General features: G+C 39.5%; 3 protein-coding genes across 12 annotated transcripts; 1 reads left to right on the top strand and 2 right to left on the bottom strand.

The window, feature by feature from the left end:
- Positions 1–123,945: 123,945 nt before the first annotated feature.
- ZCWPW2 (zinc finger CW-type and PWWP domain containing 2) lies at positions 123,946–263,225 on the bottom strand. 2 transcript variants are annotated; one of them, XM_079935751.1, is made up of 9 exons: positions 263,116–263,225; positions 209,273–209,626; positions 195,644–195,803; positions 176,776–176,890; positions 153,914–153,960; positions 136,190–136,242; positions 135,079–135,146; positions 128,307–128,431; positions 123,946–124,563 (listed from the first exon to the last, which is right to left on the bottom strand). In XM_079935751.1, exons 2-9 carry the CDS (start codon positions 209,611–209,613, stop codon positions 124,402–124,404), a joined length of 1,071 nt encoding a protein of 356 aa, XP_079791877.1. In that variant the 5' UTR covers positions 209,614–209,626; positions 263,116–263,225; the 3' UTR covers positions 123,946–124,401. The 2 variants fall into 2 exon arrangements, with proteins under 2 accessions (XP_079791877.1, XP_079791878.1); XM_079935752.1 differs by lacking the exons at positions 123,946–124,563; positions 128,307–128,431 and adding an exon at positions 133,716–134,323.
- A 136-nt stretch (positions 263,226–263,361) lies between these two features.
- Positions 263,362–300,984, top strand: AZI2 (5-azacytidine induced 2). The gene is made up of 8 exons (XM_079935750.1): positions 263,362–263,831; positions 281,445–281,665; positions 283,167–283,292; positions 283,781–283,880; positions 284,947–285,095; positions 290,063–290,121; positions 295,609–295,727; positions 297,978–300,984. Exons 2-8 carry the CDS (start codon positions 281,450–281,452, stop codon positions 298,388–298,390), a joined length of 1,182 nt encoding a protein of 393 aa, XP_079791876.1. The 5' UTR covers positions 263,362–263,831; positions 281,445–281,449; the 3' UTR covers positions 298,391–300,984.
- Positions 300,985–302,495: 1,511 nt separating this feature from the next.
- On the bottom strand, positions 302,496–432,721 carry CMC1 (C-X9-C motif containing 1). 9 transcript variants are annotated; one of them, XM_079935565.1, is made up of 5 exons: positions 432,510–432,721; positions 381,378–381,602; positions 357,675–357,764; positions 305,927–306,017; positions 302,496–302,774 (listed from the first exon to the last, which is right to left on the bottom strand). In XM_079935565.1, exons 2-5 carry the CDS (start codon positions 381,403–381,405, stop codon positions 302,654–302,656), a joined length of 330 nt encoding a protein of 109 aa, XP_079791691.1. In that variant the 5' UTR covers positions 381,406–381,602; positions 432,510–432,721; the 3' UTR covers positions 302,496–302,653. The 9 variants fall into 9 exon arrangements, with proteins under 9 accessions (XP_079791691.1, XP_079791692.1, XP_079791690.1 ...); XM_079935566.1 differs by having other exon boundaries at positions 381,378–381,483; XM_079935564.1 differs by lacking the exon at positions 432,510–432,721 and adding an exon at positions 396,794–396,872.
- Positions 432,722–576,716: the final 143,995 nt, after the last annotated feature.

Here is a 576,716-nt window from a genome sequence, read left to right as displayed (position 1 = left end):
CAAGATACGGAAGCAACCTAAGTGCCCATCAAAAGATGAATGAAAAAAGAATGTGTGATATATGTGTGTGTGTGTGTGTGTGTGTGTGTGTGTGTATATATATATATATATATATATGAAGAATGAAAGCTTGCTACTTGCAACAACATGGATGGACCTAGAGGGAATCATGCTAAGTGAAATAACTCAGAGAAAAACAAATACCATACGATTTCACTTATGTGGAATCTAAAAAACAAAACAAATGAACAAACATAACAACAGAAATAGAGTCATACATACAGAAAATAAACACAGGGGACAGGGATAGGGAGATGAGTGAAATAGGTGACGGAAATTAAGAGGTACAAACTTTCGGTAACAAAATAAATGAGTCATAAGGATGAAATGTATAGCATGGGGAATATAGTCAATAATAATGTAATATATTTGTATAGTAACAGATGGTGACTAGACTTACTGTGGTGATCATTTGTAATATATCAAAATATTGAATCACTATATTATATAACAAGAACTAACAGAGTGTTGTCAGTCAATTATACTTCCAAAACAAACAAACAAAGAAATTTATAGAAAAAGAGATCAGATTTGTTGCTACCAGAGGCAGGATGTAGGGGAGGGGGAATCGGATGCAGGTGGTCAAAAGGTATAAAGGTAAGATAAATAAGTACTAGGGATGTAATGTACAACATGATTAATATAATTAACACTGATGTATGTTATACATGAAAGAAGTTAAGAGAGTAAATCCTAAGAGTTCTCATCACAAGGAAAACATTTTTTTCTTTTCCTCTTATTTTGTATCTATATGAGATGATGGATGTTCACTAAACTTGTGGTAATCATTTTATGATGTTTGTAAGTCAAATTATTATGCTGTACATCTAAAACTTATACAGTGCTGAATGTCAATGATATCTTAATAAAACTGGAAGAAAAAAAAGAAAAGAAATAATATTATCTAATTCAACAGGATACACAGGAGGCAGGAAACACTCTCTTTTACCTAAGTCTAGAAAGTATCTTCCTAATAGAAAAGGTTATAACCACAGAGATAAACCAATTATAAGAAAGATTATTTTCCTATCTGAATCATAAACATGGCTCCAATTTCTGGCTTGCGCTTTTAATGTTCATAGCTTCCCATATTTTACACACACACATACACACACACACCAGCCACTGTATCTGGCTCAACGCATCATTTGATTTCACCAGCCACTGTATCTGGCTCAATGCGTCATTTGATTTCATGTCTTGGAACACCAAGATGTACTCAACTCAGGCAGCCCAACTGCCCTAGTGCAAGATCAGGCTTAGGAGTAAGGGGAAAGCAAAAGGGATGGGGAAGTAGTTTAAATTCCAATAAAGGAGCAGAAAGCTAGAAACATTACTTGGATCCCACCCCCTACAGCTTTCTAAACATTTTGGTATTTCTTCAAAATAATGGATATTGTAAATCAAAGTCAGGAATCCAAATACTACAGAGGCCCAGGAGATAAGTGATGGATCCTGAGTCAGGGGCCTTGGGTGGTCGCAGCACAGGGCACTGTGCAATCTAGAAACATCCTCCATTATCCGATGGCATTTGTCTTGGCTTTTGTCCCACAGCAATATACCCTGCACTTGCTATATAATAGAATTCCTGAAGTTCACCCTTGGCCCAGTGTGTTATGAATATTCTATCTGGGCAGGCGCAGAGTGAATTCTAACATCCAGCTGGGAACTCCAGCTGCCACGTCTCCTTCTTCCTTGCCAGCTTCAGGTCTTTGCTCAAATGTCCCTTTTCAGGCAGACCTTCCCTGACCTCCTCTGCCAGCAATTCCCCTTCCCTGCTCTACTCTTCTCCATAGTTCTTCTCATCTGACTTAATATAACTGTTATTTATGTGTCTGCCTCTCCTTCCTTTCAGAAACAATCTTTGTAAGGGTAGAAATTCGGTCCATTTTTTTTACTGCTCTATCTTCAGCACCCAGAACGGTAGCTGGCACAGAGCAGATGCTCAACTACTTGTGGGTCGGATGAAAGACTTCATCCTTGACCGGGAGATGTCAAGAGTGACTGGCCCCATCCAGGTCTTCCAGCTGCTAATGGAGGAATGACAGAACACAAGAAGCTGAGAAGTCCACAAGATGAAAATGAACCCTAAGAGCAGCAATGAAGCCCCCACTACACCTCTCCTGATAATGGAATCAACTGCTTCGTAAGGGATGTGTGTTGTCATGGTGACACAAGGCAAGAGAATGGAGAAGATGGGAGGGAGCAATAGCTATACCATTCGGAATGGTTTGCTTCTTCAAGATGGATTTAACACACTTCACAGCCTACGACCATGGGACAGCAGCCAGCTCTAAGTTAGTACCTAATGTTTAAGGTTTGCAAATCAGACTATCTGCCCTGGAGAAATAGTAGGGAGGGCTCAAGTCCCACAGGTGGCGATGGGGCCAGAGTGGTGCTGTGATACAGTGAAGTGAGGGTCAGAATGGACTTGGTCTGGCTTCCAGTCCCAGCCACGCTGATTCCAGCAGTGAAAAGCTGGAAGAAGGACCTCAGCTCTCATCTCCTCTGAGGAAAGAATTCAGCAAAGGGACCAATACTGTGAAAGAGATAAAAGCATTTATTAGAAGCAGAGCACGTGTGAAAAAAACACATGGGCAGACTCAGAGTGAGTTACACGCCATAGGGGTGGCTTAGATTGTTTATATAGGGGCAGTTTTCCAGGTGTTTTTTTTTTTCCTGGCCTATCATTTCCACATTTGGTCCTGGTGTGGGCATGCATCTCTCAGCCAAAATGGATTCCAGCTGGCACAGGCCCTAGACTGAGGGCCTGTGTCTGGCCGGGAAATCCACAAGAGTACACCCAATCAGGGCCCAATGCTCCCGCTGGTATCCCATCTCAGAGCAACAGCAGGAGGTCAGCTACAGCTGCTCAGTCTGGGGTCTATCTCCTACCTCAATGCCATGGACCACGTTGCCTCGTTTGCTCAGTAAGGTACATACTGTAGTTCATTTACTGCTCACCCTATCTCTGAACCCATCACTTCATTTGAAGCATTTTTTGAGAATGCCTACCAGGTACAAAGCATTGTACCAGGTACCATAGGGAAGAGAGCAGAGAATCAAGTACCTGCCCTCAAAAACTGAGTTATTCTTTGGAACGCTGAGATTGCTGGCTTGTATGAGCCTCTGAGTTGTATCTGGGTCAGGGGACCTATGGTGAAACCCGGGCCGAGAGAACTGTGTCTTTCATATCTGCCTTCATTGGTCCCTTTTAAATCTTTATCTATATTCGCATGTCCAGGAATGCTAGAGACGCCTATTTCATCATTATTTTGTTTTAAGAAAGCTGTGTACTAGAATCAGCGCAGGGCTTACTGGCTTTTTGTGACCCCAGGCCTTCCAGAAAATTAATACAATTACGTTGTTAAGCACTCCCAAATGTGACTGAATCATTATATTCACTACGCCCAAAGGCAAGGAGCCCAAAAGAGAATCTACAGTTTTATAGGAAGGTGCCATAACACCCCGTGACCACTATCACCCCCAAAATAAGACTACCCACCAAGTAAATCAGGTCACATGTGAAGGGAGTGGTTACTAGAACCTTTCAAACCAATACACAAAAAAAGATGGGAGAATGTAAACTAAGAACCATTTTGAACAAGAGTTGGGTGGGTGGAAAATGACTGGTAACAGGCTAAATCTGAACTTGTAGAGTGACTGCCAAGTCAAAGGCCAGCATCCAGAAACAGTCACAGGAGCCGTAACGGGTCAGCACCACACTGACATTTACATGGAAGGTACTGCTCAGAGGTCAGGGGATCTTTACATGGCAATCTCCTTAGAAGGTGTAGTGCTACACACTCCATTTTGAACATGTCCAGAGACGGGAGGTAAAAGAAGGCAAAGGGATAAGAATTGGCTATGATACCTAGAGAAGAGGTTAAAAATAATACTTCTTAATTAAAGAAATGAGACATAGTCAGGACTATGTCTGCAAAGAAACAATCCAAAGCAAGAGCTTGGGGAGGTTAGTACCTTCATCTAACAGCTACTAAGTCCACCCACCAGAGACAAGATTTCTCCTCCTAGGGGAAAAAAAACACCGGCAGCATATTGTGGACATGGCAAATCTGAGTGCTGAGATCAGAGATTCCTCCTGAAGGAAGACGTTGGCAAAAAGGAGAAGCTGCGATCTCCTGGGTGGGACAGTCAACACGAGGTTACATAAACCCCTAGGCAGAGTGGTACAAAAGCAACCCCTCAACAGCCCTCTCCTGTCATCTTGTTCTGAGATGCAGAGGGAGAAAGAAACAAATAAATCCAATTTCCAATAACATTTTTTAAAATAAATTTATTTATATTTGTTTGTGTTGGGTCTTCATTGCTGCGTGCGGGCTTTCTCTAGTTGCGGTGAGTGTGGGCTACTCTTCGTTGCAGTGTGCAGTCCTCTCATTAAGATGGCTTCTCTTGTTGCGGAGCATGGGCTCTAGGTGCGCAGGCTTCAGTAGTTGTGGCACAGGGGCTCAGTAGTTGTGGCTTGAGGGCTCTAGAGCGCAGGCTCAGTAGTTGTGGTGTGCACGGGCTTAGTTGCTCCGTGGCATGTGGGATATTCCTGGACCAGGGCTCGAACCCGTGTCCCCTGCATTGGCAGGTGGATTCTTAAGCACTGCGCCACCAGGGAATCCCCTCCAATAACATTTTTGAACAGTGACATCACAGCCTTACATTTTGAAGTGCTAAGTAGTTGCCCCCTAGCGTGACAACACAGAATCAATACCATTTTTCAATTTACTTCACAAAACAGAAAAATTGAGCATTTCCTAAAAGATACAGCAAGAAATACAAGCAAGAAAAACTTAGTTTCAATGTGTTTGTATATTAAAGTAATTGAATAAAAAACATGGGGCAGGGACAAAATGATTCTTGTATTAAAAATTGCCTTCTCAAAAAGCTCACCAAGCAGTATCATACAATGAAGAACTTAAAAGGACTTAACCTTTCTGCTTGACCCATGGAAGAATTAAATTATATCTTCCCAACCTGATTTCTCCCATGAAATCTATTCTGTTTAGGATGAAGGTCAAGTACCAAGTAAGAATGATTTAGTGCTGCCCTTCAAACCCAATTCCATAATCACACTCTTGTCTCAAAATACCAGCCGGACATCAAAGATGAAAAGAAAAAATGACACCAAAAAATGCAGCCACACTCTCAAGAAAATTATGAAGCTAGAATAGGACCATTTCAAATTCTATCATCCTCAAGTACAAATAGCATTTTCATTCATCAAATACTAAGCAAACACAGAGTCCATAGCTGGCCCCACTGTTAGCAGCATCTCACCTTTCACACTGAGCAGCGGAACTTGACTTCTTTTGAAAAGCTGCAGTGCTTACATTAAATTCTTTTCTTTCCCTTTCTGCCCATGCATAATAGTCACTTGACTCCAGAGAAAGGAAAATTTGACAACCCATGGCATTACTGAAAATTCTTCAAAAACAGGCAGGACCAAAATAGCACAGAGGACAAGGAGAGCAACCGTTTGGTCTATAACATAAACCTATCAAAAGTGTGGAATGGAAAAAGAAATAGTCTTTATTGATTATTACCTGCACAATGATGAACCAGGAGAGTTTGGGAGGAGGAAGATGTCATTTAAATAGAAGCCCTAAATCAAGTTTGAGCTAGGCAAGACAACTGCACATTAAAGGAATTTTTTCCGCTGCTCTCTCTTCTAAAGCATTGTTGAGGCATGCCAGAGATTAAAATTATTCTTCATGGATAAATCTGGGTTTTAATTAAATAAAGATGAATTAACCAATATAAGTTTATTGAGTACCAACTATGTGCTCTGCTTTCTACTACATCTTTACAAAGTAATAGAGGAAATGTTGTTTGGTTCTAACTAGGGTCATCAGACACCTTGGTGTCAGAAGCTAAATTATAGGGCAAAACAGCAAAATGTAAGTTGTCTCCAGGTAGTACATGACATAACTTATGGTTGTGTGATCAGAAGCGGTATAAATTCAAAGGAACAGGATGGCACCATGAACTTGGCAGACTGAGATGGACCTTGACATAAGGTTAAAAGTTCTGGCACTTTTGCAGGAGAAGAAAGAACAAAAGAGTTGGGGAAGGATCACAGGAACAGAGCCTGAAGGCAGAACGCCTTGAATCCACTTTAGGAAGCAGACAGAGTGCAGCTGGCTTGGCAACTCCCTTGAGGCCAGTTCACAGCTGCTCAGGTCTAGTTCAGGACATTTTATATATTAGGGGCTACACATCTATGTGACTATCTGCCTAACACCCTTCTTCTCATGCTCATGGCAATGGACAAGTTTACCTACCTCTTCACCTGTTGTTTCTTTCTTTCTTTTTTCTCCTTATGATTGAGCATCTTAACCATTTTTAAGTGTATGCTTCAGTGGTACATTCACATTGTTGTGCAAACATCACTACCATCCATCTCCAGATTCTTTTTTAGCTTGCAGAACTGAAACTCTGTACCCATTCAGCAATAACTCCCCACCCGGCTTCCCCCAGCCACTGGCAACTACCATTCTACTTTCTTTCTTCTTTTATATATAAAAATAAAAACCTCCTATTTTCTCCTTGTGCCCCAGCCTCCAGTAATCACCATCCTACTCTCTGTTACTGTGAGTTTGGCTTTCTTTTTTTTTTTGGTAAGATCATGCAGTATTTGTATTTCTGTGTCTGGTTTATTTCAGTTAGCATAATGTCCTCCATGTTCATCTATGCTGTCACTAATGGCACAATTTCCTTCTTTTATAATGCTGAACAATATTCCATTGTGTTTGTATACATCTCACCACATTTTCTTTATCTATTCATCCATCGACTGACACTTAGATTGTTTCCTATTGTGAATAATGCTGCAATGGACATGGGAGTGCAGACATTTCTTTGAGGTAGTGATTGTATTTCTTCTGGATATAGACCCAGAAGTGAGATTTCTGGGTCATATGGTAGTTCTATTTTTAATTTTTTGAGGAAACTCCATACTGTTTCCCATAATGGTTGTACTAATTCACATTCCCACCAACAGTGCACAAGGGATTCTTTTTTCTACCTTTGCCAACACTTGTTATTTCTAGTCTTTTTGATAAATGCCATCCTAACAGGTGTGAGGTGATATTTCATTCTGGTTTTGATTTGCATTTCCCTGATGATTAGTGATGTTGAGCATCTTTTCATGTACTTGTTGGCCATTTGTATGTCTTCTTTGGAAAAAGTCTAATCAGATACTTTGCCTATTTTTTAATTGGGTTTTGTTTTTGTTTTTTTGTTTTTGCTATTTAGGTGTAAGCGTTCCTTACATATTTTGGATATTAACATCTTACCAGATACATGGCTTCAAATATTTTCTCCTGTTCCGTAGGTTGCCTTTCCATCTTGATTGATTCCTTTGCTATGTAGAAACTTTTTCATTTCATGTAGTCCCACTTGTCTACTTTTGTTTCTGTTGCCTGTGTTTTGGGTGTCAAATCCAAAAGATCATTGCCAAGACCAATGTCAAGGAGTTTTTACCCTATGTTTTCTTCCAAGAGTTTTACAGTTTCAGATCCTACATTTAAGTCTTTAATCCATTTTGAGTTGATTTTTGTGTATGGTGTGAGATAAAGGTCCAATTTTATTCTTTTGCATGTGGACATTCAGTTTTCCAACACTATTTATTGAAGAGACTATTACTTTTCCTATTGTGTATTCCTGACACCTTTGTTGAAAATTAGTTGACTGCATCTGCATGGATTTATATCTGGGCTCTTGATTCTGTTTCATCGATCTATGTGTCTGTTTTTGTGACAGCACCATATTATTTTGATTAATATAGCTTTCTAATATAGTTTAAAATCAGGAAATGTGATGCTTCCAGCTTTGTTCTTCTTAATCAAGATTGCTTTAGCTATTTGGGGTCTTTTGTGGTTCTATATGAATTTTAAGAAATGTTTTCCTATTTCTGTAAAAAATGAAATTGGAATTTTGATAGAGGTTGAATTGAATCTGCAAATCACTCTGGGTAGTATGGACATTTTAACAATATTAATTCTTCCAAACTACGAGCATATGATAGTTTTCTGTTTAGTTGTGCCTTCTTCATTTCTTTCCATCAACATTTTACATTTTTCAGTGTACAGATCTTTCACCTCATTGGTTAAATTTATTCCTAAATATTTTATTCTTTTTGATGTTACTATAAATGGGATTTTTTTCTTAATTTCTTTTTCAGATAGTGTCTTTTAATATCTTTTTCAGATAGCTTGTGGTTAGTATATAGAAACACAACTGATTTCTGTATGTTGATTTTGCATCCTGCAACTTTACTGAGTTTATTAGTTTTAACAATTTTTTGGTGGAGTCTTCAGGGTTTTCTATAAATCAGATCATATATTCTGCAAACAGAGACAATTTTACTTTTTCCTTTCTGAAATGGATGCCTTTTATTTCTTTTTCTTGCCCAACTGTTCTGTCTAGGACTTCCTCTACCATACTGAATAGAAGTGATAAGAGCAGGCACCCTAAGATCAAGTCCTGATCTTAAAGGAAAAGCTTCCAGCTTTCCACTATTGAGTATGATGTTAGGTGTGGGCCTATCATTTACGGCCTTTATTATGTTGAAGTACATTCTCTTTTTATATCACTCATTTAGAGTTTTTATCACAAAATGATATTGAATTTTGCCAAATTCTGCACCCATTGATATGATTATATGATTTTTATCCTTCATTTTGTTAATGAATTTTGTATCACAATTATTGATTCGTATATGTTGAACCCAAGTGTACCTTGCATCCCAGGGATAAACCCCACTCGATCATGGTGTATGATCCTTTAATGTGCTGTTGAGCAGACATTGTTGATTGGCTAAAGTAACAGTCATTCCTAACCTGTACTAGAGTGCTGCCTCTTACAACAGAGGCTGGTAAGCTAGTTGCTTGTTTTCCCAGACTCCCTCACAGGTAGAGACATTCACATGGCTCCATTTTGGCTGACAAGTCATAAAGGAAAGTCTAGTGTGGGCTTCCAAAAAAAGTAGGTGAAAAAGATAGGAGGAAGAAGCAATTGTGCTAAACCATGCAAGCACTTCTCTTCTTGCCTTGAATATGTACATGAACCTTGGACCTCTCTGGCAGCCATCTTACAATGAAGAGATAACAAGCAAGAACATGAAAAGTCCATCCAGGGAAGACAGAGTGAAAAGGTAGAAGGTCACTCATGCTGTAATTGAAATAATGGTTCAACCTTAACTCCAGATTTTTTGTTGTAATAGTAAATAAGTATTAAGCCACCATTAGTTTACACTACTTTGTTGTCTGCAGCCAAAAACATTCCTAACAAATTTACCTGCCCTCATCCTCCATAACGCCAAGTCTACAAGGATGCCTCAGGAGAAGCTATATGCTTCATGCCTTTACTCTCAAACTACAGTTAACTGTTCAACCATGAGGCCCTGACACAAGTTCCTTCCTGGGATTTTTTAAACTGAATCTAGGAAGGAAACTCAGTCCTCTCACATGGCTAGAGTCTTATAAAATGTTAAACTTGAGTCACAACAGCAATGGTTTTTGCACTGAATAGAATGCCTGTCTACAGTGAGAAACATAAGTGTCAATGTGCACATAAAGGAAACGCGAAAGAAAGTCCTGGTGGGACTCAGTTCTCTGGTGCTGGCTGCTCCCGAGCCCAGCTGCATTGGTGCCCTTTCTATAGTTTGCTGGGTCAACCATTCTTTGAATTCTCATAAATCTGCCTTTTGGCCTAAATTAGTTTTGAGTTAGCTTTCCTTAATTTATAACCCCCAAAATGTAAACTATATATAATATTTCATATTCTTCCCAGAAGAACTTTCCTATGTGTTTTCCCTTAAACTAATATGAGATGCAAGTATGAATTTTCCACAAGGTCAAAGTATAAGAAGAAGGTAGAGTTAATCTTTTCTCCTAAATCAGGCTGGGAAATACTATTATTATTCTGGGTTCAAATTCTAGCTCTATCCTTAGCACTTTAGTGACCTTGGGTAAGTTATTTAACCTCTCTGGGCCTCAGTTTACTTATCTATAAAATAAGGATGACAACTGTAACTAACTCAGAGTGTTTCTAAGAATTAAATAAATCAATACATATAAAGAACTTAGGACAATGTGAGGTAATAAGGGCTCAATAAATGTGAATATTCTTAGGCCTACCTCAAAATCCTAAAAATAATGAGATACGTGATCCATGAAAGATAATAAATGAACTTTCAGCCGTGGGTCTAACAAATTAATCTTTTAAGAATCTACTGTTTTTGTAGCACTTCATAGTGCTTAAAATAGTGCCTGATACTAATTCTTAAAATAAACCTATTAAGTAGCTTATAAGTATAATCATTCTAGAGGCAAGTAAACCAAAGATTCAGGAAATTTAAATAGTATGTCCACTAGGGCATAACTAGAATTTGAACCCAAGGTTGTATGAATTATAAGACTCAACTTTTCTCATAAAACCATACAGCTACAGGATAAGAATACATTCAATATTTTGGTTCTGGGTAGTAAAGTAGAACAATTATAGTAGACTAATAGGGTCTAAAATTATATTTTAAAGCAAAAATTAAGTACAGATAAAATGGCCCTTGCAAAATCTCTTAATTCATCTATAAATTTCTAGCACTTGGGTCCTTAAAAGCACAAACGCCAAGAATTTATTTTTTTAGTTTTTCTCTTTTTTTGTTTTTAAAAAATCTTTGAGGGAGGGAGTACATGGAGCCCCATGGGGCAAAGGGACATCTTTTTGTAAGTTCTTTTTTTGTTGAATTGGTGTAGCTGAATCTGTGCCAGTAGAATATATAGTGTGACTTCATGGTGACCACTACTCAGGAGAGCACAGTCTTCATTGAATAGCATGGCTACCCACTCTGGATACAATCATTTAACTTCCCTTCCACCTTCAGGAAGGATGAAACAGCTGACTCAAGGTCAGGGAGAGAAAAAAAGAGAAAAGTACAAATATTCAAATATTTCTGTTTCCTCAAAAGAGTTAAGTAATTACATATTTGCCTTCTCACTCTATGGACATATACTGCCTTCATACATCTTTATGTTTTAATAAATTTTGACATTTTAGCTAATATTGTCTGTTGAGCACGTATGTTTATTACCACTCCGGCTCAAAATCCCACAAATCATAACAGTAGAAAAAAATTTTAAGGCCAAAAAAGAAAACCACACGAAGAAGAGGAGAAAAACAATGATTGAATTTTGAAAGCTGGAGAGGAATTGAAATTAGCAGACCAGATGAAGTGTTTCAGCAATGAGGAACCCCCTTTCCAAGAGGGTCTGTACCGCCAGCCCCCAAAGGACTCAGGATGGGGCGCAATGGATATGGATGAAAGATGTAAGTTAAGCAGAGAATAAGGGAATGGTTGGAAGTCAAAAAACAACCAGATCCCCTAGACTCCCTCCACCAAACTCCCTTATGCTGTCAAGCTACATCACACACCCAAGGGCATCTTCTTGGCAGGAGTAACAATGGTTCCAGGCAGCCCCCTTCCTGGGGCCCCGAATGTTCACAGGACACACCTGAGCAGTCTTTGCCCCACCAAACTCAGGCTATATCCTCCCATTTAACTGGATCTTTCCTTTCTCTCTGCAGCATGCCCTGTACAGCAACTTATTCTTCACTGCCCTGCACAGCCTGTCCTCAGACACACATTTCAGTCTTGCAGCTGACTTGGAATTTTCTGTATTTTGCTACCTAGCACCTTGGATGAAACAGAATTTAATATCCTATCACACTTACATAATCAAATATTATAAACCGAAATACTGTTTTTTAAAAACATCATGACACACCTATAATAGGGGAGGTGTCTGACTTGTCGTGAGGGGAAGAGCTAAATCCTTATTTGCCAAAGGAGAACATTAATAGATAATACCTAAAACTGAAAAATACATCAAGAAATGGGAGTATACATCGACAGATGAATGGATAAAGAAGATGTGGAATATATATATTCCATATATATATGCAATGGAATATATATATATATATACACATACACACAGATATGCAATGGAATACTAATCAGCCATAAAAACGAATGAAATAATGTCATTTGCAGCAACATGGATGGACCTAGAGATTACCATACTAAGTGAAGTAAGTCAGAAGAGAAAGACAAGTATCATACAATATCACTTATATGTGGAATCTAAAATACAACACAAACAAACATATCTACAAAATAGAAAAAACCTCACAGACATAGAGAACAGTCTTGTGGTTGCCAAGGGGGAGGAGGGTGGAGAAGGGAAGGATTGGGGTTTGGGGATTAGCAGGTGCAAACTATTATATATAAAATGGATAAAAAACAAGGTCCTGGGCTTCCCTGGTGGCGCAGTCGTTGAGAGTCCGCCTGCCGATGCAGGGGACACGGGTTCGTGCCCCGATCCGGGAAGATCCCACATGCCGCGGAGCGGCTGGGCCCGTGAGCCATGGCCGCTGAGCCTGCGCGTCCGGAGCCGGTGCTCTGCAAAGGGAGAGGCCACGGCAGTGAGAGGCCCGCGTATCACAAAAAAAAAAAAAAAAAAAAAAAAGGTGCTACTGTATAACACAGGAAACTATATTCAATATCTTGTGATAAACCATAATGGAAAAGAATATTTACAAAAGAATATATATGTATAACTGAATCACTTTGCTGTACAGCAGAGGTTAACACAACATTGTAAATCAACTATACTTCAATAACAAGAAAAAGAAGTAGGAGTACAAGCTTGTTTTTTGGAAACATGGAGATTAAACAGAAGAAACAGCTCTAAAAGCTGGAAGCAGTTGGCTCTGGAAACTAGGAAAGGAGCTGAGAGGGCTACTGTCATTCATGGTGAGTTTTGCAGGACTGTGTGATTTTAAAATTATATGTAACCTTGAAAAAATAAAAATCAGACAAAATAAAATACATATGCAGTAATCTGTTCCCTCTCCTAGTTGCTAACTCCGTGTTCAGTTTTGCTTTCACATCCAACGTGGGTAAGTCACATCAGGATGTCAGAGTGATTAACCACAAGTGGACACTTTAAACAAGCCTGAGAAAATCCACACTGAAATACTATAAACTAGGAGATGACACATCAGTCCATAAAGTCTTTCCCAAATGTATTCTTTCACACAGTGAGGTTCTCTAATATATCAAAAATGACTCAATCGGTTTTTAAATGTGACTTACATATAGCTTTACAGCAATATATTCATTGAATGTAGAAAAGAAGGGCTGTATTCAATCTGCAATTTCCACACTATCACACTGAAGATGATGTGATTATGTGAGATTACTACCTTAAAAAACTTGAAACAGTCACTGGTTATATTTCAATCAAAATACCCACTTTTCAAAATTTTTTGAATGAGGTGATCAATCCGTTATGATATCGCTTAAAGCTTATGAGTTAAAATGAGTACTCTGTGAATGATTTTCTCACCTTTACAGTAGCTCTGAAACACAGATTCACAAGCATTATTAGAAGTGTGATCAACCCCACTGAGGACTGTGGCAAATATAGGGCTTTAGTAAAGCTGACTGTTGAAACCTGCATTCACTGTCAACATTCAGCCGTTTTCCCCTCGTCCACAAAGATTGCCCTCAGATCACACCTTGTTTGATAACTTCCACAGCCCTGGATATTCTGGAGTTGTTCAAAACACTCAACTTAAATTTGTTTTTCATTACATCATAGTGACTTTGGCTTCTTGTGTTTGACACACCATAGGTTTCAAATTATCTTTTTTCACTTCAAAGGAACATGTGTCTAGAAGTTCATTGCCTGTACTCACAAGATTTCCCATGTACATTTTCACAGATTTATAAAGATGCCTAGAACTACTGAAATCTCTGGGCATATGTCAACTGTGGACACCAAATTTCTACCATGAGCTTAGCTTAAAATTCACTACTGTACAAGGTCTAGTATACAGAAAGTTCTAAAATGGTATCATCAAATGTTATTCTTTTTATACTTTTAAGAAGGTAAATCATGTAATATTTAATATAGTTTTCAGGAAATTATTTCCAGGCACAGATAGTAATTGAAATAATTGGAGTGGCTAAAATCAAAATTTTTCAGATAGTGCCAGTAGGCAGCATTAGCATGTTTTTATAAGGCTTTTTTCATTATCCAACACATGTTTAAGGCTGTACATTAAATTCATTATCATTTTTTTCCTTATTAGAAAGCTTTATCCAACTGTCCTGGGGTATTCCACACTATATGTGTAGGCTTAAAAATCATTCTCCTAATCAGTGATAAAAATGAACAAAATCAGTTAACACAATATTGTAAATCAACTACACTTCAATAAAAAAACTAAAATAAAATAAAATAACAAAAAAAATAAAATGAACAAAATCAAATCAGCAATGAATAATACATCATCATTATCATCAACAATGACATGAGGCAATGGTCCCACATTTCCAGCAATATAGGTGCCATAAATGATCTCCTTTGAGCTAAAAGAATATAGCAAAATTTGGCATTAACTCCCCTTCCCGAGAAAGCAGTGCAGTGTAACCAGGAAATGCTAAAATGTCTCACCAGCACCTCTCAAGTGTGAGGTTCCAGTGAGAAAGTGGGTAAGAGTGTGTCAAGAAAGATAGGAAACCCTACTTGGAATCAAGTCATCCCTCCTTCTATCCACAGCACTCAGGCCACAGGTCCTTAACCAGGAAAGACACTCCAGGCGCCATCACTGAAACTGGGGACAAAGAACTTCGAGAAAAGTCAGCTGTGCAGGGATGGAGTACATGCCCCCTCCCCTCTAACAGGCCCTGAGCCCACAGCATCACTGTACCTCCCTTCTCACAGGATGCCCATGCCCCCTGAGCAAGGAGAAGCCTTGAAAGCCCAAAGGGCAAGGAAGGCAAGGATGACACATGAACATACTCCCTCAAGTTGATAAATCAAGTGATAGAAATGATATGATAACATAGACAGATGCCCAAAGGCAGCTGATAAAATTCAGCATCCATTCCTAATTAAGACACTTTAAAAAATTGGAATAGCAGACACTTCTATAACATAATATCCTTAATAGTGAGAGTTGAAAAAATCCTCATGGAAAGAAAGATTTCAAAAAATCAAGGATGAAGGCTGGAAGTTTTAGCCAATTCAGAATAAGAAAATGAAGTAAGTGGCAAACATTTTTTGGAGGTTATTGGCAACATGCATCAAAAGGCCTTTGACTAACCACTTCCACGTCTAAGACTTTACCATTTGAGATAAGCCACCAGGGGTGTGCACACATGCCTAAGGGCCTGTCACAATGGGAGGTGACACAGATGTAAACACCGAATAAAAGTAACTGCAAAGGAACGTGTGTGTGTGTGTGTGTGTGTGTGTGTGTGTGTGGTCCAGCTAACTGTTAATACTATGCAGTCATTAAAAATGTTACCCAAACTACATAAGGATATGGGTAAATGATTGCTATATTTTAAGTATTGTAAAATAAGCTGAATAACAGTATGCTCTTCATTCTGTAAAAAAACAAACAAACAAAAAACAATGCCCACGTCTACCTATGCACAGACATACATAGAACAATGTGCCTAAATTTTTAACAGTCAACAGTACAAAATTATAAGTAATTTCTAATCTTTGTACTATTTAAGTATTTTCCAACCTTTATCTAGAGTAGACAAATATTCCTCATAAATTCTGGAAGAGCAGTAAATATGAAGTGGTTTTGAAGCATCACAGTAGGGTCTGTGCCAAGCCAGGCAGCAGGCTGGAATTTGGTAAAGTCCCAAAGAAAAGGCTTCCTCCAAGTGACACGACTGAAATAGACGCAAAGACAAGACCATGCTGAGTACCGAATGCTTGGAAATTCTCGGTAACCCAGGAGGAAATAATTAGAAAACACACAAACACAGGATAATGGCTAGATCATCATGTTAAAAGCCAAGAAAGACCTTGTCAGATGCCTTTTAAAAGAGGCTGTGAAGCAACCTAAACGTCCATCAACAGATGAATAGATAAAGAAGATGTGGTACATATACACAACGGAATGTTATCCAGCCATAACAAAGAATGAAATAATGCCATTTGCAGCAACATGGATGGACCTAAAGATTATCAAACAAAGTGAAGTAAGCCAGACCAAGAAAGACAAACACCACATGATATCACTTATATGTGGAATCTAAAAAAAAATAGTGATACAAATGAACTTATTTACAAAACAGAAAGAGACTCACAGACTTAGAAAACAAACTTATGGTTACCAAAGGGGAAACATGGCAGGGGAGCGATAAATTAGGAGTTTGGGATTAACATATACACACTACTATATACAAAATAGATAATCAACAAGGACCTACTGTATAGTACATGAAACTCTACTCAATATTCTGTAATAACCTATATGGGGAAAGAATCTGAAAAAGAATGGATAAATCTACATGTATAACTGATTCACTTTGCTGTACAGCAGAAAGTAACACAACACTGTAAATCAACTATACGCCAATATAAAATAAAAAATTAAATTAAAAATAGAGGGTGTGATAGTTACCCCAGTTTCAACAACGCCCAAAAACCAGCGTGAAGGATGGCCTGGCAGGCTACGCTGTAGCATATTCTACTTCACAAGAAGGTGAAGGGAAAGATCACCAGAGGTGGGTACAAGATGCAGGGCAGTGGTGGTGTCTTTTGCACCTGTGCATCTGGCCGCAGGCCTTGGGAGAACTACAGCTAGAAACCAAGTGGCAGGGGCTCTGAAGAGGAGCGTGTCTGAATGATCACAATTCAAAAAGCAAAGCAAGGAAGTCCATGATAAAGTTCACCGTCTGCACATCATGAGACAGAACCCCACAGATTATAGGCATCACCTACTGGAAGAAGATGAAGATGCTTCCAGTAGACACATCTCTCTGTGCACAGAAAACAAGGCACTCCAGCCACGGAGGAGATGCATAGGAAAGCGGGTGCTTGGAGGCAAGACAGTGCAGTCTGAGACAAACCCGAAGAAAGAGGTTTAAATAAAAGGTGGAAACTGCCCCCAAATGTCTCTTGTCCAGAAAATAGATTGGGTTGTTCAGAAAGGCTCCTCAGAATTTCATGAAGATTTTAAAGCATAATACACATTTATTGACTCAGCAAAAATATATGTATACTTTAAAACTTCCTAGTTCTGGTTCATGCCTTGTTCATGAGTTCTAAGAATAGAGTTCCAAGAACAGAGGTGAAACTCTTTAGATCAAAAAAATGAGGTCAAAAGTCTAACATGCTTTCAAATAAGATATATTTTTCAATCTTAAAAACAAGTCTCTGGCCCCTCTACCCACTAGATTCCACCAGCAACCTCCACTCTTGCAGTTGTGACAACCAGAAATGTCCCAGAGGAGGGGCAAAATTCCCCTCCCCCCATTTGAGAACCACATACCTAGCAGCATTTTGACCACACACTGGGATATTTCAAAGTCTGTATATTATAGACAGTTATTGGGGACTTTATAAACCTCAGTGCACTTGCTTAAAATTGAATTTAAGGAGAATAACAACATGATTTTTAGTTGTCTGCTGTGATTTAACCTAATCTGAGGAAAATGTAAAATTTACCAGAGGGTGTGTTGAAGGGTGAATCTCTTATCATAAAAATAAGACCATCTCATAAATTTTACAGAAAGTTTCAGCCATTCCTTTATGTTTCCATGGCTGGCAAGAAAAGTAGGACTAGGCTAGAAGGCAGAAGTATAACATCCTGTTACCAACACAAACTACTGCATAATTAGCAGATACAGGTTATGTTAGAATGAGCATATGTATATATCATCAATGGATTCTCCATTATATGCACACAAGAATGTTCTATTTGGTGAAAACAGTCACTAAGTGTGAATAAAGGGGTTTCTGCCGCAAAGTAAATCTATGGAAACATATTGAAATCTTGATACTCTGCTCTAATCTCTACCCATCTCTTTTCTTTAGATCCTTTTTTCAGTTCTAACATACACTTTAGACACCAAGCACTTTCTGAGACTTCTTTCTGTGAGAATGACACTTGCATCATTCAGGGGTATCTTTCAAGATGCCATAAAAATTGTATTCCTTCACAAATCACATTCACTTGTTTTTCATACTCTAAACATCCAATCCTCACCTCTCCAGGACCTTTTAGTTTAGATTATTATAATATTTATTACTTATTATTAATTACTATTGACTCAGAAAACTTTTAGTTATTTAAGTTCCTTCTCGAATTTTCTTCTCTCCCTCCTTCTGAAGTCTGAATTCTTATCTTCAGCCTGTTCTCTTCTTTCTCCACATGTTTCTCTCTCAGAAAACTCAGACACACTGACAGTAAAAGTACTAATCAAACAAAAACACTCAACAGAGTGTTTCCTAAGAGCCCAGCCCTGGACCAGGTGCTATGATGCAGGAGATGAGTAGATACGGAGGTTCCGCCCTGGATAACTCTAGAACACAGGTTCAGCCACAGAGTCAAAGGGCAGGAAATAAGAGCACAGGTGCCCCTTTGCCGAGTCATCCCCCACCTCCAAGCAGGGCTGCTCCTCTGAGCATAAAAGTCCAGGCAGCTCAGCACCAGGCGAGGCACGCGGGCTCCTGGTCCAGGCCTCAGCTCCATCACCTACAGTGTGAGGCACACCGGGCATGTAACTGCACGAGGGTCCACATCTCTTAGGCTGAACCATATTAAACCGCCGGTCTAGGACTGTTCTGACCTACATCAATCACAACAGCAATCTCACACGGTTCAATCTAATATAAAATGGGAATACTCATCGTACCAACACTCCTGGGATCATTGGAAGGTTCAAATGAATTAATGCAAAAAAGCACTTAGAACATTCCCAGCCCATAGTGAACACGCAGCACAACTTTATTATTGTCATGACTAATTTCTGATATTCATTTCCTTCCATGAATTTGAACTTCCTGATGTCTAAGCCTCTATGTCACTCACCTCTGAGTTTACCCTTACCCTAACTCCAACTCCTAGAACAGTACTGGACACCTAGTAAATGATTAATACATGTGTGTTGATGAGTGAATAAATGAAGTGGAGCTGCAGAACAGACCACAAAGGTGAAGGAGGATTTGCACAAAGGGGTCGGCCCATGAAATCGACAAGATTCAAATGTGTACAAAGGACTAGGGAGAGTGTGTTAAATGGCATGAGGGAGGAACTTGTACAAAGAATGGAAAGAATTCTGTGCAGGCTGGCCAGGGCCCCAGCTCTACAGAATGACCTGTGTGAGGGAGAAAAAGGCACTTCTCTGGGCCACTGCAGATATCAGCCGCCACTAGCCAAGGATCAGGAGCCTTGGGCAGTGTGCGCCCTGCACTACCATCCAGAGTGGCCCTGAGGTTGGCTCCCTGAGAGGCAGCAGAGGACTTCGTTTTCCCAGCAGGTGCGCAGGACCTGAGTCTGCTTGTAAAGTGGCTGCTGCCATCAGCAAACCCTCTCCTCAAGGCTCCAGGTGGCCGCTCTCATTTGCCTCTCTACCTCTAGACCTCAGCTAACAGACAGCACCCCACAGGGTTTGAATTCAGCTCTGCTGCTTATGTGACCGGGGGTGAGTTAAACTTAACCTGTCTGTGCCTCAGTTTCCTCATCTGGAAAATGGGATGGTTGACACCTGCCACACTGCTGCTGTGAGGAGCAGGCTGAGAAGCAGGTGTGCAAGACCCTCAGCACAGCCCAGGCTCCAGCGACACAAAATGAGGGGTCCCAGGTACCACAGACCCAGCTATATGATGTTACCTGCATTTCCAATACGAAGCATTTGGAAAGCCAGCTATTCAAAATGAAAAGAGTTCTTTATACCCCTTGGGGATGGGGGATTATACATTCTCACACTTTAAATTACCTTTCTTATTGAGTACAAGAAGTTGGTGCTATGTTCTTAGCTAATAAAACACTAATATTAGAACACTTCTGAGGATCAGAAACTAGGAGAAAGCATTTAGGTTTTTTAACCTAAATGTTCATAGTTGCACAGTCTCTTATCCTTGAGAAGTACCCCAGAAGGATGGTTAGAATTCTCTTCCTCAATTTACAAATGAAGAAACTGAGGCTCAGAAACACAGAAGGGCTGGCCGGAGGGCACACAGGACTAGTAGCAGAGCCAGCTGAAGCAGGTCAGGTTTTGAGGGATCTGGAGCTTATACAATAAGCGATGACCAAGAAAAAGAATTCAATGTTATGAACACAAAAGGAGGTACAGCACGTTGGAAGGACCCTTGCACGTGAGTGGGCTTGAAGCTTTAACTTTATTCACTGCAAGACAGTTCCTCCTCTGGCTGGGATTACAGGTGATTTATTGCATTCAAGGCCATGTTACGGAGTGTGTGGGGCCTATGCTCAGTGCTTTACTGACCATAATTCTGGAAGCACCCACCCACCCTCATGCTCCCCAACCTCCCAACACCACTAGCCCTGAGTGCAATGGTCAGTTTTATGTATCAACTTGTCTGGGCTGCTGTACCCTATTATTGAATCAAACTCTAACCTTGGTGTTGCAGGGAAGGTATTATGTAGATGTGATGAACTTAAAGGAAATTACCCTCGATAATGTGGGTGGGCCTTATCCAATCAGTTGAGGACTTAAGAGCAAAAACAGGGGCTCCCCAGAGATCAGTTCTGCCTCAAAACTGTAACATAGGAATACTTTCGCAAGCTGAGAGCCTGCCCTACAGATTCCACACTTGCCAGCCCACAACTGCATGACCCAGGTCCTTAAAATAAATCATCTGTGTACACACACACACACACACACACACACACACACGTATATCTTTTCTATATTTATAAATATCAGTACTTATAAATGTTACATAAATATACATTATACACACACATACACACACACATGTATATCTACATATCTCCTCTTGTTCCTATCTCTGTGCAGAACCCTGGCTGAAACACTAGGCCCCCTCCTGCTCAGGGGGTGGGTATGGTCAGCTCTTCGCTGGGTGTGCAGTTCGGGGTGATACACGGCACAGCACCGGGCCACCTCTTCCAGATGCCGGGACTCTGTTCCACGAATAAGCATCCCCCCCCCGACCCTTTCTCATCACACCTGTCCTCATGGGAGAGTGTCCCTCCCATCAATTCTTAGCCTCACGCTTCCCAACCTCCCAACACCATGACTACACCCACCCAGGTGGGAATCATTCTAAAATAGGACAATCCAGGACTTTGCCCTGCACATACCCCCACTATTCAGAAGTCATGAACTCTCAGCAGGAGGGCTGAATCCCGTCCAGAAGTGTTTCATTTGTCCCACATTGTTTCAAAATAATTCAGGCCAACATTTAAAAATTCATTACAGTTCATGTCAAAAACTAGCATTTCCAGTTTCCTCTGAAAATACTGCAATGCCTAGAAACACCACGGGGGTGGGGCTGGCTACTGCTTCCTTTAGGAGAAAGCGCTCACCTGTCCATGCGCATCTCCACCACATCCTTTATCACACCAGCCTCCTTCTTTTATTAAGGTTGCCCACTTGAACCCTATAATCCATCATTGAGGGGGGGATTTAAAAGTGACTTTGAAATCCTGCCACCAGCCAAGAGAGAAGTAAGGTTAGTTGCATGAAGCCTTTGGCTGTGGGCTGGACGGGCACCCGGGAAGGCTGGGCCCAGTTCCCCTGCATCTTTGTACCCGCCCCCCATCCCAGCAGGAACTCCCTGAGGGCCTGGCTGATGTGCAGCCTCCTGCACTCCAGCCCATTTATTGGTCATTAGAGCAAACAGGAGATGCACAGGGGAAAAAATACAAGTTATTCATGTTTTCTAATCAGCAGTTCTCAAAATAGAATCAGTGGGTGCAGGAATTGGAAAATCTTGGTTGAGAGGGCAATTAAGGATTACATGAGACCTTTACTTTTAAATTCCTTCCAGCTCACCTACGTACAGTTGGTGCTAAAAAAAATCATCATTAGTAGGAGATGCTTTTAAAGTTAATATTCTGGTAGAGAGGAAAGGACTGTCACGAGTTATCTATATGATTATGAAACCACTTGAAAATAACAGCTGACTGCTCTGAAGTGTAGACTAGATCATGGGGTGGGTGACAAGAGGAAGCTGGTATTCATACTATGACAGATCTTTATTTGGGGCAACAGGCCTAATGAAACAGGGAATTTATCTACTCTTCATATTCTCCTTCAGCTGTTGGTAATCATGGAACAGGATGATGAAATCCTGAATTTACTACCATTGCCACTAGCAGACTATATGGTGCCTGTACACAAATTAGATACAGCTCTCCCCCCACCCCGAGCAGAACAGTGAGTACAAGGTACCGGGGAGGGGGCGGGGTGTCATACATGGGGGAGAAAAGCCCCACGGACACTTGAAGTGGCCAAAGGACAGTTGTGCCAGGGGAAGAAAAGGCAGCTCCACCTCTGATTAGATGGAGCTACCTGCCAGGGCACATGGCTGGTGAGCAGAGCGTAGGCTGAATTTCAGTGCCAAGCTGTCTTCCTGTCTGGACACATCTATGCAAAACTAAAACAGCACCGCTGTCCTCAGCAGTCCTACCTGGGGGATAAAATATTATACTTTCTTGTCTACAAGTAAGATACAGGAAAAGGAAGGAGAGACAGAAGTCGGTTCTTTTTTTTAAATTAATTTTATTGAAGTAGAAGTGATTTACAATGTGTTAATTTCTGCTGCACAGTAAAGTGACAGTTATATATATATATATACATACATTCTTTTTTATGTTCTTTTCCATTATGGTTTGTCACAAGATATTGAATACAGTTCCCTGTGCTACACAGTAGGACCTTCTTGTTTATCCATCCTATATACAATAGTTTGTGTCTGCTAATCCCAAACTCCCAATCCATCCTTCCCCCACACCCCTCCCCCGTGGCAACCATAAATCTGTTCTCTATGTTTGTGAGTCTGTTTCTGTTTTGTAGATATGTTCATTTGTGTCCTATTTTAGATTCCACATATATGTGATATCACATGGTATTTGTCTCTCTTTCTGACTTACTTTGCTTAGTATGATAATCTCTAGGTCTATCCATGTTGCTGAAAATGGGATTATTTCATTCTTCTTTATGGCTGAGTAATATTCCTTTGTGTATGTGTGTGTATATATATAGCACATCTTCTTTATCCATTCATCCACTGATGGACATTTAGGTCATTTCCATGTCTTGGCTATTGTAAACAGTGCTGCTATTTACAAGAACATAAGGATGCATGTATCTTTTTGAATCATAGTTTTGTCTGGGTATATGCCCAGGAGTGGGATTGCTGGATCATATGGCAACTCTATTTTTAGTTTTTTGAGGAATCTCCATACTGTTCTCCATAGTGGCTGCACCAGTTTACATTCCCACCAACAGTGTAAGAAGGTTCCCTTTTCTCCACACCCTCTCCAGCATTTATTGTTTGTAGATTTTTTAAAGACGGCCACTCTGACCCGTGCGGGGTGATACCTCATTGTAGTTTTCATTTGCATTTCTCTAATAATTAGCGATGATAAGCACTTTTTCATGTGCCTATTAGCCATCTGTATGTCTTCTTTGGAGAAATGTCGATTTAGGTCTTCTGCCCATTTTTTGATTGGACTGTTAGTTTTTTTGTTACTGAGTTGTATGAGCTGTTTGTATATTTTGGAGATTAAGTCCTTGTTGGTCACATCATTTGCAAATATTTTCTCCCAGTCCATAGGTTGACTTTTCATTTTGTTTATGGTTTCCTTTACTGTGCAAAAGCTTATAAGTTTGATTAGGTACCATTTGTTTATTTTTGATTTTGCTTCTATTGGCTTGGGAGACTGACCTAAGAAAACACTGGTACCATTTATGTCGGAGAGAGAAGTAAGTTCTTTAAGTGAGTAGGAGCTAAACATATTTTATGACAGACCCAGACACTAAAGTCATTTACTCATCTGTTTATTCAACAGTGATTGAGCAGCTAATATGTGTCAGTTAAGGAGGATTCAAAGGTGTCTTAGACATGGTCCTTCAAGATGCCAAGGAGAAGGATGTGTCAATAAGAGCTTAGCAGGTGTAATGATTTCAGAAGAACATTGGAAGGTTGGGATTACTGGTGGGTGGGAAGGCTGCTGATGGTTAGGCTAGTGCTTTCTAGCCTTCATACTCACAGGCACTTCTGAAGGCTCTACTTGCATATTCTGCTTAGAAGGTGCAATGCTGAAAAATGGGAATTAAAACCAACATATCCAGTTTTTACCCATTTCCTTAGAAAGTCAGAGAAAGACAGCTAATTTTAAAAGTGGTAGGCATCAGAGTGCAAAATTACATGATGAAAAATGTTCCCTACAATAGTAAAACTGGCTCTATTAATAAACAGAAAAGATTCATTTCTTTTTGCAACATAGCAAGCCAGGTACAGAAGGTTTGAGTCTAAAGCATGAATGCAAGGGGAGAGATATATTGAAAGTACCTTTAAGGGTCCAATACTGTATTTTTAGTTACTAAAAATAATCTCATGAACCAGAAACTGGCTTCTTATTAACTGCTCTGAAAAATCCTCCAGATTCCAAGTAGTAACCAACCCATATTAAGTTCTATCTTCCTTTTCAAAGTTTAATCCCATGAATATTCTGAGGGATATTAATAACAATAGACAATGGTTATTGAGTCATTTTCTATATGCCAGGCATTCTTATGGCTGTTTTGCTATATTAACTATCTTAACACTTTTACAGCATTTCCTTTTCCCTGCTAAGGAAAATAAGATACAGACTGTTTAAGTAATTTGCCCAGAAACACAGCAATAGTTAGCAGTGAGACTGAGATGTCAACCAAGGCTGTCTGGCTCCAGCATCTGGGCTGTCAACCACTGCACTTCACTGCTTCTATGACAGTCATCATCTTTCTATTTCACTTATCATACTGAATTATAATGATTGGCTTAGATGTTTAAGTGCCCCAGGACATCATGTGTTCCTTGAAGACAAAGACTCACCACTCACCACTCACTAGCACAGGGCCTGCTACATAAAAGGCAGCCAGTAAATATTTGCTAAATAAATGAATGACACATACATATGCTTATGGTTCTGTCTTAAGCTCTGTGTAGCCCTACCAAAAGAACTTACCACATATACCACAGGAAACAGGCAGAAGCTGGGAGAAAAGAAAATCCTAAATACACAAAGGCAGGTGGTTGAAGAGTTTTGTCAAAATTTTCTGACAGCCTGCAATGCAGTCCCAGCTCAAGAGCATCGTCCAGGATGCTGGGAATAATCGCAAGAGGCCGACAAGGATCTGACTTTACAACCAGGTTAAGAGTGAGTGTTTGCATGTGTGTGTGTGTGTGTGTGTGCGCGCGTGTGTTTGCGTGCGTGTGTGTTTAGGGGTGGGGAAGTGGGGGCAGGGAGAATGAATACCAGCCTTTATAAGGTGTGGGCTGTAAATGAATGTGGCTGAAATATTGCAAATAGAATACAAAAGTTAACCACAGTGCCCAGACCAAGAAACCCAAAGGAACAATCCAGAGCTGCACAGAGAATGCAATCAACACCAGTCAGCACAATCAAAGCATAATCACAAGCTCATGCCAGATATTCTGCTTTCACAGAAACCAGATAGAAAAATATACCCAGAAACTAGCTTTTACTCTTGACTGTCTAAAGAGAGGGTAGATTATAGCTTTTAAAACTTTAGAAGAGCTAAAATGTAGAAAGTGAGACACTATCTCCCAAAGAAGTAAAGAAATGCAATGTCCTCTTGGTGTAAAATCCAATGGACTGGACCAAAGATTTCACGAAACCTAATTCCAATCATCACCATCTCCCCTACCAACTCTAACGTGGCTTCAAACCAGACCCGAGCCCAGTAACTTCCCCAAAGTTCCACTGGAAGATACGAGAACAACACCCAGCCGCAGCCTTCAGGTTGAGGACCTGCCCATGACTGCAATAAACTCCACCAAAATATTCCCTGTCCAAACAATGGTCAGAGTGATTTTTTTAATCACACATTAGATTACACCATCCTTGTTTAAATATTTCCGTTGCATCTATAATGAAACACCATGTGTCTACAAGGCCACGGGTAAACCCACTCATCTTGTCTTACTCCCTGCCAAGCAGCCTGCAGTGGCCCTTCTGTGATTCAAACACTCGTAAGAAGTTTGCACCAGCTGCTTCTTCTGCTTCACAAAATGGCATTTCCCTAGATCATTTCCTTGTTCTTTTCTTCTTAGCATTCAAACTTCCCCTCCAATATGTTATCACCTTACCATTTTTTTAAATATTTTTATATATTTATTTATTTATCTATTTTTTCTTGGCTGCATTGGGTCTTCATTGCTGCGCATAGACTTTCTCTAGTTGTAGCGAGCAGGGACTACTCTTTGTTGCGGTGCGCAGGTTTCTCTTTGCAGTGGCTTCCCATGTTGCAGAGCACAGGCTCTAGGCACATGGGCTTCAGTAGTTGTGGCACGTGGGCTCAGTAGTTGTGGCTCGCAGGCTCTAGAGAGCAGGCTCAGTAGTTGTGGCGCATGGGTTTAGTTGCTCTGCAGCATGTGGGATCTTCCCGGACCATGGCTCCCACCCGTGTCCCCTGCATTGGCCGGCGGATTCCTAACCACTGCACCACCAAGGAAGCCCCCGTTTTCTTTTCAATATTTTATTTTCACCATCTAAAGTTATCTTGATCTGATTCGTTGATTTCTTTAGTATTGTTTTATCCATTCAGATCCAAGCAGGAAATAGATGCCACAAATAAATCAGGCGTCACTTAACGGAAAGGGCTCCTTACAGAAGTACAGGCAGAATGTGGGAAACTGCAGGACAGCACAGTCCCCAGGCCACGGGACAGGAGGGATGTGAGGCCTGGAGGGGAAGGGTGGGTGCAGATCTGGTATATGGAGGTGGAAAGGGTTTTGCATTTCGAGGGCCACCTGGTAGGAGCTGTGACCTTCAGAAGCTGGTTCAGCCAACCTGCAGACTCAAGGAGAGACAGGCAGGGAGTAAACGTCCTGAAGCCCACCCTCCCCTGCCCCTTGACCTCCAACACCTGCTCCCCATTGGCCAAGCTCAACAAAAACAAGAGGGCAAGGAATCTTTGAGTGAAAGCCAGGGATCAGCAATTTTTTTCAATAATGGGTCAGATAGTAGATATTTCAGGTTTTTTGGGCCAAAGGGTCTCTCTCAGTTCTGCTGTCTCAGGGAAGAAAGCAGCCATGGCCAACAGTAAACAGATGAGACTTGTACATACTGACACTGAAACTCAAGTCTCATGTTATTTTCATGTGTCACGCAATATTCTTCGTTGGATTTTTTTCATGCATTCAAAACTACACAAATCATTCTTACTCACAGCCCATACAGACAAAAAAAGTACTCCCACTCCCTCCATTTCTATTTAACATAGTATTGGAAGTCTTTGTCAAGCCCTGGACAAGAAAAAGAAATGAAAGCCATCCAAATTGGCTGCTGGGAACCCACGAGGACTTGACACACAGGGGGCCTGGCTATTTCAGGGGGTCCATGCCAGAGGCCCTTCTAACCAGGAAGCCTCTAACAGCCTCCTCTAAACTGCCCTCAAGGTCCTGATTTTTCCTCTGATGGCACTGGCCAGAGTTACACCACTGTCCTGTACAGATGGAAAATCTGGGCTGTAGACCCTAAGTTAATGATGCAATGCCATGCTGCTTGTGTGGCGTCCTTGTCTTATTCTGGATTTTAGAGAAAAAGCTTTCAGCTTTTCACCACTGAGTATGATGCTAGCTGTGGGTTTGTCATTAATGAGTACTTAATTTTGTCAAATGCTTTTTCTGCATCTTTTGAGATGATCATGTGACATTTATCCTTCCATTTGTTAATGTGGTGTCTCACATTGTTTGATTTGAGAATACTGAACAATCCTTGCATCCCTGGAATAATCCCACTTGATCATCATGCATGATCCTTCTATATATTGTTGAACTTGATTTGCTAATATTTTGTTGAGGATTTTTACATCTATATTTATCAGAGATATTGATCTGTAATTTACTTTTTTTGTAGTATCTTTGTCTGGCTCTGGTATCAGGTAACGGTGACCACCTAGAATGAATTTGTTCCATCCTCTTCAATTTTTTGGAATAGTTTGAGAAGAATAGGTATTAGCTCTTCTTTATATATTTGGTAAAATTTCCCTGTGAAGCTGTCTGGTCCTGGACTTTTGTTTGCTAGGGTTTTTGTTTTTTTTTTTTAATTACTAATACAAGTTCATTACTAGTGATTGGTCTTTTCAGATTGTCTATTTCTTCCTAATTCACTCTTGGAAGGTTGTTTATTTCCAGACATTTTTCCATTTCTTTGAGGTTATACAATTTGTTGGCATATAATGGTTGACAGTATTCTCTTATGATTGTTTGTATTTCTGTGATAGTGGTTGTAATTTCTCCTCTTTTATTTCTTATTTTGTTTATTTGGGTCCTCTCTCTTTTTTTCTTTATAAGCCTAGCTAAAGGCTTATCAATTTTTTTCTTTTCGAAAAACAGCTCTTGGTTTCATCGATCTTTTCTATTGTTTGTTTGTCTGTTGACTTATAACTGTATTTGTTTTAAACAGTTAATCCTTTAAGTTCAAACACATTCTAAAAGATCCACATTTTTTTACTCCCTTCCCCCACACTTTGTGTTTTTGATGTTATACACCTTCATGTTTATCCTTTTACTGATTATTGTAGTTATACTTGATTTTACAATTTTTTTGTCTCTTAATCTTTATACTAGCTTATTTAAGTGGTTGATCCTCAGCCTTTACTATATATTTTCCTTTACAAGTGTGATTTTTTTCCTTTCCTATAGATACTGACTTCTTGTTATAATCTTTTCTTTTCCACTTGGAAAAGACCCTTTAACATTTCTTTTAGGGTTAGTTTAGTACTGATGAACTCTTTCAGTTTTTGCTAACCTGAGTTCTTTATCTCTCCTTCAATTCTAATGATAATCTTGCTGGGCATGTATCCTAGGTTGAAAGTGTTTCCCTTTCAGCACTTTAAATATATCATACCACTCCTATCTGGCCTGCAATGTTTCTGCAAAAATGTCAGCTGATAGCCTTATGAGGGTTCCCTTGTATATGACTCTTTGTTTTTCTCCTGCTGCCTTTAGAATCCTCTCTTTATCTTTCACCATTTTAATTATGATATGTCTTGGTGTGGGTCTGTTTGGGTTCATCTTGTTTGGGATTCTCTGTACTTCCAGTACCTGGATATCTATTTCCTTCTTTGGGTTTGGGAATTTTTCAGCCATAATTTCATTAAATACATTTTCCACCCCCTTTTCTCTCTCTCTCCTCCTTCTGGAGCCCCTATAATGTGAATTTTGGTATGCATGATGTTGTCCTAGAGTTTCCTTAAATTTTTTTAAAATTTGTTTTCCTTTTTGCTGGTCTGATTGGGTGATTTCCATTATTCTATCCTCCAGACCACTTATGCATTCTTCTGTTTCACCTAATCTGCTGTTCACTCCTTCTAGGATGTTTTTCATCTCAATTATTATATTCTTCAGTTCTGACTGGTTCTTTTTTATATATTTTTTTATATTTTCTAGTTCCTTGTTAAAATTCTCACTGTGTTCATCTAGTCTTTTCCTCATTTAGTTAGCATTCTTATTACTAATTCTTTGAATTCTTTATCTAGTAAATTGTTTATTTTTGTTTTATTAGTTTTTCTCAGAGGTTTCCTCTTGTTCTTTCAATTGACACAAATTCTTCTGTCTTCTCATTTTGCTTATCTTTCCCTATCTCTATAGAATTAGGTGAAACAGGCCTATTCTGGTTGTGAAGGGGTGTCCTTGTGTGGAAGCATCCCTATATAGTCTGCGTGTGCCAGCTGCTTTGGTGGGCGAGCTGGTGAACACAAGTCACATCTTCCCCCAGTGTGGGCTGGCAGCTCTCACCTTGGTAGGAGATGGGGCTGGAGATGGATGGGCTAGAGCCAGAGCCGGGTGTGAGCTGGGGCTTCTCCTGTGCTCAGTGGCCAACATCACTCTACCAGGGGCGGGGGCAGTTCTTAAGCCGCTGGATCAGAAGCCCTGAGGGTTAGGGTCCAGGCTGGTGCAGTTCTTTTTAAGGGTGTGCTCTTCCCCATCCTAGCACCCCCACCCTCATCCCCAGAGGGGAGCCATGCTGAAGTAAGAGGGGCTGGCATGGATATTTGGTGAGGACCAGGACACTGGGTGTGGCAAAGTGGCCACTGTCAGAGATTCAATCTTCCTCTGATGCACTGTCTGTACAATCACCAGTAACGGCTGTCCCCTCCCTGCTCAGACACCACTTAGAGTTTGAGCCACCACAGCATCTCACGGCCGAGCTTTTTCCTCAGTCATGGCGGCCCTCGCTCCCGTGTGGAGCTGCGAGATGAAACAAGACTTTAGGGTTAGGAGCATTCACCTGACTCAGGCTGGGGTGTACACCGGGGCAGTCGAGGGAAACCAGTCAGCTACCCTCCTGGTTTCAGTCCACCCTCTCCAACCTGCTTCAGGAGGAAGCAAACATTTGTGTGCTCCTCATGGCAGAATCCAGGCTTCCCACAGCCCTCCTGTTAGTCCCACCAGCCAAGGGGGCTCATCTTCCCTGTGTCAGACCCCAGGACTGGGATGCCCAATATGTGGCTTGAACCGCTCATTCCCAAGGGAGGGTCTCCACCTCTATTATCTCCTGTTTCCTCTGAGTCCCCTCCCAGGGGCACATGTCCTGACCCAATCGCTTTTGCTCTCTTCCTACCTAATTACATATATATCTTTCTTATAGCCTTGGTTGTGCAAGAGTCCCTCTGCAAGTTTTCAGTTAGTTTTCAGTGAGAACTGTTTCACATGTAGATGTATTTTTGGTGTGTTTATGTAGGGAGGTGAGTTCTGTGTCCTCCTACTCCACCATCTTGATCCGATTTGAGGATACATAATTATTTTAACAAAATAGCAGATTTTCATTTAGCTTAATATATAAATAAATGTGGCATAAATAGTCATTTTTGTACTAGGAATATATCATATTTCTTTTTAACATGACAAGGCTCAGACTTTTACAAAAAAAACTAGCTGAAGTTCCATATTAATAGGAATTTGTTATTTATACCACTTCTGCAAAATTCACTTGTGTGATTATTTTGGAAAGCTTCCTGACACTGAGGTCAGGCCTAAATTCTAGAAAAAGCTTTCTTCCGTGGGTGCTCTGCCTCAATGAATTTCCTGAAATAGCAGTCCCTTTGCCCCAGCTGTCACGGGTCTCTGATGACAGTGGCCCCTGAGAGCCCTAAGTCTGTGGCAACTCTTTCCCATCAAGCACTCAATCAGATGACTGACTCCCCATGTAACCTTTAAAATGTACTAGACAGCTTTAAACACAAAGTCAACAATGAAATATCCTAAGAGTGAGAGATATCTTCCCACCCAAATGATCACATCATCTTCTCTTCTCCACCCAAAGATAGACCCCTTCATCATCATGCTTTGTCCCTACTCTCAGCTGCTCTCCTATTCATCTTCCTGCATCCAGCAACAAGGATTTAAAGGTCCTGAGTACTGCACTGGAGTTACAGAAATTATGACAATTCTGGCTCACAAGGAAAAAGCAAACAAATGAATATCCTTATTGAGGAGCAGAAATATATACGCATTAATTTTTGACCCAAGTAACAATGCATTTTGTGGCATTAGTATTTTTACTAAGTATTTATAACAAACAATCTTCAATTAACACAGTGACCTTGTTTTCAGAAGCATATAGCACCTCACAACAAATAAAAAATAATTTAAGAGTAAGCAGAATCCAAAGTGTTTTAAGTGTTCCCACTTGAAACAACAGGAGAGCAAGAAGAAAATTCAACATGGAGGCAACAATCATGGCAGCATGACTGAGCCCCAAAGCAAAGCAGAGTGGAATATTTATAAAATAATTTCAACAGCCCTATACATGGACTTATCTCCAGTTTCATAACCATGAAGCCCACATGGTCCATGACTATGAATTCACTCCAGTATCCTGTCTGAGACGTGAAAAGGCCTCTCCATTTCCAGTTCCCATGGGGAGTCAGCATCTGATTTTATCACAGAGACTCAAACTTAACATGACAACTGATTTTAAATATACAATTTCCTAAGAGTTCTGAGATTTGGCATACGGAATTTTGCTTTTTAGCATGGGAAACACAATTCCCTAAAAGAGAAACCAATTTGTTAATCAACAGGCCTGAGTCTTGATTATCAATTAAACAGAATCTAAAAACATCTAAATCGATGCTAAACATATCTATGCAGATGGTCTCATTCAGTCCACAAATCTCAAGAGAGAAAACTCGAGCCCATTCATGGAAATTTTATCTCCTGCAAAGTGATGGGAACATGCCATTGAATGCAATTGGTCTTTTAAAAAGAATAACATTTGATATTTGTATGAGAAGTGATTTAAGAAAGTTGAGTTAGAACATGGCCTGGGATTGGGTGCAGCAATAGGATTTTGAAATAAACAAAATTCTACAATCTTTTATTGGCAAAAATCACAGTATTCTTGACTTATGTGAGTATAAAATATTCAATGTTATCTTTAAAAATGCAATCTTTCCCAAGCAAGATTCGTATTGACCTCCATGGAACTTCTAAACTTGAAATAACTTTAGGGTTGCTTCCAGGTACAATTTAACAAACTCACTGAAAGACAGTCAAGCCTTTAAAAATTTTCCCTGAACGCCAGCAATTTTCTTTCAGGGATCATTATTATGGGAGATACTAAGAAAGCTTGTTTTTAATCATTCATAAGATTTCATATCTGTATTATACTAAAATCTTTCATTTTAAAACTATATCAAAAACTGTTCCAAAGTGGTGAGGATTGTGCTTTGAAATATAAAACTTGATTGGTAAAATTAAAAGAGGTACTCTGTAAATATATGGACAATTAAAACACATTTGCAATAAATGTCTTGTTTATGCACAAACATGGACCACTTTGTACAGTAATGAATATTTTCCTCGGAGTTCTCTATCTGTAAAGTTTGCCACGTGGGACAAGATGTGAATTTGGCTGGGCTGTTTACCAATTATTCCAGAGTGCTTGCAAATAGCTTCCCGTGTTTGATCAGCCAAATTTTCCTACATTCACAGGTGTGAGAATAGGAGAGATTTGGGGAAGGAAAAAAAATGGGACTGTCATGTGATGATAGAGCTTTCATTTTCAGAAGTGGTACTACTCCAAGAACCATACAGCTCTCCAATCTGAGAACATTCATTCTTTCTTTCCTGTTTTCTTAATCTTCACATTTGCTTTCTCTCTCCTTTACCCATGTGGGGTTAGCTGACAGAAGATCAACAATAGAGAATTTCCTTAGAAGAAATTTGGCAAGGATGTCTTTTTTTTTAAGCACAGGAAAGCAAACCTTCCAAATCAATGAAGAAGAAATTACATTTTCAACCAATATTGCCTAAAAATTTGCTAATTTGGTAAAAGAAAATCAAATTAGAGTCTCACCTTATACCACACACTCAAATAAATTCCAAATGAATTTAAGAAGTAATGTATAAATGATAGAGCATAGGCAAATATTTAACTTATTTGGGAGAAAGATTTTCTAAGAAAATATGCAAAGGAAAAGGTAGGAGGAAAAAATCTTAAATTATTTTCTTAAAGAATGCAATAATAAAGTTCTTTTACTACTCAGGTGTAACTACAATTAAGATAATTTTTCTACTTATAAAACTTTTACACTCTCACATTTGAAAATTTAGAAGCCACAAAAAGTAAAAACAAAACAAATAAATGCTTAAATCACCTACAATGCCACTCCAAGAGATAGCCACCATTCATGTTTCCTTATGTCCTTTTATTTATCTAATTATTTAATATTTTATATCAAAAAGGGAGGGACAACTTAGGGGTATGGGATTAAGAGATACAAACTACCATATATTAAAAAGATAAGCAGCAAGGATATACTGTATAGCACAGGGAATTATACCAATAATTTTCTAATAACCTTTAATGGAATATAAGCTGCAAAAATACTGAATCACTATGCTGTACACCTGAACTAACACAATATTGTAAATCAACTATACTTCAATGAAAAATAAATTAAATTAAAGCAACTGTCTTTCAAAAAAAAGGATACCATATATATACACTGGGCCAATGGGATTGTGCTTTGAGGTTGTTTGAGAGGGAATACACCCCCAGACTCCAGGCATGAGGCGCATAACCCAGATCCAAGACAGTTAAGACTTGATATGCACCGTGGCCACAGTGAACCACGCGGGGAAGGATACATGACCCATTCGGAGCCAGTTAGACTGCTGGGACTTCCAAAAAAAGAACCTCACTCCTCCTAACTGGCTTGGGGCCATGCTTGGCAGCCATCTGTGACCAGAAAGGGAGCTGCTGTGTGAGCACAGAGCAGAGGCACTAAAAGCAGAGCCAAGAAATAAGGAAACTCAATTCTAATTTAAGCCCTGAAGCCAACGGAGCCTAAAGCCAGCCCTACCCCAGAACTGCTGAATTATGTGAGCCAATATACTTAATTTCTCTTGAATTGATCATGTTGAGTTTTCCATCATTAGCAACTGAAAATGCTCCCACATTCATCTGTGAGCAGGGGATAAAAATAACCTCCATGAAGAAGAAAAGAGAAGCCTCCTACACTGTTGGTGGGAATGTAAATTGGTGCAGCCACTATGGAGAACACTATGGAGGTTCCTTAAAAAACTAAAAATAGAGTTACCATATGAACCAGTAATCCCACTCCTGGGCATATATCTACAGAAAACCATAATTCAAAAAGATACATGCACCCCTATGTTCATAGCAGCACTATTTACAATAGCCAAGACATAGAAACAACCTAAATTTCCATCAACAGAGGAATGGATAAAGAAGATGTAGTACATATGTACAATGGAATATTACTCAGCCATAAAAGAGAATTAAATAATGCCATTTGCAGCAACACAGATGGACCTACAGATTATCATACTAAGTGGAATAAGTCAGAGAAAGACAAATACCATATGATATCACTTATATGTGGAATCTAAAAAAACTATACAAATGAACTTATTTACAAAACAGAAACAGACTCACAGACATAGAAAACAAACTTATGGTTACCAAAGGGGAAAATGAGGGAGGGAGGGATAAATTAGGAATTTGGGATAACATATACACACTACTATATATAAAATAGGTAAAAAACAGGACCTTCTGTATAACACAGGAGACTATACTCAGTAACTTTTAATAACCTATTATGGGAAAAAAATCTTAAATATATATATATATATAAAAAACTTAAGTTTTAACTTATGTGATTAAGTTACATATATAACTTAATCACTTCGCTATACACCTGAAACTAACACATTGTAAATCAACTATACTTCAATAAAAAAATAAATTTAAAAAATGAAAAATAACTTCCATGAAGTTAGGTTTCCAATAATCAACACCTCTTTTTCACCAGTAGTTTCCATTTTCTTAGCTTAAACCTATGAGGGATACATTTCTGGAGATGTGGATTCACACAGAATTGAAAATTAGCACAAGAGCTACCTGAAGAAAAACCATGAGGAAAGGTAAACAAACGATGGACCATAAAACTGCAGCCATGCTATAAAAGTTACTAAGCAAAGTCTGGGGACATACGTAGGAATTTCTGTGGCAGGTAAGGATTTGGCCTGTTTTCCTTGGATTATGGGACTGTTTGGACCAGTCACTGTAACAGAACCTGTGTCTTCTACGGTTTTCCCCATATTCTCACTCTGAGAATCTCCTATACACGCAGCTCTGGCTAAAGAAGTCCAAAAATGGTAATCTCTTCCAGAGGAAAGAAACAAAGGAACAGCAGCTCTAACCACACTAAGGTATTTCACAGCTTCTGTTACCAGCTAGATGCCAATCACTGCCTTGAAGGATGAATAATTATGCACTAAAGTGCCACACCCATCAATCAGTAATATGAATTTATTTTATTTTTTTAACATCTTTATTGGAGTATAATTTCTTTACAATGTTGTGTTAGTTCCTGCTGTATAACAAAGTGAATCAGCTATACATATACATATATCCCCATATCTTCTCCCCCTTGCGTCTCCCTCCCACCCTCCCTATCCCACCCCTCTAGGTGGTCACAAAGCACTGAGCTGATCTCCCTGTGCTATGTGGCTGCTTCCCACTAGCTAGCTATTTTACATTTGGTAGTGTATATATGTCCATGCCACTCTCTCACTTCGTCCAAGCTTACCTTTCCCACTCCCCATGTCCTTGAGGACATGTCCATTCTCTATGTCTACGTCTTTATTCCTGTCCTGCACCTAGGTTCATCAGAACCAATTATTTTTTTAGATTCAATATATATGTGTTAGCATGTGGTATTTGTTTTTTGCTTTCTGACTTACTTCACTCTGTATGACAGACACTAGGTCCATCAACCTCACTACAAATAACTCAATTTCGTTTCCTTTTATGGCTGAATAATATTCCATTGTATATATGTGCCATATCTTCTTTATCCATTCATCTGTCAATGGACATTTAGGTTGCTTCCATGTTCTGGCTATTGTAAATAGAGCTGCAGTGAACATTGTGGTACATGACTCTTTTTGAATTATGGTTTTCTCAGTGTATAAGCCCAGTAGTGGGATTGTTGGGTCATATGCTGGTTATATTTTTAGTTTTTTAAGGAACCTCCATACTGTTCTCCATAGTGGCGGTATCAATTTACATTCCCACCAACAGTGGAAGAGGGTTCCCTTTTCTCCACACCCTCTCCAGCATTTTTGTTTGTAGATTTTTTGATGATGGCCATTCTGACTGCTGTGAAGTGATACCTCATTGTAGTTTTGATTTGCATTTCTCTAATGATTAGTGATGTTGAGCATCCTTTCATGTGTTTATTGGCAATCTGTATATCTTCTTTGGAGAAATGTCTATTTAGGTCTTCTGCCCATTTTTGGATTGGGTTGTTTGTTTTTTTGATATTGAGATGCATGACCTGCATGTAAATTTTAGAGATTAATCTTATGTCAGTTACTTCATTTGTAAATATCTTCTTCCAGTCTGAGGGTTGTCTTTTCCTCTTGTTTATGGTTTCCTTTGCTGTGCAAAAGCTTTTAAGTTTCATTTGGTCCCATTTGCTTATTTTTGTTTTTATTTCCACTTCTCTAGCAGGAGAGTCAAAAAGGATCTTGCTGTGATTTATGTCATAGAGTGTTCTGCCTATATTTTCCTCTAAGAGTTTGATAGTGTCTGGCTTTACATTTAGGTCTTTAATCCATTCTGACATTATTTTTGTGTATGGTATTAGGGAGTGTTCTATTTTCATTCTTTTACATATAGCTTTCCAGTTTTCCCAACACCACTTATTGAAGAGGCTGTATTTTCTCCATTGTATATCCTTGCCTCCTTTATCAAACATAAGGTGACCATATGTGTGTGGGTTTACCTCAGGGCTTTCTATCCTGTTCCATTGATATATATTTCTGTTTTTGTGCCAGTACCACACTGTCTTGATTACTACAGCTTTGTAGCATAGTCTGAAGTCTGGGAGCCTGATTCCTCCAGCTCCATTTTTCTTTCCCAAGATTGCTTTGGCTATTCAGGGTCTTTTGTGTTTCCATACAAATTGTGAAATTTTTTGTTCTGGTTCTGTGACAAATGCCATTGGTAGTTTGATAGGGATTGCACTGAATTTGTAGATTGCTTTGGGTAGTAGAGTCATTTTCACAATGTTGATTCTTCCAATCCAAGAACATGGTATATCTCTCCATCTGTTAATATCATCTTTAATTTCTTTCATCAGTGTCTTATAATTTTGTGCATACAGGTCGTTTGTCTCCTTAGGTAGGTTTATTCCTAGGTATTTTATTCTGTTTGTTGCAATGGTAAATGGGAGTGTTTCCTTAATTTCTCTTTCAGATTTTTCATCATTAGTGTATAGGTATGCAAGAGATTTCTGTGCATTAATTTTGTATCCTGCTACTTTACCAAATTCATTGATGAGCTCTAGTAGTTTTCTGGTAGCATATTTAGGATTCTCTATGTATAGTATCATGTCATATGCAAACAGTGACAGCTTTACTTCTTCTTTTCTGATTTGGATTCCTTTTATTTCCTTTTTTCTCTGATTGCTGTGGCTAAAACTTCCAAAACTATGTTGAATAATAGTGGTGAGAGTGGACAACCTTGTCTTGTTCCTGATCTTAGAGGAAATGGTTTCAGTTTTTCACCACTGAGGACGATGTTGGCTGTGGGTTTGGCATATATGGCCTTTATTATGTTGAGGTAAGTTCCCTCTATGCCTACTTTCTGGGGGGGGGGGTTTATAATAAATCGGTGTTAAATTTTGTCAAAAGCTTTTTCTGCATCTATTGAGATGATCATATGGTTTTTCTCCTTCAATTTGCTAATATGGTGTATCATATTGATTGATTTGCCTATATTGAAAAATCTTTGCATTCCTGGGATAAACCCCAAATGATTGTGGTGTATGATCCTTTTAATGTGCTGTTGGATTCTGTTTGCTAGGATTTTGTTGAGGATTTTTGCATCTATGTTCATCAGTGATATTGGCCTGTAGTTTTCATTCTTTGTGACATCTTTGTCTGGTTTTGGCATCAGGGTGATGGTGGCCTCATAGAATGAGTTTGGGAGTGTTCCTCCCTCTGCTATATTTTGGAAGAGTTTGAGAAGGATGGGTGTTAGCTCTTCTCTAAATGTTTGATAGAATTCACCTGTGAAGCCATCTGGTCCTGGGCTTTTGTTTGTTGGAAGATTTTTAATCAGAATCTCAATTTCAGGGCTTGTGATTGGTCTGTTTACATTTTCTATTTCTTTCTGGTTCTCGGAAGGCTGTGCTCTTCTAAGAATTTGTCCATTTCTTCCAGGTTGTCCTTTTCATTGGCATAGAGTTGTTTGTAGTAATCTCTCATGATCTTCTGTATTTCTGCAGTCTCAGTTATTACTTCTCCTTTTTCATTTCTAATTCTATTGATTTGGTTCCTCTCCCTTTTTTTCTTGATGAGTCTGGCTAGTGGTTTATCAATTTTGCTTATCTTCTCAAAGAACCAAGTTTTAGTTTTATTGATCTTTGGTATTGTTTTCTTCTTCTCTATTTCATTTATTTCTGATCTGATCTTTATGATTTCTTTCCTTCTGCTAACTTTCGGGTTTTTTGTTCTTCTTTCTCTAATTGCTTTAGCTGTAAGGTTAGGTTGTTTATGTGAGATGTTTCTTGTTTCTTGAGGTAGGATTGTATTGCTATAAACTTCCCTCTTAGAACTGCTTTTGCTGCATCCCATAGGTTTTGGGTCATTGTGTTTTCATTGTCATTTGTTTCTAGGTATTTATTGATTTCCTATGTGATTTCTTCAGTGATTTCTTGGTTATTTAGTAGTGTATTGTTTAGCCTCCATGGGTTTGTATATTTCACAGATTTCTTTTGTAATTGATATCTAGTCTCATAGCATTGTGGTCAGAAAAGATACTTGATATGATTTCAATTTGCTTAAATTTACCAAGGTTTGATTTGTGACCCAAAATATGATCTATCCTGGAGAATGTTCCATGAGCACTTGAGAAGAAAGTGTATTCTGTTGTTTTTGGATGGAATGTCCTATAAATATCAATTAAGTCCATCTTGTTTAATGTATCATTTAAAGCTTGTGTTTCCTTATTTATTTTCATTTTGGATGATCTGTCCATTGGTGAAAGTGGGGTGTTAAAGTCCCCTACTATGATTGTGTTACTGTCAATTTCCCCTTTCATGGCTGTTAGCATTTGCCTTATGTATTGAGGTGCTCCTATGTTGGGTGCATAAATATTTACATTTGTTATATCTTCTTCTTTGATGGATCCCTTGATCATTATGTAGTGTCCTTCTTTGTCTCATAACAGTCTTTAAGTCTATTTTGTCTGATATGAGAATTGCTACTCCAGCTTTCTTTTGATTTCCATTTGCATGGAATATCTTTTCCCATCCCCTCACTTTCAGTCTGTATGTGTCCCTAGGTCTGAAGTGGGTCTCTTGTCGGCAGCATATATACGGGTCTTGTTTTTGCATCCATTCAGCCAGTCTATGTCTTTTGGTTGGAGCATTTAATCCATTTACATTTAAGGCAATTATTGATATGTATGTTCTTATTACCATTTTCTTAATTGTTTTGGGTTTGTTATTGTAAGTCTTTTCTTCTGTTTTGTTTCCTGCCTAGAGAAGTTCCTTTAGCATTTGTTGTAAAGCTAAAGCTGGTTTGGTGGTGCTGAATTCTCTTAGCTATTGCTTGTCTGTAAAGGTTTTAATTTCTCCATTGAATCTGAACGAGATCCTTGCTGGCTAATCTTGGTTGTAGGTTTTTCCCTTTCAACACTTTAAATATGTCCTGCCACACCCTTCTGGCTTGCAGAGTTTCTGCTGAAAGATCAGCGTTAACCTTGTATGTTATCTGTTGCTTTTTCCTTGCTGCTTTTTATATTTTTTCTTTGTATTTAATTTTTGATAGTTTGATTAATATGTGTCTTGGCATGTTTCTCCTTGGATTTATCCTGTATGGGACTCTCTGTGCTTCCTGGACTTGATTGACTGTTTCCTTTCCCATATTAGGGAAGTTTTCAACTATAATCTCTTCAAATAGTTTCTCAGTCCCTTTCTTTTTCTCTTCTTCTTCTGGGACCCCTATAATTTGAATGTTGGTGTGTTTAATGTTGTCCCAGAGGTCTCTGAGACCGTCCTCAAGTCTCTTCGTTCTTTTTCCTTTATTCTGCTCTGTGGTAGTTATTTCCACTATTTTATCTTCCAGGTCACTTATCCGTTCTTCTGCCTCAGTTATTCTGCTATTGATCCCTTCTAGAGAATTTTTAATTTCATTTATTGTGTTGCTCATCATTGTTTTTTTGCTCTTTAGTTCTTCTAGGTCCTTGTTAAAAGTTTCTTGTATTTTCTCCATTCTATTTCCAAGACTTTGGATCATCATTACTCTGAATTCTTTTTCAGGTAGACTTCCTGTTTCCTCTTCATTTGTTTGGTCTGGTAGGTTTTTACCTTGCTCCTTCATCTTCTGTGTGTTTCTCTGTCTTCTCATTTTGCTTAACTTACTGTATTTGGGGTCTCCATTTCACAGCCTGCAGGTTTGTAGTTCCCATTGTTTTTAGTGTCTGCCCCCAGTGGGTAAGGTTGGTTCAGTCAGGCTGAACCTGCAGGTTGTGTAGGCTCCCTGTGTTCTGGTGGATGAGGGTAGATCTTGTCTTTCTGGTGGGCAGGACCACGTCCGGTGGTGTGTTTTGGGGTGTCTGTGACCTTATTATGATTTTATGCAACCTCTCTGCTAATGGGTGGGGTTGTGTTCCTGTCTTGCTAGTTGTTTGGCATAGCTTGCTGTTCATTGAGTGGAGCGCTGAGATGGAGATCTCTGGTAGAGTTTTCACTGTTTGATATTACGTGGAGCCGGGAGGTATCTGGTAGACCGATGTCCTGAACTCGGCTCTCCCACCTCAGAGGCACAGGCCTGACACCCGGCCAGAGCACCAAGACCCTGTCAGCCACATGGCTCTGAGACAGTCATAGCTGGCTTTAGGATTCGAGACAGGGATTCAGGGAACAATGCAAAGATGGTGTGCTCCACCCAAGACGATCTCCTTTTCATACTAAAGCCATCTGTAGAGAGTTACTACACCCTGGTGACCAATTGCACTCTGGTGACCAAGGTGGTGGAAGTGGAGGGTGACTCAGGCCAGAACGCCTGGCTGTTGTAGCAGCTGTTCAAGGCCATGGAGCCCGGGCTGTTAGGCTTGTGGGTGCTCAACAGCGAGGTGTGCATGGCCTGGCTGCTCAGCGAGTATGACGTGGCCAAGCATAGGCTGGTGGTGCTAGTCAAGGACAATGGTGAGCTGCCACTGTTGGCCAGCATCACACTGTACGTGTTGCTGGTGGACGGCTTCTCGCAGCCCTACCTGCCAGCCCCAGAAGCCAGTAACATGAATTTACTGACCTCCTATTATGTGCCCAGCATCATGCAAAGTGCCCTCTAAATCAGAATGTGTATTGACACTGTATCAAAATGTCAAAGTTATTTTTGCAGCCCCTAAAGTGACATGTGGGAAACTCCATGCCGGCCTTTCCACTGTGTCCACCAACCGCACAGTTCTGTGTGACACTGGCCATGGGCACCAACTTACAAAGACTGATCAGATTTCATTTCTAGAGAAAAAAAATCACCTTGATGACAGTTTTATAATCATGTCACTGTGTGTGTGTGTGTTAAAGGTAATTGTCAAATGCAGAAAATAAGAAAAGAGGGATAAGACTAAGATACTAACAGTGTATAAAGACCATTATGAGTAGTGTTTTATTGTGTTTTTACAGATTTAGACTTAAACTGCAGAATCCAGACAGCTCTCCATATCCTTAGGTTCCACAACTGTGAATTCAACCAACTGCAGATTGAAAATATTTGTAAAGAACAATTCAGAAAGTTCCAAAAAGCAAAATTTGAATATGCTGTGCACTGGCAACTATTTACGTGGCATTTACATTTTATTAGGTATTATAAGTAATCTAGGGACTTCCCTGGTGGTCCAGTGGTTAAGAAGCCACCTTCCAATGCAGGGGACGTGGGTTCAATCCTTGGTCGGGGAATTAAGATCCCACATGCCATGGGGCAACTAAGTCCAAGCTCTACAACGAAGAGCCTGCAGGCCACAACAAAGTGCCCACATGCCGCATCAAAGAGCCCGTGTGCCACAACAAAAGATCCTGCGTGCTGCAACTAAGACCCGATGCAGCCAAATAAATATTTTAAAAAAGAACTGAAGAAACTAAAAAAATTATTGTTAATAAAAAAATAAGTAATCTAGAGATGATTTAACATATATAGGAGGATGTGCATAGGTTATATGCAAATAATACGCCATTTTATATGACACTTGAGCATCCTCAGATTTTAGTATCTGCCCAGGGTCCTAGTACCAACCTCCTGCAGAAACCAAGGAATGACTGTGATTTGTTCTTTCTTGTCTCTCTTCTTGCTTTGGGAGCATATAAGAGACAGAGAACAGAAAAACCGTAAGGAAAAACAGCACCATTCCATTGAGAAATTTTCAACAGCTGCTGAGATTGTGGCCTGCCACAAGAAGGTCAAAGTTTTGAAACACACCAAAGCACCAGAGACACAGCAGTTGGCTATGCCACAGAGAAACCTGTGACCCCATGAAAGGAAGCAAGGTGAATTAGGACATCAGGATTATTGAGAGTTCAAGGGAAATTAGGACAAATGGAAGCAGTTGTTAGCAACTGTTTTTCCTAAGTGAAAACTGCATCTGTGGTGGACACTTACTGACCGCTTGGCTACTGAGCGTCCAAAAGTACTCTTTGGTCTTGGTAGAATAACAAAGCCAGGCACACCCCAACCCATCCCAAGAGCCAGTCATGTAATCCAAGCTTCAGCCATTGCACACTTTAGTGTAACTTACAGTCTTCAGCAAAGTGGCACGAGGTCACAAATGATGAAACAGTTAGGTAGCCCCTGTCGCTGGATGCCCAGAGCTGCCTGTTCCTCAACTATCACAAAGCATCATCCTTCAGTCTACTATCCATTCTGCCATCTACTCAGTATCCCTTCTCTAAATGCCCTTTTTATTTTTTACCTTGGACAGCATTGGATCTGTTGCTTACAGAAAAGGCTCTTAGCTGATGAAGTATCCAACCACACCTCAGTGTTTGTATTTCTTTGACTCTTACTCTAAGATGCATGGCATTCTTTTAAAGCTCAATAACAGATACAAATTAAGATTAGGAGCATTTGCAGGATAGGTACCCATTACCTAGACGTTGGTGGCTCAGAGTAATTTGTTTCTTGACTAAAAGTACCCCCACAGCCATAATCCACACATATTACCATGATCTGTGGGTTACTTTTATAGCCACAAAACCTCAAGCCCAAACCTCCAACCAACCTAACCCATGTCCTTCTAAGAAGGAAAGAGAAATGAAGGAAGGGAAGAGAAAGAAGGAAAGGATAAAAGAGTTAAAAAGGCAAAGGAGGAAGGAAGGAATGGAAAGAGAGAGAGAAAGAAAGGAAGGAAGGAAGGAAGGCAGGGAGGGAGGGAGGGAGGAAAGAAAGAAAGAAAGAAGGAAAGATAAGGGATCACAATATCTTTTAATACTATTTTGAAGGGAAAATATATACATGTTCTTGATTTTTTAGCAATCTTTCCACTCCTATGATATCAAAAAGTTCTACTTTTTATCCAATATAATTCTACTAATTTGTGTCTCCTTTATCCTAATTTATCTTGGTAACTTAATTCATTATTTTTCTGGTAAAGATACTACTGTGTTTCTAATAGCACAAGTTATATAGTGGGATCATTACCATCAGTACTAGAAGACAGTTTTTGTTAACAGTAAACCATAAATGTTAATAGCTACATTTTGACAGAGGGAAAAAAAAGTAAACCCAACTCAAAAAGATATGCCTATCAGGTGTATTAGTAATGCTGATGGCTGCAATTTACAGATTATCTACATCCGCCAGGCACCAAGTGGGATGCGTTACATACGTTCTCAGTAGTCTCCCATGACAATCACAGGGAGCAGGGACCATGCTCCCACGTTACTGATAAGGAAATCAAGACAGGTCAAAGCTAACCTAAGGCCTGTCTTCTTCTTCCCAAAACACTATACCACTCACAGCTGCCTTTGCTCCAAGGAAACCAGGCCACACCACCCAAGTAGCATCACAAGGTTGGCTGCCCAGGCTGCAATAGTCATAATCAACTAGTAATTAAAGCTCTAAAAACCCTTTCAAGTGATGTCATCACTTCCCAGAGAGTTTCAAAAGAATCTTGAACATTCTCCAAAAAGATACGACCATTTATAGACTGATGACATTCAGTCTGATTCATACCTTATTACCAAAAAGAATGAAGTGGATTATTTAAGAAAAAAATTCTATAAATTAAATTGAATTCATTAAGTCATGCTAGCAGGCACTGCAAGAAGATGAGAGCTGGGCTCAGCCTGTGTTTTTGTGTCTAACTCTGCAGAGCATAAACATCATCCAAAGTCCTTGAACCAGTCGCCCATGGAGGTCTTTAAGCTTCTGGACTGCAGGACTCTTGCCCAGAAATGCTGAGAAGTTTAAACGTTCTTTGGTTTGTGTCTTATGGCCTCTCAAGTTCTTTGTCCACCCTTGGCTGAAATGCAAAGGACAGAAGGAATGGTAAAAAGACTAAATGACCCACAGAATCTGACAATCTATTAACATAGCCATTCAGACTGTGCATCACCAAAATGTTGCTATATTAGTAACAATGCTAACATGCCCTTTGTATGCAAAAACAAAGCTTTCATAATTACCCTGAGAGCAGCCAGAGGGAACCATGTTTGGAATTTCTGATCCACCTGATTGTTTCTAATGAGATTTTCTTAATCAAAAATGAGGTGAGTGAATTCAGTTTATCCTTTCAGAACCAGTATAGGGGGTGGTGGTTATGACTTGAGACACTAGAACTGCATTGTTTAAACCACGAGCCACGTGTGGCCGCTGAGCACCTGAACTGTACCCAGTCCAAGTGAGAACTAGCAGGAGTGTCAAACGCTCGATGGATCTCGAGGATTAGGTAACAAAAAATCAAAAGAATGTAAAATAGCTCGATAACATTGAAATAATTCTTTGGATATATGAGGTTAAATAAAATGCATTCTTAAAAATATTTTTGCCTGTTTCTTTTTACTTTTTACAACATAGCTACTAGGAAAGTTAAAATTACATTCTATTTCCTTTGGAAAGCACTGCTCCACTGCCGCAGAAGGTTTGGGATCTGTCATTCACCAGCTGGGCTGCCACACAGGCTGTGTGGACTGTGTGAAACACAAGGGTACCTGGCAGGGGACCTAAGCAGAGGCTGAAATCCATCCTCTGCTCTGGCAGCCAAGCCATCACCAGAATGGAAGCCTTTTCCTAATTTGCACACAGTGCTACATGGGCTAGGCGTAGCCCTGCTTATTAGCTGCCCTACTTTAAGTTACTTCACTCTCATTCTCATTTCCATCCTCCAAATAAATGGGGCAACCTGGACTTTACAGGGCTCTAGCAAAGAGTAAATAAGTTAATGTCCAAGGCCTAGCCCCTGGTTTAGTACATAGTAAGTACTCAATAAATGTTAGTTACTATTGGCTGTTCTATATAAATTATTCCAAATTTTGAGTCTTCTACAGAGACATTTTGATTCTAACACCAGTCCTTCGAGCAGGTAACAATTCTCTAAGTCAGACAACCATGATTTAAAGGAAAGGAAGAGTGAGTGGCCAGGCATGCTTTCCCAACAGTTGACTGATGAAATGGAATCAACCCAAGAAACTTCAAACGTTGGATTTCACCAAAAGAAACTGTACCATAACAATTGAGAAAGATGTATATAGATGGAAATTTTCCTTTTAAGAGTCAAATGGAAATCTGAGGAAAGAGAAGAAATGCCAAATAAATTATATCTCATCAACTCGCAGTGACTATACATTTTCCCCTTGAAATGAATGCCAGGTGTATAAGAAGGATAAAATTTCAATTAAGCTGCTACATAAAGATTAAATGAACTTTAAAACAACTAGTATGCTTGAAAAAGTTATTCTTCATCATTAGGGTCTGTGTCAACCACGATCCAAAAGTCTAAGGGCTCAGACTGGGCACAGCATCTCCAAGGTGGTAATATTTCACCTCTAAGTGCAAGGTGACGAGGGGCACCAGAGGAAGCAGGAGGGTGTTCCCATCAGGGGGGAACTGTCATCTCGGCCTGTTTTCCCACTAGGGGGAAATAAGTTACCGACAGAGAGTTCATTAAGCTGTAAGCCCAATTACTACCACATGGCACCAACCATATTGCAATTACAGTCCTTCCAAGAGGCAGCCAGCCGCCGTTTTCAGTAGAGAAACACTGGTTTGGACAAGGTTTATAAATGATTTCCATTAACTATCATTTACCATTAGTGCAAATCAAAGCACTAAATGCCCACTTTGCTGTAGAGAGTGACCTTTGGCCTGGATTCTCTCTCTAACTGATGAGGGCTAAATGTATTGTGACAACTCCTAATCACATTTAGTGCAGCCCATGATCTGATGGCACTGGCTGTCCCATCAACTACAAACAGCCCTGGCAAGGCCATTATATTCCATTTCCTTTTAGAGATATGCATATCAGATCCCAGGGACTCAAGAAATAGAAGCCTCTTCCAACCATCCGGAATATATTTCAATAGCTTAAAAAACTCATACAGATACACCATTACCGACAAAGAATTGCTGGCAATGAGAACATATTTCTCTTCTTTATAATTCAGGTTTATAGGCCTAAAATACATTAATCCGATCAGCCCAACTCTAGTAGGATAGATAAAAAGCCAGTCATCAGAACCCACCCGTCAGAAACAATTCTCTCCAAATCCACACATAATGATTGCAGCTCGGCTTCAGCTCATAAAAAGTGAATACAACTGTGTGATATTTAATACCGAGGCATTGGTGCTTGATTTTGTACTAATCCAGGATAACACGTTTCCAGAAACGTCCAGGGGAAACACTGGGAAATCTAGACTCATAACAGGAAAATGATTTCCTCTGAAACACTAACGCCTCGATTTGAAGGAAAGCAAGTAAATGGCTACCAAACGTTCAAAAAATAAAATCCTAAATTATGAGTCTGACTCCACATCGTGGTAGGTAATAGGTTTCCTGTTCCTGAAAGAGACTGGATCATATGCTTCCCCAGCAAACATCTGACACGATAACAGATGCTAAGGACCCAGGCGGAGGCCAAGAGGGAAAAGAGGTAGATTTACAGAGTGATGCAAAGGTTGCTTTCTAATAAAAAGCTAAAGCCAAGAGGCAGTTAACAATACATTAAATACTGCCCGTGCTGGGACCTTCTCAGGCAAGTGTTGGTTCTCATCCATCAATGTCCCTGCATCACTGAGGCCGGCTGTCCCCACCCTGTGTTCCCTGCTCTTTATGCTGGGGGAGCAGCCAGCTGGTGCCCACCCTCTGTTCCACAGGAAAGTGACACCTATTTGTGGAAAACTCAGGAAAAGGTGATGGCTTTTATCTCGATACAAATATTTAAGGAAAAGAAAAACCCCACAAAATCAGAGGCTACTGTAGTGTTTTGGAAGTTAAATGGAGAGTTTACATACACAGGGCCCCTGTCCACAGACATTTGGCAAAATGCTATGTATGTGTTTTATCAACCTCAAAAGAGCTGAAATGATTTTTAACTTGGTTACATGGACATCCTTAAAAACAAACCAAAAAAGCCCCATTATCATTGCTTTCTATACTTGGAATCTGTGAGAACTTAGAAATCAAAGAGAATGTTTCCTCTGCAAGTAAAACTGAAAATCAGAGATGTGTAAAGTCACTTTAAAGGTACAGAATCACTTCTATGTGAAGAAGGGAGCTCCTTGGGCAATTGAAGCATGGATGATACAATGATGATGGTTTCTCGCAGGTCAAGTACTTTGCTAAACCATTTATCCATCCTTTTTCATTTATAGGAAACTTGGAGCACAGTGAGGCAAGTAACTTGCCCGAGGTCATAGGGAGCAATCCCAGTAGGCAGTGCCCACACAAGCACCACTTAAGGGATCTGGTCCCACTCTTTTGTGGAACTGATGTAATCAATGATCAGCCTCATGCCACTGAATATTTAAACCACGTAGCTCAGTCATCTTGGCTGGCTGCAGCTTCACTGGGCAACCAGCTGACTACAGTTTGTTGTCCATGCCTTCAAGGACTTAGTGAGTTGGAGGGTGACACACATCAACCCTTCTGGCAAGTGGGGTTCCCTGTGTGTTCATCAGTTGGTTTTCTGGTTTTACGTATTAGGATCTGAGTTTGTGAGTTTATGAGTCCACAGCCCAGAGAAGAAACCACTAGTAGTGCACAGACAAATGGGTGTGCTGAGCCACTGGGACTGGGCCCAGAAGGTGACAAATTCTCAAAACTAATGGCATCCTGCAATGAGATCCCCAGCAGGTTTGGGGCAGGAAATCAGAACACTGTCATTAGACAAATTAGACCCCTCTTCTTTTAGTTTACTGCACACAATTACACAACTCAGGGTCTCTGATATCCCATGGTTTTCCAAAACATGTTTTAAGTGCAGAAAATAAAAGCCTAAGGTCATACAGTTAACCTACAAAGAGCTCATTACATCACCTTTTAATCCTACCTTACAGAAAGATTCCCCTGAGTCTACCAAGTCAGGACATGCCTTATTTATACCTCTTCATGCTATTCTACACTTTGGATATGGATTATAGAATCTTCTACGCTGCTTTTTTTTTTTTATTCAAACAGAAAATCACAAAAATTATAATCATCCTCATCAGTTCACTCAGTCCCATGTAATTAATTTTTTATCTTGATCTTTTGTTAGCACTTTTATGAATTCATCAGTTTTCCATTAGAGTTCTGAAAATGCTCATTCATTCAGTTCAGCAGTATAGTCAGTTACCAGAAACCTGTGATTGTCAGAGTCTTTTCCATGAATTCCTTGAAGATGAAACCCTTTTATAGGAACATTTTTACAAAAGCATCAGAGTACACCCAGAACTGTCTGTAAATGACAAAAGACTTAAAAATGACCACAGTTAAAGATTTGATGAAAATTCATAGTAATGCAATTGACAAGGAAATTTAGTTATTTCTGAGATATATATTTTAAAATAATAACTAGAATTATAACTTATAACATTATACCAGAACACATAAGATTTTTAGCAATTTCATGTAATGTCTGAAACATTTATATTAACATATTTCCATACAAATAACCCAAAGAAAGTTTAGTATTAGTTGTTTGTTTTTTTGTTTTTGAATTTTTGAATTTTATTTATTTTTTTTATACAGCAGGTTCTTATTAGTCATCAATTTTATACACATCAGTGTATACATGTCAATCCCAATCGCCCAATTCAGCACACCACCATCCCCACCCCCCACAGCTTTTCCCCCTTGGTGTCCATACGTTTGTTCTCTACATCTGTGTTTCAACTTCTGCCCTGCAAACCGGTTCATCTGTACCATTTTTCTAGGTTCCACAAACACGCGCTAATATACGATATTTGTTTTTCTCTTTCTGACTTACTTCACTCTGTATGACAGTCTCTAGATCCATCCACGTCTCAACAAATGACCCAATTTTGTTACTTTTTATGGCTGAGTAGTATTGCATTGTATATATGTACCACAACTTCTTTATCCATTCATCTGTCAATGGGCAGTTAGGTTGCTTCCATGACCTGGCTATTGTAAATAGTGCTGCAATGAACATTGGGGTGCATGTGTCTTTTTGAATTATGGTTTTCTCTGGGTATATGCCCAGTAGTGGGATTGCTGGATCATACAGTAATTCTATTTTAACTTCAAAGTCACTAAAACTAAAAGCTTTGCTCCCTTCTTTAAAGTGACGCTATTACGAACAAGCTACCATTAGAAAGAAAATGTTCTAAATGCTTCTTCAAATAGATGGTCCGTGTTTTAGCAAAACAGGGCAGTTCCACTTAATCCAATTCCCTTTGAAGAAGAAGTGCTTTGGAATTCAATCTTTATAAATGGATCAACTGCAACTGTGTCGATTTTCTAATTTATTCATTGCCTTAACCTTGACCTGTCTGACTGCAGGTCAAGCTGGAGTTGAACTTAGGGGGAAAAGCACCCTGAATGATCTTTAGAAAACAGAGCTGTGAGGCCGAACCCCAAGGAATGGTATTACAGCAGAGGGATGAATATCAAAGACTGAAGTTGGGAACATACAGAGATGAGAATCCCAGCTCTGCTACAGAAGAACTATTGCCCTCGGCAAGTTATCTAACTCCTCTGAATCTCAGTTTTCTCACATATGGACTGGAATAATTTTTAAAACTAACATTTAAGCAATTACTAGTTCCAGACATTATGCTGATTAGCAATTTCAGCCTGCCACTATATAATGAAGGTGGTTTATTGTTGCCATTTTACAGATGGGGGACTCAAGGTTCAGTGAAATTAAAAGACTTGCCAAGGACACACAGCTAGTCAATAGCAGAGCTGGGCTTGGGACCCAGGCTGTCTGATGCTGACTTGCCTCCTTAATCATTTTACTTAATACCACCCAGGGTGGATAATACAATTAAATGAGATGATACATGTAAAGCATGTTATCCAGCATGCATTAAGTATGCAGAACTTACAGGTGTTATTTTAATTTTTAATTATTAGTTTATTTTGCTGAAGTGAAAAAGAAATGTAGACCCTTATTCTTTCATGGGTAAATGCCTGTTTATGGAATGAAAATATTACTTATACTACTATAATAGCAGAAGCAATAATGCCATAATAGTCATAGAGTAGTTCAGGGCATGGCTCCAAGCTCAGAAGGTCTGGATTCCAAATCCAGTGTCATGGACTGAGTGCTTGTGTTCCTCAAATCTGTGTGTTGAAGTCCTAACCCCCAGTGTGGTGGGCCTTTGGGAGGTGATTAGGTTTGGATGAGGTTGTGAGGGTGGGGCCCTCGTGATAAGATTAGTGTCCTCATAAAGAAGAGGAAGAGAGGGATCTCTCCCTTCGTGCACACACTGAGAAAGGCAGTGTGAGGAAACAGCAAGAAGGCAGTTGTCTACAATTCAGGAAGGGAGCCCTCACTAGGAAACCACCTGCCAACACCTTGATCTTGGACGTCCCAGCTCCAGAATTGAGACATAAACACCTGTTGTTTAAGCCACCCAGTCTGTAGTGTTTGCTCAGGTGCAGCCTGAGCTGATGAAAACACCAAGTCTGCTTCTTACTGGTGAGATTGTGAGCAAGTTCCTTAATCTCTTGGAGCCTCATCTATATAAGGTCCCCTACTTCATAAGACTGTAGTGAGAATTACATGAGATGATACAACAAAAGCGCTTAGCAGGTGCCTGGCAGAGAGTAAGGACTCTCTAAATATCAGCTGTTTCTTTCAGTATGGCCCCCTTCTCTCATAGACTCCAAGTCTGTAAAATCAAATATTCCTGTTGATATGTCTGTTCATTTGGGGGCCAACACTCCTAGGAGGTATCGCTCATCCACCTCCAGGATGTTTTCTCTCCTACAACTGTTCACCATCACAGCTCCAGCAGTGATAACATATACACACAGGAGCCACACAGGCTTTTCTGTTTTCCCATTTTCCTTCCCATATCCTCTCAGCGAGTATTTTTTTCTTTTTAATGAACTCCTCTAGAAGTAGGTTCTTGGATCATTCTCTTTTTTTAATGTACTGATTTCTAGAACATCCCCTGTGCTGCCTCCTCCTGTACTAATCTAACTCTCCAGGCTGCAGTCACACCTGCAGGTGGCACCAGGTGGTCCCTCGATGGCGCTCGGGGGCAGTAAGCACCTGCTCTGAGCATCACAGCTCCAGGATCTCTGGTTCCACACATGAACATGACCCACTCCTCCTCTGACCAACCCTGGCCTCCAAAGAAGTCCATTTCATGTCCTGGAGACTGCAGATTTCCTCTACCTGATAATATCTGAAGTTAGAGAAACCAAATTACAGCTGTGTGCTGGATGTTGAGGGGAAAGGCATCATTTAGAGAAAGTTATTTGCTCTGGTGCAGAAAGAACAACCTAACATTTAGGCTGAATTTTTTCATTTTTCAACCAGTGGAGTCAGTATGGCATACATCAAGCCTTAAAACCATCTTTATTTCTCCCCAGCTATTTTGGATTATTAAAAAGTCTTTACTATTCCATTTCCTTTTTGCCCTGTAGTCTTTGGACCTCATTAGAAATGTTGATTATTGAGAATGTAAGCTTTTGCCATACAGCCAAAAAATACTGAACGTCTCTCCTTTAATCACCGATTAGCATCTTTTGGTTTCTCTTTTCTGTTGTTTATGCACTTTGCGAGTTAGACTCATTTCTCTGAAATGAGGCTAAGCCCTCTCACACCGATTTTAAATGGGGAAAACGAAAGTGGGACATTTCGGCTTTCTCCCTCCCTTTCTCTTTTTAAATATTTAAGACACAGGCGCCAGTCCTTTAAAAATGCATCATTTTATAATATATAATCCTTCCCAGAAAAGTGACTATATCATGCACCTTCTAGCCAAAACCACCTCAACAACAAGACTACATAATCAATTCTGGGTAACAGGGGGTCCTCAGGAGTGAGGATGCTCTAACAGTCTGAATGTTTCCCTCGAGAGCAAACATTGGTCACAGCCAGGCAACTTGCCCCCGCTCAGCCTCTCTCCCAAGGGAGCTGTCTCAGGTCCTACACAACCAAGTTCCCAACTGCCCTGTCCCCATCTTCCCTTCCCCCTATTTCTTTTTTTTTTTTTATTTTACTGAAGTAGAGTTGATTTACAATGTTGTGTTAATTTCTGCTGTACAGCAAGGTGACTCAGTTTTATATGTGCGTGTGTGTGTGTGTGTGTGTGTGTGTGTGTGTGTATACACACACATTCTTTTTCACATTCTTTTCCATTACGGTTTATCACACGATATTGAACAGAGTTAGTAGGACCTTGTTGTTTATCCACTCTATATATAATAGTTTGCATCTGCTAACCCCAAACTCCCCATCCATCCCTCCCCTAACCCTCCTGCCCCTTGGCAACCATAAGTCTATTCTCTGTGTCTGTGATTCTGTTTCTGTTTCGTAGATAGGTTCATTTGTGCCATATTTTAGATTCCACATATAGGTTATATCATATGGTATTTGTCTTTCTCTTTCTGACTTCACTTAGTATGATAATCTCTAGTTGCATCCATGTTGCTGTAAATGGCATTATTTTGTTCTTTTTAATGGCTGAGTAGTATTCCATTGTATATATGCATCACATCTTCTTTATCCATTCATCTGTTGATGGACATTTAGGTTGTTTCCATGTGTTGGCTACTGTGAATAGTGCTGCAATGAACATAGGGTGGCATGTATCTTTTCAAATAAGAATTTTGTCTGGGTATATGCCCAGGAGTGGCACTGCCAGATCATATGGTAGCTCTATTTTTAGTTTTCTGAAGAACCTCCATACTGTCCTCCAAAGTGGCTGCATCAATTTACATTCCCACACAGACCTTCACCTTATTTGTAATGTGCACACATAGTCGTTGTTCTATTCAGATGCCAACTCCACCACGTTTCACTCAGAGGAGTTATATCTATCTCATCATTATTTAAAGCCAATCGCTGTGCCCCCAGTTCCAATGACTGCATTATAAAACAAATACATTTTGTCTTTAGACTATAAGGTCAGTCTTCTGGGCTTTGACCAGTTAGCTTGATTCCAAGAACAGAAAACCAACAAAGAGTATTTATCATTTTCATAAATATGTAGGTATCACTCACTTTAGATCAAGAGTGACACGTAAGGAATGTGTAACATAAATCCCTTCCAGCTGGAGATGTTTCCAGGCATCCATGCCAACAGACCTCTGCCTTCTGTCCAACTTCTGTTCTCTTGACTCACCTCTTGTTCATGCTGCTGAGATACTTCCTATTACAGTCTTTTCATAAACTGCCTAAATTTTTACACATCCAAAAATATCTTATTTTGCCTTCCTACTTGATTGGTAATGTGACTGAGAATAGAATTCTAGCTTCAAAACCTCCCCTGTTTGGGACTTCCCTGGCGGTCCAGTGGTTAAGACTCTGCACTTCCACCTCAGGGGGCATGGGTTCAATCCCTGGTCAGGGAATTAAGATCCTGTATGCCATGTGGTGCAGCCCCCAAAAAAGAAGTACCATTTGAGTGTCTCAATAAAAGCAGAAAATTATTAAAACAAAACAAACAAACCCTCCCTTGTTAGGTAGCTAGTCAGACATGAGTAGGTCCCACCCCATCCTGGACACTCATCATGTTTCCCTCCACCACCTGGACACTGGTGACGAGAACACGCCCAGAGATCTTCCCTTTTGTGGTTAAAGACCGCTAAGTTTCCAGCCTTATCAGGGCCAAACGAGATATCAAAAACCCAACAGGCTTTCCAAACCACCAGCACTGGCACAGGCGCACCAAGACCTAAGAGGTGACTCAGAGTAACCTGGGGTTCATTATGCCATATTTATAATAAATTAGCATTGCGGTTTTTTGCCCCCCCCACCCCCGCATTGGATTTCGCTTGGGTGCTTATGGGTAAGTGCCTGTGCACAAGGAGAAAAGTTGTATAGCCTAAAGTTGTCAATCAACTTGTGGTAAGTGATGCAGGACACAGGAAGGGACCTTCCTTCCGTCACTCTGAAATACCAACCTACCCCCATTGCGGGGTTACTTCTGGTTCCCAGACAGCCTGCTCTCCTACTTTTCTCGAGACTATACTTTCACTTTGCTTAATAAAACTCCTGCTGCTTGAAACTGCTCTGTGTCTCTTGACAGAATTCTTTCCTTTGGGAGGACGAGAACTGAGATATCACCATTCCATCAGTGATACCCCCACCCTCTCTGCATCGTGAAGACACTGCTTCCTTGTCTTCTGCTGACAAAGGCAGTATATCACTCTAATTCGGATACCTGGGTAAATAATTTGTTTCCTCTCCTCTCTAGAAGCTTTTGGGATCTTCTCTGTATCCTCAGAGTATTAGAATTCCCTCAGGATATAGTAACTATATTATCATGACTTTTGAGACAGAAACCCATGTCAAACTCTTCTGTTCTTAGTGGGAAGCCCAAGGGGTAGTGTAAAATCAGCTACAGCCACAGGGATGCTTTAAACAGTGCTATCAGCTTGGGTCTTTTTCTTCCCATCTCTCAGAGCTGGTCTCCTGTGTGGAGATTTTCTCAGCCTGACATGGTCCTTAACAATGACCCCTTTTGGTTTCATAGTCACTGGATCTGTAAGTGCTGGAAACCTGCGGAAGAGTAGGAACCAGTTTCTCGCAGCTTCTGCATGACTCCCTAAGAAGCACTAATTGGGCAGTTCTAGAACACGGTAGAGGAGCTCTTAGTTACCAAAAGGAAAAAAAAGCTGAACCGACAACAGAAGTCCACTAAATTGGCAGTGGGTTTTCTTTTCCTTCGTTCTGTTTGGCACTTGCTGGAACCTTTTAATCTAAGTACTTGTATTTCTTCTGCTAAAGAAAATTTTCATCTATTATTTGTTAGCTAGGTCCTCTCTTCTTTTTATTCTCTTTCTGGAGCTCCTGTTAGAATCAGCTTGGATGTCCAGACCTCTGCTTCCTGTCTCAGTGCTCTTTCCCAATTTCCTGACTCTGCCTCTTTACTAGTCAGTGTGGGAGGTTTCCTGGGCTCTGTCTTTAAAACACCAACATGGTCTTCAGCCCCATTCATCTTATTACCAAGCCAAGACTGTTTTAATATCAGCAATCTATGTTTTGATTTTCAGAAACTCTTGCCTGTTTTCTGGATGAAAACTACTCTGAGAACACTAATTTGAACTTTTCCCATCATTTGAATTATTTCTATTTAATTTAGATGAGTCATTCTGTTCGTCTTTGTCCTCTTGTGCTTTTCCTGATGGTTTTCATCAGATATCTGCTAAACCTTGTTTGACCATTCCTATTTTTGGATGTGTGTCGACTGAAAAAAAAAAAAAAACTGCACAACCTAAAAGTTGAGAATTATGTTTTATTTTGCAGACACTCTGAGGACTTAAGCCCGGGACACAGCATCTCAGATAAAACTGAGGACAGCTCCAAAGAGACAAGGAGGAGCCAGGATATACAGGAGTCTTTGCAACCAGGTAGTTGGAACATCAAAAGATTCCCATTAATTAAAGAAAACCAGACATCTCAAGTTAAGGAATTTAACGATATTCTATGTATGGGAAGATACAAGAAGCTGGGCTCGTTGAAATCATTCCTTTGATATGCACCTCAGCTCTCTGGGGCCAGTATCCTGCTTTTCTCCATCTTGAGTCCCCTCAGGGTGCACTGTTTGGCTGGGGTTGGGGGGTTGTGCAGTGGCTGAAGGCTTGGCAGTGGGCAGCCTGTTTGCCTCCAGCCTGAGTTCCCTCAATGCTCACGGTCCCAGTAGCTGTAATGTAATGGCTTGATGGCTGCAATATCCTTTGTTTAATGATATGACAGGCAATATTTTTCATTCACATATGGTTTAGGAGAGGCAGCGTGGATTTTCTTTAAAGTTTGTTACACCAGCATCTGGGCCTTGAGGAGAGGCTGAGTGCAGGTTCCAGGTGGAACAGTGGAGCATGGAAGGGTATCAGCGGGCACACACCCTGGATACGCCCGGGCACGGGGCCTGCAACGGACAGGGAACAGCCACGACCACCGTTGGGGTAGACTAGTCTGTTACATTTCCTTCCTGGGTGCTGCCTTGTCTTCTGTTTTCCTTACCATGTCTGTCCCGGCGATCAGGATTTCCTGCACACATACCACCACCTCACTCACAGACTCCGACAATCTCACTGGGATGTGTCCCAAGACAAATCACTTTCTTTAGGAAAGTCCTTTTGCCTTAGCTCAAGAGAAAAGCCCATTCCAACAAGCTGTTCATATGCATAACGGCTGGGCTGTCAGAAGCACCGTCTACACAGTGAACAGCTCTAGTGGTTGCTCCATGGCCCAGTCTAGCCCCTATGTTGATGTTGACCTTGGCCTGGAAGCTGCCCTGGACTGGTTTCTACCTGAGCTTTCCCCACCAGGCCAACCCCATCCATTTTCTACCTTCCACACACTCTTCAAAAGTTCTGGCCACAGAAAGTACCTTCACTTGTTCTTCTTATACCTTAATTCTTTAAAAAACTTTTTTCTGTTATTTTAATGGAAGGGAAAAGAGTTAGATGCATATCATCAGACTACCATTTTGAGCCAGAAGCCTCTGGGTACCAATTAAATCCTACTGGATTGATAAAACTTAAGTGATTAGTAACACTGGGAGATGGCAAATGTGTGAGAAATGAGCACTTTGCCTGTAGAGAAAAGGAGTCTAGAACATCCTTCTTGGAGGGAATTTGACAGTCACCATCAAGAAATTAAATGTCCACAATCCCTGATTTTATAATCACACATTTATAATCTACTGTACAGAAACACTCACATGACTATTAACGATATATTATATAATTATGTTTACCAAAGCACTCTACCCAAAAGGTGGAGGCACACAGAGGGCAATGATTGAACAAGATTGTGTATCCCTAAGATGGGTAAAGAATGAGGTAAATCTATTTGTGATGGCTTTGAAAGATGCCCATGATATATGATTGACAAAAGCAAGTTGCACAAGAGTATGTTTATGATGATGTTATTTTAAAATAATAAGATAAAACAGTATGTATTAATGATGTGCCTTGCACATCCTGACATATTATAAAATGCTTCTAATATATTTCTTTTGCCTTTCCTACTTCTTTCTTTCTTAATTTGCAATCTCTGTATAAACCAGACATAGTTAGTAGCTATCAATTAAAATCAAGCAACAACAATGCATGAAATGCAAGATTTCTCTGGAAAAATAGAAAGTACTGATATGATATACAGACCCCCAAAAAAGTGTTATAAATCATAAGTAAAATATTTTAGTATTCTAGAACATTTTATTTCCTAAAATTTTCATATTCACGCCTCCCAAATTTTAGGTATGCCAATTCTATAGCTAATGTCAGTATCCTTCATGCCAAAATCTGAATTCATCTTCATTAAGGCAAAATATTTTCACCAAATATCTGTGTGACAACTTACTGATTTCACCAAGAGTCAGTTTCTAGTTGTACATCACGTGGCGAAAGGCACTGTGTACTGTTCTCTTTCCCTTCACTTCCTCCACAAGCTCTCTTTACCCTTTTCTTGGACATTTTAGAGTAAGAATAGCAGAGCCAGGATTGGAATTTATTAGGTGAAAAGCAAAGTTTTTCACCAAAACAATAAAGCTTAGACTTGTTTTACAATTTCAAAGTGACATTTGAATACACTCATTGCATCTAGAGGCACTTAAGCAAGTTTTACTAATAAGCCCATCAAAGTCATTCTCCATTTCTGTCACAGCAGTTTTGATTCAGAAAAAAGAGTTTCTTTTTTTCCTTTTTTTTCTTTTTTTTTTGCGGTACGTGGGCCTCTCACTGCTGTGGCCTTTCCCGTTGCGGAGCGCAGGCTCATCAGCCATGGCCCACGGGCCCAGCCACTCCGCGGCACGTGGGATCCTCCCAGACCGGGGCACGAACCTGCGTCCCCTGCATCGGCAGGCGGACTCTCAATCACTGCGCCACAGGGAAGCCCTAGAGTTTCTTTTTTATTCTTTCTTAGAATTTGCATCTCTCTGCTTACATTGCCCACCTGTTCTTGCATGTCATCCACTTTATCCATTACAGTCCTTAGCGTATTAATCACTCTGATCATTCCAACATCCCTGCCATATCTGAGTCTAATTCTGATGCTTGCTCTGTCTCTTCAAACTGTAGTTTTTGCCTTATAGTATGCCTTGTCATTTTTTGTTGAAAGGTGGACATGATGTACTGGGTAAAAGGAACTTTAGTAAACAGGCCTTTAGTAATGTGGTGGAGAACGTGGAGGAGGGGAAGCGGTCCATGGTCATGTGATTAGGTCTCAGTCTTCCTGTGAACCTGTGCCCCAGGCTGTGACCTTTACACATGCTTTTCAGTCCCCAACCCACCCCTCTTAGGTGAGACAGGAAGGCAAGAGGGGGCTTCTCTTCCCCATGGTGGGTTTTGATAAAACACCAGTCAATTGTGCTCTAGTGAAATAGTTTATCTTGAAAGCAGGTCCTGTTAAGAAGAACAGAATGCTCTGGCATATTTCAAAATGGTTACCTTTCCCCTCTCCATGTCGGAAGCACACAGGGATTTTTCTTCTATCTTCACTGTGAGAACCTGGTGCTCCTGGAGCTAAAACACAAGTGTGGGGATCCCCAAAAACCAGGCCCCCTTAGAGTTCTTAACTCTCAAACTTGGCCACACTGGGTCTCCAGAGATTCATCAGTTCTGCTTCAGGTATTCATACTCTGGGGTTGGTTCCTGCAGATATTTTTGCTCCAGGGTTTCTCCTCTGGTAAGTTGTGATTCTCTGTATTCACTTGTCTCTTCAAATTGGGGGCAGCAGTTTGCCCTGCAACCTTGGTTCTCTGATGGATCTAAGAAGAGTTGATTTTCCGTTTGTTTACTGTTTCTACTTGTTGGGCAGACAGGGGAGAAGACGTCCAAGCTCTTATTCACCACACCAAGAAAAGGGAAAATTTTACAACCCTTAATACTGGATGCTTACTTGAAATGTCTCTGTGATTTGGCAGTGTCTACTCCAAATCATATTATTTATTTTTTTAATGACAAAATGAAGGACGAAATCTTAAACTTATTCAATAAATTAGCAGCAGGTCACATGAGAAGAATAGGGTCAAACTTACCTCCAGTGGGATGCCCGGAACTCTTTCTGGCTGTTAGAAACTGGTGGTTACAAAGACTTTAACTCTAGCTCGTGAGGGTGGGGGTAGGGTGGAAGAGAGAGCCTACTAATCATTTGCTTTTACTAAGACTAAGTTACTAATGAGATTAACAGTTCACTCCTTCAGGTAGACAAGGAAGCTATTAAGAATTAGGGCAGCTTCCAAAATCATCCCAAATTAAACACACACACACACACACACACACACACACACACACACACACCCCCCACAGAAGGGGAAAACCAAATGGCTAAGAAACACAGGAGGTGTTCAAATTTATTATTAATAAGAGGAATGAAACTAAATGTCAGTAGGGTGGCCAATTTAGAAAGGGGGAAAATTTCAAGTGATGTTACGAATGATTCTCATATATATGTCTCATAAACCTGCTTACACTACTTATAGAAGATAAAGAGGTATGACCATTCCAGAAAGCAACGTGGCAGTATCTACCTCATGTGTCAACCCAACCCCCAGTACACGCCCCACAGCCATGCTGACACAGCGGAGCACTACCTGCTGTAGCTGGGAGTGCAAGGTACTCCGGATGCCTCCCACTAGGGAGATGAACCAGCAAAATATGGTGACGCACACTTGGAGTATCACGCAGCTGTTAGAAGCAAATCGGCTGTACACAAAGCATAGGCAGATATTAAGACATTGTCTTGGGGTAAAAGAAAAAACCAAAGGTGAACGATAGTATAAAACACAAAACAAGATAACAGATTTTGTGGGTATCTTTAAGGACAACACATTAAAGTCGGTGCCTATGTGGAAGAGAAGAGCTGAAAAGGGCAGGGGGTGTCATGGGGTAAAGGTAAAAAATGAACAAGGAATAAGAGAGAAGCTTTACATGGGAAAGAACAATAAACCCATGCAAGCCCTCTCTAGAAGACTCTACATTTCACCCAACTTCTTCTGCTGTGGATCTGCCAACTCACAACAGAAAGGGACCCTATGCCTAGGTCTGTCTTTTTCCTCTTAATTTTTCCCAGACGCCCCTTGTGTACCTGTTGAGTTCTCAGCCACATAATCATTTGCCTCCCATGGGCTGGTTCACCACTGAGTGAGTCAATTTTAATAAATCACTTAATTCATTTCACAAATTTTGACTTGTTTTGTCATTTCAAAAGTGACATTATGGAAAACAGTATGGAGGTTCCTCAGAAAACTAAAAATAGAGTTGCCATATGATCCTGCAATCCCACTCCTAGGTATATATCCAGACAAAACTATAATTCATAAAAGTACAACCACCCTTATGTCCATATCAGCACTATTCACAATAGCCAAGACAGGGAAACAACCTAAATGTCCATGAACAGATGAATGGATAAAGGGGTGGTATATATATACAATGGAATACTACTCAGCCATAAAAAAGAAGGAAATAATGCCATTTGCAGCAACATGGATGGACCTAGAGATTATCATACTAAGTGAAGTAAGTCAGAAATAGACAAATATCATATGATATCACTTATATGTGGAATCTAAAATATGACACAAATGAACTTATCTACAAAGCAGACACAGAAACACACATAGAGAACAGACTTGTGGTTACCAAGGCGGAGGGGGCTGGGGGAGGGATGCAGTGGGAGGTTGGGGTTAGCAGATGCAAACTTTTATATGTAGGATGGACAAACAACAAGGTCCTACTGAAGAGCACAGGGAACTATATTCAGTATCCTATGATAAACCATAATGGAAAAGAATATTTTAAAAAGAATGTATATATATATGTATTACTGAGTCACTTTGTTGTATAGCAGAGATTAACACAACACTGTAAATCAACTATACTTTAATTTAAAAAACAAGTGACACTTCATTACACTCAGAGCATTTAGGGGCACTTAAGAAACTTTTATAATCCTTGATACTAAATGCTTACTTGAATGTGTCTAATCTGAAAGCATGTATTCCTATTATTGTACACATGAGAAAATCTTGCTTATACAAATAAACCTAGTAAATTAGCATCAGGCTGTAAGTGAAAAGTTAGGATCCCTGCCTCTCAGACGAGCTCCTCTACTCGCAGGGTAAAGCCCAGGGTGGCAAGCGTTGCCTAAGGCCTCAGCGCTACTTCCAGGCCGTCAGGTATAGACCACAGGTCTCGAAAGTCCCAGTTCCAAGAGCTTTGTCTCCTTGTTGTGCATCTCTTCACTGATTCCAAATGACTAGGTGTTGCTCACAATGCTCCCTTTCTGGTGAAACCAATACTTTTTTTTAAGGAAGGATACGCAGCTCTCTGATGCCTACTGCTGTCAAGGGGAAAGGACCACAAACACACATACCAGTGTTGGAAAAAGACAGAGTCAAGGGCACAAAAAAACAGGGACTTTTGAGGGTGGTTGGCAGTTCCATCCTTTTATGCTTTTCATATGAAATCCAAAAAGGCAGAACTTGGTTACCTTTTAAATATTTTCCCACAACCAAATAAAAGCTTCATGCTGAAAAATCCAACATGATACAGTCATATTTCCCTGAAAACCCCCACTTTCTTCATTTATTAATCACATTCTGCCATCGTGGTAGCATTATAAAATTAAATTAGTTCTCACTGACCAAATACTTAAAGGAAAGAAAGAAGAGGCTCAAACTGCCTCCCAAAAAAGTAAAATAGTCCCAGCTGACTGAATTAAAATGCTCATTTTAGTTTTCCCGGGGTCTAAATCTCCTCAGGCACCTTCTGTGATCTTTTATTTAGAGGAAAAAATTATTCAGCTGCCCGCCTATACTTTCTCCTTAAGGCATTTAGCCCTAAAGAAAGAGGAAACAGGAAAATATTTCTAAAGAAAGCCCAAAATATAAGAAATGAAGAACCAGATTAGAATCGAAGCAATTTCTGCAGGAGGTGGACCATGGTGTCATTTGGAGTAAGCCTGAATGCACAGATGACATGTGACCCACTCTGATCTTTCATAAAGAAGTGGAATTCATATTGATAGAAAGAGCTCCCAACTCTAAGAAAACAAAAGTAGCAACAATCAACAACGCTGATCTCTTTTCTCACAGAAGCGCTATTCATGGACAAAGGAATTGAAGTGGAAAAATAACTTCAGATTTCAATCTACTCTATGGAGTGATTCACACGAACATACACAGAAAAGAGGCTTAAATGGTAATCACCTGAACAAAGTACAATAAACCTGGGTAGCGGCGCCTCTCCCGGGGTGAAGACTGAATTCGTACACTTACCAACAGCCCAGAGGTCACCAGGAGGAACGTCTCATTCTAACGTGAGCTCACTTAACCACTTCTGCCAAAGGAGATTCTAAAAAATGCTGAAGGTCTCCAGATAACACTGCCCACTGCCGAGTCACAGCCAGGAACACAATGCAAAGCTTAAAAGCCTCCACTAACAGGAAATGATCTCATGTGGGGAACTAACTGAAATCTCCCACCCCAGCGACTTCACCTGTCTCTTCCCTTGTTGATTTCAGAGGCTGATGGTGCTCCGGTGATGAGCTGGTCCCTAACTGGAAACGGGTCATCAGCTTGTCCTTTGGGATGAGCTGCTGTGCTGTTTGACCCCTGCTTCTGGTTCTCCCTTCACAACACTCCAGACACATTGGGGGCTCCTGAGGAAACCCTCTGACTCATGAAAATAAGTCACGTGAAGAGAAGAGCAAACAGGTCCTTCCCATGAATTGTAAGGAGCCGGGAGATGGCCACGGTGGGGCCTCTGAGATGCTGGGGCTGTGGCGGGAGCTCAGGACAACTTTCCAAAGGATGTGGGGAGACCAGTGATTCCTTTCTAACCTTCATCCTGAAGACAATTCCTAACACTAACATTTACCTACTAACATTTATCTACAGGCAATGTTCACTGCAGCCCTGTTTACAACAGGGGAAAACTAGAAGTCACCCAAAGTCCATCATTAAGGAAATAACTGCTGATACTTATATGGACATTGAGTAGGATATTATTCATCCATGAAAAGCAATGCTGCTAGATGCATATTAACACAGAAATATTTTATATTGTGTTATTTAAGAAAGTAGGCTGCAATACTACATACACGGAGCATTCTGTTTATGTTTCATTGTGTATGCGTTTGTGTGTGTATCTAAAAATACGGGTCTAGAAAAATACACACCAGGATACAGGCAGTGGTGACTGCTGGGTGGTAGGATTATGAGAGTTTTGCTCTTCTTGTTCTTACCTATGAATATGTTCTGATTTTTCTCACAATGAACATATATAGCTTTTGTAGTCAAAAAAAATTCTAGTGGTTCTCTCATGTTTGAAAACCTCTCTTAGGGAAGGTGACTTGCTACTTTGTACAAAACTAAGTAGAAAAGTGGAACAGTTCAGATAAATAAATTCGATAAATTTATTAGGGTCAGATCAATAAATTAGGGTGTAGACAAGGGTACCTTCCAAAATGGGGGACATGTCAGAGAAACAGCAAATGAAAAGTTAAATGAGGTGAGAATCATCGGTTTCCCCACATCCTGCAGGGTCTCTAAAGCTCCTGGGGATGCCCCACCCTCCTGGCTGTCCTCACCCTCTACTGCCCCTTCATTCTGGCACCCACTCCTCTTCCCGTGGCCCTGGGCTTATCTCAGCTATTGCTCTGTACCTGGACTTCCACCACGCTCTCTCCTGGCCTGTAGAAATAGACTCCAACCCCCAGAAGTCCTCTGGATGCACGCAGCTCTGTGTATGCAAAACCACGCACATCACCCCCCACCCCAACAACCATCCCCTTTCCCAGGATTCCTTCTCTACTCAGGGGCATCATCAGCACCCAAGCTGACATCTCAGGGTTACTTTGAACCCTTACTTCTCTCTTATTCTTCAAGCAATTCAGGACATGTGATGCCATGCCCACTACCTAAATGCCTCTGGTGTCTGCTGTCTCCTCTTAATTTCCTCCCAGCCTTAGCCCAATCCCCCATCATCCCTAACCTGCATCCGGTACTTCCTCCTTCCAGTTCAAAACAGAAGTTCGTTACCTCGTCCCTGTGCAAAGCCATCTGGCACCCACTCGCCTGCAAAATCAAGTCCAAATTGCTTTCTGCTATGCACAAGGCCCTATAAAATCTAGTTCCAACTTGCCTTTCCAGTATTAACACTCCTCGGCCACCACCACCAACATCATGCCCCAACTTACACACACACACACACACACACACACACACACACAAAGTACCCACCAAGTCCCAAACATGCAATGCATACAACGCCCACATCACTGCATCCCATTTCTACCGCCTGAAACACCCCCCCTTTCCTCTCCTATCATCCGTTCTTTAGCATCTTTCTCAGACACTGTCTCCTCTCTGGTCACTAGTCTCAGCCCCACTCCTGTGCAGTCATTTTTTCCCACTCTGCTTTCACATCAGCACCATCCTGTTTTATGCTTCTTATACCTTCATTCCCACGCTGCCCCCATCCGCAAATGAGACTATGAGAGGGTCCTTGCCCAGGTCTTCTGTTGCAACTGGGAAAGCTAAATAGTCCTTCTCCAGCCTCTCTTGCAGCCAGGGACAGTTGTGTGACACAGCTGGCCGAGGAGACACCAGTGCAAAACTGCTGGGGAATCTCTGCATAATTTTTCTGTTTCCCTGATAATAGAAAAAAGCACAGCTGACACTTTCCTCTTGCTCTCACCTGGCACATGGATATGACAACTGGGACTGCAGAAGATATCTTGCCCACATAAGGGCAAAGCCCAGAGCATCACAGAGGTTACAGCCTGACATCTTGGAGCCCCTGAACAATACTTACAGCCACCAATCTGCAGACTTATAAGGTGAGAAAAGTCAACTCTGGTTTTATAGCTATTTTTCAAATTGTCTGTTGCTTGCTGCATCCCTAACTGATATTTTTATAAGCAAATTAATGTAGCAATAACTACTGGGGATCTATCAGTCTCCTGACACTATACTGTGCATCTTTGGACTCAGCTGCTCCATTTCTTGGCCCTTGTGGACCAGTCAGAGCCTTGGCAAGGGCTCTCCCGCAGAATGTAAATGACCTTGGCTTCCCCACCCTTTCTCAGACTGGATGCATCTGACAATTTGCCCTTCAAGAATGCCCGACCACAAGATGCAAGGAGTCTGGTGTCCTGACTCACTGCAGGAAGAAAAGCCACCACTGATCGGGAAACACACATCTTGGACTGTGACGTTAGTGAGAAAGTTTTATAGTGTTTGAGACATTATACATCTTTAGGTCTTCTTTTTTAACAACAATTCTGCCTCTCCTAACTAATAAACGTTCCAGAGAGGAAAGTTACATGAAAGATTTGAGTCAATAAGACCAGTTGGGATACTTACACAAGAGACAAAAAAAAACTAGGTACATAATTGCAACACTCTAGGAGAATTTTTTTTAACTGAACAGTCAGCATCCACTAGGATGTCCAGCTAGCGTATCTGACAGGGGCTATCAATGGCACAGAAAAAAATTCCGTACCCATCAGATATATGTTAAGTTTTACGTCTCTGTATGAAAAGCCTAGGTTAGTATGGCTTCCATAGGTTCAGAAAGGACCTTTGCTGAAGTTTCTATCTTCATGCAAATGAAAACTAAAAACAGATAGTTAATTGAAGAATCTTTCAATCTAGTAACTCGCTAGAGGAGCCCACCTCCAAGATCCCGACCTCTTGGTACTCACACTCCTGTGTTGTCCCCTGCCACACTGAATAGGGCTGACCTGTGTAACCAGTAGGGTACTGCACACAAGACCAAGTGTGACCAAGTCTGTCAGAAAGACACTGTCGCTTCCAACTTCCTCTCTCTTGGATCGCTTGTTCTGGGAGAAGTCAGCCACCATGTTGGAAGGATACTCAAGTAGCCATATGGAAAGATTTAACTGCTAAGGAACTTAGGCTCCCACCAACAACCAGCACTGCCTTTCCAGCCACATGACTGGGCCATACTGGCAGCTAACGACCCAGCCCCAGTCAAGCCTTGAGATCCCTTCAGTTCTGGTTGACATCTGTGTGCTGCAACTTCATGAGGGACCCTGATCCAGAACCACCCAGGTGAGTTGCCTGAATTCCTGACCTACAGACATTGTGTGCATTGAAAAGTTTTTATTGTTTGTTAAGCTGCTACGTTTTGGGGTAATCTTTTATGCAGTGATAGGTAACTAATTCACTAGCCTCTTTTATAGATAAATAAACAGACAGAGAGGTGGTCCTACTATGGCTGAAAAGCTTTGCTCATCTTTAATTCTTTTTAATGCTTCCTGGAAATATGGGAATAGGCTGTGCCAGACATCATGTATCATATTGAGTTTTCTTCAACTGAGTCACACGATGAAATCAGTTCCACGGCAGCAGAGGTTTTACTCTTGAACTTGTTCATATGAAACTTGCTCATATGAAAGGCAAATGTAAAGGTTTCTTTGTGTGTGTGTGAAATGTGTGTATACATGTGTGTTGGTTGTGAGAACTGAAGAAAACAGGGCTAATTATTCATAGTAGAAACTTCATTCAGGGAATCAGAGACTCTGTCTTAAGAGCCTCACATGTCACATGAAGTGAAGACTCAGGGCATTCTTATGCTTGTGCTCCGCAAGGTATGCGGGACGTCTCCCACCCCATGACTGAGAACCCTCACACAAAACTCCTGCAGTTTTATCTTTCTTGACTGAGTGCACTTAAGGTAAAGTGGGGGAAATCTCTCCTTGCCTCACAGGGCAACTGGCCAGCTGGTTGGAAGCGTCACAGTGTCTGGTCACGCTGGCATGATCACTAATCATTTCTCTCTTTACATTTTTAGGAACCCTCACTCGTTCTGACCTCATATCAGCTGACACTGACCAGGCCTAGCAACAGAGCCCCACAATGGAAAACTACGTCAGGAAGGCCCAGAACCTACTGAACAAGACTGTGCCACACTACTACCAGGGTCAGAAGCCAGGATGTCTGATGACCATTGTGTGAGATCCACCACTCTGACCAGCAGGCCACTGCACAGCTCCAGTCGTCAGGAGATCCTCATTTGAAGTGGCTGATTTCTTTTTTTCCCAATCTAAATCTTCACCAAATCTGAAATCTAGCAAATATTAAAAAATGACTTGGTATTTTTATAGTAACCTAACAGACCCTATGAGATCATTTCCATGAACACTGCATCACTTTTTAATAAAAAGTGTGTGTAAGGTACCCTTTGCCTTTTACCTTGTTGATGGTCTATAGACCAGCACTTAAGCACATCCTGCAATGATTCCCCACCTGGAGTCTTTGAAGGTGGTCCTGCAGTTCCATAAATAATCCTCATCATTGCAAAAAACATAACAGGAACTCTGTACTTGCCCGTGATAAAGCTGCCTGGGGTGAGTTAAGCAGGGGTGGGCACACTAGGGTCTGGTGGCCAAACGGGGCCCAGCACCTGTTTTTGTGAACAAAATTTTATTGAAGTGCAACCACATCCATTTATTTGTAGGTTGTCTGTAATGGCCTTCATACTACAACAGCACAGTTGGGTAGCTGAGGTGGAGAATTGTATGGCTCACAAAGCCAAAAATACTTATTATCCGGCCCTTTGCAGAAAAAGTTTGCCAACCTCTGAAATAAAGCATCACACTCACACTTCTCACCTTGGGCTCAGCAAGAGTTATCTGATGTGGAGCCCTTCCCTGGCGCCTCACACAGATTGAGAGTTAATTTCTTGGTTTAATAAAGTTAACATAAATTTTATACATTAGATCATTTAAGATTTAGGGTGGAGTCAGCAGAATTTTCCTTGTTAACCAAGAGTTTCCTTACTCGTGCTTATCAAAATTAAAAATGGAATCTGGACTGCTCATATACTTTTAACAGTTTTTAGATCCATTGGGCAAGTTTAAGCAGCTGTCTTTTTTCCAACATGACTTATTTAGTTGGACACCACTACTTTACAGAGCTAACTGTTCTTACTTAGCCTTACAGTGTGTTTTTAAAATGAAAACATGTAAACTATTTGGGATACAATGTTTTTCTTGATTTGAAAAGTCATAAGCATGGATTAATCCACATTGTACAAGATAGAAAATGCTTGTAGCAAAATTTGATACAAGTATAACAGCTACAGGATTTGAATTCACTGGTTTGGAAACACGAAGCATGTATTTTTTTGGCACTGCGAGAGAGAATCTTTGTTACAGTCTAAGAAAATTATTTTTAGGGAGGAGGATTCCAATCTTCCACCTTCAAGGCAACAGAAAGAGTCTCAATGGGTATCAGTTTTATTAAAAGCAAAGACAATGCTTGGAATTCTTGGTGTAAAGAACTTTCTCCTCAGACTTGCCTCTTAGAATTAGATCTGACAAAAGGATGAATTCACAGATTTGGGAGTCCTGACAACTCTGTAACAAGGAAAAGCCTTAGACATTCTGTTTAAAACTTCCCCTCACAATACTATCCTCATGAAGTATATATGAAGACACGATCCAAATATCTAGAACATTCTCTAGATCAGGGTTTCCAGCCTTGGCACTGCTGACGTTTGGGACCTGATGATTTACTGCTGTGGGGTCTTGTGCATCACAGGAAATGTAGCAGTGTCCATGGCTTCTACCCACAAGATGCCAGGAGGACCCCACCCCTGGTCTAGAACCAAATATCTGCAGGTATTGCTAAATATTCCAGGGGGGCAAAGGGAGGAGAGAATTGTCCCCGCTTGAGAACCATTGCTCCAGAGAAGATCAGACCTTTACCTTGTCAAAAGATGGTTATTTCATTCAAACTGTACAAACCAACTTATCCATACAGGTGGAAGCAAAATTTATTCCCTTCTGAGAGGACGTGGCTACATGTCTTGTCCCAGTTTTCATCGCTCCCCCACTAAAAAGGAGAATACTTTGTTCAGAAAATTCCTCAGAGTTAGTTTCTCTGGTTGTCATCTTCTGCTGCGGTGCCCAGGTTTCCTCCCAGAGGAAATCTGCATCACAGGCATCCACAGAGAGATCCCCCTTCCAACTTGGTGTCTTCGCAGCCTGCCCTGACTCCGCAGCAGTGAAGGACAGACTCTTGTAACTGATCAGGACCGGAAACTAAGCAGGCTGCATCCACTGAAGGGTCCACCCGCGATGGAGTGTTGGCTCGCACGCTGACATTAACAGAATTTCTCATGACAGTGCCAACAGTTGGATGTGGCTGTTTTCCTTATGATCCCTTTAAATCCCCAATTCAATTACCAGGCTCATTTTTCTGATGAATCATCAGCAGAAAACCAGACTGTCTTTTAGAGAGAACTGTGACCCTCAGCTGAAACATCTCTTCTGTAAGACTCCATTTTACCTACTTGGCACTAAACAGACACTCTCAGTCTGGCCCTGAAGAAGGTTAAACCTTAGTACTTAACCCAGCGTGGAATTAACCCTTTCGAGAACTTGCAGTGTCTCTTACACAATTGAAGAGAAAATGAAAAGGGAAAAATGAAACTAAATAACGGAGCCAAGTGTGTGGTTACTGGACTGTTGTGTCTACATTTGATGCCTCAGAGATGCAAATCTCAGCTCCAGGCCACAGTTAAATTGATGTATCAGAATAAGAACTTCTCGTATATTTTCAAACATCACAGCAGCTGTGAATGCTAGGTCCTTGGGATTGCTTTTCCCTCCAGAAGCTCCTTTTCTCTCTCCTCTACTCCCCTCGCCAGAGGGATCCTCACCAAGAAGGCAACATCTGACATGTCTACAGTGACGCAGAGACAAAATCCCTGTAGAATTCAGGGCCTGTGCCGCGAATGAGGATGTTTCTTGGAATTCCAAAATTGTCTGAAAACTGAAATAGGAGAAAAAATGGACAGGTGCCTGCCTAGCACTTAGGCTATGACTCCAAGCTGAGTGTCTTTGTTACAGCGACGCACAGGTCGCTCACTACACACCTGCGAATGGTGAGCATGAGAAGCCTCCGTGGTTACAGCAGGGAGGCCCCAGGGACTAAAAACCTAGTTGTGACTCGATTTTCCCTTGTAATGTGCACCTTGTTAGGTTCCAAGGGGCTTGAAACTGTTGATATCACAGCCACCATGATCCCATCTTTGCATCCTCAGTATCCCAAGGGTGAGACATGGGCCCTCAGCATCCCGGGGGTGACACGTAAGCCTGCCTGATGTTCGGGACTCCGGAGTGAGCTGGACTCCTGTCCTCAGTGCAGAAAGAAGGAAAGAAGAAGGTAACAGCTAACAGGAGATTGCCGTTACCTTGCCTACAACTCTAACTTTTGGCAAATATGTTCTTTCCATACCTCTGTGATTTTAGTACTTGTTTAAATACTACCTAAAAATACCAAAGAGGTGTCGTTATTACTGACATAGGCCTGTCCCTTTTTCTTTCTGGACTACTGTTCTATTAGCTGTGCTCTCACGCGCAGGCCCAGATGACCTGCCTCAGCTGGACTGAGGGAGCACTCACACCCTCACCCCATTTCCAGGCTTTGCCACGTTCTGACTGTGGAGCCCATGGGCCACCCTGCTAACCGCATGTGTAAATAAAAGAGTTTTAAATCACTTCCAGGTGTCGTTCAAATTTTCATCCTTGCTCGAAGGGAGTAGAAGCACCAAATCCTCCCTGGGGCCATTTCCCAGCTCTTCTCCTGCAGACACTCCTGAAATGTGCTAGACAAAGGCGCAGCAAGCCCCATAGTTGAATCTTTAAGGACTAACTCCCCAGTCCTTCCTCCAACCTCAAGAAAGATCACTTTTCTCACTCACGAATGAAAAAAATGTAACACAAGAAGCACTGAAAAGGTAGCTTTTATTATCAGACTTTTAAAATTCATATCCTCTTTTCCTTATTTATCCATCCCTGAAACCACTATTAATTGTAATGTACTTGGAATTTTACTGAGTGAGATAGAAGGATAGAACACCTTAAGGGTGTAACTTTGGAATTTAGTACTCTTAATCCATTATATAATTTGGAAATTATTCCCTGAATGGTTGTTGCAAACATAGGGGTTCTGTAATGACACTGGACTTCTCTGCCTGTGTATCTGATAAGTACCATCACAATAACCCCACAGTGTGACGACTGTCATCAGTAAATGGCAAAGAGGAAGTGTCAGTGTGGTTCAACTCCCCCCTAATAAAGGCTCTGAACTTGGATAATAGAAAAGCCATCTCTTGGAACCACTTTACCAGAGACTTTTTCTATAATGGCAGGGGACAAATACCAAGATTCACTGGAACACCTAGATAAAAATAGTAACACCATGACTCAAAGGTTATGAATGAGATCTTGCTCTAAGCAGCCTCTATACACGACAATACAGGTAGTTCAAAAACAATTTGCAAGTAATTCACCAAGAACCTAAAGCAAACCCCAGGAAGTTGTAAAGTCTTCACCCTTGTCAAAGGATTGGTTTCAGAGCATCTCAGAGGGATTTCAGTCAAATAGGGTAGGCCAGGAGAGATGAAGTCACCCTCTACCACACTGCTCTCCAGTAGAACTTTCTGCAATGACAGAAATGTCCTCTACGTGCACTGCCCAGCATGGTAGCCATTAGACTTAGAGATTTTGACCATTTGAAGTATGCCTAGACAAATGGAGAACTGAATTTTTAATTTTAATTACATTTACATTTAAATAGCCACATGTGTCTAATGACTGCCATATTCGATAATGCAGGTCTAGAAACTGAAGAGGAGGGTGTTGAGGATTGAGTGTCTGGTGAGTGCAGGTGAGAAGGTTTTTGGAGGAAAGCTGTAAGCCCAGGGCAAGGACAGCACCAGCTTCACTTTGCCAGCCACCCACAACTGAATGTCTGCTCCCAAGACTAAGGCTGAACTCATTAGGAAAGTGTACTTAGTTTAACCAGAGAGGCATGACCTGACCACAAGAAAGGGCTGGGGGCATATATGCTGTGATTTCCCGATGCCAATGTGACAAGGAGAACTTATACTCTGCAGAGGAAGTAAAGAGAAGCAGAGGAGAAGGCCAGGTTTTGAGGCCGTAAGATAGAAGGCAACTCTAGGAAACAAACTGGATGATGGTTATTTCTTCACTGCCCTGAGCTGATGCTCTTGTATAAATAGGGTTCATCAGGGCTTCTAAAAACATGCCTGAAACCTGACAGCCAGGGGGCCACTGGTGTCAGGATTTATTTAGTTGTTTATTCATTATCTATCTTGTTTATTCAGTTGTTTACTAATTTAGTATCTGTCACTCCCACTAGAATGTGTGCTGCATGAGGACATAGATCATTCTGGGCCAGAAAGTAGGTATTGGGTAAAAGGTTGTATGAAATTAGTATTCATACCCAATTATTGGTCAAAATATAGTTGAAGGCCTACTCCATGGAATGTACTATGTTAGGGTTGGAGAAATAGCCATGGAAAACACAGGCCTGGTCCCTATCCTCATAGCTTACATTAAACAGCTAACGATACAATTAAAAATGTATGCTGAACATTGCTAATTATTAGAGAAATGCAAATCAAAACTACAATGAGGTACCACCTCACGCAGGTCAGAATGGCTATCATCAAAAAGTCTACACTTAACAAATGTTGGAAAGGGTATGGAGAAAAGGAAACCCTCTTACACTGTTGGTGGGAATGTAAATTGGTACAGTCACTATGGAAAATAGTATGGAGGTTCCTCAAAAAACTAAAAATAGAGTTGCCATATGATCCAGCAATCTCACTCCTGGGCATATATACAGACAAAACTATAATTCAAAAAGATACATGCACCTCTGTGTTCATAGCAACTCTATTCACAACAGCCAAAACATGGAAACAACCTAAATGTCCATCAACAGATGAATGAATAAAGATGTGGTATATATATATACAATGGAATACTACTCAGCCATAAAAAAGAACAAAGTAATGCCATTTGCAGCTATATGGATGGACCTAGAGATTATCATACTAAGTGAAGTAAATCAGACAGAGGAAGACACATACCATATGATATCACTCATATGTGGAATCTAAAATATAACACAAATGAACTTATCTACAAAACAGACGCAGACTCACAGACATACAGCACAGACTTGTGGTTTTCAAGGGGGAGGGGGGTGGGAGAGGGAAGTACTGGCAGTTTGGGATTAGCAGATGCAAACTATTATATATAGAATGGATAAACAACAAGGTCCTACTGTATAGCACAGGGAACTATATTCAATACCTTGTGATAAACCATAATGGAAAAGAATATAAAAATGAATATATGTGTGTGTATGTATAACCGAGTCACTTTGCTGTACAGAAGTAATTAACACAACATTGTAAATCAACCATACTTCACTAAAAATTTTTTTTTTAATTTTAAAGGAATGTTTAGTACCCTATCAGCATGGACCTGACCTATGGGGTAGACAGGGGAAGGTTCTAATAAGGGAGCACTTCCTTGAACTGAATTTTGAAGGCTTAGTAGGAATTAAGCGAAGGGGTAGGGGGCAGGTGGTCAAGGGAAATGTCTTGGCCACAGGCTGGTATTACTGTCATCCAAAGAATAAGCAAGACAGAGTGGCAAGAGGACAAGCTGTCTGGGTCAGCCAGCGATGTCCCCAGAGGAACATCACAGCCCAAACCCAGCCCCGTGGGCCTTCCAAACACCTGACCCCACCCAGTGCCATCTGAGGGCACCCTTCCCAGAAAGACCACATGTTCCTATGGACCCCAACTCCCAGCACCTTTAACTCCAATGAGATACTTTTTTGATCAATTTCTTAAACAGGGTCCCAGAAAATCATGGGGGAAACTCACTTATCCCACAAAACCAGAGAGACTTACACACACACATACATACACACAGACACTCACACTCAGACTTGTGTAAGAGTTTACAAAAGGCTTTGCCCAAGTACTATCAAATTTGAGTTTCTAGTTCAGACAGTTCTTAGAAAAGTAAAACCATTTCACAGTTGAGGACCCTGAGGCTCAAAGAAAATGTGACTCTTTGAGAGGTCCATTAGAAGGGGCAGAGCCAAGATTCACAGTCACAGCACCCAAGTCCCATTGTCTTCCGAACGAGAGCAGTTTCTTCCTACCTGAGAACCTCCTGGGAAACACTGAGCCTGATTCTTTGTGACGCGAACCCTACCAACTATGCGATTTCTAAAAAGTTATTTGTTGGGGTGATTCTTGTCCTGCCAGTGCAGGCCGTCCTTGAAAGAGCCCTTGGTCCTCCAGCCAGGGAGACTTTTTGGGCTCACTTTCTAAAGCACACTTACTTCCTGGCTGGAGGCCTTGGGGAGCTGCCTTGAAAAGTCCTACAGCCACTTACTTGGAAAGGTGATGCTATTCATCCAATTCAAATCCATAGCCGTGCTTTTGAACTATTTTTTAAGCCAATGTGGAGAACCTGGAATCCTTCACAGGGCCTCATTAGTTCTGAAACACCTTAAGTCATTTTCATACTCATGGAGAGAATGCCCCGAAGCCCGTTCAACAGTGACAGCTCTGAGAGCCTGTGAGGGTCCAGACACTTTACAGGTGTCCTGTAATCGGGATGACCAACTGTCCTGGTTTACCTGGGACCCAGGATTTCCTGGGATGGAGCAAGTTGGTCCCCCTACTGGTTAATTCAATCCTCACAACGCTCAGGTGTGGTAAGGGGGACCTTCTCCATCATCTTTACTGATAAGAGAATCCAAACCAGAGCCTTCACAGGGTTTGCCCATATTCCTCCAGCCCGTAGAAACAAAACAGGGGTTTGAACTGAGCTCTGATTCCCAGGGCTTAGCCCCACCCTGGCCCTCTGGGTACCCACAGCACCGAGATTTACCTGAGAGAGATGGACATCCTTGGGTCCTGACAGGTAAATGATACCTCAAACCTTCCATGTCTCTGGGGAATTCTCACTTTTCCACCTTATGAAGTGGATAGGATTTTTTCAGGACTGAAATAAAACTGGGAGCACTCTTTTGCCCTAAGCTCAATGTCCTGATTTGCACGTCAGTGGCAGCAGTGTTATTTCACCTGAGGGCTGCTTTTACAACACGCAGAGCAGTGCAAGCAGACTGGGCTGGGAAACTAAGGGGAAATTGTGGAGAACAGGCCTTGAGTCACACCTGGTGAAGTGGAAGAAGTAAGAGTAAGACAGACTTAAATGTAAGGCCTTCCTCTGCCATATCCTAACTGTGTGACCTCGGGGCTAATAACAGTTATTTTGCAGGGTTGCTACGGAGTCTGGAATGAGATGACCCCATCTGAATCTACCTTCCTCCATGACTGGCACAGGATAAATGCCCAGTAAATGTTAGTTCACCAACAACCCTCAAGAAAAGAAACTCAAAAATGTCCCTTGCTTTGTAACCTGTTCAAACTTCTACCAGGGTTTCTGGAGCCTAAACCTATGTGAAAATAATAAATTGTATCAAAACAATAAGAATACAAACAACCCAATTATTTTAAAATAGGCCAAAGATTGGAGCAGACTTTTCCCCAAAGAAACATACAGATAACAAATAGGCACAGAAGATATTCAACATCATTAGTTAACAGGGAAAAACAAACTAAAGCCACAATGGGCCATTATTACACATCTATTAGAATGACAAAAATTAAAGATACTGACAATAGCAAGTGTTGACAGTGACGTGGAGCAACTGGAATTCTCATGCATGGATGGTGGAAATGCACAGTCTCAGCACATTTTAAATGGCTGCTCTTGAAAGGAGATTGGCAGCTTCTTATAAAGTTAAACATCCTTACCATACGACCCAGCAGTCCCATTCCTGGGAATTCACCCAAGAGAAATGAAAATATACAGTCCACAAAAAAAAAAAAAAAAAGAAAGAAAAAAATTATAGAAGCTTTATTCACAAAGGCCAAAAATCTGTAAAGAACCCAAATATCCATCAACAGGTGAATGGATAAACAATACACATCCAAACAACGAGATAAGACCCAGTAAGCAAAAGCAACCGCTGATACACACCAAGGTAAGTGAATATCAAATACATTTTGTTAAGCAAAAGAAGTCAGATGCAAAAGGCTACATGCTATTTGATTCCATTTATGTGAAATTATGGAAAAGGTGGGGTGAGGGGATTATCTGCAGAGGGACACAGAGGAACCTTTTGGGGGTAATGAAAACCTTCTATATCCTGTTTGGGGTGGTGGCTACACAGATGTATACATTTGTCAAAACTCATTGAACTGTACACTTTAAAAGGGTGAATTTTACCATCTATAAATGATATGCCAATAAATCTTTCTTTAGAAAGAAAATAGATTATAAAATACAGGGGGTTTAACCTGGGGAGGGGAATGCAAGCCTGCGAAAGGGGTGGAGATGGGAGCCTGGGAAGGATGGAGGGGCTGACCAGCCATTAGTTTTTGTGAAGGGGATGTGATGTGGGCCTTCAGTTATTGGGGGAGCAAACCAAGAAAAAGGAAGTCACTCACTGGCCAGTGTCCCTAGGTGTCCCACAGTCTCATTCCACTTGGCTACTTCCAGTGCCTGTTAGGCCAACACTTTACCTTAAAAACGTGTGAAATGGCCCCACTTGTAAAGAACGAGAGGCAGAGAGGCTGTACCTGCTGTGCCCCCAGGTACCTTTCTGGCTGAGCTCAAGAAGGCTTTAAAAAAATGCACAAGACAACATTCTACTCTGGGAAAATGGACCCTCTTACCACTGATTTCAATTCCACCAAGGCTGCACCATGAGGAAAGGAAGAGCATCTCAGTAAAAACACCTCTCCCTTGAGCACAGGCTGCCGTCCGGGCACCCAAGCAGTGCCCAGACACTGAGCATCCGTGCACAGAGGTGCACAGAGGATGCAGAGAGTAAGGCCAGCAGGCAGGACTGGATGGGATGTACCTGAGAACCAGGGGTTCAGGGCTGGGGGCCGTGCTGGGTGAAGGCTCTACCTACTCCTTCTCAAGAAAGGTTACTCTATTCTGAAATAAATTCTATTTATTTGTTCTTTTCTCTGTGCTTACATGTCCTTTATTCAGGCAATGATGTAATGTCATCTCTTTGTCACGCAATAAATAGGATTTAATTCTATTTCTGTCTCCTTGAAATAGAGGAGACATGTATGGATCCATGAAATTCCCCCATCAGGGAGCCTTTCTGGGCCGTGGAAACAGTCTCAAACCTCCACTCTGAACCTATTCTTTATCTGAGGGCGTCCAAACTTCCTGCCACCCTGTCATGTGGCCTCCACAAGAAATACACCTCCAGTCAAACCTCCGTAGACCCCACAACGAGCTTCTGAATACTTCTCAGCCCTTATGACCATGGACGCCCTCCCTACATTCCCAGCATTCCTTTTCCTCCAAGACTCCACTCCACACAGCCTCCATGCAAGTAGCTCCTGTTCTCACTTCTCTGTGGCCCTCAGCTCCTTAGAGCATCAGGGTCTGTGTATAGGTGTGTGTCCTCCATGAAGCTGTGGGCTTCCCTCTTTCAGTGTTGTAATCCCAGCATCTAAGGAAGGGCTTGATGTGCTGAATGGACACGGCCAGGCAGGGGTCAGTGGACCTGCTATTCCCCGGGTACCCACTGTGAGCCAGGCCTGGTGCTGGAACAGTGTGTGTGCCCAGGAGTTGAACATCTGCCACCCAACAGTGAGAAACACACGGCCTGGGGTGCCTCTTTCTGTAGGACCTAAGATCCAAATATGAGGACAGAGATACCTTGACATGAAGATTCAAAGTCAAAGAAAAAGCTGTAGGGATTTGAGCAGGAAACCAACCTGCTTTAATTTAGGGGCAAACAAAAAAAAATGTTAATATATTCATTCTAATGACATGAGAGTCCCATAGAAGGTCTATGTTTTAAAACATCAGCGCCCTATCACATTCATCCTCAGATTATCTGCTCAGCAGATGTGAACTGTATCATTCATTTCACTTTATAAGTGGGGAAACTAAGAATGAATTTCAGAAGCAGACTCCATGTCTTAGGCTAAAGGGCCTTCAAGTGCCAGCTCTGTGTTTGGGCAAATCACTTGTCATGGTGCCTCAATTTTCCCATGTAAAAATGTGGGGGGCAGGGTCCAGACTCGGTAGGCCATGTATTCCATTATGGTTTCCTAATTCTGGGGGTCTCACATGGCAAATCAGAATAAGGAGCAAGTCATCATTTATTCTGGATTCTTTCTTTTCAAATGGTAGGAAATTAGTGCCAAAAAATATTCCAGTTTCTTGGATAAGCTCATTGTCTGTCTCTGTCTGTTTGGTTCTCTCCTTTTCTCTTTCCCTCTATTTCTCTCCTTTTTTCTTCTCTCCCCACTCCCTCTCCCTCCCCCCAACCTCCCCTGAAGAGAAGTTATACTGGCTATTTTGCCCCTAATATCCATTCTCCTTGGTCTGGTAACAGTACCTTGATTTTCTCCCCCATGAACTATACCTCTTCCAAAGGACCAATTTACCAGAACCTTCTATGTGGATGTCCACTCTTCCCTGACCAAGAAACAGACATCTGACCCAAGCAAGACCAGTTAGATAAACTTCCATGGACTCTGCTCATCAGAGTGACAGAAAGGCAAAAAAAAAAAAGGTTGGAATTTATTCTTCTTATGTCAGTGGCCTCAAGGGACCATTCATCACTTTCTACTACTCAGATCTTCTGAGATTCCCTGGCTTCAGTATTTCCCCAAAACCACTTTTATCACTTTTCCTTTGATTCCATGATTACCTTATAATAAAATACCTTTTTGCTCAAATTAACGTCAGTTTCTGTTGCTTGCAACCAAAGAGCCCTAAAGGATACAACTTCTTATCTCAATCATTTTTTTAACTCTTAAAATTTGCTACCTACTTCTTCTAAGAAGTCACAAATGTAATGTGTAAAAGTAGGGCAATCCACTTGTTTTATTAATGTCCTGTGTGTACTCCTGGGACCTGGGCCAGGAGGCAGGAGCCTTCCATCCCGGTCTTCCTTGGTTTTCCTGATGAGAAAGGAACAGTCTATTGACAAGTCAAGATAAAGAATAATTCTTTCCTAAGGTCCTGCCCACCAGGAAAAGAACTGGGAACATCTCAAAGCCCACAGGGCAAAGTCAGACCAAGGAGCACCAACCTGGTTTGATTGTAGAACAGTGTGTCTGCATCATTTCCAGCCCCACAATTCTCTGGGAAACTGAAAATTCTAGGTGAACTTGGCCCCAACTCATTCTCCTCTTCAGAACCCTGGACCACAAGAGCAATAATAATCATCACAGTTATTACTAACAATTACTGAGTGGTCAATAGCTATGAAGCATTGAATCAAGAACTTTATATATTTTACCTCATTCAAGCCATAAAATAATAGGTGGTGGGCCCTATAATTATCCTATTTTACAGATGAGGAGACTGAGATTTAAAAAGGGTAGGATCTTCTCTGAGGTTAGTAGCTAGTGAAAGGCGGAGCCAAGACCAAATGATTTATGATTTCACTCTTCATCAAAAAGCCAACACTGATCACAATGGCATCCTGCCTAACATGGGCAAGTTTCTGCTTCTGTGCTCGAAATCAGAGTTCCCCGGGTGAGTACAATGCAGAAAGGAAAGGGTTTCCGCTACTTTTCATGCCAGGAACAAACACCCAAGGGTTTAGGCATCAAAGTGAACTGTCTTGATTTTATCCATCGCCTTTTCTCCTCTACTTGCCACTTGAGACTCTGCTGTCCTCTGTGTACTGACAAACCCTGTCTTACTTGGAGCGGGAAATGTTTTTCAGGATAAAATAAAAAAGAAGACTATCATTCCCCACAGCACTCAAGAGTTTTGCCAAAGGTGTAACTCCCACAGGGCTCAGGGCAGCGCGGCACAGGACCCCAGGACCTCAGCCTCTGACTTCGGGAGCTGCCCACCCGCCAGGAACAGGGCGCACAGTTAACCTGAAGTTAAATTTGGCTCTTAAATACCCTCTCACAGAGTCTTTCAGGTGTTAAAAAAAACAAAGTCTTAAGTCCTGGGAGGACAGAATGAAAAACATTGATATGTTACACATTGACTCAACAAAAACTGGATAGAGGTTAGCTAATGGTATTGTACCCATGTTAATTTCTTCATTGTAATATACAGACCATGATTAAGTAGGATGTGAATATTAGGGGAAGTTGGGTAAAGGGTATATGGGAACTCTTGTCTTTGCAACTTTTCTATAAATCTGAAGTTATTTCAAAATAAAAGGCTTTCAAAAATGAACTGGATGAGAGACTCCCGACAGCATCCTCTGTGAGACTGATGGTTTAGGACAGTGTCACTGATGGGATGCAGGCAGGTGAGCATCTTGGGTCATGTCCATCAGTGAAATATCACTGAGAACAACAGCACAGGCTCTCTCTAGTCCAAATCACAAGAATAACATATCTTGCAGACCAAGGCTTTAATGAGAGCTGAACACAAAAGAGAGTTTGGTCATGACACCTATAGCTGTGCCATTAATACACACTTCTATAAAAAACATCACAGTAAGTGGTGTGTGTGTGTGTGAAAGAGAGAAAGAGAGAGAAAATGGGGGGAGGGAGGCAGGAAAAGGGCGAATACATGAAGCTGAAGCAGACAAGAAAGAATCATTTATACATCACTCACCTGGGGTCGGGGAAGAACCCACACATTTGTGAAAGCAACTTGATAACAGATGGAGTAAGAAACTGGGGTGTTAGTCCTCAACACAAGGAACTTTAAAACAAACTTTTCCAAACAAAGTTTCAGAAATACCCATCTTAGATTTACTGAGCACAAGCAAAACATTTCAGAATGGTTTTAAACATCACTAAAAGGATGGAATGTGATGGCCTAAGGAAACGCTGCAAGAAAGTTTTGAGGATGGTCCAATCCATGGTTGAGAACACTTTCAAGGATTTGGAGGTCTCTTATTCAAGGTGAGTGACTATTTAATCTTCATCTGCAAGACTGGAAGAAAGGAGTTTGTCCAGGTGGGAGAACCTCTTTTCAGATATGAGGAAGAAGTTCTTGAGCTCATGGGTGAGGAAACATCTCACTAGGTCCCCACAGGGGGTCATCACATTGTCTTTGCCTGTCATTGCAAGGAGAGGAGACTGCCTTTCACAGGGTTTAAGGTAAGCCTGCCTTAAAGCCCAGGGGACTGGTTGATTTAGGGTCTTCTCCAATTCATGGAATCAAAGCATACACAGCATGTAGCTGCTATAGCATCTCTCTGAAGAGCAGTTGCTAGAGAGGAATCAGGCATTGCAATTCTAGGAACAGAAAGCACCAGTCACGTCATGAAACTGTGGCATAAAAAATCCCTTGACTGATCCAGTTTTCTAACCTTCCTTCCTATTTCAGAGACTTTCTGAGGACATATGAACATGAACCTGCAATTTAGGAGACAAGCTGATCTGGCACTAAGCTCCAATTTCTTTTCCAAGAAGATAACTGGGGTAAACTCAAGAGAAAATAAAATCATGACCCCAAACCAGAATCTGGAAAAAAATGCCCTGACACTTTTGCGGGAAGAGGAGATTTAAGATAAATAATATAGTACTGAAAATTCATTTTTTATTACACTTGTGAGTAAGAAACAAATATAACAGTCCAAAATATTACATTTGTACATTACTGTGTTTATATCCTATCGTGATCATCTCCCTAACTTCACCCCAAACAGCTTGGTGAAACCACATTCCACTTTAACCCAGTTTGTCTTCCATTTATATCTTAGTAGAATAATTTGATCAGATACCCAAAGGCCTTCCCACTAATGAAACAAGGATTTGCTAAGAAAAATCAATGTATAACTTGCCTTAGTATCCATCAAAGACAAAAAGAGTTATTAAAGTCTGAGACACAGCCACCATCCTCAGACTCTTAGAAGAACCGGTAGGAGAGTAGCAGAGACGAGCAAAGGGTTAACACAGCTGATTTCTGGGTGGAGAGAAGGATGCAACATAATTTTTTAAGGCAAACACCTGGAGGCAAAAAAAGTAGTATTTTGTTTCCACCGCAAGAAACTGCAGACATACAGAAAGCCAATCACATCGGTGGAATACTCAATTATCTGCACATGCTAATTAACGAAATATAATCAACCCACTTTCCATCCATCCTTTCTTCACCTGCTCTAGTATTTGTCATGCACTGGCTTCCTCACTCCTCACAACCCACAGAACATCAGAGAGTCTGCGTGGTGTATCAAAGGGAAACAAATAAGCACAGATTTTTTGCTGATGGCAGGAATTTCTCATGCTCAGAGCATATGAACAAACAACGTGGAAATGGCAGCACTTGCTGTATATTTTAATGATTGCCCACACCTATTTTGCAAATGAGACTTAAAGTTCAATTAGGTAATACGATGCTCAGTTACGGTTATTTCATGAAACTGGGCGCAGTCATTTAAAGTAGTAAATATGCAGTCATGACAGAATTAAATATTCATGAAATCAAATGCGACTGAAAAGCTGAGGATGTTAGAATATTAAGATTCCTCATAGTTTGGCAATGTAAATCTTGTATGCATCACCCCGGCCCAGTCTAGAGAGTGTTCAAATGACAGTTCCTTGGTAGAATGCCATATAAGTTATAATATTGATCTTGGTAGATAAACCACAATCTAAATCCTTAGCTCAGTATCCAAATGCAAAACAATTTTGAGGATTTGCAAATACCATCTTGTTAAGGTAAGCCTGTCTGCAAGTACAGAGAGGCAACACTCAGTGTGATCCCAACATGTTTGGGATACTGTTTAGTCTACTAGCACCTCTAGGAACGTCCAGCAGAAACCCAGGCAACCTCCCAGGAGGAGCATGTCATGACTCGCTTTCCTAACCAGGCACGGTGGCTGTTTCCTTGCACGCTTCCTCCAGTGAGCCACAGTGAGAAAGTACCTCAGCTGACTCCTCTTTGGTTGGTTCTGATTTGTTGAACCAGCTTTTCCCCAACACTTGCAGCCACTTCCAAAATGCATTAACAAACACATGTATACACTTCACAGAGATACAACTGGCCGGCACTAGCATCCACAAAACTCAACTCCAAGTGTATATGGAGAAAGAAAACCCTGCTCAGAAACCAAGCTGCAATAAATACACTCCAAGAATATCACACCAAGGCATTATTTTCTATGCCACTTCCTCTACCTTACAATTTTCTCAACAGGAAAAAACATCAGCACCAGAGAATGGCATTTGAGCTATTTCTTACTGGAACCCAATTACCTGAGGAGCTCCTCTCTCCACAGTCAGTAGCCGCTATCCCGGGGCTACAATGACACAGCAGGGCTTCAAAAGGTTTCCAGAGCTCACCTGGTGCCAGGCACCTGGCCCCTGCCCTCCCGGGCAAGAGGATGCCAGGGCAGGAGCAGGTGTTCCAGCTTAGAGCTGGGTTAGGCAGAGCTCTCCATTCTGCAAAAGAGCCAAACTTTGCTCCCACTGTTGTCATCTTTAGGTTGATGCCACCTCCCTTCAAGGAGTCTCAGAAGCCACTTGGCAGCTCCTGAACACATGTTTCCCCTTGACCTAGATCATCCACATAAGCTGTGGCTATACGGTGCGGGCGAGCAAAGTCTCTCAATCTCGCTCTCCCGGGGTGCTGCGCTCCACCCAACATCACGTTGCCTGGACCAGAAGACTTTTCTCTGCACGAACACTGAATACGGAAACCAGGAGGGACTTCTGCACGCGCCTTCCCGTTCAGAAAGTCACTGTCGCCCAGCGATTCCCTTCCATCTTACGCCTTCCCTACATCTGCAACCCTCACCACCTCCCGGACGAGGGAAGGGGGTGGGGGAGCGCAGGGGTTAAAGTGACAGCCGCTGCCAGAGCTCCGTGGTTTTGTTCAAAAGGTGTCACAGCGCCAACGCGGCGGACCTACCTTGCTCTCGTCCTTCTCGCCGCTGGCTCTCGCTTCGGGATCGTCGCTGTCCTCGGCGCCGGCACTCTTGCCGGGCGGATCATCCGGAGCCGGATGCTGCGGCGGCGACGGCGGCTGTGGCGGCGCCTGGCAGGCTCCGCCAGCCCCCTGGGAGCGGGGGATGGGCTCTGGGCACGGAGAAACTCCCTCTACATCCATCTCCATCTTCCCATTCACTGGAGGACAAGACAAAAGCGGAGCGCAGATTTGACAGCGGCGCCGGCGGCGGCTCAGCTGCCGGTGGCACGCATGGCTCGCCGAGGAGGAGACGCCTCCCGCGCGCCCTCCCTCCCGCTAGCCTTCGCCCGCGCGCCCCGCAGCTCCGCTCGCCGCTCGGCTCCGGCACCGGCGGCGCCGGCCCGGGGAGCGCGAGCAGCGGGTGGCCGCGCGTCCTCGGAGCAATGGCCTTCAGGAGCCCCCGGCAGTCCCGCTAAGCCGAGCGCATCCCGGAGGCGGCGGCAGCGACGCCTCCCAGCCACGCGCCCAGCCCCGGGGCCGCCCGAGGACTCCCGCCTCAGCTGGGCCTCCCGATCCTCGTCGCTTTCCAGCCTCTCCGGGGTCCTCTCGGCGTCTCCCCTCCCCTCCGCCTCTGAACAAAGTTACTGGAAGAACAATCGCATCGCTGGGACCTGCCGGCGAAACTGACAGGAGTGGGGCGGGTCAGGTGTAAGTGAAATCTACCATCCCCGCCAGCTGACCAGGCACCGACCCCTCACCCTGCCCGCTCCATCAGAGGAAGGCAAGGCTTTCCGATTTGTGCCAGGCGGCGGCGGAGCCCTAGAAGGAGGGGAGCCGGCAGAGGGCTGGCGTCCGGGGCGCCCACTCCAACCCCGGGCGACCCCCACCCGCACGCCGGCCCCAGGCCCCTCCCGCGCTCCCTCCCGCGGCCGCACGTGTCCCCGGGGTCACCCCTTCCGCGCGCGCGAGTGCATCCCCGCGCTCCCGCGGCCCCGCGCCGCTCAGCCAGCGCCTGAGGACTAGGACCGAGCAAGCGGTAGCCAAGGCCGGGCCAGCAGTTCACCTACCCTCGCCTCCGTCCCGGTCGCGGGCGGCACCCGCAAGGGGTGGGGCCCCGCGCCCAGGGCGAGGACGCGAGTCTCGCAGCGCAGCAGAGTTCCTCGTAAAGGTCGGCAGCAGAGGGGCAGAGGGGGAGGCGGAGGGAGAGCGAGGGGTCGCGGCCAGGCAACGGCCGCCAGGTGCCCCGGTTGGCGCCAGCTCCCCGCCAGCCCTCTGCGCTGGAAGGGCGTACTCCGCCGGGCAGAGCTCCGGGAGGTGCCGGCGGGGACCCCAGGCGGTGCGGTGAGCTGCGTTTGGTAAATCTAGAGAGACAGATGGAGATGACAAGGGTAGACTTGGGAATTCTTACACGGGGCTCTCCGACAGTCAGGTGATTAGGGTGACTTCTATATTTAACACTACTTGGTCCTGGGGAGTAGCTTACAACTTCACGGGGACTGCTACAGCGACTCTGCACTCCCGAGGGACTTTCCGGCAGCCATGGAAAGAAATAACAGATTATTAAGAAGCTGTTTAATGTTAAATAGAGCCCATTGTTCTGGGCTTTGAGTTCCATAATGCCCCCAAATGGATCAGCAGATAAATGAACTCTCCGTGCATTTCTTAGCAGAGCTTACTTAGCTTTCTTCCTCCAGCAACAATTGCCTCCTGAAACTAGAAAGTTAAGTTGTTTATCTCCTGACTGCTTTGCATTAACTTAAAGACAACTTGGACTATTTCAAAACACACTGTCCCAATAGATGCAGTTACACAAGAACACAGCATGAGTCCTATCCTTCAATACAATAGCTTTAATCTCTGACTCTGTGATAGGAATTAATTGCCACTTTAATTTCATCAGTGCAGTCAATCTAGATAATGCAATGTGAACATGCTTTTGGAAAGAAAAGTTTGGCGATGGAATTACTCATTTTTTTTCTTCAAAATTATGAAAAATTAGATTTCAAGCTCATTTTCTAAATTGGGAACTTGTTCAAAATAACATGAGCTTGCTTTAGTCTGACATTCACTATACTTTTAAAGTGACATTATGACCTTTCATGTAGTAATGTGCCAGCCAAGAAAATACAGAGCTTTGTACCTTTAAAGAAGTTACTTGTGGACTTCCCTGGTGGTGCAGTGGTTAAGAATCTGCAGAGTGAAGTAAGTCAGAAAGAGAAAAACAAATACCGTATGCTAACACATATATATGGAATCTAAGGAAAAAAAAAAAAAGGTCATGAAATACCTAGGGGTAAGACGGGAATAAAGACACAGACCTACTAGAGAATGGACTTGAGGACATGGCCAGGGGGAAGGGTAAGCTGTGACAAAGTGAGAGAGTGGCATGGACATATATACACTACCAAACGTAAAATAGATAGCTAGTGGGAAGTAGCCGCATAGCACAGGGAGATCAGCTAGGTGGTTTGTGACCACCTAGAGGGGTAGGATGGGGGGGTGGGAGGGAGGGAGACGCAAGAGGGAAGAGATATGGGAACATGTGTATATGTATAACTGATTCACTTTGTTATAAAGCAGAAACTAACACACCATTGTAAAGCAATTATACTCCAATAAAGATGTTAAAAAAAAAAAAAAAAAGAATCTGCCTGCCAATACAGGAGACACAGTTGGATCCCTGGTCCAGGAAGATCCCACATGCTGTGGAGCAACTAACCCCTGTGTCATAACTACTGAGCCCGCATGCCACAACTACAGAAGCCCACGTGCCTAGACCCCATGCTCCGCAACAAGAGGAGCCACCTCAAAGAGAAGCCCGTGCACCGCAACAAAGAGTAGCCCCCACTCCCCGCAACTAGAGAAAGCCCCCGCGCAGCAAAGAAGACCCAACGCAGCCAAAAATAAATAAATAAGAAAAAGAGAAAAATAATATTTGTTTAAAAACAGTTACTTGCTCTCCCTTTCCTCCCCGGTACATTGTAATGAATCAATCCTTATAGTATTTTTATAATGGTAAATTTGATGATCTGTGTAAAGAGCTTAGGAGAGTGCCTTAGGGCATAGGGAGCACTCAGTGCCTGTTCTACTGAAAATAGTTAAGATGATAGAAATTCACCATGAGCACTCATCTGAGAAGAAATTGCTAGTTTAATTAATCTCTTTCTATAAATTATTCTAAAAGATATTTGGCATCTTCAAAAAATGAAACCCCTTCTGAAGGCAGGAAGAAAGTCAATGGTGTTCTGTGCAATAAAGTTTTGAATTTGACAGATTTTCCTTTTACAGTGTAGAAATAAAAAGTACATGTCAGTTCCAACAGGAGCTGGAAGAGCTGACTGGAAAGTTACTATTCTTACATGCTTGTTACTTCCAAAATGTGTTTGTGAACTTCAGTGAAGAGTAAATCAAAACAAAGATCCAATACTTCAACTAAATTTGTTCTAAATTTAGGCAAGAGCTTGTAAAGATTCCCATTGTCAAAGGCAAGTATTTTTCCTTTCTCTGCCCTTCTATTTTTGGGGGGGACACAGTTTCTTTTTGCATCTGTCATAAGTAAATATGGGCTCAGAAAATATATTACATTTCAAAACTGTTGATTGCACCTAATTATGCATGTAAATTGCTACTTCAAGCATGCAGACAGCTTGCAACATTTTGAAAATTTTGCCCTGGTAGTCATCTGAGGTATTTATGTTACTATTTTCCTTTTGCCTTAAATGACTTCATTTCCCCATGAGCTTTCCAGTAATGATGGTCTATGAACAATTCTGACCTCTTGATGTCTCTCTTTTGGATGATTCAAATGAGCAAATCAGCACTTTCAACAAAATCACCCTTATTATTGTTTATACCAGGCCACTTGATTTTTTGAGTCACTGAAATGAGAGTTTACGAGAAGGTATCCTGGAAGAGTCATCTAACCCCTTGCTACTCAAAAGGTAGTCGATGGACAGGTAGTGTCCCAATACCTGTATTGTGTGAAATACAGAGTCGCAGGCCCCTGCCCCAGACTGACTGCATCAGAGTCTACCTTTTAATAAGATCTTCAAGTGTTTCCTACCACGTTTAAGTCTGAGAAGTGCTGCTCTAACTCATAGCATAGTTGGCCTTTCTCCATTATAATTCTTTGGCACTGTACCTCTAAAATACCACTCAGAAAGACCTATCAGGAAAACACAATGTTAGACCCTTTTTTGTTTTGGTCAAGACATTATAATCCCTTCTCACTCTCCCCCAACCCCTGAGGATCTGAGATCTGAGTGTTGCATGATGAAAAATTACATCAATTAAGAATCTACCTATGTTGTATATATATCTCTTCTAATGAATTAGAAGTATACAATTTTCTAAAATCAAAAGGAATTAACCTAAAAGGGGAATTACATTTTATCTTGAATAATAAATTTTATACAAACATGTGGAACTAATTCCTAAAAATCTTGGTTATTCTTGACCTTCTAGTTAAGATGTGAAAGTCCAGTGCCCACACTGCTGGGATTATTGATACTTTCTGTTACAATGCAAGCAGAAACCATCACATTAGCGTCTGTGCCATGACAGTCTATTAAAGCTTCAATAATTAGGCATAGGAATGGACTAAATTATATGCTCCAATATTTTTAGGAACTAACAGAAGTTGTTGCTTTAAAGAATTTATTTAAAGCACATGTACACAGATCAATAAGTTGTTACTTTTAAAGCCTACCTGGGGACTTCCCTCGTGGCACAGTGGTTAGAAATGCACCTGCTAATGCAGGGGACATGGGTTCGAGCCCTGGTCCAGGAAGATCCCACATGCTGCAGAGCAACTAAGCCCGTGTGCCAGAACTACTAAGCCTGCGCTCTAGAGCTCGCGCACCACAACTACTGAGCCCATGTGCCACAACTACTGAAGCCCACGCACCTAGAGCCTGTGCTCCATAATGAGAAGCCACCGCAATGAGAAGCCCGTGCACCGCAACTAAGAGTAGCCCCTGCTCGCTGCAACTAGAGAAAGCCCACACGCTGCAATGAAAACCCAACACAGCCAAAAAAATAAAAATAAAGGCTACTTGGAACAGTAGTTCTCACCTGTAAAGTACATGAAATCCCCTGGTGAATGTCCCTGGAAGGCAGATTGGGACTTGGCAGGATGGGGTTCAAGTCTGAGAATCTGCATTTCTAACAAACTTCCAGATGAGGCCATGTTTCTGGTCCTCAGACTTAATAGACTTGTTTTAACTCCATCAATGGTTCTCAAATATTAATCAGTTGGGGAGCTTTTTAAAATCTTCAGTGCCCAGATTACTACCCAGACAAGTTACATTAGAACCTCTGACGTTGAGATCTAGGTGTCAGTGATGTTTAGATTCCAGCTGATAACGATGTATAGCCAAGATTGGTAATCAGTGCTGTCAACCTGTGCTTCTCCAAGTGTCCTCTCCAAGACCAAGGCAGCAGCATCTCTAGGGGAGTGGTTTATGAACACTGACTTTCAGGCCACACCCCAGACCTACTGAGTCAGTATCTGCACTCTAAGCTCTCCAAGTGCTGTGTCTGCACATTTCAAGTTTGAGAAGCACGGCTCTAGCGTAGCCCATGGGACACAGGGGTGGCACTCAAATAGCTGCAACCTGATGGTAACTACTTCACCTCTTGGCTCTTTACAGATCTATACCCATTCTGAGAAGCTTTCAGAACCCTTACAGATAAAGTTCCCATTGATGAGAGAAATCTACGAGCATCCCTGGCTGTTTTAACAATCCCGTGGTTAGCAGCGCTGCCCAATAGGACTGCCTACAATGACAGAAATGTGCTGTGTCTGTGCTCTTCAGTAAGTGACTGAATGATGGCCAACGTGACCAAGAAACTTTTCATTTTCATTCTATTTCATTGTAATTACTTTAAATGTAAACGGCCTCATGTGGTTGCTGGCCCCCGTACTGGACAGAGCAGCTCCAGGGTAATCATCCTTCCTGTTCCTCAACCCTTTTTCAAATTCCCAGGTTGAACCCAGGCCTCCTGCTCAGCCTGTGTATTTATTAATCCCCAGTGAATGCAGAGACGACAAACATCTGCCTCACCACCTCATCTACATAATAAGTAACATTATGCTTATTATTTTGAATAAGAGGAATTTAACTTGAATTAAATACCACCGAAAGTTGTCAAAACCTTTTTCATAGTATTCATAATCACGTAGCTTGAATTTTACAGCCTTTTCAAACAGCAGCAGACATGGGGCGCATTTGGAACTGCCTTAAGAAAAAGAGACAAAAGACTGCAAATGGATTTGGGGTAGAAGACACAAAAAGACACCTCACCTCCACCATCTTATTGGTGCACCAGAGAAAGTTCCATAAATTCAGAGGGTATCTGTGTTGAAAATAAATATCAAAATTCGAACATTCCTCCCAAAATGGAAGATAAGATGCAAACAAAGGAGAGGTCAAGGTGGCAGAAGATAGCAAATGAAATTCAAACTAGAAATGTACTCAACAGTTACCTTGAATGTGAATATCTAATCTGTGGAATCAATGGGCAGGGAGGGGAGTAGGGCAGAGAGGGGACAAAAATACACGTGATTTGAAACAGGCACCAGCCCCCTGGTGCCTTCCCTTTTCCAAGGTGAGAAAATCAGCACCACCGCCCACAATCACAACACACTGCCTCCACCACGCAGGCTCCCAGGAACCCCGTGAGGTGGATATGTTCAGGAAAGAGATTATTCAGGGGAAATGGTTTTTTTTTTGCGGTACGCAGGCTTCTCACTGTTGCGGCCTCTCCCATTGCGGAGCACAGGCTCTGGACCCGCAGGCTCAGCGGCCATGGCTCACGGGCCCAGCCGCTCCGCGGCATGTGGGATCTTCCCGGACCGGGGCACGAACCCGTGTCCCCTGCATCGGCAGGCGGACTCTCAATCACTGAGCCACCAGAGAAGCCCCAGGGGACATGATTTTAACTGACACATCTCAGAGCAAAAATAAGCAAATTCCTACTTGAGAGGGAAGAGGACAGTGTCAGCCCTTGCCTTTGATTGAAAAGGTGAATTAGCACAACCTACCTCATCCCAGGAGGCCAACATCAGGAAAACAGTTCATCAAGGTCTGTGCTTTGCTCAGCTGCCAGTTTGTTACCGTGTGATGCAAGATTATGCCCATAAAGAAATGTGTAGCCAAGGGCAACAGCCTCACTTCTGAGGATGGTCCCTTCTTAGCAACTGAAACCAATAAATAAAGAAACTCCAGGGGACTTCAGACAATAGGCTTTCAGGAGGTTGGCCCTGAGCTCAGAAGCCATTCAGAACTGTCCTGACATTCAGGCACCTAAGATCCCCATCACCCAGGCTCTCCTTTCCTTCAGAAACTGAGGGCAAGTTTCTTCACACTGATTGATTCACACCAATCCAGCTCAGAAGGGAGCAGGAAGATTGACATGAAAGAAGAAAATATTCACTCCCCTCATTAATGGTCTGAAGTTATCTGCTTACATAGCTTTACGGATGCCCTGCCTAAGACACAGCTAATAAAGATCAGGTCACAAGCCCCAGTCATTGCTCTAGGCAATGTTTGGAGGATTCCTCTACCCTTCACTTGTTCAAACACACACGTTTCTTGGCTAAATTTTTAGGTGTAGTTTATGAACATAAAGAATTCCAGGGATTCTGAACTTTAACTTCTGGGTCACCTAAAAATATTCCAGGAGATTGCACTTTTAAGAGCAGAGGTCCCAGCAACATGGGACCAAGTCTGCCTAGGAAGAGGGTCTGTTTGTCTTCCTGACTCTTGTACAGAATGAGAGTTTCGCTGAGTTGGTTCTAGATGTGACCAGTGTCAAAATATCCCCTTTATTACTGATAAGGAAGGAGCTGCTATCTGTCAGCAAATGGGCTTCTTATTTCTGAACACCTGGATCAGACAGACAAATCCACCCAGTCACACACCTCTCCTGGATCAGAGAGAGGAAGAGAGTAGAGAGACGCCAGGAGTGCATCCTGAACTCCCTATGCCTGGAAAGAACCCTCAGAAGTGGAGAAGTGTTAATCCCCCAAATGACCTCTGCTTCACTATCAGCCCCAGACCCACATCCTGTGTCCCAGTCGCCCTTGCTGCTTGGTGCCCCCAGTGGTGGGAGAATTCTGGGAGCCCACCCTGGACAGCTCCTCTTCCCGCCTCTTATATCCCTCACTGGTCCTAGGGGTCCCCAGGCCATCATCAGCTCTGCCAGCCCCACTCCCCTCAGTTGTAGAACTAACTTACCGGGTCTTAGACGTGATTGGTCAGAATTAACATTCGTCACACAAAGCTCTCAGGAATCACATTCCTCCCCTGGCTCCCATTAGCATCAGACAGACATCAACTGAGCAAACCAGAAATTTCATGGAGGGGTAAAACTGGCAGAGGTGATGCTCCAGCAAGTGCCTTTTTTTTTTTTTTTTTTTTTGCGGTACGCGGGCCTCTCACTGTTGTGGCCTCTCCCGTTGCGGAGCACAGGCTCCAGACGCGCAGGCTCAGCGACCATGGCTCACGGGCCCAGCCGCTCCGCGGCATGTGGGATCTTCCCAGACCGGGGCACGAACCCGTGTCCCCTGCATCGGCAGGTGGACTCTCAACCACTGCGCCACCAGGGAAGCCCCAGCAAGTGCCTTTTATCTTACAGGTGCCTAATAAATATTACATTTTCATAATTTGGCTTTTTAAATCAGAAATTATCTTTCATTCTCTTGCATAGTACATTTTAGAAGACCCACCTAATGCAGTGCCCTGCACAAGGTAGCCACTAAATAATGTTTGAGAAGGAATATTAAAAACCTTGTATGTGAAGGCTTAGAAATGACTGCATCTCATCTTGGAAAATTCAGTCTTCAATAAAGTAAAACAAGAATAGGCAATTTGGAAACTAGGCTTTTACCATGGACTTCCCGTGATCACGTTTGTATCAATGTCACTGAACCATTGCAAGAGGGTAAATAACTGTAACTTTGCACAAGCGCCTTGTCTGAGTCTCCATCTCCTTTTTTTATGAATCGAGGAACCTATAATTCCTTTTAGCTCAAAGACTCTGAGATAACAACAGTAGATATTTTCTGACCAGTTAATTGAACAATGAAAGCATCCAATAATCCAATGATGGGGAAACCCTCTTTCGTTTGGAATGATATATTTTCATGTATTAAATATCAAATCTCATATAACTACATCACTTTGCTGTACACCTGACACTAACACAACATTGTAAACCAACTATACTCCAATATAAAATAAAAGTTTAAACAAATAGCAAGTCTCTTCCCCTATTTCTAGACATGGCCATTGGTGTCTGGGTCATCATGTCCTTTATCTGTAACTTTGCTTTTCACTTTGGAACCAGAGTCTAAGTAACATGTAAAACTACAGTCATAATTAGGTAAGACATTTGGGGGAACCAGGAATTTAAATGTAAATACAAAACACACAGGAAACAATCCACAGAGACAGCAATAAACATAACAAATGAGCACGTAAGGAAAACCAGTATCATGTGGGTGATGACCAGCAAGATTCACCTCGATGTATCTCCAGAGAAAAGAGAAGGACCACTTGTGGTGAGGAAATGGAAATTTCACTGGGTGATTTATATCTTTATAATGGTGCTCATGTCTCTTAGGAATATCATACAAGCTTGGAAATTAAGGCCTAAGTGAACACAAATTACTTCTTCTCACTTCTCCCTCAGTGTACAGGCTGTCAGCCCTGTGCTCTGTGGGCACGGTTGTGTTACATGTCACTGGTCACCACTCTACTGCCTAAATCAATGCCTTTCTGGCTCCTGATCTGAGCTGCCCTGTGTTTCACTCCAAACATCCCAGGAAGCTCCTCGGTCTTGATTCCCTCCTCATCCTCTGACTGCCCCCTTACCAACCGTATTTTTCACTCTTCTTTTCCTCCCCATCTTCAAGCAACCTGTTCTCCATGTGTCCTTTCTTCAGAGAGCTCACAAAACATCCTCATCTCGGGGAAACAGCATCCCTGTCAATCACCAGAGAGATCCAGCAGAGCATTAGGTATCAACAGGTAGCATCTCTTTTAATGATCATGACACCTCTCTGCAGAGCCATTACAAGCCCCATGTTATACACAAGGAAACCAGGGTTCTGACAGTCTGGATAACAAGCCTAAAGCCACCACCCTGGTAGTGGCAGAATCAGAGCCTGAACTCAGGCCTGCCTGACTCATTTCACGATCATACACCTATGCATATCAATTATCAGTGAACTCAATGCTCTACAGCACAATAGTCATTTGTGTTGCTCGCACACCTGTGGTGCACACAGAGCTGGGTGGCTGTGATGTGCTCCCGGCACTGTCATCCAAGCGGCTCAGCTGGGCTCACTCTGGGCACTGGCCACTGGCTGGGACTCCGGGGCCTCACCAGAGGTTAATTGGGCTTCCTCACAGCATGGAGGCCGGATTCCAAGAGCAAAGAGCCTAATGGAAGGAGGCAGTAGCACAGGGCATTTTTATGACTTAATCACAGTGTCATTCCTGCTGTGCTGTTGGTCGAGGCAAACACAAAGTCCCGCCCAGGTTCAAAAGGAGGCTGCATAGACACCACCTGTCAATGAGGAAGAAAGTAGCAAGGTACTAGATAGAAAAACCTGTAGAGCAGGAGGAAACCCTGTTGCAGCCATCGGTGGAAGAAACAAGCTGCCGCATCATGAGTCCTCTCAAAAGCCCACCTGTGAAGATGACTTTCAAACTTTTATCTCCAAGCCCTGACATCTCTGTTGAAGCCAGTTTCACAGTTCTGATTGTCTATTAGAATTTTTCAAAACCCAGATTCACAAAGCTCTTTGTTAAAACCAAGGTTTACTTATTCTTCAAGATTTACCTGAGCAGCTCTGTTCTTCCTCATCCAGTGCTGACCAGCTCATGTGCAGCTTTGACTCCTTGGTTCCCAGGTCCCGACAGGTGCCTGCTCAGACCTATTCCTCCTACTCATCAAATATAATAGTTTATTCATTCATTCAAGAACATGTATTGAGTACCTACTATGTAATTGGCCCTGCCTTGGTTATTGTTAATTAGTGATGGAGATTCAATAGTATACACGCACACACACACAAATATGTGTGGGAAAAATATATATATAAATATACATACTGTCTTTGCTGTCAAGTAATTTAGAGGCTTATGCAAAACGAATAGACAAGTCAACAAATCACAACTGTTATAGGTATTAGATTCCAAGTAAACTCGGATGCTGAGGTTGCAAAGAAAAGGCACACTAACCTAGATTTGGGTGAGGGAAAGGAGAAGGAAGTGAGTTCTGAGCCGAGTTTGAAGGAATAGTAGGAGTTGTGGTCCATCTGAGCTCACACATTACAAACAGAAATCCAAACAAAATGAAATATATGCCGTTCAGCTCAGGAAGACTTTGAGTTGATCGCTGAGAGACAGTCTCTGAAGCACTGAATGATACCCAAAGCTGAACCTCTGACTCTATTTGAATGTGTCCAACCTGTAGAAGGTAAGTTAATCTAATTGAGATGAACCAGCATCACTGAGCACCATCCTGTTGGCAAGTCAGTGAAGGGAGATTTTAAAAAATTTTTCACAGAAATTTGAAGAGCTTTTTTCAGTGATGGGGAAAGACGTCTCTCATGGCCTGTACGCTTGAGCTTTGCCAGCTTCCTCTGACACCCATTCCTCACCATGTCTGTTGCATGCCCTGCTTTGCATGTGTCACAGGAGATGACACGTCTGGACACCGTTGCGTACTGTCTTAATGTAAGTCTGTGGTAGGATGTGGAAAGCAGAGGGTGCAAGAGGGGGCTAGGGGCTTTCTCCCTTTCCTCTTGCCCCCACCCCTAGCCATCGGCTGGGGCAGCACCCACCCCCGCCCCCCACCATGTAGCCCGATTCTGGGATTAGGTAACACACCCTCCCCTGTGGACCTGCAGCCCTGGGGTGCACCCGCCTCCTGCTCTGGCTAGTTTCAGCATCCCCTGGCCGCCACCCCATAGCTGACACCTTCTATCACAACCCCTTATATCTGAAAGACTGGGGTGGTGTCAGCTTTCCTGACTGGACCCTGACCGATGAACCGAGCTAGCTCGTTTCAAAAACTTATTTTTAATTGTGGCACAATGCACATAACACAAAAGTGACCATCTTAATCATATTTAAGTATGTAGTTCAGTGACACTGAGTACATTCATGTGGTTGTACAACCTTCACCCTATCCATCTCCAGAACTCTTCTCATTTGTAAAACTGAAACTCTGTCCCCACTAAACACTGACCCCTCATTTCCTCTCCCCCAGCCCCTGCAGCCACCACTCTACTCTCTGTATGAATCTGACTACTCTGGGTACCTCATGTAAGGGGAACCATACAGTACTTGTCCTTTTGTGACTGGTTTATTTCACTTAACATAATGTCCTCAAGACTCATCCATGTTGTAGCATGTAGCTCATTTTAATACCAGAGCAGTTGGCTTTCAGTGGCAGAAATCATTGACTCAACCTTGTCTTCTAATCCTATGCTGAGTAATAAGTAGGATTTCTGGCATTAAGCCTACTGATCCTCTATGTTTCCATTACAAGTTTAAGTAAGAGACTTGCCAGGGTCCAGCAATTGAGGCCCCAGGAGGATTTCAGCATAAGACGGCTCTTCTTCCTATCCCACGTCGGCCACTCTGTGACCTTGGACAAATCAGCCTGGTCTCTCTCTGATCTCAGTTTTGTCACCATTACTCTTTGAATCATAAACCCTGCCTTGCACAGCTAGAAGAATTATATTTTTCCTGCATATTTACTTTTATTCCATATTCTTAGTTTTAAATATTTGATGCTTCATATCTTGCTAGCTTGTTTATATAGTTAAAACTTCATATGCCTTTGTTGACACAGTATCAATAAAAAGAATTGAAAATGTGCACATTTCTTTCCCTGGTGGCAAAGTTCAGAGAGGTGATTAATTAAGAGTAGAAGCTTCTGATGTCTGACAATATAATTTCAAATCCTAACTCCACCATCAGTAAATGTGTGACTTTGGAAAGTTACCTAAATTATTAAATTTCTCTGGGCCTCAATTTCCCCATCTGTAATATGGGTATAATAATAGTTCCTATACCTTTGGGTTGTCGTGGGGATTAAATGACAAAATTACCTCAAGCTTTTACTTATCACATTTATAAATATACATTAGGGATTATTAGACTCCATTTTAATTGCAAATTTAAAATCTTAATGGATCCAGCCTTGAAAGATCCCTTGAAACTTTTCATCCCATAGAGAGGATTCTAGTGTGGGTATATTAGGACACACTGATAAAGGATACATCTGCCCCAATTTGCAGCCCTCACCTGCCTTTCCCAAACTCCAGGGTGCATGTAATATCAAGTTAGGTCGCCTGTCTGTGTGGGTTGGACCAGCTGCAGGGGCCTGATCTGCCCTCGATATGCTTGAATGGTGGGACTCCATGGTGCTATACTTTTTGTGTAGTCAGAAGTCTAGCTTTTGACTAAAACCCAAAACAGGGCCAACCGTGGTCTTCTTACAGGGCAAAACTTTTGCTCAACCACAGTCCAAAACTCTCAGGAGTGTATAGTGAGACTTACCCATTCATTTCTTCTTTGAGAGAGAGAACAAAATATCTACCTCATGCGTTCATCCATTCATTCCACAAGCCTTTCTGAGGCCTGTCCAGGAACTAAATAAAGATACCAGAGATACAGAAATGCAAAACGCAGCTCTAGCCTTCCAGGAGCTCAGGAGACTGATATCCAGCCCAAGGTGCTGGGGGAACCCAGGGGTCAGGGAGGAGGTGATGGCAGGGCTGAATCTGGAAGATTGAAGAGGCCTTAACAAGGAAGAATAAAAGGGAGGGAGTGTAATTTTCAAGGTAGAGGGAACAACGGGACAGGGCGTGGAGGTTGAGAGTGACAGGGCACATTGCAGGCACCCACGCATGTACAGGAGAAATGAGAGGGGGATGACAAAGGTTGGCTGCATCCAGACCATGAAGGCACTTCCATGTCATGTAAGGGGTCCAGACATTACACTACGCATGCCGGGGCTAGGGGGGATGTGGTGGTGTTTTAAGTTGCAACTAAGAAGAGGTAGGAAATTCTATGACAACTCTATGGAGAAGATAAGACTAGGAGGCAGGGAAACCAACTAAGATACCATAGCAGTAACGGAAGCAAGAAATAAGATTTTTAATAAGTCAAGTGGCCACAGAAAGGAAGAGAAAGCATTGGATTCTAAATTAGAATTAGCAAGTATGATCAACAGTACTGGGTGAGTCATTAGATGTACTTGTTTGCTTCTAAGTTAAGAGTTCTAGGACTTCCCTGGTGGCCCACTGGGTAAGGCTCTGAGCTCCTAATGCAGAGGCCCCAGGTTCAGTCCCTGGTCAGGGAACTAGATCCCGCACGCATGCTGCAACTAAAAGATCCCGCATGCTGCAACTAAGACCCGGGGCAGCCTAAATAAATAAATAAATATTAAAAAAAATAAATGAAGAGTTCCAAGGTCACTGAGCAAACTATAAATATCCTTGGGTCACGTGTGAGGACACCAAGCAAGGTTTCCAAAGCTGGTTAAAGTAAGAGCAAAATCTATGGGCCATGCGGTTATCAGATTTCAACAAAAGCTGACCTACTGTACCATCAGCTATGCATTGGAATATCAGAGGTCAACAAATTTATTGTTGAGGAGAAAAAAGGAAAAATCCATACCTTCAACATGTGGCACACTTTTGCTTCTATGTTTATAGTGTTACTCATTCTGAAGTTTCCTTTGAGTCCTTTGCCATGAAACTAAGTATATGCTTTTCTGTGTCAAATCTCAAACCTCCAAAGACTCTATTTTCCACTGTCCTTAAGCAACTCTTCACTTAACCATGTTCAAACAATGAGAATCCACTGGTTCTATTCTTAAGTATTAACAAATGCGAATGTTCCCTAACCTCCCTGAATAACCCACACCAGTTCTTAAAACCTTTCACATGATGCAAACTGTGCTCACAGCTGTGGTAACTCCCTCCCATGACCAGGTGAGTCTCCCCTCTCGCGTTATGTGGAGTGCACTGCAGAATAGCTCTCGTACCAAATGTGTAGACTTGCATTGGACCAGATTGTATGAATGGAAATGACTTTTCCCTCAGAGGTCAAAGCAAGGCGAACTACACTAAATATAATTTGCTAAAATATTGCACTCCCCAGGTTCCAAAGCTAATCACTCACTTTTCACAAATAAAAGAATTTTGGTTTGCAGTGGGAGAAGTAATGACCCTGAACACCAATTCCAGAACAAGAGGCTTATCTTCAGCATTCTCTGGCCTCACAGTTTGTATATATAATTAGGATAAGGCAACCGTTTTGGATTATATGATTGAAAGACACTACGACAGGACACAATTATCATATGTTTTAATTTGCCAGGTCTAAGAAGGTCTTAGTGAGTGGATGACTGGCCCTTTCCATGGTCAAGCACTAGCCACATTTTGAGAAGGTATTTGGCAAGTTGGGCCGTAGGTATCAGGTGGCCAGGATCCAGAGTTGGAACCCAGTGAAACAACAAAGGAGATCAGGAGTGAAAGGTGGAGTCAATTCAGGGCTGAAACCAGAAAGGAATATTAGCTATCAGTTTCAGTAGAGATGTTTTTGGGCTGCAAGTAACAAAAAACGAACTCAAACTGTTTTAACAACGAAGGGAATTTATTGGTCCTTGGAACTAGAATGTCTGGAAATAATATAGTTTCTGGCACAGATTGAACTGGGCTCTGCTTTATTTCACGACCATTCTCTTGGACGCATCTTTATCTGTTGTATCATCTTAGCCCTCATGCTGGCTCCACAATTATTAGACTCACCCTCCCAGGAACTAATCACCACGGCCAACAAAGTATGATAATCTGATCGATGTAAGCCAATCACATCCTGCCCTGGATCTGGGGTGGGGGTCCATCCCACCCAACCACACGCCTGCCACAACAGAAAAGGGATGGGATGGATGCTGGAGAGGAGTCAGTGGTCACTGAGAGCAGGAGGGTGAAGCCAGGGAGGAGGGAAGCAAAAGAACCTGAAGGCACAGCAGCCACGGCACTGGCATCAGACTCAACCCACTAAACACCAGAGGCCCTCGTCCTAGAGCAAAGCCAGCAGGGAATGGTAGGTTGATTGCATCCTTCCAGCTGTAACAGGTGCCTAAAAATAACTCCTGAGGGAGGATTGCAGCTAAGACCTACATTCACTACAGTCACTTCCACATTTTAATTATTACAAAAGGAACAGAAAAGAACAATGACAACTATAATGCCAGAAAGCTCACAGCAGTAAATCATTGCTCTAGAATAAGAAAAGAGGCATTCATCCTTGCAAGCATCTAGTGGACTATTTAGAAAATACTTTGTCTGCTCTTCGGACAAAGTAGAACTCTGAAATGCTAAACATTTCATTAAATAAAACAGCTTGTTTCCTAAGAACTGCACTGTGAGCACTGACAGGATGTTCCAGGACTGATCCTTCGATAGGAACATGAAGTGTACATGGTAGTGTCCTATAGGGAAGGGTCAGCGTCACCACCACCAGGAAAGTGCATTTTACAGTATATCAAGATCTGAGTACAGAGTAGTGAGCAGCGTTCCCTGTGCTATACAGTAGGTCCTTGTTGATTGTCTATTTTATATATAGCAGTGTGTACATGTCGATCCCCAAATCCCAATCCAGTCCTCCCCCCAACCCTTCCCCCCACATCCTCCATAACCACAAGTTGGTTTTCCAAGTCCATGAGTTTGTTTCTTTTTTATAAATAAGTTCATTTGTATCATTTGTTTTAGATTCCACGTATAAGCGATAACTGAATCACTTTGCTGTACACCTGAAACTAACACAACATTGTTAATCATCTATACTTCAGTATAAAATAAAAAGATCTGAGTACAAATACCATTTGTTTTGTTTTTGTTTGTATCAAGGAAGTCCATCTAAGAATAAGTCAATTCGTATTTAAAAACCTTGCAGAGGGCTTCCCTGGTGGCGCAGTGGTTGAGAGTCCGCCTGCTGTTGCAGGGGACGTGGGTTTGTGCCCCGGTCCGGAAGGATCCCACATGCCGCGGAGCGGCTGGGCCCATGAGCCATGGCCGCTGAGCCTGCACGTCCGGAGCCTGTGCTCCGCAGTGGGAGAGGCCACAGCAGTGAGAGGCCCGTGTGCCACAAAAAAAAAAAAAAAAAAAGTAAAAACCTTGCAGAGTACTTGGTAAGTAGTAGGTACTCAGTAAATGTTCATTGAATTAAAGCATTTACTGAGCACCTCATAAGCACTGTGACAGGCACTGGTGGTCATTTAGCAGACCCTGTATGTACTCCTGGGCACCCACCATTCCTGAGTACAGGGATGGCTTTTGCTTGGATTACAAGCATCCGAGACTGTGCTCAAGGGAGGCGCTTGGTCTGCACGTGGGGAGGCTGGAAGTGCTGGGCGGTCACTGTCCCTGCCAGCAGCTCTCCACCAATGATGTATGGGGACGGGGGCAGAAGTGCCCCAGGATCTTTGCCTCCCAGGTGGGGCAGCTCTGAGGTGTGTCCTATGCTGTCTCACATATGTGTTGAGTTGGCCTGAGACCAGTTGCCTGCAGCACTAACCTGCTCATTAATATACATGGGCTTCCTTGCCTTCATTTTCTCATTTTCCTGCTCTCCTGCCAACGCTTCCTGGGATAACCTACTAAATAAGCCCTTTTTGTTTGTGACTTTGTGTCATGATCACCTTCTGGAGGAACACAGCATATGACGTAGCCCTTCTAACAGCCATTTTTTCTGTCTTCCTGAAAATGAGAACCCTAATATTTGGGGGCAGGGCAGTAAGCCTAGCCCCAGGAGATGGACTGTTACTGGGATACACCAAACATCACAATTTCATTTTCAGCTTTTCCAACCAATCTTGCAACCGCAAGGGTATGACCACCTTAGCCAGTGAGATATAAGCATAAAGCGGGTGGAAATCTTCTGAAGAAGCTCCTGTTCTCCTGATAAAACATTATAGATGCAACCGCCCTCTTCCTGCCTCGAAAGTATTGATAACTGTGGTACCATTTGACATTTTCTGCAACAAAGAGCTTCATGGAAAAGAATGTGCTGCCCCAGCACCCCTGCCCACCCACCACCAGCAAGAGCAATGGCCTATCCCACAAGAGGGGAAGGGAGAGCCCTATTTACGTCAACTTCATTCCATTTTCTGTTACATGCAGCCCAAAGCAGTCCTAACCAATACAAATACCTAGCATTGTGTTATGAGTTGAAAGAGATCAACAAGGAACAACCCATGACTACTGTTTCACTGAGGAGTGAAAACTAAGTTATAAGATAATTAGAACCAATTTGATTAACTCTAAGATAATGTGTGTGATGCAATAGTTTGTTCAAGCACAGGCTGAACAACTAGTTGGCACAGACTTGAGTGCTGTGAAGTGTTTGAGGCTAGAGGGGTCTTTAGATCCCTTCCAGCTGCAAGTTTCTATCATCCTTTTACTTGCAGGGCAGGAACAAATCAGAGTAGTATTCCTGGAAGTGCTCAGGGAAAAAGAGGAGAAAGTAATGGGCATTGAGTGTTGGACAGGCTGTGAAGAAAGTGAAATAAAGAGCATGGCAACCAGAGCAAGGGGTTGGAAATACACGCTGCAGAAATGCTGGCCACAACTCGGGAGTCTCATTGTTGAAAACCCTGAACTTGGACCCTCCACTGCACACGTGTGCCTGCACACACACACGCACACACACACACAGAAAATGACGGGGCAGCAGAGGCAGGTGTAGATGTCTTAGCCATCTCAGAGGAGCATGTTTCCCCTGGAATGTCTGCTCTAACTGGATACAGCTGATCTTGCTTTAAGCTCTCCTAGGAATCTCAAAGTCAGCTCAATGGATAATGACAAAAGTGTGAGCTTCTGTTCCACCACTTTCTGCTGATGTGACGGGGATGTCCTCAGGTGTGACATTCAGTGCCAAGTGAAAAGAGAGTGGGAGAGATGGAGGTTGGACCCCGAGGGAAGCCTGGCATTACAGCACCTGTAAACCATTAGCCATTCCTAATCAAAACTCTGTGAACTGGCAGGCACCTCCTGCTGCTGGGCTGGGGTCACAGCGGGGACCATGGACTTGGTGGTGAGCCTGGACCCCCTGATGGTCAGTGACCTGAGGTCCAAGAATGGGAATGTGGAGAAGGGGAAATGGGGCCAGCCAGCGCCCACGGGCACTGCTGAGTCTCTCTCACCACTGCTGCCTCCCTGATGGCTTTTACCGTGCAGTAAAAATTCAGTCAGAACCCTTTCATCAAACAGCTAAAAATTCAACCAAAAGACAGATATTCATACATAGATATAAGTAAATGTTCATTCAATATTATTCATGAACAGAAAAACATGTTCCCTATTATGAACAATTAAAACAGGAAAAGATTACATGAGTTATAGTGTAGCCATCAAATTATGTTGTTTTTAAAACTATTTAATGATATGGGGGAAAGATTATCACATACAATTAAGCGGAAGAGCTTGTGTGAGAGGGGTGTGTGTGTGTGTGTGTGTGTGTGTGTGTGCGCGCGCCAGTGATGCAACTTTTATAAAATTATTTTCATACACATGCAGAAAAATGGCTAGAAGGAAATATGCCACAACCCAAGTGGGGGGTTATGGGTGATTTTTATTCTTTCTATATTTCTCTCCAAGTGATTATATAGTAATAATTTTAAATTGTCTAGTGTGATTCATACACTCATTTACATAGGCTTTTTTGTTTGTTTGCTGATGTGTGTGCATGTGTTCTGCCTTATTATAGAAGATATCTAAAATTTAAATTCCTGCCAAAAAATCCTCTTTATAAAAATTTATTTATTTATTTATTACTGATGTATAGGTGCCGCACAATACCATACAAGTTACAGGTACACAACATGGGAATCCACAGTTCCCAAAGGTGACACTCCATCCACAGCCATTGCAAAGTATTGGTTCTATTCCCCATGCTGCAGGACACATCCCTGCAGCCCGTTCTATACCTAAGAGTTTGTACCTCCCAGTCCCCACGCCCATTTGCCCCTTCTCCATTCCCTTGCCCCATTGGTAACCACTAGTCTGTTCTTTATATCTGTGAGTCTGCTTCTTTTTTGTTAAAAAAATCCTCTTTTTAAAAAATATTATGCCAACGCACTTATTAAAGACGTGAGGGGACATTTTTATTTTTTTAACATCTTTATTGGAGTATAATTGCTTTACAATGTTGTGTTAGTTTCTGCTGTATAACAAAGTGAATCAGTTATATGTACACATATATCCCCATACGCCCTCCCTCTTGCGTCAAGGGGACATTTTTAATCTCAGTGAGATAGAGGAACTGTTAGGAGACCACAGCTGGTCCCCTGGTCTCACCTTCAGTGATGCGATCAATAAAAGGGGCCAGGACAGTCCCCTCCGGAATGAATGGTTAGCCATGCTGCTCAGAGCCACAGACTCGGGTCGGAAGCCCTGCCCTCCATCCTCCCCTGCCCTCCCCCTCATACGCAAGGATGAGGGGACCACACTCTGGACCCTTACCAACTGAGGACCCTCACCTGCTCTCGGGGTCACATCTCCAGGGAGGAAAGGATGGTGCGATACTTCTGGTCACTCTCTCTCACACTTGCTCTCTCCTGATGTCCCCAGATTCCACCTTGTTTCACCAGAAAATAATTCTGGCTGATTTTCTCAGTCTGACGTCCACTATGCTCGTGGCTATGATAAAGCAGAGACGTGGAACAGACAGACATCCTGGAAGGATGCCCCTCGTTGTACAAACTGGGAGATGCTGTCTGTGGACCCTGACATATGGAGGGTGCCCAGGAGTGGGGAGGAGAGAACAGGGACCCACCACGTGGTCAAGCAGAGAAGCTTCTCAGCATCAGTCAGGCCCTGGCCTCCACCCACCGCCCCCCCCCCACCCAACCCCCAATGATGCAAACGTGCCAGGTACGTGTGGGGAGGCGTATGGAATCGCGATGGGCTTAGACCAGCCTCCCCTGTAGGAGTGTGATTCCTGTACATCTTGTTGATCTGGGAATACAATATGCTATATGTTTTACTTCTATGCCAATGAGACCCTCATCCAATTTCAGAGCCTCTGCAAGACACCCACTCAGTCTCTCAGGGGGTGACTTGGAATAACACACACTTGGCACAAGTGGCTAAATCATTTACATCCTCTTACCAGCAGGTTCCAGTCACGGCAACCTGATCAATCTCCTGGCCATCTACATAAATCCCCAAAATGACCCGGATAATCCGATTAGCTGCAGTGCAGCCCAGTCCCAATTTACAATAGACCATCTGGTGACAGGGTCTCCTCCAAGAGCAGCCCAGAAGGGCCATCTGCTCCAATGCTCCTTATGTCCTGGTGAAGGAGGCAAAGGTGAGGCCGACCACACACCAGCAAGCCACCCTCCTGACTTTGCATGAATCAAGACATCCTGAAATGCTCTGTAATTTAGCTGCTCATGTCCTGTGGAGCCTGCTTTGCATTCTCGGTGAACACATCGTAATATTCAGAATGCAAATTAAACTTTATGGGTGCCACAACCTTGGCCATTTATTGCAGTAGATTCCGTAATTGCCTGATGCTGCTAATACTGCCAAGACTACTTTGGCATTTTTTAAAATACTTTTGCAGCTAGAGCTGCCATGTTGATTAAGCAATCCTCGTGTTTCTTTGCACAACTTCTTAGGCTAATGTATTAGTTAAGGTCCTTTTGCTACAAGCAACCAGAGTCAGTCACAGCGAGAGAGTGACAGTAAAACTGAAGATAACATATATTAGTATACTCAAGTTCAAGTGTATTTCTCAAGTACCTGAGAACTAAGTAGAGGTAACATTCTAAGGGAAAATAGGGTTGCACAAAAACACGAGGAGAGTCAGAAAAAAATAGGTCAGTTTAAGATCAACCGGTGACTACAAGTTATACTAGACAGTAAAGTTGTTTCTTTGAATGATTTGAACCACGAAAGCATCTCCGGTTTGTCCCAACTTTGAAGAAAATCACGCAGCACTAGGATTATGGCCAGAGGAGAAAAGTCAGGGCTACTATTGACTTATGTGATACCTGTGTGTGAATTAGAGAAAGTCCCCATTCCTCTGGGCAGATCAAATCAGCCCTAGCCAGTGGAGCAGGCAGCAGAGTCTCAGGAGACATAGATCTGTGTTCAGGAGCCAGAAAGCCTCCCCAAAGGCAGCTGCCAGTGCCAGGCCCCCCCCAGGTCATACACTGTGAGTGATTCCTCCTTCAACCTATACCTCCTTGTACTGCCTATTAGTAAACATCTCACTTGGTTCCAAATACACTGTCGGCATCAAGAAAAGTAAATGACAATGAGACCAAAATCTGTCATCATCTCTGCTGCCTGCTGACCCATTCCTGGAATTTCTATTAACCAATTTTTCCCCTCTGCATAGATGTTTATCACCCATTTATCATGGCAAACTGTGATCACTGCACACTTACATCCTCTTATAAAAGGTGGCTTCTGCGGACAAGCTGGGACCTGGTCCTTCTACCAGGAAAGGCAGTTGCTCTGTGCCCTCTGGGCTTGAGCCCCATCCCAGGGGCTCTGCACCCCTTCACAGGTTCATCAGAAAGCCTTATCACAACCTTTAAAAATGCACCCCACAGAGTGGTCTTGAGGATTACATGTTCTATTATGAGCTTAGAGACCTAGCACAGTGCCAGGCACATACTAAGGGTTTAATAAATGTCAGCTATTATTACTCATGTAATAAGTACATGTAATAATTCTACTTTATGTAGAATTTGTTTGGGGCTTTAGATATTTAATGGTTTCAGGAGAACTTTACTTCTTTTTAAAATCTTTGGCTCACAAATGCTATCACACAGTGAACATTCTGTTCTTTACTTCGATCTCATTTGAGACTGGAAGAGTGACTTTGACCTTGTTTAGAGACACCTTGCATCCTTGGGCTCCAAGCTTTCTCTCCCGCACCCCAAGCTCCATTTAGTGCCAACAAAACATGACTTTATATTTCAAATAAAAATATCTTTGAAAAGGCTCATTAAAGGGTTCATAATATGTGTTGGTGTTTGAAATGAGTCTAAGGTGTATAAATGAATCAGGAACACACAGATTAAGTTTCCCTTGAAATAGAGTTTTCAAAAGAAAGGAATCCTTGGAAGAAAATAGTTATAAGGATTTACTGCTTTGTTTTGTTTGCTGGTTGTTTCATTTTGTTAAACATTTGAAAGACTGTTGAAATTTTTCTCTTCAATAAAAATACCCCTGAATTCTCTTAAAATTGCTGTTAAGAGACAATCATTTCTATGGGCAATAAATATTTAAAGTTCTTGTTACTTAGAGAACAAATTTCTAGAGGTTCTGTCAATCCCCCCAAAATTGTTTTAATATCCTAAAATGAAACATCTTTAAGGACTGGGCAATCTAACATGAATAGACTTCAGCATATGTTTACATTTATGCCAAATTTATAAAGTCATCAGCATTACAGCTCATGAAAAACAATTTGTAAGAAAGACTGAAATTCCTTTACATTTTGCAAATTCATTTGCTTGACTTCCATCAAAGCTAAAAAATTTTTTTTGGTAAATTATTATCATATCCAAATATCTCCATGTTTTAAACACCTCATTGTAATTAAATATGCACCAAAGAAAGATTTAAAAAAAAATACTTTTGCCTATGCATGACTAGGCTAACATGTAAAAACATTAAACGAGATTTAAAAAACTCATTGTTTTCATAACCTGTGCTATAGAGTAGATGCAGTTAGACCTGAGAAAAATTAATTATAAATGATACAACACATGCCTGGTCCTCAAATATTTTAAATTAACTTGCTTTGACAAAAATGTACAATAGTGGGTTTCTGGGTAACCTATTCACTAAGAGCATTTTCTCTTAGGTATTTCTAATATATTGCCTCTTATAGTTTGAATGGTCTATTACTTTTAAGAAGAAAAACACAGACAGTAATTACTTTTTCAATTTATAGATATATATATGTATTTTTAAAAAGTACTCTTCTTCCTTTTCACAAACAAATCCTAGTCTAGTTGTCCTTTTTTCCCTTCTGGTTACATCTCAATGGTGACCTCTCCTGTCTCTTGCCCCTACACACCCCACACATACCACATATATCACACATACACACACACACACACACCCCACATACATACCACATACATCACACACACACCACATACCACACCACACATACACATACACACCAAACCACACACATAAACACACCACACACACACATACCACACACACATACCACAAACATCACACCCCCGCCAGGGATTCTTCTGTCTGTGTGTGTGTGTCTCTCTGGCTTCCTCTCTTGATTCTTTCTCTGTTCCCTACTTCCCTATGTAAACCTCTCAAAGAAACTTACTCTTCAGAATTAAAGCACAAATAAAATAATTAATTTGCCAAGATTATGCTGATAAAAAGGAGCAAATAATAAATGATGATAGCAAGTGATAAAAGCAAGCAAATCAATCAGTTTTATAAAGAGTGAACACCAGCTGCTGCCACAGAACAATACAGGAGCTCGATCATTTAACATGTTAAATGTGAGTTGCAGTTCTGCGTTATGCCTCTCTGAGAGGCGTTAGTTTATTCAATAAGGACAAGCCTGTCTCTCCGAGGTGAGATGCAAGAGTGACAGATTCAGCTGGCTTTGAACCACAGACATCACCATCACCCTGCAATCCAGACAGGACTCACCGTCCAGAGATCCTTCCAGTCACTGTGTTTCTTTCAGCGAGAGGGAGAAGGGGTGAAATCCACGGCAGAGAATGACAGAACATTTCAGAAACAGAATTGTATTTGTTCTTTTGTTGGGAGAGCTAATTACATGTCGATTTGTGACCTTATGTCTTGATAAACTTATATTGATTGAACAGGTTACTTCTTGCTGGTTCAGAAACATTCAGACATATTTGTGTTACTACCTATATAATTTATTGGAGGGCACTGATGGCTTTAATGAAGTCAGAAAGTTTCGAGTAGCAGACGTAATGTAAGGCAGACTGCAATCTATGAATTTTCTAATTTTTCATTCTGGCTAAAACTATTAACCTATTTTGATTCATTAGCCATGTTTATATGTTTACATAGTGATTTATTTACATAAGCAGGTCTGTGTAAAGTAGACCAATATCCAATGCCCTGTACAAGATCAGGAAACAAGGAAAGAGGGGTCCAAGCTCCCAAGAGAGAGATTTAAATGTGAACTTGGACCCGTGAGACACTCAGGCAACTGACTAGTGAAATCTGCAACAGTAACTGCAGCCTCAGCCACACTGGCTGCACCCCACTTTCTACTTCGATGGCCTTTGAACTTGTGGTTCCCTCTGCCTGGGCTGGCAGATGCATGCATGGCTCTTCCCAGATGTATGCATGGCTCTCGGCCCAAATGTCTATGGAGAAAGCTTTCCTGACACCCTAAGTCAAATATACAAAATAGCATCCTTCATCTTCGTTTTATTTTGTTCTTAGCTTCCTATCTTCATTGGTCTGGCCCATAACTTTAGTTTTATCACTATATATTTTATCCACTAGAATTTATTCCTTTTTGTTTACTGCTTTTCTTAGCTCCTAGAAGGGTGTCTGAAGGGCATTAAAAAAATAATTGTTGAATTGACTAGAAGGTAACTGTGAAGCATTAACATCATTTACCTTGACTAATATCATCTCAATACCATGCAAGTCACTGTGACAAATGAAAGACATGGTCTTTTTCTTCAAGATGCTTATAATCTATTTGGTGAGACAAGCCTGTCACATATTATCTTAGCTATCTATTACTGTGTAACAAATTACCCCAAACATCAGTAGCTTAAAACAATAAATGTTTATTATAACACACAGTTTCTGTGGATCAGAATCTAGGAGTGGCTTGGCTGGGTGGTCCTGGCTCAGGGTGTCTCATGGGGCCACAGCCAAGACATCGGCTGGAGCTGGTCATCTGAAGGTTGCCTGGGGCTGAAGGGCCACTTCCAAGCGAGCTCAGCCACATGCTGTCAAGTTAGAGCTGGTTTTTGGTTGCAGGCTTCAGTTGCTCACCACATGGACCTCTCCAGAAGGCTGCTTGAGTGTCCTCATGACCTGCAGCGGGATTCTTCCAGGTGAGTGACCCAGAAGAGAGCCAAGTGAAAGCCTCAATGTCTCTTCTGACCTGCCTTGGAGGTCGCCCTCTGCCATGTTTGTAACTCCCTTATGGTCATACAGGTGAGCCCTATCTGCAAAAGAGTGTGAATACCAGGAGGTGAGAATCACCTTGGAGACTGGCTATCACACACATGGAATAAATAACGAAGCATATGTGTCCATGTATAATTAAGTGCTATACTGTGAAAACATTCTAGATTCAATCTGTTTTTAGAACTTGGATTTACATAGTTGGAAAGGCTTAGTTAGATAGCAGATTTAAACCTCATCTGCACAAAGGTTCCAGATATTTTCACAACATAAACCCCATTCATTTATTCAGTAAATATTTATTAAATAATTATTCATTAAATAAATATTTATACATAATATTTATTAAGCCACTGCTTGCTGTGCTAGGTCCAGTGTTTAGAATAAAGCTCAGATCCTGGGAAGGGGGAACTCACAGTCCAGGGTGTGTAAGGTCCAAACTTTGGAGCCATAATGGTTTTGAGTGAATTTAAATACTTTGTGCAGTGGGGCAAGGACCATCATCCAAAGCCAGTTTTTCTCTGGACACTAAAAACAGAAATTACACATACACAAAATATCTGTTACTGAAAGTGGGGTCTGGCTGCTCACTGCTCAAAAGCCAATAAAGAGCCAAAGTTGGTAGAAAGGAAAATTTGCTTTATTTCAGATGCTGGCAACAAGGGTGGGGGTCGGGGGGGCAGACTCATGTCCAAAGGCCACCCCCCACACTGACAATCAGTGGGCAAGAGCTTTTATAGGCGGAGGGAGGGGACTACATGCAGAAACAGCACAGTCAGCTCTGACAGTCATCTTGAAACTGGTCATCCACCAATGGTCTGACCATCATCATCTTGATTGTTTTAAGTACAGTTAATCTTCAGTTCCAGGGCTGGTTTGCTCCCATTTCTCTGAGGCCAGTTCTTGGAATTGTGTCAGCTTATGTCATGGCTACAGTCTGGTCATCATGCAGTTAATGTCTTCCACCTGGTGGGGGTTTCAGTATCTATAAGACAGCTCGCAGGATATGGCTCAGAATATTATCTCTAGCCCATGAAGAAGAACTAAAGGTTCCTCTTTGCTTCATGATTAAACTATTATTATTTAGTCTTGTTGGACTGTTTTCCTTTGTTTCTGCAGTTTCTCACTTTTCTAATTAAACTAATTCTTTGGCTAAAGTTTTCCCACAGACAAAAGGCAGGCTGAGGACATGGGGGGCAAGGACCATATGGTCCTGCTCCATTTCATATTCACATTATGTGAATGGAAAATAAAATTGTCATCATACTCTCAGTATAAGCAATTTCAATTTAATAGCAGAAAGGTGGATTTTGGAAATAATCAGCTAAGTAATCTAACATCAAAAAATTCACCAATCATGATTACAAAATGTGAAGGGAAGCCATATGTGAAGGGAAGCCACATGCCCACCTTAACAAAAGGAATCAGTAGAAACTGATCTTATTCTCTAAAGCACCTCTACTTCCCCTCCCATGCCCAAATGGGAATGCAACCGATTTTTATGGGTTTTTAATTTATCAGGCCACCAAATCATGTTCAAGACCAACGACTCTCCATTAGTATTTGTCACAACAGTGACTGACCAAAAGGACATTTAGCATCTAAATTAAGTGACCATTGATTCTTTTAACATTTTCTTTTCTCCCTATCCATTGCCTGATTTATTATTCTTATCTCACTTTCAGGCCCAAGTTTATGGCCTATGTTAATGCTAATTTTCCTCCCTCTCTAAGGAATTAGAGAACAACTACCATCTCAGTCATTTGGTCAATGTTCTTTAATACAGAGATTAACCCAATGCACGGTTACAGGTAACATAAAATTCAAGCAGAAACCAAACCCCGAACAGTTATAGGATTGAAGGATCAAAAAAATAAAATAAATTTAAGAACATGAAAAAAAAAAAAAAAACTCCAGCATAGCAGAGAAATAGACCCTCTACACCTGTGGTGGAGCCAAGGACAGACGTAAGAGCCTGACAACTGTACAGACACACTGACTTACTAATTCCTCTTCTAGGAAGGACAAAAATGTGAATGGACCCAAAGATGGAATGATAAGGATGTTCATGGCAGAGTGATGTATATTTGTGAAAACAGAAACAAATTAAATGCTCATCAAGAGAGTGTTTCATTGTGTGGATATAATTATCTAAGTACACAAAAAAGCAATGGAAACAATCGTGTGATCGATATTACATATGTGCTTTTAAGAGTACATATTTACTTGGAAATGAGGTTGGAAGGATTTTTACAATGCAGCAATGATTTATCTGTAGTTGGTAGGATTGTAGGTGATTTGCATTTTCTTTTTCCTTTTTTTTTTTTGGCCATGCTCCTCAGCTTGCAGGATCTTAGTTTCCCGCCCAGGAGCCCTCGGCAGTGGAAGTGCGGAGCCCTAACCACTGGACAGCCAGAGAAATCCCGATTTGCATTTTCTTATTGAGATTTTCTCTTCTTTTTCCACAAGCACACTTAGTGGATGCATCACATCAAACGCTCATCCCTACTCTCAACGACTTTGGCTCTGGGGTAGGCTGTGTGACTTGTTTGGCCAGCAGGATGTTAGCAGGCATGGTGCAGGCAGAGGCTTGGAAAGCACTGGCACGATGGACTTACTCTTGCTCTTGCCCCTCTGCTGTCTCCACAAGGACATGCCCATTGGGCAGATGAAAGGTGGTGGGTGAGTGAGGCAGAGCTGAGCTGCCCGTTTTCCCCCTGAGACTGCCCCAGCTCCCCAAGGGCCGGCCAGTCCCCAGATCCTGAGTGAGCCCAGAAGATCAGCAGAGTCCTGCTCAGGCAGACCTGCCAACCACTTGCCCAGAGCGTGAGACCAGAGGAAGGTAGCCACACCCCCCAGCCTTGCAGGGTCCCTAACTCAATCACATGCTTTGTTCTCTGCTGCTGGCATTTTGTGTTTGCTGGCTGCCCTGCATTCACGTAGCCACAGGCAACCAGGAGAGCACGATGGGAGTTGGAAGAAAAATCAACAACCAGCTCAGGTTCAAACCAAAGTTGTAGTATAGAACTTGCCAGAAGACATTTCTGAACAGGCTAGACTGGAAGAAAGTTTAAAATCAATATAAAAATGGAACTGATGTTCTAACATGTGCAAGGCACTGTGCCACGGTCTGGGTGGGTCACCAAGGGCAAGGACACACCCTGCTCCCCTCCTGGAACACACACTGCAGTCGGGGACCCTCCTGGCACAGACCCGGCTCTCAGACAGTCACCAATGACTGGATGCACGTGCCACCGCACTCAAGAGCTTTAAACTTGAAGGTAGTTAAAAATGCATCAGCTCTTCCCCAACCTGATGCTGAGAGCATCATGAAATCAAAAAGGCTGCTCCAACAACTGGATGAACTTAAAGTAACGAGGTCTCTAAGTTGACTCGAACAGAAGAAAATGATATTACGTTTTCAAGGAGGACAAATGAACGTATCTACCTGTAACCTTTCTGACAGCCAGAGACCCACTGCCATCGAAAATTCTGCGGCTGGGGTGCATCATTCCCAGCCAGCTGAGAGTTTATTAAGACATCGCAGAGACACCAAACCTTCCAGTCCGAGGCCGCCTGCTGGCAGCCCCAAGGCGCTCACTTTGGAAGCTGACAATCTGAGCTAACATCAGGGAATGGAGATGCTCAGACATGGGGCACAGACTGGCACAGGGATGTCCGCCCACTGGTCCCTCCCTCCCCCCGGTGCCTGAAGATTACAGAATGGTATGACATCCCAAACTTGTCCAGCACCCAGCACCCTTATGTGTTCATCCTGGAGATGCTGGGGGTGTTGCCAAGCCCTGCTGCCCTGTGGAACGAAGTGCTGCCTTTGGTGTGATGGACAAATCTTTCCTCGAGCAGAGTCCAGCCTGCCTGGCCAGCCCTAACTCCCAAGATCCTTTCCCTCCACCCGCTGCACTCCGCTTACCCAGGTTAAGTATCTGCTCTTCCTGCTTTTCTCACCTCTGTGCTCTGTGCTCGTTCAGCCTGTGACTCTCATCCCCTCCAGCCTCCCCCTCTTCTATCTTCCAATTTGGGCTTTGCTTCCTAGGACTCGCTTCCCAACTAGACTGTAAAAACGATCATTAAAGGACTTCCCTGGTGGTGCAGTGGTTAAGAATCCACCTGCCAATGCAGGGGACATGGGTTCGAGCCCTGGACCAGGAAGATCCCACATGCCATGGAGCAACTAAGCCCGTGTGCCACAACTACTGAGCCTGCACTCTAGAGCCCACGAGCCACAACTACTGAAGCCTGTGTGCCACAACAACTGAGCTTGCGTGCCACAACTACTGAAGCCCACGCGCCTAGAGCCCGTGCTCTGCAATGAGAAGCCACCACAACGAGAAGCCCGCTCACCGCAACGAAGAGTAGCCCCTGCTCGCCGCAACTAGAAAAAGCCTGTGCACAGCAATGAAGACCCAACACAGCCAAAAAAAATATTATGAATAAATTTTAAAAAAATAATAAAAACGATCATCACATAATATGCAACAAGCCAGGCACTTTGTTAGGTGCTTTGCCTGTCTTAGCTCATTTCATCCTGTTCTACAACTCTAGGAGATTAGCATCATTACTATTATTATCATCACCATGTATCCTAGTTTTCAGATAAGGAAAGTGAGGCATGAAGAGGCTGAAGCAACTTGCCCAGAGCACCAGTACCAGTGGGTCTGGAGGTCACATGTTCACTACAATATTACCAGTGCCCATCGCACTGAATGAAGGAACGAATGAAACTTCTCCTTGAGGCTGTTCCTGCAGGCAGAATTAATCGCACTCTCCTTTGCTTTCAAATCTCCACCTTAACACAGTCTACCTCATAAAACTGGAGCCCAGTTTCCAAATAATCTGCACTGTCATGCATTGCTGTGTATTCATACCCTAGACCTCCTTTGCCGGAAAGAAGTCAGGCTTGCATAGATCAGGTGACCTCCAGCTCTGGCACTGCCGGACGGCAGCTGCTCCTGAGACAGGCCCAGGAGACCACAGGAGAAGTGGGCAGAAGGGCTGTGGGCAGCCCTCACCATGAAGAAGCACAGCCTTTCCCCCTCTGATGAAGGGGCTCCAAGAGCTTGCTGGTTCACTTAGAACCACCATCTAAGATGCAGGTCCCCTGCCAGCCTCCCCTCCTATGCCTCCCACATCTTAGCTTCAACCACAGCAGTAGGTGAGGTTGTGGTGGTTATGGAGGAACAGGAGCAATGGGCTGCAGGCAGACAGCTCAGCAGGAAGTGGAGAGAGGAAACGGTGGTCATGGGAGCACCTGGAGTCTGAGCCAATTGTGTAGTGGAAGCATTGAGTCCCCTCAGGCCAAGACCTAGTGGGGTTTAAACATCAGGTGTTGCTGTCATTGGCCTTCTCTGCAATTCAAGAGGAACCAAAAAAGGGATTTAAGGGGGGAGTCCTAGTTTTTGCTTAACCCGCTCCAAATGAATAGCTGAATGAACATCTGTTGAATAGCTATTGACAGCCCAGGTCTAAAGCTGTCTGTTGACCTCAGAGTTTGTGAGGTATGGCATCTCACCTCTGGCAGGGGACACCTAAGAGGGAAGGAATTGTATGAAGGGATTTTGTAGCTATCTGGAAAGAGAGCTCCCTCTGCTTTGAGACATCCAGTTTTCAAATGTACTTTCTGCTTGGAGGACCCCTTATATTTTTCCGTTGCTCCATCACTAGATAGAAAATTCCAGAAGAAAGGGGTACAGCCACACACATTTCTCTCCTGCCAGCTCCTTTCCCTCTGCAAATTGCAAGAGGGTTATTTTATAAAATTTAAATGTATGCAATTTAATTGCCTGTCATAATAAGCAAGTGTCACTGCTAAAACACACTAATTCTGATCAAATATTTTGGTCAGCTTCCTGGCTTTCAAAAGGTCTTTGGAGCCAGGGTCCAAATTCCACCTTGCTGGTTGAGGGTGTGCTTAAACACACATGGGCTCCCTGTGAAAGGCATTCACATATTTACTGGAATGCATCCAAAGAGACAAAGAATCCTGACACTGCCCATCAGTATTAAGACCCTCCCCCTCCACTGTCTTGAACTGAAAGTCTGTGAGGAAGGCAAGGTGATTTAAACCCACAGCTAAAGTTCAACAGTGAGATGTCCCTTAGAAGACAGACGTTGCTGTTCACATACCCATTAGAGAGAAAATGGTGATGCTGCTAGTGACGATTTCCAAAGATTAATTTCAAAAAGAAAAAAGGAAATCTGATATTGATGACTAGCAGATGGAGTAATACAAAACTAAGACAAGTGATCATGTCAAATGCATAGTTACATTTAATCTCAATAACTATAACTGCAATGTCCTTAATCACACACTTGGTTTCCTTCTAAAAGAATAGTAGATAAAGTTGATTTACAAAGCACTTTCACATAACATTTCTCATTTTTTCCTCACAATGCTTTGCTTTAGAAAGTTCCACCCCCATTTTACATAAGAGGAAACCAGATGAGCATTCTACCACCCAGCTAGTAACCAGGTTATTAAACAATATAGACAGTAATTAAGGGCATGGGATCCAGAGCCAGACAGAAATGTACTCAAATTCTGGCCCTTCCATTTACTGGTCATATGACTTAGACAAGTTAATAGTTAAAATCTGGACCCAAACTTACATTTTGCAACTCATAATCCTATGACACAATATCAAAGTGCTAAGGAAGACACAGGCAACACAAGGGGGAGGGAAAAACATGCCTACTTTTCTTTGTCAAATGAGACGTCCCACCATCATGGGCATATCTCCACTCTATGTGATTACTGTAGTGTCTAAAACTACTTACAAGGAACAAGTGACTCACTCTTACAAGCCCTTAGTGATATGTTGGTTGTGTTGGTATACTATTTATTTGTAATATCTATACATATGCTGCCTCCTTGATAAAGCAATAAAGTTTCCAATAAAACTTACCACTGTGGGTGGTGCAGGGGTGGGCTGAGCCAGTCTGAGGGGCCAGTCTGGGCCAGAACCAGGCAAAGCTGGGAAGGTCCAGGCAGAAGGCCTCAGGCTAGCACTCTGGGTCTACCCAGGAGGCAGGACTATTGTGACAGTAGTTCTAACCTAAGGAGAAAATGTTGCAGGTACAGCTGGGAAGCTGACACCACAGCTGGTCTGTGAGATTGTTGCTGGGACCAAGAAGCCAAGTGTGTCGGTTAACTAGGGCCACAATAATGCCGTGTAATAAATGACCCCAAAATCGAGTGGCTAAAAGCAACACTCCTTTATCCTATGGCTCTAGAGGTCACCTGGGGCAGCTCTGCTTCACTCTGCAGGTCTACAGTTCTGAGTTCTTGCCACGGTCTCGGTCTCTCCCTCTCCCTCTCCCAGAGGGCTTGTGGGGGCACATTCCTCTCAAGGTGATGGCAAAGGCACAAGAGAAAAAGAAGAAACATGCCAAGTCTTGTAAGGCCTTGACTAAAAATTGGCACTATCACTTCAGCCCTATTTCATGGAGCAAAGCAAAAGGCCAAGCCCAATGTCACAAGGCAGAGAAGGACACTCTGCCCATGACAGGGCCGTGGTAATTATGCAGGAGACTCAAAGAACTAACCCGAGCCAGTAATCCAATTAACTCTGCCCACCTCCACGGCCACATCATTATATCCCTCCAGTACAAAAAACATCCCCACCTCCATCAAAGGGCACCCAGAAGTCTCACCCAATTGTGGCATCAGGAAACATTTAGGACTCCATGATTACATATGGTCCAGATGTGAAATGGACCTGGGAACTAAAAGCACAAGCTACTGGCCCACCCCCTCCCACACCCACACAACAAGCAACACTGTAACAGAGACAGGATAATCACAATAGGCACCCCTATTCAAAACAAGGAAACTTGATCTTCAGCAAATCTGAAGTCCCTCTAGGCAAATTAGAAGAGTTCCCCTGCCATGGGAGTAGGAAGTGTTTCTTTCTCTCTTTTTAAAAAAATTTAATATATATATTTTTTAATTCTTTTTTTAAAAATTTTATTGGAGTACAGTTGATTTACAATGCTGTATTAGTTTCAGGTATACAACAAAGTGAACCAGTTATACATATATCCAATTTTTAGATTCTTTTCCCATATAGGCCATTATAGGAAGTGTTTCTTGATTGGATCTTGGTTCTGTTCCCATGGGAAAGGGAGGAGTGGATGGGGGAGGGGGTAAGGGTTGGGACCCACAGTCCATGCTCTCTACAGCTCCCGGCTCTGTCCCAAGATACCCTTGCCATCATGTTCCTCATTGCTTCTGAAGAGGACACTGAAAATTATACCTTTCATTGGTGGCTACGTTTTCCCAGCCTGCTTCCCACCTGAAGAAAATTGGACACACTCAAAAAGTGTTTCAGTCTCTTTAGTTCAGGCTGGTAGGACTTTGGTAATATCACTCTCTCTACAACTTAGTGGGCTTTCTATGGATTTGATTGCAGTTCATTCCATTTGTCAAAATCACAATGTTTTTCAAGACACGTTTCTCTCCAGATTTGAATTACTAGCACTTTGGGCACATCCAGTGGCTGTGGACCCATGCCTCTGTCCAGCTGAAAGAGCTACAAAAAGTCATTTTGTCATATTTTGCAGTGTTACAGCCACACCCCTGATTGGGTCTTTGCCCTGAAGCCATGTTTTCTTGCAAGTCACCTGAATTTGGTCTTTGTCTTTCCTGTTATATAATTCAACAACCATTCCCTGGACTTAATCTTTGTCCCCAGGCTGTATCTTAATTTAAGAATCTTTTCCTGCCTAGACTGGCTGAAGATAACAGTTTTATTTTCTAAGTAGCAACTTCTGGGCTGCTTGCAAACTGTTCTTTTCTTTTGTTTGGTTTCTGTTTTGAGCGCATCTCTTCCTTGTAGTAACTTACTGTATGCATTTAAAAGCAAACAACTCATTCTTTCAAAAATTTTCTGTCTGCCCTTTCCTTTGGTTATGTTGCTCACTTCCTTGAGTAATTTTACCATGCAACAAATCAGTGGATGGAAAAATCCTAATATTTAGATTTGTTCACAGAGAATGTTGCACTTGGACCTTAAGACCAAATTTATCTGTACTAACCAACTCTTCTAGAACTCTACTGAGAGGTATCAAGAACTGGTTCAGCCCTAAAGAAATATTAGAATTTTTAAATTGTACTATTTCTCCTGTTGGGACCCAACAGAGAGAAAAATGATAGAATAGGACTTGATCATTTCAAAAATTTTCAAAATCTTACCTTCATCCTTTGGAAGGGCCACAGCAAATTCTACTGGTCTGGAAGTATCTGGAACAAAATGCTACCATTTGTCAGCCCCAATACGGTGGAGTCATAGATTACCTGCTATTTGGTAAAGGCAGTAGATGGCAGAATGATCTGGTTCTACTTAAAGCAGCAGTTCCCAACCTTTTTGGCACCAGGGACCGGTCTCGTGGAAGATAGTTTTTCCACGGACCCAGGGAGGGGGATGGTTTCAGGATGACTCAAGCACATTACATTTATTGTGCACTTTATTTCTCTTATTATTACATTATAATATATAATGAAATAATTATGCAACTCACCATAATGCTGAGAGGAGGCGGAGCTCAGGCGGTAATGCAAGCTATGGGGAGCAGCTATAAGTACAGACAAGCTTCGCTAGATCGCCTGCTGCTCACCTCCTGCTGTGCGGCCCAGTTCCTAATGGGTACTGGTCCGTGGCCCGGAGGTTGGGGACCCCTGACCTAAAGCACTACACAGGTCACCTCAGATTCATGAATGCAAGGTTCTTCTAGAAAGAGCAAACAACCATTTTTTTTGTATATATATTTTTTATACAACAGGTTATTAGTTATCCATTTTATACATATTAGTGTATATATGTCAATCCCAATCTCCCAGTTCATCCCACCACCACCACCCCGCCCCCCCTGCCACTTCCCCCCCTGGTGTCCATACGAGCAAACCACCATTTTTTTCCACAAAGACTCTAGACTGATCTGCAAAGTTTATGACTTTGTAGCGCCTAGGTCTATAGTAGATGGGTTAACTAACTGTGGCCCATTGGCCTCCACTGCAGAGCCAGTAAGGTCAAGGCTATAGACATTACAGACTCTTGCAAGACTTTGTCCCACTGGAGGCAAAAAGAGACTAATCCATTCAATGTACACAGTTTGTCTCCAGTAAAGATAGAGCTAAGCCTCTTACCAATGGAAATCCCTGAATGAATTCGGCTTCTAGCATGGGGCAGATGGACCAGGTCTTCCTAGAATATAGGGTAACGGAGCTGGCTTCAGTGCTCAACTCTACAGCGTCTGCAGGTCTAACTGGGGACTCAGCTTCCAATGGGTGCTGACCCTCCCTAAGTTCATGGAGGCTGTAGACTGGGATGACTTGGCCCAAATCATTCCAAAAAGGATCAGGTAGCCTCCTCAAACTGGACAAAGAGGGGCTCTTACTCGAATCCAAATGCTTGGACAGAAGGCCCTGACATATTGCCTTACACCTCACATATCAAACCTGGTGTAACTAGTGTACATAGAGTTTAACTTCCCTTGGAAGGCAGATGCAATTTCCTTACAATGTTTTCCTTGGGGCACAACTAGATGCTCTGGCTATAAACGTAGGGTACTGCTCACCTCTAGGCCTGCCCTAGAAGGCAGCTAATCATATCCTTGGTCCCAGACCCGCAGAAGTAGGTGTCACCTCTGGCTGTGCTGAAAGGAAGATGTTAGTCTATTAGGACCCAGAGGAGCGTGGCAGCGGCAGTCAGAAGAGAAAGGCTCTGAGCCAATGACATTCATAGTCATAACTTGCATCTTTTCCATGTGTTCCAATTGTTACACACACTTTATGTAGCTTATTATGTTTCCTTTCACAGTAACCTCCACTCTACAGATGGAAAGAAGCCTAGGCTCGAAGAAGTTCAATAACTTGTCTCGGGTCTCCCAGCTAGTAGATGGCAGCACCGGGATCTGAAGGCAGGCATTCTGTTTCCACATGGGATGTTATCTGCGGGGAGGGTCTTCAGCCACGTGTGATTCTCAGCCCTGAGGACAGAGATGTTAGTTGACTGCACCTTCATCCTCTTCCTGGGCACATGGCATCTGGAAATTTGAAAGCCTGTATCTTCACATGAACAGAGGCTCCCCCAGCCTCTTCTTGGAAGGAGACTGCAGTTTCCTCTGCCGAAGAGCCAACTCAAATGTTTGTTCGCAGCATCATTTTGAGCTGCCCAAGCTCACAAAGACTCCAGTGGACATTCCAGACTCTATCACTTAGACCACTGCAGAGTCGAATTCAGTCTGGAAATTTCAGCATCTTACGTACGGACTCTCACTTTGATAAGCACCGGCTGCTCCACCAAGAGGAATTAGCTATAAGTGATCTAACCGACCTACTAGTTGGGGTTTAGATTAAACACCTGAATTGTGGATAAAGTCTTGCAAATACAGTTGAAGTCATTTTTATAGTTGATTCTAAGGAGTAACACACAATGGGATCAATTACTTTTGAGATATTTCGTAGGCTGTGAATATAAAATCATACTGCTAAGGAAAAGTGAAAGAGTTTTTCTAAAATACTCTGGAGTAAATTCAGCTGGAAGAAAAAGGAAGCCTTAGCCTTCACTGTTTTAAACCACTTAGAATTGAAATACGATGTGTGGAGAGACTGTTCCTAGTCACTCTGGTTCGTAGTGTGGTGCTGAAACATAGATTTTGTTAAAGCATTAACAGCCTAGACTCTCAGCTGAACTTACACAGTTTGGCCCAAAGTTGACATGTGTCCTACGTTTCTAATATGCATGTGTTCCTACCTCAGTGAACAGCACTGTGAACACCAGAAACCTGGTCCCATGCCTATATCCAATCTCCAAGTCCTGATCATCCACTCATGTTAATCGAGCCTGACTCTACCTGCCTCTCTCCATCAAGGTACCACCATAATACAGGCTCCCATGCTCTCACAACCAAATTACCAAGTAGCCTGCCCGCTGATGCTCTTGACTCCACGGTCTCTCCTGCTCACTCACCCACACTGCACTGCTGTGAGTTTCCTCAAATGTTTGAACCTCTTCCCCAGGTTGCTTAGCCTGGGTACACAGCCTCCTCATCTGCTGTGGCTCAACTTCCCCCCATCACACTCCACTCCAGCTACTTCAACCAACACCAGGGCCCAGATGCTCTCTTTTCTTCTCTGCTTAAGCTTTGGTTTTTGTTTTTATGTGCGTGGAATGCCCTTTCCCCTACCCCTGCCCCCAGGGAGAGGGAGGTATAGAGAGGGAGCCAGAGCTAGAACTGGAGATGGATGTGCAGACACACAAGTTGATGAGCACAGAACATGAGTGAGAAGGACACCCACCGAAACCATTCATGGGGACCTCTAAGGAATGGGGCTCCAGGGGGGATGTTAAGGAAGTGGTACTGCAGGATGTACCTTTTACTTTTGTATATTGTTTAGATTTTTCTAGAGTGAATACGTTTAACTTACCTCTATATATTTTAAATTACATTTTCCCATCCTCACCTCCAGAGATACTGATTCAGTGGGGAAGGGTCCAGGATTCTAATCTTCCAAAGACCCTTCATAGACTCTGTTACTCAGTTAGGGAACTGTAGCTGAAAAGATTGTTTCCAGTATAATAAGGCAATTGACATTTTTGTTTTTTAAGAAAAGCTCCAACTCTATTACACAACCATTTTTTATTATTTCCTTTTATTTTACAGTAGCTTCTTTCTACTACAAATTCACATTCTCTAAGTATATTAGATTTGAAATATCTGTAAGAATTATAATAGCATTGGCAGTCATTTTAACAGTTAGCCACATTTGAACAAAGGGCCTAAATAATCATTGTAAAGCATGTATTTGTGAAGTAGGTTTCATAAGCCATTTTAAAATTAAGGCAAACAAGAAAAAAACCCTACAAATACAAATATCAGGGTTTCTCAGATTCTAAATTTATAACACTAACTTAATTACCATTTGATTGACTCTCAAAACAATGGATATTTTCAAAACACGAAGTAGAAAGTTATTAGAAATAACAACTTCAGTGTAATGTATACCTATTTCACTAAACATTTTTAAGTTTTGACTTTGGGAAAATGTAAAGATGTAAATGTTTTTATAATTAACTTTTGAAAATATCTGTAATGCCCTAAAATGCAGACATCAACGCATCTATTTCTTTAAACTTGTTAGTTATATTTTCAATACATTCTCCAGCTTTTAATCTTAGCCCATCAATTACAAGATAGTCCTCGTCACAGTGGTTCTCAAGCGAGCTGCCAACAGGAGCTTCAGGGCCACATTTCGATAACTGTAAAAATAATCATACAAGTCATCAAATTTACTTGAAGACCAGGCTTAATTATTTGAACAAAACATAAAGTTGTCAGTAACTCCTTAAGAAGGTGTTCCATTTGCTGGTGGTCAAATAATGATCCCCACATAAAGTATAACGTACAGTAAGTGTGTGAGTGTAAAAATAACACAGTATTTGGTCCTGTCTCTACTCTCCAACATCACACATTTTTAGTTAGTTTTAATTTTATGCTTTGGCAAAATGTGGTCATTAAAATTAAACTTCTGAGAGTTTTCTATATTTGTTTATTTTAAAAATGATTACTATGGGGAATACAAGTTAAAACTGTTTTAGTCACACTTTTCTGTTCTCATTTTCTCATAAGCATCTGCATTCTTTATGAACAGTGAGAGTGTGTGCTAGCTTAGTGGGAAAGAACACAGGTAAAAACAATGCAAACACACACACACACACGAGATTTACAACTTCAAGGGTCATTAAAGGCAGAGGTAACTTCCCACACAATGAAAGAAAAAAAATACATGCAGTTTATGGGACTTCCCTGGTGGTGCAGTGGTTAAGAATCCGTCTGCCAATGCAGGGGACACAGGTTCGAGCCCTGCTCTGGGAAGATCCCACATGCCGCAGGGCAACTAAGCCCATGCGCCACAACTACTCAGCCTGCACTCTAGAGCCCATGAGCCACAACTACTGAGCCCATGTGCCGCAACTACTGAAGCCTGTACACCTAGGGCCTGTGCTCCGCAACAAGAGAAGCCACTGCAATGAGAAGCCTCTGCACTGCAACGAAGAGCTCGCTGCAACCAGAGAAAGCCCACGTGCAGCAACAAAGCCCTGACACAGCCAAAAATAAATAAATAAATAAATTAAAAAAGAATACATGCAGTTTAGACAAGTGCTTCCATGTATCAAAAATGTACCTTTCATTACAATAATTATTAAAATAATTATTATTCAGTAAACTCTGTCTTATCTGTATATGGACTATCTAATTTGTGAATTATTCAGGTGGATTCTTATAATAATCTGAAATTAATTCCTTCCCATTTTTTTCCACGTCAGGTCATGTCAACTAGTGTTAATATTAGCTAAGAACATAAATTAATTAGAAAGGTGACTCTACTGAGGAAAATAATCTCAACGACAAATAGAAATGGATTTTGATTATCCATGTGTGTATGCTTTTTGTTCATGTTGCTACTCTCAATTCACTGGTATAAATGCTTGAGAGTAATCCACCTGAAACCTCATACATGAAATGAATGATGAAAACATCATCAAATGTACAACTTTGAAAATAGCTCAAACACTATCTGCCCAGAGAATAAACATGCTCAGAACTTTAAAATTATCAGATGGCTCCTTTTGATGTGTTAGTTTGTAAAGGCCATTTTCTCCTAAAAACAAAACACATTTTCAGTGTTAAGTGGTATTACCTTTGGAAGATATATTAATTTTTCCTACTAACAAAAAAAAGAAATCCCTTAGGTGATCATTTTTTTATTTTTAAGCTGTAAATTGCTCCAGCTTTGACAGTTGGTCTCATTGCTATTCTCCTTATTTAAAAGTGAACAAGGCCCTAAGTACCCTGAACCTGCCATGAATTCCAGACTTGTAAAGCTCAGTGTGGAGAGAAGCTTATGAACCAGTCAGCAGGTGGCACTCACCTGCCTACTACCAGCAAGTTAAAATGGTTAAATTTTATAATTTCTAAATGACTTTGAAAGCATAAAATATTACAAGAATCTAAAACAAAGAGCAAGCTCCTGGCTGGTGATGTATAAAAACTATGTATTTTACCTTAAGAAATAAAAATCAGAAGTAATTTTCTGTTCTATGAAGTTACTAGTTATAATGGCAAAATAGAAGCCAATTCTATGGCTGTAAAAGCTCCAGGACATTTCTATAAAAATCAACCTGGCTGTATTTTTTTTTTTTTTTTGCGGTGCGCGGGGCTCTTACTGTTGTGGCCTCTCCCGTTGCAGAGCACAGGCTCAAGACGCGCAGGCTCAGCGACCATGGCTCACGGGCCCAGCCGCTCCGCGGCATGTGGGATCTTCCCAGACCGGGTCACGAACCCATGTCCCCTGCATCGGCAGGCAGACTCTCAACCACTGTGCCACCAGGGAAGCCCCTGGCTGTATTTTTGAAAAGACAAACTGATAAGACTGAAAAAAAAGAAAAACCACTGCAAAAATCCATATGGTGCTCAAACAGAACACACATTTGCTAGAAAAGAATAATTTGTATATTAACTACATGTATACAACATATATATCACCAATCTATAGCTCTTGTTTTACAAAGGGTAGGATCTATATAGAGACAACAAGTTTTTTGTTTTTTGTTTTTTTTTTTTTAAAAAAGGAACTCTAATTGGAAAAATGGCATTCACAACCCATGGAAATTCAAGTACAAGTTGGTATCGCTGACCAAGAAAACATTTATGTTTTTCAGCTCAGCAAGTGTTTTTATCATTAATTTTATTTTCCTTGACATTTTGATCTCAACTGTAAATTCTGTATATTTCTTGATTTCTAACTCAGTCAAGAAGGTATTTAAGAATCATCTTTATTCTTCTTGAAGTTCTGAATGAAATCAGCCAAAGTGGGTAAACAACCTTGTCCACTTACAAATCCACCTTTTCTGCATCTCAGAATAGACAGACTTGGGGATGGGTAGTTCCGCAAAGTGAGAATATGGGAAAAGAGACAAAGTGACAAATTCTTAGCTCATACTCTCTCCAGCGGCTGCCACTGACAATTCTCATCTGTAATAACAGCCAACCTTAGGTGTCAATTACTCTGCAAAGCACTTTTCCTGGTTTGCCTTGTTTCACCCTTGGCTAGGCAACCTTGCCAAGTCCCCCAAATCCTCACTGGCAGGACCAGGATGGGCACGTAGGCACTGTATCCTGAGCCTGTCTCCTATCCACTGCCCTCCTGACTCCAGGCACACTATATACCCAAATGAGGGAATGAGAGAAGGAATGAAACCTTAAGGTTCCAGGGCTCCCCACTGCTGTTTTTCTTCCTAACTACATAGGGAACAGCTGTACCACCTTGTGGAAGCGTCTGCCCCATGACTTTATTTTTCTCACACCTGCCACACTGCTGCTCTGTGTTAATGAGCTGGGCTTGTACCTCATTTTATTTGCACAGACATGGAGCTGATGTGCTGAGCAGTGTGTCAACCAACTCAAAATTTCTGTTTTCATATATAAATATTGAATACAGTAAGCACACATGGCCTTTCTCAGCCCAATATAGCTGACCAAAAGAAAAAGACAATTTGGTTAAGAATGGTGAAATAGAGTCCAGTGAAAAACCCCACCTCCAGGATGTTACTAATGAGGTTTGTCCCCATGGAGGTCAACCCTGTGCATGAACCAGGTAGAGCAGGTTTCCTGAGCGGTTCTTGTCCTGGCCCTTCTCCTGACTGTAAAGATGGGCACCCCCTCGATGACGGTGAGCCCCTCCATCTCTCTTCATTCCAGCCTTAAATATCTAAAATAAAAGAGCTCCTTGGCTCAAATATACTTTTTTCAAAGACTGATAGATGCATCTTGATTTCTCAACAGGCTACTAGTTTATTATTCACCTCATGATAATCAAGGGCTCAAGTTTCAGAAGTGAAAAGCATTTCCCATATAGTGAAAATGAAGATCCAGGAACAATTTCTGCTGTTTAAGGAGTCTGGAGTTGCTGTTTAGGCCTGATGGTCACTATGGACCCTACCTTTTCTCCTGTATCTGTCTCCTCTCTGCGCTCCCCTTCGGACTCATCAGGGGCGGCTGTGGGCTCCCGCGCTTGCTCTAGCATTTGCTCCAGCTCTTTTAGTAAAAGTTCTGTCTCAGAGACAACTAAAGAAACAATGTTAATATAGTCAAAAATGTTATATCTTAATTAATTCAATCTAATTCATACTATTAACCACCCCCAAAGAGGACATTTTCTAAAGTTATGAGATTAAAAAATAAATACTTTGTATAATTTTCAGATAGGCCTCTGCTTGATGTGAAATTACTATGGATTTCCAGGTGAATCTTTTATATTGAATAATTATTCCTTGAAAAATGTAGGTTACATTCTTGCTATGTGTAGACTATAAAGTATCCCTGAAACATCAAAAGCTCACTAGAAGTTTGCATTTTTAAAATAAGGAGCCAAGGGCACCAAACTAAATTGTTATTTATAGACCGAGGGTCAGCAACTTTTTTTCTGTGAAGGACCAGAGAGTAAATATTTCAGCCTTTGTGGGCCAGATGGTCTCTGTCACAGCTACTCAATACTGCTGTTGGATGCAAACCATACACATACACTTAAACCAAATGAGAGTGGCTGTGTCCCAATAAAACTTTATTTACAATAACAGGCAGCAACTCGTGGACCGTGGGCCACAACTTGTCAATTCCTGCAATAAACTATTAAAGCTACTGTTTAAAAGGGGAAGCCATGTAATTAAGTGGCAAGGCTAAGTCCAGATTAGTCTATTCCTAATCAAAATATCAATGCATCTTAACTGCCTAATCTGATTAAAAAAAAAAACCCACACACTTATAAAAATTGTGGTTTTTTGGTGCTACTGTGACAGAAATATGTAAGTATGTAAAAAATCTGGTAATTGATTGAACTTGCTGAGATAAAATAATATCCCCATCAAAGAAATAAACACCTATTATAACTCTACAGACTCAATCACTGATTAACAATATCAACTGAATTCCCGATTTAAATAAAACAAACATTTTCATTTGATACCAAGTCTTGTTGAAGTAAAGATAAGGGGAAGGAGACCCGGATGGCCTGCTTCTGCAAAACAGACTGATGGGGCCCCTGAGAAGTCTTCCAAGGGCAGCATGATTGAAAGAGAAAGGCCACGAACACACACCCCATCACCTTCCACTCTGGTTATACAAATCTGACACACCACCCCTATTATGGACTGCTCATTGGCAAGTAACCAAAAATCACACGAGGTAGAGCAGCTGAAAGTTCATGGAACCCAAGCAGGACACACCCTTCAGCGCTAAAATATTATCAATGAATATATCAAGGTGTTCCCAGCAATCATATTAATTTAATTGTGCATGATATACACATCCATTTGTGTGTGTGTGTGTTTACACACACAGGTATCCTTGTAAACTAAGCATGCTATAAGGTAAAAACAGAGATTATTAACGTGAGACGTTCCAGCTCAAAAGAATTCATATTTTATTACCATCTTCTTTTATTTAATCAACAAATGTTTATTGTGTGCCTACTAAGGGTCAGGGGCCCCAGAGAAGAGCCACAGACCAACGACCCTTCCTGGTCATCATCTCCATCTAGCCAGTCTTAGGTTTTCTTTGTGGAAAACTCTCACAAACAGTTTGAAAGAAGCTTTCTGATAAGCCATTCCATACCTCAGAACCAGTTCCTATGTTTAAAGACAAACAAACAAAAACCGTAACTGACATGTTAGTTGTAAGCACACAGATCTGTGTTAACTGCCAAAGCCTAAGAACACAGAGGATAAGCTATTACATTCTAGAACAATGATATTCAAAATCTAGGGGCACAAGGATCACCTGGAGACTTTATTAAAAAATATGAATGCAACACCATATCTACTGAATCAGAATTTTCTGTAGGAAAGTACATTTTCACTGAATCAGTTTTGTTAATGAGATTAACCTCTCTTTATGACAGATTTCTTACTTAGTAACCTGTCACTTGTAATAACAACTGTGTGGCTATCTTCACACCAATTCCCCAGTCCCACTCACAGATGTTGGGTTTTCCTACTTTACATTCTGAGTCTATGGAAATTGATAACTGACATTCAGTGCACTGCTGAGAAGGTGTATTTTGAGCTCTGCTGTAAAGGAAAAATGGCACACAAACTTCTTTTTATTTCTAAGGCTAGACTAAAATACAATCAATTTATGATAATGAATGTCATTGCCAAGCGCCATTGCAGGCTCTCTGTTTTCAAGTGATCTGGAAAAGTATGTACACTGCCTTTCGATCAAAGGGAAGACAAAGTAATGGATGACTTCATGAATCAACCAGGGTTCATAACACCAACTTGACTGATGTCAAATTCTGCTTCCAGAGCAACAGGAGGCTTGCTTTTCTAAATGGGTATTCCTATACTGTAAACGCAGAGAGTGCAAAAATAATTCTCAGAAATTGCAGTTACTGTAATCTACAAACTAGGTTATCAAAATTGGTCAATGATCTCCTCCAAAGATAGAGAGAGAATGCACGCCTGTGCTAACTGCATGACCAATCAACTTCTATCAATCCTCATTATCCTGTAGTTTTCCTAACTTGCTTCAATTTGTTGAGTGATAGCTGCTCTATCATGCAGAGAAAGTGGAAAAAAAAAAAAAGAAAAGGAAAGGAAAGAAAAAAGTATCTCTCATACTGAAGTCCATATCTGGCTTTTAAAAATGACTTTTTGTAAAATAAATCAGTGTTTTTTTCCATTCCTGATAAGAAATAACTTACTGTTTACCTCAATAAATCAGTCACTATTTTTTAAAATAAATTTATTTATATTTTATTTATTTTTCACTGTGTTGGGTCTTCGTTGCCACACGTGGGCTTTCTCTAGTTGCGGAGAGCGGGGGCTACTCTTTGTTGTGGTGTGCATGCTTCTTTTTTTTTAAACATCTCTATTGGAGTATAATTGCTTTACAATGGTGTGTTAGTTTCTGCTTTATAACAAAGTGAATCAGCTATACATATATATATATATCCCCATATCTCCCTCTTGAGTCTCCCTCCCACCCTCCCTATCCCACAGTGTGCATGCTTCTCATTGTCGTGGCTTCTCTTGTTGCGGAGCACAGGCTCTAGGGCCACGGGCTTCAGTAGTTGTGGCACGTGGGCTCAGCAGTTGTGGCTCGCGGCCTCTAGAGCACAGGTTCAGTAGTTGTGGTGCACAGGGTTACTTGCTCCGCAGCATGTGGGATCTTCCCAGACCAGGGATCGAACCGGTGTCCCCTGCGTTGGCAGGAGGATTCTTAACCACTGCGCCACCAGGGAAGTCCAATCAGTCACTATTTTAAAAGCCTTCAAATGTATATTTATGAAGTTTTCTTTACTCTCTATTTCTCTATTAAATGTCTAAAGAAGCTGTTTCCTCCCTTATATAACGAGGCCACTGGCTGGGTTATTTCAAACCTGGCACTGAAAAATAGCATCTTAAATAAACTTTCAGGGCCATTTCAATGTTGAAATTTTGAAGTCATTCTTACAGAAAAGGAGGGTGAAGAGGAGGAAAAAGCACTTGGTTTTGTTTTATTTTCAAGTAACCACAAACCCTCCTCTGCGTGTTCATGATTTAAACGTAGAGATGAGTGAAATATAGGCTGAAGTGGAATGAAGAAGAGGACACCTTTCTGGGACACAAACAGAAACAGGAGGCACAAAGGCCGAGAGGTTAAAGGTGACTCCAAACCAAGAGCAGGTGGGCAAAGTTTGCCTTGAATAGCGAGATAGCACCCTTCTCCCCGTTAGCCTTTTACACCCCAGACCCAGGCCTCAAGCTTTCATCTCCTACTCGGGCTCAGCCACCATCCAGACCTTTCCTATATTAGCCATTCTCTGCCATGCTCACCTATCTCAGACAGCTAATGAACACATCCTTTGCTAACTTATTAATTAATGTTAGTAGATTATTAGTTAATCCAGGGTACTATGTCAATCTTTTATCTATAAAAAGTTTAATACACTGTCTACTTCCCAAAAAGAAATGAGGTATTTACCAGCAGAAAACACTGATACAATAAAACAAATGACAAAAACTGAAAGACTGAAAATAAAAGAAGTCAAAATCAATTCATTAAGGAAGATACGAAAGGCATTACATTTAAAAAATGCTTAGACCAACTACCAGTGCTGTAAAGAAAAACCATAAGTTTAGCTTTAAGCTTCTGGTACTCAAAGCAACCAAGGAAATTGTTGCAAACTTTGATTAATTTTAAGACACTATGTGACCTTAGAAAAGTCACGTAACCTATTAAGTACCTCAGTTTCTCCACTGACAGAATGGGCGTTAAAATAATATCTACCTTATCTATCTCATATAGATCTTGTGAGGGTTAAATAAATTGATATATATGAAATGTTTAGAAAAGTGAGGACACATACTAACTGCTACAGGTGTTATCATTATTGTATTATTATTTCATCATCAATGGATTATTTTTTTTTTGGTCCCTAAACACTGAAAAAAAAATATAATACAAGATATTTCGGGTGGCAATTCTCCAAAAAAATACAGACATGCTCCACAAATAGCTATTTCTTAGATTAAATCTCTTTTTATAACCACTTTTTAAAATTGAAGTATAGTTAATTTACAATGTTGTGTTAGTTTCAGGTGTACAGCAAAATGATATATATATATGTGTATATATATTCTTTCCCAGATTCTTTTCCATTATAGGTTATTACAAGATATTAAATATAGTTTCCTATGCTATACAGTAGGCCCTTGTTGGTTACCTATTTTACATATATAGTAGTGTGTATATGTTAATCCCAAATTCCTAATTTATCTCTCCCTCCCAACATTAGATTAAATCTTTATACAGCCATGAATATACAGTTTAATTTATTTAATGATTCCTCAATTTTTTCTATTATTTTCCAGAAATAGTCCTCTCTTTGTCGGATAAGAGGGCTTCTACTGCATCTCTTTATTACAGATGAAGAAACTGATACTTGGAAAGGTAAAGTAGATCCACTTAATTGACTCTCCCTGGGATCTCTAACTAAGGGAAAGAGAGAAGCAACTGTAGAGCATAAAACCCATAATGGAATATCACAGCTGGGGCAGTAGACTAACAGGAGACACATTAGCACCTGGGAGCATAAGGAAAGAGGGTCCAAAAGTGGGGTGGAGACTCAAGAATCTGATGGTATACTTTTCCTCTGTTGCTCGATCTAGGACTGATCCTACCTTAAGCTAAGAAGAAATGAGAGATCTCAGAGGCCTGCATCAAGGGATCCACAGAAATATGGGTAGTGGGTAAAAAATTTGAGGAGGGTACAAACTACTGAAAAAGAACTACTCTTTCAGGAAGTAGTCAGCTCTTACAAAGAACACAGAAGACTAGATGTTTCTGTTCTTTAGTTCAAATGGGATTGAGGAGTGGAACACTGATCAGGTAAACTATTTTAACAATTAACTACTGAGACTTTCAGAGCCATACAGAACATGAGACTACTGACAGGGCTTCCCTTTAGTGGAAGACTACTGAGATGTGTTCACTCATTTACATGGAAGAGTCATTTCCAGTCAGTGGATTCCTGGCAGGCATGAATTTCTTCTGTAGGATCCTGTGCTAGTTGGAGAGGAGAAGGATCCAGCTGTACTATCAGGGTCACCTGGTGGTAACTCAGCCTAGGTCTAAAATGACTTTTGATATTTCTACAGGAATATCTGAACTGATCATGTGAGGCAAAGGAACAAAATAACCAAAAAAGAAAAAAAGCACCTTAAATAGCGGGAAAGCAGTAGCAGAATAAGTTTAAGAAGAGATAGAAACAACAGAATTTTGTAGTGGTTTAGGAGAGGAGCCAAAGAAATTTCTTTTTAAAAAATAACTACCTCGGGCTTCCCTGGTGGTGCAGTGGTTGAGAGTCCGCCTGCCGATGTGGGGGACACGGGTTCGTGCCCCGGTCCGGGAAGATCCCACATGCCGCGGAGCAGCTAGGCCCGTGAGCCATGGCCACTGAGCCTGCGCGTCCGGAGCCTGTGTTCCGCAACAGGAGAGGCCACAATAAGTGAGAGCCCCGCCGTACCGCGCAAAAAAAAAAAAAAACCTACCTCGTCCTTCCTCTGCCTGCTTTCCTTTCTTTTACTGAGACTGAAAACAAATGGCGTATTTAGCCAATGGAAATGAGAGCCCCGTAGGGTCTTGGAGTGGCTTCAAGGAGAGGGAGTGTGGCACAATGACTTCTCTGGGTTTAACTGGCTTTGAAACCTCTTTGTATGGCTGCCAAAGTTCCACCTAGCAAACAAGCATGTGCCTGCTTTTCAAGACCAACGAAAATGTAGGAAAAGTAAAGTGCTTTTGAAAGTGAAGACCTTCTCCCTGCAGGCGACATTCTCCCTACTGTGGTCTAACTCCAATGGCAATTAATTCAGCTGGAAGCCCTAGGCTGCTGCTTTTCTTCCTTCTCCCCCTTTGGCACCCCTAGGACCCCAATAAATGTGGAATAGATAAGTCTGGATCGAAGCGTATTGATGCTGGTATTTCCTTCCACAACTGCTGATGCTTTATTTTAAAAAATTAAATATATGACAAAGCCAGAGAAAATTTAATTCGAGGGAATAGAAACCTGAAGACAATTGAAAATCCCTAGTATGTAAATCAATACCAAAAACCCACTAATGTTTCTCATATATGTATACATGTACATTTTTTTTTCTTCAAAGGAATACAATTATATGTGGTGAAATTAAATACAGGTAAAAGAACTAAAAGCAGGACAGGCCTTCACATACCCATGTTTTCCTTTGATAAGGCATCATCTGAACAAACATTTTCAAAAGATGATTTTAAAATAGCTTTCCTAGAAAAAGAATTTGACAGATTTATTTTCAAAAGATCAGGCATGTATATTTAAATAACTGTTCATGCATATTCATTGGTAACTGTAAATTATGAGTATATATTTCCTAACTTGGGGTACTTTTTCTTTGTTGTTGTACACAGTAAGTAAGGCAGTGAAAAACAAAATAATACTGATCTGAGCTCTCACTAGGTGAAAACCACTAGTAATCTACCCAGCACCTTACACAGCCTTTTTCGTGTAATCCTCCCTCCAAAAACCTACCAATTGTTACTCAGAGGAACTAAGAAATTTGACAACATAGGAAAATGGTTGAACGTGACAGTACTAAATTCTGTCAGACTGCAAAATCCATGCTTTTCCCACTACACCATGTTGCTGATTTAGAGTCAGAAAACATCTGTTCAAACGCATTTTCTCTAACCAGATCTTGAGAAAGTCACTTAAATTCTTTAAGGCACAAATTCTTCATCTTTTAGGTGGAGATAATTATGATATACCCCTATCTATTTGATGAGGTTACTGTGAAGTGTCAAGATTAGGAAGTGAAAGTCCTTTTTAAAAATTTAATTATTCATCTTCTAAAAAAGGACAAAGAAGAGAAGGACTGTCATATTAGGCCAGTCTTTGTCTTTGAGTAGGACTCCTTTTCACATAACACTGATTACTATTCATTAAAAAAATAAATAACCTGTATGGCTGGTTCAGTGATAAACACTAAAACTTGTCATCAGTGACTTATTATAAAGGCTTATTTCTGGTTTGCATTACCTATTTTTAAACTAAAAACCTGCTTCTTATCTGGTTGCTCACATGATATTAATCTTTGAAACTTATAGTTCAACACATTTGTACTAACATAAAACTTTCTCCATAATTCTAAGCCTACTACTTATCATTTTATTAATTCTTTTAGAAAATTTAAAACGTATTTCCCTAGAGAAACAAAATTAAGAACCAGGGGGAAATGTCATATAAAAATTAAACCCAATATATATATATTTCAATTTTATCATAATAGTTTTTAATTTAAAAAAGCATACCTTTTCCTAAATTTAGGCTTTTTCTTTTGAGTATTATTTTTGGAAACTTGCATCTGTAAAGTAACAACACAAAAAGATCAGTTAGTTCATATGGGATACGATGAGTTCAGCATAATAATGGATCCTATATGGTCTGAGTAAGTTAGCCCAGAAGAAAAACTCTGGTCCCCAGCCCTAAACAACATATGTAATTCTAAGTCAGCCACTTCATCATCACTGCAATTCCACTGACCTGCTCAACTTCTAGGAATGGTCGACTCATCCAGTACAAATGCCTACCCCCTATATCCACTCTCCCTTCCTCACCTTCCACAAATACACAAAAATACTAAGTAAAACTACTTTTATATTTTCATTCATATATGATCTTTAAAGAAAGAAAAAGAAATATTCAGATGCCAGAAACATGTGGAATGCAAAGCTATACAGGTGGGAACTGACATGGTGAAGACCCACAGAGAATTTATACCAGAAAAGGGCCAAAAGGGCTTGGGACTGGGGTTTTAATGTCTAAGCAAGGACAAGATGAAGGATGTGGAGGAACTGGAACACTCGTACATTGCTGGTGGGAATGTGAAATGGTGGAGCCATTTTGGAATACTGTTTGACAGTTCCTCAATATGTTAAATGTAGAGTTACCCCATGATGCAGCAATTCCACTTCTAGGTATATGTCCAAGAGAAATGAAAACATACGTCCATGTAAAAAATTATATTTGGTCATAATTATGAAACTATGAATGTGCATAACAGCATTATTCATAATAGCCAAAAAAGTAGAAACAACCCAAATATCCATCAATGGATAGATATGTGATATATCCATGTAATGAAATATTACTCAGCCTTTAAAAATAGTGAAGTACTGACACATACTACAACGTGGATGAATCTTGAAATCATTACGGTAAGTGAAAAGTTGAAAAAAAGTCAGACACAAAACGCCACGTTGTATGATTTCATTTATCTGAAATGTCCAGAAAAGGCAAATCCATAGAGACAGAAGTAGATTAGTGATTGCCAGGGACTGAGGGGATGTAGAAATGGGCAGCGATTCCTAATGAATATCAGGTTCTCTTTTGGTGGTATGAAAAAGTGTTCTGAAATTAGATAGTGGTATTGGTTGACAACTGTGAATATACCAAGAAACACTGGATTTTACAATTTAAAGGACTGACTAAGTTATATCTCAATGAAGGTAAAAAATTCTTTTAATGCAGTGACATGGAAAAATTGAAAGTAAGGAGATACAATATATCAATGATTATTAACAAAGGGAATACTGCTACAGTATTACTGGTAGAAAAAAGCAGATATTAAGGCAAAAAGCATAATCAAGAGATAAAAAGGTTATTACTTAATGCTAAAAGAAACAATCTACCCCCAAAATATAATAGCCCTGAACCTGTATATACCAAAATCTTAGCCTTAAAATATACAGAGAAACAGAATTACAAGTAGAAACTGATGAATTTACAGTTAAAAGGGGATATTTTAATTTACTTCTCATAAAAAATTATATCCTAATAATCACTCAGGGGAAGTTTGTATGAAACATTCAGGGAATTCATATTATTATGATGCTAAAGAGTAAGTGATCTTCTTTTTGTGATCTTCAACCTCAAGGTAATATTCAAATAGTTTTTCCAGGACTGTTATATATCTATATGGTAAAAAATACGTATAGAAATACTGTTGTCTAAATCATTGAACTATATCTCCAAAGACAATGTAATGCTATTATTTCTATCTTGTTATTAAGGATCAGCTTATATTACATGCATATTTGAGTATGAATTGAAAGGCTGGTCACAAGTGGAAATGAAATTCAGGTAACAAAGTGAAAACTGCTTTATAGGTACTAATAGAAAGAAATACTGCTAGACGACTACCATAAATTACAGTGAGTTGTGCTGGTCATAATAAATTCCTTTTCTCCTTTGTTAAATACTGCATAGCAGCCAAAATGGACTAGTCAGTATTTGCCAAACGCCCTGTGCTTTCCTGCTCCAGGCTTTGACAACGTATGATGGATGGAGAAGGGCACTGCATCTGGAAGGAGAGGGTCTGGATCTGGATGCTGACTCTGGCACCTACAAGTGGGATCACCTTTGGTAAGTCACTGACTACTGTAACATCCAGCAAGAGCCTGGCGTAAGGTAGACACGTAATAAATATTTTCTGACTAAATGACCATTCTGCATTTCAGGGTCTTCTTTAGTTAAATAATGCTAAAAAAATAACTACCTCAAGGCATTTGAGGGAAGATTAATTACACAACATGCCAGGAAGTATCCAACAGTGTTTGGCAATTAGTTGATGTTCAGTCACTGTTTCATTGTTATACTAGTCCACCAGGTCAGTGTCAGAACTCTACCCTTTTTTCTTAGACCATACGACAGAGGGAACTTGGCACTTTGATATGGCTGGACTTTGGTAGTGTATTAGTTTCCCAAATCTGCCATAACAAATTACCACAGATTTGGTAAAGCATCAGAAAATTATTGTCTTACAGTTCTGAAGGATAGATGTCTGTCTCATAAGAACACTTATCGTTGGATTGAGGGCCCATATTATCCAGGATGAGCTCATCTCAAAATCCTCATCCAAAGGATTTGCAAAGATCCTTATTTCAAATAAGGTCACATTCTGAGGTTCCTGGTGGACGTATCTTTCGGAGGCTACTATCCAACCCAGTACAAGTAGACACTGAAGATTACTTTATCTAATCTATCTCTTCCCCTTCTCTTCCTGTGTTGCACAGCTGATTCTCCTATGTTGTCCAGTCCAATGCTATTCAGAACAAGAGCCACAACATGACAGAATCAGCAACATCTGAGAGCTTGTTAGAAATGCAAATACTCATGCCCATCCCATGCATACCAAATCAGAAACTCTGTGGGTGGGGCCTGGAATCTGTACTTAAATAAGCTCTTCAGGTGACTCTACAGTTTTCCAGGCACTGATCTAGCCCACACCCGTCCACACAAATGTATTGCTATACAAGTGTCACTGATTTTAAAGAAAACAAAGCAAGTATTAATTCTTTCCTTGGACATAAAAACAAAGAGGTGTATGTATAGACAGCATATGCCATTTACTGAAAAAAAATAATTAGCATTGTGGACTAGAATGGCAAATGAGAGAACTGCCTTTTACTGCAAAGGATAGAAAATGTGTAAGAATTGTGTTTATATCAGATTAATATAATCTGCATAAACTGACTTGATATTGCCCATTTCCTTAAGCCACTATTCATCTAAATTAAAAACCTTTTTTTGGCTCACACCAAGGAGTACTTCCCAGAACTTCTGCTGCCAGTGTCCTTGTCCCCACACTGAGCCACAGCCACCCCCCGCCTCTGCAGGAGACCCTCCAACACTAGCAGAGACCCCTGATGTTGGGAAGCAGTTGAGGTCCCAGACCAGTCACTGATGGTGACCACACGAAGACAAGTTCTGGAGACTAGGAAGTCCAAGATTAAAGTGCCAACCAGAGCTTTGGGGGAAGATGGCGTAAGAGTAAGACGCGAACATCACCTTCCTCCCCACAGATACACCAGAAATACATCTACACGTGGAACAACTCCTACAGAACACCTACTGAACGCTGGAGAAAACCTCAGACCTCCCAAAAGGCAAGAAAGTCCCCACGTACCTGGGTAGGGCAAAAGAAAAAAGAATAAACAGAGACAAAAGAATAGGGACAGGACCTGCACCAGTGGGAGGGAGCTGTGAAGGAGGAAAAGTTTCCACACATTAGGAAGCCCCTTCGCGGGCGGAGACTGCGGGTGGCGGAGGGGAAAAGCAGAGGGGAAAAGCATCGGAGCCGCGAAGAAGAGCACAGCAACAGGGGTGCGGAGGGCAAAGCAGAGAGATTCCTGCACAGAGGATCAGTGCCGACCGGCACTCACCAGCCTGAGAGGCTTGTCTGCTCACCCGCTGGGGTGGACGGGGCTTTGGTCGGAGTGCAGGGAGAGGACTGGGGTTGGCAGCGTGAACACAGCCTGCAGGGGGTTAGTGCACCACGGCTAGCCGGGAGGGAGTCCGGGGGAAAAAGTCTGGACCTGACGAAGAAGGAAGAAGCAAGACTTTTTATTCCCTCTTTTGTTTCCTGGTGCGCGAGGAGAGGGGATTAAGAGCGCTGCTTAAAGGAGCTGCAGAGACTGACGCGAGCCGCGGCTAACAGCGCGGACCCGAGAGACGGGCATGAGACGCCAAGGCTGCTGCTGGCGCCACCAAGAAGCCTGTGTGCGAGCACAGGTCACTATCCACACCTCCCTTCCGGGGAGCCTGTGCAGCCCGCCAATGCCAGGGTCCCAGGATCCAGGGACAACTTCCCCGGGAGAACGCACGGCGTGCCTCAGGCTGGTGCAACGTCCCACTGGCCTCTGCCGCCGCAGACTCGCCCCGCATCCGCACCCCTCCCACCCCATGGCCTCAGTGAGCCAGAGTCCCCGAAGCAGCTGCTCTTTTAACCACGTCCTGCCTGAGCGAAGAACAGACGCCCTCCGGCGACCTACAAACAGAGGCGTAGCCAAATCCAAAGCTGAGCCCCGGGAGCTGTGCGAACAAAGAAGAGAAAGGGAAATCTCTCCCAGCAGCCTCAGAAGCAGCGGATTGAAGCTCCACAATCAACTTGATGTACCCTGCAGCTGTGGAATACATGAATAGACAACGAATCATCCCAAATTGAGGAGGTGGGCTTTGAGAGCAAGATTTATTATTTTTTCCCCTTTTCCTCTTTTTGTGAGTATGTGTATGCTTCTCTGTGAGATTTTGTCCCTAGAGCTTTGCTTTCACCATTTGTCCTATGGTTCCTTCAGTCCGTTTTTTGTTGTTGTTTGTTTGTTTGTTTTGCTGTACGTGGGGCTCTCACTGTCGTGGCCTCTCCCCTTGCGGAGCACAGGCTCCGGACGCGCAGGCTCAGTGGCCATGGCTCACCGGCCCAGCCACTCCGCGGCATGTGGGATCTTCCAGGACCGGGGCATGAACCCGTGTCCCCTGCATCGGCAGGCGGACTCTCAACCACTGTGCCACCAGGGAAGCACCCGTTTTTTTCTTTAAAAAAATTTTTTTTCTTAATAATTATTTTTACTTTAATAACTTTATTTTATCTTATCTTCTTTCTTTCCTTCTTTCTTTCTTTCTTTCTACTTTTTCTCCCTTTTATTCTGAGCCATCTGGATGAAAGGCTCTTGGTGCTGCAGCCAAGAGCCAGTGCTGTGCCTCTAAGGTGGGAGACCCAACTTCAGGACACTGGTCAACAAGAGACCTCCCAGCTACACATAATATCAAACGGCAAAAATCTCCCAGAGATCTCCATCTCAACACCAAGACCCAGCTTCACTCAATGACCAGCAAGCTACAGTGCTGGACACCCTATGCCAAACTAGCAAGACAGGAACACAACCCTACCTAGTAGCAGAGATGCTGTCTAAAACCAAAATAAGTCCACAGACACCCCAAAACACACCACCAGACGTGGACCTTCCCACCAGAAAGACAAGATCCAGCCTCTTCCACCAGAACACAGGCACTAGTCCCCTCCACCAGGGACAGGCACCCAAAACAACGGGAACCATGAACAGCCTGCAAAAGGAGACCCCAAACACAGTAAGATAAGCAAAATGAAAAGACAGAAAAACACATAGCAGATGAAGGAGCAAGATAAAAACCCACCAGACCTAACAAATGAAGAGGAAATAGGCAGCCTACCTGAAAAACAATTCAGAATAATGATAGTAAAGATGATCCAAAATCTTGGAAATAGAATAGACAAAATGCAAGAAACATTTAACAAGGACCTAGAAGAACTAAAGACAAAACAAGCAATGATGAACAACACAATAAGTGAAATTAAAAATACTCTAGATGGGATCAATAGCAGAATAACTGAGGCAGAAGAACGGATAAGTGACCTGGAAGATAAAATAGTGGAAATAACTACTGCAGAGCAGAATAAAGAAAAAAGAATGAAAAGAACTGAGGACAGTCTCAGAGACCTCTGGGACAACATTAAATGCACCAACATTCGAATTATAGGGGTTCCAGAAGAAGAAGAGAAAAAGAAAGGGACTGAGAAAATACTTGAAGAGATTATAGTTGCAAACTTCCCTAATGGGAAAGGAAAGAGTTAATCAAGTCCAGGAAGCACAGAGAGTCCCATACAGGATAAATCCAAGAAGAAACACGCCAAGACACATATTAATCAAACTGTCAAAAATTAAATACAAAGAAAACATTTTAAAAGCAGCAAGGGGGGTTCCCCGGTGGCACAGTGGTTGGGAGTCTGCCTGCCGATGCAGGGGACATGGGTTCGTGCCCCAGTCCAGGAGGATCCCACATGCCATGGAGCGGCTGGGCCTGTGGGCCATGGCCACTGGGCCTGCGCGTCTGGAGCCTGTGCTCCATGGCAGGAGAGGCCACAGCGGTGGGAGGCCCCCATACCTCTTAAAAAAAAAAAAAAAAAAGCACCAAGGGAAAAACAACAAATAACACACAAAGGAATCCCCATAAGGTTAACAGCTGATCTTTCAGCAGAAACTCTGCAATCCAGAAGGGACTGGCAGGACATATTTAAAGTGATGAAGGAGAAAAACCTACAACCAAGATTACTCTACCCAACAAGGATCTCATTCAGAGTTGATGGAGAAATTAAAACCTTTATAGGCAAGCAAAAGCTGAGAGAGTTCAGCACCACCAAACCACCTTTACAACAAATGCTAAAGGATCTTCTCTAGGCAAGAAACACAAGAGAAGGAAAAGACCTACAATAACAAACCCAAAACAATTAAGAAAATAGGAAAAGGACCATACATATCAATAATTACCTTAAATGTAAATGGATTAAATGCTCCCACCAAAAGACACAGACTGGCTGAATGGATACAAAAACAAGACCCATGTATGTGCTGTCTACAAGAGACCCACTTCAGACCTAGAGACACATACAGACTGAAAGTAAGGGGATGGAAAAAGATATTCCATGCAAATGGAAACCAAAAGAAAGCTGGAGGAGCAATTCTCATATCAGACAAAATAAACTTTAAAATAAAGACTATTAAAAGAGACAAAGAAGGACACTACATAATGATCAAGGGATTGATCCAAGAAGAAGATATAACAATTGTAAATATTTATGCACCCAACACAGGAGCACCTCAATACATAAGGCAAATACTAACAGCCATAAAAGGGGAAATCGACAGTAACACGTTCATGGTAGGAGGCTTTAACACCCCACTTTCACCCATGGACAGATCAACCAAAATGAAAATAAATAAGGGAACACAAGCTTTAAATGATACATTAAACAAGATGAACTTAATTGATATATATAGGACATTCCATCCAAAAACAATAGAATACACATTTTTCTCAAGTGCTCATGGAACATTCTACAGGATAGATCATATCTTGGGTTACAGATCAAGCCTTGGTAAATTTAAGAAAATTGAAATTGTATCAAGTATCTTTTCCGACCACAATGCTATGAGACTAGATATCAATTACAGGAAAAGATCTGTAAAAAATACAAACACATGGAGGCTAAACAATACACTACTTAATAACGAAGTGATCACTGAAGAAATCAAAGAGGAAATCAAAAAATACCTAGAAACAAATGACAATGGAGACACGACAACCCAAAACCTATGGGATGCAGCAAAAGCAGTTCTAAGAGGGAAGTTTATAGCAATACAATCCTACCTTCAGAAACAGGAAACATCTCAAATAAACAACCTAACCTTGCACCTAAAGCAATTAGAGAAAGAAGAACAAAAGAACCCCAAAGTTAGCAGAAGGAAAGAAATCATAAAGATCAGATCAGAAATAAATGAAAAAGAAATGAAGGAATCAACAGCAAAGATCAATAAAACTAAAAGCTGGTTCTTTGAGAAGATAAAGTAAATTGATAAACCATTAGCCAGACTCATCAAGAAAAAAAGGGAGAAGACTCAAATCAATAGGATTAGAAATGAAAAAGGAGAAGTAACAACTGACACTGCAGAAATACAAAAGATCATGAGAGATTACTACAAGCAACTCTATGCCAATAAAATGGACAACCTGGAAGAAATGGACAAATTCTTAGAAATGCACAACTGCCAAGACTGAATCAAGAAGAAATAGAAAATATGAACAGACCAATCACAAGCACTGAAATTGAAACTGTGATTAAAAATCTTCCAACAAACAAAAGCCCAGGACCAGATGGCTTCACAGGCGAATTCTATCAAACATTTAGAGAAGAGCTAACACCTATCCTTCTCAAACTCTTCCAAAATATAGCAGAGGGAGGAACACTCCCAAACTCATTCTACAAGGCCACCATCCCTCTGACCAAAACCAGACAAGGATGTCACAAAGAAAGAAAACTACAGGCCAATATCACTGATGAACATAGATGCAAAAATCCTCAACAAAATCCTAGCAAACAGAATCCAACAGCACATTAAAAGGATCATACACCATGATCAAGTGGAGTTTATTCCAGGAATGCAAGGATTCTTTAATATACGCAAATCTATCAACGTGATACACCATATTAACAAATTGAAGGAGAAAAACGATATGATCATCTCAATAGATGCAGAAAAAGCTTTCGACAAAATTCAACACCCATTTATGATAAAAACCCTGCAGAAAGTAGGCATAGAGGGAACTTTCCTCAACATAATAAAGGCCATATATGACAAACCCACAGCCAACATCGTCCTCAGTGGTGAAAAACTGAAAGCATTTCCACTAAGATCAGGAACAAGACAAGGTTGCCCACTCTCACAACTCTTATTCAACATAGTTTTGGAAGTTTTAGCCACAGCAATCAGAGAAGAAAAGGAAATAAAAGGAATCCAAATCGGAAAAGAAGAAGTAAAACTGTCGTTGTTTGCAGATGACATGATACTATACATAGAGAATCCTAAAGATGCTACCAGAAAACTACTAGAGTAATCAATGAATTTGGTAAGGTAGCAGGATACAAAAGTAATGCACAGAAATCTCTGGCATTCCTATACAGTAATGATGAAAAATCTGAAAGTGAAATCAAGAAAACACTCCCATTTACCACTGCAACAAAAAGAATAAAATATCTAGGAATAAACCTATGTAAGGAGACAAAAGACTTCTATGCAGAAAATTATAAGACACTGATAAAAGAAAGATGATACAAGTAGAAGGAGAGATATACCATGTTCTTGGATTGGAAGAATCAACATTGTGAAAATGACTCTACTGCCCAAAGCCATCTACAGATTCAGTGCAATCCCTATCAAACTACCACTGGCATTTTTCACAGAACTAGAACAAAAAATTTCACAATTTGTATGGAAACACAAAAGACCCCGAACAGCCAAAGCAATCTTGAGAGTGAAAAACGGACCTGGAGGAATCAGGCTCCCTGACTTCAGACTACACTGCAAAGCTACAGTAATCTAGACAGTTTGGTACTGGCACAAAAACAGAAATAGATCAGTGGAACAGGATAGAAAGCCCAGAGGTAAACCCATGCACATATGGTCACCTTATCTTTGATAAAGGAGGCAGGAATGTACCATGGAGAAAGGAGAGCCTCTTCAATAAGTGGTGCTGGAAAAACTGAACAGGTACATGTAAAAATATGAGATTAATCACTCCCTAACACCATACACAAACATAAGCTCAAAATGGATTAAAGACCTAAATGTAAGGCCAGAAACTGTCAAACTCTTAGAGGAAAACATAGGCAGAAGACTCTATGACATAAATCACAGCAAGATCCTTTTTGACCCACCTCCTAGAGAAATGGAAATAAAAACAAAAATAAACAAATGGGACCTAATGAAACTTCAAAGCTTTTGCACAGCAAAGGAAACCAGAAACAAGACCAAAAGACAACCCTCAGAATGGGAGAAAATATTTGCAAATGAAGCAACTGACAAAGGATTAATTTCCAAAATTTACAAGCAGCTCATGCAGCTCAATAACAAAAAAACAAACACCCCAATCCAAAAATGGGCAGATGACCTAAATAGACAGTTCTCCAAAGAAGATATACAGACTGCCAACAAACACATGAAAGAATGCTCAACATCATTAATCATTAGAGAAATGCAAATCAAAAGTACAATGAGATATCATCTCACACCAGTCAGAATGGCCATCATCAAAAAATCTAGAAACAATAAATGCTGGAGAGGGTGTGGAGAAAAGGGAACACTCTTGCACTGCTGGTGGGGATGTGAATTGGTACAGCCACTATGGAGAACAGTATGGAAGTTCCTTAAAAAACTACAAATAGAACTACCATATGACCCAGCAATCCCACTACTGGGCATATACCCTGAGGAAACCATAATTCAAAAAGAGTCATGTAGCAAAATGTTCATTGCAGCTCTATTTACAATAGCCTGGAGATGGAAACAACCTAAGTGCCCGTCATCGGATGAATGGATAAAGAAGATGTGGCACATATTACAATGGAATATTACTCAGCCATAAAAAGAAACGAAATTGAGCTATTTGTAATGAGGTGGATGGACCTAGAGTCTGTCACACAGAGTGAAGTAAGTCAGAAAGAGAAAGACAAATACCATATGCTAACACATATATATGCAATTTAAGAATAAAAAAATGTCATGAAGAACCTAGGGGTAAGACAGGAATAAAGACACAGACCTACTAGAGAATGGACTTGAGGATATGGGGAGGGGGAAGGGTAAGCTGTGACAAAGCGAGAGAGTGGCATGGACATATATACACTACCAAACGTAAAATAGATAGCTAGTGGGAAGCAGCTGCATAGCACAGGGAGATCAGCTTGGTGCTTTGTGACCACCTAAAGGGGTGGGATAGGGAGGGTGGGAGGGAGGGAGACGCAAGAGGGAAGAGATATGGGAACATATGTATATGTATAACTGATTCACTTTGTTATAAAGCAGAAACTAACACACCATTGTAAAGCAATTATACTCCAATAAAGATGTAAAACAAAACACACACACACACACACAAAACAACAACAACAACAAAGAAAACCTTTTTTTTTTTTCTTTTGGCCATGTGGCATGCAGGATCTTAGTTCCCCAACCAGGGATGGAACCCAAGCCCCCTGCAGTGGAGGCATGGAGTGTTAACCACTGGACCTCCAGGGAAGTCCCAAAATTAAAAATCTCTTTAAGCAAGAAGAACAAGTTTGTTAGCTGTGCTAAATCTGAGGTTGTAAAATTTTGATTAGCAATTTATGCTCATAGAAGACATAAATATGTTTTGTAACCTTTTGAGAATAATTGTCAGTCAGTAATCAGTAAAGAGCTGCCTACTTTGACAAAAGAATGAATCTGTATCTTGAATAATGTACATAAACTCCTTGTCAAAAGTCATCATATAGAAGGAAAAGCCAATATTCTCATTCCCCTTTAGTAAATCTGCTGGGAAATATATGCTTGGAAAAGGAAGAAAACTGGCTTCATGCAACATTGTAAAAGATGGTTATTACTTAATCTGAGTATCTGGAGAGTACCAATAATAAAGTTAAGTCTTCGGGTTCAGATAATATTTGTTTTTAACACTTCTTTGAAAACGAAGGAAGGTTGAAATGATCATTTTCTAGCCCTATTTAAACATGATTTCAACAGATCACCTACAAATCCAGTGTTTCTTACATAGATATCTGCTAATGACCAATGTTTCACTCTGGTCAATCATCAGTAGAGGGGTATTCCTGTGAGATTTGGACAATATCAGAGACCAGTCCCTGGCAACATGACTTATAAACATCTAGTTGTCCCTTGCACTCTCTTCAGCCATGTATAAGTTCACACTAAAGCACTGTGGATTTCTCTGCTTTGAGGAGCTTACTAGAAAAAATACTGGAGTGTGTGGTCAAGCAGTGAGCTGAGACACAGAAGAATATTTTCCCCTAAAATAGAAATTGACCACTAGACCACCTTAAACAGAAGGCATGAAAAGGCCTTCTATTAACACCTCCCAATCTTGGCTGAGGACAGAAGTAACAGGACACCTCAAGGAACTATATGACTATGTACTTCACTGATAAATTTTGAAGTCTTGCACTTGATTTTTTTTTTAAACAGTCTTTGACCATCTAGCTATACCAGTGATAGAACACAGAAATTCAGGAAGTTTATTATTTTTTAAATAGCACAGATTGTACTCACATTTATATAGAGCTTCAGAATACTAAGGACTAATAGGAACAGAGTGTCCAGAGAGGAAAGAGTTCCATGGAAATCAGAAAAAAGCAGAACTTATATCAGTTGTTTATCCGATTGAATGAAGCTGGTAAGTTAGATTATTTGACTTGCAATTGGACACTGTCTAAAAATCCAAGTCTGTTGAAAACAATTCCTATTTGTGTATAGTTTTTCCTAAGTCACTGGATATTTTAGCAAGAGGAATGTTGGGAAAAGGTAAGATTTCTCAGGAAGACTGTCTAGAATCTACGTATTTCAATTAAATCCTAAAAAGCCGATGTACAGAGAACATTCAATGATTATAGTACCCATATTACACTATTCTTTCTGGACTAAAGAACAAATTTTGAGACCTTCATTATCTATTTTACCACTTTTCTCTCCATCAACTTGAGTAGTAAGGATAATTGGCCTGATTCTTTAACCCACAATCACTGTCAAATTCTGAACATTAACCCTCAGCAACATGCAAAAGAAGATGATCTCCCCTACACAGGAATAGACAGACTCTGCACAACAGCACACTTTTTTTTTAAAAAAAGACTATTCTTTAAAATATTTTATTTGGATCCAAGTCTTTACATCAGCTGAGGATCCCAGAGGTTGAAATGAAAGACATTCTTGAGCCTAGATTCATGGAAGGATATGCAAGATACACCTCCCTTTGTTTGATCTGGGTGACTGTGTTCCCAGTATGTGGGGGAGTACAGATTTAAGATGTGTACCTAATATACATATTTCATAACAGAGCAAATTATTTTTGAAGCAAAGTAAAGGTATTAGTACATAAAAAATATCACCCCAAAGTCATTACAATTTTAAAGAATTTAAAGTAATAATTTATGTGTCTTCAAAGAAAAGAAATAGGCTTGTGTTGTCTAATATAAATAAAAAGTTTGAAGAAGCTATTATGGGCAGAAGCCAAATGTTTATAAATTTAAAATTATAGATTCATTCTAATAAGTTATATGTAAATTCTACTAATTTTCACTAGCATACTTTTTCCAATGATAACAACTTCCCTCTGCAAACAGGAAAACAATAGCTATTTCTATTAGACATAGAAAGATCATTTTTAATATCTAGTGCAATAGCTACATTCAAATTCCTTTTGTATGTTATATCCACTTTTCTATGGATTAGTAAGATTGGTTTTGGTTATAATGGAATGGGATGAGGAAGGTGACGGTGAATGAGAAATATCCCAAACTTTGGAAGAAACACAGATTCATCGTGTGTGTAGCTTGATGTTGGAGTCATAATTTGTGTGTCTGGATGAGAGAAAGGACTATACTTGTAATGAATATAATCAACAAAACTGAAGAAAGCTGCATAATACAATCTTTAGTCCCAAATAACAAAGGACAACACCTGCTCTTCATGTGATTAGCAGGACTCAAGTTGAAAAGGTTTTTGTATCTTAACAAAAGAGCAATCACATTTTGTAGAATTCTTTTTATTGCCTTCTGGCTCAAAGTTAAAATATAGAATAGAAAACGTGGAGAGTTATGGTTGAAAAGTTTTGAATTTCTGGAATCTGTGACACTAGATTTTAAGTATTACTAAACTTGAATTCCAAGTGAATTAATACCTTGAGTGAATTTTCAAATGGGCATAATGTGCAGAGAAACAAAAATTAATACAATCTTCTATTATTATACATGGTGACATTTTAAAAATGATATTTTGTTTTTTAGTAATTAGGATGAAAACAATTCTTAAAAGTTAAGAGAGGATATTACTGATAAAGATGAATTTCTGTTTACCAAGTACCAGGTCTGCATAACTAAACTTTGAATTTTCTCAGATAAATCAGTGCACTGGGACAAGTCATCGGATTAGGATACCCCCCACCACTTCCACCTCTCAAAACACTCCCTTTCAGACCTGAAACCCCTGAAAACAAGAGGCGCCTACAAGGAGGTCAGTTTGATTGAAGTCAGATCCATAAACTGAAAGTCAAGTCAAAAACAGGGTTAAGCCAATATATAAGTCCCATAGTAGACTTTTCTATTTAAGAAACAAATATAATCATCCACACCAGAAAAGAGTTACTCTAAATCAAGGGGTCTTTGCTTGTTCTCATAAATGGTATATAAAAGTTTCTGGATATCAACAATTAATCCATTTTGTCTAATTTTACTACTTTCCTACTAATAGTTATCCTACAGAATTCCTATAGATTTTAATTCAAGATAAGCTTGCAACCTAATTAGGCAGGTTTAGTTTTTAAGTTACTAAAGAATATCTTGTTAAAAATCACTCCCCTGGAAGGCTGTTTCATAATACTGCCATAGAGTGGCACAGAGTTTGAGAACAGAGAAACTGAAATTAGTACAAAAAGAACTTTCTATGTGAAGGTTTCCGCTGATGATTTAAAGTGATAAATGGACAATTTTCTATATTAATATATATTTATTTATATATTTGAAAATGCAACTCACATCAAAAGAGTACATTTACATCTTAAAATTTTGGTTAGGACACTTTTTGGGGTAATGAAAATGTTCTCTATTTTAATCTGGAATGGTAGTTACATGGGTATATACACTTAAGAAAAACTCATCAAACTCCACCCTTAAGGTCTGTGCATTTCACGGTGTTTAAATTTTACCTCAATAAAAAAATTAAATTACTAAAAAGGTTAATCAAATGAAAGAAAACTACAGTAACTAACAGCACAGAAAATGGCAAAATGATGATGGAATACCTGAATGATTCAAGTTTTGGGAACACTGGTCTATGGAAAGGTGAAGAAAAGTAAAATCCAAAAGGAAATTAAATGAGTTTTGAAACGTGACTGTGACTCTTCCCAAGGGGTTCTTCTACTTACTATTCTTTCCTGAGGTATCTCTCTGCCTGGTGCTAGAAGCCAGCCGTAGAGATCTATTATAATATTTATCTTTGTGGAAAGATGCATATAAAGCTAAGTGAATCAAGTGAGCTGCAGTACATGAATTCTATGTTAATAAGCAAGCTTATTAATTAGCACAAATATCCAGACATCTACTCATAAAATGTAAGCGACTTCTGCAATTGGGCTAATGAAATTTTCCTGCTTATTATGAAGAATTTTTGCAATAATTTGGGGGAAAATTTTTTTTATCCGAAAATATAATAGCTTGAATTCCTTATACATAAATGTATAAATCAAGAAAAGTGGTCATTAATTTTGCCTTTCAAGAGGTATAAGTTAAACTCTTGGCATTAATAAAAATAAAGTGTTAGAAAAAAAGATATGCATACATACATACTTTCTATATATAAGCTAAAAAAGTTTAAAGGGGGCTTCCTGGTGGCAGAGTGGTTAAGAATCCACCTGTCAACGCAGGGGACAAGGGTTCGATCCCTGGTCCGGGAAGATCCCACATGCCATGGAGCAACTAAGCCTGTGCACCACAACTACTGAGCCTGCACTCTAGGGGCCACGTGCCGCAACTACTAAGTAGAAGCAGCCTGCGTGCTGCAACTACTGAAGCCTGCACGGCTGGAACGCAAGCTCTGCAACGAGAAGCCACTGTAATGAGAAGCCCACACACCGCAACAAAGTGTAGCCCCCACTTGCCACAACTAGAGAAAGCCCACATACAGCAACGAAGACCCAATGCAACCAAAAATAAATAAATAAAAATGATTTTCTTTTTCATTAGAAAAAAGAGATCCTTTTCCAATTAGTAACAAATAATGTGGGAAGGCCTTAGTTAGAAATATGTAAAATTCTACATTGAAAAAAACTAAAGAAAAAATGATAAAGAGACATATTTCTACGTGTGTGCATTCACTTTATAAACATGTAATTTCTCTCCAAATGAATACATAGATTTTCTACAATACCAATCATCACCTCAACAGAATTTTTCCTGGGAGAATTAACTAAATATTTCTAAAGTTCATCCGTATGTTGTTAAAACTATTTAAATTGTGCCTTTATTGAGGTTTCCATGGGAAAGGAAATGTAGGGTAGGGTAAACAGTTTAGGACTGGCTACTTTGAATAATTCTGGAAGGCTTTGGTCTAGAGGGGTGGTCTCCATTGGCTGGAACCTGGGCCTGGGATAATTTAGGGCAGGGGCAATACTGGCTTGGTATTTGATAAGAAGGTAGTTGGGTGATGTGGGTTTGGAATTAGTTGGTCCATATGAAAGATGTACCCTGTGCTAGTCTTGGGAGGGACAGTCTCTCCCCAAACAGAAAGGGTTTTTAAAATGTCAATTCATCATAATATACATACAATCTGAAAAACTAAACAGGCAAGAACTATGAAAACAATTTTTGAAAAAGTAGGGTAATGAAGGATCACCAATCCACACATTAAAGAAAAGATAGAGAAACAATAATTACAGCAATTTAGAATTCTTTTAAGACTAGATACGTGATATAGAAACAGATATTTTGACATGTTAAATGCTGTATGTTATATTATGAAGAAGGTATACTATATACTATAAAGAAGATAACAAAAGAAAAACAGTAAAGTAAAGAAGGGAAAGATTATTTATTAGTCAATAAATGGTATTCGGATAACTGGTTTTAGTGTAGGGGAGGAAAAATGTCTTTTTCCTCTATTCTTCTAAGCTCTCAGTTGGGGCCCCTGTAACAAAAGATAGATTAAAAAGAGAAAAGCATACAAATTTATCTAAGGTAAGTTTTATGTGACAGGGGAGCCTTCATAAGGAAATGAAGATCCAAAGAAGCAGTTCAACCTATAAATCAATCAATCAAAGTAAAAAAAGCTCATGGAAGAAATGGGCAAGGATATGCACAGGCAGTTTTCAGAAGAAATATGTCCAATAAATATATGAAAAATGCTCAACCTCACTAAAATAAAAGAATAAATAACAGCAGATTGAAATAAAAATGGCATATTTTTCTCCTTTCAAATATTGGCAAATATGTAAAAATTGGTGATATCTAAAGCTGGCAAGGGAGTGGGAAAAGCATTGATAGTGGTGGACACAAGGAGAGAAACTACTATTCGAGAATATTGTCACTTAAGGAGACTGTCAAGGCTCAACCTATCCCAATCACAGTTTTGACAGTAACTAGAGTTAAACATATCTCCACACACAATGTATAGAATGACATGTTAAATTTTAAAAATTCTTTTAAAATGCTATTAACTTTATAAATTTTCATTAAAAAGATTCATACAAATGTCTGATACTGTTCTCTACTTAACTTTAAGGTAAAGTCCATATTAAGCTGTGAATTTTAATTATTTGAATTTTCCATACATTATAATAACATGACATATTAAAAATATTTTAGTATATGAGAGCATGTACAAATAAAAGCAATTGTTTACTTGTTAACTTACAATTTTCTATTATTCTAATATTTGATAATTCTATAACATTGATAAAAGTAACTATAAATATTAAATTTTTAGTGTCAACTAACATTTAGAAGAAAAATTTGATTATATGTCATTTTGATTTAAAATATTAATTTAATTTTCTTTTAAAAATAGTGTTAATCAGATTGAATTTGAAGTCTGTATATTTGATTTAATAAAACATGATCTTACCCCTTTCTTGGCCACCACAGCAACTTTGCCATCTGCTTTGGATTTGTCTGTAAGATAATAAGGTATGGCTGCTTCAAAAAAGTGAACTACACTCCTATTCAAATAAATGCAACATTACACAGTTAGAATTTTCTACTTTCTCATACCATGATATGTGTTTTCAGTGGTTCTTTTGATCAAAATGCTAACAAACTCAGCTCCCAGAGTTGAGTAAAACAAAGTAATCCAAAAGTAATAACATCAGGGATTGGTATACTTATTTGACAAACCTCCTCCCTTAAATCTGATGGCTGGTTGGATGTCCACCAGCTAGCATCTAGTGTATCTCATTTCTAGACAGCTTATGGTCAGCCTATGTGCTCTAGAGTATGTAGGATCTGGAATTAAATCCCAGCTACCTCTATGTGTACATCTATTGGGCTGGCCAAAAAGTTTGGAAAAACTCTAACGAACTTTTTGGCCAACCCCATACTACCAGCCAGACATGTAATAAAGACTTTATAGAGACAATATCTTATTTAATCTTCATGATAGTTTTAAAAGGGGCGTACTCCATCTGCACTTCACTGCATGAGGTCATGCAGTGGGGGCAGATCCATTTGACTACAAATCCCTAAGTTTTATGCCTGCTGCCTCCATCTGGGGTCCCTGAGCTGCCAACAGTGCATCAGAGAAAGACTCAGCAATAATGAAGAGTCTAATCAAATAGAGAACAGATGACCTTTGAACAACATGTGGATTTAAAGTGCAGACCCCTTGCACAGTGAAAAATCCACGTATAATTTTTGACTACCCTAAAACTTAACAACTAATAGCCTACTGTTGACTGGAAGCCTTAGTGATAACATAAACAGTCGAGTAACACATATTTTATATGTTATATGTATTATACACTATATTCTTACAATAAAGTAAGCCAGAGAAAAGAAAATGTTATTAAGCAAATAGTAAGAGAAAAAACATTTACAGTACTGTACTGTATATATCAGTGCTGTAAGTTATCTGTTTACAAGATTAATCATCTGCCTGTCAGTACCTACAGCAATAATGTCTTCTATGATACAAAACACTGTAGATGTCATATGTATTACTAACACTAGACATCAAAAATTAAAAGATAATGTGAAAATGAAATTCATGTTTAACAAAGAAACAGCAACATGACTGCTTTATGGTTGCCTAGTGTAATTGATATGATTGTTTCACAGTAGCCTTTCCTATACACTAATGAATGAATGGTTATCACATTTTTATGGCATAGAGTAGTACAGTCATACTCATAAGATAGGATGGGAAACACTGTTACATTTTGTTTAAAAACCCTTACCTGTGATGATAGGTTAATATGCAGTATCTCCAATTATGAGAGAGAGGAAGAGAGACATACTGTATGGTAATATAATTCTTTGAAAGCAAAGTTATAAGACAGTAAGAAAACTAACATGTTATTACTTTTATGTTAAACATCACTCACCTTATGCCTATATAAGGTTAGGCTATCCACCTCAAAACACACCTTGCACACAATGTTCTACATGATGAATACTTGGGCGTTGATGATGATGAGGACACAAAAAGTCTCATACAGTACTTGCCACACAGGTATTCGATTTTCACATGAAGATACTCTCATAATACACAACAGATAAGTTTATTAACTGTATGGCAAGATGATTATTTACTATTCATTGAGTAGAAGTGGATCATCATAAAGATCTTCATCCTCATCAACTTCATGCTGACTAGGCCGAGGAGAAGGAAGAGGAGGAGGGGTTGGACTTGCTGTCTCAGGGGTGGCAGAGGCAGACAAAGTGGAGGAGATGGAAGGGGAGACAGGAGAGGCAGGCATATTTGGTGTAGCTTTACAGAAGTACATCTTAATTTCTGTCTGACTTTTTTGCTTTTTCATTTCTCCAAAAATGTTTCTATATGGTACCAACCCTTCTTCCACCGTTTGCTTTAGTTTCAGTGCCTGTATCGTAGAAGGGTTTCTGTTGTTTTGCTTTAGCCCATATCATAGAAGAGTCCATGTCGTAAAAAGTCAAAACCCGTCTTGAATATTCGGAAACCTTCTGCCAGCTTGTCTGATGTCAATTTGTTTTCTGGCACTGCTTCTTCTACATCCTCTTCCTCATCTAGCCCTGGTTCAGAAGCACTCATCTGTTAATTCCTCTCGTGTGGTGTCTCTTAGCTCTTGAATTTCTCCAAGATCCATATCTTGAAACTCTTTGCCCCCCACCCTTTTTGCCTTATCCACAATCTCTTTCATGATTTCCTTGATTGGCTCCATCGTAAATCCCGTGAAGTATGCCCAACATCTGGTCACAGTCTTCTCCAGCAGTGATTTATTGTTTCAGGCTTGATGGCTTTCACGACTTTTTCTATAACAACAATGGCATCTTCAATGGTATAATCCTTCCAGACTTTCACAACGTTCTATCAGGATTCTCTTCCACAGCGTTGACAATCCTTTCCATAGAGCACTGTGAGTAATGAGCCTTACAAGGTCCTTATGACCCTCTGAATTAGAGACGTTGTGTTTGGGGGGCAAGTAGGCCACTTTGACGCCTTCAGTGTTGAACTCATGGGGTTTTGGGTGGCCAGGGGCATTGTCTAATATCAGAAGAACTTTAAAAGGCAGTCCCTTCCTGGCAAAGTACTTCCTGACTTCAGGGACAAAACACAGATGAAACCAATCCAGAAAAAGGCTTCTTGTCATCCAGGCCTTCTTCTTGTAGTACAACCAAAAGACTGGCAGCTGCTGTTTATCTTTTCCCTTCAAGTTTTATGGGTTTGCAGCTTTATGGATAAGGGCAGTCCTGATCATAAACCCAACTGCCTTTGCACAAAATCATACAGTTAGTCTATTCTTTCCTGCTTTAAATCCTGATACTCGCTTCTTTTGCTTACTAACAAATATCCTTTGTGGCATTTTTTTCCAGAATGCACTTTCGTTTGCATTAAAAATCTGTTCAGGCAGACATCCTTTCTCCTCAGTGATTTAATGGTGTCTGGGAACTTGTCTCTTGCCTCTTGGTCAGCAGAAGCTGCTTCTCCTGTTATCTTGACTTTTAAGCCAAACCTCTTTCTAAAATTATCCAACCATCCTTTGCAGGCATTAAATTCTCCAACTTTAGATCCTTCACCTTCCATTTGCTTTAAGTTGGCAAATAATGACCTCACTTTTTCTTGAATCATATTAGAGTCTAAGGTATGTCCTTCTGATAGCAAACCTGCACCCACATTAAGGCCACATCTTCAAGATAAAAAGGTACTGCACAAAAAGTGCAAGGTTTTTCACATGCTGGTGTAACCACAGTGACAGCTTCACAAATTTCCTTTCCTTCTCTTTTTTATTTTTAAACAATGGTTGGATTCACCCATCTTGAAATGGTGGCAACTTCAGCTGCAGACCTCAATCTATGGTACATACCAAGCATGACTTATTTCTTGGGAGCACTTCCAACATCACGAGTGGCACTTTGTGGGTCCCATGGTGTTATTCAGGGTTTATGGTATTGCAGTAAATATTATGGAAAATATTGGGCTGGCCAAAAAATTCGTTCAGTTAGTGAATACATTGTTCAATAAAATTCTTGGTAAAAATGAAAAACGCGTCTTTTATTTTTACTTAAAACCGAATGAACTTTTTGGCCAACCAAATACATGAGAACCACGAGAAAGAACTTTCTACTGTGATACGCAACTTAGTGGAAAGACGAAGTGCTCATGTAGAGGTGACTGGTGTCACAGCGTTTTAAGCAGATGTGCACTACATTTGGGCTCACTGCTACAGCAGCAGGAGATGGCTAGGAAAGTATTACCATAGTACAGTATGTATCACAGTTATCTTTATGCAATCATGGCTTAATACTGCATCTTTATGCTTGTTTACATTTCTCTCGACTATGAATGGTTCCACATACGATCTGTGTTTGCATACATTTTGATAAATTTTAACTTTTTATAATAGATTTGTGCATATTTCATGGCAGTAAATGATAAAATAGACTAGTATCTACATATATTTTAATCATTCATGACATACCTTTTTCTTAATTTTTTCAATATTTCTAGGCTATGCAGTTCATCTGTGAATTTTTTCAAGTTGTCACAAATCTCCCCAAAACTTTCCATATACTTATTAAGTGAATTCGTTGAAATCTGCATGTAAGTGGACTCACGCAGTTCCAACCCACGTTGTTCAAGGGTCAACTGTATAGAAAATTACTTCAAGATATCATTTTGATATGAGCAGAAGTATACATGTGTGTGTATTAGTAAAAATCATTGGCACAACTGTTGGATTTTTAAAAAATGTTCAATCTGGAATTCCATAACTGAATAATTATATGTAAATATTTATTCATAGATATGTTTTAGAAACCTTAATATTGTGGTAATGAAAAATGCAAAGAGCTATGGACATTAATTGTAAAGTTTTAGGGTTACATTTAACATTAAAGAAAAATGTATAGAAATTTAATTTATCAATATAGAATTTTAATTCACAATGAACATGTAAAACAAACAAAAAGGATAAATACCCATGAATATAAGAGAAAATAAATGCTTGCTATCTAAAAGCAAATTTTGTAGTTAAAAAGCTATTTGCATAAAACATAGAAATCTAGAGGAGCAGGTTATTATATTTATACCTACAACTGTTTGGCCACATGTAAACTGCCCTTTTTCCTGTGCTCAGCTGTGTGCTTGAAATAATCCCTTCTTCTGGAGTACACTTTTTCCCTACTGATGAACGTACAAGACCATCTACCAACACATCCTTCAACTAGGAGAAATTCCCACCTCTTTTGCAAATCCATAGTCACCTTAGTCTATAGAACTTTCTAACTTGTACTGATATTATGGTTACTTCTATATATGTGTAAACACTCTGCAAGGCTAAGATGTGCCTCAAGGCAGGGACCATTTTTCATATGTACAGGTGCTCAATTTTTTTATAGTTAATTAAATATATATGTATTTTATTCAAAATATTATATGGATCTGAAATATACATTGTACCTGAACAAATTAGTATAATGTATTAATTGAAATACAGAGAATATTTACACGGCATAAGTTACTATACTAGACAGTGTAAAATATAAAACACTGTATATTCTCAGACCTTCAGTTTCTTTACTGATAACCCAGGAGTAATATATTGGTATACTGTGAGATTTAAATAATATAATCTACATAAATAAAGCTCCTAAAACAATGTCTGGTGGATTTTAGATAATCAGAAATGTTCTCTTCCATTTTAGCTAATTGGTATGTGTGTTAGAGAAAGAGAGAGACCTCCTTGTAGTACTAGGAAAAATAGTTCATTGATGATATATTTCACTATTGTCTCTTTTTAAGTGATTCCATCATTATTCCATTTAAATAATTATTTGTCTTTCAAACATAGTTGGAAATAATTGATGAGTAATGATAAAATAGCAAAATGTTTCAAAAGAGAGGAAAAAATAAGATCGTGGTCCAGCGAAACCTGATAGCAGTTACAAGATAGAATAAGTTTTGTTGTATCTAAAAATTTTTTTCCTCCGTTCTTTTGAAGACCTCTGATAACAATAAAAAATCACAATGAAATATTAATCTGTACAAATGGCTAAAACTGCACAAAAAGAAACACAGAAACTAAAATTGGATCCAAAGGACCCTGATCATATATTGAGAGTTAATGATAACAGAATAGAAATTTATGTTTCTCCTCAAAATGTAAGTCATTCTTATGTAAAATTTCCAGTAGGGAGATGAATTGGGAACAGAAATATCCAAACTGTTGTTCAAGGAACATTTTATGCTCAAAAGTTGCGGAATCGTCTTCCAGTGCAAGAGAACCACTCTAATTTCAAATGCCAAAGGGAAATTCTAATGTAATACTTAAAAACAAAACAATCACTAGCGGTTTCTCTGATAGTAACAGTAGGTCCATGTTCAACTTCAGCAGCATTAACTACTTTCTAAGAGCTACATTCTCCCTAGTGAGAAAGGTTTAATTTCCTCCCTTCAGAAATCTCTGCATGTAAGGACCCTCACATACAGAGTGAAAAGCAGTTAACCGGAAATGTAGATTTGGATAATTAAAAGGGCCTCTTCTGAGCTACATCCAAATCATATTTTTAAAGTATAAAAGAGAAGCTGCAGGTAGAAAATGAAAATGTTCCAAATGAGTAGTGATGGTTATGCCTCATGACCCATAACATATGTTAAAATTTTTATTTACAACCATATTAGAGAGAGGTACAAATATTAATATAAATCAATGGCTTCTCTTCTTTAAATAATTTTTCTAAAGCTTGTCCATTCATGGCCTCAGAAAAACTGTCAGTATGTTCTTTAAACATGACAGCTGAGAGCATTTTCTTAAATACAAAAAGGACAGTCCAGTTTTCTGTCCGTCAGTAAAGAGCTTGGAAGTCACCACTCCGTCCTAACAACAAGTAAAAGGATGAACAGACTGAAAATCAATAACTCTTCTTAGATCCCTCAGGGAGTGAGTTCACAGGGCAAACCACTGCCCCCAAATTTGGAGAGACAAATTGCTTACTGGCAAATTAAAAGAACCACAATTTACAGGAGTTGAAACCTTGCCAAGAGCCAATGCCTGGGAGGGAAATAGGAACTGAAATCCACAAAGTGCTGGAGGCTCAGTGTGAACAAGCCTGAGAGAGAAAAACCCCAGAGGGATCCAGTCCTGGGGGAGGGAGATGTACTTTGGTGAATTTACCTCCAGAAGCTCCATCAAGTTCTCACAGTGCCAACTGGGAAAATAATTCCCTGTGCTTCAGGCAGTGGGAGGAAAAAAGTAAGGGTTCTGAAATATGCCAGAGCTTTCAATTCTTCTAACAAGGCCTGTCCTCAAGAGAAACTATTTTACCAGAACCTAACCTACTGGGGTTTTTTCAGAGCCTAACCAGCCTGGAAGAAGGGAAATGCCCAAATCCAGCCTGTTGTAGCCTTCCATGTGGGGGAAGGGAATTCCAACTCCAGCCCCCTTTAGCTATCATGGACCACCTAAGTGGTAAAAAAAAAATGAGAAGCACTCATTAAACTCAAAGCCCAGGACTGAGACCTAATCACAGGACTCCAAAATGCCTCCCCTACCTCACACACCTTACCACTGCACTAGTAAAGGCCTCTTTAACACAGTTCTTTTTACCTGGTACATCATATTCACCTTTCCACAAAAAATTACAAGGCATACTAAAAGGGAAATCACAGTTTGAAGTGACAGAGCAAGCGCTGGAAGCAGACACAGATATGGCATAGATGTTGGAATTATCAGACTGTGAATTTAAAGCAACTACAGTTAATATACCAAGGGCTCTAACGTTAAAAGTAGACAACTTGCAAGAACAGGTGTGCAATGTAAGCAGAGATAGAGAAATTCTAAGAAATAATAAAAAAGAAATACTAGAGATCAAAACACTGTAACAGAAATGAAGAATGCCTTTGATGGGCTCATCAGTAGACTGGACACAGCTGAGAAAAGACTCTCTGACCTTGAGGATACATCAATAGAAACTTCTAAAACCTATAAAGAAAAAAGAAAAAAGACTGAAAAAAAAACTGAACAGAATACCCAAGATATATGGGACAACTACAAAAGTGTAACACACGTGTAATGGGAATTCCAGAAGGAAAAGAGAGAGAGAAAGGGACAGAAGAAATATTTTAATTAACAATGACTGACAATTTCCCCAAATTAATGTCAGACACCAAACCATAGCCCCAGGAAGCTCAGAGAACACCAAGCAGGACAAATGCCAATAAAAACTACACTTAGGCACGTCCTACTTAAACTGCAGAAAAATCAAAAATAAAGAAAATTCTTGAAAGAAGCCAGAGAGGGGAAATTCTTATCTTTGCTCCTTACCTATAAAGGAGGGAATATAAGAATTTCATCCAGTTCCTCTCAGAAACCGTGCAAGCGAGAGGAGAGTGGAGTGAAATATTTAAAGTGTTGAGAGAAAAAACCCACGAAATTAGAACTCTGTACCCTGTAAAGTTACTCTTCAAAAGTAAAGGAATATACAAATTGTGAGACAAAGAAAAATTGGGGGAATTTATTGCTAGAAGTCCTGCCTTACAAAAAATGTTAAAAGAGAGATAGAGGGACTTCCCTGGTGGTGCAGTGGTTAAGAATCTGCCTGCCAATGCAGGGGACACGGATTCGAGCCCTGATCTGGGAAGATCTCACATGCTGCAGAGCAACTAAGCCCGTCCACCACAACTACTGAGCCTGCACTCTAGAGCCTGTGTGCCTAGAGCCCGTGCTCTGCAACAAGAGAAGTCACTGCAATGAGAAGCCCATGCACCGCAACGAAGAGTAGCTCCCGCTCACCGCAACTAGAGAAAGCCCACGAGCAGAAATGAAGACCCAACACAGCCAAAAATAAATAAATAAAAATAAATAAATCTATTAAAAATTATAAAAGAGATAGAAAATGGTATAAACCAGAAATTTGGATCTACATAAAGGAAAAGCAGCAGAGAATGACTAAGTAAAAGTAAAAACTTTTATTTTTCTCATTCTTAATGTATCTAACAGAAAATACTTTGTTCAAAATGATAGCAACAATATATTCAATAATATATATAGTGTGTGTGTGTGTATATGAAATGAATGACAACAATAATACAACGGACAGAAGAGGAATCAGGAAATTTTTGTTAATATAAGGTACATTCATTACTCATGAAGTTATAAAGTGTTACTTGAAAGTGGACTTGGATAACTGTAAATGAATATTGCAAACTGTAGGAAAACCACTAGAAAAATTAGAAAGAAAGAATAATTGATATGCTAAGAAAGGAGAGAAAACAGAATTATATGAAGTGCTCAATTAACACTACAAAAGGCAGAACAGACTATAAACTACTTCATTTAACAACAGCAGATACACATTCTTCTCAAGCTTGCTTGGAACATTCACCATGATAGACTACATTCTGGGCCGTAAAACATACCTTAAAAAGTTAAAGAAATAGATATCATATAGGGTTGGCCAAAAAGTTCGCTCGGGTTTTTCCGTAAGATGTTTGGGAAAAACCTGAACAAACTTTTTGACCAATCCAATCCAATAATCTGCTCTCATATCACAACGGAATAAAAGTAGAAATCAAAAACAGAAGGATAACTGGAAGATCCCCAAATACTTGGAGCTTTAACAACACATTTCTAAATAACATATGGGTCAAAAAAAATCTCACAAGAAATTTTAAAATATTTTGAATGAGATGAAAAAATAAATATGGCTTATCAAAATTTGTGAGATACAGTGAAAGCAGTGTTTAGAGGGGAATTTATAGCATTAAATGCATATATTATGAAAGACCAGAGATCTAAAACCAGTATGCCAAGCTTCCACCTTAGGAAGCTAGAAAAAGAAGAGCCAGTTAAATCTAAAGTAAACATGAGAAAAGAAATAAAAATTAGAGGAGAAACAAATGAAATTGGAAACAGGAAATCAATAGAGAATATTAATAAAACCAAAAGCTGTTTCTTTGAAAAATCAATAAAATCAGTAAGCCTCTAGCCAGGCTAACTAAGAAAATAAAAGAGAAAACAGAAATACTAGTGTCGAAAAATGAAAGAGAGGGCATCACTACAGATCCCATGGACTTTAAAAGGATAATAAATAAATGTTATGAATAACTCCATGCCCACAAATTTGATAACCTAGATGAAATGGACAAATTCCTTGAAAAACACAATCTGCCAAAAGTCACACAGGAGAAATAGACAATCTTAAGAGCCTGTATCTGTTTAAAAATTGAATCAATATAATAAACTTCCAAAACAGAAAGCATCAAGCCCAGGTGAGTTCTCTGGTGAATTCTACCAAACATTTAAGGAAGAAACTATACTCATTCTCTATAAACTCTTTCAGAAGATAGAAGCGAACAGAATACTTCCTAATTCATTCAATGAAGCCAGTATTACCTGAAATACCCAAACCAAATAAAGATATTACACGAAAACCACAGAGCAATCAATATTTCTCATGAACACAGATGCAAAAATCCTCAACAAAATATTAGCAAACCAAATCCACCAATGTATAAAAAACAATTACACACCACAATCAAGTAAGATTTATTGTATTTGAGGCTGGTTCAACATTCAAAATCAATTAATGTAATCCATTACATCAATAGGCTAAAGAAGAAAAGTCACATGATCATATCAATAGAAGCAGATAAAGCACTTGACAAAATCCAACACCCATTCATGATAAAAACTCACAGCAAACTAGGAATAGAGGGAAACTTCCTCAATTTGAGGAGAATCTACAAAAAATCTACAGCTAACACCATCCTTAATGGTGAGAAATGCAAAGCTTTCCCACTAAGATCAGGAGCAAGTCAAAGACATTCCCTCCTCACCACTCCTTTCAATATTGTACTGGAACTCCTAACTAATGCAAGAGGACAATAAAAGAAATAAAAGATACAAATTGAGAAGAAATAAATAAAACTATCTTTGTTTGCACATAACATGGTCATCTAAGTAGAAAATCCAAAAGAATCAAGGAAAATACTCCTGGAAGAAATAAGTGATTAGAGCAAAGTTGCAGGATACAAAGTTAATATTAACACAAGAATCAATTGTTTTCCTATTTACCAGCAATGAACAAGTGGAATTTGAAATTGAAAACACATTACCATTTATATAGACACCCCCCAAAATGAAATACTTAGCCATAAATCTAAAATATGGACAAGATTTATACTAGGGAAGCTATAAAACTCTGATGAAAAATGAAAGAAGATCTAAATAAATGGAGAGATATTCCATGTTCATGGATAGGAAAACTCAATACTGTCAAGATCTCTGTTCTTCCAAACTTGATCTATAGATTCAATGCAATCTCAATCAAAATCTCAACAAGTTATTTTGCAGATATCAAGCTGATTCTAAAGTTTTTATGGAGCAACAAAGACCCAGAAAAGCTAACACAATATTGAAGAAGGGCAAAGTTGAAGAACTGATCCTACCTGACTTCAAGACTTACTAAAAAGCTACAATGATCAACAGTATAATATTGGGAAAATAATAAAAACAGATCAATGGAACAGAATACAGAGCCCAGAAACAGACCCAACAAATATAGTCAACTGATCTTTGACAAAGGAGCAAAGACAATATAATGGAGAAAAGCTAATGTTTTCAACAAATGCTGTCGGAACAACTAAATATCCACATGGCGTGCACACACACACATACACACACAAAAGAATCTAGACACAGACCTTACACCTTTCACAAAAATTAACTCAAAATAGACCACACATCTAAATGTAAAATGCAAAACTATAAAACTCCCAGAGAGTAACATAGGAGAAAATCTAGATGATTTTGGACATGCTGATAACTTTTTTTTTTAAATGGTACAGAGAGGGGTAGACTTTATTTATTAATGTAGTGATTAAAAACATTTAAGAAGAGGAGCAAAAAAGCAAAAACTCAGAAAAAAAATATACTCAAGGCACTTATAAGGAAATGTTATAGGAACTTTGAATACCATTCCCAGACCACATGCTTCTAAAACAACAAGTATTCACAGTTCCAAATAATCTCAGCCCTTGATATTCAGATAGTCCAGAAGTGCAGATACGCCCCAAATCTCAGCTTAGGAGAAGGATTTCCAAACACTCAGTTCATCATGATTTACATTCAGAGGAGGAGTTGCTGCAAAGGAAGAGCAGCCCACAGAAACCTTCTGCATCTTTAGCTGAGGCACAAAGAACAGAAGAAGATAGGAAGACACTTTCTATCCATTTCTCCTTTCTCACACCTTTGCTTTACAGTCAGGAAAAACCCTCAACAGAAGTACCCAGATTCCCAGACTGATAACTTTTTAGATATAATACCAAAGGCAAGATGCATGAAAGAAATAACTGATAAGCTGGATTTCATTAAAATTAAAAACTTCTATTCTACAAAGAACACTCTCAAGAGAATAAGACAATCCACAGAGTGAGAGAAAATATTTACAAAATACGTATCTGATAAAGGACTGCTATTCAAAATATACAAAAAATCTTAAAACTCAACAATAAGAAAATGAACAACTGGATTACAAAATGAGCAATAAACAGACAACTTACAAAAGAAGATTCAAAGATGGCAAATAAGTATATGAAAGGATATTCATCATCATATGTCATTAGAGAACTGCAATTAAAACAATAAGATACCTCTACAGACCTATTAGAATGACCCACACCAAGGATGTGTAGCAACAGGAATTCTCATTTATTGCTGGTGGGAATGTAAAATGGTACAGCCACTTTGGAAGATACTTTGACAGTTTCTTACAACACTAAACATATTCTTACTATGTAATCCAGCAACTGCACTCCCTAGTATTTGCTCATTTACTCAAGTGAGCTGAAAACTTATGCCCACACAAAATCCTGCACACGGATGTTTACAGCAGCTTTATTAATAATCGCCAAAACATGGAAGCAACCAGGATATCCTTCAGTGGGTGAATGGATAAATGAACTGTGGTACATACAAACAATGGAATATAATTCAGTGCTTAAAAAAGAGCTATAAAGACATGGGGAAACATAAATGCATATTACTAAGTGAAAGAAGCCAATTTGAAAAGCTACATACCATATGATTCCAGCTATATCACATTCCAGAAAAGGCAAAACTATGGTGACAGTAAAAAGAACAGTAGAGGAGTCAAGATGGTAGAATAGGAGGACATGGAATTCATTGCTCCTCACAAGTACATCAAGAATACACCTACAAATGGAACAATTCTCACAGAGCACTTGCTGAACATGAGTGGAAAACTTCAGACACCTAAAAGGACAAGAAAAATCCCCTCAACAACTGGGTAGGATGAAAGAAAGAAGAAAAAAAGAAAAGAGGAATCAAAAAAGGGACCAGCAGCCCTGGCAGAAAGATGAAGGTGAGGGGAGGTTTCCACACTCAGAAAAACTCCCTCATGGTGGGGAAATCAGCTGGGACAGAAAAGGAACTTCGGGGGAATCAAAGGAGAATGCAGTGGATGGTTTGTGGAAGACAGGACAAAGTAAGAACTGCATGCATGATCTACACCACAGCTCTGCGCATTCCAGTCTGAGTCATGAGTGGCCAGTTGCAAAGGGGGGCTGGGTGCTGGAAAGTGGGATTTGGAGCGTGGACCCAGGGAAGGGACAGCTGTTAGCAGTGAAAAGATAGCCAGAAGGGACAGGAGTAAGGAGATCCACAACCAGGAAAGTCTGTGGAAAAAGCCTGGGACACCACAGAAGCAAGGCGTATTGTTGAGTAGTGCGCAAGGGGCAGAGCCACCATTACAACCCCTTTCCCCACCCACTGGCTTCTTCAGCTTCCGGGGACACTGGGAGGGGCTCCCATCTAAGTGGGCCTGCCTGCCCCTCAGGCCAGGGTCTCCTTTGCCTGTGTAGGTTCTGGGGGCCTGAGCGCTGCCCATCCCAAAGTCTCCTTGGGAATCAGCCCTGGGCACCCATGCCTGGGACAACAGTCTGCCGATGCTGGCGGGCGCTGAGTGCTAAAGTGAGGGGTTGGTAGAATGGATATGGGGAGAGGAGCACTGTTGGCTGTGCAGATACAGCAGAGAGGACAGGAGTGAGGGGATGCATGGCCAGGAATGACCCTAGAAGAAGTGTGGCCTGCCTGGAAAGCGAGGCGCCGTAGTTGAGAGGCACATGGGGGGCAGGGCCACCACTGCGCCCACACATCAGTGCCTGCCTCCGTGGGCACTGGGAGGGATTCCCACCAGAACGAGTGCACCACAGTCTGTTGCAACTGCCTGCTGGTTCATGCCACTGAAAACAACTCACGCACAACCCAATTGTAGCCGCCGTACCCCTCCCCAGCCTGAGTGAGTAAGTGTGCCCCAAGCAGCTGCTGCTTTTGCTCCCTCTTGCCTGGGCAAGGAACAGATGCCTGAGGGTGGCCCACATGCAGAGGTGGGGCCAAAACCAAAGCTGAGCCCCAGGAGTAGTGTGACTAAGGAAGAGGAATGAGAATCTCTCTGTGCAGCTATACAAGCTGTGGATTAAATCCCTGAGAATGGCTTGGTAAATCCTGTGTCTGTGGAATACCTGAATAGACGAGTGTTCCCACAATTGAGACCAATCTAGCCTTTGCAGCAGTGGACTTTGGGGGCAAGTACACGTGGGAGTTGAGCCAGGTCAGAGTCTGAGCTGGCCCCACAGTGCCCAAAGCAGGTCCAGACCTACCTAGAAGTACTGGAAGGCCTCCTGGGGAGGTGGGGGATGGCTCTGGCTCACGGTGGGAGCAAGGACACTGACAGAGGAGGCCCCAGGAAAATATTATTATTACTGTTATTCTTTTCTTCTTTGTTTCGTTTTGTTCAGTTGTTGGTATTGTTGCTTTTATTTTTCTTTTTTTAATATATATATTTTTTACTTTTCTACTTTTACTTCACTTTTTTGCTGTTTTGTGGGTTTTCTTTATTTTTGATTGTTTTTATGCTTTCTGTTTTTGTTTCATTTTCATTTTTTGTTAGTTTAGTCCTTATTGACTGTTCTCATTTTTGAATTCTTTTGTTTTGTTTTATTTATTTATTTATTCTGTGTCTGTGTGTTGCCGCTGTTTGTTTGCTGCTGTTTTTGGTATTTGTCTTGGGTTTTGTTTGTCTGTTTGCTTTCTTTTTCTTTTATTTTCTCTCAGGCTGCAATGTGCAGCTTGCGGGCTCTTGGTTTCCTGGCCAGGGGTTGGGCCTGGGCCTTTTGGTGGGGGGGCGTGACAAGTCCAGGACGCTGGACCACCAGAGAATTCCCGGGCCCAGGGAAGATTAATCGGCATGTGCACTACTGGAGGTATCCATATCAACACCAAGAGCTGGCCCCACACAACTGCCTGCAGGATCCAGTGCTGGACACCTCACAACAAACAACCAGCAAAACAGGAACACAGCCCCACCCATCAGCAGACAGGCTGCCTAAAGTTGTAGTAAGCTCACAAACACCCCAAACATACCCTGCCCGTCAGAGGGAAAAGATTCAGCTTCACCCACCAGAGTGCAGGCACCAGTCCCTTCCACCAGGAAGCCTACGCGAGCCCCCAGACCAACCTCACTCATCAGGGGGTAGACAGCAGATGCAAAAGGAACCACAACCTTGCAGCCTGCAGAAAGGGGACCATAAACACAGTAGGTTAGACAAAATGAGATGACAGAGAAATATGTTGCAGATGAAGGAGCAAAGTGAAATCCCACAAGATCAAATAAATGAAGAGGAAATAGGCAATCTACCTGAAAAAGAATTCAGCGTAATGAAAGTAAAGATGATCCAAGATCTTGGAAACAGAATGGAGGCATGGAACCAGAAAATATAAGAAATGTTTAACAAGGACTCAGAAGAACTAAAGAACAAACAATCAGTGATATACAATACAATAACTGAAATGAAAAATACAATAGAAGGAATCAAGAGCAGAATAACTGAGGCAGAAGAATGGCTAAGTGAGCTGGAAGATAGAATGGTGGAAATAACTGCCGAGGAGCAGAATAAAGAAAAAAGAATGAAAAGCAACGAGGACAGTCTCAGAGACCTCTGGGACAACATTAAACACACCAACATTCAAATTATAGGGGTCCAGAAGAAGAGAAAGGGAAAGGGCCTGGGAAAATATTTCAAGAGATTATAGTTGAAAACTTCCCTAACATGGGAAAGGAAACAGTCAATCAAACCCAGGAGGTGCAGACAGCCCTATACAGGATAAACCCAAGTAGAAACATGCCGAGACATATATTAATCAAACTAACAAAAATTAAATACACAGAAAAAATTACTAAAAGCAGCAAGGGAAAATCAACAAATAACCAACAAGGGGATCCCCATAAGGTTATCAGCTTGATTTTTCAGCAGAAACTCTGCAGGCCAGAAAGGAGTGGCAGGAGGACATATTTAAAGTGATGAAAGGGAAAAACCTACAACCAAGGTTACACTACCCAGCAAGGATCTCATTCAGATTTGACAGAGAAATCAAAAGCTTTACAGACAAGCAAAAACTAAAAGAATTCAGCACCACCAAACCAGCTTTACAAAAAATGCTAAAGGAACTTCTCTAGCTGGGAAACAGAAGAGAAGAAAAAGACCTACAAGAACAAACCCAAAATAACTAAGAAAATGATAACAGGAACATACCTATTGATAATAACCTTAAATGTAAATGGATTAAATGCTCCAACCAAAAGACACAGACTAGCTCAATGGATACAAAAACAAGACCAATATATATATGCTGTCTACAAGAGACCCACTTCAGACCTAGGGACACATACAGACTGAAAGTGAGGGGATGGAAAAAGATATTCCATGCAAATGGGAATCAAAAGAAAGCTGGAATAGCAATACTCATATCAGACAAAATAGACTTTAAAATAAAGACTATTACAAGAGACAACGATCATATGACTATTACAATCATAAGAATCAAGAGATCAATCCAAGAAGAAGATATCACAATTGTAAATATTTATGCACCTTAACATAGGAGCACTTGAATACATAAGACAAATGCAAACAGCCTTAAAAGAGGAAATCAACAGTAACACAATAAGAGTCGGGGACTTTAACACCCCACTTACACCAATGGACAGGTCATCCAGGCAGAAAATAAATAAGGTAACACAAGCTGTAAATGACACAATAGAACAAATAGGCTTAATTGATATTTATAGGACATTCCACCAGAAAGCAGAAGAATACACTTTCTTCTCAAGTGCTTATGGAACATTCTCCAGGATAGATGGATATCTTGGGTCACAAATCAAGCCTCAGTAAGTTTTAGAAAATTGAAATTGTATCAAGCACCTTTTCCAACCATAATGTCATGAGATTAGAAATAAATTACAGGAAAAAAACTGTGAAAAATATAAAAACATGGAGGCTAAACAATACGCTACTAAATAACCAAGAGATCACTGAAGAAATCAAAGAGGAAATAAAAAAATACCTAGAAACAAATGACAATGAAAACACAATGACCCAAAACCTTTGGGATGCAGCAAAAGCAGTTCTAAGAAGGAAGTGTATAGCAATATACTCCTACCTCAAAAAATAAGAAAAATTTCAAATAAACAACCTAACCTTACACCTAAAGCAACTAAACAAAGAAGATCAAACAAAACCCAAAGATAGTAGAAGGAAAGAAATCATAGAGGTCAGAGCAGAAATAAATGAAATAGAAATGAAGACAATAATAGCAAAGATCAATAAAACTAAAAGCTGGTTCTCTGAGAAGATAAACAAAATTGATAAACCTTTAGCAGACTCAACAAGAAAAAAGAGAGAGGACTCAAATCAATAAAATTAGAAATGAAAAAGAAGTTACAACTGACATCACAGAAATACAAAGGATCATAAGAGACTACTACAAGCAATCATATGCCAATAAAATGGACAACCTGTAAGAAATGGACAAATTCTTAGAAAAGTACAAACTTCCAAGGCTGAAACAGGAAGAAATAGAAAATACGAACTGACCAATCAGAAGTAATGAAATTGAAACTGTGATTAAAATCTTCCAGTGAATAAAAGTCCAGGACCAGATGGCTTCCCAGGTGAATTCTATCAAACATTTAGAGAAGAGCTAACACTTATCCTTCTCAAACTCTTCCAAAAATTTACAGAGGATGGAACATTCCCAAACTCATTCTACGAGGCCACCATCACCCTGATACCAAAACCAGACAAAGACACTACAAAAAAAGACAACAACAAGCCAGTATCACTGATGAACAAATCCTCAACAAAATACTAGCAAACAGAATCCAACAACACATTAAAAGGATCATACACCATGATCAAGTAGGATTTATCCTAGCGATGCAAGGATTCTTCAATATATGCATATCAATCAATCTGATACTCCATATTAACAAATTGAAGAATAAAAATATATGATCATCTCAATAGATAATCCAACACACATTTATGATAAAAACTCTCCAGAAAGTGTGCATAAAGGGAACCTAGCTCAACATAATAAAGGCCATATATGACAAACCCACAGCAAACATTATTCTCAATGGTGAAAAACTGAAAGTATTTCCTCTAAGATCAGGAACAAGACAAGGGTGTCCACTCTCGCCATTATTATTCAACATAGTTTTGGAAGTCCTAGCCACAGCAATCAGGAAAGAAAAAGAAATAAAAGGAATCCAAATTGGAAAAGAAGAAGTACAACTGTCACTGTTTGCAGATGACATGATACTATACACAGAAAATCCTAAAGATACCACCAGAAAAGTACTAGAGCTAATCAATGAATTTAGTAAAGTCGCAGGATACAAAATTAATACACATAAATTTCTTACATTCTTATACACTAACAGCAAAAGATCAGAAAGAGAAATTAAGGAAACAATCCTATTTACCACTGCACCAAAAAGAATAAAATACCTAGGAATAAACCTAGCTAAGGAAGCAAAAACCTGTATGCAGAAAACTACAAGAAACTGATGAAAGAATTCAAAGGCAACACAAACAGATGGAGAGCTATACCATGTTCTTGAATTAGAAGAATCAATATTGTGAAAATGACTATACTTCCCAAAGCAATCTCAAAATTCAATGCAATCCTTACCAAATTACCCATGGCATTTTTCACAGAACTAGAACAGAAAATTTTAAGATTTGTATGGAAACACAAAAGGCCCTAAATAGTCAAAGCAATCTTGAGAAAGAAAAACGGAGCTGGAGGAATCAGGCTCCCTGACTTTAGACTATACTACAAAGCTACAGTAATCAAGACAGTATGGTACTGGCACAAAAACAGAAGATCAATGGAACAGGATAGAAAGCCCAGAGATAAACCCATGCACCTATGGTCACCTAAGGTATGACAAAGGAGGCAAGAACAGAGAAAAGACAGCCTCTTCAATAAGTGATGATGGGAAAACTGGACAGCTACATGTACAAGAATGAAATAGAACACTCCCTAACACCACACACAAAAATAAACTCAAAATGGATTAAAGACCTAAATGTAAGGCCAGACACTATAAAACTCTTAGAGGAAAATGTAGACAGAACATTCTTTGACATAAATTGCAGCAAGATCTTCTTTGAAACACCTCCTAGATTAATGACAATAAAAAATGAAAATAAAAACAAAAATAAACAAATGGGACCTAATGAAACTTAAAAGCTTTTGTGCAGCAAAGGAAACCATGAACAAGACAAAAAGACAACCCTCAGAATGGGAGAAAGTATTTGCAAATGAAGCAACTGACAAAGGATTAATGTCTAACGTATACAAGCAGCACATAGAGCTCAATATCAAAAAAACAACCCAATCCAAAAATGGGCAGAAGACCTAAATAGACATTTCTCCAAAGAAGACATACAGATGGCCAAGAAGCACATGAAAAGATGCACAGCATCACTAATTATAAGAGAAATGCAATCAAAACTACAATGAGGTATCATCTCACACCGGTCAGAATGGCCAGCATCAAAAAATCTACAAACAGTAAATGCTGGAGAGGGTGTGGAGAAAGTGGAATCCTCCTATGCTGTTGGTGGGAATGTAATACAGCCACTATGGTGAACATTATGGAGGTTCCTTAAAAAACTAAAAATGGAACTACCATACAATCCATCAATCCCACCACTGGGCATATACCCAGAGAAAACCATAATTCAAAAGGCACATGCACCCCAATGTTCACTGCAGCACTATCTATCATAGTCAGGACATGGAAGCAACCTAAATGCCCATCAACAGAGGAATGGATAAAGAAGATGTGGTACATATATAAAATAGAATATTACTCAGCCATAAAAAGGAATGAAATTGGGTCATTTGTAGAGATGTGGATAGATCTAGAGAGTATCATACAGAGTGAAGTCAGAAAGAGAAAAACAAATATCGTGTATTAGCACATATATGTGGAATCTAGAAAAATGGTATAGATGATCTTATTTGCAAAGCAGAAATAGAGATACAGAAGTAGAGAACAAATGTATGGATACTGAGGGGGAAAGGGTGGTGTGTGTGGGAGGAATGGGTAGATTGCGATTGATCATATACACGACTGACACCATGTATAAAACAGACAACAAATGAGAACGTAATGTATAGCACAGGGAACTCTACTTTATGCTCTGTGGTGACCTAAATGGGAAAGAAATCCAAAAAGAAGGGATACATGTATACGCATAGCTGATTCATTTTGCTGTATAGTAAAAACTAACACAACATTGTAAAGCAACTATACTCCAATAAAAATAAATTTGAAAAAAAAAAAAAGGACAGTAGTTGCCAATCAGAGGGGTAGGGATTGGGCTAGGAGAGGAATGAATAGGTGGAACACAGGGGATTTTTAGAACAATGAAACAATTCTGTATGATACTAAAGTGGTAGATACATGTCACTGTATATATTTGTCAAAACCCATAGAATGTCCAACACCAAGAGTGAACCCTAATGTAAACTATGGACTTTGGGTTATAATGATGTGTCAGTGTTGGTCCATAGGTTGTAACAACTGAACCACTGTGGTGCAGGATGTTGACAGTGAGTGATGCTGTGCGTGTGTAGGGCAGGGGGTATATGGGAACTCTGTACTTTCTGCTTAATTTCATTATGAACCTAAAAGTGCTCTAAAAAATTAGTATATTTAAAAATAAATAATTCTGAGAAACAAGGGTAGAGATAAGGACATCTACTCTAAAATGTAGAATATATAAAAAATATTCATCCTACAAATAATACAAAATCCTCATGCTGAGTTATAAAGAAACTATATGAGTAACACCCTATTCATTTAAAAAATACAATTGAAAATAAAAAATAATGAATTTCCTATATAAGAAGAAGTTTTCTAGACCTAACAGAAGAATCACTGATTTGGAGTAATAGTTAATACAACAAAAACACGGTAACCAAATCATGTGTATAGGACATGGAATTTTGTTATACTATGACTGGGTCTATATTTATGTATCATTGACTGACCCTGTAGATTTCAACAATGAAACAATTGCATCAAACATAATAGTGGGTCAATTTCTGCAGGGTAGGAAGAATTTAGGCCAAAAAAATTTGTAGTAATTATTTCTAGGTTGAAAGAATGAATTTTGGGGGTAAAGAAATCCTCAAAGTTGCTGGAATGAAATAAGTGGTTTGCCTCTAAGCAACTAACCTTTTGTAAAATATCTGAATAATGGTTAATTACCTCTCAAAACTACTTTGAATACAGTAAGAAGCTGAATACGTCCTAGAATCCACCCTGGAAGCTAAGCAGGCACGGGACTAAACTGCTTATTTTGGAGACGGTGAAGAGTGAGTATGCAATGAGTGAGCCCATGATGGCAAAGACTGAGCTCCTGGAAGTCTGTTCGTGCCTGTCAATTTGGGCTACTTCAGGCACAAAATGACAGTCCTTAGGCATATGGCTCTCTCTTAGGCATATGGCTCTTACACAAATTCTGCATGCAAAAATCATCAGACTTTCAGCTAGAAAATGGTCTGTTCCTGCAAAACCGATCAGATATAACCCGGCTCAAGAGTCTCTGGACAAGTAAGAATGCCAAAGGACCCAGACATAAACGCCCTGGCACACACAACAACGGCAATGGCATAGTTCCATAACTTAGTGAGAAAGCAGGATATTGCTAGTGTAGAATGGTTGTAATGTAACTTTTAAAGGTAACAGATTATATTACTTCAAAATATTAATGTTTAAAAAAACTAAATATTTCAAAGTTTATTCTGGTTACACAAGAGAAATGTACAGCCCATGCAAAGTATAAAATTGTATTTGTGACAGTAAAGTGAGTTCAACCTTTATGGCTAATAAACAGAGACATTATATTTTCAGCACAAGGAATAAAATCACATTTGTGGTAATAAATGTCTTTTGACCAGAGTAGTTGCTTGTCATTCTTTTTCCACTCTTTTCAAACCTATTTATATGCTTTAAAATCTAAACTTAGGTGGCTAGGTTAACAGTTAAACTTTTTTTCAAGTAAAATGTTTTTACATGTAAGTTTTTAAAATATATATATTAAACTTTTCCACAGGATAAAAAATATCACTCTTACTTTAAAATTCAGTTAGCACCAAAGACCAGATCCTCCCATAGAATAATCTGTTTTAGAACTTTAGGTGGATAAAATGAGAAGGGGCCTTGTAAGATAAAAAAAATTCTTATGATCACTAAGCAGAAAATTTTTTTAATATATTTGTTTATTGAAAAATCATTTCCATGCAACTATTACATTCTTTTTAGAGTTAAAAATGTGTTCTACCTGCTATATGGCTTATGATCAGTTCATTAAAAAAGCTATCCATAAACCATAATATTTATGATTCAAGAGAACTTTCCTTGAAAATGACTTGAAATATTATAATATTTTTTCACCTAATTAAAAACGTTGAAGATTATTTTTCTATCTCTGCCTTGAATTTATTTAAAAATAAAACATTTTGAAAAATACTTTGTTCTGAAATAATATAGCACATCCAAGTAAAAGTTTCACTCCAGGAATATATTTTAAAGCCATGGCTTCTAATTTTGAAATACATGCTTTGAAATACACAAGAGGACCTATGTAGAAACGTTAAGAACAAAGATGACAAAGCGCTAATTAAAACACCTACATTTAAATAGACTGCATGTTTAGTCATGGAAAATAGTTTCAGAGGGCAAAAATGCATACTATTAACCAATATAAGAATGATTTTTCATTGGACAAAGATATACTATTTTCCTATGAAAAGGAGAGCGAAATTTTTAAATGTGCAAATATATTTTGGAAAGCATGAACCTGAATAAATTCTTATTTTGAGGTGGTAAAGAATAAAAAATCACATGTACCCTGTTTCGATAGGCAGCACCTTTCCAGTCTTTGCTCGTGAGAGTATCCATAGAGGAGGTATGCTTCTTGTAGTGCACTTTTATACCACTTCTTTTTATTTGTACATTTTCCTGGCTAAAGAAAGAGAGAAAAATAATATAGAGAGAATAATAATATAATAATAAAATGTTTAAGCATATAATTTTGTTTTAACATCGACTTGATTTAGCTGTTGAGCTGGAACTAAATCTAAGCATTGTACAATATATTCCTTAGATTTTGTTATCTAATTATTATTTTATTAGTATTTTAGAATATAGCAAAGTTGTAGAAATTTTGCATGTTAATAACCAAAAGGGTCAGAGTCTTAATTCACTAATTTTTATCTCATATTTAGAAAGTTACAAAAACTTAAGACCACCAGTGTAACAAAGTAGTGAATATTAATCTATTTTATCAGAATAATGTTGATTCCCTTTTAAGTAACATAGCAATGATAATCAAGTGATAAAAACTGAAAAGCCTAGTTTCTTATTGTAGTAAATAAAATTAATTCCATTCACATCTAATAAATGACTGTTTTCAGGCATAGTAAGCGCTCAATAAATGTTATTTTACTTGAATACGGTACTTTTTCCAAATGTTTATTTAGTTTTTTTCTTTTAGTTCTCTATTTTTATTTTTTAAACTTTTTGTTTTATATTGGAGTACAGTTGATTAACAATGTTGTGTTAGTTTCAGCTGTACAACAAAGTGATTCAGTTATACCTATACATGAATCTATTCTTTTTCAAATTCTTTTCCCAATTAGGTTGTTACAGAATATTGAGCAGAGTTCCCTGTGCTATACAGTTGGTCCCTGTTGGTTATCCACTTTAAATATAGCAGTGTGTACATGTCAATTCCAAACTCCCTAACTATCCCTCCCCCCAGCCTTCCCCCCGGTAACCATAAGTTCGTTCCCTAAGTCTGTGAATTTGTTTCTGTTTTGTAAATAAGATCATTTTTATCATTTTTTTTAAAATATATAATTTGAAAAGAAAAACAGAGTCAAAGAATCTCTAGGTTAAAAATGACTATAAAAATTATCTGGCCCAGTAATTTTGCCAATGTTATTTTAGAGCTTGCCCCAAAAAGGTTTTTATAATGTTTATAAATGTTACGATTTATAAAATACATGCCACCATTTTCTTTTTGAAAACTTCACCATCAAAAAGAATACAGGTGTTACACTGCATGTGGTGGTCCTGGACACCAATTTATTTGGTATAAAAGCAATGAAAAAAACGTATCAAACAAAAACCTAGTTTTGTATACAGAATATTTAAATTTCATTCATTAAGTTATTTCTTAGGAAAAAGAAAACATAGGCGGATACAATTCAATGAACATTAGAAAATTTAAACTAATTTAAGAATATCTAAGTTAACATTTACAGATTTAAGACATTTCTGCAACTCAAATGTTGTAATGATGCTAAGAATTAATGGGTAGTGAAAAATCACCTGTAAGCTGTTATAGCACTAAACAACTGAAGTTAAGGAAATTTCTTGAGGAAAACCAATGTGATACATTGCTAATATAAACTGGCAAGTTTGGGGAACTAAAAAGCATTTTTTAAACCTGTGTCTCTGAATCTTTAAGAATTTATCAGTAAGTATGTGCCACCTAGTGGTAGTAATACAATTAAACATCTTCTAAAGAACTCAAAAAGTTAAAGACTCTTACTTTATAAAGAATTCTGAATTCCAGAATAAGGCTCAGCTATGCATTGTATTTTTTCCAACTAGTTTGTTCTTTAATTGAAGTGATTCTAAAAGTGTAGAATGTGACTCCCTATCCATCCCTAGTACTGAGTGTTTCTCCCAAAGACACCCAATATTACCAGTTTTTTTCACAGTCTTCCAGAGACATCGTATGTACCTACAGGCATTTACATCATTTAAATATCTGCTTTTACAGACTGCTATGAATTTCTATATACTTTGAGTTTTTCTATTTGTCTTTCAGATTGCTTCATTTATGGATTTATTCAACATATTCTAGACCCTTGGGATCAATCACTGCAGAAAACAGACAAAGCTTACATTCTAACCAGTGAAACAGACAATCCACAATAAGCATAACAAATAAGTTAAGGCTACAGTTTAAGAGGTTATAAATACTATGTAATAAAGAAAAGATGAGGCAATAAAGTGGTCAGGGTAACTGTCACTGAAAAAGTGACAACTGAGCGAAGACCTAAAGGAGGTCAAGGAGTTAGCCCTGTAGATGTCCAAGGAAAGAGCACTGCAGGCAGAGAAAAAAGGCTTTAAGATAGGAGAATACAAGTTTATTCAAGAGGTATCAAAGAAGGGAAGGTGGTTGTGGGTGAATGAGGAAGCGAGTGAGTAATAGGGAATGATGTCTAATAAATTAACAGGGGCCAGGTCATGGAGGTCCTTGCAGGCCATTGTAGGGATTTGGGCTTTTACTCTGAGTTAAACAGGAGCCATTACAGAGTTCTGAGCAGAAGAATAACATTTGACTTGATTTAACATTTTACAACAATCACTCTGCTTGCTTTGATGAGAACAGATTATACAAAGGCAAGTGTAGATGTGGATGACTGGCTACTGCAATCATCCAGGCAAGAAATAATGGTGGTATAGATCAGGTCATAGCAGCCACTGTGGTGAAAAGTGGTAGGATTCTGGATATACTCTGAAGGTAGAGCAAAAATAATTTCTTGACCAACTGAAGATTGGTTAAGAGAGAAAGAAAGGATGACTCTCAGGCTTTGGGACTGAGCGAGAGGAGGATGTGATTTGCCATCCACTGAGATGGGGAAGGCTGTCAAGGAAGTGAAATGGGTGGTGGTGGTGGAGATCAAGAGTTCAGACATGCTGAGTACGCATTATGACACCCAAGCGAAGGTACCAAGTAGCAGTTTGGTAAGGGAATTCAGGAGAGAGAACTGAACTGCAGATAAAATGTAGGAAACATAGACACACACACACACGCACACCATATTTAAAGGCAAGAAATTAGATGAGAAAACCAAGGGAATGAGGATATAGATGTATGTATATCCAAATACGTAGTATGGCATGTACCATTATTTATTTTACAAACACCCTTGTGATGGATTTAAGTTTTTTCAAATATTTTGCAATATGAAACAATGCTGCAATAAAAAATTTTTTGTCTGTATGTCTCTTTACCCATGTGAAAGTGTATTGAAGCATAAATTCCTCAGATGTTGAATGACAGGTTTATACATATTTTAAATTTTGGAAGCTTTTGTGAAATCACTCTTGAGTGAGGTGGTCAAAATTTACCATGCCATGAACAAATGCTTCCTCACACTCTGGAGAACACTTCCATTACCAAACTTAGATCTCTCCCAATAGTTTTAAGGAAGAGATTGGTATTTCCTTTTTATTATCATTTTCATTTTTTGAATTCTGTAATATGAGCAATTTTTCATATTTTTTCCAGCTTTACTGAGATATAATTGACAAATAACTGTGTAAACTTAAGGAGTACTACACAATGACTTGATACACATACACATTGGGAAATGATTACCATATAGGGTTAGTTAACATATCCATTAGCTCACATTAAAACCTTTATTTGTGTGTGTAGTGAGAACATTTAAGATCTACTCTCTTAGCAACTTTCACGTATATAACACAGTAATTAATGTTAACTATAGTCACCATGCTATATATTAGATTCCCTAGAACTTATTCATCAATCTTTCATATTTTAAAAAGTCATTTATATTTTCTTTTCTATGGAATGACTGTTCAAATCCTGTGTTAATATTTATATTGGTTGTTTTCTCATTGATTTGTAAGAGATTTTTGTATATTAAAAAATTGCCCTTTGCTATATGTATTGAGAACATCTTCTCCTGTTAAGTTTATCTTTTAGTATGTTTGTATTTTCTTTTCTGTTCATTTAAATTTTTCATCCTTCTAGAACTAATTTGGATGTGAGGTATAGCTTCTGCTTTATTTTTTCCTAAGTAGCTAGCCAGTTGTACATACATAATTTATTAAACAATACAACTTTTCTTTAATTATTTGAATATAACCTTATCACTAACTATTTTCAAGTACTTTTGGACTGTATATTGTTCTATTAATCTATCAAATAACTGTTAATATCAAACTGCTTTAACTACTAGAGTATTACTATAATTTTATATTTTATAGGTCTAACTCCCTCTTCTATGTTTTATTTTCTTACAAATGTTAGAATTTGACCCTTGAACAACACAGGCTTGAACTCTGCAGCTCCTTTTATATGTGGAGTTTTTCACTAAATAGGTACTGCTGTACTACACAATCCACGGTTGGTTAAATCTGTGGGTGCAGAACAGGTGAACTTTGATGGCCACTGTTAAATTACTGCAAAGTTACAGGTGGATTTTCAACTGCAAAGGGGGTTGGAGTCCCTAACCCCCAGGTTGTTCATGGGGTCAACTGTAGGGGGGTTTTTAAGTCCTTTTTAATGGATGTGGTACATATATACAATAGAATATTACTCAGCCATTAAAAAGAATGACATAATGCCGTTCGCAGCAACATGGATGCACCTAGAGATTATCATATTAAGTGAAGTAAGTCAGACAGAGAAAGACAAATATCATATGATATTGCTTATATGCGGAAACTTAAAAAATGATACAAACGAATTTATTTACAAAACAGAAACAGACTCACAGACTCAGAGAACAAACTTATGGCTACCGGTTGGGGAAAGCGGGGGATGACAGATTGGGAGTTTGGGATTGACATGTGTACACTGCTATATATAAAATAACCAACAAGGACCTACTGTATAGCACAGAGAACTCTGCTCAATACTCTGTAATAACTTAAATAGGAAAAGAATTTGAAAAAGAATAGATACATGTATATGTATAACTGAATCACTCTGCTGTACACCTGAAACAACACAACATTAATCAACTATACTCCAATATAAAATAAAATTAAAAAAATAAAAATAAATAAAAATTGAGATTGCATTAAAATTAATTTAGGGAGAATGGACATCCTTCCATATTAAATCTTCCAAACCAAGAAGAGGATTATATTTTTCCATTTCCTTAAGTTTTATTTTCTGTCTTTTGGTAGCATTTTAAAGTTTTATTCATATAGATCTTGTATGTGGTGCTCCTTAAACTTACTCCAGTACATTATATATGCTTTGTTGCTATTATAAATGCTATTTATCCCTTCATATTTTCACATTTGTTACTGCTTTAGAGTAATTTTACAACTGCCACATAACTGAATCTCCCTATTGTTTGTAACAGTTCTTCTGTTGTTTATAATAGTTTTATTTATAATAGTTTTTCCATTTGAGTTCTACAGGTTTTCCAGGTAAACAATAGTAACAAAACAAAACAGAGACAAGCTTTTAAATGTCTTAAGAAGGAAATCTTCAAGGCAGCTCTGTAACAGATTTCCAAGGAGCTAAAAGCTTATGAAGTCAAGGATTCAGATCAATGACTTCAGATGAGACTACAGGAAGGGCTGGGCATTCTTCAAATTCCAGTAAATTCTTTGATCCCAAGAGAGAATATCAGGGACTTCACTGGTGGTCCAGTGGTTAAGAATCCATCTTGCAATGCTGGTGACGCTGTTCTATCCCTGGTCAGGGAACTAAGATCCCACAGGCTGCAGAGCAACTAAGCCTGCGTGCGGCAACTACAGAGCCCACGTGCTCTGGCGCCTGCATGCCACAACTAGAGAGCCCACGTGCTCTGGACCCTGCGCGCCACAACTAGAGAGCCTGCGTGCCCCAAGTAATGAGCCCGTGCACTCTGGAGCCCGCGTTCACGACTACAGAGAACCCCACGCACCACAACTAGAAAGGAGCCCCTGCTCTGCAATGAAGAGCCTGCGTGCTGCAAAGATCCCGCATGCCGCAACTAAGACCTGACACAGCCAAAAAAATAATAAAATAAACAAATTTTTTTTAAAAAAGAGGGAATATCATATCTTTCATTATGTTTATATTGCTTTGGCAACTGGAGTTTTCTCAATCAGTTTTATTAAATTTAGGGTGGAGGGGGAAAATAATCATCATAGAAAGAGAAGGAAGACATATAGTCTAAAAATTTGTGTGAATTTATGAGCATAAATAAGATAATTCTTGATAGATGTGTTCTTGATAGATGAATAAGCATGTAAATATTTGGAGTAAGGACGAGGTTTGAGACTAAACAGATGGTTAGGCAGGGAAAGATAGTACCCTATGTCTGAGAAAATTCCTAGCTGTATCCAAAATTGAAGTTTGTAAACTACTTTCCTACGTGATCTTGTTCCAATCAAGCATCACTGGCTGACTGAGAGCCTCAGTACCATTTTCATATTTCTTAGGGTCTGAGGAGGAGGCTGAATGTCCCTTCTCAGTAACTTCCAACTCACTGAGCATGTTGTGTGTTATCACCATATACTAATACGAAGTGGCACATTCAAAGAGAAGAATACCTATGTATTTGTCCACCCAGTAAGGCCAGTAAAAAGAAATCTGCAATCTGGCAGAAATTCATATCATCTGTTGCTTTCTATTTTAAGATTGCTTCTCCACATAAAAATTAATCAAGATATAATCATCTGGAGCTGTAGCAGGATAAGTTTCACTTCTCAAACTCAAATGTGTGAGCAATGTCACATTACCTTCTTTTCGCTAAATAAAATTGAATGTGACAGCCGTTGTCCAACAAGGATACGAATTTTGATCTTGCTCATTTTTGGGCCACCCCTTACTTTCTCTAGGTTCCTGTAAATTGGAAGGGAATACATGGTGCCCGAACAGCGAGGACAGATCATTACTCCTCAACGCATAAGGCTTTCATGAGTAACATCTTTGTTCAAGTCCCTTGAAGTCAGGTAATCGAACAGCTTCCTTGCCATGCCTGGTCCAAAGGATCCTTTCCAAGGCTGGGAACCTTGCCAGCGTGGCTTCAACCTCCTGGTGCACCTCGTGCTCTTCTTCTCCAAAGTGTTCCACTCCCCAGGGCACCGGCAGACCTCTGTCCTCTTCCATGTCTGAGGGAATCTCTTCCTTGCCTAGCTGCTCCTGCCTGCCCTGTTCCCATTACTGCCCACCCTCAGGGAACTCAGGTCAAGACAGGTAAGCTCTGCTTTAGATCCCAACAGAAAATGCCCCTGAGACATGAGAACATGAGGGGCCTGACCACTTTTTGGAATAAGTGAAAGGGAAAAATATAATCAAAACAAGAATTATTATCAACCAACCACTGGTATCTGGCTGGCTGTGGGGAAGGATTTCCTAGCGCACGGACTCTGCAGGTGGAATCTTTCTTCCCCACCCCTGCTCCTTCACTCTACCTGCCTATGTCTCTCCCTTCATTTCTCCCCATGGCACTCGTCAACAACTAAAAAAAAATTTACTTGTTGACTATGTGTCTCATCCCACTAATTTAAGTCTCGTGACAGCATTTAAATTTTGTCTGTTTTGATCACTTCAGAGCCTAGAATTGGTAGAAATAATAGGAGCTCAGTAAATATTTTGGGTATTATAAATAGACATTTTTTATTCAGGGTGGCATGGGGAAAGCCCAGACAGGAAATTGGGGATGAAACTAAAAGGCGGGGCTACAATCCTGAATTATGTTATTATCCCTAGAAAGGTAAAAGAAAAATGTATAAGCATAATGACTATCTAGCATTATAATATGGTGATATTACTACTAAGATGATATTAAACTTCATTTTTTATAAGGATGCAGATCTTTAAAGTACTTCATGAGCCACTGATTTATCCTATGATATTAGTGGCATTTTTTTCTTGAAAAAAAAAGTGGGCCTAATTTCAAGTACTTTGAATGTTATGTAAAAAATAGTATTTAATTTTAAAATTAAATTCAATCAAATGCTTAATATAACCTATTTGGGGGGACAGTAAAGCCTCACTAAAATCCTGTAGGTACAATATAGCATTTACTATCCAAAATTATCAATTCAAATTTTGATTATATAGACATAAAAGTTAGCTGCAAATAAAAGTATTTACAATTTAGAAAATTTATCTTCAGACATAATGTTGAGCATCTATTAAAAATCTGGAAAACTGGAATCATAAGTACCTAGATTGCTTTATTGGGCTTCATAAATTCATTGAAATGGCTTCAAATATTGACAATTACTTTAAGTTATTTCATTACTTTAAGTTATAATATGCCTTTAGAAACATGGGGAGATTAGTCACAGATTTCATAACCTAAAGAAATACAAAATAATTTTCCTTCATAATACATCTCTGCTAAATGTTTGAGGATCATCACCACCACCTATTATAAAGTCCTCTGCCTGGGGATTCGTGTTGACTGCTGCTATTTATACATTCAAGCTTCCAGTGCACCTCGCTGGCTCTATGATGCGCCCTTCTAAATATTTACTATCGGGCCAAAGCTATCGTTTTCACTTAAAGCAATCCAACAGAAAGTTAATCACAAGGCTATCTTGTCTTCCTTAAATTGGATTTCTCCAACAGCAACCAGTAATCTCGACAGTAAGAACATTCCCATTCCTTTGATGCCAACTAGAAGATAGTCACAGCCATCCCTGTGAACCACACATGCCTGGGCTTCCTAACACCTGTCTCCCTTCTCACCTGCCGTCTTTCACATAGGTTCTGGATTATTTAGACAGCTCATTCAAATTATTGAACACTTGAAGCAATAATGCTTTCAAAATCATAAATAGGAATTTGCTTACTCTAACTCAGCAGGATTTTAAGATAAAAATAACTTAGGTCCCCCACTTCCTATACCACTAGAAAGTGTGAACCAGTTAAGCTGACACCCTCCAATCCCCCAAAAATGTTCTAGCTCTGTTTAGTCTGATCCTTTACATCAATTTGAAAGATAATACCAATGCAATGAGTACTAGGAGAGAAATTAGGCAGAAAAGAAAGAATAAGAAAATGTGAGAGTCAAATCTTTACAGTGTGATTCCATTACTTGGCTTGAAACACTGGGAATTACCAATGCCAGGGCCTGAGCATACCCTGAACCTTGATGTGGGGAAGTGGAAGGAAGCCAAGCAGTTTTAGGTAAAACAGCCCCAATGGACAAATCAGAAAAATCACAGGCTACTAGATAAGCTCCTTATTAACCTAGACCTTAACATATGTTTTCTAAGTATTTTGAATATCTAAGTTCTTTTCCTACCAAGATGGATAAACAACCACTGCATGTTGATTTTAAAGAAGACCCAGTCTAACATTTTAGGCTGGTCTGTTATCTCGACTGACATCATTTAGAAAACAATTTTTTTTTTGCGGTACGCGGGCCTCTCACTGTTGTAGCCTCTCCCGTTGCGGAGCACAGGCTCCGGACGCACAGGCCCAGCGGCCATGGCTCACAGGCCTAGCCGCTCCGTGGCATGTGGGATCTTCCAGGACTGGGGCACGAACCCGCGTCCTCTGCATCGGCAGGCGGATACTCAACCACCGCACCACCAGGGAAGCCCCTAGAAAACAATTTTTATACAACCAATACATTTGTCATTTAGTGTGTGGACCTGAAACCAGATTTTGAGAGAAGGAGAGAAAGAAAGAGGGCTCCAGATATCACAGCAGGGAGACAATGAGTCACCACCAAAGAGAGACACTAATTAAAGGGACAGGGGAATCTAACATCACAATTTTGCTAAAGATTTGCGTGGCTTCTTTAGCACCACAAACTCATAAATACGTTAATAAATTTCACAAAGTAAACATAATAAAATAATGTATGTTTCATATATCTCTTTTTTAGCTAATTCTAGTAAACCAGAAAATAGGTATTATGGTGAGAAAATCCGCTATACAGTGGTTCTTGAGCTTCACTGAGGAACTGTAGAGATTCTCAGCACGCTCCCCAGTATGCAGGTTCAGGAATATATATTTTTAAAGAGCTCTATGGGAGAATGTGATGATGAGCCAGTTTGGGAACCAAAAACAGAGTAAAACAAAACAAACCCTGGCATCAGGATACTAACGTTAATAATAACCAATTATTTCTAAGAGAATTACAAGGGAATGAAATAATAAATACTAGCTTTTAATGACAGCCACGAAGAGGCCCAAAATCTATGGGTGGGAATCAATGCACTAAACGTGAAGAGAGCTTTCACATCTTTGTCCCACTTTGAAAAGCCCTGGTTAAAGGTTAAGTTAATTAATCAAGCTGGCTGAATTAACAACAGGAGACCAATAAGAAGGGCTTTGTGATTTTCCAGTTTATAGATGAGAGCTTATTATGAATTTGGTATGCTTATGAAGATTAGAAACAGATGGTCCAATGTAAGCCTCAAGCAGGCTGACATATAATGCAAAAGCCTGGGGCTTGCACTCAGAAGAGCTGGGCTTCAGTCCCAGTTCTGCTGCTATGTGACCTCAGGCAAGTCACTTAACCTGAGCCCTAACTTTCTTAACAATAAATGAAGATCACATGAGATAGCATATGTAAGAGGTACTTTATAAAATGTAAAGCATTTTCAAATGTTGGTTATCAATGTCATAAATGATCAGAATATAAACATTTATCATTTAGTCTCTGCCGTCCAAGAAAATGAGACAGAAACTCTACCTATAATAGGGAGGAGTTGACTGAGTGTGTACTTTATGTCCAAAGGAATTCTACTATTAAGGAGTCCATTGTTATTTTTATTTACTAATTTATCCAATGCTTATATAGTACTAAGTGTCAGGCACAGTCTGAAACACTTTACAACTTTTTTTACTTCCCAACAAGCTTACAAGGTAGGTACTATTATTATCCTCATTTTACACATAAAGAAACTGAGGCACTGAGTTTAGACATTGCCCAAGTTCATACAGCCAGTAAGTGATAGAGCTGGGATTCATACACAGGCAACCTGGCTCCAGAATTCACAGGCTCAATGACTATAAAATGATATTTCACAAAAAGGCATTCTGTTGCAAAAATCTCCAAGATGGTGTTATGAAGAGATTGTAGGTCATTATCATAAGAAATAAATTGTGTTGAAAATGATCGGAAACTACCATCTGGCATTTTCTGTATCAGGTCATAGTTACATTGCTTAGGAAAATTTTTTCTAGGATTATTAATTAGCCGTTAAAAACTTAAATCACCACTGGATATACGGTTAAAATGGTAAATTTTATGTTACATATATTTTAGCACAATTAAAAAAATAAAAAACCTTCATTTTATTTATTGTGTACAGTTTAAAGTATTTTACATATTTTGATTTCAAGCTGTAGAATTTTTATTTTGCAAAACTCAATATATCATTAAGTCTGCAACAAGAAATTATTTCATTGTTCTGTAAAAGTATTAGTAATATATTGATGAAATAAAGCACAGGAAGCAAGTGAGCACTGGGTCAATAGATAATTTTTAAGGCCCGTGCTTATCTCCAGGGCTGCTGTCTCCCACAGCTCTGGCCAGGCTGCCTGCTCCACCTGCGGATGTTAAATAGAAGTGGGAGATGGGTTTAAATCAGCCATGTGCTCATTTGCTCTGAGCCTTAAAAAAGTCAGGATTGGCTTAAAGGATTTTAAGTAACAGTATGAACGGATATCAAGACCTGAGCCTAAATGAGAGTTAACATACTTGGCTGCTATTTTCTACTCCACATTTGCTTGTTTATTAGGGAATATGTGTTTACGGGAAAACAAATGTCGTATTTATTACAGACAGATGCTCGGATTCTGTTTAAAAATAGAATCATACAAGCAGGTGGGAGAGCCAGGAGAAGAGGATGGTTAAATATATGACGTAATCAGTTCATACCCTGTGAGCTGAACAAAATGGTGAGGAAGTGGTAATTCTGGAATTTATTTTCAAAGTCAGTTCAATCTGCATTGTTTAGGGTTTTGCCTGAATCACAGACTGTTCCTGGTAATTGGTTAGAAGAAATCTTTTTTTTAAAGTGGAGAAATTAATGAAAAGAACAGTTAATATATCAATTGTACACTTTCAGTTATATGGCTCTGAGTTTTGGACTTCATCGTTCCCTAATGGAAGAATGTACCAAAAAGTTACTCTGCCACTGTTTACTAATTTAAGAACCTCAACATAGAAGACTCATTATATAAGGAAGCCTTACTCATAAGGGATATGACCCTGAAGGCAATTTAGTGAGCCTTGTATTTTGGCTTAAATGATCTGACTCTGGTTTCTTTAACAGAAAATAAGCACTTCTAGAAAGTTGAGAAGGCTATATAAGGCTAAATGTTTCTAGGAAAGATTATTGTTGTTCCACTGAGGAGTCAATATGAGAAATCTAGCTGACTTAATACATTTTTCATGCATTTGATGATGGGAAAGGTAGCCACCCGTTCCTTCCTTTATCAACTGAGTAAAGTTGGTCATATTATTTGGATTTGGACTTTTAACTTCAATACAAGTTCAGATATCTAAATTCATAAGAGATTAAGTCGAGAGATGACAGAGGTAAATTCAAGAATTTATTTGGAGCAGCAAAGTCAGCATATACAAATCGAAATCGTAAGTAAATCGAAAAGACAGAGGAGAGATATGGAAAAAAATTGGTTTTATTCAGTTGCAAAGAACTTGAAAGATAATATTTCCTAGTCTCTTCCAAATTCCATCAAAGAAATTTAAAGTATCTTGAGGCATTGCTGATATTAGGGACTATTCATTCACCAAGTAGTCAGATTAAGAAGGCTCTAACCTATCTCCTACTTTCAAAAGGTCTTAGAACTTCTGCTTACACTAAACTAGAAAAGCACAGCAGCAATGGCCACTCAATTTCTGGGAGCAATGTATTGGCTGATTAAAAAAACACTAAAATCATGTCATTTTTCACATATAATCTTAGTCAAAAGAAAATATATTATTATCCACCTGATTGTTATTTTTTTTTTTTTGTACTCTCTCCTGTAGATGTGGGTTTCTAGGAAGAGGAAATAAGTAATGTAACTATATATTTCTCCTGTACTTCCAATGACAGTATGAACTATTACTATTATTATTAAGAGCCTACTATATGACAAGCACTGTGCTAAGTGCTTTACATGTATAATCTCAGTTAAACCTGTAACAACTCTATGAGGCATATACTATCATAACCTCCATTTTAAGATGAGGTGTGTGGGATTTGTAACAGGTAAGTGACTTCCCTCAGGTCAAATGTCTAGTAAGTAGTACAGCCAACCTTCAAACCCAAAAAACCTGGCTCTAAAGCCTACCTTTTTAAATCACTATGACAACTTCACTCTTTTCCTAATACATTACTACAAGTTTTCTTGGCAGATTATCCACAAATAGTTCACAGTTATAAAAACATGTTCTAATTCCCTTAAACTTTCTCCAGGCCGAAACTAAAGGATGCTTAGAAAACAAGCAAACAAAAAAATCTTAATCCAATAATACCAAAATTATAGCAAATTTTATACCAAATATGGAATTGGTATGATAAAAATTTGCTGAGAGGTTGGTAGCTATACAGATTATTTGCCAGCAGGAACATGGTACAAAAACACACATATATACATATGTACATTTTTTTTTTTGGCAAATGTGATTTTCCACTGAGAGCTGGCTCAATAGATTTGTATCCAGTTTCACTTCATTACTCTAAGAGTGAAATGTTGCCTGATAATCTAGTTATAAGCTAATTTGCTAATCCTTATTATAGACTACATTCTTAGAATTTGGATCCTAATAAATCTTAGAAGAAAAACACTTGCTCAGATAGATGTTAATCCAGACACACTTGTCAAACGACTACTGCAAATGTAATTTGAAAACATCAAGAATTCTGCTTGGTCACTAGTCCTCCTCCAAAGGGGAACATCAAGCAGTAAATAAAAAACAAGTCTACCAGAAACTGCCATCATTCAACATGTATATTAGAATTAAAAGGTGAAAATGTTCCTCATTTCAATGTGGAAAAACATTCAACAATAAATTAGACTATTGCTTATGTATACGTAAATTGGCAAGGTATAGGAGAGAAAAATTGGACCTCGGGGTTAGACATCCTGATTCTAATCATTGCCCCATCCCTTAGCAGCTGATTGACCTTGGGCTAGACATGAAGCCTGAATCACAGTCTCTTCCATATGTCAATAGTGGTGATGCCTATCTTCATGGGGTTGCTATGAGACTTTAAATATTATATTTATTATATTATATATACATATTATATATTATTGTGCTATATTATTATAAAAGGATCTACCCAATCCTTGGCCTGTAGCAGGGGGTTCAATTACATGATTGCTATTTATAGGCTTGTTTAGTTACTGGAGTCACTGCAGTGCATACTGACAATCAGAGCCCTTTGCTGGAGGATATTTACTGGACCAAATTTAGATTCAATGTATCATCAATGCTGGTAATTTCTATCATATGTTTATCATAATACAGAAAAGAAATCAACTTATTTGATAAATTACTACAGGTTGTGTTAGTTCTACTTACAGACTGGAAAAATTAAGAGTAATGTGATTTCAGTCGTTTGGCTGTATTCTGAAGAGTACTGAAGCTTCAGGAATGGTCCTGCTAAAGATACAGGTTACAAAGAACTGTAACATCCTCTATACTATCATTAGTGTATCTGTTAGGATAATCCTAGGGGCTTAAAGTGAGGCCTATATCTTCTTCATGTTGCAGATCTGTTATTTGTTGGCAGTGGAGGCTTTTGCTAAGAGTGATCAAGGGATCTGGGCTGAGAGAGTAGCAAACCAAAATTTCAATTATCAGTCACAGAGCCACAGAGAAAGAGAGAACTCTGGATGATGTTGCACTGGACACAATCATATGCTCAGATATTCATCACTCACTCACAACTCATTGGTCTCACCCCACCTCAAGAGTATCAAATGTGCATCTCTACTTTATAACAGGAAGGCAGTAACCTGCAACATTTTGGTGAACAGTATTAATGACCACCCCAATTAGGAAGCAGAATTCTAGGAATTGCAGAGCTCAAGTTTAGCAATACAGCACTGCTCCTTTTTCATATCCCTGGAAAACAGAGGCAGCTCCATAATACAACGGGTAAATACCCAAATGACATCTGGTACCCAAAGAAATACTTACACATCTCCAGGTATATCCTCCATACAGTAGTGAGCAGACTGTTAAAATACATAGACAAAAAAAATCCACTCACATCATGGACCAAAAGAAACCTAAATTTTACCACAGGAGCCTCCTAGCATCAGGGGTGAACTACTTACATTTTCTTGGCAGTATAAAGAACTAGAAAATTGTAGGCCAAGCGATCACTGGTTGGAGTACATAATTTATGTCCAATAAAAATTATAATGACTCTATATAACTTATAGATGATCAACTAAAACATGCTATACATATTACATTTAAATTATACATCAGCTTTATCAGCAATATCTATAAATTATGTACAATGTTCAATGACAAGATTGACTTTAAAGCTGTGTTCAGGGAAACTCTTACTTCTGGTTAGACATGTGAACCTATGGCAGTCAGCATCATCTCCAGGCAAACCAGAGTGAAAGATTAACAAAGGAAATAGGAGAAAGGTGTCGTGAAACAGTGAGCCATGACCACAGTTACATTACTGCACTAGTAGAGATAAACCAACAAAAGTCTGATGCCTCAAGTTGAGAAAACTTAGTCAGTGGTTCTCTCTCTCTGGGATACAGATTCATTTGAGGGACTTAGAAATGCTGAGGCCTGGCCCTACTCCAAGAGCTTCTGATTTAATTGATCCAGTAGAGTACAGCCCAGGCATTGCTGTGTTTTGGTTGCTGTCATTGCTTTATAAAGCCTTCTAATGCAAAGCCAGGCTTAAGAAATACTAAACTAAGTCATGTAGTCTATCAAGCAAAGAAATAAACTTGCAAATAATGGATTCTGCAGACATGTACCTACTAAATATAAAAGAAACAACATTTGTGCTAACTGGGGAAAGAACTGTAGTCCATGCATCAACTCTTAAATAGCTATCTAGCACATGTTCACATCTATTTTCTCTAAGTGTTTACCAGAGTGACATGTATTTTGAATATATACCATAAGAGAATCAAGGTTTCTTTAAAAGGGGAAGGGAATTTCAGCTATCTTTATACTACTGATTTTATAGTAAATGAAAAAATAAAATGTATGAGTAAACTAATATAAATTACAAATACAAAATCTAAATATTGCCTTCAACTTTTTTCTGAAGTATATCCCAATATATTGATGAGTAATTTTATTTACTGGGGAAAAGCTTATCATCTGTATATTCATATACATATTCATCCACAGTGACAGAGCTCTGTTGTGCTGTCAACAAGAAAATTAATAAGTCACTGGTCCCATAAACATATCAATTTTTCAGTGACTACTAAAAAAAATAAAAGAAAGAAGACAAACTAGACAAACATGAACTAAAAGAGAAGACTTAACATTTTCAGAATCTAAAACTAAAAAATATTTTATTTTTTCATAAATGCATATAATGTCTTTCTAGAAGAGCTTATTTCTCTCTCACAGTAAAACACACACTGCAAAATATAGTCCACAGTCAGTGAAAACTCTGAAATATTATTTAATCATTTGTTAAACTAAGCTTACACAAATTAGGAGAAAGTAATGTTGAAATAATATATATGAAGTAAGATATAGTCAGCTTAACAGTGAGAGCTGTATATGCCTATCATTCTGTGTCTACTTTTAGAAAAGGAGCTCAGACAACAGGTGCAATGTGCAACCATTCTCCATCTCTTCTACAAAAATCTTTAAGAAGGTCTACATTGTCTAATACACATTATTTATTTTTGTGTAAGTGATATTTTTATGGGGGCAGGGGTGTGAATTTAATATCTGGATCAACCTGGCACAGTGTAGAGACAGTATTTGAGGAAGTAGGAGCTCCAGTGCAGAGAGGACCATAACAGATTAAATTCCTGGGATGCCTAGGCAATTGAACTGCACGTTGGAGTCAATACTATCTCCATCTCCAGGGGATATAGTTTGATATTATTCATTTTCAAACAATTTCTCATAGGTACCATTTTTCTATCTTGGTTGTCAGTTGACCTCTTCGCTTTCTGTTTCTTGACTTCTCATTGGGGCAATGAGTCTTTAATCATCTGTGAGTTTCCTTCTTGGCAAGCGGAGATTCTTAGATAGCCAGGAGTAGGGAATTGGAGCATAGCAGGGCAGCTGGGCATGTGCCAGCTGAATCTGAGGTAAAGGGGAACTAAAATTTCAGCCTTGAATGAAGAGACCCACAGAAGGCGGCATCCCTATTATATTAGCTCCAAGAGAGGAAGTGAAGAAAAAGATACAAACAAGAAGAGAGTAAGAGACACGAGCCTGTAGGTAGACACCATGAATGACAGTAGAGGAGAGAGCCTGTCCCAGAGCCTGTGGTCACCCAGTGAGTTATCCACCCAGAGCACCCAGCCAGCTGGGGGAGTAGGGGACAGAAGAGGTGGAACAAATGCTTTATTTTTCTCTGTTTTCATTCTTGCTTTAGGAGCCTATTTAATTTAAGCAGCCCTGAATTCATGGTCTTTGCTTGTTTCAATGCTTTCAGAAGGTTAAAACCTTATGGCTCCTGATTCTTGAGTTTAGTTTTGTTTTGCATCAGATTTTTTCCTTGTCCCAGGGATTAATGGTATGCTCAGTGGAATGAGACTATTCAAATTTATCCTGACAGAACTCAAATCCTGAGAGTAACATTACTTCAGACAAAAATACACTTTGATTTTTTATGTATGTTTAAATACAATTTCTTAAGAATGCCCTGCTCTTTATCACACTGTCAAATATTTAAGATTCTAATTTCTGCCTCATGAGAAGCTAGGTTTCCCTATCTTTTAGAAAAGGGGAGGGGCACATAAGGAAGAACACTCCTTCCTATCTTCTGTGGTTGCCATCAGAAGTGCCCAGGGACACATCTGAAATGTCCGAGCAGAGAAGGTGCCTCATACTAAAATGACTGGCTCACAACTACCATGAAATGAATGTATGTGATGTTATTCCATACTTAAATATTTCTACTGAAACAGCCTTCCCTTCCAGCTGCTTTCAAGCTGAATGGAACAAAGGTACTGTTTATGCCAGAGAAAAAGTAGAAGTCCATCTGCAAGTACCTCAGATTTCCACAGATTTCCTTATACTGTGGATTAAATGGCATGCCTTAAATGTACATACATGTATATGTATATTTGAATATATATATACTTCTCACTCTAAAATAGGAACCATCCAAATTGAGTCAAAGGCATTCACATTTCTGACATCTACTTTTTAATCAGATTTCTAATGAAAGCATGGTTTGCAGATGAAAAGTTTCAATATTAGAATACAGATACGGATAACTGAATTAATTTATAACAATTAAACCAAACCCATGAGAACAGGTCCAATTCACTTACTCTCATCAACTTGAGAATTGAGTCTATTCATTAATTGTAGTATGTGATTTAAAGTTTAAAAAGAATCAAAAAATACTGAAGGAGTTAGTATAATGAAATACTGTTTGAAATTTGAAAAATCTGGTTGCATTCCATAATTAATCTTCCCTGTGAGATAGGGCTATAACTTAGAATCTTCTCAAGAGAATTAAAAAATTACCGAATGATGGAATCGTAAATCTGTTTCAAAAGGCAATTATGGAGAGTCCTCAGTTGATTTACACTATATTGCCATTACAGAAATAAAATTTAAAACTACCTCGTGGCTATTTTTATATCCATACTTCCTCTGAAAAAGCTGCTTTAAAAATACAAATATTTGAGTTTAAACAAATAGTACATACTATTTTGTTTATATAAATATAAAAGTAAAAAATTATATCTCTTTTAGGATCTGAGACAAAATGACCATAATTAAAAACAAGTGCAAGAGGAACAAAGTTTTGATGTTACTGTACCTACCTTTAATGTGATACTATAATGTCCAACAAACGCTGCATCTATCCATGATCTTGAATGGGGATCACCCAGGAATTCTACGTGATACTGTTCAACATCTCCATCGAGGTCATAGGTCACATATTTCCCTTTAAAAGGATCAGGGCAAAGTATCCCTGGCCAACTTTCAAAAGAAAATATTTTTATTATTTTGATGCTTTAAAAAAGGTAGACATTAATATATCTGTCACAATCACCTGTCAAACTTTGCCCTTTGAATTTTAATAACTTCTTTACAAATTTTAAACATAGTCATATTTGTATCTTTTAAAAGTAGGATATTCAATTGATGCAAGTGATCATTTGTATCTTTGTAGATATAGAAAGCTTTGAAACAGTCACATACTCAAGACATTCATAAGATATGAGGAGAAAGAATCATAAGACAAAAGAATGATTTCCAGGGTCTATAAGAGACATTTAGGCACTGCTAATAGGAAAGATAAGAGAAAAAAGAGTCATCAGATTCATGGCAGGCTTGAATCAACTCTCACCAATCAGAATGATTAACTACTAAAATGTTAACCCACTGACAGGGCTTCTGATGGGGTAGGAGAGAGCTAGCGATTCATGAGCCAGGACTGCCAAAGTGGTTTGGGCTGTTCTGACACTGAACTTTGTAACAACTGTGAGAAAAGTAGAAATAGAGTCAGCAGTTCTGTGTTATCCCTCCCCCACCACATCTGTTCCACTGGCAGTGACCAAATGGCTAAAAATCCTCAGTACTGCAAATAAGGTTTATTCTTTACTAAAAATAAATCTTAGGGGAATGTACAGCAGAAATCTGACTGAATTTTACAGATCAAGATCCAAAATATGCATATCTAATATACCCAAGCATTCAAAAATCTGTACAATTATCAAGTTCTATCATTTATAATATTATAATTATCTGTACAATTATCAAGTTCAATTATCTGTACAATTAACGAGTTCAGTTTGCAGTACCACAGAGTGAAAAAGGTAGAGAAGTTCAAATGAGAAGATCCAGGCTCTAGTTCTGCCTTCTACCAGACAGGAGGCCTCAAGCAGGTAACTAGGCCTCACTATAACTCTGGTTCCTCACTGCGCTGTTTCAAAGTTCAAACAAACATGTGCTTTACACATTTTTGGTTTCTGGCAAATTAAAATGGTATAAAGCGCCATCATTATGGACTGAATTATGTGATCCCACCAACCCGCATTCATATGTCGAAGTCCTGACCGCAAGTACCTCAGAATGTGACTGTATTTGGAGAGGGGATCTTTAAGGAAGTAACTAAGTTAAAAGGTGAGCCCCAATCCAACATGATTAGTTTCCTTATAAAAAGAGAAGATTAGGACCCAGACACACACAGAGGGAAGACCATGAGAAGACACAAAAAGAGAGACCCACCTACAAGCCAAGGAGAGGCCTGAGAAGAAATCAACCCTCTGACACCCTGACCTCAGAATTTTAGCCCCCAGAACCGTGGGAAAATAAGGGCTAGAGAAATTAAAAATTGAGTCAGACAAGCTTTAAGCCAAAGAAGAATTGGAAATGATAATGGAAAGTCAAGTGAAAGTTCAGGACCTAAACGAAGAGGACCATCTGGTTGTTATCAGGCTCACGCCACAGTATCTTACTGCTATTTGGTGACTCTAACTGGGCTGTGCTTAAGAGTTAAACTTGAGTGCAGTTTATCTTTTAAATCTACAATGGAAATCTACATTGCTGAGGGAACACACTCAAAAGAAGGGGCTTCAACAGGCAAACGAATGACTAAGAATGAGTGGTAGCTGCAATGGAGACCCTCAACTTATCAGAAGTCAAGGAACAAGTGGGTCCTTCAATATGATCAATAGCTATTTTAAAAACAACCAAACTATGATTGTTACATTATATTTGTTTAAACTCTTTATAAAAGGTAAGGGGCTCATGTTTAATACTAGGTGATTTGCACTTCACAGCAATTTTAATATGGATTACTGTCAACCCAATACCAATTTATGAGCAGTACCTACTCCATTCAGTGTAAAACAGTCTCACAAAATGGATTTCTGATATTTAACACATGAAAGAAAGATTCTGCAGTTATTATGTGTAAGATGAGCTGCTACTTTTCTGACACAAATTCTGATACAACTATTTTTTAAGTGGAACCTATTGGGTCCCAGAGTATTCAATTTAAATTATTACTCAATAAAATATAAACAAAAAGAGATGACTCCTAAAAAGAATTAGATACCAAAAAAAGAAAACAGCTTCGGTTCATTATTTAAAACATATTTTATTACAGAAAGTATTGCATACTGATTTAAAGATGAATTATGAAAAGTATTATGAAATGTCCAAATAACTGGGGTACTTTCAGGTGGTGCAAAGGAATTGTCTGACTCCTAGTCTATACATATCAGCTAAAACAGAATGTACCAAACTACAGGAAAAGCTGAGCAGAGGCAATACATCATGTAGAAAACATGATTACTTCTCTCCAGCTGCTCCATCCATCATCATCTCTGACTTCCTGTGATTGAAGAAAGAAGTTGATGTCCATTTTTTGCCCTCACTCTGACCTCAATTTGAGTTCCCAAACTGTCAATAATGATAGTGCATTGTGCATTTCTACTTCCTGATTTTTCACTTTCATATTGAGGAGAAATTCTGAGTGTTGTGTGGGGGCTTAAAGGTGGAGAGGGACAGTAAGAATAGGCCACCCAATGGAAGGGTGTCAGAATTACAAGGAAAGTGTATGGTCAATCTCAGAACCTGTGGGTGGTGGAAGGTAAAATGTACAAACACAACAAGGTCAAATAGATATCAGGTGTTGAAATCCACTTGCAGGAGGAAATGGAAATTTTGGCAGGACAAGAAACTTCAAAGGAAAGTGAAAATACATTACAAAGAAACTGATGTCTTACACATTCCTTATCCAGCGGAAATGATCTTTAATGAGTTGGCTACTGCCTTCAATAAGTTGAAGCTTAAGCATGATAACAGCTGCCATGTATTTATACCGAATGAGAAGAAATATATAACTTTTATTTTCAAACTGCGGTCTGGATGTTTAAGAAGATAGCAGATTTACTTGGGCCTCATTCTTAATCTGTGGGAAACAAAATGGATGAGTTGGAATCATCACTAACTTAATGTCATACTTTCCAAGAAATCTCTTTGTTATACCTAACTGCAGGGACCGTTGGGAAGAGGAAATTTCTCATCCTCACACATATAAATCCATAAGCAAAAGTATGCAAATGAGAAATAATCAAATACTATTTTATAATACTGAAAGGATCTAGTAGAAACCACAATTTATAAATGTATATACTATATCTAAAAAGTATCACTGGATTGGTTCGTTAACTTAAAGGAATATTTGATTACTAAACTGTTTAGACTACAGTATTTAGAATGCAAATATAGTTTCTATAAATTAATTTTCATACTTATGAGAAATCATTGTAAAATGTCTGGTAAATATGCCTAGTTTCTGCTTGATACTGTATTTTCCTATACTAAGTGAGAGATGCACTGCTAATTTTTACTTTTAATTTCTTTGCTCTTTCTAGCTAAATACAATGTATTTGATCAATCTTTAAAAATCAAGACTTCTTAAACATTATAGAGATAGTTTTTCTCTTCCTAGTAATGCAGACAGCCCCACCCTCAAGCTCTCATAGGCACTACTCAAAGGCAAGAGGCTGCATAAGTATTTTATAAGTATGTAGGTGTGTGCTATCTTATAATGTGGTGATAAATATAACTATTTTAATTTGATTTTCCATGGAGCTTGACCATAGACAAAGAAAATGATAGTCTCTTAACTATTATTTATTTTTATTATATAAAGATTAAGCAGGCATTTCTTGACTCTGTATCGGTCTCTCTTTAGCTTTTCAGCTTTATTGGAAAGTATGAACTCTTCTGAGAAAGAATAACTCTGAGATGTTGATAAGATTGAACTTCTGAGCCTTCAAAAGCTACGTATAAGGACATGGGCTAATAAGCATTGACCCAGATAATGCTACACTGTTAAGCGTCTCTGTAGCCAGCTGACTGATCTTCCCACTTGAAATTTCAGGGTCTATAACATTTAATTAAGAACTGATGTTTGGCTGCTTTTAGTAGGCTAATTCAGCTTTATATTCTACTACTGCAATTTATCTTGTTATCATCTTTCTATTGTATTTGTGGAACTGAATAAGCAATACAGCAACAGATTTGAGTTTCTTAACCTAAATTTTAAGTCTGTGCTCATGTGTACTTAGTTTATAAAAAGAAATACATGTGACTACATGCCAAATGCAATCTACTCTTTCCAAACAACAAGAAGGTAGTTACAGCTGTATTCTGCAGCATTTTGACGGTCCTAATCATAGATTGGAGGTAATTTAGGGACTAGAGTAAAACATGCTTCATTCGTATTTCAAATCCTAACCCTCAGCTACAAGTACAAAACTGCAAAAGAAATTCCTAATCAAATTTCTAACATAATATTTCAGACATAGTGACAAGACTCAAAACCATTTCTTGAATGAGGGTTATTGAAACTTCAGAATTTCCAGTAGAAAATACAAATGCTCTGCTTTCAAAATGTTAGAGATATGAAAAATGACAATGAGACTACAAATACCTTCATAAGTAACTTCAAAAATGAGTGTTCATATACATAACCATCTAGTTCCTCTTCATGCCCATCCTAGTTACACAGAAGTCAGTTAATATATATATCTTTTTACAACATTTCACATTTGATCCTTAGAAAAACTCTCAGTAACAAAAGGTTACTCAGAGCTGATGTGTAACATTCCAAATCTCTCTGAGATGTGGAAATCTCTCTGACGTAGATATTAAGTGTATTGGTTGAATCTCTCTGCAAAGATATTAAGTGTATTGGTTTGCTAAGGTTGCCACAGGAAAATACCAGAGACTGGGTGGCTTAAACAACAGGAACTTATTTTCTCACAGTTTTAAAGGCTAGAAGTCCAAGATCAAGGTCAGCAGGTCTGGTTTCTCTTGAGGTCTCTCCCTGGCCAGCAGACTGCTGCCCTCGTGCTCTGCCTTCGCATGGTCTTTACTCTGTGCACATGCACCTCTGGTGTCTCTCTGTGTATCCAAATTTTCTTTTCTTATAAGAACACCAGTCAGATTGGATTAGGGCTCACTCTAATGGCCTCTTTTAACTTAATCACCTCTTTAAAGGCCCTTAGTCCAAATACAGTCACATTCTGAGGTTAGAGTTTTAACTTATGACCTTTGGGGGAACACAATTCAGCCCGCAACGGTAAGTGACACAGCAAGAGCACGAATCTAGGTACTGACTTGAAGGCCTCTCATGTGTGTTCTGTGTGTGTGTTACATGAGCCCATCACAGTCTCCCAATGAAAGCAAACGTCTGATATTTTTCATGGAGAATAGTTGAATATAAATGAAAACAAGATGACAGGAGAAAAGGAAGAGGAGGGAGAGGCCCTTCAAGATGGCAGAGGAGTAAGACGTGGAGATCAACTTCCTCCCCACAAATACATCAGAAATACATCTACACGTGGAACAACTCCTACAGAACACCTACTGACGCTGGCAGAAGACCTCAGACCTCCCAAAAGGCAAGAAAATCCCCACGTACCTGGGTAGGGCAAAAGAAAAAACAAAGACAAAAGAAATGGGACGGGACCTGCACCAGTGGGAGGGAGCTGTGAAGAAGGAAAAGTTTCTACACACTAGGAAGCTCCTTCACTGGTGGAGACAGGGGCTGGGGGCGGGGGGGCGGCGGGGAAGCTTCAGAGCCAAACAGGAAAGCACAGCAACAGGGGTGCAGAGGGCAAAGCGGAGAGATTCCTGCACAGGGGACCGGCACTCACCAGCCCGAGAGGTTGTCTGCTCACCCCCCGAGGCGGGTGGGGGCTGGGAGCTGAGGCTTGGGTTTCAGTGGGATTGCAGAGAGAAGACTGGGGTTGGTGGCGTGAACACAGCCTGAAGGGGACTAGAGTGCCACAGCTAGCCAGGAGGTAGTGCTGGAAAAAGTCTGGGCCTTCCTAAGAGGCAAGAGACTACTGTTTCGGGGTGCGCGAGGAGAGGGGATACAGAACACCGCCTAAACGAGCTTCAGAGAAGGGCGCCTGCCGCAGCTATCAGCGCAGACACCAGAGACGGAAATGAAACGCTAACACTGCTGCTGCAGCCACCAAGAAGCCTGTGTGCAAGCACAGGTCACTATCCACACCTCCCCTCCCAGGAGCATGTGCAGCCCGCCACTGCCAGGGTCCTGTGATCCAGGGACAGCTTCCCCAGGGGAACACACGGCACACCTCAGGCTGTTACAACGTTACCCCAGCCTCTGCCAGTGCAGGCTCACCCCGCATTCCATACCCTCCCTCCCCCTGGCCTGAGTGAGCCAGTGCCCCTTAAACAGCCACTCCTCTAACCCCATCCTGTCTGGGCGAAGAACATATGCCAGAGGGCGACCTACACACAGAGGCGGGGCCAAATCCAAAGCTGAATACCAGGAGCTGTGCGAACAAAGAAGAGAAAGGGAAATTTCTCCATGCAGTCACAGGAGCAGCAGATTAAATTTCCAAAATCAACTTGATGAACCCTGGATCTGTGGAATACCTGAATAGACAGCAAATCATCCCAAAATTGAGGCTGTGGACTTTGGGAGCAACTGTGGACTTGGGGTTTGCTGTATGTGACTGATAAGTTTCTGAAATTTATGTATATCTTAGTATAGTTTTTAGCACTTGTTATCATTGGTGGATTTGTTTATGGCTTTGGTTGCCCTTCTCTTTTTTATTTATTACATTTTTATGTTTTTATTTTAATAATATTGTTTTTATTTTTTACTTTAATAACTTATTTATTATATTTTACTTTACTTTTTTCTTTCTTTCTTTTTTTTCTCCCTTTTCTTCTGAGCCGTGTGGCTGACAGGGTCTTGGTGCTCCAGCTGGGTGTCAGTACTGAGCCTCTGAGGTGGGAAAGCTGAGTTCAGTACACTGGACCACTGGAGACCTCCTGGTTCCATGTAATATCAATCGGTGAGAGCTCTCCCAGAGATCTCAGTCTCAATGCTAAGACCCAGCTCCACTCAACGACCAGCAAGCTCCAGTGCTGGACGGCCCATGCCAAACAACTAACAAGACAGGAACACAACCCCACTCATTAGCAGAGAGGCTGCCTAAAATCATACTAAGTCCACAGACACCCCAAAACACACAATCGGATGCGAACCTGCCCTCCAGAAAGAAAAGATCCAGCCTCATCCACCAGAACACAGGCACCAGTCCCCTCAACCAGGAAGCCTACACGACCCACTGAACCAACTTTACCCACTGGGGGCAGACACCAAAAACAATGGGAACTATGAACCTGCAGGCTGCGAAAAGGAGACACCAAACACAGTAAGTTAAGCAAAATGAGAAGACAGAGAAATACGCAGCAGATGAAGGAGCAAAGTAAAATTCCATCAGACCAAAGAAATGGAAAGGAAATAGCTACATAAAAAAGAATTCAGGGCTTCCCTGGTGGCGCAGTGCCCCGGTCTGGGCAGATCCCACATGCCGCGGAGTGGCTAGGCCCGTGAGCCATGGCCGCTGAGACTGCGCATCCAGAGCCTGTGCTCTGCAACGGGAGAGGCCACAACAGTGAGAGGCCCACGTACCGCAAAAAAAAAAAAAAAAAAAAAAAAGAATTCAGAGTAATGATGGTAAAGATGATCCAAAATCTTGGAAATAGAATGGAGAAAATACATGAAACGTTTAACAAAGACCTAGAAGCACTAAAAAGCAAATAAACAATGATGAAGAACACAATAAATGAAATTAAAAATTCTTTACAATGAATCAATAGCAGCATAACTGATACGTGACCTGGAAGATAAAATAGTGGAAATAACTTGCAGAGCAGGCTAAAGAAAAAAGAATGAGAAGAATTGAGGACAGTCTCAGAGACATCTGGGACAACATTAAACACATCAACATTCAAATTATAGGGCTCCAGGAAGAAGAAGAAAAAAGGAAGGGACTGAGAAAATATTTGAAGAGGTTATCGTTGAAAATTTCCCTAGTATGGGAAAGAATATAGTCAATAAAGTCCAGGAAGCGCCAAGAGTCCCATACAGGATAAATCCAAGGAGGAACATGCCAAGACACATATTAATCAAACCATCAAAAATTAAATACAAAGAAAAAATATTAAAAGCAGCAAGGGAAAAGCAACAAATAACATACAAGGGAATCGCCATAAGGTTAACAGCTGATCTTTCAGCAGAAACTCTGCAAGCCAGAAGGGAGTGGCATGACATATCTAAAGTGATGAAAGGGAAAAACCTACAACAAAGATTACTCTACTCAGCATGGATGTCATTCAGATTCGACGGAGAAATTAAAAACTATACAAACAAGCAAAAGCTAAGAGAATTCAGCACCACCAAACCAGCTTTACAACAAATGCTAAAGGAACTTCCCTAGGCAGGAAAGAAAAGAGAAGGAAAACACCTACAATAACAAGCCCAAAACAATTAAGAATATGGTTATAGGAACATGCATATTGATAATTACCTTAAATGTAAATAGATGAAATGTTCCAACCAAAAGGAACAGACTGGCTGAATGGATACAAAAAAAAGACCCGTATATAGCTGTCTACAAGAGATCCACTTCAGACCTAGGGACACATACAGACTGAAAGTGAGAGGATGGAAAAAGATATTCCACGCAAATGGAAATCAAATTAAAGCTGGAGGAGCAACTCTCATATCAGAAAAAACAGACTTTAAAATAAAGACTATTACAAGAGACAAAGAAGGACACTAAATAATGATCAAGGGATCAATCCAAGAAGAAGATGTAACAAGTGTAAATATTTATGAACTGAAAATAGGAGCACCTCAATACCGAAGGCAAATCCTAATAGCCATAAAAGGGGAAATTGACAGTAAGACAATGATAGTAGGGGACTTTAACACCTCACTTTCACCAATGGACAGATCATCCAAAATGAAAATAAATAAGGAAACACAAGCTTTAAGTGATACATTAAAAAAGATGGACTTAATTGGACAGTCAATCCAAAACAACAAAATAATCTTTCTTTTCAAGTGCTCATGGAACATTCTGCAGGACAGATCATATCTTGGGCCACAAATCAAGCCTTGGTAAATTTAAGAAAATTGAAATTGTATCAAGTATCTCTTCTGACCAAAATGCTATGAGACTAGAAGTCAATTACGGAAAAAAAAAAAAAGTAAAACATACAAACACATGGAAGCTAAACAATATGCTATTAAATAACTAAGAGATCACTGAAGAAATCAAAGAGGAAAGCAAAAAATACCCAGAAACAAATGACAATGAAAACAAGATGACCTAAAACCTATGGGATGCAGCGAAAGCAGTTCTAAGAAGCAAGTTTTAGCAACAGAATCCTGCCTCAAGAAACAAAAAACATCTCAAATAAACAACTTAACTTTACACCTAAAGCAGTTAGAGGAAAAAGAACAGAAAACCCCCAAAGTTAGCAGAAGGAGAAAAATCATAAAGATCAGATCAGAAATAAATGAAAAAGAAATGAAGGAAACAATAGCAAAGATCAATAAAACTAAAAGCTGGTTCTTTAAGAAGATAAACAAAATTGATAAACCATTAGCCAGACTCATCAAGAAAAAAAGGGAGAAGACTGAAATCAACAGAATTAGAAATGAAAAAGGAGAAGTAACAACTGACACTGCAGAAATACAAAGGATCGTAAGAGATTACTACAAGCAACAATATGCCAAAAATAGACAACCGGGAAGCAAGGGACAAATTCTTAGAAAAGCACAACCTTCTGAGACTGAACCAGGAAGAAACAGAAAATATAAACAGACCAATCAAAAGCACTAAAATTGAGACTGTGATTAAAAATCGTCCAACAAACAAAAGCCCAGGACCAGATGGCTTCCCAGGTGAAATCTTTCAAACATTTAGAGAAGCGCTAACACCGATCCTTCTCAAACTCTTCCAAAATATAGCAGAGGGAGGAACACTCCCAAACTCATTCTCTGAGGCCACCATCACCCTGATACCAAAACCAGACAAAGGTGTCACTAAAAAAGAAAACACAGGCCAATATCACTGATGAGCATACATGCAAAAATTCTCAACACAATACTAGCAAACAGATTCCAACAGCACATTAAAAGGATCATACACCATGATCAAGTGGGGTTTATCACAGGAATGCAAGGATTCTTCAATATACGCAAACCAATCAATGTGATACACCATGTTAACAAACTGAAGAACAAAAACCATATGAAACACTCAATAGATGCTGAAAAAGCTTCAACAAAAGCTTACACCTATTTATGATAAAAACCCTCCAGAAAGTAGGAATATAGGGGACTTACCTCAACCTAATAAAGGCCATATATGACAAACCCACAGCCAACATTGTTCTCAATGGTGAAAAACAGAAACCATATCCACTACGATAAGGAACAGTACAAGGTGGCCCACTCTCACCACTCTTATTCAACATAGTTTTGGAAGTTTTAGCCACAGCAATCAGAGAAGAAAAAGAAATAAAAGGAATCCAAAAGAGAAAAGAAGAAGTAAAGCTGTCACTGTGTGCAAATGACATGATACTATACATAGATAATCCTAAAGATGCTAGCAGAAAACTACTAGAGCTAATCAATGAATCTGGTAAAGTAGCAGGATACAAATTGATGCACAGAGATCTCTTACATTCCTGTACACTAATGATGAAAAATCTGAAAGAAAAATTAAGGAAACACTACTTTTTACCACTGTAACAGAAAGAATAAAATACCTAGGAATAAACCTACCTAAGGAGACAAAAGACCTGTATACAGAAAATTATAAGGCACTGATGAAAGAAATTAAAGATGATACAAACAGATGCAGAGATATACCATGTTCTTGGATTGGAAGAATCCATACTGTGAAAACGACTATACTACCCAAAGCAATCTACAGATTCAATGCAATTCCTATCAACCTACCAATGGCATTTTTCACAGAACTAGAACAGAAAATTTCACAATTTATATGGAAACAGAAAAAACCCCAAATAGCCAAAGCAATATTGAGAAAGAAAAACAGAGCTGGAGGAATCAGGCTTCCTAACTTCAGACTATACTACAAAGCTACAGTAATCAAGACAGTATGGTACTAGCACAAAAACAGAAATATAGATCCATGGAACAGGATAGAAAGCCCAGAGATAAACCCATGCACATATGGTCACCTTGTGTTTGAGAAAGGAGGCAAGAATATACAATGGAGAAAAGACAGTGCTTTCAATAATGGTGCTGGAAAAACTGGACAGCTACATGTAAAAGAATGAAAATAGAACACTCCCTAACACCATACACAAAAATAAACTCTAAATGGATTAAAGACATAAATGTAAGGTTAAACACTATAAAACTCTTAGAGGAAAACATAGGAAGAACACACTTTGACATAAATCACAGCAACATCAGTTTTGACCCACCTCCTAAAGAAATGGAAATAAAAACAAAAACAAAGGGGACCTTATGAGACTTAAAAGCTTTTGCACTGCAAAGGAAACCATAAACAAGATGAAAAGACAATCCTCAGAATGGGAGAAAATATTTGCAAATGAAGCAACTGACAAAGGATTAATCTCCAAAATTTACAAGCAGCTCATCCAGCTCAATATCAAAAAAACAAACAACCCAATACAAAAATGGGCAGAAGACCTAAATAGACATTTCTCTGAAGAAGACATACAGATGGCCAAGAAGCACATGAAAAGCTGCTCAACATCACTAATTATTAGAGAAATGCAAAGCAAAACTACAATGATGTATCACCTCACAGCAGTTAAAATGGGCATCATCAGAAAATCTACAAACAACAATAGCTGGAGAGGGTGTGGAGAAAAGAGAACCCTCTTGCACTGTTGGTAGGAATGTAAATTGATCCAGCCACTATGGAGGTTCCTTCAAAAACTAAAAATAGAAGTACCATACGACCCAGCAATCCCAGTACTGGGCATATACCGAGGAAACCATAATTCAAAAAGAGTCATATATGATGTTCACTGAAGCACTATTTACAATAGGCAAGACATGGAAGAAACCTAAGTGTCTACTGACAGATGAATGGATAAAGAAGATGTGGCACATATATACAATGGAATATTACTCAGCCATAAAAAGAAACAAAATTGAGTTATCTGTAGTGAGGTGGATGGACCTAGAGCCTGTCATACAGAGTGAAGTAAGTCAGAAAGAGAAAAACAAATATCACATGCTAACACATATATACGGAATCTAAAAAAAAAATGGTTCTGAACAATCTAAGGGCAGGACAGGAATAAAGATGCAGACATAGAGAATGGACTTGAGGACATGGGGAGGGGAAAGGGTAAGCTAAGAAGAAGTGAGAGAGTGGCACTGACATATATACACTACCAAATATAAAATAGATAGCTAGTGGGAAGCAGCCACACAGCACAGGGAGATCATCCTGGTGCTTTGTTAGCAGCTAGAGGGGTGGGATATGGAGGGTGCGAGGGAGACGCGAGAGGGAGCGCATATGGGGATATATGTATACATAGAGCTGATTTACTTTGTTATATAGCAAAAACTAACACAACATTGTAAAGCAATTATACTCCAGTAAAGATGTTTTAAAAAATTGCAAAATTAAAAAAAATAAAAAGAGAGGCAGCAAAACTCATGAAAGAAATTATAAAGTTTTCAATAAAGACTAAACTGGAAGGAACACAGAAAAAATAAGTTCAATTTGTAACTCCTTCAGAAAAATAAAAGATAGAAAGGGAAAAATATTTAAATTAAAAAAATGAAAAGATGATAACATTGGAAGAAAAAAGTAATACCAAATCTAACCACAGAAGATTCACTATCAGTACTACAGAAGTCCCAAAATAAAATCAAAGCAATGCAACTGAATAAACTGCTTAAAATTTTAAAAAAACCTTATTGAAATAAAAAGATTTGAAACCATACACTGAAAAGGCAGATTGCATACTTGGGAAATAAACTCAGAACAGGAAAACCTAAGCCATACAGCAGTAAATATACAAATACCTAAAGAAAAAGAAAAAAATCTTTTAGGCATCTAGGCAACAGTTACAGAATATAAATGTTTTTCAGGATAGGTCATGCTGTGCCATAAATCAAGATTCAATGAAACAGACTACAACAGTTAAATTAGGAATCAAAACAAATAAGACATTTTTAGAATCCTGCATATTTTATAATTTAAAAACACATTTCTAATAACTCATTTCAAAGAAGAAATCACAAACTGAATAGTAATAAAATACAACATATTAAAATTTGTGAGATATAACTGAAGTAGTACTTAATAAGAGAAATTTATAGCTTTAATCACTCATATAAGGAGGGAAACAGATATGAGTCAGTTATCTAAGTTTCCAGTTTAAGAAACTAGAAAAAGAAGACTTAAACCCCAAGAAGTCAGGGAAAGAATAACAATGAGATCAAAATACAATAAATAAGAAGTTAGACAACAATAGGGAAGAAGTTGATTCTTTGAAAAGTTTTGAAAGTCAATAAACTTAGCAAGACTATACCTCAATAGTTTACTATAAAACAGCAACAAAAATCTTACCTTGGCCAATTCTGTAATTTTACCAAAACCAGGCTTCCAAGAGGGAGCTGTGAATAGACGATCTTAAATCCACTTTGATGAAGCTGAGACTCTTCAGGAAAGTCTTCTTCAGAAACAGAGCACTTATTGTACCTTAAGTCAGTGTTCATGAAGCAGTACCATGATTCATTGTGATCAACTTTGGCTGCATCCTCACTTGACAACAATCTCCATTTCAAACAACTTTCATTCTCACACTGAACCCACACTTTGTTTACATAAATGTTGTTTTCCACTGAGGAATCCATTGCCGTATTACAATATTCTGCTATCATCTTACTATTCAATTTTCCTTTTTCCATAAATGCATTTAATCTGGAAAATAAATAACAGGAAAATAAAAGAATAAGATTTCAGGGTATAAGGAGAGAAAGTTAAAGCCAAAATCCGAGAAGTGGCTCTTTTATAACTTTTTTGCCCACCTCCTCTCTGTACATGCTGAACATGTTACATTTCCACCTACCCAGAAACAAAGGAACAAAACAGAAGCATCAATCACTCTGGTCATAAAATGCTCCAAAATTAAAAATAAGAAAAGTATGATGGACCAGAAGTGGAGTAGAGGTTTACTCTAATATCTATTCTATTACCAGTTAGTACATATCCAGTACTTTTGCCATAATAACAGCTAAGCCTTATTCAGTGCTGACTATGAGCCAAATACTATTCTAAGTGCCTTATGCACACAGCTTATAGTCTTCCCAACAACCTCAGTATGAGCACTTTTAGAGAGAAAAAAAAAGCTTAGAAAAGTATAGTAATTTATTTAAAGTCCCAGAGGTACTATGTGACAGAGTTGGGATTTAAATGCAGGCAGTTTTCTCCCTAATTGTGTGGTCTTATCCACTGGGCAGTACTGCCTCTTGGGTATATGGTGGACATAGTGTGACTTGATCCCCTCTTCTAATTCTGAGGAAAATCAAAGGTAGCAAAATATTTCACCATGTGAAAATTTGAAATTTATTTTAAAAAAATTAAAGGATTCTTTTGCTTATATAGCTTTGCCTTTTATCCATTATTAATTCAAGTGATTTGAAAAAAATTTCTCAGAGGTTTTTTATTATGAAAATTTTAAACATATAAAACGTTAGAATTATATGAGTTAGCCCCTGACTTCTAGCAAAAATAATAATAGTTACGTGTATACTAAAAAATAAGTAATATAGCTGAAATACAAGAAAAACTATCAGCAACTTTTTTTTTTTTTTGCGGTATGTGGGCCTCTCCCATTGCGGAGCACAGGCTCCGGAAGTGCAGGCTCAGCAGCCATGGCTCACGGGCCCAGCCTCTCTGCGGCATGTGGGATCTTCCCAGACAGGGGCACGAACCCGTGTCCCCTGCATCGGCAGGCAGACTCTCAACCACTGCGCCACCAGGGAAGCCCTCAGCAACTTAACAATAAAGTATTAAAGTATTTAAAGTCTTTTTTAAAAAAAGACTTACATATACCATATTAATAAATTAGTAGAACAACCACTATCCAATATAAGCACCATTTAAAGAAGCTCTTAATCCATGAGTTAATTGTATAATTAGAAACACACTTATAATCACACTTTCCATGATCACTACAAATCGCTTTAGAATAAAATTTGCCAATATATTTCAATAGCCATAGCCACAATTTTTGACCTATTAATCCCACTCATTTGAATGTATACAAAGAAAATAAACTTAAAAGAGACTAACCTAATGAGGAAAACAATAGCAAAGATGAATAAAACTAAAAGCTGGTTCTTTGAGAAGATAAAAAAAATTGATAAACCACTAGCCAGACTCCTCAAGAAAAGAAGGGAGAGGACTCAAATCAAAAAAAATAGAAATGGAAAAGGAGAAGTTACAACTGAAATCACAGAAACACAAGGAATTATAAGAGACTTCTACAAGCAACTATATGCCAGTAAAATGGACAACCTGGAAGAAATGGACAAATTCTCAGAAAAGTATAACCTTGAACACTGAATCAAGAAGAAACAGAAAATATGAACTGACCAATCAGAAGTAATGAAGTTGAAACTGTAATTAAAAATCTTCCAACAAACAAAGTCCAGGACCAGATGGCTTTCCAGGCGAATTCTATCAATCATTTAGAGAAGAGCTAATGCCTATCCTGTTCAAACTCTTCCAAACAATTGCAGAGGGTGCAACACTCTCAAACGCATTCTATGAGGCCACCGTCATCCTGTTACCAAAACCAGACAAAGATATCACAAAAAGGAAAACTGCAGGCCAATATCACTGATAAACATAGACGTAAAAACCCTCAACAAAATACTAGCAAACAGAATCCAACAACACATTAAAAGGATTATACACCACGATCAAGTGGGATTTATCCCAGGGATGCAAGGATGCTTCAATATATGCAAATCAATCAATGTGATACACCATATTAACAAACTGAAGAATAAACACCACATGATCATCTCAATAGATGCAAAAAAAGCTTTTGACAAAATTCAACATTGATATATGATAACTCTCCAGAAAGTAGGCAGAGAGGGAACCTAGATCAACATAATAAAGGACACATATGGAAAACCCACAGCAAACGTTATTCTCAATGGTGAAAAACTGAAAGCATTTCCTCTAAAATCAGGAACAAGACAAGGGTGTCCACTTCCATGACTATTATTCAACAGTCTTGGAAGTGCTAGCCATGGCAATCAGAAAAGAAAAAGAAATAAAAGGACCCCAAATTGGAAAAGAAGAAGTACAACTGTCATTGTTTGCAGATGACATGATACTATACATAGAAAACCCTAAAGATGCTACCAGAAAACTATGAGAGCTAATCAATAAATTTAGTAAAGTTGCAGGATACAAAATTAATCCACAAAAATCTATTGCATTCCTATACACTAACAATGAAAGATCAGAAAGAGAAATTAAGAAAACAATCCTATTTACGACTGCAACAAAAAGAATAAAATACCTAGGAATAAACCTAACTGAGGAGGCAAAAGACCTGTACTCAGAAAATTATAAGATGCTGATGAAAGAAATCAAAGATGACAGAAACAGATGGAGAGATATACCATGTTCTTGGATTGGAAGAATCAATATTGTGAAAATGACCATACTACCCAAAGCAATCTACAGATTCAATGCAATCCCTATCAAATTACCAACGGCATTTTCCACAGAATTAGAACAGAAAATTTTATGATATTTATGGAAACGCAAAAGACCCTGAATAGCCAAAGCAATCTTGAGAAAGAAAAACAGAGCCGGAGAAATTAGGCTCCCTGACTTCAGACTATACTACAAAGCTACAGTAATCAAGACGGCATGGTACTGGCACAAAAACAGAAATATAGATCAATGGAACAGGATAGAAAGCCCAGAGATAAACCCAGGCACCTATGGTCACCTAAGCTATGACAAAGGAGGCAAGAATATACAATGGAGAAAAAACAGCCTCTTCAATAAGTGGTGCTCAGAAAACTGGACAGCTACACGTTAAAGAATGAAATTAGAACACTCCCTAACACCATACACAAAAATAAACTCAAAATGGATTAAAGACCTAAATGTAAGGCCAGACACTATAAAACTCTTAGAGGAAAACATAGGCACAACACTCTTTGACATAAATTGCAGCAAGATCTTCTTCGATTCACCTCCTGGAATAATGAAACAAAACCAAAAATAAACAAATGTAACCTAATTAAGTTTTGCACAGCAAAGGAAACCATAAGCAAGACAAAAAGACTACCCTCAGAATGGGAGAAAATATTTGCAAACGAAGCAACTGACAAAGAATTATCTCCAAAATATACAAGCAGCTCAATCAAATAATGGGCGGAAGACCTTAATAGACATTTCTCCAAAGAAGACATACAGATGGCCAACAAATACATGAAAAAATGCTCAACATTACTAATTATTAGAGAAATGAAAATCAAAACTACAACCAGGTATCATCTCGCAGCAGTCAGAATGGCCATCATTAAAAAGTCTACAAACAATAAATGCTGGAGAGGGTGTGGAGAAAAGAGAACCCTCCTATGCTGCTGGTGGGAATGTAAATTGATACAGCCACTATGGAGAACAGTATGGAGGTTCCTTAAAAAACTAAAAATAGAACTACCATATGACTCAGCAATCCCACTAATTGGTATATACCCAGAGAAAACCATAATTCAAAAAGTCATGTACCACAGTGTTCACTGCAGCACTATTTACAATAGCTAGGACATGCAAGCAACCTAAATGTCCATCAACAGAGGAATAGATAAAGAAAATGTGGTACATATATAAAATGGAATATTACTCAGCCACAAAAAGGAATGAAATTGGGTCATTTGTAGAGATATGGATGGACCTAGAGAGTGTCATACAGAGTGAACTAAGTCAGAAAGAGAAAAACAAATATCGTATATTAACGCATATATATGGAATCTAGAAAAATGGTATATATGATCTTATTTGCAGAACAGAAATAGAGACACAGACATAGAGAACAAACGTATGGACACCAAGGGAGGAAGTGGGGGTGGAATGAATTGGGAGATTGGGATTGACATATATACACTATTGATACCATGTATAAAATAGATAACTGATGAGAACACACTGTATAGCTCAGGGAACTCTACTCAGTGCTCTGTGGTGACCTAAATGGGAAGGAAATCAAAAAAAGAGAGGATATATGTATATGTATAGCTGATTCACTTTGCTATACAGTAGAAACTAATACAACGTTGTAAAGCATCTGTACTCCAATAAAAATTAATTATAAAATACAAAAACTAAAAAAATTTTTTAAAAGTGACTAACTTATACATACAAAGACCAACAATATTCACTGTGCACTGCTTATCATATTGAAAGAGTGGAAAAAATCTAAAAACAGGAAGAACAAAATCTAAAGGAAGATTATGAAATGTTGCTGAGATTATATATATATATATATATATATATATATATATATATATATATACACACACACACACACACACACACATATATATATGAATTTGGCTAATACTTTTGCAAGGAAATTTATGAGGAATAATACTGCATTTTATATTGCAGTTGAAGTGGGTCACTAGACAGTAGATTAGAAGTTGTTGACTCCAGACTTTGGAACCAAATGAAATGTGAATTCCTCTGAGGCTCTGCTCCTCACCAGCTCTATATCCTTGGGCAAGGCATTGTTTTGCATTTCACTTCACATTTGGTGTACTTCCTCATGTTTGTGTGTGTATGATAGCTTTCTTTTTCTTTTTCTATTTCCAATCCTTATGTCTTCTTTTATTACACTGGCTAGGACAGGTATAATATTGAATAGAAGCCACTATCCTGATTTTTTTTCTAATTTTAAAGAGAATGATTCCACTATTTGACTATAAAGTCAAACATATACGCATGTTTTTGGTAGAGACCATTGAAAGGGAAAAAAAAATTGTTTTCCTTTAGTTACCAGTTAATGAAGAGAATTTTTGTTGTTTTTAAACCTGAAGTGGTGTTGAATTTTATCGAAGGCCTTTCTGTATACTGAGGTGAACATAAGGTTTTTCTTTTTAAATATGTGAATTGAATAGGTTGTATTAATGGATTTAATTAATGATAAACCATATTTGCATTCTGGGTTCACATCATAACATTCTTTTCTTTAACATATGTTGTTGCATTCAGTTTATTAATAATTAGTTAAGATTGGTTCATATATGTGTTTACAGATGAGATTGCTCTACAACTTTCATTTCTACGTTTGTCTTTGTCTGTTTTTGACATTAAGATTAAAACAGCCTCATAAAGCGAAATATAGAATGTTCTCTTTTTTTGGAAAGTTTGCTTAAGGGAGGATTTTCCAATTTTGTCAAATATTTAAGAATTCTAAAGAGGCACAAACTACTATGTGTAAAGTAAATAAGCCACAAGGATATATTATACAGCACATGGAATATAGCTAATATTTTATAGTAATTTAAAAGGACTGTTATCTATAAAAATACTGAATCACTATGTTGTATACCTAAAATTAATAAAATACTGTAAATCAACTATAGTTCTTAATAAAATTAAGCAACCAGAAGCAAATAGAATAAAATGTTAATGTCCGCTAAGTCCAGGCAATGAGTATATAGGTATTTCATTTTTTCTCTAAATTTCTCATAATTAAAAAACAAAAAATTGAAAATATTATTTAACAAAAACATAAATGAGTAGTAAAATTGATAGAAAATTATGAATCATGTAGAAGCATTCTATATAAGTTTTGCACAAATACAAATTTGTTGCTTATTTTCTACAATTCATCATGAAACAAACTTAGAATTTTTCTTGTAATAAATTTCAAATTTGTAAATAATAAAAGAGAATACAAAAAAAAAGAATTCTAGTGCATCTACTATATTTCTCATTATGTTTCTTTCACTCTTAATTTGCTCATACCTTTTCCCCCTCATTTATCTTGTCAGGGCTTTTTAAACAACCAGAGCTCGAGTCTTCTCTTTTATTCTTTTGAATTCTGTATAATTGATAGCTGCACTTTAATCTTTCCTTTCTTCTACTTTCTTAGGGCATTCTTTGTTGAGCTAATCTTTCTCTTCTTGAGTTGATGCTTAGTTAATTCATTTTCATTCTTTTTTTTTTTTTTTTTTGGCTGCGTTGGGTCTCCATTGCTGTGTGCAGGCTTTCTCTAGTTGCAGAGAGTGGGGGCTACTCTTTGTTGCAGTGCACGGGCTTCTCATAACGGTGGCATCTCTTGTTGTGGAGCACAGGCTCTAGGCGTGTGGGCTTCAGTAGTTGTGGCACAAGGGCTCAGTAGTTGTGGCTCACAGGTCCTAGAGCACAGGCTCAGTAGTTGTGGTGCATGGGTTTAGTTGCTCCACAGCATGTGGGATCTTCCCAAACCAGGGCTTGAACCCATGTCCCCTGTGTTGGCAGGTGGATTCTTAACCATTGCACCACCAGGGAAGTTCATTTTCACTCTTTTTTTAGAAAAAACTTTATTAATTTTTTTATATTGTGGTAAGAATACTTAACATGAGATCTACCCTCTTGACAATTTTTTGAAGTGCATAATAGAGTATTGTTGACTATACGTACAATGTTGTAGAGCAGATCTCTATTATTTACTTATCTTTCTTCATTAAAACTTTATGCCTGCTAATTTATAACTCCCCACTTCACCATTTCCCTTGCCCCTGGAAACCATTCCATTCTTTGTTGCTATGAATTTGACTACTGTAGATACCACATGTAAGTGGAATCACATAGTATTTGTCTTTCTGTGACTGGCTTCTTTCACTTAGCATAATGTCCCCCAGGTTCATCCATGTTGTTGCATACTGCAGAACTTCCTTCTTATTTAAGGCTGAATAGTATTCCATTATACATTTTCTTTATCTATTCATCCATCAATGGACACATGTTGTTTCCGTATCTTGGGTATTGTGAATAGTGCTGCTATAAACCTGGGAGTACTAATGTGTCTTTGAGATCCTGATTTCAGTTCTCTTGGATAAATACCCAGAAGTGGGATGGCTGAATCATATGGTGGTTCTATTTTTATTTTTTGAAGAACCTCCATACTGTTTCCCATAGCAGCTGCATCATTTTGCATTCCCACCTACAGTGCACAAGTTTCCAGTGTATCTACATCCTCACCAACATCTATTATCTTTTGACTTTTTGATAAGAGCCATCCTAACAGGTGTGAAGTGATACATAGTTAACTGTGGTTTTGATTTACATTTCCCTGATGATTAGTGAGGTGAAGGATCTTTTCATATATCTGATGGCCACATATTTTCTTTAGAAAAACTTCACATTTTTACCCTAAACCTTTTCTTTGGCTGTTACTTGTAAGAGTTCCTTACATATTTTGGACATTAACCCCTTATTGGATCTATGTTTAAAAATATTTTCTCCCATTCTGTAGGCTGCCTTTCATTTTATTGATTGTCTCCCTTGCTATGCAGAAACAATTTAGTTTGATGTAGCCCTACTTCTTTATTTTTACTTTTGTTGCCTCTGCTTTTGGTGTCAGATCCAAAAAAAATCATTAACAAGATCAGTCTTAAGGAACTTTTCCTCTATGCTTTCTTCCAGAAGTTTTACAGTTTCAGGTCTTACATTTAAGTCTTTAACCCATTTTGAGTTGATTTTTGTGTATGGTGTGAGTTAACGATCCAATTTCATTCTTTCGCATGTGGACATCTAGTTCTCCAAGACAATTTACTGAAGATACTATCCTTTCCACATTGTGTATTCTTGATTCCTTTGTTTAAGATTAGTTGACCCATATATATGTAGGTTCATTTCTGGTCTCCTTATTCTGTTCCATTGATCTGTGTCTGTTTTTATGTCAATACCATACCATTTTGATCACTAAAGTTTTGTAAGATAGTTTGAAATCAGGAAGTAGAATGCCTCCAACTTTGCTCTTTTTGCTCAAGACTGCTTAGCTATTTGGAGTTTCACATGATTCTGCACAAATTTTAGGATTATTTTTTCTATTTCTGTGAAAAATGCCATTGGAATTTTCATAGGGATTGCATTGAATCTACATATTATTTTGGTTTGTATGGATATTTTAACAATATTAATTCTAATCCATGAACATAGAATATCTTTCCACTTACTTACATCTTCTTCAGTTCCTTCCATCAATGTTTTATAGTTTTAAGTTTACAGATCTTTCACCTCTTAGGTTAAATTTATTACATAGGATTTTATTCCTTTTAACACAACTGTAAATTAGATTGTTTTCTTAATTTCTTTTCCAGAGAGTTTGTAGTCAATGTATAGAAATGCAACTCATTTCTGTTTGTTGATTTTGTATCTTGCAACTTTACTGAGTTCATTTATTAGTTTTAACAATTTTTTGATAGCATTCTCAGGGTTTTCTATATATGAGATCATGTATTCTGCAGAGACAATTTTACTTCTTCGTTTCTGATATGGATGCTTTTATTTATATTCCTTGCCTAATTGCCCTGGCTAGAACTTCCAGTTCTATGTTGAATAAAAGTGGCGATAGAAGCTACTGTTTTCTTATTCCTGATCCTAGATGAAAAGCTTTCAGTTTTCACTAGTGAGCATGTTAACTGTAAGCTTGTTATATATGGCTATCATTTTGTTGACCCACATTCCTTCCATACCCAATTTGTCAAGAGCTTTTGTCATCAAAGTGTACTGCCTTTTGTCAAATTCTTTCTCTTGCATCTATTGAGATGATAACATGATTATTTTCCCCTTCATTATGGTGTATCATGTTTACTGCTTTGACTATAAATGTCAAATCAATGGATGGTTTATATTACACCATCCATGCATCTTGTGAATAACTTCCACTTGATCCTGGTATATGATCCTTTTTAATGTGCTGTTGATTCTGTTTGCTAGTATTTTTGTTGAGGATTTTTGCATATATGTTCATCAGGGATATTGGTCTGTAGTTTTCTTTTCTAGTAATGTTCTTTTCTGATCTTGGTATCAGGTAATCCTGGGCTTGTAAAATGAGTTTGGAATTGTTCTCTCCTCTTCAGCTTTTTGAAAGAGTTTGAGAAGGAATTACCACTAATTATTCTTTAAATGCTTGGTAGAATTCATCAGTAAAGCCATCTGGTCCTAGACTTTTCTTTGTTGGGAGAATTTTTGATTACTGATTCAATCACCTTACTTGTTATTGGTCTGTTCAAATTTTCTATTTCTTCACAATTCAGTCTTGGAAGGTTTTATGTTTCTAGCAATTTCTCCAACCTTCTATGTTATCCAATTTTTTGGCATATAATTGTTCACAGTAGTCTCTTATGATCCTTTGTATTTCTGAGGCATCAGTTGTAATCAGGTGTAAATTTCCTCTTTCATTTCTGATTTTGAGTCTTCTTTCTTTTTTTCTGTTAGTCTAGTTAAAGGTTTGTCAATTTTGTTTACCTTTTCAAAAAAAAAACCTCTTAGTTTCATTGATCTTTTCTATTATCTTTCTAGTCTCTCATTTATTTCTGCTCTGATCTGTGTTATTTCCTCCTTCTACTAAATTTAGGCTTAGTAGTTCTCCTTTTTCTAGTTTTTTCTGGGGTAAAGTTAATTTGTTTGAGATCTTTCCTCTTAATGTAGACATTTATCACTATAAACTTCCCTCTTAGAATCACTTTTGCTGTATCCCATAATTTTATTATGTTGCATTTCATTTTCATTTCTCTCAAGATATTTTTTGAATTCTCTTTTGATTTCTTCTTTGACCAACTATTTGCTCAGGAGCATGTTGTTTAATCTCCACATATTTGTGAATTTTCCAGTTTTTCTCCTGTAATTGATTTCCAGTTTCATACCATTACTGTCAGAAAAGATGCTTGATATGATTTCAATCTTCTTATATTTGTTAAGACTAGTTTTGTGGTCTAACATATGATCTATCCTGGAAGATGTTCCATGTACATTTGAGAAGAACTGTGCACTCTGCTGCTGTTAGATGGATGTTCTGTATATGTCTGTGAGATTCTTTTCATCTAAAGTATACTTTAAGTCCAGTGTTTCCTTCTTTTCTGTCTGGATGATCTATTCATTGTTCAAAGTGGACTACCGAGATCCCTTATTATTATTGTATAGTTGTCTATTTCTCCCTTCAAATCTGTTAATATTTGCTTTATAAATTTAGACGCTCCAATATTGAGTGCATAAATATTTTCAACTGTTAAATTCTCTTGATGAACTGACCTCTTTATCATTATATAACAACCTTGACTCTTTTTACAGTTTTTTTACTTAAATTCTATTTTGTCTGATACAAGAATAACTATTGCTGCTCTCTTTTGCTTTCCACTTGTGTGGAATATCTTTTCCCATCCCTTCACTTTCAGTCTACAACTAAAGAATTAGTCCATTTCCAACTAAAGTAATTTTTGACAAGTAAAGACTTACTATTGCCCTTTTGTTAATTCTTTTCTGGGTGTTTTGTAGATCCTTTGTTCCTATTTTCTTCTCTTTCTCTCATCTTTTATGATTTGATGATTTTCTGTGGTACACTTTGCTTCTTTTCTCATTAGCTTTTGTATATCTACTATACATTTTTGCTTTGAGGCTTGCCTAAAACATCCTATAGTTATAACAGTCCATTTTAAGCTGATAACTTCAATAACATACAAATCTCCATACATTTACTCTCTGTTCCCACATTTTATGTTTTTGATGTCACAATTCCATCTTTTTCTATTATGTGTCCATTAAAAAAGTATTGGAGCTATAGAGATTTTTAATACTTTTTTCTTTTAAACTTTACACCAGATTTACATGTGATTTACACACCACCATCATTATGAGAGTATTTTGAATACAACTTTATATTAACCTTTACCAGAGAGCTTTATACTTTTATGTTTTCATATTCCTAATCAGCATCCTTTCACTTCAGCTTAAAGAACTCCTTTAGCATTTCTTGTAATGCAGGTTTACTGGGGATGAATTCCTTCAGCTTTTGTTTGTTTAAGAATATCTTTATTTCCCCTTCAATTCTGAAGGACAACTTTGCCAGAAACAGTATTCTTGGTTGGTAGTTTTCTTTCTTTCATAAGTTCTTTTAGAATTTTGAATATATCATCCCACTCCATATTTTCACTCTTTTTTGTTCTTTTTGCTTTTTGCTCCTCTGACTGGATGACTTCCAGTGAGTTATCTTCAAGCTCATTGATCCTTTCTTCTGTTTGATCGAGTCTATTGTTGAATCGCTCTTTTGAGTTTTTCACTTCACTTATTCTTCAGCTCTACAATTTCTTTTTAGTATTTTTATACTTCTTCTTTCAGTTAAAATTCTCACTTTGCTCATGCATTGCTCTCTTGACCTCAGTGAGCATCCTGATGACAAGCATTTTGAATTACCTGACAGGTAATTCAGACCACAGGAAGTCTCCACACATCCATTCAGGGTCCCACAGAACTTTTAATTACGTGCTCCAACAGCTCCCAGATGCAGGCTAATCAGAACCATTAGGTAGCAGCTAAAAAAGTGTATATTTAAATCCCTTCCAGGTAAAAACTGAGACTTGTGTTTTTGCCTGCTCCCTCTGTGATAAGCCTGGGGAGACAATGGCAGGAAGTGCTCACACATCTGTTGGAAATTGCCTACTAGTTTTCTGTAGTGAATGGGGACTTGTGAGTGCCAAGCCCTTTTGGCTCTCTAAGCTAGGTGATTTGGAAGCCAGTCCTTTGAGTGGCAGTCATAAAAGTTGGGGTGCTAGATGCATGGACAAGCTCCTTCCAGGAAGAAGCTGGACACTCACTTTTATCATTGGAGTGAGTGAGGGCAGAGACGGGGAGGGAAGTGCCCACAGCACTTTCAGGCTCCTGGAGGAGCACAATCAGCTTCCAGACACAAGCTGATTAGAAACTCTCAATCCTTGGGCAGCAACTAGAAAAGTATGCAGTCAAACTCACACTGAGAGTATCAGGGAGAAACTAATAACCTTGTGCTTTATCCTGTTCCCTCTGTTGAGCCCAGGGGTATAGCCATGGTGAGTACTTACACTTCTGTTTAAAACCATCTGTTTGTTTAATGTGGTCCTGGGGGACTCACAAATGCTGATCCCCACTGACTCTCAGAGCTAGGTAATTTGGGAGCCAGTTCCTTAGGTAACAGCCACAAAAGTTGAGGAGCTAGCCATGTGGTCCAAACCCTCTACTCCTCAGGGAGAAGCTGGTAGTTGAGGGTTCCCTCCTGATTGCAAGAAGGTTTACAGCATGAATGTATCTTAGTTTTCCTACTCGTTTCAATGTAGGTATTTTCTCTGTCACCCAATGTGTAGAGTAACTCAATTAGTTTCTTTTTTTTAAAAATTTATTTTATTTATTTATTTATTTTTGGCTGCATTGGGTCTTTGTTGCTGTGCACATGCTTTCTCTAGTTGCGTCAAGTGGAGGCTACTCTTCGTTGCAGTGTGCGGGTTTCTCATTGCGGTGGCTTCTCTTGTTGTGGAGCACAGGCTCTAGGCATGCAGGCTTCAGTAGTTGTGGCACGCAGGCTTGGTAGTTGTGGTTCGTGGGCTCTAGAGCACAGACTCAGTAGTGGTGGCGTGTGGGCTTAGTTGCTCCGCAACCTGTGGGATCTTCCCGGACCAGAGCTCAAACCTGTGTCCCCTGCATTGGCAGGCAGATTCTTAACCACTGTGCCACCAGGGAAGTCCCTCAATTAGTTTCTGTATTTCTCTCCAAAGGAATTGATTTGCGTGTAGCTGTTCATTCAGTGCATCTGTGGGAGGCAGAAAAGTCAGAAGCCTCATATTCTGCTATCTTGCTGATGTCCTCTGTATCTTGTTTTCTTTACTTTTAATTAGCTCCAGGAAAATATTAAACAATAGTACTAATAGCAAACATCTTTATCTTGTGACTCTGACAAAACTGAAAAACAACAGTACTAATAGCAGACATCTTTATCTTCTGACTTTCACAAAACTGAAACATAGATCTGGTCACCAAAAATGGAAGAAATTAAAGTTATCTTTGTAAAGGCTTTCCTCTAGTTTTATGTTCCAGAACACTATCACACCATCATCCATCCTCCATGAGCCCCCACTGTGAGCTGCAAACAATGTAGTAGTAGGAGGAGATATGTTGGCCACTGGCCAAAACTCAAATATAAAGAGAGATGAGGGAGATTTAAAGTCCAAGGCAGGTATTGGGGACAACTAAGCTGAGGGTAAGGAGTTGGGGTACAGTTCTACAAATAGTGAAATTATCCATTACATGCTCATTCAAGAACCTTCTATTTATATTTATTATTTAATAAGAAAAATAGGCCTTATTAGTATTTAATATCAAATGACACAAGAATCCTCACTCAGACCACATATAAGTAGGTCATATGTCCTAAATGGGACATGAGGCCTCCTGCGCAAAAGGTGGGAGGTACAACAATGCAGAGGGTTTCACAGAGGTGCCCTTCATTTATCCATTTATTTTTACCATATTGAAGTTATATTTAACTAGTTAAGTTTATGGATTATATTATATAGATTAACTATTCCTCACAAAATGAAGTCACTTTAAAATATTTCTACGAAGAAACATCATATTGAAGAGAATACTAATAATACAAATAAAGTAGAAGAGATATAAAAGAAAGCAAAGCATTACTATCTGTTACTCAACTGCCTAGGATTCTGTCCATCTTGGAACCATCAGAGAAAGCACTCTAAGTTCACTGGCACCTGCATCAATGGAAAGCTTAGGAAAATCCATTATGATAGTCTATTATAAAATGTTAAGGGGATTAAAAGATTACTTTTAAATGGTAGATAAAGTTTTCAGATTTTCTTAGGAAGTTAGGTCTCACAGTGGATAATACTGAGAAGATAAATTAACACCAAGAAAATGTCATTATTACTTAAATAGTGATACTCATTTTCAATTGTATCGAACTTAAACCTCTTGGTATTTTAGATTTGACACAGTTTATCCAGGCTAATAGAATTTATAATACAGATTATAAAATACTTATTCTTTTCAAACCAGATTCTCATTATTTCTTTTACCTTTTCTCCAACACTTGGTTGGTTTTCAAAATTACTGCCACATCCAAAAGGTGCAAATGAAGAGGAGAAAGAGAATGTGGTCAGGAGAGTGCTAGAATCTTTAAGGGGGGGTCCCTATAAAATCATGCCTAAGTAGTCCACACTTCAGTTTATAAAGATTTTGACAAAAGCAAAGCTGTGCTAAGTAAACTTGCTTTACTCAACATCTGTTTTTAATTTTTTATTTCATAACTTAGCTAACATATTAAACTAGAGAATTCAGAAGAAAATTTAAAAATTACATTTGGAAAATAGAAAACATTGAATGTTTATTCAAAATCATACAGCCAAAAGTTCAGGCTACACATTAGTTTATTTATTCATTCATTTAATGCAATAATTATGAATGGTTATAGACACTCAATTTTCAGACAGCACTACCACTTTTTACTTCACAAATTAGTTAACCACTTCTCTGGAGATAATAAGAGTACTACCACTCTAGAACCTCTTTTATAAGGATACTAATCCCATTCATAAAGGCTCTGACTTTATGATTTCATCACCACCCAACGGCTCTACCTCTTAATGCCATCACACCGGGTGTTAGGTTTCAGTAAGAATTTGAGGGGACACAAAGATTCAGTCTACAGCATTCCATCTCTGGCCTCCCACAATTCATGTTCCTCTCACATGAAAAATATATTTATTCCATTCCCAACAACTCCCAAATGTCTTAACTCCTTCCAATATCAACTCAAAAAGCTGAAGTCCAAAGTCTCATCTAAATATCACCTAAATCAGATATGAGTGAGACTGAAGGCAGGATTTATCCTGAGGCAAATTCCTCTCCAGCTGTGAACCTCTGAAATCAAATGTGTTCTGTGCTTCCAAACTACAATGGTGGGACAGGCATAGGATACTCATTCCCCCTCCAAAGCGAGAAATAAGAAAGAAAGGAGTGACAGGTCCCGAGCAAGTCTAAACATTAATGCTGGATAATAACCTTCTTTGGCTCTGTGCTCTGCCCTCTAGGCACAATGGGCTGTGGACCCCTTCCAGACCCACTGGGGCTTGGGTTCCACCCCCCCAGTTTTGCCAGGTAGGGGTTGGGTCTCCTAGGCTATAGGTGGCCTTACCCCTTGGCTTTGAGCAGCCCACACAGTAGCTCTCACAGGTTAGAGTCAGGTGCCTGTGGCTCAGCTGGGCTTTACTGGCCTGGGGTCATGAGGGCGGCTCCAACCCACAGCTCCACTGGGCAATGGAGATAAGTCAAGAAAACTTACTTTACTTAGGCAAGAGAGGCTAAGCTGTACCTTCAAAACTTTGCTTAGATATTTCCTCAGCCAAATATCCACTTTCATTACAAGTTCTACCTTCCACGAAACATTAGACATGAACACAAATCAGCCAAGTTTTTGTCACTTTATAACAAGGATCACCTTTTCTCCATTGTTCAATAACATGTTCCTCATTTCCATATGAGACCTTATCAGAATGCCCCCTTTGCATCCACATTTCTACCAAAATTCTGTTCAAGATTACTTAGCTATTCTCCAAGAAAATTGAAGCTTTTCTACAGTTCTCGCCTTTTCTTTCTAGCCTCTCATCAGAATTGCCCTTAAAGGTCCATCCATTCGTGGCAATGTAGGCTTTTTCTAGCATGAAGCTCAAGACTCTTCCAGCCTCTACCCATCACCCAGTTCCAAAGCCACTTCCACATTTTTAGATATTTATTACAGCAGAATCCTCACTTCCCAGTACCAATTTCTATCTTTGCCTGTTTGGGCTGCTATAACAAAAATACCAGACCAGGTGACATATAAACAAGGTGACTTATAAACAACAGAAATTTATTTCTCACAGGTCTGGAGGCTGGGAAGTCCAAGATCAAGACACTGACATATTTGGTGTCTGGTAAGAACCCACGTGCTCGTTCACAGATGGCCGCCTTTTTGTGGTAACCTCATTTGGAGGAAGGGGCAAGGTACTTTCTGGGCTCTCTCTTATAAGTGTATTAATTCCATTCATGAGAGCTCTGCCCTCACTACATAATCATCTCCCAAAGGCTCCACCTCCTAATACCATCATATTTAGGGGGACACAAACATTCAGTCTATAGCAATAATCAATCAAACACATGTTGGTTTTGAAAGAGAGGGGAAGGTTCTTAGTGGTAAGGGGAGATGGTGGCAGATTTCCATTCTGGGCAAATGAGAGAACAGTGGAGTTAATAACCAAGTAGGGGACATAAATACAGAGCAAGCTTGGGGTTTGGGGAACAGAAATAATATGTTCTTTTTGGTCTTGAGTTTAAAATACTTGCGAGTCTGCTAAATAGGCAATATGAAATATGGGTCTATTCCTCTAGACAAAAATTCTAGAGTTTTAGAAATAGAAAGTCAGAGTATAAACTGGGTACAAGAAACCCTAGGCATCTATTCAATTCTTAAATGCCTGACCATCTGGTTTTTACCAAATGTTTCTCTTAAAGGAGACCAAAGATTTTCTAATCACCTAATCCAAAGGCTTATTCTTAAACATCTAACCACTACTGATTCCTTTACTGGTTGCTCTTTCTCTCCCTGGTCCCTGAATGTAGGCCTTTCCAAGGTTCTGTCTTCAAACTTCTCTTTTTACATTCTCTTCCTTGGGGACTTCAAATAGCTGCGACCCTCTCTTCCATGCAAATAGCTGCCAAATCTCCATCTCTCATCCTTGAACTCCATCTCAAGTCTCACAATCACCTACATTTCAAATAATTTTGACACCTGGATTTACTCAAGCACAGTGAACTTGGGCCAAATTGGGTTCTCTTTTCCTTCAAAACAGTTTCTCTTCCCCAATACTGTTACCTAGACTCAAATTTCACCCAGGGTCAACTTTGACACTGCCTACTTCCTCATCCCCTCCATTTAAATGGTTGTCATTTTGTTACAAGTTACAAAACTAAAAAGGTTTCTGTGTTGTGTTCCCACCTTTCCAATCTTATTGCTACCAACCCAGCTCAGTTCCTCATCAGTTCATTTAGACTGCTATAAACAGCCTACTAACCAGTCTGTCTACTTTCTCTCTCCCCATATTCTTTCAACTCATTGATAACAGATTAATCTTATAAACTCCCAATAATTGGTCCTCTTGCTAAAAAAATAGTTTGACATTGCTAACATAATTGGAAATAAATTCCCCACTTTGTTTTTGAATTCTCCACAATGTAACTCTATAGTGAAGTAGTTAAGAGTACAGATTTTATTACCAGTCAGACCTAGATTAAGATCTAAGAACATCAACTTAATAGCTGTATCATCTTGGGCAAATCATTTAATATCTTTTCATCTGGAAAGTAGGAATAATACTAGCACCATCTCAGAGTGTTCTGAAGGCTCAATAAAATAATGCATGCAGGGTATGTGGCAAGAAGCACAGCATGTAGTAGGTGCTCATTAAATGGTTGCTAGCATTACTTTCTTCTCTTCATCTTCCAAACAGCATCAACTTACGTCATTTGATATTTCCCAAACATATCCAATGTATTCTGTCTCTATACCTTTGCTGCTGTTATTCTCCTTACTCTATCATAACCTATAAATTACCTACTTTCAAGACCCACTTCAGATATCATGTCTTTCAAGAAGTCTTCCTGGATATCCTCAACCAGCTGCAATTTCTCCCTGCTTGACGTTCATGTCCTCTCAACTTCTGGTATTTACAACATTGTGACATAATATAATGAATTTTACTGCCTAATTCCCACCACTAGACTGTAACCTCTCTGAGGACAGAGATACTTTTTTTGAATCTCCAGCAATAAATGAGTTGATGATGGAAACATGGTTCTCTGTTGATCCCCAAATGCCTAAATAGTACTTTACATGCAGGAATCATTCATATCACTTCCCTAATTTTCCTCAATTATTTCTATGTGTCTGTGGAGCATCTGGAACTGGTTAAATATACTAACGGATGGGAAAGGGGTTAGTGAGCCATTTTTTATCTATAACAATACATTACAATGCATTACTACTTAAATGGAATTTATTAAAGAGAACACCAAGGTCTGTAGAATCCCACTAAACAGTTCTAAATAACTTAATATAGTATAATTATTATAGATATTTGTAGCATTAAAGTGAAATTCATGAGCTAAAGAAAATATGGATTTTACATAAATTCTCCAAAGATTTCTGTATTTCATGAATGTTATTTTAGAATGTTATAGCAGTCTGAAAAAACTTAGAAAATAAGATAAATTCTTCTTGAACTGAAATATTACACAGTTCTATTGTTCAACAGAACAAAGGTCTTAAAGATGGAGTATAGCCAATGTGAATTCTTATGAAGCATCACTTATTACAATGTATATGTACTTTATGACTGATGTATCCCAGATGGTAAAATTACAACATATCCAAGGAGTTCTGAATAATCTCAGAATTTAATAAGACAGTGTGAATAAATAAATACAGAATAGGAATGAAGACAAATGGCTACTTATAATAGAAATTGTTTTTATTGTATGTGAATGAGAAAAATAATGACTGTTCCTTCAAACAAAAAAACTTGCCATTTTTCTTTTGTTCTCCAACATTGTTGTTACAGGAAGTGCATATATTTTTAACCATAGACTAACCCAGACGATGCAGCTCTTTTTGGTTTGTGAAAAGTAATAGTATCTGCATCACTATCTTCAGAGTTGGGGTGTTTCACCATTAAAATTTCAATTTTCATCATTCCCATTTCTAGAAAATATCTCACTTGTAACCAATAATTGAATGACTACAACACTGAACCTGCCTACTTCCAAAAAGAATTTGAAGTGAAAATAAGATAATTTTAATATTATGGATTAAAATTTCATAATATTCAAGAGACAGTAGAAAAAGATCAGGACTTAAGAGTCAAAAATGTAGTTTCTAATCTTGACTATGCAACTTCCTAGCTCTACAATTTCAAGAGGGCCTCAGTGTTCTTATCTTTAAGGTAAAGAGAGTAGGGCTAGATGATCTCCAAAAATTTGTCCTGCTTTCATATTTCTTGATTTTTCCATTCTGACTGTTCTTCGTCGGAAGTCCTCTACTCCTCTTTACTGGATTATCAGCTCCTCTGCTATATTCTTTTTAGCCATGTATCAGAGTCCAAATTTCACCAGCCACACTTTCATCACATTTGTGTTACGTCTTGTCAGCTCTGAAGATTGGTTAAACCTTATTAGCTTTGCAGTATGTGCTGGTTTTCAGTGTTTATTCTGTCTTCAGATCACATACAATCTCCCTTAACTTAGCAATCATATTAGTCTAAAAGCTGTATTTCTTGTCCATCATTAACATCCAACACTCTTCATCACTTTCAATTCCCATCTGGAGTCTTCAGTCTGATATCTTCCATCATCTTTCATGAAAGATGCTTTGATCACTATCTTTAAGACAATTAAATATGACAGATATGAATTCCCTTTGGCAAATGTGCATAGAGTGTTTCACTGTCCTTCCCACCTAAGCAGCCCAATATAATGTTATCAGCTCTGAAGTCAGGCAGTCTAAAAGGAGTCCAGAATCTACCAATTACTACTTGTATAACTTTGGGAAAGACATTTAATCTCTTATAATTTTATCTGTAAAATTATTATTTTATAGGGAGGTTACAAAGATAAATTTTTTAAATTAGCATATGTAATAAAGAACAGTGATAGTAACAAAAGGGCTTCTGTGCTAGGGACAGTCAAGTTTGGAAGTGCCCCCAATACTTCCAGAGTTGTAAATTTTTTTTTTCATTCTTAGGAAGATTACATGAAGAAAACCCAAAATACAGAGAAGGAAGTTAAGATCTATAATAGCAAAAAAAGATAGGAGTTCTACTGGGATGAATCTGAAGACACTATATATCAATCTAGCAAAGTTGAAAACTATTTAAGTCTACAATTTTAAGATGGTAAAGAATTATTTGAAATTCTCATATACTACTGACAAAAGTGTAAACTGGTAGAAACTTTGGGAAGGAAATTTTGAAATATGTAACGAGAGCCTTTAAAATGCATCCATATAGTAACAGTATTTCATCAAAGTAAATTGCTGATTTGGATAACTACATTATAGTCATGTAATAATAAAAATAATTCCTTGTTTTTGGAAATAGCATACTGAAGTATCAACTGGTATACTGAAGTATGAAGTGGTAGAGAGAGATCAAGTCTGCAACTTACTCTTTGTAAAGATTGTATTCTTTGCTGTGTGTGGTCAGCCCCTCTGGCACCAACACACTGCACATGCAAGCTGCCATTCCTATGGCATCTGTGATCTGGGAACGGGGGATAGTAGCTGGGTGTTAAAACTAACCATCGTTAGCTTTATGTGTCAGCTTGGCTGGGTCAGGGTACCTAGATATTTGGTCAAATATTATTCTGGATGTTGCTGTTAAGGAGTGTTTTTTAAATGAGATTAACATTTAAATTGATGGGCTTTGAGTAAAGCAGATTATCCTTCACAATGTGGATGAGTCTCATCTAATCAAAGACCTTAATAGAAAAAAACTGACCTCCCCCAAGCAAGAAGGAATTTTGCCAGCAGAACTGCCTTTGGACTTGAAATGCAACTCTCCCCTGAGTCTCCAGCCTGCTGGCCTACCCCATCAGATTTTGGACTTATTAAGATACAACAATCATATGAGCCAGCTCCTTAAAATAAATCTCCTTTCTCTCTCTCTCTGTACACACACACACACATCCTGTTGGTTCTGTTCCTCCAGAATTACCCTAACATGTGGGAAAGTAAAAACATCACATAACTCACTTACTGAAATTTAGCAGCTGCTTTCTTTAGTAAGCACTCTTCTGGGTGTTGTCAAGTTTTTATCAGACTCCAAAATTAGATTCCAGAGATCCAAAAAAGTTATTTCTAACAGTTTTTTCCAGTTTAATCACTGCTTTAGTGCCATTTTCAGTAATATCACCACAACTTACTCTTAAATGATTCAATATATATTTCCAAATATATATTGAATACATATTCCCAAATCATTATTTTCAAATGTTAACATTGAGAATATTTGGGAAATCTGGGTGTAACACAACTGGAAATTCTTTCTTATATTCTTGAAAATTTTCTATGAGTCTGAAATTAAATAAAAATAAAATGGTTTTTAAAATGTAGCTATCTTGGAGACTGGTTCAAGATGGAAGACTGAATACATGCCAGAGTCTTCTCGTGCCACCCCAGGTGTCAGGAAATTACAGAAGAGTATATATCCTAAAAGATGTAATTAAAAAAAAAAAGCAAGCAGTACCCCCAGGCCTCCAGAAACTATGAGGAAGCCTTTCATGAAAGAAAATATATGGGAATGAAGAGAAGGAAGCCACAGCCCCAAACACCCACAGAAAAAAAACTCCCACAAAGATGGTAGCTGGTCCAAGGCTGTTCTAAGATAATGAATGCATGAGGGGTCTCGGAAAACTAAGAGAGTGACTGGCTGGAGTACTAAAGTAAAGCATACAGGGTCACCTCTCTTTGGGCCAGGCTTTAAGCAACAGACATGTCTATCGTCAGGTAGAGCGGAGATAGCTAATCCTGGGGTGAAGGGGTAAAACAGAAGCTTCAGGAGGCTAGCAACACCTAGGAAAAATAGAGAGTTCTCACTACCCAGAAGAAGCCACTGGCTCACCCCATCCAGGAGCTTTGTCTTAACCACTCTTCCTTCCATATTTGGAGAAAAGCTAAAGCAAACAGAATTCATAAACAATCTCAAGTACACAGGTGAGCACTCAATCACAATAATCAAAGACAAAATCCAATAATGAGAGAGAGGAAACAAACCTAATAAAAGGAAAAATTCATTACCTATAAAACACAAGTTTAATAAATTAAATAGGATGGCATTTTAGAATATCCACTAACTTCAGAAAGATATGAAAGGATATTCATTTCTTAAAAGAATCAACAGAATATCATGGAAATTTAAATTTTGACCACTGAAATTTTAAAAAATCAATTGATACACTATCAAAATGGTCAAAATAAAAATAAATGAACTATAAGATTGAGCCAAGGGTTTTTCAAAGAATGCAGCCCATTCTTTAAAAATGATGTGTAAGGGACTTCCCTGGTGGCACAGCAGTTAAGAATCCGCATGCCAGTGCAAGGGACACAGGCTTGAGCCCTGGTCTGGGAAGATCCCACATGCTGCGGAGAACTAAACCACAACTACTCAGCCTGCGCTCTAGACCCACAACTACTGAAGCCCACACGTCTAGAGCCCATGCTCCGCAATGAGAGAAGCCACCACAATGAGAAGCCCGCGCACCGCAACGAAGAGTAGCCCCCGCTTGCCGCAACTAGAGAAAGCCCGCGGGCAGCAATGAAGACCCAACACAGCCACAAATAAAATAAATAAATAAACAAATAAAAATGATGTGTAAGAGAAACAAATAAGCTAGGAAACAAGCAAGTGGAAATCTAACACATAAATAAGCAATCGAGTTGATCATCGTGGACTGCCATTAAAATAAACAAACAAACAACCGATAAACTGGGTGGCTTAAACAACAGTCTCAAAGAGCAGAACAAAAATTTATTTTCTCATGGTTTTGGAGGTTGGAAGTCCAAGATCAAGGTTCTGGCTGACCTGGTGAGAGCCCTCTTTCTGGATTGTAGACGGCTATCTTCTCACTATGTTCTCTCTCACATAGCCTTTCCTTGGTGCATGAGCAGAGAACTAGAGAGAGTGAGAGAAAGAGAAAGAGCTTTCTAGTGGCTCTTCTATAAAGTCACTAATCCTATCAGATCAGGTCCCTACTTTTATGACCTCATTTAACCTTAACTATTTCCTTAGAGACCCCATCTCCAAATATAGCCACACTGGAGACTGGGGCTTCAACATATGAGTTTGGGGGGCACACAAACATTCACTCCATAACAATCAATAAAACCAAAGCTGGGTCTTTAAAAGGAGAAAATTCAGAAATAAATCATATTAGAAACACAACTGTAGAACTATAGAAAAATTTAAAAGTTCCTAGAGGATACCTTGTACATATTTAACATAAAAGGAAATTTTAAAGTCAGATAGGGGGAGTATAATAAAAGAAAAGTCTATCTTAATCTCATTTAGGAAAGTAGATTTTTAAAATCCTAGCTAAAGCAGATCAGATCTGTAAAGTAAATCAGATGTGCTGGAATATTAAGAGAAAAATGGATCATGGCCAAACAGACAATGAGAAGTCAGAGTTAATTAGTCTAACACTGGTCCCCTCCAAGCTGGCGTCCCCAAAATGTGGCATCTTTCAAAGCTCCATGAAACTGGCAATGGCCCAGAGCCTAAGGCAATCAATACTGGTAAACCACAGTATGTGGACCCCAGTGCCACCCCTAACCCCCTTCATGCCAGGGAAGGGGATGGTGCTAACCCAGTCGTATACACTGGTGTGGCCCACTGTGAGTTAGGCATGGCAATCCTACGGCTAACTTGCAGCATCTTACAACTGTAACCAACAGTCTTAGATTTTCCTTCAACCTTGAATGCCATGCTGTCAGGACAGTGCTAGAATCAAAGTTCTGCCACATCTTATTACTACTATAGTCTGGTCCCTGATCATGCCAGGGGAAATCATGGTGCTTCTCTAATTATTCATTAAAAGCTCCATAGTTGAATGGTCAAGGGCCCTCTAATGGCATTTGCCCGATGGCCTGAATAGATTGTGCTATGCTCTGCTTCAGAGTGGAATGAGGCAATGGAGGTTCACCATTAAGTTACTGACTCTATCCATGTGAGCGTTCTCTAGTAAACATTGCTCCAGCAAGTCTGATATGTGGGCTGCTTGGCCACTTGCATTGTTTGCAATGACATGTCACATTACAGATTAGAGAAGGAAAACCATTATGATCATCTTAATATTTAAGATGATCCCAAAAGCATGTGAGAAATTTAAGTCACTCATGATTTTTACAACAAAAAATAAAGTTCAATCTCCACCCAGCACCATTTATAAAAATAAATTCCAGACTGACTAAACACTAAGGTAAAAAAGTATCAAACAACATATATAGCATTGAAGTAAAAATGCATTTGTATATAAAATACAAAAAAGTCATAAAAGATTGATAATCTTGAACATGTTGAAATTAAATGTTCTGTGTAACTAAAACTAAAAAAAAGTTAAAACCATAAAATAAGTTGAAAGGCAAGAAAAAGACAAGGATGAAATATTTTCAATACATAGACATAGGGATTAATATTCAGAATACATACAGTATGAAGTGAATGTACCTGGTAGAAGAGCTTCATGAAAACTGGGAAGCCTCAAGGGTGCTTTTCTGTTTATATTGTTTTTAAAATTTTATAATAAGACTAAATGCATTTAATATCCTAGTAAAAGTCTGAGTATCAGTATCTAACAACATAAAAAGCACAAAACAGATTTGTGATTTCTAATATATGATTACAAATTGTATGACCATATATAGTACATTCCACAAGTCAAGAGAGGTAGAAAGGGGAAAAGAAGACCGTGGTTGGGTCTAGTAACAAACAAATACAGAAACAGAGATGATCCACATTAGAGTATATTCTACCAATACCAAGACCAGCCAAAATATACAAAATAAAACTCAAATATTACTCAAGAGAGAGTAGATAATGGCTAAGATTCCTATATTATATCTCAAGGTTACGGGAGCACCCACCCAACTTCACCATGTAGTTTGTGTGTACTGTAGTATGTAGGTTTTTTCAAAAGGACGAAGTATAGAATTTTAATTTTAGATTAATAATTATAAAATTATAGTATACCCATAAAAATGGCTCACTGCTTGTTATTTGTACTAATTTTTAAATCTAGTTTTAAATTTAAGCACTGAGTCACATTTTTATAAGGTAGGCAAAATGTTCTTCCCTCATCAGAAGAAGTCTGGAGACCTTTTTTCCTTGTACTTTTAGAAAAGCTGAAATGAGAGGCTTTAAATGAAGATTTTAGAATTGAAGAGCTAGACTTTCAGGATTCACTAATTACCTAATTTCTAATCTCAATGTTTAGAAAGCCTCACTAAAAGAAGCCATCCCCAAACCAGCCCACTCAGGATTAATACATACCTCTTTTCTTCTAATAGAATTTCTTTAATATAAAATGAAAATAAAATCCTAATAGGTTAAAACAAGCCAAATGCCCACTCTGCATGGGTAAATACTTCACAAAGTCAACTGAATCCAGAGCTATGCCTGAATTGTGCAGGTTCTCAGTGAAGTCATCAGTCATACAATACTAACAAAAGTCAACTAATTACATATTTAGTAAGCCCTCTAAGAAATGTACCCCAAGAGGCAGTAACCTGTATTTTGTGCCATCTTGAAGACATGCACATTTTATTTTTTCATATAGTGTAACATTTCAATAGAATTCCTTAGCTACTAGGTGATAATGCTTTGGTACTATTCATACAGGATCCCTTATCTTAAAAGATGTGGGTTTTCCCAAAAGAGGAGCTTTCTTCTCCTCTTTAGAGCTTTCTTCTCTTCTCCTCTTTCTTCTTCCTGCTTTAGAAGTCTCATATAAATTAAACACCCTATCAAATAGTAACACAGAGGGAGGTGACACAGGACGCAAGTCTCCTCTCTGTATATTTATTACATTCTCATTCAAGGTATTTACACTAGAAAGCTTACTGTGGCTTGATTAATATTTCAGTGGTAAAAGTCTGAGTGATCAGAACCTTGGCAAAACCTGAATTCAAAATTGTTAACAAATACTTCTAGTGACAAGCCTAAGAAATTATTACAAGTTTATTATTATGAGGGAAAACAATCATCTTTGAAAGATGCCTCAACCACTGCTTCTCAATATAGAAAGATAAAACGACATAATTAACCCTATCTCTGTCCCCTGAAATTTCCCTAATTTCATTCATTAGAAGCGGATTTAAAGACTTTTAAGAGCACTTTATAGCAGCATTCAGCTTCCTATGAAATACTCATTATCTTAAATATTATGTATACTTTTTTCTCTTTTAGTAAACTCGATACTGGCTTTAGAGCTTGTGGAAATGGAGAAAAGAACCAATTCAGTACCATCCTAGAAATTGTCTTTTGGCAGAATAGCAAATATCCAAATCAAAAACAGGATTGGAACTGTTAGGGGCTAAATTGTCTCCCCCGACCCCCAATTTACATGTTGAAGTCCTAAACTCCAGTACCTCAGAATAAAACTGTATTTAGAGACAGGGTCTTTAACGAGGTAATTAAATTAAAATGAAGTCATTAGGGTGGGTCTTCATCCAGTCGGAATGCTGTCCTTATCACAAGAGGAAATTTGGACACAGACAAGCACAGAGGGAAGACAATGTGAAGACAGAGGGAGAAGACAAACACTTAGAAACCAAGGAACAGAACCTGACCTTCAGGATCTCAAGAAGGAACCAACCCTGCCAACACCTTGATTTCAGACTTCTAGCTTCCAGAACTGTGAGAAAATAAGTTTCTGTTGTTTAAGGCACTTAGTCTGTAGTACTTTGTTATGGCAGCTCTAGAAAACGAATACAGTCCCTTCTGTCTTTCCAAAATTTAAATAGATTTTTGTTCCCCTTCTCTATAAGCCTCAGTCATCACCCCTCAGTGGAAATGGGTGGAGGCTCTGGCCCTGCTCCTCCAGCTTCTCAGATGCTGCTTTCTTATTGTTGCAGTAAGGCTTAAACAGATGGGCGTTAAGGAGGACTTCCCCCAAATGCCTTTAGAGATAAATCCACAACATATTTTCTGCCTTTTCCCACACGTGAGATTGAATGGGAAAGACAGCTGTCTTGTCAAAACCAGAAGCCATATCCATATCAGAGCTGTCATCTTGAGTGGTAACCGCACTAAAAGGAAGGGCTGGAGAAGTGCTTGATGTGGGGCTGTGGGCATCGGAGTCGAGAGACTGAGGTTCTTCCTGCAGTTTACTGAGCTGGTGGCTTCTTTATCCCTTTCCAATACAGTTTCCACTTTCTTTGGCTTCAAGATAGAGTCTAGACTGGGGAATGCCCTTTCACCTACCACGTGACTCTAGTTTGTTTGTTTTCTATCCTGCTGGCAGCTTTTCCTGTCTTTTCACAAGTAGCACTCACCCATTGCAGAAGTGCTCTGAAGGAGTCTCCTGGAACTGCAAGTAGCTCTAGAAGTCCTTTCAGCATTTACCGTCATTAAAGTGAGAACCGAAGAACCTAGCTCTGCAAATACGGCAGCCTTCTATACTTCAGTACATCTTTGGCTTGTAAAAGTCAACATCTTTTCTTCTAGAAATAGTCTTCCAAAAGCCGCCATTCCATCCTCAGTTAACATTCCTGAGGTGTGGCGTGTACACCATGACATTCCCGACCGCACATCCAGGCCCTCCCTCCTCAACTGTCTTATCTAGGGAGACTGTCTTCTGCAGCTGGTTCTCCATGAGAGTTTTTGGTTTTGCTTCTAACAAAGAAGTAGCACACAGCAGAGCTTCAAAAGCGAGGAAGGGGCAGAATCCATGGCTGTGGATTCTGGCATTACAAGGCGCTGAAGAATGTTTAGTATCTAAATGCATTCTGGACACTTGGTGGGATGTATAGGATAAGGAAATAAAGATTAAACGTATGGCTTCATCTTCATCTAACAGTTTTCTACTGGATTCCTTAGGATTTTCTATTTACAAAATCATGTCATCTGCAAACAAGAGATATTTTTACTTTTCCATTTCCAATCTAAATACTTTCAATTTCACTTTCTTGCCTAACTGCCCTTGTTAGAACCTTCAGTACAATGTTGAATACAACTGGGAAGAGTGGACATTCTTGTTTTGTTTCTTATTTTAAGGGAAACACTCTCATTCTTTCATCATTAAGTATGGTATTATCTGTGAGTTTCGTGTAGGTGTCCTTTCAGACTGAGGAAGTTCCCTTCTATTCCTAGTTTGTTGAATTTCTTTTTAAATCAGGAAAATGTGTTGGATTTTGTCAAATGCTTTTTCTGCATCTATTGAAATGATCATGTGGTTTTCTTTATTGTATTGATATACTACATTAATTAATTTTCAGATGTTTAACTTTAAATTCCTAGGACAAATTTCTTTAGTCATTATGTATAATGTTTTTTATATGCTGCTGGATTCGGTTTGCTAGTATTTTGTGGAGGGTTTTTGTGTCTATATTTATAAAAGATAATGGTCTATTATTTTTTCTTTTTATGTCTGGTTTTGGTATCAAGGCAGACTGATTTGATTTTAAATTCTATGATGACAAACCTCAAAAGGATACTCAACACTTCTCCATAATCCTACCACAGTTCCCTTTAAGTTTACTTTCCCACTCACCCAGACAATTTCTGTCTTGAAAACACACTCTTCTGCCTCCCCACCTTAGCAAATGACCCCAGATAGGAAATATTTCCATGCATTCAATTACTGTTTTCATCTAGGATCAATCATAAGCACACAAACACAAAGATTTGAGCTTAGCTCACAGGCTAGGTCAATGCTAACATATACAAATTTAAGCCTCTTGTGGTGAAAACAGAACTGTTCGTCTTCCTTTTATTATACTTCCTGTGCTGTAGTTTCCAATATTCTGTATAATGCCATCACAATGCCAAGCTATCAGGGAGTCTTCTGCTATTACATGCAGAATATACTTGAAATATATTTATCATGTATACTATACAATTATCTGAACCCGGCATTAAAGATACAAATTTTAAAATAGTTTGATTAATAAAAAAATTAATTAGACTAAAGTTTACTAGTATTGTGACTATTTAATGTTTGTGAGTCTTAACTTTAAATACTTAACATCATAGGTAATGTATTATTAGAATATGTATCCTGTTAATATGTTCATAATATGGCAAGTTAACAGAAATAGGAAGATTAATATATAAAATAATAATACAATATGCAATTTTTAATATCTCTTTACAATTTTAGATATGATTTAACTGGCATTCTTATAATTACTAATGGCCATAATTAGTGTTATATAAGTTTATAACTATTCTAAATATTGTTCTATAAGAATTGAATAGTCTCTATGTTCAAAACTATAACTTTTTCTTAAAACAAAACAAGACAGGTGTTATTTCAAAGTCTACAGCAACAATAATCTACTACTGTATAATGAACTGCAACAATTGAGAACTAATATTTTTAATATAAGTTATTTCTGGTAAGTCAAAAGAAAATGTGACACACAAAAAAGGCTTGCAGCTTTTAACTTGACATGACTAAAGTAAAAGTGGCTGAATTCCATAAAAGAAAGCACAAAAAATGTCAACAAAAGCATTTACTTGTAGTTTGACTAGATACATTATTGAAGAAAAAAATTTTTGAGACAGTTTTCTTGCATTTTCAAACATTGAACAATCTGATAGGCAAATGAACTCTCAAAAACAAAATAGAAAAGTTATAAAACAATTTATATTGCAACAAGACTCCAAAGGATCTAGAGATTTATAATAATGAGAGTATAAAGTTGATATTTATATTTTTAAAAACTGCAAATTATTAACAGATGTTAATTAAAAAGTATCAATCTTATATTTATATATCCAGATAAAATATTATGAGGGCGAAAGCAAGATTATAAATGCATATGATGCTATGACTGAAACTACATTGTATCAGCTAGGATTCATTTCGTTGCAACTGACAGCTTAAGCCAAAAAATTAAAAATTAAAAAGGAAAGAAAAAAAACTATTGGCTCATATACCAAAAGTGAGAAGTATGGCTGACATGAGGCAGAGCTAAATTCAGGACTAAATCAACACAGAAAAATCAGTAGCATTTCTTTACACCAACAACAAACTATCCAAAAAGGAAACCAAGGAAACGATTTCATTTACAATTGCATCAAACATAATAAAATACTTAGAAATAAATTTAACCAAGTAAGTAAAAGACCTGTAAAATGAAAACTATAAAACACTGATGAAAGAAATGGAAGATGACACAAATAAATGGAAAGATATTCAGTGTTCATGGACTGGAAGAACACTGTTAAACTGTCCATATTATGCAAAGTGAGCTACAGATTCAATGCAATCACTATTAAACCCCTGTAACATTTTTACAAAAATAGAAAAAAAAAATTCTAAAATTCATAGAGAACTACAAAAGACCCCAAATAGCCAAAGCAATCTTAAGAAGAACAAGTTAAAGGCCTCACACTTCCTGATTTCAAAAATACATTACAAAGCTACAGTAATCAAAACATTATGCTGCTTGAACAAAGAAAGATATACAGATCAACTGAACAGAACAGAGATAAATCCACACATAGATGGTCAACTAATCTTCAACAAGGGCATCAAGAATAGATAATGAGGAAAGGACAGTCCCTCCAATAAGTGGGGTTGGGAAACTGAATATGCACATGTAAAAGAATGGCATTGGGCCATTATCTTACGCCATAGACAAAAATTAACTCAAAATGGATTAAAGCCTTAAACATAACACCTGAAACTAGAACTTCTAGAAGACAATAGGGGAAAAGCTTATGACATTGGTCTTGGCAATGATTTCACAGATATGATACCAAAAGCACAGGCAATAAAAGCAAAAATAGACAAGTAGGACTGTATCAAACTAAAAAACTTTGCACAGCAAAGGAAACAATAAAGTGAAAAGGCAACCTGTGGAATGGGAGAAAATATATACAAACCATACATCCGATAAGGGATTAATATCCAAGATATATAAGGAGTTTCTACAGCTCAATAGCAAAGAAACAAATAACCTGATCAAGAAATGGGCAAACAAATAACCTGATCAAGAAATGGGCAAAGGACCAGAACAGACATTTTTCCAAAGAAGACATACAAATGGCCAGCAAGTATATGAAAAAATGCTCAGTGTCACCAACCATCAGGGAAATGCAAATCAAAACCACAATGAGATATCATTTCACACCTGTTAGGATGGTTATTATCAAAAAGTTAAAGGATGACAAGTGTTGACAAGGATGTGGAGGAAAAGGACATCCTTGTACACTGTTGGTGGGAATGTATATTGGTCCAGCCATTATGGAAAACAATATGAAGGTTCCTCCAAAAATTAAAAATAGAAGTACCATATAATCCAACAATCCCACTTCTGGATATATATCCAAAGGAAATAAAAGCCTTATCTCAAAGAGGTATCTACACTCCCACGTCCACTGCAGCATTATCACAATAGCCAAGAAACAGAAACAAACACTGATGGATGAATGGATAAAGAAATACTAATATATATATTTACTAATATATATGTGTATATATATACACTGATATATATTTGTATATATCAGTGTATATATATACTGATATATATATTTATATATAAAGAAATAGTGACATATATATAAAAGAATTACTGGACTTCCTTGGTGGCCCAGTGGTTAGGAATCTGCCTGCCAATGCAGGGGACATGGGTTCGAGCCCTGGTCCGGGAGATCCCACATGCCACGGAGCAACTAAGCCCGTACACCGCAACTACTGACCCTGCACTCTAGAGCCCGTGAAACACAACTACTGAGCCCGCATGCCACAACTACTGAAGCCCGTGCGCCTAGAGCCCGTACTCTGCAACAAGAGAAGCTACCACAATGAGAAGCCTGCGCACCGCAACAAAGAGTAGCTCCCACTTGCCCCTAGAGAAAGCCCGCGCACAGCAATGAAGACCCAATGCTGCCAAAATGAGATAAAGAAAGAAATGAATTTATTTAAAAAAAGAAGAATTATTATTCAGCCTTAAACAAGGAAATCCTGTCATTAGTGACAACATGGATGAAACTAGAAAGCCATTGTGCTGAATGAAATAAGTCAGGTGCAGAAAGAAAAATACTGTATGATCTTGCTTAATTTGAAAAAAGTCAGAATCATAGAAGCAGAGAGAATGGTGGTTATCACAGGTGGGGTAGGGAGAGGAAAATGGGGATATTTTCATCAAAGGGCACAAAGTTTCAGTTATGTGGGATGACTAAGTTCTAGAGACCTAATGTACACTCTGACTATAGTTGGTAATACTGTATTGTATACTTGAAATCTGCTGAGAGTAAAGTTTTTTAAACAACGATAGAAACATTGTTTGCAATCTCCAAATATTAGATAGAAGGTAAATATTTTTTTTAAATTTACATTCAATTCTTTTTATTTTTGTCTATTTAATCCTTCTATATTTAATTTTTATTTTATTATAGTTGATTTACAATATTACATTAGTTTCAGATGTATAACATAGTGACTCAGTATTTTTATAGCTTATACTCCTTTTAAAGTTATTATAAAATATTGGCTATATTCCCAGTGCTCTACAATATATCCTTAATTTTTTTTTTTTTTTTTTTGCCACACTGTGCAGCATGTGGGCTCTTAGTTCCCCGACCAGGGATCAAACCCGTGCCCCCTGCATTGAGAGTGAGGAGTCTTAACCACTGGACCGCCAGGGAAGTCCCATTATATCCTTATAGCTTACTTATTTTATACATAGTAGTTTGCTCCTCTTAATCACCTACCCCATCTTGCCCCTCCCCCATTCTTCTCCCCACTGGTAACCACTAATTTGTTCTCTGTATCTGTGAGTTTCTTTCTGTTTTGTTATATTAATTCATTTGTTTTACTCTTTACATTCCACATAAGTGGTAACATACAGTATTTGTCTTTTAATATAGTAAATCTTAAGTGTTCTCACCACAGACACACACACACACACAAAAGGCAACTATGAGAGGTGATGGATATGTTGATAAGCTTGACCGTAGTAACCATTTCATAATGTATATGTACATCAAAACATCTTGTTATACATCTTAAATATAGACAATTCTTATAAAAATAAACTGATTAATTCAGGATTGATTTCATCAGGACTTGGTTTCCCTTAGTCTCTCTACTTTGCCTCCTTCTGCATTAGGTTCAGTCTTAGGTTCCATGTGAAAGAAGATGGCAGCAAGTTCAAGTCCAGTGTGAAAGGAGTGTCTCTTCTCCAGGAGTGTCTCTTCTCCAGGAGTCCACAAAAAACTCAGGGCATCACACTGGTTCTAAGTGGGCATATGTCTATCCCAGTGTCAGTGACTATAGCTGGTGAATATCATGTGCTGATTTTTAGGCATAGGTCACATATCCATCTCTGGAGAAAGATGTAGAGACCACCCCACCCAAAATACAGTGGAGGAGGAAGATTTTCCAGAGGTAAATTGGGGAGGAAGACAAAAAGAGTAGGTATCTATGCAATATTTGAAAATATATATATATATTAGAGACAAAAAGTAGAAGAAAATATAGAAAATAAAAATCTTATGGTGATAAAATTATGAATTGTTTTCTCCTCTATCTTCCAAAGTTTTTAAATGGAAATTTAAATATTGTATTATTTCATATAATTATACAATCAATCCTCATTACTTGCAGATTCCATATTTGCAATTTTGCCTACTCACTATAAATTATTTGTAACCTCCAATATCAATATTTGCTGCATGTTTGCAAGGTAACACTCTGCCTTCTTGCTTCAGCTCTCATACTGTAAACAAGTGTCCATTCCATGGTCTATTCAGGAATAATATAAATGTAAAATTACAAAATTAACATTTAAAAGTTATTTCTAAAGATATTTTAGCAACATAACATTATCTATCTTCGAAATAAACATTGTGAAAAAACGTATTTAGTATTAGACCTACATATATCAAAATGGTGACGACCTGCAGAAAAATTTGCTGCAGAAAATTAATTTATCAGATTTAGTATTATTTTTCTATACATTTTGTTCATAATTACAGCTTATATATCAGACTTTCAATTAAAATCAGTTATTGAAAATTCTAGAGAACTTTTAAAATATGAAAACAGGTTTCCAAATAAACCACCAAACTATAAATTTTCAATAAAAATGGTTTCAATCTCCATTGGCTCTGTAAACACTTGTGTACCCAAAATCTTAGTTTCTGATAAATTGTAACTTCTTGTTGCAAAAGTTAAATTGTAAAAATGTTTTATACACTTGTAAATTTTAGAATTGTAAAGCTGCATCAGGTAATATGCCAATAATGGCTAATTTTACAGTTACCTTGGAAAATGAAGATAATTAAGGGTTCAATAATCTTAGTCTCTAGGAATGTAATTATAATGTATATAAAAAGGGTCAAGCAATATTCCTAGTTCAAGAAAATTGACCTTAACCTACAAAAACATATATTCCTTTGGAATAAAAATCTGGTTTTCTTTAAATATAACAATATGGACAATACCTCAAACTAGATATTAATTTGTTCCTTTGCTCATTCTTTTTTTTTTTATTTTTTTTTTTGGCGGTATGCGGGCCTCTCACTGTGGTGGCCTTTCCCGTTGTGGAGCACAGGCTCTGGATGCGCAGGCTCAGCGGCCATGGCTCATGGGCCCAGCCGCTCCGCGGCAAGTGGGATCCTCCTGGACCGGGTCACGAACCCGCATCCCCTGCATCGGCAGGCGGACTCTCAACTACTGCGCCACCAGGGAAGCCCCTCATTCATTTTTTTAAACAGATAATTACTGTGTACCTCTCACATGTTGCACAAAAGTTCTAGGTACTAGGGAAACACCAGTGAATAAAAACAGACACAGCAGGCATGAGTTAAAATTCCAGTAAGAGGAGAAACAGACAGTATATATAAGCAAACCAATAAATAATGTCAGATATTGATAAATACTAAAGGGAAATATAGGGTGATACGATAGGAAGGTGTGTGTGTTGCAGGAGGTTTGGTCAAGGAAGGTTTATATGGATGTATGACATTTGGGCCGAGACTTGAAAATTGAAGACACAGCCCATAAAGAGCCTTGAAAAGAGGAAATTTCTGGCCTACTTGAAGGGCAAAAATGAAGCCAGTGTGACAGGTAGTAAGTGCAGGGAAGATTTCCTGTCCAGATCTACTATCAATTAGGAAAAAATCAGAGAACCAAATAGAAAAACAGCCAACAGACTTGAACAGGTACTTCACAAAAGAGGCAATCTAAATGACCAACAAATATGAAAAGGTCCTCAAACTTAAGAATTGTAAAGGAAATGCAAATTAAACCTACAATGAGATACCACAACACACCAGCAATGCCAGTGTTAGAAAGACTGACAATGCCAAGTGCTGGCAAAGATATAAACAGACTGGAACTCTCATACACAGTTGATTGAGTTGCCAATTAGTATGATCATTTGCAAATTTGCTTTTCATTATCTACTAAATTTGAACATACTTCTAAGTACATACATACCAAATATCTATATCTAATATCTATATCTATCTCAAGATATGTACAAGAACATTCATACCCAAAACCTGTAAACAATTCAAATATTTATAATCTGTAGAACAAAAATGAAATGTGGTATACTCATACAGTGGAATACTACATAGCAAGAAGAATGAACAAACTCTTGAGACACAAAACTTGAGTGAATCTCAGAAACATACTGATTAAAAGAAGCCAGATATAAGAATACACACTACATGATACCATGTATGTGTATATACACCTATACATACATATATTTAAAACAAGTGGAGCTCATTCGTGGTGTTAAAAGTTAGAATGGCAGTTAGCTTTGGGTCAAGGGGCCATGAGGTAGCTTCTGTGGGGCTGGCAATGCTCTTCTAGGGTCCAGACAACTATGACAGGTAATATGTGAGGGGAAGAGATTCATCCTTAACCTGAATGTGGTTATACGAGTGTATTTACTTTGTAATAATTTTTGAGCTTTTCATCTATAATGTTTGTATATATGGTATAGTTCAACAAAGTATATATTTTTAAAATATATGACAGTATAAAGAATATATTTGAGTAGGGAGATGATGTTTTGGCCCTGGGTAGAAATACGGCTCTGAAGACAAATGGACTTATTCCATGCATGTTTTAGAGATAGAACAGGTAAGACTCATTGCTGTATTGCCTATAGTGAATAAGGGAAAGACAGGGATCAAGATTGACTACTAAGTTTTCAGCTTAAGTAACTAGATCAAAGTTAGTGACATTTATGTTTCCAGAAAGACAGAATGGTTGATCGCATTAGATGTTGTTTAGAATTTCAGTCATGAGGACAGAGAAGTTGCCACTGGATTTAAACATGGAAGTCATTGATGATCTGAGAGCAATGATAGGTTAGTGCTGGGAATGAAGTCCTGATTGGAGCATGCCGAACTGTAACTATTAAGTAAGGAAGTGAAGAAGAAATTTTAGGTAACTCTTTGAGTAGTTGTTTTTGCTTTCCTGTGAATGGGGCTGAGAGATATGTAAACAGAAGAGAAAGCTTGAAAGCACTGGGGGATCAGAGCAAGTTATGACATGTATATTAAGCAGGTGGTTGAGAGATGGAGCCTGGTATAAAGAAATGAACTTGACTTACCTAATAATTTTGGTGGAAGATTAGGATCCAATACAATTCACCTCTACCCCAATACCAGAAAGCTACTTCCTAAGAATCTTCTTTACAGCAAATGGTCAAATTTTTCTATTCTTAAAGTTTTGCTATGTTTGGGGGCGGGGGGGGGGAGTTTCCATTTTTCTCTTCGTTTCTTTTGCTTTAACAGCTTTGAGATATAATTCACATACTACAGAATTCACCCATTTAAAGTATACTATCATTTCTTTTGATGTCCTGGGTTCCTTAATGATGTTCAAGTATTATTTGTGTCAGTAACATTCAGCGTAAAACAAAAAAAGGTTTTGGAAACAACAGAGAGATATTTTCCTTCTAAACTTTTATTTCAACAATCAATTTTAATATAAAAAGCATTTATTGTACAAAACAAGATTTCAGACAAACAGAAAACCCATTTCCAATTGTTGATATTCAGGAAAGAACTCATAGAAACATTCTGGAACTGCTATTTTTGTTGTTGTTGCTGCAGTTTTTAACTTTAGGAATCTTACCCTCATTCTATATACCTGCTCTTCTGGATATGTGAGGAAATAAACCTTTACCTTTTAAACCACTATTTGTCTTCCCAATTAGTTGAGGCCAGAAGCATTCTTAGAGAATACAGGCTTAAGGATTAATCTCCAAAATATATAAACATCTCATGCAGCTCAATATTTAAAAAACAAAAAACCCAATCTAAAAATGGGCAGAAGACCTAAATAGACATTTCTCCAAAGAAGACATACAGATGACCAAGAGGCACATGAAAAGCTGCTCAATATCAATAATGATTAGAGAAATGCAAATCAAAACTACAGTGAGGTATCACCTCACACTGGTTAGAATGGGCATCATCAGAAAATCTACAAAACAACAAATGCTGGAGAGGGTGTAGAGAAAAGGGAACCCTCTTGCACTGTTGGTGGGAATGTAAATTGATACAGCTGCTATGGAGAACAGTATGGAGGTTCCTTAAAACACTAGAAATAGAATTACCATATGACCCAGCAATCCTACTACTGGGCATATACCCAGAGAAAACCATAATTCAAAAAGACACATGTGGGGGACCTTCAAGATGGCGGAGGAGGTGAGATCCCAGGGAGAGGACTGGGGTGGGCTGCATGAACACAGCCTGAAGGGGGCTAGTGTGCCACAGCTGGCTGAGAGAGAGTCCAGGAAAAACTTTGGACCTGCCTAAGGCAAGAGACCACTGTTTCAGGGTGCAAGAGGAGAGGGGATTCCTTCCCTGTCTGCCCACAGAAGGCAGAGCACTGCCTAAACAAGCTCCAGAGATTGGAGTGAGCTGTAGCTATCAGCTCAGACCCCAGAGACAGGCATGAAACACTAATGCTGCTGCTGCAGCCACAGAGAATCCTGTGTGCAAGCACAGGTCACTATCCACAGGCCCCACCCTGGGAGCCTGTACAACACGCCACAGTCAGGATCCTGTGATCCAGCGACAACTTCCCTGGGAGAACGCACGGGGTGCCTCAGGCTGTTGCAATGTCAACGCCAGCCTCTGCCACCACAGACTCGCCCGGCATTCCAATTGTAACTACCGTATCCCTCCCTTTGCCCTGGCAGGAGTGACCCAGAGCCCCTAATCAGCCACTGCTTTAACCCCGTCCTGTCCAGGCAGGAAAAGAAGCCTGAGGGCAACCTATATGCAGAGGCACAGCCAAAACCAAAGCTGTGCCCCAGGAGCTGTGAGAACAAAGAAGAGAAAGGGCAATTTCTCTGTGCAGCCTCAGGAGCAGCAGATTAAATCCCCACAATAAACGTGAATTACCCTGCATCTGTGGAATACCAGAATAGACAACGAATCAACCCAAAATTGAGGTGGTGGATTTGGGGAGCAATGGTAGACGTGGGGTTTGCTGTCTGCGACTGATTTGTTTCTGATTTTTATGTTTATCTTACTATAGTTTTTACTGCTTGTTGTCACTGGTGAATTTGTTTATCAGTTGGGTTGCTCTATATTTTTTTTAATATTTTTTAATTAAAAAAATTTTTTTCTCCCTTTTCTTCTGAGCTGTGTGACTGACACGGTCCTGGTTCTCTGGCCTGCTGTCGCGCCTGAGCCTCTGAGGTGGGAGAGCCTAGTTCAGAATATTGGACCACCAGAGACCTCCCAGCCCCATGTAATATGAATCAACGAGAGCTCTGCCAGAGATCTCCATCTCAACGCTAAGACCCAGTTCCACACAAGGACCAGCAAGCTCCAGTGCTGTACACCCCATGCCAAACAACTAGCAACATAGGAACACAACTCTACCCATTAGCAGAGAGGCTACCTAAAATCATACTAAATTCACAGACATCCCGGAACACACCACTGGACGCGGCCCTGTCCACCAGAAAGACAGGATCCAGCCCCACCTACTAGAACACAGGCACCAGTCCCCTCCGCCAGGAAGCCTACACAACCCACTGAACCAACCATACCCACTGTGGGCAGACACCAAAAACAAAGGGAACGACGAACCTGCAGGCTGCAAAAAGTAGACCCCAAACACAGTAAGTTAAGCAAAATGGAAAGACAGAGAAATATGCAGCAGATGAAGGAGCAAGGTAAAAACCCACCAGACCAAACAAATGAAGAGGAAATAGGCAGTCTACTGGAAAAAGAATTCAGAGTAATGATAGTAAAGATGATATAAAATCTTGCAAATAGAGAAAATACAAGAAACGTTTAACAAAGACCTCAAAGAACTAAAGAGCAAACAAACAATGATGAACACAATAAATGAAATTAAAAATTCTCTAAAAGAAAACAATAGCAGAATAACTGAGGCAGAAGAACGGGTAAGTGACCTGGAAAATAAAATAGTGGAAATAACTGCCACAGAGCAGAATAAAGAAAAAAAATGAAAAGAATTGAAGACAGTCTCAGAGACTTCTGGGACATTAAACACACCAACATTCAAATTAAGAGTCCCAGAAGAAGAAGAGAAAAAGAAAGGGTCTGAGAAAATATTTGAGGAGATTATAGTTGAAAACTTCCCTAACATGGAAAAGGAAGTCCAGGAAGTCCAGAGAGCCCCATACAGGATAAATCCAAGGAGAAACACACCAAGACACATATTAATCAAACTATCAAAAATTAAATATAAACAAAAAATATTAAAAGCAGCAAGGAAAAAACAACAAATAACATATAAGGGAATCCCCATAAGGTTGACAGCTGATCTCTCAGCAGAAACTCTGCAAGCCAGAAAGGAGTGGAAGGATATATTTAAAGACATGAAAGGGAAAAACCTACAACCAAGATTACTCTACCCAGCAAGGATCTCATTCAGATTCGATGGAGAAATTAAAACCTTTACAGACAAGCAAAAGCTGAGAGGATTCAGCACCACCAAACCAGCTTTACAACAAATGCTAAAGGAACTTCTCTAGGCAGGAAACACAAGAGAAGGAAAAGACCTACAAAAACAAACACAAAACAATTAAGAAAATGGTAATAGGAACAGACATATTGATAATTATCTTAAACATAAATGGATTAAATGCTCCAACAAATACTGGCTAAATGGATATAAAAACAAGACCAATATATATGCTGTCTACAAGAGACCCACTTCAGACCTAGGGACAAATATAGACTGAAAGTGAGGGGATGGAAAAAGATATTCTATGCAAATGGAAATCAAAAGAAAGCTGGAGTAGCAAATCTCATATCAGAAAAAACAGACTTTAAAATAAAGACTATTACAAGAGACAAAGAAGGACACTAAATAATGATCAAGGGATCAATCCAAGAAGAAGATATAACAATTGTAAATATTTATGCACCCAACATAGGAGCACCTCAATACGTAAGGCAAATGCTAATAGCCATAAAAAGGGAAATCGACAATAACACAATAATAGTAGGGAACTTTAACACCCCACTTTCACGAATGGACAGATCATCCAAAATGAAAATAAGTAAGAAAACAAGTTTAAATGATACATTAAACAAGATGGATTTAATTGATGTTTATAGTGCATTCCATCCAAAAACAACAGAATAATCTTTTTTCTCAAGTGCTCAAGGAATATTCTTCAGGATAGATCGTATCTTGAGTCACAAATCAACCCTTGGTAAATTTTAAAAAATTGAAATTGTATCAAGTTTCTTTTCTGACCTTAGCGCTATATGACTAGATATCAATTACAGGGAAAAAATGTAAAATATACAAACACATGGAGGCTAAATAATATGCTACTAAATAATCAAGAGATCACTGAAGAAATCAAAGAGGAAATCAAAAATACAGAGAAACAAATGACAGTGAAAACACAATGACCCAAAACCTATGGGATGCAGCAAAAGCAGTTCTAAGAGGGAAGTTTATAGTAATAAAATCCTACCTCAGGAAACAAAAGAAATCTCAAATAAACAACCTAACCTTACACCTAAAGCAATTAGAGAGAGGAACAAAAAAACCCCAAAGTTAGCAGAAGGAAAGAAATCATAAAGATCAGATCAGAAATAAATGAAAAAGAAATGAAGGGAACGATAGCAAAGTCAATAAAACTAAAAATAAAAGCTGGTTCTTTGAGAAGATAAACAAAATTGATAAACCACTAGCCAGACTCATCAAGAAAAAAAGGGAGAAGACTCAAATCAACAGAATTAGAAATGAAAAAGGAGAAGTAACAACTGACACTGCAGAAACACAAAGATTCATGAGGGATTACTGCAAGAAACTATATTCCAATAAAATGGACAACCTGGAAGAAAGGGACAAATTCTTAGAAAAGCACAATCTTCCAAGACTGAATCATGAAGAAATAGAAAATATAAAGAGACCAATTCCAAGCACTGAAATTGAAACTGTGATTAAAAATCTTCCAACAAACAAAAGCCCAGGACCAAAGGCTTCCCAGGTGAATTCTATCAAACATTAGAGAAGAGCTAACACGTATACTTCTCAAACTCTTCCAAAATATAGCAGAGGGAGGAACACTCTTAGTTTTATTCTACAAGGGCACCACACCTTAATACCAAAAGCAGACAAAGATGTCACAAAAAAAGAAAACTATAGGCCAATATCACTGATGAACATAGATGCAAAAATACTTAACAAAATACTAGCAAACAGAATCCAACAGCACATTGAAAGGATAATTCACCATGATCAAGTGGGGCTTACCCCAGACATGCAAGGATTCTTCAGTATTCGCAAATCAATAAATGTGATAAACCATATTAACAAACTGAAGGATAAAGACCATATGATCATCTCAACAGATGCAGAAAAAGCTTCTGACAAAATTCAACAGCTATTTTATGATAAAAACTCCCCAGAAAGTAGGCATAGAGGGAACTTACCTCAACATAATAAGGGCCATATATGACAAACCCACAGCCAACACTGTTCTCAATGGTGAAGAACTGAAACCATTTCCTCTAAAATCAGAAACAAAACAAGGATGCTCACTCTCACCACTGTTATTCAACCTAGTTTTGGAAGTTTTAGCCACAGCAATCAGAGAAGCAAAGGAAATAAAGGGCATCCAAATTGGAAAAGAAGAAGTAAAACTGTCACTGTCTGCAGATGCCATGATACTATACATAGAAAATCCTAAAGATGTTACCAGAAAACTACTAGAGGTAATCAACGAATTTGGTAAAGTAGCAGGATACAAAATTAATGCACAGAAATCTATCACATTCCTATACACTAATGGTGAAAAATCTGGAAGAGAAATTAAGGAAACACTCCCATTTACCACTGCAACAAAAAGAATAAACTACCTAGGAATAAACCTACCTAGGGAGACAAAAGACCTGTATGCAGAAAACTATAAGACACTGATGAAAGAAATTAAAGATGATACAAACAGATGGAGAGATATACCATATTCTTAGATTGGAAGAATCAACATTGTGAAAATGACTATACTACCCAAAGCAATCTACAGGTTCAATGCAATCCCTAGTAAACTACCAATGGCATTTTTCACAGAACTAGAACAAAAAAATTTCACAATCTGTATGGAAACACAAAAGACCCCGAATAGTCAAAGCAATATTGAGAAAGAAAAACGGAGTTGGAGGAATTATGCTTCCTGACTTCAGACTATACTACAAAGCTACAATAATCAAGACAGCATGGTACTGGCACAAGAACAGAAACAGAGATCAATGGAACAGGATAGAAAGTCCAGAGAAAAACCCACACATATACGGTCATCTTATCTTTGATAAAGGAGGCAAGAATATACAATGGAGAAAAGACAGCCTATTCAGTAAGTGGTGCTGGGAAAACTGGACAGCTACATGTAAAAGAATGAAATTAGAACACTCCCTAACACCATGCATAAAAATAAACTCTAAATGGATAGAAAACCTAAATGTAAGGCCAGACACTATCAACCTCTTAGAGGAAAACATACGAAGAACACTCTTTGACATAAATCACAGAAATATCCTTTCTGACCCACCTCCTAGAGAAATGGAAATAAAAACAAAAATAAACAAATGGAACCGAATGAAACTTAAAAGCTTTTGCACAGCAAGGAAACCATAAACAAGACGAAAAGACAACCCTCAGAATGGGAGAAAATATTTGCAAATGAAGCAACTGACAAAGGATTAATCGTCAAAATATTCAAGCAGCTCATGCAGCTCAATATCAAAAAAACAAACAACCCAATCCAAAAATGGGCAGAAGACCTAAAGAGACATTTCTCCAAAGAAGATATACAGATTGCCAACAAACACATGAAAGTATGTTCAACATCACTAATCATCAGAGAAATGCAAACCAAAACCACAATGAGGTATTACCTCACACCAGTCAGAATGGCCATCACCAAAAAATCTACAAACAATAAATGCTGGAGAGGATGTGGAGAAAAGGGAACCCTCCTGCACTACTGGTGGGAATGTAAATTGATATAGCCACTGTGGAGAACAGTATGGAGGCTCCTTAAAAAACTAAAAATAGAACTACCATACAACCCAGCAATCCCACTACTGGGCATATTCCCTGAGAAAACCATAATTCAAAAGTAGTCAAGTACCACAATGTTCATTGCAACACTGTTTATAATAGCCAGGACATGGAAGCAACCTAAGTGTCCATGGGCAGATGAACGAAAAAGAAGATTTGGCACATATATACAATTGAATATTACTCAGCCATAAAAAGAAACAAAACTGAGTTATTTGTAGTGAGGTGGATGGACCTAGAGTTTGTCATACCGAGTGAAGTAAGTCAGAAAGAGAAAAACAAATACTGTATGCTAACACATATATATGGAATCTGAAAAAAAAAAAACAAACTTTTTTCTGATGAACCTAGGGGTATGGCAGGAATAAAGATGCAGGCATAGAGAATGGACTTGAGGACATGGGGAGGGGGAAAGGTAAGCTGGGACAAAGTGAAAGAGTAGCACTGACATATATACACTACCAAATGTAAAATAGATAGCTAGTGGGAAGCAGCTGCATAGCACAGGGAGATCAGCTCGGTGCTCTGTGACCACCTGGAGGGGTGGGATAGGGAGGTGGGAGGGAGACACAAGAGGGAGGGGATATGGGGATATATGTATATGTATAGCTGATTCAGTTTGTTATTCAGCAGAAACTAACACAACATTGTAAAGCAATTACACTCCAAAAAAGATATTTTAAAAAAGTAAAGATAACAAAGAGAAAAAGAAAAAAAAACACATGCACCCCAATTCATTGCAGCACTATTTACAATAACCAGGTCATGGAAGCAACCTAAATGCCCACTGACAGACGAATGGATAAATAAGATGTGGTACATATATAGAATGGAATATTACTCAGCCAAAAAAAGGAACCAAATTGGGACATTTGTAGAGACATGGATGGACCCAGAGACTGTCATACAGAGTGAAGTAAGTCAGAAAGATTAAAGCAAATATCGTATATTAACACATATATGTGGAATTTAGAAAAATGGTACAGATGAACCGGTATGCAAGGCAGAAATAGAGACATAGGTGTAGGGAACAAACATACGGACACCAAGGTGGGAAAGCAGGGGGTTGGTGATGGGGGGGGTGAATTGGGAGATTGGGATTGACATATATATGCTAATATGTATAAAACAGATAACTAATAAGAACCTGCTATATAAAAAATTAATTTAATTTAATTTAAAAACAAAGGAATACACCCTTGGTCGTCGAGGTCTTGAATCTGAGCTGCTGATTCTTGGAGGATATTATGTAGTCACGCCTATTGGTACCACTACAAATTCAGAGACTTCAACCTCAGATGAGGCCTCAGCACATCTTTAAGGCTATCCTTTTTATGTATTCTCTTTTTCCTCTTGCAATTCTTCAGTGATTATTCTAAACCTTTTTAAATCTCAGACCATTCTCCTCAGTCTCAAAAGATAAACTTTCCTCCTACATTACAAGGATTATCTCTGTCATTTCCCACCTCAATACCTAAAAGCTTATGTAAAACTGTTCTCTCACTTGCTTGCTGCTGTTTCAGACCTCAATTCTATTTTCTTTGTTCTAAAATACTTCTTGAGGGTTTGCTATAAGCCAGATAATGCTAAAGGAAAGACAAAATTCCTCTCCTCAAATAACATTAAGTGCTATTATGAGACCAATGCAGAATGATTTGGAAGTGTATGGGGCACACCTGAGACTTCCAGGTAGGGGGTGTGTCAGGCTACTGAGAAGAGGTGATGTCTAAGCCAATCTGAAAAATTACTGAGTAAGAGTCAATGCCCCTACCGTGTGCCCCCAGCAATCTCTACCCCCTCTCCATGCCACTCAACACACTGTATTGTAGTTTATTTAATGAGGTCCTCTACAAGACAAGGAAAATCCACTGGCAAGTCAGTCTATCTTGTTAACCACTGTATCCCTAGCACTTAAAAGAATACTTGCCAAAGAGAAGCACTGAGTGAATATTTATATTACGAGATAATGAAAATAATATGAACTTCAGCGTTAAAGCTGTCCTAGATAGTAACAATATTCAAATTATTTAAAAACTAGTATGGCTGTTTGTGTATCAGTTGAATATCAATCGTAGCTCTGGATTTAAATTTTGGCTTCATTTCCTATGCGATTTTAAAATTAAGGCAAATCAGTTAAATAATCTATCATTTTATCATCTGTTCATGTTGATGGTAATAATATTATAATTCATAGGATGGTTTTAATGATGAAATGAAAAAGCATATGAAAAAACCCATTTCAGTGCTGCTACACTAAATACATATAATAAGTGTTTGACTTCCTTTCTAGACTGCTTTTAAATGAGCTATATTTATAGTTAGATAAGAAAATTAAAATATGCAGAAACCAATGCAGAATGAGAGCACTCTATTTAGTCTTTCCTTCATGATTTTTCTCAAGTGCTCAACTTAACAAATGATTAGGTAGTTTGCTTCTAAACTTAAAATGCATTTATCCTTAATCTTCTCTATAATGTAAATTTAAAATTTGCTGTTCATTCATACCTAATTAACCAATTTGTGCCTGTATGTCAACCTTAGATTATATTTAACAATTCAACAGGAATTTAAGAGCCTATTATCAGTGCAAAGTTGTAATTTATCTTTATCATTCAGGGACTACTTTATGCAGACACTGCTGGGTAGCTTCTAGCTCAATAAATGCTCCAAGATGCTTAATATTTTCTTTTCTTTTTTTGTTTTAATAATGAGTATAACTGATGGATTTCACCCAAAATAAGAAATCAAAATATTGATAGAATGGAAAGAAACAGCTTACTGGCATATTTAAAGGATGGTATCTTTTGCAGCTTTAAATTGTTTCCAGGAAAAAGTTAACAAATAAGTAGAAATCTGATAAATTGTGCTAAATGCCAACTTTAAACCTTAGTAATCAGTTTATATGCTTTATGTCTATATTGGATGGCTGCAAGAATCCTAGTATTTTCTATTATTCAGTATATTAAGACTTGTGAGAATAAAACAACAGATCAAACAAGAATAATTAAGTTCTTCAGGCTGGCTACCAAATGCAATACTGTTATAAAAAGATTAGAATTATATCAGTAGGTTGAACAAGGAGAGTATTAATTTCAGAGCAGCTTAGTTATTTCTCCCTACATGTGCCCATTCTCAGTTGACCTTTATCTAAGCTATATTGTCATGTAAATCACACAGCTGATTTGCTTAAAGGTAAAATTTCTTCCACTAATACTGCAGATACGGTACGCGGGCCTCTCCCGTTGCGGAGCACAGGCTCCAGACGCACAGGCCCAGTGGCCATGGCTCATGGGCCCAGCCGCTCTGCGGCATGTGGAATCTTCCCGGACCGGGGCACAAACCCGTGTCCCCTGCATCGGCAGGTGGACTCCCAACCACTGCGCCACCAGGGAAGCCCCGATAATGATTTTTTAACATTTTATTAGTGATTGATTTAGAGACCTTTAGTTACCTATTTTTTCTTTTGTTGCCTATGCTTTTGGTGTCACATCCAAGAAATTGTCAAATCTAATGTCATGAAGCCCTCTCCCTATTTTTCTTCTAAGTGTGTCATAGTTTTAGTTGTTACATTTAGGTCTTTGATCCATTTTGATTTAATTTTTCCAGTGTGAGGTAAGGGTCAAACTTCATTGTTTTGCATACCAATATTCAGTTTTTCCAACCACATTTCCCCATGGGATGGTCTTGGCACATCTGTTGAAAATCATATATGTGAGGATCTTTTTGTGCTCTCCATTCTATTCCATTGGTCTATATGTATGTCTTTACACCAGTACAATGTTTTGATTCTGCAGCTTTGTAATATGTTTTGAGGTCAGCAAATGGGAAGCCTCCAGCTTTGTTCGTCTTTCTCAAGATTGTTTTGGCTATTTGAGTTCCCTTGAGATTCCATATTAATTTTAAGATGAATATTTTCAATTTTGGTTTTATTTCTGATAATAGCCATCCTAATGAGTGTGATGCTAATAATTTTATTCAATCATCTATTTCATTAATGTATTTTTTTTTATTCTATGAGTTAGTGAGGGAAACCTGTTAAAATCTTCCAGTATTGTGGGCATGTCTCCTAGTTCTGCCTAGTTTTGCTTCATATGTTCTGAAGCTGATATCCATTATCTGAAGATATAGGATCCTCTTTTAAATGTGATATCATTTTAGGACAAGTAAGAAGTAGAGCCATAATTCTCACACTAATATTGAAAATTTTTCTGGAGTTCCCCAATTCTCTGAGAATTTTTAAATTTAGAAAAGATGTCAAATGATAATCTAAGAAAGTAAATATTCTAAATCATAATCAGGGTTAACTGAATGAAAACTTATAAAGGAGTAAAGATATCCAATTTCAGTGTCTGAGCTGGCAGTGTTTCTAGAAGCTGGTGGTAAAACAGGCTAGGCTAGACTAAGAATAGACTTTTAAAACAAGCTAAGGAGTCATTCCAGGAGTTTAAGAGGAGAAACGTAATGGTAAGATTTACATCTTTAAAAGACCATTTAGCTATCCATATAAAGAATGACTTGGAAACTAAAAAACAAAAAGTTAGAACTAATTAAAGGAAACTATTATAATAGTTGGATAGGAAACTGTGGCATAGTAGAGACTATGAAAAAGATCCAAAAGATTAGCTAAACGGTAAAATCTACAAAATCAGGTGATCAGACTGGCTATGGGATGAGAGGGAGGGGGTTATTAAAGCCAAAAGGGAATGACATAAAATGACTGTCAAGAGAAAATGATTAACAAAATATAAGTGAATTAAAGAAAAACACACATCTTTTTGTTTTTGGAATTTTAAGAATCAACTATTCACAGACAACTGAAAAACCTACAGTTGGAAATTATGTCTGTAATTTTGCAACTGTTACAAAGTCAATGATTTCACTTTTATATCATGTGAGCTGTGAAATGGGTTTGGAAATTTTCCCTCTCTTTTGCTACATAGTCTACTTGAAAAATCTAATTTAACTTCTTTCTATACATCTTACTGAAGTTTAATGTCATCCTTTCATTGTTGTTTATTTGGTAGCTTTATAAAAATGTCTTTCCTCTGAAAAGCTGACTTTATCTTCTTGGTTTTTATAGTGTATATGTGACAGTCACAAAATAAAATTATTTCTTCCTCTCTTCCCATTTTAAACAGGGGAAAAAGTTTATTTTCTTCATAGGCATATATAGAAACTGTCATGAAAAAAAATTAATGGGAAGTAATTTCTCATCATGTTAAATTTCACATAGGTCTTGTCTATGTGACTGACTTCTCTGTGATAGATTTTACTTCTTTATACATTAAAAAGCTATTTTGCCCGTTTCATCTCAGTGCCTAAAACAATGACACATGGTACGTTCTGAATGAATATTTGTTAAGTATTGAATAAACTAATTAATTCATATCTCAGATAGTAAGAGTGTAAGTATCAAGCCTCAGAGAAGGGTTGCTCTTATTTCATTTAGGAAGAAGTGTAGAATTCCCCTTACTGGATCTTTTTTCCTTCTCTGTACAATCTTCCAACACCATCCTGGGGTCTCTGCTGCTGGTCTTCTGTTAGCTCTTCTCATATTTCTTCTCCCTACTCCTTACATCAAAGGCTTTCTAAGACTATTAAATTTTTCTTCACCTACATATGTTTCCAAAAGAAAGTCACTGCATTTAGTTTCTATGCATACAGTTATGACATTCATGTTTATTTTTTAAAAAATGAAAGCTGTCAGAAGCTAATTCCTACTGACTGCAAACATTTCAAGTCACAAAGTTATTATGAAGCACAGATTGCCTGTCCAGGATAAGGCTAGCTGCTAGAGACAGTAAGATATATTCCTTTTATAAATGGAATGTAAATGCCATAGTAATTTGATATCTACTATCAACCCATGCATTTGAAAAGCACATGAACAAGATCTGCTTCCACAGTTAGGAAACTGATATTATTCCTTTTCTCCTTGAATTCATATTATCTCACTTCCCCCACACAAGCTTATCGCAACATATTTTAGTACTTGAAAATACTTTAAATTGATCATATTTCTCTACACAAAAGAGTATATTTTAAAATTCCTGAGAACATAAATTTTAAAAATTGTCATCAGTATTGTGTTATCATTAATTTACTAGAGCACTACTGATCAAATGAGAAACTCAATATAAATTATGATCATTATAAAATATTGTAAGTCAGTTTTATTGGAAATGCATCTCATACAGAAATGGATAGCACCTTCTCCCCCCATTTAGGTCATGTATCAGAATGAATACTATTTGTTGTTAGGAAGAAACAGGGTTCAAGCTGATCCTATTCTTACATTTTGTGTTCTTCCATTCCAAATATTTGGGAGCAGAAGGATTTCTGGTTATATCAATAATCATTCTTCTGAACTACTAAATTATGTATCAAAAATCACATGGGGTATGTCATAAAATTATTTTTAATGATCAGCTGACAACTCAATTGAGTTTTTCTGAAGCATTTTCAAAAGCCATTGGAAATTACTACTCTTGTGAAACAATTAGCTACCCAGTTATTAGAATCATTTACTTTCTAACAAGACTTAGGTCAGATTAAATGTATTGCTTTAATTGTAGAGTGGGAGAGGGACAATTACAAAAGAGGAAAGGGGAAAGCTGCCCTGGTTTAGGCACACTCTGAGGCAGATCAATTTTAGGAAAGAAACATGCAAGTAAACAGCGTGAAAATTAATACCCTTAAACTATCATTTACATAAACCCCTGGAAAGCCTTCATGTACTTTCCAAGGTTAAGGGTTAGGGATCCATGACGCCCAGTTTGCCTGCTGCTTCAGGCATATTCACAGATTCAGATACACAGTGTAACAGAAATCATGAACTTTGATTCTGCAATTCACGACATTCTGTGTGTGTGTGTGTATGTGTTTTGGTTGGGGGGGGTAGCAGTATGAGCAACCAGGTATGGGAGGAAAGAAGGAAAACAGACTATGTAGGCTCAGATACCAGATTTTTCATTATTGGTAGTATTTTTGAATCTGTTTTGTATCTCTGCCACTGAAACCATTCCCTTACCCTAAGGCTTTTAACCTGGACATGTGATAGGTGGGGGAGAAGAGAGGAAGAATGCTTTTAAGACATTAATGGACAAAATGACATTGAAGCTGATTTTAATATGAAAAGTGACATTGCTATTTCAACTTAAAGGTTTTGACATCTTAATTCTGTCCTGCTGACACTGCAGAGCCACACGTACACAGTACTCACAAAACACAGGGTAGAGACACAGAAAACATGATCTCTAGGATGGTATGATTTAATCAAATTAAACTAATATAAAATTTAAATCACTAACCCAAAATTCGCTTTACAAATTTTCCTCAAAAGATGTATTCTCTTTCCTCTAACAGTAAATATTCGTCACAGCTTAGAAATATATAGCTCCCACTAAAAAAACAAAACACAACAGCACTTTTTTTCATTGTTTTAACATAGTGCCTAATTAAACAAAAAATAAGGTTTGAAGCAGCTCTAATGATGCACAGTTGCCTAAAAACAGAAGGAGGCTGAGCCACAGTCAAGAGTTGTGCCAGGGCCTATATTCTTTGTTCAGATACTGTTTTGGAATCCAACCTACCCCAGGGTAAAGGGAATCTCACTGAAGCCAGTCCTCACTCTATCCTTCAGGAGCAGCTCCTGATGGAAAATATCAGGACCTTGGTGAGAGGATGGGAGAAGGCGGGACAGGGTGGGGGAGAATATCTTGTGTTACCTATTTTTTTGTTTACCACAACCTGTAAAACAGGACCTTTTAAAAAGTGCCTTGTGTCAAGTATATGTTTATAAAGACCTGAATCGTTTTGAAAATTTCAGACTTCATTTGTAGTTATAGAAGATGTAATAATGGTTTAAAAAAAATTGTCCCAAACCTGGCCGGTACAGATGCTTTTTTGGATGACTGTAATTCACAACTCCTCTCTTGCGGTGAAATGAACATTCCTGAAAAAAAAGCCTAAGCAACCTTCCAATAAACTTTAACAGAATTAAGATTTGCTCTGGAAAACCATCCACTCACCTAAGCAATTGACTATTAGTTAAGAGTCTAATGTCCCCCAAATTCCTTTCTTTCTGTTATCTACTTTAATGATAATTATCTAACCATTTTCTTTTCCCATAAAATGTCCCTACCAAGACTGTATCTTTTATTTGACTTATCGGAGGTCTTTTTCCTTACAGCAAGATTGTAATAAAACTTCAACTTCTGCTTATAACAAAGCATAAGTGTGGCAAGTTTTCTTTAATAATTTATTTGCTAAACTTAATTAAAGCGGATGCATAAGTGGATAGAAAGTGACCATTTCAGCTCAATTTAACAAATATCTGTATTACATTTTGTCATAACCTACCGTGGGTATGACTCTCCCTGCCCCCATTCCCTGGCAAAAAAAAATTAGGATGTTTTACTTGACTAAATTGATAGGCTTATGCATTCTGAATAAGCAAATAGTATTGTTAATAAGACCCACTTTTTTTCATTATTATAATAGGGAAGTGTGTATTATTAAAACGAAAACAGACTGATCACATATAGTAAAATACTGAGCTAAGTCATCTTATTTACTCAGAGAGAAAAGATAAAAATGAATTTTCCTTCTTTTTCAACAAGTCTCAAATTATTCTAAATTGTGAGTAAAGATTCAACATTTCTAGATCTACAAATCAGAAACCAGATTATCGTTTTACTTTTGATGATTTTGGGGTGCCTCAACCGATTTTGTTAGCATTCTTCAAAAACTAGGCAAAATATACCTCTTGGTGGTTTGCTTTTATTCTGTAAAGCGCATTACCAAGCCAATCGAAAAAAGATTCTTGTCCAAAATATTAAAAACACTGCTCTTACGTCCCAGCCTGATAAACTGAAGTGAATGGATCTTTCTAAATGATTACATTAATACAGATTTTAAAGTATTTTTTAAATGTCATGTCAACTTTAAGTTGTGCTCTTTGCTCATAACAGCTGTGAATTTTCACTTAAATCTAAAGCAAAATGAGAGGCTCAACAACAACAGAAAAATATTTTAAAGTAAACCCTAGAGCCGAATCCATTCTTGATGAGCTGACTGTTGGTTGATGAATTAGAACTGCGATGCGGGGCTTCGCTGGTGGCACAGTGGTTAAGAATCCACCTGCCAATGCAGGGGACACGGGCTCAAGCCCTGGTCTGGGAAGATCCCATATGCCGCGGAGCAACTAAGCCTGGGCACCACAACTACCGAGCCTGCACTCTAGAGCCCAAGAGCCACAGCTACTGAGCCTGAGTGCCACAACTACTGAAGCCCACGCACCTAGAGCCCGTGCTCCACAACAAGAGAAGCCACCGAAATGAGAAAGAAGCCCGCGCACCGCAACGAAGAGTTGCCCCCGCTCGCCGCAACTAGAGAAAGCCCAGATGCAACAACGAAGACCCAACGTAGCCAAAAATAAATAAATAAAATTAATTAATTTTTTAAAAAAATTGATGCAGAAACATCTTCCAACATAACACTGACTCCAACAATATTTAAGTCCTTAGTCGAAAGGGCTGGGGAGGAGTATCACTGTTGCTAACTGGCAGTCAGTAAGGATAAATGCCCTATAATTAACCATTTTCTCCTTTATTCGTTTAATCAAAAATAGGCCTACAGCTGGAGGGGTTCCGTCTGCCTGCGACCTCCAAGGACGGCCCCCAACTCAACTACTCGTGACGCCACAGCTCAGGCCTGTCCATCCTCTACCTGGCGCAGCCGGTACCACCCTCCGAAGTCAACAGCTTCCACAATGTTAACAAGAGCTGTGTGCGGAATAACTAGGGGACCCGGAGCAACGCCCCGAAACTAGTCGGGCTGTTAACAGCTCCCCCGCAGGCGCGAATCGTCACGGGTCCCCAGTTCCCGGCCACGGCTAGGCGAGAACTAGAAACCCACAAGAGCGCTACTATGCGGAGCCAACACGCGCTACAGCGTTCGGGGACCCCCAAGCGGACGCTGAGGGAAAAAGACGGCGCTGTAGGAGGCCAGCGACTCAACCTCCGCCAAGGCGGATAACTTCTTACCACACTGGCGCACCGCCTCCGCCTCCCGCGTCGCCGGGGCCGCGCCAGTCCAGTCGCGGGAGCTCACTATACACGTAGTACGCCGCGGCCCCGCCCACCCTGCTGCGTATGCTCACGACACGTAGCACGCCCCGGCCCCGCCCACCCGGCGGCGGAGGCTCACGGGGCGCGTAGTACGCTGCGCCCTCCTTTTCTGCGCACTTTTCCCCCACCCAGCCCCAGCACTGGCTTGGCGAACGCCCTCCCATCTTCCTCCGGCCTGACTTCCGGTTTGCTTGCGCGGCCCAGGCTCCGAGCCGTGGATTACTGGAGGCCTCGTTTCCGGTCGTGAGTAGGACGCCCTCCTGGCCAGCCCCGTCGCTGCGCTCCCCCTGTGCGGCGCGGGGCTAGGGCGGGCGCTGACGGGGCCGGGTAACTGGCCTTCTCCGGCGGTGGCTCGGCCTTCGGCCTTGGCTCGGCCCTCCTACCAGAGCCTCCCGGGCTGTAGCCGACTGGCCGGCGGCGCCGGCCCTGGCGCCACCGAGGCGGGAGAAATGGGAGTCCCTCCGCGGCGTTCCCGGAGCGGCTGCCTTTGCCGGGGAAGCGGCGCTGTCTTTGAGGAAACAGGAAGCCCGCGGTGACCCCTAGCGACCCGGTTTGTTTTTGGTCCGTTTCCAAACGCTGGGGAATCGAAACTCGGCGGCCCTGGGGGCGGCCCCACGGAGCCTGTGTTCGGGGTGAGTGACCCGCTCTGGCCGGCCCGGGGGCGCGGGCGGTGCCGGGACCACCCTCTGCTGCCGTCGCCGGTGCGGAGAGACGCGTCATTTCTCCAGACCTTGGACCAGGGAGCGGCCCGCCCGGCATCCTCGACCGCGTCTACTCGCGCGAGCCGGGTCGGGCCCCGCTTGGTCCTCGGTTCTCCCTAGTGCTTGTTTTCTTACCGTGCTCTGGTTTACCGTGGCGCCTGCAGTTTTATTTCATTCATTGGGGCTGCATTTAAATCGGATACCAAAGAGGGGCGTATGGTTAGGACGGTCCTGCTTGGGGTGATGTAAATCGACCCCTGTACATCACCGAGGGCTAACAGTAATGTTAGGTTTTTTCAGGATGGTTTTCCATCATTTGTTGAGTGGCTACTACATGCCAGGTAGGCTGAGTCCCTCGTCTCTACAAACAAGGAACTCAGATACTTATAAGTGAGAGAAAATACAGAAACTGTAATACAGATGAAAACAAACTGCTCCAGGATATATTGGAGATGTGCTGAGATGATCAAAGACAACCTACTAGGATTGAAATTGATCCTTGCCTCTTAAACATAGAAGACGCTTGCTTTCTTACTTTTAGAGCTTTAAGTTTGACTGAATAAGATCTCAAGACATGGTTTACATTACAGTTATCTAAACTTACCGTGTCTAATTTACCAACCTGTTGTGATCACTCCTTACATCGTCTGTAAGTTACGAATGGTACATCCTTCACAGGGTTGTTAAATTTTAATGCTATGTTTTTCTAAGATGGAAAGTTGTACACAAATGTAAGGTTTTAATGTTAAAGAGACATTGTAGTGAAATGGGAAATGCACTGGATTAAGTCAGAACATTAACTCAGAATCTGAGTGCTGAATTTACCACTCACTTGACGCTGCCTAAGAAACCAAAATTCATTTTCCCTATCTCTAAAATGGGAATAATCTTTCTCTACAAGGCATCAAAGCATAGTTTCCAAGAGTTTGCAGCTCTAGAGTCAGCTAGCCATTTTTTCATTACTGGCTGCCACTTTTTTTTTTTTTTTTTTTTTTTTGCTTTACGCGGGCCTCTCACTGTTGTGGCCTTTCCCGTTACGGAGCACAGGCTCTGGATGCGCAGGCTCAGCGGCCATGGCTCACGGGCCCAGCCGCTCCGCGGCATGTGGGATCTTCCCGGACCGGGGCACGAACCCCTGTCCCCTGAATCGGCAGGCGGACTCTCAACCACTGCGCCACCTGGGAAGCCCGCTTCCACTGTTTTAATTGCTCCATCTGTGATATAAGGAAATTCGTGCTCACCTCGTAGGTCTTATGCAGATTTAATGAATTGTTATGGAGAACAAATGAGCTAGTTCCCCTAAAAGTCAAAGCACACTGCCTGACATGCCAGCATAAAGCATTGTCATGATTATTAAATAAGGTGATTTGATGGAAGTACTTCATAATTCTTGAAGTAATGAAACCAGTGTCATTTAATTTTTTTCTTTCTTTTGGTACCTATATTTTGGATTAAAATACAGTTGTCATATCACTATTAGAGAATAAATAACACTAATACTAGTAACATTTAGTGTGTGAAGATGCTCAGTTGCATTGAGATGTATTATTTATGAAAGGAATGAAAAGAAGTAGACTGCCTTTCATACCTGTGCTAACCCAGAAAGAGTCTTACGATTCCGTAACCAGGGTAAGCTTTGCTTTTTTTTTAATTTTAATATTTCTTTCATCTTTCCCTTACGGTACTTTCTCTATAGCGCCATTGGTGATTAAATTTCTATCTACTATACTTGAGATGTATGGTGAATGTTTTATTTGATTAGTTTATGGTAGTAGCGGTGGGAGGGGCTATGGGCTAGGTATGGTTCAAGATGTACACGGATCGTGGAATCTTCTAGGTGTAAACTAGATGCTTTGTTTAAGCTATATCTTGTTTTGTCCAAGCACACTTTCCAGTATGCTTACCTTGTTACAACTTGTCTCCTCTCGTATAGTTGCTTAGCATGGGTTAGTGAGCTGGGGCTTTGCTGTGATACTTGAGGAGGGTGACGGGCGGTGTGTGCGTGCTTCATGGCCTTATTCAATTAAGCACTCTGCTCTTAATTTACTACTAAATCCTCCTTTAGTTTTTAGATTTCATAAAAACTTTCGTGTGGATATAAGGGGTGTTCTTAATATAGAAAATGTAGCCCATTTCTTCCCATCCCATAGGTTACACCTTGAGCTAACGTTTTTATGTATGGTAGTTATGCTTACTTTCGCTCCCTTTTAGGGTTTGCTGAAGATGGCGGTATATAGACTGAAGTAGCAAGGGTTGGTGAGGTTAATTGGGGTTTATCGGTTACAGAACAGGCTCCTCTAGAGGGATATGAAGCACCGCCAAGTCCTTTGAGTTTTAGGCTGTTGCCAGTAGTACTCTGGCGAATAGTCTTGTTTTGTGACTATTTAGTTTACGACTAAGCATAGTGGGGTATCTAATCCCAGTTTGGGTCTTAGTTGTCGTGTACTCAGATTGTACTAAAGTCACTTTCGTGGTTTAGCTTAGTTTTAATTATGGCTTTTTACAGCTTAATTAGGATTTGACTTTATTTTGTATGATTCCTTAACACTCTTTACGCCGTGTCTCTATTAATTTGGGTCAGTCGTATGACCACGGTGGCTGGCACGAAGTTTACCAACCCTAGTTAACATGACTTAGTCAAACTTTAGTTCATGGCTTACTTTTTATCACTGCTGTGTCCCGTGGGGGTGTGGCTAAGCAAGGTGTTGTGAGCTGCTAGTGTAGCGTGCTTGATACCCGCTCCTTTTGATCTTTGTGATTTGGAGGGCATTCTCACCGGGATGTGGATGCTTGCATGTGTAAGTCTGTTAAGAATTAATAGTAAGGCTGGGACCAAACCTTTATGTTGATGGGGCTGGCGAAGCCCACCCATCTAGACATTTTCAGTGTCTTGCTTTATGAAAAAATTTAAGCTACATTAACCCATGGGGTGTAAAAGATGTTCGTATAATTTCATTATGGGGCTTGTATCAGACTTAGTATTGATTTATGAAAAAAATTGTTCGTAGATCTAGGGACGAAGCTGTCTAGCGGGGTGGTGAATATCTAAGCAGATTAGTTTTGTAGGGGGTAAGGGGGGTTTGATCCACTACGAGATACAGTTTTTTGAGCCTGGGGGGAATAATGGAGTACTGTGTCCTGTAACCATTAATTTAATTGCACATGTTGGTTGTGCTAGTCAAATAAAAAATACATACAAGTCCAGCTACAATTTGCTTGACTGTGACGAGACCTTTTAAGGTCATAGCTGAGTCTGTGCAGGCCCCCCCAAAAAAATAAAAAATACCAAATGTATGGAATCTCAGTTATGTGTGAGCATGGGCTGATTAGTCATTAACCCATCGAGATGTCTTATTTAAGGGGAACGAGTGGGCGATTTTAAGTTAAAATGTTCCTGAAGTAAGAACCAGATGTCTTATAAAGATCACCGTTAATGACATGTCCTATGTACGATCAATAATATTATGTAATATGTAAAATTAATAAAATTTAATATGACCTTTAACTGCTCGTGGGGAAAATAAATGAATGCACAGTAATACATAGCATGTATATGTATACATTTACAGGAAGACGCTATTATTGATATGTGGACATGCATGTGTATATGACTTACACAACAAAAGTATTATAAAATAAATTATTTTCAATACTGACATAGTACTGTAGCCTGGTGGTTATTCTACAATAAACCTTTTCAAGGAATAGTTTATGTAGAATTTCAGCTTTGGGTGCTGGTGGTGAGGTTTAATGCTTCTTCCTTGAGTCTTAGGGAGGTGTGAGTTTCTCCTTTTCCGGTTTCAAGGCCGGGGTATTTTGTTATACTACAAAGACTCTTCATTTTAGGAGTTTATTTTTGATAAGACTAGTTACTGGTATTAACACTAGGGATTAAGAGAAAATATAAGATGGATGCTGATTGGCCTACAATTATGTATGGGTGTTCTACGGGTTGGCCTCCAATTCATGTTAGAGTTAGGAGATCTGCGACTAGTACTCAGAATAAGAGTTGGCTAAAGGGTCGGAATATTATGTTTCGTTGTTTAGATGGAGGCAGTTAGTGGGTAGGCAGTTAGTGAGATAACTCGCTGAGGGTTATAAAAATGAAAGTGGGGTTTTTCATACTCTATATCTGGTGCTGAGTACATTTTTGGGCACTCACTGAATTATAGGGCATTTGACTGCTGAGGTACATAGTATCTTGAAAAATGGCACTTGACAGTCCCTTCTTTATAAACCAGTTAGCTCATTCCTGCCCTTAATTATTTCATTAAAAAAAGGGAAAGGTGTTGGTTTCTCTCTGTAAGACTTAATCCTTATTCCATAGAAGTGGGCACAGGGATAGTCTGGCTTTTGAGGGGTAGAAAGATGATGAAAATTCTAGATAAGATTCAATTCAGGAGGCAATGTAAAGTCGAGGAAAGAGCCTACTAAATAGGCCTTGATTCAGACCCTAGCTCTGTCACATACTGCCAGTGTGAGTATAGACAAATTTGCCTCACTTCTTTGAGCCTCTGTTTGCTCACCTGTGGTGACAATACCTTTCTAGTCAAGTTTGGTGTTGGCATAATATGTGTACTATATCTTTTACTCAGTTCCTGGTAAAAGTGAATTCCCTTCTATCTGTTTAGGTTGCCATACTGTATTTGCATTAAAAGTTTGCCTTCACAATATAGGAAGGGCAGCATCTCAGTGATGTAGTTCAACCCTGGCATTTTATTAGTGGGAAAACTTAGATCTGGAGAGGTAAACTAATCAATAATAAAGGTGGCAGATCTTAGACTAGAGTCTGGGTTTCTGAATCTCAGGCCATTGTTCTTTCTACCACTGAGTTCTGCCTTGTCCAGATTCTTATTGGGAAAATAAGAATCAATTTTGTGTTGCCTCTCAGAATGTGGTATTAAAAGCATAAATTTGGAAGATGGCTTATCTGGGTTCACATTCCCACCTTTGCTGCTGATTCTTTATGTAGGTGTAGGTAAGGTATTTTAATTTTTCTAAGATTTGTTTATAAATTAGGAAAATAATACCTACCTGAGAAGTAGGAAAATGCATGCTGTCCAGAAGAAATTTTCCTCTACCTTAATATTATTGGAGCCAACCTGAGGATTATAATCAGGAGACAGTCTTTAAGAAAGCTCTAAGGACTGTTCTGCCCCTTAGAGGTCAAAGCATAGTTATATATAAGTTTTTGAGACAAAGGATTATATGTCAAGTGACATATTTTTGACAGTTTACACAATCCAGATCTAAATGTACAAAGTGAGTAATGAGTCATGGGTCATTGTGGCCTCTTACGAGATTAAGAAGGAGGTTATCTCCTAAGGAGGTCTGGTTAATGCAGATGTACAACACACACCAAAGGGAGGGAGGAGGCCCAAAAGGGTAGAGAAAAATTTTATGTTTAAATTTTTCTTATTTTCTATAAAATATAAATTTTATCTCATCAGTTCCCCCTTTTGATCTTTAATCTTTTGATAGCATTAGGTGATCAAATATTTGGTTGCCTTATGCCACCAGGGTGGTTGCTTATGTGCCCTGGGTCCATCATGTCCTTTGGTGTTGGGTCTTAATAGCTTGTTTTACGGAGTGGTACTAGTGAGATGTCTGTCAAGGACTAATGGTCAATTCCAGTTGTCCAGTAGGACTTATGCCAATTCTACCTTACAGGTGCGTTGTGCGTGTTCATTAATTTATAGAGAGCTATATAGGATTGACAATAGGAGTAACAGTGTCAGTAGTAAACGTTTAAGCCAAGATCCTCCTAAATCATAACATTTTCCTAGTATTTTTTCTAAACTGGAGAGAGGAGTATTCAGAGTGGAAATTTGACTCTTCATATGTGTTATGAGTTAACAAATATCTCGGCCAAATGGTCATACTATTGGAAAAGTGATAGAAACCCAGCACACTAGCATTAAAGGCAAATTGGCAATGGCTGTTTCCAAGGCTACCCATAGGTGACCTTTAGCCCAAGGGAAACCAGTTGCACATCTTTCTAACCATCCTGGAGACAGCCAAGGCCATAAACTTGTTCCATGAGTCCATTAGGTCCCATTAGGAGCTACCCAATATCTTTTCATCTCGTGAAAAGGAGTGTTTATGGGCACGTTCAGAACAGGTGTCATTAATTGGCCAGGTAAGAGGGTCCCACTTAGTGATGTTGAAGGTAATGTGTAGCTTGCACAATACTAGAGTTTCTTCTAAAATAAAATAGGGCCATCCAGTTAGAGCCTTGGAGAGGAGAAATCCTCCAAGGAAACCTAGGAGTACTGGACTTAGGTCCACAAACCTATGGTTTGTTTGGATTAATTTTTTGAAACTTGCAAATGATTGAGCCCAGGGAAGAAATACATTGGATTCATAAGCAAAAGTGTGAGCAATTGTCAAAGTAATAGTGTGCAGGCCTGGGTCATCTTGTGTCAGCTGTCTACTTCAGATGTCATTGTCTTCTTGTTCTGGTCTGGTAGTGCTGGTCCTAGTTAGTCAAAGTCGGGTGTCAGAGACAAGAGTTACAGTTCATTCAGGAGAGGAAGCCTGATATGGCCCCGTCCCACATGGCTGTACAGGGTCTTTTATCTTATGTCTTTTCCAGTGTGCATAATCTCCTGGTTGCAGGTCATGGTGAATCTGATCTTCATCCAAAAATAGATTATTGTGATCAGCTTTAGAAACAAACTAGAGTATTGTTTTAGTAATTCAATTAAACTTTACAGTAATAAAGCATAACAACAAGGAGCCATCTAAGAAGTGAGTCTTAGGCGGTAAATATTAAAAAAAAGCCTCATTTAGCAAAACTAGAATTTAATATCCACTGAAGCATAATCTTTTTCTCTAAAATTACCCTTATTTCTACCAAATATAGCCATATTAATTTGTTTGCGAAATAAGTCTGTAATTGACCACATAGACTCATAAATTGGCTGTGTTGGAACTTTTCATAAGGAATCTTAGATTAAACCTTTAAAAGACCTCTCAAGGCCAGATAAATTACACCAAAGGCTTGCCACAGATTCTGCCTGCAATATCTGTAGATTTGGGTGAAGTTCTCTCTTTTTGAGATCCCCAAAATACCTTGAGATTCCTGTACCTATCAGGAGGTGGCCTTCCTTATTTACCTTATAAAGGTGCTAGGAACCTAAGAGTTTCCAATTTCTGGAGGGAATGGTTGGATAGCGAGAAAAGATAAATGTTTCAATTCTACTTACAAAGGTGTAGTTTACCAAATTGCTGTAAATCATAATTAGCTCGAGGGGAAAGGTTTCCTTGTATCCGGAAAGCACAGATTAAAAACCAGTGGTGTTTTAGCCAAAAACCAAAGGGAGGTTTTGGGAGTGGTAAAAGGACTGGTGGGCTTTAAATTGTTTGTGGAGCCACACCTCTGGTTCTGTAAAGACTGGATTTGTAATTTAAAAAAAAAAGACACCTGTTTTTTGTTTTTTACGCGAGCCTCTCACTGTTGTGGCCTCTCCCATTGCGGAGGCTCCGGACGCGCAGGCTCAGCGGCCACGGCTCACGGGCCCAGCTGCTCCGCAGCATGTGGGATCTTCCCGGACCGGGGCACGAACCCGTGTCCCCTGCATCAGCAGGTGGACTCTCAACCACTGCGCCACCAGGGAAGCCCAGACACCTGTTTTTAATTACTCAAAGAATTGGATTGCCACAGCAATGATATCAAGACCTACTCATCCACCTATGTTGGAATGTTCTTTCCCTCACTGAGCTTAGAGGAGAATGCCAAAAAAAAATTCCTATCAGGCTCTGAATATCAGCTCTGGTCAGTTTAGTCAAACCAGTGGCCTTGCATCTTGGTAATCTATTTACAGAAACTTTTGAGGATCCTCCCTGGGTTTAAGAAATTCTTTAACTGTGGCCCTCAGTTGGCCTCTGATCTGAACAGGCTTACTTATAGCCTCGGGTGATTCCATTTCTAATGGTAACCACTTAATAGTGTCTTCAGAGTGGAAGGCAATTCAGACAGAGGATTACTAGAATGAGTACTTGAAGGGAGGTTAGAGGAGAGCAGTAGTTATGTCAGTCTTTTTTTTTTTTTTTTTTTTGGCCATGCTGCACAGCATGCGGGATCTTAGTTCCCGACCAGGGATCATCAGTCTTTAAAGGATTTTTTTTGTTTATTTTAGGTACTTGTTATAACATTAATATTGCATTAGCTTTCTACAACAAATCTTTCAATGAAGCTGTTTTGGCATTTTGAAGCCTTCTGGGGCTTCTGCATACCAATTAAAATAGATAAAATAATTTAAGATGAGAGCTCTCTAAAACTTCAAATTTACAAGTCTTTCTAATTCAAAGGAACTGAGGAGCTAGCCCTACAAATATTTTCTCATGCTAATCTAATTTTAGAAATGGGAAAAACTCTTACCACTCTTGTTTCCAGTAGACCCTGTAGGCAGTGTTCCAGGAGACTGACTGACAGGATAAGAACTTAGCTTCTGCTGGCTTTCTTTAACTGTGCATGCAAAAATCAGTTTTGGAAAGCCAAAAAAAGAGCCCCATCTTGGCTGTTTTAGGGCAGGATATCCTTTAATTCTCAATTAAGTAAGCACTTGCAAGCATACGTAAACCCAGCTGGCATCCCCATAGGTGGCAGTCTGTCTAGGAGCTGTTTGGCTTTTAAGGCACAGTTTCCCATTATGAATTTGGTAGTCTAATTAAGATATGAGATATGCTCTGAACAACTTTCTGAGGATAGAAAGGTGGATGGGATGTGTGCTGCTTCTCTCTCGCTCCCTGAGGAGTTACTCTTGGATTAGTTCTACTCTTCTACGTGTCTCGGTTTCTCCCTCCCCCAGTAAAGCCTCTGAGAGTGCTCAGAGTGAAACTGAGTAGGACACTGTGGGGCTCCTGGGCACAGAAGCCTTCCTGTACCCTGTTTCTTAACTCCGGCCTCCATGACTCTCCCTGAGTTCCAGAGGGCAGATTCAAACAGTTACTAATGCAGGAAGGGAGGGGATGCAGAGAGGAGGGAGGAGCAGCCAAGAAACAATTGTGCAGCCTTGGGGCAGGGTCCTGGTTCCCCCTCAAGGGATACACATAACAATGTCTTTAAGCTCTTTAAAATGTCAGCATTCTTCATACCAGAGAAAGACCACCTGAGACTACATTAAAGGAACCAGAGAAGCTCATTAAGCAGATTACCTGAGACCAGATGAAAGGAGGCACACCCTAATCTTATCAGCAACCTCACCCTTGAACCATTGCTATAAACTCATCACATCCTCCCAGGTGGGGACACACAGTTTTTTTGGGGCAGGAGCCTGCTTTGTCCCCCTTTGCCTGGCAAAGCAATAAAGCTATTCTCTTCTACTTCACTCAGAACACTGTCTCAGATTCGATTTGGCACTGGTGCACAAGAAGCTGAGTTTTCAGCATCAAGAGCACAAGACAATCAGTCTTTCTAGTGTGCACCTCTGGAAGAGCAGTATTTAATGGTTGTAGTGGGTTCCCCTTCCCCTGTAGGACTGCAACATCACGAGAGTTGATCCTCAGATACTTACACTAGGTTCTCAGTCACTTGAGAATACCTTGTGGCTGGAAGGAGCAGATGTCCCTTGTTCTTCAGACCTGAATTAATTCAGTTTCTCATTTCACTAGCAGAAGTTTTGTTCAGACCATATATTAATTTGTTTTTTAAAATTTAACTATAACAAAAACCCAGCCACCTATGTTTCCCTGGGCCTCCTGCCCAGCCCAGATCCCCTTAGGTCTCCTGCCTGGGAAATGCACCGGTTACCCTTAAGACTCCAGCCTGAATAAAATTTGTAGGATCATCGCTTAAAAGTAATGAGATCTGAATATCAGAACTCATCAGAACATCTGAGCTGGTGGGGCTTAATGAGCCCATGCTGGTACTGAGCACTGGTTCACAGTAGACGCCAGGTGTCCTCTGGTGGTAAGACATGGATGTCAACAAAAAGATTAATCAATAGTCTATCTAAGAAAGAAATGGGAAATATTATTTGAGCCAACCTGGTGATTGTACTGGGAGACAGTCTTTTAGAATGCTCTGAGGGCTGCTCCACCCATTAGAGGTCAAAGCACAGTTACATGTTTTTGAGACAAAGGGTTATACTCTAAATGATGTGTTATTGACAGTTTATACAATCCAGATCTGCCAAGTACAAAAAGTGAGCAGTGGGTCATGGGGTCATCGTGGCCCCTTAAAGATTAAGAAGGAAGTTATCTCCTAAGGAGGTCTGGTTAATGCTGATGCACAACACACACTAAAGGGGAGGGAGGAGGTCCAAAGGGGCAGAGAAAACTTTTATGTTTAAATTTTTCTTGTCTTGCCATAAAATACGAAGTTTATCTTATCACCTTCCACGTTCCTTTGGCTGGTCTAAGAATTAAATTGACATGAGGGTAGGTTAACGGGAGAAAATGAAACAAAAGTTTACTAATAAGTATACATGGGAGAGACCCAGGAGAACTGAGTAACTTGCCGAAATGGTCAAAGCCCTCGTCTTAAATATTACCATTCTCAGCTAAAGACAAAAGGGGATGTTAAGGGTGAGGAAGAGTCAGTTATGGGAGGTTCCTAGAATAAGCACAGTAAACAAGGATAAGGTTGTTATAAGAGTTTCTAGACATTTGGTCATCCTCGCTTTCTGGAAGAGAGAGGGAAACACCCTTACAAATGGATATTTCCCTTAAAAATATGAATGTTTCTTACAAAACGGTAACTCTTACTTGGTCTTCACAGTTTTTCCCCACCTCTCTTGTTTCTTAGAACATAACCAAAGAGACATATTTTGGGGGGGGGGTGAATTCTCCCCTACTATGCAGAAGCACTAGTACCTGTCATATGGTTAGTGAGCAATAAATAGGAAATATTAAGATGATTAAATACGACAGGATAATCATTTTTTTCCTAGAAAAAAGACTAATCTGGTGTCAGAAAATAATTCTATGTTTTCTAGTCTCTCACACCCCAGTATGTATAGCATACCTCAGCTGAAGTCCTCTCAATGTTGATTGTAGAAAAGAGTGAAATTTAAGGTCTCCTAAGATGAATTCTGATTAATAATGTTTGAATTTTTTTCTTCTTCTTTTTACATCTCTTCCCTAGCCTTCAGCAACTACTATTCTCTTTTCTACCCACCTCATCTGGCAGATTGTGCCCATCTTTCTCCATTAATATTGTGATATTGTGATTTGTAAGAAAAACATATGTGGTCACTCAGCTGACCAAAATATATTTCTCATATACATTTGGTCTTCATCCATGGTTCCTTGGCTCACAGCTCCCCAAACCCTTGGAATTACCTGAGGGAAAAGAGCCATGGGAGCATCTTTTGCCATAATATTTGGTCTCTTTTCCTCAGTTTCTGAAACCTTTTCAGAGCCATCAAGGTGACATAAATGGATATCTTGTTACTTATAACAAGAGACTTTCCACCTTGACTGGATTTATGTTAATGAGGTGACTTTTGGAAAGCACGGCAGGATGAGGGCTGGTTGCCAGGGGAACTCACCAGGTGATTAGAGAATTAGAACTTTCAGTCCCATTGACCAGGGGGATGGAGGGTGGGGGGGTGAGATATGTTGAATCAGTTGCCAGTGATTTAATCAGTCATGCCTATGTAATGAGGCCTCCATAAAAACCCAAAGAGGGGAGGGTTTAGAGAGCTTCCAGGTTGGTGAACCAGAACATTTCCACATGCCACTATGCTGGCCCCAAACTCCAGGAGGCCAGAAGCTCCTTTGTTAGCACCTGGCCCTGTGTATCTCTACATGTGGCTGTTGATTCATACCCTTTAATATCCTTCGTAATAAACAGTAATCAAGTAAGTAAATGGGTTTCTTTGGTTCTCTAAGCTGCTCTAGCAAATTAATCAAATTCAAGAAGGTTGTGGGAACCTCAGATTTACAGCCAGTTGATCAGAAGTACAGGTAACAACCTGGACTTGCTGATCGGCATCCTGAATTGGAGGGAATCATTGGAACCTCCATTTTGCAGCTGGTCCCTCAGAAGTACAGGTAGCAACTTGGGCTTGCCTTTGGCTTCTGAAGTAGAGGGAAGTCTTGTGGGACTGAGACCTTTACGTGTGGAATCCCATGCCATCTCTAGGTAGATAGTGTCAGAATTGAGTTGAATTGTAGGGCACCCAGCTGGTGTCCAGATCATTGCTTGCTGATGGTGTGGAAATGCCTCCTCCCCGACACTGGAATTGGGTGATCACAACAACTGTTAATTGTTCTTGGGAATTTCATTGTTCTCAGCAATTGTCAACATCTTTCACCTCAGTCCTTTCTAATTCTCTTAATTTGTACTTCTCTTATGTAAACCTCTGAAAAGAAACAAAATCTAATTGCCAAATATATAAAATGTTTTCATAATTATATATAAATTTATTTGTCTATAGATAAATATATCTCATCCTCCTATATTATTGTGGTTAGATGAAATGATGAATATGAAGTAACTTTCTGTAATAAGAACAAAATCTCCATGCAAAAGTTAGGTGATGACACTATTGTAAAGCAGTTATACTCCAATAAAGATGTTCAAAAAAAACAAAAGTTAGGTGATGTTTACCAACTGATAACATAGAACTAACCATGCCCACAAATGTTTAAGAGTACTAGTTATCATCGGGATTCTGTAAACCATGTAGTATCCACTTAGCTCTGTTTCCACTACAGTAGCGGTCCTTAAATTGGAATGGGACTTAAAGTCACATGGACTGATTACTGACAGTTCAGTTTGATGATTTTCACCCCAACATTCTGATTTGCATAGATCTGCACTGGAGCCTAGCAGTCAGTAGTTTTGAAGAGAACTCTAAATGATTCTAAGGCAGTTGTCCATTCCTCACTTTGCAAACACTGCTCTAGGTCAGCTCCAGTTTCTTAGAATATTCTTGTAAAAGACCATTTTTTGTGTTTCATGTTCCTGTAGGATACATTTATCATTGACTTTCATGATAGAGAGAGGCCCGCTTAATCTTGTCTTGGGATAATATTTTTGACATTTGTTAAGTTTTAAAAATTAATATTATCAATTCCTGCTAGGCTATTTAAAATACTATCTAATCTTTTGATCATTCTAATCTTTGATAATAATCTGCTCATTGTACTCACTTTTTAAAGATTAAAGTAAACACAGGTTTGTTATTCTAAGATAATTTAAGTTATGGTAAATAAGGTTAGATACAGTATAAATTTTCGGAATGTTAAAGCTAGCTTTGTCTAGTTTAAGTCTAATAATTGCCAATTAGGCTTTTACCATTTATGCAGAAAATCAAATTTTCCGGGCCAGATACTTTGGATACCCATGAAGAGGCATTTCATCACAAAGTATATAAAACTGAATCTTACTTTACTGTGAGTTAGGCTACTGCAGCTCCCTTTACTTCTCTGTAGAAATAAGGTTGAGGAAGGATGCTTGCATAAGCAATAAAGCCAAAGGTTACACATAGCCTATTTTGTTACTTTGCTAGCAGTTTTCCTTTCAGTATAGTAATAAATACAATGGGATATCTGCCTTCTATTATTTGGTACCTTTCTGAGATCTCATTTTCCCTGGCCCTGCAGCTTTTAATCTCCAGAAGTTGGGTGTGTATGGAGTAATATGATAAGCATTAATATTTCTGATACTTATGTGATTTTATATTTATTTTTGCAAGGATAGAAATTAAATTTTTCATTTTCATTTCATAACAAATTTAAATGACAACTATTAAAACAAAATTTGATGCATATCTGTGATGCAAGTGGATTTTCTCTTTGGTGTGCTTGGCTATTTCTCATATACTTTTTAAGACAGATAAGCAATTTTTTAGGACAGTGCATTCCAAGTCATGTTTATAGTATATAGAATAAATATATAGAATAATGATATAAAACTTGAAAAAAGATTTTTTAGGCAAATAATGTTTTCTTGTATTTAGAGAGAGACCATATGCAAATTTGGGTGATTTATAAATAAAATAGGCAACAGATATAAGTATATAAAATAAGCAATCTGACTATGCATTTTATCCTAAAAATGACCAGTTATCATACTTTATAAAATGTAACATCGTTAAATCATTATACTCCCTTCCATATAAGGTACTTAAAAACCTTCCAAAAGGTTCCCACTTTTGTAGTTCTTGATGAATTTAGTGTGTAAAAGATTCATTGGGTGGGCTTCTCTGGTGGTGCAGTGTTTGAGAGTCTGCCTGCTGATGCAGGGGACACAGGTTCGTGCCCCAGTCTGGGAAGATCCCACATGCCGCGGAGCGGCTGGGCCCATGAGCCATGGCCACTGAGCCTGCGCGTCCGGAGCCTGTGCTCCACAACGGGAGAGTCCACAACAGCAAGAGGCCCCGCGTACCGCAAAAAAAAAAAAAAAAGATTCATTGGGGAGGGAAAAGTACTAATAGTTCAGGCTCTGAAATCCAAGTTTTTGTGCTGATCTTGGTTAAACTTCATAACCTTTATGGGTCCCAGTTTTTCCGTCTGTGAAATGGGTGTAATAAGATTTTCCTACCTCATAGGGTAATCATGAGAGTTAATGGGGATAACATTTGTAAAACACTTAGCACAATACTACATTTGATTATGAATATATTTTATAGTTGCTGTATAAGTATTCCTCACATTCTTGAATCATGTCCAGGTTTTTCTTAAATTCCACAGAATAGGGACCAAATCCTATAGTCTCTTTATCGTAAAGGACGATCTCCATTGGTCTCCATTCTGTTTTTCCAATCTCATCTCTTGTCATTCCCCTCCTCATTCTTTTTCCGCATACTCTTTCAGGCCCTTGAACTTGTTACCCCTGCTGAAACTTAGCAAAGTGTTAACGTTCAAGTACAGAAAGTACAATAAGAATAACCACGCTCTTCACCTAAGAATGCAGGGTTAAGAGTCATTTGATCTTTCCCTGTACCTTCTTTAAAAACTCCTCCTCCTCCCCACTCCTCAATCCTTTTAGCATTCTGTATTATCTCAAATATATTACTTCCCTTTATGGCATAACAATTATTTTACTGCACAGCCGTCTCCCACATTGGGTTTTCCTTGCTGAGTAAATGATTGTTTCATGATAAAAATGAATGAGTAGGAAGTCACACTGCTGACCTAGTTAGAACTTCGCGTAAAGCAAAAGCATATAGGCTTGGATCCTCAAAGTGCACAAACTGTGGGACACCATCTGTTTCAACTCTGTAGAGCAGTTTGTTTTTCAGCTGTCTTTAGGGAAAAAAAGAATGATTCCAGTTGAATAAATCCTGTCCATTTGGTTGGATAGTAAGATATTTTGATTTAAGTCAGATGTCTAAGATAGGCACAATTTTACTTCTCCTTAAGCTAGACTGTATCCTATCACTTAACTAGCCATGTGCTCTTATTCTGCTGGTTCCTCTTTTAAGATATAATGTGTGTGTGAAAGAGTGTTAGATAGAGACACATATGCCTACTTGAGGTTTGCAGTATGGGAATAACCCATACTTTCCTTTTGGAAAGGAAATATGAGGATTTCAGCTACTAGCAATGTGATTCGAATGATGTTTACTGTTATTTTGGAACAGAGTTGAATCCAGAGAGGAAAAAGTAAACCGTTTAGAGGAAGAAAACTTTACTCTTTATCCATCATTAGGAGAAAGTGCAGTTTTGTACTGGAAGCAGCAGGAGTTAATTATGGTTATGAGGATCTGCCATTTGGGGGGCATATTGGGGTATTTTTCAACTTTCTTGATAAACTGGCAAAGAATCTAACTTAAGGAGTTGTCCTACATGGTTAGAAATTGTTAAATTGGTGTTGGTGAAGAATGACTGAATCATAGGTTTCAACTACTCAGATTTGTAGTAAACACATTTATTTTTGCCTAACTTTCCTATAATCCTAGATATAAACAAATCACTGGACATGCCAAACTCTGACTTTAGTTGAGAGCAATTGGAAGCTTTCAGTTATAAAATCAGAAAAGCAAATAGACAATGATGGAAGACCAGACCCTGAAAACAACAAACAAAACCTTCCCTTAGTATTCATGTTGTCTGAAATAAAGCAAAACAAACGTAACAGGCGTGTGTGTGTGTGCGCGCGCATATTATATATACATAAACTGAATCACTGTGCTGTATACCTGAAGCTAAGAGAACATTGCAAATCAACTATACTTAAGTAAAAAACAAACTTTTTTTAAATAAAATATACAATGGAGAAAAGACAGTCTCTTCAATAACTGGTGCTGGGAAAACCGGACAGTTCATGTAAAAGAATGAAATTAGAACATTCTCTAACAAGATATACAAAAATAAACTCAAAATGGATTAAAGACTTAAATGTAAGACCTGAAACCATAAAGAAGAGAACAGCCGGAACGCTCTTTGACATAATTCATAGCAGTATTTTTTTTTGGATCTATCTCCTAAAGCAAAGGAAACAAAAGCAGAAATTCACAAATGGGACCTAAATAAACTTAAAAACTTTTTCACAGCAAAGGAAATAATCCACAAAATGAAAAGACGACCTACTGAATGGGAGAAAATATTTCCAAATGTTATGACCGATAAGGGGTTAATATCCAAAATATGTAAATACCTCATACAACTCAACATCAAAAAAACAAACAACCTGATTAAAAAATGGACAGAAGACCTGAATAGACATTTTTCCAAATACAGATGGCCAACAGACACAAGAAAAGATGCTCAGCATCATTAATCGTCAGAGAAATGCAAATTCAGACTACAATGAGATATCATCTCACATCTGTCAGAATGGCTATCATCAAGAAGCCATTGGTGCAGCTACTATGGAAAAGAGTATGAAGGTTTCTCAAAAAAACTAAAAATAGAGTTACCATATGACCCAGCAAGTTCACTCCTGGGTATATATCCAAAAAAAGTAAAAACACTAATTCAGAAAGATACATGCACCCCAGTGTTCATAGCACTATTTACAATAGTCAAGATGTGGAAGCAACCTAAGTATCCATTGACAGATGAATGGAGAAAAAAAGATGTGGTATATATGTACAATGGAATGAATACTACTCAGCCATAAAAAAGAATGAAATTTTGCCATTTGCAACAACATGGATGGATTTGGAGGGTATTATGCTTAGTGAAACAGGTCAGACAGAGAAAGACAAATACTGTATGGTATCACTTATATGTGAAATCTAAAAAATAAACTAGTGAATATAACAAAGAGACAGGTATAGAGAACAAACTAGTGGTTACCAGTGAGGAGAGGGAATGGGGGAGGGGCAAGATAGGGGTAGGAGGTTAAGAGGTACAAACTACTATGTATAAAATAAATAATCTACAAGGATATATTGTATAGCACAGGGAATATAGCTAATACTTTATAATAATTATAAATGGAATATAACCTTTAAAATTGTGAATCACTGTGTTGTACACCTGAAACTTACATAGTATTATACATCAACTGTATCTCAATAAAAAAATGAAAAAGAAATAGGAGTTTTAAAACATTTCCCCAATATTCACATTATTCCAAATATACCCTCTTTTTTCTGCTCATTTATTCAATGAGACATTCTATTTTATGTTTTTAAATAGCTGTCATGGATGCACTGGTAGAAGATGATATCTGCATTCTGAATCATGAAAAAGCCCATAGGAGAGATACAGTGACTCCAGTCTCAATATATTCAGGAGATGAATCTGTTGCTTCACATTTTGCCCTTGTCACTGCATATGAAGACATCAAAAAACGACTTAAGGATTCAGAGAAAGAGAACTCTTTCTTAAAAAAAAAAATAAGAGTTTTGGAAGAAAAGGTAATTTATCTGTTTACCTTCATTATGTTTGTGACTTAATAATTCAAAGCATTTGAAATTTTAAATATTTTTCTGCTCTGTCTTCCATGAGTACCAAATTTCTAAGGATAACTCACTGCTAATCTCAAAACCCTGGGCATTTTACTTAGCCTACTGTGTTTCACTTATCATAGTGCTTGGTGAATATTTGCAGAATAGGATTAACAACATGAAGGGATTAAAGTTCAAATATTTTTCTTACCTCTTTTTATCAGATTGCCTTACCTTCATAGCTGTATGTATTTTATTCAGGATTTTTTAATATGTGCAAAAAATTATATACCAACAAAGGAAATGAAGTGTCAAAGGAAGAAGTTCCTGGAACATTGTTCTGATATGTTTAATAACGTTTTCGTCAGTACTAAAATTTTACCACGACTGACATCTTTACCTCAACATTCTCCTTTGTTCTTGAACACACGTAATAAGAATGCATTTAACTGATGAAGTAATGTCTTCTGTTTACACCTTTTAATGCAGAAACTGTTATAGAATACATAAGCAAGGTAGCTGATTCAGTTATAAATCATCAGATCTACTTAGCTTATTGGGAAATCTTCCTCACTTATCCATTTATTGGGAAATCTTCCTCACGCATCCATTTATTTTTAAAGTTTAACTTAGTTCATTTTTCTTCAGATCATAGTTTATGATCCTTAGATCTTCAGTGTAGTGGTACATTACAGACAGGAGCTTGCACAAAGGGGGAAGGAAATGATCTAGTTATAAAAACTTAAGGACAGGGCTTGGTAGAGTTTCACTCATTTGGAGGAAGTAAGAAAAGACTCAGTTGTAAAAATAATCAATTTCTTTGTATTCGTATGAATTTTCTTAATGACTATTAAATAAAATTGTGACATACTGGATAGAGTGACAAAAGGTAACATTTTGGAGCTTGTAGTTAGGTTTATTCTAAAAGTCAATAGAAAAATGTGATTTGGTATAAGTAACATTGGAAATATTTCTGTACTTTGTGACCAACAATCCTAATAATTTCTCTTCTGGAATAATATAGGAATTGAACTAACACGTCTATTCCTTAAAATGTCAAGTACACACTAACTTGATATTTTTCTGATGATGGAAATTAAATACTGTGTGCTGGCTTGGAAACACATAAGCACTATGAAAGAATGCTGTACTGTGTTTAGTGTGACGAATTAATATTATAAATAGTTACTACAAAGTATAAGATACTGATTAAGTAAAAGCCTGAAAGAAGAGTTTTAAAAGTATCTGTTCTGTACTTTTTACTTTCTTAATCAGTAAAGCTTAATTGTGTGGAAGTGAAATGTTCACTTAATTGTAGTCCAGGCTTTATTCCTGCATTAGAGTAATTAAGGTCCAGGCTTTATTCCCTGCATTAGAGTAATTAAGGTAAGTCGTGCAGCCATAGAAGACTGACTTATTTTCTTATGTAGAACGTCCTTTTAAGCCTTGTCTTCTAATTTTATACCATTAGCTTATAGGAGCTCGAAAGGATGAAGAAACAAGTTCTGTGGGACGAGAACAAGTAAATAAGGCCTACCATGCATATCGAGAGGTTTGCATTGACAGAGATAATTTGAAGAGCAAATTGGATAAAATGGTAAGTTGGTTTGAAAAGGATGGTATCTGTATGTTGTAAATGAGTTTTCTCCTTCAAGAGGTTAAAATTAGAAATGAGATATTTACACTTATTAGATAAAAAATTTGCATGGTCAAGGCAAAAATAGAAAATTTTGATAGGAATATTTGTAAGTTATTTCTATACAAAATATGTACTCAATATGTAATGATGTTTAGGTCCTTTTGTTTTTTTTTTTTTTTTTGATGTTTAGGTCTGAAGTACATCTAACACCACTAACTTCTTTTGAAAAATCATGACTTAGTAGAGTTTATCACTGTGTTTTTTTTAAAAAGCCAGTGAATAATATGTCCTAAGTTAGAAAAAGATTAGTGAAAAACTGAGTTCATTTCCCACCTTGCTTTTCAAAGGATAGAATCAGTTTTTTCAACATCTACCTGAAAATTAATATATAATACCAACCTATAGATTTTATTGAATGTAATTTGGCATTTTCTCTACTTAACTAGAATAAAGACAACTCTGAATCTTTGAAAGTATTGAATGAGCAGCTACAATCTAAAGAAGTAGAACTCCTCCAGCTGAGGACAGAGGTGGAAACTCAGCAGGGTAGGCCACTTAAACGTGTTATAATTATTCTAACGCAATTAATACATTTTTTCCATTCCTGTGTTATATCCATGATCAGTTTGCTATATCTGTATCCTAAGGACTTATTTTTTAATTTTTAGGCTTATATTAATTGCTCTGCTTTTACAAAGTATCAACTTTTAACTTTTCCTTGGATATAAATTGTACTTTTCCTAGAGAAAATTTGATGGTTTTTATTCAGGGCTAGTTTGCAGTGAAGTAGATGAAGAAAGGAGTAGAACCCCATCCTCTCCAAAGCCTCTTGCCCACTGCTAGACGCCCTGTCATTGAGTAGTTACAGTTGCTTCCCCCCGCCCCAATTTCTAAAGGTTGTTACCAATGTGCAGATGAGATGCTATGTTGAAAAGTTAAGAGTGGGAGATATGGGTATTAGCCTGCTCCCATGCACATTCATTCTGATGAGACAAGCTGAGGAGTAGGCCTCTGAGAGACCTTTTGATGGGAGGTTGAGGTGAGATCTCTCATGGCAGCTGATTGGGTCTTTTTCTATGTACAGAGCCTAAGGAACCAAGTCAAGGGTTAGTCCATATCCAGTGGTATTGAGTTTGTACAGTGGAATGTTTATGAATAAAATTGTTCGGAAGTTATGTTCTAGGCCTGATGGTCAAACTTTATACTTTCTAAAGGGACTAGATGGAGTGATGAGCTGAGTGAGCATCAGTTCACTCACTTCATTTAATTCTTATCACTCTCAACCTTGACGTATATAGATTATTCATCCATATATAATTTCAGCATATGCTTGATATGTGTTGTATATTTTAAAGTTTCAGGCTGACAAATTTGCTCTTTAACCTAAACCAAAAATCAGGGATGGGGTAATTAATACATTCTAAAATAAGATTGCTAGATTTCTTATTAGCATAGATACGTGAAAGTAATTACTGTTTTTCAGAAACTTAGTAATTGTTCATTATTTATATTGGTTTTTCTTTTAACCTGCATTTTATTGGCATAATCTTTTTCGAATTGCAACCAATGTAGAAGTCAGAAATAACAATTTTAATGTCCATCCTTTTTGTAGTGATAAGAAATTTAAATCCACCTTCATCCAACTGGGAGGTGGAAAAGTTGAGCTGTGACCTGAAGATCCATGGTTTGGAACAAGAACTGGAACTGATGAGGAAGGAATGTAGAGATCTCAAAATAGAGCTACAAAAAGCCAAACAAACGGTATTACAGAATTATTAAATTGAGAAATTCAGCATGCATATGTGTGCATCATATGTAGGATTTATTACTAAGTGTTAAATCATAGAGTTGACATAAATTATAACTACTTAGAGAGTCACATTATCTGAAAATTTACCTTTATCTTCCCCTTTAATCATTTTTGCTAAAATATGATAACTATACTTTTAGCATAATCCCAGAATTATATTATGATTTTGTTGTTTAAAAGCTAATTTTTAAAAACCTTATTAGTTTATTAATTTATTAAAGCTGTTCTTTCAGACTTCCTTTCCTTCAGTTTCCTTAAGTCATTTTTTTCTCTGTAAAGTTTAAAGAGAACTCAGGTTTTAAGTTTCCCACTTCATTTAACGTAATAATTTGATTAATTTAGACATGACAGGAGACTTGCTTTTAGAATTACTAAAACAAAACTTTACAGCATCCACTAATTCTCAGAAGTCTAATACTTTTGGAGCAACTTTAATTTTCAGCTAATAGCTGAGAATGCAAGAATTGGGGTTGGCGGAGCGGGGGGGTGGGGGTGGGGAGCAAAACAAAAACCCTGCTTGAGCTGCTAAAGTGTGGTTAGCCTGAAGTCATCCACTGAAACACAAGTTGCCTCTCGGGTCCTCACCCAGAGTCTGTCTACTAATACAGTGATCCCTGGACAATGGGGTTGTGACCCGTGGCGGTCTGCTTATACAAGCTTATACAAGGATTGTTTTCAGTAAGTATACAGTCGGTCTTTGGTATCTATGGGTTCCACATCTGTGGATCGAGGCCACCACAGGTTGTAGACTACGCTATCCATTGTTGGTTGAATCCACGGATGCTGACCCGAGGATACAGAGGGACGACTGTGGGACTTGAACATACGCAGATTTTGGTACCCACTGCGGATCCTAGAACCAGTGTCCCGTGGATAGGATACTGAGGGACAACTTTACATTGGGTTCAGAAAAGCTTGGATAAATGTTTTCAATGTCATGACAATGCTGAGAATAAAAAGAAGGAATGATAGAGAAGCAGAGCAGTGTGGGAGCAATGCTCCAAACACAAAGTTTAAAATAATTATTACAAGAAATTGAAAAGTTTAATAGTCTGGAGTTCAATAGCCATTATATACATTCTATACACTTATGTATTTCAAACTAAGGTAGCCACGTAGATAATTATTTCTCAGGTCAACATTTTGCCCATCAGATTATCCAGCACTACTAAGGAGCTATGTCCCCACCCTAGGTTCTTCTGAGCAGCCACCATCTGAAAGAGGAGCTCCGCCCACGCTTCCTGACTGCCAGCCAGCACTCTGCCCTGAGTCCCAAGTATCCTTAGATGAGCCAACAGGTCTCTCGTCTGTAATGTGGTCTTTACTGAAGGTGACCACTGGTTAAGAATGAGACAGGCATTAAGAATAATATAGCATCCTACCTTGGCCTTTACCCAGTGAACTCCTCTGAACTGGACAGTGAGAACTTGATTTGGAGCCCCCAGGCCTGATAAAGGGGAAACACCCACTATAAAAATTACTATCACCTCCCATTAGAGAAAAAAAAATTGTTTTTCCTACTTGACATCTGAAGTTGATTTTCCTAGCTTTGCACCCGTGATCACATGCACAATTCCTTTAGCAGCTTCCAGCATCCTGTCCTGCAAGCCCAGTTGCCCGTAGCCCTTGAGAGGCTTCTTTTAAAAAGATGTGCTTGCAGGAAAAGATCTGCATCTTGAAGCTCTGAATTACAATTGTCAGTATATACTTTCTACTTGAAATGATTTGATAGCTTTTATAAATAATGGATATCTCCTTATAGAGTAAGAAGCAGAACCATGGAATCATAAAAACTTGGTTCATGATTGTGTTGCTTATTGTGACATTAGCAAACTCATTTAACTGAACTTTTTTCTATAAACTTTATAGAACATTATATATATATTATATATAATATATATATAATTATATATAATTATATATTATATATATAAATATATAATATTATATATAATAATATATATAGAACATTATATATATAAACATTAAATATCTAAGCAGCGTGGTGCCTAGTACATAGGGTATTCAATAAGTGAATGTGTTTCAAAAATTTTAATTAGGGTAATCCAGAAAAGCGCTTTAGGGGTGTATATGTGTATATGTGTTAATACAGTTCAGTTCTTATTATTTGTTTTCCACTAGGTGGTGCTAGAGGATAAATTTGCTTTTAGTTTAATTGATCTTTCACAAATCACAGAAACAGACTTGAAGGTAGAAGAAACTTTAGAAATCACTTGTTTTATTGCTGATGATGTTGCTTTATTGCTGAGTCTTTGTTGCTGAGACTAAGAAACTTTAAGAGTTGAAGGTGAGGGAAGGGAGGAATTTGTTTTTTGAAAAGGGGAGTTAAGACACGGTCCCTTCTTCATAGGAATTTATTTGGCTGGAGGAGGGGAGATTTAAAGTCAAAAATGCTCACAACTAATATAGAGATATGAACCAAGGAAAGATGGAGTGAAAATTTATCAATTTATCAAGGGTTCCAAGTTTAAATCTTGGTATTGTGGGATGTGTACATTTCAGTCTTGTTTCAAAGGTGTTACTGGTCAGAGTCCTCTTGGATATGAGAGTCAAAGAGCAAGCTATGGAGAGAAAATTTATTTTCACATTAATAATCTTATATCTACTGTAGCCATACTTACAAATATTTTTAAGATGGTACTTTCTGTGAAACATATTTTATAATACCTTCTGAAGTGTGAAATAGCATCCTACATGGACAGAATAGTGGTGTTTTGGGGGCTTTGCTTTTTTTTAAAGTACTTAGTGAGCTCAGTTGATTGTTTGGTATTAAATGAGGTCAAGGTTCCAGGGTCATTTCCACTATGGGCCTTCTTTACTTTCTGTATCCTCCAGTTTTCCAGCCACTTATATTCAGAACAGTGGATCCTTTTAGAAAAACAGACCACTAGGACTGAAGCGTAGGAAACACTGGCTCAGTAAATGGAGTTGGTGTAGATGCCTAAGGTAGACAATGACAGCCTCTTTGGAGATGCACAGTGTGCTGTGTGTACTAAAGGTTCTGAGCAGTCCTGAAGTACAGGAACCTATTTAACTTGAACAGTGTTTCCGAGGATTTTGTAGCTATGGGCCCATTTATGTGAAACTCCAACATCAGATGGCACAAGTTGGGAAACATATCCATTACTGCCTTTAGAACATGGCAAACTGATGACTGGCCAGGGACAGGGTCTTTGAGTATTAGAGACAATTCCTTTGTGCTTTTTACTAATTTACGTTAGATTTTCTGAATTGTTAGGTGGTAGCTGGAGAAATACTTCACCAAGCAAAACTGTTAGGTTTTTTGTTTTGTTTTGTTTACTATCATTGGCTTTAAAAACAAGTAAGATTGGGCTTCCCTGGTGGCACAGAGGTTGAGAGTCCGCCTGCCAATGCAGGGGACGCAGGTTTGTGCCCCGGTCCGGGAGGATCCCTCATGCTGCGGAGCGGCTGGACCTGTGAACCATGGCCGCTGGGCCTGCGCGTCCGGAGCCTGTGCTCCGCAGCGGGAGGGGCCGCAACAGTGAGAGGCCCACGTACCACCAAAAAAAAACAAAAAACAAAGAAGGTTTCCATTGTGCGTATATGTATAAGTATACACTAATTAAAATGTGTATTTTTAATTAATTATACAGAGAAACGAAAAGTGACTTGATCTGATTCCTTCATTTCCTATGAGGAACAGGAAAGGAAAATGTCCAAGGTTATGTGCTTTGTTAGTGGTCAGACTTCCTCTGACTTGTGGGCCAGTTCTGTTTTCCCTCTCCACAGGGCTCCCTGAGATGCAACTAAATCATTTACAGTATTTAGTTGGTATTTTCTGAACAATCAGATCCAAAGACACTTTAACTTCTGTAGTACATTTTTTTTTTTTTTTTGCGGTACGCCGGCCTCTCACTGCTGCGGCCCCTCCCGCTGCGGAGCACAGGCTCCGGGCGCGCAGGCTCAGCGGCCATGGCTCACGGGCGCAGCCGCTCCGCGCGCACGTGGGATCCTCCTGGACCGGGGCACGAACCCGCGTACCCTGCATCGGCAGGCGGACTCCCAACCACTGCGCCACCAGGGAAGCCCTCTGTAGTACATTTGGATATTTTACACTCCCAAACTCAGAGGACTTATGAAGTCCTTTTGTGGCTTTTTAGTGTTCCACTTTAAAAAATATCATTTAGATTATATAAATAAGAAATGGTAAAGTTAAATTTTGTTTTCTTAGTTTATACTGGCCATTTCTGCTAATAGAATTAGTGCCTGTGGTAGTCATTTTTATTTGTTATAGACCCTGAATTGAATGCATTGCACACAAGTGTGTTACAGAGTTATCTTAAATGTATTAAGTCCACTTTTAAATATCTTTTATAGGTTCTTTTTGTCATCTATAACCTAAACTACTAAAACTTGGAAGTATATAAGGACTTTATGAAGTCCTTTCCCTGTCATTTTCTTGTGGAAAGAAGAAATTTATGTTAATCTTTTTAAACAACCTGTTAAATTTTGGTACTTCTTTGTAATAATATCAAAAAGTGAAATACCAATAAACTTCCATTTTCTGGTGGAATTCACTCAGCTATACCTGAAGAAACAGTAATTTGATCAATTTGTTACCCTTTTTTGAATATAGATTTCAGATTGGTATCATCAGAAATACATTTTGTAAGACTCCAAGGTCTTTTATGTGAGAGCAAGTGTATTTTTTAAAGAAAATTAAAGCATTAATGACTTTAAATAATTGGAAATGATTTAGAAATACCTGTATAAATTTGGAGTTATTTCATTAAAATTGAATATAAGATACTAGTTTTATGCTGTACAGTTACAGATGTATTCTGTAAAAGCTGAAGCACGTGTAGGGTAATAAAGTATTGAGAATAAATAGAAGGTAACAATTACAACTTTTAAACTGTTTTTTAAACAATGACAGTATCCATCTCAGGAAGACAATCTGAAGAGCAGAGATCTCCAAAGACTAAGCATTTCAAGGTATGAACATCCTTCAGCATTCAATAATAATACATTATATAATAATAATTATTATTCTGTAGGCCACTTTGTATAGGTACATAGATTTCTGTTATGATTTAACCTTAAAAACAGGTTGACACTATTTGGGTACTGCATGTAATTTCTGATCACAATGTATTTATAAAAAATATTTAACTGTTCCTTAACAACAGGCTTGAACTTGGGCAGTAGAAAGGTGCATATTGTGTTGCCTTAGATAAAATTTTTGAACATTCAGTAATATTTTAGATAGGATTTTAGGGAGCTAGTTGTGCAGAAGTATTCTGTAATTCTGATTTTTACATGAAGAATTATGCATTTTCATACACAGCAATATCACTTTGTCTTAAGGGCAAACTTGGACAGCCTTACTCTTTGATAATGACATGAATTTTAAGAGAACTGTCCTCTTGGGGTAAGAATAAAAGTAGCTATCAGAGTTCATGTATGCTACTTCGGCCCTTTTTTTCCTCAAATATATATATCATTTTTATTTAAGTAACATAAGTGCATTGTTTTATCTGATAATTTTTGTTCTGCTATGTTAACATCCCCTCTCTCCTTGGATGCTTCCACCCAATGAAACATACTCATTTGACTTCATGGTTTGCTCGTTTGGCTTCCAAAATTTACTGAATTATCTCATACCTATTCTTCCTATTAAAAATCTAATGGAGAGAAATGCTCAGTTGGGGAAAACAGTATGAGGAAACATGGTGCAGCCCCTCTTCCTGTGTGAAGGGCCAGCAGTAAGTATTATAGGCGTCATGGGCCAGAGTCTCTATTGCAGCTTCTCAGCCCTGCCATTCAAACAGTAGTTCACTTATACCTTCAACTTTCATCTAAATATACAGCAAGGAAGTTTTTCCTTTTTTTAAAACATGTGTCTAGTATAGCGTCCATGTGAATTATTTTTCCAAGGTGTCTTCTATGTCAGTTACCTTCTTTCTTCCTGTCAACCTAGGTTTCCCCTTATTAATTTTGTTGTATTTGTCATTTTTATAAGCCTTCTTAAACCATTTTTGGAAAGAAGCATGTTAGAATCAGTAGGTCAAATAAAAGGGCTTATATAGTTTATTAGAAGTACATGGTATAGAACAGGGCTTCTGCTTCCATTCATGGGCAGTGTTACATAATTTGGATCACTTCTTTTGAGAATAACTTGAAAAGTTGTCCGCCACCCACCAAAAAGATGTGTGTTTGAAGGCATCATATAACTAAAAAGACAGTGAAGGATCTCTAGGCCAGGATTTGGAGGAGGAGGAAGGCCCCAAGAGATGAGTCTGGTTTCTGAAGCTGAGAACTATGTAATTGTGGCTTTGAAGTACAGTTTTGAATTCTCTAAAGCTCAGTATCAATTCAGGGTATCAACTGAGAAAAAGCTTTTAGAATGAATTAAGTTCAGTCTAAGAGTTTCTGTATGTTAAAGAACTGTGTAATTAAAGCGGGTCCTAATGGCTCCCCAGTGCTCAAGTACATTTCTGTGTTTGCAGACCCATAGCAGTGTGGATTGCAGAACTGATTAGCTCTCCCTCTTCTGGTTAGCAACTAGAAAACTAATAACCAAACTGTAGCTTACCCTTGGTAAACTTTATATCATGCATTTTTATGTTAGCCTCATTCCTGACTGCATTTTATCTTGTTTTTCCTTTACCTTATCATTTATACCTATTCACAGTTTATAGTCCTATGTTTTATTAGTCTTTAAGTTACGTCATCCACTTCTAAATGGAACAATTCAGATGATAAATTAAGTTTACTATATTAGAAAAGCACGTAGGAATGTTTCCATAAAACCATTAACTAAAAGTTCAGGTATTTTTAAGGATTATTTTCCAGTTATTTGGAAAACTCCCCTTTTTGGAACACCTCCTTTTTTGCATTTCCTCCATCATATTGCCAGGGGAACAAGGTGGTACCATATTGTTTCCTGAGTGAACATGTTAATTACTGGAGGCCTTTTATATGTTCCTCATTGTATACAGTATCATTTAACAATAACAGCCCTGCCCATCAGAAACTTGGCCAATGTCCTGCCAGTGTACTAGTTGGGGTTACCTTTATGTTGTTGCCTTCAGTTCTTAAGCCAGATCTAGGTATGAGGTAACTTCTTCAGATGCAAATTCTTGGTTTAGAAAATAGGGATTAGGTTAGTGTTTTTCACACTGTGCTGTGTTGCCTTAGTTGATCATGAAATTTTGTGAGTTAAGCATTTTAAAAATAAGAAAACAGAATAGAACATAACAGAATATGGGTTGTAGTGTAAAATGATTGCTTGCTGTGCCTTACAATTAAAAATATTTGAAAGATGCTTGTTTGAAGAAATCACAGTTGTCAAGATATACATTTCAAAGTCTCTAGTTCTTGGCTAAGACTATCCCATACTTTCATTTTAATTCCTCTGGGGAATGTAATAGTTCAATAAATTTTCAAAAGCTAAAGAAAAATAGGGCTGAAGTAAAAAAAACAAAATCAAGTAGATTTTTCTTATACAAGGAACATTCAGTATTAAAGAGTTGAACGTACAGTGTCAATTAAGAAAACTGAGCTTTTACACAGTTTTTACTATGTAAGCTGGACACGTGCCCCCTTGTTGAGATGTGGATAAGCAGGTTTCATTACGTTTAAAATTTAGAGGTGTGGAATTTTATACTGGGACGAAGAAGGTTGTGTTGGAAGTCAGTAGTTGGCAAATGTGATGAAGCTGAAGGTTATGATGATTTGAAAAATGTTACCCACAAAGGGCAGCAGTCAGTCACAGGACTGGATAGCTGAAAGGCAGCTTTGAACAGCAGCTTGTTAGAGTCAGGAAGTTCTCCGGCACCTGCTTTCTTGTGTGTGAAGTGAGCTCCCAGGTTGCCGCATTTGTGTGAGAACCGGGTGAGGTGCCTGTCTAGCACATAGTACATGCTCAACCACTGTTAACTTTTTGTCTCATCTGTCTTATTTCTTAGGGTTTTCATTTGGGGTGCTTTGGTGTTGCATCTCAGTGTTCAAGTAGCTTTATGAGTTCTTTGTACACAACTATATATATCATTAGGATTTTGCTTGTATGGTATTTAAAGCAAAATTAATTTATATTCCCAGCTGGTGGGAGGTAGAAGGGGAACAGTTTATAGGCTCAAAAATACCTGGATAAGTAAAGGTTAGCTGGAGCTCTGCTAAAGATCTGTGGATGACAATTGTCCAGTCTTACTTAAGCAATGATTTGTTCAAGTAGAATTTAAAAAATTTTAACACACTTTGAAGACTATAGCACTTTAATATAAATGAAGTGTAAAGTAACTGCCATTACTTTGTTATCCACAAGAGGGAGAGCTTATACTTAGTAATAATTTTAGTTTTTTATATCTGTAGTTTTCTATTCAGGTGACATTAAGGGCCAAAGAAAAAGATTAGACATATGTTAAACTAGGTGACCTAGTTTTTGGTGTCACCTAATTTATAAGCAGTCTTCATTAAATTGAATTGGAAAATGTGTATTAGTGCTGCATTAACACCTCTATTATAATCTTCTCTTATTTTATATGGGTAGCTATTTTGAATGATGCAATGTTTGATATTCCAGTATCCAAACACTGTCTTGAGTACTGTACTTGCTTTTCTCCAAGTCAGGTACTGATTTACAATCTCAAGCCACTGTTTTTAATCTGTATGATTCATATCATGACTGTCTGCATGAATTAGCACATGTACAGTGTTTACACTTAGCTGCTACGTAATGTGAGTAACTCTTTTTGGGAAGCATGCTGAATGCCCAGAATTGCACCAAGGAACCACTGACTCTTCACACTTCAGACAGTTCCTATGTGAGACACTCATTGTAGCGCACGGCTCAGATGTTGACTGCCGAAGCAGAGGTGGTTAACTAATTTTTGTGAAGTAATTATTTCACACCTATCAAAAACCTGCAAAAATCCCTGTGTTTTTTAATAGACAACTGGTTAACAAATGACGTTACAACAGATTAAAACAAGTAGATTTTTCTCAAAAGCAGTATAAAGTTTATTCTCCTGCTCCTATTGAAAGAATTATAGTCTGAGTGGAATGGGAATATTTTGACAAAAAAGGAATGTCATAATTCAAAATAACTGTTTTTGAATATATCTGTTGTTTCCATAATTAGAATAAGATATTAGATTTAGATATGAAGAGTGTTATCCTTGTAGTTTAAAGGTTTTTGTTTATAGCTAGACAGAAATTGAAGCATGACGTGACATGTTTGTTTAATTTGATTTCATTATTACTAAAATTATACTAATATCTTTAAGATGCAGTAGGGGTTGTTTGAACACTATGAGATCAGTTGTTGTATTCCTGTAAAGTTGTGTAATGTAAATTTGAATAATATCTTTAAGAGGCAGTAGGGTTGTTTGAACACTATGAGATCAGTTGTTCTTACGTATGTGTTGAAGATTTTGATTTATTTAGTTGGCAACTAAGAACCTAAAAAAAATCATGAATATGCAAATAAGAATGCTTAATGGAAGATGAAACTCAATAAAATTAGGTTTAAAATAACTGATTTATAACTTTTCAGATAATTGAGGTAAAATGAGAGGTATTTGTGAAGTTTTTATTTCTGTTTCATATAATCCTCTCTCCAGCTCCTTTTCCCTTACCAGGAAATCAGCTGGCTCTTCATGTCTTGTGCTGTCATGTCACATTGGTTTAGAACCAACAATATGAGACAGCCCAGTCAAACATAAAAGACTGGAATGCATGAAACCTAAATTTTAATGTGGGCTTCGGTGTACATTCAGAATTGATAACAGCATTTCAATTCACAACATCAGAACAGAATAATCAAAAGATAAATACAAATTCAAAATCCATCCATGAATGAATGTCACTTTATTTATTTATTTTTTTGCGGTACGTGGGCCTCTCACTGCTGTGGCCTCTCCCGCTGCGGAGCACAGGCTCCGGACACGCAGGCTCAGCGGCCATGGCTCACGGGCCCAGCTGCTCAGCGGCATGTGGGATCTTCCTGGACCGGGGCACGAACCCGTGTCCCCTGCATCGGCAGGTGGACTCTCAACCACTGCACCACCAGGGAAGCCCTATTCTTGATCAGATTTGCAAGTGAAGACCATATTCCTTACTATTAAATATATTAACGCCACTGCACATCATAGGCTATCATAAAATCTCAGTCCTGAGGAGAGCACTATTAAACTCGTTGGTTAGAATACTTTTTATAATACCCTTCTGTTTAATATAGTTCAGTTAATTGATAAAAATTAGGTCAGTGTTATTGTGAATAAGATTTTTTCACTTGTTATAATGCTCTATTTAAATATTTTAATTATTTAATGAGGATGTTTTGTTTAATTTGTATTATTTCACAACAATTTGAGCAGAAATGAAGATAAGCTCATTTCTATTTTAAAGTTATTCCCTTCTCTCCACAGAGAATAATAACCGTTAACTTTTTTTTTTAAAAAAAACAACCCTGTATTTCAGTGATAATATGCAAAGTGCATACTGGGAACTGAAGAGAGAAATGTCTAATTTACATCTGGTGACTCAAGTACAAGCTGAACTGCTAAGAAAGCTGAAAACCCCAACTGCAATCAAGAAAGGCAAGTCAGGGTTTGCCGGAAACCACTGATTCCAGCCAAACTGCTCAAAGAGCAACTCGTTATCGTATCTTATCGAAATCTCATCAAATGAGTTTGATAAGCCAAAGTATATGTAGTCTATTCACAGCCACCCATTCTCTGCTCTGGCTTCAGCCTCATACTGGTCAACTTCACACATAAAGGTGTTGCTGATGTGTGTTTCTTCAGTACTGTATTCTTTTCCCCTTGTGGCTTTTTTCTCAGCCAAGTGTTGCTTATGTGTTCAAGGCTGAGGTGTTAAGTTTGCTCTAGTTGACCTTTTACCACAACTACTTCATATATTAAAAAAAAAAAAGACACCAAAAGCTACTTTCATTCCAGTGCTACAGAATATACCAAAGACGTAGCTCTTTAAATTGTTTTTAAAGAGAGAACTCTGATTCGTTACTTGGTTATTTTCATTTTTGTAAACTTAATTTTTCTTTCCTTAAAGAACAGATTGTTTTGAATAGAGACTAGATGCTATATTCACTTAGCCCTTTCAACCAAACAAAAATTTTCATTGCTTTGCATATTTAACTGCTTGGCTGATTAAACCTTTTCCTGAGTTTTGTGTTAACTAGTAGTGGCTACTTTGCCAAAGCTGTTTCTATACTGAGAAAAATCAGTGCATTTGTACCTTTTATTACGTAATGATTGTATTCCTGTAAAGTTGTGTAATGTAAATTTGAATGCTGTAAACTTTATTTTTAAAGGAATGAGATGTGACTTTTTATTTTTTAAAAAATCATTAATTTAAAATTGTCATTTGCACCTCAAATTGTCCCTAAAGAGGGCACGAGAGATTTTATAAATAGTTCTCCTCAGAAATGTTTCTTGTGGGGTGGGGGACGTTGCATGTTGGGACAGAAAGCTAAATTCAGAATTGCCTTTCCGTTTCTAGGGTTAGTTACTTACGAACCAGGCAAAACAATAAGGTACTTTGGCATGCCCCAACTTAGTTTACGGTTCATTTTGTCCTCAGGTTTTCCAGTGGCCAGGGTTACATATGAGACAACTTTAAGTTGATGGTAGAAATAAGACCTCTCTTAAATGAGACTCATGGAGTAATTTTTCAGTGAGCCTCTTATATACTAAATAGAACTTCCAAAAAATAATTAAGGAGAAATGCTCTCTACTCATTTGGAAACGCTTATTGTCGTGTCGTTTCTGAGCTGGTGAAGGATTTTAACCGCAAGTTTCTAGCACGTTTCCTACGACAGTGCCAGGCCTGGGGCCACCACTCTCCACAAAGAATTGAGTGCTTTGTGGAGTGGACAGAGATAAGCCCAGGTCACCTTTTCTCTAGACCCACATGTCACCCTGTCCAGAAGCTGAGCACTGTCACCTCCTCCCAAGAAAAGGGGCAGTGAGCTTATTTTTTAATGTGGTTCAGTTTCTTTCTCCTTTAAAACTAGAGTCAGGCCTTGGTGGCACTTGGTATCCGTACAGAGGGAGGGAGGCACGCCCTTGCTTTGTGTTGTCTGTGGCTGAACAGCAGCTGGAGAGCGGTCTGTCTTCTAAGCCATTACATGTTACTAAACTCATTTTTTTTGCTTTTTTTTGACCTATATTGTGACCATAGCAGAACTTACATTTACCATTATATATATTTGACAAGAAATGAGATGATTTTATAGCTTTTAATTTAAATTGTTTTATCCATTAAAGCCTTTAATATATATCAAATTTCAGTTGGGTCTCACCAATTCACAATGTAGTTATTTCTGGAAAAATTTACTTTTGGACCACCTATGGAAAACAGATTTGACTAAGCTAAGGAATATTACATCTAACAAAATTATTAAAACTTAAGAACAGCTTTCTTAGTCTCCACTGACACACAAACATTCTGCAAGCCTTCTCCAGCCATATTAAGAGCCAGGAACAGGGTCTTTACTTGTATTTTAAGTGAATTGGTTTCCAGCTTTTTAAAATAGGAATTTCCTCATGTTCACTATGATATGGGCGAGACAAGATTCCTGTGTCCATTTTGCAGACGAGAGAAGTGACACTTGGAGCAGTGAAGTGTCACCCTGTCAGTAAATAGCGGATCCAGGATTAGAACAGAGTTCATCTGTCAACTTCAAGTCACACTGCCACAGTGATCGCACTAACTTGGAAATGTCCATTTCCAGTTCTAGAATCAACCAAATTAACAAAGTGTTTGTTTACTGTTTTATGATCATAAATACCAGGACAGCTGATGCTTAGCCTGTGCTTTCTTTTCAGCTTGTGCCCCAGCAGGATGCATGGAAGACCTTGGGAAAGACAGCACAAAGCTGCACTTGATGAATTTTACTGCAACATACAAAAGACAGGCCCCTCTCTCACCAAACAGCAAAACTCTTTGTCATGCCACGTCTTCCCCTTTACCAGGAGATGCAAAGGTTTTATCAGAGAAAGCAGCTCTCCAGTCATGGACAGATCATGAGCGATCCATTCCTCACGATGGCACAAACTTTCAGGAACACAATTCTTATGGCAGAAATTCTCTGGAAGATAATTCTTGGGTATTCCCAAGCCCTCCTAAATCAAGTGAGACAACATTTGGGGAAACTAAAAATAAACCTTTGCCTTTACCCAACCTGCCACCACTGCATTACTTGGATCAACATAATCAAAACTGCCATTATAAAAATTAATTATGAAGAGATTTATGACGTTCTCACGAGGTTGCTGTATCTCCCTCAGTGGTTTTCTTGGGAAATCATTAACAAACTGAAAGCAGATTTTGATTAAACTTTTGCAGAGTTCTTCAGTATTTACATTTGCACATAATGTACCCTATTATGTAGTTGATTTTTCAGTGTGAAAGAACACCCTCCGGCTAAGAATCAGATATGTGTTACTAATTAATAAACCTAAGGTGTTTCACAATGACAACTCTACCTTTGATGATAATTGTACATTTCTGCCCATCACATGAAGAATGGAATTGAAAGTTTTCAGACACGGTTTTACAAAGCATGAGAAATGCCTAACTCATAAAAATAAAGGAGACCATTGTATCAGAGAAAAAGCATGTTAAGTTGCTTTAAGTTGCATAAAGGAGTGAAATGGCAATGTGACTTAGGTTATATTTCTGCTGACCTTATAATGCGTAAGGATAAGGAAATTACAGTGGAACAATATTATCTGGGTTATTGCATCTATATGTGGTATTGTGTCTCAAAGTATAAGATTTAAAGTCATTTTATGATCACGATGTTGATAAAATTTAAAGTACAATTTGGATTTTAAGACTTGAAATCTGCTCGTTGAAGCCAACTCTGTCCTGGTACATCCCTCAAGTCTTAATTGAAAAAAAGTGATGAAATAGTTGAAAAACTATGTGGTGTGTGAATAAACTATTACAGTCATATACATTATCCAGTTAGAAGTAGGAATAGTATCACAAAGGCTTCAGTCTAATCTGTCCTTCAGTGCTATAGTGAAAATCCCAATGGGTGTGTAACTGTATAAAGCCGTTTTCTTCAAAGGGTCTACACCTGCTTGTTACGTAGAGCAGCTTATTAACTGGTTAAACTTTGTTTTGAAATGTAATGATTTTACTTATTGAGAAAGTGGTTTTTAATTAATTAGAATCCTAGAAACCAAATTCTGTGCTGTATTGATATATGATAATAGTATAATCATGAAATGTCCCCCAACGCTTTGATTCTAAGAGCCTATCATTTATAAACAAGTAACAAGGATAGCTTCATATGGAAATTTCTCTGTATTCTTTCAGGGTGGTGGTATTAAGAATATTAGTAATATATGTCTCCGTTCCTACATCTTTTGCCTGAGATAAAGCGTTTCATGTAGAAGGCCTTTATCCTTTTTGATAGACAGTTGCAAACACCTTGGACTCAAAAGAATATTTCAAATCTCTTCTACATTAACTGAATAGCATACATATATAAACAGTGTTCACCATTCACCAGATATTTGTCTTTCTATTATCTTACTCACTTATTCAAGCTTGTCTGTGATTAATGGAGTTGGTGTCAGATGCTGGAATTTATTCTGACCAATGAACACAGCTGACTCGAGGGAGTACAATCTCCTGCCAAGTAATAGAACAAAACCCAGTATGCATAAAACAAATACAAGACCCCAGGCTTTAGCGGAAGGAAGCAACTACCTGTGTAATAACAAAGCAGCAGAAACTATTTGTCATGTGGCTGCATAGGCTGTACATTATATCTAATCTCTAATGTAGCTTACTGGTTTGCCTTTTTTAAAACCAAGATGGAGCATTTTCCTTTGTAAAGAAAATAAGTCATATGACATAATGGCTTGATTAATGTTTTGAACAATGCCAAGACATTACTTAAAATAAATTATTTTTGTTTGAAATTTAAGTGGAAATATTGTCCTTGCCTAAATATTCCAGGGTCATGTACTAATTATAGGTTGTTAATCTAATTCATGTAACAGACATTTGTCTTGTTAAACCAACTTCTGAATGGAGACAATGCTTTTGCATCTAAACAATAGGGTAGCTATCAAACAGGTATGCTAGATGTTCTTGACAGTTTAGAGTGCTAAACAAATGATGTAAAACTATTTAGGAAAGGGTAACCAAAAGAAATTTTCCCAGTCATAAATTTTTAAATGTATTTTATGATCATTTCTGTTATTGGTAAGATTCAAAGAGAAGTGAGAGAATGGCCCATCTGTAGCTTATTTAAAATGGAAAATTTTGTTGACTTGTTTCATACTAGTTGAAGCTTGCTCCAAAGGACTTCCCTTGAAAATTTCTTTAACCTCCAGATTTTCGTTAAGGATAACCCAATTCAGCACATCCATAACTCAACAGAGTGAAAAGAACACGGATAACAACAACAAAAGCCTCTCAATCCTCCCCATTAGCTAAAATACAAGTTACATCTTCTCTAAAAGGAAACTGAGGTTCTGCTAAAGTGGAACCTAATTCATAACTAGAGCAGGGATGTACCTCTGTGGAACACAAGAACCAAACTAGAGGGGAGAGTTCAGGCTTCAAGCACTAAAGGACTGAATCCTGTGAAAACAGTCATGGTCTCATGCAGAAACGCTGTCTGGAGAAGGCAGATCATACGGGTAGAAGATCTGTGGCCTGTAACTGAACAGGAGAGGGTCAGCAGAGGTGCAGGGGTGCCAGCCAGAGGAAGAGCCGAGTGGACGGGGACGGATTCCCCAGAGTACCATGCATGCAGTGGACATTTTTATACTTTATAACCTAGTCTGTCTAGCACTTGTGGGGAAGCAACATCTACATAGATGAATTTTCCACATAAAAATGAAGCTGGCCCCTCTAATTCTAATTAAAATAATTATAAAATAACCACAAGTTGTATATTTTTAGTAGCTTTTTAAAGTAACCATTTTGCCCTTTCCTCACTTAAGTCATTGAAAACAAACTAATTCCTGTGCTCTAGGAAATCAAAAGGCCCCCAGAGGAGCATGGGCTTGTTTACCCCCATGCCATGTGGTCTCTGTGGCTGTATCTGCTTTGCTTGTCTGCTCCTGTTGTCTCCCTCCTTTTGATCTGTATACCTGGAAAATGTGGTCTCTCTGGGTTTCAAATAAGAGTCAAGTAGTTCCTTTGAGTGGTCTACTCAAGAGCAAAGTGTGGAACTTGAACATCGCATGGTTCTTTAGGGTCCTATTTACTTTTAACTCGATGGCCTCAGTTAAATCTTGTCCTAGTAGGCAGGAATTTCTATTTGTGATTTTAATAAAAACTATGTAAATACATAAAAATTTTACTTACCTGGAAACTAGTTGCAATGGCTATGGTGAAGAGTTAACAGCTCATAGGAAAAAAAGCAACTTTTAATATAAAAGCTGAATCTGGGATCAAATTATTACATCAGGACAGAAATTTTTTACACTAGTTCCTGAAACCACTACTATGTTACAAAATGGTCATTCATCCTTATAAAGAAGACTTTTTTTTTTTTTTTTTTGCGGTACGCGGGCCTCTCACCGCTGTGGCCTCTCCCGTTGCGGAGCACAGGCTCCGGACGCGCAGGCTCAGCGGCCATGGCCCACGGGCCCAGCCGCTCCGCGGCATGCGGGATCCTCCCGGACCGGGGCATGAACACGCGTCCCCTGCATCGGCAGGCGGACTCCCAACCACTGCACCACCAGGGAAGCCCAAGAAGACTTTTTAAAAGATTAAAATATTTTCAGTAGCAGAATTAACAGGTCAAGGAATGCCACTACATTTTAGGAAATTTTCTATTAAAGATGTAAGTAAAACTAATTCATGTACAAGCACTTATCTCCTCATCTATGTTTCCAAATAAGCCTTTACTTCTACTAATAACCATTAAAGCGCATTTACCATGTCCAAGACTCCAAGTATGTCCAAGTACATACTCTACTTCCCTACTCAGTTAATCCTCAGTGGTGGAGCCAGGTTCATGACCATCCTGCTGTACTGCCAAGTTATTAACTCCTTTGAAGGCTTCCATTCCTGCTTTCCTTTAGTTACTTCTGGTCCCATGATTAGTCTATAGATTGATGAGTAAGATTCATGTGGAAACCTAAAGACTGGTATCACTGTTAGAGAACTATAGCTGTTCTCTATATGAAAAACCCCATTACAACCCAGGCAAACCATGTCCCATTTCCCTGCTTATTCCTATGCCATTCAATAAACTCAACTTTGAAGTTTAAAAAAATATATTTTAGATAAAATTATTTCCATAATTAAGGATAAACCCATTATGCCCAGGTAAACCATGTGCCAATTCCCCACTTACTCCTATCCCATTCAATAAACTCAACTTTGAAGTTTAAGAAAAACCTTTATTTCAGATAAAATTATTTCCATAATTAAGGATAAAGCAGACACTTCTTTGAGTCCATCATTTCAGGTGACTGTGATTTCCATGAACATTGGCGTTACTGAGTATCATTTGAATATTTGCCTACATGCTTGTGGGAAGCTTCTGCAGCCTTTTCTTGGTAGGAATTCCAGTTTTTCTGAATTCTTCCCTTTCCTTCAGGTATTCCATTTTGCATTCTTCATAAAAGGCTGGATCATTATAGCTATGAAAAAATGAAAATCTTTTAAAGGGAATCACTTTGTAAGCATATAAGCTTATTTTAACAATAAATTCAGACATCCGGTTCATCAGGCACAATCTTTAGAAGCAGGTTTTTAGTAATGGTCATAAATTCATTGTAAACAGTAGGCTACCAAATTAAAGAAAAAAAAGACCTAATGGTTCTTTTTTGAATACCAATGTCCCAGGATAGGACAATGGGAAGTCAGGGCACCCATCCTCAGGGATCCATGAGAGCAGACAAGACTGCATCACAATTATGTACACAAAGTACTACGGCAGTTGTGGCCCGAAACATGGGGCAGAGTGGAAAAAGGGGAGCTGTGAGGGGGAGACGTTTGAGTTGCATTTTGAAGGACCAACAGAAACCCACATAGAAGGCACATGTGGAAAATCCCACAGATGAGGAAAAACTGTGATGCATGAAGAAGGACAAGTAGATTAGTACCACCATAGCAGATCATGTGCAGGAGAAAGGGCATGAGATGCTGGAATGGGGAGGGCCAAATCATGGCGATCCATTCATGCCCCACTGAGAAGTCAAATCTACCCTGAACGGGCACTGTTCACAAAGCAACTGTAAGATCAGTTCTGTGCCTTAGATTGGGGGCCCCCAACCCCTGGGCCACGGACCGGTACTGCTCTGCGGCCTGTTAGGAACTGGGCTGCACAGCAGGAGGTAAGCGACGGGCAAGGAGCAAAGCTTCATCTGCCGCTCCCCATCGCTCGCATTACCGCCTGAACCATCCCCTCCCCGCCCCCACCGTGGAAAAACTCTTCCACGAAACTGGTCCCTCGTGCCAAAAAGGTTGGGACCACTGCCTTAGATGAGTCTGACAGCATGTGGCAGATAGGCTAAAGGTGGGCAGCAAGGGTGTCCAATAAATAAGCTATTACAATAATCCAGACAAGAAATGAGGAGGACCTAAGCCAAAGGAAGCACAGTTCTGATGAAAAGGATGAAGTGGATCTGGGGGAGAATGAGGAGATGAAATCAACAGGAGATCAGGAAGATTCTAGATCCAAGACAACTATAATTCACAAAGACACGAGGCAGGAGTCAAAGGAGCTCTGTTCGGTTTCGGACCAGCAGAGGGAAGTGGAGACATGCCATGACCCATAGGAAGCAGCTGAATTCCACAGGTGCAAACTGAGCCTTCTCAGATTTAAAACGGAGAAGAGAACCTGGGGAACCAGCTTTAAGGAAGAGGTTAAGGAAGAAAAGGTGGAGAAGAAATAGGTAGAGATGCCGAGGAGACAGGAAAGAGCTTAAAGAGGGAAGCCAGATGGAAGGGACTTCCAGGGGCTTCCAGAGAGGGGTCAAGTATCAGAGAAAAGATGGAACCTCCCAGAAGAGCAGTTCCAGTGTCGTGAGGGCAGAAGCCAGACTGCAGTTTACTGAAGGATGAGTGAGAAGAGACGGGGAGAAATAATAGAACACAAAACTGACTCAGGGTGTCACCAGGCGGAGATGAGAGAGGGTAGTGGCTCCACCCATGGAATGTTGACAGTAAGTAAAGCAGAGCCCCCACTCAAGCAAAGACAAAAAAGCAGTATTTCTTAGAGTATGTTGAGACTTGAGGTCAAGTAGAATTCTTCCTAATAGCTCTCATTTCTTTCCCACAAATGTCAGTCACTCCTCTTGGTTTGCTCCCCTCTCTTCTAAGCAGTTACAGCCTCCCCCTGCACCCCAGGATGGACTGGGACCTGTTATCTTCTCCATCTCTAGGGGGCGACAGATGGCAGGATATGCCAATGATTAATATCCAGATAACAAAAGCTAACAAATAACACAGACAAACTTTTAAAAAGAGCTAACAATTACTGAGTACATAGTATCTCCTATGTGCCAGCGCTGGGGTGACGTGTTTCCACGTGAGGAAGAATCACCCCACCTGACAGTGAGGACCCTGCATGGGTTGCAGGGGGAGCTACGCCCCGGGGGACCCAGGAGACACCAGCTCGCTGCCTTCCCCATGGTCCCTGCTCCTGGCTCCAGTGCTGCCCTGTCCCAACTAAGAATAATGAGTCCCTATGATATGATGACTGAAACCAAGGTGTCAAAATCTTTCAATCAATGTACAAAAGGGAATTTAACAAATTCAGTCACACAAATGTGAAAGGTTCATCTATTCATTCAACATCTCTTGGCAGCTCTAGGGACCAGAACTCTTACTTCTCCACAGTTAAACACTTAGTGCAGGTCTGGGCTCATAAAAAAGAGCAGCTATTAGAATTGTTTATTGACTTGAGCAAAGACATGCGGACTTGGAGTATGTTTCCTCATCTATAAATGTAGAGGTTCAGTATTCTAAAAGAGTCTATAAACTCATGTGTACATTATTTGTTATCAAAAAAGAAAACAATTTAAGATTCAGATAATCACCACATTTTATGTAATTGCCTAAGAAGTATCAAACAATCCTGACACAGATGCTTCACAGGCTAGGGGAGCAGAGTACAGAAGGAAGTAAGGGTTCGCCAAAACTAAGATCTCACGGACAACTACCAACTCCCTACTCACTAAAGCACTGTATCCACAACACTGCCTGTCAATAATGTGGGTGATAAAACATGTGGGGAGATGAGCAGAAAGCAGCTGCATTCAAAGGCCTCTGCATATTTTTACTTTAAGATTCAAGGAACTACAACAGAATATCAGTGAACATGATATTTAAGAATTATTTTTCAAAGTAATTTAACTTCAAAAATCTAAATTTACCTTTGTAGCCTTCATTTGATTTATTGCAACTCTCCTAGAAGTTAAATTACATTAGTCCAAAAGATCCCAAGGCTGGCAAAAGTACCTTTTCATTAGAAGAGATAAACATAATATATTCTATTTTCTGTTCATGAAAAGGAATTTATTAAATCATATGAAAAATCTTGTATTTTAATCAGATAAAATGCTGACAAACACACAAAACTTGAAAAGACCCTTCATAAATATGTTGTATCGTTTTTCTTAGAAGAATCTTTAACAAATTAAAATTTTAGACTCAGCCAACTATATGACAAATTTGGTGGGGAGAAGTAGAGATTACATATAATGAGTTAAATAACATACTTTTATCTACTACACAGACTACACACACACATATACACAGGAGCACAAACGCTGAGGTAACTACTTACTAAGCAGTTAGACATTCTTTCAATGCAGAATTTTCTTTGCGGCATTTTACTACCATAAGGATTCCAGAGTCCTTGCAACATTTAGTGAAATCTGAAATAAAAAATTTGGAAGAAAAAAATGACCTGTAATTACATCACTGTAATTGTTAACAGCTCTAAAATATTCACTCATTTAACATCTATTACCTAGACTGTACTTGGCTCACAGGACATGCTCCACGAAAGACGTGTACATGGATAAAAGGCAGAATAAAAGTCCTTTACTCTGTAGATTTGAAAGGGGGAGAGGAGACCTCTGAGGTGAAGAGTGAAGGGACTTCACAGAGGCAGAATGTAGAGAGTAAGTAGGATTTCTAATTCAGACATACTTCATTGTACTGCATTTTACTACTGTGCAGACACTGCATTTTTTTTTTACAAATTGAAGGTTTGTGGCAACACTCCTTTGAGCAAGTCTATCGGCACCATTTTTCCAACAGCATTTCCTCACTTCATGTCTCTGTGTCATATTTTGATAATTCTTGAAATATTTCAAACTTTTTCAGTATTAATATAATTGTTACGGTGACCTGTGATCAGTGATCTTTGATGTTACTATTGTAACTGCCAACACAGAGAAGATAGCGAGAGAACTGGAATTGGAAGTGGAGCCTGAAGATGGGACTGAATTGCTGCATCTCCTGATAAGACTTGAACAGAGGGGAAGTCGCTTCTTATGGATGAGCAAAGACAGTGGTCTTGAGATGGAATCTACTCCTGGTGAAGATGCTATAAAACTTGTTGAAATGACAACAAAGGACTTAGAATATTATATAAACTTAGTTGATAAGGCAGCAGCAGGGTTTGAGGGGACTAACTCCAGTTTTGAAAGCAGTTCTACTGTGGGCAAAATGCTATCACACAGCACTGCAGGCTGCAGAGCAATCATTCATGAAAGGAAGAGTCCTTCGATGCAACAAACTTCATTGTTGTCTTATTTTAAGAAATTCACCCCAACCTTCAGCAACCCCACCCTGATCAGTCAGCAGCCACCAACATCAAAGCCAGATCCTCCATCAGCAAAAAGATTACGACTCGCTGAAGGCTCAAATGATGGTTAGCATTTTTTAGCAATAAACTATTGTTTAGTTAAGGCATGTACATTCTTTTTTTGGACATAAGGCACACTTTAATATAGTGTGAACATAACTTTTAAATGCACCAGGAGACCAAAGAATTCGTGTGACTCGCTCTATTATGATATTTACTGTATTGTAGTGGTCTGAAACCAAACCTGCAGCATCTCCAAGGTCTCCCTACAGAGAAAAAGAGTATATTCTATGGATGAACAACAAGGTTCTACTGTATAACACAGAGAACTATATTCAAAATCCTGTGATAAACCATAATGGAAAAGAATATTAAAAAAAGAATGTATATATATATGTATAACTGAATCACTTTGCTGTACAGCAGAAGTTAACACATTGTAAATCAACTATACTTCAATTTAAAAAAAAAAAGAGTATATTCTAGAAGAAATGAATAAGAAGAGTAAAAGGGGAGTTGTGCCCAGACACAGGCCTCTGGGGGCCAGTTTCTGTGTGTCTTCTGATGGCATCAATTTACCCTCTTTCTTTCACACAACCTGCCATGGTCCTTCACTTCTGATAATAGGGCTCCCATCCCATTCCTGAGTCAACTCTGAAATGTCCCAGAAAATCCAAACGGCTTTCTATCACATTTCCATTCTGGTAGTTTCCCTTTTAAATTGTACTGGCCCCTTGGCATCCTGCCTTCTCAGGACCACCAACCCAGAAAACCCAGGTGCCAGAGGCCAGCCACAGTGGGGCCCTCTGCTTCTCTACTGGGTCTGCTTTGGGTCAGACCAGGTCCTTCCTCAGGACAGTGTATGGGGTTCCCCTGCTTGGGCAGCAACTCTCCTGAGCTCTTCTGGTCCTTCTCCTACCCACTGGGGGCTCTAGTCCCAGCCCCAGCCGCCTCCAGTCTGTAACCAACCATGTCCATGTCAGACCTTAAAATATGACATCATCCTCACAGAGAAGCTGGAGAATAGCTTTTATAACTCTTTTAGTACAAAATTATCAGGATTCCCCTCTTTTCTTGAGCTCTGAATTACCCTTTCAGCTACTAAGAAATAAAATTTATAATCATCTTAAAGCAAGCAGGTAATTTCAGGAGTCTCCATGAAGACACAAAATACGTAACAAAAGTGAAATTTTAAACCACAAGCAAACTGAAAATGATTGAGATTTGTAAATGCACAAGAAACTCCTTCGAGGGGCTATGCCAGACCAAGAGGCCTATGGCACGGACGTCCAAGTCCACTGCACAGTCTGCAGGATGAGGGGCGATGGGAGTGAGGACAGCCGATGTGGGAGAGGACCTGACTTCAAACGGTGTGCGTGTCTGGTCACACACAGCGGGGCAGGGATGCTCCACCTCAGAGCATGGGCTCCTTCAGCTTGCTGTTCACCAGTCTCAGAACTGCCACTGTTTACTGAGTCCTGAACCGAATCAGGCATCTTTTTCACTCAACTACACATGTTCTTGTCATCTCTTCACTGATGAGCTGGGCACGTGGGCCAAATCAGAGCAAGGGGACTTCCTGTGTCCTTTGATGAGGATCCCCTATGACTCAAAAAGGCAGAGCAGACTTACAATCAGCTCGTTCTCATCAAAGGTCCTGAATGGGGGGCCACAAGGTTATTGAAAAGTCCACTAACTTCCACTCTGGAAAGCCATTAGCATCCCTACATATGAACTGCTCTTCGTACAGCCTGATGTTAAGACCTGCCTTTCTAGAGGCAAGGGTTATGATCCTAAATAAGAATTAAGACAGGAGCAACCCTCAAAGGGAATGTGAACGTAAAGTTAATCCAGAAGTGACTGTTAGATGGTGGTGACAAACCGTGGGCTGACTCTTCGCAGCCTCACCATCACTCAGAGACCTGGATCAACCAGCACACTCAAGTATCATCTACAGAAAGGTCATGAGCATCATGAACTTTACCTCATGAACATATGCTAGTTGACCAAACCCCAATCCCTTGCAGGAAAACATGAATACAAGGGCTATTACCAAAAGTACACTTTCTGAATTTAACACACCCAATACTTTTACACTTGACAAATTCACAACAGAAGGCTTAGGCATTGAAATATGCTAAAATTTGTTTTCCCTAATATGACTAAAAATGTCCTCAAGTAGGGACCTGACTCCAGATAGCATTTATGTGTTCTGATTACAATAAAGGCACAGTCTCTGTATTTTCACACTTGTCCAGATCTCTTCAGGAGTAACTGTGACTGGCCTGAAGCCTCAAGCTGTTTGTAAGGTTTCTGTCACTTGTTTAGCAACAAGATTTTAATGAGGATCCTTCTTTCAAACCACATTAGCAAACATTCATATATCAGTGATGTTGCCAGATTCCTAGGATGGTATTCTGAAACAAGCCCAATTTAAATCTCTTCTGTCTCTCAATATTAAGTGTTAAAGAGCTTGTATACCTGTATATAAATAAATTATTCACCATTAAAGACTATGAAAATGAACTTTCATTCACTTACGTATATCTTAAGGTAATGCAAATAAATATCAATAAACAGTGAGAGAGATGATTAAAAGTTATTCCAAACTTTAAAGAAATGTGCTTAAAGATAGCACTCAAGACTTCTTTCTTCAAAATATCAAGAACATGAAATTCTATCCTTCTTCTGTAAACACTCATTTCTCTGAAAGAAACCACTTAACAAATAAACTATGGGTAAAAATATTCTGTGGGCATGATAAAATTTGGATCAAGTGAAGCTAGGGAAAACAGAAAGACATAAAGTCTCCTATTAGTCTAGGATAATGGGCAAAATAATCATACTGTGATTAAATACAAGAAGTCCATATAATTTCCAGTTTATATAAGAAAAAACTTGGGGAACCTCCATATAAAAGCAGTAAGAGAAAGAAATGGTTTGGAATTCATTGCTTTTCACACATTTAATTTATGGAACTTCTGAATGTATTTTAATATTTAAATAACCGCCAAAAATACGGTTTCCTGATTAAGCCAAGGATGAAGGGCAAGGCTGTGCGTGGGAGCAGAAACGCTTACCTTCCACACGTTTCATTTAGTCAGTTTCAAGCAACGTATTATTTTGCAAATGCAGTCATACAGGTAGAACTAAAGCATTCAATGAGAAATGACAATTTAAAAACATACAATATTAAAAGAAGTAATTCCAATGTTTCATATCTCTGACCAGAACCACTCCTTTTATGATTCCACTAACTTATATTTTCTAAAAAATCCTGAGCTTATGAATTTTTTACACAAGCATCTTTAGACATAGCACTTACTTCTAACTTTCTAGTACTTTTATTTCCTCAATCAGTAAAGTACTTATAGAGTACCTATTTTGTTTCCAGCATTACAAAAAGCAGAGCTCTATTTGGGTACCAACGTAATTTAGAATTTTAACATATAAGCTCTGTGTAATATTTCCATGACTACACCACCATCTTGATGGTTTCACTTTTAAATCTGGAACTTCAATTTAATCTAAAGGAAAGACATTTAGGAGGTCTTGCTTATTAAAGAAATGTAGTAGGCAGATTTTTAAATCACCCTAAATTCAAAACATACAATCAACTCTACAACTGGAAATCTTACACATAAAACGGCTTCCTTATAGTGAGCTAGATAATAAAAACAGAGATGTACTTGATACAATGTATAAATGATCTGTTGACCAGTTACTGAATCAGAAGAGGTTTTTAAATGATACAACTTGGGGACAGTCTAGATAGGTGTCAACTTTTCTTAAGATTTCACTTCAGACAAAGGTGTCTGTGAGTTTTAGATTTATAATAGAAATTGAAATCTAAAGCTAATTTTCCCAGGAGAAGCTATCTTCTAAGTGAAGACCTGTGTGCAGAGCCTCCTCAAGCTGTGGAGGCAGAGGGCCCTGGGTGCTGAGCTCACCAGCGTCTCGTGCAGGGGTGAAGACCTGAACCAAGGCATGTGTCCTCTCCCTCCTAATGGCTGCTCAGAGAGGGCAGCCATGGCCACAGGCCACAAAGCACATTATCTATATAATCAACGTATTTCATGAAGCTCATGGGAAATAGTTTGTAAACAGCTCTGACTTTATGAATACATTTGTTTATAAAATTTAGTAATGAAACTGTAAGAGCTCTTCACAACCTTTGAGTCCATGATACCAATAGTATGGCTTCTGGAAAGAATTCAATCCAATCCACCTACAAAAAAGCCAAATATTATAAATAATTCTAGAATGGGTGAGAAGCTACTTAGGACAAGCTCAATTTAGTTGCAAGAAGTGTATTAGTGAGTATCTGCCAGCAAACACTGTAACAACAACAAAATTCCATAGACAATTTTTCAAGAGATCCATAAAACTAACCCTTCAATGGAAAACATAACACGCAGAAGCCACCTCATCTTTTATGAGACACATTCACTGAAACACTGGTTTCTTCACTGCACTCACACCTCAAAATGTTTGTTTCCAAAGGTAAATCAAAACTACTGGGGCTTCCCTGGTGGCACAGCGGTTGAGAGTCCGCCTGCTGATGCAGGGGACATGGGTTTGTGCCCCGGTCCAGGAAGATCCCACATGCTGCGGAGCGGCTGGGCCTGTGAGCCATGGCTGCTGAGCCTGCGCGTCCGGAGCCTGTGCTCCGCAACAGGAGAGGCCACAACAGGGAGAGGCCCGCGTACCGCAAAAAAAAAAAAAAATACTGCAGGTGGGAAATCACCAAATCATGCCATCACCTTAATGTTTAAGAAGAGATCCAACTGCAAATATTTATTTTTTTCTTTTTTATTTTATATTGGAATATAGTTGATTTACAATGTTGTGTTAGTTTCAGGTGTACAGCAAAGTGAATCAGTTATATATATACATGTATTCATTCCTTTTCAGATTCTTTTCCCATACAGGTTATTACAGAGTACTGAGTAGAGTTCCCTGTGCTGTACAGTAGCTATACAGGTCCTTGTTGGTTACCTACCTTAAATATAGTAGTGTATGTATGTTAATCCCAAATCATTTATTTTTTTCTTAAATTTTCAGAGTAGAATGAAAAAGAAAAAAGTCACTTACATTCCTGCCTTATAATAGTAACAACAACAATAATAGCTAACATCGTACTCATTACAACCCAGGCACTATCCAATGAGTTAATTCAGGCTTTCACAGTTATTAACTGATTCAATAAATTAAAATTTTAATTTTTTTCAAATATTCTTTCAGTACTTATCCCATAGGCTCATAAAATATCAGTCATTCATTCATTCAACAAACATTTTCCAAGTACTTACTACACGCCCAGCACTATGCTAGGTTCTGTGGTTTCCACGCTGAACAAGACAGAGGGAACCAACAGTCCCTGAGGAAGATAGACAATTAAAAAGTGCTACCGGGCGAGTGTGGTACCCACACAGACAGGGGAAGGCAGGGAGGGTGCTGTGGAAGCACAGAATTGGGACTCCAAACCCATCCAAGAGGGGCTTACCATCCTTGTAAGCTATGATCTACACTGAGTCAGCTGGTGGATGGAGGTAGAGGAGGACAGGCATGTACCACTATGACCAGCAGGCAGTGCTCAATGTTTAGGCTTTGTCCTGAGGGGAATGGAAATCCTTAGAAGGGTTTTACACAGTGAAATGGCACCATCAGATTTTCTTCTGCAGAGAACTAGAAGAGCTGGCAGGGAGGCAGGAGTGGGAATAACAGGGAAACTGGTTAAGATGTGAGTATAATAATCTGAGCAAGAGATGGCAAGGGGGTAAAAGGCAGAGGAGTAGAAGCATCAGTTCAGGGGTAACAGACAAGGAGTCAGGGATAATGCCTACACCAGGAGTCCCCAACCCCCGGGCCCGTGCCTGTTAGAAACCCGGCCTCACAGCAGGAGGTGAGCAGCAGGCGAGCAGCGGGCGGGTGAGCAAAGCTTCATCTGCTGCTCCCCATTGCTCGCATCACCACCTGAACCATCACATCCTCACCCCCACCCCCCCACTGCCCCCCAGTCCATGGAAAAATTGTCTTCCACAAAACCGGTCCCTCGTGCCAAAAAAGGTTGGGGACCACTGGCCTGCACTTTTCACTGGGAGCAGACGGCTCAGTCTGATGACTCAAAAACACCAGAAAAGAAACACATATGACATTGTTCTGTTTTGGCTGCAGCCCGTGGAGGGAGATGGGGAACAGACGAGGACGAGTTTCAGACACAAACAGCTGGGGGACCTTTGAAATATCCAAGTGGACTCTCCAGAAGGCACTCAGCTCTACAGGGCTGAGGCAAGTTGGAAGAGACTGTTTTGACAGTAGTCACTTATTAAAAATAATGAAAAGTAAAGAGGCCCTGGGTAACCACTGGGCTGCCCATATTTAAGGGTCAAGCAGAGAAAGAGAGGAGACTGGAAGGCAGAAGGACCTCGGGGCATCACAGAAGGCGAAGGAACCAAGACACTGACCCTCTGTATAGAGATCAGGGTCCACTGGACCCAATTTTAATTTCTGAGTTTCTTTCATGAGGAGCTCTAACCAATATTGTAAAGATATTTCATGATTTTCATTTTTTCTTAGAGGCCTTCCATAAAATCACAGAAAACATATTTTGCAATACAATAAAACTCATTTCTATCTTGCAATTATCATATAGGTTCATTGCATCTTTGTATAAGGCTAAGACACAATATAGACTCTTAATGATCTTAATGAAACATTTTACTATATTATCATGATCTTAATGAAACATTTTACTATATTATCCTAGAACTTATTTCATCATGACTCAGCAATTATTCCCAACTATGCTAAAAAAGGCTAAAATAATATGAAAACAAAATGATGGAATCACCTAGAAAAATGATGCCACAGTGAAATAAACCTTCATTATTTTATCAGTTTTCTTATTGTACTGATTGATGTATTACATCATCACTCATGAATACATAAAAGTAGTCTTTTGGTTTTTGCTTTCCTTGAACACAGTTGAGATTTGAGATTTTTTTTTTTCACTTTCTGATTATGTTAGATAGAATAGCCCCCAAAAATGTCCAAATCCTAATCCCTGGAACTGGTGAATATGTTAGGTTACATGGCAAAGGGGAATTAAGGTTACTAAGCAGCTGACCTTCAAATAAGGAGATTATCCTGGATTATCCAGGTGGGGCCCAAGTAATCACAAGGGTCCTGGAAAGTTGAAGAGGGAGGCACAGATGAAGAGGAAGAGACGTGATGATGGAGGCAGGGTCAGAGGGAGGTTATCCTGCTGGCTGTAACAATGGAAAAAGAGGAACACCAGTCAAAAAACTGGGTGCCTTGTAACAGACTGAATGTTGGTGTCCCCACAAAATCCATATGTTGAAACCCCACTGCACCCCCACTACCCTGCCACATGATGATATTAGGAGGTGGGGCCTTTGGGAGGTAGTTAGGATGAGATACGGTCAGGAGGGTGGTATCCTTATAAATGGGGTTAATGTCCTGATAAGAGTCAAGGGAGAGAGCTGGCTTGCTCTCTGCTCTCCACCATGTGAGGACACAAAGGTCTGCAGCCCGGAAGAGGAACCCAACTGTGCTGGCACTCTACTCTAGGACTTCCAGCCTCTAAAGCTGGGAGAAATGAAGTTTTGTTGTTCATGAGTCCTCCATTTGTTATTTTTGTTAGAGCAGCTCTGCTAAGACAGGCCTCTAGAAACTGAAAAAGGCAAAGAAATGGATGTTCCCATAGAGCCTCCAGAAGGGAATGCAGCTCTGCCAACATCTTTTTTTTTAATTATTTATTTATTTAATTAATTTTACTTTCTATTTTTTTTGTGTTTTTGGCTGCATTGGGTCTTAGCTGCAGCGTGCGGGCTCTTCGTCATGGCACTCGGGCTTCTCTCTAGTTGTGGCATGCGGGTTTTCTCTTCTCTAGTTGTGGTAGGCAGGCTCCAGGGTGCGTGAGCTCTGTAGTTTGCAGCACATGGGCTCTCTAGTTGAGGCGCACGAGCTCAGTAGTTGTGTGGCACGGGCTTAGTTGCACCGCGGCACGTGGGATCTTAGTTCCCCAACTAGGGATTGAACCTGTGTCCCCTGCATTGGAAGGCGGATTCTTCACCACTGGACAACCAGGGAAGTCCCTCTGCCAACATCTTGATGTTAACCCAGGAAGACCTGTGTCACACTTCTGAACTACAGACGGTAATGTGACAAATCTGTGCTGTTTTAGGTTACTGAATGTTTTTAATTTGTTACAGCAGTGATAGTAAACTAATACACTGCCTATAGTAGAAGAAAGAAAACTGACAAAAAGATGATTCCCACGTATTAGATGAATCAGAAGATGAATGTGAAGAGCTGAAAGCAGCACTCCAGACTCTGATGATGGTGGTGAAATGGATCTATAAACACAACCACAGACTAGTACCTTCAGATGACAGTATCCCAGGTGAACTTTCTCAAAATCAGGACCTGATGAGTAAATAACATACTTTGAAGGACAAAAAGGAAATATGGCATACTCACCCCATCAGTCATTTGACAAGAGGGACATCTCATGCACATGGCGTCCTGTAACAAGAACCTGTACATCCCACGTGCTAGGGACACACGGCAGTGTTCTCCCTCATCTTTTATGCTGAAGTATATGTGACCCAAATGCCTAAGGCTGGCTTATGAACAAAGATGACTAGAAGGAAATAGTATTTATGGGATGTATAAGTCAAAAAACTAAAAAAATTTGAAATTATGGAGCAAAAAGCATGACTATCCTCGCGTCAAAAAAAATTAGTAGCCAAAAAATCAAAGTTTTCAAAAACGTATTTTATGGATGCAAGTATAAGAACAAGGATTGCTGGTGCAGGGGGACTGACTAGAGGTGTGTTGGAATCTGGAACAATACTGACAAGATAGGTGTGTTCCAGGTCCACAATGAATTAGTTTCATTCAAACACATTGTATATAAAACTTCGAGTTTTATGAATATGAATTTCAAGTATTAAACTTGCATAACAGGGAAACAGAATAAAAATTGGGACTTGCTATGTTTAATTATTATTAAAATTTCTAAGGTCACTCTCCCTTTGTTCTTCCGTAAATTTTTTTGAATATGATTTTTAAATATAAAAATAAATAAAATGTATCCACAAATGACTATCTTTTCTGGGACAGTTTGGGTTAAAAAAGGCATGGTCAGGCTTCCCTGGTGGCGCAGTGGTTGAGAGTCCGCCTGCCAATGCAGGGGACACGGGTTCGTGCCCCGGTCTGGGAAGATCCCACATGCCGCGGAGCGGCTGGGCCCGTGAGCCATGGCCGCTGAGCCTGCGCGTCCGGAGCCTGTGCTCCGCAACGGGAGAGGCCACAACAGTGAGAGGCCCGCATACCGCAAAAAAAAAAAGAAGGCATGGTCATTATTGCTGAATGCTAAGATGAGGAGTGAAAATCACCTATTGGTTTTTATGTTAACATCTTATGAAATTCTGCTGTCCAGAAATATCTTTGATTCACATAAGGTCAGAGAGAGGATTAGAACAAATAAAAATCATTGCTCCTTATCACTGATGCATTAAACATAGCTTTTATTTCCAACTTTTACTTCCAGGACAGTTATTTCTTTAATCAAGTGTTCATTAATTACAAAATAGGGTTCCTAACTTCAATGTGTTTATAATACAGTGATAGATACACAAAGCAATTCAATAATACCAAACAGTTGTGTCTTCACTGGGTAAACTTGGGTTTGTAACCCTCTAAACCCTGCACACGTGGCTACCAAACAAGGTTTGAAATGTGCCTACTCCTAATTTTGGCGTTCTGTTGGTATAAAAGACATACTGGATTGTGGGAGCTTAGGATGGAAAAAGTAACATAAACTACCTTGTTCATAGTTTTTATATCGATTGCATGTTAAGTAGATAATATTTATTTACTATATAGATTAAATAAAATATTTAAATTACTTTTGCCTTTTAAAAGTAATGTCACATTTAAAAAATGTGGCTACTATAAGTTTAAAATTATAAATATAGTTCACGTTATATTTCTATGGTCCAGTAAAACTTCCTGCAATGATGCAAATGTTCTCTGCACTTTCCAATAGTGTAGCCACTAGCCACATGGGACTACTGAGCACTTGAAATGTGGCTGATGCAACTGAGGAACTGAATTTTTCTTTCTAATTAAGTTAGTTAAAGTGACATGTGCATAGTGGCTGCCATTTTGAACAAGGCAGCCCTGGACATGTTTAGTTCCCTGTACTTCAGGTGAGTCGCAGACAGGCAGCTGGTGATGAGCTGCTCAGATTCTTTATCTCCATTTACTGGAATGGAAGTTCAATGGGAATAAAATGTGATTCCGACCAGGAGCCCTTAGTATGTAGCACTTGGAACGAGATGATCTCTGTTTATGGAGAACAAAGGGCAATAATACATTAATGCTGAGCCGGGTCTATATCTCCATTAGAATCAACTGTCTTATTTCAGGTGGCCTTTTTTTGTTTTTCCATTTCCTATGTGATTTCATGATTTTTTCTTGCAAGGTATTTAAAGATGTTAATAGTAATAGGAATAAAATCAAAATAATAATGGCCACTGAAATATACTATTTATTATACACCAGACACGAGTACTTTATGTTTATTAGCTCACGTGAATTTTTACAAATAACAGATAAGCACTATTATTATCTTCATTTACCAGACAAGGAAACCTGAGCTTTGAGTAGGTGACGTCACACATTTCCAAGACACACAGTGTGGCAAGGACTGGCCTGGAGCTAGGCCTCTTTAATTCCTGAAAAATACTTGTAACGACTATAGAATCCCACTTACTCCTTTCCACAATCAGAACACAGGAAAATCCTCCACACCCAGCAGAAATCCCCAGGGTCACAGGAGAGCTGTAAGCCCCACCAGTCACCTCACATGAGGTCACAACTGGGACCGGGAAGTGAGTGGGGATGGCTCAGCCCCTCCAGTCACCACCACAGGGAAAAAAAAAAAAGCTACAGGGCTTCCCTGGTGGCGCAGTGGTTGAGAGTCCGCCTGCCGATGCAGGGGACACGGGTTCGTGCCCCGGTCCGGGAGGATCCCTCATGCCACGGAGCGGCTGGGCCCGTGAGCCACGGCCGCTGAGCCTGCACGTCCGGAGCCTGTGCTCCGCAACGGGAGAGGCTACAACAGTGAGGGGCCCGCGTACCGCGAAAAAAAAAAAAAAAAAAAAGATACAGCTTATGGCTCTGATTTCTTGCTCCTGAGCAATCACCTAAAATAAAATAACACCAGATACCTCACCCTCTGGCTCCACACCTCCTTTTCCAGAATGCCTATAAAAGATATTTAAATATTTAAAATAAAACTTGTAAATACTTAAAATAAAACTTTTAAATATTTAAAATAAAACTTTTAAATATATAAAATAAAACATATTTAAATATTTCAAATAAGGATTTTACACATTAGAAAGTGGCTTCTCCAAACAGTAGACAATGAAATGCTAAATTCTGTGCTTGGGATTCTAAGTGCTATCAGAATTGGAAAGGCAGACGTTAGCACAGCCTAGTGTGCCCAAGGAAAGCACCAAATCACCCCATCTCCTAAAAAACCTGCATGTGAGAAAGGCTTTCAGTCTCCCCTGATAAGAAAATCCATGCATATTACTGACAATGACAGAGGGGGAGGATTTAGAAAGTGACAAAGCAAGAGAAATTAAATGAATGAGTCTGGTTTACACCACACATTTTTGCTACATGTTTCCTCTTTGCCTGCCCCCAGCCTCCAAAGTTAAAAGACCTATTCATGAATACACACCCATCAGAGCAACCAACAAGGAAGCCAGCCCCTTTCTGAACATGGAGGTTTCCGGGCTTCCTTGCCATCCCCTAATAAGAAGCAGGATTACACAGAAGCAGTATCAATGCTATAAGTAACACAAATAATGCAAGCAATAAACCAGCCTGTTGTACCTTCCCATTCTAGGAGATGGCTTTACAGACTATTCTGGGGATAAGCATGGGTCAATGGGGACCATTCACCACCACTCATGGAGGGTCCAGGAAAGGACCCTGTTCTAGAGTTCTGGGGTGGAAATGGCCAGAGGAGGAAGGACTTAGAAACCATAAACCCTTCCTCAATTCAGAAAGTCCTTTCTAATCATCTCACTGTGTAAACACTGTGGGAACAGAAAACTCCTTATCTCACAAGGTAGCCAGTTTCATTGGGGTGTGTGTGTGCATGGAGAGGGGGATTTATAGCCTGGAAAACTAGAGTTAAGTCTCCTGCTGCTGCCTTCCTACCAAATACTACAGACAATAGCATTCCTATCTCTTCCTTTTCCTGGCTCAGAACCAATGTGAACACTGCTTCCTCCTTGTTGGATGTAGTTTCCACACTATTGACAAAACCTGCTCACCCTCTTCCTAGTCTGCTGGTTTGTCAAGTTTACTGATGTATCTAACACCTTTGCTTTGCTCCAAAAAAGGATTTGAAACAGCCTGGCATTTCCCTTAAGACACAGCATTTAAAAAGACAGTAAGTTCTTCATATCCAAACACAGGAGACAACTAAAATATAAAAATTACTATGGCTATGCCTTTTTTTTTGAATTTTTGAATTTTATTTTTTTATACAGCAGATTCTTATTAGTTATCCATTTTATACATATAAGTGTATATATGTCAGTCCCAATCTCCCAATTCATCACACCAGGCTATGTCTTTCTTAATGAAAATAAATACATAAATAAATACATAGCAAAAATCATTTGCAGAGAATCATTAAAAGAATGGCATATCACTAGCCATTCCTCATCCTGTGTTCTCTTAGCTGAGGCAAAAAATACCTTCACATAAGTAAAAAATAGCATTTGGCACCACTCAAAGCCACTTATCAGCTTTCTTTTAATCTAACAGTCACACCAACAGCCAGAGTAGAAATACTAAACCACAAAGCACTATCTGGCTGCTAAAGAAAGTGCACTGATCGGGGATGATGTCCAAGACTCAAAGTGAAAACAGCAAGGACACACACACACACATATGTGTACATATGTGCACCTATACAGACAGATGCTTGTGTAACACAGAACGGCTGGGTGGGTTGTGGGGGAGGATATGAGACTGGTGGTGGTGGTGGTCTTAGGAGGAAACCTGGGGCCTGTGGGGAGAACTTCAGAAACACGTTCCTACTGTATTTTGGTAGTTTGTCCATGTGTCAACCTTACAAAATGTAATTTAAAAAAAAGAAAGAGAAGAAAGTAATACCTTTGGGTAGAGGAGAGGGGAGAAAGGAGCTTTGACTTTGATGCGCAGAGTGAAAGGTCATCTCTTGATTTTTTTTCTTAAACAACCCTTTTCCCTTTTCCCGGAATTGCTGCTTAGCGACAACAGGGTGGGGACCCCTCTTTCTCTCACCAAGAACACCCCGTTCATCACACTCGAGGGATACTTCTACCTGGATGGCTTAATTTCATTAGATGCTAATTGTTCGCAAATACAAATGTGGTCATTCCTTTTTGCAAAATATAGAGCTGCAGAGATCCAACTATTTCCATCCCACAAATGCCAAGTGAAGCAGTCGTCCAAGGTAAAATGACACCATCAAAAGTCACACTCCTGGTTTTATTTTAATTTAACAGTCACACCAACCGCCAAAATGGAAGAAATCTGACACTGATAACACGTGCTCCCTTGCTAATAAATCGGTCCCAATTCTCAGTTTTAAAGAGGAAAAAAAGAATAGAAGACATGTGATGCTAAATTTAATTAGGCATTTAATAAGTGTAGTATCCCTACTTAACAAGGCAAATCCATCCTTTCCGTTCTGGCTGCAGTTTATTTAAAGACTTTACAATTTTACTACTTAAGGGAGAGTCCTATGGAGGTGTTATCTCACCATTTATATTTTCACAACACTTATGATATTGCTATCACACTCTTAAAATAAATAAAAAGCCCATGCCATGTCGTAGACCAATATAATGTTACATACTCTATTTTTATTTCTGGAAATAAACATTAAAATTTTTCTGTATTGCTCACTTGATTCTTGCAATGTTGAATATTAAAATAAAAAAAAAGAGTAAAGCTAAGATTTCTTTTTTTAAGTCCCAAGTATTACTTGAAAAGCAGAGGTTTTATCACTTGGATTTTTAAATTAGGTACTAGAAAATATATCATTAGAAAATTCTGACAACAATAGCATCTTATGACAAAATTATTATGCTTTTAATTTTCTATTAAATTGTGATTTATTAGCTTGCTACTTTAAACATTAGACTGGGTACAGAATGAATTTAGTGGTGCATTTAATGAGACAAGCAAGTAGAGGATGAACATGGAAAGATGATTTAACATGGTGGTGCATGAGCTATTTGATAATTCTAACACAGTACAAAAGAAAGCTTCTCTCTAGATTGACCATGGTTCGCTTAACATCACTGAATATCTAATACCTCCAACTCAATTAATTCTCACCTGATTAAGATCAGACTGATATTCAAACTAAATCATCTCTCCAGTCAAGTAGAAATCAATATTTCTGATTTTACTTTTAAATTACAATAGAAATAAAATGTGCACGTCTTCAATATGCCAAGAGTAGCTTTTCTATTCTAGTCTACCATGGCATGGATGACACAGTTGATTAAAGAATTATTCTAATTTGAGCACCAATATGTAGTCAGAATCTGATTAATTTGAACACAGAGATGGAATAAAGTAATTAAATATATCTTATACAGGGCAAATAGAAAATTGACATAAAGTAAACTTGACTTCTTTAAAACAAACTTCACTATTTATCATCTCAAATAGTTAGGAATGTGCTTTTATTACAGACTGATTGCTCTCGGAGGGGAGTCTTGTTTCGGGCACAGATATTTACAAGGTGGGCAAAGAAAAGAAACAGTTCTTTTCAGGTCATCCTCCTTCCATGACAGCCACCTCCAAAAAGCATGCACACACCTAAAAACAACCATATTACTTTTATGACTTTTCTAGAAAAAGCAGGATGTACTGAGCAGGGTAAAAATGAGTGAATCCTAAAATGACAAAAGGCTGGCACATCTGTAACTTACACAACTAAAGAGAACATGAGATAGATCCTCCTCCCCTTTCACTCTTGAACACTCTTCAAATCCAAGACGGGAGAAGAGGAAAGCCCATTTGTTGGGTTAACTGAACAGAAAGTATTGTTTTGTTTGTTAGCAAACTCAACAATTCAGATGAAAATGACAGAAAAATTGCAAATTTTAAACAATACATTTAACAAAGCAAAATCACAGCTAACTGTACTATTTATTAGAACTGAAAACAATATGATTTAGAGTACTTAAGGCATGTCAAACATTGCTCATTATATATATTATGTTATATATAATATGTAAAATATTAGAAAGATTTTATATAAAATATATGAAGTATATATTATCTATTATATTTAAACCTCACAAAGTAGGTCATTACTACGTACTAAATAATTCATAGGTATTACTTACCTTAGGTGTACCTTTTCTCGTGTCTTAGATACCATGTCATAGGAAAGAATTTGAGGAACCAAAGAACTATGTAAATTAACCTGGAAATTTATATTTCCAAAACTCATATCCCATGAGAAACAGCCAAACAAGTTACTTATAGACCCTAACTAGGGGCATGAAAATCAAAATTTGTTAAGATATGACACTCTCCAAAGACTTGTAGAATTTGAGGCTGGGGCTGCCTGTGCAGCATGGGAGGTGGACCATCTGCATGTCAGACACAAAAGAATATTCTTGACTTTCATGAAAGACTCTGTCCTATTTTTCTTGAACCACACAGACATGTCAGTTGGATTTTCTTACAACTGAAGCGTATTTTCAGAGAAATATTTTTCTAATATAAACATATACGTATAATGTATTATATATGTATAATATCAAACAGTATATTTATAATATAAAATAATTCATATGTATATAAAATCACAGTGCAAGCACAAAGACTACTAAACCAGTGTACATACCCCATGTTTAAAGGGGCAGCTGTTGCTTTATTCCAGATACTGTCTGCCTTGCAGGAATGGCAACAGAATCCCAGATCTGAGGATTCATGTTTTTTTAAAGCTAGAATTTTTGTTTTATGTAAAATCTCACAATTTTAAGTAGCTCGGTTAACTTTGTTTTCTAAGACACCATGCACAGGAAACACAAAATACAAAACACGTATGTCTGCATAGTGGCTCCTGGTGAAGGCTGATGGTCTGTGTCACCAGCTTGAAAGACTCTCATGAACACTTCAACTCCAGAATAAATACGCACACGTGGTAATCCCCTCAAATCCTACCATCACTCATTCAACAACCACTAAAGCAGAAGTCTCCTAATAATGCTAAATAGCATCGCAGCCCTAGAAACAGAGGAATTAACTAACTCCCCCACCTCCTATTCTACAGACCTCAGCCTTTCTACGGTCCCGCAAGGCCATGATGGATGGAGAACATTCCTTTTGGGAACCAAAAACAGGGCATCGAAATGGGCCCTTCACTGAAAGTCTACATTCCCTCCAAGCCTGGGCTGGAGGGATTCCATGTGGGTTGCTGAACCTCTCTGACTGTGAGCTCCAAGAAGCACCTGAGCTAAGAAGGGTGCTTCATTTGGATGGACACTACTTTATAAAATAAATATGGGGATTCTTTTCGTCCTCTATTATATTACCAGACATTTAGTAAGCTAACAAGTAGTTTGTTTGCTGTCCTCCAGAAGTTTCCAATGGAGCAGCAGAGCAATGACATGTAAAACTAAACAGCAATTATGGAAAAATACAACAAACATCACATGGCAGTGGTGATCGCCCAGGAGGGCAAGTGCACTGACTATAGTAAGAGTCTGAAGGGCGGTGGGGGGAGCCCTCACCAGACTGCAGAGAGGAAGCAGGAAATTTAAAGGGCTGTCCCCATGTTTGCAAAGATGGATGGAAGAGTCCCAAGAAATGCAAAACTACAATCTTTACCTTTCTTCTCCTACTAAATAGTCTATTAAACAGTCTGTGAGTACAAATCATGAAATGAATAATTATTTTAAATATTTCTAATAATTTTACATTGTCAGAATCCAATATAATAGCTGTTCATTATATTCATGCATTATGGTGAAATCTAACAGGTCAAATACATGGGGCTTGGTCTTAAGAAGCTACTTTACATAAGATACTGCTAAATAAGACTTTTACTTTTGGTCTATATCTTATTAGTAACTTTCATTAAAATAATAAAAATAAACAGTAAAAATTAAATTAAAACATAAAATATTCAAAGTATAAAAATAAAGGATTTGGTAATTTTCTGTCATAAGAACAGAAGAAAGTAGAGAAAGTGGCTGTCACAGAGTTTTATTCGTTAAATTCCACAAAGAATAATTTTAAAATAGAATGTCAACAGGGTTGATTGAAATAAAGAGAAATAAATTAATGCTAAATAATTACTAAGGAAGTTTTGTTTATGGAAATGAATAATTCAGTGTTTTGCAAAGTAAATTCAAACAGCAGCTGCTTTGCTGACATTAAGCTAAAAAAAGCTTTGGCAAAATGTACAGACTTTAAAACTAGAGAATCATCATATTTTTTAATGTCAAATAGAAAGAGTTATTTCCTGGGTCTTCTGGTTTTAGTGTAAAATATTACACGGTTACAATGGTAATCGACCAACCATTTAAGGAGTCTCCCCATTACATTTTTCATGGGGCATATCTGTCACATTCTAGTTAACTGAATATATGCATTATTCCTGGCCTGTTGAGTCTTGGGACAGCTGGGGGAGATAGGAATTTAGATTTCTAACAGTCTGCTCCTAACCCACTTGGTCCTGGATTCTGTTCAGATCTCAAAATGAATCTATCGTTGCTTTTCACCCCACTGCAGTTTCATTTCTGTCTCTGAACTACTGGCTCCGTTTATGGGGAAGGAACTCTTCCTCCTTCAAAAAGAAAAGAACCCAAACGTAAAAAAACAAACACACTTTAGAGGAACTGCATATATTACAAATTAAGTTCATTTTTACTAAATAATTTATCCATGGTTTTTTAAGAATCAGTTTCTCAAAACAGCAGTAATACAGAAACATGAAAAATACTCTTAAGGACCAGTTTGAAATGAAAAAAAAACACTTCCAAACAGTCACGTAAGACAAAGGGAAAACCAGGTTCTACTTACATGAAAATTTTTTAGGTTTATCTATTGCCTAACGCAAACTGAAGTCTGTACCCCTTTAGTGGATCATGAAAATTTAGCAGATTGCAAACAATATTTGTTTTTAAAAATGAAAGAGAAGAGGAAATAATGTACACCGTGCATTTCATCTATATAAACACATACATAAACACAAAAGTGCATATGTCTGTATACACTGGGTTGTACTTTAAAATGTATTTCTTACCATCAGCCGGGTGAAAAAATATTTTGAAAGCCACTGGCCTAGTCCACGCTAATTCTTATCTTCTACAACAGTAGAAAAAGAACTCAGACAACATATTCTAACTTCATTCTTTTGTTAAATATTTACCATTTCTATATGTACCTATTCTAGGTACTTGGAATAAATGAGTAAAACAAACCAGACTCTCTGTCCTTGTGAAGCTTACTCAAAAGAACAAGACAGGCAAGAAATACAATATTGTACAGCAGGCTAGAATGTAGACAAAGTTATGGGAAAAAAAGGAGAGAGAGGATCCATTTTATGTAGGATCGTTGAAGTAGGACCCTCTGACAATTTCGGGGGGAAAACTTAAAGCGAGTAAAGCAATCAATAACATTTGTATACCCAATGATAGCATAATACAAATACTGTAGTTTCTAATTCCACATATGAGAGCTCAAAAAATATTTATAAGGAAAATGGACATGAGGAAAGAATAACTGTAGATAAGACTAAATTTCCAGAACTGGATTCCTAAACACAAGGCAGGTGCCCCCTCCACCAACCACCAAAGAGAAGGCATAGCTGCTAATGCCAACTACATGGCTCTTGTGGAAATCAGGCAGGGCTTAATTTTAAGATGCCACGAAAATGAAAGTAAAGACTTAAGACAAAAGAAATACATAAAAACTGATTTAAAATCTTAAAGCAAACTGAGCTCAGATTAAAACACATCTATTGAAGAAACATTCAGTAACAGTATTTCTAGGGCAGCAAAGTGTGAAAACGGCATTCTCTATGCCTTCCAGAGTTAGATTCTTTATCTTTGTTTTTCTAAAAAATCAGTAACATACAGTAAACATCTCTGCAACTTCTACCATGGTAACAAAACAACGAAGAAATAAGTTTGGCTAATTAACCCAAGCCTGATTTCTAATATAACTAGTGCCCTGAATAACAGGGAATGTGAGTACTGGCTGATGTTTTGGAATGATAAATCTAGACGTTACCCTACTAGCATCCACTAAGAACTTAAGTCCTCTATTTTGTGTAAGTCAATGAACACAGACAGATTTCCTGAAGAGACGATGGGAAAAATAAGATGAAAGGATGTCAGGTTAAAATGAGTTTTTAACTTGTAAATACAGAGTTTTCTTTCTTTTTATTTATGAAACACAAGCAGTTTAGTAGTTAACTTCTGCTATTCACTACTGTCCATGCAGCCATACAAGGTCTTTATCTTACTTACTTTGCAAAAGCCTATGAAAAACTCTCCTAAATCCATCTGACATCTGAAATGGTTAATAAAAGTTTACTTGTCATATATTGTAGATGGAAGAAATTTATTTCATATAAGAAAAAGAAAATACTGGGACTTCCCTGGTGGTCCAGTGGCTAAGACTCTGCACTCCCAATGCAGGGGGCCTGGGCCTGATCCCTGGTCAGGGAACTAGATCCCACATGCCACACCTAAGAGTTTGCGTGCCACAACTAAAGATTCTGCATGCCACAACTAAAGATCCAGCATGCCGCAACTATAAGATCCCGCATGCCACAACTAAAACCTGGCACGGCCAAACAAACAAATATTTTTTTTAATGCTAAAAAAGAAAAAGAAAGAAAATACTTTCTCCCAATTTTGCTATATAACTCCATATGTGCAACACTAGAAAGCTGTTCAGTAAGAAAATAAAGCAATTACAGAAATTTTTGTATATCAGTGGGAAACAAGCATGTCTCTTTTTGCAATCATAACACTCGAGTAAGGCTCTCAAAACTGTAATGCTCGTTCTATCTATAATTTTTTTGATGGAATTCATTTATTCTCATTGCCCCACAGCCGGCACTGGCATAATCACTAATGGGCATACATCGTGCTATGGTAAACAGAAGATCCTGGTGCAGCCCTTTCTACATAACTGGGCATTACTATCGTAAAGACCTTTTTTTTTTTTGCGGTATGTGGGCCTCCCACTGTTGTGGCCTCTCCCTTTGCGGAGCACAGGCTCTGGACGCGCAGGCTCAGCGGCCATGGCTCACAGGCCCAGCCGCTCCGCGGCACGTGGGCTCTTCCCGGACCGGGGCATGAACCCGTGTCCCCTGCATCAGCAGGCGGACTCTCAACCACTGCGCCACCAGGGAAGCCCGTAAAGACTTTTTTTTATAAAAAAATTACTAACTTTACATTTATTTTACCCAATTTTTTTAAGATGTGGACAATATTTTATTTCAGCTTATAAATACGTAGAATTATTTTACCCAATCAAAATGAGTTCTTAAAAAAAAATTATTCTCTTCCCTTAGTTGAAATCCACACAGTTCAAATTTAATCATACGTACAAAATATAAAAGGTCTTAGGGAAAAAATGAACACAGATTTTTTACAGGACTCAAAACAAGGTTTTGAGTTAAGAAAAAGAATACTTTGAAAAGGTGTATGTTTTGGTTTAAAACCTTATTGTAATGCCTTACATTAGAAATCTAAGACTAAAGCAAATTTCTGCTAAAAGCTGGGTATCTTGCTCGATATGTCACAACCATCTACCTCAGACCTAAGGCGTCCAAGTTCACTGCTTCTGGAGAATCATCTGAAACCAAACTTTCGTTAAGTGTCATCAGACCTCTCTTCAGGGGCCTCTTCAATCACCAATTCCTGCTAATGTCTCCTCTGATTAAAGGTGAAATTTCTGGGCTTCCCTGGTGGCACAGTGGTTGAGAATCTGCCTGCCAATGCAGGGGACACGGGTTCGAGCCCTGGTCTGGGAAGATCCCACAAGCCGCGGAGCAACTAGGCCCGAGAGCCACAACTACTGAGCCTGCGCATCTGGAGCCTGTGCTCCACAACAAGAGAGGCTGCCATAGTGAGAGGCCCGCACACCGCAATGAAGAGTAGCCCCACTCACCGCAACTAGAGAAAGCCCTCGCACAGAAACGAAGACCCAACACAGCCATAAATAAATAAATAAATAAATAAATAAATAATCAATCTACAGTTACAGAAATCTTGTAAAAGAAAAAGGTGAAATTTCTCAGGAATAAATACAAATTCCTGCATTTACATTTTAAAACAACATTCAAATTTTAGAAGAGAATGACAGATAAAGTCAATGTGATCCCATGATATGAAAAACAACAGGACACCTGGACCACTCGTATTAAAATCAGTGTCACAATCGCAGTGGCAGCTCACAGCCTATCTGTGCTCTTCTCTGGGGACCACACATTGAGATGGATCTGGACAAATGAGCATGTTCCTAGAGAAAGGGATCAGAAGACTGGGAGGTCTAAAAACCGCAGGGGTACACAGGCCACGTTATGGACTGGCCATGTCTTGGAAACCGACCCAGGGTGTGGGAAACTGGAAATACTTAAATTTAGCCAGAGCCGAAGCTCAAGAAAAAAAGCAAGACTGTGACTAGTAGAGCAGGCTTAAGTAACATACTGGAAGACCTTAAATGTAAGAGTTTAGACTGGACCCTACAGGCAGTGGAGAATGACATGGACCAAACAGTACACTTCAGCAAGCTCTACCCAGCAGCAATACTTAGTTAGGGTAAAGTTGGGGAAGGAAAGGAAATTTTCTAGATAGAGAAATCTAGTCTATACACTAAGAAAACAATTCACGCAACAGATACTGGGGATAGTTCTGGCTACAAATTGCAGGATATTTCAAGCTCATAAACCCTTCCTCAAAAAAAGTAAACAAAAGTTGTTTTAAAAAAGGAAACACTGGCTAGCTTCCACAATAAAGTAAAAAGGTATAGCTATGGTCTTATACCATAATTTAAAAGGGAATAGTTGAGAAAGAAAGAAAAGATTCTGGCAAGGCTCAGCCCAGCTTCCACCCCCACTTTACCCCCAGAACACACTGGGAAGAGAAAATGAGCTAAGAAAGTCCTGAGAATTCACACTACTAGCACCCCTCATCCTTGAGAGAAGCAGACTAAGGGCATAAACGGGAATCCTAGAGAAAAGGAAAAAAACAAAACAAAACTTCTAGAATAAAAGCCTTCAGCCCCTCAGAGGACCCAGCAGGGGAAGAAGAGCCCCCAGGGCTGCCATTCCCCAGGCTCCCCAGTTAACAGAGATGGGCACCCAGAGGCAACCCCATAGAAAAGAGGACACAGCCCCAAGGGCTATTTAACAGAAACACTGCACTGGCCTGCGAGCTCCTTCTCCCCTCCCTCCAGGCTCCCACTAGGGACGAGAAACATCAGAAAAAGGTGGCAGGAGTGTTAGAGAGAATTAGCCCACAACTTTTCAGAGAAACAGCAGGGCAACTCTGCAAACACACCCTAAGGAAAAGAAGATTCATCTCAGATGTCACACTACATAGGAACTTCATAAAACATAAATTCAAGAAAGCTAGACTTCAAGGAATGGCTGATAAAACAGAGTGAGATGAAAGAAGAGATAAAAATATAGACTGAAGACCAAAACAAACCCATAATAGTGGTAATAAATAATAGGGAATAGAGTAGACACAGCTAAAATTCAAGTGAGAGATTTTACAAGAATGACTTAGGATAATCACCATAAATACAGAGGAAAATTTAAAAAGGTCATGTAAAGGTAGAGAAAACCAAGGTGTGGTAGGCAATTACTGTAGGCAGCTTCTAAGGTGTCCTGGAAAGACCCCAGACTCCTGGCACCCACGCCCTGTTTGAGGCCTGACCCACAGAAACTGAGAGATGATAAATGTGTGCTGTTTGAGGCCACTGAGTTTGGTGTAATTTGTGATGCAGCAAATAACATCAAGTGTTAATCCCATGTCAAAGTTCATGTCAAAGGATGACTGGCATCTTAGAGGTAGAAAATTCAAAAAAGGAAAAGAAAAAAAGATATTTTAAATAACAATTTAAGAAAAGTTCTCTGACATGAAGAATTGAATCTACAAAGCAGAAGGACACAGTATATTCCAGAAAGAACTGATACAGAGCAATAAACACCCGAGATGCCAAACTCAGGGGTAAAGAAAGAATTTTTCTACTATCCAAACACAAAAAGTCAAATCATCCATGGCAAGATGGTTGCAAGGTGGGGCGGGGACCAAAGTCAGGCTGGCCTCTGACTTCCCAGAGCAACATCCAATGTCATAAAACATGAATGCAACATGTGCAAAGTTCTGAGGGGAAAAACATGACCCGACAATTTTACACCCACCCTACATGTCACACACGTATAAGGCAACAAGTAGTCATTTCCAAACATGATAGTAAGGATTCTAGAACCCAAAGATTCTTCTTAAATAAACTATGTGACAATGAAATCCAGCCCATCAAGCAATGGATCAAAACAAAGAAATACAACTAGGAGAAGATGTGGTGAACAATGAATTCATAGTTATAGAAAAGAAGTATTATAAATTGAGACCATGTAAAAATACAACTTACAAAAACCAGGACCCTAAAAGTCAGGATGTGGAGGGAGTATAATAATATTTTCAATACTGTTCATAATTAGAATATGAAATTTAAAAAACACAATGACTCAAGTTTATGAATGGTTTTTATATAATCTTTTCTTAAGATCTGAGGCAAATTTGGAAGTAATACATTTTTTAATCCAGAAAATTTTACCTGAACTTCAGCAAATCTTTCAGTTTAGTTTTGTTTTGCTAAATTCAACTTTTAAAAATCATGTATTTTATGTTATCCCTTCCATATATGTTCACAGAGAGATACCTGTATTTGTGAATGTTGACATTTAGGGTAATTTTGTGGAGGGGGTTTCATACTTTCTATATTCCTTACATTATATAAATTGAGAATTTATAATTTTTATTAAAAGAATGATGTTTTCTAAAAAACTAACAATCAGATGCAGGAGGAGGTAAATAATAGAAGTCTGAATTGGGGCAGAGCTATTGAAAATGGAAAGTCTCATATATTGTTGGAAAGATTCCTGAACTGGGACTAGTTAACCTCAAAAGCTCCATCTAATGCTAAGTTTCTAAGATCACAGAATTTCCCTAAATAAAAAGCTTTGCTACATGGAAATCCCTGTTTTCTATTATATTAGGTCTAGACTTTTTTGCTAGGCTTTCAAGGAGCACCAAAACAGAGTCCTAAGCTAGTCTTATAATTAGGCTAATCTCTGGTCACTGTCCCCAAAAATGCTACATTGTATTCAGCTTTCATGTTTTAACTCCTATTCGGGATACCTTCTAAATAGGTTATTTAGATGTTACCCGTTTATAGGCTATTTCTTCCCTAATAGTTAATAAGATAAACAAACGGAGTTTAGAAAGAAAAAAAAAAAACTATCTAAATCTAACCTAGCTTCAAAGTCTATTTGTTGCATAAGATTCTTCCTAAATTCTTGGAATTTAACTAAAATTTTCTTTCAGAATTCCTAGAGCATTCATACTTTCCCATATAAAAACTTAACTCTAAATTAATGTTGCTTTGTAAATTATATTAGTTAACTAAAAAAAAAAACACTTAAGCTAAAAGAATATAAAAATTAAGAATATTAGGTTAAATATAATGTTAAAAAAATTTTTTAGAAATATTTTTAATTATTTAATTTAAAATATTTTAAATAAATCTGATTCAAATAAATCTGATTTAAAAGTATGTTCTAGGGCTTCCCTGGTGGCACAGTGGTTGAGAGTCCGCCTGCCGATGCAGGGACACAGGTTCGTGCCCCGGTCCGGGAAGATTCCACATGCCGCGGAGCAGCTGGGCCCGTGAGCCATGGCCACTGAGCCTGCGCGTCCGGAGCCTGTGCTCCGCAACGGGAGAGACCACAACAGTGAGAGGCCCGCGTACCGCAAAAAAAAAAGTATGTTCTTAAACCTTTGATATTTCATACTAGGATTTAAAAAGATAATTTTATGCATTTATATGGAATGCTATAGTTTACAAATTGTTTTAATGCTCATTTTTAAATTTACTTCCAAAAATAATTTTACAATGATAATTATCCACAAAACCGCTGAGTACATTCAAAAACTAGAAACTTTAAAAATCAAAAGTATTTTTAAAACAACTATGTGGCAGTAAGAAACAATTCATGGAACTTCATAGATTTATCACAGAAACATATTTACCATAATCCTCTTTAACAACAAAAAAACTACATCTGCACATAAGCAGCTAAAGCTCTCGTATTTGTTTTTCTCTCAACCATGACTAAAATGTTTGTATTCTTTGTTTTAATATTCCAACATATTCGAATAGCAGCTGTAGTTCTGGATTTCCCCCTTAATAGTAATTATAAAATCTAAAATTATTTTTAACTGGCTCCTTGAATAAGACCTAAAACTTTGTTAATAAACACTTAATTCATTTACAGTAATGAGAAAGAGCAGGGTAAGTCAGTGTAAAGATGTATACAGTTTAACTATATTCTTAAGAACAGGATTTCCATATATTTCTACCACAAGATGGAGATAAAGTAGATATATTTACATATTTCAAAAATACATAATTTTTATTACAGCATTTGATATCACTTAGCTTGTAATAAAGGCTGATCTTTAAGATAAATAGAAAGGTAAAAGTATTTCATGTGTGATCCGTTTCAATTAGTTATTTCCAAAATATTCTTTTGATTAAAGAGAAGAAAATATAAAGGCATATAATGTTTATATGTTTCAGTTCATTTTACACAGGGAACTACTAATATTAAGATGTTTTAAAAAATACACTGAAGAAGATGATTCATATATCTATACCGCTGTTGTCCCATAAAACTTTCTGCAGTGGTGGTGATGATTAGTGTCTGGATTATACAGTATGGCAGCCACAGTCCACATGTGGCTAGTGAGCATGTGAAGTGTGGGTAGTGTCACTAAGAAAAATGAAGTAGCTCCTGTGACTAGTGACTACTAAACTGGACAGCACAAATCTACACCACAGCCAATTTAATATTTTAATATATATCAAAATCCAATGAGTTTTCAGGTATTAAATTAACAGATAAAACCCGAACTTTAAAAATAATTACAAATTAATGATAAAATATAGGTTCTGACAGTTAGTAATCAAGGTTTTTCCATAACCATGAGAAAAAGAATGGCAAATCTCAATATAACTACGAGGTGAAAAATATATATTTAAAGAAGTAAAGTTTTATAGCACCCTTCCCAAAGGGAATCAAAGAGCATTATTAAAACATACATGCACACACACACACAATACACACTAACGTTTTAAAAATATATCAATAACCATGTGAATTTTTATATTTGATATACAAATGTGCTGAAATATACAGAACATTTAAATATCTACACACAAAATAAACTCCATATTTACCATTTACTCAAGTCCAAGTTCAGTTAACACTTTCAAAAACGGAAAAAAAAACTGCTCCCTCTTTCTGAACAGTAAAGAGCCTAACTCTACAATTACACAGTAGAGCACTTTGTGCCAGAGACAGAGTCCGAAGAGAACTGGACCTCAAGCAATATAAAGCTGGGCACCATTTAGGCTGGAGACCCAGTCCACAAAGATGCCACTCAAATCTCATTATCACATCCTGAGAGAATTAAGATTCACAATTAAACCACTTCACTAGGGTCTGCACTGGGTCTGGGCAGAAGAGGGAAGGCAGCTGACCTAAAAGTGCTTAAGAGGTGACACTGAGGAGGCAAAGGAGTATCAGAAAAGAATTCGTGGATCAATCACCAAATAATTCTTGAAAGTACGTTGATGGCTGGATTAGTCTGGCACACATGCTCTGACTTTAAAAGCAAACCAAAAAATCCCAAAAAGGATGTTTGATTAAACTGCCTGTAGGTTACAAAATGGGGACATTCTCATTTTCACTAGCGAAGTCAGCTTACTCTGACTAGTCACAGGACACAGAAAATGAATAGACACCCCATTCAGCAGACGGACCCCTCCCCCAAAGATCTCATTACTTATTTCAAAATGTGTTGTGTTAAAACTGAACCCCTAGAGGGCAACTCAGCTTCAATTTTTACTCCATAGTATACGTCAGTTCCTAACCAGTTTATAGATGCCATGACCTTGGAACTTTTCCTTTAAAACGAAAGGGAAATAGAAGAAAACTGAGATATTCCATCTACTACTGAAAAATATCATTACGGAATGTATTCTTTAACAGTGATAATTTGAAGATGAAGAATATGGTATATTTTTATTAGGCATATTCCCGAATAACCCCCATCATAAATGAATATTTGAATATTAACACTCTCAGTAGGAACCATATAGCAGATAGGAAAGACATACTTAACAAGTCTATTTAACATGAATGCTTTGCATAACTTTACATTCATTAAAATCGCACGTTAAAATGTGTAGGGAAAAAGGTGAAGAATCCAATCTCAATAACAATTAATCCTATAAATTACCCAGTATAAACCACTGTGTATAAGAAAACCAACGTTCCTTCAAGGTCAAAAACATGAAGAGGTTTGCCAGCTGCCCATCTAAACTGACTCTGCATTGTGAGGCAGAAGTGTTTATATTCAAATAGGCCCACTCAAAATACTGACATAGCCAAAGAAAGAGTCATTGTATCAATGTGAAAAGAATATTACCTACCATGGACACTAACTAACCTATAAAACTCAACAACGGTATATTGGACTCAGCCTCGTTTTAGTGAAACTCAGAAACTGGGCATATACAAGTCTAATATACATATATGACCAGAGTTAACAGAATGAGCTGAGAGTTTCACTGGACAATATACAGGATTACAATAATAACGTAATAACTTGATAAGTCATATATGTGTGTTTTTTAATACAAATAAGATTTTTAAAGGACCAACTCTCATGCTTGTATATATACTCTATAATACATACTAACTAGAACAAAATTTTAACTCAATTTGCAGGGGTTTTTTAAAATATTTTTATTGAAGTATAATTGCTTCACAATGGTGTGTTAGTTTCTGTTTTATAACAAAGTGAATCAGTTATACATATACATATATCCCCATATCTCCTCTCCATCTTGTGTCTCCCTCCCACCCTCCCTATCCCACCTTTCTATCTGGTCACAAAGCACCAAGCTGATCTCCCTGTGCTATGTGACTGCTTCCCACTAGCTATCTATTTTACATTTGGTACTGTATATATGTCCATATATACACTCCCACTCTCTTTGTCCCAGCTTACCCTTCCCCTTCCCCGTAACCTCAAGTCCACTCTCTAGTAGGTCTGTGTCTTTATTCCCGCCTTGCCCGTGGGTTCTTCATGACCTTTTGTTTTTAGATTCCATATATATGTGTTTAGCACATGGTATGTGTTTTTCTCTTTCTGACTTACTTCACTCTGTATGACAGACTCTAGGTCCATCCACCTCACTACAAATAACTCAGTTTCATTTCTTTTTATGGCTAAGTAACATTCCATTGTATATATGTGCCACATCTTCTGTATCCATTCATCTGTCGCCAGGACACTTAGGTTGCTTCCATGTCCTGGCTATTGTAAATAGAGCTGCAATGAACACTGTGGTACATGACTCTTTTTGAATTATGTTTTGCTCATGGTATATGCCCAGTAGTGGGATTCCTGGGTCATATGGTAGTTCTACTTTTAGTTTTTTAAGGAACCTCCATACTGTTCTCCATAGTGGCTGTATCAATTTACATTCCCACCAACAGTGCAAAAGGGTTCCCTTATTTCCACACCCTCTCCAGCATTTATTGTTTCTAGATTTTTTGATGATGCCCATACTAACAGGTGTGAGGTGATATTGCATTGTAGTTTTGATTTGCATTTCTCTAATGATTAATGACGTTCAGCATTGTTTCATGTGTTTGTTGGTAATCTGTATATATTCTTTGGAGAAATATCTATTTAAATCTTCTGCCCATTTTTGTATTGCGTTGTTTCTTTTTTTGCTATTGAGCTGCATGAGCTGCTTGTAAATTTTGGAGATTAATCCTCTGTCACTTGCTTCATTTGCAAATATTTTCTCCCATTCTGAGGGTTGTCTTTTCGTCTTGTTTACGGTTGCCTTTGCTGTGCAAAAGCTTTGAAGTTTCATTAGGTTCCATTTGTTTATTTCTGTTTTTATTTCCATTTCTCTAGGAGCTGGGTCAAAAATAGAGTGTTCTGCCTATGTTTTCCTCTAAGAGTTTGATAGTGTCTGGCCTCACATTTAGGTCTTTAATCCATTTTGAGTTTATTTTTGTATATGGTGTTAGGGACTGTTCTATTTTCATTCTTTTACATGTAGCTGTCCAGTTTTCCCAGCACCACTTATTGAAGAGGCTGTCTTTTCTCCATTGTATATTCTTGCCTCCTTTATCAAAGACAAGGTGACCATATGTGCGTGGGTTTATCTCTGAGCTTTCTATCCTGTTCTATTTATCTATATTTCTGTTTTTGTGCCGGTACCATACAGTCTTGACTACTGTAGCTTTGTAGTCTAGTCTGAAGGCAGGGAGCCTGATTCCTCCAGCTCCACTTTTCTTTCGCAAGATGGCTTTGGCTTTCAGGGTCTTTTGTGTTTCCATACAAATTGTGAAATCTTTTGTTCTAGTTCTGTGAAAAATGCCAGTGGTAGTTTGACAGGGATTGTATTGAATCTGTAGATTGCTTTGGGTAGTACAGTCATTTTCACAATGTTGATTCTTCCAATCCAAGAACATGGTATATCTCTCCATCTATTTGTATCATCTTTAATTTCTTTCATCAGTGTCTTATAATTTTCTGCATACAGGTCTTTTGTCTCCTTAGGTAGGTTTATTCCTAGGTATTTTATTCTTTTTGTTGCAATGGTAAATGGGAGTGTTTTCTTAATTTCACTTTCAGACTTTTCATCATTAGTGTAGAGGAACGCCAGAGATTTCTCTGCGTTAATTTTGTATCGTGCTACTTTACCAAATTCATTGATTAGCTTTAGTAGTTTTCTGGTAGCATCTTTAGGATTCTCTATGTATACTATCATATCACCTGCAAACAGTGACAGCTTTACTTCTTTTCCGATTTGGATTCCTTTTATTTCTTTTTCTTCTCTGATTGCTGTGGCTAAATCTTCCAAAACTGTGTTGAATAAGAGTGGTGAGAGTGGGCAACCTTGTCTTCTTCCTGATCTTAGTGGAAATGGTTTCAGTTTTTCACCACTGAGGATGATGTTGGCTGTGGGTTTGGCATACATGGCCTTCATTAGGTTGAGGTAAGTCCCCTCTATGCCTACTTTCTGGAGAGCTTTTATCATAAATGGGTGCTGAATTTTTTAGAAAGCTTTCTTTGCATCTATTGAGATGATCATATGGTTTTTCTCCTTCAATTTGTTAGTATGGTGTATCACATAGATTGATTTGTGTATATTGAAGAATCCTTGCATTCCTGGGATAAACCCCACCTGATCATATTGTATGATCCTTTTAATGTGCTGTTGGATTCTGTTTGCTAGTATTTTGTTGAGGATTTTTGCATCTATGTTCATCAGTGATATTGACCTGTAGTTTTCTTTCTTTGTGACATCTTTGTCTGGTTTTGGTATCAGGGTGATGGTGGCCTCGAAGAATGAGTTTTGGAGTATTCCTCCCTCTGTGATATTTTGGAAGAGTTTGAGAAGGATAGGTGTTAGCTCTTCTCTAAGTGTTTGATAGAATTCACCTGTGAAGCCCTCTGGTCCTGGGCTTTTGTTTGTTGGAAGATTTTTAATCACAGTTTCCATTTCAGTGCTTGTGATTGGTCTGTTCATATTTTCTATTTCTTCCTGGTTCAGTCTTGGAAGGTTGTTCTTTTCTAAGAATTTGTCCATTTCGTCCAGGTTGTCCATTTTATTGGCACAGAGTTGCTTGTAGTAATCTGTCATGATTGGTCTGTTCATATTTTCTATTTCTTCCTGATTCAGTCTTGGAAGTTTGTGCTTTTCTAAGAATTTGTCCATTTCTTCCAGGTTGTCCATTTTATTGGCACAGAGTTGCTTGTAGTAATCTCTCATGATCCTTTGTATTTCTGCAGTGTCAGTTGTTACTTCTCATTTTTCATTTCTAATTCTATTGATTTGAGTCTTCTCCCTTTTTTTCTTGATGAGTCTGGCTAATGGTTTATCAATTTTGTTTATCTTCTCAAACAACCAGTTTTTAGTTTTACTGATCCTTGCTGTCGTTTCCTTCATTTCTTTTTCATTTATTTCTGATCTGATCTTTATGATTTCTTTCCTTCTGCTAACTTTGGGGTTTTTTTCTTCTTTCTCTAATTGCTTTAGGTGTAAGGTTAGGTTGTTTATTTGAGACATTTCTTGTTTGTTAAGGTAGGATTGTATTGCTATAAACTTCCCTCTTAGAACTGCTTTTGTTGCATCCCATAGGTTTTGGGTCATTGTGTATTCATTGTCATTTGTGTTTAGGTATTTTTTGATTTCCTCTTTTATTTTTTCAGTGATCTCTTGGTTATTAAGTAGTGTACTGTTTAGCATCCATGTGTTTGTATTTTTAACAGATTTTTTCCTGTAATTGTTATCTAGTCTCATAGCATTGTGGTCAGAAAAGATCCTTGATATGATTTCAATCTTCTTAAATTTACCGAGGCTTAATCTGTGACCCAATATATGATCTACCCTGGAGAATGTTCCATGAGCACTTGAGAATAAAGTGTATTCTGTTGTTTTTGGATGGTGTGTCCTATAAATATCAATTAAGTCCATCTTGTTTAATGTATCATGTAAAGCTTGTGTTTCCTTATTTATCTTCATTTTGGATAATCTGTCCATTGGTGAAAGTGGGGTGTTAAAGTCCCCTACTATTATTGTGTTACTGTCGATTGTGCTTTTATTGCTATTAGACTCTGCCTTATGTGCTGAGGTGCTCCTATGCTGGGTGCATAAATATTTACAACTGTTTTATTTTCTTCTTGGACTGATCCCTAGATCATTATGTAGTGTCCTTCTTTGTCTCTTGTAATAGTCTTTGTTTTAAAGTATATTTTGTCTGAAATGAGAATTGCTACTCCAGCTTTCTTTTGATTTCATTTGCACAGAATATCTTTTTCCATCCCCTCACTTTCAGTCTGTACATGTTCCTGGGTCTGAAATTGGTCTCTTGAAGACACCATACATATGGGTCTTGTCTTTCTATCCGTTCAGCCAGTCTATGTCTTTTGGTTGGAGCATGTAATACATTTACATTTAAGCTAATTATTGATATGTATGTTCCTATTATCATTTTCTTAATTGTTTTGGGTTTGTTACATTAGGTCTTTACCTTCTCTTTTGTTTCCTGCCTAGAGAAGCTCCTTTAGCATTTGTTGTAATACAAGCTGGTTTGGTTGTGCTGAATTTTCTCAGCTTTTGCTTGTCTGTAAAGGTTTTAATTTCTCCATCAAATCTGAATGAGATCCTTGCTTGGTAGAGTTATCTTGGTTGCAGGTTTTTCTACTTCATCACTTTAAATATGTCCTGCCCGTCCCTCCTGGCTTGCAGAGTTTCTGCTGAAAGATCAGCTGTTAATTTTATGGGGATTCCCTTGCATGTTATTTGTTGTTTTTCCCTTGCTGCTTTTAATATTTTTTCATTGTATTTAATTTTTGGTAGTTTGATTAATACGTGTCTTGGCGTGTTTCTTCTTGGATTTATCCTATATGGGACTCTCTGTACTTCCTGGACTTGACTATTTCCTTTCCCATATTAGGGAAGTTTTCAACTATAATCTCTTCAAATATTTCCTCAGTCCCTTTCTTTTTCTCTTCTTCTTCTGGGACCCCTATAATTCGAATGTTGGTGCATTGAATATTGTCCCAGAGGTCTCTGAGACTGTCCTCAATTCTTTTCATTCTTTTTTCTTTATTCTGCTCTGCAGTAGTTATTTCCACTATTTTACCTTCCAGGTCACTTATCCGTTCTTCTGCCTCAGCTATTCTGCTATGCATTCCTTCTAGAGAATTTTTGATTTCAGTTATTGTGCTGTTCATGAATGTTTGTTTTCTCTTTAGTTCTTCTAGGTCCTTATTAAAACGTTTCTTGTATTTTTTCCATTCTATTTCCAAGATATTGGATCATCTTTACTATCATTATTCTGAATTCTTTTTCAGGTAGACTGCCTATTTCCTCTTCATTTGTTAGGTCTGGTGGGTTTTTTCTTTGCTCCTTCATCTGCTGTATGTTTCTCTGTCTTCTCATTTTGCTTAACTTACTGTGTTTGGGGTCTCGTTTTCACAGGCTGCAGGTTCGTAGTTCCCGTTGTTTTTTGTGTCTGCCCCCAGTGGGTAAAGTTGGTTCAGTGGGTTGTGTAGGCTTCCTGGTGTAGGGGACTAGTGTCTGTGTTCTGGTGGATGAGGCTGGATCTTGTCTCTCTGGTGGGCTGGTTCACGTCTGGTGGTGATTTTTGGGGTGTCTGTGACCTTATTATGATTTTAGGCAGACTCTCTGCTAATGGGTGGGGTTATGTTCCTGTCTTGCTAGTTGTTTGGCATACGGTGTCCAGCAGTATAGCTTGCTGGTCATTGAGTGGAGCTGAGTTTTGGCGTTGGGATGGAGATCTCTGGGAGATTTTCGCCACTTGATATTACGTGGAGCTGGTAGGTCTCTGGGGGACCAATGTTCTGAACTTGGCTCTCCCACCTCAGAGGCACAGCCCTGGCGCCTAGCTGGAGCACCAAGAGCCTTTCATCCACACGGCAAAGGAGAGAAAGGAAGGAAGGGAGGGAGGGAGGAAGGGAAAGAAAGAAACAAACAAACAAAACAAACAAACAAACAAAGGAGGGAGAAAGAAAGAAAGAAAGGAAGGAAGGAAGAACGGAAGGAAGAAACGAACAAAGAAACAAAGAAAGAAAGAAAAAGAGAGGAAGGAAGGAAGGAAGAAAGAAAAGAAAGGAAGGAAGAAAGGAAGGAAGGAAGAAAGGAAGGAAGGAAGAAAGGAAGGAAGGAAGAAAGAAACGAAGAAAGAAAGAAAGAAAAGAAAGAGAAAGAAAGGAAGGAAAGAGAAAGAAAGAGAAAAGAAACAAAGAAAGGAAGAAAAAGAAAGAAAGAAAAGAGGTAAAATAAAATAAGTTATTAAAATAAAACACAAAATAATTATTTAAAAAAATTTTTTAAGTAATTAATAAAAAACAAAGTAAGAAAGAACCACCAAACTAAAAAACAAATCCACCAATGGTAACAAGCGCTGAAAAGTATACTGAAAAAAAAAAAAGGACAGACAGAACACTAGAACAAATGGTGAAAGCAAAGTTATACAGACAAAATCATACACAGAAGCATACGCATACACATTCACAAAAACAGAAAAAGGGGGAAAAATATATATATATATATATACACACACACATATATCATTGCTCCCAAAGTCCACCTCCTCAATTTGGGATGATTCGTTGTCTATTCAGGTATTCCACAGATGCTGGGTACATCAAGTTGACTGTGGAGATTTAATCCGCTGCTCCTGAGGCTGCTGGGAGAAATTTCCCTTCCTCTTCTTTGTTCGCACAGCTCCTGGGATTCAGCTTTGGATTTGGCCCTGCCTCTGCACTTAGGTCACCTGAGGGCGTCTGTTCTTTGCTCACAGGACAGGGTGAAAGGAGCAGCTGCTTCGGGGGCTCTGGCTCACTCAGGCTGTGGGGAGGGAGGGTACAGAGTGCGGGGCGAGCCTGCGGCAGCAGAGGTCACCATGACATTGCACCAGCCTGAGGCATGCCGTGTGTTCTCCCAGGGAAGTTGTCCCTGGATCACAGGACCCTGGCTGTGGCAAGCTGCACAGGCTCCTGGGAGGGGAGGTGTGGATAGTGACCTGTGCTCGCACACAGGCTTCTTGGTGGCTGCAGCAGCAGCCTTAGCGTCTCATGCCCGTCCCTGGGGTCCACGTTGATAGCCGCGGCTCACTCCAGTGTCTGGAGCTCCTTTAAGCAGTGCTCTTAATCTCCTCTCCTCGCGCACCAGGAAACAAAGAGGCAAGAAGAAGTCTCTCGCCTCTTTGGCAGTCCCAGACCTTTACCCGGACTCCCTTCCGGCTACCTGTGGCGCACTAGCCCCCTTCAGGCTGTGTTCACACAGCCAACCCCAGTCCTCTCCCTGGGATCTGACCAAAGCAAGAGCCTCAGCTCCCAGCCCCCACCCGTCCCAGCAGGTGAGCAGACAAGCCTCTCGGGCTGCTGAGTGCTGGTCGGCACTGATCCTCTGTGCAGGAATCTCTCTGCTTTGCCCTTTGCCCCCCTGTTGCTGAGCTCTCCTCCGTGGCTCCCAAGTTTCCCCACCACCACCCTGTCTCCACCAGTGAAGGGGCTTCGTAGTGTGCAGAAACTTTCCTCCTTCACAGCTCCCTCCCACTGGCGCAGGTCCCGTCCCTATTCTTTTGTCTGTTTTTTCTTTTTTCTTTTGCCCTACCCAGGTACGTGGGGAGTTTCTTGCCTTTTGGGAGGTCTGAGGTCTTCTGCCAGCGTTCAGCAGGTGTTCTGTAGGAGGTGTTCCACGTGTAGATGTATTTCTGATGTAACTGTGGGGAGGAAGGTGATCTCCACGTCTTACTCCTCCGCCATCTTGAAGCTCCTCCTGTAGACGTTTTTGAGTGTAAATGTGTCGTCACACAAGGCCTGCCTTCCAGCAGGGCATCACTGGGGGCTCCTCACCTGCTGTGCTCAGGGCCAGGACCACCACAGTGGGGAGGGCAGAGGACAGGCACAGGTTGGTTAAGGACCACATCTCCAAGTCACAATAAGTGTCTTAACTGAAGTTGTAAACTAATTACTCACATGATATCCTATGAATTCAGGGATCTGAGACAACCACAAATCAAATCTCTGCTCACGTAGATTAGAATCTAGATTTGCAATTTGACAAACCAAAGACTATGCTGATGAAACACAGAGGAGGGACCATTACTTAGGGTGAAGTTTGTGTGCCATGAGGTTAGCGACTTTCTTAACAGGAAAGAGGGAAAGGGGGTAGCCATGTAATTTACAGGATAAAAGGGGATAGGGGTTGAAGACTGCAAAAGTATACTTGGGTTTATCACTTCCTAAGATGAGTTTGCTAAGAATCTTTGGCACTCTGGAAAAGAATTTGAATGCTGGCCTACATAATTTGGGGCTCGACCTCCATGATGGAAGTAAGGGAAATAAAGATTCAGGAAATAGAAAACATACACACAAAAACTAAGAATAGCTACAACAACAGAACAACCAAAACATATATAGTTAATACGAAAAAGAGTACCCCAGGCAGTGAAGTAGGTAATTTTAGTATATTCAAAATGACCGGAGTAAAACCCATATGGCTAATTACTATACGCTGCTTTAAGGGACAAGTCTGTGCCTTTGGCTAATCCCTGTTTCTCAACCTTGGCTGCACATTGAAATCACCTTGGGAGCTTAAAAAAAAAAAAATACTAACACCTTTCTGTGAAGAGAGAAACCTGTGCATTGGTATTTTAAAAAAGATTCCCAGATAATTCTGATGTACAGCAGGGGTTGAGGACCACTGATCTGGCCTATGTGACAGATGAAGATCAAATGCACTTCAATCAGCAGGGCAGAGCAGAGGCTCCACTGTAAGAATGTGATGAGTTGAATTTCATCATCTAAATAGATCTGACCAGGGAAGATATGGAAGGAAAAGATAACACAGAAGAACTCGCATGAAGCCTTTATCACTGAGGCACTGGACAAATAGGCCCACTCTGAAAATCACAGGGTACTAACAGAGAGTTCCTTAATACATTCAACAATATGGTCTGTTGAGGCCAAAATAAGAGAAAAACAAACAGTTCAAATTTTTCACAGTAGTATATCCAAAGGTATGGATATTTGTTACATTTGATATTTTAAATCACCAATATACCCAACACTCAGAAACAACTTCTGTTAACATTTCTTCATAGCTCTCTCTCTCCATACTATTAGTCATAATTTTGGTTTAAACATTTATTTCGTAACTTTCCCCCTACCATACTTAAACTCCATAAGGATGCAGACTGACTTGGTTTCAGTCATGCTTATGTACACAGAACAGTGCTAGGTACACAGTAAGTGCCCATAAGAATTTATGGAATTAGTTAATTTTGGTAAGCTCTTCTGTGTTTTTTAAAAACTTAATTTAATTAAACTAGGGATCAGGAAATTTTTTCAGTAAAGAGGTATATGGTGAATATTTTAGGCTTTGTGAGCTATGTTGTCTCTGCTGCAACTACTCACATCTACTATAGCAGCATGAGAGCAGCCACAGGCAACACCTAGGTAAATGGCCATGGCTGTGCTCCAATAAAAGAGAGACAAGCAGAGGGAAGGATTTGACCACTGAAGACCAACAACCCTGGGTGAAAATGATACATTATGCTAGTCTCTCATATCAGTAATGCATCATTATTATCACAAATTTGTGTATATCATCATTTCTAGTACCATAATTTTTAAAACCAGATTCTGTTGACATCTAAGTTTTTGACAATATTTTATATTATATACAATGCTATGTCACATCTCTGATAATTTCCTTACGACACATTCCTACCAATAGAGTTGCTAGGTGAAGCAATAGCCACATTTATGAATTTTTGTTAATTATTTAAAATACTCACAAACCCCTTTCCTGACATCATGCTCATCTATATTCCAAGCCAGCAGTGTAAATACCTGGTTCTCCAAAGCCTCATCAACATTATACATCATATACGTTTTCTTACCCACAAATACTTTATTATGCACATGATTAGAGTTCTATATTTACTTTTTCTTATTAGATGACATTTATATACAGTGAAATAAACAAATCTTAAATAAGCACTCAACAAAAGCATACACCTGTGCAACACAAATCAAAATACAGAACATTAAAATCATTCCAGAAAGTTCCTTTAAAGTCCCTTTCCAATCACTACCTGTCCCACTAGCACCCCAACAGTGCCACCATCGTTTGGATTAGTGCAGCCTATTCTAGAGCACCATGTAAATGTTGCCTGTTCTAAAATATAATATTTTTTATAAGTATGTACTCTATTTCTTTCATATTTACATTCCACCCAGAGAGACAGTTTTGAGATTCATCTCTGCTATTAACACTATAACACTAGTTTATTCCATTTTACTGCTGACTAGTATCCACTGCATGAGTATACCACAGTCTATCCCTTCTCCTTTGGAAAGATACCTAGGTTATTTTTAATTTTTGGCTATTTGAATAAGCTACTATAAGTATTAATTGTACAGAAATGAAACATCAGTTTCATTTCTTCTGGGTAGAGTTGCCGGGTCAGCAGGCAAGTGTATGTTTAGTGAATGCTATCAGTGTTTTCATGGTAGCCATTCTGGTAGGTATGCAATTCCAATTACGTAAAGGTTACTATCTTTATGATATTTTCCTACAGGTCCCTGCAATTCTGTTCATTTTCAATCTTTTTTTCTCTGTTCTTTAGATTGACTATTTCTATTGATCTATCTCTAGATTCATGACTCCTTCTGCCATTTTTATTCTAAAGTTTTTACACCAGATATTGTATATTTTCAGTTCTAGAAGTTTGATTTGGGTCTTTTTTATTGTTTCAGATTCTCTTACGATTTCTTGTCTTTGTATTCATTGCAATCATATTTTCCTTTACATTCTTAAACAATTACAATGTCTGAGATAAAATCCTTGCCTGCTAATTCCAACATCTTAGTAATCTTGAAGTTAGCCTCTGATAATTTTATTTTAAGAATGGGTCATATTTTCCTGTTTCTGTGTACACTGAATAATTTGGCATTGATCATGAATATTGTGAATGATATCATGTAAAAAGTCTGGATTCTGTTGTTTCTCAAGAATTTTTTTTCCTTTTTCCCTTAGGCAGTCAATTTTCTTTGCTGAACTCAAATGCAGAAGCCTGTCTCCCTGGCAATGTATAGTGGATAGCAGCTCAAATTTTGGTTCAGTTCTTTTAGCCTTAACTAAGCTACCTGTCGTGTGCCACATACATGGACTGAGCCAGGGTTTATGCACAGAATTTGATGCTCCTCTTCTCTGGCTTGATCTTTGTTGGGATTTATGCTCTTCCCCTTCCCTCCATGTATAAATACAAACTTGCCAGGGCCTGCAGTTACACCAAACCCTGTGCTTGGTTCTTCAAACCATCAAGACCAACATGTTTTTGTTTTTGTTTTGGTCAGAGTCTCAGCCACCCTACAGGGCAGAGAGTCACCCAGTCCTACTCCCTTCCTTCAATGTTTGACTCTCCTCTGATTTCCATCTGCTTTTGCTTACCCTCCAATGCCTTCAGGTAGTTGTCTTTAATATTTTTTTTTCTACAGAAGGATGTGTGTGATAAGAGCTAGTAGGCCAGGTCAGAAGCAGAAAGTCTCCATTATGAATTTTTAAATCATATCAAGTTTACAGGTTACATATAGTAATACTGGGTGTGGTTTGCAATTAACCCACTGAAAGTGAGAGCATGTTTAATAATATACTTAATAATATGTAATTTATCAGGAAGAAACTTTGTGTCCTTTGCTCATTTTTTAAACTGGATATTCACTGATTCCTTACAGATAGTAAATATTTATATACTAAGGATATCAAATCTTTGTCACATATGTTAGAAATATTTTCCTAGTTTGTGATCTTTCTTTCTATTATGTTTATAGAATATAACATACAGAAAAATTTACTTTTTCTATATTTATAGTTTTGTTGTATAAAATATAACATGATTCTTATATGTTCATTATGAAGAACAATCTATAAAAATAAAAAAAATCACCCACAATCCACACTCTTCCTCCCATATCCCTTTAAAAAAAAAAAGTAATGTTTTCATTTTGGAGAATATGAAAAAAAACTACACGTAGGAAAACAAATAACCTATGATCCACCTTTTTCCTTCCCACATTTCCAAGTATTAATTTTTTTTTTTTTTTTTTGCGGTACGCGGGCCTCTCACTGTTGTGGTTTCTCCCATCACAGAGCACAGGCTCCAGACGCGCAGGCTCAGCGGCCATGGCTCACGGGCCCAGCCGCTCCACAGCATGTGGGATCTCCCTGGATCAGGGCATGATCCCGTGTCCTCTGCATCAGCAGGAGGACTCTCAACCACTGCGCCACCAGGGAAGCCCCTTATTATTAAATTTTGAATGTATTTTTTTTCTATATGAATCTATCATTTTGTTATAATTAGTATAATACTAGGTATACAATTTTATATCATGCTTTTTTAAACTCAGCATTATGAACGTGTTCAGATTTGTTAATGATCCTTCATAAAATCAACTAGTAATTACCACATAATATTTTGAGTGTATTTTTCATATGATTAACAAGGTTAATAAAAATCAAGAAGACTTTCAATTTCACTAAAAACTAAACATCAAAAAGTACTGTTTTTTTTTTTAATTGGGGTATAGTTGTTTCACAATGTTGTGTTAGTTTCTACTGTACAGCGAAGTGAATCAGCTGTATGTATACATATATCCCCTCTTTTTCAGATTTCCTTCCCATTTAGGTTACCACAGAGCATTGAGTAGAGCTCCCTGTGTTATACAGCAGGTTCTTATTAGTTATCTATTTTATACATATTAGTGTATATATGTCAATCCCAATCTCCCAATTCATCCTGCCCCCCCCTACCCACTTGGTGTCCATATGTTTGTTCTCTACTTCTGCCTCACAAACAGGTTCATCTGTACCATTTTTCTAGATTCCACATGTACGTGTTAATATACGATATTTGTTTTTCTCTCTCTGACTTACTTCACTCTGTATGACAGTCTCTACGTCCATCCACATCTCTACACATGACCCAATTTCATTCCTTTTTACGGCTGAGTAATATTCCATTGTATATATGTACCACATCTTTATCCATTCATCTGTCGATGGGCATTTAGGTTGCTTCCATGACCTGGCTATCATAAATAATGCTGCAATGAACGTTGAGGTGCATGTGTCTTTTTGAATTATGGTTTTCTCTGGGTATGTAACCAGTAGTGGGACTGCTGGGTTATATGGTAATTCTAGTTTTAGTTTTTCTAGGAACCTCCATACTGTTCTCCATAGTGGCTGTATCAATTTACATTCCCACCAACAGTGCAAGAGGGTTCCCTTCTCTCCACACCCTCTCCAGCATTTATTGTTTGTAGATTTTTTGATAATGGCCATTCCGACCGGTGTGAGGTGATACCTCATTGTCGTTTTGTAAATTATAAAAATAAACATTTAAGTTCAACATGTACCTCAAATTATTATGCTATGTGAGTATGACCACATTTTTAATGAGTGAATGGTCTACAGTGTATATATGTTAGGGCTACAGCCCCCAAAAAGAGTGTTACAGAAAACAGCATTAGAGGTGTTCCCAGAAAACGAAGTGAATAATAAAAACTGCTTAAGTTATTGGAAGAAAGTAACTTTTTAATCTAGGTGAAGGCAGGGATAAATAATACACAGCAAACAAGATCCGTAACTAAAAAGCAGTTAACTACAAATAAACTAGCACGTAGGCCAAAAGGACAAGTACTAGACAAAGCATATCATCACCTACCAAATCCACCACTCATGTCTGACACAGCACCGGTGTGCTGGGCAGCCACTTCCAACTCATCAGAGTCGGCACAGAGAAATGGTATTTGCTGCCTTTGACCACACATCATTTTGACACAAATGGCTAATTTAGCCTCTTCACTGTGGTGTGAGACCAGGTACCCAGCACCAGATACTACAGCCAGCAGTACTGAAGGACAGTTTGATGAATTAACAAATCAATGTAATCATGAATTAATTCTGGAATGAAAGTGGTCCAGGTAGAACCTTAAAACCAAGGAACAAAAATGTCAGTCTTTATCACTGTCCAAATCGACGTGCATCAAACACACACCAAGAGAATTGACACTTACACAAAAATATTAGAAAAATACCAGAACCACCACAATTGGATAAACATTCGCTTCCTTTGTTTCCCTTGAAAACAATGACAAATTTTTATTACCGTCCAATACAGTGGCTTCAAACTTAGACGTCTACCAGACACCTCAAAGTTCACGTCCAGAACTAGACTCCTGATCTATCGATCGCCAAAAACTAAAATAAAATAATAAAATTTCTCCACACACAGCCTTCTCCGTCTCTGTTAACCACAACTCCATCCATTACTTGCTCAGGACAAGAAACAGGGAGTCGTCTTTTTCTCTCTTAACTCTGTCTTCAAAATACACCCTGGGTGTGCTCAGTCTCACCATCTCCACCATTACCACCCCTCCACTTCACCACCCTCTATCAGGTGGACCATCACAGTAACATCCCTAAACTGGCGTCCCGGGTCTGCCCTTGCCCCATCCCATCTACTCTTAACGCAGTGGCGAGTGATGCTAGCACATTGCAGATCAGACCCCGTCTCCTTCCACTGCTCTAAGCCATTACTACCTTTCATTTGGCTCCTCAGTGCCCACAAGACCCTGATTCTATCCACTGTCACCCTCCTGAACACTCACTTCCCGCTCTCCTCCTCACTCATCCCACCCTAACCACAGGGACCTTTCTGGTGCTCCTCAAACATGCCAGCCGCATCCAGTGCCTCAGCATCTTTTCACGTGCTACTCCTGTTCACATCATTCCTCCCAGAGATACTGCACATCTCACTCCTTCACCTCCTACAAGAATTCTGTTCAAATGTCACCATCTTAGTGAGACCCATGCTGACCACCTACTAAAAACTGCAGCCCCGGGGATTCCCTGGTGGTGCAGTGGTTGAGAGTCCGCCTGCCGATGCAGGGGACGCAGGTTCGTGCCCCGGTCCGGGAAGATCCCACATGCCGCGGAGAGGCTGGGCCCGTGAGCCACGGCCGCTGAGCCTACGCGTCCGGAGCCTGTGCTCCGCAGCGGGAGAGGCCACAACAGTGAGAGGCCCGCGTACCACAAAAAACAACAAACAAAAAACTGCAGCCCCTTCTAACACCAGCACCCTCCCCACTGCCTTACCCAACTTTATTATTCTGCAGGTCACTTATATTTACTTACAATATTTATCTCCCTCCTTCCCTGAAACCTAAGGGCTATCATGGCAAATGTCTTTGTCTGTTTTATTTACTGTTCATATAATGGTGACTACTAAGTGGGAAATACTCAGTAAATGTTTTTGAATGACCACATTCCATATAACCCTAAGGGTCCATTCAAGTGCCTAAGAGAATCTGAAAATTCCGTTTTGGCTTTGTAAAAATATATTTTTAGTCATGTAATAATTGACCAACACTAAAACATATGCAAATAGTATTATCAAATGCTAACACTTTGGAGACAGCCAATATAGTAAAATATGATGCCAGAAAAACTTGTTTATGGGCCTCAGAACAAAATTTTTCTATTATATCTATTTAATTGAACAATACTCTGAAAATCTGAGTAAATCATAAGAAATCATTACTATTTAGAACTACTTCCTTATGTGATTTAGGATTTACTCTATATTTTGCATCCCTCAAAAAACTGAACCACAAAAATTAACTGGGAGATACATACTAGGCAACAACTGTTATAACATCTGATTTCAAATTTGCTTCCTGAATATAATTGTTTTCATGTACTGACTCTGTAAATGTAACAAAATCAGTAACTTGTAATAATACACACAAAAATACTGCTTTTATCTGTTTTAGACATTACAGTTTGAAACAAATTCTAGCCCCATCCCAAAAAGAACTGATTATTTTTTAAATAGTTCTAAACCTACCAATCTAGTGCATTCCAGGGTTCTGTACAAACCAAACTTCCCCTTTATTTTCCGCAGACATACAAGATTTCTCTAAGAATGTATTTAGTAAAAATATAACTATTTGTGTGTATTTGCAAGAAGTTTACCAGTTACAGACTCTGATTAGAATCCCAATCACAACTCAAGGATCATCAGATAGCTTAAATGAAGTGTGATCTCGTACTCAGATTTTACATACAAGGGCATGGTACTGTTTAAAGATGACACTTAGTTTTGGATTAATTGCTCATAAGATGAAAGGATTTAAGTCTATTACAGTAGCAAAATAATTGAAAGTCGAATAGCTAGGAAACTAGGAAAATAATACAAACTTGTTAATACTGATAGAAGTTATAACTCACATTTTTATTAATAATATTTACTCATTTTAACAAATACTTCTAAGTTTCAAGCCATGTAATTTTTTGGTTTTGTGTTCAAATGTAGACTTTTCACTCTTATACCTTCAGAGATGAGTTGCATAAATCAGTTGTTAAAAACACTAGATTCATCTGCTCTGACAATATTCCCTGCTAATTTAGTCAATTAAAGATTTAGCTGAAAGTGGGGTGGGTGGGTGATGAACTGGGAAATTGGGATTGACATATATACACTAATATGTATAAAATGGATAACAAATAAGAACCTGCTGTATAAAAAAAATAAATAAAATTCAAAAAAAAATTTAACTTAACTTCTAAAACTAAAACATACTGCACCTTTCTTTGTGAAAGAAGAACTAGCCATTTTATTCAAGAGGAGTACTAATGTCCAATTACAGATAATTTTATTACAAAATTGCCATTATTCAGAAACAATACCAATAAGTCAAGACAATCATTAAGTCCTACAACAGAAGTGTGAATTAATAAATGTAACTGAGAACTACTAAGTCAATGAGCAATGACCATATCATATACTTTGTTCAGTTTTAAAAATCATTCAGCTGTACTTGTGACAGAGGTCTATTATTCGTGATGCCACTGGCATGACATCAGCCCAACAGACATACATAATAACTTTGACTGAACACAATTATTTAATTAAGTATTATAAAGTTATTAAATACATAATAACTTTTACTGTGTCCATGTGCAGAAAAGAGTTACCATGGCAGGCCTGACACCGCTCTCCTTAGACAGGCCTGCTTACAAGGCTGGCCCTTAGCTGGTGTCAGAACCTGGATTTGGGAAGCATTCCCACCATTCCCTAATTGATGAGAGCTGCTCACTGCGCCTAAACTGTCTGGGTAAACCACGTGGTTTGAGTTCAACACATGCTTTCCTTCTGGGAGTCTGGAATTTTGGTACATATTATGCAGAGGCTGCCACATTGACTGACGCCCAGTTAAAAGTCTGAGGACCGAGTCTCTAACAAGTTCCCCCGGAGACATTTCACACGTTGTCACAATTCAACCATGGTGGAATTAAACTCACGCTGAGTGGCTCTACCAGGAGAGAACTCTAGGAAGCTTGCACCTGGACTTCGTCCCATGTGCCTCTTCCCTTTGCTGGTTTTGCTCTAATAAATCTTAGCCATCAGTATGACTATATGCTTAGTACTGAGTCTTTGTAGGAAATCACCGAACTCAGGGGTGGTCTTGCGGACCCTGACACAGACCAGTGTAGGTCCAAAGAAGAGGACTTGTGCCTTAAATCTCTTTATATTTCTTAGAATATATAACATACTCTTATACATAAAAGATACTCATATTTTGTGATTTTATATATTATCCTCCTAACATATCCAAACCAGTCTAAAGATGTGTTGAATCTCTACATCAGTGTAACTTAACATTGGTGAACCGGTTAAATGGCAAAAATACATGTGATAATACACGTACAATTCAAACAACAAATGAAAAGCTCTGGGCAGGTTCAAGTAACAGAGTTGGATAGAAGATTGATTACTTTGACCATTTACAGTCTGCAGCCCTCCAATTTGTTTTAATGATGTCTTGATAGTTCTCTGCCTGCAAATATACTAAAGAAGATCCTGGGGCTTCCCCGGTGGCGCAGTGGTTGAGAGTCCGCCTGCCGATGCAGGGGACACGGGTTCGTGCCCTGGTCCAGGAAGATTCCACATGCTGCGGAGTGGCTGGGCCCGTGAGCCATGGCCGCTGAGCCTGTGCATCCAGAGCCTGTGCTCTGCAATGGGAGAGGCCACAACAGTGAGAGGCCTGCGAACCGCAAAAAAAAAAAAGAATATCCTAAGCATTCTTAATTTGAATTTCTTTTTGTGTTAATTCATCCATCTTTGGAATTTAGCAAAATATAACATATTTCAGTTGTGTGTGACTGATAAAGACGGCAGGCATTTTATCAAGCTTCTGTGTTATTTAACGACAGTTCTATGATGTGTCAAATAAACAATCCATGCTTCCTTATACTTTATACAATTCCTTTAGAACCAATCCTACCTATTGGCCAGTAGATCAAAAAGACTGCCACAGAAAACAATGATACAAAAGAAACATTGAAATATGATAAAAGAAGGCCCAAGGGATGAAAGGAATGAGTTGGAGAATATATCCAGGTTAAAGAAAGTTCCAGGCCACCCCTGATGTCAAAGTACTTTTCTGGTCTTGATCTGTCATAACAAAAAGAAAAAAAGGTTCTTACTATTTTTAAGGCAAACTTCTTTACTCAGCATAGAGATGTTATATCAAATGCCAATTATGCATTTCAAAAAAGCAAAGAAATACAATGAATTTTTACAAAACACAGCAATTCGGTGACTCTTTTTCTTATGAAGTCTCTATTTCCAGAAAAAAAAATTTATAGCACTAGAATGCATACTTTACCATTATGTATGAACAAACAATATTTTTTAAAATATTACTAACATAGAAAATATAAATCATTAAATTAGTGAAGAGTCAAACACATGGGAAAAGTCACAGAGCGGGAAGTAGCCTCCAGAGGTCATCAAACCATCCTCCTAAAACACTACACATTGGTAAGTCCCCGATTCAAGAAAAAGCAATGATTCCACCATCACACTTGATGGAAGGGGACTTCTGTTTTGGCTTTTGGGAGGTGGTGGCCATTCTAGAATTTTTCTTCTGTACCATTCCCAGCGTATTCAGCATTCATTGTGTTACTTTGGTCGTTTATTTTAGTGGCTCTACTCACTGCCACTAATACCACTGGCAAAAGAACATTATGAAGTTTTCTATTTAAATCCATTGTTCAACTGCCTTTCTTTTGATGTATGCTTTACCAACAGAGTTTATAATCTTGTGAAAGTTTATGTAGTAGTGAGATCCAGATTCTCAATTCTGTATCTAATCCCCAAGTCAAGCCATCTTTATTCATCAAATCAAAACTAAGTTATAAAGGAAAAAGTGATGAGCATTCTTTTTCTCTTCAAAAGGAAACAAAAAAAATCTATTTTATAAAGACAAAGATTCTCAAGTTGACACCAGTTTACTACAAACACTGCTTAACTGTCACCCAAAAGCTGAGACTTTCTTGTTTCAGGTTATAATTTTCATTATATGGAAATGGCAAGGTTACCATGACTTCATAAAAATTAACTGTAGAATTAGAATCTTGTAATTATAGATAAAAGTTAAATTTTAGAAGTATCAGGGGCTATAACAATGAAACATTCTAAACATTATCCACTACTTAAGACAAATTTTAAGTGTGTTTAAACATAAGGTGAAATGTGCAATGCAGACTAAATCAGTGTAGAGTAAAAACCCAATAGTGCACATATAGATAATGAAGGGATCAGGGAAGCTGGTTAAAACTTATAATGAAGAGAGAACTAGTAAGAATATAGCAACCTGGCTGAAATTGATATTCATTAGGGTACTCTCACATCAATAGGGAGCATTTGGATGCTGTGGTCTTTATCAGTGTCCCAGCTGGTAATGGCTGAAGGTTAATGCCTTACCCCATTCTGTTCAATTTTCTATCCTAATTAGCCCTCCAAATCTATAGCTGTGAGCACCAAGTGTCTGTGCTCAAAAGAAACTAATTAATGCTAGCAAATTAGATCAAGTCCAAAGATCCAACAGCCAAACTCTTAGTTAAATGCTCCTTGTTAATAGGAAGTGTAGCTGTCAATAACTGCTGTTGGTGACTATAATGAGGCATCCTTTTTTTCATTGAAAGTGATTTCATTTCTCTTTGTCACTGGAAAAGCTGTTCCATTCCCTTCACAAACCTAAGTTGCTGGCAGCCTGACCCAATTCTTATGATCAGCCAGGTTGAAATGACATGAAAAAATAAAATAAAATCAAACAGAAAAGCTTTCCTACATAATCATGTTTCAGGAATTTAACAGAAAATCAGATCACTTATTAGAATTCCTATATCTTTACTCAAGAACTGTACAATTAGGATGCATAATGCTTTTATGTAAAATCCTGTAATTATTTAATAAAACAAAGGCTATAAACAGTAAATAAACCACAATGGAAGTGTTCTGATTCTAAATTCCGTCTTATTGTTCAGTTTAAACGTAGCTGTTCTGCTCCCACTTGAGCAATGCCAGTTTATGTTCTCTCCTAGTTCACATGGTTAAACAGGAAGATCATTCTTTTATAAAATAATCAATTTTAGATTCTAAAACACTGTTTTGGACCATATGGCCTGACAAAAAATCGATATATGATATCTATAAAAATTCAAATACTCAAAGATCATTTGTTATAACGTGTTCTAATAGGGACAAATGCATTGAAATAACTCAAATGGATCTCAAATTTTAAGATGCTTTCAGTCTTCAGAAGATTTTAAATATGGTTAAAAAAAAAAAAGATCAACATCCTAAGCAACTTAAGTTTTGATAAAGAAGCAAAAACTAAACATTTTCTTTTCTGTACCATTACAAAGTAATAGGTGTGTAACACAAATATTTTAAAGTTATACTCTATTTCTTTCATTTCAAAGACCAAAGTTTCATTGCCTAAGAGCAAAGCAAAGGTAGTTCTGAAACCCAAACTCGACCATTTCACATTTTCATCTGAATCATGTAAGAAATCTGTAATTGAGTTATCTAGCTTTCTTTCATTCTAGATATCAGAATAACATGTTACAAAACCCTATAATTTTATTATCCATTTTTAAGTTTTATCCTCCCTCACCTGAATCAGTATATTTTTTTAAAGTCCTATGAGGCAGGTGGAGGGTTACCTCTTGAGACCATCAGCATGACACCCGCTGACGCCAGGTGTGCACTGAACCCTACCCGCAGGTGCCAACGGAGTAACTTCTCCTGCCATCTAGGGGTGGGGGAAAGGAAGGTGCTCTGATTATACAACTAATTCATAATGAAACCAAGACCATCAAATGATACTAATAAATTACTGATAACTTGTTAATAAATTTATTTACAGATGGATTTAATTCAAACCTGATTTATAGGTGGATTTAAAATGGGAATAGCTCATGATAAATCATTTAAGAAAAAGAAATGACCATCACACAATGTCAATTCTGAGGAACTATTCTTTTATTGCCTTTGTCCATCAGTCCCAGAGGTCATTCTCTAAGGAGATAGCATCTAAGGGACAGAAATGTGCCTAGCACCCAAATGTTATTGACACAGTCCCCAAACTACAGCTGACACAGCCTGGCTTCCCGCAGAGAAACTTGCCAGGCACTGCAGCCCATCAGCCCCACTAAGCATTACTGTGGTCCCTCAACGAAGGCTACAAGGGATGCTGGGAAAACAGTCCACGTCAGCACAATTTTACCACTGTTTCTTTGCCATGGACATTCCAAGAGGAAGATTTTTTTTTTAATTTATTTATTTACTTATTTATTTTTGGCTGTGTTGAGTCTTCATTTCTGTGCGAGGGCTTTCTCTAGTTGTGGCAAGCGGGGGCCACTCTTCATCGCGATGCGCGGGCCTCTCACTATCGCGGCCTCTCTTGTTGCGGAGCACAGGCTCCAGATGCGCAGGCTCAGTAGTTGTGGCTCACGGGCCTAGTTGCTCCGCGGCATGTGGGATCTTCCCAGCCCAGGGCTCGAACCCGTGTCCCCTGCATTAGCAGGCAGATTCTCAACCACTGCGCCACCAGGGAAGCCCCCAAGAGGAAGATTTTTATTAAAAAAACATTTCTACAATAATACTGCTATCTGCTTTTCTAATTACCCACCATTTATGGCCTCATTTTTCATCTTCTACGCCTTTGTATTTTTCACTATAATATTACATATTAATCAACATATCTCTAGATTTATAGAATACAGGCATATTTTATATTAAAACATTTTTCAAAGAATACATGCATATGTGGGTGTCTAGTGCATGCATTTACATAAATATCTTCTGCTCAGAAATGTAGAATATAGAAAAGTTTTTTAAAAGACTTGTAAGTACTACTGAGATTCCATTAACAATTCAATAATAGACAACAACGCCAAAGAAAATCATCTTAGACTATATTCCTATATGAATATGTTGATAGAGGAAAAACAGGCACACATTACATTTGATGTTTCTTCTTTCCCTATCAGAATCACCAGAATAACTTGTTTCTCCAAAAGATGAATACAAGTTTTTCTCTCTATATAACTGTACATCTGGGAAAAAATGCTTTTTACTAGGAATCTGGGAGAATATTTTTAAATTGTAAATGAATTGAACACTGCCTGGAAGTTCTGAAAGCTGAAATACTGGTATCTGAGTGAAAGGGTAACAAGCAATTCATACATATTAATTCATTGACTACTTGATTCCAAGGCTAAGGATTAAATTCAGATCATGTTATAAAAAACGTATTTGATCTTCATATGAATATTTGAATCTTACCTTGAACTTGTTCAGAACATCTCTCTCGGGCCTTTTCTCTCATTATTTTGGGGATCAAAACATCTTTTTCGACATGTCTGAGATGCTGCTCTGAAAAAAAAAAAAAAGATCTTCCTTTAATATAGTAAAGTCTCAGGTAAATCACCAGTTTAGGGGAAAAATAAGCACTCTGGTCTACTTAAAATAAAAGCCTAGGCAAATATATTAAAAAGTGACTCTTCTATGACCTCATGAAATTGTGACTCTTTAGTCGCTGAAAATCATTCTAAATATTGTTTTATATATGAAAGAAAAAATGTGAGGGTGTAGGCAACATCTTTCTAAAACATTCTGCAAACTATGTTGCAACACTTTTATTTGATAACACATTCCATGTAGTCTTGGCAAAATTAAAGTCATAAAGTGTTATAATTTTTTAATTCATATAATCCACAAAAAGAGGATTTTTAGCAATACAGTACTGAGATCCAAGGATAGATGAAGAGATCCAAGATTAAGAGACATGTGAGTAGTTTCTCCACCCAGTAACAAGGGTAGCTTAAGAAAGAGCTGGCAGAAGAAGAAAAAGTGGAACTCGTGTGCATAGAAAAACAAACTACAGGAGGTTTCTGTGCACTTTAAATAGAACTACCTCAGTTAGACTAACACAGCAGCCGAAGCACCTGCTCCAAACTCCCACCAGCTCCTCAAATTCCTAGAGAACCCTGAAATCCAAAGGGGTAAGTATCCTCCAAATGATCAGGAATTCTGAAAGGCAAAAGGCAGATGAGATCAGATTAAAGGAGGCAATCTTATCCCCAGAGTTTTTTCCCAGGAAAAAACTGATACCAAAAGTAGGAAGCGGGCTTCCCTGACGGCGCAATGCTTGAGAGTCCGCCTGCCGATGCAGGGGACACGGGTTCGTGCCCCGGTCCGGGAAGATCCCACATGCCACGGAGTGGCTGGGCCCGTGAGCCATGGCCGCTAAGCCTGCGCGTCCGGAGCCTGTGCTCCGCAACAGGAGAGGCCACAGCAGTGAGAGGTCCGCGTAACGCATAAAAGAAAAAAAAAAAAAAAAGGTAGGAAGCATGCTCCACGCTCTGAAGCAGCAGAAACGGGGAGAAGGAGACATCCCTAGAGGAAACCAAAGCATTAGTGGTCGAAATACCACAGCAGGAGCCAAAGGAGGTCACTCTTCTGCTGCCTTCAGACCACAGGTAAAATAAGTAAATACAGGCACTTATCTCCATAAGATCAGAAAGTCTCTCAGTATCTATCTAGTGACACTTAAGACCAGGAACCCCTAAACTTTTCCTGGTTCCCAACATCCTCTGGATGCAGCTATGAAGTGATACAGTATTTGTAGAGAGGGTAAGAGGGCATCTCAAAAAGCAAACAAAATCAGCAACAACCAAACAGCCAAGAATCACCTAAATTTGTTGAAGGACAACACAGTGAAAAGGAGAACCCAACTGTAATTAATCAAGAAGTAAACAACTCCTAAGAGGGTGAAAAGAGTAAAGAAAATAAGATTTTCAAATAAATATAATATACTGAAGCAAATAAAAAGACATGAGTTCTCAGAAAGAAACAAATCATAGGTCACCTAAATGCACTTTGATGAAATATCTGAAGCTCAAAAATCCTAAAAGCTTCTAAAGGGAAAAAAAAAATCACCACACAGAGGAACAGGACCAGATTTACATCGTGTTTCACAGGCAAGATGTGGATGCAAGAAGATAATGATGAAGTAACATCAAAGTTCTCAGAAAGAATTACTTTATATCCAAGAATTCCAGAGCCAATTAAGAGTGAAATTAAAGATATTTTCAGATATGTAAGAACTGAAAAGTTTCTCTCTTTCAACCCCACCGAAAAAGAAATGATCTTTATCATAGTGTGACAAACCAAGCCACTAATCCAATGTGGTGATGGAAAACAAGAATCCTTCTGTATGCACAGGGAGCTCATGGGCAGGAGTTCAGGCAGGTAGAGCAGAAGTGACTCTTCTCTGCTTCTGTGTCTGGGGCTCATCTGGAAAGACTCCAGCCACAGGCCCTGACTTCAATAGCCACAAAAGCTGGGGCTGGAGGATTTACTGCCAAGAAGACTTCTTTCTTCACATATTTATCTGATGTGTGGACTGGAAAGGCCAAATCACCTACACAGGGTACAGTGGGTAGGTGGCCTTTTCTGAGCCTGTTGTGGAAGCCATGCAGCCTTGTTCCTGCTACCTTATATGTTGATTTCAAGTCACTGGGCTCAGCCTACACTCCAGTGGAGGGAGGGCCACATCACACAGAGCCTGAGAGAGGGAAGATACTGTTGTAACCTTCTTTGTAAAATAAAATCTGCCACAAGAAGTAATAGAGAATGTATTCTGATCAAATAAAATGAATCCATGATGTACAAGTGTAAATATATAAGGCATATTAGAAAACATACATTTAAATTTACATGTTAAAACTGTAGAGTACTTGAACAACATCATCAACTAACTTGACCTAACGTTTATAGAATACTCCACTCAATAACAGCTGAATATTTACCAAGATAAACTATAGTCTGGGCTAGGAAACAAATCTTAATAAGTATAAAAGAATTCAAATCATACAAAGTATGTTCCCTGACACCGGTGTATTTAAAGTAGAAATCAGTAACAAAAGGATCTCTTGATAATCTTCAAACATTTGGACACTAAATAACACACTTTAAAATAACCCATGGGTCTAGGAAGAAATGAAAAGGGAAATTAGAAAGTATTTTGAAATGAAAGAAAATATATCAAAATTTGTGTGAGGCAGCTAAAACAGTACTGATAGAAAAATTTATAGCACTAAAAGTTTACGTTGGAAAAAACGGATAGTCTTAAATCAATGACTTAATCTTCCACCTTGAGAAATTAGAAAAAGAATAAAGAAACACAAAGCAAAGGAAAGAAATAATAAAACCTAAGCATAAATCAATGAAATAGAAACCAAAATAAACAAGCAAAATGATAAAGAAAAGCAATGAAACCAAAACTGGTTCTTTGAAAACATTATTAAAACTGATAAACCACCTTGCCAGTAAAAAAAGGGAGGTCACAAAGATCAGAAATGATACACATTTTTATATAATAATAATGTATTTAAGTGATCTTTAAATGTAGGTCAATAAATTTGACAACGAAGATGAAGTGGACAAATTCCTTGAAAAACACAAATAACCAAACCTAACTCAAAAGGACATATAACCAGCAGAGCCCTGTATCTATTAAGAAAATTGAATCTGTAGTTAAAAGCTTTCTCACAAAAAAATTCCAGACCCAGAGAGCCTCACTGGTGAATGTGGCCAAACATTTAAGAAAGAAATAATATCAATTCCATACGAACTCTTTCAGAAAACTGCTCTGAAGCCAGCATTACCCTGATACCAAAACCTGATAAGACATTACAAGAAAAGAAAACTACAGTCCAATATCCCATCATGAATACAGATGTAAAACTCTTTACAAAAGATGAGCAAATTGAATTCAGCAATACAAAAAAGGATAATACCTCATGACTAGGTGGGGTCTATCCCAGGATTGCAAGCTTCACTTAATATTCAAAAGTCAAGAAATGTAATTCATCATATTAAAAAACTAAAGAAGGTAAGACACGTGGTTATGACAACAAGCCACAGAAAATACATTTGACAAAAACCTAATATCCATTCCTAATTAAAACCCTCAGTAAAGTAGGAACAGAAGGAAACTTCCTCAACAGGATAAACGGCATCTAAAGAAAAACCCACTGCTGATATCATATTTAATGGTGAAACACTGAATGTTTTCCTCCTAAAACAGGGAACAAAAGATAAAGAAGTCTGCTCTTACCATTTCTATTCAGCATTATACTGGATGTTCTAGCCAGTGCAATAAGGCAAGAAAAATAAAAGGCTTCCAGATTGAAAAGGAAAAAATAAAACCATAGTTACTCAAAGATCATATAATTGTCTATATAGAAAATCCAATAGAATCTACAAAAAGTTACTAGAACTAGTATATGAGTTCAGCAAGGCTTCCAGATACAAGATTAATATACAAAAATCAAATGGAAATGACATAATAAAAAGTCAGAGGACTAGAAAATAATTCAATAATAACCTTCCAATCTATAAAATAGAAAATGGCTTTTTAAAAAATGAACTGGGGCTCAGGAACCTGCAAGACAAGAAGAAAAGATCTAACATTGATTTTACCACAGTCTCAGAAAAAGAGGTAAAAAGAATGCAGGGCTGAAAAAATATTTGAAGAAATGACTGACACTTTTACGAACTAGTCAAAAGACAAAAACCTATTAATTCAAGAAAACAGTTAAAAACCTCAAGAAATACACACCCAGACAAATCATAATCATACTTCAGAAAATGAGAAAGAAAAATCTTCAAGGTGCAGGGCAGAAGTTGAGACACAGATGTAGAGAACAAAGGTATGGACACCAAGGGAGGAAAGCCACGGTGGGGAGGGGATGGTGGTGTGCTGAATCGGACGATTGGGACTGACATTTATACACTGATGTGTATAAAATTGATGACTAATAAGAAACTGCTGTATAAAAAAATAAAATGCAAAAAAAAAATCTTCAAGGCATCAGAGAGAAATATAGCAGAACAAAAATTCAAAAGACAAAGGCTTTCTCTTCAGAAACCAGAGGCCAGAAGGAAGTGTCACAGTATTTTTGAGTACTAAAAGAAAAGACCTGTCAATCAAAAATTCTATAACCAGAAAAAATGTTTTTCAGGATTGAAGACAGAATAAAGATAACTCAGAGGAAAGGAAGCTAAGGTAATTTCTTGCCAGCAGACCTGTTGTAAAAGAATGGCTAGAGGAAGTTATTCAGACAGGAAGGAAATATTAACAAAAGGAAACTCAGAACAACAGGAATGAAGAAAGGACAACACAAAGAATAAATGTAATAAACTATTCTTTTCTCGAATTTTAAAAATTATTTTTGACAGAAGCAAAAATTATAGCATTCTCAATGTATATAGAGATAATATTAAAGATGACTTCCAGATAAAGGAAAGAGGATAAAGCAACTTCGGTGGTAGTAAGATATCTACATTTTATTTGAAAGATAAAATGTTGATGCTAGTAGACTGTGATAAGCTATGTATGCATAATGTAATCTTTAGAACAACCACTTAAAAAAACTAAGAAATAAATTCAGAAACCATACAGATAAATCAAGTGGAATGGAGTTAACCAGACAGTAGTAACAGAAAGATAGCAGGAAAACCTCCTGACACCTGGAAATTAAATGACACACTTCTAAATAATTCATAAGTCGAAAGAGGAAGTAAAAGAATACACTGACCTGAATAAAAATGAAAGCATAACATATCAAAATTTGTAAGACAAAGATGAAGCAGTGCTTACAGGGAAATTTATAGCAATAAATGCTCATATTTAAAGTCTCAAACCAATACAGTTGACCCTTGAACAATACGGGTTTGAACTGTGAGGGTCCACTTATACGCAGACTTTTTCCAATACATGGGTACTACAATATTACACAATGGCAGTTGGTTGAATCCACCACATTTTATTAGGACAGCATTACTCAGATACCAAAAGCAAATCAATATTTTTTTTAAAAAAAGCCCTAATATCCTTCATGAATACAGATGCAAAAATCCTCAACAAAATATTAGCAAATCAAATCTGGCAATGTATAAAAAGAAAAATACACCACACCAAGTGAGCTTTATTCCAAGGATGCAAGGTTGGTTCACTATTTGAAAAACAACCAATGTGATCTATCATATTAACAGTGTAAAAAAGGAAAGCCATAAGATCACATCAATTGACGCAGAAAAAAACATAAAATTCAACGCTATTCATTAAAAATGAACAAACAAAACTCAGTAAACTAGGACTAGAAAGGAACTTCTTCAATCTAACAAAGAATCTGCAAATAATCTATAGCTAACATTATACTTAATGGTAAAAGACTGAATGCTTTCCCTTTAAGAACAGGAACATGGAGTAAAACTGCATAGAACCATACACACAAACATATGCATGTATATAAAAACTGGTGAAAACCGAAAAGGTCTACTGTCTAGTTAACAGTATTGTACCAACGTCAAGTTTCCTGCTTTTGATATTTGTACTACAGTTACGTAAGATTTCACTGTTGGAGGAAGCAAGGTGAAGGGCACAAGAGACTCTACACATTAGTATTTTTTATAACTTCTGTGAGTCTGTAATTATTTCAAAATAAAAAGTTAAGGGAAAAAAACTGCTAGAAGAAATCACAGGAGAAGATCTTTATGTATTTGCAGAATATTTAGACTTGCTTACCCTCGACCATAAGAAAACAATCCAATTAGAAACGGGCAAAATATATGTATCTAACAAAGGACTTGACTCTAGAATATATTAAAAAACTCCTAATTATCAATAACAAAAATAGAAACAACCCAATAAAAAAGAGGCAAAAGGCTATAGTGAACACTTCAAAAAGAAGATACACAAAACTGTAAATATATACGTGAAAAGGTGCTCAAAATCATTAGTCATTAAGAAAATGCAAATGAAACCTATGATGTCATTTCACACCCACCAGAATGACTAAAATGAAAAACAGTAATGACACCAAATGTAAGGAAGAAACATGGAGCAACTGGAACTTTCATACATGCAGGCGGGAGTGTGAGATGATAAACTTCTTTGGAAACCTGCTTGTTAAGTTATAAAGTTAAATATACACCCAGCCTATTTTCCACTCCCTAGGTGTTCATTTACCCAAGATAAACTAAAATATATGTCCAGAAAACAACCTGTACAAATCAGTTTATAGAAGCATTATTCATGATAGCCCCAAACTGGAAACAGCCTAAATGTCCACTGAATACTATTTAGCACTACAAAAGGATGAACTACTGGTTTACTCAACTTGGGTGAATCTCAAAAATTATGTTGAGAAAAAGAAGCCAGGCACAAGAGTACATACCATAGGATTCAAGAACATGCAAAACTGGGCTTCCCTGGTGGCGTAGTGGTTGGGAGTCCGCCTGCCGATGCAGGGGACACGGGTTCGTGCCCCGGTCCGGGAGGATCCCACATGCCGTGGAGCGGCTGGGCCCGTGAGCCATGGCCGCTGAGCCTGCACGTCTGGAGCCTGTGCTCCGCAACGGGAGAGGCACAACAGTGAGAGGCCCATGTACCGCAAAATAAATAAATAAATAAATAAAAATTTTAAAAAACACACCAAAAGTTAGTTGGGAAAAAAAAAAAAGAACATGCAGAACTAATCTACAATGATAAAAATCAGAACAGTAGTTATCCATGGGCATTGAGACGGATATTCTCTGAGGGATGTCCTGTTTGGGGTATATGCATTTATCAAAACTCACAATCTGGGCTTCCCTGGTGGCGCAGTGGTTAAGAATCTGCCTGCTAACCCAGGGGACTTGGGTTCGAGCCCTGGTCCGGGAAGATCCCACCTGCCGCGCAGCAACTAAGCCCACGTGCGCAACTACTGAAGCCCGCGTGCCTAGAGCCCGTGCTCCACCACAGCGAGAAGCCTGCGCACCGCAATGAAGAGTAGCCCCACTCACCGCAATTAGAGAAAGCCCTCATGCAGCAATGAAGACCCAAAGCAGCCATAAATAAATTTTAAAAAAAACCTCACAATCTGTAAATTTCACTGTGTGTGTGTGTATATATATATATATATATATATATATATATATTTTTTACTTCAATTGACAATATGTTAACATTAAAACATGATACGAATCTATACTCACAGTGGGTGATTTTAACAAGTTAACTATCAGAAATTAAATAATTAAGTAGACAAGAAGTTTTATAACTTTCTCCTTTGAGAGACTATTCATCTTTTATTAGATTTATTTCTATCAGGAAAGGTATCTTTTCATAAATAATATGTAATTATTTATTGCTGGTAGGTAGGTTCAACAAAATTTTTTATATTGCCCTTGTAACCAATACAACCTTACTTAATTCTCATTAATTGTAATACTCTGCCAATAGATTCTCTTCCAATTTCTTTTTTTTTAAATAAATGTATTTATTTATTTTTGGCTGCGTTGGGTCTTCATTGCTGCGCACGGGCTTTATCTAGTTGCGGCAAGCAGGGGCTACTCTTCGTTGTGGTGCGTGGTTTCTAGGCACACAAGCTTCAGCAGTTGTGGCACATAGGCTCAGTAGTTGTGGTGCACGGGCTTAGTTGCTCTGCAGCATGTGGGATCTTCCCGGACCAGGGCTCAAACCTGTTTCCCCTGCATTGGCAGGCGGATTCTTAACCACTGCGCCACCAGGGAAGTCCTCCAATTTCTATATAGACAATCATCAGGAAAGCTCTGTACCTTTCTTTTTCAATTCTGTCTATGTCTTTTAGAAGAACAGTGAGTAGTAACCAGCAGCACCTGTCTTGAGTGCTCAAATTCTGCTTAGAATTTTTGAAGTTATCCTCATGTTGAGATCTGCCTGTGACTTTACTCTCCTGTCTTTGTGTTGTTTTGGTATCAAAGTCACATTATTTAAACAATACATTAGGGACTTCTTTTTGTATTCTCTGGACCCCTTTGTATAAAAATCAAGATTATTACCAGTCCTTTGAAAGTTTGGTAGAAACCACCTGTGATGGTCAGCTTTATGGGTCAATTTGGTGAGGTGCTAGTCCCCAGGTATTCACACAAACTGTTGCTGGGAGGGTATTTTGCAGATGTGATCAACATCTTTAATCAGTTGACTTTAGGAAGATCATCCTAGAAAATCTGAGTAGGCCTGATTCAATCAGTTGAAAAGCCTTCAGAGCGCACTTGAGATTCTCCTAAAGAATTTCACCTGCAGACCATAGCTTTGGCTCATGACCAAGAGTTCCAGAGCTGCCCTTCCTGACACCCTGCCCTACACATTTCAGACCTGCCCAACAGTCAATCACATAAGCCAATATCCTGCCACGTATATGTGTACATGTGTGTGTGTACCTGGTTTAGTCAGGGTTTGGGAGTATGTATGTGTGTGGGAGATAGACGCAAAGAGAGTTTTAACTACTGATACAATTTTCTAAGGGCTTTCTATTTATTCTTGAGTCAGTTGCAGTTTTTAGTAAGTTTGTATTTCTCAAGGAAACTATCCATTTCATCTAAAATTTCAAAATAATGATATGAAGACGTTCACATGACTTCTTGCTCTTTACTACACCTATAACTGTATCCCAATTTTCACTGCCTATGCCAGGGGGTCAACAAACTTTTTCTGTTAAGGACCAGAGTGTAAATACTTCAAGCTTTGTAGGCTACAAACCACCTCAGTCATGTATACTCCTTTTATTTATTTATTTATTTTTAACAACCCTTTGAAAATGTTACTAACCATTCACAGCCTACAGGCCTTACCAGATTCTGCCCAGGGTATAGATTGCTGAACTCTGGCCTACATTATTGATTTATGCCTTCTCCTTTTCCTTAGCTTTGCCAGAGCTGCTATAAGATGAGAAAAAGAACACTAGCATACAGAAGGAACTGCAAGTATGGGTGGAGAGAAAAGGACAGATTGAGAGGGAGGCTCTGGAGGAGTGGTGGGACCTGAGGGGACTAAGGAACCAGGATGAGTCAAGGCGAGCTTCCCAGTTTTCTGGCTCCAAATGAAATGATGTAACCACTCACTGAGACAGGGAGACAAAAGAAACCCCAGGTGGTTCAGGGTAGACAAGCTGAATTTGAAGAGCCTGTGACACATCCTGTGAGTGGAAAGCTGGTATCTATTTGGAGGGAAGACAATAAAACTGGGGCAGTCTCCACACACTTCTTTTCTCCTTGTCTACAGTGAAAACCATATTTAGGCATCAGTAATTGACAGTATTATTACTGAACAGATTAGAAGAAATACTGTGATATGCTGATCTACTGTATATAATCAATTTCAGAATGTGATCTCTTCCTTTCACTCATACAGTTTTAATCTATACAACTCACCTATAATGTGTCCTGATGAACCCACTCTTTCTCTACACATCTTGCAGTGGTCTTAGATAAAGCACTAATTTTTTAAATTAGCTCCCTGAATAAAGACATAGCTTTGTGATACTGAACCATTTTTTCCATAAGTAAATTATAATACTGATTACCTAAATTTACCTATATTATAAATTCTAGGTTATAATATTCCTCCAGAAACATTTTTTAAATGGCTTGCAAGAACTCCTTCTGATCATTCTTCTAAAACATATGACAAAGAAAATTCTAGAATCATATAAATATTGCTTTAGATTTTCTATACTCTTGGTGTTAAATCAGAAATAACAGACTTGAGAGTTCCCTGGAGGTCCAGTGGTTAGGACTCTGCGCTTCCACTGCAGGGGGCACAGGTTCTATCCCTGATCAAAGAACTAAGATCCTGCATGCCATGCAGCGCCCCCCCCCAAAAAAAAACAGACTTAAAAATATATAATTAATTCTGATACCACTTGGTAGCACACTTATCATTAAATGTCAATTTTTAATTAATTATGATTTTATACATATTTCAAAGTTTCCCTCAACACTACAAATATTATAGATATGGCACTTTTTATTCACAAAATTACAGGGTGATTCCCTCAATGTCAATATGATGCATATGTTATACATTTGCACCAAAGCCTACAAAAAAATCAAATTTTGAGAATTTGCTACTCTATAGTCACATGAATTTATACTGAGATGAAGAATCAGGATAACACCACCAGGGAAAATTTCCAAAGCTCTAACTTCTCAACATTCTATCATCATCTGAAAGTCAATTTTCACCTTTTTCACTAGCTGACATTGTTAGTTCAGACTTTGCTCTGGGGCTCACGTGTTCCTGCAACATGCCATCCTCAATTACAAGGCAAATGACAGCAGCACTTGTCATGAATCCACAAAAATAACAGTGACGCAACTCAGAGCATCACAGAATCTTCCACTGGGAAGAAGTGACACCACCGGAAGGGCAAGGAATGCCTTTTCAACACTGAAAATGTTCTAATTTAATTAATTTAATTGTTATTTAGATAATGCCACTTTTTTTGTCTTTTTTGGAACCTCCTAGCTGCACTTACTTGTTCCCGCAGACATTTCCATGCTACTGTTTACTGGAGGAAAAATAAGAAAAATGTTTGTAGTAAATGTGCAAAACTGTTCTTATTAGCAATGGTTTCTACTTTAAGTCCCTCTTCTATACCAGCTACCAAGAGTCTCCAAATGAAGGGCCCAGGCAGATAGCATTGTGTACAATACAGCAGGACCAGAGCTCTCCACTGGTAGCTTTGCACTGCGTGCTTCACACCAGGAGCCCGGGAGGACTCCGGTCTCAGTGCTCAAAGACACTGATGCCCCAACCAGACTTCCCTGTGTCTGCCAGCTCGGTCATACCCACTTCTACAGCGACAGTGTAATATGAAAAAGGGGTGGGTGGGCAGGGGTATGGAGACTGGGAAAACAAAAACAGGGAAGATCAGTGTCCCTTTCCCACCGTCTTCCCTTCAAGCCACACTTGAATTGACAAAACAAAGAAAATCCATAGCAGGAAAGATTTTCCCCCTAACAGTCCAGCAGCCTCTGGCTATGAAACCTCAAGATGAAGGCCAGGAACACCCTTTAGTCTTCTTAAAGGCCCCTCAGGTTAAGTATCTGGATTCTGTTTTGCACATAAAATGGAGACTCACAGAGGGGATATAACCCAGGCCTCTGATAAAAGGGCAGGCCCCAAATCTTCTTCCACAACCCGACCCCTCACCTGGGGCAGTGGCCTATTTCAGAGGACTTCAGCAAACAAGGTCCCGTGAGCTTCCAAAGTCACGGTGAAGCCTGAAAGAACCCTTGGACAAGAAGATTGTTGGTTTCAGAAGCATCGTTTTGAACAAGCAAAATTCAAAACTTCACATTTCTTGATCAGAAAGTAAAGCTAAATGATTCTGACCATGGAGAAAATTATTTTTTAGAAAAAAAAGCAAAAGGACTGATTTGTCAGTTGGCTGAAAAGTACCTTCACAGAGAATAAACATCAAATATCAGGTCAGTCAGTAACAACAGAATCCTTTTATAAGCTCAAACTTACAAAACCCAGAAAGCACATCAATGAAGCAGATGTGCCTATTTCTGCTCTGCTTCTGGGTCACACACCAAGGACTTCCCACAATCATTGTGCTACATTTGTACTCCTCTGTCCTATCAGCTTCCACTGGTAGTAACCACCTCGTTCACACCACATGTGCCCATTTCCCCAAAGCACCTATTTCTTGGACCTCAGATTCTGCAGATTGCTAGGTGTGAAAACTTCCTCTTCCACCCACATTACTTTAACCAAGATGAGGCCAGAAAGGGACAAGACTAAAAGTATACCAAAGCAGGAAATCGACTTATGCAAGAAGACATACCAATTTTAGAAAAGCACTGCAATCTCCATTGTGGCCGTAATGTCTTAAATGAAAAGGCTTCACATTTACTTTATTTGGTAAAACTTCAAGACTGCCTTTTGCTACAAGCACAATCTCCCATTGATACCTAATAGAAAATCAGCCGTGTTATTACAGGAAACAGAAGGAATAAATGACAGCATGCCTGGGCCTCCCAGCAACACACCCCTGATTTATTTTCCCTCCGGTGTCCGTCTGGAACACAGTGGGCTACTTGCATCCTTACGAATGCTCCTCAATGCCTCTGGCCACACTAGCTCTACCAGTTCTTCCCCTCCACCTTGTAATAGTTCATAAAATTTAACAAAACACATGGACCACTTTGATAACACAGCAAGGGAATTATTTTTATATTGAGACCTTATTTACTTATTTCAAAGATTCAATCCTTGCTTAAATCACTCACATCTTTCTCAGGATAGCCTACAGAGCCAGTCTGAGTTCTGAGTTAAAACCAGTTCCACAATACAACTTTCTTCCTACCACCTTCACCAGACTGCCTCTGGCTAACCTTGGCTGAAATTCAAGTTCACCTTCAGAACAAAAATTTATCAAAATGAGGATATTAAGATAAATAATTAAGATATGTGTACTGTAGAGGCTGAAAGCAAACTCTAAAGGAGTCTCAAAAATATTCTGAACTATGGTAACACTGAAAAAAGTATAAACACTCCCTAGGTAAGCTCTGCTCCTACTCCTCCCGCGGCAATCCCACAAGGCTCCACCTTAAAAATGGTACTTTTTATGCTGTGCTCTCAGTGCTTGCCTACATCTCCAAATCTACTCGGCCCACATTTTCAAGTACCTGTTAGTAATTCCCAAGTCCCACCAGCATCAGAATTTCAACTTAAAATTTCTATAGTTTAGGGCTTCCCTGGTGGCGCAGTGGTTGAGAGTCCACCTGCCGATGCAGGGGACACGGGTTGGTGCCCCAGTCCGGGAAGATTCCACATGCCACAGAGCGGCTGGGCCCGTGAGCCATGGCCGCTGAGCCTGCGCGTTCGGATCCTGTGCTCAGCAACGGGAGAGGCCACAACAGTGAAAGGCCCGCGTACGGCAAAAAAAAAAAAAAAAAAAAAAAAAAAAAATGTATAGTTTAAATCTTTATTCTGCCACCCCAGTGGTTATATTCTCCTTCTTAGCTTAAAAAAAAAAAGCCAGCTTAGATTTATATAGTACACAGAAAAAGCACAATAAATATTTTCAGAAGAAAGGAAAAAGTGGTGGCAGAAGGGATCATTTTACAAATGCCATCACAGGCAGGAGCAGGCGTTATGAACCTGAGGCTTACAAAGCTCAAAGCAATCTTGCATCATCACCCAGCAAATCACTAGTCAAGTCAAACTCAAGCTCAATCTTCTGTCTTTATTTTCCATCTCCTACCTCTTATTTCCTTATCAAAGTTTACTTATTTAACATCACACTGAACTCTTGTTCTACCCAAAGTGCTCCCTGACCCCAGCACCTGAAAGCGAATTCTCCACCCTCTAACCCCACGGTGTTTCATGCACAAATGCTATGGCTCTAATCACACGTGGACTTAGAACACAGCACAGCACACTACCTACGAAATCTTCTCCTGCTAGATCAATGGTTGCTACAGACTGAACTGTGTCCCCACCACCACCATTTTCATGTCGAAGCCCTAAACCCAAAATGACTGTAGCTGGAGAGGTGATTAAAGTTAAATGAGCTCATATGGGTATAGCCCTAATCTGATAGGTGGCCTTGTAAAGAAGGGGAAGAACCAGTAGCCAAATCGGTCTGCACCTTGACTTCGAACTCCCAGCCTCCCAAACTGCGAGAAAATAAATGTTCACTGTTTAAGCCACCAAGTCTATGGAATGTTATTATGGCAGCTCAAGCAGACTAAGACAGGGTTTGGTACCAGAAGTTTTTGATTCTGGCTGCATCTAACAACCACACCTGAGAGGGCTTTTAAAAATTGTGATGTCTGGGTCCCACCCTAGACCAGTTAAAACAGAGATGCTGGGGTAACACCCAGGCATTGGTATTTTTAAAAGCTCCCCAAATAATTCCAATATCAGATTCTAGATTAAGAACCACTGCACGGGACTTCCCTGGTAGCACAGTGGTTGGGAATCCACCTGCCAATTCAGGGGACGTGGGTTCGAGCCCTGGTCTGGGAAGATCCCACATGCCACGGAGCAACTAAGCCCATGCACCACAACTACTGAGGCTGCACTCTAGAGCCTGCGAGCCACCACTACTGAGCCTGTGCGCCTAGAGCCCGTGCTCTAGAAGCCACCGCACCGCAACAAAGAGTAGCCCCCGCTCACCACAACTAGCAAAGGCCCGCGCGCAGCAATGAAGACCCAACGCAGCCAAAAATTTTAAAAATAAATAAAATAAATACATTTTTAAAAAGAAAGAAAACAGGCGTATCATGCCAGACACCCAAGGGTTAAGGGGCATAGCCCAAGACCCCTTCCCTCACCTGGCTGTCCAGCCTAAGTGACTGGAAGACATTAAAAAAATTTAAAAAAAACACTGCACGAAACTTAAGTATAATGAGGTCAGAGACCATGTCTCATTAACCTCCATAACTCCAACTCCTAGCATATAGTAAACATGCAATAAACCTATTTAATAAATGACACATGTATTTAAATTTTCTATATTTGATAATCATTATACTAACAAATAGTTGAAAAAATATATTCATTCATTTGATATTCATTCTGTTAAACACTTATCAGGCACCTACTATGTACCAAGCAACATGCTAAGGACTGTTTATACACTGATGTACCTTATTCTGCAGCATAAACATTTAAAACTCTGTCTTTCAATTAATCATATTTAGTTAATTAACAAATCCTTTAATCTGGAAAACCTCCCAGTAACAGTTCTTTAGCAAAATCACAATGCAGGATAGTAAACACCACGTTCTTAAAAATGTTTTCCCTCAATCTCTTTACTTACGAATGTAAAAGTATAATGGGGGCTGGTGGGGGGAGAAGGTTAATTTGGGAATCAAATTTGGGCACATTTTGTGTGGCCCACTTCTATCAAGTCTAAGGTACTTGCGTTTTTGACATCTATACACCTAGACTTTCCTAAAAATATAGCATTAACACCCCTAGAGATAAATAACCATACTAATCAAGTCAATGAAACATGAACTTTCCGTGCTGAGTCAAGAACCCCTTGAGACCAGCTGGAAGTATTTAAAAACATACAAGTTTAAGGCTTGAAGCAGCCTCAACTTCTGATACATCTTACTCTCCCTGCCCCTCATCCTCAAATCTCAGATTATGCCATTCAGAATTCTTAAAGGACCTGAGGTTACTGGCAAAGTCTGAAACAAGTCAGTCCTACTCATTCCCAAATTCAATTCGGTGCTAAATGCGTAACAGTACAGTGCCTCCTGGGGCTGGTGGAGAATGTCTTGCAGTCTAGGTGTAATTAACTGGCCTATCCTTTCTAATCATCCTTTCGCTAATATAAAGGTATGGAACCATATGAAAGACATTTACTGGTCACCACGCAAGGAAATATTCCCATTTTCACATCAGATTTTTCTTCATCTCTCAAGTTATGTGATACATATAGACATACCCCGTCTATAGGTTTCATTCCATTTCTCAAGGAAAAAACTCTAGATTAGAATGAAAGAAACTCCATACCCAGGTTATTTGATATTTTGGTGGTTTTTAAAATTCCAAATATTAAAAAAAAATTTGCAAAACACTGGAGGGTGGTGACCATCAGGGAAAGCATCCTCTGAAATTAATTTTTTTAAAAAATGAACAAGACTTAGATAAGTGTGGGGGTGGGGCAGAAAGGGAAAAATTCCAAAAAGAAGGAACAGCATGTCAAATGGCCTAGATGAAAAACAAAAACAATTTGGCATGTTAGGTATATTTAAACTTTTTTACCACAACCCCGAGACACTTTACACCTGGACGCAGTACACACATCTATGTGTATTTATGTATGTGTGCAAGGGTATCCCTTCCTACCGGACCTGCCTACCTGATCCAAGCTCTCACTACCCAAACTAAGGTTCCTAACACTCACATAAGTTATTTTTAGGATGGAGCTGGTGTCCCTCCCGTGGCGGGGAACACAGGTGCCTCCTGAAGGAGAGAACCTGAAGCATCACACCTGCAACCTTCCCAGCACCGCCCTGGGGCATGGGAGCACTTGGCGGTTTTCCTTCTTGGGGTCCTCTCCCCCTACCCCTGCAGCAGGCCTGGGCTGACAGGCATCACAAAGCCCAGTCCCCTTGCCTCCAAAGCAGGACAAGCCCTGCAGCACACCCTTACTCAGCCTCCTCCCCTCCTGCTCCTGTTCCCCTACCTCCCTGGCAGGTTTTTCCTAAGAACACTCCATGAATAAATGATCTGCACATTAAACACCCAAGTGGTGCCCAAGTGCCCGAATCTCGTTCCTCAATACTGTGCCCAAGTAAAGGAACCACAGCTTGTCTGAGAAATGAGTAATTCTATGGCTGGGCCAGGGGAGGCCCTACAGAAGCCAGAGATATCTTGTGTGAGAAAAAAAAAAGGAAATGCTCAAAAAATGATGGGAGCACATCCCAAGGACCCAGAAGCTGGTTTGAACGAACTCTCACTGGCCAAATCTGAGAAAACGTGAGTACCAAAATAATTACACATGGTAACAAATGATGAACCATGGAGAAGATAGAAATTCATGAGTCCACACCAGTAACAAATCTGTAAGTTTCTTGTCTACAGCAAAAAAAAAGAAGATAGAAATTCATGAGTCCACACCAGTAACAAATCTGTAAGTTTCTTGTCTACAGCAAAATGTCAACAACCATCTAATAAACGTGGAGAGAGCACTGGAGGTAGAAAACCATCATTCTGTAACCATCATAGGAAAGACTGAATCAGGCAAAAATCAATGGAGGCTCAATTACTTATTAATTACAAGAGAGGAAAAAACATAGCAAAGAAATGGGACAAGACCTTGGCCGGGTGGTCAAAATTACAACCACCCACGAGGGACGGACCTCCCATGCCTCCAGGTGTGATGCCCCAATGCAGATGGTTCAGCTGAGATCTCGCTTGGGCTCTGAAAAAAAGTCAGATCAACACACAATGAAGGACAGTTCTACCTGTCACTCTTGCACTTGCAGTGTCTTCCTGTTATTCTTGGATAAAATTCAAACTCCACCAATGGGTTTAGGAGACATTGCATGATCACAGTCCAAACCCCACAGGGCCTCCAAAAACATCCCTCTTTGACTTCAATGCTTCTCTCTTTCCTGTGCTCTCTGCTAATGCCAGCGTTTTTAAATTTCGGAGAACAGAGGACTTCCCTGGCAGTCCAGTGGTTAAGAATCCGCCTTCCAATGCAGGGGACTTGGGTTAGATCCCTGGTCAGGCAACTAAGCTCGTGGGCCACAACTACTGAGCCCATGTGCTCTAGAGCCTGCTCGCCGCAATGAAAGATCCCGCATGCCGCAACGAAGATCCCACGTGCCGAAATAAATAAATTTCAGAGAACAGTTTCAGGTTGTTAATCTAATGAGACAAAAGCAATATATTTTCTAGTGCAAACATGATTTGAGCTTAGCAATACATAAAACGTGGGAGTCAGATTTTTAGCTCTCAACTTGAATATAATTTGTGTGTAACCAGATACTGTGAAAACACAGAAGCAATAAAATAAAAAATTTTCTAATCAACTACATTATAGTATTTTTCCATATTAATCACACAATGCTCAGAAAAAGAAAAAAAAAAAGATTCTCCCAACCGTTTAGATGTCTAACTTGAAAAGCAGAATCTTCCAGTGACTGAGTGTGCTGGTATACCTAAAGCTCATCTACCTCCATCTCCTTGGGAACCACTAAAAGAACCCATGCAACCTAAGTATTCCAAGAGCCGCCATAATGCCATCCTCCCAAGATACACACATCTTACTCACGGATTCCCCTTATTCTTCCCCACGTTCTTCCCCTTATTAGACTTCTGGAAGAAAACACCCATGAAGGGAGACACACGCACACACTTAAGGGAAATTCTCTCCTGCTGCCCCCACTGTGAATCCACCCTAATAGACGGGGCAGGGAAACTTCCTACCCTGCTCAAAGAGGAAAAGGTAGAAGAAAAACAGAGGAGAAGGGAATCTCTTCCAGTTGTTAGAAAAAGTAAGAAATCAAACTTCTCAGGCCCAGGTTCCTGTGAGTTGTCATCTGGGAATATAATCATGTCAGATGATTTCTCTGGACTCTGGAAGCAGCAAAGGCTTAACTGGGTGTCCTTTCAGGACAGCACTGGGCTGGACTTCCCATGACTGGGCTATTTTACAACTCGTTAGGGGCAGAGGTTAAATTCTAGAACTTTATCCAACAGAGATAGAAATAATATCTGACCAGTGGGAAAGATAATGCCCAAAATGACAGTTTATGGTCCTATTTAAATTAACCAGCTTTTATCTAAGCCAACAATCTATGACATATTCTAGTATCTACCTTCTCAATGCTTTCTGGAGTGTTTTTTACATTTTACTGGTTCCCTTACTAATTACTGAGTTGAAGAAAATCTTCAACACATATTCACTTTGTATTAGCCTAAGTAATCATTCTACCTTTCTGGAAATTCTGCTTCAACAAGCACCACTTGTAACACCCTTTCTATAGGTGATCAATAAACAACCTCTAAAATTTCAATCACCTAAGCTTGACTGGAGTTTTAAAATAAATACAATACTTGCAGAAAGAGTTATAAATTGGTAAAGTTATAACTTGGAATAAGACTAACTGCTTAAGTCCTTTTATAGGAGAATGAACTATACTGTATATTTCTTGAATCATTACTATGTGATCAAAGGTCCTGTTTACAGCTACAGATGTAGGGAGAACTTCCCTAGGAGCAGGGAGATTAGGCTGATAAGAAAACAAAGCTGAAGATCAAGTCAATAAACCTGGGAGATTTCAGAGCTGTGTTTCTCCTCTGCATGTTAGAACTGCCCATGGACTATTTTAAACCGCCAGAGGCTTGGGCAAAGTAATTCTGAACATCTGCAAGTGCAAACAGCAACTAGTATTTTTTTTAAATTTCTCTCTCCCTCACACTTTCCCTGGGTGTTTTGGACTCTCCTCCAGCTTTTCTTCTTTGCACTCAAATAGTAAGAGAAAATAGGGAACGTAATTATGGCTGATAAGCTTCCAAAGAGTGCTGGTATTGCCTCTACATTCACAGAAAGGAAAATTGCTTAAATAAAACTACATATAAGTATGCAACCTGCATTTCATTGTTGGGTTCAGAATTTCTTGAGAAAAATGGACAGTTTGTTAAAATGGCAGTTAGTTAAAAGCCGCTGCCAAATGAAAATCAAACTTGTATGAAGATTTTTTAAAACCTAACATAAACCAATGAGAAAACAGATTTTGCTATATAAGCTTCATTTGGCATATCTACTCATCTCAGAAACATACCACTGTGTACTGTAAGAAGCAAGAGGAATATCAAAATATGAACCTATGTTTCAACCTATGAACTAAACAAAAATTAAGTTTAAAAAGAAAAAAGCTGACTTCAATACATTTGTATCCTGATATTTAAACAAAGAAATATTTAAAAAATCGTCCTACTTGCTGAGTCCACTTTCTTACTTTCCATTCCAGTTTTGTTTCCATGTCTGCTTTCATCTGAATTTCCAATGAGCATCATGTTGTTAGACTGGACCATCACCAGCCACCCAGCTGAAGTCAAGAGCCTAGGAATTACTCTTCATGCCTCCCTTTCGCTCACCACTCTTATTCTATTCAACAGCAAGTCCTGTCAATTTCTCCTCCAAAACATCTTCCGAAGCTTTGTCTTTCTTTCCATGTCTTCCTAATACCAGCCCAGGCCAATACATACCAACATATCTGGCCTGGACTGCTGCTAACATCTTAACCTTCCTCTCAGGGCCCCTCTACAATGCTACCACTGCTATCAGGGTAGTAAAGGCATAAAGTATCATATTATGTCACTGCCCTCTTTAAAACCTTCCACACGTTTTTGATAACATCAGGAAAAGTCCAAATGCTTTCTTATCACCGCTCAAGCCCTGCAGCATCCAGGTTCTGCCTACCTTCCCAGCATCTTTCCTGACAGATCTCCTCCACACTCTGGCCCTCACTGCAATCAAATCATTTAAGCACTTGCACCTTGGAGCGCCTTAGCATACTGGTTCCTTACCTCTTTACAGGACTGCTTTCTCTGGTCCTTCAGATGCCAATTCACATGACACTTCCTCCTAGTGCTCTTCACTGACCCTTCCACCTAAAGTGGTCCTCGCTTTACCATCTACCTCTGTCACCGCTTATTTTCTTCACGTTTACCACAATCTGTAAAAGTGTGTAACGGGGAGAGAGGGGTGCTGCCTTCTTTCTTCCACCACTAGAACACAAGATCTAGACAGAGCAGGGACTTTCTGTCCTATACACTAGTTTCCTAGGGCCTAGAACATGACACGACACACAGTGAGGTGGCAACAAGTATCTGTTTACTCCATAAGGACTCAAACGGCGGCACGGCCGGCAGCACGGCCTGCAGCCCGGGCTGGACGTGGGATTCTGAGTCCCACCCGGACTCGGCTCCCCCAGCCACAAGACTTGTCAGCTACACGTCTATTTCCTTGTCCCTGAGTCACCAAAGGGGCTGTTTCACGTCTTGCTCTCCAAAGGTCGGAAGCCATTCCTCCTCCCACCGCCTTGAGTTTTCACATCCATAAAACGAAGGGAATGTCCTAAAGCCAATCAGCACTCCCCCCAGACCCGCAACTCTGCGAGCATCCTTCGCGCCGGATACCGCAGGGGACCCCTGAGGACGGCGTCGGAGGCGGGCACTGACGCCGCGCAGCACCAGGAGGGCGCGCCGAAGTCAAGGGGACGGGACCGGGAGTCCGGGGACACTTTCCAGAGAAACGGGCCCTCGTCCTGACCGGTGTGTTCAAGTCGGACCACAGATATTTAAAGGAGCCTGTGCCCCAAACTGTGCAAAGAGCATGATGACAAGGAAGCAGGCGCTAGAGGGGAAACGTCTGCAAGCCACAGTCGGACCACCATCCCCGAACCCTCCCGCCGAGGGCCGGCGGGCCGGGCGCCGGGGACGCGGGAGGGCGGGGCGGCCTCTGCGCCGCGCCACCTCCAGCCCGCCCCCTGCCCCACGCCCGCCGCACGCCCCCGAGGATCCGTAACCCCCGCCTCCCGCCCCGTACCTGTGGGGTCGAGGGCCATGTCCGCGCGCGGGAGGTGGCAGCCGCGTGGCCGCCCGCACAGGTGGGGCGGGGCTGGGCCCCACGTGAGATGCGGTGGGCGGCACGCGGGATCAGGAGGAGGAGCGCGGGGCCCTACGCAAAACTGGGCGGCCCCTACCCCTCTGATTTCCTGGTCGCGACTTCCGCCGCCCACTGCGCCTGCGCACTCCTAACCCCGCGCTCAACCCCGACCCGAGTGAGAGGACTTGTTGGAGGGAAGGGCCGGGGAGGGCGCGTCGCTGCGCGCCTGGGGTCGGGGGGGGGGGGGGGGGGGGGCCGCCTGGACCGCGCAGGCGCGCTGGGGACCAAAGGGAGTGCCTGCTGGCCCATCCTGTAAGTAGCGTGCCCGGGGGATGCGCGTCCCGGGGCGAGTCGGTTCAAGTCCAAGCCTCTCCCTGCACTCCCGCCTTCGAACCAAAGGAAACAGACTGCTCCTTTGTTTTTTCTTCGTTAACGTTCATTCATTCATAAGTGTCTATTTCATGCCTGCTAGGTTCCAGCCACGGTTCTGAATACTAGAGGGAAATAACTGGATAAAAATAAGGTCCTTAAGTCCCGAGGCGCACAGTGTTGGCGGGGAACCCGGGTATGGGCAGCACGCTGCTAAATGCGGCGAGCGGCACTTAAAGGTGGTGCAGCATCCTTGCACTGTGTGTAGCATCCTGATTCCGCGCCCCTCCCCCCCCCGATCGGAAGCCTGTGCCACCCCTGGAGGTTACAATTAGGAAGTGGGCGTTAGGGGTACCTCTGTCTCGTGAAATGATACCCTCAGGGCGCACAGACCGACTTGGGTGATGCTACAAATCCCCACTCTGGCAATTAAAGCTGCATGTTTGTGAGAAAAAAATGAAGGAAGGTGATAGCCATCGTCCTCAAGAACCCCAACTGTCCCCTTCTCAGTAGAGGAAACTCTGAGTAGCAATGATGCTCATACCCACTCACCAACCAGCCTTCAGAAAGGCTCCCTTGTCGTATCTAGGTGTAGCTAGCTCCAGCCCCCGAAGGGTGAGGTGAAGGGTGAGGTGCGGATGGGGACAGATGCGGATGGGGACAGATGGGACAGATGTTAGAAAAACAAGGAGCAGCTGCTTCCCTGTGAGGGATTTAAAGCTTTCAAAACGATCCCCTCCCCACCTACATGCAGGCCCTTCTCCCCTGCTGCTGCTTCCGCCTGGTCAGTTGGCAGAGAAGCTGACGAGGTGGAGCAGGGCTGGGAAAGTGGGTCTCTGCTCAGCAGGTCTTCCGTTTAAGGGCCTATTTGGGCATAACGGCCCTTATTACAGCTGTAGAATGAGGTGCCAAGCTGGAGAATTAATGTTTCACTCAGCCAGGCAGGAAACTGGGTATGTTTATAAATGTGTTTAGAAGCACACCAAATTCATTCTGGAGGTGAAGAATTTAATGTAGAAAGTAACTCTCTTTGAGGAGATGAGGTGAGGTATAAAAACACAAGTCAGACACACTTAAGTAGTTAAACAAAATCTTCCTTATACAAACGGGTGTCATGGTAAAGGCGGATCCTTGGAAAGCATCAGAGACCTAAATGCCTCCACCTGAATCCTGCTTCATGACCCGTTAGCTTTCTAGGTTGGCTAAGTCCCAACGCTTCTCTTGACTTTAGTTTCTAATTTGCAAGGTTGTTGTGAGAAATAAATGTAATACCATTAACACTCTTTCAGTCATTCAAGGACCACTTCCACAGTTTTTGCCATCACTGAGTATCACTTGAACCATTATTATTTAATGTTTTTTTATTTAAATCAACTCACTTAAAAAAAGAAAAAACCTAAATGAATACTCTCTACTTTAGCCTTATCCTAAGCAAGAATATCTGTAAAATCATGGGTGGTGTGTGCCCCATAAATCAGTGTATGGTCAGGCCACTCAGAATGGCTGTTCTCTTGCTCTCTGTACATCCCCTGCCCAGCCAGTGCCTGCCTCACCTACACCCTACTCATATGACTGACCTTCCTATGTACTTGCCCCAGGCCCCAGGTCCTGCCCACTGTCTGCCATACACGGTGGGATGTTGGTCCAGTACCTTGCTTCAGACACGTAAGCTCTCTCATCCATTAAACCATTGATGTCTCTGTTGCCGACTCCAGGCAGACTCCTTTCTTGGGTCTTGAAGCTCTTCCTGCAACAGACTGCTAGACCATCACACTAGGAGCACTGGCAAAAACAGCACATCACTGCCTGGTACACAATAGCGCATTCCTCTCCTCCCTCATATGAAACTAGGTCGTGTGGGGGCAGTCTTTACAATCTGCATGGGAAAGAGAAGTCATTTTCTTTTAAGTTAAATCATAAAAAGGCAATTGGCAATTCAAAACAGAAGAAATTTCCTAAGGGATCACACTATGAATAGACAATTTGGGGGTGCTTACTGCCATAGGAGCAGAAGAGGGAGGAGGGTCCGTAGTCCTGGGAATGAGCAGCAATTGTTATCCAGCCACAATCCTGGGATTCAGGCATTGAGACCCTAAGGGCCCCACAGTTGCTGTCACAGAAGATTGAGTGCCAGGACGGTTAGAAAAGACGTCAAAGATAAGGAGAAATTAAGGTTGGCCTTGAAAGATGGGTGGCAAGGGTAGGCAGAGAAGAAGGCTTGCCATGCTAGAAGAATGAGCAGAAGTGTCTGGGGTTCGAGCTGTTCTTGAAGGGGCGTGGAAAAGGAGGGAGGGAAGAGAGAGAAGGACACAGGAGCAGGAGCGCAGGGGGAGCTCAAGGCTGCGCTGCGGCTCAGGGGTGGGCGACGCCCGAAACCATATTGATGAACATGGGGAAGCGAGGATGGTTATAAATAAGACTGAAAATGTTAGAAAACCCAGATTCCCAAAGCCTTAAACATTAGGTTGCAGAGGATTTGAATGTGTTGTTATAAGCAGCTGAACGCTAACAAGTAGAAAAATGGCATTGTAGTCAAAGTGATGTTTTTCAAAGATTTTTCTGTAGGACAGATTTCAGGGGTGCGGAGAGAGCTAGGAGTTGAGCAGAACAGTAAGGAGCCTATTGCAGTCGTTGAGGCAGAATCAGATGATAACCTGAACTGAGGTGTGTGAAATGTACAAAGAAAGGGTGAGTGTGAGAGTAATTGCAAAGGGAGAATCTATACTTCCTAATTGTACTTAGTAGAAAAGGAGTCGAGAAGGATTTCCAGGTGATTCCATTCCTTGACAAATGTGTACAGACCAATGAGAAAGTCATGGTGATTTATTCCTGAGGGTCAATCTGCCCTTGACCCTCATTACTGGAGAGCAATACTGAGACCAAGGGGAAGTCAGGGAGAAGATGCAGGACACAAGGGAGCGAGGACAGCAGCTGAACCATGGCAGAGCATGTGAGGTGTGTAGACTAAACGTCTGTGTACATGCATATATTTATGTATACATATATATTTATTTTTTAGTCTAATAGCCAAGGAATGTGCAAGTACAAACAAATATCTTGTTTATCAAGTCAATTCTGACTGGATCTAGCATTCCTTTTTTTTTTTTCCCCCCCGGTACGCGGGCCTCTCACTGTTGTGGTCTCTCCCGTTGCGGACCACAGGCTCCAGACGCGCAGGCTCAGCGGCCATGGCTCACAGGCCCAGCCGCTCCGTGGCATGTGGGGTCTTCCCGGACCTGGGCACGAACCCGCATCCCCTGCATCGGCAGGCGGACTCTCAACCACTGCGCCACCAGGGAAGCCCTAGCATTCCTTTTTGCTCTAAGTTGAAATCCAGTTATTGTTTTGAAATTGAAATGGTTAGTCAGCCCTGGCTTGCTTCTAACTCCGCCTAGCTTCTGAATCAAAGACGATACCTTTTTGTGTGTGTGATTTTTTTTAATTGAAGTACAGTTGATTTACAACATTGTTTTAATTTCTGCTATACAGCAAAGTGATTCAGTTATACATTCTCTTTTAATATTCTTCTCCATTATGGTTTATCATAGGATACTGAATACAGTTCTCTGTGCTATCAGTAGGACCTTGTTGTTTATCCATTCCATATATAGTAGCATACATCTGCTAACCCCAAACTCCTACTCCATCCCTCCCCCAACACACTCCCCCTTGGCAACCACCAGTCTGTTCTCTATGTCTGTGATTCTGTTTCTGTTTTGCACGTAGGTTCATTTGTGCCATATTTTAGATCCTACATATAAGTGGTATCATACGGTATTTGTCTTTCTCTTTCTGACTTACTTCACTTAGTATGACAATCTCTAGTTTCATCTATGTTGCTGCAAATGGCATTATTTCCTTTTTTATGGCTGAGTGGTATTCCATTGTATATATGTACCACATCTTCTTTATCCATTAATCTGTTGATGGACATTTAGGTTGTTTCCATGAAAGACCATACTTTTTAATCCACCTATAGCTCTGCTCTGCCCGATCTTTGAGCCATTGAGAATTAAATTTGGAAGAATATTAGAAGCCCTGTTCCTACCAGTAGACAGACTTTGGAACTAGTTCTTGGTTAGAGGATCTCTATCTGAGGGTCGCTGGTGGCCCTGTCTGCTTTCTGAGCTGTGATTTAGCTCCCAGAACACCACAGCCTGTGCCCTCTCCGATTTGAATGGCCTGAAGTCCAGGTTGGTACTTGTACTATTCACTAGGGCTGCCATTACAAAGTACCACAGGCTGGGTGGCTTAAACAACAGACATTTATATTCTTACAGTTGGAGGCTAGAAGCCCAAGATCAAGGTGCTGGCAGGGTTGGCTTCTGCTGAGGCCTCTCTTCCTGGCTGTAGATGCTATCTTCTCCCTGTGTCTTCACATGGTCTTCCCTCAATCTATGTCTGTGTCCAAATTTCCTTTTCTCATCAGGAGACCAGTCGTATTGGATTAGGGCCCACCCTAATGAACTTCCTTTAACTTAATTACCTCTTGAAAGACCATATCTCCAAATAAAGTCACATTCTGAGGTACTGGGACTCAGGAATTCAACATATTAATTTGGTGGGGATACAATTCAGCCCATAACAGCTCTTCCCTGAATCCCAAATTACTTGGCTGGAGCCCTGACAACCTGCCTAGTGTTAGCCTCTCCCCAAAGGAATATACTTTGTCCCTGTTTCGCTGGTGGTTAAATAGGACCCCTTTCACTCAGGATCAGCCCTCTGAGCCACTTCAGAGCTCCTGTCCGCCCCTCATTGCCCATATCCAACTGATCACAACTTCCACTCAACCTTTATTTCTTTTACAACCACACTGTCATCACTCTTAGTCCAAGATCACATTTGCAGAGATGACAACAGCTTTCTACCTCGCTTTCTGTCCTCAGGCCTTTCCTCCACCCACCCATCCATCCTCTCTAATCCATTTCACCCTCAAAGTCAAATATGATCATAAAACTTGTCATATCAAATCCTTCAGTGGTTCCCTGTGCAAATAAAACCATTTCCTTTAACGAGCTCACAAAACTCTTTATAAACTAGTCCCAGCTACTATATCATTCTTTCATAATCATTCCTGTACTCTGCAATTTCTGCTATATAAACTTACTTGCAATTGTTTATTAAAGTATCTGTGAGACTATTCTGTGAACTATCCCAGGAAAATGGGTCAGATTCTGTGTTGAACATAAACATTTGAAACATTGCAGAAAGAGTATGTAGTGGAAGGAGAGGGCCTTTAGAACTAAACAGAGCTGAATTCTAATTCCATTTCCCCTTCTTTTTAACTTTTTTTATTGAGATATAACTTATATACAGAAAAGGGCACAAATATTTGTGCAGCTGAGTTTTTAACATATGCCCATACTTTTGAACCACCATCCATGTCAAGATATAAAACATTTCTCATCATCTAGAAGGTTCCCTGATACCCCATCATATCCAAACCCCACCCCACAAAAGTAACTACTCTCTTGACTTCTATGAGGATTTATTAGTTTTGCCTGCTTTTGAACTTTAATAAATGTAATAATACAGTGTGCAGTCTTTCATATCTGGCTCTTGTTCAACTTGAAAGCTAAGAGACTCATTCACATGTTGAATGGACCTACCCATCTCCTCTCGTACATCTAATTTCCATTTGATAAGTCATTCTCCACCTGAGCCTCAGTTTTCTCAATAAGACTATCCCTGCATGACTGATGTGAGCGTTAGATGACCTATATCAAATCTTACTGATGCTTTCTGCCACAAAGCAGGCTGTTCCTGAATTCTAGCTATTGTTACTGTGATGAGTATCTTTTACTTTTAGAAAATGGATCTTTTGAACTATTATTGCACTATATTCAGTTTTTTTGTTTTTGTTCTTGTTTTTTTAACAGAGTAGTTCAGAGCTACTTTGCCTTCAGGACTGAAATCTAGGTAACAACATGTTTAAATCAAGATTATGTGAAGCACCCTTCAAAGGAGATTTAACAGTGTGCCCTATCACTTATCAGGTGAGAAAAGAAAAGTGTGAAAAAATCACCTCTCACCTCTGCAGAAGGCTTTCTGTGTTTTATGTTTTATTTTTACTGTGTATCGTTTTTAGGGTGGCCTCCTATGAGAGAGACCACAATTTTCTCTGGGGTCAGAGACTCTTATAATAATAAAGATCATGATAATATACAACATGACTTACACTGGATATCTCTTACATTGGTCTCCTGCAGATGCTATGATCTTTGGAAACTTTTTTACAGGAGCTGACAAACTTGACAAACAACAGTAGTGCTTTTTGTTGTACACTGAGTCTGAAATATCAGTGACATCCTAGTTAGCTGCACTGAAAACATCTCAAGGTTCTTTTGCTTATTTAGAGGGAATAAGCAGTGAGAACTTTAGTGACATACACCAACTAGCTCTGCATTGTTAACCTGACAAGGACAAACTTGCTGAATTCATTATCTATTTCTCCTCCAAACTGGAGAACCTACTATGTACCATGCACCATGCTAGTCCTGGGGAAACAAAGAGAAGTAAGATGAAGTCCCTACCCTCAAGGAACTCAGAGTCTAGAGGGAGAGAGACAAACACATCAACAAATAATTACAGCCCAACATGAGAGAAGGTGATGTGGTAGCCTGGAGGAGGGAGAAATTAATTTGAATACCAAGGACTTTATATAAATGCTTATACTTGAATACCAGTGTCCTCATGTCCTGACATGACACCTCTCTTTAAGGTGCCTGACCTTAAATAAGTCAATGAAGCTTTGCCTCAGGACATATTAGATACGGGTCTAATTACATCAGTTTATTTCCTGAGGATGAAATTGTAAGATGCAAAATGTAGAAGCCATTAAGAGACAAGTTTTCTATCATGTAAAGAAAAGGTGATGCCTCTTTTCAGCCAAAGAGATACAGACATTTGAGACTGAGAAAATCCAGATGAACTGGAACCTCTGGTTATTTTCACTGAGGTTCAGCTCTATTCCTGCCTTTCTGTGTCTTCACTCTTCTTTGAGCCACAAAGGCTTGTGTATGGGACATGTCTGGTACACCCTCTCAGCCCCAGCTCTTGCTGTGGCCACCAGCGCTTTGTAGGTTTCAACCATCGTCAGGTGCAACCTGGCGGCACCTCGTGTGTCTCACTCGCTCCTCTGACACCTTGGAGTGGAGCATCCACAGGCTCTCTCAGCTGTCATACACACAACGACTTGCAGAGGGAGTTAGTGCCCAGGGGCCCACCTTGATCAAGGTGGGTGGGATCCAGTGGATAAATATGTCCTGCTTTCTATTCCCTGGGCAGACAGTTCTGAAGCACACTTTATACGACACCTCGAAGGCCCTGTGGTATCCAGCCCCAGTGACCTGTAACATGGGTCCACGTTATTATCCTTCCCTCCTCCCCTGATTCATTCTTCCCTCTCACTCCTGCTCCTGGGATTGTACTCCAAGACAATCCACTTGTACATGATCTAGGCTACAAAAGCACTTGCTGATTGCTTACCACTTTTCGTTTAAGCTAATTCAAATTGGTTGTCCTAATAAATACAAACACCTGCAATGGTTCCCTCACTGCCCACAGAATAAGGTCATAAAGCAGCAGAACTGAATGGGAACCCGTGGAAATCCGACCCAGAATTTACAATCTTTTTTTTTTTTTTTTTGCGTCGCGGGCCTCTCACTGCTGTGGCCTCTCCCGTTGCGGAGCACAGGCTCCGGACGCGCAGGCCCAGCGGCCACGGCTCAGGGGCCCAGCTGCTCCGCGGCACGCGGGATCCTCCCAGACCAGGGCGCGAACCCGTGTTCCCTGCATCGGCAGGCGGACTCCCAACCACTGCGCCACCAGGGAAGCCCCAGAGTTTACATTCTTGACTTCTCTGCTGCCGTGTGAATGTCTGTCACCCTTTCCGCAACCATCAAATTCTAACTATGCAAAATGCCATTGGAAATACATAAAAATCCAGGCACAAAAGAACAGACTACTGTCCCCAGCCCACTATTTGCCTGCTCTTTTCCTATTGTGACCTGAGTCTACATTCCACACTTTATTTCACTGTTTAGTGTTGAAGTTTTAGGTTGTTTCTCATTTTTCGTTTAAAATTAACACTGAGATAAATATTCTAAAAATAAAGCTTTCATCTCTAGCTCTGTTTATCTCTGAAGGATAATTCCTAGAAGTAGAATTACTGTGCCAATTACTGTGGATAAATTGTCAACAATAGGTAAAGTCATTTAAATATATTGGCTAAATTGATACAAACAGGCATGTTGTTAAAGCTTATTGAGTCTCATTAGCAGTGATAAATATTTTGCATGCTTTTATTGTCCTCCTATGAATTGTGCATATTATTTCCCATTTAAAATTAGGCTGTCACTATTTTCCTTACTGATTTATACATTATCTTTCTATATAAAGCCTTTTTCTGTCCTGTTTGTGGCATTTATTTATTGTAATTGTTGTTTTCCTTTTACTTAATTTGACAGACTTACATATGGAGTATTTTTCTGTGTTGTTTATCCCATTATTTAATTCTTAGCGAGAGATAACTCATTCTCTCCTCTATGTTTCTTCTGTTTTCTGTTGGTTAAATAATAGATTTCTATTTTACATCTATTTCTTTTCTTCCTCTTTATTTCTTCTTATTACAGTAGGAATTGAATATCTAACTTGACCACTTTTTCCAAATAACAAACCCACTTTCCTAACACTATTTTCCCAGAAGTAGTTACTGAATAACCTCTCTTTTCCTTTTCAGCTCTATCTTATCTAGGATCTATTTCTAGGCTATTCATCCTGTCCATTTCTCTGCCTATTTCTGTGACTGCTGTTACTGTCACAGTCTTTTCATTTTTCAACTGACTCAAGCTCTGGATAGGTAACGCAAAAGGGGCCACCTGTGAAATACTGCTAATGACAGCCTCTTCAATTTACCATTAAGAGGGCAACATAAGCTGCATTTTCAGAAGGTATGAATAACCCAACTCTTAGTTAATTATACTGGAAGTATATAGTATCCCAATTATAAAAAGTATTAACCATGAAAAATTGCATGCCCTGTTTACTTTCAGGGTAAAAAACACCTTCCTGAATTTGTAGATTGGTTTTGCTTTGTAGGTTGGGTTTAAGTATAAATGATAGTATATTTCTCCCATAAACTAAATAGGTTAAAAACAAAGAAGAAACTGTCAACTTCTCTAAACCAGATACAAGAGATAACAGCTAAGCCACTATGTCAAATTTAAAATGAAAAGTTTTAACTGGGACAAAGAAATTGACAGCAAAAAATCCTTACAGAAATTATGGTATTATATAAAAAGCTCAATTTTATCACAACTAGATGAAATTCCCTAGAATTTGTAATTTCAAATTATTATTGGTAACAAACAAGAACAATGGGCGATGTATGGCCTGATAAGCATTATTCTCTAGTGCTGACGCTTTTCTGATTTTGATTCTTTGATCTCTTGGTCCAAGAGTGGCCCATTTTCTCAGTTTCGAAAGTATAGAGATATTCCCTTCCACTACAAGGCAAATAAAACCACCTTGAGAGGCCACTCCAAAAAATGGGGAACAATAATTCCCAATTATGTCCAGTGTGCAGTACTGTCAATATTAAATAAAGAAACAATGTTGGAAATGCTAGCCAATGTATGACATGCAATTGGTAGTCAATAAATATTAGATGTCCTATAGTAGTACTTATGCAATCTGTGAATCCCAGAAATACCTTAGGCATATCGATGAGCTTACCCTTAGGAAATAGAAATGGCCATAAGCGATCACATTTTCTGGTCAAGAGAGTGAGTTGCTCTTGTAGTGGTCCTGAGAAGACTGTTGAAACACATGAGTACCCAATTAGCCACCTGGTGTTCTAGAAAGGCTATTGGAGGAGAGAAGGAGTAGCTCTGCTCCTTGGGGGAGGTACATTTTCCACTATGCAGAATAGAATCACATTCCCTAAGAGGACGTTTACTGTCAAGGGATGACAGAAGTAGGAAATCATTAAAGGTGCTGCTTCCATAAATGGGTGCAGAAGCATTCTCAGCTCCTCTGAGACATCCAACACTGTTGCCTACCCCCATCTGTCCTTTTAGAAAACCTTTTATCTCAATAAGATTGATACTATACTCACCTACTTCTCCCACGAATTCTGCTCTTTTTTTTGTTCTTTGACTAACCCTCTTTCATTTAAAAATTTTTGGCTTTCCCATTACATTCAATTTTGAGAGCTCTGGCCTTCTCTGTGGCCTTTCTCTTAGAAAAGTGATCCATTCTCAGGGATGCAACTGTTGCATTCTATGTGGAGGGTTCCCAAATGTTACTTGAGTTCTAATTTCTCAAGTTACAGGCTTGCATCCCCAGCTCTCCACTGAATAGTTCTGATGTCTTACTGATAACCTCAAACTCGGCACATTAGGAAAGACTTACCTTCTGTCATCCCTATTTCAATCAATATTGTCAGAGCTCAGCTAGTACTTAACATCTGAGTCATCTTTGAATGGGAAGTTCTGTATTTCACTCCCTAAATCCAAACTATGTTGTGTAACTTCCTGTAAAACCATGCATCTTTCTTTCCTCACAGTCAGTGTATCTGTGCAGACCCATACCCCTTTCCTAGCCAGACTATTTCTGTAGCCTCCCAACTGCTTCAGACCTGCAGGTTTTCTTCTCTCCCATTCATTCTGTGCACAACTACATGATGCCTTGTAAAACCATTTTCTGTCTCATCATGTCATTGTTTCCTGCAAGCCCTTTAATGACCCCAGATTTTCCACAGGCTAATTTCCAAATTACCAGGCCTACCTCTGGCCTGATTTGAGTTTATAATCCCACTCCTTCCCCCTTATCTCCATCAATCTGGAGCCCCAGTTCATTCCATTTATAGTAAGTTTCAGAAACGCAGTTACTCTTTAAAGAAAGGGTGAAACAGAGCCCTAAAACCTTTCTGAGATACTTTGTATTCTGTCCAGGACACCTCCTTATGATTACAAACCCATTCTTTAGAGATCCACTTTGATTCCACAAATTCAAAATAGCACCAGTGTTCTAGAAGTCACCCCAATAAGCACCTTTTGACACTCCCCTTATAATCTGAACATTGAGAACATGTAATTTTGCCAAGTTTTTTCTTCATTCATACAAAGATCATAAAAAGAAATAGAGGCTTCAATGTTTGTATTTTCATCACTTTAGGTTTATTTTTATTATAAAATATTTTAAGTAAAAAGTATAATAGGTAGTCCTGTACCATCACCAGATTTATTAGATGGGAAAGGTCAAACGACATATTTACTGCAGGTCACTTTAGAAAATGTTTTTCACTTTGGTACATTCTACTAGTGAATGTTTGCTCATTGACAGCTATTAATGATTGGATATTATAATTTTAATCTGTTGATTAAGAAGCAAATAAACTTGCATTGATTTCTTTGGCAGTGTCTCAGGGATCACAAGAATGAGTCCTGTGACCCAAACTTCTAGTTTACCTGAAGCTCTATAAATTAATACTGTGGCAATGACCCAGAAGATACAAAATATAGTGAAATTTCTGTAATGTTTGTGTTAAATGTTGTCTATGGCTTGATGGGAATGGAAAAAGAGTCCGTCTAGGAAAGAACAAATCTGTAGGTATTCTTTTATTAGACTCAGAACTAAGTTATCCAGTGAGTTTCCCATCATGTCTTAGCTACCAGGAAACTTGCAGTATTTTAATTGCTAAGTTTCATAAATTAACTCATCCCAGGTCCCTGATACATCTGTTATTCTCCTCTTTTTGAACAGGTTTTTGTACTTTTAATTCTTAATTGTCTTATTTACATGCTTTAAAAAATGAATTTAATCATTTATTGAACATGTGGGTATTTTTAAAAAAACACAGAAACATACTAATGTGACATACTGATGAAAATCAGAGAATTCCAAGATACAATTTTTCACCTCAAATTTAATCAAGTTTCTTATAGAGATGACATTGATAGTTACTTGTTTTAAAAGAGAATAATAACAAAGCCTAATTTTCATGAAATCCACAGTAATCTAAAAGCTTTAATTTCATTTTACCATCCACTTTCTCTTAAACACCAAACTTTTTACCCAAGCTAGTAGCAAAAGAATTGATGAAGATGTATCAACTTTTCTTGCCATTTTGATAACATAGTCAAGGACTCAAATTGAAATTTTAAAAAATGGAAAGAGAAATAAGATCACTGAATTATTTACAAATGGAGAACTATGTTGCCCACTAAAGTCCCTCATTGTAAAAGTGAGGCATCTCAGTCTCTGTTCATGGTCCACAGATCAGTCTGGCCACTGTATTCATTGAAGCAAAGCAATGGGAAGAAGCTACAGGACTTCAAGGAGAGGGATCAGTAGATCTTAAATGATTGCCCAATGGAAAAAATGTCCAGTCTAGAACCCAGCTTTCCTGACAGGCATACCTGGGATCATTAAACCTGGTTTGTGTAATGTTTCATGTTGAGGCATTCCTGTTTTCAGCAACAGTATTATAAGCCTATGTTGGCTAAAGTAACCACTGTTAAAGGTCAGGATTTATTTGACTGTGTAAATTCTCTCAGGTCTGTTGAATAGCTATGTCCACTGTTGAATCTCTCATTAATATCCTGGGCATTGACATAGGTGTTGATTCAGTGGTGAATAAAACAGTGCTTGTGGCCCTCAAGAGGCTTATGTCTACAAGTAAGTTTTTAATGATCATAATGATCTCGAGAAGTAGTGAGGCCTTATGGGGACTGAGTTGTATGTGCACAGGAGGGCTGCCTTATTCAGCCCTGCTTGTCTCATCATTTACTGTTTAGCACTGATTCTGTAGAAAAGGATGTATACTTAGTATAAAGCACTGGGCTAATTTGGGATGGGGTAATGAATCAGCTATGTAGCTGGATTTCAAGGCATTAACAGGAGGGTTAATACGTCTTTCAAATGCCACACTATGAGGCAACAAGTGATAGTGCCACAAATATGCACTTTGGCTTTAAAATATAAATATAGATAAATATTTTTATCTAAAGACTTTACTACAATGAACATGGAATACTGGTCTTAAACCTCCAATTATTAGATCTACATTCCTCCTAAAGTATCACTGCCTTTTCCCAATTATTATTTCTTAAAGAGAACACACAGATACACTTAGAAAATTAACAAAACAATGAAGATGAAGCTTATCTCTCAATTTGGTTTTTATGCATCTATCAAAAAAGAACTTGCTGTGATAGATGTTTAATTGCCTATTCAGATTAGTCTGCATTTTAAATGGAAATGACAAAGTCCAGAGGAAAAAAATAACTGACTATTCACTCAAATATGATTCTCTTTTCTTGGTTCTTCCCAGTTTATGGTCCTGAACTATACCTCTCTTTCCCTTTTTAACCTCATGTATTTAAAAATGCTTATGGTAGCTCTACTTTTAATTTTTTGAGGCTCCTCCATACTGTTTTCCAAATTGGCTGTACCAATTTACATTCCCACCAACAGTGCACTAGGTTTTCTCCACATTCACATCAGCATTTGTTATCACTTTTCTTTTTGATGATGGCCATTCTTATAGGTATGAGGTAATATCTCATTATGGTTTTAATTTGCTTTTCTCTGATGACTAGTGATGTTAAACATCTTTTCATGTACCTGATGACCTTCTGTGTATCTTCTTTGGAGAAATGGCTGTTCAGGTTCTTTGCCCATATTTTAAACTGGGTCATTTGTTTTTTTTGCTATTGAGTTGTATGCATCTTTAAATATTTTGGATATTAACCCTTTATCAGATATATGGTTTGCAAACATTTTTTCCCATTCCATAGGTTGTCTTTTCACTTTGTTGATAGTTTCTTTTGCTGTACAGAAGCTTTTTACTTTGATGTAGTCGCACTTCTTTATTTTTGATTTTGTTGATTGTGCTTTAGGTGTCATATCCAAAAATCATAGCTAAGACCTAAGTCAAGGGGCTTTATTCTTATGTTTTCTTCTAGGAATTTTATGGTTTCAGGTCTTACATTCAAGTCTTTAATCCATTTCAAGCTAATTTTTGTGAGTGGTGTAAGATATGGATCTAGTTTTATTCTTTTACATGGACTTTTTCAAATATCCCCAGTATCATTTACTGAAAAGATTATCTTTTCTCCATTGAGTATTCTTGGGTCCCTTGTCAAATACTAGTTGACTGTATATGCTTGGGTTTATTTCTGAACTCTCGATTCTGTCCCATTGGTCTATTTGTCTGTTTTTATGCCAGTACCATACTATTTCAAAGACTATTATCTTCATAGGATAGCTTGAAATCAGGAAGTGTGATGCCTCCTGCTCTGCTCTTCTTTCTCAGGATTTGTCTATTTGGGGTCTTTTGTGGTTCCATATAAATTTTAGGAGTGTTTTTTCTACTTCTTTAAAAAATTGCCTTTGCAATCTTGATAGGGATTGGACTGAATCTATAGATGGCTTTTGGTAGTGTTGACATTTTAACAATATTAATTCTTCCAATCCATGAACACAGGATACCTTTCCATTTATTTGTGTCTTCAATTTCTCTCATCAATGTCTTGTAGTTTTCAGAGTAGAGATCTTTCACTTCCTTGGTTGAGTTTATTCCTAAGTTTTTTATTGTTTTTGATGCTGTTGTAAATGGGATTGATTATTTCGCTTTCAGAAAATTTGTTGTTAGTGTATAAAAATGTTACTGATTTTTGCATGTTAAAAATCATTTTTTGTATACAGCAACTTCACTAAATTTTTTTGTTTACAGCAACTTTACTAAATTCATTGATCTAACAGTTTTTTGGTTGAGTTGTTAGAATTTCTATATATAAAATAATGTCATCTGCAAATAAAGACAACTTCACTTTTTCCTTTCCAATTCTGATACCTTTTATTTCTCTTTCTTGCCTGACTGCTCTAGCTAGGACTTCTACTACTATGTTGAATAGGAGTGGTGAGAGTGAGCATCCTTGTCTTGTTCCTGATTTTAAAGGAAGAGGTTTCAACGTGTCACCATTGAGTATGATATTAGCTGTGGGCCTGTCATATATGGCCTTTATGATGTTGAGATATGTTCCTTCTATGTCTAATTTCTTAACACATTTTTATCTTGAATGGATGTTGAATTTTGTCAAATGCTTTTCCTGCATCTATTGAGATGATTATAGGATTCTTTTCTTTCATTCTGTTAATGTGATGTATCCCAGTGATTGATTTGTATATGTTGAATAATCCATGCATTGCAAGGATAAATCCCACTTGATTATGGTAAATGACCTTTTTAATGTGCTGCTGAATTTTGTTTGCTAGCATTTTACTGAGTTTTTTGTATCTTTGCTTATCAGGAACATTGTCCTGTAGCTTTCTTTTCTAGTAGTATTTGTTTCTAGTTTTGGTATCAGAATAATGCTAGTCTTGTAAAATGAGTTTCGGAGTGTTCCTCCTCTTTCATTTTTTCAGTCCTTGAGAAGGATTGGTATTAATTCTTCTTTAAATGTTTGGTAAAATTCACCAGTGAAGCCATCTGGTCCTGGGCTTTTCTTTGTTGGGAGATTTTTGATTACCAGTTCAACTCCTAGTAATTAGTCTATTCAGATTTTCTATTTCTTCCAGATTCAGTCTTGGTTAAGTTGTATGTTTCTAAGAATTTTTCATTTCTTTTAGGTTGTCTTGTTTGTTAGCATACAGTTGATCATAATAGCCTCTTATGATCCTTTGAATTCTATGGTATCCATTGTAATGTCTCCTTTTTCCTTTATAATTTGATTGATTTGGGTTCTTTTTCTTTTTCCCTCGGTTAGTCTAGCTAAGTATTTGTCAATTTCGTCCATCTTTTCAGAGAACCAACTCTTAGTTTGGTTAACCTTTTCTATTGTTTTTCTGTTCTCTATTTCATTTATTTCTGCTCTAATCTTTATCATTTCCTTTCTTCTGGTAACTTTGGACTCTTCTTTTTTTAGCACCTTAAGGCATAGTGTTAGGTTGTTTGTCAGGGATATTTCTTGCTTCTTAATGTAAGTGTTTATTGCTGTGAACTTCCCTCTTAGAACTGCTTTTGCTGCATCCTACAAGTTCTGGTATGTTGTGTTTCCATTTTCATTTATGTCAGAAATTTTTAATTTCTTCTTTGATCCATTAGTTGTTAAAAATTAAAAATAGAACTACCATATGATCCAGCAATTCCATTTTGGGCATATAACCAAAAGAAAAGCAAGCACTAACTCAAAAAGATATCTGCATCCCCATGTTCATAGCAGCATTATTTACAATAGCCAAGACATGGAAGCAACCCAAGTATTCATCGATGGATGAATAGATAAAGCAGTTGTGGCATACAATGGAATATTACTCAGCCATAAAAAGAAATGAAATTGAGATATTTGTAGTGAGGTGGATGGACCTAGAGTCTGTCAGACAGAGTGAAGTAAGTCAGAAAGAGAAAAACAAATACCATATCCTAACACATATATATGGAATCTAAGAAAAAAAAAAAAGGTCATGAAGAACCTAGGGGTAAGATGGGAATAAAGACACAGACCTACTAGAGAATGGACTTGAGGATATGGGGAGGGGGAAGGGTAAGCTGTGACAAAGTGAGAGAGTGGCATGGACATATACACACTACCAAACGTAAAATAGATAGCTAGTGGGAAGCAGCCACATAGCACAGGGAGATCAGCTTGGTGCTTTGTGACCACCTAGAGGGGTGGGATAGGGAGGGTGGGAGGGAGGGAGATGCAAGAGGGAAGAGATATGGGAACATATGTATATGTATAACTGATTCACTTTGTTATAAAGCAGAAACTAACACACCATTGTAAAGCAATTATACTCCAATAAAGATGTTAAAAAAAAGATACAAACTCCACTGATAACTATATAATGATATGTCTTAAGTTTAAACATCTCTGAGACATATTTTGTATCTTATCCGCCCCTCTAGGCTGTAAAATGACAGTAGATAGGGATCAACTTTGTGTTTGCCACACGCTGCACATTGGTCTTAATAAACATTTTTTTCTTCAAAAAAAAAGAAGTCGTGGCATATGTTTGCAATGGAATATTATTCAGCCATAAAAAATGAAGAAATCTTACCATTCACAACAACATGGATGGACCTTGAAGGCATCATGCTAAGTGAAATAACTCAGAGAAAGACAAGTACTGTATGATCTCACTTATATGAGGAATCTAAAAAAAAACAAGAAAACAAAATTATAGAAAAAGGAATCAGACTTGTGGTTATCATAGGTGGAGGGTGAGAGGAAAGAGAATTGGAGGAAGGTAGTCAAAAGGAGCAAACCTCCAGTTATAAGATGAATAAGTACTAGGGATGTAATGTATAACTTGATGACTATAGCTACACTGCTGTATGACATATAGGAAAACTGTTTAGAGAGTAAATCCTAACAATTCACATCACAAGGAGAATTTTTTTTCCTTTCTTTTCTTTTATTGTGTCTATATGGATGGATGTTAAATGAGCCTATTGTGGTAATCACAATATATGTAAATCAAACCATTCTGCTGTATGTCTAAAGTGATGTATGTCAATTATTCATAAAACTGGAAAAATGCTTAATTAGGGAAGGATCTGAAATTTTCTTCCTTCTTTTTTGAGGTGTCATGCAATTAAAAAGTTGAGAATCTGCTTAGATGTTTGAGGAGCACAGATTATACTGAACAATCTACCCTTTAAAATGAAATAGAATGTTGTAATCATAAATAGCTCTGCCTTGCAGTCATTTCTGTAATTCTGTCTAACATTCATATTGTCATTTGATTAGTTAATCATCCATTTTCAAAGGTGTGAATGTGTTTTCACACGTCTGCTAAGACAGTGTTAACTATGAAACTATAGATAGCAATAGAGATTAATTATCTATTGCACAAGTTCCCACACCTTGTGCTTACCAGATAGAGGAAGAGAGTGCATGTCAATACAGGTGTGATTTCAAAAAATGGAAAAAAAATATGAACTCAAATGAGTTCAAGGTGTACTTTCAATTGCCATATCTTTAAAATGTTAACCGCATTTACACTTTTAATTTTATTTCATAAAACAACTGATCTCCCACGTGTAACAAGATTTGTTTCCTGAGTGGATTGATGCATCTCTTCCTTTACAACGGAGTGAATGAAGTAGAGGATTTTTATACATGAATTAGTCTTTCATGGAATTAGATAAGGGAACAGAACTCTTTTATCAGATTTAACAATGGTTGTAACTTCAGTAAGACAAAACTAGAAAGTTTAAACGTGTCCTCTGAAATTGAGCCTTCTGAGCCCTCTGGTAACTCAAAACAATAACAATAACTATGATTATAATTATAATAGTCGATTTTGCCGCTGCTCTCTGACCCTAATGATGAGATCTGTTAATTTAGAGTCTGGTTCCCCATCTCTTTAGGGTCTTGATTTTTCTATCTCTGTGACTCATTAGTTTTGATGTGTAGATATCATGACTGAGAAGAGGGACTAAGGGACAGAAGTTTATCTGTAGCCCCCTTCTTTTTGGAAGTAAATATATGTTCAAATTTTAACCCATTATGAGAGATCATACTCCCTCAGTACTAAAGCAATATTAGCTTTGGCCCTACACTAAAGTGGTACAATTGATCATTAATATCCTAATAGCCTTCTTTAGGCTGGAACCCAAGTACTGAAAATGAACACGAATTTACTTTCCTCATTCAGAAGATGTCTCTTCCATCTCATATGCTGTCTTCTTTCTTCCAAAGTGTGGGTGAAACCAGCTCCCAGGCCTGTTCTGTGTGGACATTCAGACAAAACTGCAGACCTCAGAGCAGCAACCTTGTTCTTTAAGTGCCTCCAGCTTAAATACACAGTTCCAAATTGCTTCTTCTTTCTTGGTTTGTTTATAACAGCAAGCAAGGAAATGCCAAACCTAAATTAGGGTTTTGGGTAGCAGGAAAATGAGTTAAAAACCAAATAACATTGGTTTGTTTTGGACCAAGTAGCATAATATTCCAATATTTCTAACCAGTCGAATAGCATCATACCATGTTGCATCACTGCAAGTGGGATGGTCAATTCATATTTAGTTCCTCTTCCTTAATAAAGTCCTAGCTCTACACTAATGTACTTTCCACTGAGTGAATCAGAATGGCCATCATTTATCACCATGGCCCCACTTAGATTTAGAACACTTTTGTTCTCAGACTTATTCTGACCTTCTGGAAGGCCTAAGTTAACCAGGCAACACCTGAGAAAGCTTAGCCCTGGCAGCATCACTGACAATTTGGCAACCTTCCAACAGTAACATTTGGGAGAAAATTGGTAGAAAAGAAGAAAGTGACATGTGACCAAGGCCGGAGACTTGTTCTTGTAAATGAGATTCCAGAATAGTAAGCTTCATCTTCATTGGGCATGCCTTCCAAAGAAGGAGAGCGCTATGCCCTCAGGGGCGTATTCCAACCTTACTGCTTTTGCCCATCTGCAGACCGACCTAACAGAGAGAAAACACAGTGGGTTGAAAGAGAAGGGAGTTTGGGATGTGGGAAACCTCAGATCTTAAGGTTTAAGATTTTGAATGTTTTGACCAGCTCCAAATGTGCTCATTAGAGCCATACATTGGCCAGCCTTATTGTCTATATGCCCTCTAATTTGGGGCAAAAAATAAAATAACTGAAGTTTCTCTTGAATTCAGAGTTGGTTCTGAAACAGAATGATTCTCTGGGACGTGAAGCAGGTGACCTCCCCCATTCTTTGGAGTAGTCTAAGCCAGAGAGGGTCTTGTGGATGACAATAAACTCCTCATCATTCCTGGCTTTGGGGACATGCTCCAGAATCATCTTGAGACATACCAGAGTCACAAAGAGATTTAGGAGTATGTCAGTATTGACATGTGTCAATGCCCTTCCAGTTTTCTGCTTGGCATTTAGAAATAAGTTTTATAGATATCTAAGGTTCAACAATAAAATAAAATCATTTCAATTAACAGGTCATAGTACTTTCTGTGTGTTTGTTTTTTTCTTTATTAGTTGTTACAAATAATTCCTTTGCAATAGGATTATTATAGGAACTAAAAATATTAAATATTTATATTATTATGCCTAATATTTACTATGTGCTAGACCCTCAGCTAAGCACTTTATGATCTCAATTAAATCATCACAACAAATTTACAAAGTATAACAAATAAGGCAAATAAAATACAGAAATGTTAAATAATGTACTTAAGACTACAAACACAGAGAAGATTCATAATAGCTAAAAAGTAGAGCATGCTTATTTGCTAGCTGGATAAGGAACAGTGACATTACAATGATTCTTCTTAGTCTTCAAGTGACATCCTACTTTTGTTCCATATATGCTATCAAGTCTCCAAAGATGATCCTGCAGTGAACCACACCTCTTGGCTCCCTCCCATGACCTGTGACTTACTCAGAGCTATTAGAATGTGGTAGAAGTGGCACATTGTGTGACTTCCAAGATTAGGTCAGAAGAAGCTTAGTATCTTCTGCTTTGGTCCCATGGAACACACTCTCTGGGACTGCTGATATGCTTTCTCAGAGTTTGATATCCTGAGACCATCATGCTAGAGAAGCAATGTGTGGGCACTGCAGTTAAGCCCAGACTTCCAGCCATCCCACCAGAGTGCTTCAGACATGCAGCGAGGTTGTCTTGGACCCTCCAAACCAACCCACATGCCACAGCTGAATACCACTAAGTGACCTCAGTCAGTGTCACAGGGAGCAGAAGAATCACTCTGGAGATCCCTGCCAGATGCCTAACCCACAAAATAATGAGTATAAATACATGGCTATTGTTGAAGCCATTACATTTTGGTGTAAATGGTACCTGGAAAGAGGGTGCTCCATAACCCAAATCTTAAACATGTGACAGTGGCTTTGGGATGGGCAGTGGGTGTAAATTCAAACACCTCAAGAGGCCATTGATGAGGACTCATATGACAGTGAGGGAAGTGTTATTTGAAGATGGGGAAGCAGGAATCCTTGTCATGAACCCACACACAGTTTGGCAATTTTGTTGCCTATGGAGACTTGGAAAATAGAATGGGTACTTGAAATACTTATGGGCTTGACTGTGGAGATTTCCAGGCAGAATCCAGAAAGTGCCAACTGGCTTCTTCTACTGATTATAATAACTTACAAGAAGAAAGAGGGATGAAATAAGGAAGGAACTGTTAACTTTTTCAGTCAAATTTAGAGGAATCACAATATATTCAGGATTCATTGGGCTTGAAAATAAAACTGTTTTCCATCCCCAGTGTCTCCCAGTAAAAGATTTTCAAAATAATAAATGGCAAGACCAAATCCAGAACTATCACTGGAACATGACTTTAAGGTAAATATCTCAAGTATGCAGTTGTAAGATACTTTGTTAGGATCTCAGAAAGATTTACGGGCAGACTTTTATAAACTCTCTCAGTAACAATGAGGCTTTTAAGAATTTTAAGGGTTTTGTCCCATAGCATCCATACATGTGGCCCAGATATGGAAGGACTTGTCTCTGAAAGAAATGTGGGTGTGGCTTTGTTTATTGAGGATATTATAAATTGATACAAGAAAACCACAAAATTGGTAAGGGAATCAAAACAGCTTGGAATGAAAGGGACAGAGATAGTATAAAAAATTAATTTCTATATGCAGGAAGCAGGCTAAGAAAGCTACCTTGCTGCAAACACAGACTTTTTTTATGGAAGAGAAATCATGATTCAGAAGTAGGAGCCAAGAGCCCACAGGTCAAAGCCAAGAGCCAAGAATAACGCACTTGCAGGGTGAGAATTGGGCTTCAATCAAGGGGAGGTGGCATAAGCCTGGTGGATTTCAGATTTGCTACAGACCTATGACTGCTCTGTACCTTCTGTTCCTTCTCTTTTTGGAGGAGACCGTCTGTTATGGTAATCCAATCTCTCACCATTCACGGGTTGAGAAACATTTCTGTTTAATTCACAGGTCTTATGATCAACAGGAACTTGATGACATATAAAACATATGAACAGATGAAAATATATGGACCCTTCTAAAGAATGCTCACAGTAGCTTCAATCATTATGATCTCAAAATTGAAACAATGCAAATATCATTCAACAATGAAAGAAGCCAGACACAAAAGACTACATATTGTATGATCCTGTTTATATTAAGCTCAAGAACATATGAATTAAGCTATGATGATAAGAGTTGCAGGAGAGGCTGGCTACCTCTCGGGGAAGAGGAACTGACTGGAAAATGTCATAAGGAAATCTTCTAAGGTGATGGAATATTGCAAAGCTTGGTCTGGGTGATGGCTACATGGCTGGATACATATGTGAAATTAATTGTGCTATACAATTAAGGTTTGTGCATTTTTACTGTGTCAATTATATCACAATTAAAACTAAGTAAATTGGCATTGTCCTGGGAGATCCAGATGTAGTAAACACACATGCACCAAGAGAATTTTCCTAGCACTGCACTGCTCTCTGGGTCAGTCATTAGTAGGGTTTAATAGGGCATCCCTTTCTTCCTTTTCTCCAAATATTAGCTGACAAGGAACTAAATTTTAGTATCAGTGAATCCTTATACCAATTATGATTTAATCACTGCTATTGTACTTCTTGTTTTCTGTTAGAATATTCTTTCATTTTGAATCATTCTCTTTGGAGGTTCTTGCATTAATTTTGCCCTTGGTATTTCACTTTTGACTTATACCGATATTGGAATCCATTACTTTTCATCATCACTTTAATTTAATGTCTTTCAATGTCAGTAGTTCCTAAATCAGTCTTCAAATCACAGGCTAACAATTCATAAGCCATTAGAGCAGTATTTGTTCATAACTCTCATTGGTATTGTGCAAATCACCTCCCCGATAGTTTTTATAACTAGGAGAAGGAACACTACTTTGCATATGAACTTATATTTTGTTTTATGATGGGTAATCTGGTTTTGTTCTTCCCTTTTTTATTCCTTTGCTTGAGATAAATTCACTGCTTCTTGGCATGTTCCAAATTTAAACCTGACACCTAGATAGAAAACTGACAAACAGGAAATGACTGAAGGAAGAGGCTCTTCCTACCATGTTTGATACCATCAAACAGACACTGTTTGTAAAATCTTTTTCTTTTGTTTGGGCACAAAGGAGTGGGACAGTAATAGCATCAGTTTATACACTTATCCCTTTGTGCCTATGTTAATAATAAAAAAGTGATTGTACAATTAGTACAGTCTCTTCCTGTTCTCGCTATGTAATTTGGTCTGGATCAACAAATTCTTGCCTAAGATTTGGTCTAGATTATTTAGCTCAACACCCTTTGCCTGAAGAGTTACAAACCAATAATGATAATAAAATGTAATGTGTCCCTTTTGGGGCATTTTCCCTAACCCTTAGAGAAGAGTAATTGTGTGTTCCTATTTCCTTCATTCCTCATGAATGGAGGCTGTCCTCTGCTGACTCAGTGCATGAACTTCAAGCCAATCTCTTAGATAATAGGCTTCCATCTTCTAAACAAAAGTGATACTGGAAATAGGCCATGGTTTAGGTGTGAAATTCAGGATGTTTCATAACTAACCATGTAGGCCAACCTTGGATTAACTTTTTAAATTAGGCTTTCAATCATAAGGTTAGTACGGGCTCATTATGACCATTGAAACTGTGCAGAAGCATATTTTCTAAAAAAGTAAAAGTCTCCCCTGCCCTCTGCCTCCCACCTTCACTCCCTTCCCCACAAAGTAACCGTCATCACCAGTCTGCAGAGATCTTTCCCTTTCCATGCATTTCCACTTAAATACCTCATGTATCTATGTAACTGTTTTTTTCTCTCTCTTTACCTAAGTGAAGTTGTACTAGACAGAATGACTCAAAATTTAGTTTGTTCACTTAAAAATATAATGTGGATATCTCATCTTCTTACTAAGAGCAATTTATCTCTTCAAACATTTTGAAATAAAAAATTTTGTGGTTAATTTTTAAAATTATTCTTACTTTTTACAAATAATATATTGTCTTGATAGAAATTAAAATATTACAGATGGGGCTGAAGTTCCTTTGAATCCCTTCTTTGATTTCTGTCCCACCCTCAACACTCTCTGGGTCACCACTGTGAGCAGCTTTGTAAATGTCCTTCCAGACCTTATTCGCATTTACATACCATTATTTACAAATTCATAACAATTTATAGTAGTGTTTTGTATATGTGTTTAACTTAAATAGTTTTCCACTGTATGTAATGTTCTACCTTGTTTTTTTTTTTACTCAGCAATTGAGTAAAATGTAGTTAAATGTAGTTCCTTATATCATAATTATACAAAACATATACATTTATTAATGCATTAAAAGCAATACCCACCTACCAAAATTTGTAGTTTATGACTAGAATTTTATTTAACTGGTAAAATTTTATTTAACTGATAATAATTTTATTTAACTGATAATATTTAATTTTATTTAACTAATAAATTTTATTTAACTGATAATAAAAAATGCAGTAAAATATGTGACTTTGTCAATAATTTTGACAATATCAAAATGCTTCCTTTTGCACAGGAACAAAGGAAGTTAGTGTGAAGTGGAATTACTGGGTCACAGAGGTATGTATTTTTGTTTGTTTCAATAAATACCACTGAATTGGCCTCAGAACTGTCTGTACCAATTTCAGTTCCCCTTCCTTCACACTATCACTAACACTTGATATTGTCAGGTTTTAAAATTTTTATCAATCTGATAGGTAAAGAATGGACTGTAATTTGCAATGCCCTGATTATTAGTGAGGTTTAGCATCTTTTCCTAGTCATTTGTGTTTTTATTTCTGTAAATGACTTGTTTATATCTCTTATCTATTTTGCTCTCATGTGTTTTAACTTTATTGATTTATAGAAATACTTTGTATAATTTGGATATTGATCCATGTTGTATTTACATATGATACAAATATCTTTTTCCAAATTTGTCACTTCTCTTTGAACTTTGTTCATGGTATTTTGTAAGAGATTTATTTAAATTTTGATATTGTCAAATTTATTGGCAAGGTTGTGGGCATATTCTTCTAAATTTTCTTTACTAGCACTTAAATAAAGTATCAGGGTTACTAGCTTTGATGGGTAATTTTATTTGTGAACTTGACTGTGCCATGACATGCCCAGATAGCTGGTTAAACATTATCTCTGGGTGTGTCTGTGAGGGTGTTTTTGGAAGAGATTAGCAGTTGAATTGGTGAACTGAGTAAAGCAGAAAGCCCTTCCCAATATGGGTGGGCATCATCCAATCCACTATGAGCCTGAATAGCACAAAAATGTGGAAGAAGATTCAATTAACTGGGCTTGACTGCTTGGGCTGCAACATCGATCTCTCTTGCCATTGGTGCTCCTGTTTCCAGGTCTTCAGACCCGGATTGGAGTCTACACCATTAGCTCTCTGACTCTCAAGTCTTTGAGCTACATCACCAGCTTTCCTGGGCCTCCAGCTTGCAGACAGCAGATAGTGGGGCTTCTCAGCATCCATAATTGCATGAGCCAATATATTGTAATTAACCTCTCTCTCTCTCTCTCTCTTTATATATATGTGTGTGTGTGTATATATATATATATATATATATATATATATACTCACACACACACACACAAAAAAAACAGAAAATTATAATATATAAAACAAAATTTTAATATATATAATTTTATATGTTATATATATAACAACAGTATATATAAATATAATATATAATATATATAATTTATATATAAATATTGGAAGATTTATCAGGGAAGAGATTCATTCTTTGGAGAATAAATGAAGAGGTTTACAAATACAAATTATATATTTTGTAGACAGACTTTTTTAACATACTGATAAAATTAACATATTTCGGTATAACCATTCTATACCAAGACTGTGCTAAAGGTCGCAAGATTTACATACAGGGGCAAGGTGTAATGTCATGGGAGTTTAAGAGAGAGATTTGATCTCTCTGCTGTTGGTGGTGGCAATGGTGTATTTGGGGAAGAGCAGGATTACAGAGGGTCTAGTGGTATTTAAGATATTTCTTGATTTTATGCAGGATTACAGAGGGTCTAGTGGTATTTAAGATATTTCTTGATTTTATGCAAGATTACAAGTGGCCACAAATTATCTGACACTGTTCCCATTGAATGTGGACTGGCCTGTGACTGCTTTCATAAGCAGAGACTGCCACTAGTGACACCCGGCCACGTCTGGACCAACCTTTTCAGAGGACTACAGGCAGCTTCCGCTTTGGTTTCTGGGCACCCTCAGTCGCCATGACGGCCTTGGGTTAGCAAGAGAGGAGCCAAGGTGAGCCCAGCCCTCCCGCTGCTCTTGCCAAGGCACTAGGACATAAGTAAAGCCATCTTGGAGCTTCCAGATATGTTTAGCAACCTTGAACATCACCCAGCATCCCTTTTGATCCCATGTGCCTGAACTCCTGATCCGTATAACCACAGACTTCTCACAGAGCAAACACAAACCCTAACGGAATCATCTAGAAATAAATTCCAATGTCTGCCCTTGAAACAATTAGGTGTTTTTGGTACTGTCAGTCTAGTTCAAAGTATGAGCACTGTGGCTTGATTCAGTGTGGGATCTGCATTGTAAGTATCAGGACAGAAGAGGATGGGGGATCAGCAGGCACCATTTTCTTATTTTACACTTGACAAACTGTGCCTGAGAGAGACTGAGTGACCTGGCTAAGGACTCATAGGGATTAGTGGCAGAACCTAGAACAGACTTTGGATTCCTGACCCTTCTGGAGCTTTTTGCTGTACTGCATTGCCAGCCCCAAGCACGTGTGTGGCCACGTGTGCACAGACCCACTGGGCGCAAAAAGATTATTTGGTCTTAAAATTGTATAACTCATTAATTTAAAAACTATGTTACAAGCTGATTTCTAGGACCAAACAATCATTTTAACCACCAGTGTATACAGTAGTATGCTAGCAAATGTTTAACACCTGCTTCTCTGAAGACAAAAGAAGTCCTAATTTGTAGGATTTGCTAAATGCTATGGTGTAGGTGATCCCACTGTGGCCAAATTCAAGCTACCATTGCAAGGTTACCTGACATGAACTTGGGAGTTGGGTAGAGACATACAGGGGCGAGCTGGCCCAGCACGCCAAGGAGGACACCACTTCAGGAAAAGTCAACATAAACACGCCTGTCTTAATTTGAAAGAGACATATCTGAAGTGATTACTCACAAAAGACTCTTTAAAAAATGAGTCACTGTATTGCTTCTTTGAAGAGCTGGAACTTTTAAGTACATTTAAATATTATTGGGGGAACAATATTTCAATTTACTTATAGCATGTAAGTAATGAATCACTGCCAAAAACATTGATAGCCCTTGTGGACAATACTCACCAAATATTCCCCATGCTCCTCACGTTTCCCAGACTCCCTTGCCATTGGGTCAGACCCATGACAAGTTTAGACCAATGGCTTATGAATTGATGTGTGTAACCTCTGGACCAAGGTAGTCAAGGGCTGTGACTTCTCTGTCCTGCACAAAGCCTGGAGGCCAGAGGCTGAAGTGGCGGCATCACAGAATGAAGGCAGCCTGAATTCTTGAATCAATAAATGGAAGACAACACTGCTGACCCTCTTCAGACTTTGCAAGAACAAGAAAAAATTTTATGTGTCTAAAGCCATTGAGATTTGGGGGTTTGTTACGACACCACAGCAAGGATTATCTTGACTAATAAAGTTATAAAATCAACTTGAAAGCTAACTTCCTTTTCAAGGTACTTTTCATATATTTGAACTGGTGGAAACAAGACGACGACATGACTTAGAAACAGAAGAATGAAAATGAGATAAAAATGAGCCTCCAGTTTCCTATTAACCAGCAACTGTTTCTGATGCTTTTTAATATGGGAATAAGGCTCACAGACTATTAGGAAGCCTTTTATATATAACATTAATTTTTTAATAGAATTTTTATTTATTTTTTAGTAAATTATTTTATTTATATTTGGCTGTGTTGGGCCTTCATTGCTGCGCACGGGCTTTCTCTAGTTGCAGCGAGCAGGGGCTTCTCATTGCAGTGGTTTCTCTTGTTGCAGAGCACAGGCACTAGGCATGCAGGTTTCAGCAGTTGTGGCACATGGGCTTAGTTGCTCCACAGCACGTGGGGTCTTCCGGGACCAGGGATCAAACCCGTGTCCCAGGCATTGGCAGGCGGATTCTTAACCACTGCACCAACGGGGAAGTTCCTATAGCATTAATTTTTATTTGGAGGCCTAACCAATTTAAATTATAACAATAATGTTTATATGCCTCTTTTAGAGCTATCAAATCATTTTCATATCCTATATGAATTAGTTACTTCATTCATTTATTTATTCATTAAACAACTATTTATTGAATGTTTATGATATTCTGGTATGAGATGTTGGGAATATAATGGTGAGAAAAAAACAGCATAGACTCTGCTCTCATAGAAGCTGGAATCTGGGGGGTTACTCAGAAGTTAATCAAATAATCTAACAGTTTTTTTTTTTTGTTTGTTTTTTGTTTTTTTTTTAATCTAACAGTTTTAAGAGCTTTGAAGGAAAAGCATGGGATGCTGTGAAAATGTAACAGGGGCATTTCTTTGATGAGTTAGTGGTTGAAGTGGTAAGACAAATAACATTCCTTTCCCTGAGGAAGTGATATTTGAATGGAAATATGAAGGATCAATAAGAATGAAAATAAAGAGAGAAGTGGGAAGAGAGTATTAGTTTCTTATGGCTGCTGTAACAAATTACCCCAAACAGTGACATACACGAACATAATTTATTATCTTACAGTTCTGGGGTTCAGAACTCTAAAATGGGGTCAGCAAGGCTTCATTCCTTCTGGAGGCTTCAGGGCAGAACCTGTTTAAGGGAAGGATTGCCTTTTCCAGGTTCTAGTGCCCACCATGTGCCTTGGCTCCTGGCCCTCTACTGCTCTGCTTTTGTGGTGTTGACTCAGAACCTCCTGCCTTCCTCTTATAATGACCCTGTGATCACATTGGGCCATCTAGATAATCCAGATAATCTTCCCACCTCAGGATCCTGAACTTAGTTACACTTATAAAGTCCCCTTTGTCCTATCAAGTAACATATCAATAGGTTTAGGGGATTATGACATGGACATCATTGGGGGCCATTATTTTGTCTACCAGAGTGTGTGAGACAGAGGGAACAGCATTTATGAAAACCCAGAAGTATAGGGAGCTTGTCTCATTGCAGAAACAGAATGAAGTACTGTGACCAGAGTGTCACAGTGAGGGGGGGACACTGATCTGAGATTGGCCTGGAAAGAGATGCCAGGCTGGGTCCTGCAGAAACTTGGCACCTTAGCCAGCTCAGGCTGCTGTAACAAAATGCCATGGACTAGGTGGCTTAAACCACAGACAGTTATTTCTCACAGTCCTGGAGGTGGGGAGTCAAGATCAAGGTGCTGCCCTATTTGGTTCATGGTGAGGCCTCTTCCTGGCTTTCCCAGATGACTATCTTCTTTCTGTGTCCTCATGTGGTAGAGAGAACAAGAGCAAGCTCTCTGGTCTCTTCCTATAGTGACACTAATCCCACCATGAGGGTCCCACCCTCACGAGCTCACCTAAACCTAATCACCTCTAAATACCATCACACCAGGGGTTAGGGCTTCAACATATGAATTCTGGGAGGGACCCAATTCCCTTCATAGCATCTGTAAACTACTTCAAAGGTTTGGGTCTATGATTATCCTAGAACACTTGGAAATATCTCTGTTTACCAAGAAGAGATCAGCTAAATGCACTTTCAAGACTGTTTCTAGCCCTGAAGTGCTGTGGAATCCAAAATGTACCAATTAAAATTCATAATAATTCAATCTTGTAAAATGCAGATAATATTAGTATCTGCAACACAGAGTTGATGTGAAGACAGAAAAAGAACCTCATGTAAAGCATTTATAACAGTGTCGGGCACATAAGCAGCACTATATTAATATTAGCAATTATTCCCTAACTATGCAAAATGAAGTCTTATGGATCTATAAGGATCTATATTATAGTTACCTGTCTTTGTGGGATTTTTAAATGAAAGATGAGTGAGTTGGGGTGGGTGGAGGATGAGGAAGCAACACAATTCAGACTGAAAAAGAAATGGCAAGCTAGGGAGTATGAAACAACAACAAAAAACCCAAATAAAGTGGCTATCTAATTGTGTCCCTGGTGAATCCAGTTCAAAGGGACAAGACAGACTGAGTGCATAATAGAACAAATGAAGCACAGTTTGAAAATCTCTGGGAATTCTGAGACGTCTTAGGCTTCCCCTGATGGAGTTGAAAATTGTAGTGAGCAGAATGCTGGACCCACAGTGTATTATCAAAGGACAGGGAGCACTTATTCAAGCTAGACACTTAGTGCTGTCACACTGATGTGACAGAGAGTGGCACTCAAGCACAGACACGGGGCCATTTTAGTCAAGATAAATATTCCTCTGTGTTGTAGTATATTCTGGGTTGAAATCTGCTAAGGCATACAGACATTGTTTTTAAGTTAGTCCAGAATGACAAATTTTCTACACAACTTGTAAGAAGTACTGTACTGCTGACTAGTAGGTAGGGCTTAATGTTGTTTGACTTTATACTGTCTTGGGTTGGGTTTCTCCAGAACAGACATTGGGACAAGGATTTGAGTGTAAGTAGCTTATTTGCGAGGAGATCCCAGGAACTGAAGTGAGGCAGGGAAGGGAAACCAGCCAGTATGGGGTTGGGGATGGGGGGGCGTGGGGGGCAGCTAAAGAGCAGATTTCTGCTGTGGGCACTGGGACCCACCCCCTGGAGCTCTCAGCATGGCACAGAAACCTCCTTAGGGCTGCTCTCTCCCCAGGGTACGTACACTCCCATCTGTCGTTGGCTGAGGACTGCTTGGGGGAGGGGAGGCCAACATTTGGGGGCCAAACCTTCTCTTCCAGTCCGAGAAAGGCCTCCTGCTGTGCTTGAGGTAGAAGCTGTAAGAACCTACCTACCGGACAGAAAGTGCCAAGAGGATACGGCCCCTGCTGTGTGGATCTCAAACTTAACATTCTTGGCATCTATGAAATATGTTGAAATGTACCCAGCATGACTCAGACCTCTCTTGCCTACCCATGGATATCACTCTAACAATTTTCTCCTCTCTCCTCTGCATCATCAAAATTTCCCTCTCAGCTGGATATGGTTTTGCATAATTATAAAAACATGCCCTGCCATTTTTCCATCATGATCCCCTTCTCCCTCTAGTTGATGCCAGATTCCTCTCTTTCCATTTGCAGAAATCTCATTGAAAAAAATTTTTGTACTCTATGTCTATAATTATTTTCCTTTACTTCTGGAATCAATTAGAAACTTTTTTGCCCCAAAAATAGATTTTCAAAAGATCACCTGTGAAAATCAACAAAAATAAGTAACATTGTATTTGGTTTGTTTAGTTTTGGTTGTTTTAACAGAGAAAGTAATGGTGCTGGTAATACACATAAAATCAGTCTCTTGCTGTTAAATTTATACTGTATTTAGCAACTTATAGATAGATAAGTCAAGGTCATCAGTACCTTTCATGACAGCAAACCAAACGATCAATTCTCAATCCTATTTTACTAGGCTTGTTTGACACAGTTTTATATTCTCTTTTTTGATAAAATTTTTTTCCACTTGGACATCACATTCTCTTGGTTCCTCCCACCTGACTTGTTTCTTTTGCTGAAACTTTGCTGGTTCCTCCTTATCTCTCTGACTTCAAAATACTGGTGCATCCCCACCCTTAATCTCAGCCCTTTGACATCTTCTCTTTTCCATCTACTCTTTGGTGATATTTATTGGTTTAATGACTTCAAATACCATCTTTATGCTAATGACTCCCAAATTTATCAGCTCAGGATTGCCTTCATAACTCGTTTCCGTTCAAGTAGTTCTTACCTCAGGACGGTTATGCCCCCCACTCCCACTTTGAAAGATATTTAGCAATGACAGCAGACGTTTTTGGTTGTCACCACTGGGGGGATGGGTGCTACTTGCACCCAGTGGGTAGAGGACAGGGATGCTGCTAAACATCTAACAATGCACAGGACGCCCCACAACAAAGAGTAATCCAGACTCAGAGATCCACAGTGCTGATGGAGAGGACCTGCTCCATTTTCATTCATATATCCCATGCCCATGGGATGTCTAACCAACATCTCAAACTTAACAGCTCCAAGACTCAGCTCTGACCAATGCATCCTTCCCCAGTTCAATTAAAGGCATCTCTACCTTTAGAATTGCTCAAGCAGAAAAAGTTGGAGTCATCCTTGGCAACTCTCCCAGCCCATAGCCAGTCCATCAGCAAGCTCTATGGCTCAGTCTTGAAATCTCCTTACCTTTATGCTATTACCCAAGTTCAGACCCATCTACTACCTGAACTATTGCCTGCATTTCCAAATATTCCACCCCCTTCTCAGGTCTCCTGTAGTCTATCTGCAACCTGAAAGACAGTGGTCTACTTAAAATGCATGTGGAGTCAGGTCACATTTCTGCTCAACATCTTCCAATAACCTCTGGTATCACTTAGAGTAAAAGTCAACATCCTTTCAAATTAATTAAAGGTACATTAGGCTCATCGGCAAAACATGGAGCAGAAGACTTGCACACAGTTTCTAAGAGCATCGAATGGCAGAGCCACTTTGGAAAATCACTAGACATTATCTGGTGAAGGTGTAAATTAACACATCCTACAGTCCAGCAATTTCACTCCTAGGTATACACCTGGAGTTGAGAAATTCCTGCTCTTGTGTACAGCAAGTTGCTCATAACAAAAACTGAAGACAAGCTAAATATACATAGATAGGAGAGTGGATAACCAAGTTCAAGTACAATAGAACATGAATGAATTCCAGCTATATCTGCAACATTGATGAATCTCAAAATAATACTGACAAACAAAAGCAAGTTGCAGATGAATTTATATATATACACACATACATATATACATGAAGTATATGTGAGTAAAGTGCAAAGGCACTTAAAAACTAAACGATATATATATATATCAACAGATATAGTTGATAACTGATAACAAAAGGTAAGAGAGTGAACAACACAAAATACTGGATACTGGTTACCTGGTTGGGGAGGCAAGAAAATAGGCTTTTAGATGAACACCCAGGGAGTTAACATCAAAGTTTTTTGTAATATTCAGTTTTTTGAGTGGGTGGCAGATCCTCATGATATTATAATTTTTTAAACTATACACATATTGTATAGTGTGCCACATGCAAATATTTTTTGTACATTGTACTAGTATCAACTTCTATGGAATTAAAAGCAAAAGAGTCTTGCATGTATAACCCTTATATATTGGGTTAGCCAAAACGTTTGTTCGGGTTTTTCTGTAACATCTTCCGTAACGTTAATACTGCATCCTTCTAACCCAGAGAAAAGTCAACTGGTGAGTTTTAAACAACAAAAACCCAATATCACGACACATTTCTGCACGTATTAGTTGTTACTTCCTTTGTAGCTATCATGGGACTTGGAAATGAATACAGGGAAGGCATTTAAAAATGGGACAGCAGTGGTAAAAAAATTTTTTTTTATAGTTAGTGTGCAGATCGTTTATAAGTCAGGGTTTGGGGAGGAAAATGGCACTGTTTTAGTTACCTATTACTGTGTAACAAGTTACCAAACACTTAGCAGCTTAAGATAACATGCCTGTATTATTTCAGTTTCTATGGATCAGGAATTTTGCCAAACCTTAGATCCTCTGCTTAGGGTCTCACAGGGCTGGAATCAAGGTGTGGACTGGGCTGTGTTTTCATTTGGGGACTCAACTGGTGAGAATCCCTTTGAAGCTCAGAGTTCATTTCCCCATGGCTGTGGGGTTGGGGTTTAGCTCTTGCTGGTTGTTAGCTGGAGGCTGTGTGCACACCTAGAGGCTGCTTGCAGTTCTGGTCACATGGTCACTTCTCCTACGTGGCCACTTCCTTCATCAAGGAGAGGCTCTAGAATGCACCTGTTTTAGCGAGAAGAGTCTTACACAACATAATGCAACCACAGGAGTGACATCCCAACACTTTTGCCACATTCTCAAGAGGAGAAGATTGCACACAGGCAAGAACACCAGGAGGGGGGATCGTGGGGGGCCACCTTAGAGTCTTCCCACTGCACGCACACATGAAAAAAGATGATTGATTAGAGTTTAATGAAGGGTCTATTTACCAAGAAAGGTATGGGCAAGATTAAGAGTTGGCAACAGGGGATCTGAAGCACTCCAGGGCTACCAATACCAGGTAGACTTTACTACTCCCAGGCTCAGGGGAGGGCTAGGGGCTGGGAATACAATGGACAGAGAGGGCTGGATGCCCAACAGCGGGTGCAGCTCTGACCAGGGGGCACAACCACTGCCAACTTGTAGCCTAGAAAGGAGAGGGCAGGGGCATATATAGTCCAACCAGCAATTTTCAAAGAGTGGTGTGGGGATTCCTTGGTGTCCCCAAGCCCTTTCATAGCTATTTTCAAAAGTATTTTCATAAAAATACTGAGATATTTGTGTTGTTTTCTCTAATTTTCTCTTGAGTATACAGTAGAATTTTTCAGGGACTACATGATGTGATATGGCAACAGACTGAATGCAGAAGCAGATATGAGAATCCAGCTGCCCTCTATTAAGCCAGATATTAAGGAGATTTGCAAAAATGTAAACCTGTCAGTTTTATCACTAATTATTGTTTGTTTGGAAAAATATATTTTTCATAAAACATTTTAATTACTTTAATGTACTATGGAATTATTGTTATTTTTCAACTACATTAATAAGTTAATGTAAAAATTTCCAACAGATGTAATTTTTCTCTATATCATTTTCTATATCAATCTATTTTATCATATACCTATGTCAACAGATACAAGTTTTCCAGTTTTAATATCTAATATGGTAAAATCAATAGATACAATTTTTGTGTTAATTTCTAATATCAATAGATATAATTTTTATCTTTTAAGAGTTTCAGTGAGTCCTAAGACCAAAATGTTTGAGGCCCGTTGCCAAAATCCCATCCTTCCTCCACTTTCTGCTGTCCTGAGGGTGGTTCCCATTGGATGAACGAAAGTGGAAGCCAGGAGAGAAGCCATCAGCTTGGTGGATGTAGTCACAAAAGTCAGACTTCCTTTTGACTCTTTGGGTCTTGAGTAACTCCCATCCTTATCTCCCTCCTCACTTCATACAGCTTGGCTCTGGGCCAGCTCTGATCCACTCTAGTGATCCACTCTTTGGGTCTTGAGTAACTCCCATCCTTATCTCCCTCCTCACTTCATACAGCTTGGCTCTGGGCCAGCTCTGATCCACTCTAGTGCTTGTTCTGAGTCAGAACTGCAGGTCCTGGAAAAAAATATCTTATTCAGACCCCACAGCTCCATCTGCCCAGCATGAACACTTGGATGACATGGGATAAAGTCAGATGACCAGGCTTTGCCCCTGTCTGTATTAAAAACCTTTCAAGACTCTTCCACTTCGGTTAATTGTTTTTCATTTTTTGAATGGAAGTATGGTTGATTTACAATGTTGTATTAATTTCTGCTGTACAGCAAAGTGATTCAGTTATATATGTGTGTGTGTATATATACATATTTTTTAAATATTCTTTTCCATTATGGTTTATCATAGGATACTGAGTATAGTTCTCAGTTATTTTTAGTCCATGGTCTTCAAGAAAATTCCTGATAGCTTTTATAAGTCCCTTGAGATTGGGAAAGGTTAGAGGGATTTTGACCACACATAAATAATTGACCTACTGATATATATTTGTCTCCTCATAGATAGTTGATTTAAGTCAGTGTACAGGGCCTGATTTGTTCTGAGAAAAATGATGAGGCAGAATTTCTGAATCTACACCACTGATCAGAGTTTTCCCTTTAGGTCTCAGGGCTCTCAGTATTGGCCTGCCAACTTCCTCCCTCTCCCATGAAGGTTTGCACACATATGGTGGCTTATCTTAGTTTGTACCTTGCTGTCTTAAGTCTCTCTTTTTTCTAACTTGTTGACTTTGATGACGTGATGTTCTGTTCTCTGCATCTTAGAAGAGAAGGATATTCAGGTGGCATAAGTGACTGCTCTGTCATGAACCAAAGATGGTGCACCACAGGTGATGTGCCAGAATGAATCCAAATCTTGCCTCTTATGATACAATGTTGGACTTCTGCTTTCAGAATTAGAGAGCAACTGGAACTTGGTGGAAAAGAAACATAAAGCAGAGATTGTAGAGGGACTGATTGGCTCTCTGTGATGAAGTGGTGAAGACTCAGATGGTTGAAAATAGTGCTTTGTAGGCCTAGAGGATCAACTAGGACCAAAGAATGGGGCTCAAGCCTTTCACCACAGCTCTCTGTCAATGAGAACTTGCTGATACCAACCAAGCACTGACTAGATGGTGCTTTCCTTGTTATTTGTAAACTTCTGTGGGTATCAGTCTCACAGGTTTTCTCATGGTCTTCACACTCTCTCTTGATTATTTTTATCTTGTATATTCCATTCTATGAATCTTTGTATCTGAATCTGACCTTGCTCCTGTTCTTCTGTTTTTTGACTTTTTTTTGCCATCTCATATTGATTCATTATTTGGATCTTGGTATTAATAACTCACGGTTAACTATAAGGCAACAGTAGAAAAGTAGTTTCTACAGAGACTTATAGCGACAAATCTAGCTTCTAGCTCAAGATTCTAGCATCTAGCTTGTCACAGGCATTCCACAAATATTTGTTGAATGAATGAATAAATGAATCAAAAATAGCCTTTAAGCTTCCATAACATGCACAAAACCACACATTTTTAGCAATACTCATACATTTTTATAACATAATTATCAGCCATATTAGCTTGAAAAGAGAGCATAAACATGTATGTGTGGATATTTTTGATATGTTTGAAAATAATATGCAAAGCAGAATATATACAAAGCAGAATAGAAGGTGACACAGACATCTGCAGGTCAGTGCAAAAAAAAAGTGTTACCAGACGAAATGTACAAATGATAAACATTTTCAGTAAAACATGTTAATAATAAAGCATAATGTACATTTAAATTGTACAAGTAATATTGTACGTTATATTTAAGAGATGTTTGGGTCAATTTATAGCTTGGCACTCAGAAATGGGTACCTGCCATCTTCAAGATTCAGTTTTTATGGCATGAATTCCAAGAGAAACAAGTATAATTTTATATTTTGTCTCTGTTCTCTTTTTAGTTATAAAATAATTTCTTCCAAAGGGATAGCGAGACATCAAGACTTCCCTTCTTTCAAGTTTTCCTGGCTATAGCAAATGGGTATCTGAGTGGCTAACATCCTTTCTGTGCCTTGGAATACATCACAGTACTTTTTCCCCTACTGAGCATGGACTTATCAATACAGATTTCCAGGTAGCTCTTTGGCTGAGCTTACCTGACATCTTCAACTTAGGTCATTTCTTACTTCAGAAAAAATCTCATTTGCCAAATAGCAGCCTCCATCTCATTGCCATATATATATATTTTTTCATAAAAGTGACTTTTCTCTTCTAGACGGCCATTTTACCAAACATTGCCCAGTTCACAGGGTTCCAGTGAGGTCTTCGGAAGAGTTTTCTTTATTTGGGGTTAGTTTAGTTACTGACACTGCCTGATGTCAGGAGTCATTCCTGGCTCCACTGAGGCCCAGAGTCAAGACGTCCACCTGTTGGGGGAGAGAGCAGCAGAAAGAGCACCCAGCTGCGGCGACACAGTTTTATCTGGGCCCATACATGGGTCCACCTTCCTGCTTCTTGCTCTACAATGCACTCCTGGGCTTCAACTTGCTAGTGATTCTCTTGGGTGCAAGCTTCCCAAAGGCTATGGCCATGTCAGTCATGCTCACCACTGAATGCTCAGTTCCTAGAAGTGCCTGGAATAGTGTGCTCATGAATGACAGAGGAAGGACAGAAGGAAGGAAGAGAGGGAGGGAGGGAGGGAGGGAGAGAGGGAGAGAGGGAGAGAGGGAGAGAGGGAGGGAGGGAGAGAGGGAGAGAGGGAGGGAGGGAGGGAGAGAGGGAGGGAGAGAGGGAGGAAGGAAAGAAGAAAGGTTGGCTAGCTGATTATCCACTCTTGGTGCCCTGTTTCTCTGGTTTGGACATTCTGGATTCCTTTGCCATTATTATTCAGTGAACATAATTCCATCCCCTGTCTGCTTCCCCTTGCTTGTCCTGACGTCTGTTTGTCCCCTTCTGCCTCTTGATTCCTGCTCTAGTGGCCATATACTGTCTCTTGACACTCTAAGGATTGTGGGGTTTTTTTTCTCTAGACATAAAAATGCATTAATTAGATGCTTTTTGCCTGGAGTAACAACAAACCCTGGCTCAACTGCTTTAAACAACAGGAATGGCCAATATCTCATGTAACAAGAATTCCAGAGGCAGAGCAGCTCCGGGTGTGATCTGATTAGGGCTCTGCCTCTGCTCTTGCGGTTCTCATGGTTCTGCCTCCTCCATGTTGGCTCTGCCCTCCCAGTGTCTTCACTGGTCATAACGGAGCCACCTGCTCATGTAGAAGAACCCGAACCCTGTGCTGGGTCTAGACCAATCAGCACCTCTTTCCTGGGGTGGGGGAAGCCCATGAACCTGAACTTGAAGCTGGGAACTCCAAGAAAATTGAAGTCACGTTAACAAGGAAGAAAGGAATAAGTATTGGGAGAGAAGCGTCTTAGTTTTGGTTACCCCAGAAGCAGATCCTAAAACAATGTGTAACTAGTTTATTTAGGAGATGAAACCAGGAAACACCAGGGAAGAAGGGAAGTGAGAGAAAGAAGGGAGGGCACACTGTAGATCAAGTTACAAGAATGGTCAGTGAAATTCATCAGGCTGGGGTCAGTGTGGCTATTTCTCAGAGTTACCCCACCAGGTTGTGCTGGGGTTTCCTCCAGGGGTACTTACACCCGGCACCTCCTGTCTGTGCCCCATGAGGCTTAAAGAAAGCCCTCTGGCAGGGAGCTGTAGGTGCTTCCAGTAAAAAAAGTGCCTACAGAATGTGGTAGGAGCGCTGACAGCATCTGCTCCAGCAAACAGCAGGGTTTGCCACCGACACCAACTGTTTAAATTTGTAATTTCATCCTTAGACTTTTAGAACAACAGGGCCAGCCCCCAGACTAATCTAAAATAAATGCAATCTTCATCAAACCATGTGCCTTATAAACATGAACAGTTGTTCCAACTGAGCCGCAGAGATTTTTGGAATGAATTCTGTGTTCCTGATTACCCTTGAGACTCAGATGTCAACTTCGAGAACAAGTGGTGGCAGGGGTGGGCCTGTGGGGAGGCCCGCATCAGATGCTTTTTCATTTTTAATTCTTTTTTATAACGCTGTATATTTTTTAACAAGGCATAACGTTTTCAAAGGAAATATCTTTTTAAACAGGAATGACAAGTAGCTCTAAGAACTTTTTAAAAGAATCACTTTTAAAAAATTAAGATGATATTGTTAGAGCAGTTTAAGGTTCACAGCAAAATTTAGGGGAAGGTAGAGATTTCCCACATACCTCTGACCCCACGCATACATAGCCTCTCCCATTAAGAAGCCCCCCACACCGAGTGGTACATTTGTCACAATTGATGACTTACACTGACACATCATAGTCACCCCAAGTCCATAGTTCACATTACCACTCACTCTTGGTGTTATACATTCTATGGGTTTGGACAATGATGTATCCATCATTATGGTACACAGAGTATTTTTACTGCTCTGTTCACCTCCTTACCCCTAGCTAACCCCTGGCAACCACTGATCTTTTGACTATTTCCATAGCTTTGCCTTTTCCACAATGCCATACAGTTGGAATCATATAATATATATCCTTCTCAAATTTCTTTCACTTAGTAATATGCATTTATGGTTCCTCTATGGCCTTTTCATGGCTTGGTAGCTCATTCCTTTTTACTCCTGAATGATGTTCCATTGTATGGATGAACCACAGTTTATTTATCCATTCACCTCCTGAAGGACATCTTGGTTGCTTCCCATTTTTAACAATTATGAATTAAGCTACTATAAATATCCACGTACAGGTTTTTATTTCAGCTCCTTTGGGTAAATACCAAGAAGCATGATTGCTTAATTCTTTCAGAGTATACTTATTCTTGTAAGAAACTGTCCAAGTGTCTTCTAAAGTGGCTGTTCCATTTTTCATGCCACCAGCTGTGAATGAGAGTTCCTGTTGCTCCACGTCTTCACCAGCATTTGGTGTTGTCAGTAGTCTGGATTTTGCTATTCTAATAGCTGTATAGTGGTAGCTCATAGTTTTAACTAGCATTTCCCTGATAACATATGATATGGAGCATCTTCTCATATGCTAATTTGTCATCTATATATCTTCTTTGGTGAGGGGACTGTTAAGGTCTATGGGTCCATTTTTAAAATCAGTTTGTTTCTTATTGTTGATGTTTAAGGGTTGTTTGTATATTTTGGATAACAGTCCTTTATCTGATGTGCCTTTTGCAGATATATTCTCCCAGTCTGTGGCTTGTTTCCTTATTCTCTTGACAACATCTTTCACAGAGCAAAAGTTTTTAATTTTAATGAAGTCTAACTTATCAATTCTTTCTTTCTGGATTGTACCTTTGCTGTTATATCTAAAAAGTCATTTTCATACCCAAGGTCATCTAGGTTTTCTCTTGTATTATCTTCTAGAGTTTTACAGTTTTGCATTTTACATTTAGGCCTACAATCAGTTTTAAATTAATTTTTGTGAAGGGTGTAAGGTCTGTGTTTAGATCCTTTTTTTTTTTTTTGTATGTCTTGTTGTTCCACCACCATTTGTTGAAAGACTATCTTTACTCCATTGTATTGCCTTTGCTCCTTTGTCAAACATCAGTTGACTACATTTATGTGGGTGTATTTCTGGGCTCTCTACTCTGTTCCATTGATCTAGTTGTCTACTCTTTGCTCAATACCACACTGTTTTTACCACTGTAGCTTTAAAGTAAGACTTGAAGTTGGGTGGGTTTGATATTCCAACTTTGTTCTCTTTCAATATTATGTTGGTTATTCTGGATCTTTTGCCTCTCAATATAAACTTTAGAACCAATTTGTCAATATCCACAAAAAAACATGCTGGGATTTTGACCAGGATTGCACTGAATGTATAGATCAAGTTGGAAAGAAGTGACTTCTTGACAATATTGAATCTTCTTACCCATAAAAATGGAATATCTCTCCATTTATTTAGTTTTTCCTTGATTTTGTTCATCAGAGTTTTATAGTTTTTCTCATATAGCTCATGTACATATTTTGTTAGATTTATACCAAAGTTTTTCATTTTGGGGGGTGCTAGTGTAATGGTGTTGTGTTTTTAATTTCAAATTCCACTTGTTTATTGCTGGTATATAGGAAAGTGATTGGCTTTTGTATATTAATCTTGTATCCTTCAACCTTGCTATTATCACTTATTAGTTCCAATAGGTTTTTGTTGATTCTTTTGGATTTTTTACACTGACAATCATATCATCTGCAAACAGTTTTATTTTTTCCTTCTCTCTCTATATGTGTGTGTGTATACATATATATATATATATATATATATTTCCTTTTATTGTCTTATTGCATTGGTTAGAACATCTAGTATAATGTTGAAAAGGAGTGGTGAGAGGAAACATCCTTGTCTTGTACCAGATCTTAGTGGGAAAACTTAAGAGTTTTTCACCATGAAATATAGTTATGGATTAAGTATTAGCTATAGAGTGTTTATAGATATTCTTTATCGAGTTGAGGAAGCTATCCTTTTGCATTTTTTTAAACTAGAAAAGTTCAAATGGAATGTCTCTGTGGGGAAGGCATAAATAAATGTGAAATAAAGAGGATTCATTTCAGTATTGTGATGGACTGAATTGTGTCCACCCCAAATTCATGTTGGTGTCCTAACCTTAGTACCTCAGAGTGTACCCTCATTTGGAAATAGGGCTGTTGCAGGTGTGATTTGGTAGGGTAAAATGAGGTCATTCTGGAATGAATGGGTGAGCTCCTATTCCAGTATGACTGGTGACCTTATAAAAAGAATAAATGTCCTTATAAAATGAATATATGTGTGAAGGGACAGACACACACAGCGAGAAGGCCATGTAAACATGAAGACAACGATGCAGGAGTTAAGCCTGCATCTATAAGCCAAGAAATGCCAGCAAACTGCCAGGAGCCAGGAGAGAGGCAGGAAGCAAATTCTCCCTCAGAGCCTTCAGAAAGAACCAACCTGCCCATACCTTGATCTTGAACTTCTAGCCTCCAGAACTGTGAGACAATACACTTCTGTTATTTATAGCGCTTTGTTATGGCAGGCCTAGAAAAGTAATACAATAACTGTGAAATGTTTACGATGATTTCCTTTAAGAGCGAGTGTAATTGCTACTCAAGATTTCTGAGAAAGGTTGTTCTGTTAGATGTGAATGAATGTTTGTGGTCCTGGTCTCTTAGCACCAGTGGTAAATCACAAAGATTTGGGTCACCTCATCCTAGTTGCAGGCATGAAGGAGACCATGTAAATGTATATTTCAGGAATTAGTCAGACTTATCCAGATTTTTCAGGACAAAAATCACTACAGGAAAAAACTGCTGTAGTGGGCTTCCCTGGTGGCGCAGTGGTTGAGAGTCCGCCTGCCGATGCAGGGGACACGGGTTCGTGCCCCAGTCCGGGAAGATCCCACATGCCGCGGAGCGGCTAGGCCTGTGAGCCATGGCCACTGAGCCTGCATGTCTGGAGCCTGTGCTCCGCAACGGGAGAGGCCACAACAGTGAGAGGCTCGCATACCGCAAAAAAAAAAAAAAAAAAAAAAAAAATTGCTGTAGTGATTGCTGGAGACTTTCAATAATTTTCTTCAATAATTTTGTATTGTAAAGCCGTATAACCCTTTCCTTTGTGTGTCTGATAGTCACTTATAACCTGTTTGTTTAGTGAGGTCAGTTAGACTAGGGTTAGAGAAGGGGTGTGAGTGACAGAGGGGAAAGACTTAGTCACCTTGTTGGGAAAACTGGGATACTGAATGGGGAGTGCGGTAGATGGAATTACAACTCTGTGATTCAGCTCAGTTTCTGTTTTAAAAGGAGCCCTTCAACAGTTTTGCAAACATTATTCCAAGCTGCCATTCAATAAATGTTTTTGCAAAATTTCATGTGCATATCAAGTGCATTACTCTGGATAGAGAATGCATTGTTTTCAGCAGAGGTTCAAAGCAAACTATAAAAAGTGATGTCGACAATAATTTGAAAAATCACTTTGTCAAGTAGGATTGGCTTTTTGAAATTACATTAAAGAATCTTTATTGTTTATTTTATTTTTATAATATTGAAATACCCTGCACCAGCCAGTGCTTTACATAGCTTATTTTTAATACTTTAAAGGCACTCAGGTGGTTATTATTGTTTCTGTTTTGCAGGTGGCAAATCAAAGGCTTAGAGAGGTTAAGTAATTTGCCTCAGATCACAAAGCTCATACAGGGTCAAGGACTCATATCTGGCTCTGTCTTGCTCCAAAGACTCTGTTCTTATTCTAAGTCTCTCGCCTCTTTATTTGATCATAGTCTTTTATTTGAGTTTCATTAAAGCCAGTTGTAAGCACCAATTATGGTAGGAGGCATTCTTACATGGTGTAGGACTATAAACAAAGTAAGCTCTAGATTCTTTCCAAATTCCAAGATTCTGCAGTACTGTGAGAAACCTAAGAAATTCTTTGGGTATCAGGGCCTTAAACAGAATGAATGGAAGTCCTTCCCCTTACAGAACGCCTGCCAATTGCAGCCAGAGCAACTTTTCTAAGGCATGAATCCGAGGATCACGTGGTTCCCTTACTTAAAAGTCCCCCATGGCTTTCACCTGAACTGCAAAATCTAGTCTCCTTGCCCTATTCCATGAGCCTTAGAGAAGGAGGGAGGGCGTTATTAATAATTAAATTGGGCTAAAGAGTGGTAACTGGGGTTACTTGGGGCCAACCTGAACGTCTGGTCATTTTCCCTCAAGTTTCTACCTGTTCTGTCCTCACCTCTCCCACTTCGTGGCCCTTAAACCTCCCTGCATCCCCCGTCTTGGCTGCACGGGCCCAATTTCTGGGTGGTGAACACAAGACTGCTTGTTTCTGTCTCAAGGAGCTGGCTGTCCTTCTGCTTGGAATGCTTTCCCCAGACACTCACAGGCCTCCTCCTATCTCACTGTTGAGGCCTCAATTCAAATATTTCCTCCACAAGAGTGGTCACCGTGCGCAACCAGGGTTCCATGTCCCTGCCCCCCACTCATTCTCTCCCATCGCAGCCTCTTTCATCTTCTTCCTAGCACTCAGCACGTGTATTCTTCTGCAGATTCATTGTCTGAATCCCTCCACCAACAGACAAGCTTCTCCAGGGCGGGGACTTCATCTTGTTCACTGCACAGAATGTAGCAGTTTCTCAAAATACACATGTTGGTTATCTGGCTGCCTTTAAAAGAATGGCAGCTATTAAGATATCTTTCCTGTCTGTAAGAGTAGAGATGCTTTTGTATAGAGCATAAGGATCTGGGCCTGTCCACCTCTCCATCCTCGCTAACCACCTAGCTCCTGCCAGCTCTGGCCTTCTTACAATCCCGCCTGGAGGGACTTTCCTCCCTCTTTCATTATTTCTTCTTCTTGTCCTGGGCCTGCACCTCCACTGGAATTTCTTCACTTCTCTAGACCATGCCCTCATGGTATCCTACATTTCTATTATCCCAACAGCCATTGCACTTTATAATCTTTATCTGGTTAATTGTCTCTTCTCTGTTAGACTATCAGCTCCACCCAGAAGGGGTCATTTTCTGTATTCTGAAATCTGGGGTGTTGTCCATGGCATTGTACTTGCTTAGTGAATGAATGAATACAAAAACATGCAGATCTCTCAACATATCTGCTTCACTCTGGCACTCTCTTAGACTTTTACATCTTTGCCTTTATCCTAAAAATATAACAGTTCCACACTCCAGGCATCAGCACCAGATTTATCACCACCTCCTGATTCATCCTCAATTTCTAGATGTTAGGAGATCCTGCTGCCCACAGCATCAGTGCTAAGCTAAAAATCTTCAGCCTCTTATTAGCTCTCAACATCTAATGAGTCACCACATGTGGTACTTGTTTAAAACTGTCTTGCTTTTTTCCATTGCCTGGTGCCAAATATCTGCTCTCTTGTCCCTTTAACAGAAAGTCTCCTTATTGCCATCATTATGGTCAAAATTGGTGAGTACACCTGCTGTCAGATTTTAGTGGATCTCATGGTGTGCAATCAGCTGTTGTTTGAGCTGTCTAATTTCAGCATTAGAATACTGGTAGATCGCATTCTGCTTGGCACAGGGCAGCAGATATGTGGTTCCAGAAGCAAGTTAGATGCCCCAACTACCTCTGAATTAGTAAGATGCTGAAATCAAGATTATGGGCATTAATGTACCCTTAACCTCAGCTAGCTGTACACCAAATGATAGTGGAGGATGCGTGTGAAACAGTGAAAACTTTGTCATCACTCTTTCTTATTTGTATTAAGGATAGGGCTTCTAATTCTTTAAGGATGTTTGTATATGCACAGAGACCATCCATCATCGTTCCTGTGGAGACGCCGTATAATAGGAGCCCTGGACCAGGACTTCATGAGGTCAGATCTCAGTCCCCACATGCTTGTTATGTGGCCCAGGGTAAGTGTCAGTTTCCTCGATTGCAAAGTGCAGATTATAGGAGTAAACAATTTATAGGGCTGCTGTATATGTGATGTGCTTCCCCTGTACTACGGCTTATATCATCCGACTCCTCTTCTTCATCATCATCATTACATTCTAGTCTCTACCCAGTCAACAAAAGCAGAGAAACATCCATCTGGTAGATCTTTTTTGTGGCAAAACAAATTAAATTTTAATTACTACCAACATCACACCTGTATTTGGCCTAGGACAAATTACATTCGGTGGAGGAAGAAATGATGAAAGTATCTCTTCACATTTTAAAGCTGTTTAAAAAGTCATTACAATACATTGTCCTGCTATAATTCATGTCCGTGTTCTATTTTTGCTTACCTGTCACCCTTCCTCCACACACTGTTTTGGCAGATCATCATCAACTCGTGGTTTATTGCAACTGCTTATAGGTCTGTACAAAAGGAGGTCTGAACTAAAGGAGGTTTCTGAATACTTTTTCTTTTTAAGAAAACTACAGAAGTAACCCATACTAGTTGTAACAAATTTAAAGAATATAACAGAATAAAAATTGTAGCCTAAACAAAACAACAATTAAAAAAAAAACCCTTTTCCATTACAATCCTAATTCCCAGAAATTACCATGGATATTTGAATATATCCTTTTATATCTCTCTGTCTGTCTCTGTCTCTGTCTCTCTGTGTGCTCACCCCTAAAAATCAACACGTCACATTTTATCTGTGACTCAGGGCCCAGTTCAAATGGCATCTTAATTTCCTTGATTGTTCAGATAATTACTTCTGTAAGTAAACCTAGGCTCCCTGAAGTCTTTATATCTATCTTTTAAAAATGCTATTTCTAACTTTATATTTTGTGTTTTGTTTACACACTGATCTTCCCTGCTACACACAAACTTCTTGAGGATAATATATGAGTCAAGATTCATCCTGTTGTAAGAGATAAAATCACAGCTTAAGCAAAACAAGATAATGTATTAACTCAGGACACTGAGTCCAACAGGCTTCAGGCGTGGCTGGTCCAGAGCCTCCATCTTGCTCCCTCCTGAACTTTGCTTTTCTCACCTTGGCCTCATCCTTCTCACAGGCTTTTTTTCACATCATTTTCACTGAACAATTCCTTTTGAAAGAGCACCTCTTTGCTCATAAATCTGGCAAAACAGTTCCAAATAGGACTTTTTTTTTTTTAATTAATTAATTTATTTATTTTTGGCTGCGTTGGGTCTTCGTTGCTGCACGGGGGCTTTCTCTAGTTGCGGCAAGTGGGGGCTACTCTTGGTTGCAGTGTGCATGCTTCTCCTTGCGGTGGCTTCTCTTGTTGCGGACGGAGCATGGGATCTAGGCACATGGGCTTCAGTAGTTGTGGCACGTGGGCTCAGCAGTTGTGGCTCACGGGCTCTAGAACGCAGGCTCAGTAATTGTGGCACATGGACTTAGTTGCTCCACGGCATGTGGGATCTTCTCGGATCAGGGCTCGAACCCAAGTCCCCTGCATTGGCAGGCGGATTCTTAACCACTGAGCCACCAGGGAAGCCTCCCAAACAAGACTCTTATTGGTCTATCTTAGGTAACTGTAAGCCTGTCACACCAGGTAGAAGACAGGAATGTGTTGAGTGACCGGCCTGGGTTGTGAGCACTGTCTTAGGCCTGAGTACGTGCAGGAGAAGAAATCAGAAATGGATGCTGGGAATCCAGAGACGTGCTGGTGACCAGGTCCTCATCTGACTCACCCTTGGGTCCTCCATGATTCTTAGATGGTGCCTTGGTGTGCACTTGCTCAGTACTCAAATATTTGCTGAGTGAAATGACCACATCCTTTAATTACTTTCCACCCAGTAGCAGGTGAAGAGGGGGCAGTAACCTTTCTTCAGGTATTTTGAGCTCTTTGAGGTCTGTTAACAGAATTAAGAGGACCAAGTTTTGCTGTTTAGAATTGTTTCCTTAAAAGAGTTCCATGAAACTGATTTTATGTAAAGGGAAAAGAAAGCTTAAGGGAAAGAGATGCCTGTATCTTGTACCAAAAAGTGGGGAGAGAAAGAGGTATTTATCTGGGTCTCTAAAACTTCAGATTGATTCCCCGTACCCCTCCTGCTTCCTTGTCCCCTTGCTCTGTGCCAGGATGGCACCAACAGCTTCCTTTGCCCTTTGGTTCCCAGCTGGCTTAGCTAACAAAAAATCAAGGGCAGGAAGTGAGCAGGGTGGGGTGTGTGTTCCTCTAACTTCTGCATTGCCAGTCATTGCGGGTTGGCTGCAAGAAACCAGAGTTTGTTTCATAGATTTTGATAATGGTTCCTTCCTTTTGCCACTTCAGGCCTGTGGATGACAGGGGCTACCAACACTGCATATTGATGGTTTTCCTAAACCCCTTTCACACCTCTACAAACACTGTTAACCCTTGAATAACACATAACATAGTTTGAACTGCATGGGCCCACTTAAACATAGATTGTTTTCAATAGTAAATACTACAGTGTTAGGGGTCTGCAGTGGGTTGACTCTGAGGATTTGGAACCACGGATACCGAGGAACCATGAAGAGTGAGTTATACTCCGATTTTGACTGTGTGGTGGGTCAGCGCCCCAACCCCTGTGTTGGAGGGTCAACCGTAGTCTGTTTACTGAACTCTCCTTAAATTGCCAGGTGGAGTGTTCTCTGCATTTCCTGTTGGGTCATTGATACTTGCCCAATCAAAATGGAAAACAGCAAACAAAGCCTATATTCTGATAAACTTAAAATGTTTATTTCAGGGGGTAGAGTGGGGAGAAAGACAAGTTGGTTTTTGGCAGCTCTATCTTTGGAAACCTGAGTCTTCATACTTTGTAATATTTGCCCCATTAAAACTGCCTTTGGGGCTTCCCTGGTGGCACAGTGGTTGAGGGTCCGCCTGCCGATGCAGGGGACACAGGTTCATGCCCCGGTCCGGGAAGATCCCACATGCCGCGGAGTGGCTAGGCCGGTGAGCCATGGCCGCTGAGCCTGCACATCTGGAGCCTGTGCTCCGCAACGGGAGAGGCCACAACAGTGAGAGGCCCGCGTACCGCAAAAAAACCCACAAAAAAACAAAAAACTGCCTTTGATGGTTATTCTCATGAAATGTATTGGTACAAAAAACTTTTTTTTTTAAGAAACAACATTATTCCAGGCCCAACAGCCAGTCAGTATTCATGAATTTTAATATTTTGAAAGCTACAGTTTTATTTCTAGAGACAAGGAAAGCATAAATCCATTGGTCCTCTTAACTAATGAAATAAGAGGCAGAAAAAAGCATTTCATTAATCACCACTGCATCGAAACTGTTTTAATGAACTGATTTTAAAGGAAATAGCTGAACAATTCCATTTTCGTGAGGCTCAAATGAGAAAACACACTTAGAGTTTTAAAAAAGAAAAGTGTTTCTCTCCTTCCAATTAAAGAAAATTAATATTAAGGTATTTCAAATGACTATCTAAAAGCATTGTGACCAGGTATGCAGTTTCATCATGTTCTTTGGTTTTAAAGTGAGTTACTTTTGCAATGAAGGCAAGATGTATTATTCTCCTTTGCTGTGACATTTACTCCCAGCCTGTTTATACCAATGCAGCTGCTGTGAAAGTCAGTGCTTTTTCTTGTTCTTTCTTTTTTCATTCTCTTTTCATTTTAAAGGCATATATGCGAGTCATCTGACCCAGGTTGCACACGAGCTATACAGCGTATGGTTGGGGTAAAGAACATCGTCTTTTGTTCAACAGTTTTTGTATTTCCTTCCAATCTTTTGCTTCTCTGGTCCTCAAATAAGGCTAATTACAAAGAAAAAAAAGGTGGGACTGGTGGAAAGGGAGGCTTTAAAACCATTCCTTTTGCAGCAAGGAACAAAAGAGAGTACCAAGGGCATGGCTAGGCCTCAACAAAAAGAAAAGAGAAAAATCACCTAATGAGGATGTCGAGATAAGTGGTTGTGAAGAAAACTGACAAAAAAGAGCTTTTAGTCTAAAATCCATAAATAAGTGTGCATCAGATGGGTACTAGAACAGTTTTAACAAGACAGGCCATGAAAACTCTATCCCTCTATGCAAGAGCTACACGCCTTACAGAAATCTCCTTTCTTTACAAGATATTTTTCTTTCAAATATTAATTTAAAAAGAAATACTTGAAAATTAAGATGTTTTATTCATGTCTCTGAATCCATTATAGAGTGGGTACCACATAAAGGGTTGTTTTTGAGATAATTATCAATGCTGCCGGCTTCTTAGAGGTCAAAGGTTTTGCATGAACATATGAAGTTGTTCACGAAGAAAAACTGAAAAGAGGAGATTCTGACCTTGGAGACTACTGTGGCATTTTCACTTTTCAAATGGAAGAAGTAGCAGATATATTTGAAGTTTGTTAACTCTATATAGCTCTTCTTTCTGTCTTTCCTGATACGTTTGAGCCTTGCCTCCTGTTCTGAAACTAGGAGACTGGTATTGCTGTACTGGAAGCAATGATGGTTCAGACATAGAGTTACGACCTGCCTGCTTTTGGTTGTTTCCTCAGCTGGTGCAGCAATCTTTTCTAGACTGGTGGTTTAACTGGGCAGGTAAACACCCTGGCTCTGAGGTCAAGCAGATTTGGATTCAAATGATGCTCTATTACAGTCCTCCCTCTGTGCCCACAGGGGAGTGGTTCCAGGACCCCTGCGGAAACCAAGATCTGGGGCTGCTCAAGTCCCTTATATAAAATGGCTTAGTGAAGTCGGCTCTCCATATCCATGCATCCTGCACCCCCGGATTCTGCATTCGTGGGTATGGAGTGCCAACTACACGTACTAACTGTATTGGCCAAACTTGTCTCACTTGTAAAGATGGAGATAAAAAAATATGCCTATCTGAAAGATTTATTGTGAGAATCAAATGAGACGATATTTGTAAAGTGATTATCGCACTGCTTTGGTGCATGGAAAACAATCAGTAAATGGTAACTATCATTATACTTATGATCTCATTGCTATGCTGAGAACCTGCACTGTGCTAAACAGTGTGGTTCACAACCCTTCCAGACTCAGTGCCACAAAGATGAATATCAGCCTCCAGATATTCATAAGCTACAACCCCCACCCCCAAAAAAGCAACCAAAAAACCCTACCTATAAATAAAAGAGAGAGAAAAAGAAAGTAGTATAATGAAAGAGTCACATGTTTACCTAAATCAGAATCCCCACCAGTTGGAAAGCTACGAAGCAGACTGTCTGGTATTGAAATACCAGAACCAACACTGCAGTTAGGAGCATGATATTTCAAAATAGTGAACATCTCTCTGTAAAATTCTGAATAAAACAAAGGACAATCTTCCATGGATTTACATGATAGTTAGATTTCTGGAAAAGTCGGTGAATCTAAAAATTGTGCTAAATATACTTGGTGTTAATATGAAAAACAAAGTTATTTTTTCATCATTTTAGCTTTCATCATTATAGCTGACAAGTAACATAACTGAGTGTAATGCAACCTAAGACAGGACATCCAAGAAATAACTACACACTTGTGTTACCGAGAGTGGGTCCGGCTGCTCACCACTCAAAAGCCAATAAAGAGGCAGGGTTAGTGGAAAGGAAAGTTTGCTTTATTTCAGAGGCCAGCAACTGGGGGAGGGGAGGGCAGACTCCTGTCCAAAGGCCAACTCCCTCGACTGACAATCAGTGGGTAGAGCTTTTATAGACGGAGAGAGGGGGCTACATGCAGAAACAGCACAGTCAGCTCTGACATGTACTTCAAGCCAGCAGTGATACACCTCGTAAGTAATTATACTCTGTGACAACTTCATTAGACAATTCTTTTCCATCATGAACACTGGAGTCAAAAGTATGGTTAGAAGTAAAATAATAGCTTTCCATTAGATTAAAAAAAATTTTCTTTTTACTAATATTTCTATCTGAGATGTCTCAGGGGTGCTCTGGACAACTCAAAGTTAGCTAGAGAAAGAAACTTACAATCTGTTATCAAAAACAGCTCAATATTCCAGGAGAACTTTGTTCTCTTAACACAGAGAGAAAACCAAATTCAGTCTTGCATCAGTTTACTGTTAATAACAAAATTCATGTACCTAATTGAACTCAATCTAATTTCAATCCTGACAATGTACAAAATTCTTTTTTCAAAGTTCCTTTTTCACAAACCTTTTAGCACTTTCTGGATCCATATTAATTTTTCCCTTGTTTTCCCATACAGAAGCCACCAGCCCTACGACAAAATTATTCTCCTTTTTTTCCCAACAAAAATATCTCACCTTTATACCTTCTCTTGCTGACAACACATATCGTACTTGCTTTATATACTGAAATGCTTCCCTTACCATTTTTACATATTACAGTTTTTAACCTTGAAAACCTTAACAAAACCAAGAAACAAGTAATTGAACTGTTATACCAGCATTTTTTGATTGGCAAACTTAAGAACATATTTCATAGCCTCTAAAAACATATATTTTTTTCATAGCACAATTTCTCTTTAATGGTACAAGATGTTTGTTTAATAAACCTAAGCCCTCTTTCCTCTCTCTTTTTTCTTTTTTCTTGGCTTGAAGTTTTACTAATTTACCCAAGGCTGAAGTCTCAGGCAAAGTGGGCTGTGTTTGTATTTTAAAGACACGATAAAAGTTAACTTCAAGCTTTATCCTAGGCATATTTTTGTTCTCTCAGGGTCAGAATTCTGAAAACAGTATTTTATCAAGCTAGCTTTCTCTAACTGCATATGCAAAAAGAACCAGTTTTGGAGTTTCAAAAGAGTTTCATCTTAACCAATTTTCTCCAGAGTCTAAAGAGTACTGTTGCCATACACTGGTTAAAAAAAAAAAAAAAAATCTTTTTCTTTAGTCATAGTTTTATAGCTAAAATTTTTCTTAATGAATTGAACCTGAATTTCCCATTTTACAAAAGGCAACAAGAATACCAGTCACACAAATGCAATACACACTCACACACCCGAAGACAGAACTGTCACAAACCCTCCAGAGGATGACTGATACAGAGTCCCAGACAAACACTTCCCAACACAAATGGGCCTTGACGTCAGACACAAGTCAGAACCAATTAGGAATACACCCAAATGACACTCAGTGCTCGCAAAGGGTCCTCAACATCAGAAACACGTCAGACCAATTGGCAAAATGCCCAAATAGCACCTCATGCTCAAAAGAGAAGTTTTCCAGACGCACACCAGTGCACTTACTCAGTCTTGGAGCTCGTCAGCTCGTCCAGAGGCATCTTTCCGTTCCACCAAGGAAAAGCGTACGTTGGCAGCCAGTGCCGAGCAGGGGAGAAACAGGGAGGAACCCTGAAACAAACGGTTTCAGCAGCTGCTAGGAACGTCCCCACCTAACCCCTCTCAAGGCAGGGCCAGTGAGCCATGAGCAGAGGACTCCTCACCGCCTTCCTGCCACATCATCATGGCGGCCGCTCTGCTTAGGAAAACCTGGGAGCCAGATATCGCGAGATCCCAGCCTCACTTTTGGCGCCAAAAGCTGTTAGTGAAAGTGGATCCAGCTGCTCCTGCTCAAAAGCCAATAAAGAGGCAAGGTTGGTGGAAAGGAAAGTTTGCTTTATTTTGGAGGTCGGCAAATGAGGGTGGGGGGGCAGACTCCCGTCCAAAGGCCGACTCCCCCCACTGACAATCAGTGGGCAAGAGCTTTTATAGGCGGAGGGAGGGGGCTACATGCAGAAACAGCAGTCAGCTCTGACGCTCATCTTGAAATTGGTCATCCACCAGTGGTCAGACTACCATCATCTTGATTGCTTTAAGTACAGTTAGTCTTTAGTTCCAGGGTTGGTTTGTTCCCGTTTCTTTGAGGCCAGCTTTTGGAATTGTGGCAGCTTATGTCATGGTCATGATGTAGTTAACTTCTTCCACCTGGTTTTAGTCTCTATAAGACAGCTCACAGTCTCTATCTGAGCTCACAGCTCAGAATATTATCTATAGCCCTTGAAAAGGAACTAAAGTCCTTCACTTTGCTTAATGACTAAACTATTATTATTTAGTTTTGTTGGACTGTTTTTTTTTTGCGGTACGCGGGCCTCTCACTGTTGTGGCTTCTCCCGTTGCAGAGCACAGGCTCCGGACGCGCAGGCTCAGCGGCCATGGCTCACGGGCCTAGCTGCTCCGCGGCATGTGGGATCTTCCCGTACCGGGGCACGAACCCGTGTCCGCTGCATCGGCAGGCGGACTCTCAACCACTGCGCCACCAGGTAAGCCCTTATGTTTTAATTCTTAAAATTAACAACAGGTGTTTAAGATAGAGAGGTTGTGATATTGTAATTTATTAAAGGAAATATATATTTCACTTTAGTCCCCTCCCTGGCACAGAGCTCCTAAATAAAATTCTTGGAATTTCCTGTGATGAGAGCTTTAAAGGTGTCTTTGGTATGTTAACGAGTGACTTTTGGAAAGCCCTCCCACCTAAGGATGGGAGATGGTTGCTGGTGGAGCCAACGCAGTGATGAGAGGTTTGGAGCTTTCAGTCCCACCCCCTGAGCTCTGGGGAGGGGAGAGGAGCTGGAGGTGATTTAATCACGGGTGAATCATTACCTGTGGCCAATAATTTAATCAGTTGTACCTGTGTATTGAGGCCTCCATAAAAAACCAAGAGAGCTTCCCTATTTGTGAACATGTGGGGGTCTGGGGAGGGTGGTGCACTCGCAGAGGGCAGGGAAGCTCCGAGCTCCTTCCCACAGACTTTGCCTGTGTGTCTCTTCCATCTGGCTCTTCCTGAGTTGTATCTTTTCACAATAAACGGGTGACCTAGTAAGTAAGATGTTTCTCTGAGTTTTCTGAGCTGCTCTAAAAAATTAATCAGACCCAAGGATGGGCGGGGCCTGGACTTGCTTTTAGTGTCTGATGTTGGGGGAAGGGTAAGGATGGCCGTCCTGCAGGACTGAGCCCTTGACTTGTGGGATCTGACACTCCCTCCAGGTAGATTGTGTTAGAGGTGAGTTGAATTGTAGGACACCCTGGTATTAGAGAGGTACTTGGTGGTGTGGAATAAAAACACACATGTTGGAATTGGTGTGGAAATCTTAGAGGCTGAGGGAGATTTGACGCACACAGAAGAGGAGGTGTCAATGTGACCTTGGAGGCAGAGAGTGGAGGGATGAGGCCACAAGCCAAGGATGCAGGCAGCCGCCAGAAGCAATTCTCTCCTTGAGCCTCCAGAGGGAGCACTGCCACGTTGACGCCTTGATTTCTGCCCAGTGATACTGATTTTGGACTTCTGGCCTCCAGAAAGTGAGGGAATAAATTCCTGTTGTCCTGCACCACGAAGTTTGTAGTAATTTGTTACAGCAGCTGTGGGAAACAAGTAAAACTAACATATTAGTTATGGTAAATGTGTTTCAGGTTCTCACTTTGGGACAACTAAACTGGTCCGTTTTGCATAGTCACATGACTATGACTACATGAAAGCCAAGCAAAGATGCTAATCTTCTAAACAAAGAGGCACCAAGGGAGAGACTGGACCTGGAGACTCACAGGACTGAGAGAATCACGAAGACATTCTGCACTGGGTTTGCACTGCACTATCTTCAAGACCTTAGAAAATTCTCATTAAAAGTTATAATGCTGACTTTGTTAAAAATACCGTGGTCCCGGGGAGCACAGATGCCTGCAAGAAGCTGGCTCAAAATTGGCAAGAAGAGCACAGCAATGAATAGTCCTTGGTCTGTGGTCCAGAGCAAGTTGGGGGCTGAAATGGCAAATGACAACCAGGGAAGATCTAGGAAGGTCTGAGCACTTCTCAGGTTCCTGGGGGAAAGAAATAGAGTCAGTATCTGGATTTCCTGAGATCAAACAGAGTGAGACTCAAACTGCTGTGATTTGGCATTTAAAGGAAGTGTGACACGAAAACAAACTGAAATTTTTAAATCATAGTCCTTATAAAGCTTGGAAAAACATGCAGCACAATGCCTTATTATACTAACAAAGGAGCTGAGGCTCACAGGAATCATCAGAGTCTCAGTTTCCCTGTCTTTAAAGTAGGAAAGGTGGACAAGATCTTCTTAAGTAATTCTAAGTGGTGGAGGGAATGGCTGCTGGAGGGCAGCCAAGTGTTTGCTGCAAATTGTGCTGAGTATCAGCCTGCTTTCTGATAAAATATTAAGGTTGGGAATATTTGCCTCACAGCTAAAATTTACTATTTGTTTCTGAGGCTTTTGCTGCCTGTGTTTCTGTCACTTCTTTCTTGATTGTACAACAGCCCCAGCCTTCTGACAAACCTGCTTTGGAAACTGGCCAAGAAATGCTAGCTTGCTCCCAGGGCCGAGAGGTGGCATGTCACTTTCTCATCTGGAAAGAACGACTCTAGAAAAGGCCATTTCTCCTTGTATTATCTATTGGTCCACCAGCCACCTTTAGGCCAAATCTGTCAGCCTTCTGTCTGTCTGCTCCAGGACCAGGCCTGAGCCTGAAACTTCTTTTGTACCAGGGAAACTTCCAGATCAGCCCCACACTCCTCACTTGGCTTCTCCGTGGGCAATAAAGCAGCAAGTTCCATCACCGATGTCCAAATGGCAAATGAGAAGTGATGGTTTGAGTAGAAGGTACTGTCTGGAAAAGAAGAGAAAGGCAGCGCTTGTGACAGAGCTGTTCACACTTTCCCTGCACAGCTGGGAGACATTAGCTGGATTTCCCCAGACTGGTCTGCTTTCTGGCACCGGTGAGTTAAAAACCCCCCAGAGCCTCCAAGTTTAGCTGGACTTCTATCATACACATTTAGCAGCTAAATCACCAAAAGTCGCTTTCAAATATTCATGCAAAGCTGCATCTTTACCCAAGGTCAGGAGTTCAATAGAAGTTAGCAAAAAGAAAAAAAAGGAATGGGAGGCAGAGGGCAAGAAAACAAAGAGAAAATATGGATAGATTACCTTGGTTCAAAAGCTGCTTTCTTTTTGAGGGAGTTTGTGCTCAGGAAGGTAGATAAAAGATAGTTCTGCAATAAGTAGGGTGTAATATACAGTAGGAGAATGAACACAAATAATATTTCTATGTATGTTGATTTCTACTCCTGCCACCCTACTGAGTGGATGGTAAGGAGGTTAAGCATTTGAAATTTAGTAAATAAATAACCCACATTTCAGGATGCTTTCTTTACTACACTTATATCCAGCAGTCTGGTCTGCCTCTATCAAAGGCTGTCAACTGATTTTATACAAAAGTTATATGTAAAATCTGTTTAACACAAAATCTGTTTAGTAGCAAAATATGTGGTCTTTTTATTGCTTTTGTCAAAGCTATCTTAAATCAGACACCAGAAAATGTTTTTTATGAATACCTTTTAAATCTTGTGTTATTTGCATAGTGGAGGGGAAAAATCCAAAACACAGCCTCAGAATAGAAAAGGCTGGATTCCAGCCCTACCTCACAGCCAAGTAACAATATTTTCAGAGTGTCCTATAACTATGGGGCACAGCATCCTGTTCCCTTCACTTTAATGGGAACTTAATTATGAAAAATTCTACTTTTCTCAATATCAAGTGTTCTATTAACAGCTTCTGATCGCATAGTCAGGTGCTATCTCTGGAACTTTTATTTATACCTCACCTTATTCCAACAGAAATCCCAAGTTGCTCTATGGGCCAGCTTATAGGACTTTGATATAGCTTTCAGATTTTAAATGTTTTTCTGAATCTATACAGCAATATCAGAATGGATTTTGAAAGTGTCAGCTCTGATTTAAAATGGCTTAAAACAGGATTGTGTCTAGAAATCTTCATTTATAGCTTGTACCTAAATAATTTTTTTTTGTACCTAAATAATTTAATCCTGCTCACTTAAATGATCTATGTATTCCCTTCTGCCCCAACGTATATAAAAATTAAAAAAAGACAAACATCCTTCCACATGTTAATGATATAATCTTAGTATTACAATATAAGAATGGCCTCAAGAGTAATGACACCTGCTGGCAAATTCCCAATTTAAGTAAAAAGAAAAAAGAATTCTGTCTCAAAAAAGACAATATTTTAGCATTTAGATCTGTGGTTTCCCTGTTTTCTAGAGCCGTGGGCTCATGAGAGCAGAGCTAGAAAGACTGAGGCAAGTGGAAACAGCTCCAGCCCACCCCTCAAAGAGCAGCACTTTCATTGGTGGTGGTTTTATTTATTGGACTTCTACATAAAATTCAATTAAAGAAAAGGATTTCTTTTTAAATTCTTATTTTATATTGGAGTATAGTTGATTTACAATGTTGTCTTAGTTTCAGGTGTACAGCAAAGTGATTCAGTTATACACATATATGTATCCATTCTTTTTCAAATTCTTTTCCCATTTCTTGACCAAAAAACAAAAAAGAATGGAAAACAAACACAAAAGCCTGATCTAGGTGGAAAGAGGCAAACCAGGAGCCATGAGAGCAGATCTTGCCCATGGAGTTTTTTGGCCCGTCATTAAATTTTTAAAACCATGTTGCCAATATTTAAAGACAAGTCATTTTACACAAAAATCTGGATCTCTTGACAACTGGGGAGGTCTGAAAACACTGGGATCCCATTCCCACAGATAACTGGGTCTGGGTAACCCCCTTTAGAAAGTCACACACCCTCCAGTTCACCAGGTCCCCACACATCTGTTGACCAGAGTGAAGTATTCTGTAATTAGAGTGTTCTGAGAGTATAGTGAAAGAAACAATAGAGGATGTGTCCTGACCGTACCAGACAGCACACAGCTCTCTACCCTCTGGTGTGTTGCCCAAGATGCATGCCTGCTCAAACTCAAGCTTTGTGACTTAGACAAATTGAGTCTTTAAGGGACAGAACGCAGCAGCTTCCACCAGGGCGTGGTTCAGCTTCAGACAGATTGGGGGTTTGGCAGCCTTATGTCCTTGGTAGCATTTTGTGAAGAGAGGCTGGCACTACCTGGGTTAACTTCAGGTAGAATCAGGAGGACATCAGTTTCCTATCACATACCAAAGGATGACTGATTGCAACTCTGCTTTTGTCTAACAGCCCAGACATCTTCCTCCCTTCTCCACCCTACAGTGATCTCAGAATCACAACTGAGATGAGTCAATACAGGAAGGTTGTGTAAAGAAGAGCTTTTCCAACCTGTTTGTACCATGACCTGCAGTACAGAATGTATTGGGCCACATGTACACACAAACTCACACGCACACAAGTTTTGTGTTCTAGCACTTGCCCTTGCTAAGTAAAAATATCCTATTTTGTATTCAAATTTATTGTTTCATTTTTAAAAGTGCTGTTTCTGACCTAGTGTACTGATTTCACAGTCCTTAGTAGGTCATAATCTGAAGTTTGAAAAACATGGTTTAAGAGACATCCTGTTAACTATTTACAATAGCCAAGACATGGAAGCAACCTAAATGTCCATAGACAATTGAATGGATAATGACGATGTGGTACATATATACAACGGAATATTACTCAGCCATAAAAAAGAATGAAATAATGCCATTTGCAGCAACATGGATGGACCTAGAAATTATCATACTTAAGTGAAATAAGGCAGACAGAGAAAGACAAATATATGATATCACTCATATGTGGAATCTAATTTAAAAAAAGATACAAATGAACTTATTTACAAACAGAAGCAGACTTACAGATATCAAAAACAAACTTATGGTTACCAAAGGGGAAACGTTATGGGGAGGGATAAATCAGGAGCTTGGGATTCACATACACACACACTACTATATATAAGATAGATAACCAACAAGGACCTGCTATATAGCACAGGGAACTCTACTCAATATTCTGTGATGACCTATATGAGAAAAGAATCTAAAAAAGAATGAATATATGTATATATATAACTGAATCACTTTGCTGTACACCTTTACTAACACAACACTATAAATCAACTATACTCCAATAAAATCAAAATATTAAAAAAAAAGAGAGACATGCTGTCAATTTATCTCCTAGATTTTTAAAGTTCTCTCTCCATGGTAGTGGTCATAAGAAAATAACGTCTATGTGATATTATTTTAACTCCTTATAGAGATGCTAAAATTGAATTATGAATTAATATTTTACCCTTGTCTTTCATCAAAGGCTGAGATAAGATACAGCCATATTCATGCACAGTGTTCTTTGCAGGGTTGTATTCTTGATGTGTTCCTCTTGGAGTTCAAGAAAATTTTGGTCGTGACTGGTATACAGTATTTTACTATGTGATTATTATGGAATAACATCTTTCATTTCCTGTTTTTCCATGACCGTTAGGAAACTTAAAACTTTAATACACGTCTGCTGTAGCTTTTCTTAACCTGGATTTTCTAGTTTGATTATTTCTTCTCCATCTCTCCAAACTCACTGTCTTTGCCATTATCAGTTCTCATCTAAATTACCGCAATAGTTACTAACCACTGTCCCTACTTCCTCTACTTCTTATCCTACTCCACACTGTTCTGGAGTGATTTTTGCAAAACACAGATGTGCTGATCTAAAACACAAAATGACCTCCCCCATGCTTCACATGTTTCCATGGTGCCCTTCAGGGTCACCTCCACGTGCTTTGACTGGAAACTAAGTTAGGTAAATATACTTATATAACAGTATAATTTGTAGTACTTCAAAAGCATAGATAGAAAAAGAGAAAAATGTCTAAAGGGCAAGCAAAGAATATGTGGTTCTAGACTGTTTTATTTATGACTATATATTATTTTTTTTAGTAATGTACATATAGAAGCACATAAAGTTGATGCTTATAGAACTAGGAATGATCTGACTTACTCAACAAATGAGAGACATCTAGGTATGGATCTTAAACTGGTGGCTCATAGGCCAAATTCAGCCCTCAGCCAGGCTTAGCTTCTCATGTTCAGCATTTTAAAATTTGCCCCTTGAATACCTTCACATAGACGTGTGCTGACTGCTGTACCACTCCTGACTGCCCTACTCATAGCCCATCACATTCATTTCAGTGACCTGCAAGACCCCAATGGCTTTAGAATTTATCATTCTTGATAGAAAATTAAAAGATCAAGGAGAGGTGATCAAATGGGGTCCTTCTCATCATAATCTAGTTTGTCTCCCAAATACTGGTGTTGCTTCTCCTTCTCATATTCCGTCCATGTTTTATTCTAAATGTGCCTGAAATCCCAGAGGAAAGAACTGTCTTCCTACCAGTCTAAATAAATAAGTAAACAAACAAACAAATAAAACCTTAGGTAATGTAGTGAGCACAGCATCACTGATCAGGTGGTGAGACTGAAGCAGGAGGGGTGAGCTATGCAAAGAGCCAGGCAAAGAAAATTCTAAGAGAAGAAACAGCAAGTGCAAAGGGCCTGCAGCAAGAAAGAGGCTGGTGTGTTAGGTCAGTGTGACAGAGGCTCAGTCAGAAAGAACGAGAATGGCTGTGATGTTAAAAACATTGCCAGGGGTTGGAATGTGAAACACCTCTAGACCACAGTAAGGAGTCTGGGTGTTAGTTAAGCAGTGGTAAGAACCCTTTTAAGAGTTTTGAGTAGGGGGTGTTGTAGTATTATTGTAGTTTTGACCACTGGGCAAGAATGAATCATAGGGGAGCCAAGGAAAGAAGCTGAGAACCCTGCTAGGAGGCCACTGCCGCACACGAGGTGAGGGATGCTGGTAGTTAGACCAGGTGCGGTGGTGGAGGTGGAGAAAGTGGGTGGATGTGCGTGAAACACGTTTGGAGGATGAATTGACAGGAATTGCTGGTTGGCTGGTGGTGAAGGCACTGGAGAAGTAGTATTCAAGGATGATTCCCAGGTTTCAGGCATTATTAACTGAGTGGGCGATGGTATGGGAAGGCAGGGGATGAATGAGGTCATGTGGTGGTGAGTGGGAGAAGGGAAGGCCTGACTCCTTCTGTGCATGTCCAGTTTGAAACCTATTAGCCATGCACTGAAATGGGATTCGGAGGAGAAGCTCCTCACTGGAGACAGATCAGCACTGGCTAAAGTTGGAACTTCAAGCCTTAGTCAGAGTGTAGACAGAAAAGAGGAGGAACCCAACTGAAGGTCAGTGATCCTCCAATAATAGGAGTTGGAGTAAAGCAAGAGGAACCAGGAAAAAGTCCTGAGGAGGAACAGCTGGACAGGAAGAAAGAGCACAGGGAGAGTGTAACGTCACCAAAGCCACACAGGGAGAAGACGTCGTCACACTGTTGAATGATACTCAGAAGACAAGGAAGGTGAGGATGAAAAACAGCCGTAGGGCATCACCAAGTGTGGGTCCTTGGTGACCTGAACAGAACAGTTTTGGTGACTGGTGGAGTGGAAGACAGTTGGAAAGAGGTTGAAGAGAAAGTGTGAGGAGAAGAAAATGCTGATGGTATAAAAAGGGAGTACCTGAGCTTCTCAGTAAGTAGCTCTGCATCTCTGCTGTGAGTTCCTTGGATAGCTTAAAGCAGCATGAAAATATGAATTTGGGGAATATGGTTTCAGCGTTTGTCTTACTTTCAGGGCCCCTTTCAATTTGAGGAAGTCACCCCTTCCCTTGGTTGAGTCACTACTGATGTTTGTCAACCAGCTACTCTTTTCAGAGACAGTTTTCCAACTTGGCTGTGATCATTCCACTCGTCCATGTACTTCAGGGCTCAAGGTCATATCAAGATGGTATGTTGGAGTCTGTACAAGTTTAATTGATTTAAAACTTGGACTTGGTAAGAGAGTCTCTTGAGATATAACACCTCCCTCCCCCTGGCAGGATTGGGGATGGGAAACAAATCATACACAGCAAATATCATTTATACCATTCTAACATGTTCATAGCATGTTCACAAAATCCTAACAAAGGGATGGAGAATGCACATGTGACAGGGAAGGTCATAACATGGGAAATATACAGTCATTTTAAGAATAGATGATCCAATAAGGAAGTTGTGGGTAAGTTACTGACCCCAATGTTCATTTTTAACTTGAGGAGATATCAGTATTTAGAATTTCAATATCTAAAACTAAAATGAATTCTGTACCTCTACACAGGAAAAAAAATTACTATTATTTTGTACTTGTCAGTATCTAAGCAACAATTCTCTTCTCTGTTAATCATGAAGGAGTTGCATATCTCATTGCAATTGCAGAGCTGTAATAGTCTTTTATGTCCTCATTTTAGAAATTCTGGATCCAGCCAGAACATCGCAATTTAGCCCCAAACACAAATTAAGTCCATTTTAAGCTAAGGGAGGGATCTTGTGTCTTGAGCCTCTGATGATTATAGTGTAGAATCATAGAAGCTTCCACTAGAAGGAATCCCAAATTTACCCTTAATGAAAGTGTCCACCTAAATAACAGGGGTCTTTCAAATCCTGCTTGAAAATTGTGTCGATGGTGTGCTTACCATCAGAGCCAATATCATTTTGAAACAGATCTCACAGAAAATTACTATGATTTCAACTCTATTCTCATCACAGGTATCACAACACTCAAATATTTAAAGCACATGACAAAGTCTCTCCATTAAAATATTCTCTCTTCAAGGCAAATAACAATAGCAAATAAGTGTTACCTTCTTGTTGAATATTTACAACGTGTGCCTGTGCAAATTGTTTTACATGTTTTATCCCATTTAACATTCACAGTTCTGGCCTGAGGTGGTTGTGGCCAGCTCTATCTGTCTCCATCTCTCTTGTCTGCCCTCCTGCCGCAGAGGATAGCAAATCAAATGCTCTTTCTCATAACCTCTCTTGCAGCGAGAGAATTGTTTTGGTCAAGGAGACACAGAGGAAAATCTGCCAAGGGGATCCTGGGAAGACATTTCCTCTTTCTTGAAGGGAGAGGGTCATTTTGGGGGGTGTTTCTCTTCCTCATTCCCCTGCCCGCTCTCACTGCTTCCAACTTGAAACTTGGACTTGAAAGTGTGAGAATGAGCTGTCTGAGGCACTGCTGCCATTTCAACAGGGGTAGGAAAATCAAGGAAGGCACAGAGGACCTGCAAGCCTCCCATCAGGAAGCTGCTGGGGCAGCCCGAGAACTGCTCATGCCTTTATGGACTGAGCCAAGGTTAGCTTGCTCTTCAGTCACCTGAAGCCACTTTCACCCTGACTGATTCAGTGGGCAGGGTTAATATCCTCATTTCACAAATGACTTGAAACACACAGGAAGATGAATATCCTGAGGCTGCCCCGAGGGCAGAGTGCAGAACGCTGACTCAATCACATAGACTCAGAACAAAAACATCATCTCCTCCAGTTCCCTGAATCAAAATTTTCAGGTCCTGCTTTATGCAGCCTCATACTGTCATAATTTGTTCTCTCAGTACTGTATCTCTCCTTTGAGATTCTTGGGAATTTCCTGGTGGTTCAGTGGTTAAGACTCTGTGCTTCCACTGCAGGGGGCACAGGTTCAATCCCTGGTCGGGGAGCTAAGATCCCACATGCCCTGCAGCGCGGCCAAAAAAAGAAAAAAAATTCCTTATTTGTCCTTTGAAATTCTTGGAGCAGGCAGAGTCCCTCCATAATGTGACTAGTGTAGACGCCCGCCATCACATTTGGAACATGCCCATAAACATGGGCTGGAATTTCACAAGCTTCTACTCACCCTCATACTGATTCATGTTAAGGTTTATTATTTCTGCAACGTCCCTCTGACCTTCCAATATCTATATAATGGAAATACTTTTAGAGAATTAAAAGGAGTCGTGTAAGAAGCATCTCCTTTCATCATTTGCCTTCATACATACACACGGGCTAATGTAGAATTCTTTTTTTTCCAGCTTTATTGAGATACAGTTGACATATAACATTGTATAGGTTTCATACACATATATAATGCAAAATGATTACAGCAATAAGGGTTGTTAACACTTCCATCACCTCACATAATTATTGTTTCTTTTTCGAAGTGAGAGCATTTAAGATTATGCTCTAAGCAAATTTGAAGTATATAATACAGTATGAACTATAGCCGTCAGGCAGTACATTAGGTGCCCAAAACTCATTCATCTTATAGCTGGAAGTGTACACCATTTGACCAGCATCTCCCATTTCCCCCACACTCAACCCCTGGCAACCACCATTCTGCTCTTTTTTTCTATGATTCAGCTTTTTTAAAAGAGTTTTTAAATTTCATTTTTATTTTATATCGATGTATAGTTGATTTACAATGTTGTATTGCTTTCAGGTGTACAGCAAAGTGATTCAGTTATATATATATATATATATATATATGTATATATATATCTCCACTCTTTTTCAGATTTTTTTCCCATATAGGTTATTACAGAATATTGAGTAGAGTTCCCTGCATGATCCAAGTTTTTCAGTTTCCACATATAAATGAGAATATTTAGTATCTGTCTTTCTCTGTCTGACTTTTTTCACTTAGCACAGTGCCCTCAAGGTTCATCCATGTTGTCACAAAAGGCAAGATTTCCTTCTCTTTTATGTCTGAATAATATTCCATTATATATACAGATCTCCCTTGACTTACAGTAGGGTTATGTCCCAATAAACCCATCATAAGTTTAAAATATAGTAAGTCAAAAATGCACTATTTCCCATGACACTCCGTCTAACCAGTTATTTTTGGACCCTTAACTGCTGATATGCCCAGAACACATATGACATATGAATATGTCACACGGGTTAGAATTGAGAGCTATGTTGGAGCCAGTGACCAAGCAGAAGGAAGGAAGGAGTAAAGCCAAGATCTGCTGCAGTTACAATTTCCTTTGATCACTCAGTCTTTCCTCCTTTCACAGGAGGAGAGCATAGAAGGATATATTTCTAGCCACACCTTTTAGGTTTTTCCCAATACTGAGTTCTCTTTAATATGTTATCCTGATTCCTACTATTTTCATAGGAATCAAAATTAGTCTCTAAGGTCTGGATTTTCTGTTTCCCCTGATAACACATTACTTTTTAAAATCTAAACTTAAAGAATTTCACTAGGTCTTCATGAGTACCTAATTGCCCTGAGATTAGCTATGGGGTCAATTCTTTACATTGGATTTCGGAACCTGTAAGTGTGAATCCATTTACTCTTTATCATCACTTTAATCAACTCTAACGACTTTTGTTTAATTATCCTACTTCTTCTCCCATGAAGAGCCTATTCTAGATTTTGGCTCACTCACTGCAAGATTAGAAAAGCCCTTTAGCCTAAAATTCTAAACAAGTCTGAGATAAGCATGTCTAGAGTTCAGCGTTACCAAAAGAACTTGTCATAGCTAAAACCAGGAAGAGATTCAGGAAATTATGCTTTGTAAAGAGCGTTACCATTATCTGAAGTGTGTTCTCTTAACTGGTAAAGATGATGTCAAATAAGGAAAACTATGATATGAGTTTCTCTGAGAACATATTCAGAAATGTTTTATTGCTCTGAATTTAATCTAATTGAGCACTGTAGAATTTGGACATTGTAGAAATGTCTTCTTCATTAATGAGATTTACAACTTAGTTTGCCTCCCCAGTAGAAGGAAAAATTGTTACTATTGACCTAGTTGAAGAAGAAACCAGAGTTTGAAGCTACTCATCTGAAGCCTTAAGCTAATAGAAACACAGGTAACTATGGAAACAAAATGATAGCCCATCATTGTTAGAATATTACTGGCATCATTTATCTTAACAAATTTTATGAGTTAAACCTCTTAGAAAAGACAAGTGTTACATGCTTTGAAGTTGGTGTTCAGTTTCCAATGGGCCATAGTTGAAGAGACTTGTCACAAGACCCACCACCCACTTCCTTCCGATAGGCACTCAGATGAACTATTTGCTGGACATTACTTATTAAAACAATCTCTAACATCTTGATCTAGGCTGCCAGGACTCTGTGCCACCCCAAGAATATAAAATCAAAATCAGGCATTGCCACAAAAGTGAAAACAATTGCCAGTGAGTAGGAAGAATGACCAAGTTCTACTAAATTTTAGCACGAGGCATTAGAGAATAAAAGGTGAGGAAAGTATTGGTAACAGTACTGTGAATTCACTCCCAGTCCTCTTCCAAATAGTGCCAAGTTCCAGGGAAAACCTGTACATTTGCCAGATACAACTCTTATGTATTCTTAAATGGAGTGGAAATTGATGCAACTTCTTTGGAGGACAATTGCCTTTGAGAATTTCATTTTTAGTAGTCTGTGCAACATATATAATCCACATGTTTTCAAAATTGTGTATGACATTCATAAGAACAGATTGAAAGCAGTATAAATATGTCAGTGGAGGTTCACTCAATTATGGTACATTCACACAGTGGAAGGCTATCTGTCCTTAAAAAGTGTGAGCTGCAATGAAACAATCTTCAAGATGTTTTAAGTGAACAAATAAAATACATAACTTTCTCCCCCTTCCTGGTATATATTTACATTGAATTTCTCTGGAAGGTGACACACAGACAGATGACAGTGCTTCTAGAAAGGGAAACTGAGAGGGTGGGGAACAGGGCAAGGAGGAAGAATTTCATCCTACCACACAAGAGTTTAGATTTTTAACATGTTTATGTATTGCTAATTTTAAAAATTAATTTTTAAAATGGATGCATTGCTATATTCACAGTATCTGTGACTTTTATCATCAATGGAAATCCCATTTCTTATTATATCACAGTTGTTTCAGCTACCTGGAAATTGCGAAGTTCAACAGCATTAGAAATTAGAGTTGTTATTAAATTAGATACTAGATCTTGTTATTTGTGTGCTAATAAACATAGATAACTACCATAAATTGTATTTTAATAACATTTGGTTAACTGTATGTTAATATAAATATTTTCTTTTTATGCCTTTATTTTATTCCTTTAGAAGTGTTATTCTGAGAAGTCTACAGGCTTGACCAGATTTCCAAAAGTTCGAGGGGACAGAAAGATTAAGAAAGTCTAGAGTGATGGGCATTTCCTGAAAGATGTGTGACTGACATAGGTCTCTCCTTCCTTCCTCCTCCACCCCCAAAAAAACCCTGGAGGAAACCGGGGCACTGAAAGGACATGCGAATGGGGACCAGGTGGAGGGTGGCCTGCAGTTCAGCCTTGGGAGAGGTGTGTCATCACTGCTCCTACTTCTCACCACACAGCCTCAGAGGAGTCATTGCAAGCCTGAGGGCCATTTTGAGATTAGCAGCCACAAAAGAAGCCCAGATGGCTGGCTTGGCCCTAATGCCAAGGTATCAAAAAATTGCTGAAGTGTGGATGGACTCAGAACCAGAGTGTGGACTCACCATTTTCTCCTGCTCCAAAGCAGCAGACCAGTGGGTTACAGCCCCAGACCCATTGGGGTCAGTGGTGATGCCTGGAGGGCTGTGCTCTGGGGCTCCTCCCTCCCCTCTGCCTAAATTCACCAGAAAGTGTACCAGCCATGATGTGACCTACACCCCGCACAATGCCAGCATGTTGCCAAACCCCCAGGGGAACAGCCTTCATAGCCCGAAATGCATAGACACTTGAGGAGTGCAGTCACTATAGAAACACACACTGTGTGTGTGAGGCAGATTTATGGACCAATGGATCCATACTTTAAAGTGAGACTGAAATCCGCAGAAATCTGACATAGGATATGTAGAGTTGAAGTCCCAGTAAGTAGAAGAAATCTTGCCCACTGTCAACAGTGACAAGTTGGTCAGTAATTTGCTGTAAGTCCATGATGAAAACTGAAATATTGATAAAGTTACTAGTAATTCTTATGAGGGCCCAGAGTCATAAAAACCAAGTAAGCAACCAACCAAACAACAGCAACAACCACAGTTAGTATCAGTCAGGAAGGGCCTCTTGGAGCAGAGCTTTGAACCAAAGCTTTAAGATGGACAAAAATAAGGTTTGGTAGAGGGGAAGTGAGGACATTCAAGGCAGACAGACAATATGCATCAAGGCACAATATGTTTTCTGGACAGAAAACCCAGACTTGGAAGAAGCAAGCGGATTCATCTGGCTTGAGCTGAGAAAGTGTTTAGAAGCATGAGGAAAGGACAGAAAATTGATGTAGGTTATTGAATAAAAGATTAAGGAGTTTTACATACTAGGCTGAAGGTAGCCACCAGAGATACTTAAGCAGGCAATTGACAGATATCCATTGTACTACACTGATATGTAGGAGTTTGTAAAATACACATGAAATCACATTCACAGACTTCCTATTTAAATCTGCCCTCATTAATAACGTCTTCTGTGCTGTTAAAGTCTGGAGGCATCACCAATGCTCCGATGGATGACATGGTGGGAAACAGGAGTTTCAGGGTTTCATGATAATGTATTTGGGATTTTGTAGTCCTTCTTAGCAAATTTCAGTTTCCAGAAAAGTCATCCTGAAAAAGAGTGCTCTTAGGATTTTTATATAATCATTGACACAATAAATGTCGTGGTCAAGATGTTAGGATAACTAGTATTTTTGACAAACTGAACATGAAAAAGTATTCTTAGTCAGTTAGGTTATTTTCTGTGCTTATTAATGATTTCAGGAATCCTTATTGTGAATTCTGAGGGTAAGATTAGAAGTGTGGTTAGAAGTTTTTTTTAACAAGGTGCTGTTGTGTTGTATCTATGATGTCTACGTATTTTATGTCTTCAAATCCTCACATAAAAAGGGGCCCATATACTTATTTACTACTTCATTCACTTCATACAGTTTATAATCTGATATTTCCCAGATTTGAATCCAAAAGTTTAATTGTTTGTATGTTTGCTTGTTTATTCTTTAAACTAGGATTTTGATAAGAATTGGATGTTAAATAATTTGCGATTATTTTCTTGGATAGGGTTTTGTTTTGTTTTAAATTTATTTTTATCCCATAGTACCTACAAATAATTTTAGTTATCAAAGATTTTTTTGTTCAGCAGAACAAAAATCCACCAGTCTCTTGATTCCTCTTTCACAGTTCCTCACAACGGGGCCCAGAGTAAATCATTTTCAGCTTTTTTTGTTGTCTCCTCTGACATTTACATCAGTATTTTAATATAATGTATACAGCCTTTTTCTCTTGATTCTGGCTAAGAACTAGACAAAATCACTGTTGCCCAAATCATTGTCATTTTAATTCTCATTCTTTTTGATATGACCCATCTTTCTTAAGGTCTGTTTTGTCCCTATTGTTTGGACATTTCGCAGTCCTGTGCCAGACTGTAGGTTCTTTTTCATGCATTGTGCTGGCACTCATATTATTCAGTTTGGGGAAATATTCTTGTATTTCTTCTGCATCATTTTCTCTATTCTTCTTTTTCCCCTGGAACTTAGAATATTGGAACTTTAATTTTCTCTTCTTCTATCATCATCTCTTTTTCCTTGTTCAGTTTTGGTAGAGTTCCTCACCTTTGTCTTCCAAAGTTTCCACAGAGTTTATATATTTACTCACATATTTTAAATTGCCTTTCCATTTCCTTTAGTGCTATGCTGTTCTTGTTTTATTTGTGTAATATTCCCTTATCTCTCTAATGTTTTCTCCAACGTTTTCCTCCTCTTGCATTTTCCCTTTTTTTTCCTGTTTCTGCTTTTCCACTTTGCTTATTTCAGCCTCTCTATTTCTTGTTGGAGATAATCCTCAAATACATGGTTATCATTGGCTGTTCTTTTATGTTGAAGAGTGAGGCACTAAAAAATTGCCTGACATCTGTTTGTGCAAGGGGAGGGGGTGTGGGCTGGTGGCTGCATTGCAGGCAATAGAGAGGCCGTCTGGCTTTTTAAAGGGACCCCTCTTATCAATACTAGTGTCTTCCCTCTAGAGCTGTTTGTTTTCTCCACAGAAGGAGTTTCCAATCTGTTTAGAAGGTGAGGTGATGACAGAGGAAGATAAAAAACCCAGCTGATGGGTGCTCTGGAACTGGATGGGGAAAGAAGCCAGAAGGTTTCTCAGCAGTCAGGGTGTCGGTATTCACTGGGTGACATTGTTTTCAGTGCGCCACCCCTTCTACTGTCTGTCCTTGTACCTGGTATCCCTAGTCCTGAACCTGTGGTTAATATAGAGGATAAAACATGTAGTTTCTTACTAGAGTAAAAGTAGCACTCTGACAGTGCAGAACAGAAGTGAGAAGTAGAAGTCCCCATCTCTAGAACTGACCTCCCATTTCTGAGCCTTTTGCAGGTTCTGTAGACACATCTGCTTGCTTCTGTGGCCACTCTTCACACACACACACTCAGTTGCTTAGATAGGACCTTCCTTCTACCTTCTACATCATTTATGATTTGTCCATCATTTTCTGTATGTACATTTTATTTGAATTAAACAACTTCCAGTCTCATTGGCAGTGGAATTTGGTTTTTTGTGTCTTGTTGCTGTTATTGTATGGGAATGATCTTTGGAGACAAGAGGTCAAAATACATCTTTATTAGGTTAACCTTGAAATGAAAATCTCCTGGAAAGTGATTGAAGAATAGATCATTTTTGTGATTGGCGAGGACTGCATAAATTTTATATTAACACTGTCCAATAAAAGTTTTTGAGATGACCAGGAATATTCTCTTCTGGCACCATTCAATAGGGCGATTACCAGCTCACGTGGATACTGAATACTGAAATGTGGCTGAGGAACTGAATTTTTCATTTTGTTTAGTTTAAATTAATTTAAATTTTAATGTCTCCAAGTGGCTAGTGGCTATTGTATTGGACAGTGCAATTTTACATGGTAAAAAACTTGAGGAGCCAAACTAAGACTCCAGGCCAGATAGACGGCCGTTTCCAATATGGCAGTAGATTTAGTCCTTTCTCACTCATAAATAATTAATGCAATTCCCAAATACTATATTCTATATTTTTATGGTATTGTGGAGATTATTTTTTGCTGAAAGTTCTATATGTCATTTATCTACAGTAAATGTCAAGAGTACTCCAATGGAATGTCCAATTATTTTTAAGAGCTTTCAGGAAAAAAACTAGCAGAATCAATTACAAATAGCTCCACCAAAGTACAAATGAAATCTCCTACTGTATGAATGTATTAGCTATGTGTTAATTAAGTTTTAGAAGAAATTTGCTAAAAATAACATTTTAGTTTGAGAATAATTAATATTCAGTCCTCTTATGGCAGTTATTGAAAAAAATCTTTGTCCTCTGAGGCCCCTCCATATTCACTGTCACAAAAACATGTAACTTGCATACAGAAGGAATATTGTTTGTTCTATTTGTTATAACCAAGGGGCATTTATCCAGAGCATCCTGGTCATTGGGTCACAGGATGAAAAGAAGGAAAAACAACACAGCTCCATTGCAGCTCGAAGAAACAGACTGTTTCTGTGGAGTCTGAGACTCGTACTGGTGTGTCTGGAGCAGGCTTCAGATGTTGTAGTAACTGGGTGTCAGGATGAGTCTTTGCTGAGTAACCCATCATAATTCCTGTTTCTGGAACTAAACACCAAGGAAACTCAGGTGAAAGCTGAGATCCACGTTACATGATGTCTATCAGCTTTCTTCGTGAGATGAAGAGTGATGGGGAGAGAACCGTTCCCAGGCTCACTTCCCTGTGTAAACTGTTGTTGAGGAGTAAACTAGAATAATGTCAGGCTGGAATTTCCATCAAATTGCCAGCTCCACACTTGGAGGGGGGTGAAAAATTACTAAAAGAGTCATTTCCTATTTGTAATAGGAAAAGCGAATCCTCTGATAAGATTACAGTCATGGACTAGCTAGATACATTAACTATTCTTCGGTAGAAAATTTTTGATCACAGTTCAGTTGTTTATAATGATAATTTTGACACAAAGGTAAACAAAATGCCAAAATTCCTTTTTGCATTGCCAGTGCCCAGTAGGGACTGTTTTGGTATGAGTCTATGTAATGTTTGTGTTAAAGCTGAAAGGCTGAATACTTGTTAGTTTCTGCAATTGAGAATATGACTAAACACCTAAATTTGGGTTACATTTTTTACCTATCATTCTACTGTGAAGAAGATTAATTGGTTGGTCTCAATAAAGGTTTATGTCTAAATTCCAGCAAAATATGGCTTAAGCATTGGTCCCTGTGCAATGTGTGTGATGTATAAATCAAACACTTGTGAACCCCAGTGTTCTCCGTGTACTGAAGGGTACTAATGACTTTAATAAGAGTGAAATGTTGTGCTTAAAGCAAACTGATTAACCTTGACAACAGAAGTGTAAACAAGAGTCTAATGAATATTAATTTTTCTTCTTTCCTGCATTAGCTGTAGCTGTTGACTGATTAGCTCTGACACCTACATGGTCAAATTAACAAGCATATTTGGAAGATATTTTCCATTGTGTATAATAGCAACAATACTCCTGAACTTTGGTAGCTTGTTAATGGCAAGTTGTCATCATTTTTTAAAAATCGATCAGATTACCTTTAAAGCAATCCTAGATATTAGCTCCTCTATTGTAAAAAATGCATATTTTGGAAAGGGTGCATCTAGTTTCAATAATTTATAATGGGATTTCAGAGGCTAAACCATAATGTAATAATGATTGTGTTATTAGACTTTCATATGAGCTGGAATTACTTATAAGCAGCACTGATTCAAGGGCAGGCTGGATGTAGCCAGAGCTACCATATTGAAATAAGTGCCACTTCCCATTGTGTCCTTGCCATCTGTATCATGACATCAAAGGAGACAAGGCAGGAGCAGATGGCACCAATGGCACACAAGAGCAAAAGTCACACCCACAGCATGCTGCTGAGTAATGAAAGTGAGGGGACGCAAGGCAGAAAGCAGAAGGAAATTAAGAAAGGGTCATGGTGGAGGTGGTTACCCCCACCATCACTGCGAGAGCAGCAGCCCCACCCGCTCCAACCCCCTCTCTGGGGAAATGCTCTCCCACCGTTCCCAGCATGTGCTTCCAGCAAGGGCTGTCATGTTTTTATAGGATCCCAACCTCCCTCACCTTAGCACCTGACCCAGTGCAGACCCATTTTGCCTAGAATTTGAACTAAGAAAAAAGAGGTCTTCCTTCTCCAATGGTGATGAGAAGCACAAGTTGAGAAGCTGTGAGCTGTCAGTAGTGACGTCTCCAGCCATGAGGAGGAAACTAGCCTATGGTCAGGGAGAATGACAAATAATACAACACGACGTGAGAAACAAGGATGGAAGATACTTGAGGGTGGGTTTCAGAGGACAAAATCTCTGAAATGGAAGACACATGGAGTCAGATCTAACTGTCCCTAATCATGCAGGTAAAGGTGTAAACTTTACAGGCCATGGTCGGAACATGTAAAGACTGTGGTACCCAACCACACTGGTCAAGACTGGCCAGGGCAACACCTAGACCATTTGCTTCTTCTGATCTAAACTTGCAAAATAAGCAGGGCTGTTTCACAGTCAGTCACTTTCTCCACAATAAGGGAAACCATTTAGCTCCGGCCCAACAATTCCTGCCCCTCCCCAGGTCCACTCCATTCAGAAAGCCTCTTCAGAATGCCCAAAGTGCTGCCTTCTCTTAATCCTCTTAACTCTAGTGGAAGCCAGAAAGCTCTCATAAATTTATCCTTAGAGATCACTGGGATGTTCAGGGTCTTTGCTATGTGTCTAATGTGAGTTATCCCTGCAGAGCAGATTGGAACTGGAGAGAGAGACAGTGAGCAAGAGGGACATTCAGTGAATCTACACTGGTTAAAGTATTTTATAGTCATGATGATATTGTGATGGTAATGTGTCAAGTTCTCTACTAAATACATATATTAATCCATTTCCTTCTAGCAACAACCCTAGGAAGCAAGCACTAAAATTATCACTATGTTAGAGATGAGGAAACTGAGGCACAGGAATATTAACTTACTCAAGGTCACATGACTGATAATTGGCAGATCCTAGATGGTAACCAGGTAATCTTGTGTCTGTGTTACACCAACTCAGTATGAGGATGGGTATAATAAGGTTGATTTGCAAGTGATATCTGAATGATACTGCAAAATGAGGGCCATGAGAATTTTCTCATGGTGCAGTGAATACAATATCTGTTATTTCTGTCTGGGAACAGTCATGCCTAAGGGACACCAATATGGAATGGCAGCATAATACTGTGAAAAGAACATGAGATTGAGCTAGCAGGCTGAGATTTGGGAAGAAGAGGTGGTTTATCCCATTAGAAAAGTTTTTTTATCCCAACTGAATCTTTTTTTAAAAAAATTTTATTGGAGTATAGTTGATTTACAATGTTGTGTTAGTTTCAAGTGTACAGCAAAGTGATTCAGTTATACATATACATATATCCATTCTTTTTCAGATTCTTTTCTCATATAGGTTATCACAGAATATTGAGTATATATGTATGCTATACGGTAGGTCATTTTTGGTTCTCTCTCTCATATATAGTAGTGTGTGTATGTGAATCCCAAGCTCCTGATTTATCTCTCCCCCACAATGTTTCCCCTTTGGTAACCATAAGTTTGTTTTCGAAATCTGTGAATCTGTTTCTGTTTTGTAAATAAGTTAATTTATATAATTTTAAAATTAGATTTCACATATGAGTGATATCATATGATATTTGTCTTTCTTTGTCTGACTTTCTTCACTTAGTATGATAATCTCTAGGTCCATCCATGTTACTGCAAATGGCATTATTTCATTCTTTTTTATGGCTGAGTAATATTCCATTGTATATACGTCTTCTTTATCAATTCCTCTGTTGATGGACATTTAGGTTGCTTCCATGTCTTCTTGGCTATTGTAAATAGTGCTGCAAGGAACACTGGGGTGCATGTATCTTTTTGAATTATGTTTTTTTCCCAGATATATGCCCAGGAGTATCCCAAGTGTATCTTAAATGGTGTGACCTTGTACCAACCATTTCACCCTTTTGGCAGTTAGTTTTCTTGTACATAGATAGCCATTTAAAAATTATAACATTCCATTATTACATGCTAGTATAGTTGGTCATGTCTATAGAACTTACTTTTATACTTGGGATTAAAAGTGAAATTTCCTGATCATTCAGCAACTGAAATTTCCCATCTTTTGGACAGATGTATAACACTCCCTCAGGGAAGTAGGCATTATAGCTATTTAAATGTTTCTTTATCCAAATGAAAGTCAAATATCCAAAAAGTCAGGGCTGGCTGGTGGGAGTGGTCCATGGGACATGGGAATTTTAGGCTTGGTGTCAAGAGCCAAGTGGATGCCTGCTTTCAGCTCACATAGTGAAAGAAGTTTTAATATTGGTAGCTTCAAGTCTACGCTTTCTGACATGGATTCTAGTAGAAAAGAAAACAGAGAAGTACAAAAATTAATTTCTGCCTGGAGATAGTTCATTTGGGAATGAGATGGCCTATAACCGAAAAGTTTATTTATCTCTCTAAGAAGAGCACTACAAGTAAAAGGAATCAGTTCTCAAAGCTTGTGGGATGTGCAAGTGGGCACAAGGAAACTTTTGGTGTTGCTGGATATGTTCTATTTCTTGACTGTGGTTTGTGGTTGTGGTTACATGGGTGTATACATTTTTCAAAACATTGAACCATACAATTAAATTGGATACATTTTATTGTATTCAAATTCAATAGAGTTGAATAAAAAAAAAAACCTCATGTTGACACATTGTTAGTTTACTCAAAAGGATTCTGTCTCAATTTTTTGAGCTAAAGATAATCAAAAATTCCCAAACACTTAATTCAAAATATGCTTACCTCTCAACTCACAAATTCATTTAGATAAATGATCCTTGTAAGGAAATATTAATTGATGAGAACTAAAATTAATCTTTAGGATGTTCACTGCAAAGTTGCTTATAATAGGAAACAGAAGGACACAAGGTAAATGTTTGGCCTTGTGGGATGGCCAGAATGTTAGTTCAGAGCCCAGTTCTGCTGGTTAATAGCTGGAGATTTCAGGAAAGTTTCTTAACCTCTCTTGCCTTAGTTTCTCTATTTCCAAAATGAGGTTAAGAATAATACTTACCTCATAGCATTGTCATGAGGATTAAATAAGACAGTGCTTGGCACATAACAAGTGCTGAATATATAATCATTAACTGAACAAAGTGTTTCTCTTCAGATTACCAGAGTTCAAGCCTAGCAATTGTCCATTTTGATGTTATCTTTTTTCTAGGTCCATGTTGACACAGTGATTTTATAACAAATATACTGAATTTTGATGATAAACATAACAAATTATTTTCATAAGAGTTGTAACTTAAGACCTGTAGAACTTTCTTCTAAGCAATCTTCTTTATAATAGTGTGTATACTATGCTACCTTTTTAAAAGAGAAGGTATATAAAAGTCCATGTGATTTTTTTAATGCAACAATAAACTAAAAATAAATATAAATGGCTATCTATAAAGGGAAGGAAGGCACAAGGTGGAGATGAAAGAAATGGAAGCCACACTTCTCTGAATGTAATTAGTTTCATAGTTTTGTCTTTGTTTCCATGTAAATGTTTTATTTAAAAAAAAATTAACCCAAAAACGATAGCTAATTTTATGTGTCAATTTGTCTGGGCTAAGTGATGGCCAGATAGACAGTAAAACATTATTTCTGGGTGTGTCTGTGAGGGTGTTTGTGGAAGAGATTAGCATTTGAATTGGTGACCTGAATAAACCAGATCCCCCCTGCAGCCCCACCCCATGCAGGTGGGCACTGAGGGCCTGGAGAGAACAAAAATGTGGAGGAAGTGTGAATTTGCTCTCTCAGTCTGAGCTGGACATTCATCTTCTTCTGCCCTCAAACAGTGATCCTGGTTCACAGACCTTCAGACTCAGATTGGGATTTTCACCATCTGTCTCTCTACCTTCAGGCCTTTGGACTCAGACTGAACTACACCCTAGGGTCTCCAGCTTGCAGATGACAAATCATGGAACTTCTCACCCTCCCTAACCATGTGAACCAATTCCTATAATAAATCTCCTCTTATATGTATCTATATATATCTTAATGGCTTTGTTTCTCTGGAGAACCCTGATGAATACATCCAAATTTTTAAATCCCTAAAAAATAAAAGCAAAATGAAACATAATTGTGGGCTTAACCAGATACATAACTTTATTATATATATATGTATATATATACAATTATGCAGAATTAGTGGGATATACCTCAAAGACAAAAAGAAGTACAAGGAAAGCAAGCTATGTTTAATAATAATATTGTTCATAATAATTATTTTGAAATTGTATATTGTTAGGATCAAGCAAAGACATAATTATATTAATTGAATATCATTAGAAACCAAAATTCTCAGCATATGAGAAAGGAGATACAACTATAAAAGCAAATAAGTTAAATAAAAATTGTAAAGTTATTCTAATATTAGTTCATACTCATGAAATATTTTTTCTTAAAAAAAAAAGTTCCTAGTTCTGTCTTTTGAAAGGCCTGGAAACAATGACCAACCCTGTGGCAATAAGCACCCTTATGCTCAGACTGTGGTTTCTAAATACCATTTCCCACTAAAAGGAAACAGAGTTGTTGCAGAAATGGCTGAATCCAGACTCGGGTAAGTACAAAAAGAGCCTCTTCTGCCAAAAATCAAGGAAGCTATCAAAGAAACTAAAGGAAAGAGAAGACAACTTGAGGGGTCTGACTTTGGGAAAGGTGAAATAATTTTTCCATTCAAAATATATGATTTTAATGTATTAAAACACATCAAACTTTTTTAAAAAATCCATGAGTTCCTAATAATAGGCAATTTTTTAAAAAACATCAAGTATTTCTTCTACTTTTATTTCATAAAAACTTTTGCTTCAGGGTAACTAGTAAAGAACTTTATAATAGTTGGATCATGTTGAAAACACATTAACCCATTTATTTCTTTTAATAGCACCAAATGAAGAGACAATACATTAAATGCCTTCTGATCTGATATGGAAGAATTCAGGATCACCCATGAAATATTCTTACAAAAAAAGTAAAACCAAATCTGATCAAGCCTCTGGGTCTAATTATCAGTTTATTGAAAAACCAGGGACTAGATTAACGATACATATGACTAATCAGTAAATCCAGAAAGTGGGAAATTGAACATGACAAATGACCTGGTTTCTTTAATAAATAGCAAACAAAAAAAGTGGAGATTCTATAAATTAAATGAGACTTAAGAGATATATGGACCTACGCCACATGTGTCTCTTGTTGTATCTTCATTTGAACAACAAAGAAAGAATATCAAATAAAAATTATAAGACAACTGGAGAAATTTAAGCCATGATTACATATTTGATTATATTGAAGAATAATTGTTGTTTCTATTTTAGGCATTATAATGGTAATATGTCTGTATTTTTTAAAAATTTCTTTTAAAAATACATTTTGAAGTATCTACAGGTAAAATAAAAGGATGCTTAAGATTTGCTTTAAAATAATCCAGATTGGGGATGAAGGGTTAAAGTAGGTGGGGCTATAAGTGAAACAAGTTACACAATGTGCTGATAATTGTAGAAACTGAGTGATATATTCATGGGTTTATTATACTAGTCTCTCTACTTTGGTATATGCTTGAAAATTTCCAAAATAAAAAGGTACCACCTTCTCCTGATTCCTAATGTAGTTTTTGGATTCTTTGTTCTTTTCACACTGTTACTGTTTTATGGTGGATGTCTGTAATTAAATTGTGGGCTGAGGCTTCTTACAATTGAATCAAAACAAGATATGCAGAGTGGGTGGTAGGTGGGAAGCCACCGGTATATTAAACCTAAAAATCTGGCTTTTAAGGAATAATCTATTATTAATACTACATAATTACATGTGTCCTTACTTTTGTTTGACTTCCAATGAAGCAGCATTTCTTCATTTTGCTGCCACTGGATAATAGTGTGCGATGAATGTCAAACATAATTAAAACATAGCAGAGCACAAGGAGAGACATTGTCAGCAGCTCCTGAATACAGTGCTGTTTTTCATCTGGTAAAAAACTGTCACAGGCAGCTGAACAGATGCTGCATTTAACTCAAAGGAGTTTATAGAGAAGGGAAGCAATTTCACAAAACAATGTAACCCCATTCATCTCATCTCCTGCCCTTTATTACCTGGACTCTTCTTAGAGTCTCTTACCTGTTTTCCTTGCCTCCAGGCTTTCCCTCTCTAATCCTTAGTTTCCTAAAACTTGTCGGTTCAGATCCTGCTCTGGCTGCTCAGGACCCCACAGTCTGCGTAAGTTGATCTTGCCCCTGAACCTGGCATTCAAAGCCTGCCGCCATCTGGCTCCAAGCTTTGTTTCTGGCCCTGGCTCTGGCCACTCTCTCCAACATTCTGTGCCCCAGGCAAGGTAATTCCTTATTGTTTCCTTAACACAAAAAAACTCCTCATTTAAAATTGCCACCTAGTTACAGCCAACTTCCACCTTTTACTGCCCTCCACCCCCACCCCCCACCTCACCACTACACCAGTGCAGTTAACCTGAAAGGTCATTAAAACATTTAAAATATTAAAAAAAACTCCCAATCCTTTGATTGTCATTCCCTACCTCAATGTCCGCCATTGGACTTTCAAAGTCATATACATATGCATTCAACTGTCTTCTCCAGATTCCAAAGCAATTTGTCAGTTTCCTCCCACTTACATCACTTTCCTACATCCTTTCACTCCCCCAGTTTCCTTCTTCCTAGTCAGGCTCACGTTTTTTACCCTGTACCCACCAGGTCCCTACATTCTTCACCCTTTGTGATAAAATTACTTGTTAAATGTGTATCTCCCCAACTAAACCAAGAATTTTGTGTGGCAGCAACCACATTTGTCTTTTTCTTTTTTTTTTTTTTTACATCTTTATTGGAGTATAATTGCTTTACAATGGTGTGCTAGTTTCTGCTTTATAACAAAGTGAATCAGTTATACATATACATATGTTCCCATATGTCTTCCTTCTTACATCTCCCTCCTTCCCTGCCTCCCTATCCCACCCCTCTAGGTGGTCACAAAGCACCAAGCTGATCTCCCTGTGCTATGTGGCTGCTTCCCACTAGCTATCTATTTTACATTTGGTAGTGTATATATGTCCATGCCTCTCTCTCACTTTGTCATAGCTTACCCTTCCCCCTCCCCATATCCTCAAGTCCATTCTCTAGTAGGTCTGTGTCTTTATTCCTGTCTTACCCCTAGGTTCTTCATGACATTTTTTTCCCTTAAATTCCATATATATGTGTTAGCATACAGTATTTGTCTTTCTCTTTCTGACTTACTTCACTTTGTATGACAGACTCTAGGTATATCCACCTCACTACAAATAGCTCAATTTCGTTTCTTTTTATGGCTGAGTAATATTCCATTGTATATATGTGCAACATCTTCTTTAACCATTCAACCGATGATGGACACTTAGGTTGTTTCCATCTCCAGCCTATTGTAAATAGAGCTGCAATGAACATTCTGGTACATGACTCTTTGAATTATGGTTTTCTCAGGGTATATGCCCAGTAGTGGGATTGCTGGGTCATATGGTAGTTCTATTTGTAGTTTCTGAAGGAACCTCCATACTGTTCTCCATAGTGGTTGTACCAATTCACATTCCCAACAGCAGTTCAAGAGTGTTCCCTTTTCTCCACACCCTCTCCAGCAATTATTGTTTCTAGATTTTTTGATGATAGCCATTCTGACTGGTGTGAGATGATATCTCATTGTACTTTTGATTTGCATTTCTCTAATGATTAATGATGTTGAGCATTCTTTCATGTGTTTGTTGGCAGTCCGTATATCTTCTTTGGAGAAATGTCTATTTAGTCTTCTGCCCATTTTTGGATTGGGTTGTTTGATTTTTTTGTATTGAGCTGCATGAGCTGCTTGTAAATTTTGGAGATTAATCCTTTGTCAGTTGCTTCATTTGCAAATATTTTCTCCCATTCTGAGGGTTGTCTTCTGGTCTTGTTTATGGTTTCCTTTGTTGTGCAAAAGCTTTGAAGTTTCATTAGGCCCCATTTGTTTATTTTGGTTTTTATTTCCATTTCTCTGGGAGGTGGGTCAAAAAGGATCTTGCTGTGATTTATGTCATAGAGTGTTCTGCCTATGTTTTCCTCTAAGAGATTTATAGTGTCTGGCCTTACATTTAGCTCTTTAATCCATTTTGAGCTTATTTTTGTGTATGGTGTTAGGGAGTGATCTAATCTCATACTTTTACATGTACCTATCCAGTTTTCCCAGCAACACTCATTGAAGAGGCTGTCCTTTCTCCACTGTATATTCTTGCCTCCTTTATCAAAGATAAGGTGGCCATATGTGCGTGGGTTTAAGCCCAGATAGAAAGCCCAGAGGGGCTTTCTATCCTGTTCCACTGATCTATATTTCTGATTTTGTGCAAGTACCATACTGTCTTGATTACTGTAGCTTTGTATTATAGTCTGAAGTCAGGGAGCCTGATTCCTCCCGCTCCGTTTTTTGTTCTCAAGATTGCTTTGGCTATTCGGGGTCTTTTGTGTTTCCATACAAATTGTGAAATTTTTTGTTCTAGTTCTGTGAAAAATGCCAGTGGTAGTTTGATAGGGATTACATTGAATCTGTAGATTGCTTTGGATAGTAGAGTCATTTTCACAATGTTGATTCTTCCAATCCAAGAACATGGTATATCTCTCCATCTATTTGTATCATCTTTCATTTCTTTCATCAGTGTCATAATTTTCTGCATACAGGTCTTTTGTCTCCTTAGGTAGGTTTATTCCTAGATATTTTATTCTTTTTGTTGCAATGGTAAATGGGAGTGTTTTCTTGATTTCATTTTCAAATTTTTCATCATAAGTGTATAGGAATGCCAGAGATTTCTGTGCATTAATTTTATATCCTGCTACTTTACCAAATTCATTGATTAGCTCTAGTAGTTATCTGGTACCATCTTTAGGATTCTCTATGTATAGTATCATGTCATCTGCAAACAACGACAGTTTTACTTCTTCTTTTCCGATTTGGATTCCTTTTATTTCCTTTTCTTCTCTAATTGCTGTGGCTAAAACTTCCAAAACTATGTTGAATAAGAGTTGTGAGAGTGGGCAACCTTGTCTTGTTCCTGATCTTAGTGGAAATGCTTTCAGTTTTTCACCATTGAGGACGATGTTGGCTGTGGGTTTGTCATATATGGCCTTTTTTATGTTGAGGAAAGTTCCCTCTATGCCTACTTTCTGCAGGGTTTTTATCATAAATGGGTGTTGAATTTTGTCGAAAGCTTTCTTTGTATCTATTGAGATGATCATATCGTTTTTCTCCTTTAATTTGTTAATGTGGTGTATCACGTTGATTGATTTGCGTATATTGAAGAATCCTTGCATTCCTGGAATAAACCCCACTTGATCATGGTGTATGATCCTTTGAATGTGCTGTTGGATTCTGTTTGCTAGTATTTGTTGAGGATTTTTGCATCTATGTTCATCAGTGATATTGGCCTGTAGTTTTCTTTCTTTGTGACATCCTTGTCTGGTTTTGGTATCAGGGTGATGATGGCCCGTAGAATGAGTTTGGGAGTGTTCCTCCCTCTGCTATATTTTGGAAGAGTTTGAGAAAGATAGGTGTTAGCTCTTCTCTAACTATTTGATAGAATTCGCCTGTGAAGCCATCTGGTCCTGGGCTTTTGTTTGTTGGAAGATTGTTAATCACAGTTTCCATTTCAGTGCTTGTGATTGGTCTGTTCATATTTTCTATTTCTTCCTGATTCAGTCTTGGCAGGTTCTGCTTTTCTAAGAATTTGTCCATTTCTTCCAGGTTGTCCATTTTTTGGCATAGAGTTGCTTGTAGTAATCTCTCATGATCTTTTGTATTTCTGCAGGGTCAGTTGTTACTTCTCCTTTTTCATTTCTAATTCTATTGATTTGGGTGTTCTCCCTTTTTTTCTTGATGAGTCTGGCTAATGGTTTATCAATTTTGTTTATCTTCTCAAAGAAGCAGCTTTTAGTTTTATTGATCTTTGCTATCATTTCCTTCATTTCTTTTTCATTTATTTCTGATCTGATATTTATGATTTCTTTCCTTCTGCTAACTTTGGTTTTTTTTGGTTCCTCTTTCTCTAATTGCTCTAGGTGCAAGTTTAGGTTTTTTATTCGAGACGTTTCCTGTTTCTTAAGGTAGGATTGTATTACTATAAACTTCCCTCTTACAACTGCTTTTGCTGCATCCCATAGGCTTTGGGTCATCATGTCTCCATTGTCATTTGCTTCTAGGTATTTTTTGATTTCCTCTTTGATTTCTTCAGTGATCACTTCATTATTAAGTAGTGTATTGTTTAGCCTCCATGTGTTTGCATTTTTTACTGATCTTTTCCTGTAATTGATATCTAGTCTCATAGCGTTGTGGTCGGAAAAGATACTTGATACAATTTCAATTGTCTTAAGCTTACCAAGTCTTGATTTATGGCCCAAGATATGATCTATCCTGTAGAACGTTCCATGAGCACTTGAGAAAAATGTATATTCTGTTGTTTTTGGTGGAATGTCCTATAAATATCAATTAAGTCCATCTTGTTTAATGTATGTTTTAAAGCTTGTGTTTCCTTGTATATTTTCATTTTGGATGATCTGTCCATTGGTGAAAGTGGGGTGTTAAAGTCCCCTACTATGAATGTGTTACTGTCAATTTCCCCTTTTATGGCTGTTAGTATTTGCCTTATGTATTGAGGTGCTTCTATGTTGGGTGCAAAAATATTTACAATTGTTATATCTTCTTCTTGGATTGATCACTTGGTCATTATGTAGTGTCCTTCTTTGTCTCTTCTAATAGTCCTTATTTTAAAATCTATTTTGTCTGATATGAGAATTGCTACTCCAGCTTTCTTTTGGTTTCCATTTGCATGGAATATCTTTTTCCATCTCCTCACTTTCAGTCTGTATGTGTCTCTAGGTCTGAAGTGGGTCTCTTGTAGACAGCATATATATGGGGTTTTTTTCTGTATCCATTCAGCCAGTCTGTGTCTTTTGGTGGGAGCATTTAATCCATTTACATTTAAGGTAATTATTGATATGTATGTTCCTACTCCCTTTTTCTTAATTGTTTTGGGTTTGTTATTGTAGGTCTTTTCCTTCTCTTGTGTTTCTTGCCTAGAGAAGGTCCTTTAGCATTTGTTGTAAAGCTGGTTTGGTGGTGCTGAACTCTCTCTACTTTTGCTTGTCTGTAAGGTTTTTAATTTCCCCATCAAATCTGAATGAGATCCTTGCTGGGTTGAGTAATCTTGGTTGTAGGTTTTTCTCCTTCATCACTTTAAATATGTCCTGCCCGTCCCTTCTGGCTTGCAGAGTTTCTGCTGAAAGATCAGCTTTTAACCTTATGGGGATTCCCTTGTGTGTTATTTGTTGTTTTCCTTTGCTGCTTTTAATATGTTTTCTTGGTAATTATTATTATTATTTTTTTTTGCGGTACACGGGCCTCTCACTGTTGTGGCCTCTTCCGCTGCAGAGCACAGCCTCCGGACGTGCAGGCTCAGCGGCCATGGCTCACAGGCCCAACCGCTCCGCAGCATGTGGGATCTTCCTGGACCGGGGCATGAACCCTTGTCTCCCGCATCGGCAGGCGAATTCTCAACCACTGCGCCACCAGGGAAGCCCTGTATTTAATTTTTGACAGTTTGATTAATATGTGTCTTGGCCTGTTTCTCCTTGGATTTATCCTGTATGGGACTCTCTGTTCTTCCTGGACTTGATTAACTATTTCCTTTTCCATATTAGTGTAGTTTTCAACTATAGTCTCTTCAAATATTTTCTCAGTCTCTTTCTTTTTCTCTTCTTCTTCTGGAAACCCTATAATTCGAATGTTGGGGCATTTAATGTTCTCCCAGAAGTCTCTGAGACTGTCCTCAGTTCTTTTCATTCTTTTTTCTTTATTTTGCTCTGCAGTAGTTATTTCCACTATTTTATCTTCAAGGTCACTTATCTGTTCTTCTGCCTCAGGTATTCTGCTATTGATCCCATCTAGAGTATTTTTAATTTCATTTATTGTGTTGTTCATCGTTGCTTCTTTCATCTTTAGTTCTTCTAGGTCCTTGTTAAATGTTTCTTGCACATTCTATATTCTATTTCCAAGATTTTGGATCATCTTTACTATCATTATTCTGAATTCTTTTTCAGGTAGACTGCCTGTTTCCTCTTCATTTCTTAGGTCTGGTGGGTTTTTACCTTGCTCCTTCATCTGCTGTGTGTTTTTCTGTCTTTTCATTTTGCTTACCTTACTGTGTTTGGGGTCTCCTTTTCGCAGGCTGCCGGGTCATAGTTCCTGTTGTTTTTGGTGTCTGTCCCCAGTGGCTAAGGTTAGTTCAGTGGGTTGTGTAGGTTTCCTGGTGGAGGGTACTAGTGTCTGTGTTCTGGTGGATGAGGCTGGATCTTGTGTTTCTGATGGGCAGGTCCACATCTGGTGGTGTGTTTTGGGGTGTCTGTAGCCTTATTATAATTTTAGGCAGCCTCTCTGCTAATGGATGGGGCTGTGTTCCTGTCTTGCTAGTTGTTTGGCATAGGGTGTCCAGCAGTGTAGCTTGCTGGTCGTTGAGCTAAGCTGGGTCTTGGTGTTGAGATGGAGATCTCTCGGAGATTTTCACCATTTGATATTACGTGGAGCTGGGAGGTCTCTTGTGGACCAGTGTCCTGAAGTTGGCTCTCCCACCTGAGGCACAGCACTGACTCCTGGCTGCAGCACCAAGAGCCTTTCATCCACATGGCTCAGAATAAAAGGGAGAAAAATTAGAAAGAAAGAAAGGAAGGAAGGAAGGAAGAAAAGAAAGAAAGAGGATAAAATAAAATAAAGTAAGATAAAATAAAGTTATTAAAATAAAAAATAATTATGAAGAAAAAAATTTTTTAAAAAAGAAAAAAAAAACGGACAGATAGAACCCTAGGACAAATGGTGACAGCAAAGCTATACAGACAAAATCTCACACAGAAGCATACGCATACACACTCACAAAAAGAGGAAAAGGGGAAAAAATAATAAATCTTGTTCTCAAAGTCCACCTCCTCAATTTGGGATGATTCGTTGTCTATTCCTGTATTCCACAGATGCAGGGTACATGAAGTTGATTGTGGAGCTTTAATCCGCTGCTTCTGAGGCTGCTGGGAGAGACTTCCCTTTCTTTTCTTTGTTCGCACAGCTCCTAGGGCTCAGCTTTGGATTTGGCCCTGCTTCTGCGTGTAGGTCGCCGGAGGGCGTCTGTTCTTCGCTCAGACAGGACGGGGTTAAAGCAGCAGCTGTTTCGGGGACCTTGGCCCACTCAGGCTGGGGGGAGGGAGGGGTGCGGATGTGGGGCGAGCCTGCGGTGGCAGAGGCCGGTGTGACGTTGCACCAGCCTGAGGCGCTCTGTGCATTCTACCGGGAAAGTTGTCCCTGGATCCTGGGACCCTGGCAGTGGCGGGCTGCACAGGCTCCCCAGAAGGGAGGTGTGGATAGTGACCTGTGCTCGCACACAGGCTTCTTGGTGGCGGCAGCAGCAGCCTTAGGGTCTCATGCCCGTCTCCGGGGTCCACGCTGTTATCCGCGGCTCGCGCCCGTCTCTGGAGCTCTTTTAAGCAGCGTTCTTAATCCCCTCTCCTCGTGCACCAGGAAACAAAGAGGGAAGAAAAAGCCTCTTGCCTCTTCGGCAGGTCCAGACTTCTCCCGGACTCCCTCCTGGCTAGTCGTGGTGCACTAACCCCCTGTAGGCTGTGTTCACGCCGCCAACCCCAGTCCTCTCCCTGTGCACTGACCGAAACCCGAGCCTCAGCTCCCAGCCCCACCCGCCCCAGCCAGTGAGCAGACAAGCCTCTCGGGCTGGTGAGTGCCGGTTGGCACCGATCCTCTGTGTGGGAATCTCTCTGCTTTGCCCTTCGCACCCCTTCCGCCGTGCTCTCCTCCGCGGTTCCGAAGCTTCCCCCTCCGCCACCCACAGTCTCCGCCCGCGAAGGGGCTTCCTAGTGTGTGGAAACTTTTCCTCCTTCACAGCTCCCTCCCACTGGTGCAGGTCCCGTCCCTAATTTTTTGTCTCTGTTTATTCTTTTTTCTTTTGCCCTACCCAGGTACGTGGGGAGTTTCTTGCCTTTTGGGAGGTCTGAGGTCTTCTGCCAGCGTTCAGTAAGTGTTCTGTAGAAGTTGTTCCATGTGCAGATGTATTTCTCCACATTTGTCTTTTTCACATTGTAATCCCAAGGCCTGCAGCAAAGAGAGAAAACAAATATTTTCAGTGAATGAATGAATGCAGCAAGTCTCTTTGTTTTATTCCCTATTAATCAGCCAATATTAACTTTGTTTTCTCCTTATATTAGTGCATCCTTCACTCTATGTCAAGAATCATTTTTTCTTTCCTTTCCTTTTAGAAAACATTTCCTAAATCCAAAATTCCCTTACACCAATTTTTTTTAGCATATGCATAAACTCCTTACATTGTCCTTACATACCCATATCAGGGCTCTAAAATAGGGAAATTGAAGAATAAACAAATGTTTGGGGAAAAGTTCAGCCTAATCATAGAAAACGATGAATGTATAAAATCAGTCTTGGTGCACTGCAGCCATGGGCCAAATCCAGCCTACAGACTGTCTTTGAAAATGATGTTTTATTGGAACCCAGCCACACTCATTCATTCACGTACTGTTTATGACCCTTTTGTGTTACAAGGACAGAGTTGAATAGCTGTGACAGAGACTGTGTGGCCCACACACCTAAACTATTTACTATCTGCCCTTTACAGAAAATGTTTGAGGACTCCTGGTATAAAAGATTGGTTTTTTTTAGGGGATGATGTAGGAAGGATTTGAGTTCTGGCTAATTGAGAGGAAAGACTTCTCCAGGTAACACAGTTTGAGCTACACAATGGACTTTTGGCAATGTGCAGGGAACCTCCCAATAAAAAGGTGTAGTGTCACAAGGTCAAGATAAAAGCCTGAAGGAAAATCGTCTATTACTAGAGAAACAGCAGTACCAACGGGAATGCTCTGTTGGCGGTTTGTGTGAACTCGCGAAGCAAGTATCCAAAGGAAATGGTTCCAAACCCACATCATAGCTGGGTGTGTGCTCCTGAATTAATTATCTGAGAGTTTGTTTTTTGTGTTAAACAAGTGGCTTCTGGGTGATATGAAGGTTGGTGCTCAGAGCCACGGTTGGAGTAGAGTATGAGACCCAGGGACACAGGATACAAGGAGCAGACAGATGGGTGCCCTTGGCAATGAGTTCACCAAAAACCATGGGCCTCCATCACCCCACATATGAGATGGGGGGCAATCATGTATAAATGCTTAAATAAGAAAATGTGTATAAAATTATCTGGCATAATCAAATAAATGTATCCTTGGCTAGGCTGAATGGGACACTGCAATCTACCACCAAGGATTTTGTCATCATCATGGATATTGGCAGAATAAGCTCTCCATAAATAATAGTGCTTTTTCTGACAGTAAAAGTACATATACATGTTTATATGGGGACCTTTGATGACCTGGAATTACTATCAGATTTTCCCCTGATCCCAAAGTCACATAAGAAAATCCTGGCCCTGTGGGATTAGACAAGCAGGTAGCATTACCTGCTCCACAGTCTTTCCTACTCTTCATGTAAGACCATTTCTGATCTGGCGTGTTTGACAATGACTTGCCCAGAAGACAAAGAAATTGTGCTTACATGGCATTTTTCTTTGCCCTTCTAGAGGGAGTGTGCTTTTATTTGTTCATTCAGGGCCTCCCTTGTGCTAGATGTTCTCGGACTTGAAAGCACAGTAGTGAACCTTAGTACTTCTTAAGGGAATACTTGCTGCTATAATGATAAACTCCAAATCTCAGTGGGTTAAGCCAACAAATATGTATTTCTGGCCTCTGTAAGGTCCACTATGCAGAAAGAGGGAGAGGACACTCTGCTCCATAGAGTGATTCAGGGACTGGGATGCTGGAGGCTCTGCTGTCTTCTGTCCACGGCTTCTAAAATGTCCTGAGTTAGCAGATGAGGGCTAAGAGAGCATGGAGGATGGGTCAAGTCTGGAAGAGATACACCTCAATTCCATGCACCTTTCTTTGGCCATAACTCAGTCGTGAGGTCCCATATAGATGCAGGACATGCTAAGCAATGGTTGTCAATGGCTAGAAACCCCTTCCTTGCAACAATTCTACGTTGTTAAAGGGGAGCATAAACTTTTGCCAGCTGACCATGCTGCCACCCTTTCCTATAAAAGTGAGACACCATTAACAATTACATGTAAATATTTGAGCAGGATTCCAGTTCTGAAATCCTAAGAGGGGAATTGCTAAGAGGGGAATAGAAGTTCACATTTTTCGCCACAAAAGGGCTTACTGGGAAATTTTAGTAAGCTGTATCAGACTCTCTGAATGAAACCCATAGGGTGCTTTCACACCAAAAGCAGTAAAAGATAGATACACACAAAACAAAAATTAATGCAGAGGTTTTTTCTTTTTCAGTGTAACTTTATTTTACCACTTTTATTAGATCATTCCATTGTTTTCTCAAATGTTTTTCTTCTCGAATTTGCTACTATAATCTCAGAGGCTGCATCAATCAATCAATCAATCAATCTTTGTTGGAAATTTACTTGATGAGCATCTGTCATGGTATTTAATTATAGTTAACAGCAACCATAAAAAAATGCATTAATGACATTCACAGTTCTGAACCGTTCATCATGAAATTATCTGGCTCATGTTGTATTATGAAGTTTTTGCCAGGGAAAAAATCTAGAAAGTTCCATCTATCATAGACCTCTGGGTCCTAATTAAGCAATCAGAGTCAACAAAGTGCGTATTAGTGTAAGATCACATACCTGGGGGGCATTAAAAAGCTGAAGTCTGTTCTCTGAAAGTCAATTACAATTTGTAGTGTCACAGTATCACTGTAAAATGTCCTATATTGTAACTGAAAGTATCTCCAGAGTTAAGAAGAGAAAGTTTCAATCCTTCTTCTGTGGGTCACTCAGTCTGAAAGGCATTTACCTTTAGGTCAATAAATAACTCTACTCCGTAAGAGTTTTTACCTAACTAACATATAAGTGAAATGGAGCAGGACCCTGTGGTCCTTGACCCCCATGTCCTCAGCCTGCCTTTTGTCTGTGAAAAAACTTTAGTCAAACAATAAGTTTAATCAGAGAAGTGAGAAAACGCAGACACAAAGGAAAAGAGTCAAACGAGACCAAATAATAATAGTTTAGTCATTAAGCAAAGTCAAGGACCTTTAGTCCCTCCTCAAGTGCTAGAGATAATATTCTGAGCCATATCCTGTGAACTATCTATATTATAGATACTGAAATCCCCACCAGGTGGAAGAAGTTAACTACATGATAGCCAGACTGTAGCCATGACATAAGCTGCCACAATTCTGAGAATTGGCCTCAAAGAAATGAGAACAAACTGACACTGGAACTGAAGACTAACTGTACTTAAAACAATCAAGAAGATGCTGATCAGACCCCCACATGACCAGTTTCAAGATGACTGCCAGAGCTGACTGTGCTGTTTCTGCATGTAGCCCCCTCCCTCCGTCTATAAAAGCTCTTGCCCACTGATTGGGGGGGGGGGGGAGTCGGCCTTTGGACAAGAGTCCACCCCCAACCCCCACCCCTCCAGGTTTCTGGTCTCTGAAATAAAGCAAAATTTCCTTTCAACCAACCTTGCTTCTTTACTTGTTTTTGAGCAGGAAGCAGCTGGACCCAATTTAGGTTAAGTGTTTGGCTCCCAACATAAGGCTGCCCTCTCGCGATATCTGGCTCCCGGGATTTTCCCAAGCAGAGCAGCCTCCATGACACCACGCCGGGTTGGCTGCAAGGAGTCCACTGCTTGTGGCTTGCTGGCCACCGAGAGGGGATTTGGGAGGACATTCCTAGCAGCTGCCGAAACCAGTTGTTTCAGGGTTCCTCCCTGTTTCTCCTCTGCTCTTCACTGGCTGCCAAATTATGCTTTTCCTTGGTAGAAGAGAAAGATACCTCTGGATGAGCTGATGAGCTCCAAGACCAAGTAAGTCCACCGGTGTGCACCCAGCAAACTTCTCTTTTGAGTACAAAATGCTATTTGGGCATTTTGCCAATTGGTTCTGATGTGTGTCTGACATTGAGGACTGTTTGTGTTGGGGAGTGTTTGTTTGGCACTCCATATGGGTCGTCCTTCTTGGAGGATTTGTGACAGTTCTGTCTTCTTGTGTGTGAAAGTACATTCCACTTGTGCGATTGGTATCTTTGTTGTCTTTTGTAAAATGGGAAATTCAGGTTCAATTCATTAGAAAAATTTTAGCTATGAGATTATGACTAAAGAGAAAGAAAGATAATTTTTTTTAACAATGTATGGCAACAGCATTCTTCAGACTCCAGAGAAACCTGGTTAAGATAAAACTCTTTTGAAACTCACAAACTGGTTCTTTTTGCATATGCGGTTAGAGAAAGCTTGATAAAATACTGTTTTCAGAATTCCGACCCTGAGAGAACAAAAATACGCCTAGGAGAAAGCTTGAAATTAACTCTTATCATGTCCTTGAAATACAAAAACAGCCCACTTTGCCTGAGACTTCAGCCTTGTGTTAATTAGTAGAACTTCAAAAGATAGGTTTACTAAACACACATCTTATACTACATTAAAGAGAAATTATACTATGAGAAAAATGTAAGTTTTTAGAAGTTATGGAATATGTTCTTAAGTTTGTCAATCTGTAAATGCTGGTATAACTGTTCAATTACTTGTTTCTTGGTTTTGTTAAGAATTTTAAGGGTTAAAAATTTTAATATGTAAAAATGATAAGGGAAGCATTTCAGTATGTAAAGCCAAGTAAGATATGCGTTGTCGGTGAGAGAAGGTACAAAGAGTGGAGATATTTTTCTTGAGGAATAAAAGGAAAATAATTTTGTCCTAGAGCTGGTTATTTATGTATGGGGGAAATAGGGACACAATATGGATCCAGAAAGTGATAAAAGGTTTATGAAAAAGGAACTTGGAGAAAACAATTTTGTATGTTGTCAGGATTGATTAAGATTAGATTGAATTTAATTAGATAAATGAATTTTGTTATTAATAGTAAGCTGGTACAAGGCTGGAATCTGGTTTTCTTTCTCCCTGTTAAGAGAACAAAATTTTCATGGAATATTGAGCTGCTTTTGATAACAGATGGTAAGTTTCTTTCTCTAGCTAACTTTGAGTATTCCAAAGGGGCCTCTAGGCATCTCAGAAGAAATATTAAAGTAACTAGGGTTATTTGGTATGTTAAATTATATTGAAAACATTTGATAACTTTCAGATCATACTGCTGAACTGGGTAGGAAATTTAAAGAATTCTAATGGAAAGCTATTGTTTTGCTTCAAACCATATTTTTGACCCCAGTGTTCAGGATGGAAAAAATTGTCTAGTGAAGTTAACACAGAGTATAACTACTTATTATGTGTATCATTGCTGGCTTTAAGTTTAACACTAAAAGTACATGTACAATGCTTGTGTGACAATTGGGTATAAGTGATGTATAGCCTATAAAATATTTCCCCATCAACATACCTTTCTGTAGTTGTTTGTTATGTGTAATTAGTTGTCCCCCAATGTGGATGACTAGACAAATATATAAACAAAAAGTTGGCCTAGCACTGAGGGACATGAATGCACCCAGAGCAGGTAACTGAGCCACTCTGGCAATGTTGGAAAAATATATTGATTTTTAAGTGCTTTCTATGGAAAGATTTACAATTAAAACTGAAAAATGATGGAAGAAATTTTCACATACTGAGGTATGGGGAAGTCATTCTGGCTTATACATGATTTAATCTTTAAGCTAACCAAAACAGCCTGTTTGTGGCCTATTAAGCATACACTGTACATCCACTTTACCCATTAAGGAAAAAAAGAACACATTTAGAGAATAATACAAAGTTGCATTTTGATTATTATCCTCATTGTAATACATCTACTAATTTTCAAATGTTTGTCCAGGTACTATGACAAAGTAATCAAAAAGAGAGATAATGTTTTCATAATACAAAATATTGATGCTATAATGTTTTCATAATACAAAATATTGATGCTAAGCTTGGAACTTGAGATTACTTCCAATTCTCTGTCCATTCCCCAAACTAGGCAGGACTACACCCCACTTTAGCAGGAAGTAGCCAAGAGCAGTTGTCGCCCCAATCCCTCAAAGAGTTGGGGAAAATTGGAACAGAAATGTAAACTAAAAAAAAATTCCTCTGCCAAGTCTATGATTAACCTCTCTATCCCAAACTTTATTCCCTATTTTGTTCTGTAACTGTCCCTCCTCAAGATTGAAGAGTATCAAAGAAAAGGGGAGATTGAAATGGAGCAGGACCCTATGGTCCCCCCCCACGCCCACTCCACGTTCTCAGCCTGCCTTTTTGTCTGTGGAAAATCTTTGTCCAAAGAATAAGTTTAATCAAGAAGTGAGAAAATGCAGAAGCAAAGAAAAACAATCCAACAAGACTAAATAATAATAGTTTAGTCACTATGCATAGTCAAGGAACTTTAGTTCCTCCTCAAGGGCTGTAGATAATATTCTGAGCCATATCCTGTGAGCTGTCTTATAGATACTGAAACCCTCACCAGGTGGAAGAAGTTAACTACATGATGACCAGACTGTAGCCATGACATAAGCTACCACAATTCTGAGAATTGGTCTCAAAGAAATGGGAACAAACTGACCCAGGAACTAAAGACTAACTGTACTTAAAACCATCAAGATGATGCTGATCAGACCTCGCATGACCAGTTTCAAGATGACTGTCAGAGCTGAGTGTGCTGTTTCTGCATGTAGCCCACTCCTTCCGTCTATAAAAGCTCTTTCCCACTGATTGTAAGTGCGGGGGAGTAGGCCTTTGGACAGGAGTCTGCCCTACTCCCTCAACACCCCTCAACCTGGGTTGCCGGCCTCCATAATAAAGGAAACTTTCCTTTCCACAAACCTTGCCTTTTTGTTGGCTTTTGAGCAGTGAGCAGCCAGACCCAACTTTTGGTAACAGGATTACAGGATCATATGGTAACTCTATTTTTAGTTTTTTTGAGGAATCTACATACTGTTTTCCATAGTGGCCTCACCAATTTACATTCCCACCATGGAATGTAAATGTAGGAGTGTTCTCTTTTCTCCACACTCTCTCCAATATTTATTCTTTGTAGACTTTTTGATGATGGCCATCTGACCTGTGTGAGGTGATACCTCATTTTGGTTTTGATTTTCATTTCTCTAATAATTAACAATGTTAAGTATCTTTTCATGTACCTGTTGGCCATTTGTATGTCTTCTTTAGAGAATTGTCTATTTAGGTCTTCTGCCCATTGTTTTGATTGAGTTGTTTGTTTTTTTAATATTGAGTTGTATGAACTGTTTGTGTATTTTGGATATTAACCCCTTGTTGGTGTCAGCATTTGCAAATATTTTCTCCCATTCTGTAAGCTGTCTTTTCATTTCGTTGATGGTTTCCTTTGCTGTGCAAAAGCTTTTAAGTTTGATTAGGTCGCATTTGTTTAATTTTGCTTTTTTTCTTTTGCCTTGGGAGACTGACCTAAGAAAATATTGCTACAATTTATTGTAGAAAATAAAATAGCAGAAAATATTTTGCTCTATGTTCTCTTCTAGGGGTTTTATAGTATCACGTCTTATATTTGGGTCTTTAAACCTAAATTTACCTAGCATCATAACTTTACCAATCTTGACTGATACACCCAGAATCTAAGTTCCCACCAACCTCAAGGCCAGTGAAAGAAGACAGTTTTCCTTTCACCAGGAAAAGTCTAAATCTTGCCTCCCAAATGATTGAAAGAAGGGAATTCCATTGTTCATTTCTCCCAGGGAAAACTATATCTACAAAACTCACATCAAAACTCAATAACTGATTATCAGTACATTTCCCAAAATATGGGTCATTCCATATTTTTATTAATGACAGCTTTATTGAGATAGAATTGGATGTAATTCACATACCATAACATTCACTCTTTTAACATATATAATTTAGTGGGTTTTAGTATATTCACAGAGTTGTGCAACTATTGTCACTAATTTTAGAACATTTTTACTCTCCTCCAAAGAAATCCTGTTCCCATTAGCAGTTATTCCCCATTTCTGTCCTCTTCCCTCAGCATCTGGTAACAACTAATCTACTTTCTAGTTGTCTCTACGGACTTGCCTATTCTGGACATTTCATATGAATGAGATTCCACACTATGTGGTCTTTTGTAGCTGGCCTCTTTAACATAATGTCTTTGGGTTCATCCATGTTGTACCAGGTATCAGTACTTCCTTTTTGTGGATGAATAATATTCTATTGTATAGATGTACCATATTTTGTTTATTTATTCATTAAGCAAAACAGATAATGGACATTTAGGTTGTTTCTACTCTTCAGCTATCAAGAATGATGCTGCTGTGAATGTCTATGTACAAGTTTTTGTATAGACATATGTTTTCAATTCTGGGTCATTCAATCTTGGAATTACATGTGGACCACAGACAGCCTTGTCCTTTTTCAGAATCTTTCTTCTGCTCTGAGATGGTGAAGTTACACATCTGTAGTAGTTTCCTGTAACTGCTGTAGCAAATGACCAGACTTTGGGCTTAAAACAACACAAATTTATCATCTTAAAGTTCTCAGGTCAGACATCTAATTGGATCCTTGGGCTGAACTCTAGGTGTTGGCAGTTTCCTTTTCTGGCTTCTACAAGCTGCCTGCAGTCCTTGCTCTTGGTCCTCTTCTGTTTGCAAAGCCAGCAGTCTTTCTCACACTACGTCACGGTGACTCTGTCTCTTCTGCCTCCTTCCTCATTTAGAGGTCTCCTGTGGTTATGCTGGGCCCACCTGGATAATTTAGGATAATCTTCTTATTTTAAAGTCAGCTGATTAGCAACCTTAGTTCCTCCTTACCATTCCCAGATTCTGGCACAGACACTTTGGGGGGGCATTATTCTGCCTACCACAATACCTCTTTAACTGGCTTAGAGTCTCTGCTCCTAATCCTCTGAAACAACTGTTTGAATACACATACACACACACACTAAGGAAAAGCAATAAACTACAGACTCAAGACAATACCTGAAAAAAAAATCTATATGGTGGGAATGCAAAATGTTCAGCCACCTTGGAAGATAATGTAGCAATTTCTTTCAAAACTAAGCATACTTTTACCATATGCTTCAGTAATCATGCTCCTTGATATTTACCCAAATGAATTGAAAACTTATGACCACACACAAACTTGTAACCTTATTCAGAACTGCCAAAACTTGGAAGTAACTGAGACATCCTTCAGTAGGTGCATGAGTAAACAAACTATGGAACATGCAGACGATGGAGTAGTATTCAGTGATAAAAAAAGTGTTATTAAGAAAAAAATTAAAGATACAGAGGAAATTTAAATGCATATTGATGAGTGAAAAAAGCTAATCTGAAAAAGCTACTTAGTGTATGATACCAACTATATGACATTCTGGAAAAGGCAAAAATATGGAGATGGTAAAAAGATCAGATCAAACTCCCAAGAGTTTGAAGGAAAAGACTGAGGGACAAATAGGGCACAGGGGATATTGAGGGTAGTTAAACTACTCTCTATGACACTGTGATGGTAGAAACATGTTTACGTATTTGTCAAAACCCCTAGAATGTACAACAGGAAGAGTGAACCTAATGTAAACTGTGGACTTTAGTTAATAATGTACCAATGTTTGCTCATCAATTGTAACACATGTGCCACACTAATGTGAGATATTAATAATAGGGGAAACTGTGTGTGGAGGGTTGGGGGGTTATATGAGAACTCTGTACTTTCTTCTCAATTTTTTTTTTTTTTTTTTTTTTGCGGTACGCGGGCCTCTCACCGCTGCGGCCTCTCTCATTGCAGAGCACAGGCTCCGGACACGCAGGCTCCGGACGCGCAGGCCCAGCGGCCATGGCCCACGGGCCCAGCCGCCCCGCGGCACGTGGGATCCTCCCGGACCGGGGCACGAACCCGCGTCCCCTGCATCGGCAGGCGGACTCTCAACCACTGCGCCACCAGGGAAGCCCCTCAATTTTTATATGAACGTAAAACTGCTCTAAAAAATAAATTGTATTAATTATTTAAAAATTCAAACTACAGAGATATACTCTGACCACTATAAAAGTAAGGTTTCACATTATTTCTCAGAAAAGTGTAGGTCCTTAGATCTACCCTTCTCAAATGTCTGGATTTCAGAAATCTTTCTCTCATGTGTACGATTAAAAGCCTATCAGTGTGGTTTACCCCAAACAAAAGGTCAGTTGGATTTAAAAATAAATTGTAGCCCTTAGCTGATAAAAGACAAAACTTCTAAACAACAGTTTTTACAGAATCAGCTCACTAAAGTTTCAGACATTCATAAGGCCCATCTCAGTCACCATCACCTTGTTGCACCTGTAACACAGTTAAGAAATCCAAGAATGGGTCTCTAAGCTCAGTAGCTATTTATATTAGCTGAAATTCAGAGGAATTTCATCTCAGATGGCAGCCACTGTACATTTAATCTCAAAGTAAGCTATTTTTGCACTTTTCAAGTCATCCTCAGACCTCCCGGGGTTTACTCCTTTAGAAAAGGAAAAAGTCTCCCCCAGTGAGTACTGAAATAGACATCTGAGCGCTGCCACCATTTCCTCTCTTCTGTGAGGATTTCTAGCAAGTCCAACTCACTCATCATTAACAGTTCTCTTCAAAAATTATGAAAATGCAAGTCAATCACTAAGAGAGTGAGTTTATTTAAATCTTAGGCAAGGGTTTCCCTGATGGTGCAGTGGTTGGGAATCTGCCTGCCAATGCAGGGGACACGGGTTCGATCCCTGGTCTGGTAAGATCCCATGTGCCGTGGAGCAACTAAGCCCGTGCTCTGAATCTACTGAGCCTGCACTCTAGAGCCCTTGTGCCACAACTACTGAGCCTGCATGCCACAACTACTGAAGCCTGCGCACCACAACTACTGAAGCCTGTGTTCCTGGAGCCCGTGCTCCGCAGCGGGAGGCCTGCGCACCTCGGCAGAGAGTGGCCCCCACTTGCCGCAACTGGGGAGGGCCCATGCACAGCAACGAAGACCTAACAGAGCCAAAAATAAATTAATTAAATAAATAAAATTTTAAAAAAATCTTAGGCAAGATTCTGGGCTGAGACTCTTAGAGGAGGTCAAAAAATTACAATTAACGCAAAACTGCTCAATTTGGTTATTCTTTTGTATTGAGCACACCACAATTAGGAATCTCTATAACTTTCTGGCAAGAACTGTGAAGAACCGTCTGGGATTTTATCCCACTTATATGCTAAGAAGTCTGTCACGATTTCATGGGTGCTGGTGGAAAGCTGAAGACTCCTGGGTCAGAGATGGAGGCTTTGTTACACGACACAGTGAGCAGCAGGGAGTGAGCACATGTATGTGTGTCAGTTATCCTTGTCCCTAAGTTCCACAGGGCAACACAGGAGGACCTGGGTGGTGCAGGAGACTGCGTTGCAGGAGATCAGACTTAATTCAGCTTAGGAAACTCACATCTTTTACAGTGGCCGATAAACAGATCAGGCCTTTCCTCTGAGGAAAATTAGCCTCAAGGCTGTAAGCACATCTACTCTTGCTCTGGAGGGAGGCATTATCTCTATCTTTCAAGGATTTTCACTATAGAAACATCTTCGAAAGAATATTCTGGGAGAAAATCTTATAAGGCATGCAGAAACATGTGACCCAAGGAGAACCATCTCCTCATCTTTCCTTGAAGTTTCTGATATATGCTGTACTCCCTATAATAAGATAATCTGACTGATCTGACAAATCCACACCACTCTTTAATTTATTTTTATTTTATTTTGAAATTTTATATTGGAGTATAGTTGACTTACAGTGTTGTGTTAGTTTTAGGTGCACACCCTCTTTTAATATGTGTTTTGAGTGTTCCTTCCTATCAGAGACAGTGATTTGTCTAGAAGGGTTTAGATTCTCACCTATTGCCCCTTGAAATTGAAGTCTGGTTTAGTAATGTGGTTGGTGGTCAGAGAGGAATCCAAGCTAATGGCCACATGTGGGCCAACTACTGCAATCAGCTGAGCTAGAAACCATCTATTAGATTCAGCCAGACACTGGGAGCAATCGTACCTGCCACCTAACCCTAACCCTAACCCATACCCAGTCAATCACCAATCCCGTTGACACACTTGGACCAGACTGCCCTCTCCAGCGCTCTCCTGCATGGTCCATGTCCTCTCCCTGCCCTGCTAGACCTGCTGTATTGTCTCCTCACTGGCTCCTTTCCCTCCCGATTGCCTCCTCTCTCCCCAGTCTTATCCAACTCCACTCTGCCACTCACATAGCTGCCAGAATAAACTTCTAAAATGCAACTCTCAACATGACACTTCTGAAAAATCTACAGTACCTCACAGACTGCAGGATAAATGTCAGCTTCTTAGCATGGAACATGGATCTTCCTGTAATTTGGCTTCTGATAAAAACTTTATGCACAATACTCATTTTATCCTGTCTTCTGCCTCTAGCACGTTCACTGGCAAAATAGTGGTAATAATAGTATCTGCCACCTAGGTTGCTATGAGAATTATAGGTGTTAATACATGTTAATTGATCAAGACAATGGCTCAAAATAGTCGCTCAAGGGGAGTCATGAGAAGAGTAATTCACTAGCCACATCAAACTATCAATTTATCCAATAGGCTAGATGAGCCATAATCAACTCCCTGAGGACTTCTTGGATACTCTGTTATCTTGGGCACTACTTTTTCTCATTACAGAGCCTATAATAAAATATTATCTTAAAAAAAAGTGCTTACAGTCCACTCTCCTCACTGCAGAGTAAAATCCAAAAGGCAGGTTTATGTTTTACCCATATTTGGATTCCTAAGGCCATCCCATTGTCTGTCACATAAAAAGCACTTAATAAATATTTGATGAACAGTGGTATGCTGTTTCTGCATTTATGGATACAAATGGAATACTACCAGCAGATCTTTCCATGTTCTTTTCTTTTTTTGCGGTACGCGGGCCTCTCACTGTTGTGGCCTCTCCCGTTGCGCAGCACAGGCTCCAGACGCGCAAGCTCAGCGGCCATGGCTCACGGGCCCAGCCGCTCCGCGGCATGTGGGATCTTCCCGGACTGGGGCACGAACCCGTGTCCCCTGCATCGGCAGGCGGCCTCTCAACCACTGCGCCACCAGGGAAGCCCTCCTGTTCCTTTGAAGTCATTAGGTTTTGTAGCTGTAGCCTTTACTTACAGGTCTTCTGGAGGTTTTTGTTCTACTTGTTTTCAGTTTTAATACTTTTTTATTGAAGTATAGTTGATTTACAATGTGTTAATGTCTGCTGTACAGCAAAGTGATTCAGTTATATATATGCATATATATATATATATATATATATATATATATATACATTCTTTTAAAAAATATTCTTTTCCGGGCTTCCCTGGTGGCGCAGTGGTTGAGACTCCGCCTGCCAGTGCAGGGGATACGGGTTCGTGCCCCGGTCCGGGAAGATCTCACATGCCGCGGAGCGCCTGGGCCCGTGAGCCATGGCCGCTGAACCTGCGTGTCTGGAGCCTGTGCTCCACAATGGGAGAGGCCACACTAGTGAGAGGCCCACGTAGCGCAAAAAAAAAAAAAAAAAAAAAAAAAAAATTCTTTTCCGTTATGGCTTATCATAGGATATTGAATATAGCTCCCTGTGCTATACAGTAGGACCTTGCTGTTTATCCATCTGATATATAAAAGCTTACATCTGCTAACCCCAACATCTCACTCCATCCCTCTGTCAACCCCCTCCCCCTTGGAAACCACCAGTCTGTTCTCTATGTTTGTGATTCAGTTTCTGTTTCATAGATATGTTCATTCATGTCATATTTTAGATTCCACATATAAGTGATATTATATGGTATTTGTCTGAAAATCTTTGTATGAAATCTTTGTCTGAAAAATTTGTATGAAAATCTCTAGTTGCATCCATGTTGCTGCAAATGGCATTATTTCCTTCCTTTTTATGGCTGAGTGGTATTCCACTCTATAGATAGATGCCCCACATCTTCCTCATCTGTTGATGGACATTTAGTTTGTTTCCATGTCTTGGCTATTGTGATAGTGCTGCTATGAACATAGGGGTGTATGCATCTTTTTGAATTATGGTTTTGTCTGGATATATGCCTAGGAGTGGAATTGCTGGATCAGATAATAATTCAATTTTTCGTTTTCTCCTTAAGTCCTTTGCTCAGAAACCTAATAGTTTCTTACTGTCACGTCTTATCTTCCCCTCTCCCCCACACCCCCACTGTGGCTAGAATTATTATATGTGAATAATTCAGGAGTCATATTCATACTATTTCTTGTTGATAAATCTATTAGGCAGGCTTCTGGGTACTGATTTTTTAGTTAGTCCAGAAACTCAGTGTAGAAATATCTCACCTTATAAGATCCATTTACTTAGAATTTAAGTGAAAGGAAGGTGTTATTTCTTTGCTGCTGTATTTTGTCTCACTACCCCTTCTTGTTAGTTTTCATTTTTGTATGTAGTTTTCTATGTAGATTCTAGAAAGTAAAACAAGAAACACATTCAAGGAATCCCCTATGTACTCAATTATCTTTAAGAATACATGATTCTGATCACTTTATTAAGGTGGTATTCACCAGCTTTCTCCACTGTAAAGCTGCTATTTATCCTTTTTAAATTAATCAGTATTTATATGGAGATGCTTCAAGACGATGTAAATATTTTGTTCCTCATCAAGCTTTTATTCACTAACTTAGTCTCTATTGATAATTGTTGCCTGGGTCAGTTATTACTACGATGAGCTCCAAAAGTGATGATTTTCAAACTCACATCATGTGTCCTTTATGTAATGCATTAGGAATGACAAAACATCACATATGTGGTGTTCCTACCCAAAATGTATAACTTGAATCTGATCATGAAAGAAATAAGACAAGCCAAAATTGAGTATATTCTACAAAAGAAATGGCATGTAATCTTAAAAATGTCCATGTCATGGAGGAAAAAGAAAGGCCGAGGAACTATTACAGATCAAAGGAGCCCTAAGAGACATAACATTTAAATGCTATGTGGTATTTAAATGGATTGGGTACTGAACCAGAACAATTCACCGTAAGGGCATTATTGGGACAACTGTTGAAACTGGGGTGTTGACTGTGGATTAGACAATCATATTGTATCAGTGTTAAATTTCACAAATATGGTAATGCACTGTGGTTATGTGAGGAGAATATCATTGTTTAATAAATATATAATTGGTGCTAAGGAGTAATAGGGGATGATGTAGGTAACTTACTCTCATGGTTCAGAAAAAATAGTACACATATATATTCAATTACAGCAAGAATGATAAGAGTAGTGTGGCAAAGTGTTAACAGTGGGTGAATCTAGATAAAGGGTTCATGAGAACTCGTTGTACTACTCTTGCAATTTTTCTTTTAAGTTTGAAATTATTTTAAAAAATTCAACTCTTGCTCTGCATAAAAAAATATGAGTCTATGATCTTGGACATTTATTGTTGTTTTTGAATATGAAAAATCTTTTTTAAATACTATCTTAGAAGTCTGTTCTCCTTTTGGTTTATACTTCTTACCTGCAAGAAACTTATCTGTATATGTATTCTCCAATTGTAGAGAAACCCCTAATTACAAAAACAAGATAGATGAGACTGTATAGTAAGCAAAGGACACTAGAAATACTGACACAATCAAGCCTTTGGGAGCCTGGAATATCAATCATTGCAATTAATGATTCAAAAAAAAAAAAAGCATCTCTGGAAATCCAGCTCTCTTTACTTCCCCTTAGCAGCTGGTGACCACTAGTCTCTTGCCTAAAGGTTATGCTATTGCTATTCTCAGGACTTAGCTTTTTTCTACTGCTGATTTCCTCTACTATATCTGTTTCTCCTTGTGTATCTTGTCTTCAAAATTTTTCAGAGGAAGGTTTGGTTGGGTTACTTAGTCAGCATCTAATATTGAGCAATGCCATTGGGTGGAGTCCAGTGCATCTCAAAGGCAGCTGGACTCCCCATGTCAAGCTTAGGATTCCAGTTTGATGTATATCAGAATCAACCCAACTATAAATTCATAGCAGAGATGGTATTCCATGTTATAGCATGAATTCAGGTTATGGCCAGTGGATCATAGAACGCAAAGAAAAGAAACCTATGAGAGTAGAACAACTCGTGTCACTTTCTTCAAAGGGGACATTCCTTTCCCCCTCACTCAGACCTGTCAGGGGAAATGAAGATTGGCTAGTGCCTATCTGAGTAAATCTACCTACCCCCCATGGAAACCAAATGTACTTTATCTGTGCTACAGCACAGGTATAAGAAAGCATGGTCATTTGTGCCATGAAACTCATTGAGTTTGAAATCAAAGAGACTGACTCCAATTCCTACCCCCATCACTTATTGGCTTCATGGTTTTGGAAAATTAACTTGTCTGACTCTTGGATTCCTCACTGGTCAAACAAAGATGACAATAACAGCCCCTTGGAGGAGATTAAACAAGATGATATGTACAAAGCATTTAGCATAGTGTTTGGCACATAATAGGAGTTCAGTAAATGACAATAGTTGTTATTATTACTATAAAATCTGCTTTAAAGCTACTGCCTATGTGCAGCTAAGGGCAGTGTATAAAGCTTTTTTCATCATATTAATCTGTATGTGTGAGGATCTGCCCTGTATTTTCGGTTCTTCTGCTTTCTGATGCCTTTTTAAAAAGAATATTTAAATATTTTTGAAATTGTTTAAGACTCACAAGAATTTGTACAATTAGTTCCCATGTATCCTTCACCCTGCTTCACCCAAAGAGAATATCTTATCAACACTGTATTTGTCTAAACCAGGAAATTGACATTGGTACCAACTATGAACTCAACTATAGAACTTACTTGAATTCACTGGTTGATTTTTTTCCTCCTTTCTTTCAATTCTTTTCTACCACAATCTCTTTCTTTCTCTTATTCCTGATGCATTTCTAGTTTACAGGTGACAATTTCCTAACTTAGAATTAACAAAAATGAAGCATCCCATTTCATTGCACAGTATCACAAGATGTTTGTGAGCCCACGTTGTCATAGTCATCATACTCCCAGAAAGGTGGGCTGAGACCTCTCTGTAAAACATTGGTCTTTTTCTTTCTGAGAAAGACCTGAAGACTAGCAGAATGGCTCTTCCAATGGCTCTTCTTCTTACTAAGAAAGAACCACATGGAGTCTGGTAGGAGTTGGGGAGAAGCCATCTAGTTGGGACCCACACTCCTGACAAGTGACCCAGAAGAGGAAGGGGGATATCATGAGCTCAGGAATCTTCCCTAGGGAGTGAGGTATTCAAGCCCCACATTGGGCACCCCAGCCCCGGGGTGAACATTGCACCCCAATGTTCATAGCAGCACTATTCACAATAGCCAAGATAAGGAAACAACCTAAGTGTCCATCAACAGATGAATGGATAAAGAAGATGTAGTACATATATATACAATGGAATATTACTCAGCCATAAAAAAGAGTGAAATTCTGCCATTTGTGACAACATGGATGGAGCTGGAGGGTATTAGGCTTAAAGAAATAAGTCAGAAAGAGAAAGACAAATACTATATGTTTTCACTTATATGTGAAATCTAAAAATAAAACAAACAAATATAATAAAACAGAAACAGACTCACAGATACAGAGAAAAAACTAGTGGTTACCAGTAAGGAGAGAGGTCAGGGGAGGGGAAAAGTAAGTGAAGGGAATTAAGAGATACAAACTAGTAAGTATAAAATACAGTACAGGGAATGTAGCCAATATTTTATAATAACTTTGTATGGAGTGTAATCCCTAAAAATACCGAATATTGTATACCTGGAACTAATATTGTAAGTTAACTATACTTCAGTAAAAATAAAGGAAGCTCCTACTTGTTGAGGTTAGGGTAGTCTTTGACTTACATCTGTTACTAAATAAATAGCTTCTATCTATCCGGAATAGAAGAATTAAGAATTAAGTTTTCTAATTCAAGATTTTGATTTTATACCACTTTTAATTAATGATCTAATGAAGTGGAGAAATTTTTACCTTTGAAAAGTATATACTAAGTAATTTTCTCTAAAGGAAAGAACTGCTTTTGGAAAAATACATTGGGAAGTACTGGGTCAGAATGTGAGTCCTCCAAGAGCGAGTGTGAGTTGATACAGAATGCCTGAAGAAGGGCGTTCCTCTACCTGAAATAAGAGCAGGAGTTCGTTGTTTTCATCTCAGAGGGAAAGGGATGTGAGTGGCTACAGGACATTCTTGAGGAGGTGAATGCTTATGATTCCTCCTAAGATTATTTATATTGCTATAGTTTGAGCCCCTCTTTTATCTTCACCCAAAACTCTTCAGTGAAGTCTGTTAAACTCATGTTCATTCGTGTTTTTCACGTGTTCATGTATTCATCCATTCATTCAACAAATTTTAATTGAGAAACTTTTATGTTCTCAGTATATTCCGGGCTTTGAAGTTACAGTAGTGAACATGTCTGAGTCCCTGATCTCTTGGAGCTTACATTCTACTTGGGTAGACAGACAATAAACAGATTAATAAATGCACAACATGTCAACAAACTCTCAAACTCTCAAATATTATGAAAAACATTAAAGCAGGGGTATTGAGGTAGTGTGTTATTTTAGGTGGGGCATGGAGGAGGTGACATTCATTCCTGAATGAAGTGAGGATGAAGTCTGGAAGGACAGTGTTCCAGGCAGAGGGAACAGCAGGTGTAAATGTCTTTGAGGAAGAAGTCAGCTCGTCATGTTTAATATAAAATAGCCTCGTGTGCTTTGAGACCTGTGAGAAACAAGGAGAGTTTTAGGAAATGATGTGCATGATTGTTATGGAAGATAAGAAAGGACTAAGTTCTGTGTAGTGAAATGAGTGGAACAGAAGAAACTTCCAGAACCCAGGGGCCTGAAAGTTGTGCCGGTTTTGAGAGTATAAGCCATCATCTGCTTACACCACGCTAGAAAACTTAGATGCTAATTTGGACTTCTGAAAAAAAGGGACTGGTGAGGGCTGAAGACATTATGGTTTCATTTTGGAGGGACAAGGAGACACTATGGTTTCCTCTGATGTAGCACTTTAGAAATACTTGAACCTTTATCAAAATTTTAATTTTAGGTCATCATAGTTTTCAAGAAGCCATTGTGTCACTACTGTTTAATAAGACATTAAATTCTGGTAATAAAATCACTAGGATGTAAACTAAACAAAAGAGCATCTTTGTCTTGTTCCATACTTCTCAGCTCCTAGGGAAGTGCCTGGCACATAACAGGAAATCAATAAGTACTTGCTAATGGAGTGAAAGTAATAAATCATTCAAATTTGAAATCCAAACAGTACACATACCCATCCTTAAAAAAGGAAATTTGTTTATTTATTTGAAACTTTAATATCATGGATAATTATGTATTTTTCTGTAGCCAGAGGGTAAATAGCACACAACCCATGATTCATCTTGGCTTCCTAAGGAGGATATTTTTTATGAAAAAATATAATTTGATTACAGAACATCTGTAATAGCTTCCAATATTTTCAAGTAATACATGCTTAATTTAGATAGCCAATGTTCCCGGATTCTGTGACATATCTTATTACCCAGAAGAATTGGTTTGAATAGTGTCAATCGAAACTGAAAATATGCCAGGTTTATTAACACCAGCATTGACAGACTTTTTAATTAAGTTGCTGATTCTGTCAATAATACTGTTTCAGAAACAAGAAAAGAGTCAGATAAGCATTTCTCTTTTTATAACTCTTATTTGGTAACTTTTATTTCATATAGATGTGGAGTGGGGTAAAGTTGCAACAAAAGTGCAAGAATCCAAACAAAATTTCATGATGTTGTTTTATTGCTGTAAAAATAAAGATGTTTTAGTTTGCTCCTCTAAACAGAAGTTTTCCTTATCAGAAACTTTGAATGAACTAATTAATTAATTAAAATTTGCTGTTTTAAATGTACAGATTGATTCTGTAGAATTCTGGTTCTTGGATATATTGTTGATGGAATCTTCAACATTTGTTTATCATATGGCTTTCAGTGTGCTAGAAGTGTGGCCAGACAACACAGTCAAGAAGAGTTTACACTGACAGATTTGCCTAGGGCAGGCTTCAGCTGCAGAGAGCTGCCCTGACTGAGGTCACACCCTCTGGGGCCAACCGCACCCAGGGACTGCTCCAGGCAAGGCTGTGCAGGCCTCAGCATCCCAGCCCAACACTGGACAGTGCTGACAGCCAGAGACCCAGGAGGTTGGTGAGGCTCCGTCAGGCCTGCTTCCCAGTTTGCCATCTCTCTCTCTGCCCAATCCTGTTTCCTCCCCCTCCTTTTGGTATGTGTTTATCATGACTCTAATAAATACCTTGTACCCCACATTCCACCTTAGCATCTGCTGTTCTAAAGAATCCCAACCGTGACACCCAACGAATACCACGCAGTAGCACAAATTCAGGCGTGACACAAGCCCACGGAACTGTCAACAGTTTAGCTGTGCAGACTCACTCTCACCATATTATTAACATTCCGGTGATGCAACTTTATATTTGACACCATTGAATGTTTGGGGGTCTATTTATAGTGACCTGGTGGATTTTTGTGTTATTGTGTTGTATTTTATTTTATAGTATTAATCAATACTTTAAACTTCCTCTCAATTTTCATCAAAAACAAGAGTTTTCCTTGTTCCCTCACCCTCTCAACCGACAGCTAGGACAGTAGCAGACAGGCCAGCTATCTTTAGGGAGGAAAGAATGGCTGCTTCTCTGCTTCCTTCTCAACTGGCTGATGGAGCGTCAACCTCCTCCAGGGCCAAGGCCGGGGAAGGGTCGTCCCAGAGCACACACTGCCCTTTGCTCCAGTCGTTGGAGCAAGTGCAGGCACCTCCTGGACACTTACAGAGTATTCAGCTGGGGTGCTCAGACTTACCATATCTGAGCACCCCAGCTGAATTTATAATTTAACATCCTGTCTCCTACAGTGACTTCCACTTTCTTATGCTTAGTATTTGTGTGGTCTATCTCTTTACATTCTTTCGTTTTCAATTTTTCTGTGTCTTTATTCCCTAGAAATATCGCTTGTGAAAAGCATGTAGGTGGGTATTTTTATATGCAGTCTGTCAGTGTAAGTGGCAGAATTGGCCACCTTTGCAGACAATTCTATGGCTGGCATATGTGAGTAGTAGGGACTCAAGATCTTTCCAGGAGCACTAATGGGGCTGGCAGAGGTTGCTGGTGGCAGCCTCAGCCTCATCTTTCTTTTTTCATCATGGACCTCAGCCTGTCCACCTAATCAGCCTATGTCCTCAGCCTCTTTATTGTCTTTTCCCAAACATCAGGGAATGATCTGATTGGTTCATCCATGGACAAACACCAAACAAGTGTTCACTTTCTCATGGGAAAACTGCATTCTAGTGGACAAGAGAACTCCTGCTTGATTTAAAGCTAGAGGAGAAAACACCGAAATATTGACGGGGAAATTTTTGTAGAGGTCTCACAGAGGCCAAAGGAGAGATATTACTCCAAAAATCTGACCAGGCAAGAAAAGCTAACCTTTGATATGTTTCCCTATTAAGGACTTCTACAAGGAACAGACACATTTTTGATATACTGCAAACACAAAGATGTCACATGATTAAAATGTTAAAGTGGAAGGAATGAAATTGGGAGGTTTTATTCTCTGTGGTGGAATACAAGACCTCTATATCAATTAGAAAGCTTTTAGCTGCAAGTAAAAGATTCCTCAACTAACAGTGGCTTAAGCACTATGACATTTAGTTATTTCACATAGCAAGGAATCTAGAGATTCCAGTTTTAGGGCAACAGTTTAAAAAATGTCTTTAAAGCTCCAAATTCTTTTCCATCCTTCTGCATCCCAGTCTCAGAATTTCTTTTTAGTTTGGTATTGGTGCTTGTGCCTCATGGTCACAAGATAGCTACTGTAGCTCCAGTCATCATGGTTACATTCAAAGAAAGGAAATAGGCACACAACCCATGGCTGCCATCTTGAATTGCAGTATCCATGCAGACCCACCAAGCCAAGGCATCAGGCGCAGTGGCTCTGTGCTGGGAACCCTAATCCAATGTGTAAGGTGCAAGGCCTCTGCACAGGCTCCCTAAAGGCAAGTGAAACCAAACCAAGCACAAAAGAAGAGCTACTTTTTGCATGAATTACCTGGACATTTTCCTCCAAAGGAAATGAAGTTTGAGGAAAATTCCAGCAGACTGATTTAGACAAAGTGTGCTCCATGAAATGAGGGACAGATCTGTCTGGTTCTACACTGAATCTCAAGCTCTCACCTCATAATTTCTCACTAGGCACTCTGATCTGAAGTGCCGGGTGCGATGCCACTGCATGAAGCACCCTGTGAACAAGTAAAACTAGACAAAGCACAAAGGAAAAGGATAAAAAAAGCAAGCCGCAAACACTCTGAAAAATATGCCTCTGCACCTCTAGCTCTTGTAGAGCTTGGCATCTTCAGTGGAGTCTCCTGCTGCAGGGGGACCTTCAAGATGGCAGAGGAGTAAGACGTAGAGATCACCTTCCACCCCACAAATACATCAAAAATACATATACGTGTGGAACAACTCCTACAGAACACATACTGAACGCTGGCAGAAGACCACAGACTTCTCAAAAGACAAGAAAATCCCCATGTACCTGGCCATGTGGCTGACAGGGTCTTGGTGCTCTGGCCTCGTGTCAGGCCTGAGCCTCTGAGGTGGAAGAGCTGAGATCAGGACACTGGACCACCAGAGACCTCCTGGTCCCACGTAATATCAATTGGCGAGAGATCTCCCATAGATCTCTGTCTCAACGCTAAGACCCTGCTCCACCCAATGGCCATCAAGCTCCAGTGCTGGATGTGCCATACCAAACAACTAGCAAGACAGGAACACAACCCCACCCATTAGGTGAGAGGCTGCCTAAAATCACAATAAGTTCACAGACACACGAAAACACACTGCTGGATGTGGCCTTGCCCACCAGAAAGACAAGATCCAGCCTCATCCACCGGAACATAGACATGAGTCCCCACCACCAGGAAGCCTACACAACCCACTGAACCAACCTCACTCACTGGGGGCAGACACCAAAAACAATGGGAACTACAAACCTGCAGCATGTGAAAAGGAGACCCCAAACAAAGTAAGTTAAACAACATGAGAAGACAGAGAAATACACAGCACATGAGGAAGCAAGGTAAAAACCTACCAGACCAAACAAATGAAGAGGAAATAGACAGTCTACCTGAAAAAGAATTCAGAGTAATGATAGTAAAGATGATCCAACATCTTGGAAATAGAATGGAGAAAATACAAGAAACATTTAACAAGGACCTAGAAGAAATAAAGAGCAAACAAACAATGATGAAAAACACAATAAATGAAATTAAAAATACTCTAGAGGAAATCAATAGCAGAATAACTGAGGCAGAAGAATGGATAGGTGACCTGGAAGATAAAATAGTGGAAATAGCTACTGCAGGGCAGAATTAAAAAAAAAAAAAAGCAAAGAATTGAGGACAGTCTCATAGACCTCTAGGACAACATTAAATGTACCAACATTCGAATTATGGGGCCAGAAGAAGAAGAGAAAAAGAAAGGATATGAAAAAATATTTGAAGAGATTATAATTGAAAACTTCCCTAACAGGGGAAGGGAAATAGTCAATCAAGTCCAGGAAGCACAAAGAGTCCCATACAGGATAAATCCAAGGAGAAACATGCCAAGACACATATTAATCAAACTATCAAAAATTAAATACAAAGAAAAAATATTAGAAGCAGCAAGGGAAAAGCAAAAAATAACATACAAGGGAATCCCCATAAGGTTAACAGCTGATCTTTCAGCAGAAACTCTGCAAGCCAAAAGGGAGTGGCAGGACATATTTAAAGTGATGAAAGGGAAACACCTACAACCAATATTACTCTACCCAGCAAGGATCTCATTCAGATTTGACAGAGAAATTAAAACCTTTACAGACAAGCAAAAGTTAAGAGAATTCAGCACCACCAAATCAGCTTTACAACAAATGCTAAAGGAACTTCTCTAGGCAGGAAACACAAGAGAAGGAAAAGACCTACAATGACAAACCCAAAACAATTAAGAAAATGGTAATAGGAACATACATATCGAAAATTACCTTAAATGTAAATGGATTAAATGGTCCAACCAAAAGACATAGACTGGCTGAATCGATACAAAAATAAGACCCATATATATGCTGTCTACAAGAGACCCACTTCAGACCTAGGGACACATACAAACTGAAAGTGAGGGGATGGAAAAAGATATTCCATGCAAATGGAAATCAAAAGAAAGCTGGAGTAGCAATTCTCATATCAGAAAAGATAGACTTTAAAATAAAGACTATTACAACAGACAAAGAAGGACACTACATAATGATCAATCCAAGAAGATATAACAATTGTAAATATTTATGCACCCAACATAGGAGCACCTCAATACATAAGGCAAATGCTAACAGCCATAAAAAGGGAAATTGACAATAACACAACCATAGTAGGGGACTTTAACACCCCACTTTCACCAATGGACAGATCATCCAAATGAAAATAAATAAGGAAACACAAGCTTTAAATGATACATTAGGGCATCCCTGGTGGTGCAGTGGTTAAGAGTCTGCCTGCCAATGCAGGGTTCAAGCTCTAGTCTGGGAAGATCGCACATGCCACAGAGCGACTAAGCCCGTGCACTCAACTACCAAGCCTGCGCTCTGGAGGCCACGAGCCACAACTACTGAGCCCACATGCGTAGAGCCCATGATCTGCAACAAAGGAAGCCACCAAAATGAGAAGCCCGTGCACTGCAACGAAGAGTAGCCCCTGTTCACCTCAACTAGAGAAAAGCCCACATGCAGCAACAAAGACCCAGTGCAGCCAAAAATAAAATAAATAAATAAATTTAAAATTTAAATGATACATTAAACAAGATGGACTTAATTGATATTTACAGGACATTCCATCCAAAAAAACAGAATACACTTTATTCTCAAGTGCTCAGGGAACATTCTCCAGGACAGATCATATCTTGGATCACAAATCAAGCCTTGATAAATTTAAGAAAATTGAAATCTCATCAAGTATCTGTTCTGACTACAATGCTATGAGACTAGATATCAATTACAGGAAAAAAATGTAAAAAATACAAACACATGGAAGCTAAACAATATGCTACTAAATAATCAAGAGATAACTGAAGAACTCAAAGAGGAAATCAAAAAATACCTAGAAACAAATGACAATGAAAACACAATGACCCAAAACCTGTGGGATGCAGCAAAAGTAGTTCTAAGAGGGAAGTTTATAGCAATACAATCCTACATCAAGAAACAAGGAAAATCTCAAATAAACAACCTAACCTAAAGCAGTTAGAGAAAGAAGAACAAAACCCCCCCAATGTTAGCAGAATGAAAGAAGTCATAAAGATCAGATCAGAAATAAATGAAAAAGAAATGAAGGAAACAGTAGCAAAGATGAATAAAACAAAAAGCTGGTTCTTTGAGAGAATAAACAAAATTGATAAACCATTAGCCAGACTCATCAAGAAAAAAAGGGAGAAGACTCAAATCAATAGAATTAGAAATGAAAAAGGAGAATTTACAACTGACACTGCAGAAATACAAAGGATCATGAGAGATTACTACAAGCAACTATATGCCAATAAAATGCCAATAAAATATTACTACAAGCAACTATATGTCAATAAGATAGACAACCTGAAAGAAATGGACAAATTCTTAGGAAAGCACAACCTTCCAAGACTGAACCGTGAAGAAATAGAAAATATAAACAGACCAATCACAAGCACTGAAAGTGTGATTAAAAATCTTCCAACAAACAAAAGCCCAGGACCAGATGGCTTCACAGGCGAATTCTATCAAACATTTAGAGAAGAGCTAACACCTATCCTTCTCACACTCTTCCAAAGTACAGCAGAGGGAGGAGCACTCCCAAACTCATTCTATGAGGCCACCATCACCCTGATACCAAAACTAGACAAAGATGTCACAAAAAAAGAAAATTACAGGCCAATGTCACTGATGAACATAGATGCAAAAATCCTCAACAAAATACTAGTAAACAGAATCCAGCAGCATATTAAATGGATCATACACTGTGATCAAGTGGGTTTTATCCCAAGAATGCAAGGATTCTTCAATATATGCAGGTCAGTCAATACGATACACCATATTAACAAAGTAAATGATAAAACTATATGATAATATCAATAGATGCAGAAAAGGTTTTTGACAAAATTCAACACCCATTTATGATAAAAACTCTCCAGAAAGTAGCCATAGAGGGAACCTATCTTAACATAATAAAGGCCATATATGACAAACCCACAGCCAACAACGTTCCCAATGGTGAAAAACTGAAAGCATTTCCTCTCAGATGAGGAGTAAGACAAGATTGCCCACTCTCACCACTATTATTCAACATAGTTTTGGAAGTTTTAGCCACAGCAATCAGAGAAGAAAAAGAAATAAAAGGAATCCAAATTGGAAAAGAAGAAGTAAAGCTGTCACTCTTTGCAGATGACATGATACTATACATAGAAAACCCTAAAGATGCTACTAGAAAACTACTAGAGCTAATCAATGAATTTGGTAAAGTAGCAGGATACAAAATTAATGCACAGAAGTCTCTTGCATTCCTATACACTAACAACGAAAAATCTGAAAGAGAAGTTAAGGAAACACTCCCATTTACCACTGCAACAAAATGAATAAAATACCTAGGAATAAACCTACCTAAGGAGGTAAAAGACCTATATGCAGAAAATTATAAGATGCTGATGAAAGAAATTAAAGATGATACAAACAGATACCATGTTTTTGGATTGAAAGAATCAACATTGTGAAAATGACTGTACTATCCAAAGCAATCTACAGATTCAATGCAATCCCTGTCAAACTAACAATGGCATTTTTTGCAGAACTAGAACAAAAAATTTCACAATTTGTATGGAACACAATAAACCCTGAATAGCCAAAGCAATTTTTTTTTTGTTAAACATCTTTATTGGAGTATAATTGCTTTACGACAGTGTGTTAGTTTCTGCTTTATAACAAAGAGAATCAGTTATACATATACATATGTTCCCATATCTCTTCCCTCTTGCATCTCCCTCCCTGCCACCCTCCCTATCCTATCCCTCTAGGTGGTCACAAACCACCTAGCTGATCTCCCTGTGCTATGCGGCTGCTTCCCACTAGCTATCTGTTTTACATTTGGTAGTGTATATATGTCCGTGGCACTTTCTCACTTTGTCACAGCTTACCCTTCCCCCTCCCCATATCCTCAAGTTCATGCTCTAGTAGGTCTGTGCCTTTATCCCCGTCTTACCCCAGGTTCTTCATGACATTTTTTTTCTCTTAGAATCCATATATATGTGTTAGCATATGGTATTCGTTTTTCTCCTTCTGACTTACTTCACTCTGTATGACAGACTCTAGGTCTATCCACCTCACTGTAAATAATTCAATTTCGTTTCTTTTTATGGCTGAGTAATATTCCATTGTATATATGTGCCAAATCTTCTTTATCCATTCAACTGTTGATGGATATTTAGGTTGCTTCCATGTCCTGGCTATTGTAAATAGAGCTGCAATGAAGATTTTGGTACATGACTCTTTTTGAATTATGGTTTTCTAGGGTATATGCCCTGTAGTGGGATTGCTGGGTCATATGGTAGTTCTATTTTGAGTTTTTTAAGGAACCTCCATACTGTTCTCTATAGTGACTTTATCAATTTACATTCCCACCAACAGTGCAAGATGGTTCCCTTTTCTCCACACCCTCTCCAGCATTTATTGTTTCTAGATTTTTAGATGATGGCCATTCTGACCAGTGTGAGATGATATCTCATTGTAGTTTTGATTTACATTTCTCTAATGATTAATGAGGTTGAGCATTCTTTCATGTGTTTGTTGGCAATCTGTATATCTTCTTTGCAGAGTTGTCTATTTAAGTCTTCTGCCCATTTTTGGATTGGGTGTTTGATTTTTTGTTATTGAGCTGCATGAGCTGCTTGTAAATATTGGAGATTAATCCTTTGTCAGTTGCTTCATTTGCAAATATTTTCTCCCATTCTGAGGGTTGTCTTTTGGTCTTGTTTATAGTTTTCTTTGCTGTGCAAAAACTTTTAAGTTTCATTAGGTCCTATTTGTTTATTTTTATTTCCATTTCTCTAGGAGGTGGGTCAAAAAGGATATTGCTGTGATTTATGTCATAGAGTGTTCTGCCTATGTTTTCCTCTAAGAGTTTTATAGTGTCTGGCCTTACATTTAGGTCTTTACTCCATTTTGAGTTTATTTTTTTGTATTTTGTTAGGGAGTGTTCTAATTTCGTACTTTTATATGTACCTGTCCAGTTTTCCCAGCAACACTTATTGAAGAGGCTGTCTTTTCTCCACTGTATATTCTTGTCTCCTTTATCAAAGATAAGGTGACCATATGTGCATGGGTTTACCTCTGGGCTTTCTATCCTGTTCCATTGATCTATATTTCTGTTTTTAGGGCAGTCCATACTGTCTTGATTACTGTAGCTTTGTAGTATAGTCTGAAGTCAGGGAGCCTGATTCCTCCAGCTCCATTTTTTGTTCTAAAGATTGTTTTGGCTATTTGGGGTCTTTTATGTTTCCATACAAATTGTGAAATTTTTTGTGCTAGTTCTGTGAAAAATGCCAGTGTTAATTTCTTAGGCATTGCATTGAATCTGTAGATTGATTTGGGTAGTAGAGTCATTTTCACAATATTGATTCTTCCAATCCAAGAACTTGGTGTATATCTCCATCTATTTGTATCATCTTTAACTACTTTCATCAGTGTCTTATAATTTTCTGCATACAGGTTTTTAATTTCCTTTGTAGGTTTGTTCCTAGGTATTTTATTCTTTTTGTTGCAATGGTAAATGGGAGTGTTTTTTTAGTTTCACGTTCAGATTTTTCATCATTAGTATATAAGAATTCCATAGATTTCTGTGCATTAATTTTGTATCCTGCTACTTTACCAAATTCATTGATTAGCTCTAGCAGTTTTCTGGTACCATCTTTAGGATTCTCTATGTATAGTATCATGTCATCTGCAAACAGTGACAGCTTTACTTCTTCTTTTCCAATTTGGATTCCTTTTATTTCCTTTTCTTCTCTGATTGCTGTGGCTAAAACTTCCAAAACTATGTTGAATAAGAGTGGTGAGAGTGGGCAACCTGTCTTTTCCTGATTTTAGTGGAAATGGTTTCAGTTTTTCACCATTGAGGACGATGTTGGCTGTGGGTTTGTCATATATGGCCATTATTATGTTGAGGAAAGTTCCCTCTATGCCTACTTTCTGCAGGGTTGTTATCATAAATGGGTGTTGAATTTTGTCAAAAGCTTTCTCTGCATCTATTGAGATGATCATATGGTTTTTCTCCTTCAATTTGTTAATATGGTGTATCACGTTGATAGATTTGCATATATTAAAGAATCCTTGCATTCCTGGAATAAACCCCACTTGATCATGGTGTATGATCCTTTTAATGTGCTGTTGGATTCTGTTTGCTAGTATTTTGTTGAGGATTTTTGCATCTGTATTCATCAGTGATATTGGCCTGTAGTTTTCTTTCTTTGTGACATCCTTGTCTGGTTTTGGTATCAGGCTGATGGTGGCCTCATAGAAAGAGTTTGGGAGTGTTCCGCCCTCTGCTATATTTTGGAAGAGTTTGAGAAGGATAGGTGTTAGCTCTTCTCTAAATGTTTGATAGAATTCGCCTGTGAAGCCATCTGGTCCTGGGCTTTTGTTTCTTGGAAGATTTTAAATCACAGTTTCAATTTCTGTGCTTGTGATTGGTCTGTTCATATTCTCTATTTCTTCCTGATTCAGTCTGGGCAGGTTGTGCATTTCTAAGAAATTGTCCATTTCTTCCAGGCTGTCCATTTTATTGGCATAGAGTTGCCTGTAGTAATCTCTCATGATCCTTTGTATTTGTGCAGTGTCAGTTGTTACTTCTCCTTTTTCATTTCTAATTATATTGATTTGTGTCTTCTCCCTTTTTTTCTTGATGAGTCTGGCTAATGGTTTATCAATTTTATTTATGTTCTCAAAGATCCAGCTTTTAGTTTTATTGATCTTTGCGATCGTTTCCTTCATTTCTTTTTCATTTATTTCTGATCTGATCTTTATGAGTTCTTTCCTTCTGCTAACTTCGGGGGTTTTTTTGTTCTTTTTTCTCTAATTGCTGTAGTTGCAAGGTTAAGTTGTCTATTTGAGATGTTTTGTGTTTCTTAAGTTAGGATTGTATTGCTATAAACTTCCCTCTTAGAACTGATTTTTCTGCATCCCATAGGTTTTGGGTCGTCGTGTCTCCATTGTCATTTGTTTCTAAGTATTTTTTGATTTCCTCTTTGATTTGTTCGTGATCACTTCGTTATTAAGTAGTGTATTGTTTAACCTCCATGAGTTTGTAGTTTTTACAGATCTTTTCCTGTAATTGATATTTAGTCTCATAGCATTGTAGTCAAAAAAGATACTTGATACAATTTCAGTTTTCTTAAATTTAACAAGGCTAAATTTGTGACCCAATATATGATCTCTCCTGGAAAATGTTCCATGAGCACCTTTGAGAAATATGTATTGTGTTTTTTGGATGGAATGTCCTATAAATATCAATTAAGTCCATCTTGTTTAATGTATTATTTAAAGCTTGTGTTTCCTTATTTATTTTCATTGTGGATGATCTGTCCATTGGTGAAAATCGTGTGTTAAAATCACCTACTATGATTGTGTTACTGTCCATTTCCCCTTTTATGGCTGTTAGTATTTGCCTTATGTATTGAGGTGCTCCTATGTTGGGTGCATAAATATTTACAATTGTTATATCTTCTTGGATTGATCATTATGTAGTATTGTTCTTTGTCTCTTGTAATAGTCTTTATTTTAAAGTCTATCTTTTCTGATATGAGAATTGCTACTCCAGCTTTCCTTTGATTTCCATTTGCGTGGAATATCTTTTTCCATCCCCTCACTTTCAGTCTGTATGTGTCCCTAGGTCTGAAGTGGGTCTCTTGTAGACAGATATATACGGGTCTTGTTTTTGTATCCATTCAGCTAGTCTGTGTCTTTTGGTGAGAGAATTTAATCCATTTACATTTAAGGGAATTATTGATAATATGTTCCCATTCCCATTTACTTTATTGTTTTGGGTTTGTTATTGTAAGTCTTTTCTTTCTCTTTTGTTTCTTGCCTAGAGAAGTTACTTTGGCATTTGTTGTAAAGCTGGTTTGGTGGTGCTGAACTCTCTCAGCTTTTGCTTGTCTGTAAAGGTTTTAATTTCTCCTTCAAATCTGAATGAGATACTTGCTGAGTAGAGTAGTCTTGTTTGTAGGTTTTTCTCCTTCATCACTTTAAATATATCCTGCCAGTCCCTTCTGGCTTGCAGAGTTTCTAGTGAAAGATAAGCTGTTAACATAATGAGGATTCCTTTGTGTGTTATTTGTTGTTTTTCCCTTGCTGCTTTTAATGTTTTTTCTTTGTATTTAATTTTTGATAGTTTGATTAATATGTGTCTTGGCGTGTTTCTCCTTGGATTTATCCTGTATGGGACTCTCTGTGCTTCCAGGACTTGATTAACTATTTCCTTTCCCATATTAGGGAAGTTTTCAACTATAATCTCTTCAAATATTTTCTCAGTCCCTTTCTGTTTCTCTTCTTCTTCTGGAACCCTTATAATTCGAATGTTGGTGCATTTAATGTTTTCCCAGAGGTCTCTGAGACTGTCCTCAGTTCTTTTCATTCTTTTTTCTTTATTCTGCTCTGCAGTAACTATTTCCACTATTTTATCTTCCAGGTCTCTTATCTGTTCTTCTGCCTCAGTTATTCTGCTATTGATCCCTTCTAGAGAATTTTCAATTTCATTTATTGTGTTGTTCATCACTGTTTGTTTGCTCTTTAGTTCTTCTAGGTCCTTGTTAAACGTTTCTTGGATTTTCTCCATTCTATTTCGAAGATTTTGGATCATGTTTACTATCATTATTCTGAATTTTTTTTCAGGTAGACTGCCTATTTCCTCTTCATTTGTTAGGTCTGGTGGGTTTTTAACTTGCTCCTCATCTGCTGTGTGTTTTTCTGTCTTCTCATTTTGCTTATCTTACTGTGTTTTGGGTCTCCTTTTTGCAGGCTGCGGGTTCATAGTTCCTGTTGTTTTTGGTGTCTGTCTCCAGTGGCTAAAGTTGGTTCAGTGGGTTGTGTAGGTTTCCTGGTGTAGGGGACTCGTGCCTGTGTTCTGGTGGATGAGGCTGGATCTTGTGTTTCTGGTGGGCAGGTCCACATCTGGTGGTGTGTTTTGGGGTGTCTGTGGCCTTATTATGATTTTAGGCAGCCTCTCTGCTAATGGATGGGGCTGTGTTCCTGTCTTGCTAGTTGTTTGGCATAGGGTGTCCAGCACTGTAGCTTGCTGGTCAGTGAGTGAAGCTGGGTCTTGGTGTTGAGATGGAGATCTCTGAGAGATTTTCACCATTTGATATTACGTGGAGCTGGGAGGTCTCTTGTGGACCAGTGTCCTGAATTTGGGTCTCCCACCTCAGTGGCACAGCCCTGAAGCCTGGCTGGAGCCCAACAGCCTGTCCTCCACATGGCTCAGAATAAAAGGGAGAAAAAATAGAAAGAAAGAAAGAGGATAAAATAAAATAAGATAAAATAAAATAATTAAAATAAAGAATAATTATTAAGAAAAAAATTTTAAGAATTAAAAAATAAGGGCTTCCCTGGTGGCGCAGTGGTTGAGAGTCCGCCTGTTGGTGCCGGGGACACGGGTTTGTGCCCTGATCAGGGAAGATCCCACATGCCACAGAACGGCTGGGCCCGTGAGCCATGGCTGCTGAGCCTGTGCGTCTGGAGCCTGTGCTCCGCAACGGGAGAGGCCACAACAGTGAGAGGCCCACGTACCACAAAAAAAAAAAAAGAAAAAGAAACTGGATGGTCAGAACCCTAGGACAAATAGTGAAAGCAAAGTGGTACAGACAAAATCTCACACAGAAGCATACACATACACATTCACAAAAAGTGGAAAAGGGGAAAAGTAATCTGTCTTTCTCCCAAAGTCCACCTCCTCAATTTGGGATGATTCGTTGTCTATTCATATATTCCACAGTTGTAGGTTACATCAAATTGATTGTGGAGGTTAATCCTCTTCTCCTGAGGCTGCTGGGAGAGATTTCCCTTTCTCTTCTTTTTTTGCACAGCTCCTGGGGTTCAACTTTGGATTTGGACCCGCCTCTGCTTGTAGGTCACCTGAGGACGTCTGTTCTTTGCTCAGACAGGACGGCCTAAAGGAGCCGCTGATTTGGGGGCTCTGGGCCACTCAGGCTGTGGGGATGGAAGGGTGCGGATGTTGGGAGAGCCTGTGGCAGCAGAGGCCAACCTGATGTTGCACCAACTAAGGCACGCCGAGCGTTCTTCCGGGGAAGTTGTCCCTAGGTTACGGGACCCTGGCAGTGGTGGGCTGCACAGGCTCCCGGGTGGGGTGGCGTGGAGAGTGACCTGTGCTTGCACACGGGCTTCTTGGTGGCTGCAGCAGCAGCCTTAGCGTCTCATGCCCGTCTCTGGGGTCCGCATTGATAGCCGCGGCTCACGCCCGTCACTGGAGCTCCTTTAAGCAGCGCTCTTAATCCCCTCTCCTCTCGCACCTGTAAACAAAGAGGCAAGAAAAAGTCTCTTGTCTCTTCGGCAGCTCCAGACTTCTCCCAGACTCCCTCCCGTCTAGCTGTGGTGCACTAACCCCTTCAGGCTGTGTTCACGCCGCCAACCCCCGTCCTCTCCCGGCATCTGACCGATGTCCGAGACTCAGCTCGCGGCCCCTGCCCATACCGGCAGGTGAGCAGACAAGCCTCTCGGGCTGGTGAGTGCTGGTCGGCACCGATCCTCTGTTCGGGAATCTCTCAAGTTTGCCCTCTGCACCCCTGTTGCTGCACTGTCCTCCGTGGCTCTGAAACTTCCCCCTCTGCCACCCACAGTCTCTGACTGTGAAGGGGCTTCTAGTGTGTGGAAACCTTTCCTCCTTCACAGCTCCCTCCCACTGGTGCAGGTCCCATCCCTATTCTTTCGTTTCTGTTTTTTCTTTTGCCCTTCCCAGGTACGTGGGGAGTTTCTTGCCTTTTGGGAGGTCTGAGGTCTTCTGCCAGAGATCAGTGGCTGTTCTATAGGAGCAGTTCCACGTGTAGATGTATTACTGATGTATCTGTGGGGAGGAATGTGATCTCCACGTCTTAGTCTTCTGCCATCTTCTCCTGGAGCCTAAAGCAATCTTGAGAAGGAAAAACGGAGCTGGAGGGATCAGGCTTCTGGACTTCAGACTATACTACAAAGCTACAATAATCAAGGCAGTATGGTACTGGCCTAAAAGCAGAAATATAGTTCAATGGAACAGGATAGAAAGCCCAGAGATAAACCCATGCACATATGGTCACCTTATCTTTGATAAAGGAAGCAAGAGTATACAGTGGAGAAAAGACAGCCTCTCAATAAGTGGTGCTAGGAAAACTGGATAGCTACATGTAAAAGAATGAAATTAGAACACTTCCTAACACCATACACAAAAATAAACTCAAAATGAATTAAAGACCTAAATGTAAGGCCAGACACTATAAAACTCTTAGAGGAAAACATAGGCAGAACACTCTATGACATAATCACAGCAAGATCTTTTTTGACCTACCTCCTAGAGAAATGGAAATAAAAACAAAAATAAACAAATGGGACCTAATGAAATTTAAATGCTTTTGCACAGCAAAGGAAACCATAAACAAGACAAAAAAGACAACCCCCAGAATGGGAGAAAATATTTGCAAACGATGTAACTGACAAAAGATTAATTGCCAAAATATACAAGCAGCTCAATATCAAAAAAAACAAACATTCCAATCCAAAAACGGGCAGAAGGTCTAAATAGATATTTCTCCAACGAAGATATACAGATTGCCATCAAACACATGAAAGGATGCTCAACATCACTAATTATTAGAGAAATGCAAATTAACACTACAATGTGGTATCACCTCACGCAAGTCAGAATAGCCATCATCAAAAAGTCTACAAACAATAGGGCTTCCCTGGTGGTACAGTGGTTGAGAGTCCGCCTGCCAATGCAGGGGACACGGGTTCGTGCCCCGGTCTGGGAGGATCCCACATGACGCGGAGTGGCTGGGCCCGTGGGCCAGGGCCGCTGGGCCTGCACGTCCAGAGCCTGTGTTCCGCAGCGGGAGAGGCCACAGCAGTGACAGGCCCATGTATCACAAAAAAAAAAAGTCTACAAACAATAAATGCTGGAGAGGGTGTGGAGAAAAGGGAACTCTCTTGCACTGTTGGTGGGAATGTAAATTGATACAGCCAGTATGGAGAAGTATGGATGTTCCTTAAAAAACCAAAAATAGAACTACCATACGACCCAGCAATCTCACTACTGGGCATATACCCTGAGAAAACCATAATTCAAAAAGAGTCATGTACAAAAATGTTCATTGCAGCTCTATTTACAATAGCCAGGAGGTGGTAACAACCTAAGTGTCCATCAACAGATGAATGGATAAAGAAGATGTGGCACATACATACAATGGAATATTACTCAGCCATAAAAAGAAATGAAATTGAGTTATTTGTAGTGAGGTGGATGGACCCAGAGTCTGTCATACAGAGTGAAGTAAGTCAGAAAGAGAAAGACAAATACCATATGCTAACACATATATATGGAATCTAAGAAAAAAAAATGTCATGAAGAACCTAGGGGTAAGACGGGAATAAAGATACAGACCTACTAGAGCATGGACTTGAGGATATGGGGAGGGGGAAGGGTAAGCTGTGACAAAGTGAGAGAGTGGCATGGACATATATACACTACCAAACATAAAATAGATAGCTAGTGGGAAGTAGCCGCATAGCACAGGGAGATCAGCGAGGTGGTTTGTGACCACCTAAAGGGGTGGGATAGGGAGGGTGGGAGGGAGCGAGACGCAAGAGGCAAGAGATATGGGAACATATGTATATGTATAACTGATTCACTTTGTTATAAAGCAGAAACTAACACACCATTGTAAAGCAATTATACTCCAATAAAGATATTAAAAAAAAACGAAATTGAACTATTTGTAGTGAGGTGGATGGACTTAGAGTCTGTCATAGAGAGTGAAATAAGTCAGGAAGAGAAAAACAAATACTGTATTCTAACACTGTATTCTAACACATATATATGGAATCTAAAAAAAAAAATGGTTCTGATGAACCTAGGGGCTGGACAGGAATAAAGATGCAGAGGTAGCGAGTGGACTTGAGGACACGGGGAGGGGGAAGGGTAAGCTGGAACAAAGTGAAAGAGTAGCACTGATATATATACACTACCAAATGTAAAATAGATAGCTAGTGGGAAGCAGCTGCATAGCGCCGGGAGATCAGCTTGGTGCTTTGTGACCACCTAGAGGGGTGGGATAGGGAGGCAGGGAGGGAGACACAAGAGGGAGGGGATATGGGGATATATGTATACATATAGCTGATTCACTTTGTTATAGAGCAGAAATTAACACAAGATTGTAAAGCAATTATACTCCAATAAAGATGTTAAAAAATAACAAAACAAAGAAAGGAAATCTTAAGTAAGCTGGTCAGAGAAGCAGAAAAAGAGCTCATTGCAGGGTTATTTCTCCTTCTGTTAGAGAAGAGAAAACAGCTCTTTTTATAAATAGCTTTTTATAGGGAGAAACTTTGTCAGTCATTAATGTTCACAGTTAGGATGTATATGGCACCTGGGGCTCAGCTGCCTCAAGACACTTGCTGCTGAGCAAAGCACTCGGGCAGACCCTGCGCAGGACATGGGTGGTGATTACAGGACCAAGGTCTGGGTCAGAACCAGCTGCTGGACTCAGGAGTCCACTCAGGGATCTATAACATAAATTTTTTTGCCAGCTTTTGATGAGAGCTTGAGGCTCAGTAAAGTTAGTTACTTTTCCTCTTTGAAGTTCATTCTTTCCTTGTAAATCATCCCAAGAGGCTTTGTCAGTTTACTTCGAAGCAACCACAGAATTCTGACATAATCTTGATATTGCTCCCCATGCCTTAGAACAAGGATATCTTGTTCAGAGCTTTGACTGAGCTCACTCTCCACTCGATTACCAGGATACTGCCTCAGAATCTTTCTCAACACAGTGACTTAGGCAGCAATTTCCAAGAGATCAGAGTGGGCACTCAAGATAAAATGACACCTGGCTTTTTGTACTAATGTTGGTTTTATAGCTTTAGAAAAAAGCGTAGGTAATTGTGATAAACAATGCACTCTTTTCTTCACTCATTCATTCATTTATTGAAAACTAACCAAACTCTTACCAAGTGTCAGGTACTTTGGTAAGGCCTGGGTATATGATGTAAATTAATCCTAGAAGAATGGAACAAAAATAAAATTTAAATTTGCAGCTCAACACCACTGCCCCATTCAGTAGGTGTGAAATAACAAATCCTAGATGTGAAGTTTTATTTCGTAGTCTCTTGGTTCAGCTTATTAAGGTAATGCTGGGTTGTCATTTTCCAATGAAGCCCTTTTGCAAAGAGCCTGGAGAGAAACAAGGCATCCTGGAGCATTCAAGTATCTCCTCTGTCCCTTTCAAAACAGAGCAAACCAAACACAGCCCCATATGCCAGAAACCCAGCCTGTAGAAGACGGAATGTTGAGGAGCCTCCCCAGACAACAAACCTATGGCTCCTTGTGGAGCCCAGCTATGTCTGGAGATGAAACAATTGGGATGTGAGTTTCACATCAGTGGTCGGGGCAGCAGCAGAGGTGTGGGGATGGTGCACTTTGCAGAGGCTTGTCTGCTTTTTCACTCTTTGCCGAGCTGCTGCTGTCGCAGGGCTGTTTGACAGTCCCAGGGAAAACGCCAGCAGACCTGACCCCTCGGCAGCGGCTCTGTAACTGTGGGGCTCACGCCGGCAGATTGGCATCTGCAGGCACATCTTTAGCAAGTTGGCAGCCTCTGTGCCCTTCGCAGGTTGCAATCAAACCTGCCTTCTACAGCGGCCTCTTTCTGGTTGATTAACTTTAATGTAATTTTAATTAAAAACCACAGTGTCAAAGGGTTTAGCTACTCGAGAAATGAGCACAGACTGTGGCCCAGTGGCAGCAGTCACTTGGAAAATGGAAATGTGTCTTGACAACGTTGTGCGGGGGCCAGATAAACAGGGTCGCTGCAGTGCTTTGCGCTCAGGCAGCAGGCAAGGCAACATCAGAACTAGAGGCCGCGTGGACATCAGGAGCTCTAACGTATGAATTTCAGGGGCCATCAACATATTTTAGAGCTTGTTCAGTCCTGGCACAAAATGCACTCCACAGTGGCTGGCTGCGCCCATTCTGTTCTCCTCTTGGCACTTCAGGCTCTAAATCAACACATATATCTGAGTTGAATGTGAATCAAATTTCAGGCAAGAAAAAGTAGCCAAGCCTCACTGTAGTCTTCAATTGTAGACCTTTTTCTTTTTTTCCACTATATATATTTTATAGGAGACTGGAGATTTTAAATATTAGAAATAGACTTTCCTTTCAAGGAAATGCTTCCTCTGGGTTATGAGTCCTTGACATCTTTACAAATAGGGCCAAGGAACTAAAATGAAATGATGTCTTCCAAAAAAGATTGCTGCACTGCTTGAATTGGAAGACAAGAGGGGATAACCTTGCTAATATGTTTGCTCAGGCTAGGTTTAGAATATAGATTTTATCCACTGGATCTTCTTATGCATTAAGATATAAACATTTTACCATTTCTAGTTAGCCTGAAGATCTTACCTTTTTCAATTCCTCCTTTCCTTTATTTTTTCTGGGTGATGTTGCTAACGGTGAAATGCATGCTGTGTGGGAGAAGCATTTTATCAATGCCAACCTGGTGAACGCCTCTACTCCACACTGAAATGCCCTTTATTCTTCCTCAATGTAGCTAAATTTTCAGGGCACAACTCTCAGGAGAACACCTAGTGACGTCAATTCTTCGGAGGAGAATTTCCTCCACCAGGTTTGCGGGATGCTGGGGCTGCGTTGCTGACAGATGGGGCCGGTACAGGTGGGCCCGGAGCCATCTGAACAGAAGGGGCCCCTGGTCCCTGACAGAGAGGATAGACAGAACGGTGGGGGAGAGTTTAGGGTAGTGGACAGGGAGGGGCGAGAGGAGGCCTGGAGGATTTCTACACCGAATCCAGCAGAGAGGAAGAAAAGCAAAAACAAGCAGATGGGTGGACTAAGAGAGGTGATTTGAATTGTATAACTTGCTCAAGAGACTAATAAAAACCAATCTCCGGGGATAGAACTTCACTGCAGGCAATCTTGGAAAATTAGAAATTTAACTAAGGTTGCCAAAGCAAAGACAAACACCAGGAAAATAAATATGAAATGAAGGTAGAACAATGAATTGTGTGTCAGCTTGCAGGCTGAGTCCTTTGCAGGCCTCATACACGCCCAGGTAGTCATTCTGTGGCTCTTCAGATGGTAAAGAGCCACTGTTACCTCTCATCTGCATTGCTTTCTCTATTAAATGACAAAATAGAATTTTGGTTGTCCACTCAGCAGATGATGTAATTGTTCAGAATGGACTTAGGACAACTCTATACATTTAAAGCGTTCTTATGATGACAATCAAAAAAGCAAAGCAAAAAAACCACCTATCAGAGTAGGATCTGAATAAGTTAAACTAGAGCATTCCAAAAATATCTTCCCTGGAATATTATTTTTTCAGGATACTTATACATGTCTTTTGGGAAAATGGCCCTATAGTGAAATGAATGTGGGGAGGCCTGGGTTACACACCGAATCGATTTTTTTTTTTTTTTTTTTTTAATTGCAGGACTTCTCAGGACTTTTTGTGCTCTCTGACGTATGAAGCTTTTCTTCAGTTTTGGTCTGGGAGCTCTCTTTGAAACGTATTTCTTGAGGCTAGTTTGCGAAGTACATACCTCAGGAAACAGAGTGAGACTCTTAGACCAGGCAGCAGAGCCTGGGGCTTTGTCCCTGCCAAGGATGTTTTCTGTGTGGGTGCATTTACGGTGGACATGGGTCTGCATCTGCACTGCGGCTTGTGGTCAGAAATGGCTGACACGGCCCATTCAGCTTATATCTAATAAAAGAAATCAAAATACTAAAAACACTCTCTTTGCAGGTGCCTTCAGGAGTGGTGTTGTTTTTATCTATTTTGCAGTAGATATTTTGAATTAAAGAGTCTATATTTGGTCAGAAGTGATATTAAAAATTCATTTCTAAAAATTACGGCCTAAACACTGACCGGAATGGATCCTGACCATATGCAGAGCTGTATTTGTGTGTGCCCATGGAATGCCAAAACTTCAGCGTTTTTTGGTCTTCATTTGTAATTTACAGTGTCCTCATTTACAATTAATAGCAAACAGCCCTTAAGCTCTATGACAACAGAAACAACTCTTTGCTTAACCTGTGTTTCCAACATTTATGCAGTCTGGACTCAACAAATATTATTAGAACCAATGAATTATCTCTCTGGATAATGTTGGATACTAGTTGGGAAAGCCCAGAAAGCATGGGAAACTTGCACCAAAGAATGTTGGAAATAACCTTACATCAACAGCTAAAACAAAATTTTCTTTTTCTTTGTTAAAAGTAATATTGAGCACGAATTCAATGTAAGTCAGTCTGCTATGCACCCTGGGAGATAAATAGGTGAGAGTAACAGAAAGGGACTATTTAGGGAGCAGATAATTTGGTGGGGTGTGACTTTAACACATGAAGGATAAACCAAATGGGTGAGGGGGTGGAGGGGCTGGGAACTGGGGAGTGTGGGGTGAGTACAGAGCTAGCCACGCTCAGGCTCAAGTTTCCAAATGGGGAAAATGCACTGCATTTAGACTCCATTCAGCCACATAATCAATGTTGGCATTACCTTGGTTGTGATACCTACCAGGGCTCTTGGCCTCCTTAAGCAATAGAAATTGATCAGAGGCCAGACAAGAAATTCAGGCAAGGCTTTATTGGGGTCCCTGCTGCAGGACGGGGGAGTGAGAACAAACAACAAGTTCCCTTGCTCGCTCCCTGAGAGAGGGGGTGGCGAGCAGGTTCCTTACATGGGGTGAGGGTAGGGGTGTGTCCAGGGGTTGGGCCGAGGTGTGGCTTAGGTGGTCTGCCCACCCCCTTGGTGGTGGTGTGTGCAGGGGGGCATGCGCAGTACCCTGCTTTTGCTCCTGGCTCTTCAGGAGTGGCAGCTGGAGGGTTTTTTTTTGGTCTTTTTGTATCTTTTGTCCATAATTTGCCCCAACTGTGCATGCACGCAATTATTTTTAGTCCTTTATAGTTTCTTTGTATTTTGTTGCTGGAGGACAGGTGTGTCCAGGTGCAAACATTGCAGCACTGCAGCAAAGGGTCCCAGGTCCCAGCCTGTTTCAGTTGGGGACTGAGGAAGAAGGGAAGGCACATTCAATGAGGAAACTCCTGTCCATCCCGTGAGCAGGCGGAGTCCAGGTCTTGGGAGATGGCCCAATGGCTATAAAAGGATCTCAGCATTTCTCCTGCAGGATGACAACAGTAACCCTCACATTTGCATACCATATTTTTTCACTACTTTAAAATCCATTTTTGCACTTAATGCTCACAACAGCTCTGGGTGGAAGGAATTTTTACTCTAATTTTACAGATAAAAGGATACAGAGGCTCAGAGCAGTTAAAGTCTTAATGGTGGTAGGACTAGTAGATTCACTGCTGACTAGAGTGGAACTAAAATCCAGTTGGTCTGTGTCTGAGTCCTCTATCCTGACTACTTTCCATCAGCACAACCACCTTGAAGGCAGGTAGTTTTATCTTTGCCCCAAGGTCCCACCGAACCCATATCTAGAGGAATCTTGTTTCCTTTGGGCCCGGGACAATGTTTGGTGGTATCCCACGTGGCCTGAGCACCCAGCAGGCCTGACAATGGATTCCTCAAGCACCTTTCTGTACTAAGTAAGCAGTAATACTAACATTTGTCTCCATTATTGAACATTTTACTTTGTGCCAGGCGCTGCTAGGCATGTTTTGTGTGTTATTTGCCTGTCTACCCACTGACTACAAATCTCCTGGAGAGACAGAGTACGTGTTACTCATCTGTGAATCTTAAGAAAATTTGAGACCTCAATTGAAGTAAAAGTACTTTACTTTTCAAATGCTGTGGGCCAGTCCCCATATATCTTACAAGCGTTGTTTAGGACTGGGAGGATACCACCACACAAACACAAGTTTGATCTCTAGAGAAAAATTTCAGTTTTGTAAGCAGTTCAGTTTTGTAATTCCAAAATAGCCTGACCCCCAGTCTCTGTTGCAATATAAGCTTCATGAGGATAGAGCGAGGTTTGTCTTTTCTATTCCCTTATGTCCAGCATCTTTCTTTCCCTGGAACATAGTAGGTACTCAGTAATTGTTCAGTAAATGATTAGCATTGTATTTTTTCGTTTTGTGGGCAGATACAATTTTGATAAGTGCTGGAGGTGGAACACGGCAGTGACTGCTAATGGTAAAGCTTTGTTTTCCCAGGAAAATTTGACTGTCAATCTGATATGGGCAAATGTTGAACAAAATCTATCCTGGAACTTTCCTGATAGCCAATGAATCTGGAAAGCAGAAATGAGGAGTTAAATTATAATTGGTATTCGTTATCAGCCAGTAAGATAGATTTGGGGAGAAAATGGTTATTTCTGTAAAGCTTGGGATTCCACATTCTGAAATATTATTACATATTCATTTAATCTTCTATGTACTGAGGAAGTTTGGATAAGAAGGGCTAAGGGTAAACTACCACTAATTGAGCAAGGAGTCTATGCTGGACACTTTCACTTTCCATGATTTTATTTAATCGGTATAACTCATCAGAATAGGTGTTATTATTTCCAACCTACAGATGGGGAAATTAAGGCTGAGAGAGGTAACTGACTAACTAAGTCCTAAGTATAACCTAGTCAGTGGTAAAATCTTCTCAGCAATTCCCTCACTGACAAAGTTAACGTTCTTTTCTCTCTGCAATTCTGTGCCTTGTATGTAATTCTAACATGGCATATATTACACCATATTTTAATTGTCTGTGTACATGCTTATCTTGCCTGACAGACCATGAGTATTTCTAAAGGAGCTGAGTCGTGCTCAAGGCTGCATTCCTAAGCTTTTATCATGATCCCTCTTCATGGAGTAAAGCAGTGACTCTCAAACTTTAGCAAGCATTAGAATCACTGGAAGGGCATGTTAAAATTCAGATTTTAATAGTGAAGTTTTCGGCTTCCTTCGGTCTGGGATGAGGCCCACAATTTTGAATTTCTAACAAGTTTCCAGGTACTGTTTCTGCTGCTCGTCTAGGATGACACTTGGGTTTAAAGCCCTCAATAAATGTTTATTTGTTTAAATGGATGCTGACTGGGAAAACGTAAGCCTCATTTACCAGTTCCTTCCAGGTATTAACAGTCTCCTTGGTTATGATATCCTATCAACCATAACTAGTGAAAATGGCATTTATGAAATTGAAAGACCTCAAGTTAAATATAAAGTAGCATGATTGGAAAAAATGTTACATTGCCTTTCCCCTCTTCCCATTCTTAAGGCTACGAAGGAGGTTATGTACCAAACAGAGTCTTTGTTTTACTGCCTGGGATGTTGGATGTGTCAAGAAAGGGAAAGCATAGAGAAGACTGCATCCACTTAACATAAGACAAAGATGCTGATCAGACTGGGGGTGGGGGACGCAGTGGGAGAGGCCACAGAGATGAGGGGAGGTGGCAAAGGAGGCTGCAGTGAGACAAGACACAGAGAAAGAAGAAGAAAGGGGACCCTGGCAGACAACACTAGGAATGGAAAACTGTTGAGAACAAGAAAGATCTTCAAGAGGCTTTTAAGAAAAATTTGTTGTGTTATGTGAGATATAGCTCCGTCCTCTTTCTTTCCACCAAACTATAGGTTAAAATCCCCATTGTGGATTCCACTTCTGGAATTGCAGTGTGAGGACCTCTGTGGGCTCATTCCTCAGAGAAATAAACATAACAAACATATTTAAAAAGGAAGCAACAATTTACTGTGGAAATTGTACTTAGGTCATTCAGCAAATGAGGAAACATTTACTCAAGAAAATCTACTACAACTAAGAAAGGAAAGCAAGAGTCTATGGCACTTGAGCAAGGGGTGGTGAACATGACTGACAGAGCCTGTCCTTCTGCTTCTGCTCTCAATCTACCAATTGTCATGCATAACTCTTCCTATTAGAAGAACAGTTTTTTTAAAAAAATTAGACTTGGATAAAAGAAGCATAGTTTTCTGAGTAGTGATGTATTTGTATTGTTTTAGATATGAAAGGAGAATATAAATATTTCCTCTCATATCTGAGATACAGATAGATGAAAGATAGATAGGTGACAGATGATAGATAGCTAGAGATATGATATATATAAATATAGATATATATGATATATAGAGAGATGATAGAGATGGAGAGAGATATGATGTAGCTATATATGATATATAAATATATATAGAGAGAGAAAGAGATGATAGCTATATCACTCTATATGAGTGATATATCACTCATATATCACTCTATATGAGTGATAACAGAAGAAATCCAAGCCCAAGCAAGAGTGACCAGATGTCCCACAATCCAGAGACCAAAGAAGTGATGAAGTTAAACATCCCACCTGGCCTGACTCCAGGTCCTCTGTTCTCACTGCGCTAAGATGGGACAGACCCTGGTACAAGCTCCTCTGCATTGGTTGGAATCTGCTGAACCTAAGGACATCACAGCAGTGGTGGTGGCCAGCCAGCTCCAGCCATTCCACAGCTTGTGCCTTCGGGGCCCAGGCCAGGAGGGGAATCCCTCTATGGAATACCAGTAGGCATCATATTGCTATATAAGAATTCAAAGGTCATCTTGACCCCTCATCCTCACCTTGAGTCTTTCAACTTGGTCTGGTTCAATATTGTTTCACCTTGGTGAGTTTTTACTCTTCAAGGAGTACTCATCAATAGTCTTGTAGGCAGGCTTCCGTTTTCTTTTTCTGGTTACTTCTGACTCCTCATGTAGTGCTCTCTGTACAAAGTAGGCTCAATAAATGGTGCTGACAATTAAGTCACTTAACAAGTATTTACTGAATGTCTGGTGACCAAAACAAAGATAGCATACTCTCGACGTTCAAACTACCAAATCTACTGATCATTCCTTCCTGCTTGTCCCTCCTTGCCTTTTATTTAATTGAAGTATAGTGGATTTACAATGTTATATTAGTTTCAGGTGTATAGCATAGTAATTCAGTATTTTTTCCAGTTGTATTCTACCATGAGTTATTATAAGATAATGGGTATAATTCCCTGTGCTATACAGTAAATCCTTGTTGCCTATTTTATGTATAATGGTTTGTATCTGTTAATTCCTATCCCTAATTTGCGCCTCCCCCTCCCTTTCCCTTTGGTAACCACAAGTTAGTTTTCTCTATGTGAGTCTGTTTCTGTTTTGCATATACATTCATTTGTATTATTTTTAGATTCTCCATATAAGTGATATCATACAGTACTCGTCTTTCTCTGTCTGACTTATCTCACTAAGCATAATATTCTCTAGGCCCAAATGCTGCAAATGGCAGTATTTCATTTTTTATGGCTGAGTAATATTCCATTGTATATATACATCACACCTTTTTTATGCATTCTTCTGTTGATGGGCACTTGAGTTGCTTCCATGTCTTGGCTATTGTAAATAAGGCTGCTGTGAACATTCATTGCCCCCTCACTTTTGACACCTTAAACGGACTCCCATGGCAAGCTTTCTCATTTCTCTTCACCATTATTCAAAAATTATAAGGAACTGAATCTGTCCCCAGTAGTATATGACTAGTGTAAGAGCCACAGCTGGAACCCAGGTCTATATGTAATCAGAGATCAAGAAACAGCCACATCTTGGTGATTTTATTCATGGGGAGGCAGCCCAGATGGCCCAACACACAATACATGCTTCTAAATCAGAGAACATTTCCCCAAGGACATTGTTAGGACACTGTCCAGCTAGAAGATATTTAGAGAAAATTCACTCCTTTACCTGCCCCAGGGAAATGGGAAAATTCAATGCCCGAGCCATTTACCCTAGAGAATAATCCACGCTGGAAATTTTGCTTAAAATATTCTTTTAAAAGGCCCTTCTGTCTTTATTATGACTATAAGGCTGCTGAGTCTGCCTGAGCATATGAGGTTGCAAAGAGTATTTCTTTTGATTCAGACCTTGCATTCTCTATAAAATGAAAAGATTCTTGGCACATAGTTGGCAATTACTCTCTAGGTTTTCTGCATAACATAGGTTTTTTCACTAAGCTTTTAACTCAATAGACATCAGGCTCCAGTGAAAATACGTGTGGACTAACACGAGCAGAAATAAACAGGATTCTAATCAATTTAGTTGTTGACAAAAGCATGTGGTTTCATTGCTTGGGGGCAAAGTGTTAAGAGTGGGCTCTGATTTCTTGCAGGCACACCCCTTATATATGTGTGCAAATAGGGTAATTAAGTGTCCAATTACCAGAGTTGCATTGGCAAATGGGGGCTTTGTGTGAGTAAAATTCTCCATAGTTTGGGACCAGCTGAAACTTAGGTCTTTTATTTTTGAATCCATCCCCCACAATAACATAGGCATGATGAAGTTCCCACCTTGTCTCAATCTGAAGCCGTGATTCAAGACTTCCCTGTAGTTTGGTGATTCAGTGAAGCGGACAGCCAGTGTTAGAAGCTGGAGGTTTTTCTTTCGTACTCTACTCTGAAAAATAATGAAGTATTTCAAGTGCTTTCAGATTGTCCTTTTCTTCCTGCCAGCTCTGTAGAATGGATTACTGAAGGTGAAATACCTGTAAATATTCTTCATGAAGATTTAACCCTATGTAACCAGAAGGTTGAAAGACCATTCATAAAACAGCTTTATTCTTCTCTTCCTCAGTCCTTGGGTGAAATCTAACAGGTCTCATGACTTTTTCAGACTTAAGGTAAGAAGTTTTCTGCGCACTTTTAGTCATTAAGCTGGTCTCTTTACAGAGATTAAGATGTTCTTTCTGGGCCCAGGTCTACTCCGGAGAGACTAAGTATACTCCATCCTGTCTCTTTCAGTGAATGCAGAGAAACATCCTGGATCTTAAACTCTCTGAGGAGCCTGAACAGTAAATGGTGGCAGGCAGATGGGGGAGGAAACCAGAACTCTAAGTACCACTGAACCCGTGCTGAATGTACCGTTTTTCCCACCGGTCATCTCCTGCTCTAGACCCAAAGGTAGCAGGAAACCTGGAACCATGCACCAGGTGTTACAGTCAGAGCTCCAGGAAAAGTCCTTGAATTTTGGTCTGAAGAAGGAGAAACAGAGCCCTTGGGGTCTGAGAGGGAGGAAAATCCCTGTTTTTATTCTTTCTTTACATCCATTTGGCCCCAGCTCCCAGGGAGTCCTGTGGTGGTGGCAATGGCAGTGGTGGTTAGTAAGGTACCCAAAATTCCAAAGAAGAGAACTTATCTCACCAGATAAGGTGAGATAAGAATTCTCATGTTTCTCCCTCTCTGTCCTCCTTACCTGAGCTTGGAGGCAGAAGGAGCTGGCCCTTTACTCTTCCTCCATTAGCCTTTAATTTGCAGACGGCTTATACACTTCTGGAATATTCCTTTGCTACACAGACCACCAAATTTGTGTATTTATTTCATATCCAGAATAAATCTCCCTTATTGAAAAAGCCTCCTTTCCAGAAATAGCTTTACCTACCCCCGTTATAAGACTTTATTACGACAGTCTCATAATTTTCTCTAGTTTACAGGCTGCTGTTTTCTTCCGTGGATTCACTCCCACCTTCCAGGGCTTGGTTTAGTGCTTTCAATAAATGTTTAAATAAAACACCAAATTTGTCACCCTCTAAATGAAATATCCCAAGAGATATGAAAAGATATACATTATGATATCAGTTAAACATTGAAAATCCGTAAACAGAAATGAATTTATATGAATATTTTATTATAGATAAGACTGCCATACAATTTGTTGTCCAAGCTGGGGAATCTTTGAGATTGAAAGGGGAAAGAGGCACTAAAATAGTTAAAGGACAGTATTTAATCGACAACAGGTGAAGATTGGAACATACTCTAACCCTCATTATAGACGTTGTGGCAAATGCCACCTCGTCTCTTGTTAGAGTTTTTTGTGACTTTTTCTCCAGCCACAGTTCTGGATGTGTGTATGTGTGTGTGTATATATATATATATATATATATATACACACACACATACACACACACACACACACAACCTCCTGTAGAAATGTACATTTTAACCTCATGTCATAGTGTAGACTAAGCCAGCTAAGGAAGAAAAAGATGTAGAAACTTTAATGTTGCTTTTAAAATTATCTTCATGCAGCTTCCACCTTTCTTTTTATCTTTGTCTCTTATCTTTTTCCAAATACAGTTTCTCCCATCCAGAAAAGGACAGTTCCCTGGCACCTTGCTCTACTGTGATGTTTGTGGTCAAGCATTCTGACTTTTAGAATCTTTCTCATGGGTGAACATCTAGGTTTTGCTCTGTACTATCTATGTAACTTCAGCTCTCTTATCCTCAAGTTTTCTCATCTGTAAAGTGAAAATAATAATGGTAGAATCTCTGAGGGATGTTGTGAGGATTTACTGAAATAATTTGCATTGAAGTTCTTAGAGTGCCTAGCTGACGTCAGTGGTCAATTAGGGTCACCTCTCATTAGAGTGACTATATAATTCATGTAATTGGTTGTGCAGTCTGGCACTGGACATAATAATTTTGTTGGGATAGCAGGCTTACCCTGGCAGCACAAACTTAGTGAAGTTATCTCAGTTAAATCAGAACATGTGTTCACACCACCCTATTTTGTAAATGACCCTCTACAGAAGTACCCTGATGACCAATTTCCATACAGTGCCACGGAAGGGGAGCTTTAGCATACTCTACACAAGCCCAGGGTCCTAAGAGAGGCTTAAACCTAAGAGACTTAGAGATATTTCATCTCTTCTAAAACAAAGTACAACTCTCAGGCTGAAATGTGCCAATCCTGTTTTCCCAACATTGAATTGGGAGATGCTCCTTTCTAGTTAATTAGCAAGCATCAATTAAACACCTACTGCGTTGGAGGAGGGATACTTCTAGGATGGGGGAGAAGGTAGGAGCTGGCAAAGAACTTAATAACCGAGTCTTAAGCCAAACCCCAAAGAAAGCCGCTGCCGCCACCACCACCACCACCACCACAACAAAACATCACACTAGGTTGCTGAATGCAGAGCAAAACTAAATTTCTTTTTCAAATCCAGAATATTTACCCCAGAGTTCACTCTAATTATCAATTCTCACCAAGCTTAAATCTATATCTTCTAAAATTATCAAACCAGATCAAACTTAGAGGACCATCTGCCTTAGACAAAGCCAATATTTAAATGTATTTGATTTGCTAGAGAAACATATTCATATGTGGGCACATTCTTATTTGGGCATGGGTGGTGAAGACCAGTGAGTTAGACCTTGTCAAGGGATCCTAGGCTCGGCTGAGTTTCCTCCTGAGCTAGTTGTTATGGCTTCCGTTCATCTGAGGGAAAGAATCCTGAAAGGACCAGGAAGGTGATGCTCTTTGCCTGTCCACTTAGGACATCAACTCAACCTTGAAATGATCTTACACCACTTCATACATCAAAAGGCAAAGAGCCCTTATTGTAGAATAGATCTTATTTTGATTGTCTATGTTTCCATCGTCCCCTGGTTGGCTTTCCCATTTCCCTAATTCCTCTGGAAAACCAAAGTGGGTTCTGGTCCTGGTTCACCTGCTCAAGACTTCACATAGTTCTTCCCATGAAAAAAAAATTATCCTGGATGCTACAAGCTTTAAAAGATAATTGTGAATAACTTGACTATTTGAGGAATATCACGCCCTGGTTAATTACATACTCTATTAACTTACAAGTTAACAGAGCATCTTCCTGCTGCCTCCCCTCACCAACACTGCCTCTAAAAATTTTGGTCAAGCAGTCACCTTTCTATGTGAAAATATTATCTAAGTATGTGTATATGCATTTTTGTGCAGTTATTTGTATCCTATTTTTTCCAAAATGAACTTATTTTGCCTTTGTAAGTACAGTTTATCCCATTTTACTTTTAAATAGTAAATTTCTTACAGTCTTGTATTGTAGGAGTGGAAAACTACAGCCCCAGAGCCAAATTCACCTATTTTTATAAATAGAGTTTTATTAGATCACAAGTACAACCATTTGCTTACTCATGGTCTGTGACTGTTTCTTGCACTACAACTTAAGAGTTAAGTGGTTCCTACAGAGACTTCATGGCATGTAAAGCCAAAAATATTTATCATCTGGTCCTTTACAGAAAAAATCTGCTGACCCCTTGTCTAGTATAATCATTCTAAACACTGATAGTCATTGGACAGATTTATAGAAGGTAAAGTGTGGCATATTCTGTTGAATATATTCTAAACCTAGACCATAACTTAGAGATACTTAGGTTTAAGGAAATTTATTCCTGACATTAGCTTTTATTTTTCCTTGCTTGCTGAATTCACAGTAATCAAGATTTCTTTCTTTCTCTCTTTCTTTCTCTCTCTCTCTTTCTTTCTTTCTTTCTTTCTTTCTTTCTTTCATTGATGTATAGTTGATTTACAATGTTATTTTTAGGTGTACAACACAGTGATTCAATATTTTTATAGATTATACTCCATTTAAAGTTATTACAAAATAATGGCTATATTTCCCTGTGCTGTACAATATATCCTTCTTGCTTATTTATTTTATACACAGTAGTTTGTACTTCTTAATCACCTATTCTTACCTTGCCTTTCCCCTCTTTCCTCTCCCAACTAGTAACCACTAGGTTGTTCTATCTGTGAGTCTGTTTCTGTTTTGTTATATACATTTGTTTGTTTTGTTTTTTAGATTCCACATATAACATAGAATATTTGTCTTTGTCTGACATTTCACTGAGCATAATAACCTCTAGGTCCATCTACGTTGTTGCAAATGGCAGAATTTCATCCTTTTTATGGCTGAGTAATATTCCATTATGTGTGTATATATATATCATCTTCTTTCTCCATTCATCTATAGATGGACACTTATGTTGCTTCCATATCTTGGCTATTGTAAATAGTGCTGCTATGGACATTAGGATGCATGTATTTTTTCAAATTAGTGTTTTTGTTTTCTTTGAATATATACCCAGGTGTGGAGTTGCTGGATCATGTGGTAGTTCTATTTTTAGTTTTTTGAAGAACCTCCATACTGTTTTCCATAGTGACTGCAACAATTTACTTTCCCACCAACAGTGTACAGTTGTTCCCCTTTCTCCATATCCTCTCCAACATTTGTTATTTGTAGACATTTTTATGATAGCCATTCTGATAGGTGTGAGGCAATATCTCATTGTGGTTTTGATATGCATCTCCCTGATTATTAGCAATGTTGAGCATCTTTTCATGTGCCTGTTGGCCATCTTTATGTCTTCTTTGGAAAAAAGTCTATTCAGGTCTTCTGCCCATTTAAAAATTTTTTTTTCTGTTGTTGATATTGAGTTGTATGAGCTGTTTATATATCTTAGATATTAACCCCTTATAGTCATATCATTTGCAAATATTTTCTCCCATTCAGTAGCTTGTCTTCTCATCTTGTTGATGGTTTCCTTTGCTGTGAAAAAGCTTTTTTTTTTTTTTTTTGCAGAACGTGGGCCTCTCACTATTGTGGCCTCTCCCACTGCGGAGCACAGGCTCCAGACGTGCAGGCCCAGCAGCCATGGCTCATGGGCCCAGCCGCTCTGTGGCATGTGGGATCTTCCCGGACCGGGGCATGAACCCGTGTCCCCTGCATTGGCAGGCAGACTCTCAACCACTGCACCACCAGGGAAGCCCTGTGCAAAAGCTTTTAAGTCTAATTAGGTCCCATTTGTTTATTTTTGCTCTTGTTTTCTTTGCCTTAGGAGATAGATCCAAACAATATATATATTGCTATGATTTATGTCAAAGAGTCTTCTGTGTATGTTCTCTTCTATGAGTTTTATGGTTTCAGTTCTTACGTTTAGGTCTTTAATCCATTTTGAGTTTATTTTTGTATATGGTGTTAGAGAATGTTCTAATCTCATTGTTTTACATGTAGCTGTCCAGGTTTCCCAGCACCACTTATTGAAGAGACTGTCTTTTCTCCACGTATATTCTTGCCTCCTTTGTTGAAGATTAATTGACCACACGTGAGTGGGTGGGTTTATTTCTGGGCTCTCTATCTTGTTCCGTTGATCTATGTGTCTGTTTTTGTGCCAGAACCATACTGTTTTGACTACCATAGCTTTGTAGTATAGTCTGAAGTCAGAGAACTTGACACCCCCAGCTTTGTTCTTTTTTTCTGAAGATTATTTTGGCCCATTAATCTAGATTTCTCATGTAAAATACAGTAAATTCCCAGTAAAGCATAGTTCATGATGACACAGATTCAACTGTTCCTCATGAAAAGTTATATCTCTAAGTTACATAAAAGCTTGAGGTTATTCAATGAAATTTACCAGTACTGAATATATCCTCTGTGTTCATTAATATGTTACATATTTGGATGGAAAGAGGAGTAGAAAACTTTAAACATGTTCCTTCTTGTAGTCTTGATGGGGAGATATAATCCTAATAATGCCTTCAACAATTGAAATGTACAAAGAAAAGAATGAATACCACAGAGAAGCCAGAATTTGATCTTTCATTTATTATCGTTAATTTATCATTAATTTACACACATTAGTTCAGCACTTACCCCAGCCCAAGCCCTTTGGTTGGTTGGCCTGAAGTCTAATGTAATACAGAATAAGTTTGGCCCCTGGTCTCAGGGAGCATATAGCTAGAGAGATAATTCATTACCAGAACAGAATAAGATTAGTCTTTAAAAGAGTTATAAGCCAGGTCTTCCGATAGCTGTCTTAAAGTGTTTGTCTTACACGTCAATGTCCTGTTTTTCAACTAGTCAAAGGGCTCAATCTGAGGGGAAAAGAAGGGGCATATTTTTATGTTTTATTTTAGATCCCTGGTTCCTAAAATTGCCTGCACATTGAAATCTTCAAGTGACTCCAGTTTGCAGCCAAAATTGTGAGCCACTGGTTTAGAGCAATTCTTCTCAAACTGTAATGTGCATACAGATGACCTGGAGTTCTTGTTAAAATATACCACAGGGAACTATATTCAATATCCTATGATAAACCATAATGGAAAAGAATATAAAAAAGAATGTATATACATGTACAACTGGGTCATTTTGCTGTGCAGCAGAAATTAACACAACATTGTAAATCGACTGTACTTCAATTTAAAAAATAATAAAAAGGAATGCAGACTTTTAAATAGTAGGTGTGTGGCTGGGGCCAGACAATGCTGATGCTGCCGGTCCATGGAACACATTTCCAGTAGCAAGAGTTGTGGTTTGGAGTGTGTGTGTACGCGTATCTGAGTGCATGTGTGTATGTGCATATTCTTAATATAGCTGTTATGTAAAAATAGCTATATTAGGTCTAAAAGCCAAACTTATCTTCTCTCTGGGTTTCAACCTGGCATGGCACACTCAACCAGAGGAGATCTTCCTCTTGTCTATGGAGGATTCCTGATGAACCCACCTATGCAAGGACCCTGGATAGCTGACTCATGCACACAGAACCCTCCTTAGGCCATCAGGACGGTTCTTTTTGCTGCTAGCTCAGGTTTCTGCTCAGATGTGCTTGTGCTGCTCGCTCTGGAGGGGCTTTGCTGATAATGGCATGAGGGCATTCAATTAGCACTTCCAGGTCTCTCTGGGTGTAGACGCCTCATAATTTCTTCACTAATGCAGTTGGATCTTTTTCTTTTTCTAAATCATTAGACATCTCTTCCATGTTACTTTTCACTTTCCAGCCTGTAGTGGATAAAGATTCTATTTTAATACCATCTCAACACATTTGTGTGTTAGGATAATTTGGGGAGAAGACAGGTGTTAACTTATTTTTTTTAAAGAAAAGTTTTATTTTTCTGAATCCCTCTGAGACATCGATCCTGCTTCCTGTCTTCATTGAAAGCCTAGTAGGAAGACTTGGCCTTGATCGTAGGTGCAGCGAAGGCTGTGTCTGCAGATGAGACTGAATCTGTGGAGACAGAGAGGGGAGAGGGATGGGCCAGAGAGAGCAGACTCCTCGGGGTCGTGCCTGCAGAGTAGGAGGTAAGGACCCCTCTCTTTGGGGAAAGGGCAGAGTTGGTACATTCCTCGCTCAAGTGGGGCCAAGGTAAGACCTGGGGGTGCTTCCTCTGATGTGAATTGGGCAGGAGACATCATGTTTTAGGGCTTCTCACACTTTAATATGCACAGGAATCCTCTGAGGACTTCATTACAAACGTAGATGCTTCTTGGTTAGGTCAGGGCGGGGCCTAAGTCTGTGCGTTTCTAACAAGCAGCGGATGCTGACACTCAGGACCACACTTCCAGAGGCAAAGGCTTGGGGGCCCTGGTCTTCAGCCTTTTCTCCTCAGAATCATCTGGAAAGCTTAAAAAAATCCCAATAGTCAGATCTTACCCTAAACCTATTTGTAAATCAGAAATCCATGGTAGAGGAGCCAGGAATCAGGAGTTTTGAAAGCTTCTTGTGTGATTCCATTGTGCAGCTGCCTGGGCTGAGAAGGCAGGAGAGGAACGTGAGAGTCAGTTCTCAAAGTGTGGTCCCAGGGCCAGAAGCATCAGCTCACCCAGGAAATTGTTAGAAATGTGTTTTTGGACCCTGCCCTAGACTGGCTGAATCAGAAATTAGAGCTGGCCTGGCAATCCGTGCCCTGGTGAGCTGTCCACCTGAGCTTGCACACTAAGACGTGAGAGCCACTGCTTTATATATTCAGCATCTCAGAGTGGCGTGATGGTCTGGGTAAATACACGATGGATATTAACATGGCTCCCAGCAGCCTCTGTTTAGAAGTAGTAGCAGAACCCACTTACCAGCTATTGAGTGCTTACTCTTTCCTAGGTGAAATGCCAAGCACTCGACTCACAAAATCTCACTTGTTGGCATAACATCCTTGACAAGTAAATATTAATTTTCCTATAACACAAATGAGGAAACAGATTATGGCGGTTAGGCAATTTGCCAGCTGTCACAGAGCTGGTAAATCAGGATTCCATTACAGCCTTTCTGATCCATGTGCTGTCTCCTAATCTAGGCTGGGCTTCACAGGGAATAAACAGACGTGTCATTCACTCATTCTGCAACCATTGTGAGCATGTAATATAGGCTAGGTGTCCAGCTACATCTGTCCAGAAGTGGTCCTTGTCTTCATGAGCTTATGAGTGAGTGGGCTTCAGAAAAGAAGCTGGCCTCTATTGCATAGATGGCTGCATTCTATGGAGGTAAAGTCCTTTGTGCTGTGAGCAAAAGTACCTTCTTGGGAATTGGAAGGTGGGATAGCAGAATGGGAGAAAGATCCCTGGAAGAAGTTACACGTAAAGTGATAACTGAAGGATGACTCTGAAGAATAGGATGCTGGGAGGTGAGCTGGCAGAATGTTCCAGAGAGAGACAGAGGCCTGTGTATTCAAAAGCCCAGAGATAAAGAGAGTGTTCCCCTGAGGTGGTTGGAATATTACTTTGATTTATAACAAATCCAATCACTTTTATTTATTTATTTATTTATTTATTATTGGCTGTGTTGGGTCTTTGCTGTGCGCGGGCTTTCTCTAGTTGCAGCGAGCGGGGACTACTCTTTACTGAGGTGCGTGGGCTTCTCATTGTGGTGGCTTCTCTTGTTGCAGAGCACGGGCTCTAGGTGCATGGGCTCAGTAGTTGTGGCACACGGGCTTAATTGCTCTGTGGTATGTGGGATCTTCCAGAACCAGGGCTCGAACCTGTGTCCCCTGCACTGGCAGGCAGATTCTTAACCACTGCGCCACCAGGGAAGTCCCCCAATCACTTTTAAATTCCTCTTGCAACTGCTTCAGTTTGATCAAGCATATTAATTAAATTTTTGTTTAAAAGCTATTCCTGTTCTTCCAAAATAATGAATTTCCTGTGATATTAACACCCAACCAGATGATTCTCCATTTGTAGGCATGGCTTTCACTGAATGAGAAAGAGTACTGTAACGGTTTTTTTTTTTTTTTGTATGTTTGTTTGTTTTTCAGATCAAGGGGTAAAAGGTGAAAGCTCACAAAGTCCACAAAATAATTTTTAGGAAAATTACAAGTCTCCAAAATGTCAGGATTTAACCTGACATTTAATATTAATGTCATTTGGAATTAAATAGTCCATAGCCAGGATCCGGAAGCTTTGCTTGAAGCAACAGCAAATAAGTGGTGTTCCATCATACTTTGGTTGGGAAAACAAATGCTTTTCTTTGGAATGAATGCAGAACAAATGTCCTAATTATTCAGCATTTTGGCAGGACCAGTGGAAGTAGAAATTTAATATCTGTGCTCTCATCAGTCTTTGGAATAAACCTAACCACTCCTTTACTAGAAGTTAAAAAAAAACATAGCAAACAAACCTCCCAACTCATTCAGTGAAGCTGGTAATTTGATTGCTGTCCTTGGTTCCTACCTCCTTCTCCTTTCCTCCTTCATTTCCCCTCCTCCCCTTTCCACCTTGGAGGATTCTTTCCAGATACAGTGTTGCTCAGTTTCTTGAGTTATCAATAGCTGGCCTTGAACATTTGTGTTAGTGTTTTGTGATCAGAACCTAAACTTTGGGACCACATAGACCGGGAGTCAATTCACAGATTCAACACCTACTAACAGAGTTTAGTCATGCAACCTTTGTTCCATGGGCTCTTTGTCTATACAATGAGGGCAATAAGTGTCTACCTGGAAGGACTTGTAAATGTTGCAGAGATAATGATTTAAAACAATTAAATCAAAGAATGATTGTCTCCCCTTTAAATCGTATGCTGTTTTGTAATCTTTGATTTTCATGGTTCTGTTGGGAGGCTGATTCCATCAGAGAAGAGGGCAAGTACTGCCTGGATCAAACAACTTATTGTTCATCTTTTAATCTCAAAGCTAACTTCCTCCCTCCCTTCCTCCCTCCCTTCCTCCCTCCCTCCCTCCCTTCCTTCCTTCCTTCCTTCCTTCCTTCCTTCCTTCCTTCTTCCCTTCTTTCCTATTTATGTTTAAAACTTACATATAGCAAATTTGACTTTTTTGTGTGTGTATGGTTCTATGAAAAATTTTTAATAGATTTTATTTTTTTAGAACAGTTTTAGGTTCATAGGAAAATTAAAGGGAAAATAGAGGTTTCCCCTATATCCCCTGTTCCCACTCAAGCACAGCCTCCTCTGCTATTAACACCCCCCACAGCGTACCTCCGCTATTACTGATGAACATATATTGACACATCATTATCATTCAAAGTTCATAATTTACCTGAGGGTTTGCTCTTGGCATTGCCCTTCTATGAGATTTGACATTATACATTATAGAATGACATGCATACACCTCACTTGATCGGACTGGCCACTGTTATAAGAACCTGTAGTAGGTGGCCTAAGGGGAGCAGAAAAACATCACAAGTCTTAGTTCTATTGTCATTCTTTCAAAAAACCTTAGTCTTTTAGTTAGATGGAGACTAGGTTGGGTCTAGAGCAGTGATTGACCGAAGGCATGAGGCAAGTCCATTCCAAGTCAAAGAGTTTGATTTGATTCACTAATGTTGAAGAGTTTGTGTCAGAACTCACTTATATTGAAGAGTTGATATTCAAATTAACTCAGAACTCAGAGACCATTTGCTTGTTATTTCACCCATTAGTTTTAAATTCAACATCACAAGAGGCACAAAAAAACAACAAAGGCCACATAGGCAGCTGAAAGATTTCTGTCCAGTTTCTTGCCTTCTTCTTGCCACAAAAGGCAGATTAAAAAGGCATCATTTTCTTTGACATATGCAGTGTGCAGTCACCTTGCCTGTTAGATTTGGTAGGGAGGGATGGGCTTCAGGGGAAATTTGCATATACATTTCCATTAGGGTTCAGGACATTGAAATCCACATCACCCTGGACCACAGAATCCTGAATGCACCATTATGGACCAGGCCGAGCGTGTGTTGCTGCTGCCTTTGGCAGGTTCAAGTCTTGCTCTGGGTGTAATATTTTGTGACTCATTTTTCCTCAAGCATAGAGTAATAGGCTTTAAGTTTGCTAAGCTTTTCTGCCAGCCCTTCGGCCCCTGCTGTTCCATTATATTGAACTTGTAAGCAGGATGCTCTGTCGGCCTCACCCAGATTACCTCGGCAATACGGCCCCGCTGAGGGGCTGGTGTCAGGATAAGTGATTGGGAGGGAGGTCCCCATCTTGGCATGCTGTTCTCATCTTATTAAATTCAGCTTTGTGGAAGCAGGGAGCCTGCCTCTCAGTCACACTGGCTCAAGCCTGATCCAACTGCTACTGTCAGACAATATGAAAATAGGCACCACCACAGCTCATGGCAGGTGCTGCTTCACAGCTGAAAAAAAAAGAGAAGGAAAAGGAGTCCAGGGTTAGGGTTAGGGATATCATGATTAGGATTTCATGAGCCTGTGTGAGCCCACGTTATTTTCCTCTTCCAGACACTTCACTGGACTAAAGGCCTAATTCAGGGAGCCTCGTGTTTTTGAGAAATGCACAAGTTTCCATGCTTTTGGGGGCAGAGGCAGATGTGTGGGGAGTTCAGCTCAGAAGACTGCTTTTATCTGCATTCTTTGCTATAGGCTCTAGTGGGCCTCAAGGAAGCTCCTGTTTAAATGAAAAACAACAACAACAAAAACAAACACTCTTAAATCCCTGGGAGTCAGGAGGGCCCTAAAATCCTTCCCATGAAATCATTTAAGTATCTTAGTGTAACGAAGCGGCAGAGGCTCTGCTCCATTGAACAAAACAGAAAACCCAGCCCTGGAAAGAAGTCACTGTGTGGGTGTGAGAGTCCTCAACTTCCCCCCAAATTTCTGCCTTACACTGTGTTCTGGTTACATAGAAACCACTCCAGTGTTTAGTGGCTTAAACTGACAGGCGTCTCCTTATTTTTTGCATTCTGCGGGCTGGCACTCTGAAGAGTGGACATTTAAATGACTGGAGCCAGATTCAGCCTCCCCAGCACTGACCTGACACTTGATGCTGTTTCTCCTGTTAAACAGGCCTCGTTAGATGCTCTTCTGCGGGCCTCACTGGGATCTCCCGGCAGCTGCGCTCAGGTTAGGATGGCGCTGGGGCATCCAGAATCCTTCACTCACAAGTCTGACGGGCACCTCGGCAAGGACGCCCAAGCCTGGGCTCGGCTGTTGGGGGCCGAGTGGAAGGTTGATCCTTCTCTTTCTCTCCTTACATTGGCCTTTACATGGGGTGTCTTCACCTGGTCTCTCCAGAAAAGTAGCTGGACCTCTTACATTGTGGCTCAAGCTGCCAGGCCTTGAAACTGTCCCGTGTCACCTTCCCTGTCCTAGCAGTTGAAGGGAGTCACAGGCCCAGGCCAGGTCCAGCCTCCAAGTAGACTACACACGGGCAGGAAGGCTAGAAAGTGGGGGTCCCTGGGAACCATTTTTGGACACCAGATCAAGTGTGTTCTGTACTTTGGTCTTCAGCCTCCAACTGTAATCTAGTGACATCAACTGTCCTTCAGGATATACCTTCCTGCACACATTATTTATTTATTTACTTTAATTTACTTTTTATTTTATATTACAGTATAGCTGATTTATAATGTTGTGTTAGTTTCAGGTATACAGCAAAGTGATTCAATTATGCACATACATATATCCATTCTTTTTCAGATTCTTTTCTCATATTGGTTATTACAGAGGGTTGAGTAGAGTTTTCTGTGCTATACAGTAGATCCTTGTTGGTTATCTATTTTATGTAAAGTAGTGTGTGTATGTTAATCCCGAACTCCTAATTTATCCCTCTCCACACCTTTCCCCTTTGGTAACCATAAATTTATTTTTGAAGTCTGTGAATCTGTTTCTGTTTTGTAAATAAGTTCATTTGTATCATGTTTTTAGATTCCACATATAAGTGATATCATAATATTTGTCTTTGGCTGTCTGACTTCACTTAGTATGATAATCATTAGGTCCATCCATGTTGCTGCAAATGGCATTATTTCATTCTTTTTTTGGCTGAGTAGTATTCCTCTGTATATATGTACCACATATTTTTTATCCATTCCTCAGCTGATGGACACTTAGGTTGCTTCCATGTCTTGGCTATTGTAAATAGTGCTGCAATGAACACTGGGGTGAATGTAGCTTTTCAAATTATGGGGGATGTGGAAGGCAAGTCTCTAAGTGATTGAGTCAGGGTGAAACCAGAGGTACATAGTCATTCCTCAGCATCCAGGGCAGTTGGATTCAAGACCCCCATGGACACCAAAATCCATGGATGCTCAAGTCCCTTATAGAAAATGCATAGTATTTGCATATAACCTACGCATATCCTCTTGTATACTTTAAATCATCTCTAGATTACTTATAATGCATAATACAGAGTAAATGCCATGTAAATAGTTGTAAATACAATGTAAATGCTATTGAAATAGTTGCTGGCCTGTGGCTAATTCTAGTTTTGCTTTTTGGAACTTTCTGGAATTTTTTTTCAAATATTTTTGATCCATGATTGGTTCAATCCATGGTTGCATTTTAAATTTGTCTTTTTAATTTCAGTCATTCCAGTGGCTCTAAAATGATAAATCATGGTGGTTATAATTTGAAGGATGTCATTTTAGAGACACTTTCCTCTGGGTTGAACCCAGCATATCTTTTTAAAAAGGCAAAGACCAGAGAGAAAGATTCATAGAAACACCAACCCTTTTTTTTGTCTTTGCTCAGGATTATTTATCAGGTTATTGTCTTAAATGACAAATAATGAGGATAAAGGAAATAAAGTGATTGCCAAGGTGTGCGGTGTTGACTACTGATGAAATATGTACTAGAAAATATGGTACCCGCATCTCATCTCACAGAGAGCATTGCTTTGGCTGAGACTATTTTTCTTTAATTGAAGTATAGTTGATTTACAATGATTTACAACATATATATATATATTATTTTTTTTTAATATTCTTTTCCATTATGGTTTATCATAGGATATTGGAGACTAAGTTTTAATGAGTGGATCTTTTAAACAGTAATGTAAGTATGTTAGTACAGTAAGAAGCGTGAGGGTGGGGCCCCAAAGGCTCAAGTTTGGGGACCAGCGGTGCAGCAAAAGGGCACTAGACTGGGGGTCCAGGGACCCTGAGATTGAATCCCAGTCACTCTAGAAGGACTTTAACCTCCATGAATCTCAGTTTGTCGTTATAAAAGTGTTGATGATAAGACCTCATTTCAAAGTGGTTGAGAAGACTGAACAAGATTTAAATACTTTACTAACTTATTTTAATAAGATTAAAATGATAGCAGAGAGCGGTTTCACAATTAATCTTATATCTCAATCAAGTTAACATTTCCTATCCCTGCCTCCAGTGGCCCAGAGGTTGAAAGATTTCAGGCCCTGGGGTGTCAGTCCACGATGGCACCGAACGCTTTGGGCTGACATGTGGGAGAAAATAAGCTTTCTGAAGGCAGAAGTGGCCAAGCCTGGCTATCTCTTTCCCAAACCCACTTCATTCATCCCCTGGGAAGAGAGTTAGACCACACTTCTCCCATTTCTTCTTTTTTTTTTAACATCTTTATTGGGGTACAATTGCTTTACAATGGTGTGTTAGTTTCTGCTTTATAACAAAGTGAATCAGTCATACATAAACATATGTTCCCATATGTCTTCCCTCTTGCGTCTCCCTCCCTCCCACCCTCCCAATCCCACCCCTCCAGGCTGTCACAAAGCACCGAGCCAATATCCCTGTGCCATGCGGCTGCTTCCCACTAGCTATCTACCTTACTACGTTTGTTAGTGTGTATATGCCCATGACTCTCGCTCGCCCTGTCACAGCTCACCCTTCCCCCTCCCCATAACCTCAAGTCCGTTCTCTAGGAGGTCTGCATCTTTATTCCTGCTTTACACTTAAGTTCTTCATGACATTTTTTTTCTTAAATTCCATATATATGTGTTAGCATACGGTATTTGTCTCTCTCTTTCTGACTTACTTCTAGGTCTATCCACCTCATTACAAATAGCTCAATTTCGTTTCTTTTTATGGCTGAGTAATATTCCATTGTATATATGTACCACATCTTCTTTATCCATTCATCCGATGATGGACACTTAGGTTGTTTCCATCTCCGGGCTATTGTAAATAGAGCTGCAATGAACATTTTGGTACATGACTCTTTTTGAATTTTGGTTTTCTCAGGGTATATGCCGAGTAGTGGGATTGCTGGGTCATATGGTAGTTCTGTTTGTAGTTTTTTAAGGAACCTCCATACTGTTCTCCATAGTGGCTGTACCAATTCACATTCCCACCAGCAGTGCAAGAGTGTTCCCTTTTCTCCACACCCTCTCCAGCATTTATTGTTTCTAGATTTTTTGATGATGGCCATTCTGACGGGTGTGAGATGATATCTCATTGTAGTTTTGATTTGCATTTCTCTAATGATTAATGATGTTGAGCATTCTTTCATGTGTTTGCTGGCAGTCTGTATATCTTCTTTGGAGAAATGTCTATTTAGGTCTTCTGCCCATTTTTGGATTGGGTTGTTTGTTTTCTTGTTATTGAGCTGCATGAGCTGCTTGTAAATTTTGGAGATTAATCGTTTGTCAGTTGCTTCATTTGCAAATATTTTCTCCCATTCTGAGGGTTGTCTTTTGGTCTTGTTTCTGGTTTCCTTTGCTGTGCAAAAGCTTTGAAGTTTCATTAGGTCCCATTTGTTTATTTTTGTTTTTATTTCCATTACTCTAGGAGGTGGGTCAGAAAGGATCTTGCTGTGATTTATGTCATAGAGTGTTCTGCCTATGTTTTCCTCTAAGAGTTTGATAGTTGCTGGCCTTACATTTAGGTCTTTAATCCATTTTGAGCTTATTTTTGTGTATGGTGTTAGGGAGTGATCTAATCTCATACTTTTACATGTACCTGTCCAGTTTTCCCAGCACCACTTATTGAAGAGGCTGTCCTTTCTCCACTGTACATTACTGCCACCTTTATCAAAGATAAGTTGTCCATATGTGCATGGGTTTATCTCTGGGCTTTCTATCCTGTTCCATTGATCTATCTTTCTGTTTTTGTGCCAGTACCATACCATCTTGATAACTGTAGCTTTGTAGTATAGTCTGAAGTCAGGGAGCCTGATTCCTCCAGTTCCTTCTTTCGTTCTCAAGATTGCTTTGGCTATTCGGGGTCTTTTGTGTTTCCATACAAATTGCAAAATTTTTTGTTCTAGTTCTGTGAAAAATGCCAGTGGTAGTTTGATAGGGATTGCATTGAATCTATAGATTGCTTTGGGTAGTAGAATCATTTTCACAATGTTGATTCTTCCAATCCAAGAACATGGTATATCTCTCCATCTATTTGTATCATCTTTAATTTCTTTCATCAGTGTCTTATAATTTTCTGCATACAGGTCTTTTGTCTCCTTAGGTAGGTTTATTCCTAGATATTTTATTCTTTTTGTTGCATTGGTAAATGGGAGTGTTTTCTCGATTTCACTGTCAGATTTTTCATCATTAGTATATAGGAATGCCAGAGATTTCTGTGCATTAATTTTGTATCCTGCCACTTTACCAAATTCATTGATTAGCTCTAGTAGTTTTCTGGTAGCATCTTTAGGGTTCTCTATGTATAGTTTCATGTCATCTGCAAACAGTGACAGCTTTACTTCTTCTTTTCCGATTTGGATTCCTTTTATTTACTTTTCTTCTCTGATTGCTGTGGCTAAAACTTCCAAAACTATGTTGAATAAGAGTGGTGAGAGTGGGCAACCTTGTCTTGTTCCTGATCTTAGTGGAAATGCTTTCAGTTTTTCACCATTGAGGATGATGTTTGCTGTGGGCTTATCATATATGGCCTTTATTATGTTGAGGAAAGTTCCCTCTATGCCTACTTTCTGCAGGGTTTTTATCATAAATGGGTGTTGAATTTTGTCAAAAGCTTTCTCTGCATCTATTGAGATGATCATATGGTTTTTCTCCTTCAATTTGTTAATATGGTTTATCACATTGATAGATTTGCGTATATTGAAGAATCCTTGCATTCCTGGAATAAACCCCACTTGATCATGGTGTATGATCCTTTTAATGTGCTGTTGGATTCTGTTTGCTAGTATTTTGTTGAGGATTTTTGCATCTATGTTCATCAGTGATATTGGCCTGTAGTTTTCTTTCTTTGTGACATCCTTGTCTGGTTTTGGTATCAGGGTGATGGTGGCCTCGTAGAAGGAGTTTGGGAGTGTTCCTCCCTCTGCTATATTTTGGAAGAGTTTGAGAAGGATAGGTGTTAGCTCTTCTCTAAATGTTTGATAGAATTCGCCTGTGAAGCCATCTGGTCCTGGGCTTTTGTTTGTTGGAAGATTTTTAATCACAGTTTCCATTTCAGTGCTTGTGATTGGTCTGTTCATATTTTCTGCTTCTTCCTGATTCAGTCTTGGCAGGTTGTGCATTTCTAAGAATTTGTCCATTTCTTCCAGGTTGTCCATTTTATTGGCATAGAGTTGCTTGTAGTAATCTCTCATGATCTCTTTTATTTCTGCAGTGTCAGTTGTTACCTCTCCTTTTTCATTTCTAATTCTATTGATTTGAGTCTTCTCCCTTTTTTTCTTGATGAGTCTGGCTAGTGGTTTATCTATTTTGTTTATCTTCTCAAAGAACCAGCTTTTAGTTTTATTGATCTTTGCTATTGTTTCCTTCATTTCTTTTTCATTTATTTCTGATCTGATCTTTATGATTTCTTTCCTTCTGCTAGCTTTGGGGTTTTTTTGTTCTTCTGTCTCTAATTGCTTGAGGTGCAAGGTTAGGTTGTTTATTCGAGATGTTTCCTGCTTCTTAAGGTGGGCTTGTATTGCTATAAAATTCCCCCTTAGAACTGCTTTTGCTGCATCCCACAGGTTTTGGGTCGTTGTGTCTCCATTGTCATTTGTTTCTAGGTATTTTTTGATTTCCTCTTTGATTTCTTCAGTGATCACTTCATTATTAAGTAGTGTATTGTTTAGCCTCCATGTGTTTGTATTTTTTACAGATCTTTTCCTGTAATTGATATCAAGTCTCATGGCGTTGTGGTCAGAAAAGATACTTGATACAATTTCAATTTTCTTAAATTTACCAAGGCTTGATTTGTGACCCAAGATATGATCTATCATGGAGAATGTTCCATGAGCACTTGAGAAAAATGTGTATTCTGTTGTTTTTGGATGGAGTGTCCTATAAATATCAATTAAGTCCATCTTGTTTAATGTATCATTTAAAGCTTGTGTTTCCTTATTTATTTTCATTTTGGATGATCTGTCCATGGGTGAAAGTGGGGTGTTTAAGTCCCCTACTATGAATGTGTTACTGTCGATTTCCCCTTTTATGGTTGTTAGTATTTGCCTTATGTATTGAGGTGCTCCTATGTTGGGTGCATAAATATTGACAATTGTTATATCTTCTTCTTGGATCGATCCCTTGATCATTATGTAGTGTCCTTCTTTGTCTCTTTTAATAGTCCTTATTTTAAAGTCTATTTTGTCTGATATGAGAATTGCTACTCCAGCTTTCTTTTGGTTTCCATTTGCATGAAATATCTTTTTCCATCCCCTTACTTTCAGTCTGTATGTGTCTCTAGGTCTGAAGTGGGTCTCTTGTAGACAGCATATATAAGGGTCTTGTTTTTGTATCCATTCAGCCAATCTGTGTCTTTTGGTGGGATCATTTAGTCCATTTACATTTAAGGTAATTATCGATATGTATGTTCCTATTCCCATTTTCTAAATTGTTTTGGGTTCGTTATTATAGGTCTTTTCCTTCTCTTGTGTTTCTTGCCTAGAGAAGATCCTTTAGCATTTGTTGTAAAGCTGGTTTGGTGGTGCTGAACTCTGTCAGCTTTTGCTTGTCTGTAAAGGTTTTAATTTCTCCATCAAATCTGAAGGAGATCCTTGCTGGGTAGAGTAGTCTTGGCTGCAGGTTTTTCTCCTTCATCACTTTCAGTATGTCCTGCCACTCCCTTCTGGCTTGTAGGGTTTCTGCTGAGAGATCAGCTGTTAACCTTATGGGGATTCCCTTATGTGTTATTTGTTGTTTTTCCCTTGCTGCTTTTAATATGCTTTCTTTGTATTTAATTTTTGACAGTTTGATTAATATGTGTCTTGGCGTATTTCTCCTTGTATTTATCCTGTATGGGACTCTCTGTGCTTCCTGGACTTGATTAACTATTTCCTTTCCCATATTAGGGAAGTTTTCAACTATAATCTCTTCAAATATTTTCTCAGTCCCTTTCTTTTTCTCTTCTTCTTCTGGAACCCCTATAATTCGAATGTTGGTGCGTCTAATGTTGTCCCAGAGGTCTCTGAGACTGTCCTCAGTTCTTTTCATTCTTTTTTCTTTATTCTGCTCTGCAGTAGTTATTTCCACTATTTTATCTTCCAGGTCACTTATCCGTTCTTCTGCCTCAGTTATTCTGCTATTGATCCCATCTAGAGTACTTTTAATTTCATTTATCGTGTTGTTCATCGTTGCTTGTTTCATCTTTAGTTCTTCTAGGTCCTTGTTAACTGATTCTTGCATTTTGTCCATTCTATTGTCCATTCTATCTCCAAGATTTTGGATCAACCTTACTATCATTATTCTGAATTCTTTTTCAGGTAGACTGCCTATTTCCTCTTCATTTGTTAGGTCTGGCGCATTTTTATCTTGCTCCTTCATCTGCTGTGTGTTTTTCTGTCTTCTCATTTTGCTTATCTCACTGTGTTTGGGGTCTCCTTTTTGCAGGCTGCAGGTTCGTAGTTCCTCCTGTTTTTGATGTCTGTCTCCAGTGGCTAAGGTTGGTTCAGTGGGTTGTGTAGGCTTCCTGGTGGAGGGGACTAGTGCCTGTGTTGTGGTGGATGAGGCTGGATCTTGTCTCTCTAGTGGGCAGGTTCACGTCTGGTGGTGTGTTTTGGGGTGTCTGTGGCCTTATTATGATTTTAGGCAGCCTCTCTGCTAATGGGTGGGGTTGTGTTCCTGTTTTGCTAGTTGTTTGGCATAGGTTTTCCAGCACTGTGGCTTGCTGGTCGTTGAGTGAAGCTGGGTGCTGGTGTTAAGATGGAGGTCTCTGGGAGATTTTCACCGTTTGATATTATGCGGAGCTGGGAGGTCTCTTGTTGACCAGTGTCCTGAAGTTGGCTCTCCTACCTCAGAGGCAGAGCCCTGCCTCCTGGCTGGAGCACCAAGAGCTTTTCATCCACACGGCTCAGGATAAAAGGGAGAAAAAGTAGAGGGAATTAGTAGAAGTATGAGGAAAGAAAGAAGGAAAGGAGGGTAGGAAGGAAGGAAGAAAGAAAGAAAGAAGCAAAGAAGGAAAGAAGGCAAGAAGGAAAGAAAGGAGGGAGGGAGGGAGGGAGGGAGGAAGGAAGGAGGGAAAGAAGGAAAAAAGACAGAAAGAAAGAAGATACAGTAAAAATAAAATAAAGTATAATAAAGTTATTGAATTAAAAAATTCTTATTTAGAAAAAAAAAAAAGGGACGGATAGAACTTTAGGACAAATGTTGGAAGCAAAGTTATACAGACAAAATCTTACACAGAAGCATACACATACACCCTCACTAAAAGAGGTAAATGGGGAAAAATCATAAATCTTGCTGTCAGAGACCACCTCCTCAATTTGGGATGATTCATTGTCTAAAGGAGGGAAGGAAGGAAGGAAAGAAAGAAAGAACGAAGGTAAAGTATAATAACGTTATTAAAATTAATTATTAAGGGGCTTCCCTGGTGGCGCAGTGGTTGAGAGTCCGCCTGCCGATGCAGGGGACACGGGTTCGTGCCCCCGTCCGGGAAGATCCCGCATGCCGCGGAGCGGCTGGGCCCGTGAGCCGTGGCCGCTGAGCCTGCGCGTCCGGAGGCTGTGCTCCGCAACGGGAGAGGCCACAACAGTGAGAGGCCTGCGAACCCAAAAAAGGAAAAAAAAAAAAAAAAAAAATTAATTATTAAGAAAAAAATTTTTTTTAAAAAAACATGGACGGATAGAACCCTAGGACAAATGGTGGAAGCAAGACTATACAGACAAGATCTCACACAGAAGCATACACATACACATTCACAAAAAGAGGAAAAGGGAAAAAATCATAGATCTTGCTCCTAAAGTCCACTTCCTTAATTTGGGATGATTGGTTGTCTATTCAGGTATTCCACAGATGCAGGGTATATCAAGTTGATTGTGGAGCTTTAATCCGCTGCTTCTGAGGCTGCTGGGAGAGATTTCCCTTTCTCTTCTTTGTTCTCACAGCTCCCAGGGCTCAGCTTTGGATTTGGCCCTGCCACTGCATGTAGGTCGCTGGAGGGCGTCTGTTTTTTGCTCAGACAGGATGGGGTTAAAAGAGCCGCTGATTCGGGGGCTCTGGCGCACTCAGGCCGGCGGGGAGGGAGGGGCACGGAGTGCGGGGTGGGCCTGCGGTGGCAAAGGCCGGCGTGACTTTGCACCAGCCTGAGGCGCGCTGTGCGTTCTCCCGGGAACCTGGCAGTGGCGGGCTGCACAGGCTCCGCGGAAGAGGGGTGTGGAGAGTGAACTGTGCTCGCACACAGGCCCCTTGGTGGCGGCAGCAGCAGCCTTAATGTCTCCCGCCCGCCTCTGGGGTCCGCGCTTTTAGCCGCGGTTTGCGCCCGTCTCTGGATTCCGCGCTTTCAGCCGCGGCTCGCGCCCGTCTCTGGATTCCGCGCTTTCAGCCGCGGCTCGTGCCCGTCTCTGGGGTCCGCGCTTTCAGCCACGGCTCGCGCCCGTCTCTGGGGTCCACGCTTTCAGCCGCGGCTCGCGCCCGTCTCTGGGGTTCGCGCTTTTAGCCGCGGCTCGCGCCCGTCTCTGGAGTTCCTTTAAGCAGCGTTCTTAAACCCCTCTCCTCACGCCCCAGGAAACAAAGAGGGAAGGAAAGGTCTCCTGCCTCTTCGGCAGGTGCAGACTTTTCCCCGGACTCCCTCCCGGCTAGCTGTGGTGCACCAACCCCTTCAGGCTATGTTCAAGCCACCAACCCCAGTCCTCTCCCTGCGCTCCGTCCGAAACCGAAACCCGAGCCTCAGAGCCTCAGCTCGCAGCCCCGCCCGCCCCGGCGGGTGAGCAGACAAGCCTCTCGGGCTGGTGAGTGCCGGTCGGCACCGATCCTCTGGGCGGGAATCTCCCCGCTTTGCCCTCCGCACCCGTTGCTGTGCACTCCTCCGCGGCTTCGAAGCTACCCCCTCCGCCTCCCGCAGTCTCCGCCCGCGAAGGGGCTTCCTAGTGTGTGGAAACTTTTCCTCCTTCACAGCTCCCTCCCACTGGTGCAGGTGCCGTCCCTATTCTTTTGTCTCTGTTTTTTCTTTTTTTCTTTTGCCCTACCCAGGTACGTGGGGAGTTTCTTGCCTTTTGGGAGGTCTGAGGTCTTCTGCCAGCCTTCAGTAGGTGTTCTGTAGGAGTTGTTCCACGTGTAGATGTATTTCTGATGTATCTGTGGGGAGGAAGGTGATCTCCGCGTCTTACTCTTCCGCCATCTTCCGCCTTCTCCTCCCATTTGTTATTACAGTTACCTGTCACCAGGTGAGTAACTGGGCTGATCTTTATTATGTTAATTCAGTGAGATACTGGCATTCTTTGTTACAGCAGCTCTCCCACCCTGAGTAATACAGTAGGCACTACTTACAGCTTTGTGTAGAACTTCCAGAAATTTAAATGGGTGCCTCTCAGGTGTTCAGTAAATACTTGTTGAATTAATGATCAAGGAGCAAACCAATAATTGATTAAAAAAAGAAGGTATAGGTTGAGGAGTGGAGGTAGGAAAAAACATTTTGCTTTCTTTATTAGGTTGTTCAGGTCTGGCCCATGGTAGAGGAAGTAATTTTAATTTCCTTACTCACTGGGTTTTAAATTTTTCTGTTATCTCATGGGCCTATTAAGTGTTGGGAAAGCTTGGGAAGGTGACATCCAAGACTGTTTACTAGCAGCCAGTGTTTTCTCTACTAAGTCTAATTCCTCTCTTTTAAAATATTTTACTGCTGTAGGAGTGGCACCTGGTACAGAAAAATCAAAACCAAACCAAACCAAACAAGATAATAACTGTATTTTAAACGATCATTTCTTGGCCTTATTTTAATCTGGGAATGACTGTCTCCAGCAGTATAAGTGTCAAAGACAGAATGAAATTTGAAAAGTGCTGTGCAGGCTAACCCCACTTGTTTACTGATTCTCACCTCCTTAATAATCTGCAAACTCAATACTTCTCACAGAAAACCCAGCAGTCTCACCCCAATTTTCCACCAAGATTTCATAGCCAAGAGCTGTAATGAGGTCTCCTACAAGTGTAACTCCCATCATGTTTACCGAACATGTTATGGTATCTTTACTGAAAGAGTCTTGTCAACAGTGTGTGTCTCTCTGGGCACAGTTTACAGGGTGATTCAGTAAGCTTACATCATTTTTTTTTCAATTAATCCTCCCTCCCAAGAAATGTGCTAATCTGTCTGTACTGGGCCTCCTTGTCACTGGTGTGAATTATCTGATTTTTACTGTTTTCAAAGGCATTTTGCATATTCATAAAATGTTATTATTCAAATGTACCATATTAACCCAGAGTGCATTTTAAGCCAAAAGTAATTAATTCTGTTTTGGATAAATCAGTTAGAATTGGAGTAGAGACTGTATGCTGGTTTTGTCTAATTACTTCTAGAGAAGCACGTGCAATACAATGAACAGATAACACTGTTAGATCCTTTGTGAAATCATACATTTTCTGAATCAACTGAATAGCAGTAAATTAGTCATGGTACATAGGGTAAGGGTATGTCTAGCTTTAAGAAAATTCAATATAAAAGTCAAGCTTATGATGGATTTAAATTATGGGGCAATTATTTGTATTACAGGTTAATTATTTGCCTACAAGAGCTTGGTAATTTATTAGTAATTTGACAAAATAGGCTAAGAGGTTAACTGAAGGCATGAGTCAGAAACGTTTTCTTTAAAAAAAAAGTAAGTATTTTAGGGTTTTGTGGGCCATATGGTCTCTATCACAGCTATTCAGCATTGCCTTGGTTGGAGTGTATGTGGAGCAAAATCAGCCATGGATAATAAATAAATGAATACTCATGGTTCTGTGTTCCAATAATACTTCATCTGTGGACACTAAATTTGAATTCCATATGATATTATTATGTTACACAATAATCTTATGATTTTTTAGCTTCTGGGCCATATGAAATCAAGGGATGGCTGGATTTGGCACAAGGGTTTACCAACACTTGATTTAAAGTATTATGAGCGATCAGAGAGAAATGAAGGTAAAATGCCTGCTATCAAAACGAGTCTGGAGACTAGACAGCAACACAGAAGTGCAGCTTGGAATTAAATATTCATTGCTGGAAGGTCTCTGGCTGCGTGGTCCAGATGAGCTCCGGGCACAGGGACACGCCCTGGCTCAGCCTGCAGGAGAAATCGCGTCTGTGCTCTTTCATTAGATGCGTTCTTTCCTCCTCTTTCTATTTGCTCAGGGCTCATGCTGAGGAGTTGATGGGATTCTGACTAGTTTCAGCCTCATTTTCCAACTTACTTTTCTGCCTTTCACAGTATAATTTTTAGTCTTGGATGGCTCAGAAGAGCGAGGCAGATTCATGAGATGCCAACTCAGAAGTTGTGGAAGAGGGCCTTGAAATCTACATTTCAACAAACCAGCCAGAATGTACTGATGGGGGTTCTGGCAGGCAGAGTACTGAGTACTCTCTTTTCTAGTCCAACCCTGGCTTTTGTCTCCTTAGCCCGTCTTCCATCTGCCCCTCCTTCTCATTCCTTGGTCTAAAGACTCAGCTGTGGCCTGGAGTTGTCTTTTTTGGGATATAGCTTATGGAACAGAAGGTCAGTGCAGTCTTACCTCCACTGCAGCTAAAGTGATCTTTACAATATGCCACACTGGAATCTAAAATACTATGCAAATCAACATATCTATGAAACAAAAACAGACTCACAGACATAGAGAACAGACTGTGGTTGCCAAGGGGGAGGGGTGGGGGAGGTATGGATAGGGAGTTTGGGGTTAGCACATGCAAACTATTATATACAGAATGGATAAACAACAAGGTCCTACTGTATAGCACAGAGAACTATTCAATATCCTGTGATAAATCATAATGGCAGAAATATGAAAAAAATATATGTATAACTGAGTCACTTTGCTGTACAGAAGAAATTAACACAATATTGCAAATCAACTATACTTCAATAAAATTAAAAAGAAAAACAAAACAAAATTTAAAAAAAATGCCACACTGCCCATGTCAATACCTTGCTAAGTCCTTTGTTGATTTCCTCTGCATTTGGGATCAAGGTAAACTCACCAAGGCCTGCCCAGTGTGGTCCTTCATCCCATCCACATTTTCAACCTGACCTCATGTTGATTTCCCTTCCTCCCACGTCCTCTCTGTGCCTCTGCCTGCCACGGGGCCTTTGCACTTGCAGGTTCCACTGCCTGTTCCACTTTACCTCTTATTCCTCCCAGTTGATGTCTACACAGGCTTCACACTTCACTCAAGTGAACTTTACTCACGAAAGCTCTTTCTGACGTCAGCTTTATAAAGTACTCATATACCAGGTGGCACTAATCATGGGGGAAATCTTACATTTGTTTTTGTGATTATCTGACAAAGACCTGTCTCTCTCACTTGGACTCTGAGCTCCATGAGGACAGGGGTCAAGTTAATATTTGGCTCACATTTGTATTTTCTATGCCTAGCGTATTGCCTGGATAAGTCATTTGTTGAGTGAATGAACAAAGGAATGAATGAATGAATGAATAAGAGAAGGATAAATTATGTGGTCTGCTCCAGGAAATTAGAAAGTCTCAGAAAGTGTCCTGCAACCATGAAAGACCCCACGCTGCCCACGGGGAACCAATGGGGAGAAACCCGAGGGCTTCACACTGTCCTCTGCTCCAATGCGAGAAGCTTGGTCCCTGAACCAGTGCGGGGTCATGCTGGAAAGGGTATCATTTTCGAGAGCAGAGGCAAGAGGGCAGTAGCCCCACCACAGCTGACAGGTATAGGGAGGACAAGTGTAAAGGAGGAAGAACTTCTTGAGAATGAGGATTGTAATAAAATTACCAATATGTTACGAAATGTCAGAGAGAAGAAAGAGAATGAGGTTGCCCAGACTTCATGTGTCAGATTCGTGTGACAGAATATGTTGATTGGTACATACATTTTTTGGCAAAAGTTGAGTGTGAGGGCACAGACCTGCTCTACCAAATTGTATTGGGGAAGATCAAATGATGGCCTGACCTCTGCTTAAGTGCCTGATTCTAGATTTTCAACTGTTTGCAAGTAGGTATTATTACACTTACGATACATAAATGACTTGTATGTGCTCTTAAAACATGTTTTTAACTCATTTGTTTTTTTATGTAATGTTGTCATTAAGCTGCCCTGACTACTATGGAAATGTAATCTATTAATTTTTAAAAACATGATTTTGAATATCATCTAATGAACCAAATGTAGTCAAAATTACACTTGTCACAATTTTTTATTTTTGCTGGGGAAGAAATCACTTCATTCTCTTAGCATTGAGCACATAGTAGGGGCTCAGTAAGGTTTCTTGAATGATTAAAAGATTATGCTGTTTGCTTATGAGCAGAAAATAATCCTTTAGTTGGAGCTTAAATCCCATTTAACAAACTCAGAAAGACATGTGTTGGAACAAAATCTCTAAAGTCTCCTATTTCATCCTTTTATCCCATATAGTTTTTTTCTAAATAGTTCCCAATGGGAGGTACCTATACTGTCTTCCAGGATTTTTAAGGGCAGAGGTGCCATGGTCTCCCAGGGTCAATCAGCTTCATGCGCAACAGACCACCCCAAGCCTGGCAGCTTGAAATAATAATATTGATTTAGTTAATATTTCTATGGGTTAGCAGTTTGGCCTGGGCTCAGCTGGGTAATTCTTCTGGACTCAGGTGCCAGTGAGTGAGATGGCTGCCTCCTGAGTGTGCTGGATGCCCCTGGGTAAGGGAGATGGCCTCTCCCACCCTCCAATCGGCTAGCTTAGCCCAACTGGGCAGCTTTCCAAGAGCAAGGGCAGAAGTTGTAAAGTGTCTCGTGGCCTGGTCTCAGAACTGGCACATCGTCACTGCCATCACAGTAGACCCCCTTATCCATGGTTTCACTTTCATTTACCCACTGTGGTCCAAAAATATTTACTGGAAAATTCCAGAAATAAACAATTCATAAGTTTAAATCACACACCATTTTGAGTAACATGATTAAAGCTCACACCGTCCCACTCCATCCTTCCAGGGATCCCCAACCATCAACATGGTCATGCCTCCATGATCCAGGAAGCAGATGGTCCTCCTTCTGATGTATCATCAGAAGGTCAATAATAGCCTATAGCTACGTCACAACACCTATGTCATCTACCTTCTCCATCTCATCATGTGGGCATTTTATCATCTCACATCATCACAAGAAGGGTGAGTATGGTACAATAAGATATTTTGAGAGAGAAAGAGAGAGACCACATTCACATGACTTTTTACAGTATGTTGTTATAATTGTTCTATTTTATTACTAGTTATTGTTAGTCTCTTACTGTGCCTAATTTGTAAGTTAAACTTTGCCATAGGTGTGTATGTATGGGAAAAAAACATAGTGTATGTAGGGCTCAGTACTATCTGTGGTTTCAGGCTTCCACTTGGGTCTTGGAGCATATTCCCAGCAAATAAAGGGGGCGGGGGTGTGTGTGACTGTACTTTTTATTTGCCACAGAAAGTCACAAGGCCACCCTAGAGTCACTAGAAGGGAAATAGTCTCCACCTCTTGATAACAGGAGTTGCAAAGTTACCTCACAAGGGACACTGATACCAGGAAAGGTGCTGGATTGTGGTTATTTCTGTGATCTGCCTTAAGAACCCCTTCTCTCTTCTATCAAGACTAGTTCTCCATATCAAATCAAAATCATGCTTCAGCTTATTACCAGTTTGCTATATTCTTCTTTGATGGCAATAGTCACTATCCTCCATACAATAGCTTTTCCTCAAGTTAATAGCATTAATTTTCCCTTCAGTTCTCTTTTATCTTCAAAAATGTTTGATATATTGTACAAAATATAACCTGAGAAATTGATCCTTGAGAAGGAGAGATTAACTAGGTACCTTTGAATCCCTTGAAGGTTCACCACATCTGAGAATAAACCCTATCTTGGGCACTCACATATGCTAAACAATAATAACAGCAGCAGCAGCTAACACTTATATAGCACTATTTGTAATCAGGCACGGTTCTAAGTGCTTTACATATAATCCTCACAATAACCCCCTGTGACAGGTACCATAATTATCATTCCCCTTTTATAAATGGGAAAAATGGAACACAGAAAGGTAAAGCCAAGACCACATGGGCATACAGAAGCAGAGTGAAAATTTGCCTGCAGGCAATGTGGCCTCAGAGCCCATGTTTTGAATCACTACAAAGTAGTGCCTTCTGTGTGACTTCAGACAAATCACCCAACATCTCTGAACACACATTTGCACATCAGCAAAGTGGTAATTGTGTGTCTACCGACACACAGATGTGTGGTGAGACTCAATGTGCCCATGTATCTGCAAATCACTGTAAAAATGTGAGACAAAATTTTACTTTTATCATGAACCTGACCCGGTCATGTTCTTCACTAAGAATTTGAGAAGTCCAAAGAACGCACAAATTGTTACATGGTTCCTATGTGCTATTTAAATAAAGGAACGGATGGTGTCTGTTTAAATGCAAATCAGTCTACAGTGTTAGTGAAATTGATATCAGTGTGATTTTGGGTTAACTATTCTGGTGTGAGGTTTTATTTTTCCATCAAGTGTCCTTCCCCTAGTCTTTCTCCAAAGATGAAGACAACTCTGCTAGGAAATCTGAGGGAAGAATAAGAACACGAGCTCCCCTTAAAGTCTGTTGGACCCTCTTCCCTGTATTGCTGGAAATTGTACTCATGTGTATTTCTCCCCAACAAATATTTTGCAATTGATATTTCTTCATCATCGTGAACCCAATTTATAGCAGTAGGCATGCAGTGTATTATTTTTGGAGCAGTGCTATATACACTGGAAAGAATTTGCACATGAGGGCAAAATGGAACAGACAACTGCTTTTGGGGACTGCACAGATTAGTACATCATTGCATACTAACAAAGTGCTAATTGCTCCTTTGACCATGGGCCCAGTTTACAGAGCTTTTGCACAAATGTGCTCTGTGCACTAAATTACAAAACTAACACTGCATTATTTCTCAGTACAGCTTGCAAATTCTTGTAGGGCAGTATGAATTAGCATTAATTAAACCAGAGAAAGAGAGAGAAAGACAGAGAGAGAAACAGAGAGAGAGACAGAGGGAACTAGCTGTAGAGAGGGAGATACATTTTAGAAAGAACAGACCAGATGCTAATTACTTAAGTTACAAATGTTGCACTTGTTCCGCAATACTAGTAAAAGCAAATAGCATCTCTTCTCAATGCTTGTATTTGAGAAATACAGTTTCAAGTCTGTAGTGAATATGAACATTGGTGATTAATAGCTGAAATAAGAAATGGTGATTGGCCTTAGCTGTTTTGTGTTTTATCAAATGTGTGTGACTAATTCTTGAGGGGATTATTTGCGCTCAAGATTCCAAATAAATTCTTCCAAAGCAGCTAAGAGAATCTGCCAAGTAGTGAATGAATGAGTTTTCATCATTGGAAAGCATGGAAGGTTCGTGTATAATTTCTCTTACCCTTCTCTTTTTTCATTTAGTCTAGTGTTTTCATCCTTGCGTGTAAATTTATTACACCTCTGCATATGCTAAAGTACTTGAAAAGTACCTTAGAGTCGATGATTTCCTTATTTAATAAATATTTGTCGAGTATCTAATATGTGCTAAGCACAGGAGGTGCAAAGAATCTTTATCTTCAAGTGGCTCAGAGTCTATCTGTATAGATGGGTCCATAAATGACTAACGCTACCATAAACAGACAAATGTCTCCCTCAAAAACTGAATAGAACTGCTGCTGTGGGAACAGAAGGCAGATGGCCATTTCTGCCTGGAAGGATTAGAAGAGGTGTGGAGGAGCAGAGATTTTCCTGTAGTACCTGGAATGATGCATACAGGTGCAGACAGGGCTTGGATTGTGAGCTGAGAGTGGGGAGCCAGGAGTAAGGAATGGTACGACTCTGAACTTGGACTATGGCAAGGCGATGGAGAATGAAGAACAGATCTGAGAACCTTTGCAGAGGTGGACCTGAGAGCATGGGATACCTACTTAGTCTTGACAAGTGAGGGAAATTGACCTCAGAGTTCTGCGTATGGTTCTCCATTAATGCACTAAGAAGACAAGAGAAAGGGCAGACAGAGGGAGCAGGTAAATGAAGGCTGAGGTGGTGTGGCTACTTCTCTGCCCACAACCCCCGGGACTTCTTTACCAGCTCCTGGTGGATTTTCACTCTCAGCCAACACTTGGGAGCAGCCCGAACCTGTATCTCTTTGCCAGCAGCCAACCTCAGCCTGCTGAAACGCCTTCATCTGCATTTACAGAAAGAGGAAACAGCTGGGAAATTACTAAGAGGATTAAGGAGCCCAAGACCAGCCCTTACCCAAAGGCTGTTATAGCAGGGAAACAGGTATTTCTCCATCCTTGTATCTAATTGGGAGAACTTTGATGTATGACCTACATCCGTGTTTCTTAAATTTTAGTTTGCTTATGAATCACTTGAGAGACCTTGTGAAATGCAGATTCTGATTCAGTAGGGCTGGTGTGGGGTCTGAGATTCTGCATTTCTAACACGGTACTAGTGACTGATTCTGCTGGTCCGTGGACCACACCTTGCGTTGCAAGGAGTTACCACTGTCTTCAGAGTCCCCTGAGGGATTGAAACAAATTTACCCATTCTCTTTCTTGACATTGCTTCCTTGCTTAGCTTCCCTCTCTTCCTGGTCCAGATTCTCCTCTCCCCCACTAGACTTTTCTGAGAACCCTTCTCAATAAATAACTCCAACAGGAATCCTTATCTCAGTGTCTGCGTCTGGGGAATCCAATTTAAGACAGAGCCCTTAAGTTTGGCTTTGAACATGACATATGAGGTGCAGAAGAAATACACAAGATGAAATGTCCAATAGGTAGAAGGCACTGGTGGCACTTGTGCCTTCCTTCTCTGAGTTCTCCTTTCTTAGTGTCCTGAGAATACAGAACATGAAGCAGAACTTTGTTGTCTCTGGTTTGTCCCTAACAATTTAAAAGAGCAAGTTTTTCTTGTTAGATTCTAGGTTGAAATCTTTGAAAAGATGTGGCGTATGTGACAAATCCCATGGACCAAAATATTCTGTTTGTTGAGTGCTTCTCAAACATCAATGTGCATCAGAATCAACTGTCAGTCTTGCTGAAATTGTGTAGGTCTGGGAGGGGCCTGAGAATCTGCATTTCTTACTGGCTCCCTGCTGCTGTTGCTGCTGGTCTGCAGACCACATGGACCACACTTTGAGAAACAAGGATCTAAAACACTTTGCTTATCCTGAAGAGTAATTTTCAAGGAAATACTCTGAGACTGAATGAAACACTGATAGCAGCAGTAGTAGAAGAGGTACTAGAAGTAGTAATAGTAGTAGTAGTGAGCACAAAATTAAGGTTTTGACATCTGTACACACACATGAAGCCATCAGCACAATCAGGAGTGAGTACACTCATCACGACAAAATGTTCCCTCCTGCCCGCTTGTCATCCCTCCCTCTACTCCCTCCCCCACTGCAGGCCACCAAACTGCCTCCTGTCACTATAGGTTAGTTTGCATTTTCTAGAATTTTATGTACATGGAATCATGCTGTGTGCCCTCTTTATTTTGTCTGGCTTCTTTCATTCAACATCATTATATTGCGATTCATCCATGTGTTGCGTGTGTCAGTACTTCATTCCTTTCTGTTGCTGACTGGTGTTCCATTGTATGGATATGCCACAATTTGTCCATTCTCCCATTGATGGATATTTGGATTTCTTCTAGTTTTTCAATGTTACAAATAAAGCTGCTATGAACAATCATGGAAAAAAATAGTAGTGACAGCTGACATTTATTACTTACATTCGGTGAGTAGGAGCACTTCCTCTGTGCTTAGTAAGTATACTAGCTCACTTATTCCTCACAATGACTCTAAGAGGTCTAAGAATAAAGAATGGTCAATCTTTTAATAAGGTGACTACTGTTCTATACAGAACTTTCTTGACTTATGATGGGGTTATGTCCTGTTAAACCCATTATAAGCTGAAAATATTCTGAGTCAAAAATGCATTTAATACACCCAACCATCGTAGCTTAGCCTTGCCCACCTTAAATGTGCTCAGAACACTTGCATAAGCCTACGGTTGGGCAAAGTCATCTATCACAAAGCCCATTTTATAATAAAGTGTTGAATATCTCATGCAATTTATTGATTACTATACTGAAAGTGAAAAACAGAATGGTTGTCTGGGTACAAAACGGTTGTAAGTGTGTTGATTGTTTGCCCCCATTATCACATAGCTGCCTGGGGGCTGTGGCTGCCCTGCATCACAGGAGTGTCCTATCTCATATCTCTAGCTTGGGAAAAGATCACAATTCAAATTCAAACTACAGTTTCTACTGAATGAGTGTCACTCTCACATCTTTGTAAAGTTGAAAAATCATAAGTCAAGCCATCATAAGTCAGGGATTGTTTGTGCTGGGAACTTCAGAATGTTTGAGGCTTAACCTATACAAGTCTAAAATATTTGGAGTTGTTCTGCTAGTCACCACATTATCTCTAAAAGGCGAGGACATTCTTGGGAAATGAACAGAGTCTAACTTATTTTTATCTGGGGAGCCATGGGAAGGCACCAGATGTATGAGGTAGCAATGAATGAAGTGGCCTCCATGGTGATGTCACAGGTTGTTGGATTGATTTCAAAACTCAGCTTAACCCCCACTTTACCCCACCCTTTTGAGTCAGCTTTGGGCAGTTGGGTCTGAAAATGACAAGGATGACTCAAGCTTTGAAATCTCTATGAAAACATGAGACATCTCTTCGCACCCTCAGCGATCTTTGTTTTCTTCCAAATGCTAAGAACCCACACTTTAAGAAAAAAAGGGGGGGCAAACTATGTATAAAATCTTCTGACTTAATCAAAACAAATATTTCTCCAAATCTGCTTCATTTGTGCTTTAAAAAACCTGAAATAAAGTTCAATTAACAATTGAAAGAGGAGTATAGTCACTGTATTTCCTTATTTTCAGAAATCAAATGTTAGGATATAATCAGGCAGATTTATAATTGTGAAGAGAACCTGTTTTTCTTTTGCATCAGGCTTTGATTTGTGAACAAGAAGACCTACCATGGCTTGAAAGAAACACATGGTCATATCTATTTCTCTCTTATTAAACGTCCAGAATCATTCATGAAGTGTGTGTTATGGCTACTCTCTAAGGCACAGATTTAAAAATTATAGTGGATTAAGGTGAAGCGGAAGGAAGCAAGCTGACTCTGGGTGGGGGCCGGGGTGGGGGAAATAACATAGTACGTCCTGGACTATGAATGAATGTGGAGGAATGTGAGAGGGCCCTCTTCTTGGTGTTATATGTGTGAAGTAATCATAAAGTATAACTGTAATGAATCCAATTCTGAAAGTCCACTGTTCTGTAAAGAGAGGAATCTTTTTTAGCACCTGGGGAAATTCAGGTGATGGCAAACTTAGGCAAGACGAATTGGACTCAGGCTGTGTCAGTGCTGCCTTTTCAGCAAATAATCTCAGAGCTGGAGGTCAGATTCTGACCAGAGAATGTGAAATATGGTGTTAGGTTTTTCAAACAAGAAGTAGCATCTACTGTTACCGGGAAGGGAAATTAATTTATGAGGTTGACAGAAATTCCCACACTGTGTTATATGGAACAACAGGTGTTGTGAGTGAGAGCATTAAAAGGGCTCTTTTGTCAATTAAGTTTGGGAAACCATGCACATTTGCTTGTGGAGATTCTCAAGATGCACAAACATACTAGAGGTTCGGAGGAGACCTGCTTCTTGTTTAAGTTCACTGAAAAAGGATTCTCAGAAAGTAGTATTATGTAGAACTCAGTTCAGGAAATGGAAGAGAAGTTTTGGAAAAGTACTTAATTGCAGAGAGGTGTGTGGTGACTTAACCAGTAGGTTGAGTTGCTTACTATAAAGAAGTAGAGAAGCTTTATTAAAAGTATAGCTGTAATACTTGGCCAGATAGTGTACTTCAAGCAGAATGCAAGAGACAAGATTGAGTTGAAAACGATGGGCGAGTTAAGAGTTCTGCCTAGGAAGCAGGGTCATCAATTGCTTGACTTTAGGTCCTTAAGAAATCAGTCATCTGTGCTCAGGGAGGTCATGTCTTTTATGCCTTTGGATGAATGTGCACAGGAGGTGCTGGTGGTGAGGGGGCAGCTCTACTTCAGTTTCCTTGTAAAGTAATTGTTCATTCTTATTTTGCCAAAATCCTAAAAAAGACTATCCTTACCTAGTCTTCGGAAGTAGAAGGATTACATTTTTTGAACAGAAAATGACAAAATCTGACTATTTGAAGTCAAAAGTGCCCAGGTTGAATTTTTGATCAACACAGCAAAGGAGGCCAAGATACTCTGAAGTCCAGGCATGGTGGTACCACACACAGAGCCACAGCCAAAGTCAGAGGGAAGCTGGCTAAGATCTGTAGAAAGAAGAAAACATGCCTAGGAGAGCAGGAAGCTGGTCTGGCCGCCCTCCCATCTGGGCATCCCTTCATGATCCCCTTTGGCTTGAATTGTTGATGTCTTTACTGACACTTTGGAAATTCACAGCTACCATGGAAGGCAACAGGGGATTTCTGCCTTACCACTCTCCCTTTTACTTCTTGTCTTTGTTCAGTTTGTGGCCTTAATGCCATCCTGAGGTTGAGCTGTCACTTCAAGCTTGTTAGTCAAATTACGGTGATTAATGCAAACAGCCAACATGAACTTTGGGCTGCTCAGATGTTAGATAACCCACGAGCTGGGAGGGAGCCATCCTTCTACATATCCTAAGTGACTCAGACATCTTTCAACACCAAAGAGAGTCTTCCTCAAGCACAAAATTCTGTGATTCTTAAGTGACTCAGACACCTTTCAAAACCAAAGGACAGCCTCCTGGTATTTGATATAAATGTGATGGCCAAGTTCTTTTCAGAAGATAAAAATAATGAAGCTGTTCACAGACAAATGGCTTCTGGTGAGAAAGGGTTGTGCTCTGGTGACTCCTATCTGGATGCTGACCTTTACTAGAGGGTTTTCAACAAAATTCAAGCCTCCATCATCTTTTCTTCTAAATGGAGTCATTTTCTTTAATTGGGTTTGAGAAACAATTGAGAACCAACACTTCTTACTGGTTTAACTTTTACATGTGGTAAATGGTGATGTATCCATTTCCCCCCCTAATTTGAAGCAGGCATTTTGAAGACTAATAAGAAAAATAAATATAAGATACATAGAACTTTGAAAGAAGCTTACTTATAGAAATGAGACAAAATAAAATATTATTGCATAATAAGGAAGCCTCAGTTCAGAAATTCTCCAGAGAATAAATCACCAAACTTTCTGACCTAATGTAAATTTAGAACTCTTACCGCAAGGGATTTCCTGCCTAGACTGGTGTGAAGAAACCAACTATGAGAAAAATGTTCCAATAACATAAATTGAAGTTTTATTGCTGGGGGATACCCTATGAAACCAGCCATTTCCATTAATGCATTTTATGGTTTTTTTTTTTTTTTTTTTTTGGAGATTCGCAGGCCTCTCAATGTTGTGGCCTCTCCCATTGCGGAACACAGGCTACGGATGTGCAGGCTCAGCAGCCATGGCTCACGGGCCTAGCCGCACCGTGGCATGTGGGATCTTCCCGGACTGGGGCACGAACCTGTGTCCCCTTCACCAGCAGGCGGACTCTCAACCACTGCGCCACCAGGGAAGCCCCATTTTATGATTTTATAAAGTGTGCTCAAAAGGGCCAACACAGGCAAAATTTTGATGCAGTTGGTTTTGTCCAACTTTTGTCTCGTGGGGGCTCATCATCTAAGACCAGATTTTAAGACCCAGCATCTCATTCGATCCCCACTATTCAGAGCTTGTTGATACTATATTGTTATTCCATCATGAAGAGTGGTCTGTCTCCATCTCCATCATAAGGAAGTGAGATCATTAAATCTGGTGTTGTCTTGGGCCAATTTTTATATCTAACCCACTGAGTAACATAGGAGTATGGAGTTCAAACTGAAGATTAATTTTTTGGAGATGGTGGACTGACCTAGCATGGTCATCTAAGTTTAAGTTTCTTTTAAAGTCAGGTATTATTTATATAAAGTAAAATTCATCCTTTTAAATGTATATTTCTAGAAGTTATTTATTTATTTATTTTATTTATTTATGTTTGGCTGTGTTGCTGTGCGCAGGCTTTCTCTTCATTGCTGTGTGCGGGCTTTCTCTTTGCTGTGGTGCGTGGGCTTCTCATTGTGGTGGCTTCTCTTATTGCAGAGCACAGGCTCTAGGCGCATGGGCTTCAGCAGTTGTGGTGTGTGGGCTTAGCGGTTGTGGCTCGCAGGCTCTAGAGTGCAGGCTCAGTAGTTGTGGCGCATGGGCTTAGTTGCTCTGCAGCATGTGGGATCTTCCCCAACCAGAGCTCGAACCCGTGTCCCCTGCATTTGCAGGTGGATTCTTAACCACTTCGCCACCAGGGAAGTCCTAGAAGTTTTGACAAACACAGTCATGTAACTGCAATCACTGTCAATGTACAGCATATGTCCATCACCCCCAAAATTCCCTCATGCCACATGTAGGCACTTTCTTATAAAGCAAAATGCACTCTTGGCTTATAACTCAGTAGCCCCCATAAACAGAAAAAAAATGTACACGTATGTTTATAAGGGATATTTTCATTGTTCTTCCAAACTGTAACTAAGTCAAATAACACTCTCCACATTCCCAGCCCTCAAGAAATCACTGATTTATTTTCTATCTCAATGTCTTTGCTCTTTCAATGTTGTATAAATGGAATCATATAGACTATAGTCTGTGTGTATGAGTGGGGGGTGGTGATCCAGCTTGCGGTTCTTTGATATCCTTGGATCTGTGGTTTATAACTTTCATTATTAAAAAAAAAATGTGTCTACTATCTTTACAACTTTTTTTTTTTGTCTTGAGCTCTCTTCTTCTTCATACTAATTACTTGTATGTTAGAATGTTTGACCTTGTCTCACAGTTCTCAAATGTACTGTTCTTTTTTCCTCACTCTTTTTCCTCTTTTGTGTTTCAGTTTTGGTAATTTCTGTTGCTCTCTTTTCTTGTTCACTGTTTATTTTCTTGGCTCTATCATATCTGCTACTGAGCCTATCAAAGGCATTCTTCATCTCTCTTTTCATGATTTTATTTCTAGCATTTCCCTTTGACTCTTCCTTACAGTTTCTATTCCTCTACTGAAATTCCCTGTTTATTTATGAATGCTGTCCCTCTTTCTCACTGGAAATTTTAACATATATATGATAGTTATTTTAAATTCCCAGCCTGATAGTTCCAACAACTGGGTCATGTCTAGGTTTGTTTCTGCTAATTGCTTTGTTTCTTGGTTTTTCTTAATTTTTTGTATATCTCATCACTTTTTATTGAATTACAGACATTGTGAGTAGGACAAAAGGGACTGAAGTAATGTTATTTATTCCTGCAAATAGGCCATTTTTGGGTGCTTGGCCATTAATGTGGGAGTTGAATCTATCAGACTTGAGCTGAGTCTGGGTTTTTTCATTGCTATGGTCACCTTCTGTACACCACTGGCTTCAAATTGCTCTAGCATTGTCTTATGTTTGGGGTGGTGGTGAAGAGATTGGAAAGTTTTTCTTAATGCCTTGTGCCTGCCCACCCTCCCAGCTTTCAGCCTTCCCTGGCATCCTGCTCCATAGCGAGGTCTCTCTCTGAGACAGTCCCTCAGTGCCTGCTGGCTCTGGGTGGGGGCAGGAGTGGCCCCTACTCTTCTGCTCTAGCCTCGGCCCCAGTGATCCTGGGTATCTGAGCCTTGTATGGGGGGCATCGTCAGAGATCCTGCACCTCCTGCCCATGCCAGTCACACTGGCTGGTATCTTTGCCAATTTTGTGCCCCCCTCTCAACAATAGAAGACCTTTAATATTATTTGTGTAGGATCTTGGACCCCAAATGATTTCCGGCTCTTCCCCAGGGATGAAGGGTTTTCTTCTTATTTTCTTTCTTCCCTAGATGCAATGAATTTTCACCTGTGCCATTGAGCTGACAGGGTTTGCTGCCTCTCCTCTAACATCTTAAGGATTACATTTTGTAGGGTAGAAGGATACAGACGGGGTTCTTTTCTTTTCTCCAGCAGCAGCTGTTCACCTTCTCTAGGCTTTCTCATGAGCACTTGGTGGAGTAGCCATGGAGAAAACCTTGTGAGCAAGGGGAAATTCCTCAAATGTCTCAGTATCCCATAGGTCCTATGCTGTCATGATTGCCCTTACTCAGTCTTTAGCAATTTGTTTAGAATTTTAGCTGAATTCTTTATACCTGCATGGGTGATACCAAGGTTCTTCATTTCATCTTCTGCTGTAAGTGAGCCAAAGCTCTTCTCCAACATTTCCTTGGAGAAGCCTCTCTTTCCTTGGATTTCATGCTATTTTTTTGCCCTATAACCTCAGTAATCTGAAGAGTACAAGGAAAGTTATGATTTTGTAATTTATTCAGCTTTTGTTGTTGTTAGCAGGGATATTGTCTCTAGTTTCTACATCCCAGGTCACAGTGGAACTCTGAACCATGAAAAAAAGAAGTAGGGGATGGGTCAGGAGAGGATGGGAAGGCTCTATTCAAAGACATGTTTCCAGGAGAATTTACAGATGATGCACTTTGGGGTCGTGGATCTGAACTTGAATTGGCCTGCCAGAAAGGAAGGGGTTGTTCTCTTATTTCTAGATTAGTTTTAAGAAGCCTTAGGAATCAAGATTGAGTCCAGTTTGGATCTGATTTCCAACTATGCCCTCTCAGTTAACCCAACAACTGGCAGTAGGTAGTAAGCCTGTTCTCTGGTTCCTGATTTAGTGCATTTTCAAACTATTTCACCCACAGTAGCCCAGCTTTTCCTGATGTGGGTCTGTAAATGTAACCTAGGCCATCTGGTTTCTCCCTCCTGGGTGGCCAAATGTTATCCTGCCGACTGCTTTCATTTGCTAACATGTATACTCAGGAAATGGTGACTCTGTCTGAGTGGAAGGGAAAGGATAATAGAGTATGAATGAGACAATAAGGAAAACCATTGCTCCTGTTTATCAAGCACTTGCCATATACTAGGACTGCGTGAAATGCTTCCCTGCATTGTCTCATTTGATTCTCATAACAAACCTAAGGGTAGGTACTATTTTTATCTCACTGTAACTATAAAGAACCAGTAAATGAATTTAATAAGTGGTTTTGGAAAAGACTGATAGTGACATGCCAAAGAATGAAACTAGACTACTATCTTACACCGTACACAAAAATTAACTCCAAATGGGTTAAAGACCTGAATGTAAGACCTGGAACCATAAAACAAAAAAACATAGGCAATAAGTTCCTTGACATTGGTCTCGGTGATGACTTTTGGATCTGACTCCAAAAGCAAAGGCAACAAAAGCAAAAATAAGTCAGACTACATGAAAGTAAAAAGCTTCTGCATAGCAAAGGAAATCATCAAAAAAATGAAAAGGCAGCCTACTGAGTGGGAGAATATATTTGCAAATGTTATACCTGATCAGGGGTTAACACTCAAAATACGTAAAGAATTCATACAACTCAATATCAAAAAACAAACAATCCAATGGAAAAATGAGCAGAGGACCTGAATAGACAATTTCCAAAGAAAACAAACATTCCAAAGATGGCGGGGTTGAGGAAGATGGCGGAAGAGTAAGACGCGGAGATCACCTTCCTCCCCACAGATACATCAGAAATACATCTACACGTGGAACAACTCCTACAGAACACCTACTGAATGCTGGCAGAAGACCTCAGACCTCCCAAAAGGCAAGAAACTCCCCACGTACCTGGGTAGGGCAAAAGAAAAATGAATAAACAGAGACAAAAGAATAGGGACGCTACCTGCACCAGTGGGAGGGAGTTGTGAAGGAGGAAAGGTTTCCACACACTAGAAATCCCCTTCATGGGGGGAGACTGCGGGTGGCGGAGGGGGGAAGCGTTGGAGCCGCGGAGGAGAGCGCAGCAACAGGGGTGCGGACGGCTAAGTGAAGAGATTGCCGCACAGAGGATCGGTGCCGACCAGCACTCACCAGCCTGAGAGGCTTGTCTGCTCACCTGCCGGGGCGGGCGGGGCTGGGAGCTGAGGCTCGGGCTTCGGTCGGAGCGCAGGGAGAGGGCTGGGGCTGGCGGCGTGAACACAGCCTGCAGAGGGTTAGTGCACCACGGCTAGCCGGGAGGGAGTCCGGGAAAAAGTCTGGACCCATCGAAGAGGCAAGGCACTTTTTCTTCCCCGTTTGTTTCCTGGTGCGTGAGGAGAGGGGATCAAGAGCGCTGCTTAAAGGAGCTCCAGAGACGGGCGCGAGCTGTGGCTATCAGCGCGGACCCCAGAGATGGTCATGAGACACTAAGGCCATTGCTGCCGCCACCAAGAAGCCTGTGTGCAAGCACAGGTCACTATCCACACCTTCCCTCACAGGAGCCTGTGCAGCGCGCCACTGCCAGGGTCCTGAGATCTAGGGACAACTTCCCTGGGAGAACGCATGGCATGCCTCAGGCTGGTGCAATGTCATGCCTGCCTCTGCTGCCGCAGGCTCGCTCTGTACCCCTCCCTCCCCACGGCCTGAGTGAAGCAGAGTCCCCGAATCAGCTGCTCCTTTAACCCCGTCCTGTCTGAGCGAAGAACAGACGCCCTCAGGTGACCTATACACAGAGGCGGGGCCAAATCCAAAGCTGAATCCCAGGAGCTGTGCGAACAAGAAGAGAAAGGGAAATCTCTCCCAGCAGCCTCAGGAACAGCAGATTAAATCTGTACAATCAACTTGATGTACCTTGCAACTGTGGAATACATGAATAGACAATGAATCATCCCAAATTGAGGAGCTGTGTGGATGAAAGGCTCTTGGTGCTCCAGCCAGGAGTCAGTGCTGTACCTATGAGGTGGGAGAGCCAAATTCAGGACACTGGTCTGCAAGAGACCTCCCAGCTACACGTTATATCAAATGGCGAAAATCTCCCAGAGATCTCCATCTCAACACCAAGACCCAGCTTCACTCAACGACCAGCAAGCTACACTGTGGGACACCCTATGCCAAACAACTAGCAAGACAGGAACAAAACCCCACCCATTAGCAGAGAGGCTGCCTAAAATCATAATAAGGCCACAGACACCCCAAAACACACCAACAGATGTGGACCTGCCCACCAGAAACACAAGATCCAGCTTCATCCACCAGAACACAGGCACTAGTCCCCTACACCAGGAAACCTACACAACCCACTGTACCAACCTTAGCCACTGGGGACAGACACCAAAAACAATGGGAACTGTGAACCTGCAGCCTGCAAAAAGGAGACCCCAAACACAGTAAGATAAGCAAATTGAGAAGACAGGAAAACACACAGCAGATGAAGGAGTAAGGAAAAATCCACCAGACCTAACAAATGAAGAGGAAATAGGCAGTCTACCTGAAAAAGAATTCAGAATAATGATAGTAAAGATGATCCAAAATCCTGGAAATACAATGGAGAAAATACAAGAAAAGCTTAACAAGGACCTAGAAGAACTAAAGAGCAAACAAACAGTGATGAACAACATGATAAATGAAACTAAAAGTTCTCTAGAAGGGATCAATAGCAGAATAACTGAGGCAGAGAAATGGATAAGTGACCTGGAAGATAAAATAATGGAAATAACTACTGCAGAGCAGAATAAAAAAAAAAGAATGAAAAGAATTGAGGACAGTCTAAGAGACCTCTGGGAAAACATTAAATGCACCAACATTCAAATTATAGGGGTCCCAGAAGAAGAAGAGAGAAAGGGACTGAGAAAATATTTGAAGAGATTATAGTTGAAAACTTCCCTAATATGGGAAAGGAAATAGTTAATCAAGTCCTGGAAGCACAGAGAGTCCCATACAGGATAAGTCCAAGGAGAAACACGCCAAGACACATATTAATCAAACTATCAAAAATTAAATACAAAGAAAACATATTAAAAGCAGCAAGGGAAAAACAACAAATAACACACAAGGGAATCCCCATAAGGTTAACATCTGATATTTCAGCAGAAACACTGCAAGTCAGAAGGGACTGGCAGGACATATTTAAAGTGATGAAGGAGAAAAACCTACAACCAAGATTACTCTACCCAGCAAGGATGTCACTCAGATTTGATGGAGAAATTAAAACCTTAACAGACAAGCAAAAGCTGAGAGAGTTCAGCACCACCAAACCAGCTTTACAAAAATGCTTGGAACTTCTCTAGGCAAGAAACACAAGAGAAGGAAAAGACCTACAATACCTAACCCAAAACAATTAAGTAAATGGGAATAGGAAGATACATATCGATAATTACCTGAAATGTAAATGAATTAAATTCTCCCACCAAAAGACACAGACTGGCTGAATGGATACAAAAAGAAGACCCATATATATCCTGTCTACAAGAGACCCACTTCAGACCTGGGGACACATACAGACTGAAAGTGAACGGATGGAAAAAGATATTCCATGCAAATGGAAACCAAAAGAAAGCTGGAGTAGCAATTCTCATATCAGAGAAAATAGACTTTAAAATAAAGACTATTACAAGAGACAAAGAAGGACACTACATATTGATCAAGGGATCTATCCAAGAAGAAGATATAACAATTGTAAATATTTATGCACCCAACATAGGAGCACCTCAATACATAAGGCAAATGCTAACAGCCATTAAAGGGGAAATCGACAGTAACACAATGATAGTAGGTGACTTTAACACCCCACTTTCACCAATGGACAGATCATCCAAAATGAAAATAAATAAGGAAACACAAGCTTTAAATGATACATTAAACAAGATGGACCTAATTGATATTTATAGGACATTCCATCCAAAAACAACAGAATACACATTTTTCTCAAGTGCTCATGGAACATTCTCCAGGATAGGTCATATCTTGGGTCACAAATCAAGCTTTGGTAAATTTAAGAAAATTGAAATTGTATCAAGTATCTTTTCCGACCACAATGCTATGAGACTAGATATCAATTACAGGAAAAGATCTGTACAAAATACAAACACATGGAGGCTAAACAATACACTACTTAATAATGAAGTGATCACTGAAGAAATCAAAGAGGAAATCAAAAAATACCTAGAAACAAATGGCAATGGAGACATGATGACCCCAAACCTATGGGATGCAGCAAAAGCAGATCTAAGAGGGAAGTTTATAGCAATACAATCCTAACTTAAGAAACAGAAAACACCTCAAATAAACAACCTAACCTTGCACCTAAAGCAATTAGAGAAAGAAGAACAAAAAACCCCGAAAGTTAGAAAAAGGAAAGAAATCATAAAGATCAGATCAGAAATAAATGAAAAAGAAATGAAGGAAACGATCGCAAAGATCAATAAAACTAAAAGCTGGATCTTTGAGAACATAAATAAAATTGATAAACCATTAGCCAGACTCATCAAGAAAAAAAGGGAGAAGACACAAATCAATATAATTAGAAATGAAAAAGGAGAAGTAACAACTGACACTGCACAAATACAAAGGATCATGAGAGATTACTACAGGCAACTCTATGCCAATAAAATGGACAGCCTGGAAGAAATGGACAATTTCTTAGAAATGCACAACCTGCCCAGACTGAATCAGGAAGAAATAGAGAATATGAACAGACCAATCACAAGCACAGAAATTGAAACTGTGATTTAAAATCTTCCAAGAAACAAAAGCCCAGGACCAGATGGCTTCACAGGCGGATTCTATCAAACATTTAGAGAAGAGCTAACACCTATCCTTCTCAAACTCTTCCAAAATATAGCAGAGGGAGGAAGACTCCCAAACTCATTCTATGAGGCCACCATCACCCTGAAACCAAAACCAGACAGAGATGTCACAAAGAAAGAAAACTACAGGTCAATATCACTGATGAACATAGATGCAAAAATCCTCAACAAAATACTAGCAAACAGAATCCAACAGCACATTAAAAGGATCATACACCATGATCAAGTGGGGTTTATTCCAGGAATGCAAGAATTCTTCAATATATGCATATCATTCAACTTGATACACCATATTAACAAATTGAGGAGAAGAACCATATGATCATCTCAATAGAGGCAGAGAAAGCTTTCGACAAAACTCAACATCATTTATGATAAAAAACCCTGCAGAAAGTAGGCATAGAGGGAACTTTCCTCGACATAATAAAGGCCATATATGAGAAATCCACAGCCAACATCGTCCTCAATGGTGAAAAACTGAAACCATTTCCACTAAGATCAGGAACAAGACAAGGTTGCCCACTCTCACCACTCTTATTCAACATAGTTTTGGAAGTTTTAGCCACAGCAATCAGAGAAGAAAAAGAAATAAAAGGAATCCAAATCGGAAAAGAAGAAGTAAAGCTGTCACTGTTTGAAAATGACATGATACTATACATAGAGAATCCTAAAGATGGTACCAGAAAACTACCAGAGCTAATCAATGAATTTGGTAAAGTAGCAGGATACAAAATTAATGCCCAGAAATATCTGGCATTCTTATACACTAATGATGAAAAATCTGAAAGTGAAATTAAGAAAACACTCCCATTTACCGATGCAACAAAAAGAATAAAATATCTAGGAATAAACCTACCTAAGGAGACTAAAGACCTGTATGCAGAAAATTATAAGACACTGATGAAAGAAATTAAAGATGATATAAATAGATGGAGAGATATACCATATTCTTGGATTGGAAGAATCAACATTGTGAAAATGACTCTACTACCCAAAGCAATCTACAGATTCAATGCAATCCCTATCAAACTACCACTGGCATTTTTCACAGAACTAGCACAAAATATTTCACAATTTGTTTGGAAACACAAAAGACCCCGAATAGCCAAAGCAATCTTGAGAACAAAAAATGGAGCTGGAGGAATCAGGCTCCCTGACTTCAGACTATACTACAAATCTACAGTAATTAAGACAGTATGGTACTGGCCCCAAACCAGAAATATAGATCAATGGAACAGGATAGAAAGCCCAGAGGTAAACCCACACACATGTGGTCACCTTATCTTTGATTAAGGAGGCAAGAATATACAGTGGAGAAAAGACAACATCTTCAATAAGTGGTGCTGGGAAACTGGACAGGTACATGTAAAAGTATGAGATTAGAACCCTCCCTAACATCATACACAAAAATGAGCTCCAAATGGATTAAAAACCTAAATGTAAGGCCAGACACTATCAAACTCTTAGAGGAAAACATAGGCAGAACACTCTATGATGTAAATCACAGCAAGATCCTTTTTGACGTCCCTCCTACAGAAATGGAAATAAAAACAAAAATAAACAAATGGGACCTAATGAAACTTAACAGCTTTTGCACAGCAAAGGAAACTATAAACAAGACCAGAAGACAACCCTCAGAATGGGAGAAAATATTTGCAAATGAAGCAACTGACAAAGGAGTAATCTCCAAAATTTAAAAGCAGCTCATGCAGCTCAATAACAAAAAAACAAAAAACCCAATCCAAGAATGGGCAGACGACCTAAACAGACATTTCTCCAAAGAAGATATACAGATTGCCAACAAACACATGAAAGCATGCTCAACATCATTAATCATTAGGGAAATGCAAATCAAAACTACAATGAGATGTCATCTCACACCAGTCAGAATGGCGATCATTAAAAAATCTAGAAACAATAAATGCTGGAGTGGGTGTGGAGAAAAGGCAACACTCTTGCACTGTTGGTGGGAATGTAAATTGATAAAGCCACTATGGAGAACAGTATGCAGGTTCCTTAAAAAACTACAAATAGAACTGCCATACGACCCAGCAATCCCACTACTGGGCATATACCCTGAGCAAACCATAATTCAAAAAGAATCATGTACCAATATGTTTATTGCAGCTCTATTTACAATAGCCAGGACATGGAAGCAACCTAAGTGTCCATCAACAGATGAATGGATAAAGAAGATGTGACACATATATACAATGGAATATTACTCAGCCATTTAAAGAAATGAAATTGAGTTATTTGTAGTGAGGTGGATGGACCTAGAGTGTGTCATACAGAGTGAAGTAAGTCAGAAAGAGAAAAACAAATACCGTATGCTAACATATATATATGGAATCTAGGAAAAAAAAAATGTCATGAAGAACCTAGGGGTAAGATGGTAATAAAGACACAGACCTACTAGAGAATGGAATTGAGGATATGGAGAGGGGGAAGTGTAAGCTGTGACAAAGTGAGAGAGTGACATGGACATATATACACTACCAAATATAAAATAGCTAGTGGGAAGCAGTCGCATAGCACAGGGAGATCAGCTCGGTGGTTTGTGACCACCTAGAGGGGTGCGATAGGGAAGGTGGGAGGGAGGGAGATGTAAGAGGGAAGAGATATGGGGACATATGTATATGTATAACTTATTCACTTTGTTATAAAGCTGAAACTACCACACCATTGTAAAGCAATTATACTCCAATAAAGATGTTAAAAAAACAAAGATGGCAAACAGGTACATGGAAAGATGCTCAACATTGGTAATCATCAGGAAAATGCAAATCAAAACCACAATGAGATATCACCTCACCCCTGTTAGAATGGCTAATATCAAAAAGACAGGAAATAACAAATGTTGTCTAGGATGTGGAGAAATTGACACTCTTGTGCACTGTTGGTGGGAATTCAAAGCAGTCACTAGAAAACAGTATGGAAGTTCCTTAAAAATTTTAAAATAGAACTACCATATGATGTAGCAATTCCACTTCTGTGTATTTATTCAAAGAAAATGAAAATACTAATTCAAAAATATATATGCACCCCCATGTTCATCGCAGCATTATTCACAATAGCCTAGTTATGGAAATAACCTAAGTGTCCATTGAAGGATGAATTCATAAAGAAGTTGTGATATATATACATATATATATATAACATATATATAATCATAAGTATATGTGTGTGTGTATATATACATATATACATATATATATATATATATATATATATATATATATATATATATACACACTCAGTCATAAAAAAGAATGAGATCCTACCATTTGCAACAACATAGATGGACCTTGAGGGCATTATGCTTAGTGAAATAAGTCAGAGAAAGACAAATAGCGTATGATCTCACTTATGTGTGGAATATAAGAAACAAAACAAACAAAAAACCAAATAAGTGCATAGACACAGAGAACAGACTGGTGTTTGCCAGAGGCAAGGGGTGGGTGAAATGGGTCAAGGGGGTCAAAAATACAAACTTTCAGTTATAAAATAAATAAGCCCTGGGGATGTAATACACAGCATGGGGATTATAATTAATAATACTGTATTTTGTATTTGAAAGTTGCTAAGAAAAAAAAAAAGAGCCTGAGACACAAAGAATTGAAGTAACTTATACAAGTTTGCAGACCTAGTAAGACATAGACCCAGATCCAACCTAATATCTTAACTACTCCTGAGGTATATTGACATCTGTCCAATAACAGCATTTAAAAAACAGAACAAAACTGTTTGATTTCTGGAGTGATGACTCCCATCTAGAATGTCTTGGGTTAATGGAAATTTTCTATGAAAGCGCTGACTTTTGGAGATGATGCCAAGGATCTTACAGAAAGAGGAAATGTCATTGCCTCAGAGAAACCCTGTCACTCCTGGATGGTGGAAGTCTTCCCTCTCTTCCCAGTGTGAGAAGCCTGCTCAGATGTCACCCTAAACAAAAACAGTAGCTGTGACAGTAAAAGGCAGACAATGGAGGGTATAACAAAAATCCCGAGTCCCTGCTTCCCACCTCGGGCTTGAAAATCTACCCTGAGACCCGTGGCCAGGGTTTGAGACCCAGCTGCTAAAAGCCTTTCCTTGGTTTCTTCTCAGTGAGCTTCAGTGACTATGAAAGCTTTGGACAGGCACAGCTGTGGGAGAGCTGGGGACCGTCTTGTTACATTTCTATAAAGAAGAGCAGCTGGATCTACCCAAGGATGAGGAATGTACTTCTTCTAAAGTTTCTTGTAAGTTTTTTTTTTTTTTTTTTTTTGCAGTACACGGGCCTCTCACTGTTGTGGCCTCTCCCGTTGCGGAGCACAGGCTCCAGACGCGCAGGCTCAGCAGCCATGGCTCACGGGCCCAGCCGCTCCGCGGCATGTGGGATCCTCCCAGACCGGGGCACGAACCCACGTCCCCTGCATCGGCAGGCGGACTCTCAACCACTGCGCCACCAGCAAAGCCCCTCTTGTAAGTTTTGAGGCAGAATAAACACATTCAGGTGGAGGAAGCCAGATTTTGTCTAATCTTATACCCATTTTTTTCTGTGCTTCTTCTATTTTATTCTTATTATAAAAATGATACAGTCACAGATAAAGAAAACAAACATGGTTACCAGGGGATGGCAGAGGAGGGATAAATTGTGAGATTGGGATTGACATATGCACACTACTTTATATAAAATAGATAACTAACAGTAACCTGATGTATAGCACAGGGAACTCTACTCAATACTCTGTAATGGCCTACATGGGAAACGAACCCTAAACAAAACAAAATAAACAAACAGAAAAAAAAAAGAAGTAGAGTCGTAGATGTAGAAAACAAACATAGGTTACCAGGGAATGGGGACGGGGAGGGATAAATTGAGAGATTGGGATTGACATATACACACTATTATGTATAAAATAGATAACTAATAAGAAGCTACCGTATAGCACAGGGAACTCTACTCAATACTCGGTAATAGCCTATATGGCAAAAGAATCTAAAAAAGAGTAGGTACATGTATATGTATAACTGATCCACTTTGCTGTACACCTGAAACTAACACAACATTGTAAATCAACTATACCCCAATAAAAATTTTATAAAAGAAAAAAATGATAATGTCACACATTGTGTAGCTTTCTATAGTCTGCAAAACATTTTACATATACTATTTCATTTCATTTCGTCTTATGAGAGCAGTAAGGTAGATGGAGAAACTGAGGCACACTCTAGCAAAGAAACATGCACGTGAGAGTAAAATGAGGAAGGACAAGAGATGGGTCTGGATCAGCACCCTTTGTGATGACAGGACTTGTTGACTAAACTTGTCACCTGGGTACCTGTGGTCCAGTCTCTGTCCTGGAGATGAGTCAGTGGGGCCACACTATTCTTGTTCCCTCCCCCTGTAGCCCCCCATTACTTGGAAAATTCGGACCAACTTACAGTTCTGTCTGCAGTGCCTGTTTGCCCACATCCTCACCAGGCCCAGCTATTATCAGTTGCTAACAATTTTGCCCATCTTATTAACAGTGGAAAATGGTATTGCATGGGCATTTCAATTCATCTTATTCTTATTAGAGTTTGAGTATCTTCTCATATAGGCTGTTTGTAGTTCTTCCTTATGAATTGCCTCTCCATCCTCTGCTTGATATATGTTTATAAATCTCCATATTTTCAATCTTCGAATCAATTTTAAAGTATTTCTCTTATAAACATACATGCAGCTGTTTTCTTTTAAAACCTAATCTGAAAGTTTTTCTCTTTCGATGGGGAAGTTAAAATCCTTTGCTTTTCTTGTGATGACACGGGTGTTTGATCTGATTTTCGTCTCTGTTTGCTGCGACCCTCTCACTCCTGGCACTGGATCGGCTGGATTTTCTTTGTTCCTTTTCTGATTTTGTGTTGTACTTTGCTTCTAGTATTTTGAAAGCTGTACATCTTATTTCTGGTTATCTCATGTGTAGCCATATATTTTTAATGTATTGACACATACTTTTCTATTGTTCAGAATAAATCAATGTTTATAACCCATATCCTTAAAACAGGTGTTTGACATATTTTCATTTCTTCTTTTCTCCCTAGAATTATTTCGGTTAAAGATTTTTAAATTTTTATTTATGATTTCTTTCTCTCAAAAGTTTAGTGATTCTTGCTTGTCCATTTAATTTGATAAGTTGAAGGCTGGAGTCAGTAGTATAAGCAGCTAATACGGGCTTTTCATAACACATATGAGGTTTTAGGTCTGCAGTGGGGCTCTGCTTTCACTGGGAAGAGTTTCTTCATTGGACAGAGAATGACAGGATAAAGGCTTCTCTTGGGATGTGGGCAGAGAGTGTGGTACCTCAGATTTAGGAGGCAATGTGCTTTAATACTTGCACTTCACCTGGAGGAGATGCCTTTCTATTTTATATCCAAATTCAGAATTGCAGTCCACTTTTCTCACCTGTCCCAATGCTCACTTTTCATTCTCAAAACAGGCCCCTGATTTATTTAGAGACCATTTTTGTAGTTTTAACCTGAGCCCAAAACCATGGCCAAGTGCTGAATATAGGAAGATGGATGGGGGGAAAGATCAACTGGCATAACTATCAGCTGTCCTCTGGTTAATTATCTCAGAGAGCATCACTGACTCAGCCTTTGCTGAATTTCCACTGAGAAGGCTTGGACTGCACTAGACAGCCCCCCTCACTCATGGCATGACCTGGGATTGCCAGTTCATGCCTTGATTTTTCTATCCATAAATCATTTCTGTTTCTGTCTTCCAAATACCAAATTTCTGATCCAGAAGTGACACCTTTCCTCATTTAACACATTTAACCAGGATTACTGACATTTCAGAGACCAGGAACCTGAGGCTTTGAAACGGCAACCTTGAGAAGTAGGAGGTATCATCCAGGGGTACCGTGAGGCTCCCACATTGACAAGGTGGGGTAGGGGAAGGCCGTTCTGGGAGCCGGCTCTGCTTCTCCCGTCAATGGGCATTGAGTTCCTTCACACTTTTTAAGCACCAATGGTACTCTCTTAAAGAATGGTACTCTCTCTTAAATGGTACTGTTTTAAATGGTACTCTCTTAAAAAAGGGTATTCTATTAAAGAATGGTCCCATTCTTTAAGAAGATGTTATTTATGGTCTGATTCAGGTGTGTGAGATGCCATGAGCCGTCAAGAGCACGTTGCCCTTGGGAGACTGGGGAAGCATGGCAGCTGGAGCAGACAGAAATGGATGAGGAACCCCTCTTCCATCATCCTTTCGTTAATTTATTTAACCAAAATGTGTTGAGTGCCTACCCATGATCATATATTCTGTTAATACTGGGTTTGCTGTGGTAAATAAAATAAGTAAGCTTTCTGCCCTTGTGGAACCTGTGGTCACTGCTGTGGTCATATCAGCACTTGGCTTATACTTTTGCTTCTTTTATTTCAACTGTCCTCAGTAAGAGACCCTACTAGTCAATGCAGTTAAGCAACTGCTTTCACAGAACTTTGAAACTATCTCTAGTATTGTACTATGAAAATAAAACAGGATTTTACCAACGTTGAATTTTGATCAAGAGAGTCACACATTTTTTAAATGACTTTTGTTTTAGGTCTCTTTAGAAAGACATTGCAGTGAAGAATGCTTATCCAAAGTTAACACATTCATTCAGGGAAGGCTTCCTTTTTTTTTTAATTTTTATTTTATACTGGAGTATGGTTGTTTTACAATGTTGTGTTAGTTTCAAGTGTACAGCAAAGTAATTCAGTTATACATATACATGTACCTATTCTTTTTCACATTCTTTTCCCATTTAGGTTGTTACAGAATATTGAGCAGAGTTCCCTGTGCTATACAGTAGGTCCTTGTTGGATATCTATTTTATATATAGTAGTGTGTATATATCAACCCCAAACTCTCAATTTATCCCTCCCCCCAACCTTTCCCCTTTGGTAACCATAAGTTTGTTTCTATGTCTGTGAGTCTGCTTCTGTTGTGTAAATAAGTTCATTTGCATCAGTTTTTTTTTAAGCTTCTTCATATGAGTGATATCATATGATATTTGTCTTTCCGAACCACCTTTACCGTGTTGGATGGCATATTGCCATCTTCATCAATGGGGGTCTGTAAACTATGCAGCCAAGGTGAGAAATGAAGTCAGATTCAGACTGGACTCAAACCTCAAGGTAACATGTGGCTTTGGGCATGTTCAGGGTTCTTACCTGGGTTTCACTGTCCTTGTCCAAAAAGGGAGAATGGCATTTGATAATGTCTGAGGTCATCTAGCAAGAACGTTTACTGGGGCTAATGTTAATAAAAATAAAATATGACAAACTCTGTTTTCCTCTTTTTATTTCCACCCACAGAAGACTTTCCTTGGGGTTAGTGGGCATTCTGTGCAGGAGGAACAAAGAAGAGAGATGGCCACTGGGCCTACAAAGTGATGGTCTCACAAAGCCTCACGCTGCTGTCGGGTGGCACACCTCAAATTCCCTAATAAGGTGTCAGAATGAGCCGCTTTCTGAAGCAGGGCTCAGGTTTGAATGACCAGACAGATGCCTTTCTTTGTTGTCTGTGAAGCCCTGGTGATGGGAGAGATCCCTGTTGGGAGAAAAATCAAGGCAGAATGGTTCCTTTTTATAAGACGGTATGAGACGGAGAGATTCTTTCTGGGTTTCGGATTTTTTTCACCCTTCTGTCCTCCCCTCTTTCTCATCACCCTCACCTTCCTCTCCCACCCCCTCTCAAAGGAGAGCTGGAGAAAGCAAGCTTTGGGAGCTGAAAAGGTTAGGACTTACTTTTTACTGCAATTCACACCTTTCCCAAGGAGATTCCTTAGAAACCCCAGTAATTGATGAATGATGTTTATTGAATTGGTCTCCTCAAATTGTCACTGGGAAAGCGTGAGAAACTGTTACACATCCTGCCAGCAGCCTGCTGTGCAGACTCCGGCTTAAAGGCCCCCTTAGACTTTGCATGGAAGGTGGGTCCATCAAGATTGTTCCAAGGCTCTAAAGATGCCTTTCCTCCCCTTCTTCTTCTTCTTGCCCTGGTGTCACCTCCAGCACCTCCTGGCCAAACCCACTTATCTACATGCTGGACACACACACACTTATACAAGTAACTATAAGGAGCCTGTGGAACGTATATAAGAACAAAAGCTCAGGAGTCAGACTGCCTGGTTTCTCCGTTTAGCAGCTGTGTAATCTTGGTCACTTCACCTTTTTGTGCCTCAGTTTCCTGTACATTGTAGGGTTGTGATAAGGGTGAAATGGTCTCGTCCATGCTCAGTACTTAGCACAGGGCTTGGCACATTGCCAGCGCTCTATAAACATTAGGTCCTCTGCCTGTGATAGACTTTCACTGTGCTTTCATTCTTTGGAGTTCTGGGGAGTGGATACCTCTGGCAGTGAGATTTCAAGTAAAGCACTCTCAAAAGACCAGCCCAGATTGAGCTGGGTTTTCACGTGTGGGCGTCGGGGAGGTAAAGTGCTGTGTGTCCTTGCCCTTTGTTCTCACATGAGTTCAAGTCCTGAAAGCAGCTTAGGGACTGGGTGGTAATGGCCTCTAAGTGCCCTTTCAAAGGAGGCAAAGTTAAATATCACCTGCCCGGTGCTGAAACTTATTTCTAAGAAGAGTAGGTTAAGAGAACCAGTTGTATGAAGCAGAGCTGGGAAATGACCTGCTGTGGTCAACCCATCCTGGCAAAGTCCCTGAGTGCTCTCTGTCCTGTGTCTGTGTGTCCCCACCACTTCTGCAAGTGTCACTTCAGCATCACTTCGGGAAGGAGGGAGGGAGGGTAGGTGGGTGGGGACTTCTGATGTGACTCTGACAAATACAAGCAATGGGAAACTTGACAGTTTCTGTCCACACGAGCTCCCTCTGTTTTCTGTTTTCTTTTTTTCTCAGTTGTAATGAGCTCTGGTTTCCTTTAAGTTTAGTTTTGACTTTCAACCTTAAGTAAACTCTGGTGGCAAGGTCAGTATGATTGCTTTGTACAAGACCTGTGGTTACGTGCACAGGGCTGCAGGGACACCTCCTTGGGAAGGACCTACTCTCCAGTTCCCAAACTTGGCTCCCATCAGGTGAAACTAGAACCTAGTCCTTTTAAACCTCCCCTTCCGGTACAAAAATTGCCTGCAAGGATGGCAAATGAGAGATTCTTAGCTGCCATACATCTTGCTTTTATGGGAGGTGGGTCACAGATTTTTCCAGGCTGCTGAGAAAGGAGAGAAATACTCGTGTTAGTTGAATATGCATGTGTCTTGTACAGTTTAAGGAAAAGCAGAAACAAAAACATCTTCCCACCCTTTCCATTAATGGAATAGAAGGTTTTAGCTAACATGCATAGAACTTACCACACAGACTTCCTGTGGCATAAACACACAGGTCCCTAAAATAGACAGATTTTAAAAGAAATCAAAATAACAGAAAATAGGAAAAACTCTCCATCACACATAGGACACCAAGCTTTGTGTGTGTGTGGGGGGGGGGGGGCGGTCCTAACCTTTGAGGAATAGAAGCTCTCTTTCATTTTTGTGAGGCCTGATGGCTAAAAGGAGACAAAGATGGTGGCAGGGAACTTACCAAGATAGTGTCCGGTAAAGCTGTTGAATAGAGGTAGGAGGACGGTGCTCTGCGCCTGTATCCTGGGCTTCTGCCAGCCAGCACTTGTGTGCACATGCATTCATTCATTCACTCACTCACTCATTCATCCATAATTCTGGCTAATAGTATCAGCTAAAAGTTACAGCCGTGGCTGTCAGCTAGAAAAAAGGGGGCTGTGATAACGGCTAAGACAGCCGAGGTGACTTCCTCGGGGAGAAGGAGGTCACAGATCTAGAGACCCGGAGATCTCTAAATGCTGTCCTTTGATGAAAATTAAAATTAGGGGAAAGCTGTGCTCTCAAAAGCTATGCAATATGAGGCTTTGCTTATGAGACTTAAAAATTCCTGTGAGCCATGGTGGTGATCAGGACTCTGGCTGCTGCTGAGAGAGGGGAGAGGCAAGGAGACTCTGAGAGCCACACGGGAAATCAGCTGTTTCTGTCTTAAATCCCCTGGAAAAGGCAAGTGTCCCTTTCAAGCGAGCCATTCCAGGACCTCCCCAGGGAGGGCAGGCCGACTTCCTCCCCACAGGCCCTGCACTGGCAGGAAATCTTGCACCCAGAAGCACATTCCTGCTGATCCTTGCCTTTGAAGTGTGGGTTCACCCACAACATGTGAGTCAAAGACACATCAAACAAGTGGCAACCCCCAACGGCCAGAGTAAGGCCACTGCTTTGTGAGAGAAGTTAGCTTGGAGATTAGTCACACCTCATGCATCTCATGCAGAGTAACCTTTGCTGTTCCTTGCCTACCTTTCTTACAGGTAATTTCAAAATAAACCCCTTTCTTTTTCAAGACATTTTGAAAAAAAAAAGCAACTCTGACCTATTTACATATATGATTATATCAGCCTTCGCAAGAGTTCTTCAATGTGTCTCAGGCTCCAAGCTGGAAATTTGTCTTATGCAGTCTCCTTTGGGATCCCTGCTTACTTCAGTTGACATCTCTAAATACATGGAAGAAAACTGGGGACCTTCCATTTTTAACTGATTATATTTTAGCTTCCCAAAAATGAAATGATCGTGGATTTGCATATCTCCACGACCATTTCACTTATCAAATATAAAGGTGTTAATATTTGAACTGGAAAAATAATAAACCTAAAAACACAATCTTAATTCTAAAATGTGTGAGCAAATTCCATGGAGGCCAAATGGACAAAAAAACCAACAGATCTGAAAACCAGTCTATCTCTTGGACTATAGGTCCAACTGGACCCACATGAAGGCTGCCTGACAGCCTTTTTTTTTTTAAATTGAAGTCTAGTTGATTTGCAATGTTGTGCTAATTTCTGCTGTACAGAAAAATGACTCGGTTACACACATATATACATTCTTTTTTAAATATTCTTTTCCATTATGGTTTATCACAGGATACTGAATATAGTTCCCTGTGCTATACAGTAAGACTTTGCTGTTTATCCATTCTAAATGTGATAGTTTGCACTGACAGCTTTTAGCTACCTCCGTGGGACATCAGATATCACCAGTTCAATGTGAGAGGAGCAGGAATAAATTAGAACTAACCCATCAATGCATGTCTTTTAAAAAACACATTCACTATTTTTGTGAAATGATACTATTAAACTTATAATCATTGTAAAATTCAGATTGGTCAGACATGTAAAATGAAGAAAATGCTGTTTTCTCTTGCTTCGCCTCTTAGCAGTTTCCCTTCAGATACTTTCTCTCTTTTTTCACAGAAGATTCCTTTTGGAGTGGTGTTTTTCTCACTCGGTCAATAATCAAGCAATCACAAATATTCAACAGGAACCAAACCTAAACAAAGTATAGTTCATCCTTCTAAACCCTGTTCCATCTTCCTAGCTCAGCAGATGCAATGAACCTATCTAAGTACCATTGCAAGTGATCTAACTTCTCTGTGTTTCCACAGCACTTGGTGCAAGTCTCAGGGCACTGATTTATACTAAACGTTGCTCATATGTGATTTTCTAGTGCATATGCCATCATCCATAAGTTTTTACATCATCTTTCCTCGCATCCTGGTTCCCCTGGCTGGCACACAAGTGCTTCAATTGGTTTGTATATGAGTGTATTTCAAACTTCATCAAAGGATCTTGCCATCCCAATTTCACATTTTTAAAAACTAGATTTTCATTGCTATTATTATCCAGTGTATTATTTGGCTAGGGCAGCCATAACAAAATTCCAAAGACTGGGTGGCTTCAACAACAGAGATTTCTTTCTGGAGGCTGGATGTCCGGGATCAAGGTGCTGGCGGGGTTGGTTTCTCCTGAGGCCACTTTCTCTGGCTTGCAGACGTGTCCTCACACAGCTTTTCCTCTGGGAACATGAACTCCTGGTGTCACTTCCTCGTCTCATGAGAACTCCAGTCCTCATTCAACTTTGATCACCTCCTTAAAGGGCCCATCTCTGAATACACTCACATTGGGGCTTCAGCATAGGAATAGTGGGGGGACACTGTCTGTAACACCTTGGGTGGTAGCTGTGTTCTAAGACGTCCCCTGGATTCCCCTCCCCCTGGTATGAAGATGAAGGGTTTTACTCCTGGGACTAGGTTATGTTATATAGCAGATCTGACCTGCAGATAGTGAGATTATCCTAACTTAATCACGCAAGCCCTTTAAAAGCTGAGTGTTTTTTTTTTTTTCTGGCTAGCAGCAGAGCGGAAAAGGGGCTTGTATTTGAAAGAGATCTGATGCAAGGGAAGTGCTCTCTTGCCGAGCTGTGGGAGTCACATGGTGGAGGCTCAAAAGTGGCCTGAGGAGCCGAGAGCAGCTCCCACCCAAAGGCTGGGAAACAACAGGGACCTCAGTCCAAAGCTACCAGGAATGAACTCTCCCAACACACAAGTGTCTTGAAAGCGAACTCCTCCCCAGAGCCTCCAGAAGACAGCCCAGTCTAGGCAGCACCCTGATTTCAGCTCTGTCTTGCTCTGAGAAGAGACTTTCGACCCACAGAACTGTGAGATAATAAGTGGGGGTTATTTTAAGCTGCTCAGGTTATGGTAATTCATTACACAGTGATAGAATATTGATAATGCCCAGGTATTAATAAGTCATCAGGTCACCCACAGACCATGGAAACAGAACCAGCTGAAGCTAATTCTCCTTCAGCCACGTGCGCATCATCTTTTGGACCAAGTTTCCTAGTGTTTCTCACACCTTAATACACACGTGCATCTCCTGGGGGTCTTGATAAAGAGCAGACCCTGATTCAGTAAGTCTATGGTGCATCCTGAATTACAGTATTTCTAACGAACTCCCAGGGGAGGCTGATGCCTCGTTCTGAGGGTCACACTTAGAGTAAAAATTGTATACTTAGGAAATTGGTTTTATCCTCAGAGCCATGGGCAGGCTGAGTCTATCTTCTCTTTGCTTTTTAATAGTTGGTTAGTCACATTTCTCAAAGGATTTCATCCAGAATTTCTCATGTTACTGTTAAGGATGTCAGAAATTTGAGGTCTGTAGTAACAATAGTTAATATTCATTGAAGATTTGCTATGTGCCATGCACTGTGTTTACACGAATCCCTTTATTTAAATCCTACAGCCTCCATGTAGGATAGAGAGTGTTGTTATTTCCATGTTGGAATCCAAACCTCCAGGAAGGTAAACAACTTGCCCAAGATCACATGGCTTCCAGGCTGGAGTTACAGTTCAAATCTAGAACTTTCTGATACTCCCAATTGTTATTTTATACATCCCTTCCTTCTAACAGATCTGAAAATAGAAAACAAAAGAAACTGACATGCCCACTCTCTAAGCAATCAGGGAAAAAAATGCATTTTCTTTTGTCCCCCTTTCTGACTCCAAAGACTTGTTTAAGAGGGACCCCTGCCCAAAATTTTGATTTGGAATACCTTAGAGAAACCACTACCGTTTACAAGTTTCTGTGAGATTTTTTTGTCATGCTGAGGTTGGAGCCTCTTTAGTTTAGCACAGGCCTTTCTCAGGTTTCTGAAATGCAGAAATAGACCAAAACCTTAGTTTGGGTGGGGATCAGAGAGATAGAGAGCAAAGCGTAATAGAAGAAGAACATTCGGGGGGCGGGGAGGACTGGCAGCTGCAGGTTGAGGACAGTGTGCGGGGAAGGAACACAGCAGGTGTCAGGACCTTAGGAGGAAAGACGAACCATGGGCAGGTCCTTGCAGGTAAATGTCTTCGAAGAATGATTGAAGGACATTGGGATGCCAGTATATTGTTCCCTCTACTGAACTCTGGTTTCCTCTGCCTCCTTAACTCCCAAACTTCCAGTCAGAGGCTGGAGAGGGCTTTGTTTGGGAGGGGAGGGACGGGCAGTCCAGTGAAGACAGTGTAATGGTTTCCTCTCCATACCCTGCTAATGCCGGCCTGGTGGCAGCAGTGTCCCACAGAGAAAGGCCACAACCCCAGAGCTGCAGACAGTGAAACCAGCAGAAGCCCAGGCGCCCCCAGGACCGCAGACTGGACCCTGTGTTGACGGGCCGCCTGCAGTGTGAGTGACTCAGCAAAAACGTGTCTCTACCACAGGGCTTCTCAGCCTTGTTCTGTGGGAATCTGGGCCTTGATCACCTTGGTTGGGGGGCTGTCCTGCGCTTTGTGGGATGTTTAGCAGCATCTCTGGCGTCTACTCACTAAACGCCAGTAGCACACTTCTCTCCCCAGCTGTGACACCAAAAATGTGTCTAGACATTTCCAAATATCCTCTACGGGCAAAATCTTCCTGGTTAAGAACTGCTACCCTACAACAAACCCTCCAGAGGGTCCAGGAGGTGCTCAGACACCACAAAAGCATGGGGTGTTGATTTACGCCATAGGACTAGAGAAATCCAGGCTGGAGATCTAGGTTACAGTATCATAAGCAGAAATGTAGATTCAGAAAAGGTTTTGGAGTTAGAGGTGGTTGTGTCTGTGTGTCTAGCTGTTTATGTTTAACTGGAACTGGTCTCTAAAGCACTTTTCCCCTCAGGAAATAAAAGTTCCGAGGATCTCTCACCATTAGCAAGCTATGATGTTTGTCCAATTCAAACACAGTTTTCCTTTACAAAAAAATTCTAAGTATTTAATTGAAATTGCCAAACTGAAGGCCCCAAAGGAGATTCTTCCATTTTGGTTACCAACAGGCAAAGATTGTGGTTTGGTTCAAGCTGCTTGTGAGCCGTCTGCCCGCCACAAGGGCTGCATTTATAGCACCCTTGATTCGATGTGACATTTTTTCACTCTGAGTCTTTTGCCCATATTTGAAGAGACCCACACAGGGGACCTTATTAAAATCTGCAGAAGCCTGTGATGGCGTGAGGATGCACTTATGTGAACAGGAGGGAGAGAATGGATGTTTTATCTTCTGGGAATCTGGTGGTTTTATTTTATAGGAACTTACAAAGGGAAAAGAAGATGCTGGTCTCATTTCAAATGGACTGCCATGTGCCCTCTGCTTGAAAATCTAAGTGGCCAGGGTAAAGTTTAAATTGTTTCCATGACTGACTAAAGCAGGAATTGCTTCTTCTGTTCATCTACAGATTCCTTGGCTAATTACAGTGAAGAGATGTTGTGGAGATCACAGAGCAACAGATCACACACAGATGAGCCCCTGTGTGCTAGGTCTGGCCCACTCGAGTCTGTGTTCATGCCCAGAAAAGATGTGAATTCCACTACCTCCCTGTCCTATGAATACCTGACTTGCTTTTCTAGCAAAGGACCCAGGCCCCAGGAGTGGAGACAAGGAGACAAGGCTCCAAATGAAGGCTGTGGAATAGGCAAAGCTTGTCCCCAAGTTCCCTTTTCTGTCCCTTTTCTATCTTGGTGAAGCCTCCCTCAATATTCTCATGCTTTTCTAGATGTAAACAAAGGTGGCAGAGGGACCACCGGGGGATGGGGTAGGCTGGGGGCTACTTTGGGTTGTTGTGGTCAGGGAGGGTCTCTCCCAGGAGGTGGGATTTGAGCTGAGTCCTCAGCTACACAAAAGGATAAGCCTGGGAGATTCTGGAGAAAGAACATTCCAGGCAGAGACCTGACAAGCAAAGGCCCTGAGGCAGGGTGAGGGAAGCCTATTCAAAGGAAGAAAGGAGGGCTGTGTGGGTGGACACGGAGGGCAAGAAAGAGCAGCAGGGGATGAATAGGACAGGGAGGAAGGGGCAGGCCACCCAGCCCTTGGCAGGCCACCCCGAAAACAGTGTTTATCCTGAGTGCAACGGGAAGACACTGAAAACATATAAAAAGCCTTTACAAAGTGAGAGGGAAAAAAACCAGCAATGGAAACTTCATGAGTAGATTGCTTATGGAAAAAAAAGAGAGAGAGAGAGAGAGAGAGAGAGAGAGAGAGAGAGGGAGGGAGGGAGGGAGGGAGGGAGGGAGAGAGAGAGAAAGAAAGAAAAAGAAAGAAAGAAAGAAAGAAAGGAAAAGAAATACAAACAGCTCTTATGCATTTGAAAAGACACCCAATTTCAATTTCTGTTGGCAAAGCAGTAGAGAAACAGGCAATACATTGCTGGTGGGAGTGCAAACTGGTCCAACCCTTGCTGAGGCTGGGACTTGCTGACGGACTAGGTATGGGAAGAGGAACAAGGTAAGAATCAGAGATGATGCCCAAATGTTTAGCTTGAACAGCAGAGTGGGTTATGGCATCCTTTACTGAGATGGGGAGGGTGTAAGAGAACAGGGTGTGCAGGAGACCATTCACAGTGCAGTCCACCCAAGCTCAAGGTTGGATATGTTACACTGGGGGTCCCGACCACGCAGTTAAGGGAGGATACCATAGGCAGTGGTATGTGCATGCTAGGAGCTCAAGAGATATGATTTGAACTTGGCAGCCTATATTTGCCATTGAAAATCACAGTCTCAGTGGGTCCCTACACGCTTGCTAGCTTCACACCGTCCCCTCCTGGGGTAGATAATAATCATGCTCAACTTTCAAGGTTCATAAGAATCACCTGGAAAATTTAAAAACTCCCTATTCCTAGACGTCATCCCTAGATGTTCCGATCATGCAGGCAAGCATTGGGTTGGGCCCAGGAAAATTCATTTTTAATATATGCCCCAGATCATTCTGATGCCAGTGGTGTGAAGGCCACATGATGAGAAAACAGCCTTAGAACTCTGTAGGGCCAAATTCAAAAACCACAAGAGGACCTTTTAAATTATATAAACCACTAACATTTATACCTAAATGGATCTGGAACACTGGCTAAGTGTTTTATGCTCATTAACTCAATTCCTTCTTTTTTTTTTTTTCTAAATTTTTATGTTTAAAAAGTTAACAAGTTCACATGGTGAAAGGTCAAAACAATATAAAAAGGGAAATGTCAAAAAGTATTGCTTCTGCCATTGTTCCCACCCATTATATTTCCAGCTTTGTTACCCGTTAGGACTCCTGTTTCTATTAGTTTCTTCTGGGTGCTACAAATATTTATTTTTGAAAATTAAAGGAAATAGAAATATTGGTTCAAATGAAGGAAGGTTGTCAAAAGGTAAAAAGAAAAAAATAATGCAGATGATGTTAAAACAGACATAGAAATTTTGAAAAGAAAAACAAGTGTAAATATATTTTCTCCCCAACTCTTCACCTTTCTTACCCACTTATGTGCAGTATCTGCTCCTGACTTTTTTCATTGAGACCTTTCCACGTCACTACATAGAGAGCAGCCTCATTCTTCGTTTTACAACTGCATAATATTCCGTGGTACACATACCCCCGGTGTAATATCATCAGTTCCCTGTGGATGGACTGTTGGATTGTTTCTAATCTTTGGCTAGTAATTAATGCTGCATATAATGTATATTCATTGCTTCATATATTTGAAGTATATCTGTAGGATAAATTCCCGGAAGTGGGATTTCTGGGTCAAAGGGTAAATGCATTTGTAATTTTGATGACAGTTGCCAAATTGTCCTCTGCAGGGGTCGTACCATTTTGCGCCCCCACCAGCAATGTATGAGAGTACCTGTTTCCCCAACCACCTTGCCAGCAGAGTGTTGTTAGACTTTTGGATTTTTGCCAATCTGATAGGTGAGAAATGTTATTTTACTGTCTTTTCACTTTGTCTCTTATATCAGTAAAATTGAGCCTCTTTTTTTCATATATGTCTATATGTATATGCCTATATATATATATGCCTATATATATATATATATATATATGAGAGCTGTTTGTATTTCTCTTTTTTTTCTATAAGCAGTCTATTCATAAACCTCTTGGCCATTT

Source organism: Stenella coeruleoalba (genome assembly GCF_951394435.1).
Source record: "Stenella coeruleoalba genome assembly, chromosome: 10".
NCBI lineage: Eukaryota > Metazoa > Chordata > Mammalia > Artiodactyla > Delphinidae > Stenella > Stenella coeruleoalba.
Note: the sequence above shows the minus strand (reverse complement) of the source record. Positions and strands in the feature narration are given on the sequence as shown.

Coding starts and splice junctions, on each gene's coding strand:
- ZCWPW2 (XM_079935751.1), bottom strand. CDS start 209,613: ATGGAAAAAGGAAAATTGAATAGTAAGATGATAGCAGAATATTGTAAT. Junction 195,804..209,272: donor AAATTACAGAATTGGCCAAG/GTAAGATTTTTG, acceptor TTCTTTTGAAAG/TTGGCCAGGGATACTTTGCC. Junction 124,564..128,306: donor AGACAGATACAGGAGAAAAG/GTAGGGTCCATA, acceptor TTATTTTTACAG/TTATCGAAATGTGGCCCTGA.
- AZI2 (XM_079935750.1), top strand. CDS start 281,450: ATGGATGCACTGGTAGAAGATGATATCTGCATTCTGAATCATGAAAAA. Junction 283,881..284,946: donor AGAGGTGGAAACTCAGCAGG/GTAGGCCACTTA, acceptor TCCTTTTTGTAG/TGATAAGAAATTTAAATCCA. Junction 290,122..295,608: donor CAAAGACTAAGCATTTCAAG/GTATGAACATCC, acceptor CCTGTATTTCAG/TGATAATATGCAAAGTGCAT.
- CMC1 (XM_079935563.1), bottom strand. CDS start 375,102: ATGGGAGGTCCGTCCCTCGTGGGTGGTTGTAATTTTGACCACCCGGCC. Junction 306,018..357,674: donor ATGTTCTGAACAAGTTCAAG/GTAAGATTCAAA, acceptor TTTTTATTTCAG/ATTTCACTAAATGTTGCAAG. Junction 302,775..305,926: donor AAAGAATGTCTAACTGCTTA/GTAAGTAGTTAC, acceptor ATTTTTTCATAG/CTATAATGATCCAGCCTTTT.